Source organism: Lagopus leucura, unplaced genomic scaffold (genome assembly GCF_019238085.1).
Source record: "Lagopus leucura isolate 7727_CA_CO unplaced genomic scaffold, USGS_WTPT01 Super-Scaffold_760, whole genome shotgun sequence".
Taxonomy (NCBI): domain Eukaryota; kingdom Metazoa; phylum Chordata; class Aves; order Galliformes; family Phasianidae; genus Lagopus; species Lagopus leucura.
The window spans coordinates 2,594,355-3,152,349 of NW_024962257.1; the positions used below are offsets into that span (position 1 = coordinate 2,594,355).

Sequence of the window (557,995 nt, forward strand, 5' to 3'; positions counted from 1 at the left end):
CTGAGGTGTGGGCACAAGGAGCAATGCGATCGCTTCTGGAGAGCACCTCCCACAGCGGAGTAAAAGCAAAACTCCAATAAATCGTCACATTTCAATGGCTGTTCCAATTCACAAAGGAGTAGAATTCGGCCAGTGGAGTTCGTGCAACAGCTTTGAATTTAAGGAAAAGAGGAGAAATAAATCTGTGCACGCAGTCCTTGCAGCTTCCTGAGAAATGCACACAGAGTGAACGTCACCACCAGATCGGTTCAGAATTTGTTACTACTGTGTGGGTCTGTTTGCTGATCCTGAGCATCAGGAATGGGTTTGCAGAAAAGCTGTTGTCTTCTATATTAAAATCCTTTTCAATTGTGGACTAGTTCTTAGTTCTCTGAATTATGCATTGACTTGAAGGGAGAAACAAACTAACAGCTACATTTTCTGCCTGGCTTTCCTTCTTCCTATGAAGAATTACTGCTTCCTATTCTGATTTTTTTTTTTTTCCTCTTGTCTGATCTCTATCTTAATAAGAGATCAGCCATAATGCAGTATTGTGTTGCATAGCCCTTAGGACACCTCTTTTGCAATGAAACTCTGACTTGTGGCAGTGGGCAGAGTACTACACTTCTCATTTTAATTTGCTTATTTGTAAAATAAGTATTTTACGTATCGATCTTGCTTTTCTCCCCATTCATTTTGAAGTTTCATTGCCTGTGTTTTCAGCAGACCAAATCTTGGCTGTCGGTCCCAATCCTGACTTGGTTCTGTGGGTTTGGCTCTGAGCAGCTCCTCAGGGATCCACTTCAGCCCCGGAACCCAGGTGGGAAAACAGCCTTCAGAACTGGTCACGTCCTTCGTGGCCACCAGAGAGCCCCTTACGGCAGCTGGGGGAGCCGTGCCTCGTTGGGAAACCTGAAGGTGAAGAGACATTATTGGGAACATGGCTGCCGGGACTGTGCGCTCTGACACCTGCTTCTGCTCCAACTGCAAAACCCAATTCCCTTCTTTGTCCCCAGTTTTGCAGTGCAAGGAAATTTGGGCTTAATTTTAAACGTTCTCCTGAATCTTGGTGACGGCAGATTGACGCAAGCGTGTGCTGGAGCAGGGCCTGTTCTCTTATGCATATGGATGCGTACACAGCTGTAAGCTTTTTCCATCTTTAGGCTTCCGCATCCGACTGAGATCTTCTCCCCCTCCCCACCTTGTGCCGTGGCCTCCAGAGGGATGTTGGGGTGACCCGAGTGGAGAAGTGCTCACCCATGGGACGTGGAGGACACCCATGATCCAGTCAGATATCTTCAGTGATGCTCCTTGCTTTGAGGAGGTGGAATGAGACCTTTCTCCATCAAAAGCGTGCAACAGCTTGTACGCCTGGAACTTGCCAGAGAAATAAATTAATTCCCCAACCAGTGAGGTTTGGGTGGCCTTTCTGGGTGCTCTGAAGGCTGTCCATCAACTAGGCCAGGGCTGGTTTGGTGCTGGCCAAGGTGCAACACTATGTGATGGCATGCTGGTGTGTCCTCACCTCTGGTTAATCTCATCTGTAAAATATTGTTGCCTCTAAAAAGGAGCCAACCCAGGCAGTTCTGTGTGGGTTTCTTCCTTCTGAAATATTTAATTTCCTTATTTCCTATGGCCAGGTTGAAGTAGATGCTCCCTCTACAGAAAGGGTTTTCTGACATCCCTAAATAGGATTCTGCAGTCTCCGGTGGTTAAAGTGCTTAGTTAAGGTCCAGGGATGTTTTTTATCCTGATTTGGTCTGTCTCCACCAAAACACAGGGTTTGTAGTGATGAGCAATTCAGGGCTTATCGCTCGGTGGGAAGAAAGCTGTGAGTGCCAGACCCGTGCTCATGCAGGCAGGAAAGTGCATTAATTTTTCCACATCAGTGGGAGCTGAAGCTGTTGCTAAAGGTGCCTCTAGCTGCCAGGAGTGAGATACAGATGTGCTGAATGGCTCCTGGGGGCAGAAACCTGTGTAGAAAACTTAAATATTCATTACATGCCTTGGAAAGCCCTCTTTAGGATGCATCCCAGGTGCTGGTCTGCTGTTGGCCACACAACAGGTGGCTTAGGCTCCCTGGCTGGAGCTGCTGCTGGAGCACACGCTCTGTGGCTCTCTTGACTTTGAGGGACTCGGTTTAGTGGGCACAGTGGTGATGGGTTGCTATGATCTTAGAGGTCTTTTCCAACTTTAATGATTCTATGATTTCACTAATTTGGCTCCAGAGATGTGAATGAGGAAGCCTTGGGCTGGCTGGCTGGGCTGCGGCAGGCCAGCAGCTGCATTGGGTCAGCATGGGATGGCTGTTTCCCTCTCCTATGTAAAAACTCCCCTAAAGGTGGGATGCTATGGTAACACCCGCTGCCGAGGGACCTGGGATGCATTGACTGCAGTCAGGACAAAGTTACCTTCCCAATTACAGCCTCGGGTGGTACATGCTGGAGGAGAAGGAAAGGCAGTAAGTGAAATGAGCCTCTGTTTATCGTCCTGAAGGTCTGTCCGTTAGCTAATGAGGCAGATGGCTGAGCCTCTTATTAAATGATGCTTCTTAGCACTTCTGTGGAGTTATAGGTAGTAACTCATTTAAACCAGAGGTCTGTATTGACAAGGGGCTAAAAACAGCACCTCCTCCTGCCCATGATCTGGTTTTGGTGTGCAGGTGGTGCTGGGGCCGGGGGCAGGTTGGGGTCACAGCAAACTGTGTGCAGTGAATCCAACCCACAGGCAGCTGGGCTGAGCTCTGGGTGCAGTGACTTTGTAAGGCAACACCTCGGCGTTACTCAGCTGAAACACAGGCTGCTTTGTCCAGTGGGTAGCAATGTTGATGGAAGTGATATTTAATCCAAGAAAATACATGATACATAGTCTAGGGTTCCTTGCTTATCCATCATATAATGCAGTGCATGGGGATTAAATATCCTTCCTGTGAAGTTGTTTGAGATCAGTGTTGTTATTTGTTTTGCAAATGATCCTGACAGGGATGCTGAGTGCTATTGATTACCAATAGTTCTTTAAAAATTACTATTATACTGCAAATTATCAGGCTTGGGGATATCCAGTTATATGATAATGGAAAGGCATTGGTGTGTTATGACACGCATCATAATAAATTTGCTCTTCGTATGTAATGGAGGTTGAAAGGGACAAGATTTATGACTGACAGCATAAGCTATCTGCCACGGTATGTCCAAGGGAACATGATGGAATTGCCTAGTTGTTCAGTGTGGCAAAAAGTAATAATGATTAGGAAAGCAATTTAGTTAAAAATGAAGAAAAAAAGCGGCCTTATTCTGAGCAAGATCTCCTTTATCTTCTTGTTAAAATATGTAAGTCACTCCTCTAATTCACAAATAGTTGAAATCCCTCATCGCTTGCCTATATTCCATTCCAGGAGCACCTACAAAGCACTGCATGGGTGACATTGTGTTTCTGGGCCTGGGGAGCTCTGCTCTGCTGGATTTGTTGGGAAAGGCTTCACCTGTGTCACGGCCATGACTGTGATAACAGTGCAAAGGAGAGCCCTGAATGAGAAGCATGGGTGCCCTTGGAGCTGATGGAGGACACCTGGGTTGGGTTGTGTGTTCTCATCCTGATGATAACTCTGTGGCAATGCAATCGTTTGACTTCCATGCTCCACAGCAAGGCTTTCAGTCCTCTGTGCCAGGGGGGAGCTGAAGAGCTGCTCTGGGCTATGGTGACTTGAGCAGAGTCACAGGAACCTTCCGTGCCCTGGGGACAGTGCAGGGTGCTGTGACCTTGGCCACGGTGCTGCTTTCGGTCTCCTTTCCATGCTGGCATGCACAGAGGGCTGTAGGGAGGGCTCCATGACGGGTAATGCATGCAGGAAGGTGCGCGGAGTGAAGGTTAAATCAGACGCCTTTCACCGTGGCCATTCTCTGCTCCTGGCATCCTGCTGCAAATACCAAATGACGGCAATGCAAATAAGCCATTTCCACACTGCGCTGCTGATCTATGGGAGAGCCCACAGACAGCGAATGCCTGGATCTGTGCTCTCTATTATCATGCTCAGCAGCAGCTGAGCATGGAGAAATACATGTCCAGGAGCCAGCGCTAGCAGAAGTGTGTGTAAATCAAAAGGAAAGGAAAAACAGTTTCCCTTCTTCCTCCAGCACTGTCTCAGCATCCTTGGCCATACAGTCACGTATTGCACCAAAAGTCACCCATGTGGACATACCGTGCTGTCCTTACGGCCGCGCAGCAGGCAGTGCCCATGGGCAGGAGGCCTTCTCTGCAGGCACCAATTCACTGTCACTCCACTGTTTGCACTGGGAGTGCTTGCAGAGCAGCTGCAATTTCTTTAGAGAGGCTCAACACTTGTTAACGTGGCACTTTAGATGAAGGAGGAAGGCAGTGTGGGCTTGTTTAGGCGTTACTCTGTGAGCTGTCTGACATCTCCTAAAGATCCAGCACCACGATCCCGCATGGAAATGGGGTGGAAGGGGACTGAAATCCCAACAGGCTGATAGGAACTCAAAGCCCACACGCACGGCTGTCACTGGAGGCTGGGTGCTTCCTGACCACCAACAGGGCTGCACTGTTACTGGCACTCCCTCCTTCCCTTCCCCCTTTTGTGGATGCTATCAATGGAAGTACTGCCCCTTGACTTGCACTGAAGTAATTATTTATCACGCTGCTCTCTCAGGCTGAGTCCCATGCAGGTTGTTGTGTGCTGTCCCCTGACCTGTGTGTAACCACGCTGCGATTCAGGAGTAAGTGATAGCTGCAGAGATGCTGTTTGTCACTAGAGAAGGGCCAAGCACCGGGGTGCATGGGGGAGGTGACCTTGGCTTTGCAATGTAAATAAAATCCTGGGGCTTTGTCAGTGCTTTAGCTGTAGGATTCTCAGCTTCTAGAAACAGTCTCAAGAGCTTGAGAACTTTTAGAGGAATTGCAATGTTGAGGTTGTAGAGGAGGGTGATTCCAGGAGAGGGGGGATCAGGATGGTGCAGTGAATAGCATCTGTGCCCCAGAGATGATGGCTCAATAGGCCTTCTTATTGTTGTTGCAAGCAGATCTCTTTGGCTGTTTATTCATCTTCTTTTTCATTCCCAGCTAAAGCTAGGTGAATGTACAGAGCTGCATAGGAGATGCCCATATCAGGATTCACAAGCATGCTTGTTTTCTGCAGAGGTGTGCACAGGTGTGAACATACTGGAAAATGAGGCTTTCCCATGCATTGCCATTGTGGGTACCTTAACCTGATGTCTGTGACCCAAGTCCTCCCAGTGGAGAGAGCTTTCTTCCATCATCTTTTCAAATAGCAAACACTTCACAGTGACCCAGGAGAAGCTGGATGGAAAGGAAGAGAGCCCTTGTCTGTCTCTACTGGTTGTGTAGGCCTGAAAGAAGCAGACTGAAGCTCCGCTGCTTTCATCACCTTACTGCTTTCTGGAACAGCCGTAGCGCGATGCCACGTGTGTGGGTTCTGGGACTTCTTCTGATACATCATTGCAATACATCTTATGATTAAAAAAATAATAGATGAGATGGTTATGATTGGAGCTATGCCTTTTGGCTGGGTTAACCGGTCATTTCTCACAGAAGCAAAGACAGAATGAAGTTCAGGAGGGATCCAAGCAGCAGGCGCTGCACAACTGCTACACGGCTGTGCAGAGCAAACTGCCTGGGTGAAGGTGGGCTCCCCCATCCATGCACTACTGCTGCCTTTCAGTTTGGTATTTTTCCTTTCTGTTTTGGAAATCCAAGAGCTGCAGAGATCCTGATGTTGGAGAGCAGCTGCCAGTGCGTGCAGTTCCTCTGGAAGAAGAGATCTATCAAAACGGTTCCCTTTTGTCATGCTCTAATTTTGCCACTGTTGGTTTATTTTTGTTTTTTTGTTGTTTGTTTTTTTTTTTTTAGCTTCTTTTTTTTTTCCTACTGTATTCTTAAAACTTCCCTTTCAGGGCTTAACAGCTTAACCATTTCAAAGTCATGCCAAGCGGAAATGTAGCATACGATTTTCTCACTAAACATTGTGCTGATCTCTCAAATGCGTTCTGGATTTGTATAAAAGCTGCAAAAAACGGGGCTGGAAGAGGGTGAGAATTAGCACTCAGCTGTGGATCCAGGTCTCTGCAGGCTTAGGAAAGCTCTGAGTAAGCAAACTGTGCTCCTTGCCACCTTGCTCTGCAGTGCTGGCATGGCACGGTGTTGCAGGAGATATGTGTTGAAACAGATATTCATCCTGAGAATGGGGCAGTGTTTAAACTGCCCTTAAACGGAGGTCTTGGTTCTGGCTGTTGGTCCTGGGGTCTGATTCGTGCTCCAGGCTCTGCTGCCAAATCCCTCTCTGGGTTTCAACCTCTTGGTCCTCCCTCTTTTTTCCAAAGAGCTCAACCCCTGTGCAGCAGGAGCATCCGATGGGAGAGCATGCTGCTCTGGGAGCCAAGATGAGTGTTGTGTGGTCACAGGGATAGCCTTGCTCATCTGAGAGTGACTCTTGCTTGGTCTCATGCTCTCATCAGGCCATGAATAGCTGCATTTTCCTTGAGAGGAAGGTGGCAATGAGCATTTCTGGAAATGCAGGCTCTTCCTTACTCTCATCGCTAGCAAATGCGTGCTGTGGAGATTGCTGTGGACTTGGGCTTTTGGGGGATGATATAGGAACAGCACTGGGCACAAGAAGGCAACTTGGTGTTTGAGAGCTGGGAGGTTGGTGCAAGTTCTTCCCAAAGCCATAGATCATTGAGAACTGTTTTTCTGCCATCCCTGGCATTGTTCGCATCAGAACACATCGGATGTTCCTCATTGGCAAAAATAGACCATGGCCCTGAGATGGGCTCTGGATCTCTGCACCCTCCATTAGAGATGCTCAGGGCTGGAATTTGCCTTCATTACAGCTTTGAGGCTTGCAGGGTAAAGCAAGGAACAGCTCATGATTATTAGAAGCTTTAAAGTTCATAATGCTCTTCATAAAGTTTAATCATTCGTTAATAATCAATGTAATACATGCCATGTTGTATCCATGTGAAGAAATGCCCATGGTCCCCCAGTCATGTTCACCCATGTGCTGGTGCAGTTCAGAGCTCCACGTTGATGTGAATGAGGGGTTCCCCAAATGGGGCCCTGTGGCTTTGGTCAGAGGGTCCAGGCAAGGGCTTAGCTGGGCTTCTGCATGTCTCACCTGAGTAAATCCTGGTGCAGAAGATGGGCTGGTTCCCATGACTTGCTGGAGCTGTGTGCCTTTGAAGCAGTTCCAAGTCCCCTCATATCAGCAGAGTGTGGCCCTGTGATTGATTTATAATGTACCTGGGGGAGAAGGGAAGGGTGCCTGGAGGTCTCTGGGCTGCAGGCAGAGGTGAAGAACGCAGCATAGAGAGAATCCATGGAACAGCAGGGTATGGAAGGAGGGTGTGTTCACTGCTCACAGGACCTCTGGATGTTTGGTGCTAGAAAAGGGAGAAGAGTGGTTCCCCAGGTCCCCTCCTGCTGGTGGTGGGCTGGGTGCATGCAGAGCAATGTGGCGTGGTGCTTTGGGGGTGGTCTGTGCTGGTGGGAGCCCCGAGGGAACAGAGCTGCAAGGGACAGTGATGAAGAGCGCTTTATCGTTCATGTTGCAGGAAATCCCTGCTCAACTTTACTTAACCTTCCCTCCTTTTCAATTAAAAACCATCAGGACCAAGCTACTTCCCTAGCTCGCAGGGGAACTAAACTAAAGAAACCAGTTGCGGTCATGTTGCTGGAGAGTGTCTGGCTCCACTTGAGTTGTTTTTCCACTATTTGGGTAAATAAGTTAAGACACTGAGAAGGGCTGCAGAGATGGTTGGCAGTGCACTGCATCCCCCAGGAGACCGGGGCAGCACTGCTCATTGGTGGGAGCAGCCTGAGCACGAGGGGTCGGTCCTGCAGTTCTGTAGAGGGAAGGGAAACAAGCGGCCTCTGTTTTAGCACCGGATTCATTGCGGGGAGAGGTGCCAGGGATCATTAGTGCCACAGTCATCATTATCTTTTGCTTGGATTAGTTTTTTCCATTTTCTTCTTTTGCCTTTAAAAAAAAAAAAATAAAAAGGCTTGTTCCCGTTAGATCAGATACAGACAAAATAATAGCAGTATCACAAAGATTGAGGTCTGCGAGATTAAATTTGAAAGGGAGGAGAGATGAGAACTGTGGCCCTGCTCGCTGTTACAGCAGCAGTACAGATAAATGGCTCCGTATGCAGATAGCAGGGCAAAAAGAGAAAGGGATGCTGGGGAGAGATGGCAAGAAAAACAGGAATTAATCAGCAGATTCAACCACTGTAATAATGCAGTAAATAAAGAAAATTGCATTATTTTAGCTCCTGGGCTTCTCATTGTGTATATGAGCCACAAAGCCATCGATGGGTGCCAGGCTGCAGATGTCAGAGCCTCCTCCTTGCAGGGAAAGGCGTTTGTGGTGTAAAAGGGAGAAGCTGTTCAAAGGGCATAAGGATGAAGTGGCTCGTGTTGAGCCTGAGAAAGGTACTTGGTGCTCAGAAATTAAAAATGTGCTTTTGGGAGAAATTTTGGGGCCATGTTTGTCACCGATGTCCCAACAGCTTGCTGAGCTTTCACTGCCGTCATGGGACATTGCTCAGGCACAGGAGGAAATGGATCTGCTGCAGATTCTCCCCGGTTCTAAAGGATATGATTTTGTACTGTTGAACCCAGTTGCTCGATTTCTCCCAAGGAGTGAGAAGTAGCCGATGCTCCCTCTTCCCTTGTGGTCAAGGAAGTAAACACAAAACATTGTCTGCAAATGAGTTTCATCCCTCCTGCTCCCAGTTCGACTGGGAACGGCTCAGCCCTGGGTCCCTCCCAAAATATCCATTTAGGCCATGCGATGATCCTGACTACTTCTTGCATGCTAGGTGAAAGAAGATCCGCAGTTTATTTTTAAAGCTTTGAGCCAAACGCTTGGGCAATCCTAGAAAAAAAGGGGCTTAAAATATTACCAACCTCACGATAGCGCAAAAATGGAAGAGAAGTAGCCCTGAAACTTCCCAATAAAACCCTTTTTCTCTGCACTTTTTTATCAACAGCTCCAACCATGATCAGTGCATAAATCTACCTTCAACGCAGGATGCTGGAGAGGTACCAAGGGAGAGCAGCGTGTTCCTGGCTGCATGGTGAGGAGGGAAGGATGCACACACAGGTAGGAGCTGCTGCTGGGTTCTCATCCTCTGTTGCCTGCTTGGATTGAACTAACCCTGCTTGTTGCTTGGACTGGAGAGGGGAAATAAGTTGTTGACTAGAGGGAAGCTTGAGAAGTGATTCTTGAAGCTTGTCTGAAGGCAGTGATGTGTTTCTGGGACCTGCTCTGGGATCTGCCTGGCCAGGCAGACGGTGGCATTTCCTGCTGTGTTTGCTATTGGTCCTCATTTGCCCAGTGGGTTTCTGCTCAAGTGCTCATGTAGAGGCAGAGCAGTGCTGGGTGCTCCTTGCAGCCAGGACAAGGCAGCTCTGCCTTCCCTCCCTGCAGCTCCATAGAGAAGTGGAGCACGTGCTTTGCAATTACTCCTTTCCAGAATCCAGCCCAGCATTGCATGTGAAGTCGCTGCTGAGCTGCCTTTCAGCATGGGAGCAGAGCTGCAGGCTCCTACCAGGCTCTCTTAATCCATCCTTGATCCGTGCACTTCAAACAGGAGCCTTGTTTTAGGGATGTGCTGAGCGCTTGTCTCCCGCTAGCTGCTCTTCTGCCTGTGAGGACAGTGATGTGCTGAGATAATATTTTATTTTTGGGTAATTCTTGGCTACTGGTCAGCGCTGCATTGCAGATTGACGTTTCTCTTGGACACCCATAGTTGTGCTGGTGGCTTGTATGGTGTCCTGGATCAGTGGTGTGTGGCAACAACATGAGCTTAGCTTCTCACTCCCTTGTTCTCTCGGTGTTGACACCTTCGTATGCAGTGTTACCTGAACTCAGTCCATTTCTTTCCGTTGCATTGGTCACTCAAATCTGTGTTTCTTCATCCGTACACTTGTGTTTATTTCCTGCAATGAGTGCTGGTGCTCATGCTGTTGCTGGGGCTGCCTTCCTCTCAGGGCCTCTTTGGAGCTGGCTGTAAGGGTTGGGGTCCCTGCCGTGCAGCATGGGGAAGAAACCCATGCTTGGGACCTGTGCTGGAGAGTGGCTGTGCTGGTAGCAGAGTGGGGTGGGGTGAGATGTGCTGGGGGCCGGAAGGAGCAGTGGATTTCTCTGCTCAGATGGGTTTTTCATGCATGTTTTATCAGCGCCAAGATTTCCTTGTCTGTGGGAAAGGCTGGGTATCTTGGAGAAGCAGCACAGGTTGTGTTGAGAGCACTGAGGTCTCTTGGAGTGATGCTGGGTCCTGCCTGGATCTGAGGTAGTAGCACAGGTACTTCTCCACGTGCTTTCTGGTTTCAAAGATGAGGAGGTGAAATGTGGGCTATGTGATATAAGAGCAGCACATCCTGCATGGGGAGCCTGTGTTAGCGTTAGGAAATGCCTGACAATGCATGTTCAGTAGATCATTCCTTCAGAGCAAGGCGCCTTTTATGTTCCCACTCCCAATTATCCTCTTAATTACTCAATGAAATGCCCAATAAAACAAATCACTATAATTTCTATTTTATTCTCTTGTCTATCACGGTTTACTTAAGAGCACAGGATCCATTAAGGAGGCCCTTTCTCATCAGGGAATGCTTTCCAATAGATCATACTTACTGACTGGCTTTATGTTCCTATTCTGCATCTCATCCCCACTTCCCATGCCAGCTCACTAATTACCAGGGCCACCGGTGCCTGGGAAGCACTGCCTCCCTCACTGTCCATCCACAGCACTGAGTCTGTGGCATCCCCATGGCAATAAGTTTGTGACATCCCCATGGCAACGGCCTATGATGTCACTAATGGAGATTCTAACTTTGTTGAGCATCCAGGCAGTGGGGCTGAAACTCTCGGGATCTCACATCTCTTGAGAGAGGGAGGAATTAACATGCAGGGAAGCCTTTAAAACGGCTTTAGATTTCCCAGAGGAAGGGAGGGATGATGATCAGGGGGCTGCTGTGGGCAGTCCCTTCCCCTGCTCTCTCCTGCAAATCTGGGGTTTTGCTTAGGGGCAGCTGAGCCCACAGCCATGGTTGTTGTGTGGGGCATCCTTCCCGTGTCCCCAGCTCTGTTCTGTGGCGCACTGAACCCAAAGCCAACCTGGGATCTGTAGCCTCAGCTCTTCCCCAAACCAGTGTCTGCATTGTCTTCAGTGCTTTTTTTAATTCATAGTATAATGAGATGCTGCTCATGCAGACAGCGAGGGAGGGAGATTCATGTGCACGCCTTTCTAGCAACAGGAAAATCACCTAAAAATCCAGCTCATGTGGCGGGGTGGCACAAACCAGGCGATGCATTCAAACTCCAGAGCTCACCCAGGGAAGCCACCTCGCTGGTAACTCATTCAGTAGCAAAAGCAAATCAAGCAGGTGGAAGAATCAATCTCTTTATTTTAGTTTTTCTAAGGTAGGAATAAAAGTGATATTTCAAAGGGCAGCATGTCTCAGCTGCGAGGCCGTGGGGAGAAGCTGGCACTGCAGAACAGGCTGTCCTGTCTCCCAGCTCCTCACATCGTAACTTCTGAGCTGGATTCAATAGAAATAAATGTTCGGCAGTTCCAGTGGTGGCCTTTGGAAATGGAGCTAATGGAACAAGGCAAAAAAAATCGTTACAACATTTTGACAAGCCCTTAAACATTTGTGCTCAGCGGTGGGAAGCCTGGGACCCACCTGCGGGAAGCGCTGCCCTCCGTTAGTGAAGCAGAGTCCTGCTGCTAATTAGGCAAATGATGCTGAGCTGGGTGGCTCTGGTGGCATTGACTGTGCTGGGATGGGAGCGTGGCAGGCGGCCAGTTCTTGGAGAGCCGGCAGGAGGAAAAGGCAGACTGCTGCCCCGGGATGAGGAGGCTGCGGTGATTAAATAGGATCTGCTGAAATCCTTCCAAAGCGGGCTTAGGAATTAAGAGCCATCAATGTCACATGGAGGGTCAGTCGCTGCAGGACACCTCCGGCCTCCCCCCGTGCCTCTGTTTAGTCCCTTTTGAGCACTAGGAAATGCATCCTTCATTTGTGAGCTCTTTCGTTCTTCTGTGGAAGGGCCAAATCTTGGCAAGGAAAGGCACTTGGAGAGGGCAAGGATGGGGTTGTGCACACCAGGGTCAGAGCTGCTTTCAGTTCAGGCCCCATTAGGATGATGACACTGGGTCTCCCACCACGGGAGGGTATTTTTTTTTTCCTCTCCACCTTTCTCCTTATTTTCTCAGGCAGGAAGGGTTGGTTGCAGCAGGGAGACTTGCACACATCATTAGAGCAGAGTGACCAGCTCCACGCAGCCATCAACCCCAATCAGAGCGACTTAAAAGGCTGCGCTTGCTTTAATCATCCAGAGATGCTCCGGCTTGTCGGTGTGAACCCAGGGCTCCTGGATACGGAGGGATGGAGCTGGGGAAATGATGTTGAGATGAGACTCCTGGCATTAAAAAAGCAGCGTTCCTCACCTGCGTGCTGGCCTCAGGGCTGGCCTGGAGGATGAAGTCCTTCATTTACTGTCTCCTCATTTCCCTCCATGGAAAAGAGGTGGCCGTGCATCTATGTCTGCGTGAGCAGCTCTGAGACATGCAGGCAAAAACTGCCTGCCTGCAAACTGATGGCTGCATCCAGAGCCCTGTGAGTTGTGTGAACACAGCCCTGCTTTGGTCGTGCTGAACTTTCCACACACCAGCTACAGCCGTGGGTTCTTCTCTTGGCTTTCTTCTCTCCCCATGACAGCCCCACATGCTGTGTACATCGCACTCGGATGAAGAAAGGACAAGCACTGAGAAACATCACAACTACCCCCATGCTGACTGCAGAACATGAATGTTCTCTCCGAAGCATTCCTGCATCCGCAGAGGTGCTTTCATTGAGATTTTTTCTAAGAAGGGAGAAAAGCCCCATCCTTCAGCTGATTCTTCTGCTGATTTCCATTCCCCTTCAGGTGTGGTGCTGCAGTCTCACAGGTTCCTGGCTCAGGTTGCACCCCAGGGCTGGATAAGATCAACACAGTTCTGCTAATGACCCCTGAGATGGGGCGATGTAGAGGCAAAGGCTTGGAGAAGATTTATCATTGAACTCAAACTAGGAACCTTCTGCTTGCGAAGCAATTAGCTGGTGTTCTGCCCTAACTGCTGCTCATTAAAGATGAGCAGGGCTGAAGGCGGGTGTAGGAGGCAGCCAAGACATCTTTCTGGACTTTGATTTGATCTCTGCCTTTCATGGCCTTCCCCTTTTGTTCTTGATCACCGGCTTTAAAAGCACATCTTTGACAGGAGGCGACAAAAATCTCCCTTAGGCAGAGGGGATTTTGGCAATGAGCGTTTTCCTTTTGGAGCTGCCCTCTCTGTTGGGTAAGCATGAAGCGATCCTCTCTGACTGGAACTGATGCTCTGGAGCCATGTTATTCCACTGGGAAGAGGAATTTTCACCCATTTTCAACGTGGATTATTTTTGTGACTGACTGTAATAGTCTCCTTGGCGGTATTAAGACTTATTATGTCAGGATTTATTTCAGTGTGAAGTGATTGGACATGCTGTAGTCCTGTAGCTTGCCATTGTGTGCTGAAGCCCAAGTGATCACCTCATCCCACTTCCTCCTGGTGGTGATGTACACTGTGCAGCTGGGCCCATCTCCAGAGGCCAGCTGTTGCCCATTGCCTTGTAACTGCTAAAGGAACAAACTGTAGGGAATGAAGTTACTGTGTAAAGCATGGAAAGATCCTATGGGTCAAAAATCTGTGCAGGAAAACTGTTTAGAAAAGGGAGGAGAGGACCTCAGATGAGGATTTGCACTTTCAGAGCAACAGTGCAAACACTGGGATTTCCCTGGTTTTAACAGGAGAAAACGCAAGTAAGGATTAAATGTGGATTATGCTGCAGTGATGCTGAGACATCTAAGAAAGGGCTTTATTTGTCCTAAAACAAATGGCATTTGCTCAGGGGCTTGATTTAGTGGTGAGCTGTTAGAGTTAGGTTAGCATGGTTAGATTGCAGTTGCACTTGATGATCTTTAAGGTCTTTTCCAACCTGAGCTCTTGTATGATTCTATGACGTTGCTCATGATGAGGCAATGAAGCAGTAAGTTTATTAGCTAAGCAGCTGTGTTGGTACCTCTGGGAGCACTGGAGATGTAAATATGATGGATCTGCTCCTCAAAGTCATGAGTGATGTGGGATTTGGTGACACTGCTCATGCTTTACTGGATATCAGAAGAAAAGGTTGTCTTAAAACCCATATAGGTTTACCAAACCCATTAGAAACGAACGGGTACTGTTGGCATTAAGCTGGTTGCTGTTCTCCCAGCTCCATTAGCATCATTCACATCATCCAGGACATTTAGTTTGTGGTGCTCCTGTCTTACTGCAATGTAGGAAGGATTCAGGGTTGGTTTTGACCTGCCTATGCAGGGGCTGCTCTGGCCTAAGCAGTCAGCCAGCTTTGAGGCATTCTTGGTGTTGCACTCTCAGCTGAACACCTCCACAGGGCCAGCACCAGCTCGGGTCAAACTTGGATGTGTAGTAATGGATGTAGTTGGGGTGGAGTGGCTAGCTCACACTGACTGAGTTGCCTGAGGCATTAGGACTTTGCTTGCCCTATGATCCTGCCATGCTCTGTGTAGGGTGATGGGCAACTGAGCTGAATCTGCAGCCTGGGTTGCCCTCAGCTGAGGAGAAAGAATGCATCTACAGCCTGCTGAGCAGACTGGTCTCATTCCCTTCCAAGAAGAGCCCCTGTGTTCAGGAAGGGAACATAACACAGTAAACAAGGCAGCCCCTCTGCCCAGCAGGGCTCCCATAGGACCAGCAGCAAGGGCCCTGGGGTCAGGAGGAGCAGGAAGCTGTCTGTCTGTCTGTCCATTCTCTTCTACCACACAAGCCCAAGTTAGCCTCAGCTACTTTTGGCAGCCCAGTTCTGTTCTCCAGTAAGTGCTGGGCAGCCTGGGAGGTGACGGGGAGAGGAACGCTCTGTTCAGCAGCTGCACATTCCATTAATTTAATGAGGATTTTTCACAAGGCAGATGGTAAAATAGCTATTTTCTGTTGTCTAATAAATACCATCAGCAAGGCAGAAAATGTGCAATCTCGCCAAGTCTTTTTCTGATTCCTCGCCCTCCTGCACTGATGCATTCCCTGTTCTCTGCTGGGAGCCAATGGGGGCGGGTGGTGGGATGGGAGGGAGATGGGATGCGCAAGGCAAGTCCGAAATTGCTGGCGGGACCAGTGCAATAGGACTGCAGCTCTCCCTGATTGGGCAGAGCCTCCGCGTCCTGCTGGGAGAGCTGCACTCTGGCAGCCTTTGCCGATCCAATTCTCACTTCATCTGATTGCAGTAATAACAACTCGCACAAATTTCCTGCCTCAACCTGAAATCTTCCAGCTCTGCAATGCAAATAATATAATGTGTGATGAGGAGCGCGATGGCAGGGATAATAATAATAATAGTGATGATGCCTTTATTCAATGAATGAGTGAATCAAGCAAGCTAAAATAAATGGCATTCAGAGCTTGAAAATCAATAGGAAGAGAAATCGGGAGGAAATGCAGGGGGAATTGCATTTCTGGGGGAGTGCCATTCTTAGCAGAGGCAGGAAGAAGAGATGAGCGGAGCCCGTTGGGGCTGGGCACTCCTTTCCAGGCTGTCATTCCTGGGCTCGCTTTTCTCCTGTGATTACTGCATTTGCTGAGCTCGCTGCTGCTCTGTGCCTGGTCCTGGGCTCTCTGTGATCTCTTTGCCCCCACTTGATTTATGGCTCTCGTGGGCTCTCTGATTGTGTCTAAGCAGTTGGCAGGCTGCAGACCTGACCCAGGGCTGGGTAATAACTTGTCTTTTGTCCCATGCCCAGGAGGTTGTCCATTAAAAAAAAAGCTCCAGACATCAATTTTCCTCTCCACCGAGGTGGAATTGCAAAATGATGAGATGGTCTTTGCCCTCATTCATCTCTTCTTTCTCTTTCTCTTCTTCTTTTTATCTTTTTTTCTACTTATCCTACTGCACATCACTCTCTTTTTCACCCCCTTCCACTATCTCCTCCATCATTTATCACCCTCACACCCCTCTGCACATCTCTACTTCTCCTCTCCCCCTCTTGCCCTCTTCTTTCTCATTTTTCCACGTGTTGCTTTCCCATCTCAAACACTCCAAGTCTTTTCTTGCTGTGCCTGGCAGTTTGATATCCTCACCTGTAATAGTTTGCTAATGCAGTAATTCTACAAGAGAGCCTTAAAAAACCCAAAGCCTTGGTGGCCAGCATAACTCACCTTTTAACGTGGCTTCTCCTTGATCAGGGATTCATTTCAGGCAGGATTTTCATGTGCACAGCTCTGCTGTTCTGTTAGTAACAAAAAAAAGAAAGGAAGACTCCTGCAACAGGTGAATGCATTTCGTGGCTCTGATGAGCTGGATATTTCCCCACTTCCCACAGGTACATGGGGAGATTTAATCAGCTACCACTTCTTGTGCTGAGCGCGTGCTTGAAGGCTCGTGTTACATACCTGTGTCTGTGCAGAGATCTCCTGGGGAATGCCCTTGTTTGCCAGCAGGGTTATTCCCATGCTGTCTTGGCAGTATCCAGGGGAATTTTCCTGTCCGGAGAAGTGCTGTGTAGCAAGTTTGGAGCTGATGTTGTGTTCTCTTAGATGGTGGGTTCACGTTCCTAAATACTCTACCCCAGTGTCGTCAGTGCCAGTCCCTGCCCTGAGCACTTCAGATGCTTGGACCTGACTACTGGAGTCTCTCCTGCCAGCCCCTCCAAGCAGTGCTCACTCAGGCAAGAGTCCAGCACTGGCAGTGCCTCTTTTCTAGGCTCTCAGGGTGGAGACTTCCATAATCCTAAAGGAAAAGGAGAAGCTCCTTCTATACTTTGCTTCTATTGATTGTAGCTGCGCCTTTGTGTTGTGTTTATATCTATGCACATCTGTTGGTAAATGAAATATGCAGAGGGAAGTACTGGGAAATGATACTTGACTTGCACCTCCAGCAAGATCTGCCATTAGGAAAGTGATTTCCTGAAGTCCTTCCTATCACCACTCCCCTATGGGCATGGGGATAGAGGAGATGAAGAAACCAGGATATTCTGTATTGCGAGGGTTGCAGAGCAGGCTTTCCATGGGTCCCACCACTGTCAGCTGGTCTTGGTTCTGGTCCCCAGGCATGGGTGGATGGCAGTGCTGGATGCGGTGTGTGGTGATGTACCTCAGGGAAGTGAGTGCAGTGGCAATAGGCAGTGAGCAGCCCTCAGAGCCAGGCCCAGAACAGCAAGCAGCAAGTCTAGGGCTGCCAATTCCTGGTTTGGGGTTGCCAGCTAATCCCAGGATGGAGAGCCCAGGTTTCAGCAGTGGGCTGCTGAGCAATGGCAGTGAGCTGGGAGGTGCGACTTGCAGATCTTCCTGCCAGGTTCTTTTCTGAGCAGCACAAATCTGGATTAACCCCCTGCCATGTTGCCAGGTTTAGACACAGAAGATGGGGTAGGGCTTAATGTGGCATGTCCATGCCAGATATTGGAGAATCTCTAAACACAATGTGAGCATGGAGCTCTAGGGCAGCTGTGCTCTTTCTGTTTCATGCACAGGAAGGCCATGGGCCTGAGAAGTGGTGAGGTGTCCACACAAATCAGGGGCTGTAATTCAGTTTTCTATTTAGAAAGCTCTGAGACAATGGTTCCCCGTGCTCCACTAGCAAAATAGTAGAAATTATAAGTTTTTCCAGGAGAATGATCCAAAAGGTAAGTAAGTCAATGGCCACCCCTTGCCATGAATCTTGTAGCTTTGGGATTACTGCTTGGAACAGAGTGAAAACATTTGATTTAGGACTGAGATGTTGTAGAAACTTTCAGGAGCAAGCAGAGGCAATAATTCCATGACAGAGCACACTGCTGCTCAAAGGAGAGATCTGAACTTCTAGCCTCTCCACTGCCCCGAGAGAGCCTGGTGCAACAGAGACCTTGCTTGTTTGTAGCAGAACTCTACGCAATGGCACTTCTCAATAGCAAAAGCTATCCAGCTCCATTCAAGACAAGGTCTTCAGTAAGCAAGATGGCTGGATGGAGAGGAGAGAGCCTGCAGATAGAAAGGAAAGGTACCAAAAGATTGTGGTAAGATGTATTAGCTTGCTAGCTGGGTTGTGAGGTGTCCTTCATGCGTTACTGAGTGCAGCAGTGGTTGCCATCTGGCCCACCTTCATCATCTTAATGATCCTCACTGAGACAGCTGTGAAGGGTCAAGGATCCCTGTTCGAGGGACAAGTACTTGGGCAGAAACTGGCCTGAGGAAATCTATGGCCTACTTTTATACTTCGGTATGGTTCCAATACTCCCTTCACCAGCACTGTTAGACCAGTGTTTCAGGGCATCCAGAGATTCTGCAGCCCGTTGACCAGCAGGATCCAGGTTGGAATGCCAGCATTAAATAACTACAGCTGCTTGGACAGACAGTGCAAAATGTGATAGAATCGAGCTCCTTCCAATAGTGGCAGCTGGGCTGGTTGGGAGCAGTGGGCATGAAAGCAGCTTAAGAGGTTCAGATTTGGTGCGTGCAAAGAAATGTGCACCAGGAGTGTGGTGCAGCAAGAGGGCACGTGGCCAAAGAGGGCTGAGATCTCCAGAATGCACCCATGCTAAGCCATGGTTGGTAAAACATTAGAGATGATCTTGGAGTTAACTGAGAAGGGACCTCATTCCCACATCTGAAGGGCAGGGAGGAGACTTTCACCTACCCTTGTCCTCAATGGCATGACTGGAACAGACTTGCCAGCCTGAGAAGTTGTGTACTTGAGTGCTGAGAAGAGAGCCAGGCCTGGAATGTACCTGATTATAGCTGATAAGTGAGGTTTGTTACAGAAAAGCAGGTCTATCTGTCTCTTTGCTCCTGAGGGGACAAGCTCTTCAGCAAAAAAAATGAGCAGGAATGGCTGGGGGATTTTAATGGAGTTAACTGAAATTTCCACTGGGGAGTTTAAGTGTTGGCATTTAGCTGAAGAGGAGAAAACATCTAGTTTTCTTCTGGGAGAAAAAGCACAAGCACACACAGACACACACACAAAAAAAGCAACAACAAAAACACCAAACAAGCCAACCAAGAAAACAGCATTTTCTGAGTGGAAGGAAGCAGCTCCTATGACATGGGACTCTGGTCTGTTGGGGCTGTGGCAGATGGACTAATGCTCTCCGTTAGTGGAGGACAGCCTGATACTTCGAGGAGCTCTTGGTATCTCAGAGGAGTGATTATGTGCACATAGGCCACGTAACATCAGTTCTCTACTTGCACAGAACATATTCTAATCTAGAGTTTGTGAGGGCCGATGTGGTTCCAGTCCTGTTCCAGTCCCTAGAGCAAGAGGAATGGGTGCATCTCAGTCATTACAGCTGGAAGGTCCTTCTATCAGAAACAGCACTGCCTTTACCTCCCTGCTGGGAGAGGGACTCCCATGCTTTGCTTAGTGGGCCACGGCCCATTTTATGGAGGCACAGCAAACCCCAATTAGTTCTGGAAGCAGCACACGCAGCATTGAACTCACTGCTGTTTTGCTCCCCGAGGCAACAGTAGGGAAACCAGGCTTGCAAATGGGCTGTTCCCTGGGTGGGCACTGAGTATGCAGCCGTGGTGGCCAAAGAGCCATTTTCAAATGGGTTTTGCTGCTGATATCAAGCTGTGCTGTCCTTGCTTCCTGACAGTTGTCCAGGTTGATCAGGTTGTCCAGGGTGATGCTGAAGCTGTCCGTGAGAGCTGCATGGCTCCAGGACTGGCATGTTCACCCTCCCACAGCCATTAGTCTCCTTTTCTCTTGCCTGGGTATGAAACCCTTCCTCAAAATCTCCTGTCATCTGGTCTGCAACGGGAAACAGGCAGAGCAGAGGGGCTGCTTAGTTGTTGGATAGACATCTTACTGGGAGGCAGATTCAGGTGCAGATGAGGTATCAGCAAATTGCACCAAACCTCTATATTGGACAGCATCATCCAACAGGAGCTGTGTTATTGCAGATGCTCCTTTTCTGCAGAATGGTGCCCACCCCTGCCCAGTGCTGGCCCAGCAATTCCCTACCCTCTGGCTCCCTGCTCCCAGGGCTGTGCTTTATTAGCATCCTGATAAGGCGAGAGTTCATTGCTGAGTCTTAAGAAATCGGCAGAAATGCCAACCCTTCATGCAAGAGTAAAAATAGCCCTAATAATTTAGGCAATTAGTTAATTAGCCTCATTTATTTGAAAGCACCGAGTGGCGTGGGAAGATTTTGCCTCTGTTTTTGTTAAGCTTTTTTCCATTCGCTTTGTTTGCTTCTCCCTTGCCGTTTTCTCTGCTCCCTGACATAGATACAGCCACCCAAGATGATTTAAAGTGGTGTATGCACACCAGAACAGGATGCTGCATGGAGTAGGGGCAGTGCTGCAGGGATGTGCAGGAGTTCTGGCACCAAGCTCACTGCATTATCATCTCATCTAAGGAAGCAGGTGGCTTCTTTCCATGTTGCCCATTCCCTGACCCACGTATGTCTCTTCATCACAGGTAAATGATGTGACACATTCAGGATGACTCATGTTTCTAAACATCTGTGAGCTGGTCACTGGCTGGGATAAAGCTGCACTCAGCATCTTTTGGCACTGAGATTTCACTTTTTAGGGCTTTTTCCATCTCACATAAGAGCCTTACCAATCAAAGGTGGCTTGCAGTCCAAGAGGAGCACATTTGTGGCATCCTCTGCTTGAACCCTGCTCAGCATATTGGTCCTTATCTAGTGCTCAGACTAAAATGGACAGGGAAAAGAGTCATAGAATCATAGAATCAACAGAGTCAAGATAAAACAGGCATTTGTAGGGGGAAGCAGGGGTGCTACAATAGCACAAGGGTGGAGGTGAGGCTGCTCCTTGCCCAGCATCCCTGTGCCAGCCCTCTCCCAGGCAGGCGCTGCCATCGGAGCGGGACGAAGTGGTAATGCTCTCCCAGGTAACTGTCACACTTAATCCCAGGAACAAGCACAAGCAGATGCTTGAAAAGAGCTTGACAGCCTGAATGGCTCAGAATTCAATTTTTAAGGCAGGGTGCTCTGTGTTAAGCAGGGAAAAAGAGAGATTTGTGCTGCTGAAGGAGCAAGAGGCAGAGAAGTGTGGAAATCAGCCCTGCGAGCCAGACCCTGTGCCCAATGGAAGAGATTCTCTGTGCTCACCTGAGAAGGAGAGTGCTTTGGTTGGATTGCTGTTGCATGGAGGACATCGAGGGAGGCATTATATCTCCAGATCCTGTACCCTGCTCAGATCCTGCCCCCCAGCATCTCTCTGGGTCTGTCCACACCGAGATCTCATAGCAAGCAGGACATCCATGTAGATGGATGGATGGTGGCATCCATCTCCATCCTGGCAGAGGCACGAGCTGCAGTCTTACATGTTGCTGAGTATTTGGGGCCTCGCTAGGATACAAACCAGGGCAATTTTGTTGTGGTTCAGCAGGCTCAGCCATCATTAGAGGTGAGAACTGTCTGCTTAAATATCACACCAGGCCTGCTCCAGTCCTCCTCCACCAGGTCTGGGACAGCTGGTGGTTGGCTCCCACTGCCCTCCCCCATCTAACACGAGTTGCATCTCCCATGCGTTATTCACAGGGGGAGCTGAATGAAACGTCTTCCTGATTTATTTCTAAAGATATTAGATCTTCTCACGTTGTTCATCTTCTCCAGAAATGACAGCTCCCAGGCACCTGGGGATAAATGGTGCCTTGGAACAATTCCGTTGTTTCTATTCCAGGCAACAGGAATTCCTCAGATCTTGACATCAGTCCCCAAACCCTGGCGTGTTAGCATAACCTCCAGACAGCTCTGAGTTTCTTGACCCAGAAAAAGGACAGGATTTATTGTGGACCCTGGCAGAGTGGTGTCCTTGTGGCTCTGCCCTGCTGGCGTGCCGCGTCCTCTGCTCCTCCTGCAAAACCAGCTGGAATCTTCTTGTCGAAACAGTTCTCCGTCAGCAAATGCCACATCCACGGAAGGGGCTTTTGTGTGTGAAATCAAATCAATGTTGATTAATTTTCATTTTGGAAAGGAGGACAAAAAAGACCTGTTAAAAATGTCAAGATGCCTTCTTTCTCGTTCCTGCAAGAAGAGCTTCAATTTTTTATCTCTTAATGACCTTTTGTTTGAAGCCTTTGTCTGTTATAAGAAGCATTCAAGAAGAGATGAAGCAAAATGAAGTGTTAAATATCTTTTCAAGTGAAATTTGACCATTCCCATGACTTGATTTGTTGATTTTTTTTTTTTTAACCACAAAGGGAGGAATTACATTTCTTTTGTCTCCAAATTTGTTGCCCCGTGGAGCTCACAGCAATGGGTGGAAGCTGGAGAAGGTGACTCAGATGCACAGGACAACGGTGCAAAGCATTCACTGCTCAGTTTTAGGGTTGGTTTCACACCCGAGGAGTTTCTTATCCCTATTTCTTCCAGTGTTAGTAGAAAGTGTGATAGAAGGAAGGAAAGGAGAAAGGAGTTACTGAAGAGATCTGAGCGTTTCTACTTTCCACTTGAAAGAAGCAGGGTTGAGCTGGATAACATTCTTTCAGCTTAAAAAATAATAGTAGAATAAAACCTGGGGAAAAATTTGGCTGAAGGGAAAATGTAAACTGTCCGCATTAAAACAGCCTGAGGGACAGGCAGCTCTTCTGAACATTTCTCCTCCTCATCCTCATGAGATTCCCTTAGCATGACGCAGTCCTGCTGCCGCCCCGAACTGCACTGAGGTAAAGCTGGAATAACACACAGTGTGCTGCTGGAATAACGAGCCCACATGGACAGTGATCACCTCCAGAGCTGGAACGTTGCCCGTCAGCGGGGCATGAGCATTGCTTGCGTGCTTAATGAAATCTCCTGTCTTAATTGAGGCTATGAGGGACAGTTTCAAAGTCATCAAGCCTCCATTAAATCCGCCTCTCTTTGCGTTGCGCGGAGCAGAGCTCTCCTTCTCCAGCTTGCTGTTGGCTCTCCTGGCACTGCATCCCCACATACGTCTCTCGCTGGAATTCCTTCTCCCAGCCTGCAGCACTCGTCTGTCTCCAACAAGTCGTGGCCGAGCCCAAGGAACGCATTAGCTGCCTGACCTAGTTCCAGCCAGGTGTGAAGAGATGCGGTGGCTCTGGCTCCGCTCCACCCTTCCCGACCATGTGAGGAGAGGCAGAAGGCTTCTGCTCTCTCCACCAGTTTGCATCGTTCAAGTCTACTAAGAAACAAAAATAACTCGCACAAAAACCCCAACAGGGATAGGAGTGGTGAGAGGATAGATAGGAGAGAGCCATTTATGGGGAAAGCCAAGCAGGTTAAAAGACATTTGCTAGGCTGAACGAAAGAAAGCCCTTCAATTAGCTGTCTGCCCCAGGAGCCAAGCAGGAAGAGATAAAAGCTGAGATGCCCTTGCAGGTGCAAGGGGAAATTGCTGACCTCGAGCTGGCAAGTGGGCTGGAAGCTGGGCATCCTCATCACAGGGGCTCAGCACGTGGTGCAAGGTGGTACTGCAATAGGGGACCTTCCCTCTTTTCCCAGCTTTTCCCTTCCTGTGCTTTCTCTGAGGACTTTTGCATTCCTCAATCAGTGCACGAAAGATACAGTGCTCATTTCTAGAGCACATGCTTGGGAGACAGTGGGGCTGCTGTGCAGATCATGGGGGGCTCACCACCTCTGAACCTCATTCTCCAGAGCCCACCCCAATCCTGCACCTCCCATTTATCCATCTCCCTGCCAGCATTTTGGGGCATTTGTCACCATTTTGAGTAGCAAACAGGGCATCTGGGAAGGGAAGGAGCAGCTGTTCTGCCTCCTTGGGCTTGGAGCACCCGCTCCTCACACTCACACACACTCCCCTCACCTAACAAACAATTATTTAACAAAGTATGCAAATAGTATAATTACTGTTATTTGTTTAGCTGTTATAAGCGCTTGAAATGTAAATGTCAACTTTGGGATTTTTGCAGGGTACGTGTGTGCTGTTGTTGGCCTTTCTCTCTCTCTCTCTCTCATGTTCTCCCTGGATTACAATTTGATGAATTTCTCCTCATCCTAGGGAAATAAAAAAAAAAAATAGAGCTAATGTGATTTCTCTGCGATTACAGCAGAAGACGCTGAAGAGGGGATTACTCACAGTAACTTCTCTTAGCAGCTCTGAGTGGGAGGCAGGATTCGTTACACTGAGCAGAGAAATAGAGGGAGCTTCGTGCCATTGGCTGCATGATGCTCATGGTGGTACCAGGGTTTCCCTCCTGGGAGGGGACAGCAGTGCTGGGACGTCTGCAGAGGGTTTGCAGGGTCCTGCTGCAATTTGCTGTGCAGGCTGAAATATGGTTTTCTAGGAGGTGATGTTTTCTTTATGGTCAGCTGGAGGAATGGAGGTCACCTCATGGCTGCCCTGGTGTGGGTTTACCCCGAACCCTGTAGTGCTCAGCAAAGGATATCCCACTGTCATCCATTTTGGCTGAGATGTTGCCGTGAATGGAACACTGAGATGCTCATCCTCACACCACAGTTCAAGCAGTTGATCCAGAGTTCATTACCATCACCAATGCAGAGCTCAGGCTCAGTGCTAATGCAGGTTTTTCAAAACCAGTCTCAGCTACTGATCCATACTGGGAATGCTGTTACATGCAGGATGGGGCCCACGTGACTGCAGCACCTCTGCTGCTGGCTCACAGAATCTCAAAACCACCAGGGAGGGACCCAGCCATCCCCAGGCTTGAAACCTTCTCCAGTTGCACAGCTCCATTATGAATCCCATTGGATGCATCAACTGGAAGCAGGCCTGGCACCAGCTTATTGTTCACTTGGCTCTAATGCCAGCCAAGACATTGGAGCAAAAATGGGAAGGCTGCATTGCTGCCCTGCACCCATCCAGCAGCCCCTCTCTGTGGACCTCATGGTTTTCAGGGGAGTCCCAGGGCAGCAAGGGGATGAAAGATTTCCACCCCCAGTGGCAACCAAGGGAGCTGTGCAGGACGGGGTGGTGAACATAGAGATGATTTTGAGGCACTGTGGTAAGTTTATAGAACAAACTTCCAGTGCTCTGCTCCCAGTGCAGGTACTTGCAACCTTAGACAGTGCCATCAGCTCCCAAACTCTTGCCCCGAGCAGTTGGACCATGGGGTGGAACCAGCAAGCTACTTTTCTCTTAATTACAAACACAATAATCCAGTGACCTTCAGCAGATTTCATAGCCCAGCAGGCTCATGTAATTGAAGCTGGTGATGATTTGTCATGGCTCTAGGCTCTCCCTATCTATTTTACTCCCTTTTTCTCCCTCAGTCTCTTATTCCCTGTTTCTCTTTCCTTCCCCATCATCTCATCACCCCATGCCTTACTTTCAGCCAAAGCCCTCCCCAGCACAAGGCACCTCCAGATCTGTTCACCTCCAAGGGATTTAGGGTTTGCCTGCTGCAGTACTTTCTCTGCATCCATTATCCAACACAGTCTCTCTTCCCTGACCAGGAATCCTCCACCTACCAGAAAATTCCAGCTCTAGGACTGATCATAAATAATAGGTTGTTGCTGTCAATATCCCCACAGCAGACTGAGCTCCAATTCCCAACTTCTCACCCCCATCAGGTGAAAGTTGATGCAACATTATCATTTTTATTTAAATTCCCTAGTAGGTGGCAGGTTCAATGCTATTAACATATTTCAATTCAAGCCATTCTTATTTTAATTAGCCTTAAGTAATTAGTTCTAATTCATCGCCATTTTTTGCTCCGCATATTTTGGGTTATTTACTTCCCCTGCTAAGTAACAATTTGATGTAATTATGTGCTACTCATTCTTTCTATTTACATATGCTCACTCACTCAGATTTCCTCGTTGAAATTTCAGCAGATCCTTTGAATTCCCTTTTTAATTGTTTTCTGAGTTGTCAGTGGTGTGGAAATTGTGGGATGGTAAAAGAATTGATTCTTTTCTGTGGACGGCCCTGGTGCCAAAGGCAGCAACAACTCGTGGGAGCACCTGGGCTGGCAATAGGCTGCTGTTGGCAGGGAAGGTTCATTGCCAGGCTTTGTTTCTGGGAGGATGGATTCACATATGAAAGGAGTTTGGGAACCACATCCAACTCTCTCTGTCTTTCTCCTGGGCTGCGTTAGCCCCGATGCCAAAGGAGCCAGTCGTTGTTGCCATTCCCATTTGCTTTCCTTGCATAGCCAAAGATGTTTGCAAATGGCCTGGATTTCCAGAAGAGCTGTACTTCCATCCCTAAAAGAGCAACTTCTAAAATGCTGTGTGTTTTTTTGTCGTTGTTGTTTTGAGTATTTTGAGCAAATGCGTTGCATCTACATACCTCAGTTTCTTATCTGGAATGTACTTTTATCTTGGCAACCATTATCATAAGTCCTCCCAAGAACCATATTTTTGTCTTCAGCCTCTTTGCTCAAAGATTGCCCTTCTCTTAGCACCTTCTCCATAGCTGGGATTCTCAGAGGATCACAGTTCACGCATCTAATGCTTTTTTCTGATCATCTGCTCTAAAACCACCTCTTTCACTCCCTTAAAGCTTGGTTCTGAGCCTTACTTAACGTGCCTTCCTATAAAAGTAGGAACACAGATTTTGTGTTCATGCAGAGCATGTGCATACGTGTGTGTTTATTCCTAGCAACTTTTAAGTGCGTTATCCAACTCCAGCCAAACCTGACAGGGAAAAGCCATATCAAGAATAGCAAGTTCCCTGAAGGTTTGAACAGACAGGCAGAGGTAGAAGAGAGATGCCCTACTTCTACTGAGGAAAAGCCATCGTGTTATGCTGAGCCTTTACTGGATGCTGGAGAATCCATTTGGGAGAGCACCACTTTCACCAGCACACAGCTTCTCCAACAACCACTTCAGCCAAGCTCAAGGCAAGCAGGATTTCCTGCTTCTGGTACTTTTGGAACTGCTTTTTTTTCCCCCCCAGGTTGCTTTCCTGCTAAATTCTTATCAGCCCTTGGAATCCATGTACCATTAGCAAATGCTGCTCGCCTCATGAATATGCACGTTCACAATGCATAGCATTGGCTTAACTGCTCCCATTGAAGTTGATAATAAAACTCCTGCTGACTTCAAAGAGAACAGAGTCAGGCAGTACCAAGCGCTTTGGAAAATCCCACCCCTGGTTGTTACTTTATTTTTAACACGTCTGCTCAGGAGCTGTGCGTTGGAGCTAAATGCTCAAGAACGAGGAAAGAGGAGGAAAAAAGAGATCAAACAGGCGAAAATGAGAACCTGGATTCTGAAGTGAATATCTCCCTGGATCTGAAGCTTACAGAGGAGCAATCCTCCTTTTGTGCCAGGGTCACGAGCTGCTGTCTCGAGGCGTGTGGGAGCACCTCAAAGTGCTGCCTTCCATGGTCTGCTCATGGAGGTCACTGGAACAACACAGTGCCTGGACAAGGCAAGGCCTGGGGCCTTCTTGAAGTCTACCAAAGCCCACAGGTTGCATGGTGGAATTGCTCCTCTAATTTCCGTTCCAACACTGGCAGAATGCTGTTGTTGGACATAGGTTTGGGTGGCCCTGTGTGGAACTGAGGGTTGGACTCAATGGTCCTCACGGGTCCCATCCAACTCAGGATATTCAGCGAGCAGCACATGTTGAAACCACTCGTGTGCTTGGATTTAAACTGGGCAGAACTCCTGTGTATTTACCTGCCATGCTGAATCAGGGCACATTCTCCTTGCAGGGACTTTGTGTTTTAGTGCTAGCTATTTTGGTATCATCTTCTAAGATTATTTCCAGTGGAGAAAACACAATACTTTCCATTCCAGCAGTATTTTTGGTAACAGTTACTATTTCCTGACAATGTGTCTATATTTTAGGACAAAACCAAATTACATGTTGGAAGCTCCTTTCCCTACTGCAGTTCTTCCAGCACTACTCACAAGTCAGTAACATCAAAACCATAATCTGGAAGAGGCACAATAGAAGCTACATTAAGTTATATACAGATTTGCCATCCAATTGCATGCCATAGCCACTTGATCACGTTGTATTATCAATCCGTTTCGGCTGCACATTTGAAAAACAGTTGCTTCTTTCTCGATGGCTGACTTTTTAATTCAGATCTTGGAAGAGTTTTATCTATGATTTTTGTATGGGGAGAGAAGCAGAATCTCCCTACTTCACCACGTTGATGCAATGTGATTTTGTAGGTGCAAGGTTTTGTGATGAAGGGTGTTGGCTAAAGGGCCTCTCACTGTTACTTATGTCAATTATTTTTCTGATTTTTTTTCCCCTGTTATTATCTGTTCCTTGAAATGGAGTCTATAAGAATCTCATGCCCAATTTATTACTATTATTTTTTTTTAAACAGTTCATTTTCCCATGCTCAATACCTTGATCAAACCCTGCACTGGTATAATTAACTCCATTTGATGAAGTGCAAGACCTCACATTACCTTATCTGAGGGATTTCTCTTGAGGGCACACTTAGTTGTGATACAAGCTAAGGAGATGGAAAGAATCCCAAGTTGGATTTTTTTTTTTTTTTTTTTTTTTAAACAAGTAATCCTTAACCTCCATCCCAGATATCCATTATTCTGGACAGTGCTTTTAATTTAAGTATGATATAACATGCTTGGTAAGTTGTATTATTTAAAAAATAGGACTAAAAAGAATTACGATCAGGATTTTTTTTCCCCTTCCAAGCACCAAAGAGATCTTGATAAGTTGTAGAGTGAACCCATAGAATAAATAAAATCAAGAACAAACAAACTCAAGCAAATGTTACAACATCTACCTAGCTGGAAACTGCATACTTTGTTCTAGATGACAGTTTCATTCTGAAACTTAAATAAAGCATCCTATGAATGAAACTTTTTCACAAATTAAGCCTGTCGCAGAAGGTTGTTTTCTTAGTAAGAGATTGCAGTTTTTGTTTCAAGCTTCCAAAGTTACCATTACATGCAATCATTACTTTTTTTGGAATACCTTTTATCTGCCCCTACACTGGTTAATTCATGGACATCTAAAGAAAAGAACCGAAGCAAGATGGCATCAGAGATATGGAAATAGAGCATCTGGGAAAAATGGGGTGGTTTTTCCAACATTCCCCTTGAAATTATTTTTTTTCCTGCAGGATGAACAGATGCAGTAAAAACAGACAGCTTTACCTGCAGTCTTTTTGGGGGGGAGATGAAACAAGTGAATCATCTAACCAAGCATTATTTTATTTGGCTAAGATATTTATAGCATTTCTAAATATAAAGCCAGGCCCAGACAAAAGGCAATGTTCAGGAGGAATGACCGCTCTACAGTCAGATGCTTTTACTGTACCCAGAAATTTGTGAACTCCTCTTTCCTTACTGGCTGCCATTTGCTGTGCATTGGGGGGAGGTTTAAATCAGACTACAGCTCTGATCTGTAATATTTTGGTTGGATTCTATGAGCTGAAGACATACTTGCTTATGAAGTTATGCTCTGTCCCCTATATGAATAACAACAACGTACTTCACAACTTAAGTCTGCTTTTCTCCTTGTCTTGTGGTACAAGTTCTCAAATGGATACTTGCAAAGCCTATAAAAATCTAGCAGTGGTATGACACAAGAATTTGTAGCTTACAGGAAATAGAGAGATTTTGACATTTGTTTGCATTTTAAATAGAATGATATATATTCAATTTAAAAACGTATTTCAAGTTAATTCCAATGGCATTCAGATATTAATGTTTGAAGATTTTATTTTGGATTACAAGTGGAACTGAAAAATTCTTCTTAAGCCTCAAAATGCAAAGTTCAGTGTATTCAAATACTCCTAATTCCTTTAAAACACGGCTTTGTCAGCACTCATTGATGCCAGGAGAAATGTTAGATTTACTTGAGCACAGTTTCTGGTGGGGAAGTACCATTGCACCTCACCACCACTGCCTGGAAGGCCAACTGGTGCCCAGCTTTGCCAGCAGTTAAATACCTTTTAGCTCTTTGAGCACTACCATGATAATACAGTATTGGTTTTTTTTTGTCATTCTGTTTCCTACTAAGCTGTGTATTCCCATTTAAATACTTCTGAATTATTTCCATGTTTTTGTTCACATCCATGAGCTCCTCATAAGAAAGCAAGCTGAACTCTTTTACCTTACTGCCCCTTCCACAGGAATCTCTTTTGGCCATTTTTGGGTCGGTTTTTTTTTTCCCTTCTTCCCTTGACAATACATTGAGGTTCCTGTTGGACTTCTTAGTATTCTGTCCTGCATTTGGTTTGCAGTTTTCACCTTTTGAGGCTGAAGCCTTTGTGCTTCTTTATCAAGGGAGGAAGTTCTTTGTAGCTCTATTTTCTTTACATTGTTAGCGATTCCAAGCACTTCCCTGAAATCAGAGCTTTTTCTGCTTCTCGTAGGATAACATCATGAGTAATCCTGAGTCATTTGATTTCATATATTCTAAAATATCTTCTCTGAGATGGTCACGCTGACATTTGGGTTCTCCATCAACATAGTGTTTAATACTGACTCTAATGCTGTGTTTTCCCTGCTTTCCAGTGCACAGTCTGAACCAGAAATATACCATCATCTGAATGTTTTTGATCAAATATTTAAATGCTGGTATGTAAGATGATTATTGACTTTTCAATTAGATGATGGAGTCTCCTGCTGAAATAAGTTTTCCTTACATATTCACCGGCTGTATTTAAGAACTAGCATTTGGCTAGCACTTTCCAGTGCTTAAAATAGAAAGCTGTCTCACATGCTGTCTTTCCTTAGGAGATCACCAACACTTTTCAGTAACATCAGCCTGTTTTTAGAGATGGGAAAACTGAGGCACAGCTGTAGAAACTTGTCCCAGGTCACTCAATGACTGAAGCAGGCAGAGAAAGAGAAACTAAGCCAAAGAGAAACCAAGCCACAAGTGCTGGACTGCAGCCTTCCTGGACTGCCTGTCCTTTAAGTAAATCTGCTCCATTTACAGGAGCCTAATTATATCTCCAGGCTCTAAGAAGTGTGTGATGTGCATATGTACGTGTATCCAAACAGGGAGATAGCTGCATGGCCCCACATGTCTGCATTAACTTTTGCTATAGCTCAGTGAACCAAGTCTTGCTCAGTCTTGAACACATTCCCATGAGCACCATCAACATTCCCTTAAATAAGTATGATCCATCTTGATTTTCTGCATGAGTCAGGAAAAAGCCTTGTTTCTCTTGGCAGGTGAAAGCCAATTGCTATAGAGAACTGACATCTCCACAGTGTTTCCCTAAGGAGCCACTTGCCTTTCAGTTGTTAGCTTTCTGTCATCAGCTGCATTCTGCATCTCTCTAGCATTAGTACACCCAGGAAAGATCACAAGGTTCTCTTCTTAATCAAAGTCCACTGCTCTGGATAGTCAAAAAACCTTTATCTCTGTCTTCATCCTCATGAATTTTATTCCCATTCTTCTTGCATGTTTGTTGGCTTTGGAGAAGAGCTCTGATAAGCTCTTAGTAGTTTAACTGCCTTCTCAGAGCCACTTCCAAACATTTCCTTTAGAAAGCTATTTACGGGTATGTAATGCTATAGTGTGATGGAAAGCACAGCAATAATAGCTAGGTGGCAAAGCCCCAGGCTACAGCAAGCAAGGACAAACCCAAACACAGCAACCACAAACAAAGGAATACAAATTTGCTTACCTTCAGAAGACCACAGGTAGGCAGGGATCCCCAGGGAAACACCTTTACTTCCATGCCAACCCTTAAATGAGGTCTGGGAAGGGGTGGATCCTGGCTCCACCCTTCTGGTCAGCTGCATTGCATACACCTGAGCACCCCTGGGTTGGCTCTGTTTTCCTACAGGTGCTCAATCACTGTGTCAGACTGTAACTTAGTATTTCTGCTGCAGGGTGGTAGTCTGGTAATGTCTCCTATTTATTCCCCTACTTCCATTTCATTTTGTTCTGCTGGTCTTTGAAGTTGCAACGTCTGGGTTTGCTGTAGAGTTCCTGCAGTCCTGTGGAGATCCAGGGAGGTTTGGGGACAATGGCTCTGAGAAAGGTATAGATTTTACTTTACTGAAGGGACTGAAAATTGGCCCCCACGACAGTTTTGGCAATAATAGTCTCATTTGTTTCAGGAAGACTGATAGCAGAATACCCCCATGAGTACAACGGAACTATTTTTAGTTAGATTAGCAATGGGAGCTGGACAGGTAACAGCTAAAACCATCCTTGTCTCCATATTGTTTTGATACGTTAGAAGGCCTTTCAACCACACCGGTTCTACCATGCCCTGCTCACTCACATAACTGCCCGCTTTTTTGTCACTGCAGTTGATTATCAGTGATACTTGCCCATGGCAAAACTGAGAAGGGAGCTGTTTCTAAACAAAATAGCTCTCAAGGTTGGAACTAAATCCAAAAATTGTGAGGCACGGCTGCTCGGAACTGGGAAGATGGGTGGAAGGATGCATCTGTTTTTTCAGAACTTGGTTGTTGATTTTTGCGTGCTTGGGATTACTAATCTCAGAGAAGTCCAAATTTAGCAGAGGGAAGGGTCTGAAGGAGTACACTCAGCTGAGGGACTGGTCTTGCAACTTGCAAGGCAGCGTTTTGGAGGTGTTGGGTAATCTGTACCTTTTGCATGGCATAAATGAATTAGATGAGATGATCAGGCACCTGAGCGTCCCAGGTCTCAGTCAATCATTGAGGCCACCACAGCCTGTGCCTGTGGTGAGGAAGGAGAGCTCATCCATCATCCGTCCACTCATCCATCTCCTGTCTGCAGAGAGCTCTGCTTCTCTCATGTCTCCTCCCCTCAGGCACGGGCCGTGTGCCCCTACCCTACCACTGTTGTGACACTGCACTGCCACAGCTTGGGTTGCTCTCACTGCCTAAATCTAGTGATATAAAGGTTACGTGCCTAGGCTAAGTTCATCATCTAGAACTCCTCCATAGTGGTAGAGAAAGTTCAACACCTCCAGAATGTAATTCATCCCATCCAAAAATAGATGTTTAAGACAGGAAGAATGAATCACTCTCTGGGGGTTGGTGTGCGTTTCTGTTCACTGATGATAAAAGAAGTCTAGACAATTACCTTAACCTAGACATCCAGCTGTAAGACACCTTCAGCTGTGTGAGATCTAGCTGTGCTTTCAGGTCCCTGAAGACAGATTTCAAAACCCCTGTTCAAATGCGAAGTAGCTTTCTGATTTCCCTGCTGCTTTCAAGATGAAGTCACTTTTGACAATCAGACTTTCTTCGTCTCAGTGAGACACATATGGCAGTTTTACCATAACTGAATAGCTTTTTAATGAAGGGGTTTTTACCCTCAACCCCATCTGGGAATTGTCCGTGAGAAGTTGATGATGGTTTCAGGACTATTTCTTTCTATTACTGGCTGAATCATTGCCATCATTAAACATTGCTGTATAATTTCCTCACAAGGAATCTGTTCCACGTAGATAATATTCAAAATGTGGTCCCCGTTGGTTACTTTGATTGAATACATGCCACACCACATGTCTTCCATGAGCATAAGCACAACTCTCCAGCTGGTCAGTGTGAAACAGTCATGTTTGTGAGTTCATTTCTCATGCTCTGACATCTCTCATCCTCACTCCCAATGTCATATTTCCTCATTTTTACCTCTTTCTGAGCTCATTTTTTACAGCACTTGGGGAAAGTTAGACAGGGAAAGTCAAGGGATGATTGCAGAAGGGAAGGGAAAAGGCAATAGTGCAACAAGAGCGTAAAGCATGGAGTTCATCCAGGGAGCCCTGGAGGAGAACACTCCTTGCTTATGGTGGCTGTGCAGAAGAGAACGTCTCAGTTTACCTTGAAATATATTTGAAGATGCCATAGCTCTGATTTTTGCTTTTATATTATTATTCACCCTTGCCTGTCTTAAAAATTCAGTTGAACATGAAAGCGTAGCCTTCAAGGGAGATATTGACAGATTTTCACCATAATCATTAACAGAAAAGAAGTCCCTTTTCAAGATTCCTTATTTCCCCTTTCTGGGGCGCAGGCAGTAAGTTCAGATGAATCCTGAAATTGAATTTATTAACTTTCTTGCAAGTGCACGTGAATTTTCGAGTTGCCAGAAGTAATAATAACGATAGTCATAATAATTTGCCCAGTGATGCTACAGGCGTCTCTTGGCCTCTCCTGTCAAGACATCCACCCACTGCTGCTGGTGGGAGCTGAAGCGATGGATATGCTTCACTCTGGGAGTTCCCTGCTTCAGACCTCGCTGTGTCAGCTCCCAGCACAGCCTGCCAAGATTCAAGCAAATATTCAGGAAAAGGTTGAGGTATTCACTGAGCTTGAACTATTGTACAAGAAATACCCCGAAGCGAAAACAGAGCTATGAGACACCATCACACAGAGCTGCTTCCCCCACCCCGGCAGGCACCATGCCGTACCAGACAAACTCCTCCAGATAGGATCCAGGCAGAGATGTTTGCTTAACACAGCAGCTCTTTGAAAAGGCAAATAAATGGACAGTGAAGCTACACAGACATGTCACTGTGCAGCGATTTCCGTTTAGCATTTACGTTTAGTGCCAGGAAACCCTGACTCATGTATACGAAATCAGAAGGAAAGGAAGAAAGCAGTTGTTCATTATCAGAGCTTCGAATTGGGCATAGGGTGGAAATTAGCATTAAAAAGCACAGGAGGTTACAAAGAGAGGGGCTGGCCTTGGAAGTCCAGGAGGCTCAAAGACCACAGCTCTGCAACAAGGAGGTGTAGTGGGGCTTTACCCCACCAGCAGGCTTTGTCCATGGGATGTTCCCACTGGAGCTTAGTGTTAGTCATGGTGAGGCTCTTGCTCACTTAGAGGCGGGAGGAAAGCAGGTCCTGAATATTCTTGGAAGTCCTCCAAATTTACGTCAAGGCAATGGTGATTGAAGGCAAGGAAGGCAAGGAAGAAAAGCCTTTTAATAATTGTCAGAAATAAGAGAAATGAATGAGAGCAACCTCCAAGAGAAAGGAGCAACCTCAGATAGAAATCCCGAGGTCTGAAGATGAAAGCTCACATTTAATGGATACTTTGGCTCAAACTGAAGGAGCCCACAGCCCTTCAGCAGGGGGGTGCTCAGCTCCAGGGCTGAGCACAGCTGACTGCAAAGCCCTGCTCCATTTAACACCTGCTGTCCCCTTCCAGCCGGGTCAGAAGGATATCATCCTTCTTCCTCTAGCTATATCCTCTTGCAAAAGATGAGCATGTTCTGCCTTGAGCCCTGGCACCAGGACCCAGGGAGGGGCCTTACTGTTTATGGGTCAGGAGTGCATGGGAGTAGATGCTGTCACAGCAAATATTTTTGATGGTACCAGGAAGGAAGAAGCAGGTAGAGATGCTGCAGCATGTCGCTGAGGGCTTGGTTTCCACAGCAGCTCTTTGCATACAACCCTAAGAGCAACAAAAGGCAGCAAGAAGGCATGCCATCCCTGCTATTGTCTTCATCTGGAGCTGCCCAGCTGTGCTGTATAAATACCAATCCGTTTCCTTGCAGCTTGGTAATTCCAGTGCTCTTAAAATATGACAAGAGCTAATCTATCAGCATGGGGCAGAGCAGCTCGCAGTACTGGCAAAACATTCAGCAGCTACTCGGGGTCCACAGCATGAGGGCTGCTGTAACACTGGTCATGCAAAAGCCTGGGTTGGTGCATGGGTGTGCGTGGGATCAGGCGGATCTGCTGGGGTGCTCCTCACCCATGTGCCACCCCTGCCTCAGTGACAGCATGCAATCACAGCTGGTTTGCAGACCCAAACTTTGCTCTGGGGCATGGGAAGCTGCCCGGCAGGGCTCATCTCCACCCCTGTGCTGGCTAGGACAGCTTCAGAGAGTTGTTAACAAGCACTTGGTGGGAATGATTAAAATACCTGCTGTGCTGTTAAATGGTTTGGAGGCAGCTGTGTGAGAGAGATGGCTGCTGTCTTTGGAGGAGTCCTAAGGAAAGAGAAGAGAAGAAGGTTGATATGCAGTGGGAAACTGAGATGCTCCATCTGGCAGGAGGAGTGGTGATGTTGGCGGCTCCTGCGGGGATATGGGTTATCCCTGCCCTCTGGGAGCAGAGCAGAGGGGTGTGAAGGACAAGAGGAGGTCCTGGAGGAAGGCAGAGTCTTTCCACGGGGCTTTGGGCTCTGTGTGAAATGCAGCTCTCTGCAGAGCTTGCCTCTATGGGGAAGGCACAGAGACATGGGGTGGGGGAATGGGGCAGCACCACCTCACTGGGGCCAGCGAATGGGCACGACTGCACGGGGCACCTCACCTGAGCACGCACAGCCAGCGTCTCGGGAGGACGAGCTGTCTGTGCCAAAGTTATCATTTCCCCAAGATATCAATTAAATACCGAAACAAAAACAGTTTCCGCATGAGCAATTAACAAAGAGCTTCCTGCAGTCTCACAGCGGCCGGCTCCTCACGTTCCTTCCACGCTGTCGCTACCCTCGGCTGCCTCCCAGTTTTGATGGCAGTAGCACGAAGCCCACTGCTGAGGGGCTCAGTGCAGTGTGGGGAGTTATCAAATGCCCTGTTAGTGTCAGGGCTGCTGGAGCGTGGAGCTGGGAAGCGATAAATCAACTCTTCTTGTGAGAAAATGGGTTTCTAGGCTGAGGATGGAGGGAAAACAGGATTCCCCATGAGTTAGTTTCAGATTGAATTAACCAATTGGTTGGCCCTATATAGTTGTATGTATATATCTTCGCCACAGAGGACCTGGGCAATTCTAATGTGAGGTCACTGTATAGTGATTTTTCTTTCCTCTGTTTCTTTTTTTGTTCCAGCCAATGATTCAAAAAATCCCAGCTTTGCCATAAATACCTCCAGGGCAAGGAACAGCAGGATTTTGAGGGGAAGCCAGGAAAAAAGAAGATTGGTGGGACAGGGCGCAGGGGGCAAGTGGGGCAGGTGGGTGCAATGTGAGGAGTGGGAGCTGCCCGCTGCCCCTGGCCTTTACCCATGGCAGGACAGATCTCTCCAGCTGAAGTTCAGCAAATTGGACCTCCTCTCCCCCCCCCCCCCCTCCCTCTGTTGTAGGATGCTATTCGTCTAAGGATGCTATTCGTCTAAAGATTTCCTTTAATTTAGAGCTGTGTAGAGTTTGAAAAGCTCTTCAAGTTCACTTGGGCTGATGAATTGGTAATTGAGTGTACCTGGATGTCGGTGCCATTGGTGCCTCTCTCTGCATTTGTATCAGTCTGTGTTTGTTTTCCAGAGCTGTAAATCACTCGGAGCTTGGAGAGGCTTTTATCAAATCCTGCTAGGAGCCAGTCGCTTTCCCTTTCACAAACACATTGCTAATGCCACGTGGAACCCACTGGCTTTGCTGCTCATTTAAAAACAATGAGGATGTTAAATGAAAAAAAAATTCCTTAGCAACAGGGGGAAGGAGGAAGAACAGAATTGCTCTGATCTCTTCGGAGCTTGCTTCTTCAGTCTAATATCTGTCCCATTGATCTCCTAATATGCTCTGCTTTCAAAGCCTGATTTATTGCCCTCTGCTCTCTTATCTCCCTGCATGTCTCAGACCATGGGAGCATACGTTGTTTTCAGCTTTGCTGGCAACTGGGTTGGGTTGTCCCCTTCTCAGCTGCCAACCATTGACCTTCCCTCTGCAGCACCTGGCCCAGCCAGGGTAGGCACAGAGAATTAAACGCGCTGTTTAAGGGAGCCCTCCAGGTTTTTCAGCTTAAGTTCTCCACATTCTCCAACATGTCATGGAACCATTAAGGTTGGAAGAGAACACTAAGATCACCAATTCCAACCCCAGCCCTTTCCCACCATAACCACCAAGCCACACATCCCTCAGTGCCACAACTCCACAGCTCTGGAACACCTCCATGATGGTGACTCCCTGGGCAGCAGTGCCAGTGCTGCACCACTCTTTCTGAGAAATAATTTTTCTTCATATCCAACCTGACTCTCCCCTGGAGCAACTTAAAGCCATTGCTTCTCATCCCTGGTGTCCATTGCTCCACTGGCCTTAGGAGTTACCTGACCCACTCCATCAGCTGTAGAACCACATAACCCCAGGGTTGTATGACAGAAATAACAGTCCTCATTGGTAGTTCTTGGAGCCTTTTGGGTCCTTCATCCAACTGGGAGGTGAAACAGCACCACGTGGCCTGCACAGCCCACAAGCACAGCCTACGTTTTGAATGTAGATTGTTTGCAATGAGCTGTTACAGTGCTGTTTGCTCAGGGGAAAAATGGCAAGTTATTTCCATTAACAAATAACTGTGAGAACTTTGCAGTGTGTGTGTGAACATTTCATAAGCATAAAATGAGGTGAAGTTTGCCAAAGAGATTATTAATTATGAATTGTTCATTCAGCTCTAATTGCTTGGGTCTAGCTGTTGTTAGAAGGGCTGTGTGATGCCTTCGGAGTGTATTGGTAAGGTCAGATAAGTGTTGGTAGAAATGACTTCATGCTAAGTCAAGTTTTTTGCTTGGGTGTAATGGGAATCTACCTGCTTAGCTTTGCAAGAGAGTAAACGAAGCTGCCTGAGCTCTTCTTGTCACTGTGCAGCCCAGAGAGCTAATGGAGAGTGAGCTGTGCTTTATTGACTCCCACTTTCTTTGTAGAAGAAATAATTAAATTCACCTGCAGAATCCCCATCTTCTCATGCATAGCAGTGTGCAACTTCCCTGCAAACTAGATTAGAGATTACTCATGCCAGAATCACTGATGAGAAAGCACAAGGCAGGAGGGATCTGGCTTGGCTTCCAGGTCCCAGGTGGTATTTGCAGGATTTATGCATAGGAAAAGCATCACTGTTTTCCTTTTGGCCAGCCAAACTTTGTCTGGAAACCCAAAGGAAGAAGCAACAGGGAAACCCGCTGTCTGTCTTTGAACAGCATTTTCTGAAACGAAGCTGCACTTTAAAGCCTCACCAGCGTGGCTCTCACTTTACAGAATAGGTTCCCATCTCAAAAGTACGGGTTATTTGTTCTTACCGTAATATTCTCATCTGACATTCACTCTCCTGGAAACCACCAGCCCAACGTTCACCTACCTGCATTCAATTACCTGCCATTGTTCTTGTTCTGCTGTCCTCTCTCCAATTTAGAGATTATATTTCATAACTGACCTCCAACTACCTATTGCCTCCCCGTGACACTTCTCACCCTTTGTCTACCTGATTGATTAGTCCATTATGTTTTCCATTCTCCAGATGACTTACAGATTGCCCGGTATCTGTCACAGGCTTACTTTTCTTCTGCAATATTTATTCTTGGAGTTTTGCAACACCCTCCAGCTGCCATTCTCTCTTTGTTTGCTGTCCTCCACCTGCCTCTCTGGCTAATGCCTAGTTTGGAAAGAGAAGAAACCCATAGCAAGAAAGTCTCCTATTTGCTGTGAGTTCACACGTGCTGCTTAAAAACCACGCTTAAGACACGGCCATTTTTTCAGCAGGGCTCTTTATTTTCTCGGCATTATTTGGGGGTAATAAAATGTCACCAGATCAGATGGCAGTCGGTAGCACAGCTTGGGAGGCAGCTTTCTCCAGAAAACGTTCTCACCTGCACAAGTCAATGAAACAGCAACCAAGCAGGGAGCAAGGCTGGGTGTAAAGATGTGTGCATGTAGCAGGGCTCTGCCTCTGCTGGGGGACAGGGCTGGCAGTGTCCCAGATCCATCCATCTCCCTGAGCATGGCAGGGGTTGTCCAGCTCTGCTGCCACTCTTGGCTCATCCCAGCTCTGCCCATCACTCTGATGTTTAATTAACTGCCCTGCCCCCCTGGATCTCACGCTGAGTTTGGATTGTCTTTCTGAAATACTTCTCAGGTCACGTCTGAATGAGGATAGCAGGAGGGATAATAAAGTGCTTGTTGCTAATGTCACTCTTATTGTTATCGTGTTGATGATAATGAAACAAGGCACTGGGTGTTGTGCAGATGAGTCCTGTTGTGGTCAGTGTCACTTCTTGCTGCGCTGGTGGTCTCACATCAGAGCAAGCTGGAGGCTGACAGCAGTGATGAGGACAGGGAGCCCTGGCCAGCCAGGCACCCAGATCCAAGAACAACAAGGGGGTGAGAAGTCAGCAGTGAGGACAATAAAATGGCAATTAAGAATTAAAAGCACATCTGATTCCCATGTGAAAAGATGATTAAGCTTATTGAAATCTGCCCATGTAGCGTGGCTGGTGCTGGTGGTGGCTCTGCACTCCTCGAGGAGTTCTGTGCTGATATCCCTGCTGGTATCTGCCCCGTGCATGCCCAGAGCTATCTGTCTTCTGCATCCCAGTCAGTCCCCATTTGTCCCATTTCTTTAACTTCAGTCCTCCCAACATTTCTTACAGCCCCTCCTCTGCTAACAGATGGATTCCCTTTGCACTGTGATGTTGAGCAGCTGCTCTCAGTGCTGGGACCTTTCCATGGTCCTCTTCCCATACCCATCTGCTCCCTGCACTGCAGCAACTGGAGCAGCCATGCTGTCCCTGGGACAGCTTCATGTTACTCAACACTTTATACCCCCAATGAAATTTCCCCCTAACGTTTTCATTTCTGCCCTTGCAGTTCCAACACCAGTGCTGACCGTCCTGCAGGACCCCCAATGCTGTGCCCACTGTGCCCCGCAGCCCCCGCAGACACCAACTAGCAGACCTTCATGACTTCAGCAGGAGCCAGCAGCAACACACAGGCACAAAGGTAGGGAGCAACCTTCATACTTGCATGTCCAGAGTGAGAGAAGTAGACTGATGTGAGACAGCTGGGCATGGGGAAGAGGGATGGTGAGCTGGGTGCTGAGCATGGACCTTCCTGGAGGAACTACGAGTGAGCTGCAGCTTCCACACTGCTGAGGGTGTGCAAGCAGTGCAAGTTTATTATGGTTTTATATATATATTAGCTTGAATTCACATTCTCCTGTTCAGATTTAAGGGATGTAGAAAAAACACATTTTTTTTCCCCTGAATGAGAAGCTCAATGTGTTCCTCCATTCCAACTTCCACAAAATGGTTTTTTACAAAGCAGAAAAAAAGAAGAACGTCGGGTTCACCTTGGTGCTGTAATTTAGTTTTCTAAGCCCAGAGTTTGCCATGTGCTTCCTGTTGAAATGAGTGGCTGTGCTGGGCGCACTGAGAAGTATTCTTCCTCTTTCTCATCTCCACCTCAGCATTATGAAAAGGGTTTTCATCAGTTCATCGAGAGAAGGAGATAACTTTTGTATAAAAGTGCACAGTCGACAGGGTTGAGTTTTTGGATAGTGTATAATTTTTTTTTTTTTTTGCACTGTTATTATTTAAAATATGCTTTTTAAGAGGACAAAAGGGAACAGTTTAATGGAAACAAATTTTGACAGCAGAATGTGCAGCTGGATAAAAAAGATTATTCCTGTTATTGCTTGGGTAGACAAGTGAATTTGGAATTTGAGTACAAAAGGTGTTAAAAAGTGTTCTTAAACTTTTCTTCGGTGAGCTGTTGAGATTGAAAAGAATAATTTCAGGAGAAAAACTTTTCTCAGAGCCTCCATTTCCAGCATTGTCGAATCTATAGCAGTGGCCCTTTTCCCACAGCTATTATCATGTTTTCACCTTTTCTTCTTTTACCTCGTTTATCCTCTTTTGAAGAGAATGCAGTGCTGGTGAAAGGCGTGCTGGTCCATGGGTGGAATGGTAGTGCTGGGTGTATGGGCACTGCTGGAGGCCTTATGGGATGGAGAGGGAGCAGTCGTTGCTGGGAGGCAGGGACTGATGAGCAGCTTGGCTTTGGGGCTCATTGTTTGAAAGCACCTGCAAGTCTACAGCTCCCAAGGCTTGCTTTCAAAGTGACTGTTGGCCAATGAGGATGCAAAGATAAGCAGAGCATAGGCACTCAGGTCCCTTGGGTGGACACAGAAATGCCAGCAATGCAGGCAGATGGACAGCAGTGAGTGTCCTGCTGGAGCCAGACCCAGAGCCAGGCAACAAATTACAAATATGAATGCCAGAACAGCTTGGGACACAAAAGATAAAAGACAGTTGTGTTATTTGAACTGATAAGCCCTATGTCTTGAAGATGCCTGCATCACAGGCTCCTGCTGGGTCTTCACAATTGAGTGTTACACCTGCACCAAATTACCAAAGATGTAAAATGGGACTTGCAGAGAAAGCACCGTGCCTGCCAGAAAGCAGCAGAATAAGAGTTTGAGAACACTTGTGCTGAATAATTTGGGATTGGGCTCTGGGGACACTGAGATGCTGCTCCTGCAGGGCAGTGACTGCAGCTGCTGGTCTCAACCCCTTGTCTCCTTCTTCTGCCCAACCTCTGCATGGGACGGGTCAAATGCTGCCCAGCAGCATGAGCAGTATCTCCCCCTTCCTTGGCACTCATTGTCCCTTTTGTTTCTTTCTCAGAAGCCCTTTCACAAGCAAGAGAATATTTTCAAGGGTTGTAAAGTTTCATCTCAATGTGCATTTTCATGGCTATTCACTTTTGAGGAGATGGGGAGGTCGTTTACTCTAGTTGACCAGATGAAAGAAGCCTATGCTGGTAGCTATGTGGTATTGTGCAGAGGGTCAGAGGGCTGGAGAGGAGAATCCTCTGAGGCTGCCACCTCACTTCTTGCAGAGGCTGACAAGGAAGTGTTGCTGTTTAGTTTGGCTTTGTTCTTTTTCATGTTGTGTCGGGGCCCACTCAAACCAGCACGGACATCTTCAGCGTGGTAGCATCATGGCTCTAGCTGCAGTGACCTGACAGCAGCAGGATCTGTAGGCAAGCATAACGCATTTGGAGAGATGAAGCAGACGAGCTTGGAGGTGGCTGTGCTCATGGCACTGGGCTGCTCATTTGAGGGGCAGAGGTCCAGGAGAGTGTGGGGTTGGGGACCCCCAGCCAGCCCATGCCTACATGGGCAGCTGGTGACACCCGATGGCATGGCTCTTCCTCCAAGTGGCTTCGTGCAATGAGCAGATGACTGAAAACCATCTCCTGGGCAATCCACTTCATTCATCAATTAAATTGTTTGCTGTGAACAGTTTGGCCCCATCCAGCTCCAGGATTTCAGCCTTGTAATTTTGCTGGCAGAAGATGCCGGCGCCATGTCCGTGAAATCTGCCTGCCAACTGCTTCCCCTGCTAAGCATTTTCTAGGCTAACGATCCCAAACATCTTGCCAGCATCCCCGGCTCCGTCCCTTTCAGGGCAAGCCGTTCATATAAACATGAGCACCTCTAAATGACTCCATCTGCTAAGTGACGTTAGGAAAGAAAAGATTATAGCAGGAATTATTGCCACGTCCTCAGGTTATAACCCTGCTATCAAATGGGCTGGAGGAACAAGGGGACCGTGAGGAGCCAGCAGAAGCTCAGAACCACCTGGGTGACCGTCAGCTTGATTTATTTTCTTGCTCATTAGATAAATTAGAAAACTGGCAATAGAAATCATCGTCCTCTCCCAGCTGCTTGGGAATCTGCCACGTGGCACAAGACATTGGGCACGGGGACATGCAGCTCCTTCCCAGCCCCTCATCCCCGTGCCAGTGCCACCCAGTCCTGGGGCAGGGATGTGGGATGGCTCCTGGGCTGCTGGTGCCACTTCTCTCCTCAGCAGTCCCTTAGTCCCAGTCTGTCTCAGTGACCCACCTGGCAGACCCCAGGCAATCACCTGTCTTGCTTATTCTGTGACAGCGCTGGCTTCTGAATAGCAAGGCTTACAGATGGAAGCAGTGATAACAATATTGCTTTTGAATAACAGCTTTGACCTCAGAACCATTCATTACCTTCACTTCACAAGTCAAACACGCTATAGCAAAATAACCCAGTCTGTGGATGTGCTGTCAGCCAGAACCTGCTGCCCTTCAGAGCTGCTGGGCAAGGTTCTGGTCTTTGGTTTTCGGGTGGGTTGTGAACCACCTGCCTGCAGCAGCCACTGCTCCTGCTTACAAACTGGACTCATTATGCATCAGAAGGTTGGAGCTTAAGAGCCCAACTCGCTTTAAACCCCTGGGCAAAACCCAGCAGCCAGGAGGCCGGACTGCAGTTACAGTGCCATCCGACCTGAAAGCTCAATGAAATCTTCAGACCATGTAACCACATGTTAAATTTGGATCATTTACACCATCCACACTGCAGAGAAAGTCTGCTTAGCTGCTTTGGATGCACTTCCATAACATGAAATGAAGACACAGTTGCACACAGTATTTACACACAAGGATGAGCTTCCAGCCAGGGTGAGCTATTGCAGACTGCAACACATTGCTCAGCAAACGCAGAGGAATTCCTGCTGCCAGCAGAAGCAGAACTGGGGGAGAAACGAGGCAGGAGCCTCGGGGAGGGGGGAGGTGGTGGTTGACATAGAGTTCCCCTGCCTCTCATAGGGCCCTTGTTACCCTGGGACAAAATCTGCATTGGGACTCAAGTCCTTTGAGCTGTGCAAATGCTGCATGGTGGTGTGGGACGGGGGAGACAGGGCTAATTCCTTCCTGAGATGCACAAGGAATCGGCTTATGGCCTGAAGCTCTGATTACTCTTAGCTGAGCCTGGTGAGGGTAACCTCACACACATCCTGAAGTTACCCAGCTTTTTGCAAAATCTGGGGGCTCGTCTGGAAGAGATCTGAAACCCCAAATGCACCAGGTGGGCAGCGTCACCTGGCCCAATGGAGTGCTGTGCCAGGCAGCACCAGTCACCCTTTGAGCCCTGCCTGGCAGCATCTGCCATGGAATCCTGGAGAGCCACTGCTTGTGGTGTCTGTGTGTCCTGCCACCAGCAAGGTCCAGCCCTTGGTTGCATCACTACTGTTCCCTCCATAGGATGCTTTTCCTAGTGGGATAAGATTTGGGCTGTTGTGGAGGGTTGGGATGCCATGAAGCAGCAACCCCAGCCCCTACCGGCACGTGGCACAAGCAGCAGGCTCAGCTGTGCAGAGCCCCGTGGGTGGGATGCAAAATGAGATCATGGCTGGCCCCACTGAGCCTCCAGACTGGGGCATGAAAATCTAGCAAGAAGATTAAAAGGTGTCCCCAGGCAGAAGAGGGTATTTATTTCTCTCTTTGTGGCTGTGAGGTGCGCGTGGTGTGGGTGGCACAGGGCTGGTGACATCCTCGGAGCATCTGCACATGCACAGAGCCATGTCCCCATGGGGACTGATCCTGGGGACAGGGCGGTGGCCAGAAAAAGCCTCTTTGGAGCTGCTGGGCTCCTCTGATTCCCCCTCCCTATGGCCTATGTTTTCCTCTTATTTTACTAGGGAGAAAGCAAAGAAAGCAAATCTTAGCAAAGAAAGATTGTCAGATGCTTCTCGCTGTTTCTAGGAAATGAAGGGCCTGGAAACATGCTCTGAAGTTACTTTTCCTCTGAAAAGACCCCAATATCTGACTGAGAAATGCGGCCCCTCCTTGGTCAGTCCCAAAATCTCAGTGCAGTTTGGGTGAAGAGTGACGTTTTCTGAACGCCATCAAAATCCACATGTATTCTCCGTGTGGAAACAAGAATATCCATGGGGATATGAACATTAAATCCTGGCTGGGGCAGGCCAGCAGCTTTCCCAAGACAGACACTTTAAAGCAATTAGGACCCAAACCAACCTCTTAATAAAACTCAGTGGTAATGACTGAATTATATTTAAGAGGCTTATTCGTACTAAGTGAATGCAAATAGTTTACATGGAAAACATTTCCCATTAAGCTCATTTCTACATAAAATGCTAACAGATTGAGATTATGACTCTAATGATTATTTTTATTGCTGGTTTGCATTTAAATGGCATAAGTTTCCCCCTACTGTTCTCTCTTTGGGTTAAATCAATAAAACCTATTAAGAAGGTTAGTCTTCCTCCAAGATTCCTCCCTCTCTTCTTTCTGGCTCATCTCCACGGGTGCCCTTTCCATCCACCCACCACCAGAGATTTCTCAGAGCTGCCTCCATGACGTTGCTGTTGTGGATTTGAAATTCCCCTTTAGGGATGGGGGCCTACAGAGCAAATCAAGGACTGCTGGGCCGGTCCTTTGCCCAAGCAGATGTGGTTGGGGCTGGATCTTCTTGGACCTCCTCTGTTCTCTCTCCTCCTGCTTTATCACAGCCCCTACCCTTGCACTGACTGGGCTCTCGGTGCTCCTGCCATGCTCCTACAAAGAGTGGCTCATCAAGCGGGTGTGGGGTTTCTGTTTGGAGCTGAGTTATCCTGGTATATACACAGCGAAAGATTTTAAGATGCTGACCTTTAAATTGGGCTTCTTCCTGCTTGTGTAAGGAGGAGGAGGGTTGGGTGCCCAAATCTTATTTATTTTAATGACATATCCCTCATGTGGAGGCTTTGAAGTGCTTGGCTTTAATGCAGCTCCCCTCCCTCTGCTGTAACTTGGTTGTACCATCCAGGGAAGATCTCTGCTCCCTCTTTAGGGCCAGGACCTATGGATCTGCAAGGCCACTTTCATCCCACAGCTTTTCTTGAGCAGCTCCATGCCCGAGGTAGAAGCTCCAAACCCTGGGCAGCCTGGTCTAGTATTGAATGGGGAGCTTGGTGGCCCTGCATGTGGCAGAGGGGTTGGAGATTCATGATCCTTGAGGTCCCTTCCAACCCTGGCCATTCTGTGATTCTGTGAACCCAGGTACCATTATGCATGGGCTTGTGAGCTCATGGCAGTGCTAGCACAGGGATCTCCACGCTCCTTCATCAGCATTGCTGACCTTTCTTTCCTCCATTACTCTCAGCAGCACTTTTTTCCCAGCTTCATTTGCATAGGTTTCATGTTATCCATGTTTTTGCTTTGTCCCTGTTATCCCATTACCCCGGATAATCAAAGCCGGCTGTAATAGAAGCAGCAGAAACAATTTGCTTACCGTCCTATTACAAGATATTCCCTCCACTAAGTCTGAGAATACCTGCAGTTCTCTAGCAATGCTAATTAACTGTGCGTACATATAGAAAGGGAAGCTAACGGCTCTGTGACCCTTTGGGATGGTGGGGATTAAAGGAAGATAAGATATTATTCTCCTTTTTCTCTGTGCTTCAGCATCCCTGCCCTCAACGGAAATCACTTTGCGCTTATAGACTAAAATGTAATACATGGTGGGGGGAGCTGCTGACTCTGCAGAGAGGAAGGAGCAGATTTCACTGCTTGTAAACCCACAATGAAATTAATGATCCCACTGATGTCTTACTCCTTGCCCTTGCTCTCGGAGCGAGGTGGGATGGGGCAGTCCTCACCATGGGATGCTTCCCAGTAGCACATCCCGTGGTGCAGGTCCAGTTCTACCAGGGCACTGGTTCCCAGTAGTTATTCCTTCTTTGCTTTCCATGGCATGATGTTGCAGACTCGGTACTGACACAGCCCATACATGAGGAGATATGGGGTGAAATCCCACCCTGTGGAAGCAGCATCCTCTACAAGTGGCTTTATTTCTGCTCGTTAACACAACAGTGTCTTCTCAGCTCCACACTTCCTTCCACTGATCTTTGTGCACAATGCAGGGGAGCCACACGCTGAGTGGCTTGCACTGGAGGTCACAGCACAGAGATAACAAAGTTGTTTTCTCACCCTTTGTCTTTCTAGTGATACGGCTCTGCCCAGCGTTGAGCTGGAGCCTGCAGGAGGATGCCCACATGCAATCAGCATGGGCTGCATGTTCCTGTGGAGAGAAGCAGGGTTGTGGTCACCCCCCCAGTTTAACCCCAAGACCTTGGCCAAATGGAAGCTATCCATCCTGTTGGCTTCTTCGGGGCAGGCAGGCTTAGGCCAGGCAAGGAGGTCAGATCCTGCTGGGGATGTGGCACCATGAGTAGAGCAAAGGGCTGTGTCTGTGCCTAGAAGAGCTGCAGGTGGGGGTGGAGGAGCAGCACGATGGCTGGTACAGGATTTTTCCTTCCAGGGGTACAGGGGTCCCACCTGCTCCTCTCTACAAGCATCAGCATTGCTCCCACCTATCTACTCACTGCTCTCCTGACCTCACTTCCCCATTCTGGTCACCTGAGTCTTCACCTCAGGAGAGCACTTTTACATGTGCCCTCTGTCCATCACACTGCTCAGAAATACCTGCTTTGCCCCAGGAACCTCTATTGCCCCCAGCACAGCCCTGTGCAAGACAAAACCCTCAGCAAAGCACTGCCAACCTGCCTGTCCCACAAGTTATCAGTCGCCAAAGCCCAGTGGGGCGGATATAGTTATTGCTAGGGAGCTTTTTATTTACCATGACCTTTCTGACATTACAGTAAATGCATTTCAGAGCACGAGAAGTGTAAAAATAAACTGCAAGGAAATCAAGACAGCTAATTAGCCAAAGGTTACTGCTGGGCTCAGTGACTGTCAGCCCTTTTGAAGTTCTCCTTTGCACAGGCAGATGTATTTGCAATGCTGCTGCTCCTTTGAATCAATGTCTTGGTTCCAAGAGTGTTTTCATAGCTTGATGTGACTAAGCACATGCGAGGCCTGTCACAGCAAGCCTGGGCAGGATGCTCACGTCCTTTAACCTCACACTTCTCTGGCACTGCAGAGCATCACAGAGCAGCACTGTCCTTGGCTTTGCTTGCAGCCCAGGCTGGACACGCATCTAACACTGCAGATACGCAGCAATGGGAAGTGAGGCAGTGCTGCCTCCTCCTGGGTCAGGGTCTCGTGTCCAGAGTGCAATCCAGGCTGTAGAGGGAGCTGACAGAAGGGCCCCGAGGTCTGAGCTGTGACCCCCATCCCAGCCCACCCACTGCCCCCCTTCAGGTCTCTCCTTCTGCCCCTTTCCACCTACCTGCTTCGCTCCCACCTCCTCAACATGCTGCTCATTTCCTTGCAGAGTTCACACAATGCACAGGGGCTCTGTGTGCATGCGTGTGTGCAATTCAATTAAACAAAACACAATGAAATCAGGGAGAGATGCAGTCAGACAGCAATTCCCCACCCTGCGTGCTGAGCCTGCTTGTGCCCTCATCACACGTGGGTTTGCATGCAGCAGCCCAAGGGATCCCTTGCTTGAGGTTCCCATCCCACATCCGCTCTCTCACTCCACTGTTTGGACCTGGGGCTGCTCATCGAGCTATTTCCAAATGCTCAGCCTTCTTCATCCTTCTTTTCCTCTTATTGCAGCTCACAGAGACCCCACAAAAAATCAGCAGTGGTGCTGCAGTGTGGGCCATTTGCTCAGCATTTTCCACCTACAGCCTTCCTGCCTTCTCCCTTTCCCCTATAATCTGCTCATACCACGAACACAATGCTTTGTAGCATCCCTTGCTACCAGCCAGGTTTCTCACCTCTCTCTGCATATGTGTGTGACAGTGGAGCTGCTCCTCCCTGGTGGTTCCCCTGCAATGCAAAATTCTCCCAGCCCCTTCCCCTCGGCTGCAGATCAGGGCTGTGGAAATGCACACCAAATGAGATTAGTGCAATCCCAGTGCTCTATCCCTGCTTTAGCAAGTGATGTGGTGAGGAGAGGAGCCCCCAGCCAGCACAAATCCTGCCCAGGGATGGGGGAGGTTGCACAATGCCATCTCAGCGCAGCCCTATGGGGCAGTGCTCACGGACTGCCCTTACCTGGGGCTCACTGGGAGAGGTGCAGCTCCCATCCTTGGGGGCCCAGTCACTGTGGGGGATGGGAGATGGTGACTGCATGACCAGCACAGATAAGGCAGATAGAAAGTCCTGCCTCAGTCGTGGCTCCTCCAGCCTGCACATGGGGGCCCAGGGTCCCCACAGCGCAGGAATACATTCCAGCTGACACTGGTTCTGCAGAATTTCCCCTGCATGCAGCCAATGCACCTGGAGCCGTTCCCAGATGTCTCTCCTTATTAATGCCCCTCTAGCAATTTTCTGAGGACCAGCCTCCATCTCCAGCATTTAAAACAGTCCCTTCCTCTTTGATTTATGGATATTAATCCATGCCAGCAGGCAAGAGGCATGACATGTCTACATAATATATTCATTATTAAATTGTTTTTGTTCCTTTCCTTTCTCCTCCACCTCCAAGTCTGCACCTTTCTTATCTCTCCATAACATTTGAACCCATGTGCTGTGCTCAGAACGACATCTTCCAGCACGGAGCAGCCAGCATCATTTGCTAGGTCAATGTTACAGGTCCTCACTTCCTGCCCAAAGGCAACATTCAGACTGTGGCACAGAGAAGACCCTCTCAGCTGCACCTCCTGTGCCATGGTGTGCCCAGGACGATGGCATCCCATCAGTCCCACATCACTTGTTCTGACTGTGATATGGGCAGGCCAATGGCACGAGCCTGCTGGCAGCCGTGCCTGAAGCAGCACCCAGGCAGGGATCCAGCGATGTGAGCCACTGCCGCATGCGTTCAGATCCTGGCTCTGGATCAGCAACGGCTAATGGTGTCCAGCCTTCTGATTCAAGGACCCAAACCCAGATAAAACAATGCGAGCTCCAGCACTCCTGTTCCCCACCTGCTTGGCTGCATGCCTGGCTCTGGGCACTGTTCTGGGCAGGCTGGGTTTGGGCCAGCACTGAGCTCCCAGTGAGCTCACTGCGCTGGGAAGAGAGGAAGCAAAGATTTCCAGATTGTGGTATGTGGCTCCTTCCATGGCTGCTCCTGCTCAGCACCCTCGACAGACCTCCTCTCTGGAACTTATGCTTTTCTCCTTCTCTTAACAGTAGCAGAAAGCTAAGCTTGCCTGGCTGCTATGCCCACTGCAACACAGCCCATCCCACCCCTGCTCCCCACCACCCAGCTAAGAACTGCTTTCTTCAGACTCCCCACCACGCTGCCCCAAAACAGCACTTAGAGGAGAAGAGTGCAGCTAAAACCTGATTGCAGTCACCGTGATGCAGCGGGACGTTAGCAACTTCAGGAGCTCAAGAGCAGCTTGAAAAATATGTCTGTTTCTGTTGGTGAGAATGAATCTGTCCCAGTGGCAATAAGGCTGCTTTTGTTCAGCGGGCTCTCAGCAGTGATTATTGTTGTTTTTCAATTTAAAAACCAGATGGCCTATTTATAAAGTATAGCATGTGGATTGAGATTGTTTTTTTTTTTTCTTTTCTTTGACCGAGCCCTAAAGGTGTGCTCTCAGTTTCACTATTGACAACCAAAGGAGCGGAGGTGACTGCAGATCCCCACTGGGGAAATAAGAAGCACAGCTAAGTGAGCAGGGCTGCAGCCACACTTTGCAGCCTTGGTGCAACATGCTGGGTGGGAAAGGTGTGGGGCTTTAGCTACAAAGAGCTTTTGTTGGTGGTGAAAGGGTCCTGTAGAGTCCCTGGATGGAGGTACCTTTGGAACCACGCTCTGCTCCTGTCCAAAGTAGAGGTTGATCAGAGCTGCCCTTGGCATCACCTAGAATGCTCTCTTCCCATTTCAGCACGGGTTATTCTGGCAGGGTTCGCTTTTCTGTGTCAGTGCAAGACATTTGGAGCATCCTGCCAAGAATGCTTTATCACAGGCACCAAGCAGCATGTTGTAACAGTATCAAAGGCTGTGATTTGGGTACTGTCAAACAGTGCTTGGGCACGTTGGAGCATCACTTTCCATGCAGCCCACCATCAGCACCAGAATCGAGCAGGAGGGAACACGAAGTCACACAGCAGACCAACAGTGCAGCTGCTCAGCATTCAGCTCAGTGCTGACCCTGGCAGTCGCTGGGGCAGACCTCCTCCTGCAGGTCACCCTGTGCCCAGCCCAGCAGCCCCACCATGCCACCACGACCATGCTGAGTTGGCCTTTTGTCCTCGTTCCCACCAGAGCTTATCTCATAGTGCTTCTGTCTCCATTTCCCCACGCAGCCCCTTTTACTCCCGCCATTTAGTTATTTTCTTAATTAAATATAGATTATGGCACTGGGAATAGGGATTATTACTTATTCATAAGCTACTTAGATTTTAAAGTGTGTGCAGAGCAGGGCTTATCACACGTCTGTGTCTGCATCATTACCATGTCAAGGGCCAGGGTGAGCTCAGCTTTACCCAAACCGTGCTCCTCTTCTCTCTCCAACCCAGAGCAGCTCTCTCATCTCTCCCTTGCTGTCCCTTTCCAGCTGAGACTCGCCAGCCTCTTCCCAAGGAAACCATTTTCTCTTCCAGCCCTTCCATGACGCCTCTGCTTTCCCCCTCCCTGGGTCTGTTTGCATCTCGCTCCCGGCGCGTTCCCCCTCCCTCCTGCTGTGTGTGCAGCTGAAGCTCGGCCGCTTCGCCTTCCGCCTGTGGAAGAACAGGGACTTATTAGGAGGCAGCTCTGCAGGAGGTGCTTTTCTGTACTGTTTTCTAGGAAATTCCTCCTGCTACCTGGGTAATGGTTGTCTGAGCAGCAGCCTGCCGTGTGGGGCAGGAGGAGGCTGCAGGGGAAGGTGGGAGAAGCAGAAGGAAGAACGCAGGGTGGGTGCTGGGTGTGGGTGCCTCCCCAAAACCTCGGGGTCCTGCAGTGTGCCCAAGCAGAAGGGCCAAGAGCTGCTCCCTCCTCCAAAGGACAATCATCTGCTTCCAGGTGCCTTCCTCTGCCTTAAAGAATGGAGCAATAACAAAAACCTCTCACCTGGCTGATGGACTCCAGTCTCTTAGTCCAGGTTTTGCTGTCCCCACGCAGTGCCATTAACATCTGGTGCTGCATGTCCCCACGCAAGCCCCAAGGGGGCAACGGGGCAGCTCATCACACACAGGCCTGAAAAGAAAGAGGAACCATTATACCCCAGGGCTCAACCCTCCATCACCCCCAATCTATCCAGGGCTGTCCCCAGGCCAGCAGCAGGGTCCCAGCATCTCGAAGCCCTGCTCTCACCCCAGGACCCAGTAGTGTTCCCACAGCGCTCGCAGTGCTTCACCCCATCTCCTCCTGCTGTTTCTGCACCCTGTGTGGCCATTTCTGTGCAAACCAGCCTAAAACCTCTATCTTCTGTTGTCCCCATGCCTCTCAAATGGTACTTCCTGGCTATTTTAAGGACTACTATGCAGTCCTGGCTTGATAGCCTTGAGGACTAAAGACCTTTTGTCAACAGAGCAGATGCAAGACAAGCTGCTGCAAGATTCCTCAGAGCAAAATGATTTTGATAAATTGAAGAAATGGCTTGAAATCAATACACTGAAATCCAATAAAGTCAAGTGCAAAGTGCTTCACTTAGGAAGGCGATATCAAAATCGCAGATGTAAGATGGGGAAGAACTGGTATGCCAGCAGGAGAGCAGCCAAGGTTCAGGCAGCAGAGTAGCCCTCAAACTGAGCAGCAGACAATAACCTGATGCTTTAGGAAAGGAAAGAAAAGGCACATCTTGCCTGGAGATGTATTAATAGTTTCAGACGGAAGACAGCGAGGTAATTTATTTGGCTCTATTCAGTGCTGGTAAGGCAACAGCAGGAGATACATATCTCCAGGTTTGGCCATCACAACTTTCAGAGAAATTCAGACAAATTGAGAGAGTTCAGAGTGTTTGGAAAAACATGCTCCAGGAAGATGGACTGGTTTGTGCTCCAGGACAGAGACTGAGAGCGAGACAGTGTGTAACATTCATCCAGAATGGAAAGGGCAGTTGTAAAGATGATGGTGATCAATTGGTGGCTGGTTGGACAAGCTGTAATAGGCTTGAAGTGCAGCCAAGTTGAGTGAGATGCTCAGGGAAAGCTTCCTAAGAATCATGATGGCCAACAGACAGCGCAGGGTGCAGGGACCCTCATCCCTGGAGGGCTCCAAGATCCAACTGGGGTCTAAGGGAAGAAGTCAGAGATGAAGATGGCTTTACTGTTGAGCAAATTGCCAGGCAGAGTTGTCCATATTCTTTATAGTAACATCTGAAAGGGCTCTGCACCACTCACCTCACTGATGTGGCTGTGGTGACCAGGAAGCTGCTCCATCCCTATGGTGCTTGCCCATCCCTGTGCCTGCCATAAGAGAAATCAGAGACAGAAACCACAATCCAGGTGTCTCCAAGGACGCCTTGCTGTTCAGACAGGCCACACATCCCCGTGGCCTCAGCCTCGTTGAGCTGATTTTTTGGCAGTTCTGTGGCTAGCTACAGCCTTGCGATCTCCTCCAGATCAATCCCTCTCAGCTGCATTTTTGATCATAATTAATGTTTGCTGTGTAATTACATTGATTTTTTTAATGTACTCTGAGAGATGAGGGAAATTCGAAGCCTGAACGAACTGGCTGAGCTGAAGGGAAGTGCCTGGAGGGTTCTGCATAAATACCCCGGGTTACACGGGGCTCTGCAGAGCTGCATCACACAGGGCTGGACATGGAGATGTTTGCTGTGCTGCTCTTCTATTCCTTGGCCAAACCGCTCCACCATCTGGGAACAGGACTTCATTCCTTCACCCAATGGGGAGATGGATTTGGGCCCCACCTGAGCTTCCCAGGTCTAAAGGAGGTGGGTGCCCACCAAGGATTGAGATGCAGAGCTGACACAGAAGCCAAAATGCACTGCCCCTCGGATGCCTGCAGGCACCACTCCCATAGAGGCATGGCAAAGGCATCGCCTGCGCATCCCTGAGCATCCCCCTAGTAAGAAGGCTTGTCGCTCATATTTTTTTAACAGCATATTGTTTTGCATCACCTGTTAATTATGTGCCCTCCGAGGATGGCTCCTGCTTGAGCAGTTCCGTGGGGGCCATGCAGCAGCAGCTCAGCACTGCACAGATGAGAACGCTGTGACAATAGCTGCTGAAAAGCTGCCTCGCCACGCACAGGTGTTATTAAGCAGCCACAGATGCTATGTGTTTTTTTTTTTTCCCCAATTAAAACCCCATACATTTCAAAAGAAAAAATAAGAAAAGAAAAAAAAAAAAAAAAACGAGGCAGGAGACAAAGCAGCAGAGAAAAAGGAGCCAAAGTGCCAGCAGCATCGTGCTGGGGGGAAACGCTCAGCTGGTCAAACAAAGTGGCGGCCGCGCATCTGCGGGGACGTGGTGTGACAGTGCTGGTGTGCTGGTGTTGGTCCTGGCAAAGGGCCCTCATCCCACTGCTCCCTGCTTTGTGGCTGCTGCAGAGGAGAGGTGGGAGCGGGCACAGAGCTGCGGCTGCTCCTCGCCCTTCGGTGGACGGTGCAGGGATTGGAAATTAGCTCTTAAATAGGCCGTGAGCCTGCTGGTGTAACAAGTTGTCTTCAGAGCCCGAGCGCTGTGGTGCGTGGAGGTGGCTCTCTTCTGTGTTGTGTGCGTGCCCTAAATGCAATTATTTGGCTCTTACCATGTCTGATATTATTATTGTTCTTGCTATCTTTGGTACTTTTATGGCCCCATCACCATAGTAACTGAGCATCTCAAAGCCTTCTAAGGAGGGAATAATATTATTTCCATTGTAGAGTTGGGGGAAGCGAGCAACAGTGATGTGCAGAGCTGGAGCCGTGGAAGGACTTGGGCAAGTGTGGGGATCATAGTCCAGCTCCTTCCAATGACCAGCAGCCATCCTACAGCACCCCCAGGACACGCTTCCATCCCATTTCTCCTCCTCCCCTCTTGAGTTAGCTGAATAGCAGCTTCCCAGATGGAGGCTCACCTTCATCAGCCAGTGGGCACCGTTTGGGGCAGGGTGGGCATGGGACATGCTGGCTTGCTCTACTGAAGCCCTTCCATTTTGCACAGCCCATCTGAATGCATCCGAAGCCAGCCCCTGCTCCAACTCATCTTTAAACGTTGAATGAAAAATGGAGTAGCGTCAGAGCAAGACATGTCAGATTTTCTTCAACCCTGACATATTCCAGGCTAATTTCCACCCTGGGGGTTTAGCTGTTTTTCCTGAGAGGCGGCTGATAGAGATGCAGAAAGAAGGGTTTGAACCAAGGTCTTCTACAGCACAAATGACTCAAGAGGTCGGGCAGTCCAGCACAGAGCACCCCCTCATTGTTCACCCACCCACCTGCCTTAGGGCTCCTTCTCCCAGATGTTCAGCTGCTCCCACCTTGCTCCACTCCTCCCATGCTGCCAGGTCTATGCCATTACCATCACGTTTCCCGACACGCTGGCTCCTCATTGCCTTCCCTGCCTCAGGTCATTCCAGAATAAAACAATCTTCAATTATTCCCCTCTTTTTTTTTCCCCTTTTCTGCAATATATCATTTTTTAATTAAAAAAAATGCCTCGTGGAAGTGTAACGGGCTGTTAAATATTTTGGCCCATAATTAACATCAAACTCCTGACTAAAAATCTTTATGGATTGAGTAAGCTCCATTAGCTGCTACATGAATAACGCTGTGCAATGCTTGGAGGCCCGCTGGCTTCCAATCACCCCGATTCCCCTGCAAACAACCTGGGGAGAAGGTCCTCGCTGGGGACTTCCTTTCCCTGTCCCCTACAGCCAACACTGGGGATGACAACTGCCCTGCACCCGTCTTTTAGCCCCTTAGGAAAGGAGACCAGCTCCCAAATCAATGCAAGCTGCTCCTGAGCCAGCTGTAGGGTGCTCAAAACACACGTTTGGGGCTGCAGACTCCAGCTGCAATAGATCATTACTGATGCATGTCCCAGACACATACTCACAGCCTGCTCCAGAGGACTAGGTGGTGGTGGTGGTTGTTTGAATCCCCTGATGATCCTCAGCATTAGCTAGAATAAATTAACTCTGCTTCATACCCCTGGATGGCCTTCCAGCACTGGCTCTCACAGCAGTGACACATCTGTTGGGGCTGCTGTCAGATTTTGAGTGTTCCCACCCATACTTGAAGCTAGAAATAATGACATTGGAACTGATGTACTGGTCTTTGATACTGCCGGATTATGGATGACCAGCTCTTGTTTGAGCAGATGAATGCAGCTGCAACCTTGCCAATTTATGGTATTATTCCTTCCGGGCATCTCCTGTGGCATATTCATTATGGCCACTGGACACAAACTGACTCAATTCCATATTCTTGGCTTTCTGAATGAAGCTGAACTTAGAAGATACTGGTGTTCTCATTAGGTTTTCGTTATGTACTTATCTATTAGCCCGTTGTTGTTATGCAGCTCTGGATGGCCTTCTGGGCTTTGCTTGTGTATGGAATGAGCTGTCAATTCAAATGGCCTTGGCTTTATTTCATAGCCTGGCCACCACTCAAATGCCTTGTAAGAGATATCAGAAGCAGCTCCTCTCCAAGGTATGAGATGGGCAACTTTCAGCTTCCTCCTGATTTTCCCTTCATCCTAACATGAATTTTTCCTTGAAGCAAAGGAAGTTTGGTCCACCTGGGATAGGACTCCACTGCAGTCTGCAGTATCAAATTCTTCTCTTCCCAGCCCTTGGATGAGGAGGGCCCACAATAGCATGAGGATGAAGGCCAGACTCTGCAGAGGAGACCTGATCTCCCAAGCACGAGCTGCTTAGGACACCACTGCCTCACAAATACAGACAGGGGAGGCATTACCATCATGCCCAGGAGCTAGGGGAACGACTAGGGCAATCAGCAACATGGGAAAAGGGAGGCAGAAACTGGCTTAGCACAAGGGGTTATGTTAGAATTAGTCCAAGTCCCAGTGTGCTCCCACTGTGGTGTGGGAAGGAGCTGGGATGCCTGACCCTAGGCAAGGCACGCCTGTCCCAGAGCATCCTGGGTGGAAGCAGGGGGATGTTTTAATAAGCTGGGTATTTTCTGCATCCCTCCTTGATGCTGGGCAGAAAGGCTGAAAACTAATTACTTACAGGGATTTCATCTTTTTTTTTTTTTCTTTCTTCTTTCTTCTGATTCTCATCTCAGATGTATTAAACTGCAAGCGAACAAAAGTTGGGATGCACAGCAGGGGGGAAACAAGCAGGGAGAATTATGCACTTTGTCAGTCCCCTTCCCAGCCCTGCAGGCCAGCAGCAAGCTTTGCTCCTTGCAGAAAACAAAGGCAGGGAGAGCCCAGCTCCTCTGTTTCCATCCCTGCCCAGGGGAGGTACGAATTCACACCGCTTCAATCAGGAGAGCTTGTGCTGAGTCAGCTCTGCTGGAGACTTGGCCTTTCCAAAAGACCGCAGCTCTCAGAAACCTTGGCCAACATTTTATGGGTAAATATAAAATGAATTAGGAGGCAGGTTTTAAAATAAAGGATTGCTCTTGGAATCCAGTGGTAATAATCATCTCTCCTGAGAACACAGCATCTCTCAATCTTTGGCCAGCGGTGCGCACTCAGCAGCACCGTGCTGCCAGCAGAAGCAGTGCTGCTCTTGGACAAGTGCATGCCTTCCCTTTTCTTTTTGCCTCTCAGGTAGCAAGAACCCTCTGAGCCAGTTGGAAAACATCTCCTCACTCAGAAAATGGTATGTCAGCTCCATCTAATTGTTTGGAAGGGGAGAGATTGAGTTCACTGATGTTTTCAGCAAGGACGTTATCAAACAGGTTTTGTTTGGGCTATGTCATTTTGGCTTGCCCACGGGGCACGGCTTGGGCACTCTGCTCTGTTTGTGTTACAATAGGATGGCTGAAATAGATGGGAGAAAAAAAAAATAATCCATTTTCAAGTATTTTTTCACTGCAAGAAAAATAACTGAAAATGTTGACTTGTGCTCTCAGTTTGCCACAAAATCATGTTTTGCCGTCTTGGAAGTTCTCACAAGACAAAGTGGCTGGGATTCATCCTCCCAGCAGCGATGGCTGCAGCATGACCTTGCTCTGGGAAATGCAGCAACACCAAACCTTGTGTCAAAGGCCTTGCAGGGATGTGGAAGCACATCGGCCTCTCCCCACGGCCATCCCAACCCAACAGAACCCCTCTGCCTCCAAGAGCACTGCCGTCATTCTCTGCCCAGCTTCAGCCTCGCCGGTTTTGTCCCGGTGTCTAACCTGATTTCTCTTGCTGTAATTTAAGCCGATTATTTCTTGTCCTGTCCACCATGGACACAAAGAACAGATTATTCTCTTCCCCTTGGCAGCAGCCTTTTAAGCACTTGAAGACTGTTATCACATCTCTTCTCCCATCATCTCTTTTAGGCTAAATAACCCAGTTCTTTCAATCTTCCTTTGTAGGTCATGTCTTGTAGACCTCTGATCATTCTCACTGTTCCCTGCATGCTGACTGCAGTGTTGCTGCCTCCCTTTTGACACGAGCTGCCGATACCGGAATTTGCTCTGGTGTAGACCTCACCAGCACTGAACAAGCAAGAGAGATGATGTGGTGAGCCTGGGTAGGTCATGCTGCTGCACACATCTCCCAGGGCACCGTGCCTCTTGATGCAACACTGATAGCTCATGTTCAGCTCATGACCTGCTATAATTCCTAGACCTTTTTCTGAGGAACTGTTCCCAGTTGCCTGCAGGCCCTTTGGGATTTTTAGGTGGATAGGAAAAGGCAGTGATGAAGTATTCTGGATGCGTTCTCCTGTGCTTCTCAGTCTCCTCCAGATCCTCATTTTGGTAGGTTCATTTATTCAGAGGACATCCTCGGTCTGGCTTTGATGAGGCTGTATACGATACCTGGATTGGAGCTCTTTGGTCCATGCTGAACAGGCTTTTCCAATGATCTTTGCATTGCTGGCTTCTGCTTCCTCTTAATTTCCAGTGTTTTATCTCTCTCATGCAAGTCATTTCACGGTCTAAGACATGCTTGTGTTAAATACTGGATAATCATAATTTTATGCAAAAAAAAAAAAAAGAAAAAAAGAAAAAAAAAAAAGAAAAGAATTCATAATTTTCTGCAGTCCACAGGGCACTGAAAAGCAGACCAGCATGGCCTGGCCCCAACCCCAGCAGCTCTGTTTGAGCTTTTCCATGACCAGATTATTTTTTCCTTGGAAACTGAAAATTTCTGTTTGGAGGGACGCAGTGGTGGAATGCTGAAGGTTGCACCCTGGGGCTCAGAGCTGAGGGCACTCAGCGTGGGGACTCCACACAGACTTGGGGTGTTGCTGCTCAATAGGACACAGGGAGGAGGGAAGGAGAAACCCATGCACCAGGTGGACCTCTGAGCCTGGATCAGAGAGGATCTGTGTGTAGACCCTTCCTGCTGCCTCTCCTCCTCTAGGGCTATCCCAGCTTTGTTGCTGTGCATGCAGCAGCTCTGGAAACCTCAGCCACGGGCAAGGTCTCGAGGGGAGCAAAATGCAGGTCACTGCTGGGACAGACTCTCCAGGCAAGGCAGCGCACTCAGAGGTACTTGCATTATGATAGTAATTAATGTGGACGTTGCTGGTAGTGGCAGAGCTGATGCTTTGAGTGCACAGAGGCAGGAAATGAACCCCATCAATTTTTAAGAAGTCCGCTGTTTCCTGGGGCAGCTGTAGAGATGGGAAGGACGGGAGCTGGGTCTCTGTGAGGCAGCCTCCGCCCATGGCCAGCAGCTGGCAGAGGGAAGCGCTGCCCTCCCACCTAAAGGATGGAGTTGCCTGCGGGAGAGGGCCCTGCAAAGCTGAAAATGTGCTTGCAGTGCTGTGTGTGGCAGTGGAGCCTTGGATCACTCCATCAGAAGGCATATTTGCATGGTGATGGGTTAGGCGAGGGTCTCCGTGTTGCTGGTTGAAGCTATTCAATCCATGCTTCCAGTGGGTCCCAATTCAGCAAAACATGTTCAGCTGTGAGCGAGAGCATTTCCACAGCAAAGCCTTCCCGAGCAGTGGAAGAGCTCTTTTTGGCTGGGACCTGGGTGGTGCTCCCATTATCTGGGAAATTATTCTCCCCAAAACCCAGCAGTCTTTTGTTCCCAGTTCCCACAGGGTCAGGACAGAGACTGTCGCAGAGCAGGTGTTTTTATGGACTGGCTGCTCCCTTCCTTTGCAGTTCTAATTACACTGTATATTTTGGAAATAAAAACGTCCTTTTTGATAATATCAGTCACGAAAGCTCTCCAGCATTTCCAAGTACAGAGAGGGGGAGAGGCAAGTGATCAAAGACTAGCTGTAATGAGCTGTCAGAGGCAAGCCCAAGGTGACTGGGGGCAGAAGGACCATCATCATGCTGGCTCACAATGCTCAGCCAGCTCCCTGCTCCCCATCCCCATTATCCGGGGCTGTGCTCCCTAAACTCACAATGCTGCTGAGAGATACAGTTTCTGCTCGTGGGCACCATGGTTTAAATACACATAGTGAAGGAAGAGATGCTTACCTTGCTGTAATGGACAGGACAAACACACACCATGACCAAAACCCAGGGGTGAAAGCATCCAGTTACTCTCAAATTGGTGAAAGTAGTGCAGGAATCGTCTGCTGGGAGAGAAGCAGTCTTTGCAGCAGGCAGAGATCTAGGGCACTGATAAGTGTAAATCTAGGGCATCAAAGAGCAGAGATCTAGATCATCAAGGAACAGAGAGCCAGGATGAGGAGAAGCAGAGATGTTGGTAATCAAGGAGCTGAGATGTAGATAAGTAAGAAGCAGAGATAGAGGGCACGGAGGAGCAGAGGGCAGTGATCAAGGGCATCAAGAAGAGATGCTCTAGGGCACTGAGGACTGGGGACATGGGGCACTGAGATGTGAGGCATCGTCCATCTCAGAGGGACGCTACCAGCATCACTCACTGCTTGATGCCAAGTGTCACTCAGGAAGTTGGAGAAGAGTCCTGGAGCTGGGTGCAGTCATACCTGGCCTTGCACAGTGCAGCAAACATTCATGACAAACTCCAGAGCTTGCAGCAAAGCTCACAGGGTCACTCAGGACAGCTGAGCCACAACAGACTGCTCCAAAGGGACAGCAGAGTGTCTTCAGCAGGTGGGAAGGAGCCATCCCCACATCACCAGCAGCAGTAAACATGACCCGCCTGAAAAATAGAGTCACGTTAACAGTTATTGATCTATAACTTTTAACCAATTTCTTTTTTACAATATTGAATTGAGTCCTAATTTTAGCTTTTTATGTTCGGCGCGAGGCATACTCCATTCCATCAGCAAAAAACAGCCCCTGTGGGCCAATCTGCGCCTTCCATTGAGCTGAATGATAGAGGGCTGGAACAATATTTTTCGACAGATCAGTTCCTGTTCAGGGTAGCAGTGGCCATTATGCAAATGGAGCTATAAGAAGTTTAAAAGTCTGGAACCATCATATTTCTTTATTTCATTAACATCAATGCGAGGGAGAGAGTTAATACGACAGAACCATCCCATTCCAGGGCTTGCACAGAGCACTTCCCCCATCAGTTAACAAGATTGGTGATTTCCCCTCACAGGCACCCCTGGGTGCAGCTGGGATGCTGGGGGAAAAAGGGGGCAGGGCCCTACTTCCACCTGGCCCCCAGGGATTTTAGTTCCTCCCACATCCAAGAAGCCGTGCAAGATCCACATGGTGTCCTCACCCCCGATTCAATGCATTGGGCAGAGGCACCCTGGCACGCATGCTGGATTGAGATTTACAGGAGAAGGCACAGAGCATATAGAAAGCAGCGTTAACCTCATCTCCTCATGCTCTGGTGCTGGACACATCCTCCCACCTCAGCAGCAGTACGATGAGCTGAGGACTAATATAATACCAGCTTTGGTGTTATGACGTGGAGAGATCTGTGCTCCAGCACACGCCCTGATGCCCAGGCTGCATCCACATCTCCTCCTCCATCACACCAGCATTGTATCACTACCAGAATCACATACCTGCACAGTTATGCACCCCCACAAGGCACAGACTCGCTCCCTGAAACAGCAGTTCAGGAGGATGCACACCCCTCTTGGTGGCCCCATTCAGCTCAGCACACAGGCAGCTGTCTAATTGGTAAAGAGGAGCTGGCCAAGGCACAGTGCTCTCAAGCCAGCATGGAAATTTTGCATTCTGGGACTCAAGACTTGCACTCAGCTCTTAGGGAAGGGAGTTGGTGATACCTGGCTGGCCATGAAACCAACCCACCCTATGTAGTCCAGAACCTTGCGAGAAACCACCCACTCTTTTCCAGCTATAACTCAGTCAAAAAAGACACAAGTGTCTGCACACTCACTTATACATGCGTCTACATGGATCCAGACAAAAAAGATCAGTGTGCTGCTCTCATGGCAGCCAGCACTACAATAGCTCCATCATAAATGGCAACGTCTTGGAGCATTACTGCTAAAGACTTTACCTTTCAGAGCAAAACTTTTAATTGATTTTAAAATACGCAATCAATCACGGTTAATCAAGGAATCATGAAGAAGCTGTCGTACACAAATATACAAAGACAGCATATAAACCACAATTAATGACCACTTAAACAACAGTAGGAATGGAAGTGGGATTATTTATTAGCGCTCATACCCAGTAATGGATAAAGTAATGAAGCAGTAACGTGGGGGTGTGCCAGAAGGCAAAGTTTTGAGTTCTTAACACCAAATGGCCATAGGTGACATTTTCATGGACAGCACTTTAGGGCAATCCTCCCAGAGGAAGGTGATACCACAGCTCCAGGTATTCCAACCAGGATTTAGCACCAAATACTCTTTGGCCTAAGCTGGCTTTATGCACACCCACAGGGCAAGACACCCACAAACCAGGGCCATGTCCTCCCAGCACACGCACTGACACAACCCTACAGCTGCACACTGCTTTGTGCTGTGCACAGGGCCACCATTCTGCAAAGGCAGGAGCGTGGGGTGGCACAGCAGGGTGCAGATGCCAGGCTTGCCCAGGGATGGCTTTTAGCACCAGGTAGCTCCTCACATTCATACCTCAAGCTGCAACCTTACTGCACTGCTGGAATTTAGGGCTGGAGGTCTGAAAAGGTGCTGATGGCAGCTCATAGCCCAGATACACATCTTCCCCAGAGCTGAGCGTGCTGCAGCCCTCACTGCGAGCCCAGCCTCACCCCTCCTGCTCACACAGATCACCACCTTCCTCTCCCCCACCATCTCTTTTATTGGCTTGCGAGCTGGCCCCAGGATGTTTTATCACACTGTAGCATATAACACAAATGAAAAACAAAGGGGAAAAGTTTGCTTTTTTTTTTTTTCTTTAATATATTCATCCCTGTGCAAGGAACAATGATCCATCTGATTAAATCTGCATGCTGGAGTTTATTAAACCAGGTTGGCCTCTCTTGCTTTCTCTCTCCTTTAGGCATGGACAAGCTCATTAAAATGAACACACTCCGTTCCCTCCCCAGGGCAACGCCACTTCACACTGTTTCTGTGCTGCTATCTCATAGGCATCACCAGGAGCTGATGGACAGGGCTCTGCAACTCAGCCCTTGCTGGCAGCAGCACAGCAGCTGAGCCTGGGTGCGACTTTCTAGCCAAGGGTAGGAGATGCCTTCAGCTCACGAGTGCCTCATGGCTATCATGAGCGTGCAGCCAAGGGTGCATCAGGCAAATTTCATTAAAAATAGAAATGGTGGAGTTGGGTGACGGGAGAGCAAGAACTGCCTACCTTGCTCCAGCACCTGATGGGCTGTTTACCTCTTCAGGGGCTCATTTTCTCAGCTGTAGAGCTGAGTCAGATGGCTTCTCCCATTAGAATAATTAACAGGTAAGAATCCCATGCTAAGAATAAACCTATTACCAACACCAAGGTGTAAAAGATTGCATCATCTCCATGCAGTTGGACACACCTTGGACCAGGTCCCCACACAGACCTCTGAGGCTGCAGGCAGCCACTTCTCCTGCAGCCCTGCTCTCTCTGGACCGTCCCAGGAGGGTCTCCAGCCTCCCCAGACACCCTCACACTGAGGCACTGCCAACAGGCCGACATTTGCTGCACTCCTCTTCCTCCTTGGCAGCCCTTCAGATGCAACCTAAGTCTGTTACACCCTGGCGATAACAGTGGCTTAGGCCATATAATCCCTCCTTTACTTGACTTTGGGTTATTTTGAGCAGGAGATTAAGGGAGATTATCTGCATCACCTGAGATGCTACACTTTCTATCTCTACGCCCTTCTCTCCATCGCTGGGGCTCACCCCAAGCAGTAGAAACCCTCCCTCCTTCCCCCATCCTCCCATCCTGGAGCACCCTCACGTGGTGGTCCATCACCAGCTTCTTTTTGTGGTCCTCCTCCAGCCACCCTGCATGCCCAGATCCTGGGCTGGGCCTGGGGATACTCCTTCAACATGGGAAAGGGCAGGCAGGACACATCAGCACACTGAGGCACTAATTGGAGTTAGCTCTTCATCAGGCTTCTCCTTGAGGAGATGGTGTCAGAAGGAGTGAGAAAATGCCTTTTTGGGCACTAGGAACTTACAACATGGGCCACTGGATTTAACAGCAGCCACTTGTCTCCACCTTCCCATTTGGAGCATCCCACCCCATACAAATCAGAGCTACATGGGAAAAGCACTGTAGCCTGCATTTCATGTCCAAGGAGGAATCCCCATCCTCTGGCAGCAGCAGCCATGGGCATCACCCAACCAAGGCAGTGAGCTCCTTTCCATGTTTTGGGGACCATGTGTTGCTCTCCAGCTCACTTCAGCTTAGATTTAGCAAAGCACTTAAGTGCTTAAGTGCTGGTTTGAATTCCTCCCAGAGCCTTGCTGAAATCAGCAGCTTTGATGTATCAAGGTCTAAACCAGCAGCGCTAGCAGCAGTGACCAAGAGAGCCAATTCCCTTTCCTATCAAAGGAAAGGGAGAGATGCTTGAGGATCCCTGGGGTGGGGAGCAGCTACCAAGAAGCAATAGTTCCCCTGGAAAGCAAACACACGTGGCATCCCATGAAGACACATGTGACCCATGCTCACATTCATGGCAAGCTCACACCTTCCTGGGCTGTTTTTCCTCATTTCAGACTACACCAGGCTAGAATCCATCTGCCACCCTGGAAATTAATAGCAATCATTAAACAAAAAGAGCTGGCAAAAAGAAGCCTGAGGTGAAAAGCAGCCATTTCTGCCAGAAAAAAAAAAAAATTAGAACTATTTAGACATACAGAAAGTCATTTATTACTGTGAAGTCCTCCCTCCACCTGGGGTTTAAATCTCATTACAGTTTGTCCAAAACAGATGTTACCCTTTTAGCAGTAGGTTATTAACGATAAACTCAATTCCTCCAGAGAGGGTGGGTGTTTTGGGTTCACTTGTTTTTTCAACTTGGGTAACCTCCACGTGAAATGTTTATGAAAAGGACAGGCAATCCAAGTCTTGGCAGAGCTCCCTGCTTCTATTGTCTTGCACTCTCTGAAGTTTCCCTTTCCACTCACCACATCGTTTGTAGGTCTACAAATGGGCAGGGAACATGCATTGGCCCAGAGACCACAGACACTGCTGAGGAGCAGCTATGATGCTGAGGAAGGGCTTTCACATGCCACAAGCCCATGCCAATGCACCAACAGCTTCTTCTGCTGCCCCTCCACCAGCAGATAGGCATTAACTATGGTCACACCACAGCAGCATCTCTTTGGAGCACAGCTTATATACACAACTTATTTCCCCAAGATTCTCTACCTCTACCTATGCATTTTTGGGTAAGGCCATTTGCTGACACCACATAAGAGACCCAGTGGTCACTCTTGCCTGTGGCTGAGCATCCTCTATAGATACTGATGGGCTCTGCTTATTCCCATGAGTGCACGAGCACACTTCAGCAGCAGATCAGCTGACACCCAGCTTCACCAGTCAAGCCCCCAGTAGAGCTGTATCGTTGTTCTGTTTAGACTTAACATAAACCTGCTGGGGGAACCTAGAAGTCGCATTAAGCATGTTGTAAACACAATCAGATGAAACATTAATAACAGCTCCACACGAATACAGCCATCTGGCTGCCCAGCCATCTTCCTGAATGTTTCAGGTAGGAGGAAGTGCATCCTAGCACTCTCCAGGGACCCTGTTAAATTGGTGTTCTCATGGTGTCTCTTGGAGCGTGCCTGGGAAGCTTGCATGTGCAACTGTTTTTCAGCTATCAGTGAAGCCAGAACCAGCAACTCAGCTCTCAGAAAACACTTTTGGCAACACGTACAAGTCTTTTCTGCACCCCCTGGGAAGTGACAAAGGCTCCACTGTTGGCCACGTGCATCTGCAAGTGCTCATTGCTAGAAGAGAAGCATTCCCCCAACACATTCCAAGCCCCCAGGTCTTATGGCTCATACCCAAACCCTTCACAAAGCCCTGAGGGGAGCCCACATAAAGCCCCAAGCAAGCAGCATACTCACTGTGTACTGGCATGGGGCATCCCTGGGACTGAGTCCATCACATGTCTGCTCACGTTGTGTCAAAAGAATAGCACAGTAACTGCAGGGGCTGCACTGTAGGGAGGAAGATGCTGTAAGTTCATGGCTGAAATTAAGCTCTTCGACAACAGCTGAGATGAATAAACAACAGCTGAGGTGAATGAACACATCCCATGAGTTCTGCCCTGTCAGAAGGTATGGCTATTGCTTCTTCTCATCCTTCCTCACCTCAGATGTCAGTCTGCAACCTCTCAGATCCCAAAACCAGCTGTGCACACATGCAGGACATACAGGACCACCAAACAAAGACCCATACCCCTTGGCTCCAGCTCCTCCAAGCACAGTGGGGTGCAGTGAAGCTGAATGTCCTGACTTCCTGCAAACTGAGGTGATTGTGGCAGGGGAATCTGTGCTTTGAATGCAAGATGAATGCATGCTGTGCACTTATGAAATGCTCTTTGGTCAGTAGGGTTTGCCCTTTGCCCTTGGCAGCATTATATATGAAATTAAATGTTTTTAGCCACGTCAGACCAAACTACCCATGTGGCCTCTAAACCATTCCTGTCTCCCCTAAATGCTAATTCTAACATATAATCTTATCTATGGCATGTACAAAACAAGCACCTGGAAGTGGTGCCTCAGAGGCATGGGCTGTTCTAGAGCAATGGTGTCCAGGATGTTATTTGCAGTCTGTTAGCGATTCCTGGCCAAAGGGATCAGGTGAGGAGCATCCTGTAAAGTTTTAGCAGGAGGTTGTTTGAGTGTCTATTTCCATTACCATCATAGATCTGCAACCTATTACAGTGTTTTTGTCTAGAAATATAGCATCTGTTTGGTTTAGGAGGTGAATATGTGGGCAGGGTTGTACAGGACCTATTTTGATCTAGGAAAGGACTCTCTTCGTCCATCCTCCAAGAGCTGACAAATCTGAGCTGCTCCATGTGTGGAAACAGGGCCATGCCAGGTAAGATGTGCATGGAAAGGGGTCATGCTTGGTCTGCTCTGCAATGCTGTTATCCTAAATAAACATTACATTGGATTTGGAGAGCTGCCCAGATATCATTAACCTCCTCCTGGCCCACTACAGGAAGCCAGCCTGCAGCAGGGAGCTAAAATTAGGCTGTAGGGCACTGGGTCTTGCCAGATACTGCTATGTCTGGGCACAGTCCCCCTTCCAAAAGCAGACAGCCAGAGGGTTCAGCCCTAGGCACCCAACAGGAGAAGCAGAACCAACTTTAAGGTGAACAAGATAACATGAGGTGAGCAAAGGTGTTTGCTTACAGCACAGCCACGGCAATTCCCATGTGCAGGTAGACACTTACAGATGGAAAGGTGAGGTTCTATGTACCTACCAGGGAATTAGAACAGGCTGTCAGCATGAAGTCCTGTGTCTGCAGCACGTTTTCCTGTCCATCTGTCACTGCTCAGCAGCACTGTCTGCCTGGAAGCTGCTGGTGGGCTGCGCACTGCCCAGAGACCCACGGTTTTGGCATGAGGCCCTTCACAGGGAAAAAGAGGGACAGAAAGGGAAGAGTGCTTTTAAAAATACAACCTACAAAATACCAACAGTCATAGCAAGCACCCTGGAAGTCATTTTAACAAGCAAATCCTTTTACGGATCCACCACCAGACTCCATTCTCTATAAAAGTGCCTATTCCTGCCTGGGACAGAAAGGGTTATGTGAGCTTCCTGGAAAAATAATGAAAGAAAGCAGTAAAACCCTCTTTCACACAGCAGCAAAGATCTGAGCGAGGATGACAATGCAGGGACAAGGCATGGTTCAGCTTGTCGGCATGGAGGGACACCAGCAGCATCACCTCCCCATGCAGGGTGGGCTCCCCCCATTGTATCAGCTCTGGAAAAGCACTCTTTGATCCTCAGCACTATTTACTGGAGGGAAATGGGAGTCCTGCTTCCACACCAGCATTCTGTTTTCCCAGTCTAACATCACCACACCTATCACGTAATAAAGCTGTGATTCAGGCTGATTATTTCGAGAGAAAACCTCCAGTAAATATGCTCTCCCACAGAAACACACTTTCCTTATTACGACTGTTCTACCTGATTAGAGCTCTCAGTTCTCTCCATCCCCTAAAACCTCTCTCCTCTTCACCTCCCTCCAACTTTTCCCCTCTAATTGCTCTCCTTGGCTCTTTGAGGGATCAACCGTGCTGTCACAGGCTGGGGCTGACATTTCGTCCACCCATGCTGATATTTCAGAAGGCTGCTTTAATGCACAGGTAACCAGCTGGGCTTAAGAGGTTGTTCACCAGGAATATCATTTATGCATTTACTTAAACTCAGCAGAGAATTTTGCTCGGTGGCCCACAGCAGTATGAAATAGGGTTGCCATCTCAATAGACCCTGGAAGCTAAGCAGTCTGAGATGGATGCAAATGACTTTGGACTACAGCTGAATGAAAGCAGATTTATCCATCTTTCCCAAAACCCTAAGATCTGCCCTGCCTTGAAAACATTGTCACTTTAACCCAGAATTTGCTCTGCCATAGAACATAAGAGTTTCCTTAAAAACGTTCAGATAAGGGGCTCGATTTGACCATTTCCAGATGGCAGTGCTGGCCTCAGTGCAACCAGTGCAGGGGTGCAGGCACAACAGCTTCTAACCATGGCAGCCATCAGAGACACACGGTGCTCACAGTTAGCAGTTAAACCGGCCCCAAATCAAGTATTGCAATGGAAGACCTCCAAGAAGGACCACTGCTATTCAGCCAAAGGTCTGATTTTGCAGAAAGTGCATATTTTACCAGAAATCCATTTTGCTGACCATCTCCCTGCACAGTCAGCTGCAGAGTCAGCTGTCTCCTGTGGAAGCCCATGCCAGGCAGCAGCAGGGGCTGTTCCCAAGGCAAGTCCCCAGGAGCTGTGGGTGACCCAGCAGAGGGGTTTCCCTCCCTGTATAGACACAAAGTGTGGGATTTCCATTTGCTTTCCCCAACCTACCCCCATAAAGCTCTCCCTTTCCCTTCCTTCCTGCCTGGTTATTTGCCTCTAGTCCATGACCTCACCAGGTCTCATTAAATGCTGTCCTGTAGGTGATGTTGGGTACATCTTTCTCAGCCTTCCTTTAACTTTTTTCTTTGTTCCGTCTTCATCTTTCTTCAAACCCCAGTGGAAAAAAAATCTCTCTCTTCTCCCTTGTCTATTTTTCTTAAATAATAAATACTAGCAGAAGAGAGAACAATTGACTGGAGAGCTCTATTATCTAACTCTGTGAGGTGTCTGGGAATAAGGTTGGGATGCACAATGTGCTGCCTAAACCCTATCTGTGGAGACAATATTAGTCCCGGGGCCTCTGGATGGAAGACGAACTTGGGTTTTACAGGCCTGGACATCTTTATTATTCAGCACGATGATGCTAACCATCATCACCCGGCAGGAGGCATGTAGCAAACGCCAGGAATACGAATGAGCAGAGAAACCTGCCTGGAAGCCTCCACTCTGCACACAGAATGGACGTCAAGCCGTTTAGGGGAACCTTCATCACTAATAAATGTTTTCTCCACCATCCTAGAGCTGTCTTCTTGGATTATTTTACACATAATGAAGAGCCAAGGTTCATTTTAACGTTTGGTGCCTGTTAGCCAAATTTTCCCTCCCCACCTCTTTGGGTGATTAAACATTTATCGTTTGTAATGTACCGCTCCCATTCCGCTATGTCTCTCTTTGTAGCGGGGCTCCTTCATTTACTGAGAAAATGACCTGAGTGACTGTGAAAGAAGATCTAAGAGGCGCTGAAACGTGGCCAGATGGAGATGGAGCAGCTGGGGAGAATGAAGTTATGGGAGACGCAGAGTTGCCAAGGAGGGGAGCACGGTGGTGTGTATGTGTGCACACGCACGCATGTTAGTCTGGCTCTTTGCCTTCTCTCAGTAAATCTAATCCACAATTTGAAATAATTCATTCAGTAGAATAACAAAAATAGGAATTGAGTGCCAGAGTGGCATTATATGTGCAGCCCGGCTTGCTTTCCCTCAACCCAGCCCCCACGGCTGCTTTGTTTGCTTCCTTGCAGCTGCTGCTCTGGTTTAATTTACTGAGATGCCATTAGTTGGGAGATGGAAGCAAAAACTTACCAGCCAGTCTGCACTGGTTTTTGGAATCACAGCTTTGCTTTTTCCTTCCTTTGCTGTGTATTTGCAGCCAGGATTGGGTTGTTGCTATTCATCCTGTGCAGGCTGCAGCTTCACAGACATCACAAACTTATGCCGCTGAGTTGGAGAAACACGGGAGAGTACTGCAAGAGAGCATCATGGAGCAGAGTTGGGGGTCAGCAAGGCAAATCACAGATCTGGGCTCCGGTATGGGTACTGCAGATCAGAGGAGATGTGTAGGAGCAGCTAGGAGCAAAGAAGTTCTCACTGCCCACATGCTGGCCACATAAGCCTGACATCATCTCGGCTGGCCAGGGCCACAGTGCTGCCCTGTGAAAGCAAAAGGAAAAGCACAGCAATGTCTGCAGTGCACAGGTGAGTCTCGAATACTGTTGCAGGGCATCCCAGTGCGTGCTGTGGTCAGTGCAGCATGGGGCAGGACACAGCATCTCTCCAGCATATATTTAGTCATTTCAAATCTACTCCTGTTGCTCCATACCAGCTACATTGCTCTCTTTTCCTTCTTTCATAACCAGTAAAGACGAACCCCCCAAATCTCTACTTTCCTGTTGTTTTTTTCGCCTCAAAGTCCTAAGTTTGTCTCCAGTTTTTCCCAGGCAGCTCCGTGGATGGTCTGAGGACTGGGATACATGGTGTGTCATTGGGTTACCAGGAGAATAAAGACAGAACAGCTGGGCAAAGACAAATCGAGCAGGCAGGAGAGCCTAAAACCTCAGCTTTCCATTACGATTTTTCTCCACTCTGTGGAAAAGATGCAGGGGAACCTCTCCCCCTCTCCCCTGCTGGTAGGGGGATACAAGCTGGGATCCCCACTCCCATCCATCCTGCCTCATGGGATGCTCACATCTGGCTGCGTTGCACTCATGCAGATGCACACCCACACACACCCACAATGCGGGGAAGGAGTTGTTTCAGAAACCAACAAGATGAACAATTATCTCCTCTGCAAAGCAACAAGACCACTTCTCCACTCCCCAGCCTTGTCCCAGCAATCTAATAAAAAGGGAGATTAGCCCCTCTTACATCTCCTTAATGCCGTCATTTTATTCACACTTTGCAAAGCAAATAAACCAGCAAATTGCTTGCTTTAATGAGCTGAAATTAAACTCGGGCTGCTGATAAAATGTCTTTCCTCCTTTCTGTTGTTAGAAAGGACTTGTCTGATAGGCAGTATACAGGAAAGAAAACACACAGCGGGAGCCTTATTGAATGTGTTTGAGTCACGGTCATTCTTCCTCATCCCAGACACCTCCAATTAGATGAAAGAAGCACATGGATGTTGAGAAGGCCATGAGGGCCAGCCTGGCAAAGTCCATGGAAGGTCTTGTCTCTGCTCTTTGCTCACAGGATGGTCCTGGTCCATTAGCTCATGCCTTCCAATGGGCTGCGGGCTGTAGTTTCCCCAGCGACACAACATGGAAAAGGCTGGTTTGTCTTTGCGGAGCAATTTCAAACACCAGCTTGGAAAGACAGCTGTTGGTTGAGTCAAAATGGGAGTTAGAAGGGACGGAATGAGTGCCTCCTGAAGAGAATATGACAAGATGCCAAGAAAGCACTATCCTCAGGGGACAACTGTGGCAATCTATTTCTGATAGCTTAATAGGCCAGGACTACCCATCTCTGCCCTTCTCCAGCATCTTTACAGGCAACATTCACCTCATGGGATGTAGTCAGAGGAGCTGGAGACCAGGCTGGTCCCTGTGGCAGAGAACAATGGAAACATCCAGAGCTCTTCTCCCAGCTGGAGGGAGCAATGCATCTGCTGGGACTTCCATCCCAGCAAGAGGAACTTGGGGCACTCTCATTCAGTCTCCTGCAGTCCTGTGATGCATCATCGTTATCTCATTGTACCAAAGAGGAGATTGGAGAGCAGCGAGATTAACTTCGTTGCCCAGTTCTGGGAGGGATGTGATGGCAGATGGCTCTCAGCCCAGCACTGCTGCCCATATCTCCCCATCAGTGAGGTAAACAGTCCTCCTCTCCTTCCTTGCTGGCTCCAAGCATTTGAAGCTGATGCAAGAGCTGATGTGAGAGCTGGTATTGCCAGTCATGTAATGGAAATTCAATCATGCTGCCATGTTTCCAATGGATATTTATATTTAGTGGAAAAATGCAGGAATAATTCAATGGAAAATGTGAGCCAGGAATGAGTTTTTCATTGGTAAGTGAGGTTGCTGGCCTCATGGGCTTCTTTCCTCATTGTTGCATTTCCAGTGAAGATTCTTCCAAGTTCTCCAGTGGCTGTTCTTGTCTGGGGAGGGAAGGTCTTGTCTCTTCTTTTGCAAATATCCACGTTATACAGTGAAAGCTTGAGGGTCCTCCACAACTCTGCATTATTTTACTGAGGAGGGAGAGAGAGGTCCTGAAGACAGGCAATAAGCCCCAACAGTGGACAAAGAAATGGGATGATGATCAATCAACTTACTGTGTCTTGTAGTCAAGCACTGTCCTGAAACTACCATTCAGGTTCCCTGAAACAGGTACAGGTGCTTGATGCTGGGCTTTATCCCAGATGCTACACAGCAATGCAGTCAGGAGGACACGGTGTCCTCAATCAGCATCCCCCTCTGTGGGCACTGCTACTGCACACACCAGCATGCGAGACAGTCAGGATTCCCCTTAGCAAAACATTGCAGCATCAAATCTACATCAGAGTGAGTTGTCTAGACTTCATCTGCTCTCAGCAGAGAGGAACAGACACTTCTGGGGCACCACTCCTCTCCTCTGAAGGTAGACACTTAAATAGGTCAGACGAATGTTGCCCTGGATGCACGTTGTTCTCTCCTCTGCCTAAAATGTAACACTGGACAATGCACTCAAAGGAGGATGATGTCTGCAGGTGATGGCTACCTGCCTTAGTGATGCCAAGCCACTCGCTGTTGGCTGTGCCCAAATTAGCAAAAGGCCACTGGCATGCTGGCAGCCAGATTTAGAAGGCAAGCACCTAACATTACAGAAGGTAGTTGGGTGCACGGCTAAGCATGAATTGTCTGTCCTCATGTTTAGCTTGTGTTTTGTTTTGAACAGGTGAACTGAGGAACCAAGCAAGGACAGCCAGCCCCACGGAGGCACGTGGAGATGGGGACCAGCATCACGATGGGCAGCAGAAAGAGAACAAGGAGACATACTATAAAAAATGAGAGGAAGGCTTGTCTCTGAGCCAAAGATACTCCTCGGCACGGGCATCCAAATTCATGACTCCCTCCCCGAGATGCCAGAGACCTGGTGATGCAGGACCAACCTCAGCCACTCAGGCCTTGAGAGCAGCCCCCGGCCGGTGGCTGCTGAGCCCCTTGGGCACCAAGGTCCACATTCACCACGGACACTTCCCCCCGCAGCTCCAAGCCATGAGGAGAAGAGAGAGAAGAACGAAGCTGCTGAAGGAGCTCTAACCCACGTCTTCCCGGCCCCTGCCTCTCCCCCTGCTTCCAGCAGACCAGAAACCCCTTCTCCATGCCACCCTTCCAGATGGCAGGTCGCCGGTGGGCTGCGACGTCAGCCTTCTGCATGTGCGTGGCAGCCGTCTCTCTCCTGCACACTGGTGGGGTGCGGGCAGACTGCTGGCTCATCGAGGGGGACAAGGGTTTTGTCTGGCTGGCCATCTGCAGCCAAAACCAGCCCCCCTACGAGTCCATCCCCCAGCAAATCAACAGCACCATCGTGGACTTGCGGCTGAACGACAACAAGATCAAGAGCGTGCAGTACGCGTCGCTCAGCCGCTTCGGCAACCTGACATACCTCAACCTGACGAAGAACGAGATCTCCTACATCGAGGACGGTGCCTTTTCAGGACAGTTCAACCTCCAGGTGCTGCAGCTGGGTTACAACCGCCTGAGGAACCTCACCGAGGGCATCCTCCGGGGCCTGGGGAAGCTGGAGTACCTCTATCTCCAGGCCAACCTCATCGAGTCTGTCACCCCCAATGCCTTCTGGGAGTGTCCCAACATAGTGAACATTGACCTGTCCATGAACAGGATCCAGAGACTTGACAGCAACACTTTTAGGGGCTTAAACAAGCTCTCTGTCTGTGAACTCTACAGCAACCCCTTCTACTGCTCCTGCGAGCTCCTTGGCTTCCTGCAATGGCTGGAGGCCTTCACCAACATGACACGCACGTACGACCGGATGCAGTGCGACTCCCCACCAGACTACACGGGCTACTACTTGTTAGGTCAAGGCCGGACTGGCTACCGCAATGCTCTGAGCATGCTCTCTTCCCTTTGCACCGGTGGTTCCTACACTGTGATCCCTCGTTTTATCCCTCCCCGCTACCAAGTGACCACAGTGCCCTCTGAAAGCCCGTGCTCCGAGGAGGAGTGCTCCTCTGGTGATGGCACCACCCCACAGTTCTCCCTCTTCACGCCCATCGGTGAGACAGAGGTGCGGCCAAACATCCAGGTAAAGCACCTCAACCACAACTCGGCCGTCCTCACCGTGCAGATCCCCTACCCCTTCAGCAAGATGTATATCCTCTCCCAGTTTGAAAACGGCTTCTCCTCCATGATCACCAAGCTCAGGAAGAAGGAGGAGAACATCACCGTGAGCAACCTAGTAGCACAAAGAGATTACACCTACTGTGTGGTCTCCGTCCACCAATACTCCAAGTACAACCACACCTGCGTCACCATCACGCCCACCAGACCCAACCGCAAGGAGCCGGTGCCCACTCCTTCCACTGCCACTCATTATATCATGACAATCCTGGGCTGTCTCTTTGGCATGGTGATCGTCCTGGGCGTTGTCTATTACTGTCTCCGAAAGAGACGCCAGCAGGAGGAGAAGCACAAAAAGGCTGCCAGCGGCATGAAGAAGACCATTATTGAGCTGAAGTACGGGCCAGAAATGGAGACCACCAGCATCACCCAGCTGTCCCAGGGACAGATGCTGGGTGGGGAGACTGTGACCCGCATCCCCTACCTGCCTTCTGCTGGTGAGGTCGAGCAGTACAAGCTCATTGACAGCAGTGAGACCCCCAAGGCCACCAAGGGCAACTACATGGAGGTGAGGACGGGGGAGCAGCCTGAGAGGAGAGACTGCGAGCTGTCCCTGGCACCAGACACCCAGAGCTCCGTGGCTGAGATCTCCACCATTGCCAAGGAGGTGGACAAGGTGAACCAGATAATCAACAATTGCATCGATGCCTTGAAATCTGAGTCCACTTCCTTCCAAGGGGTGAAATCGGGGGCAGTCTCCACAGTGGAGCCTCAGCTGGTGCTTTTATCAGAGCAGATCCCCAGCAAGCACGGATTCCTCTCCCCTGTCTACAAGGAAAGCTACAACCACCCCCTCCAGCGACACCACAGCATGGAGGCAGCCCCCAAACGCTCCAGCACTTCTTCCAGTGGCTCCATACGGAGCCCCAGGTCGTACCGCTCCGAGGGATCGGGCCACAAATCAGAAGCCAAATACATCGAGAAGACGTCCCCCACCACCGACACCATCCTCACTGTGACACCGGCTGCGGCCATCCTGCGGGCAGAGGCGGAGAAGATCCGGCAGTACAGCGAACACCGGCACTCGTACCCTGGCTCGCACCAAGGGGAGCAGCACGACAGCATGGCGGGGCGAAAGCCTTCCATCCTGGAGCCTCTGACCCGGCCTCGTCCCAGAGACCTGGCCTATTCCCAGCTCTCGCCGCAATACCACAACCTGAGCTACACCTCCAGCCCAGAGTACACCTGCAAACCATCGCACAGCATCTGGGAACGCTTCAAACTCAACCGCAAGCGGCACAAAGACGAGGAGGAATATATGGCAGCCGGCCATGCCCTGCGCAAAAAGGTCCAGTTTGCCAAAGACGAGGATCTTCACGACATCTTAGACTACTGGAAGGGCGTCTCCGCCCAGCAAAAGTCCTGAGTCCTCACACAACTCGTGACTTAAAGTAACTGGACCAAAAGAAATCCGCAGCAGCTATTTTTATTCAGACTGTCTTTGAAACAAACAAACAAAAATAACGATCATAAATCCATAAAAATAGAGAACAAATTATGAAAAATCTATAAATATTCTATATAATATATAAAGCGAGATATTCAAATGCCCTCACGTTGGTGAGACACACACCAAATTTGAACACAAACTTTACAAAACAAACTGTGGAGTGAAAAAAAAAAAAAAAAAAAAAAAGTTTTGATTCTGATTTTTAAAAAAAAGAAAAAAAGAAAAAAAAAGAAAAAAATAAGAAAAAAAGAAAAAATCAAATATGAAAAGAAAAAGAAGGAGCGGGCAGAGAGCGGAGGTCTGGAGTTCCCCAGTACTGCATTGCATGAGTCCCTATTCCGTGATTTTGTGGATTCTTTGTGAACAGTTTGTGTTCTTTCTTCCTACCCTTCCAAAAATCAACAGCAACAAAAACAGCAACAAAAACCAAAAAGAGACCAGAAGGAGATCCGTCCTTTGGGCTGTTTTTGCAAACGGAGTCTTCCAGTTTAGACTTCCACCCGCTTGAAGGCCCGTTCACATTTTCACTCACTGAGAGGTTTTACCACACATTGCATTGTAAACCGAAGTCGTTAATTGTACAGAGAAAATTTCTATATTTGCAATGTTTGCTGTATAATGAGAAAGAGAGAGGAGAAAAAAAAAAACAATACTACATCTACTAAAAAAAATATATATATATATATCTATATTCACATGTTTGTACCAGGTTTTAATCATGGATTTTAGAGAAAGAGATGGAGTTTGGATTGAAGGACTTTTTTTGTTGGTTGGTTGGTGATTGGTTCGTTGGTTGGTTGATGGAGGAGATATTTGGGTGGGGGGAGGGATTATTTGGGTTTCTCTGTGGTTTTGGTTTCTCCCAACTACTGTCTGTGTCCAAGTTCTGATCACTTTCAATTGCATGTACCCAAGAAAAGCAAACCAGCCGTGCCATCCCAGGTGGGACACTGTCACTGCTGGGAATGGTGGGAACAGGAAAGGGGGTGAGAAGGGAAAGGCTCTTTGTTGAGCAGGTGCCAACAAGACATGGGATTTCTCCTGAAAATCAGAAGGTATCAGTAATCTCTTCTCACAGTATAGGGAGGTGGTGCAGAAATCCTCCTGCTGCTGTCCAGAGGAGGACAGCATTGAGGAATGGTTTTGCCAATGGAGAAGATGTGAAGCATTTACAGATTCTCCAGATTGAAAACAACAACAGTGGGCCTGGGGGCCCTGCATCACTCTCTTGAGACTGCCAGCACCCAACGCACAGGGATTTCCCCACAGATAACCCCAACTTACAGCAGCATTGGGCAGAGAGCACAGCACCTCCTGCCTGCAGCCCTGGCATTGCCCACAGGCCAGCTGGGCTCCCACTGCTGTGAGTGGCTTTGGAGATGGGCACCCTGGGGTCTCCAAGGCTGGAGAGAAGAGGACGGTGCTCCAGGACCTGTGTCCACCCAAGCAGCTATATTCCCTTCAACCACTGCTGTACAATGCCTGTCTGGGCCTCAACAGCATTTTGCCCCATCTCTAAAATGCACATTGACAATGCCCTACTCACTCAGTGTGGTGGAAGGAGGGATGCATTCACACCATGATGCAGAGGGACATTGCTTTGCCCTGAATGTCTCCAGCTGTGTGGCAAAACCCCATGCCTCATCCACAGCTGATGCCGAGAGGGGCCAGATTAGGACCAGGGAGCACTTTGCTCCCCTCAGTGAGCGCATGGGATCCCAGCAAGGAAGCCCAGCAAGGTGACAAACATCCCAAACACAGCCCTTCAGAGCTCTGCTGCTTCCCGGGGCCTTTCCATTGCATCCTGCTCACAAGTCTCTTTGGATGGAATTCCTTAGTCCTGACAAACGAGCACTAGGGCCCAGCAGCAAACTACATCCCATCCTGTTATTTCAATATTTCAAAGTGATTTTGACAGGTATTCTTACAAAAGGTTATGTTTGTTCAGAAATGAGCTGAGCTGGGAAGACACGGAGCAGGCTGGGAAGCGCGCGAGTTCGTTCCCCATGGTTATTTGTGTAGACAACAACCCATTAGCCGGGTTTCATAATAAAAAGCAGGCAATTTCTCCAGGAATACATTCACTCTGACACATTTCTCCTCCTCCTCCAGGTGCATGACATCCTCCCCACAGCGTGCAGTCTGTGAGCAGGATGTGGAAAGGAGCTGAGCATCACCCCTCCATTGTCCCATGATGCCACAAGTCAGTCCCCAAATCCCAGCTGTGCCAAAGCAAAACCTGCAGCCTCAAACAGCTTCCTTTGGAAGCCCTCAGTGCCTCCTGGAGGAGCAGGAGGTCAGCAAGAAAGGGTCCTGTACACAGTGGCAGGGTTCCCTGTACCCAGGGGAGTCATTTTGCCCCTCTCTGCCTCTATTTTCTCCTCTGCTCACTTTCTTGTGGTGCTGAGGGCACAGGCTGGTGGGGGAGGCTCAATTAATTAATTGCCTGTCTGTGAAGCCTGTTTAGCTCCTAGAATAAAAGCTGTTATAGGAAAGCAAAGTTGTTAATGGCATAAAACAGCAGGGGCAGATGAAATCAAAGCCCAATTCTGTTTTCACACCAGGATTTCTCTGGTCACAAACCAACAGAGACCAATGCGGGATATGTGATACAGCAGCACCGGCCTTTCAAAATTAAACACTTCCCAGATGCAAACTGCAGCTAGAGAAAAAGAGGATTAGAAAATATCCACGTTATTCTGGCTCTGAGGGGAAGTACCTCCATATGCAGAGCCCTTTGCAGTGGAGAATGCCGTGGAGCTTGGGGGGCCCCTCAAGTGAGGGATGCAGTGGCCATGCTGCAGAGCACACTCCAGTCTTATGCCTCCGTGACACAGTACAGCCTTGGCAGCCCCAGTCTGCATCCCTCAGAGGCCGAGGGATGAACTGAAATAAGCCAGGCAAGAAATGAGAAGGAGTCCAAGTACACCCAAAGCCACTGTCCTATGCAGGAACTGCCTTGGGTTCTGCAGGATGGGGCCTGGGAAGCTCTGTTTATGGCATTCCTCATTCCCCAGAGGCACATACTTTACAGATTGCTCTGAAAGCACAGGGAAAATGTCACCACCTGCAGATGTTGGGTGCTTTTCTTGTTTTGCCTTCTGTTCAACTGCTGTAGCTCTCCAGCTGCTTCTACAGATGACGCCCTGCTTGGCCAAGGCACTGCCCCAGTGCCATCCAAAGAAACTGGAGGGCTCCTCGCCAAGCAGAAAGGAGAGGCACAATGTCAGAGTGCAGAGGAAGGGAGGCCAAGGGAAAGCCTTCTCTGTCCTTGGGGGAGCAGAGAGCTGGCAGCCGGCACAGAACACGATCACACTGCTGGTGACAGCACCAAGGGCACAAAGGTCTCCATCCCAACCTCTGTCAGCCTGGGCTCTGCCACGGCAGAGAGCAAAGGGAAGGGACAGAAAGGGAGGCAGAGGGCTGAAGGGCAGCGAGAGGCGATCCAGGCAGGAGCAGCTATGCAGGCGGCAGCCCTGGAGAGGCCAACCATGGCATGGAGCAGAGCTGCATGGAGAGGGGTTTTGTGAGAGCAAGCTGTTGCTTCCCTGCAGCGATGAGACAGAGAAAAGGAGCCGAGAGATCTGTTGCCTCTTCTGTTCTGAGTCACTCCTAGAAATCTCCTCTCCGGCCAGAGCTCACAGTTCCACCACCACTTCCCAGGGTTTCTGCTTCCCCAAAGCTCTTCTGGTGCCCACACGTCCCTGCTCTCTGCTCTTTCCTGTTACACTTCAGTTCCCATCCTATTGCCTCCTCTCAGCCCACCCTATACCTACAGCCATCATATGGAACTCCCTCTCCACAAGGGCTTTGCTGCTCCCTGTAGGACAATGCTGACAGCCCCAGGGCCATAAACAAATGTATGCTGCAGATGCCTTTTCCATGTCCACAAAATTGTTGTGAATGGGTCCTGTCTAGAGATAAGTGTTCCTTACGGGAGCTGGCACTGCTGCCAGCCAATGCCCCAAGGCCCAGAAGGCACTGAAGCTGCCTTCACCTTGGCTTGAAGCACTTGGGCTTCACTTGGATTAACTCATGTCCCTCTTTTTCACGTCTCCTTTGTATCATTGTGCTCTTGGCCAGACCACTACCAGAAGGTTGGTAGGAGTTACCCAGATGTTACCTTGAGAGCTTTGCAGCAGCCACACGGTGTCCTCCATGGGTTCATCAGAAAGCAGGAGACCCTCAGCCCTGCACAGAGCCCAGCTCACTGACCCTTGGGCACTGCAAATGTAGAGCTTCATCACACCAGTGATTTTATCAGGAATTGAATTCATTCACTGCAAATAAGTCCAGGAAAAGCACCCGCGCTCATTCCCACTTCTCACCAGCACTTAACAAAGTGGAACTGTCTGATCCAGAGTCCACTTTTCTGGACACAGTTTCCTCTGTGCAAGAAGGAGACACAGAAGTATTGGAATGGGCATTTTCACCACCAAGTAGGATGCCAGTTTTCTCTTGTTTTCTACCCTTAGTTTTGGCACGAATGAGACAGCAAAGAGCCCATTTCCCACCCTCTGCAACTCCTCTGTCACTGCAGAGCAATCTGAAGAGCCTGCCAAGTCTCTGGCTTTGCATGTGTCTGACTATTTAATAACTCAATGGGAACGTGAGTGACATGGGTGCACTGCTGCTCCTCCAGGTGCTCATCACTTCTTGCCCACCACCACCACCTCTTTTTTCACACAAAGCTTGGCCAACTGCAAATAGCCATTTGCTGCTCACCTTTACTCGCCTTGCCATTAAGGAGCTCATTAATGTACTCCATCCTTGCATTCTCTGAGACTAAAAGATTTCCATTTCTCTCTTTTAGCAGCTTTCTCGTGGTTTATATCCTCTCCCCTCCTCATCGGGCAGTGCTCTTTTCTAATAAGCTCTCCTCTCCTGGTCCATCTTTTCCATTAAGCTGCACAAGTGCTGTCCCTGAGCTGTGTTGCTCATCAGAGGGCTCTCTTCTGACCCCATCATGTTCTTCAGTGTTTTCAGCTGTGAAAAGAAGCGCTCAGCCTCCACACAGCACCATGCTTCCTCCCACCCCACTCACCTCGTGGCTCCCAGCCCAATGCTGGGGCTCACCCCACAGCAGCATCGTCATTGGGTTCACCCTCATCTTCACGAATGCGATGGGACACCTCAATACTTGTGCTCAAAAGCTCGTGTAATTTTTTTTTTCCCAGCTGTCTCAGGTGTTGCAATAAGAGGTATTACCTCTCCATACAAACTGTACCTCAATTACACCCTTAGATCATTCTGGCTGTAACAATACTACACCCACAGCAAGGTTTGCACGCACGCATCTCTGTCTGGGAAAACTCAGAAACGTGGCAGCCCCAGTGTGTGAGACATCCTTCAAGTGCTGACAGCTCACAGCCCCTGTGCGGCTCCACAGCCTCCTCCAGCCTCGTGGGGTGAGCACTGCTCCTGAAGGACAGCTGGAGGAACACTGTGTGGCTCAGGGTGTGATGGAGATGGGCAGTCGGGACTGAGGAGATCAGGGGCACAGCTGCCCCCAACCTATGTCCATGGTGAGCATAGCTCTGAGCTAGTCACATTTCCCACGCAGCCACTGCTACACATGGCTGCGGGCCTCCAGGTGAGGATGCACATCTGGTACCGGTGTGATCTGTTCCTCTTTCCCAAAGAAGAAATCAAAACATCAGCAGGAACCCTAGGGAGATGCAGGGAGTGGGAGAAGACAGCTTATCCAGGACCCAATTTAGCTGGAAGGAGGGGAAAGGTTGCGAGATGTTCCTCCATTAAGAAAGAAAAACAAACATGCAAGGGAGAGGAACCAGAGGTCGACGTGCCTGTGGGGAAGCAATGTAGATGCATTTGATTTTAAGAAGCCAAAGCAAAAATGGGGCGGATGCTGGACCCAGAGCAAAGGGTTTTTCAGCCCAGGACCAGGAGGCGAAAGTCAGGAGAAGATTTGCAGAGACCTGGAAACCATGTAGGTGAGGCAGTTGTAAGCAGCACCACTTCTAATCTGAGCAGAGCGCATGAAATTGGATAATGTAATTGGAAAGGTTATTTAAACTGAATATTCAGAGGGAAAAATGAAACATTGCAAGGAAAATAGTAATACTTAGCACTTGTAATGTGCTTAGCATCTTGCATCTTCAGAAACTGGTCAGCCATTAACTGATTGCTCCTCTGCTAAGTCCAAAGGCTAATAAAAAGGGATGGTTCATTTAGTTGTTTCACAGCTGAGCTTCTCAATAAGGCACGAGGAAGAGAGATCACTGGTCTCCAACGTGCTGGTAAACAACCAGTTGGAAGCAGGAAAATACAACAGAATCTCAGCACCCGTTCACAGAGTCTCAGCCAGCTCCTTCCTCTCCCCATTGGCCCATTGCAGGGAGCTCACCTGGCAGCCTGTCCTGGGAGCACCACCCATAGGTGCAGCCCCCCAGCTCAGTGCCTCCTGTCTGGGTGTGATGAGCGATGGAATGGAGATGTCCAACACACGTCCAACCCAATGGATCTGTCCAACGCCACTTCATTTCTGCCTGACCTCAGACCTCCATCACTGCATCACGGTGATTTACAAGGTGACTCCTAAATATTCCTCTGAGCTGGGTGACACAAGGACAGTGCCACACGCAGAGGCAGCAGCAGCCATGTCAGGGCTCCAACACAGGTTCCCGACCAGAGGAAATTTGGGATGCTGTGTGCTAGCAGTGCCATGCTATGTTCTGCTAAGCATTCATGCATGGCCAGGAAGCAGATATACGGACCGTGCAAGACACTGCTGATTTTCTTCTGCCTGTTTTTGGCACCATGCAGCCCAATGGGTGTGTATAAACAAAGCAAGTATCTCTTTCACTGGACCTCATGCATCATTTATAGCCAGCTCTTCCATGGCACAAGAAACATTTACATATGCCAGCATTAATTCCAAATGCCACTTCAAAGCCATCTCTGTCTAATGAACCCCGCGTGCTGTGCACAGCAAATTCCACCCAAAAAATAATTAGCAACACACACCACCAAAGCACTACAAGGGGAACACAGCACACCACCTGCTGAAGCAAAATGAATGCCTGATTCATTTTTTCCCCCACTTTCTAGCAACATTCTCTGACTCAAAGCTGTGTTCCATTCTAAGCTACAGAGGGCTCCGGGAAGTGTCGCATTCCCACTCTTTGGTGCTCCAACTGCAGCACGCTGTCAGCCCTTAAAGTAGCATAGAGCACCCCAGATCAGAAGCAACGTGGTTTAGCTCAAGCCCTGACAGCAGCTGATAATATTGGCATTGCCATGGGAGACCCAGGTCACAACAGCTCCACGGTGGAGGGCCAGAGGCTGAAGTCAGCAGGGGGCAGTTGGTGCTGGGGGGGCATGCCAGGGTGATGCTGAGATCCTGGGCTCCCCTGGTCCTGTCCTGCTCACATGCAGAAGTGATGCTCAACAGGATGTGCCCGCGCCTCCAGCACCCAGCCCTGCTGTTCCATCTGTCACTCTCTGCCTTGCTGGGATGCAAGGAGTTAAACTACTCTTCCTATGCAAATTAGGCTTAATTAATCCTTTTCATCAGTTGCAAATATACCTTCTGAACCCTATTAAAAACATGAATATGCAAATTCAGACCTTTTTTAATACTCATTTTCAAGGACTTGGAGTCAGGCTTGATTATTCGACTCCCGTTAACAGCCTGTAAACCTGGTGCAAAATTTAATTTCCATTTCAAGTTACCAAAAAAAAAAAAAAAAAAAAAAAAGAAAAGAATCTGTTGGTAATTAAGCTAATTACAGTGTTACACTAAAGAGGAGACAAACAAGGAGGACAAGATCATTCATTACGAATAACACCGCTTGCAGGATCTGGGGACAGTGGAAGGCCAAAAGTAACTGAAGCCAGAGAAGAGCAGGCATGGGAATGGGCTGCACTGGGGCCACTGGGCTGGTAGTCCTCCCTTGGACCACTTCAGTTTTGGCCTCATGACCCATCCTCCTCTTCCCCTTTCTTAGGAGTGAGGAGGAGTGCAATGGGCTGAGTGAGAGGTGCCATGGGGTCTCTGCACAGGGCAGGAATGAGCTTGGGCTGGGGGCTCAGGGACCTGAGCAATCCATGCAAGTGGGACGTCCTCCTACCCTCAGCATTCTAATTGCACATCCTCGGTCAGCGCACTCTGGGAGATGGAAACCACACCTTCCATTCTCAGGTTGTGTGGTTAAATGGAGGCATCACACATCTGTTGTACTATGGATGCTGTACTGGTGACATAGCACACTGGTGCCATGCACTCACCCAAAGCCACCCTTGTGACCACCCACTGGGGCCCAGCCTGTGCATAATTAAATAAAAAGTGCTGTGATAGACCATTAATTATGGCTTATCACTCCAGTGATCCCTTAAACTCAGTCATTAGCATTGCCTAGGATCTGTTCTGTGCTCAGTTTGGTAATGAGTTAGCAAAGTTAACGAGCGATTTGTCACCTCAGGGCCAGCAGCACACTGTGGTGTCCACACTAGGTGAGGGATCTCACAGCCCAGATGAAAACCCCTAAGTGATGTAGTGCCTGCACCAGGGCAGGGCTCAGGGTATTGCATCACTGGGCAGTAGGGTCCAGCTAAAAGTGAGGTGTTGGTTACCTGCAGGTGTACCCAAAGACGCTGGCAGGATGGATCCACTCCAGGGAGGCGTTATCTGGAAGGCTCTTCTCTCTCCTCCTCCTTGCTGCCAGGATGAGCAGTGCTGTTCTCCGTGGGTTTGGTTCATTCCTTGCCATCGCCTCCTCTCCAAGGCTGCTCCTTCCCTGCTGGGACTCAGCAAGCGGAGCTGTCACTTCAGAGCATGCCAATCAAGGGCACTGCTTCCAACAGCGGGATGGGAGCGATCACGTAGGGCCCCAAGGGCTGCAGCGTGAGTCCCAGAATGAGCTGAGGGAAGGGACGTGTATGCTGAGCTGCAGAGGGGAGAAGGGGTGAAGGAAGGATGGGGCCATTTGCCACCGCTGTGCAGCTGGCTGGTCCCCCTTCTGCACCCCATGGCCAATGGGGAGCGTGAGGCACCGCCAGACTTCAGGACCCAAGCAAGGTTTGTGCTCTGATTTCCCTTTAGAATCACAGAATCATTACAGCTGGTAAAAACCTCTCAGATCACCAAGTCCAACCCCCACCCATCCTCACCATGCACCCTCACTGCCCCATCTCCACGTTCCTCGAACACCACCAGGGACAGTGACTCCACCACTTCTATGAACTGTCGATTCCAAAATGTCGTAGCCCTGTCTGGGAAGCATTTTCTCTTAATATTCCACCTAATACCCAAACCATCCCCCCTTCAGGGACGCAGCTTCTTTGCAGGGACTGTGGTGACAGCACAAGCCAGCCACCACAACCACCACCACCAAAATGAAGTGCCTGCAACTGTACAGCATGAATGTTACCCAGGTACACTCACAGGAACAGGAAAAATTCCTCTGCCAACCTTCAGAGCCTTTCACCTGCTTGGAAAACACTTCCCACCATATTGATGCTGGCAGTCTGTGATCAGTAGATATAAGGAGTGTGATGTGGTAATGCAGGAATGCTCGTGCCTTCCACCAAAGCCCTGTGCCCTCTTTCCCTTTGACCTGTCCAGTGCATCTGGTCAATTGTGTGATATTTTGGGGGGAGTCAGGGATGGAGAATTACCTTTGCAGTCCCTACAGGCAATCAGCTTGCTCCTTGAACCATGAGATATGATTGCCCTTATTATTCTAGCTTGCAGAGCAGCGAGTCTTGTTAATGGTCATAAAATTATGTAGTCCTTATTTAAATCCAACAACCGTCTGTGTTTCAATGACCTCCTGATGGTCTCTGGCTTTGTTCCAACTTGGAGCGGCATCAGAGGGACCGGGGAGGAAAAAAAAAAGCAGTGGGAGGATTAAAGAAAAACAACCCAAAACACAACAAGCAAGAGCCAACAAACAGAATTCAAAGTAAAACAGGGAATAATAAAGAGAGCTCAATCAGTCAGCCGGAGAGTTCAAAACAACACAACCTGTCACAAAGAGAAGGAAGCAGCATCAGGTAAAATTAGCAACACTAATAACTCATCAGTGCTGGGCCAGGAAACAGCAGAGGGAAGATGGGGCCGCAAGATGCTCGATCCCATTGCAAGGAGAGAGAACTGAGGAAGCCTGAAGGAAGCAGAGCTGTGCTGTGGTGCTGGGCTGGATGGGGATCACAGACCCGGGCTGCTCCCTGCCACAGTGCTGCTGTGCTCCCAGCCTGCACGGCACTCTGATCTTTAGGTGCACGTAAAAATTTCTGCAGCCCATCTTTATTTATTTGGATGCCAGATTTTCTAAAGCAAGGCTGCTCCGGCTGTCTTGTCAGATAACATCTAAGAACCCCCCCGAGTACCAAAACAATTCAACACCATAATCCCCTCCAAGTGAAACAACAAATAGACAAACCCTAAGCAGCAGAGAAACGTCTGAACGTAACCAAACTCCAACACAGATTCCCATCAATTTTACAGCAAACCTGAGTCATGAAATTAAAAGTAGCATCAGCATATTTCCTATTAGCCAGGGCTCCTGTTTCGGAACAGATCATACACTCCCACCCTATTTTTTTAGACACTTGTGTCAATGCGATATCATCAGATGCCGTTCAGTCGCTCTTCAGCCTGAAATGCTTTCCTGTTGGGAAGGTTGGGATTTTAATATTTAAAGCAGACTTCATGAGAAAGCCTCGCTGATTACTTATTTATTTATTTACTTACCTAATAGCCCTCCGCTGATCAGAGCGGGTGCGTTTTGTAGCTTTTAAATATCATGCAACTTTTAGTACCGCTGCTATTATAGCCGGCGCTGCAGTCACAGCAGGGCAGCGTGGATGAGATTCACAGCAGTGTGCAAAGCCTGTGCTGCCCTTCCTGGCTTTGCCTCATCACAAACGTGTGATCATTAGCCATCAACACGTGTCATCTCACACCAACACTCTTCTCACTGTCTTTGAGCAGCGAGAAGCTGGAACAGAACTGACCCCCACACTGAGCATCACTGGTGCTGGGGTCCGGCCTTACCTCAATCACACCCCAGTGCGTTCATCCATCAGCCCCACTCACACCATTTCCAGCTGTCCCTCAGCCTGTGCTGCTGCTCTGTGCTTCTTCGGTGTGTTGGGATGAGCTGCATGGAGTGATGGAGCTGCAGCAGCAAAGTGGGCATTGCGGGGTGTTGTGCCCAGCAGGACAAACCTCCGGGCTGCATTTGGATCCAACAACACTGGGCCTTCAGGATGGCAGATCTGGGAGACTGCGACCAGGACGTGATATTCCCTTTTTACAGAGCCTGTGGTGCTTAAGTCAGGCTGTTTGTATGAAGGCAGGAAGCAAATCCAAGAGCCTGGAGCAGCAGCACAGCTCCTCCCCATTATGCTCCATGCCCCAAACCCCACTGCATCCCCTTGACTTGATGCAGCTCTCACTCCTCCATTCAGGCAAATAGAGAACCGAGGACTGCCCAGACAGTGGCCAGGTTGGCCACCCTTGGCTCCGCAATGCAATCGAAATGGCTCCTCAGGCTCCACGCCAAGTTAGGGATGAGCTGTGCTCAACCACTATTAACATCTACAAACACCCGAGCCATGTCTCAGGCTACCCATGGACCATTCCAATAGGGCTTCCCAAGCCAATTCTCAGGCACCACTCCCAGGGCAACTCAGGCTGATACATACAACAAAGAGCCAGGAGACACAACACAGGAACATAAAGCTCCAGGTCCATTGATGCAACCTTAGGAGAGGCACAAGCTTGGCAACACGTGCCTTAGCCAGGAGCTCCGTTGTGCTCAAGGACTGTGTGGCAGTGCCTGACAGCTCTTTACCCCTGCTCAATATTTATAAATGCACGCAGATGAGAAGGCTGATCAGTAAGAGAGTAGGGACGCACAAGCAGTTTGAGTGAAGGGAAGCTTCAGGCAACACTGCAGACAAGACAGTGCTCCAACACACACAGTCCCTCAGCCGTGCATTAATAAATCATATTTTACAGCTTATAGCACATAAACCCAGTAAGCGTGCACGGGGACCCAGCAAGCACACACACACTTGTTAACACTCTCGCCTCTCCCCTCCAAACGACTGCAAATTTATTACTGATCTCCCAAGATTTTCTAAAATGATTTTCTGCAAAGAGGGCTGGAGCTTTGCAAATGACAAGCTGAAGACAGATGGGACTCATGCACCCGGCACCTGGAGTGTTTGCAAACTGCAAACCAGCAGCAGACTGTGCCTCAGTTGTTCCCTTGCCCCTACGTACAGGGGGATGTGAGGGGATGAGTGGAATGGCAGAGCCCTGCAATGGGCTGAGCTAGGGTAGCTCTGGGTGGAAGGGGTGATCACAGTGAAGTCTGGCATCATAACTATTCCTAATGGCTCACTCATGGGTGAGAGGAGCGATACGATGATGGTGGCACAGAGTTTGGCCACCAGGTCTACAGTGCTTGAGCTGGAAGCTGGAGTCTCAGATTCTCCGCTCCAAACCTGACCACAAACCCACGTCCCATGGGTGACAAAGGTGGCTTTGCAATGGTCATGCTTCCATGAGAGTGCTCCCAGGCTCTGCAAACAAGCCTTGGAGAAGCCAAGCTTCCCTAGAGCCTTGGCTTCACCCAGTCCCCAAGGCTGCCCACTATCCAACAGCATTACACAGCAGCAGAGCAGGGATGCTGCTGGCTGGAGCAGGACCATGGTCCCAGCAGCTTCCAGAAGCACTGCCAGCTTTGGCACCACGCAGGCACATCTGGCCAAGCACCCATCTTTGCAACACTTCTCTCCCAGACGTGCTGGCTTATTAAACATAGCAGAACAAATCAGTCTTGCTGGGAAGAGGTGGAGAGAGGCAATTCATCTGTGTCTCCTCCCCACCGAAGGCGTCTCGGAAGACTACTGCTTTTTCCCAACCTATCATCCTTTCACTCTTGGGAGGCAACTTTCCAACGAGAAGAACATCTTTTCCCTTGTCATTCTCCAGCATCACTTCTCACCTCACCCGTGTTTTGCTAAGATAGAGGGTTTATTGTAAACTTATTAATTACTTCATTTCTCCTGCGAGGAGCCAGGAGAAAAATTTTCTGAGGCAGCCAGAATTTGCTATTGTGTTGGCGGAGGAGCCGAGCGCGGCTGACGTCATGATTCATTTTCCCCATGACTGAGGAAGGCGACTCTCAGCGCCACGCTGCGCATATGAATCAGGCAGCATACCCCTGGCACAGCACGCCAGGCAATCCATCTTCCACCAGGACTTCTTCAAGCGGAAGAGAACACGCCAAACTTTTGCTGTTACCTTTCATTCTGATGGCAGCGCTTCCCTGCAAATCCCGCGGAGAGGAGGGTGGGGGACGGGGGGTCTGCAGCTCCCCATAGCACACAGCTGTCCCACCTGCAGCCCTGGCAGCTGTGCGTGGAGACACATGGACGGGTCCCAGACTCCAGCACGGATGCCCAATCCTGCACTCACCGTAAGCACTGACGCTGGCCTGCTTACTGCTATGTTCTCTCCAAGCTTAGGAAGCGTGTTCCTGCTGATATCAAGAGGGAATCAATATACACAGAAGTTCATAACAAACCAATCTTGTTTACAGCACGAATGAGACTTGCCTGGCAAAACTGAGGTGATGATGTCCTTCCTTCTCAAAGCAGTACCAGCGTTGAACCACTGAGGTACGATTCGTTACTGCACTTCATACATGGCAGAGCGCAGGGGAAGCACGGTGTACCTCCCCAATAAAGGAGTCGTACATCCAGTTTGGGAAGTGACACTTTATTCTTAGGATAGAAGAGGTACGACCATTGCAACACACAATGTTAGCATTCAGGAGTGCCCCATCCTCCACCCAGGAAAGAAAAGCTTGCAGGAGGAAAGACATCCCCAGCAAGGTGAGAGCCAGCAGCAGCAAGAGCACCTCCAGTGGGTTCCCTGCTACCTCCCACATTCCTGAGATAACCAAGAGGCCAAGAGTCTCCCCAGTGAGGAACACATACCGTAAGGCTGACATCTGAGTGCAACACAGACACTGAGGTGTCAAACACACTTGTAGGATCTTCAGAAGTCCATTTATTCTTACTCATGTCTGCTCAGCAATGCTTGCTGGTACCTTGGGGGCCAATTTGGGCAACTGAATATTTTGGAAATAATCCCAATCCCACTGAGTGATGAAATGTATGCAAGAGCAGGAGGTATCCAGAAGGAACCTGCCACCCTCAAAGCCCACACCTATCTCTACAGAGCCTGGATCTGGGGAAACCTTTGGGTAAAGGTCTGGCTCCTCAAACCAGTAATTACTGGAGAAGTGCTGAGGTGGTCTTGGGAGCGATGTATGCCTCTCACAATTCAAAGGTGGAGAATGCAAGACCCGTTCTCCACCTTTGCACAGGAAAGCCCCGGGATACAGCCCTCACCTAGGAGGGATATATCACAGAAAACAGTGGGATTTGGGTATCAGCGTGAAAGAAGAAAGAATAAGGACCTTCCTTCAAAACAGAAGCAACCCAATGTCATGACTGAAGGGTGGGAGGGGAGAGTTCATCCTCTCTACCTGGTGAACACCGCAGTGCCCTGCCCTGGGGTGCTCCGTGCCTGGCTGGCAGCTGGCAGCAGGTCTGTGTGCTACGCGATGGTCTGGCGGCTGAACAGCTCCAGGGTGAGGGCGCTGAGGAAGGCAGGGATGCTGTCCTGGTGCAGCAGGTGCAGCTCGATGAGCTCCCGGACGGTCCGTGAGAATTCGTTTTCCAGAAGTTGCATCTTTCCACCAGAGGAGCTGGAGGCCTGAGGGGAAAGCAGGAGAGGCCCATTAATACAGCAGGGGTTTAATTCACCTCCTGTGACACAGGGGAGAGCCAGCGCCTCACTCTGAAGGTTCCTTCAGTGTGGATTTGCCTATAATCAAGGAAATGTCATCTGCTGCAGAGCAGGTGCTCGGTGCACACTTTAATTGGGCAGTTATTGAGTTCTGTGCTTCCAAAGTCCCCATGCAGGACCCCTTGTGTTCACCTCTTGTGTTAGCCAGCAGCACAGTTGAAAGAAGAGCAGTCTGATGGCCATGGGAACTGCATGGGGCGCTGCCAAGCTGGGGTGACCACTGCAGCGTCAGTGTAATCAGCACCCAGGGCTCAGGGGGCAGCAGCTACATCCAGGAGATCTTTCTCCATGCAAACAACCTTCCTGAAGCCACACACATCTGTAGGAGGAAGCAGACCCACTCCCAGCTGACACAACCCCCATGGCAGCTATCCATCCTGCAGCCCTCCAGTGCTTCTGGGTAATGAAATCAGCCCAGCAGCTCGCAGCCAACAGCTCCAGAGGAATTATTCCAGAAATGCTCAGATGAAAATGAGGAAACTCAACATGTGGGAAGACATTACAAACCTTCTGCAACATACAAAACGAGCAAGCAGAAAAAAAACAAGGGAAGTAAGGAGTGCTAGAAGCCTCTTCTGCCTCCAGGGGCACGAAAGCTGCTTGTTTATTAATAAACAGCAAAGAACATCACAGTGCAAATGCTAATTCTTTCCCCCTGTCATTTCCCTCTTCAAAACTCTGCCACTCCTAATTGCTCTGCAGCTCCACTCTCCCTCACCAAGCAGCAGCACCCAAAAATGGGATGCCAGAACCAGAGCTACATAGAGAGGAAACATGGCTTTACCTGCCAGGGGAGAAAGGAAGCGATAATCGCCCAGAGCCTCAGGGAACTGCTTGTTTCTGATTTCATGTTTTCAGCAGCCTGGACAGATTTGATTATGAACTTTTCATGTATTTGTCAGTTCTGATTGCGAAGAGCACCAGGTACCAAGGACACCCTTGTCAACCCCGAGCTAGGGAGGGAATCTAAACAAGGTTTTGGTGCAGAAAAGTAAACTAGCTTTTGTTCAAACCTCCTCCACTTAAGCTTGGTTGTTATTCAGCAGCTCCAAGAGGTGCTGGGTGCCTTATCCTACTGCAGCACCCCAGCTGCAGGCTACACGGCCCACGGGCTGCTGTATAACACTCAAGGGGCTCAACCCAGCTGGCCAGGACATGCAAGGCATGTGCACTTGCAGCCCATGGAGAACCAGAGCAGGATGAAGGCTGGAGCTGCCCCGGGGGCACAGGCAGAAGCAGCAGGAGGAAGGTCCCAGCATGAGGAACGCACTGCTTGCATCTCCAAAGTCAACACCGGATGGGCTTCACTAAAATGGGAATCCAATTTCTGCAGGAAATACACGCTCTGCCTCCTTCACAGATTTAAAGCACTCCTTGGGCACAAATTAATTTTCTAAGAATTTACAAGCAAATCCATTAATTGGTTTACTAGCTTAATTAATTAAAGCCAGTTCCTTAAGAAATTCAGCATCCAGCGTCAGACCATTTGCCTGTGTTTTATGGTCTCGGAAACAGAGTAACATAAATGTTTTAAATTCCCCTTTTACTTTGAGCTCGTTGGTGTCACAAATGAAGGCTCCATTTGAATAATTTCTTTTTTTTCATGAGATTAATGGTCGTTTCTCTCCACTATTCTTCATAACCGAAGTTTCCTCCTCCAACAGAGGCAGAAGAATAACGATCAGAGAAAGTTTCATGAGCAAATACGTGCTTTCAGTTCCTCCCCACTGCGCTCAATGGGACTGCTTCCTCCTGGGCAATCCTCCTGGCACTGGTTTCCCCCACTGGCACTCCCAAACACAAGGAAAAAAGACAACAAAAAGCATCCAAAAATCCAAAAGCATCAAGAAAACAGGCGTCGCATCCAGGTTCCTTATGATCTCTCCAGTGAGAAGAACAAGGCGAGAAGGCAGCCACTTGGAAAAAAGGCAATTCCTTCTCTGCCGGGAGATGTTTACACGCTGACTTTGAGGATGGATGCTCTTGCAGTTCAGTTCGTTCAATCTCACACTGCGTTTAAAATTTAGAAATTTAGAAACTTGCTTTTTTCGTTGTTGTTGTTTTCCTGGGAGTGTTTTAGAATGGCTATCATTGCTACTGTTCTTATTATTTGTTTTTATTGCTTTTTCCTCTTTGTTCAAAACGTTGAATACACTGGGATAAATAAGCAGACTTGCAGCAGGAGTATCCATGCAGCACGTGCTTTAGAAACAAAGTGGTTATAGGCAATAAGAGCAACATGTTCCCATTAGTTCACAAGGTTTCTTTGCAGTGGCTGCACCCTACCTGGGCCAGCAGCAGGTGGGGGAGTGAGTGAGGATTTGGGGCAAGGAAAGGGATGCACTGGGGTGTGGGAACAGTGGGGACAGGACACTGGAGGAGATGCTGTGCTCAGTGATTGCTTCAGCCTGCAGGTGTTTCATGCTGTTTTGGATCAACACCTGTGGCCCCAGGTGTAAAAACTGCATTCATGGAAAACACAAAGTTGAAACCTACAATGGTACGAAGCTGGAAGGGCCCTTCAGTCCTTCTCATCACATTGCCAGGACTCGCCCCTCTCTATTTCCAATAATTTTTTATTATTTTCAATAATTTTTTAAATTGAAAAAACCTACATTTTAACCCTCAAAGCATATGTGGGGCCACAACTGCTGCCACCACCACCCAGAGCGGCACGTCTGTATGATGCCATCACCATTCACCCTCATGGGGCATCCTTGGAATTCAAAGCCCACGTGCAGCCCAAGGCCTCCCAGGCTCACCTAGGTAGGAAATACTCAGCTGAGGAACATGAACAAGTGAGAAGCAGATGACAGAAACCACACCACATACAAGCCCAGCTCTGATTGCTCCAGGCCCAACACTATTGACACAGATAGATAGATATACACATACCCAGAGCTGTGTGCTGTTGCTTTTAATGGAAAGTGAAAGAAGAAGCTTTTAGAGGTGCACCAAATACACAGGGTCAAAGGGAGAGCCAAGCTGGAGAGTAACCCATCAACCCCATACAGAGGAGTAGTAGGCAGAAGCACTTTGGGGACCATCAGCACACCTTCCCACCCAGCAGAGCACTCCAGCTAAGGGCAGCACTGACCTAGAGACGCACACAGCCCAGGAAGCTGAAGCACTGTGAGAGCAACACCTCGCAGGTACTCAGCAGATAGACCTGCATTGTTTTTGTCTAATTCATAAGGAAAAAAATCTGCCTGCCTCACTAAACTACTGAGATTCTGGTCTACGCTATGTTTTATTCAGATGTCAAACACTTGCAAAAGGGAGACTCCAGCTTTTGCTAAGCTCCGTTGCCAGCTCAGCCTGATTTAAGGCCCATTGGGACCTCTTCTAGAAACGCAATGGAAATCAGTCTGCCCTGTGCTACTGCTCACTTGGTTCTGCCGGTAGGGGATGCAACTCTTGCCATAGATCTGAAGGGTGACATCAGATTTCTCTTCACAGACTGCAGTTCTTTATAGAGCAATCAGATCGGGGGCAGATTTCATTACACTGTAGAACAAGAAGAAGACAGGTCTATTTACCACATGGTGACATCAACTCGCAATAGCTGCTCCTGGCTCTGCTCAGACACACGAGCTGTTAGTACAAGTGTTTTTCCAGGAGAATCAAGATCAGCCTCTGCCTGCCAGAAGGAAACATCATACGTCTTCCCTTACCCTGGAAATTGGTAAATTATTCAAGGCTGTATGGTTTAGATATACATATAAAAGTCTCTCAAATAACCACCAGTGTGGTAGAAAAGCAAATCCTTCTCTCCTGAGGGGCAGCAGGCACTCCTGCAGCTGGCAGGACACGTAGCAGTGCACGGATGGAGGAGGCTCCCTCAAGGGCTGTAGCTTGGACTTAATGTGCACAGGGCTTCTGTCCACACTGGTTTCCCTAAAACAGATCTTTGCCTCCATGCTGCTATTGCACAGAAACACCCCCTAAAAGTCAAGTCCCAGTGTTCACTTCTCCCCTTGTTCTACCAGTTGAGAGGCAGCCATGTCAAAAGCTGAACAGTTCCATTTGGCCATTTATAAGCTAACCTGGTTCAGAAGCACGCTCAGGACCAGAGAGAACAATTTTTATCATTTAGTGTATATCTTTTCCTCTGCTCTGTGACACATTTTAGTAGCTAGGAAAAACAATGAATGTCTCTACTCTGGCTCCAGAAATGCCATCAACTTGAAGGCACCTGAAGGATCCTTCTTGAAAAACACCAGTTGAGCATAAGAACCAATGCTCTGAAGGCATTCAGACACTGGAGGAGATTGAAAAGAGAGTATTTGCATGCCCCAAAGAGAAAGCTAACATAAGGATGTGGTATCATGAAAAAACATGGAGCAGGAACATGGAAAAACGGAAAAGAGGGTTTTAACATTCAATGCAACCTCACACTGCAGCACGATGTACAGACCCTACTTTTGATTTCCACACCGAGGAAACACAGCTGCATTCAGAGTTATGATCCATGCATGACATGAACTCCTCTATCTTCAAAGATACGCATTTGAGTGCTGGAAGTGGAGTTCCCAAATGGGTTTTGGTGAGCTGACAACAGTGCTGGTGGAGCATCGTGCCAGGCACAGCTCAGCATGGCAACCCCACTTTCAACACCTCAGAGTCAGGCAGGACTAAATCTAAGATTTTAGGAGGGCTACCAGAGGGACTTTCTGCCCCTTGGCACAGCCATAAGCCTTTGCTTTGCAGATGCTGCTCGGCCTTGCTCTACAGCAGATGTTACTTTTCACATTTGAGATGTATTAGGGGTCAAAATGAGCAAGTGAATCATTGCCTGGTGACATTTACCCAGCGCATGTATTGTGGATGCTCTATCTCATCTGTTATGCTCTTTCCATAAATCACTTTCTATGCTGTGTCCCCGCGCACAAATGTTCTGAATACACAAGGGAAGCAGCCCTGTGTGTGCCAACGGAAGGTGCAGCACAGCTTCAACTTCACACAGAGCTTCTCCATGGGTCATGCCATGGCTACAATCTTCCCTCACTGACCCAGTTTCAGGCCATTCCTCTTGGCCTTCTAGTACTACCCTGTCCATCCTTGAAGCCTGCCGTGCCACCTGCTCCCATATGGGCTATGTACCTCCCCACCACATTGAGTCCTTCTGCAGCTCCAATCCCTCTGAACCTCTTCTTCACACAGGACTCTTCCTCAAAACTGCCCCTCCATCAGCACAAGTCATCAGGCCCTGCTGCACCAACCGATCATCCCTGGAAACCTCAGTGAGGCCACAGCCACGTGTGCTGCAGCCTCTGCCATTAAGCGCATGGGCACTTGTGGTCCCGATGCCCCCTGCCACCCACCACAGCTCACGTTAACCTGCGTGTAAACCCTGTCACAGCCCAACAAACACACTTGAAAATATCTTTTAAGAAGCCGCCTGCTCTGACCTTTAAACAAGAAAATCTTTTTGTTTCTGGCTCTTGCTTTGGATACTGAGATTTTTCTAAATGTCAAAAGCCGCCTTGCCCACGCGCAGCCGCTGAGCTCCCCAGGTCTGCCAGGCAAGGACAGTGCTGCAGAAGCAGAAGTGATGCATGGACACACTGACAAAGCCCAGTGGGTCACTTTGGTCTGGTGCTGGGGATCCCATGGAGCAGCCAGCCAAAAAACTGCAGTGCCCAGCAAATACCAGCATCAACTCCTGATGGACGTCCAGCGTTTGCTTTTAGGCAGTCAGCAGCAAGGTGGAAAGCACTGTTTTCTAATGCAGACTGATATAACAGACATCGTTGCCTATGCAGGATTAGTGTTCGCTCTGCAGTGCGCAATGGGCAGAAAAACAATGAGAAAGTGTGTGTACGCACGTGTGTGCACACCCATGTGGAAAGTGCCTGCTAAGTTATAGCAATCCAAACATGAGGCCTTGGGATCTGTGTAATTGCTCAAACTTGGCTCTCCCGGGTGATGATATCATTATCAAAATCCCCCAATTGAATTACGCTTCGCCTATCAATCTTTCCCTAAGTATCACGCACTGCTCAAATACCAGGTCCCCAGGTAGCCACTAAATCACTTTAATTAGAGGCTGTTCATTTAAATTAGAGAAATATTAAAAAAAGAAAAAAACAACAACAACAAAATACCAAAAAACAAACTGTACCGCAAGATGTGCTTACGACTTGAAATATTTATGAGGTTATTTAGCAAACTGCTTCCTGGTTTCCTTCTTTCTTTCCTGGGGCAGCAGGCAGGTTTCTGCCAGCCTCACAGGTTGCCGTCCCAATGCAGCTGTGGCAGGATGCTCAGCTCTGCATCAACCCGGCCATCCACCTTTTACAAATGACCATTCCTCATCTGCTGTAAAGTTTTCTCCCCCCCAGCATCCTCTTTGAAACCCAAAAGAGGAAGAGCACTTCCTTTTAATAACTGCTTCTTGCAAAGACCTCCGACCTCCATGCTACCATCTCGCTGGATAAAGTGAATTTATGAGGCAGGGACGGATGGATGCCTGTAAAGGGCCTTCCAGGAAATGTAATGAAAAAGCTGCTTTTAGCTGCTGAGCAAAGGAAAGCAAGCACCTGGCAATGCCAAGAAGAAAATTGAAAGCTGGGGTGGGATGAGCGAGAAACAGCCCTGCGTGCGCTGAGATTTATTGCAAACATTTCCTTTCTCTTTCTTATTATTCAACGCTGAGATGAACCACAACCCCACGGTGTCTTCTCAGCACAGGAGGTCAGCTCATACACTTCCATCTCAATCAGACACAACAACCCGTGCGTCGGTGACAGCATCCATGGGCTCTGGGCTGTTGCACCAACTCTGCTCCAAAGCACCACAGAGCGGGGAGCCCTGCGGAGTGGGAGCCTCTCCCTGCAGCTCCCTACGCCTCCTCTGCAGCTGGTGTTAAACAACGTCAAAAAGAGCCGAGCCGTGTGCTGAGCTCCTACCCTGCTCCCGGTGGGGAAGAATGGCTGCTGTTCATCCCGGGGGATGGCGCTCCGTGGTTCCTCCTATGGGTTAATGCCCTTTAGACTGTCAAATGTGATGCCATAAAAACAAGATCAAAGACTTGAAAATAAGGGAAGCGCTTTTTTTTTTTTTTTTTTTGATTCATACTATTACTATTTTATGCCTGAATATTCCTATAGAGCTTTTCATCCTGAAAGACGGGCCTTTGAACTGCTATGATTTCACCTATCATGGAGGAGCAACCCCCAGGGGTAAAATGTGACAGCTATTATCAGGGTGCATTAATGTTACTCAAACAGTTCACGACAGACAGAGACAAATATATCCAATTTAAATCACAGGTTTGAAGAACTGCAGCTCAGTGTGGATTAATACCCCTGCATTCTCCAAAAGTGCTTTGAGAGTTTTAAAGGACGAGTATTGAAACCGAAGCTCCCTGCCTCATCTGTAGGATGCACTCAGCCTCCCGCCATTGTGAACTGAACCTCAGTACTGTCAGAGAGGGAATGGGGGAGCAGAAATGATTCTGCAGTAGTGCCTGCTCCTGCAGCCTCAGGTTCTGATGGGCATTGCCACACCGGTTATCAGGCAGGTTCACCCTGCAGAGATTCGCTGAGGCGATACCTAGAAATGGTTTGGCTGAATGTGAGACTGGTGAGAGTAAATCACAGATGACTGTTCACATCACGGAGAAAAGAAAATTGCACGGGATGTCTGCTAATATAGACATAGGGTATGTCAGAGCTCGAGATCCTGAAGGTGTCAGGACTGCTAGATACCATTCACAGCCACATGCAGGGTGTTCATAAGCATCAACCACAAAGGAATGTAGACGAGGGCTTACAGGACTTGTTTAACACCATCCTAGAAAAAATCAGGTGATGACATCAAGCCTGTAAAGCCAAGACCTCATTAAAAGGTTCAGGATTTTTATACATTGGTGTCTTTCTTTTACGTAGGAGAAGATGCGCTGATCTCCAGGCACAGGTAGAGCATCTCTGACCTTCAGAAGAAGCAGCCAAATGCATGTTATCACAACTGCTGTCACAGTTGAGTGCCATGGAGCTGGAGTGCTCTGACACCTGGGCTGCAGCTTCCAGCCATCTGCGAGGTGACCACATTGGACTGGTCAAGCTGCAGAGTGAGTAGCTAACAAGCATTAACAACATCTAGCCCATGTGTTCTGTCTAGTAAAATGCCAACCCATCTGGCAGTAACATTAGCGACTCCACAGAAGCCATATGCAGGATAGACATAAATTAGGAAGAGAAAAATCTCCTGCTACTTCCCCTGAAATGACTCTGCAGTTGTAGCCTGCAATGCTGAGGATCGGGTGTTATTCAAACTCTTTTCCCATCCAGACCACAGCCCCGTGCTGCAGCCCTGCCATCCAGAGGCAGCTCCTGGTCTGTGCCTGGCCCTGATGAGCACAGCAGCTTGGTGCAAAGGGAAAAGGAGGTGCAGCTCAAACTGTGTCCTAAGGCTCTCTCCCTAGAGAGCCAGGAGAAAAAAACTTGAGGGAGAAACCAGGGACTGGCAAATGACCCCATGCACAGGAATCCATGTTTCAGAAGGGGAACTCATCTCACTAATTCATGTTCTTCTCTTGCTGGGAGGAGAGCTGGAAGCAGTGGCGAAGCAGAAAACTAAGAACATGGGCTTTCTGCAACGTGAGAAGGAAGCACCTGTGGGAGAAATGGAGTAAAACCATCCGTGTGGGCTTTAATCAAGATGGCCTAGTTCCCAAAGCGGGGAGAGATTCCACTTCTTGTAAACTGCAGCTGCGAGCATGAGATCCATACAAAAACACCAGCAGCAAAGTTTGCAAAATCTTGCACTGACAAAGAACAGCTGGAAGCACGGTGAATTTTGATGGCAACTTCTTGTCTGTTCCCTGGTTGCCTGGGAGACAGGCATCTGCTCCCCAGAGCACACCACCACTCACCAACAGGCAGAGCTTGCAATACAGCAAGCACTGGTGTGTGATCCATCCCCATCTCTTCGCATTCTTTTGGAAGTCTTCTCACAAGCAGAATGGATGGAAGGCTGAAGAACATGAAGATCCTACGAGCAGTAGAAGTTCAAGAGACCATAAGGGACAAACTTGCTGTCAACCAGACAATTAGACTGCAGATCTGTGGCTGTAGGATGGGACAGTATATGGAGCATGCCCATTCCTGGCTCATTGAGTTTGCAAGGCTTACGGGGGAAGGAGAAACAGATGGACCTGATGGCAGATTGCAGCTGAAAATCTTAGCATGTTTATTCATTATCCTCTTCTAGTTCTTGTTTGTCATAGTCTGGCACCCAGGGCTAAAATGCAGGGATGAAACCCTGCACCAAGGAAACTGGTGGCAGGCATTAGTCACCCATGCATGGAGCCAACACAGCATTACAGGCAGAACCACAGGGACTGAACACGGCTCAGCTAGGAGCAGGAGCTGGTCAGTAATTGCTCTTTCTCATCGGACCGTGTGAGTCACTTACAATTATGACTTGCCAAAGTGGAATTCAAGCGTTGGCTTTGAAAAGAACGTAAGTTGCTGCTGCAACAGCAATGACCAGATTTCACAATCTTAGTCGAGTCAAGCAAGATGCTTTCAATTCTCTTGCTTTCTGCTGGCTCGCAGTTCTTTCGTTTTTCTTCATTTGGAATCACTGTCATCAGCACTGCTGTCAAGTGGTCGAGGGCTGTCAGTACCCAGAAAGTAGACAAGGAAAGTTGGTTCTGTCTGAACATACAACACTTCTTCTCCTATGTCTTCAACTGATCTTTAACCTTCAGGAACCCACCGTGGGGAACCACGTTTCTCAGACTGCATCTGTAGCAACAAGTCAAGACTTACACTAAGGAAGATGATGTTATTACTTCAAAAACGTCACCACTTCTATCTCAACTTCATGACTTCTGAGTGCATGGAGCTGGTGGTACCAGTGGCTGCACTGGTGGAGTGGCTCAACCCAAATGGTGGTCCATGGGCAGGAGAAGACAATGTCTGAAAGGTCAGCAATCAGCTGGGCTGTGCAGGCTGAGTATATTTTGTTTTCAGCAGAGTTGTAATGAGAAACCCAAAGTCCTCTCTCAACAAGGCAGCACTGATCCCACCATAAGGAGGAAGTCCACAGCTGAAGATACGGAGGTTACAGCTGAAGAGTGAAGGAAGATTTCAGTACTCAATGAGAAGGGGAAAGAAATTCCACTGTATCCCTTGAGGGGACACACAGACCTTTGGGCTAGGATGCATTTGCTGAAAGCTTCTGCTGCAGCCGACTGTGCTGTCATTTGGCACTAAACTCCTGAAGAACATGGCAAGACAGCGCTGCTGGTTCTTATGTCTGGATGAGCACGCTGCTCCTCCCATGGGGAAAAGGAGAGGTTTCCAAGTTAGTGAGAGCACCATGCTCGAGCAGCCTCAGAGGAATGTGCCTCGGGCCCCGGCCCTCTGCATGACACACATCTGACTGATGTCTCTTCCTGCTGATGCTCGCCTGCTGACGGGCTGCCATCCACCAGGCAGCTCCTCTTGCTGGAGGTGCAGGGGGAAAGAGATTTATGCAGACACCATGTATGCAATTATGAAAACAGAAGACAAGACACCCGGATATCACACAAATTGATGCATTTTTGCTGGCAGGCTTTTTGCATGAGCCAGTAACAGCTGTCATGCTCCAGCCTCTCATCTGAGCTCCGCTAGCACTTCAGCATCCCTCCATCTCCTTTAAGAGGGCTTTCTTCCCTTCCCTTGTGCAGCTTGCTCCAGATGCCACAGCAAAGCTGGCAGTAGCATGGGATGCAAAGGGAAGACGGCGCGATTGGTTTTCATAGCAGCATTAAAATGTAATGTTCACTTCTTTAGGCAAGATGCAGCTAATTAGCAATGACCTCGAGGCAACCAAGCTGCTCAACCAGCAATCTCTCCCACACTCGAGCTCTTTAAAATTTGCCCTTTCCCTGTGCCAAGCCTTTCGTCAATCCTGCCTAAAGCCCAACAGTGAGCTGCAAAAACACACAACACACACACACAGAGAGCCAACTGCCTTCTGGAGGCGGGTGGCAGCGAGGAGTTGCACTGCAAAGGTGACACAGCCCTTTGGGCTTCAGCTCTTCTGCACACGTGTCCCCCACTCTGTGCAGTGCTGAGGAAGGAAAGGATATGCCTGCATGCCTCCTGCCAGAGCAGCTCCTGCAGTGACCTCTGCAGACGGGGAGCCTGCTGCTCCACGCACCCTCCTGGTTTCTGTCACTCCACGCTTATGTTTGCTTTTGTAAATGGATTTAACCTTTCTAAAATTAACAGCAGAAGAGAACTTATTTTGGCAGAAGATTAGCGTTGGAAAGATGGAGAAATACGTTTTCCAAGCATTAGAAAACCGCAGACTAAAGCTCTGTGTTACTCTCTGCAGCGCGTGCTGTTTTCGCTCATTATTCTGAATGTTAATACATTAATAGATTTTCTCCTGATGAACGGCTGTACAAGACTCTCTTTCTAGGAACACATATGGTTCCTTCTTGCCACAATATTGGAAAAGAGAGACAAAATATTTAAACAGTGACACTAATAAAAGATTTTATCTCCCCTCGCCCCGATGTAAATAACTAACGCTGGAGCCAACCCCAGGCTCTAAATGCTTCTTATCTTTCAATAAGTCCTTAATCAAATCTGAACACACTGGCTGAGGCCCATTGGAAATAATGGGGCTGTCTGTGGTTATGAGGCCATCTGATGTTCGCTCACCCTGCAGGATGCAGGATGCTGGAGGGAACACAGGAGTGGGGTACATTACACAGGGCTTGCAATGCAAGGCATGAGGCTGCACGGGCTGCTTCCCCAGCAGGCAGAGGCAGAGCCAGGCTGCAGCACACAGCGAGCGTGAGCACAGCTTTTCTTCCCCCACACCTGCAAAGTCCAAGAGCTGCCCTGAATCGAGGCCGTTCTTGGGATATTCCAAATGCTGCTTTCCCAGCTGTCCACAGTACTTCCAACACATGGGAATTACCAGCAGACAGCCCAGAACACATGCTGAAAAACTCCCATTTCAATTCAGGCTTGCCTCGATCAACTGCCAGAGCAGGAATTCTTTAAACGATCCATTTCTCTCTCCTTTTCTTCTGTGCCATGCCATTACTTTTTCTCTCTGCCACAGTAATCCTAGCTACCCAGTGGCACCGGCTCAGACCAACGGCAGTCCCCACTTAGTGCTGCTCACAGTGCAGCCCATCAGCCCTGTTACTCTCCAGAGTGGCACAGCCCTACTGCAAGCAAAACCGTGACACGTAAAACTCTTTTTCCACTCCAAGAAGCGAGACCTGCAAGGGGAGAACCTGCAGGTTTATACTCCAGAAAGCATTTATCACTACAGAACTGCAACACGGTGTGAAAATAAAAGCTCTCCAAACCTGCTTTCGCGCACTCCCCAGCACGCCCAGAGGTGTTCCTGCTGTGATACACCTAACAATGCTCTCGAGAATGTTTTCACAAATAAAAAACACAAATAAAACAGCAAAAGAGTGAGTAAGCATCTCCTCAAGTGCCTCAAACACAGGCTGTCTGTACTCTAACCCCAGCAGAGGAACAGCGCTGGTAGTATTTGGGTGTCACGGAAGGCCACAGGAAAAGATGTCAGCAATTGGAACGGGTTGCCCAAGGAGGCTGTGGATGCCCCATCCCTGCAGGCATTCAAGGCCAGGCTGGATGTGGATCTGGGCAGCCTGGGCTGCTGGTTGGTGACCCTGCACACAGCAGGGGGTTGGAACTGGATGAGCATTGTGCTCTTTTTCAATCCAGGCCATTCTGTGATTCTATGATTCTATGAAATAGTGAGCACATCCCAGCCAAGCTGCTGGGTTTTTTCCAGATCGCTGACCTCTGCCTTGTGCAACCAGCCTCTATCTTACTATTCAACTTACAGGGGTTTGTACTGGCTTAAATGTGCATCAGACACTTTCACCTTGAGTAAAAAACACGAAAAAAGCAAAAGCTACAGATGGAAAAACAAGGGGATGAGTTTCCTTGGTGGCTTCACAGACAAAGATATTTAAATGAAGTCATTTAAAACCAGAAAGAACCTTACAGAGTGCTTCTAAGCGTCACATTCCACTTGCTGATTTTCAGCTTCATCTGAAAAGGGCCTCTGAGGGCACCCAGGCACCTCAGCCGCTGCTCCCTCTTCCCTCACATGCTCTGAAGCACTCCATTGAGTTACACACCAAGCTCATAGAACAAGCAAGTCTACAACAAGGACAATTAGAAACTTTACCCAGGCATTCCCTGTCACATCTCTGAAGGGCAGATAAGCACTAGCACAGCTTTGGAGACAAGAAGAAATGGGTTTCCTACATTTGCAAGGCAAAGCAGCACCGTGGAAAGGACTCAGGTCCCGGGTGCCTCCTGCTCTGCAGCAAGCAGTGTCCTCAAGCCACGGGGCTGGGAGGAAACGTGAGAGATGTGGGATGAATACTGGTCTGCAATAAGTAGATCACACAGAGCACAGAAGGGTGCGGAGAGGGGATGCTCACAATGGAGGCAGCAGTGGGGCACTTCAGGGTGCAGAGGGCAGCAGCAGCCCAACAACCAACCCATTCATCCCAATGACTGCTCCATTCAGGACGAGCTGACATGTTGTTCCCACAACAGGACCCTGCAAATGACTTTATTTAAGCAGGAAAACAGATTTGTGTTGTTTCTGAAAGCAAATGAATCTAGCTTTGGCTGCAGAGATCTGAGCTGTGTCTCTCTCGGTGCCAAGAAAAGCATCAGGATCGTGGGGGGAGACTTAAGAGGCTGTGTTTGCCTTCAGTCTCCCATGGAGCACATCTGAGCAGAAAAATGGGCTCACACAGCACAAGGACTGGGCTGCAACTGTGAAGAATTCAGCAGCTTTGAGTTCGCTTTTCCCAGATTCGTGATGAGTTATTTTTAATTTAATTAAAGACTCCCCATAGGCGTCTGTGGGACTCACTGGGGAGGGGATGGTGAAGCTAACAATTTTTCATGCTGTTTCATGCTATTCCATCTCTAATTGTCACTTTTCAGACCACACACAGCACCACCTGAGCTCTGACCAATGCAATACGAGCACTAGTGTTGGACGTTCCTGCCTGCGTGCTCATGAGATGGATTTGCCCTCAAGCTGCTATGCAGGGATGCACAACTCTCTGCTTCTCAGTGCCTGGATATTTAACCTTAATAGAATTTTATATACATTCTTATGAACAAATTTACAATACATAAATAGCATAGATCAGAGGTGACCTTTACGTTTGTGCATGTGGAGATTCATACAGCATGAGGGCTAGCCAGAGTCATTAAGATATGTTCTCATCTGAAGTTTCTTATGAATTATTTGTAAGCTATTTTCTCACTTATTCTGTTATAATACTCCCACATACTCACCAACCAGTAAAAATAGCTTAACAGTGAATCTATGTTTCGGAAGTCTGTTTGCCTATTTTTCTTTTGTGCAGCAGCTGCTGTTGCCATGCTGTTGTTGCTATGTTTTCCTTTTTCTTTCTTTTTCTTAAGAAGAAAAAAAACCATAAATCTATTCCTTAAACATCCTAGACTCAGTTCATGCAACAAACCTGAGGAAGAACCCAGAGCAGCACAAAGTAATCTGGCTAGAAGAGCACAGCCTACACGGAGAAGTAGACATCTTGACACTAATATATATATTCCTCTTTGGAAGATGTAGTGAAACTACAAATGCAATCTGGAATGACTACAAAAATCTTAGGATAATGATCATCACAAAGGAATATTAAAGTATCTTAAAAACCGGGCAGTGGAAGGTAAAAGTCCTCGCTGAACTGTAAGTTGGTAAGGAAGGAGGAACCAACAGATTTAAAAGAATAAATGTGGCCAAGTCTCACCTGGAAAACAAATCAATCAAGTTGCTCAGTGAGCTGGTGGGAACAGTCCTTAAAGCCTGGCAGTTAAAACTCAGCTATGTGTGTATGCACTGAGAAATGCTCGGGCTCCTTCCAAAGGCCACGGGCCCAGGGTGCCAAATCTTCCCTTCAAGAAGAGCTGAAGGGTTTGGCTGAACTGGGCCTTGGGCTCAGCAACTGGGGTTCCCCATCCCTTCTGTGCCTTTCAGCTTCAGGAGGGTTTGGATGAAGCCTCCACTCTCGGCTTCCAACCTCCAGAGGGATTTGAGGAGGAAAGCAGCAAAAACTGGGACAGAACTGAGAGTTTCAGCCCAACAGCTGGTAACTGATACAGCAAAAGAGTGGGTCAACTGGGAGGGACTGGGAAGCTCTGTGCACTTTGGGTCACTGAGCAATACCACAGCAGAAGAAATTCAGTACAGATGAGTGCAGCGCATGTTGCCCTGCCAGCTTGGAGGACCCTTAACACACTGATGGGTTCTGAAATGATGTAACCTTTCAGAATAAAAAGCCAAGTGCCACTGTGGCCAGCTTAAAGACAACTTCTCGGTGTACAGTGTCATTCAAAATAGCAAGTAGTATGTCAAAACAAAATGTGTTTAAGAAAAAAAAAGGCTAGAAATATCATGTCATGTTTTTATACAAGTTGAGAGCACGTCCTCTTCTGAAGCAGTGAGTCAGCCTTAGTGAATTCAGTACAAAACGAGGGTGAAAGATAAATTAGGCTTCCTTTGTTTGAGGCATGTGCCGTGTAACCTGCCTCTTTGCTCTGAGAAGATCTCCATCACTGACTGCATCCCTGGGTCGCAGGGAGAGACATTAAAGGCTGGAACAATTTACTGCAGAATTAAGAAGGGCAATAGTAAAACAGAGATGGGTAATGTGGTGAATGCTGAGTAGGATGCTGCGCTAGAAGGACTGTTCCACTATTTCAGGCACTCCTTAGATATTCCCATCCTTGACTGAGGTGCGTGAAAGTTGCAAAGCCAGCTGGATCCCAGACGCCCTTCACTTCCAGCAGTGAGCTTGCATTAGCTGCTGCTTTCCTGCACGGAAAGCCAAGTTTTCCCAATAAAAGCAACCAAACAAGCTCTCACCTGAATGGGACACAGGTGCTACTGCTGGCCACAGTGCTGAGCTTTAAGCTCATCAAGACCAGTTCTGCCATTCGCTGTGATTCTCCTTCTTTTACCCACCTCTCTTCAGCCACAGACTTCGCCAAAGACCGTCTTCCCCATGCCACATTCATAAGCAGCACTGCTTCCAACTTCACCAGAGAATTCATACAGAGCTGCCAGCCCAGCACTAAGGCCTGAGAGTCTGGAGCTTCTCACTTTATCCCCACCTGGGGTCCCTGCATGAACTACACACATATCATAATTTCTCCGCATCTCAATATCTGCTAGAACTAATAACAGCTCCTCCACCAAGCAGGCATGCTGTGAGAATCAATTGGTATTTGTAAAGCCCTTTGAGAAATGTAAGGCACAGCCTGTATGTGAAAATTATTGATATGATTCATTACCAGGCATTCATACTCTATTTATACAACTCCCAGTATATTGCTAAATATTATGTCCATTTGAATATTGAAATCACTGCTGCTAATAATTCCTGCTAATGTTACACCGGTCTTTTGGAGGTGGCTTTTTCAGCTTGAATGGGAGAATTGTGGAGGCAGTGAAAAAGGGAACAAATGCTAGAAGAGGAATTAAAAAGAGGACAACAGCTCTGTGCAGGCTTCATGGAAAACAATACAAAATCCGTTTAACAAATAACTTTGTGCTAACATTTGTCTGATTCCTCTCCCCTCGGCCTTTCTTCTCATCTGAATTTGCACCAAAATCTGATCTCCATTGGCTACGTATCAGCCCTCGCCTGTGCCATGAAAATGAGCAAACCCAACCGCGCTGTGTCTCTCCAGATTGTTTGCTCCCCACTCATTGGCCCCAGCAACACTTGGCCCCATCTGCAACCACTCGCACTGAGGGGCTGTGAGGATGCTCTGTCTGACCCGCTGCTCCCCCAGCCCTCCACCAACCACCTCCAACAGCCTCCATGCCAGCACGCTTCCTCTCATGCAGCCGAGAGCAGCACAGTCTGGGACTACTCAAAAACCTCCGTTTTTGAGAAGAGAGAGCATATGTCTGTACATTATATATTTATTCACACACTGAGGCATGTTCCCACTCCCGAGACACACACGGTATGTTTCGACTTTCTTACTCCAGCATGTTTTGCAAATCTGCTCTCCGCCCCCTCTATTCCCTCGCCTCACTTTATCAGTATCTTGTTTAAGGGAAATGCTGCTTACTGTAAACTGGAAACGTTAACATCGGGTCAACAGGCCACTTACTGAGAAGCAGCTGTGGGAGCAGGAGGGATGGGGCACAGCTCTTTTCCCAGCTCAGCTCCTTTCCCTTCCACTTGGAACGTCTCCTCGCTGTGATCTTTCTGCTCGCTCCTTGCACTGACAAAACGCCGCCGATGGCCGCGGTGCAGGAACTCAAGGACAATCGATATTTCGCTTGACTCAAACACAATGATTTTTTTTTCTGTTGTTTTCAAAGCTCAACATTTTGCAATTAAATCCCTCAAGACGTGGGGAAAGTGAAGGCAGGGGTTCTTTTGTGGGAGGCAGGAGGGAACGGCACAGAAGTAGAAACCAGAGCGAGCCAGCAGCGAAGCCAATAGAAATCCACTGCATCGTTTCTTCTTTTTAATACATTTTTTACGAGAAGTGAGATCTTTGATTACATTTTTGATTAGGAGAGACAGGCATTGCCCTGCCCAATGCACAGTTAGAGGTAAAGGAGCCTTTTATGTTCATAGATATCAGACATCAAAACAGCCATTCCCAACTCTTAAAAGGATCAGACAAAGCTGCAGCTCAAACTGTGCCAGGGACTTTGGTGCAGGCAGGTTCCCTGCGGAAGGCAGTCTGGGAGTCGTGAGAAATCATGTGGATGCTGACACTCCAGTTAGGAGTGGGGAGAAATATGGGCAATTTCTCCCTGGGAAAGCTAGGAACACAGCAGTGAGGGCATTTCAGAGGGAGAAGACTAAGAGCAATGGCAACCACGCTGCGAGGGGAGCTGCTAAAAAGTTGCTCCCAGTCATAAGGAAAGAGCTGCTGCTCCATCAGAGGGTGCAGGCGGATTCTACTTCTACTGCAAAAAGTCAGAGCTTCCCCCCTCCTTCCTTCCTAAAGACTCGTGGACTTACTGGACCTCCCACATATGGATGTCCCACTGCAGGACAAGCGTGCTGACAACCAGCTCTGCCATGCAAAACCACAGGTCTCTGTCTTCAGAGCTGCTGAGCTTCCCAGATGGACTCTCTGATCTTGAGGTCACCTTGCTTTGCTGATACCCTACGACAGTTGAATTGTGCGAACAAGAGATTAGAGTTCTGATCTCGCACGACTCTGGTTGAATACTAACAACGGCAGCACAGTGTCCTGGCTTATCCCTCACCATCACTGCAACAACCCCTCATTTGGACGCGGGATCTGCAAAACCTCAATGGCTGGAATGAGATGGGAGAGCAAATCAACTCATCAATTAATTGAGAATTTAGTTCAGCCTGGTCTCAAGCACCTCCTCCCATCACGGCTTGCCAGCATGCATTACAGAAAGGAAAAACCAAACTGTGGACAATTTTTCAAGAGCTGCCCAGATTGGTGGCAACTGTGATGTCCATCTTACCAGAATTTGGCTCAGCTGAATGAACAGATGTCCTGAAAGCATCAGCTGCACTTGAAGCTAACTCAGATGCTCTAACATTTTCCATACGTCTGCAGGGCCAAACGCTGACCAACTGCACTCAGCCACAGCACAGACTTGCTGTGCAGAAGCACTCAGCACACCATCTGACTACCAGCCTGGTTCTATCATCTCTTCACACAGAAGCATTCTTCAAAGCACTGTCGCGTCACTTCATCTCTGCTGTCACTCCACCTCCCCTCTAACTCATGGCATCATGCAGAGACAGCACTGGGATGGCACAGGCTCTGACACCAGGACCCATTTAACCCAACTGGTCTCCATCCGTTGCCTCTGCTGCTGGCTGGCCCCAGGAGCAACCCAACAGCATTAAGCTCACACTGATAACAACCAGACTGCAGTGGACAATTGTTCCTTCTCGTAAAGATTTGCTTGCTAGGGTTGCTATAAATTTTTATCCTTTTTTTTTTTTTTTTGCTTCTAATACAGCAGTAATATCAAACTGAGGGAGTCTGTGAGATGCTCACAACTCACTCTCAACAGCATGTTGACAACCAGCGCTACATCTATGTTAAAGATGAGCAGAGCCATCATTCAAACAGCCAAGATCCTGAGTGAGATAAGTGTGTGGATGACAAGCAGCTGGCTGCTGCTCAGCCTGGACATTGCAGAGGTGCTGCCAGCAGCGCGAGGATGCCAGAAAATTCAACCCCATCTTCTACCAAAACACATTCTCTACCTGGGAGATGAACAGCCCTTATTTCCTTCTGCACACACCGCTGCTGCTGCTAATGCACCGCAACTGGCTGTTTTGATGGCTGTAGGCTCAGCTGTGGGATCTGCCTCCGTGCTGGAGGATGTAATGCACACACACACCTCTCAGCAGGGTCAGCTCACAGCAGCTCCTCTGCTTAGCACCAGCAGGTGAGAACACGCTGCACACAACTGCCACACCGTATTGCTTTGCCATTAAGCAGCAGATACACCACCATTGATTTCAATTAAGTTTTTGTTCCTAGCAAACTCTCTAGAAATACTTAGCCCAACACCTGAAGCACTTCACACCCTCCTTGCTTTCCATGGCATATTGATGTGCTCAGTACCCCTCAGTATACACACCGGAGGAACATGGCAACTGATTTATTCCATCAGTGCCACCAATGGGATCGGAGCAGCACTGGGAGCACAACCACTCTGTTGTTCACGCAGCTTTTCCCTTCACCAGACACACAAAGCCCTGATGGCATTTGAGGCTTTGATTTCATGGCCACACCGATTTCATGACTGCCAATGGTTATTTTTTAATCTTTGACAAACAACGGTGAGCTGCTGGTGCTGCAGGCACAGCCCCACGCTGTGACCAACAGCACAGCCAAAGGAAAGGAAGGCTGCCCCAACACTTAGGCATGACTAACAATGAGGAAGATGATAATTTTTCTACAAAGGAATTCCTGCGAAGCAGCTTGCAGAATGATGCCATTAACACCCCAGGGGCATTCGCTCTGCTGGATGACGAAGAAACCACAAATTAGTTCTTTCTGCAGCCTGTGGAAACACTCCCGTATGTGGTCTCAGAGCTGCTGCTGGAGGATGAACTCAAGCTACAGAAGCAGATACAGCAGGCAACATATCCCATGGATGCAAACGGCTCTTAAGCACAGCTTTCTTCAGCAGACTTCTGCCTGGATCCTGCTTGTCCTTGTGCAGCCAAAATAGACTCAACCTAAGCTTTGTGTATGGAACGTCTGCTAAAGTAAGCGGGCCTGTATTCTTGTCCCGCAGAGAGAGGTAGAGTGAGAAGAGAAAGGAGAAAATGCAGCATCCGAAAGAAACCCCAGTGAGTTAGCCAGCACTGGTTGGACGTGCTCAGCTCAGGCACGATCCTAAGGCATTTGTATGGAACCACCTTAGTCAAAATACCATTTAATTTAAAAGATTCAGGAAACAAAATAATGACTTCGGGGTCAGCTGGGGGCAGCTTGTTAAGGGCAGGACAGCTTCGTTTCCCGCTGCTGCCCATACTAATGGTCCCTTGACAAGAGCACAGCCAAGGTGAAAAGAGCAGCACTCAGCTCCCAACTGTAAGCACTCTGTGATGTGCAACCATCTGCAGCTCAACCTGCAGTGCTGCCACAGTCACAACAGAACAGCTCTGGGTCCCAAACAGCCACCCAGCTGCAGGCACTTCTGGTGAGTCAGAAATGAGAGTAGGAGCTTAGAGAAATGCTTAAAAAGACAGGCCTGTGGTTGCCCTGCTCTTCAGCCACAGCGATGAAGGGACCTCCCTCAACATCTGCATGGCACTTGTTATAACAAGCCACGTTGGGCACAAATCATAGAATGACCTGGATTGAAAAGGACCACAATGGTCACCTTGTTCCAACCCCCCTGCTATGTGCAGGTCGCCAACCAGCAGACCAGGCTGCCCAGAGCCACATCCAGCCTGGCCTTGAATGCCTCCAGGGACGGGGCACCCATAACGTCCTCGGGCAACAGCCTAAAGCTCTCTCTGCCCCCCACCTGTGATGCTGCTGGCACACACTGCAATGCTAGCGACTCTGAGGACAGAAAAGCTCAAGCCACCAGTGCTGAGGGACAACAGGGCTGAGCATGTGAGCCAGCCACACTATAGAGTTTCTGCTCAGAGGGCAGCACAGCTGTGCAGACCTTCCATCGCTCTGTTTTTCCCATCCGTGTCTCTGCACTTCTCTCCATTAACCACTAAATGCCTCACCGTTTCCACATAGGTAAAGGTATCAGAAAGCAGAGAGGTATGGCATGAAGAACTATGCAGAGTAGATCAGCAGACAGCTTCTGCACCCAGTGAACAGGCAAAGCCCAGAGGCGATGCTCAACTTGATTAAAATAAAGACATATTCCTCCCACCCGAGCTGCACTGCTTTGTGAACACGCTGCTCTGCCATTTTTTCAGTTTGTAAAATAGAGTAATAGTTTCTGTACCTCACAACCATCCTGGAAAGCTTAATTCATGTTTGTGAAGTGTTTTCAGATCTTAAATTGGAAGGCATGAGAAAGCACAAGCTGTTATTATAATTGCATTATTAAGCGCTGTTAAAAAAGCACCTCAGTTTATGCTTTGTAGAATCCAGGTCCTTCTTCAGAGGAGCTTTATGCCCTTGACACATGTATTTGACAATAACCCAAATAGCCTTGATCTTTTATTCCCAGCAGGGCTTTCTTTATACCTTAATGAGGTCTCTTCTTAATCTCTTTTCCAAAGGATAAACACCTCATCTCAGCACAACCAAATGCTCTGAGCTGCTGCGTGAGCCCCCCTTCCCTCTGCTGGGCTGGGTCTGTTCCGTACCTCTGGTCCAAGGAGGGGTCCGCAGCAGACGGGAGGAATACAGGAAAGGCATCATGAGATGCCACAGTACACCTGCAGATCTGCATGCAACATCTCCATTTCTGACAGTCAGAAACACTTAGCTGCTCCCGAGAGCTGTGCCAGGCTAGTTAGTCCAAACACAGCAGTGCTTTCATCCCTTTTGCCCATAATGCCTATCTTCAACCTGATCTCTGTTTTGCAGCACACGATGCTCCCAGGCTATATTTCTGACTGTATTCCTGTCTTCAGTCTCCAATATTTCACTTCCTTTGCCCTTACCATTACCGAATCAGCCAGGGATCTGCAGCCTCGTTGATATCGACTTTCTTCTCTCCTCAATCCTTCCCTCAGGTTTCCTCTTTTCCCCCCATCATCTGCAAATTGCATCGTTTTTATCTTCCGCTATGCTGGAAATCTTATCATGAAAGAGAGATTTTTCTTTTTTCTTTTTTTAATTAGTACTTGGTAATATTACCAAGCTGTGAGTTTATGGCTTTGTAGATCTTATATTTTTGACACTAATTACTCACAAAGGCTTTTAAAGCCGCATTTCAACATAGCAACTGCCATGACTGTAATTAAGTAAGAACCAGCACATTTTTTTTTTTACATTTCAGAAGTCTCCAGCATCACAGCCCCCAGTTCCACTCTGACACACAAGACCAGATAGAGCAGGAACACACCCCAGGTCCCCTCCCCACCCCAGCAGTCAGCTGCCAGCACAGAGCATCCATGGGGATTTGCCATTTGCCAACTGCCAATCTGAAGGGCTAATTTTAGACTCTCCATCCCTGCTTCTTGCAGGACTGTTTTTCCTGTTTGCGTGCTCAGACCTCAAAGCCTTCCTCTGAACCAACCCCAGGGCTGTATTTGATGTATTTGCTGCTCACTGCCCCTCTTTGGGGCTGGGAAGCAGCAGGGGATGTACCACTATCATACCACTGCCATACCACTACCGTACCATCGTGCCAGGAAGGCAGCAGCGCAGCTCTGAGGGTGTGATGTAAACCAGCTGCTGTGGGGAAGATCCATTAAAGGCATCTCAGTGGGCAGAGCTGGATTCCACAAGCCTAATTTATTTCCAGATTACTCCGGGATGTTGCCTTTTACTGTTGCATTATTTGTTCTCAAACTCCAAATTAAGATTTTATGGTGCCATTAATTTTTATGTAGAAACTACCGTTAAAATCAATGTTTTCTGCTTAAAACTTGACAGTTGGAGATGACTGATTGTCCTGGCCTGTTCCCAACTGCTTGAACACCTCGGAAGCGGATGGGTGAGAGCTGCTAACACCGAGCACTGAGCTGTATCAACACACCGGTGATGGGCCTGGCTCATGGGAGGCTCCTTCCAGCACCCCCCAGGGAATGCAGGTCCTCCTTTTGCTAACGAGCCATGGCCATTCCACTGGCCCTTGCCCTGAGTCAGACACGCTGTGATGGGCACAGCCCATGGGTTGCCCTGCAGGCACCCAAGGCTGAGGCCAGGCAGTTGCACGTGGGCACGTGGCCTCTTTCATTATTAGGACAGCTCGTCTGGGCTTTTGTTTGGAGATAATTTTGTTTTCTAATTTTGGAGGAGCCCGCAGCGCGGTTGGCAGCAGGTAAGGGGCATGGGGAGAATATTTCCTGGAAGAGATAAAGGAACATTCGCTCTTCTCGTGCTCAGAGAGGGAACCAGGAGGAAAAAAAGAAGTTTGATCGTCTAAAATGAGGCACATTAAGCAAAACTGAATGCGATACGTAGTGAGTATCTGTGACAAGAGCAAACCGATCCCGCTGTTGGAATATTCATGCAAATAGAAGCAATTTCACCATGATTAAAAAGGCAATTAACTGAAAAAAAACAAAAAACAAAAAACGCCAGCGATTTCAGAAGCAGGCTGTGTGTCAGTGAGGCCTCCGCACAGTGCTGAACTGACATTCTGCTCACTTTCATATTCTGTCAATGAGATACTCACTACTACGACTTGAGAGTGGTAATTACCCCAACTGGAGGCAGATGCTCTTAGAAAGACTCCAACAAAGTCTACACACTCCACTCCATACACCAGGCACACAGAGGGGGATGCAGCAGCATCCTGCCTTTCCCAGCCCCGCTCGCTCTGCAACTCGGATGAAAGACATCAGCACAAAGAGCATCTATAGAAAGAGTGGGTCCAAACCAAACATTTTCAGCCTGGAACACAAAGCACTTGGGGAATGAGGTGTGGGCAGAACTGCAGTGTCACAGTCACTGCCTGGTGACGGGATTAAGTGCAGTTTTCCCTCCAGGTAACGCGGTCAGATCCATAACAGGCAAATGCTGATGAAAAATCTTCAGTTATCTGTATGATAATCTGCATGGGACGAATGAGACAGCAAACGTTTGATTCCACACAAGCCAATGGATGTTTAAAGTAGCATTTACTGCTGACATCTTCTGTACTTGTCCTTGCTCCAGAGGACCAGAGACCAACGCTATACCCAAAAAAAGCCCAGTATGTCCCATTTTCAGAGCTTTTTAAACCCCAGCTCACCAGAGACCTCCATGTGAACACCACATCCCCCAAGCACCAGGCAGGCTGTCACCTTCCAAAAGCAAGCTATCCATTTCCAGCAGCACAGCTCAGCCACTAGGAAGCACCAGCAAACTCCTCCTTGGCGGCTGCTGCTCCATCAGCACCCCAACACCCACACGGCCGGAGCACTGCAGTATGCATGAAGTGCCTTTGGGCTTGATCCCTCTGCAAGCTGAGTGTCCTCTGCTTGTCTTTGATGATTAAAGGAGCCAAAGGCTTTACCCTCAGCTCAGGACTTTCTGTGGCTGAGGTATTTTGCAGCTAGTCACAAACTCAAATATATTTCCTGTCCGGCAGATACTGTCTGCTCTTGAGAGCAATTTTTATTGGATTTGTAATCCCCTTTTCAGCTCCTTCTCTCCCCTTTTAATATTGCCTTTTAAGCCCTTTACCAGGAGTTCACTGTCTGAAGGCCAACAAGGAACACTGGACAGAGCCTTCGGGTTTAAAAAAGAATATGCACAGAATATTAATGCAGGAAAACCACGCAACACTCTGACCCCTTTCAATTAAGGTGCCATCTCTCTCACCTTCAGCCGTCCTGGAAACTTGGATGTGCCCTCAAACAACAACAAAGAAGACCCAAAAATCATTGCTTCAAGCTGAAATGGAGACATTTAACCATTTCCCTCCCCAGCACATGTGCTGTGGTTCCCTTTACAGACACAATGTCTCCAGACCAGAGTCAGCTCCAAGTGCTCAAAAACGGCAAGGAACTGGGAAGCATTAAGCAAAAGAAGTGAGATTGTTATGGAGTGCTGTGGCACAATATGCAGCCCTATGTGAGAAACGTGGCAGCTTACAGCTGAAATGTGGCACTGAAAGAGGATGGGACACACTTGGCTGGATGGAGGTGAAGGCCAAATCCCAACGAGCCTGGAAAGCTGCCACATGGCCCACAGTACCTCCCATTCAGCTCAGAAGTCCTGCATGCAGAGATATCCATCAGGCAAAGAAAATGCTGCTTTTGACCCCTGGAACTTTCAGCTGAGTGAGGTCACAGAAGAACAGAGGAGGGGAGCAAGTCATCAATTTGCCTTCTTAAAAGGAGATGAGGTCCTCTGGCTCAGTGAGCAGCCAGGAGGGTTACACCTCTGATGGATCCACTGCCACGTGGGATTTCACTGGGACCAAGAGGGGCAATGAGAGATGAGGAAAGAGAGTAAGCAGCAGATTTGGTGTGATGCTCTTAGGAAGCATCACTGGCTCACTACAACACGATGGGCTCTTTGCCTTCACCCCAACAAGAGTCAGGATCCTTTCAAAGCCAAAAAAAAAGTCATTTTTAGACCATTTTCTAGTGGGCAGAAGCATTCTCCTTTGTAGCTCTAGACAGAGCTTGGCTGAACCAGATTTTTCTCTAATCAAAGGTTTTGTGGGTCCCTGGCTCATGGTGCAATGCATTTCCAGCCTGAAGCTCATCTCAGTGCTATGAAGCCCTCTGCAAATTGAAAGGCACACGGAGTTCAGAAAGGTGCTTCGGACCCACCTTAATTAGCACTGAAGAAGGAAATAGTATTTTCCTGGCTTGCTGATCTCTGGAGAAAAGTAACTGAATAAAGTGGCACATGCCAATCAAAAAGGAAAAGGAGGCAACTCTGTTCTCTTAATTAACGCCACTGGAGATGGGGCTGACGAGGCCCTCATGGCAGAATTGCTGACTGTGGTTGTGTGGCCTGGAGCCTGCTAGGGAGCAGCAAAATAACGCAGCAACACGAACTCTATCCACCCACAACCACATTTTCTGTTTTCTCTCCACCTTTGCTTTCATAACCGTTTGACCATTCCAGTATTATTTCCTTTCAAGGTAAAGAAAAGCTCCATAGATTTTTTCTTCCCTGTCCTTTTAGCTCCTCCTTTTTGGCACTGGCCTCCTCACACAGAACGGTGTGCAGGACGCAGCAGCCTCCCTGCATCATTTTGCTTTATGTCTGGAAACATCTGTATGTGCAATTAGAGAGCCAACTCCTTTTATGTCCCTAAATGAGTAGATTTAATCACTGCCATAAGAAGTCAAACCCCACTTGGGCAACACAACTCAGCGAGGCGATTCTCCTTGCATTTGCTCCCACAGGACCAGCCCTACCTGTGAGCAGGATCAGCCCCTTGGGGAAGCTCCAGGCCCTCCAGGTTTGTCTTCTCCACAGAAGCAATTTCGCAAATGTAATTAAGGGAAGCTGCGGGATGCCTCCCTGCTGAGCTGAATGCATCTCACCTGCCTCCCATGGCCCTGAGAGATGGAAAGGAGAGTGCTGGTGCAGGCTTGTTGCGATGCCAGCGGGGAGGAAGCAGCGATGGGGCTTGGCATGCAGCAATACACAGGGCTTCCTGCTCTGCGAGGTGTAAGGAGAGCTGTGTGATAATTTAGTACAAGTAATGGATGTTGGGATTCCTCCAAAGCCAACCCCTTTTTCTCCTCTCTTCATCTTCAGCCCTTATCCAGCCCTTTACATCTTGTCATCTTTTTTTCTCCACCATTTCCCCCTGTTTCTCCATCACAACTGAAGCTCTGAACCCCACATCAGGGCTCCTTTCCCCACAACACTGCCTGCCTCTGCTCCCCACCTGGTCAGCCCTCAACCCACAGACAGGCACTTGGCCCACCTGTCCCACCAGCTCTGCAGCTTCCACATCCATTTCCCAAGCAAGATCCCCTCCTCAATACCCTTCCACAATGCCAAAAAAAAAAAGTTAGGGAAACACAATGCACGCTGGCCAACAGCAGAAAGCACGTCACGCTCTGGAAAAGAGCATGGCTGGTGCAATTAGTGTATATGCAAAATTTATCATCTCCATTTTCCACTCCATCAGCCCCCTGTGCCTGCATAGAGCCTCTGTCTGCTCTCAGCGCTGCTGCACAGACCTTGGCATGCATTGGGAGTGTTCTGTTCACCTTGCAGTTACATTTTATGGCGTGCTTTCCAGCGGCCACTTCTGATTCAAAAGGAGTGCTCAAAATATACTCGGTCCTCAATTTTTTCCCCCTTAGATTTATGATCTGCCCCTCTGGCATGTAGCTTTAAGTCATTTTATTTCAAGTAGGAATATTTTAAGAGTAATCTGTACGTGCGTGTCAGGGAAAAGAATTAATTATCGCTCTAATTAAAGGGACACTGTTGAAAATAATCTCCCTCTTTTCCTGCTGATTTTGCCCTTTTTTCTGTGAGTAAGCTTTACATTTTTGCACGTATATATTTCTCAAGGAGTTTGAAATTAAAAGGGCTTATTTTATTTATGCAACAGTACCAACCAGAAGTTGTGCCTCAGCAAAATGCACATTAGGCGGGTGGCAAAAGCAAACATCAATGATTACATGTAGGTCCTCGATAAGAAATAATAAGTAGTATTACTATTATTCTTATTATAGAAAATCCTGGATTACTTCAAGAAGCCTAAAAAGCATTCCAACTCCCCCAGGCTGTACTTGAGGTTTAGGACTGTAAAACACATCAATTAAATGCTGCAGCTGCACCACGCTTTAATAACACCTGGGCGAGGATCACAGAACGGCCAGGGTTGGAAGGGACCTCAAGGATCATGAATCTCCAACCCCCCTGCCACATGCAGGGCCACCAACCTCCCCATTTAAATCTGGACTATGCTGCCCAGGACCCCATCCAACCTGGCCCTGAACAGCTCCAGGGATGGACGGGGCATCCACAGCCTCTCTGGGCAGCTGTTCCAGCACCTCACCACTCTCTCTGTAAAGAATCATAGGAGCACACGATGGCCGGGGCAGGAAGGGAACTTAAAGCCCAACATCCCAACCCCTGGTGTGGGCTGGTTGCCCCCAGCGGGTCGGCAGCTCCCAGCACACCAAGCACTGCCTGGGCGGGGGGCTCAGACAGAAGGGAGCTCAGCTTGGCCAAGTGCTGCCCATGCTGGGGATGGAGCCACCTGTCTCTGTGAGCTGCTGCCAAACCGAGCACAGCTATCAGAGATAATGTCGGAGCAGTCTATGTGCATCTCTTCATGTTTTGCCTTCGGGGAGAGAAGGTTTCTGTAACCACAGCATTACGGGAGTGATAGACAGGGAGAGATGGGAACCGCATCAGCCGGCACAACGCTACTTCCAGGGACCTCAATTTAAGGAGGAAAAAAATCAGATTAATCCCTCGGAAAATGTCATTACACAAAAATATCTGGCAGTCAAGAGGCCAATTAAGTCCGTCATTTGGAACCAAAAAAAAACCCTGGGAGTATAGTGGAGAGAATGAGGCAGAGCTCACAGTGGGACGAGTGCGGCAATGCACGGAGTCCCAGGATTACATCAGCAGTATGTAAGGCCTCCCTGTATAGAAAGACCAGCCAAGGTTTGCACTTCCATTTTTGCAAAATCCAAAGTCTCTCACCTAACCACAGTGGCCAACCCTGAGCTCCCAGTCCCACGACACAGCTATTTTTCCAGCAATACTCAAAAGAGAAAAAAGGGAATACTGGACCACTGCATAATTCAGCGTGTTTTGACAGCCACCTTCGGGGCATATCACACTCGACTGCTCATCACTCCTCAAAGATGGATATGAAAAGAGGCTGGAGAAGGGGACACTAGATGATATAATGGAGAGGCAATTAAAGACCACAGAAACCCAAAAGGCAAACCAGCTGCATCTTTCTCTAATTTATAGGACACGGAGCAGACAGCATGATTGATTCATACATCTCTCATCCTATCAGGAGAAGAGTGGGTATGCACTGGTAGGAAATGATGTACAGCATGGGAACTGCCAGCCACGCGGTCCCTGTTGACAAAGCACTTTGTGACACTTCACTTTCTTCCCAAGGGGCTGCCTGTTGAAAATCCATCAGGGTTTAGCAATTTCTCCACGCATTAAGGCTTTAATGAGATGCTATGATAGCCTCTCAAAATGCAGTCAACTCATGCATGGAGCTTGCTGTACCCGGGGAAGCCTGCATTACATGGAGGAGTGACTTGAGCAGCGTGGGCCTTGTGCATGGACTCAAAGTTAAATAAAACTCATTTAGAGCTCAGAATCAGTAAAACATCGTCTCTTGGCAATTTACAGTAGATCCTCCCCAGGAAACACCTTGGAAAAGCAGAGCTTTCTCTCTTTTCCTTTCCCTGAATGCTCTCCAGAAAACTCTCCCTTACCTTATCCACTATCACCCCCTAGATGCTGAAGAATCACAGGCAACGGCACCAAACACGTCTGCCTCCTCTCTTGTGCCTTAGGAACTGTTTCCTGACTGACTCCATTTGCTATAGAAACCTTAAAAACATCATAACACAGTGTTATATTTAATACAGAGATAGCAAGGATGGGAAACGCCAACAAGCAGCGTGAATAGACTTGTATGTCTTTAAAGCTTTCTCTGGAAAAATACAGATGATGGAAAGAAACTGTGCTGGAGAGATCTGGGCTGCTGCCCATAAATCCAGAAGGAAATTTAGTCCCCAAAGCTCTGGAAGTTGCTATTGCTCTTCTTGAAATGAGCAATTGGGTAATCAGCGTTAATATTAAACAGCTTGTTAAAAAAAAAAAAAAGACAATTCAAGAGATTCTGCCTTCCAGCATCAAGAGACAGAAAGAAAATCTCAGACTAAAAAATGGTGCATTTTGCTCATTCCTGAATTCACAGATCTAGCTGTGCTGACCGTGATAATAAAGTATTGAACCAGGGTCACACCAGCTCCCCCATCCCCATCCCCTGCAGATGTGCACTGTGATGTGCAGATGTGCCTGCAGAAGATTTCCAGGGCAGGGATGGGAGGGGAGACCCATGGCCACACAGCTGTGGGTGCCCATGGCACAAGCTGCACGCATGGCTGCTGCACAGCAAGCAGGTTCCTTCCCAGCCTGGGGGGAAACACGACTGCAGCTTTGATAGAAAAGGGGAGATGAGAGTCTTAGGAGACTGGGTATTCAAAACTTGAGCTTATAAATGCTTTTAGGACTGGACAATTTATATATTTATATACATATATATAAACTCTATGCTTGCAGATATATACGCATAAACTGTATGCCTGCCACGCCAAGTTCCCTTTGCCAGTTTAAGTCCAAACAGAGACCTTTAAAAACAACAGCAAGTCAAGTTTCTGTAGATAAACATGCCACTGAATGGCACTGCTTTGAATTTAGGACTTCCCTGGCTAGATGCAAGTCTGGGGGCTGCGGGAAAGCAATGCATCTTCCTTTCCCAATAGAATGAATTTCTGCTTCCGATCGCATGGCACTAAGGGGAAGATTTTAAATCTGCCTGAAACAGCAAGCTTGCCTATTCTGAGACCTGAGCAGTCAACATTATTTTAGGGGGAGGGAGGCCGGAGGGATAGACGAAGCAAAATATGTTAAGCAGAGCAACTTTTCCTTTTACAGTGGCATCTGTGTGCCAAGGCTGGAGCGTTTGGAACAGGAGCAGGAGTGCTGGGGAGGGATTACTGCTGGGAGCCAGGCATCACTCAATGGATGGAAGTTTCACATTTGAGCATCCCTGCAGTGCTAGCTCCAGCACAAGCAGGTATTTTTGAACGTACCCTCACACCTGTATGATTGCAGTGTGCAGGTATGCAGGGTGCACAGCTCGCACTGTGCTGCATGGAGCAGACCCAGCCTGCAGCCAGCTTCCTGCTGGTACAGTTGCTGCCTGCAGCACCAGCAGGGTTAACAAAACCCTACGGATCCCAGTGAAAACATTTTGTGCCATCTGTATTTACCTGAACCTAACAAGGCCTTTATCAGCAGACTGAAGTTTCAGGGGCAGGCGACTTCTGAATCTGAAATGAAAATATACGGCCTTTCCATCCTGCTCTGGCTCCAGCAGCCTTGCAGTGGGTGCACTTATCTGACTCAGCTCTTTCTCAGGAGGCTATTAATTTTTGGCTCTGTATGTACAGGTCTATTACAGGCCCATCCATAACCCAGCCAGAGAGCCTGTAACACTGCCAAACAGCACGCCTGGAAACAGTGGGGAATTGCACCAGGTTCTCTGCACACCAACACAACACGGCCCAGAAAGGGGCAGAACACCAGTCCAGCAGCCCTGGGCTGCAAAGCAAGAAGAGATGAAGCAGCACATGTTCCCTTTACTGCTGCCTGGCTGTGGCTGCACGCATCCTGCTCCCATGTGCACCTTCTGTGCTACAAGCCGGGGCAGTGAGCACACATCCTTCCCCAGCTCCCCCTCCTCTTCCTCTCCCTGTCCCCTTGCTCTCAGTTTTCACATTCACAGGCACATGCCTCCTGCTCCCAAGAAGTCACAGCTGCAAACGCAGCAGTACCTGCCTGGAATTGAAAAGCCGGACATTACCACATCGTCCAGCTCTGCTGACTTATCGTTTTGCTCTCACCTATGTCTCATTATCCTGCAGTTTCTTGCCAGGCCTTGGCTTTCTCACCACCTTCCTCCCCCTGTGCCTCTCTGCCCTTCCCATTAAACATGGGTTCAATGCTCTCTCTGTGTTGTGCTCTCATTCCCTGTGCCCCCCACTGATTACACACCGGGAGCTCCTGCTGCTGCTCGACCCACACTATACCTCATCTTCCTCCTGCAAAACAGGGCACCGGAGTTGGGGGAGGCTCAGCATTGCAGAACGGATACTGCAGCTCATTCCCATCTCTCACAGAGAGGGAAAAAGGGGCAAAACTTGGTCAGAAAAGCTGCAAAGGACAGCAATCAAAATACAGCAAATCAACTTATTGGCTCCTGCCTTGCTTAGAGTTGACTGCATGCCCCTGCATCACAGGTATGCAACTCATACCAAGTGCTTGCCAAGTCCCAGCCCACTTCCTTCTCTATTTTCTGGAAATATTGTCACTTTTTAACTTGCACTTTGACTGGCACAGAGAAATCCTGGGAGCATTAATCACATCAAAGTCGCCTTTCCTTGCACTGCCAGGGGCCCTGTGGAGACCATCCCATGTGCTCATGCAAGGATGGCACCCGCAGTACATACTAATGGTCTCAGGAATCTTCTGGTTTGACTTTCATCCTCTTTCTGAGGCACAGGGAATAAATACATTCAGAGCAGAGTGCAAAAAGGGAAAAAGAAAAAAAAAGGAAAGAAAAAGCTCAAGAATTACTGCAAATCAGCTGAGTTGGAGGGAACATCCCGGACTGAGCAAAGCGTACCATCAAAGGAGGGCTGGGAGCACAGCGGGCGGCACAGAGCCGTCAGCCCCTCTCACTCACAGTGCTGAGGCTGTGGGAAGGGCTCCTGCACAAAAGGAAGGACTTTAAATAAAGATGAAGCGGACACAGCCACATTGTTGCTTGGCCAATGAATTTAATCTTCACCTCGGAGGTTATCAGACACAAGACCTTTTCCGCGGCCTTTCCCAACCCCTCCACTTCTCACCAGCAGGTCTGTTCACTCCTGAGTATCTGGACTATTAACCCTTAAAGTTCCCCACTTCCCTCCTCCCAGTGGTTATGCCATCCATTGCTCAAGCCTAGTGATGACCTCTCTGTTTCCTTCCCCATGCACGGTCCTTGTCACAGCCACGCTCCCATCCCACACCCCACCATTGCCCTGTGCCAATATTTCCAGACCTAGGTCCCATATCCTCTGTGTTTTCTCTTGCCTCTCTGCTCAGACCTCTCAAAGGCATCTTTGAACCATGTCCTTGAATTTGGCCTCAGAAGCACTCAGCAAATCCCACCATCTTTATCTTTTCACTCCTAATCCTTTGTTCCTCTTCTCCATCGGTATTGACAACTGCACTCTTTCTTTCCTTCTTCTGAATGTTGAATATTCTAAAGGATTAGCCCTTACAGTTAATTTGTAACTCCACTTAAGATTCAGCATTGCATGCAGATGACGGGCTCAGCCAAATGCAAACAGTTCAGCTGTGAGACACCATTTGGGCTGCTCCTCCTTGGGCCAGGGGAAGGGATGACAATCCTGTGTTCTAACCCTTTTCCCCATTATTCTTCTTTAAGTGACAAAAAAAAAGCAATACGGATAGGTGCTACAACATTTACTATCTCTGGAAGCCCCCAAACATGAGGAAAATGCACAGCTGGTGCTTTGTCAGGGTAGGAGGAACACCAGTTCACAGACAACTCGTATCAGAGAACAGCACAAATTAATATTAGGGGCTTCCTTGCCAAGCAGCTTTAACCACCGCAGGATGCATTTCCTCCCTTCCTAATGCCCAGCCCCTCTCTCACCTGCTGGACACAAACATCCCATAACCAAGAGCATAAAATTGCCTTATGGTACAGAGCCTACGGAGCCACCAGCATGAAGCTGCTCTGGATGCCAGGGATCTGCATCATTGACCTGAGGGCAGAAGGATCCCACCTGATATCCACCCTTTGAGACCAACATTTTTGAGCCCCTTGGCCACAGCTTGCTCTCTCCAGCCTGCTCTCTTTGAATGAGAGCCATTCTGATGGGGGGGAGGACGAAGCAGGAGAAGGATGCAGCAGTCTCCAGAAAGTGATTTTATCCAAGGCAGCAACTGAACAGAGCTGCAGCTTCTGCTGCCTCCTCAGCTCAGCGTAGAATACAGAAAGGGATGTCCAGGTGACATCATATGATTTAAGAGTTAATTAAACTGAGTGATATGCTCTAACAGCTCCAGGTGTTTATTTCAAGGTTCTACAGTGTTTAGAAGGAAAGAATGGGGGGGGGAATCTAATAAAAAATCTGGTGAGTGTTACATTAAGAAGTAATCACATTGTTAAATCACTCTTGGTTCTGGAGCACTTCTAATAACTTCAAACCTTGGCAATTCTCACCAGCTCAGGCTCATTTCCATCGTTCTGTTGCCCTCCTTCACAGAGCTGGCAGGTTTTTCCTTTTAGGAAACCCAGGAGAGAGCCGTGCAACCAGGCAGCGCATGCAGCAGCCTGGAGGCTTTGTGCTTCAGCCCAGGCAACAGCAACACCTTTGCCTGAAGGCACATTCGATCCCTTCTGAGCACTAATGGACCAGCTGGAATGGTCCCATCCCTTCCATGTTGCTGCTGGCTGGAATGAGGGCAGCCCAGAGGCACAGCACAGCGCCGGGCACGTAGGATTGTCGTCCCACATCCCTGCCAACCACCTGACACCAGCCCAACTGCATGCACTCTTCAGGCATTCACCACCTTTTCTTCTATAGGTTCAAAAATCTCCAACTTTGAGTCTTTAGATCTCAAGCTTTGCGAGCCCTTAGCACCATCTCTATTCAGCATGGCTTAGAAAACCACGTAAAAACACACGGTGCTGAGCAAAAGCATAGAGAGAGAAGCCACAGGAGCTCAGGGAGGCGAAAAGGAAAGGAAGGAGGTTTCAGTATCACCAGCACTCACCAAAGACCCTGAGATATCTCAGAGGGCATCGCATTGAGAAGAGCTCCCCTGCATGTGAAGGAAAAGTCCAATTTTCCATAATTTGTCAGGTTAATAAATGACTCTCCTCTTCTCCCTACAGCCTCTCCTATTACCAATTCTCATGCAGCATGCTGGAGCCTCCTTTCACTATTAATACCACTCACTGTGAAATGTAATTACCAGCTCTATCACAAAGCGTCAGGCACATTTATCCACTGTACACACTCGCTGACTCCAGATCACATCAGTCACTGGCAGGCTTGTTCTGACAACGTTGTCCAAAGGAAAAAGTGTCTGCACAGACTCCTGGCTAACTTAGGCCACTTAAGCATGGTGCGAAACCATTCTGTGCAAACAAGAAGCAAAGAGACATGTTTAATTTAATACGGACTCATAATTTAAATCCGACGGGAAGAAGGGTGATGGGCAGAGTGGAGTGTTTGTCTGGAGAAGATGGATGAGTAAATGCTCTAGAAAGCGATTCAAAACCAAATGAATGGCTCCCTCCTCCAGCCTGGCACAAGCAAAATCTCTCCTCCGCTTTATGCTTTAACTCTCCTCATTACGTTTTGATTAAAGTCAACACAAAGAGCTCACTAGCTGTCCCTTGCTTGTGGCTTTCTCCTTCTCCCTCCCTCCCTCTTTTACATCTCTTTTGCAGCCATTTCCCAGCAGGCACATAGGAGACCCACAGATTGCACTGTTCAGTCCATTGCCATTTGGGGAAGCTGCAACTCTCACAAAGGGCACTGGCTCAGCCAGATGTAGCAGCTCCAGCTTTATTTAAAAATCCTATTAGTTGGAAGAGAAAATAATATACATTCTTACTGATATCCAACTGACTCATACATTAAGTGTTTCCAATTCCACGGGGCTAGAGGCAGCCTTTCTGTCCTGTGTGAATATCAAATACGTGCTTTGAAGGCGGAACCTTCATTACACTCAATATTCTTGCAGCTGTTTAAAAGCAGGCAGCCTGAGCTTACAACGGGGAGCAGATAAAAGGTGAATTTTATTTACAGTTGAGTGTTAGCACGGGGCTGTGAACACAGAAATCAAACCGGAGAAATGCAACTCAAAGTACTTCTGACAAAATAAAGTAAGAATAACCAGAACACTTGAGAAGGAAAGGAGCAGAACTGGAACTGGATTAGTTAACTACTCATCTATTGGTGTGCCTCCAATATCTGGGCTCTGGTGTCTCTACCCAACAGATTATCACCCACAGTGCTTTGGATCATCTTGCAATATTCAAAAATGGAGCTCTGACCGCCTTCTGGCTGTGCCATGCCCAGCACAGCTCCCTCTCCTTCGCTCCCATAGAGGTGTGAGAGCCTGTGCTCAGTCACGGCCCCATGGCAGCTGACCACCAGTGCCTCCCAGTTCCCACCAGTTTCCTTCAGCCAGGGGAAAGCTGCCTTCAGCAAAACGAAGCGCTCAGAGCTTTTCTCTCGAGTGGGGAAAAAAAAAAAACACCAAAAAAAACAGAAAAGGAGAGCTTGCAAAAGTTCAAGTTCTAAAGAACTACAGGATTAAACGGCTCCAGATGAGAAAGGGAACCAAGTGGGCGTCTTCCAATTAAAATAAAGCACAACACTGTGACCTGCTACGGCGTGTCTGTCCAAGGTGCACATGGAAGCAACCACCAGAATAAATCTCTGTGCACCTGAAAGGCAAGTAATGGTGCTCCCAGAGCCTGGCAGGATCAGATGTTCCCATTTCCACATCGCTGTGCTCTTCAATACCCAGCAAACGCAACCGGTGGAGAGGAGAAGGAAGCAGCTGAACTTCAAACCTTTCCCACACTCCCTTTATTTTTGGCGTCGCTTCCAATAATGATTAATTTGTGGATCATCTTTCTCCTAATCTCACGCAATAATGACATTTCCTGCTTTGATTCGAGTCTTTTTAAGCACGCTGGTGGCAGATGGCAGGCTGTACTACGCAGCAAGGCCATACTGCAATGGAAGCAGGAAGGGTTATTAACAGAAATAGTAACTCTTCAAAATCAAAAAGGTGAGGGGCCCACGGAAGAGCCCCGGTTTTTACACCTGAAACCAGTTATTTGAATGCATTATGAATGCTGTAAATATCCCCGACGGATATAATGAAAATGCATTATTAATTTTCACTCATTATTAATGAACTTATAAATTCGCAAGTGATGGAGCCATGACGGTGTGAGGGAAAGGTCATGAATAATAACTGGAAATGAATAATATATACACAGCTCACAGGATACTATGCTGTAGTGCCTCATGTTTATTTAACTCAGCGGTGCATTGACTTTTTATTCTTCGCCAGATAATAGCAGAAAGAATTAGAGGGACTGTAATCTCTATTAATTCAACATAACAGATCACAACAGGCAGCTGATCCTTCTGCAGGGAGGCTGCTGTGCCCTAACACCAAAAAAGCAGGGATTCCCCTCTGCTCTCTTCTGTCACTCTTCCTCCGTGACACTCATTCACTGCCAGCACTCAGAGAATATCAGATTTAGAAGGAGCCATAGCAGAGCCAGAGATAAACTCACGGCAGTGAGGGCAACCAGCCCAACATCAGCAGAGACGTGCCCAAATCTCTGGTGACATCCCCATGTGACAAACAGGGGGAGACGAGCCGTGTGCTGTGTGCACATACAGACAAATTTGTTTTGGTTCCATCTGTTAGGACTAATTTGTTAATTATTAAATAGATAATTTATCATTGCTGCCTGCTTGATCGGTGTTTATTATCCACTGTCTGAGTGCTGTGTGAATAAAGACGGGATTAATTAATAACGAAAAGTTCAGGCAACTGCAAACTTGTGGTGGTTGCTTTCAGGCCCCAAACAACAACGGGGCTGGGAGGAAACATAAGGAATTCCAGTCACCAAATGTCACAAATGAATTGCCCCTGGATGATGGAGAGCAAACTCTAAGTCCTAAGCCATTCACATAGCACTTTCCAACCCATTTCTTCTTAGAAATTAAAATTAATTATTTTTTTTAATTTATTAAATTAAAAAAATTTTTAATTAATTAGAAAGAAAAGCACCCAGTGACTCCAGTAATCACAAATTGTGAGCAAGCAGCTATCCAGGGCTTGCTTTGGTAACTGTCCCATGTCATTCCCAGCCCCACAGAGGAGAGCTGTCCCCCCGCTACATCTGTTCAGACCATCCACAAACCAGAGCCAACCAAACCATCTGCTCCCCTGCTCCTGGCCTTAGGCTGGAATCACAGGATCTTCCAGGTTGGAAGAGACCTGGAAGATCATCCAGTCCAACCATCCACCTACCGCCCAGTACTGCCCACTGAGCCATGTCCCAAAGCATTCCACGTCCATGGCTCTGGAACTCCTCCAGGCATGCTGGCTACACCACTTCCCTGGGCAGCCTATCCCAATGCAGTATTACTCCTTTACCACTCTTTTAAGGAAGAAATTCTTCCTAATATCCAGCCTGACCCCCTGCCCCCAGCACAACTTGAGGCCCTTCCCTCTCATCTGAAGCCCACCCCTTCCCTTTTCTACCCACCTTCAATCTGTCAGGGCTCACATTCCTCTCCAGGTCCACACAGACTGTAAGACTGATATTTTTTGTGAGGCTTCTTCAGCAACTGCACCCCTCATTACTTTTCATTTAGAAATTACACTTGTCACTCCTCAGACAGAGCCTCAAGTCCGGCAGAAAGACAGACACCCACATGGCAGCCTCCCCCACCACGTTTTGCTGCTGCACTGCAGAACGGGGGAGTTGGCTTTTATGGTTAATTTTAAACCTTCAAAACAGACTGTGGCTGCTACTTTCAGATTTTAGTTACTTAATTTAGGTGAACGGGGGTGATGGGAGAAGGAGGGAATGGGCAGGAAGAGGTGATGGCAGGAAGCAAGAAGCTCTCTGAAGCTTCCCGATACAATGAGGTCTGCAGCCCTTGCTTCATGTGGTAAAACACGAAGGAAAAGGCCCACCTGCATCCCTACGGACTGAGAAGCACAAAGGTTTCATCAATGAAATTCCATGAGGAATCTCAAGAGAGAGCAGAACACCCTCCTATAGACCACAGGCCACATAAACAGACAGCAAAAACCCTGACATGCGTGAAAACAGAGAAAGGGAATGCTGAGTGCACACAAAGTGATAAATTCCAAGGAGCCAAGTACCCAACCCACCAGCTACTCAGTCTTCTCAACAGAGGCATCGAGGGAAATCAAAGCAAGGAGATGATACGTTACTTGATGAAAGGCATTTTTCAGGTTAATGGACAGACCACAAATAGCAATGAGAGCCTACAGTCATGCACCTAGCAAAAAGATGCATCACAGTTTGCTCCTGGTGGGAGAAAGACGCTCCCCAGAACATTAATTCAGCCAGATCTTGGGGGAACCTCAGGTGACATTTTTGGTTGCATCTCCGCTCCCTTCTGCTGCTCATCATCAATTTAACAAGTATTTTGTACAAACGAAAGTTTTCCTGCTCAATAAATTAATTATGGCAGAGTAAACAAAAACTTTTTAAAAAATGCATGTTTTGATGCGATTGCTTTTTTAATTGGCTGGTTTAACGTTTGAAATTTGATTTAATTTTCAACTTGATTATCCTCACCACGGGGTCAGGCTGCCGGAGACACAAACGAGCTCTGAAGCCTCGGGCGCTCCCCAGGCGGGCTCCCAGCAGAGCCTGCTCACTGCTGCGTGCTGCCAGCCCCCTCCTGCTGCCATTAGTACTGTTTAAGAAAGGAACATCAAATTCACACCAATGGAAGACATACTTTTCCCAGCTCTCCGTAAGTAATTCTGAAATGAGATGGTGCTCCGGAGCCTGGGGTATTAATCCCAGCTCTGACAGCTTCTTTCCTTAATTGCTTCAGTGCAATCTCCACACCGCCCCAACTGTCTTTGCCCATAAAATGAGCGACGGTAACAAGAAGGGATGGTGTTGAATGGATTAATTATGTTTGGGAATAGCTTGAAATAGGAATGCTACAAGCTGGGACCAAGGAAACCATTGCATTTTCAATCCTGTGGCAGTACAAGCATGGTGTGACCAGTCTGATGAGTCCATAGCAACTTCAGCTGCCTCTGACATAAGGTGCTTTTACAGCCCAACCACTACTGAAGCTCAGGAAAGCCATTTTCCTTTCAGCAGAATTATCCAGTTGCTGGTAAAAGCTGCCATACGTTTCTCTTTCCTACTTCAAAGGAGCCTTTTGCAGCCTTCCACTACTTGCTGTTACCAGTATTTGCACTATCAGGTGTTCTGTTCATCAGTACCTCTGATTTCTCATTGGTTCACAAATTGCAGAGCTCAAAAGAATTGTAAGAATCAGCCAATCTAAACTGATGAGAAGCACAAGCTAGTGAATTAAGCAGAGCAGATTCTGCATCAAGCTCATAATTGCAAGCTGACTTAGAACATTGCTTGTACAAGAATATCCCATCTTCATTTAGACACTTCAAAGTGATAGTGAATCCCCCACGTACTGAGATAAATAGTTCTGATGGTTAATTACCCCTGTTGTAACAAAAGCATTTCCTTATTTCTAATCTTTCCTGGTTTCTACTTCCAGTATTTGATCTTGTTATGCTTTTGTCCGATAGATTAAAGAGCTCTTCACTAGCCAGAATCATCATTCCATATAGGAACTTAAGTCTGTGATCAAGCTTCTTATTAAGCTACCTTTCATTAAGTTAATTATAAGGCAATTCTCCAGGCTCTGAGACGTTTAGATCTTGAGGTGAGGAAGGAGGAAGAGAGACTGTCCAGTGAGGAGTTCCAACTTCTCCACTGCCCAGTCAGAAAATCAGGTTGAAATAATGATGTGATGAAGAAGAGATGCCTTATGCTGTCCATTACATCTCTACCTCACCATTCCTTCCTCCTCTTCTCCTGATACAGGTAACAAAGGAGTTGATGTTGGAAGATGGTTTCAGACTTTGTACATCTTCTCAAACATCAGTGGCACTTCCTCAATGGAGGCAGAAAGGGATAAGGGAAAGACAGACATGCCAGGTGATGCTGCTGGAAGACCCCAAAAGAGGCATGCTACTTTTAGACTACTTGTTTTCTTCTCTATAGAAAGCTGTTCTCTCCTTGTAGCGCTGCTTTGCTCCTGTCTGCATGGCACATTACCTACAAGCATCTCTTCTCCTCAAGCTGATGGGAGCTCCTGGATCGCTTCCCTCCTCCCACTTCTCTCGCACATGTGCTTCTCTTTACTCTCCTTCTTGCCAAGATGCCTTGAGGAGTGCTTTCTCCTCTCCCTCTTTTAGCTGCATGTTCTCTGTGGGAGGACTTTCAGGGCTGCAACTCTCCTCCGCGCCCATGAGATCCCTCTGTTCCTCAAATCCTGCTCTGAACAAGAGCTGATTTTCTGCTCTGTCAGTGAAACTTCAGTTCTCAGCACTGCTTGGCTACATGAACACAGCTCCTACCTGAAAATCTCCAAACCCAGGCTTGGCACGTCGTCTTTTCCTTTGCAACACTCCTGCTCAACTGCTCAGCCCTGCCATACTTCTGCCTGTTCAGACGGGAACAGATCTGGCCCCCGAGCATTGCTGTAAGCACAAACATGCAGCAAGCAACATAACTCCAGGGCAAAGCTACTTTGCTACCTGTGGGATCTCCAAGCAGTATCATCTTTCAGTGAGTCAGTGCTGGGAAAAGTAGATGAGAACAGCTGTGCTGTTGCCTTGAGACCAATTCCTCCCAAGTCAGCACTGCTTCACAGTCACAGAAACGTTTCTTCTCGTGAAGTACCTCATTCTAACTTATGCTAACCACTAGTTGACTTCATTCATCATTAATCGCCTCCTCTCTGTGAACTGGAGTGTTGCTGCAGATGCATTTTAATTTGCTTTAAATTGAGTGATAACAGCAGTTTTCTTTATGCTCGTATTGGTGCTGAACAGTGGCACGGCAGTTGTGAGTATGATGCCACAGTAGGTATCTGGGGGGATCTGGGAGAAATCCACCAAGTAGCAAATGCTAAACTATAGCTACAAATCTAGAGGTGCTGGGTATTTTAATGGCGTCATGCACTGCTGCATGGCTTTTAGATAGACAGCAGAAAATAGTTGGGAGACAGCAATCATGCTGGGGGAGTTGGGAAGAGCTCAGACTGTCTCTCCTGATCCAATTTCTGGGAATGAGGCAAAGCTGGGACAAAAGGCTGGGATCACGTGGACTGCAAACACCAGACAATGAACGAAAACAAACCAAACCAACAAATTTCTACCATGTGTCTCTTTTTTCTCTACCATCTTTCGGTACATTTTTCCCCAGACTGATGCCGAGGCAGGAGGGCAGACAGGCTCAGCCTGTCCTGTGGATAGGGCAGGCTCAAGTCCTCTCCTTTTCAGACAGCAAAAATTAGCACGGTGGTCTCTAGATCACTGAGCAGGACACAGGGCCATGGTGGTTTCTGTTTCATTCATACACCCCTCTTAAACAGCAGCCAGATAGAGGTCAGAACCCCTTTCTGGAGAGAAAAAATATGGCCCAGTGTCAGTGATTTTCTGTCACTTCTGGCAGGGACCCAGACCTAGCCTGGGGACCTTTGGGTAAAAGGTTTGGTCTCTATTGACTTGTTTTCTGGCAGTTCTAACACTGGTGAAAGATCACTTTTCACATCAGTTTGGGTTACGATTTATTGGAACAGAGGTTGAAATTCAATAAAACAAGCATCTCCCTCATCACCTCTCAGCAACCATGCCTCGGTGCTCTGATACATCCACAAAGTCAAGAAAAACCCCAAAGCCCAAAGAGATTAAGGGCTGCCAGACGCCTATATCTGAGCGACTGCCTTCTGTAACCAGCTGTCACAGCCAAGGCCACACAGACACACAGTGTGGAGTCCACCCAGCGGCACTGCTGGGCTGAGGCTGGAGCCTGAGCAATGCAGGATGCTGCTGGGGGAACCCGTGTTTCCCACAGAGTCCTTCAGGCAACGGCAGCATGAGAAGAAGAAAGGAATCCGCTCCTGAGAGCTGGTGCACACCAGTTGTGCGAGTGCTCCGGACATAAATTTCCTTCTATTAATGAGTCACAGTGGTCACATAACCTGCCACTCCGTCTCTTCTTCCCTTCTAACAGCTCCTTTCGGAGATGTAATCTCAGTAAAATGCTGGAGGAGCCTCTCAAACGGCCGTGTTTTACTGTTGTCAGTCCATCGCTGCTTTTTTATCTCAAAGGGGGAATAATCTCTCCCTTTAGAGATCAAAGTTCTGTGTTCCTGGATGGGAGTTGCTGCTTGCCCTGAGCACAGACCGCCAGCAGCCCTGCTCGGGCAGAGCAGCAGCGTTAATCCAGCCAACAGCTTTCTGGTACAGCCCTTATTTCTTATTTGTTTAGTGCCAAACATACAGCAGGCATTTGTGGGAAAAGGACACAGAGTCCCTTCCTCAAAAAGCTTTTAGGATAGTAATAGGAAAGAAAAGGAATCCTCACGGTTGGGAAAGACCTCTAAGATCACCATCCCCACCACATCACCAAACCACATCCCTCAGTGCCACATCTCTGCAGTTCTGGAACACCTTCAGGGACAGCAACCCCACCATTATTCTGTACAGCTTTCTATGTGCATGTAATATAAGGAAAAAAATAGTTATTTGAGTATGAAATGGAACATAAAAGGGCAAAAATGTGAAGCAGCTGCACAGACTGGTAGAGAGCTCTCCCCTCCTCACCCTGAGGCATCTGGCTACACCAGCAACATTGCATTCCCTTGGACCCAAGGTTCTCCATACACAGCCAGAACACAGCTCCCTGCCTTCCCTCTGCCTCGGAGTGGCTGATACCAGTGCTCACACAGGTTACACTGTCACCAGGAAAATAAACATTTATGACAGTCTCATAGGTAACTCCATCATCTCTACCAGTCACCTGAATGCTTCGTCATTTATACAGATAGTTCAGGTAAATACAGTCTCTGTATGTACTAAAAAAGAAAAGTGTCTGAATTTAGAAAGCCAGATTGGGCTTCACCAGCAGCCAGAAGCACATAGCTGGAAGCTGCAAGATTAAATAACTCCAAAAATTGGCTTCTATGGAGGAGATAGACAATATTTCTATTTTGGGTTTATTGTCAGCATTACAGGCCGTATGCAATCTGCCTCATTCCTGCCTGTGGTCCAGGGCTGCCTGCTAAAAAATGTTACTGCAAATGCTCTGCACACTGAAGGCTTTGGCAGCAGCTGTCTGGGAGCAGGCTGAGCAGAAGGGGCTGGGACCAAAGGAATCATCATCAGGGTCTACATCAGTAGACTGACAAAGATGAACGAAAAGACAGAGAGAAACCTGAAGGTTTCTGATTTTTCTAATGATGATCAGAATTACATTTCTTTGTCAAGAAGATCTCTTTTGCTGTGCTAACGTGGTCTCTCCATCTACTGCTTCCCAGCAAAATTCCCTTGAGAGCTGCATCTTCCGTGCTTTAGGGAAAGGGGTTCGAGAAGGAGACCCAGTGAACACCAGAAGATCCTGCTCAGTGCAGGAGGAGGCTCTCCTCCAGATACATGCCAAGCAATGGCTCCCCACAGCGCACAAATCCACCGCAAAAAAATACTGCTGTATATGAACAGGAGCAGAAGCGCATCCAGAGAAGGCGTTATTTCTGCTGGGATTAGGCAACATGCACGGAAAGCCATCTGCTGGGAAGCAGCAACATCCTGGCCTCACCACGATGCTCCCTCCCATTTGCCACTGTTCTCATCTCAGTGCTGGCCTGCTTTCAGACAACTGCCTCCCGTTGGCCAGCGCTCCACTGCAGCAACAAAACCCCATTGTCTCTCATTCTCTCTAACACCCTTTATGTATTCCCCACTTGATGGCTCCCAAACACTTGTTCAGGTGGCACAGTGCCTACCAGTCAGGCCATTTTCTCCCAGCTCCAGGGACAAACACCTGTGACCATGCTTCCACTCCCACCTCTCTGCCTCACAGCTCGTGGATGGAAAGAAGGAGCAGAGCAAGAATAACGAAGCAGAAAAGAAAGGCATTACTTGCACAGATTGTATTGCTTCTGCTCCACACACTGACGACGACAGCCCACAGCAGTTCCCCAGGGGCTTATTCCAAATCCATACACACAGACCTGTACATTACCTGGATGAAAGCCTCCCTGCTTAGGTTCATTTCAACTCTAACAAGGCCGCTGCTTAAGAGAGAGACCGAGCTAACAGAAAGCAAGGTCGGAGGCTTAATGGGTTCAGGAAGAGAGCTGGGGGATTGCTGGTCCCCACTGATGTGTGCTGAGCTGCCCACCCCTCCCAGGACATCAGGTCCTCTCTGGCAGCTCCTCTCCAGTAGAGTGCAGGGAGACACAACTGTGTGTATACCTCAACCCTAGGAAGGCAGAGTGCACCCAGCACCTGTGGTAGCACTCAATGCTGGATACCAGAAGGCCAGAAAAAAAAACAGATGTTTTTTTCCCGGAGCTTCTTGCTCCAAGAGAGCAGCGCGACTTTTCCTGTGTGCCTGGAGATCTTCAGCACTACACAGTTTGGATAAAGAAGATTTGTACAAAGGCAAAAACAACAACAGAAAGAATCCCAGTGGCTACCCAGACAGAAGAACACACATAAGGCAGAGGAGCAGCAGATGAATTTCATGCCTTGATGCAAAGACTGAATCTAAATAACATGCAGCACCGCATTTCCCTGCTGCCTCCACGACACTGCACATAGAAAGAAATCCATATGGCCAACCTGGCAGCGAGAACACGCCTCTGTGATTTGCACTGAGCTAATGGGAGCCAATAACGTTACCTGTACCAGGGAGGACAGCCTTCCCACCCATCCCAATATTGGTCTAATAAAAGGTCAGCCTATTATACGGCATCTATTTGCAAAATGAAGAGCCTCTCCACGGCAGCTAAATGCTTGCTTTGGATTCGGAATTACTGTAATTAAAGTTACATTGTGCTCGGATTGGTGCCAATCACTGCGGAGCTCCAGGCACGACCTGCCGTTCCCAGCGCCATGTGCCTGGGCGTCCCACTCCATTAGCTCCAGGGAATTAGCTGTCATTAACCAAGAGATGCACACTCCTTCGTGTTGTCAAACCGCAATCAAGCAGGTCACAGGTGAAGAATAAATACTTTCAGAACAAGCCCAATTACACCATTTACATTTCATTACAGAACCTGTTTAATCCACTGATGGGCTCCCAAGTTCTTTTGCCTAATAAACAGCATTTCAGAGGAATTAATAGGCCCTGCAAAACATGCTAATTACACTCTTTTGCATCGCATTTGCAATATTGATTTTAAAGTTGCTCCTTCTCCCTCCACCTTCCTTTCCCAGCCCCAGAGCCTAAACTTTCAGCAAAGTACACTCAAACCAACCTAATTACTGGTGGCTTTAGAAACTAATGCATCTCTCTTGTCAAAGCTCAGCTCCGGCGAAGGTCAACATACAGGAAAGGATTTTCACGTCCATAACTTGTGCGAGTTCCTCCAGACGACCACTGGAAACAGCTGCTGAATAGCAATTGCAGGCAGAGAGCAGGCATCAGCAGAGATTTTGCCATAGCAACGAGCCTGGCTGGACCCGCTCCCCAAAGACGCCTCCTCCTCGCAAAGACCACAGCAGCGGAACGGGGACGATGACAACACAACCACTGCAATCTCACTTTGATTTGAAAGAGAAGCTATTTGATGCTCTCCTGAGCACTGAACTGTTTAAAAACAAAAGGAAAGTTTATTTTCAAATCGAGGGCCTCAGTTAAACCGTTCAGAAGAGAGGAACAAATCAGATATGCTCATAAACTGCACTGTCTGGCTGGTTACTCATCCTGGTTGTTTTGCCCAGCTCCTGCCACCACTGTTTTCTCTTTTCCTCCTCTACACACTCACTCTGCACTCCCCTCTGCTCTCTTAGACTTGTTTTCTCTAGTCAGTGAGTTGCTTTTCCAATCTCTGACTTGCCACATTTGCCTTGGTGGCTGTCCCTTACCATCAGGGTTGTTTTTAACACAGAGCTTACTGACAGCTAAAACCACTTGGAGGAGATGGAGAGAGGGACGGCGGTGTTCTTGCACAGCACCTGCCGAGAGTTTAAAGAGAGCCAGTAATAAAGGACAAAACCCTGCTGCTTTTAATTCCTTTGCTAACAACAAGGTAGGAAAGAAAAGCCAAAGGAGGTCACCTCTGAGCTGCCAGAGGATAGCATGCCACAGAGAGGCCGTGAGCTGGAGGAGAGGAGGGGCTGCACCCACAGCCATGGCTGGGGGACCCCTCAATGCTAAGGAGCTCACTGGAAGCAGAGCTTATCCCAGAGGGCTTTCCCGCAAAACTCAAGTGGCTTAAGATATGCTACCGAAAGGGCTGAAATCTGCTCCTTTGTCCGCTCCTGTCCCTGAGAAGTGCTCCTCAGTAGGTAATGCAGGACTCTGAGGGCATGGAAACAGACACCACAAAACACAGACATGTGGAGCAGTCAAAGCTTAGTGGAGATGACGCGTATTGCTCAAACATGTTGTCTCTTTAGGAATTTGGGCTGATAAAAGAATACATCCCCAGCTTCACCAAAGAACAGCACAAGTACAACTCACAGCTACGATCTCCTCCCCTGCGCCTGGTTTATGTGAATGCTCATCCAGGAGCATGTCACTGCACCAGTCAGAACCGTTTGTGTGAGCCCTATCACCCACACAACCCTCTTTCTGAAGTCACAACCAGGTGTTCCGTAGTGCCCCAGGTAAGGCAGTGCACTCAGCAGCTTCCCACCATCTGGGCACAGACTGTGCTGAAACAGCCGGCGAGCCGCCTTGCACGCCCTGCACATGGCATGGGGAGCATCCCACCTGCATGGCCACGCTCCTCTTGTCACCTGCAGGGAACACCTGGACGTGGGGACGCCAGGGAGCAGCACATCTGGTTGGCATCCAGGTTGTGCAGGAAGGCTGGCTGGCACCTGGTACCATTTTAGAACACAGCAGTCGAGTGCATGGGATTTGTTTTGCCTCTCAGAGATTCTTGAGGGATTCACTAAATTAAAATGCTACAAGTAATACAGAGGGATCTCTTTTCCCTATAAGAATCAAACTGGATTAGGTACTTATTACCTGGAAAACACTTTGAAGCATCACGCTATTAATCACACGGCCCCTGTTAACACCACTTACCGATTCCACGACGGGTTGGAAAGGAGATGCAAATACCAACTGCGTTTTGTCAAATCTGGGGGGAGAGACTTTCAATTGCTATTACGTAATTACATTAATATTTGTCAAGAATTACTCTCACTCTTACAAAAACACCACAAAACACGAAGAGCTGAAAGTAGTTCCATGCTTCCTCTGCAGGACAGGCCCTGAGGCAATGCAGCCCCTCCTGGCAGCGAGCTGTGCCCGTGGCTGTCTCCGACAGGGGTGCTTTCAAATGCAAAACCTTCTGACCGACTTTTACTTTAGTTTTCCACTAACCCAGCCTAACCCTGCACAGTTTGCAACCACAGAAAAGATCACAGCACAAGCCGAGTTTGTAACAGAATAGCTAAGGGTATCTCTAACTTAAAGAGATAGGAAAGCAAATTGAGAAAGAAGATACAGGCAGCTGTAGGAAGCTTAGCCCTTCTCCTTCTTAATCACCCATAGAAAGAACAGCTCGCTGCTGTCGGCTGCTCGCACAGGTACAAGTAAAGACAGCAGATTTTCACCCAGCAGTTACAATGATTAATGTTTCTAAACAGACGTACAGTTTGAAAGCACTGTGGCAGAAAAAAAGAAAAGTTGTTGCTTCATAGTCTCAACCCACTATTTTCCCTGGGCATTGAGCCAGCGACTGAAGAAAGAGGAAAGCTGCTATTTAAAGAGTCACCAAACCCTGAGATTCAGGATAACGAACACGGCTCCTTACAGTCCCCTTTGCTAAAAGCAGGGGCAAATGGAAGAGGCACAGCTGAGTGCTGTCCTCAGTCAAACTCAGAGGAGGAAGGTCGGTAAAATGCTGCTGGCGGCCGCCTCTCCATCCCGACTTCCTCAGTGGAATAAGAACAAACTTCACTCCTTCATTGCCAGCAAGTAATGGGGGCTGCTGGGCACGAGGTCCTGCCTGTTGCTGTCAGTCAAGATGCAAGAGATATCACCGCACCTTTCATATGTTACAGAAGTTACCCGATTGTACAAAGCCACCGGTCTCAGAGTTGTGAAAGAACACATTTTGCATTAGAACCACGCTGGGAAAAGGAAAGGTGCAAGCTTCTTCATTACTTGCAGCAATACACCTGAGAACAGCTCCTGCCGGAGCCGGGATGCTCCACGTGTGCTGGCTCCTGCTGAGGAGACATGGAAATATGCTGGAAGTTCCTGCAACACCACACTGCCATCGCCTGCTTGCTCTCAGATCCGACTGCCCCACGTCGTGCCCCTGTATAATTTAAGTGCTTCACTGAGGGAAATTAGGGGAGAATAAAAACAATGGGTTTTTGTTTCCAGCTTAGTCTCAGGAATGCTGATGCTGTGCGTTGCTGCTGTAAAACCTCTCAGAAACAATCCCAGCGTGACCTCCTGCATCCAGGGCTTCCTGCTATCATGAACTGCAAAACAGCATGCTGTGTCCTGCCCATAAGGCAGACAGACAACAGACTGGGGTCTAATTAGAAAAGACATGCTTCCCACATTCTCCATAAAGCCGCCTCAGCCTACAACTAAGGACAAATAAATAACTGTCAGGGCTAATAAGCCCCAGAATCACAGAGGAAGGAAAGAAACAAACTGGATCTATGTCGATCTCATCCAATTGATCAGGAAGAGCACGTGGCAACAACCATGCAGACACATCTGCAGCTGTTCCTCTTCAGCAGATCGCATGTGCTCTGCTTCGTTGGGCTGTGCCAGGCCCTCAGCACCCTTTTGCCAAACTAACCAGAGGCCCAAATGCCACAGGTGATTACTTAGAGCACTCGAGCAGCACAGAACAGCCTCCTCCACTGCGATGTGCCACAGCACCCTAAGACAACATGGGATCAGCCACATCTTACCAAAATCTCCCTGTAGGGTGGGATACAACAACCCCCAACACTTCAGCCCTCCCTGACAGCTGGTTGCGTACAACTGTACATGGTACAATTTTACCAAGCAAGATCCTCAGCCTGTTGCTGGGGTTAAGGAAAGTGGAAGAATTTACATCACATCCACAAGACTGATCCCACTGATCTTTTCCAGCAGAAGACATGACGACCAGGTTAGAGTCACCCAATCTGCTTCAGTTAAGTGCTCACATTCCTTCCTCAACTACCAAGTGACCATTCAGGCATCTGTTCTGAATTAATTTTCATTAATTTTTGCCTTTCTGCCCACAGACCTGAGGCACAGCCTGGCCCCTGGACAACTTCGTCCCCTTGGGATCCTGTCCCTGTCCTGTGACAGGGAGCAGCCATGGGGATGAAGCAATGCCAGCTTCCACATGCCACGGATGTCCGGTGTCACTCACAGGGTGCAACACACACCTGACAAGCACTAACATTTCCACCACTGGTTTTTACTCATTAAGAAGAACAAGGGCTGAACTCGTGACCAGGAGCCTGCACAAAGCTTTTCCTGCAAGAATGGCGACAGCAGGAGCCACCATATGGGATGAGACACGAAGCAACTTTGCCTTAGCCTAGCTGATTGAATAGTACTAATCAGGCTGAACTCAGTGCCCATCTGCTGATGGCTGTGTAACCAAGAAGCATTGCCCATGAGCTGGCAGGACCAGGGCAGGGATTGGCACCCACAGCTCACCTGCACCTCTCAGCTCTGTCCCAGAGCTCCTCCAGCAGGTGCCACAGCACAGAAGCAGGCAGCCCTGGGGAGGTGATGGGACATGACCCAAAGAGACACGAACCCTGTGAACGTGCACTTCAGTTTGCATCAGAAGCAGGCTCAGTGCTATGCCACAGACTCAACCCCACCCCCAGATTTTGTCCCCTTCAATTTGTGGCACCAGCTGGAAGCCTGGAAGTTGAGAAGGTGGAGATGCACCATGGAGAAGCTGCAAGATGGACCAAAGCAGTAGATTAGAGCCAAAAGCAAGGACCTGGGGAACTGCAGCCTGGTCTTGCTGACATCACTGCATCCTCACCCTGTGCTGAGCCAGCTGCTCAGGGTGTGTGCCCATGCCAGATAAACTGATTGCTTTCTGCAAACAGCTTATCCGCAGACAGCTGGACTAAACCCAACCTCATTTCACGTGAGTCACTGACCAGGAGGTCAGGAAGCAATGCCTTCTCAGCTCCATCTGCACGGGCTGGATCCAAACCACTGACTACAGCACCAGGGAAACTCCCCAGTTTCCCCCCTCATCTCCTCAGCTAAAGGACATCTCCTCCCCACCGACATCCCCAGCGACTGTGTCAGAACCAGCAGAGCTATTTCTCCCTGCAATGCCTACAGGAAAATTCCCTTTCAAAGGCTCAATTATACAGGAACATCTCAGCAACTGCCCGTGTGAGTCAGCTATTCCCCTGAATCCTAACAACCTTTTCTGCAGGAGCTGGTTGGGAAGGGAAAAAACAGAAAGACAAAAAGATCGTGTCCTAAATAAAAACATGTATAGCCAACCTGCCAAAAAAAAAAAAAAATTGGAAAAAACACATTTAGCTTTTTAAGGTGGTAACAAGCAGAACAATATTCAGCTTCAAGACTATGCAGGCAGGTCAGAAAATCCTCCAGAGAAGAAGAAGTAGGCCACAGAACTCCAATGCAGCTTCTAGAATCTGCCCCTGCTATCCAAAGTTGGTGGTGAGGTCACTCTGATGGCTGAGCTGGCTGCTCTCCTTTGTACAGGTATTTACATGGCCAAGGGAAGCCTGCGCTCCTGCTGGCATCTCTGGCTGGCTCTACAACACACAGCCAAGCCCCAGCATAGTGAGAGATGGAGCTGGCAGATAATTTCCTGGGGAAACCTCTTTGAGGTTCCTTGTCCCCATCTTCCCCAAGGGAAATCATTTAAACGTTAAGAGTAACAGCAATGCTGAAAAGAATGTGCAAAAACCTGGAAAACGCATCATTTTATCAACAGAAGCAAGGTCATCCAAACCCAGAGATGACTACATTCAATATTAATATCTCTCTTTCTCCAAAGCAGGGTTCGAACCTCTTGGTAAGCATCCATTCCCCAGAGCAACGTCTTCCAGTAACTTTGATGCGAACTAATTACGTTTGCACAGCTAATAAGTGCCATCTGCCTGAGACTCTGCAGCCTGGGAGAGGAAGGGCTGCTCAGCTCAGTGCTGGCTGTGCCAACACCCTCACTGCTTCCTCGTGCACAACGCAAACCCCAACCCCAGCAGGGATCTGACAACAGGAACACTGCACAGCCAGAATGACGGAGCCTCGGATGGATGCCTTCCTCCTCACATGTCTTATTTGACCCTTGGTTTATTCCCATTTCCAGGAACTCTGTTTCTTTCTGCTGGTCCAGCCCTGAGCTGTTTGCGTACAGTGCTTTAATGAGGTCCACTCCACTGATACACAGGGCACAACAACAGCACCGCTCAATTTATTTCTACGCGGAGCATTCAAGACCTAATTCTCAAAAAGGAGTTTGAAAAGATCTATTAAAGAGCGCATCCCCAGCTGGTAAACAACGTCCATTTCTGGATGGGCCTCAGCAATCCAATCAGCGAAGGCATTTAAGGACAGCACGTACAACATCGGAAAATGAAATTGCTTTGAAAAAAATTCCTCCTTGCTTATTTGCCAGATAATGAAAGAAGAGCTGATGCGAAGCACAGCCAATCTGTGCAAGGGTGTTCAAAGAGATGCTCCCTCTGCCAAAGGTCCATTCCTTCCCCTTCTTACCTCCTAGACACATCCCACCTGCCAGTCTCCACCCTCACTTGGGCAGAACACCTCCAGGCAATGCTTCTCCATCAATGCAGAGGCAACAGAATCCCAAAGCTGTGTGATGAGGTACACTGGTGCCTTGTTTTTCTTTCTCAATACAAAAACATCCTGAATTTTGCACTTCTCTTTCACCGGAGGCAAGGACACATTGTTGAGTTGTCTTCCCCTTGTAAATATTTGCTGCTGAAATCCATTTGTAGTATAAAACTTCTCTAAGGAAGAGAGAAGCCAACTCTCTGTAGTATTCAGTACTATTTCTTGTGTCATCCGCTGTGTTTCCCTACTATTTTTACAGATTTAAGAAACATCGGATGCTATTCTGCATGCAGAAATACAGAGATAAAAAAAAGAGAAGAAGAAAGGCAAAGCAGCTCCACAAATGGAGCTCAGAATTAAGCCTTATTTTGGGAGCCTCAGGCTCAGCTCCTTGCTGTGCCACATCTCCCACGTGGCCCTGCTGCTGCCCTGCCACCACAGTGACAGCCCCCCAACAAGGGTACAGCCCCACTTATGGACCCCCAGGGCCTTGCAGGAGCTCTTCCACTGCAAAGCCCAAAGCAAATGCAACCACGCTGGCCCTAGCCACACCTCCCCGAGTGCCATTCCACAGCACCCCGCTCTGCCCTGTCTCTTCCCCCCCGTTAACTTCCATATAATAAGTGAAAAATTTGACAAGCCCAACTTTAATCATGTTCTAACTGGGGTTGGTATCATCAATCTCGCAGCCACTGATGGGTAATTTAATTAGGGTGCATTTGTAATGAATTACAATCATCATTTAGCGCTATTGTTCCTAACACGAGCAGAGGGGAGGCAGAAGACCGGCATCGTTGATCTTTTTAATTACACTCACGCAATACAGAAGCCACCCCAGCCCTGGCTGCTCAGTGCTGGTGGCACAGGCACACACAGGCAGCCCAGATTGCTCCCCACCAGCTCCCAGAGTGGGGCCTTTGCAAGGGCAGAGAGAGGAATACTAAGCCAGGACAGAAACTGCACACCCCAGCTCTGCTTCCCACCAGCTATGAACGCTTGATACAGATGTTAAGGACTGACCTGACACTTCATGTGGCCAAGTGCTCCAGAAGTATTCCAACGCCCTGTGCAATTAAAGCATAACGTAGCAATAAGGCATGCTCATTTGGTGATGGCTGCATAGCCACACTCACATAATATGCTCGTGCAAGGCTGCAGACACTGACATCTAATGCAGGAGAATAACCTGCCATAAAGCTTTAAATCCATCTCTAGAGCCCATTACCAGAAATTTCCAGCCCCAAATGTTTGTCTGGACAGTTCCTTCGCTGCTCTCTGCAGGATGCATGGCAGTGATGCTTGCTGCTATTTCAGACCTGGCTCCAGTCTGCAAAACAGGAGCAATCTGTCGGCGGGGCTGAGTGCCAGCTGACCTCCTCAGTACCTCAGTGCAGAACACCAGGAGTTTGGGTACCTCCATATAGAACACCAGGACTTTTCACCACAGACGTGTAATCTGGCATCCCGGTGCTTGTGGCAGCCCAACCTGCTTTCAGACTAAAGTGCTCTGAAGGGCTGCCCAAGTTCCCTGGGTCTCAATACAAAGTACAACAGCTCAGATGTGTAGGACTGAAAGAAAGCAAGCCCTGCTTCTCTCCTCCAGTAGGGTGGCCAGGTTTCCCCTCTGCTGCTTTGGACATGGGTCCATGCAGAACACCTGGGTTCCAGAGCCCTAAGGAGGGCTGTCCTAGGGGGACATGGACCAGCTGCTCCTGCTGCACATCCCGTGCCAGCAAAACAAGCAAAGAAAATTACCAAATACAAACAAAAATCTTCTGTAGCACTTTAACATGGGAAGGAAAAGGATCACCGTTGCTCAGAGCAAAGGATAACTGCACCTCTGTGATTTGTTAGCGCTTTCCAAGAGTTATCAAAACAGCAGGGTAAAGAAATCCATCGGAAGCTTTTTTGTAGACCTTCCAAACATTTTTGACAGAAATCCACACGAAAAAAATCACAAAAAAAGCTGGAAAATAAATCACTCCGAAAGGAGTTGGAAATGGCAGTGGATGCCTGTGGGGAAGGCAGTGTGATGGGTGAGGTGAGTGGGAAAGCAGGGAGCACCGGACAGCACTGAGCACCAAACAGGGAGCAGACAGAAGAATACAATAAGGCAACTTCTTTAATTAGCGGCTTTTATCTATCTGAAGTACTGTATGCATTATTTAAGGTAGGCCCAGAAGAGTACTGAAAAGCACTAGGGAGGAAAGAAAGGAGGTTCCATTAAAAGCCTAGAGATTCTGAGAAAGCTGTAGAAGGAGACAAGAACAAGAGGCTCATAAAAGATGCTGCTCTAAAAGATACAAAGAGTATAGTGAAGAAAGGGCACTGCTATTTGCTCAGGAGGAGAAGAGCAGAGAGACTCAGCTGAAAAAAATAGTCCTTTAATTTTAACACAACATTTGTGTTAATTAACCTGCGCAACTACTGCTGTAGGGGAGCAGAAGCACAGAACTTAATGCAAATTAGAACAGACAACAACATCCCATTTGTAAATGGCACTTTTGTCACTTCCATTTTGCTTTCGAGAAAAGGGGTACGGTCAAAACAAACCTCCTTTTAATCACATCATTAACAACAGCAGAAACTGATCAACGTTTCAGAAGGCGTTCCCAAGCCAACAACTGCTCTGTGCCACACTCACAGCTCGGCTGCTCCTCCCAGGCAAAGCCCTGCTGGCTGTGCTGCTGCTCAGAGCTCCAGGCAGCTGTGCTGTCCTGCCACGCAGAGCGAGCTGCTGCACACAGGGATGGAGTGCAGTGGGGAAATGCAGCAATGCATTCCATGATAACTTCATAAAGCCAAGCCACTGCATGCTGCAACTTAACACAAACTTTCAGGCAGACTGTTGTTACCTGCTCCTGCCCCCTACCATTGTACCAGCTGAAAAACACAGGGGAAAAAATTTCTATTCATCGTTGGGACGCTCACCAAGTGCGCAGTCAGCATTTTAGATCACTATCATCAGCACTTCTTTGCCCATCACTCTTCTCTACCCACTTTCAGGCAGTGAGTGAAAAGGATAAATTGCTTTTTTTTTTTTTTTTCCTCCCCTGTGAGCAGCTTGTAACCCCACTTACAATTAGAGGTACGCAGGTGCAGCCCCCAGCCGCAGCACTGGGAAGTGAAGGCATTACAAGCTGTGCTGGCCCCCCGTGCTGCAGAACCATGGCTGCAGCTCCCAGCCCTGCCCCGGCCATCCAACCTGATCTCTGAAACCCTTTCTGTGCAAAGCTGGTATCACTCAGCCCTTCCCTCTGCGCCGGTAAAAGCAGAGAATGCTGCTGAGATCTGCTATCCCTAATGCTAGGCATGCAATTACGGATGGATGTGGCAAACGTGTGTGAGTGGCTCCCAGTGCTGCTGCAACCCACAGCCCAGTAACTCCGAAGCAAGGGTAAGCTGATTAGCTCTGGGGAAGGATGATGGCAGAACTCCTCAGCTAAGCTTGTTAGCTGCCACACGAAGTTGGCGTACCTTGGAAGCTTTGCAAAGTGATTAGCTTGGGGTGGGAGCAGGCAGCAGAGCTGCTGCAGCACTCAGTAACCTGGAGCAGCTGATGTGTGCAGAGCAGTGCCCAGTGTGGGGATGGGCTCCGCCTCTGCTGGGGTACGGTGAAGGGACACCCCTGTTCTGTGGCACAGCCCATCTGCAGCCTGCAGAGCCCAGGCTGTGGGTGCAGCCAGGCCTGCAGCTTTCATGCACAATAGGATCAAACCTCCATGGTCTGCAAGTTCCTCCTAAATCCCCAAGCGAGCTGGGAGCTGCTGCAGGAAGGCCCAGGCAGTTCTGCGCCTTTATCAGATCAGGACAAGTGCCACCAGCTCTCCCAGCAACTCCCCTCAACTGGTTTAATTCCAAGTGCACATCAGAAGAGGATAATTCAGCACAACGTAAAACAACCTTTGCACTGATTTCCCTGTTCCCAGCTGCAAAAGTTCATTGTGACTGCACGGAGATGCTTTACGCATTCATTGTGCCTGTTTGGCTAATCTGCTTTTACACACTGCTAAAACAGATGCAGAAACTTCTCCAGCATTGAGAGCACCTCTCCCCTTCTGACAAGATTTACAAGACTCGGATTTGATGAGAAACTTCTCTTCAGTTTCCACATCCTGGAGTAAAGGTATGAGATGGGAACCTTCGTTTTCATTTCAAAGCAAAGAAACTTCACAGCCACGGAAAACGTGATGCGAGTATAACCGACAGCTCACAACCAGATGGCAAATAAAATTATCTCAAAGCATATTGTTATTTTTACATTGCATCTGCAATTTTCAACACTCGAATTTGGCAATAACGCCATCCCTCGTCTTATGTAGGTTAAAAGTGAGATGCAGCTGTTTGCTCCCTCCAAAGTCAAGTATTTACCCCCCAGGTAGGATCTATTTATGGGGATTTATTATTTATAGTCATTTGGAAACAGAAGGTTTATATGAAAAGAGCTGGCACAGCCTCCACTACAACAGCATTGATAACACCGGCTCTCTGCTCCCACCAGACCTCCTAATTTGATAACTCTTTGGTAAAGATGACCTGGAACGTTGGGACCTGTGATATTAAAATTTCTTCGAGCAAGCCCTCTGCTTCCCCAGCTGCTTTTTTGCTGCTTGTAGCAATAAATCTTCCAGTCATGCAGCCAGGTACCAGGACGCTTATTACTTTTATTATACAGGCTACTACAGCTTTGGGAAGTGTTAATAATCCATCAGAAGCAGTGCTGACATCAGTCTCTAGATCGGCACAGGATCTCCGTGTGACACGGATGGGGATGAGCACAGCCAGATGGGAGAGACTGTCACCCTCAGATGTCATCTCCCTTCATCCCAAGAATTTACTTCCCCTACCTCCCATTCTTTAAGAGACACAACAGGCAAACGGTCAGACTTCTGAAGCTGAATAGCTAAGCAGCAGCAGGAGCAAGGAAAACAGTTTGTTTCTACAACCCAATACTCATCAGCCAATCCCCCCTCTGTGCCCCTTTGGTGCTGTTCCCACCAAAGCAAGCAGGGCTGTTCTCATTCCCCAGCTTGGCTGCACAAAGATCCCTCAGATAAACATATATATGTATACACACATATATCTAAATCAGAAATACAGCACACACAGAAGAGTTTAGAGAGCTCCTCCTCCCTGGTTCTGGATTGATAGCAAAATCTATCTCAGTGAATTCATGGCTGCACATCCTACCTGAAAGAGCCTTTTGGGAGTGGCCCATGCAAACCCTTATACCTTTCCAGCTTTCCCAGATGCCCTCGTGCAGAGGAAGCCACACAACTCTGGAAGTGATGGCCGGGCTGCCCCTGGTCCTCGCTGCCAGGTTACCACTGTGCCCCTCAGTTACAAACCAAAGCAAACCAACAGCCACACATGGAAACTCAGGATGCTGTGCCAACCAGCAACGTCTGCTCTTACGCTGTCCCTCCAGGGGTGGCTTTCAGACCATGAGCTCTCCAGGCACAGCATCCACCTCCACTCATTTCTCACACAAGGGCCAGCAGTCGTGTTATTAATAACAGCAGCTAACCTTCGACCGCTAAAGAATTAGCAATCCCACCCATGAAGCCACGTCATATTTAGTGAGTTGTCAGAGCAGCAGCATCATTAAAGAGCACAAGCACATAACTAATGTTCATAAAACACTGCAAGAGATACGATCGATAGTTGGTTGGTGATTTATTCCCAAATGGACGGAAGCAAAAGGGCTCAGCAGTGAGGACTGCAGTGCTCTCACACCACCATGGTTCTACCAAATGCTTTGCGTTTTCTGAAACCCAAAGGACCCCAAACAGCTGTGAGTTTGACTGGGATATCACTGACCACATTCTTACCTTACCCGTGGCTCACGCCAGGGCTTCTCCTCTCTCATCCCTAATTCTTCCTTTAGATTTTCACAGAAACCAGTGCCTTTACAAGCACTCTTGCTCGCTGTCCTAATGATTTCTGCCTGGATTTGCAAGCTCTTTCATTCCTTCTCTTCTTGTTTCAGATCAGAGAAACGTCAAGACTTTCGTTGCCCGGTGTTAGCTTTGTGTCTGTACTCGATGTTCTCGCTGCGCTCACCGGGACACGCAGGCTTTATAATTAGGGACAGGATTCATGCAGCACCAAGCACACTCACAAGGATTTTCTTCAAAACCAAAAGGAATCTTTCCCACTCCATCCCAGCACCACGCTCCCTCCTGCTGCAGCTCAGCGGGCTAAAGACAACGGCTGAAGAAGAAAGCAATCTCTTTCCTCTCCCCGACCCAGCACATCCAGCTCGCTGCTCTCCATGGACACAAACCTATCAGCGAGGGCTGCAAGCTTCAGAGCTTTGTCCTGGTGTTGCATTAACCAATCTCTTTGTAGCCAAGCAGGGAATGCAGCAGCCGCTCTCCTGCAGAGCTCAGAGCCCTGCGAGGCTCCTGCAGAAGACCCGGTTGGACCCTGCTGCACAGTGGGACTGAGCCAAGGGGCACAGCTCATGCCTTGGGAAGGCAGAACCTGTTGATTTCTGCAGTTTCAGATAAGTGTGAATTGATGAGCTACTTTAGGAAGCTAATATTAATGCCTAGAATAACGTGTCAGGGCTGCCTGGCTGATTACCCCTCGTTCCTGTCTGCTTACAAACAATGATTACAGTCTAATCTCAGCACTCTTGGAGGAGCTGCGGAGAGTACCCTTCATCTACTGTAATTACGTTCCAGCTCCCTCAGAGCTCAGGCTCTTATTCGCTCCCAGCATTATCTGCAGACTAATCTAGCCAGCAGGAATGGAGGTAAAAATTACTTCAAAGAGCTGTATTAAGCTCTTGCTCTGGCTCAAAAGCCAAGTTAAAGAAACCAAATTGCTTTGTGATGGTCAGACAATGGTGTGGGACGAAGGAGCGGAGTGACAGATCCAAGGTGCAGCAAAAGCAAATGCTTGCCAGCAATGCTGACAGCCAGGAGTTGCATCCGTGCAACTCAATGAGCCCTGATTTGCTATGAGGAGGGAGGTGCTTAGACCACTGCAGCCTCCAGTGTGCTCCCAGCTGCCCGATGTTCAGCAGACAGCTCTGGCAGCTCTTTGAGAAGGAAGCATTTCCCAGCAGGGCTCAGTCAACTCCCCAGGTTGCTCATCCACACATCAGTGAGACCTCCCGAAGTGTCACAACATCGCCCAGCCTTCCCACTGTTGTTTAGTTGCTTCCAGATCTTTTTTTTTTTTCCTAAATATCAAAAGCCAAATATAGCATACTCCTGGTCTAATTCTGACAAGACTTCCAGGCAACTTCATTTTGCCTAAAAACCACTTCTGGGTAATCATGTACATCAACACCCTCTAAATCCATTTTCTGATTACGTTATTTTCTCCAAGACTTACAAATTACAGTTTTGCTGTAACTCTGTTTCCCTTCAGCATAACTACATTCCAGAAGGACATTAACCTTTCCCATCTCTCCTACTAAACGCACACAGCTTTATCCCTCCTCTTCGCACAGACATGGCTGTGATGCTCTACTCAGCCTGAGGGGAAGAAGTTCTCACCCCACAGGGCTGAGAGCATTCATGAGTATGTGCTGCCTTCCTCCCTGGTGACACTGCTGGTGCCAATAGGACAGGACAACAGCGATGCACCCCAGTGAGCAGGGTGTGCACTGTGACTGTCTGCACAGCCACTCCAACCACTGCTCCCTTATTCAGCAGTGCAACAGGTACGTGCTAGACGAAGCATGCAAAAACCTGCTCACACATCTTGCATTCCCACCTTGCTGTTGCTGGGGAGGCCCATCTGCAAGAAGCAGCCCCTTGTGAATGAAGCAAGGGCACGCATTGCAACGGCGTATGGAGCACACACAGCTTTACTGCCGTAATCTGGGAAGTGAGACATCACTCCCCAAAGCTCCAGCTCCCAGAAGGCAACGTGATACCTGAGCTGCCACAGGTTCCATGTTCTAATTAAGTGTTAAATCCAGTTATTCTTTTTAAAATCTAGTTAGATGTTTCTTCCCACAGTGCCGTCGCTCTTTGCTGTGCTAGAATTCAGTAAGGAGGACAGTTAATTAAGATTGAACAACAGTGCCTAATGACTTCTACTTAAAGCTGTTCATAAAAAAGTACTACACAGTGTTAGAAATCACCTAACTTTGGAAGCTAACATGGCACCTGAACAAAACACACCAGTGTGCTCCTGCACATCACCACCTCACAAGTGCATCTCCTACCCCAAGCTGAACACTGCAGCAAAGCACCCAGTCCTACCCTGCAAACGTTGATTTTAAATTTAAGTCATGATTAATTAAGTTAAGTCATGAATCATGATGAGAATACTATACAAACAACTAGATGTCCCTGGACGCAGGGATCAAAACGTGTCCTGGCAGCACAACTGTTAAGCACCATTTCATTTAAAATGCTTAAAATTACAGCTGCTTCTAACCTCTAACCTTTGGATTTTGCATTGAGGGACGTGGTTTAGTGAGAACTGTTGGTGATAGGTGGATGGTTGGACCGGATGGTCTTGTAGGTCTTTTTCGACCTTGGTGTTTCTGTGATTCTATGAGGAGGTGTGACCTCAAGGAAGCAAAAAAATGGGCCTGAACAGATGGGAAACTCAGAAGAGACAACAAAACAAGACAGTCTAGAAAACAAAACACAGTATAACCAAAGCAGCATCAATCCAGCTCTCAGCAGAAGGAAATTCTGGTGCAAGATGCTTGAAAAAGGAACTGAGAATAAAAGAAAGGGGAATTCGACAGGGTGAGAGAGAAGGACCTCAAGTTGCACCAGGGAAGGTTCATCCTAGAGGCCTTCAGGAGCTGTAGCAATGTGGCACTGAGGGACATGGTTCAGTGGACAACACTGGGGGTAAGTTGGTTGGCTTGATGATCTTAGAGGTCTTTTCCATTAGCTGTTTGCCCTACCCACTGCAGCTTCATCTGCATGTCTTAATTCTTACATTCACCTGTAGTGTTCAACAACACACACACAGGTTGCACAGACGTGAGACAGAACAGGCCATTCCACATCCTGCACTATGGATACAGTCAGTAAAACACGTAGATATTCAATACAGCACTGGTAGATGACAAACACTGGAATTAACAAAGAAATTAGCAAGAAGGCTGCTCAAATATTATCCTAACTTAACACAAAAGAGGAGATCTAGTGCAGCATTAACCTCAGACAGACCTTTAAAAAACACATCCTGGAAGATGCGTGCTCACTACACCCACTCACCAAGGCATCTCTAATGAGTCTCTGCCTACCTATGTCTGGATCTGGAGGGAACCCCTCGAGGAACGTGGCTCATCGTCTCTCTTGCTGCTAAATGAATGGAGTTGTTAGAATTGCAAAAGGGAAAGGAAGAATTTCTTTTCTTACTCTTGCTCACAGACAGAAAGTGACAAAGCAAACTATCCATCTCTGGATCTTGCACAATGCAGGGATCACACCTGATTTATTTTCAATGCAACCCTAATCAAAACACATGTGCTCTGTCTCTACTCAGGCTAAATCCTGCCCATAAAATAATTAGATGCATGAAAAATGACGCGTGAAAACGATGCCTGGCTTCACCTTCCCTATGGAAGCTGGCAGAGGGATGTGCTGGAAGGAGTTCAGCCTCCCCCCTGGGGGACGTGATGGATTCTGGGCCCCCACTGTGGGAACACACATTTACCTCCCTGCTGTCAGAGCCATCCTAGGTGTCATTTCGCCATACGGCTCTCCCTGTAACTTGGCAATTTTACCCACTTCGTAAAATCATCTGAAAGCTCCCATATCACATCTCTTATCCTCAGAGGATCATGAATCACCAAGGTAGGATATTATTTGAGGACCTGAAGGTACTGAAGTTGTTAAAAAATAAATCAACCTTAAAATTGGATGTGTATACCAGTAGGTGAGGAAGGAAAAATATTGTAGGCTGTGACTCCAGAATGTTTTCAGGAGTGATCCTGAAAATATGAGGCCTGTAAAACTTACTTCTGTATCAAATAAAACCAAACAAGAAATGATAACTCCTCAGGTGAAAAAGATACTGATAAATAAAGAAAATCACTCCTCTCCTATATAGCAGAATTCCCTAAAATTCTTAAGGGAAAAAAGAATCCCCAGGGATTAGGTTTGATTATCTGGGTTTTCAAAGCCTCTGTGACAAAGTACTGTCAATAAGGCTACCAGAAAACTGCCTGAGTAATGGAGCAAGGGGGGGAGATGCTGTAACAAACACAGGAATTAGCTGAATAAAATTTGAAAAGGATGTGAAACATGTGATCAGTATTCAAAACCACAGAAGGTTACACCGGCATTCCTCGAGGACCAGTTTTGTCTAATATGTTCTTCAGCTCTTCGCACGGGAGAGCAAACTGTGATGTGGTGAGACTGCATATAACATCATTGGTTTGGGGAGCGTGGAGCTGACCTTGGCTGCTTTGCCTCCAAGGAGCACTAAAATGCCTCATCTTCACTGTGTGCCATCTTGGGAGAGGTTCATTTGCTTTAGTTACAGAAAATATAAAAACACAGCTGTTTAGCAGTTAGGGAGAAACCCAGGAAAAAGCACAGAATAATAAAGATATTTACTCTTTTCTTGCAAGATGGGAAGGAAACGGTACCCAGAGGAACTGGATGGCAATTTTAAGTAGATATAAAAAACTCGTTTCTCAGAGCCTGAATTGACCTCTGGAACTCACTGTCACAGACTCTCTCCCCAGATCAATAGTTCAGAAAGCCCAAAACTGGATTAGATGCATTCAGAGCCTGCTAGCGATGAAACTCATTTACCAAAGCTTATGAAAAACATCTTTTATAAAGATGCCACGGGAGTTTCTTAGGTGAGGTTGCACCACAATGTGCTTTGAAAATTGATACTAAAACATCTTATTATATTTGTACAAGCATCACTCTACACAGCAAGCAACAAAAATTAACACTTTAATAGCAGCTTGCACACCAAAATTGAAACACCTGGGCACACAGCACAGTAACTACTGCTCCCTTTTCACAGGTGGGGAACAAGACAGAGTGAAACAATCAACAGCAGGGCTGGATGACAGCCTGGGAGGCCCCAGATTTCTAGCAGTGTATGCCAACAGGCTGCTGTAGCTGCTGAGCAGCAGGACCAGCTTCAACAGCACTTGTTGGAAGCGGATACAACCCTGACCCTGCATGGGATAATTACATGTACTACATACAGGATGACTTTCCCCAACCAATTCAGTTCACTTGATTCCCTACAGACTGTGATCCACACACAGATGCTGACACCCAGCAGAGGACTGGGTAGGTCCTGGAAGAGCACAAGAGCCAAGATGCACTTATTCCATCAGGTTGAGCCTGTCCACTGTCAGGAAACTGTTCATGCAGACAGCTGAGGAAAGCCTGACCCCCATGGGTGCCCCTCCGGGGTCAATCTGGGCCTGTGGCCTATGGCTCTGCCTGCCATCCAACCCCATGTTTCCCATTGAATGAGCACATTTGCTTTCCAAATGTTGTCAGACACATCCTCCTGCTGAACTGCACAATCCAGTGTGCACACATTAGCTTTTATGATTTAAAAAAAAAAAAAAAAAAAAAAAGTCAGAAACAAATTTAACATTAAAACCTGTAATGGCTTAAGGAGTCTCTAGAGTGAAATAGGGGGAGGGAATGGGGGATCTCAGGTTAATAAAAGCTGTTAATTAGAGTCAAATTTGCTGCTTAATGTGTCAAGAACTAGTGAGTTACGAGTTAATCAAATGCTCCGAGTTCCTTGGGAGAGCAATAAACCTGAAGCCTGAAATTGGAAACAGAAGGACAAGGTCAGGGCCTTCAGATAAGGTGCATTTAAAACTGTTTAACCCTAAAAGCCCAAACAGGGAGCATCCTAAAAGAGGCTGGGACTCCCGCTCTTGAGAACATCCTGTCGTATCTCTAATCATCAGCACCCCAGGACTTCCATAATACAGTCAGGTTCGGACATCGTTCCTTTTTTCTCTTTTTATCTGCACCTGTTGGGACTTCTATAACGTGACAAAACGCTCAGAAAAGATGGGTACCTCTTGGGACTGTTGACTTTTTGTTTCCACTGCTCTCTTTCAAAGGCTAAAGCAAAAGGCAGAGAAAATGCATGGAAGAGTAGGAAAGTATCTACCAAGCCTGTCTATCAGGATTCTGTATTCCTTGCCTAAGAGCTGTGAACAACATTTCTGCATCACACAGCAAAGGGAGCTGGCATAGCAGGAGCCACCTTGAAGGATAAATTAATAAAAACAGCAGAGAAAAAAGAGTGAATAAAGCCTGTTAAGAAATGAAGGGTTTTCAAGACTCCCCATTGCATTTCCCACATTTAAATGCACCTGGGAAAGGGAAGGCAAATGATGGGCGATTTTCTTTTGCCACTGAACTATGGAAAGTTTGTATCTATTTTCGCTCGAATTTACTCTTTGCAAGTCTAGCCTAGATGGAGCACGTTCTCGTTCCCCACCACATGCTAGCCATCACCACCACTTCTCAGTGACTGCTGAAAGAAGAAAAGCTGCAGTTGCTATGGGATCTCTGCCATCACCCAAGAGCTCTCCCAGTGGGGGGTGAAGAAAGAAAAACACAACAGTGAGCTCAAAGACAAATATTTATAGCACAGGATTCCATCGGACTTTCAAAGTTTTGCTGAGGGCAATTAAAAGCCTTTTTTTTTTTTTCTTTTTGGATTGCAAAGGGACAGCAGCAGTTGTCAGCCCCACACCAAGCATGCATACAGCTACAGTGAAATTGTTAACTGCTTAATATCAATAGTCAATGGCTGTTCTGCCTTGCAACCTCCACTTACTTTAGGGGGCAAATGCATTTTCCAACTGCTGTGGAGACAACATGGAATCCTGAGTTGGGGACTTGGCATAGAAGAGGAACAGATGTTCACAGATTTCATTGCAAAATGTAATTATCCACAGTCCTGAATACTACATACAACATATTCCTGTAAATGTCAAACACTGGGAGGTGCCCTCTGTGCCCTTGTGGACAGCCTGAGCATTTCTCCAGATCCTTCTTATACTTTCCAGACTGTAACATTTCAGCACGGCAAGCAGCAGCCTTCAGAAAGGTGGAGTGCATGGAGGATTGCTGCACATCGAGCCAAACGATCTTTTTAGGGCTAATTTTCTTGATCCTTCTTCAAGACTCGGGTCCTGAGGGAAAGCAGAGCCCAAAGCAAGCCCTGGATAAAAAGATTAGATCTCTCTGCATTATGATGCTTGTAATGATTCAGCAACTTAAAGCCATCCTTCTACCAACAAGGAGCCTGTGGTTCTTCTATAAGCTGATAGTTCAAAGCGACAAATAAAATAAAAGAATCTGACAGAAGTCATTACCACCTACAAAGCTGTTGTACAATTGTGAGAATAAATGGGTCAATGGTGCCCCAAACTTGCAGTTTTATTCAGCTGGGAAAATACTCCCATCCTGCTTACCAAAAAGAAACCTACAATTCTGCCTTCCCTAACAACGCTTAGCAGTTAGACCAGTGAGGGCAACAGCAGCGTGTCCCATAGCTCCCAGTTATGACTGTCACTTCCCAAAGGCAGGTGAAAGCCACCGAGGACAACCAGGTCCCCTAATGGGAACTGTGACCAGCCATCTCCTATCTGACACCTACAATATCTCAGGCTCCCTTAAAGGCAGGCAGCTCCAATAAGCTCCAGAGCAATCAATCCTCCGCTCTCTGAAAACCATTGCTGCACAGAGGAAAATAAACCATGGAACATCTCAGCAAAGAATTTGGGGCCAGAAATTTTTCTACTCTAACAGTCAGTAGAAAGCCTTTGTGTGCTCCTCCAGCATCTACTGAGCACAGAGGGAAGCAGAGGGGGTCACAGCCTTAATTCCAGATACAAATCAGCTACCTGTTCTCCACCACTGAAAGGGGGGAGGAGGTTACAGCCACGGAGTAATGAGTGAGATTAGACTGCAATCAGGGAACAGAGATGCGAGTTGGACAGACGTGCTGAGGGCAGAGAAAGCATTCTTTAAATTAAACCTCTACCATTCACCCAGTCACTGACTCAGTGGATAATCTACAAGACTCCAAACTCCTTCCAGGAGCTGGTGTGCATCAGCCCAGTGCGTGTTTCCTCCTATCTATTGATAATAAAGCAGCCCAAGAACACACAAGCTTTCCACTCCTTTCAGCCACATGCACGGAACATACATTTCCTGTAATCTCTGGGAATACCGGGATTTTTCCCTTCCTCTTTTTCCAGTAAAGCCTACAGTGTTTTTTAAGGATGAAGGAATGGAACCTGCCCTGTGATGAGAAATCACAAATGCAGTCCACAGCTCCTCAGCACTTTGTGCACCATTAGAGCGACATTATTAACAGGACTGAGGTGGCACGAGGGCAACGAGACCATCATCTGTCTGGAGGGTGATGTGTGAACACAAGGAAGGCAAATGCAAACCCGCAGAGGTAATGTGCTCCACTTGTCAAGTGAATTAGTTTCCTTCTGCTGAGATGGAATGCGCAAGCCTCACGCCTGGTAGTAGCAAAGCACCTTCCACAGAAAGCTGTAGACCAGGAATTCAATGAAGGTAGCAGGACTGCTCAGCTCAGCTCAGCTCAGCAGAGCCCTGAGCCAGCCCCCTTGGTGACAACTGGGCTATGAAAACATGAACGCAGCAATGAATGCAGTAACAACTGGCAACTGCTGATCCCAGAAACTGAGACTGTCAGAATTTGGGAAATATCGCCTCCCAAGTAACGACGTTCTTTGAGATCTTCATTCAAAAGGCTCAGTGTAAGACGAAGGGCGCATGACAGAAGTGTGCTCTGATGCTAAATATATCTCATGCCTACTGAGAGAAGCAGCGATTCCATCCGACCCGATCTTCTGCTCCACTGTGGGTGTCAGCTCTTGCTTCCTCCAGCTCATTAACACTGCTGTAGAGTGGCTGGCACGAATTTACATCAAATGAATATAATTACAGAGAAGAACGCATTGTATTAAGTTAAACCTCTGGTCTTCCTTTGCTTTTCCTCTCTTACTTCTGTTCTTTCCCTCTTTTCTCCTTCCTTTTTTGCACGGCAGCTTTGTTTCTATTTTTCTTCTCCATTCATCATCTCTGTCCTTCTTCTCTTTTGGTCTTTCACCTATTCCTTCTTTCAAGTCCACAGTTGATTGCTTTCCCTTTTTTCCCCCCCATGTTTGACTGATTTATGCCCACTTACGTAAATGATTTTATACAAAGCACATAAAGCACTGAACTCCCTGTGGAACATCATAAGCACTACTACCATCCATGTAGGTAAGGGGGAGGGGGAAAGTGAAGTTAACAAAGTGCTAAATTAAGTAAGAATCTCTTACATCATACTTTGAAGCTTGCCAAAATCTGATGCTTCAGATGTACTGCAACGACCAGTTTCTGAGACAGGTCCTTCACAAGCAAAAATCTTTATACTTCAGTGTCAGACAGGAAAAGAAACGAGAGATTCTCTCAGCTGCTTTACCAGGGAATGAGATTTCTTCTCAAACAATCAGACCTCGAGTCCTCACACTGCACAACACCCCCAAACAATGCAATTGTTATTGCTGACCATGAAGGAGAAAGGGAAGGAAGATGAGGAAAAGTATTTACTTTTCATCCAGTCTGAAACTCCTGCAGGACTTCAGGCAAGCGATCTCCGTGGAAATTCATTGTATTGCTCAATCCATCCTTGCTTAATTCATCTCATGGAACTCTTAAATGGTACCCAGGCAATAGGCTGGCTCTCCACAGAGATGGAAATTACATCTCTAATTACAAGATACAGTGCTGCCCTAATAATAAGTACTGTGCTCAAGAAGTCCCCACCCAGGAGGGTGAGTTCTGACCTCTTTTGACTGGAAAATAGTTGATAAGAACATTAAAGCAAGTCACAGCTCCAGAAACAATCCATCTACTTGCTCTGAGCACTTTGGCACTGGGTGCAGAAATTAGGCTTGCACGTATCTCACTGGTTTAAATTGGTGATGGGAGCTGGAACACAGATTTTGGGCAACGACACAGAGAGATGTAGAAGAAAAACTGGAAAGGCAGATAGTTCGACCTCCACAAAATATATCTATACAGGTTTGACCCTACAGTGCCATAACAGTCTCTGGACACGCAGTGCTCAACAGGTCCCTTAAAGGCATCACTGCAGAAAAGCATCTGACTCCAAACATCTTTAGCATCTTCAGGATGGGCCTCCGTGACCTTTGGAGATGCGCTGTATGCACAGATGTAGAAAATACACCCCATCCCAAAAACAGCCCGGTCTTGTTGCTCCTCACCTTTCCTTACAAATGACACCTCTTGCTTTACAGACGTTCTCCTTCCTCACACTGGCAGTAAAAGACAGCAGCAATCTCTGGCTGGGGACTATTTTCTTCTCCAGCACAGATCTGTAGCATTTAACAGCAAACCTTCAATTATCATAGCACACGAGCGTAAAACTTGCTCAACTGGAAGTGATCAGCTGTTTCTAACCTTCCCTTCAGTCACCTCCTTTCTTTTGCCCCCAAAGCCATTTGAAATAATATTCTCCTGGAGCCTCTATGCAGCCTACCAAGTACAAAGTTAAACCGTAAGTCAAAATGATTAAAATTATATGGAAATATATACATCTCCTTCAACATTTTACAGGGCACACGGCTCCTAGTGGGACGTCGCTACACATTACTCATAAGTCCAAGGCATGTGGCAGTTCCCAGAGAACCTGCACACTCTCTTCTTTATGCCATAGGACTTATAAGCAGCCATTAATTTTTTCCGTTTCAGGCCACGTTTCCCACATGTATAATTCGAGTCCTTAAAATGAACCCCGATCTGAATTCTACCTGCTTGGAAGAGCAAAAAAAAAAAAAAAAAAAAAAATCTTGGAAATATATAGCAACAAGAAACTGGCAGGACAAACTCACACTCCCACTGTGCCAAATTGCAAGTTTAGTAATTCTGTTTTCTTCCCGCTGAGCGGAAGGTGTCATTAGCTGCTGTATTTAGAGGCACAGAAAAGGCTCTTGGAGCAGTCCCCAGCCTCTCTCTGGACCAGGTGGCTGATGACCACAGGAGCTCTCTGCAGCTGGAGACCTTCACCTTCATCTTCCTGCAGTCAACACTTCGGTTTTAATGGGAAGGAAATAAACGGGGCAAGCAGTACAACATGGAAAGAAACCCTCAGGCTATGTCAGCCTCCTCCAGGCTGAAATCCATCCCTGCATCAGGGCTGCTTTTAAGTCCCCACACTGTATAAACACTCCTGGGTGCTTTTAAGTCAAGAATAGCTTTCATTCTGGGAGAGGACTTCTCCTCTAGGACGGTCTCCGTGGAGCACCCATTGAACCAAATCCTCATTTCTGCAGATTAATAGAACGATGCCAAGAGTCATCCTCTTACTGCAGGACTCAGGGTGAGCGCAAACGCCATGGAAACATCCCGCGATTGCACACACACATGAGCCTGAGTCTTGGCAATAATTCCAGAGGCTGCGTGAATGGCAGCCCACCTAACCCCAAGGAGAGCTCCTGCTGATGCAGCCAAGCCCACACTGAGTGACGGAGCAGGGTCAGCACCGGGAGGCTGTGTGGTGCAAGGTAAAGTGGTACAAACCCACGGCCATAGGTGCTCCTCCCCTGATCCACGCACAGAGGAGGGCAGAGTGAATGGGAACGACCTGCAGCCTCTGGATTTATTTTGGTTGGTTGGAATGAAGACCACCTGCACTGCCTCAGACCTGGGGAAATCTGTGCAAGCCTCCATTATTTATAAGAGCTGTCCAGAGGTGAACTGCCTGGAATCTATTAACGGGAGAAGCTCCAGCTCCTTCAGGCAGTTGCCTGGCATAGGCCTTTTCCACTGCCACAAAGCAAAGGGATAAAAAAAAAATCACTTTCATTTCTAATTAATCTTCTGCTACATAATACTTTTAATTAGAAAAAAATATATCTGTGCACTCAGAGAGGCAGGAAGGAGCCCAGAGCACAGCATTAAGCTCTGGCACAATGGCTGTGGTCCACATCTTGTCCTCTCCCATCCTATGGCCTCATAGACAGCAGGACAGCTTGCACCAATCCCACAGATCAGGAGTGGGGTGGCTGTGTGTGCACAGCATTGCCATTTGCCCTGGAAAGGGGAAAGAAAACCCACACAATGGGAAGCAGTATTGGTGGGGGGCAGGGGGGATGGATTCAATGAGACAGAAATACAGTGGATTCTGTTGGATGGAACACGATGAAATGAGCAGAAAGGCCCAGAGTGGAGGACATCCAACACATACATCATCTCTTCAAAACAACAATCAAAAAAAAATTGATTCCCCAAACCCCAATTTCCGAGCCCTTCTTTCTCCTTCTAATGTCTCTCTTCCCCGCATTCATTATTAATGCCACCGAGGGTACAGATTTGCACTTTGGTCTCTGAAAAATTAATTCAATGATTAAAATTTCAGTCCCTGAGTGATGGAAGCAGCTCCGGCAAGCTGGAGATGCCCCTGCGCAGTCAGAGGGCCGTTGGTTTGCTGCCCGCTTCCTCCCTGCACAACAGGGCTCCCCGCAGACCGAGCTCAAAGGGGAATGATCTGGTAGAGAAATGCATTTTTAAGCGAATCTAGTTCTGCTTTTTGTGGAGAAGCCACTTCAGTTTAATGCCACATCAACGCTTGATACAATGCAGAGAGCAAACCCCAGGTTCTTCCTGGCCTGAAGGACTCATGGCTTTTTACACAACGCCCTGGGTGAGGGAAAATCCCAGAATGAATGCAAACATTAATAAACACTCACTGAGCAGCAAGCTGACTGCAGGCAGAGACGTGCAGAGTGGCTAACGAAATCTTCTATGGCACTGAGCTTTCAAATGAAAGAATAGCAGAGGACAGCTCTCGGAGAAAGGCAGCCTCTCACCTCCGTGTTTGGTTTAATCAGCTGCTCACATGCCTACCAGAGAACCTGCAGCTGGCACAGAAAGGTGCCCATACATAGCACTGACCCCTGCAGGAGCCGCTTCTCCCAGTTACAGAACAGCCAAGACCCCACACTGCTCATCTATTATAGGCCAGCAAGGTCCCCTCCCTGGGCTGCACATCCCCTTCCCAGCAGCTCCGCACCAGAGCAGCCAAACGCCTGCGGAATCTGCTACCCTCAGTTCTTGGCACTGCTGTTTTTGTTTATTTTAAAACAAACGTGAGAGAGCAGAGAGCAACACAGGGAGCTGAGGAGCTCAGAACACTTTTCCACATTTAGATAGGAGAAGGAGGAAGGGCTGAATATAAACTTGCAGAAACCGATTTTGTTCCTAAGATGCTAAAAAAAAAAAAAAAAAAAGCAGCAAAAATAGAACAAACAGCAAAAAAAAAAAAAACAAAAAACAAAAAACAACAAGATTGCCTTTTCCATGGCACCTCGCAAGTGTTAAACCTGAGTGAAAATCCAACTGAGCCTCAAAGCAGAGCAGAGCAAACCCATCCATCTCTGGGCAGTACATCTCTCCATGGACACAACGGCAGCAGGCAGGGAACACAGGGAGCCCCAGTGGGATGTTCTCCATGCTCGCCAGCACTGTGCTGCCTTTGTAGGGATGAAAAGGGACCAAGGGAGATAGTAGCACTGTGAGGAACTCTGCTGAAATCCTCTGGAGGCAGGAAAATAGCAAAGCTCTGAAACAGAACTGGCTTCCCTTAAGCAATGGTACAAATGGAGCCTGCACTGTGCTGCACTGGGGTTGTGACAATGATGGGAACACCCAGTGCTTACTCACAGGCAGCTCCTGCATTCAGACACCCGAAACTTTATTAAAGCAACATTTCTAAAAACTCTCCTAAATCACGAATTTGAGGAATTTTTGAGCTCAGTGCTGCCAGGAATGCAAAGCAACACACAAACTTATTTCCATGTTTACTGAAACTTTGCAGGGCTAACATGCACAATGCCTGTGTTGGAAAACTCACTGCTTTTCTTCCACAAGAAGTGGCCTTGTGGAGGCTTCAGAATAACTGAGCTTTTTGTGCTGTTCAACTACTGAATCTATTCTGAGCTGACAGCCCTTAGCACCATTATTCTCTACAGGACGGAGCATCACTACAGGCAATATCATCTCCTTCACACAGTTTCAGGTGCCAGCTTCCCCCCCCCCCCCCCTAGATAGGTTACTTCATTTTACCCTTATCCAGCCCAGGTGCTACTCCTTGAGCCCAGTGCTGGGGGCTCTTCAATCTCCCCTTCCAAAAGGCTCTCAGCAGGAGACCTGCCACACCACCTGAGAGCTGATGTGCTGGGGTGCACAGGCCTGATGCTCTGTGCAAAGGGAAGAGGAAATGGAAATGCTGGAACAAGCAGTTTGGCATAGCTTCTTGGCTGGGCTAAGGGTTTATTCCTGGGATGCTGCCTTCCTGCAGACTAAGGAAAATTAAATTTAGCACTTTGCAAATAAATAGGTTAGGGCTGAAAGGACACTATTTAGGAACTTAGTGCTCACAGCAGACTCAGAGATTATAGATCCATCACTGCCTATTACCTTACTAGTTACTGCTTTCACTTTGTCTATCTTCCCCACTTACAGACCGGTCCTTTCATCAGGTCTTTTTCTGTTCCAACTTGAACCTGTCATCACTCTAATGGAATTGTATGAAGAGAAACAACTTCGGGCTGCAGTGTGACTCTGCCAAAAAAGCCAAGGACATCTCCTGCACTTTCCCAAGACAAGGCAGTGAGATCTTGCCTGCCAGAGAAAGGCACAGCGAGGCACAGCTACTTATACACATCTGGAACCCCTGGGCACAAGTGCAACAGCCAGCTGGGCCCTTTCTCTCTACACAAGGACCACCAAACCACCAACAGACTGCTCCTCACTGCTGCAGCTCCATCACAGCTCCACCGCATGCAGCATAAGAACCAGTCATTGCACCACTGACACAACGACAACCAACACCTCACGCTGCCAGCATCTCTTCTATCTGCCTCATACAAAAATCATCTACAGACAGTCCCTTGTCAGACAGATACATTCTGAAATGCAAAGTGACAGCCATCGCATTAAATGCTCTCCAGAGCCTTCCATTAAGACAGACAAACCCTTCAGTTTAAGGCTGAAATTTATGCCAGCTCCCCAGAACGTGGCTTGGATAGATCTGCTGTTATCAGCCACCCGCTTTTGCTGAAACTGAATACAGATTAGGACCAAATTACAATTTACATGCTTTGGTTTGATATATTTCCTCCAAGATACAGGCAGACAGGCCTGTATCTTCTTCCAGGCACCAGAGATGCCATCAAAAGGCAATCCTGGAAGCTAACAAAGCTGGAGGTCATCCTCAGCTCTCAGATTCCCCTACAGAGGAGGAAGCAGATATGCGATTGTGCTGCAAATTCTTCTCAGACAGACCTGACATAAAATACCTGTCTGTATTTCCTCCTCAAAAGATATTCCCACGCAACAGCATATGTTAAATCCAAAGCCCTAAAACAGTACTCAGTCACCCATCTCAGTGCTAATAGCCACACGGGTAAGGATGAACATCTTCTGGGCATGGAGTTGGGATGACGATGTACTTGTTTGTCTGAAACAAACACGAGAACAGATGAACTTTCTCACCATTTCCACACACATGAAATAAAGGCAGTTGGCACATTACTAAATGCTGGCTTTAACCTGTGTCTGTGTGAAGTATTAATTATTCAGGCATACAGTAGGTGAGCAGGGAAGATCGTTGCTCTGTAACACGGCAGAGGACTCCACCAGAACCACAGCAGCTTGCTGCTGGAACAAAGCTCCCCGGAAGGATTTTCAGTTTACTTCTGCCATCAGTCATCTGTCATCACACCACAGATAGCACACCATGGCAAGGACTCCAGAATTAATAAAATCATACTGCAACACCAATAGGACATGCTATGATCTGGAGAGCCTGCTTCAGATCTTGTGCTTGAGACCACAGGATGCCCTGAAGTGCATCAAATCTGAAGAAACGCTACAACTGAATGCTTGCTGTGCCTCCGTCCCTCTCCAGCAGCAACTGTTCCAAATGGAGGTGGGAGGCCTTGCAAAGCAGAAGATGCTCACACAGAAGTGATTTCTGCTTTCCTAAAAGTGGTTTCTCAAAAGGAAAACGTGGCAGACCTTTGCTTAGTTAAAGGTTTCAGGGAACATACGAATACAAGAGAGACTGGCACCCCACAAGAGCAATCTCTGAAATGTGGGTTCCCAAACCGGCAAGACAGTTGGAGAGAAAGTGTTACTGAATGGCTCACACTAACTGCATGGTTAAAAGCCACGCAGTAATCGAGCATTCAGACTCCAAGGCACAGAAGCAATGCAAGGACTACAGAGGAACACAGAGCTGTAAGGTGCAGTGTTACCCCCATGGTGGCCCTTTGGCTGCCAAAGGGGATCTGTGACCATGACTCTGCTCCCCAGCACTTTCCCACTACATCCCTGCCCACTCGCATGCCAGGCCTTCTGAGAAACAGCCAACAGTTGCATGACCCAAATGAAATTTAGGATGAAGCCTTTTAACTTTAACATCCTAAGCATAAGGGCACAGCACAATCATTTAAATACACATATGTACCCATTCCCTTTCTATGAGCTCCGATCCAGCCTTCAGCTCCAGATAACAGATGATCCCAAGACCACGACGCCCATAGGAATCTTTTGCTGTTCATCATACAAGCAGGCTTTTATACAGACAAACACTCTCTTCCCTCTCTTAACTATATTTTCTCCAGATTCAAAAATCTTTTGTCCTGGTCAGGCATGGATTGAAGTTGTAACTTCTAAAGCAAGAGGACACCCAAGGCAGGTGGGTGCCCTGCTGGGTGCCGCCAGCTTTTCTTAGAAGTCTCACAAACCTTTCCCTGGAAAATAAGGCTCAAGCAGACTGCACAGCAGCTAGAGAAGATGGCAGACATGTCGAGCGCCCAGAAACTCAAAGACTTTCCACCCCACAAAAGGCATCAAACCTCCAGCAATTTCTGCTCCTTTTCATTTGCAGCTTTGAACGTCGTCATATGCAAGCAAACAACAGGGTTATGGTTTGCTGACACGGCTCTGCGTGTTCTGCAAATCCACAACAGAGCAGTCAGGGAAAGCAACAAGCACGCATCAAAAGCAGCTTTGCAGAACACCCATTTCATGTGTCGGCAGCGAGGCCTTTGTATTCCCCAGCCTCCTGGGCTTGTAGGCATCGCCTTTTCCTTCAAGAGTGCTGATCACACAGCCTCTAAGAAGAACATCTTTTGAAACTACCAGAGAGTCAAAAAAACTAATGAAATAACTCAACAGGGGAGATTTCTGCCTGGAGGAGGAGGCAGGTGCCCATAGGTTGGCTGTCCTGCCCCTCTCCAGGCTGCCGTGTGCTCAAGGGACACCTTGCTGTACACGGCTAACAGAAGCCTGCTGCACTGGCTTTCATCCCCCGTGTTCACGTGCAGCCTTCTCCCTGCAGAACAAGTTAAATTGCTCCTCACAGCCATGTGGAAGCTGATGGACAGCAATGCCCTGAGCCCAGGTGACGAAGGAAAGCAGAAGGTTGAGCAACCACAAGCAAAGCCACATGGCTGTTCAGTGGTAGAGATGGGAATAAGAATCCAGCAGGGTTTTGCTAAGCCCCCCTGTTTTATCCACTGTTTAACTCTGCCTTTATCTCATAATGCATAAACACAGCACTGCCAGTTCACATGGCCTGTGTAAGCTGTTCAAACACAGCAGCAGGAGGATGCAGCATCCTCCTCTCCTGAGACCTCCCACAGGGCCCCAGGCACAGCGACAGGAGCAGCTCTTCTTCAAGCTAACTGCATCACCCAGACACTGGGAACAAGGATGGGAAGTGGAAACAGAGATGGTTGTTATACCATGCGAGTCAGCCAGGGTCTGCCCCGCTTCCTGCTGACAGCAGGGTTGTTTCAGGCACAAGGATGGTGCCATCAGGGCACAAACAGCAGCTGCCTGGACAGGGGCACACAGCTTTGCAGGACCTGCTCCATGCACTCATCCTGCCCCATTGCCTCCTGCTGGGTGTGCTGCTACACCAGCCTGGATGCTGAAGTTTAATCTACTTCTCCCCAGTGACCTGTGCTCCTTGTTGTGTGTGCAACTTGCCCTAGAAAGCATGGGCTGCCTCTCCTGTTTCATTAAGCAAGATGTACTTTAATGAAGAAAAATGGGATGAGGAAGAGGTGAATCACAAGGTGTTTTCTTTAAGAACAAAACCAACAACAAAAACCACCAGCACTCCGGTAGTTTGGTTATTTCATATTGCAGAAGCTCTGGAGACAAGCCGGGGGCCTTCAGCAGGGCTGGCCAGTGTCTGCCGTGAGCTGGCACCAAGGTGAGAGCATCAGCAGAACTACCAGCAGACTGATGGACTCTCAGGCAGTATCTGTGAGCAACTTCACATTTCCTGCCTGAAAATAAGCCTTGCTTTTTGAAGCAAGGGGTTTTGCATTTGCTTCACAACCTAACATATTGGCCATTTCAAGAGGAGACAAGCCAAATATTTCATTTACCTACTGCACCCACCAAGGACACAAATCTGTGAGCCTTCTGAGCAGCTCACACATACCAGCCTCCTGCATGATTTAGCCACTGGAATAATGCTCCAGCATCATCAGCATTAATTACGTGCATGGCTGGATCCACCCCACCAGGCAGACATGGCAGAGAAGGGGAGCAAGTGGAGCCAGCAAGCAGAACAGCTCCTGTGCCAGATGGGCAGGTAATAGGGGGTGAATTCCCCAGCTCAAAGCTGCTCTCTGGTTCCCGCTAGCACAGTGTGTTTCCCTGAGTACAGTCTGGTGACACTGGCAGAAGCATTCTCCCCATTGCACTGATGGGAAGCAGAAGAAGAACATTAACTTTTCTCAGCTAGATCAAGGTTTCAGCACAGCCTCCAGAAGTCTCAAAGCAACATCTTTGCACTCAGAAATTCTGCATTAGAAAGACGGCTTTGTCAGATCTTCCCAAGTTCCACTACCCTTGAGGTGACTGGTTTCATTAAAAGGAAAAAAGATACCCTGCCCTAAAGGGTAGGCAGTTGTTTAGGGAAGAACATATAGAAGTGAAACCATGTCAAGAGGGGGGAAAAAAAAACATGAAAAAGAGCAGAATAAAATGAAGACAGAAACAAGAATTGAAGCCAGGTCCTAACATGAAATAGGTCACTAAAACATCTGGACGAAAATGAAATGTAGGAAGTTTAAATGCAGGATTTGATCCTGAAACACTACAGATTGCAGGACAGCTCTGCTTTTAGAGATGCTGATTAGAGCTGAACCTGCAGGAATCCCTGCAAGGTATCACCATCACACAGGCACAACCAGCATCTCCAGCAACCACATGGGCAAAAAGTAAACAAAATATAAAAATAAAATAACTTGTAATTAACAAGAATGAGGGGCTAGCAGAGGCCTGCAATCTCCAATCAACCTCTTGCTGCCTGGCCTGCTCCACCAATGAGCCCCATTGTTATTTCTGATAGTGTGCAGGAGTGCAAGACAGTTGCTGGAAGAAAAACACTCTGTCAAAATTATGATTTCTTTCTCCTCTCAATACTCATCAGGACTGAGGAGGAAGAGAGGATATCTGAGTAGACAGAGATGCAAAAAGAAACAAACAGCTAGAACATGCTTCCCAAGGATACTTAGCTGGGCTCAAGGAGGAATTAATGGCAACTGCAGGGATGCCAAGCACGAGGACCAGATCCAGAGCTCCCAGCAGTGCTGTCAGCCTCTGCTCCAAACAGAACTACTCAGGCAAGTCAAAGCAATCCCTGTACTAACCTTCCTGCTAATTTTGAGACATAAATTGTTAGTGGGGCATTGTGGCAAACATGATGCTAAGGCTGCACCAACATCTTAGCAGCCTCAGGGCACAGGGCATCCCCTGCATGCTTAACCACCTCAGTTTTGACTCCTTCCAGCTAGCACTTTGTCAGCACTATTTTGTACTTCGAAAATAGCCTCCAGGTTCTCATTCTATCCATCCTTGTTTCCCTCCTTAAGGGCAGACAATTAAACCATCACTTTTTGCTCACACAAGTGCCCTCCCACATTTTGCACACCTTGTCACAATTTACCTTTCTACCCACCTCAGGTTTCTATTCAGCCCCAGTTGTTCTTAATGATAAGACCAGCTGTAAGGCCATCTCACCCACCATCCTGCCTCCAATTAGCCACCAAGACAGATGTTCAGGGAAAGGAGGGTGGAAATGAAGCAAAGAGGAACAAGGCTGAGGCAGTCTGTCACTACATACCAACTCCCACCTGCCAGCAATCAGTGGCTGAGGTACTCCCAGACCTTCAAGGCTGCATTGGAAGACCGCCCTTCTATGTATCCTCATGAACTGCCTTCTGTCTTTCACATTCCACACCAATTGCTAACAGCTTGTATCTGCCCTTCCACCACACCCCTCTTCCATCAGAGAATCCCCAAACCAGCACAGCCTTTATCCCCTTCTAAGTTCTGCCTCTTTAATACGCTGTGAACCACATCAAAATCAACATTCACTTTTCAGGTTGCCTTGAAGAACTCCTACAGCAGGTGTGCAAAGACTGTGTGTGCAGTGGCTGTTAGTTTAACAGGCTGCTAAAAAGCTGTTCATTTTATTACCATATTATCAATCCAACTGGACACCAATAAAGGTTTTTATTTGGCAGAAGTGACAACCCCGAGGCTGGCAACATTCTCATGCCCTGTCATGATGCTTCCATTTTTATTTGCTGTCTGATGTCTTGGGCATTCTCTTTCAAGGCATGAAGCCCACCATCTTGGGGATGCTTCAATGAGCTACCGCTGGTGTTTGTGTTTCCATTTGATAACACTGGCAGAAAATAACAACATGGGCAAGAGCTGGAAACAGACAAATCTGTTCTGTGGAAGACTAGGCTCTAAGGATACAGAAAATACAACAAACCATAAGCTGCTGAGCTGCCTAAATGCAGCTTTTTGGCCAGGACTATTAATAAGCTCAGACACACACCACCACTGCAATACTGGAAATAATCTGATTTACTTCCTTACCGAACAACTCAGGCCCAGATACACCTGAACCAGGGAGAAACCTGAGCACCTTCTGGGAGCCCAGAGTAACCTGAAAGATTTCGAACGCTGCCAGATCTCACAGAGCTGTTACACCACATCAATTGCCTTTTCAGTCCAGGATCCTATCAACAGAAGTGACCAACTCCACATTCATGCCCCAATGGTGGAAACAGTTAAGCACAGTGAATATCAAGCAAGTGAAAGTTAAAGCAGACTTCTCTCTGATGACTACTCTTGCTCTCTCCTCTTCATTCAAGTCTTCATTCCCAAGTACTGCCAGAGGATGAAGCTGAATGTTGTCAGATGCAGCAGTGGCAAAACTACGTGTACAGACAGCCCAAAAAATAACCAGCAAGCACAGGAATTTTCTTCCTAACCCCTACAGGAGGAGGCTGGCTTGACTTCCCAAATCCTACTTAAGGTAAATCTAAATATTTAATGCAAACCTAGGCATTACTATTTGTCTGTAAAGACTCATCACCATTTCAGAAAACCTGCAGAGCTCTTGCTTTCAGCAGTACCTTGAAGCAACAGGGTCTATAAATTCAAGACTTCCACTCCTAGTTTTAAATTGATTGACATTGAATGCTTGGGTCCAGACTGTGTTCTCTGGACACACAAAAAGAAAAGGCCTATGATTTATTTCCTCTGCGCTGCTTGTTCATTTGTACAAGTGTCTCCAAATCATCTCCTCTTCAAATTTGACCAGTCTTTCTGTTTACCAAAAGACTTTCTTTGTGTGAATCAATTGTCATTGCTTTTCTAAAGACCTCACTTCCTTACTCTCATTCAGGGTCTACCCAGAGGCAATGGTAAACAGCCTGATACAGATACTGCCAAAAAATGACATCCTGATTTGCCACTACTTAATTCCAAGCTGGTAAAACCAATTTTTATGTTGCCTAGCAATGCTTGTTTGTTTTAATAAGACACCTCTGACAGATCGCTACCGAGTGAGCAATGCAGTTCTTGGATATCTCATGGGTGGCCTGGCCTAGACTCACAAACCAAGCAGCATGTGGAATGCCAGGTCTGTATTATGGCCCAACACATCTCATGTACCGACAGCACTAACTGAAGATGAAGCTGTCAAGTGACCCAATAACTATAACACATTGCTTCCCATAAAAATAATCAGAAACTAAACTGCTGGTGAGGATTCTGTGTGTCACTTTTCACAGCATTTTAATTAAAAGGATGAAAAAGAGCAAACAAGTGAGAGTGAGCTGCGAAATCTGAGATGTGCCTTGCTGCCTACGCGCTCTCACACAGAAGGTCTGAAAAAAATCACTGGAACATCCTTCAAGTTGATGAGCTCATCTGTTGTATCCATAGGGATTGCCAATAAATATTGATACGCTTTCATTGGAATTCAGTGCTCATTTAGGATGCAGCCATTTGTATTCTCAGCATGGCACAGTGATTAACCCTTTCGATGAAGCTGTGATTCCATTTAAAGCAAACTGGCTGGATGCATACCTTATACTACAGCAACAGCACACTTTGTTGCTTGGGAAAACCAAGCACATCTTTCATCTTCATTTAGCTTTGAAGGGGTTGCATTATAGTAGCTTCCATTACATCCTCACTGAAATTAAATGCCACCAGCGGCACTACTGAAAGATGTTCTGAAGTTTACAGAGAAACGATGGAAGCTTGTAAAGTGCTGGGGGACTTCTCCAGTTTAATTGTATAGACTTTGTTCCACAAATTGCTCAAATGGAATAAATACAAATAGCATTCTCTGCTTTTTGACCTCTTTGGGTTAATGAAATGCACACTAACACCCACAGCAAGCTTAGCAATTCTGCTGCATAATCAAACAGTATCACCAGAAACCCAGTCAGAATGCAAGACTCAGTACATACATGAACACTACCTGCCTGGATTCTGTGAGGAAGTCAGAACCACTGCTGCTTTCCCTGCAACCCTTACCTCTGTCCTCTGGATGGACTTGGGAATAAAGTCAAGTGAACAACAGAAAGCAACAACAGCATTTAAAGAGAGGAATCTTGATCATTCACTGTCCTGTACATAGGTTATTTCTATTGCAGCGACACAAAGAAGAATTTGATCCTACTGGAGATTATTACTGAGAAATGAGTCCTTGTTCCAGTGGGCTATATTTCCTTATATTTTCTTAACTCTCTTCAACTGCACCATTTCTTCTACATCACAGAAAAAGCTGCTAAATGCTCTGTCTTGCCATGCCAATAAACACCTCCAGGGACATGCACAAGTTTCATTCACTAAGCATGTAACAAAGCAGGTGTGAACACAGGCCTGGGGAGGCCTCAGAGCTAACAGCACAGCACCACCTCAGCTAGCTCTTCTCAGATTCAAGGACAGTACCTGAAAACTAAGAGTTCTCCTCCTCCACAGACTGAGTTTGCCTGCTGCTGTCTGTTTCAGTCCTGATAAGGCCAAGCAATACAACCACTTTAGTGATGTTTTCCTAGTTTTACTAATGATCCAAGGTGCGGTCTTATCCTCACTGGTTTGTTTGTTTCGTTTCTGAGGCTCTGAGGCTGCAGAGCAGGAAAATATTTGTCCTATTATGTCAAGAAACAATCCTGCAGCAATCCACACAGCAGTAGGTCTGCAGAAAGTGAACTTCTCCAGTTCCTGCTTATGCACTCCACTTCTATAATGAATGTTTCCAAAATCCTCATCCTCCTTCTCACAATATGCTTGAGGGGAGTCAGTGGCAAGTAGGAATGGTCTTAAGTGCCAATTGTGTTTGCAGCTGAGAAATAAGAAGTTCTCCCACTCACCTATTGATACACGAACCTAAGCAATAAAGATGCAACTTAACCACTCAATAACTCTAATGTCACACCTCAGCTCTCTAAGGTATTCAGTCCAACTCAAACTCAGACCTCTGGCTAGACCAGTACAGTATCAGACACACGGAAGACACTGCTATTGCAATTCATCTGAGGTGCTTGTATAAATGGCACTTCAGACACACAGGATGAGTCGCTCCTCGAAAGGGACACCGATTTACATAAAGACAAGATGATATGCAGACAAGCTAGAGGGTAGCTAAGACAGTAAGGACATACAGTGAAGTCAAGATGAAATCTAGATGGTTGCATAAGGTTTTATTGCCATGGAATATGTAACAGATGATATAAAAAGGTGAAGTGCAAAGCCAGATGCCTTAGGTATTATGCATATACAGCCTCTTCTCTTTTATGTTGATATACAAGGGGGAGACCAGACGCGAAACCTATGGAAGTTTTTTTTCCTGAAAGAAGAAAGCATCTTTACTTTCCTCCTAAGGAACAACCTGTCACACAGCAGCATGGCAACGATATTCCAGTCTAACCACTGAGAAAGAAGAAACATGTCATGCTGGAAACCATGAACCCAAGGAAGCAGGAGAAGCACGGGACGCGCGCACCTACCTTAAAGAGCAGGCAGTCTCCTTGGTGCTCAGCGTAAATGGAGGTGAGTCGATACTGGTTCTCAGTGGTGATGTCGATCTGGTACCCAGTGAGAGTGTAACAGACCTTGCGAAACTCCTGGATCTTGGTCTGAAAAATCTCCTTCAGGCGCTGGTTTTTTAGTTCTGCACTTTCCACTTGCTTCTTCAGCTCTATTTAGGGGAAGAGAGAGGGTGCTGTGTTATACATCACTGGAGTAGAGGCCTTGTGCCGTATTTACAGTGCTAACCAAACTAAGTGAATTGAAAAGGTTAATTAAATTTTTAAAAAGTGAATTAGGCAGGCAGAGTAAAGAAACAGACAAGCTAGAATCCTCTCTTCCTGTCCCCAGAAGACCAAAAGATAATAAACTGGGGAATGAGGAAGAGAGACGCGTTTTAGCAGGATGGATTTTTGTTTTGCTTGGCCAGCCCTTCAACAGCATCCTACAAAATTCAAAGCTACAGCATCCATTTCCCCACATGCACACATCTCATCTTCTACACAGAGCCCAAGAGAAGAGCGCTATGTTACAGGGAGCAAGAAAGCGGAACAATGATAACAAATGTGCCTCTGTATGGTCACATGAGGAGGGATCTGGCTATAAGGGAAATCTCTTCAAACACACGCTTGATCTGACTGTAAGCACTTTGATCTCCAATTGACACGATGCTTAGGAATCCTTTCAGATTCGGGAAGGGGCTTTTCCTGTGATAAAGAGCCTGAGGAGTATCACTGTCTCTTTCCATTTGCTGCCTTACCTGGTCTAGTCCCCAGCAGAGAGGTCCTAGGAGACTGCCTGCCACTCACCCTGCATTTTATTGCTACAAAGGGAGCTGCCAGCACTGTGAATCCTTCAAGAGGATACACAACAATTACCATGAATCTTTCACCCAAGGTGCCTTCTGAGTAATTAAACCTCGATTTATCCCCCCATTAATTACAGAGATTGGCTTTACCTTAATATACGCTAGAGATCAGCTTGTGTTATCAACACTGCAGTCCAGAGTTAGAAAAAAAACCCTCTTCCTAGCAGAAAACAGACTTCTTACTCAGATATCTCCCTGTTATTCCGAGGTTTACAGCTTTGTCTGTCCTGCAATTAGAGAGACAATTGCAGCACACTTGGGCCACAGGACAGCTAGTTTGTGCTCCAGCACTTGGAAAGCAGGAATTTCACTGCAAGACGACTGCTTGCGCATGAACCATGGATTTAGGCTGGGCACATACAGCCCGTGCTGAACTATGACTGCTTCCCAAGCTTGCTAGAAAAGTTTTTGCTCAGGTATTTCCCAAACATGTTTCCATTGACCTTCCAAGTGCAGCGCAGGAGGAATGCAGGAATGGCAATGGTGAGCCCACACACCTGCCACGATTCAGCTTCCAGCAACTGCAGGAGCACTAGCACTAACAACTCCCCTCTCCTCTTCTGTACTGCTTTACTTAGGCTCTTGGGGTAGGACAAAAGGATAATTCAACATGTTAAGTTAAAGTGCCTTAAATGCCACTGAGGATGCCCTGCTCAGAAGTACTCTGGCCTTAATCCAATTTAACTTAATCCCCAGGCAAGGACAGAAACTCTTTAATGGTTAAAGAGAACTTCAGGTCCCTTTACTTCTGAGTGAGAGCATCCATGCAGGGTGAGATAATACCAGCCATCCAATTGCCTTTGGTTAATTCAGCCCCACCTTCCAGAGCTGCTCATAAAGATGTACAAGGAAAGTACTTCCTTTACCCCCAAAACTCTACCTTACTTTATCAACGGGTACAAACCAGTCTTGGGAAACATCACACTCCAGTCCATTTACTAATACACTGCTGTACAAGAACAGACCAACTGCTGAGGGATGTAAAGCATCTTTCTTGACCACCAATCTTCCCATTCCTATCTAATTTATCAGTGAGCAATTAACTCAGCCCTTCCCTGGATTGTTACAACCTTTTCCCCATCATCTCAGCTGGGTCTGGTCCCTTGATTAATTGAGTAATCAGCCTCTGAAATCAGGAGGTTAATTGGTGGCTCTGACCTCAATATTTTCACAGTCTTCATTCAGCTTTGCATTCTGAAGACGCAACTGTTAAGGACAAAATCCTATACGTGAAACTAAAATTCAGTGGCCACGCTGCAATGGTAAATAATGTTTCACCACTGATCAAAGATGGCACTGCTTTTAACATATCTGATGTCCAACACTGATATTTTTTCCTAATAAATGCAGCCCAGCCTCGGAAAAGTAAATCTGCCTTTTTGTACCATATCCTGAAGGCTGCTTTTCCTGATTTTATAACCTTGGGGGTGGATGGTACCCTAACTCAAACAGCTTACATTATTCACAGACAGTCAGCACCTCTCCCACTGTTTTGTTTCCAGTTTTGGTACTTCTAATGGCCATCAGAAGCACCCTCACCACCTGCTGGGTTCAGCCTTATCACCCACCCCAGGGTGAAAAAGGATGTGTTCTCAGATCAGTCCTTCCTGCAAGAAGCCCTGAGCTTTCCAATTGAGCTGCAGGGCTCACCACCTCCACTCCCTGCAGCATGCCCTGGCATCCCCACATCCTCCTGGCTCCCATTCCAGCTCCTGCGGCAGTTCTGGTGCCTCACCGCATCAGCTGTCCTGGCTGGAGGAATTCATCTGCATGAAGAAATGCTATCTTCCTGCTAGAGACACCTCGTGTCAGCCACTGGCACAAGGCACCAGGCTCCGTAATTGCTAATGCAGATGTAGCAGAACGTGCCAGCACCAGTCAGGGACAGGAGGAAGCCCTGTCATCTGCCCAGTGGCTCCATCAGCAATTCCCAGCAGTGTTTCCTTAGCCAAGCAGCTTAGGAATGGACAGAAGTAAAGAAGTGGGCACAGGGAGATGGTAGGAATGCTTTGATTTGTAGCTGCCCCTGGTGAAAGGCCTACTGAGCCACAATGGTGAAAAGATGGCTCTTCCTTTATGCCCAGCTAAACTTGAAGTCATCAACAGCTCAGCTATAGCAACTCATGCAACATTTTTTTCTCCTAGGGTAATATATCAGCAAGGGGCTACTTCCAACTACTTCCAAACAAACTGAGGGCAGCCCTCAGGACTGAGAATAACACCCTGCTTCCCCTTTTTGGACATTGCTGACACCACCACAAGGCTGGGCTGCAAGGACTCACAGAACAGCAATCCGACAGGAAGGCAGCCTGAGCCATGAGACGCGTGGGACAGGATCCCACTGCTGATACAAAGCAACACAAGTCCATTTGGGGCACACCCAGGTCATTTTCAAGGCTTCCCACTGTGCTCCCACAGGAGACAGCATTCCTGCAGGCTCTGCATCACAGCCACCAGCCCCAGGCAAACTTTTCAGACACTTTGGGGATGTTGGAGATGGCACAGGCTTCCCACAGCCTCTCTGCTGAGGCTCTATGCAGGGACTGCCCCTGCACTGCAGATTCCCAGCAGCCAGAGCTGCACAACTGACTGACCTGAGGACACAAACTCTCTAACATCTCCCCTGCCATTAAGTTACGTACAGCTCACTGTTTGCTCCGTTCATGAATTCAGAGATGTGATTGGGCTCATTCTTAAGCCTTACCTAATACCAATAATTCCAGCCAAAGTTCTAAGCACAGTCAGGAAAAATTGTTTTAAAAGTCATAATTCGCACAGAGTGCAACTCAGCTTATTTCAGAGAAATGCTTCATGCACAGCTGTAAAGGTGACTGAGCAGAGGAAGATCCTTCCAGGACAGGTCAAGGTGCAGTAACAGCAATTTCTTATGATAACATTACTTTCCACCCACTTCATCTCCCACAAACAGAAAACTGAACATATCAATCCTTTAAGATCTTTCACAACATTTGGAGAATTAGGTTTAATTACACCTTTAAAAGACAGTGTTTGAAAACTCCAATGCCTGTGTTTAGAGCATTCATTGGAGTTCTCAGGTTTCACATCGCTATGCTCACAAGGAACGGGTGAGAGGTGCAGGTGTGCTCTGCAGAAACCAGGGATGGGCAAAGTTGCACCATAAATATCCCAAAGCATCCATCCCAAAGGCATCTGAAGCAAAGGAGGACTCAGGAAATACACTAAGGTTTGCCAGGTTATGCTTTGGACAGGGATAGTGCCTTGTACTCTGCCTGGTGTTAAAGAGGAGAACAAAGAGAAAGGGAAAATATCTACAAGTTGTTCTGCCTGGTCTCCTTGGCATTCAGGCCACACACCCGTATTAAATGCTGCCCATCATAAAGAGTTTGACAGCCAAGAAAATTCTCACTGAAAAAATCATTAATCTGTTACAAAATTAATATTGCCAAATGATTAGCTTCCTCCTAATGATGCTACTTCTTGAAACCACCTTGTATTTTCACACACTTGTATCAACTTTAATGAATAATTCAAACTATTTTGGATAAATAAATAAAATATGAGTTGGGCTTGTTTCGGTCTCTCGGATTGGAAATGTCACTGCTTTTTATTCCGTTGCTCTTACACTCCCTTACATCTGACAATGCTCACAACTGCCTGGAAATACCACAGCCTTGGCTCCTGCTCTCAGTTCAGCTGGGTCAATCAATAGCAACAGCAGTCTCTACACCAAAGGAAACCAAATCTACACTTAACCTTTTCCCTGAGGAAAGAGGTAAAACACTGCGGCTCTCAGCACACCACAAGTGCCATGGAATTAGATGTACCACTCGACTTTGTCAGGAAAACATAAATTGGTTCTGCAAGTCCTCCAAGACACCCCAAGCCATGTGGCTGCATTAATTCGCTTGTGATCCCAGCTAATATTTTTCAGTCCTAGAAAAGCCCATTTGGGGCCTGTTACAGCTCACCTTCCCTTAGTAAGGCATCTGAGGTTCAGCCACTCGCTCACAACGTATGGGATAAAATGTTCTGCACCACACTGATTCCTATCCATCCTGTCCCAACCAGAGTGCCTCAGACAGACAGCACCCAGCACTGCAATGCGGCCCATCCATCACCAACCCCACTGCACCCCTCCAGCTCCTTCATTATTCTATGGCAGGTCTCTGCTTCCCACCCACCTGGCTGCAGCTCAAGCAGTGCCCTTCTGCACGTGAAACCCATTGAGCCATTCCCCACTCCAGCCCTGAGCTGAAACGTCCTCCAGCTTTACTTTATGACAAACATCACCTGAAAAGAGTCCTGTGATGCTCCGTGAAGGACGCAATATAAAAAATAAATTGCACTGTATTCAATAAAGGCTAATAGAAGAGGGGCTGAGCATTTTCTGACAGAAGCAGGTTTATGATCATCGCTCTCTAGAAATAAACCTCACTGCAGGATTTGATAGGAGCGCTTCACGCGCCAGGCTGAAAGACCACGCTGCTGCAGTCCAGCAGGCTTAAGCTGCACTCCGTAAAACTTACAATTTGTGACATTACAACCACAAATTGTAACTTCCCTTTAAGGTAAAACCAGTTTTCTATTCAACAGACTGCAGTGGCTGTTCAATTTTAAATTTAAGTGGTATTTATTTGATCAGTGAACATGGGTCTATTTTTACACTGTGTATGCGCCATATGGCTCAAGGCATCTCCCAGCCCCCTCCTCCAGCCACCAGCTTCTCCCATTTGGAGTTGTGGGGAAGAGCTTACAAAGGCAGCACGGTACCAACACGTCTCTGCCACCATGATCCTTATATATCGATCAAGAATCCTTCACTAAGGAAAATTCCCCATTTATCCTTCAGCAAAGATGGATTTCTGAAGATCCCACTTCACACAAATCCCAGCTATCTATGCAATGCACGCTTCTTGGAAAGAAGTCCATGACTATCCTTTATCCCCAGATAATCTGCACAAAGTGGCAGAGGGCATCAGGAATTGGGTTAGGTTGAAAGAAGCAGGGCACAAAGAGTAGGGACAAGAAGCTATGGAAGAGAATTCCCTTTTGTAGTACCTGTACACACACATAACACACATTAGCCTTGGGTAAGAGTTCTGTAGTTTCATATTTTTTCCTTTTCTTCTCCTGGTAAAGCTGAGATTACAACATAAGGTCGCACGACTGATGAGCACACTTGAAGCTGACCTACCTCAAGGGATTCAGCCCGAGCAGGGGAACCACATAGAGCAGAAGGCTGTCCCAGAGGAAATCCTAGCACAGGCTCTGCTCAACGCTCCCCTACCCTTGAGAGAGTTGCTTTGGAGTTGGGCAGGCAAGAAGCAAGCTGGTTCTGGACACTCAGCTCATCAGTCACCCCTGCAGCATGTCCATGCTGCACTTGGTGAAGATAGTGCAATGTAGTATAAAGAGACCCTGGGTAGCTTTAAAATTGCTGGCTTAAATAATGCAAACAGCATGCATGCTGCAATACAGAATTATTTGGGGATGGCAACATTCACCCCCGACGCAGCTAAATTAACCTCAGGAGAGCTATTTAGTACCCAAGGTGAATTTCACCAATTAGGATGATATGGCACAAACATCTTGGGAGTCAGAATCATCACACTGGGTATAAATTGTGAACCAAGAAGACATTTCCCCCACCCATCCCCAAACGATGATAAAGTCTTCCAGCCACATTTCCTTTCCATATGGCAATTAAAGCCCAACAGCACTTCCCAGAACAAAGCAATGTCAGCTGGAGATGGTCATTAACTTCAGATGCAAAAAATTGCCTCACCTTAAAAATACAAATACATAACACCACTTAATTTTGTAGGACAACAGCTATCCTCTGCTTCTGGAACAAGCCAGCAGGTAGCAGGCCTGTTTTTCTTCGATGCTTCTAAAACAGATTACCTGGAAAAGTCACAGGAACTTTTCGCAGGCTGTAGTTCAGAGATGGCTGGCAGCAAGAACAGCGGCTTAACTTGTGTTGCTTGCTAGAGGAACAAGAATCACATCACTTGGCTGCTTCCAAGAAAAAGAGTAGCTTTGAAACTGCTCAAGTGCCTAACGTAAGAATTAATCCTTGGAACTCTATAATTAAGAAATATAATACACAATTACACAGGGTGGTCTGCAGGACTGTCTAATAGATAATTTTATTCCTGCTCAGATCTCCTCCCCTGCATGCTGCCCATTAATTTGTTTCCACTGCACAATTGTTACCACTACCCCAAAACACTGGATGCTATTTAAACCTCTGAAGAGCACCAAGCATCTGTTATTAAAACAAACACAGGAAAACCGTTCCAGAAATATTTGTTTCTTCCTTCTGAAAGTGAAGACATTTTGCAGGAATTGCGCTCTTCCAAACTGCAGTGTGGACAATATTCAACCACACACGAGAGAGCACTTGGCAGTTTATCATCCAGCAATGCTCACCGAGGCTACAGACAGGAGCTCTGCAAGCAGCAATTTCAAGCCTCCCCAGCAGCACCGCCCTGCTTTGACTCCAGGAGTTCCCCATGTCCAAATTCTGATGCTGAAACCCACAGAAGTGCTCTCTCAATTCAGTGACACTTGCCCAAGATGGTTACTGACTGTATCTTGTTTCCCCCCCCCATCCCTCAAGTTACTAAGCCTGCACTCACAATGCAAATATCCCAGCTTTACGGGCAGATGGATCTAAAGATGGAATGAATAAACACTGAAAGAGATTCTTACAATTTCTGAAGTAGCTTTTTAACAGTATGTGGTATAAGACAGTCCCAAAATGGGACAGGCACAATCCAGGCACTCTCTAGATCTGATTTCAGATGCGCAGATTGAGCTGTAAACCCTGTAGATTCCCTGATTGTTTTAAGAGTGGCTGTAAATAACCACACTCAGGTGTGTTGGACTAAGTCCCTTCCTACCCATGAGTTGCCTTTCCTCTTGACAGACATCGTACACCATTACAGCTCCAAAACCTCACAAAGGTTGGAGACAAAGCCCAGTACCTCCAGCCCCTAGGTGAGGAGGCTTTGCTGAAAGGTCAGCCTGCCATTTCATCTGTTTGCACAGCCTGGGCTAATGGAAACACTTCTGCTGTGAGCAGCACGCGAGCAGGCTGGAGGGCTGCAAGGAAAAAAAGCACACCATTTTACCTGGTCAGCAGGGATGCAAACACAATTGCACTGCAACAGATAAAGGCAAGGCTCTGCAGCAGGCCACCTTATTTGTGTTTTTAATGGGAAAAGATTGCAGAGTTTGTTTTACGTCCTTTGTTCCAAAGAAAACTAAGCTCTAAAAAAAGCCTCCACTCACTCTTATTCAATCCTTTTTTTTTCCCCCTTTGCTTATCCCCTTAATAGCGTTTGGAAATGTTGGCATTGCAAACATATTGCTCTTGGCCTGAAAGCACTCTTGATGCCAACTATTCAAACTTTCCCCAGGCCCTTCTTTCTGGCCTTTGTGCTCCTGCAGCAGGCCCCAAAGGCACTTATTCTGCTTCAAACTCACACCAGACGTACCCTGGACCTCCTCTCATAGGGCACCAGGTTCTGCCCTGCTTTTATTGGTATATTTTTCTTGTTCTACTTCATCTTCTGATGTCTACTTTATGAAAACAATCTTTTAAAGATGATCTCGCGCAAAACGCTGGTTCAGCATAGAGAAGCAGAACAGGAACAGGAAAAAGGGGCTTTCAAATATCAAAGCTGCTGGAATGTGACACAGACATAAGGACAAGCAATCTTTTTTTCCCTGGAGCATGAAAGATGTTTGGAAACAGAGCCATCTCCTGGATAACCAGGCTTTCAATCACATTCATCCAGCCTCTGGAGATCATATTTCCATGGCAAAAGCTTTCAATGTTATTACAGATAGGGATGGTTATTTCCCTTAAGCCTGTGCTGATGCTCTCGAGCAAGAGATGAAGACTTGAAGCCTCCAAGCAATCCCCAGCAAACTGTCCCAAGACTGGCAGGACCACCAAAGTAATCTCCCAGCAAGAAGAAAGGAAAAGTAACATCATTTCAGCACCGAGTCTTGCTTCCCAATTCTGAATTATTCATCACGTGCTAACTTCCAAACCAGTCCAGCTTTAAATTTTTAAATATTTAATAATTGGGTATTAAATATTCATGCAATTTTATTAGAAATTTTGGAAGATGGGCACTAGGGCTGTAATTGTTAATTTCATCATTGAGACTGACCAGCTTTTCAGAGAGCCTTTCTAGCTTCCTAGAGAGGGAAGGAGGAAGACAAAGGCAAAACAAGTATTTATAGACATCTCCAACTCTAAATCACAAGACAACACAGTTATCTGTGCTATTAGCCTTCCATAAAAAAAAACCTCTTTAAGCAGCAGCTGAGAAACATACACTGCATCCTAGAAAGTCTTCAGCTGCAGAGTCTTAAGAGTTTTGTTCAGGTATCAAAGAGAAGGATGTCTGCTTGAGTTTAGCGTGTCTGACCAGAGAAGGGACAGCTGAACAGCCTGTGCCCGTAACAGCAATGAGAAAAACAACCAGCTCTTATAACTCAGGGCAGATGGAGGGAAGGCTCAGCGCAGAATCGACCTGAACTGAGGCAGATTCCTCCCTTTTTCTGACAACTACTGAGAGGGACTGATGGGACGTACAGCTCTCCCTGAGCTGGTCTGACAACTCGGATTCATTAAATATCCATGCCTGCTCCTCTGTGTGCAGCTCCTGAAGATCATTTTTTTTCCCTCACTCCTACCTCCTCCTCAGTATCTCTTTAACCCTGATCCATGCTGAGCAAGAGCCCATGTTCCTGTCCTCTGTATTACAAGTGCACGTTCCCCCCCCATGCTGGGAATTGTATGGTTTACACTAAAGATGACACAAAAGCCCTGGAATTACACATAAACAAACAGCTCTGTTCCTCCCTTCTTACCATGACAGCTCTGACTTTCTAACAATTGCATGGGGCAATTTCTGCACCAGCTTTCAAACAAACGGCAGCTCTGTATCAGTAACATCTCTCTGTAGCGAGCAGTTCATCACCTCTCCCAAAAATGATCTGGAAAGACACCAGCAATTATTCTCAAGGAGATTATTGGGTGGCTATGTCCCAGCACAGCAGCTGGAGGGTAAAGTGACATAATATTCGCTGGGAAAACTCCTTTTTCAGGTCAAGAGAACATTCAAAAATGAAAAAAAATGGGGAACAAACAAAACTAGAGGAAGAGCCAATCTCACTCCCTTTTTCCTCATCCCTGTGTATCAACATTAGGAGCACACCTCTAGAAGAAAACTAAAAGCTCCTGATAGTGACGTGAAATGACAGGACATTAACTTTGGAGACTTATCTTGGGAAGGAGCTCATAAAAAAAAGACCCTGAGGAAAAATGACTCAAGCACCAATTGCAACTGCAAAAATCTAGCTGATGTCTTCGTCTTGCATATTTGGGTGTTCCTACACCAAAGAATGGAGGACTAAACATCTGCAAAACAGACAAGTTCTCTCCTCCTGGAGTGCTGTGCAATACCTTATCAGAGGACCCAAGAGCCAGCACTGTTTGGCTAATGCTCATGAGCAAAGCAGGGCAAGGAGCAGAAACCCTACCTAACTTCAAGTTACCAACTAATAAACACTCAGAGCTGCTTCAGGACAGCTCATTTCTAGTTACGTGTCAAAAGCTAAAACACAAAAACTTACCAGCCTGCCCCCAGAGATAAAAGCAGAGGAAAAAATCCTTACTAAGTGAAATCTTTTTGCTAGTACTGCCCCAGCTTATTATCTTCACCTCTGTAAAAAAGGTGCTTTTTGTCAGTCTGATGCAAGCATCTTCTGAACCTCAACAGCTAACAGTTCTTTTTTGGGTCTCTGCTCTTCAGACCCCGACAAGCACAACTGGGTAAGCTTCCTGGTTGTGTTGACGGGAAAGAAAGAGTTATTGCTGCACTTTTTAGATGCATATCATTAAGTTTGGTCCCTTCTTACAGCCTACAAAGGCTTTTAAAAAATGATGAGCTCTGCCCATTTTAAGTCTGAGAAACATCTGCACAGCACATAATGATTCAAAACAGAGCCCTTTCATGTCTGTTTCTTCATCACAATTTCAGTAAGCTTCCCCACATCGTCTAGAAGGCGTAGCCCAGAGTCAGACACCATGGTGCTGCCACCCATTCACACAATGCCTTTTGCAAGCACAGGGCAACAAAGCTTACATGTAACAGAATCCAGCAAGGGGACAAAACCCATTCAAGAGGAGGCAAGGACATGCAGTACACTTCAGTTAATCCAAAGGGTCGTTCATAATTAGAAGAGCAGGAGGGTATTCAGAGAGAAAAAGCAGAGATTCGGGGACTGAGTTGAGCATTCAAACATAAATCAAGGAATGGAAAGAGATAGAAAGATGCTGTCAGTCCACAACCACCCATCATACAGCCCTACAACACACTCCGTGCATTCTCAGAGCCCTGCCCAAATGCAGAGGAGAGGACAGACTGAATACAGCAGCCACCCAAACCACTAAGAAACCTTTGGTTCTTATTGAACTGATGGATTTAAGTGGAAGAACAAACAGGAGTGGGGACTGATTGCACACCTGGCTCTTCACATCAGCAGCAAGTTGGGCAAGGCCACCTGGGAAGACTTCAACTCACAACAAAACACTTTGTGGACAAATCTAATGAGACAGAAGCCTTTACTTTTTCTCACAAAGAGGTATTTTAATGGCCTGTAACTCTTTTGCAGCAGCAGGAAAAAAAAAAAAGACAAACGAAAAATGACAGCTTTCTGCCACAACGCAGAAGGCTCAGCATCTCTTCCTTCAAAGGCAGGGCGCTAAAGAGGGACTCTATAGCTTGAGAGTTTAAATTAGAGCTTTCGGCACTATTTTGACTGAATGTAAGAATAATCAAATGCTCTGATGGAGGGGTTTTGGGTGGAGAAAAGGGGTGAGGGAAGTAGAAACATTCTTATTGAAAACCTCATTTAAAAGGTGCTTTTTTTTTTTTCCTGGGTTGCTTATAAATTCCACTGAAGTCACCAATTCTGGAGAGATGACGAACTCCTGGGATAAAGGCTGGAAAATCCTGGTAGTCGTGTCACATTTAGCAAGTCAAAGATATGTTTGTATAAGGCTGTAGAGGGCTAAATCCATTTTACATGCTGTATGTATTATTAATTTCTGACAGTGGGCTTAGAAAAACCTAATTCGCTGGAATACGAGCTCCCTTTGAGCGGAGGGAAGCCTTTTCAAAACTCATCTTTTATTGACTGAGTCATTTTTGAGTCAATCTGTCTGCTTTCGGCAAGACAAGAGTTTTAAATCTTCTCTCTTTTTCTCCTCCTTTTTGAGTCGTGGCAAGTCTATTAAAACCTGCTAATGTATGCAGCAAGGCCTCTGATTTGAAATGTAATGAATTCTTCAGATAGTGGCAGATTAGGGGGAGAAGATGATAGAAACAGCCAGAGACGCCAAAAAAAGAACTCTCCAGAAAAAGAGGAGGAGAAGGGTGAGAAAGAAAGAGAAAGATTAACCCTTTTTATCCAAAAGAAGAAAGTCTTTAAGCCCCATTAACAGAATCGGTTAAAAAAGCAGAACTGGAAGAGGCAGAACATCTTCAGGCATGCCTGGGGCTGAATGAGACCAAGAATAAATGAATCTTTCCTCCTAGACTCTCTTGTAAGATTAGGTAATTCCCTAAGTGAAAAATGAATAAGTTAGAGGAAATTAGCTCCATCCATATAAATAAGCCTTCATATTCCAAACTCGTCACCCAGAGCTTCCCAGGCGAATGCCCTGAAACATTTCTGCTGTTGTGTAACAGATGGTTTCCTCCTCCCCCTCCTTGGTTTGGTTCCAACCGCAATATCTTTCAGGTGATCTTGTTTTAGCACAGAAATGAGCATTTTGGTGTAAATCGTAAATCCTGTTAGCGAAACGCTTGGCACTTTCATTGTATTGGCATCTTTGAAGCGCTGGACAAACATTACACAGTTACACAAATGAGAGATAGAGAAGCTAAGGAAAAAGAGAGTCAAGGATGTTCCTTCATTTGACAGCGCTGATGTGGCGACAGCCCGGGCTGAGAACGCAGGATCTGCTGAATCACAGCGCAGCCCTGTCCTGTTAGCAGTGCAATTCATAGCTCAGCCTCAGATGTGATGGTTTGAAAAAGCTAAGCTCTACAGCAAAGTTCTAAGGAAACAAAACCTTAGGGATAAAACGAGAAAAAACAGACGGGTGAAGCACAGGTGACCCGGTGGATTCTGATTAAAATTATGCTCAGCATAACTGATGCAGGTGAGTAAATACAGGAGACTGAAGAGCTGGGGCTGTCAGTCTAATGGCCCTTCACTAATGAAAGGTACTGAAACATTGAGAAATCCCAAATAGAAGCACAGTTCTTCACCTTAAAATGCAGCAGAGGTATCCAAGTCCATGTCTTCAAGGAGAAACTGTCTTTCCCTATGCATTCAGACCTCCATCACACAAATCAAACCACAGAAGGGAAAAAAGTTTAAAGAAGTACAAATAAGTTAGCTCAAAAGTTGCTGGAGAACAGAAGGTAAGTACAAGCTGGAAAAGCAGCTGAAGGAAATGTTTACAGCAGAGCACAGGGCATGGGTAAAGGTGTTACCTGGGAGGCCAGGAGGCTCTGGGGGTCAGCCCGGCTATTCAGACTGCTCCAAGCAATTGCAAATTGAGAATAACAGAATCAGAATGTCTGTCCCCAGTCTCCTAAACTCTACCAATTCCTCAATGTTGTTCTCCCCATCGGGAAACTGCCTTTTCCTCCGTTTGCTTCACAGCCCTGACATCAGGAACCACGGAAGTCACAGATGTGAACTTACACAGCTCCAGACCTTCGCACTTTCAAAACAAAGAGGTTATACTTGCTTTTATGTATGTAGACCAATCCTGGCCCTTAGCTCAGTCCAACCCTCTGATCCAATAGCTGGCACTCACCCTCTGAATCAGTAAGGAAGCACAGGTAACTGCAGGGAGCACACTCTGCGCTTGATATCTAGGCCTGGGCCAATACAGAAGAGGCAAGCCTCTGCCTGGCAGTGCATTTTGACTCAGGAACAGGGTCAAGAGCTGGAACTGTGGTATCAGCCCTCCCACCCTGTACAAAGGGTGCTCTGGGTCCTGCATTCTGCCCACTTCTCACCCTCAGGTTAAAGACACACTTCTCACTTTCTACCTCAGAGAAAGCTCCCATGTGGCACTAAACAGTTCTTCTGTAGTTCACGCTAGCTGTGGACGCATTTTAGCGATGGGTGAAGCAATCCTTGTATATATTTTGTATAGCTGTGAAGTTTACAGAGCACTTTGGGAATCCCTTGAGAGTCTGACATGCTTATTGCAGAAACACCAACTGCTGGAGCAGGCTCAAAGGATAGCCACAATTTCTTTTTCAGCTGCAATCTGCATTCCCTCTGCACGGCTCCTGATCCCATTCTCCTGGCCTGTCTGCCCAGGAGATCCTCCTGTCTCCTCAGCACTGCTCAAACTCTTTCATCTCTAACTCCTGAGAGCTCTGAATCGAACAGAAGCCGTGGTGCAGCACCCAGCCCCTTGGAAATAAGATCTGTCAAGAAACCACGATCCATGCTGGTTAGCCGTCAAAGAGAATATTTTGGTACAGGAACAGAGCATACTAAATAAGTAGCCTTGATTCTCAGTACCCACAGTTCCACACACGGCACCCAGGGAGCGAGCACACAAATCTGCTCCCTTCCCCTGCAGAGAATGGTTCAGAGCAACTTCAGGTTTAGAGAAAGTTCCACTCCCCTGTGCCATGAACTCTTCGCAGTGGGGATGGTGGCACAGTGTCAAGCAGACCATGCTGCTGGCAGGAAGGGCACTGCAATACGTGTAGGAAAAAAACACGTTGAGGGACAAGCAAGGAAAAAATGTCATGATTAGAAGTTCTGCACATAGGATGTGCAAGCAATAAAAAATAGATTTACCCCAACTAGGCTAAATCAATGAATTAGTGCTGTGCTTGAAGAAAGTATTACCATTAGAGGCTGTGTTATTCAGCAGCACACTCTACATTTGAGAAAAGTCTGCAAAAATCCTTGTGCATCATCCATAGCCTTATAGATTTTCTCTTTTCCTTTGAAGCTCTGAGTAAGGATTGACCATTAAGGTACAGCAGCCAAGTCACATTCAATCTATTTTCTGTTAAAATAGGAAACAGCTTTGGTCTGCCCTGTCCTCCTCTGTCCACTTCCCCTATCCATGTTCAAAGCATTTAGCTTTCCTTTTCATCAGGCACACAAGTCCTGAATACTGAAAGGATACCTAGGAAGATACCCCAATTAACACACTTTTGTCCCACAGTCTTACTTCTTCAGCACCAAATACGTTTGGAAGAACAAGAGTGCACCTAAAATCCTACTCTACCTCAAAGCCAGTAATAAAACGATTAGAAATGACAGTCTACATTTCCTGGTTCTAACCTGCACAGTGCCTCGTGCCCCCTTTTAAGGCCAGGGATGTTGCTAGGTGCAATGGTCACACAGCACAGGTGGATTTCCACAACGGTGGCGGGGCAGCTCAGCACAACCACACAGCACTGCTAACCCAACTACCTGCTCAGACCTGGCCATCCCAGCACCTAACAGAGCAGCACTGCTCAACAGAAGTGCTCAGAGCAGTGTGGGCAGCCCAGAAAGCCAGTGCAGATCTGCACAGACCTCCTCACCCGCTCCTGGTGGAACACAAGGGAGCCAATAAAAAACAGAAGAAAGCAAAGAAATACCTTCACAGGAAGGTGAAGTACAAAACTACAGACAAGTAAATGCATTCACCACATTGGTTTTTTATAGAAACATATTTGCTTTTTTTAAACCACAGAAGTTGGAGACGGTAAACATCTGTTCATTCAGCCAGTCTCCCACAATGTTTTGTTGTAGATATTTTCCTGTGATGTTTGCAACTAAAACACAGAACTGTGCCAAGCCTTCTAAAATAGTGAAGCAGACTACAGTTACTACAAAAAACAGTGAGTTAATAACCTAAACTCATTAAAACAAGCACTCAAGAACCCTCGCATCACTCTAAAACATCCCAAAACAGAACAGCTGAAAAGACTTAGAAAGCATTTTTGCAGTACGACTAAAAGGACCTCTGTCAGCATGAGAGCCACTGAGATTCCTTGTTCCTTTGGACACTGCAGTCTTCCTTCCAGACAGCCACAAGCCAATTAAAACAAGCAAGGGTTGATGATGCCTATGAGTGACTACTGTTGCATGCAGAAGTTTGCAAGCTGTTAGCACAGAGTGGCTGCTGTACTCCAAGAACTACTCATCTGATGCTCTGTGTAATTTGTTTGCATTAAGATTCCAAAACAAAAGTCAATTATGGCTCACCAGGAATCACAAAGAACCTGTGTCACTGGACTTGTGATCGGATTGTCAACTGGAATATGTGGGCTGTACTAAGATAAAGCAATAAACCTGGGTCTGCATTATTCATGGCCGCTCAGGGTAAGAAAATAATAATTAATGAAAATCTCTTCAGCTTCTCTCTAAGTTCTTTAGACTGCTCAGGAAGATGTCACTTAATCATAACATCATAAACAAGGAAGTTCTGCAGCAGCATTTAAAAATACCTGAAATTGTTTCAGGAGCCCTATTGATTTGAATTAGGCATAATCATAGGGGCTGCAATTTTAATGAACATTTCAACAGGAAACATAGAGCTGATTGTATGTATCAAAACAGGAAAGATCCAAAAAAGCTGCAGCTCTTGTTTTTTATTTATTACCTCAGCGCATAGAGTCAAACCAACTCTCAAAATAACACAGAGCTTACCTGACCACCCCCTTTTGGCTGCAGCTTCTTATGCTGCTGATTGCAGCTCATCTTCCTGTCTCGAGTAGGCACAGAATTTTGGGAAATAATTAGCGATTCAATCAGATTTTACACTGGATCAAGTGACTGGAAACTTCAATGTTGCGCTGCAGTTTTCCTCCAGCGTACTTTAGGGCATGTTATATATACTTAATTAGCTAATGTTTATACAGTGCTTTGAAGAAATAAAGTACTATCCAAGGGCTAAGGCTTGTTTTCAGAAAGAGAGTGAGCAGTGTTGAGGCAGCATGGCACCGAGTGAGAGCAAAGCACTGAGGAACTGAGCACACCTTGCTTCCAGAAAGTTTTGGGACATCTTAATGCATTCAGGCACTAAAAACAAAGCAGAAATTGTAAAACATGGCAGGCTGCAAAGGCACTGAAGTGCCATCACATTGGCATAATGGCACCAAGTCAGAGCAGTGATAGCATCAGAGAGGCGGTGGAACCTGCAAGGAAGAACTTTGTATGTATGAACTCAGGGTATTGATTATTACTTTGTTAAAGTAATTTGCAAGATAAAGATTCAGACTGAATTAGAGGCCTGAATGAAACAAAAATGAACGCATTTCACTCCTGTGACAACTCTCATGGATAAGAGTGGGAACTGATGGAATAAAAGCATATTGCTCCCTGTTATTAGGTAGAAAAGGAAGCAGGGCTCTTTCTGGCTGCCTCCTAAGCATTGCAGAACAGAAAGACTACCACAAGAGCCATCTCAGCAGAAGCAGAGGATGGTGTGCAGTCTTCACCAGGCTAGGCTGACAGCTGGACTTGATCTCAGCAGCCTTTCCCACCTTAATGATTGCAGGTGAGCAGTGGGCACTGAGCAGAAGACAAGCTCCTCTATCAGTCAGGATGAAGTCCCAGGGAGGTGGTGGAGTCACTGACCCTGGGGGTGTTCAAGGAAAGACTGGATGTTGTGTTGAGGGACATGGTTTAGTGGGAGCTATTGGGAATAGGTGAACAGTTGGACTGGATGATCTTTTAGGTCTTTTCCAACCTTGGTGACTCTATGATTCTAAGTCCCACACAAATTCTTGCAAAGAGCATCTGATCCAAACTTAATCAAAAGGATTTGGAGACAAACTAAGAAAGGCATCACTGAATCCACTGAGTATGGCAACAAGAGATGCTGCAACCAGCCACGCCAAGATTGTGTGCTCCAAAGAGTTTTGGGCAAGTAATGAGAATAAGTGGTGTACATGGAAAGCTGTAAAAATGATTGCAAAGACAGCCCTGAGCTTCTGTGTTTGTTTTCTGTTGCTGGTGGTTCTGCTTAATTTGCCTATAACCAGGCTGCACGATTTCTTTGCAAGTCTAATTAGGCAGTTAATTGATGCTGGTGCCCTTTAGCATCTGGCATTTAAGATTAAGTAAATAATAGAGAAAAACGCACGCAGCACCCAACAATAATTAGGCACAGAAAGGGTTTGCTCCCCACCTTCCTCATTTTAATGTTATGCATAAATCTCCAAGGACAACTGTCTTGGATAGACAAAAATACCCTTGCACCATATGATGCTTGACAACAGTGTCTTTTCTTTTAGAAATGGTGGATTGTGGGTGTCACTTTGATCTTAACCAGTTGGTCTTATTTACACTGTGCACTCCAAGGAAGAGCATCACTGTCCCCATTCCACTGCAGAGTACACTTACTGGACCTTTGCAGGGACAAACTTGTGAATCCACAAGTGCAAAAGCTGGGATGCATTAGAGGTTTCTGTCCAAATATCATGGAACTGTTCCTTCCTGATGATCCATGCAATGTTAATCGTTCATTTCCTCTCCCCCTGCCTGTAGCTTATGAGACTACTTTCTTGTTAGCCTTTTACAAGACTGGGTTACAGTAAGTAAAATAAAGCTGCATGAGAAAAGCCCTCTAGACAGAACTCCTGACTGCTTCTCTATCTGTACAGCGCTGCACACACAGTTTGCAGCGTCACCATAAGCAGCAGCACAGCTTCCTCAGAAGGCTACGGATAAAGGGCTGGACTGGAGCTATAAGACCTAAGCAAAACTTGCACAAAGAAGCTAAGAACTCTGCAACAGCTGATGCAGACACAGCCACTGTGCCGCCACCCTGAGCCCACTGTGGAGCATGGGGATCGCTTCCAACCTCCTGCTCCAGCAGCTACCAGCAGTCAGGCTGCCTCTCGAAACACAGCCCTGACTTAAACTCACCCGTGCTAACAACAGTGCGAGAGGGTTTTGTTCTTTCAGGACTTCCTAGCAGAAGGAATTGCTGCACAAAGATTACCAACAGTATCTCTAGACTCTGCAAGCAAGAAAAGACAGCGTGGAGGCTCATAACCACCCTCCATGGGTGCCACGAGTCTAAATTAGCATCTCTAGCATACCCAGAGACCTTTGGACAGAGGGTGCTACAGAAGTGGAAAATATTATCATCATTACGCCTGCTACCATAAGTGCTGGAATTCAAGCCAGAGACTTCACAGCAGATGGTGGAGCTGCTAGCACGGCTGGCTTCAGCTATAATTCCTCTCATCACAGACTCTCCTCGTTGGAACAGGCTTCACCTCTTGATTTGTGAAGAGCAAAACAGAAGCTGCGCTGACAACTCTGCATTGTACTGGTCAGCACTGCTTGACACATTTAAACCAGCCAGTGCTCCAATCGCTAAGAAAGTAAATCATCCAAGGGACTTTCTAATTAAAAAGAGCTTTGCTTTCACTGCAATGCTCCTCCAGCCTGTCACAGCCAGCCCTCCCCTGAATTCTGATCGTTAGAGGGAAACAACAAAGAATTAGTCAGCTTTTGTTAAGTGTCAAACATTCCCACTCTAAACCATGCACAAAACAAGGAGAGACATTTTATAGCTCTCAGAGCAACTTTATACCTTTCTAAACACTATTTCTGTACCTCTGGCTAATTGCTCATTTGCCCTGATTTGATGGAGCTGCCTGGCTCACATCCCCTTTGTCAGAGGAGAACAGCAGTGCTTAACACACTGCAATAAGTGGGATATGAGCAGTGCTAATTTTTATCCTTATTTATTTCTGCCCACAGGGTGAGCAGCCTGGGACTGCGTGCTACCTGAAATGTCACTAGGATGCCATCCGTTTTGAACCTGTTGCCAGACCCTGCAAAAGCATCCATTTGGCCTAGGACATCGTCTTGAAGAAAACTTCCCATCCATGGGGACACCTTGCTTAAAATTCTTGTCAACTAAAACTTCCCCACGGCCCAAGCACAAGGTAATGATCCCTTTCTCTGCTGCTTTTTTTTTTTTTTTTTGCCGGGGGGGGGGGGGGGGGGGGGGGGGGTTGTAAAATATGAAGGATCCTACAGCAGAAAGAAGTGCAAGAAGTGCTTTGAAGAGTAATTTCCACTACCCCTTGTGACACCATAGGAGTCCAAATACATTCCGCAGGGAGCTTACAAATGCACTGGCACACTTCCATATACTGAGGACAGCACAGGCACATCATTATGGAAGCAACCTGGCCAGGATTTAATTCAAATTATGGCTGCTTATGAAAACATCTTCAGCACCTTCAGTGCCTGTTAGGCAGATGGAACCTCACTGGTTCTAACTTAACATTACTTCTTCCCACTTTTGCCTAACAAGACAGAAAGTTGCCCTAAGTTCTGCCTCATTTCAGAGAGGCCGTGGCAATATGGCATTCTGAAAGGGGAATCACACACAGACATCATTATCAGCCTATTCAGAAAAGTCTTGCTGAATCTCTCAGATCTGCACGCTGCCTTTGATGCCACTAGCGGTGAGTTTTGATGACACATCTGCGGTCTCTAGTGAAGGAGGATGCTGCTGCTGCTGCCTCTGGCCCTTCCTTGCAGAAGTCTCTGTTCTATTTAACAGAAATACTTCTGTTGCACATCTATAACGGTATCTGATCATCGCAGACAGTAACTTCACAGAGCGACGTACCTACCCAATAATCCACTATGCTATGATACTCCAACAGGATACATCAAGACTCTTCTATTCAACGAAGACAGAGACCCACTTAGCCAGGCAGTGAGGGAAAAGGCAGGCCAGAGTTGGGTTCCAACCAGGTTCCCATCCACCTGACTTTCATCCATCAGGCTAAATTCTTGTACATAAGAATGAATATGATGTTCCTTAGGTCGGATTGATTTACTGCTCTCTGAGCAGAGCTCAAGTCAGATCAACTGGCACTGCAACAGAGATGATGTGGAAACACTGAAATAACAAGCAAAGACTGCAGCAGTTGGTAGGTCTACATAAACCATAGTGGGTGGCTTTAGTTTAGTCTAAACAATGGATTGCTGTCAGCTGCTAAGAAACCCCTGGTGGACAGACATGTCCTTCCCCTGAGACTTAAGTCTTGCTATGATTTAAACTCATGTTTCTGCTACCTTGGCACAAACCCACGCCAAAGCCACGCAGAATGCCATCTACCTACCAAGCTATGCCGCCCCAAGAGCTTGTTACAGCAGTGCTCAGGTCTCCATACTGTGGAATCCCAAAAGGACTGCACAGGACAAATAATGGAGAGGAGGCATTTCTATTTTGGATCCTGTGAGTGCTGCAGCATGGAGCAGCCACAGCTGTTAACAACAGACAAACTTGAGTTAAAGCATGCGACCCTGTAAAAGCATCCCCAGGAGGGGGTGATGCTTTGGGCCCATTTCTCCTCTAACTCGTCCTCCAGACACTTCTGCTGGCAACCACTGCAACACTGCCTGGCATCAGCAAACCAGGTGGGTATTTGTGAAGACCCCAAGAGAGGAGGGTGCCTCCCTTCCTACTTACACTGTTATTTAGCACCATATTCAAAGGACTAGCATAACATCATATTGTGGTACTAGTGTCAGTGCCACAATTAAGACAGAAAACTAATTGTAAGTATCTGCTTTTATACGCTGATTGCTTTCCAAATTCATGTTCTCCATTGCACATAACCCCACTGTGGATTAATGTTTCCCCTGGTCACCCACTGCTTAGAATGAATCTGATTAGAGAAGCTGGATCAAAACTCCGCTTGACCATTTTCCAGCACTTCCCCATTTTTCTTCTCCTCATCAGGAAGAAAAGCATATCCATTAGTTAACCTTTTCAAACACTTTCTTTTTGTCGTCTAATTCAAAGAGGATTATGGAGGAAAAAAAAAAGTCATTCGACTTGGCATGTGAACAGCTTTTTGTGAGCTTAGGGAACAAGCACTCATCTATCAGCACATCAGCACGTGTAGATAAGGGTAGCTGTATATGTGCGTGCTTATCTGAATGCAAGATCAGTACTGAGAAACCAGCATAAACACCAAGGACAGAATCCATATATTGATGGAATTCTTAGTGGTACCAGCACGTTTGTGCGAATCTGCAATTAAATAAAGCTTATTCCTTAAAAAGAAAACAAGAAGTTAAGGATATAATTCAAGGTCTGCTGAGATCAATGGGGTTTCTTTCCTATTGCATTTGAATATAGCACGCTCCCTCCCATCACATGTACTAGAATATTAGAAAAGAAATTACCTGGAGTTTGTTTGTGCTATTTTTAAGCAGACCAGGCCTGAGGCTCTGAGTCTGTTTCCAACGCAGCAAATCCAAAGCTCTCCTCTCTTCAACAGCCAACGTTTCACGTATCTTAAGGCATATTAGTTTCATAGCAGATGAAGTCATTGAAAATATTACATATACACGTGGGTGACAAATGAACTGATGCAGAAAGCATAACTTTGAATCTCCTGACTTTTACGCAATTAGAATATCAACTTAATTGTTGGATCTGTGTAGCTTCTCTCATTTTAATATGCAAATCAGTCTCTATTACTCTATAGCTCAAAGAATGTGTTACTTGGCTTACTTGATTAGGCTGAGAATTGCTGGTCCTGCTGTCACTATGTTTACACTTTGGTGACAAGTTTGCACATCAAATTCACATAATGCAATGTCATCAACTTACTCATCAAATATAAACTTCTTAAATACAGCCATTGCTCTAGAATATTGAAACTGCCTTATTTTTACTTCATTTGCAGCCACTAAATAATCAGGGTAAGTGAAAACAAAAATCAAGAACGTGACTGAAGAACAGCATTGCCTGGGGAAAATGGCTTCCCACAGAGTCACAAGCAGGTAATCCTGATCATACATACAGCTCTCCTCTAGCATCTGAATGTTAGCTGCACATGATGTCCCTTTAGAGTGTGGAATGAGTGCAGATGCTTTATTTCTCAGCCTCTACGCATCCACCCCACCTCATCTGGATTAGTTTTAAGCAGTCCCTATTTATCCTGCAAAGACAGTCAAGCATCAGTTCCCAGCCAAGTATATCTAACTGGAAATTGAGATGTGGACTCCAGAGGGGAAAAAAAAAGCAAATTCAGTAATTTTTTTTTTCCATTACGAATCTGCTGTAACAAGATTACCACCATCTTAGATAACATTGAGAGAACGCATACAAATATGTTCAGTATTTTCCCTTACCCAAACCCAACAAGCATCCCCAACCAAGGGGACGTTCACCTTGCCAGCACAAACCTTGTCGGGTTGTTTCTCAACACTCATTACAAAGTTTCTCAGCCAGATTTCCAATACACTCTACTGCTCACAAAGGCATCAAGCTTTAATTTCCAGGAGAAACAATCCATTGCCAAGATGCAAAGATCTGAGCTCTCCACCCGGAGCGCTCCGGCAGGCTGGTTTTTCTAAAGTCAGGGAAATCGTGTCAGCCTGAATTTGAGACATCAGCACAAGCCTTTCTTCTCAATCTTGCTGATGAATGAAAGAGCATTTTCAATTGTGAACATCCAAAGGCCTTATGGCACATCATTCCTAATCAAAAGCTGCTCTGTGATGCAAAGTGCTTTGAGAGGCAGCTCATATCACAACCCCCACAGGATCCAAAGGGCAGCTGCAGATAATACTGCTTTTCCTTCCCCCTGGGAGAACTGCTGGACTGGAGACACGGAGCAGGAGCACCCTGGCTCTCACCTGCTGCATAAGGAGAGCCTGACTCCAGCAGCCAGGCAGCAAAATTCAAGCACCAAACTTTACCAAGACCCACAAGCTGAACGGCTTGTTGCCATGTCTCTGGAGGATAAAGACACTGTCAGTACAGCAGGATGTACAAGAACCGAGGCAAGAAAAGGCATTATATGCAATGTGCCAGCATCCTCATGGGACAAGTTTAATGGTGCTTCTACAGCCATTTGTAGAGAGGGAAGGGGTTAAAACACAGGAGGGAAATGTCTTTATGCTGCTCACTGACTTCTCTCCTTACCATTGCTCCGGACTTCCCCAGGTTACAGCAGAGGATCAGGGTTACATAGGATGTGAAAGGACATGCTTGGCAGCAGGAACGACTCATCCTTGCTGCTGTTTTATGGTTCATTCAGTCAGTGGTGGACAGGGAACCTGAACTTTAAGTCAGCAGGCCTTGAGAAGTAGTGGTTTTATTGCTGATTCTCCTCTAAAGCCACATATGGTAAAGCCAGAAGAAGAAAGAGTATTGCCTGTCAAGCCCAGGATTCTCCAGGTATGCCCACAAACATTCTTGACATACGTGGTCCCACAAAGCCCTCTAGCCTTGCCTCCTACCAGTAACTAGACATTAGGTGCCTCTACCTTCCCTCTTTGCCTCAGCAAAGGTGACCTTTTCTCAGATGTAACAGCATGACTTCACTACCCTGGTACTGAATTTAAAAACAAAACAAAACAAAACAACCACAAACATCCACTGAGGAAACAAGCAGCCCTCCCTCTGCTCAGAATCATTTTCTTGTAGTGCCACTCATTTCCACCACCACCAGATTTCAGGCTGGATCTCTAAGTCCAGAGACACATCCCTTGTCAAATAAATCCTGGAAGACATACTTCAGCGATTCACTCTGGTCCTCTCATCACATATACTCAGTTGTTTTCCCATCTTCTCCTCCCAACTTACATTACCATTTCTTTCTTGGTAAAGCAGCTTTTCCCCCCTCTGGAGCAAGGGGTCTGGTTCTAGTAAATACTTGAAGTCAGCTTCTACATAGTGCCTAGCCAGAGGGTAGGAGATGCTTTAAAAACAACTCAAGGAATAGTGGAGCTGCATGGAGGTACTCCGCAGGTCTACAAGCTGCCTCTTACAAGAGCAGAGAACATATGGCCTCATGAACTCCACACAAACTGCATAGAAAAGAGAGGCAAGGAAGAAAACTGGCAGCTCTGCTGCTCTTTGTGAGGGCTCAGTTCAGGCTCTGCTATAACCCTTGACTCACAGCAAACCTCGCATACTCAGCAGCTGCACCAGAACCAAGGGCTGATCATAAGCCTCTCATCCCTGGACCACAAATGGAGTCTTTGAGTCCCAGCAATGTCCCTCAGAGCCTCTTGTCACAGCTGCAGCACTCAGGCACACTGCGGGGCTCATGGCTTTGCAGCACCCAGGGGCACATACCTATCAGGCTCATGGCATGCTGCCATCAGCAGGGCACACTGCTCTCAATATATCCAGCGCTGCACGACTTCCTATCTGTGTTATCTCTAAAAAGCTGGGAATCTATCTAGATGATAAATGCCACGTATGATAAAAGCAATTTTTTTTCTTTTAAATCTGAGAACATTTCTTTCAGCCCTCTTGAGATACTATACTCTCATACAAGCCATGAAAGCTGGTTCTTTATAGGCCCCTGTGCTGACTTGAGCAGTGCACAGCCTTCATCATCTACTGCTGGATGAGGACACAGAGCCTTCAAGGTGCCCATCCCTTGTGGGTGGGCTGCCCAAATCCACTGACACAGTTGTAATGCAAAAGGGCTTTATAGACTCTGCCCACCAACTATGACATCACAGTCAATAACGAAGTGCAGGAGGGCTCAGCTTGGTTATAGCCTTTTAGGAAAACAGGTTTATTTAGCACTCCCACCTCATCACCTGTATTGCTATGCTGGGGCAAAGGGATGTGAATGATATGGAAGGAAATCAAACTAAGATCTACTTAAACAATCAGCTTATTCCCAGTTTTAATATACTACTCAGGTCTCAGATAGGTCAGAACGTCTCACAGTAGAAAAACTAGCCCCATAAATGCAATAATAATAATAACCAGCTATGAGGTGAGGGGATTACCCCTGAGAGCACAAGGTCAGCACAGGAGGTGGGCAAGCTCTGAGCAGCTCCCAAGGTCTGCTGCTAATAACATTTGTTCTGTGTGCTTTGTGCATTAAAGCCATGCAGTGTTTGTGGTGTAGGCAGCAGTAGGGAATGACTTTTCTCCCCAACAAGATCATGGACTGAAAGGACAGAACTTCATCAGCGCACAGCAAAACTCTGGAGGCAAATACAAGCTCTTTATGAGCTTCAGAGGAGACTGGGATACACAGAAAGCAATTACTTGAAGTACAAGGCACAAAGGCTAACATCCTGCTCTTACTAGAAGTTCCTTAACATTTGGAGACAGCAAACACCCCAGACCTTCACTTTATGTCTCTTTACAAAGAAGGCAATTCCTTCAGTACAAAGCTGGAGGGGACTTGACCTGTTACAATTGCAAAGACAAATGCTACCTAACGAATTCTCTCTGAATCAGGAACAGGCACTTCAGAGGTCTTTTGGGACTGAACAACGGCTGCTGTGCAGCTGCCTTGCCTAGCCTTGCTAGACCGGCAAGATGCCACGAGCTACCAGAGCAAAGTGAATGCAGGTGCTGCATCCACCCACCACCTATTAAGAACTCTGTCAGGTGAACTCGCACCTCATTCACAGGTGCAGCCCTCATCATGCATGGATGTCCTACAGGCAGATGGGAGGAAGCATCAAGGCTCACAAGCACCATCAGCTCAGACAACTGCGGACGGAGAACAGCAACTTTTCAATTCCATCTGCTCCTTTTTGTCACCTTCTGTACTCAGAAACACATTCATCAGAAGCATAAGCATGCTGGGACAGTGACAAATTTTACCATCTCTGGCTTGTCACTTTAACAGGATTAGATTATTTTAGTATTAATTCATTACCCAATTTAATTCCAATTAGTAACGTTTTTACAAGACACTGACATAGCTGTGATGCTGGAGACAGCCATTGCTTAGCACGCAATATAGCATCTCTATTCAGGTCAAACATCAGCCTTGCAGCAAGATTCTCCTGTACCCATCAGGGAGCCCTTTTCCCTACTTTACCAACAGAAAAAAAACACAGAAGCTGTTCAGACTGATCAGTAGCTTTTGTTTTTGGTGGAATTATAGTTTAAGGAAAATAGCTCACTTCATCTGTCTGTGGAGAATTTCAGAAGTCAGTTGATTTCCCCATCTTCTTTTCTGGTAGGGGTGTCGGTCTCTCTCTCAACAGAAAGAATACTAAAAGCACTTTTCCTCATGGGGAGAGGCTGGGTGAAAGAAAGGAGTGCACCACCACACCTACGGGATAGCAATAAATCATGAAAGCAAGTGGAAAATTTGCATTGCTGCACTTTGCAGTCAGGAACAGGTTATTCATATTCCCATCTTCAAGCATGTCACCTTTGAGATAAGATCACAAATGGAAACAATCAGCACTATTCTACCCATGCTGCACTCTAAGAGACAAGCATTGCATCCATCAGCTCCCCTCCAGCTGGTACTGCCACCTACCTATTTGCTTGCAGACCAAACTCCATCTCTAGCAATGCCAAAAAAAAACAACCCAGAGCAAAAAAAAAAAACCAACAAAAAAACCCACATCTAAACAGAACTGCCCTGAAGCAAAGCAGGAAATAAAGATATAGATCAGAAGGAAAATAAAGCAGAGATGCAGCCTGAAGTACAGAAAGGTACAGGGGAAAAAAAGCAATAAGAGCACAAGAAAGAAACGTTGCACTGGAACAGATTCCAAATCTGGGCAGTGATTCTCTGCACCACCTTCCTAAAGCTGTTGCAATCTGCATCCCTGTTTGAGGCAGGAGGACTGAGAAACGCTCCCAGATGGCAGCCTGACCTTGGTGCACACTGCTGTTACACAACCCAGACCCATGGAGGCACTGGCAGAGAAACAAAACACCCATAAAGTTACAGCCCATTCCCTTAATGGGGCTGCCACAGATCTGCCCCATTAATACTGCACAAGCCCGCGTGCAATTTTTATACTTTGAAAAAGGACAGAAAGTTGTTATAGCTCACGTTGTCCAAGCCTCTCCTTTGCAATAGCACTGGCACCCATTTTAATAGAGACTATTACTGCTTAAATGAGAAAAGGACCACTGAACCACGTGGCAAGTTGCCAGCTTGTGCTGCAGCCTCCAGTGGTTATGCTCAAAAAGATTTAAAGTCCAGCATAACCTTGATTTTTAATAGAGTCACATTTAATGAGCTTTAACGTCCACAGTAATAATTCCCTTATTACCTATCCAGGAGTTGGAACCACAATCAGAAAAAAAACGTGCTGCACTCCGGTCCAATGAATGAATTGAATAATGGCCAATACATTATTATCAAAACCATCAACATCACAGTCCTTAATGCTTTTTTTGGTTGGTAATTATAATCCTTTGTACCTGAAGTGCAATTGTTGCAGTTCACATAAGCATGCTGAACAGAGCAAACCTGACTGGCTGCAGGCCACCCAAATTCCTCACCTGTGCCAACAAGCTATTCAGGGTGTGCAGCAGAACAGGATGATAAAATCTTACATTTACCACTAACTGTCAAGAGGCAAAAATGCAAACTTAGAGATGACCTTTGCTGTCCTCCTGCTTTTATCCACTCTTCCTACTCATGAGTTCAGCCCTTGGTCTCCCTGCATTCCACGCAGCACTGACAGGTCTCCTTCTTCACAAGTTCAGAGGTGGGTGTTTGCCTCTTGCATGCACCAAATGAGTCAGATGCATACACAGGTATACAGGTATTGCAGTTGGCAAAACAGGGTGCAAGAAAAATACTGATTTCTCCTCCTTTTGTCCAGAAACAATTCCCCAAACCTCCTTGAAAACTGCTCCCTTGTTATGCACAATAAAGCTCACTCCCAAAGGCAGCCAACTGCACAATGACAAACAGAGCAGAGGAGCTTCTGCCACCAGCTCATTTCACACCTTAAAAATACACTGAAATAGAAGGCACATGGCAGCTCTTCACTGCTGCCATTCCTGTGGGCAGAGCTGTTGAGATCCTAAGACAACAGTGAAAGCTACATCTTGCACTTCTTTTCCCAAGGAAGACAATCTAAGCTTTCTAGCCATGAGGATCCATGTTATTAAACCAGTCCTGGAACAGCTGTCACATCCACACTGCAATCACAGCATGAGCTAAGCAGGATGGAATCAATGCAGAAATAAATGCAGCTTGCATAGCATGCTTGAGGAGCTCTGCCCTGCCCCAGCAAAGCAGCCAAAGCTGGCATTCCAACTTAAAGGCAGCTCAGATATGCCATGCAGACTTGTAATCAGTGCCATAACATCCCCAGCATCCCTTGAACATCCTCACTAACGCACATGGGATCTTAACATCAGACCATACCACTGAATGCTCCCTGCACAGGAGAGGAGGGTTTAGGGTTGTTTATAGCAATGACAGTGATGAACACAAGCACATAAGAACAATCAAGATCCTTGCACATAACCAGATCTCTAAAACAGTCATCCACAGGGCTCCTCCATCCCTTACCTACAGCTTTTTTTTCTTCATGAAACACTTCTATAAGCACTTACAGGCACTTAGAGAATACAGAGGGCCCTCCTGTACCTGTGATAAGTGATGGCAAGAGACTGTCACCCAAGTATTTCTGACCCTGCTAGATTCTGCAACTGATGCTTTTCCCCAGCTTAACTGGAATCAGAATGACATAGCACAGGGCTGGGGCAACAGGAAAAAAACACCCACCATATATAGGAGAAGCTGGAAATACACTGACACCCAGGGAGCTGTTTGTTTTCCTGTCAGAATCAAAGGCAAAAAGAGAAAGCAGCTTTAAAAATGAATCCCTTATGAGCTAAAGACAAACCTGGTAACATCCCAGCACAGAAATGCCTCGTGAACAGCTAAAAGCAACTGCATGAAAGGCAGCAGAATAATTATGAATAACAAATCACAGAAGGCATACGCGAGCAACACACTCCCTGAGAAGAAATGGTCTAATTACTGCAGATGATGCCCCAGAGGCTCATTCATCAGCTGCAGAGACAGAGCTGACCTCACCTCTGCAGTGTCTGCCCCTGACCGTCACTCTCCATGCAGGGCTTAGGGGCAGTGCCAGCTGTGGGCTCTGCAGTATCAGCTGTGCCAACCACAGTGACAGGCAAGGGCACCGAGCAGCCACAGCCACTGTAATTTAAACACCAGTGACATTTCAAATGCAGACTGTAAGGTAAACACTAACCCTGAGAACTACTCACATCCCACCAGGACCTCAGACTGGAAGCCCCTACAAGCAAAGATAGCCTTCCTTAAACATTTGGGAAGTGGATGCTTATGCATCTGTTGGAGCATCCACGAACAACAACAGTGACAAACCATCACTGTACCTCTAGCACATCTTCAGCTCTTCATTTTAAAACCACCCCATCTGTACTTCTCACCACCATATTTCTAAGACTATATGCTGGCATGTTCCACTATGAGACTGAAACAGTCTTAACAGGAATGAAGAACTTTCCTTTCAGCAGTGGAAAGACAAGCAAGCTGCTTTCAGAACATTTTTGTGCCATAGCAGTGAAAGATGTTTTGTTGTGAGGTTTTTTTTTTTTTCAGTCAGGGCTCTGCCTCTATGTGGGTCTCGAGCTTCTTACACACATGACTCAAGAGGAAAGCTCTGCCCTCTTCACCACATCTGAGGGAGCACTCTGACCTCCGGACACATCCCATGCATGTGCTGCTGGAGCACATCAGGTCAGCTCCTCACAGCTCTTACCATTTCTCTAACAAAACATTTTGAGGGCAGAGCATGTGTGAGAGAATTACAGCAGTAAGGTCTCTTGGGCTCTGCAGCACAACTCGACTCAGTTCAGCCACCTCACAGCCTTGTAGATGATGGGTCGCTTTTTTTGATATCCTTACCTTGATTTACAGAGTCTGAGAGCACGTCTGGAGGTGTTGACTTAGGGGTTACTGTACTAAAAAGGCTCACACATGCTTGTGAAGGGAAGACAGACTGTATTGGAGGAGAGCCACAGATTTTTGTGAGATGTATTTAGCTCAGTGAAAGATGTATTCTATTTTCATGGAGTATTGAATGTAACTGTGATTAATGGGGCACATATACACTGATAAACAATATTAATTTGTTTTAAGCCAGGTCTGAAAAGATTTCAACCACTTGCTCCCCTGCAGCTATCAAAGTTATTTCCTGCTGTTTGTACTACCTCAAGGGCTAGAGCAGCCCTGAAAGGAAGGAAATATTTCCTTTTACTCTATTGGCAGCAAAAGCATGGGAAAGCTGCTATACTGGTATTTCATTTCTCATTAGCAAGTGATATGGATTATTACTGTTCATCGTTACCACCTCCCCCCCGTACCAACCTGCCATTGGATTGCTACCACACACCTCCTGCACCAGTCCCACTTCTCTTCATTTTCCTCACAACCACCCCAGCAAGCACATGGTCTGCAACATCTCCATCTGCTTTGGCAGTCAGTTCCTCTGGCAATATGGAATGGATAAGATCTTCATGCCTAGAAGCCAACAGCCTACCTGCAACTTCCTGCGGTGACTGAAAGCTCCCAACTCCTTCCAGATTCCCATGGATGGAGCCGCCGGCTTCGAGCACCCTCACCAGCTCCCTCAGCCTCTCACACTCCTCCTGCAGCTGCTGCTGCTCTTCCTTGCGCTGCTGCTTGGCCAGGCTTGCAGGGTTCATGCTGAAATGAAGCACTTTGGTTTTGCTGGGGTCATAGTCACCCTGCGTGTTGGAAACAACAGAAGTAAACTGAGTAACAGATCCCAACTCCAAGACCACCCAACCGTACTGCTCTTACTATTAAGATGAAAAAGATTACAGCATAAGGTGTGACACTTATGCAGTAATAATGTGTTATTCCAACAGCCCAGACCAGCTGAACCAGGATTGCCTCTCTTCCTCTCACTATTCTGGGAAGAAGAAAAACCCACAACCTTCCACAGAGCTTGCTCCTTGGCTGACACCTCCATTGTTAAATTTAACTCCAGAAATGAAGTTTTATAGCTGTATTTTAAATCTCTTGATAGAAGGAGATTATAATGAACATGCAAATGCATACTTAGACTACAGCAGGACACCCAGTGCCAGCCTAATTTATTACCAGTACGAGCCAGCAACATCCATATGACTGCAGTGGAGGAGTCATTAGCAAGTTGTATCAGCTCACCCCAAGCAAGTCAAAAGATATTTCATTTTACACTTCTCTTTTCTCAGAGGTTAGTTGCATTTATAGCAGTTTAAACAGTCAAGTTCTAAGATAGCAGATTAATATCTCTTCCAAGTGAGAGGAAAACACTGATGTTATATTTGTGATTTCAGAGAGACAATTTTCACAGAAACTATGGGAAGCCTCACAACCATAAAAGTAGTAAAGCATATGCTAATCTTGGCTTCCCCAGCACTCTGAAATCCTATTGCACTGCCTGTATAAAAAGGTATTTTACATGGTAATATATTTCCTTCAATTAAATCTCAGGACCTGAAGTGATTTTGTAAACATTAATTAACCATCAAGAGCAGCATGAGGCAGGTATTATCCCAATTCCATCATTTAATTTTCATAAATAACGTGCTAGAAACATTCATGTTTTTCGGGGGGCAAACGAAAGCCCCCCAAAGAGACTGAACAACTTCACTCCCGATGCTGCTGGTGGCAGCCCCCACACTGCTCTGCTAACGAACCTCTTTTGCAACCATTTAAAACACTCCATCCACGTACCAGAAGGGCAGCACAGACAAGCTTGTGCTCTCACCAAAGTGAGGAGATGGTACCTGTTCATCCCATGCAAAGAGTGGGGGTGAAGAACTCCTAACACAAGAGGACTTGGGAACTTTGGGCAACTCACCACAGAACTGGGAAAACAAGGCACAGAGAGCCAAGGCCCTCAGTCCAGCTGGGTGTTCCCACCATCAGAGCAGTGCTCTCCATGCCCTATCAAGTACCTGGTGGTGACACTTCTCACACCACCTCAGGCCCTGTGGTGCCCAGGAACATGGAGGGGGGGGCAGCGCTGGACCTGCAGGCCCACAGAAATGGGGCTTTGTGACCTCATTTCCATGCAGAGGAAGAGATGAATGGCAGCAGGACCAAGAGAGCATCAACCCACCGACAGCTTCAGCCTGAAGATATTTAGATGGGAACTGAAGGAGAGGGGCCTCAAGTAGCAGCCCCAAGATACTTAACAGAGGGAACACAGAGTCTATCAGACCTACTCTTCCCAGCAACACACTTGCATTTACGAAGCAGTTCTCACTGCAGGCAGCCTAACTCCTGATGCTATTTGCCGTTCAGGGCTCTCCTCCCTCATACTCTCAGCTTGGCCAGGGCACTCCTTGCCCTCATTTGCCTTTCAAGAGAACAGATTCAAACCCGAAGTTTGTGGTGCTGTTTACAGCTCAGAGCTGCAGAGCAAGGCTGCACCACCACAGCATCAGGCAGAGATCTCTCCTTGGCTCAAGCAGGGAGCACCTGCGATCTCACACTGCACCAACACTGCAGAAACTCTCACGTAACAAAGAGACACAGAGCAGCAGGATCCAGGAGGGAAGGAAAACCCTACAGACTCAGACTGCTGTTCCCTTCCCTGTTGAGACTGCTTTAACGTGTGCAGCACCAGCCCATTTGTTTTGCTGGTTATTTACTATTAAAATATCTCTCTGGCCTTTCTACAAAGTGCTGCCAAGAAGATTCACTGCTTTGTCTTTCTGAGCTTCTTCAGTCTATTTATCCTTTCCTTTTAAAACATGCACTCTTGGAAAATCATGCTCAGAAACTCAGTTCTAAAGCTCACCCTCATTTCCAGTGCTCTCCAGCCCTTTTGAGCGTGTCCGTCTGAAGCTACACTGAGACAGGCAAATCTCTTAAAAACCCTCTGTGATATGAAGGCTGTATTTGAGGGCTACGGTGCAATGCATCTCATTTAACATTTCTGGAAGATCACTAATACATTTGCTATGCTACTCACACTCCTGGGCTAGGGGCAGTAGCTTTCTCTTTATTCCACACGGCACGGATCAAACTAGCACATTTCTCCCTACAGCTAAAATATTAGTGCTGCTGGTTTATATTACAGTAATGCCTAAAGAAACCAAGTGAGACAGGGATCCCAGCGAGCTAGGTGCTGTGCAAACCCCAGGAGAGATTACCAGTGAAAGCCCAACAACAGAGCACAAAGATGCAATACTCGAGGGTAGGAGGGGTATAGGAGCAGCCTCCTGTTCAAGGCCCCCTTGGCATCACTGTGGCAGCAATGAATGGAGAACTCACAGACGACCCTCAGCCTCAAGACCATCCTGCTGCTTTACACAGCTGCACCAAGCACAGTGCTCCTCAAGTTTCTGCAAAAATTACTGACATCACAGAGCTTCGAACAAATGCAGGAAGCTTTCCGTGGAGATGGTGCACAGCAGAGCTTCAGATATGGAAGGGATCAGATGCACATGTACATAATGCCCGACAACAGAGTTTGGCATTATAACTGTTTAGAGTGTTCTTGCAAACTTCTGAAGGTTGGGAGTGACTCAGGTTTGCTCTGGGAAGAGTCACAGCTGGAAAGCACTCGGAGCAGGCAGCAAAGCAGCATTACAATCACAGAAGCATTCGAAGGAAATGAAACCCTAATACTGTTAAGAAACCCAAAACTGAAGAAAGCAAACATCCTCCTCCTCCTAGGATCCTTTTAGCTCTGGAAAAAAACGTAGATAGCTGGTTTTCTTCATCAAATGCCTTTCCACCCATAATACATTAAGTCTTACTGATCAGAATTTTGTCCCTCCAGCTCCGCAATGGAAGCCTGGAAAATGGTGTTGCAGGCACTGGGAGAGAAGAACTAAAATGTTTTTCTGCTTAGAATATTGTTTCTAATCTAGGAGGCAGAACAAACAGTGGCATTTGAAAGGCATCACAAAGAAGGGACTCTGCCAAGCACCAGGCTCTTTGAGCAGGAACTGGAAATCCCAAAGCGACTGCCCAAGAGCAGCTCCAGCTGCTGCTGCCAAGCTAAACCAGCACAGACAAGGAGTGAGGTAAAAAAGCATCTCACAATACACCATAGTACATGCTGAGTTTTTCCAAGAGGTGTGAAATGCATGCTCCAAGTGTAGCCTGAACATCAGAAGCATCCAAATCCACTTACGATCAAGGTGGCTGCACACAGAAGCACGAGACATTTTAGGGATGGAACCAAAATAAGACCTGTAGGCAAACTCCTTGGTGGGATGTAACAGTAAAGCACTGCCCTTTCCCTGGCTCATTCAGAAATACCTCGGTAGGTTTGTTCTGCTCATCGCACACTGTGGCCAGTTCTCAGAGAGCAAAAATAACTACAGCTGGTTTCCCAGCACAGCCCACCCTTCACCCCTCTTTCTCCCAATATTTAAGAATTTGGCAATTGTAGAGATGCCGAAGAGTAAATAACTCCAACTAGAGAGAACTGCTGGCATTCATTGATTCTTCTTTCAAGGAATAACAGCGAGCCAGTAATTCAGATTTGTCAGAAAAATGTACACAGAGTTTCCATTTAGATGGAAGCAATAAATATCTTGATTGATTGCAACCAAGCCTGGTTGACACTTGGCAGTACAGTGAATTATTCATTCCTGGAAAGTAAGATGCTAACTAGCTGATTTGGTGCTTAAGGCAGCAAAAGCATTTCTATGCTCTCAGAAGAGCACTGGACGTTTCACAGAGATTTGTTGACTCCACACGTTAACGTTCTACATTTTGTGAAATCATGTTGCTTTGCACCCAAGCCCCTAGCACAAAGAACTCCTCACACTGCTAAACTGAGCACCATCCCACCACCTGCGATCATACAGACATCACACAAGACAGACAGAGCAGATGTACCACACAAGTACTGCCTTAATGCAGCATGCTCCAGCCACACCTTGGGACATGGAACAAAAATTCTCTAAGATCAGGGCTACCAACAAACTTTCTGAAAAACTACAGGAAAAAAGGGTTTGCAACAGGGTCAGTTTGCCATCTAGAGTAAAGACGTACAAAGCCAAGTCAGATGGTACTGCTCATCCTCCTGCTTCCTTCTCCCAGTTCAGAAAAAAACAATACCTTGAAAAGGTAATTGTGCAGATGCTGCGTGTCATTTTTTAAACTTATATTATCAGCAAACAGTCAGTATGTGTTGGTGTACCTGTTAGAATTATAGCACAAAAACTTCCCCGGTAATCTTCCCATTAGGGAAGAGTCAGTCAAGTGACAAAGCAGTGAATGAAGACAGGATTGCTTTAATCTCTGGAAAACAGAAAACTTTTCCCTTAGAGTAGTTGTTCAGAAGAACAATGAGAGCTGCCAGTGACAGCATCTTGAAAAGGGCTGAGCTTCATCTGGCATCTCTCCTCGTGACTGCTTGAGAACTGCGTGGTCCCAATTCAGGGATGTCTTTCTCAGGGAACTATAAAAGCTTTCACTTTCATAGGCCCACAGGTTAGAACGAAGTACTTAAAGCCACACTGACTACTTTTCACTTGATGAAACATTTAGTGCTTAACAATTTCGTTTAGGATCTATTCATCTCCTGCAGATATTCCTCATCAGAAGGTGGAACTGCTGGCTAAGGGAATAGCCTGCATCACCAAAGCACGTTCATCTAACATCACTAATGAGATTAGAGAAGTTCATACATCCCAAGGAGGCAGTGACTGTCACTGACAGCAAGCACTATCGAGGATTATCAACTGCCCTCCCACTCTCAAAGGCTCCTGCTGCTTATTGCACTAGCAAGCAAAAACCCATAGACGAGGCCAATGTGCAGCTAAGTGCCTTATTTTTTCATAGCTCTGATGCCTATCAACCTCCAAAGACTGAGCTTTCTGAGCAGCACAATGAGTTCTGTTGCAGCATATGGACAGCTGAGTTTAATTGCTGCGTGCTTGCAATGCAACAGATTGTGCTTGCCCCTGCTGAGAAAAGGCTGTTGGTTGGAAGCTCTTCCAGGCAAGGACCATTTCTTCCTTTGCACAGCTCTCACACAGAACAAGTGCCACCCAAATACCAGCAACGCACACTGCTGCTTTCTCAGCTCAGGCATTACTTTCCATGCCATCTCCTCAAAGAAAGTTTTCTATATTGCTGGACTGGGAGACATTATTCTATACCCTGGAACTTAAATAGAAACAATTTCAGGAGATTAGTAGATTGTATCAGCTTTAAAGGAATGATGGGTCAATAGTTACCTTGGAAGAACATCCCAAATAATGACTGTATCTATCTGCAGGAGATAGATGAGAAAGTTTCTTAAACACAGACACGATGTGTAAATAAGGAATTGGAGGGGGGGTTGCGAAGGGAGCGCTTGAAAAGCAGCCAAGTAGGAAGGCACCTGCTTCTATCTGCAGCCTCTCCAAGGCAGATAGTGGGATACAGGCATGGAAGCCTTCCCCAAGGCTTCAGCTCTCTGTATAGCAGTACTGCTCTTCAGAAAACATTTGTGAGTAAGCAGCCACACACGTACACAGGGGCTCTGCAAACAGGTAACAAATACTGCCACTGAATTATCAAGGTAGAGAAGTCACAAATCATTACAAGTCTTTGTTCAACATATTTATCTGGTAGCTGATGAGTATCGGTCATTTACATCCAGAATCATTTGTCATTAGTCCTGCATCAATACCCCTCAGAAACCCTACTCTAACACGGAGAATAAAAACAAAGCAAACCAGAAAGAAAAAAAACCAGCAGGAAGGCAGAATTGGGATTTATCATCTGACAGACACGTGCAAATCCCCCAGCTTTTGTTGCAGTGCAGTATTAAGGGCAGTCTGAGCACCTTCACCTGGCCCACCTTTACTTCACTTTTACCAGCTTCTTTTCAGAAAGAAATTTCAGAAATCAGATTTGTTTTGGTGCTCAGCTCCCTTGAACAAATACAGGAGGCACTGCTCCACACGGCACAAGGCAGTCTCGGAAAGCTTAATCCTTCCTCGGGAAATGCCATTTTAATGGAAATTGTTTCTTGGCTTTGCTCTTCCAGTTTCTTTGCTCAGGCTTGTTGAAGCGATTAGAGCAAAACCCAAAACAAACCTCATCCCAAAGCAGTCCCTGTGTGCCCGGCACGAGGCACAGCACACAGCCCAGCCCCACATCCCTCTGCCACAAAAGGTAAATACAGCAAAGGACCTCTGTAGAGCAAGGAACAGGAGCTGCGTTAACAAAAGGGAATTGCAAAGATGAGACAGAGCAAGCTTACAAATAAGCAACCACCACCACCACCTGCTCCTCATTCCTCTGCCAGAATGCACGCACTTGAAATCAAACAGCTGAAAACAAGCAGAAGGTGCTGGATGTTGTGGCAGGACTCACCAGTTCCCACCAGATCACATGCTGGTACCCTAAACCTTCTTTCCCACATTTTTCCCTATCATCTTTGTGTACATACCAGCAGCACACACATCCATGACACTCAGGCAGCAGAAATTAATATGGGCAGCCTCTGCAGCTCCACTCCTGCTCCTTTTTCCCCAAACATGAAAGTCTATCTTCTGCTCCAACTACATGACCCCTGGTCTGCACACTGTGGGTCACGCAGCCCTTCTGCTGGGGCCTCCTGTGCACCCACATTAGCCATTCCCAGAACAGCAGAGGTAATGATGATCTCTGTGATACTCTTTAGGTCTCTTTACCCCCAGTATCTGGGGTAGTTCCCATCAGCTTTCAGTTCCCTACTCTCACATGCAATGCCGTGGATAATTATCCTGCTCTTTTTCCAACCCCTTCCTCACTCCATCAATACCACACCTCCAACACCTGGATGAACTGCTCCTTGCCCAGAGATCCTTCTTTACTATTTTCTTTTCCTTCCACATCTGATTTGCCACACACGTACTCATTGATATTCCTCCCTACGGCCCTCTTTTACTGCAGCAACTACAGAAAATTAGCAGTGAGACAGAGAGGAAGTTGGAGTTAAGATATATTGCAGACGAAAAGCTCTAATCACACTGCTCTAACACCAGACCGTATCTTTTGCTACATCATGCAACATCTCAGGCACTGCTGCAACACAGGTAGTAAAATAAATTGTCTCACCCATGCTGTTGAAGCCTTTCAGGTACAGTTTCAAGGAAATTTTTTTCTATACCACTTCCAAACGCAATATCCCCTGGAGGATGCGAGCCTATAATTTGCATTGAGTAAGGGCATTCAGATGAGGTCTGGGACACAAATAAATGCAATGGAAACATTGGGAAGTTGGGACAGCAAGACAAGGAATGACAGAGAGTTCAGATAATTGAGAAGAAAAACACGTTCAAGCATTCACTGTCCCTTTCAATTGCAGCATTGCAGCTCATCCCTTTATTGAAATTGAAGAAAATCACAGTCTGCTGAAGGACAGCTTGTTACCACCCAGAGCTCTGAATTTCAGGATTTCTACTCTGCTTTTTCTAACCAAAGATTTCTGCCTTTCCAGAGAACAAAGTTCATAAGAAGTCGCTGTTAGTTACACTCTGGTAGCATACAGACCTGTGATGGTTCAAAATCGCTGATGAAGGCAAAGGAAAAAGAATCAACATTGATATAGAAAACAGTCCCAAAGAGATTATAGCTTCCACTTTAAAATTCCTCTTTCCAGAGATAAGAATTAACTCTACAGTGAGAAATGCTGGTTCTCATAGATCTGACTTTCAAAAAATACATGTTGTCAACTTTCCCATATGAATGAAGTCACCTCCAGTTAAGAATACTGCTGAGAAATGCTAGACCAAAACCCATTTTTCCAGAGAAGCATAAAGTTAAAAAGTAGTTGACCTACTTCGCTGTTTTCTTATTGTGCATGCAATGTGTGCACACAGATACTGAACAAATAGACCAAGAAGATGGAAGATACTGGAATCAAGGGGTTTTTGTAGCATTGACTCCAATTCAGATATCCAACCAAAGCTTTCCCTCCCAACAATACTCTATAGATTGCAGTTTAATGTCTCAGTAATTCTGCGTTTCTTTGTAAAGCTCTACTTTGGAATAAATTGAGGTGGGATTGCAAGGGGAGACTGCAGAGGAGAAAAGCATCACAAATCCCTGTGTTAGTGTGGGATCCTTGCTCCTCAAACAGGAGGAAAGAGGCAGAGTGAAATATGGTTGCAGAGGCCCCTCTATGAAGACTTGAGGTCTTTTGAAAAGAAAGGAAAACTGCAAAATAATATTTTCTAGTTAGTATACCTAAGCAAAACCCCGAGAGTATTTTTCAGATGCTATCTTACATAAAGAGAAAATGAACAGCGATGTAAGAAGCAATCACCTTCATGATCTGATGTGGGACACATCAGAAGTTCAGCTAAGCATATACAAGCCTAAGCAATAAGTGACAGGCAGAGCTGCCACTCACATTGCTTGTTTGTCCATCAGGTTGGCTACTGAAGCGATAGCATTAACGGCAACACCGCAACTTCCCAAAGGCCTCAAGCACTCAGCACCATTTGATGCTGTAATTCAGTGCATATACGAGTATTGTAGTACGTCCTTGCATGCGTTCTCAGACCTGACAGGCTGTGAGGCAGCTTCAGTGCCTTTTGGTGATGGGCGCAGGGCAGCTAGCACTTTCATTAGCAGCTTCCCTGCCTTGAGCTGGGAGCTGCTCTGCTTCAAGAGCAAGCCAAGTTCCCTTTCACATCATACCACAGCTCTGACAGACGCAAACGGGTTGGAGGACTCATTTCTGACAGTCTCTGAGCAGCCGGTCAGTGCCTGAGTGTGTTTTACAGCAAGTGTGCTCCAGGTTAAACAAGCACCGCTGCAGCCTCTCACCATGAGATGCTATTGCCTCCCAGCCTCCTTCTGCTTTGGACAAGTAGAAGATAAAAACAAGGAAAACAAAATGTGTCCCTGCAACAGATCAAGGGGAAGAAAAGCTAGAGAAAAATTGGCATTTCTATTTCTTCTTCTCCCTTCCCCTTCCTCCCCTCCCCCCAATAGCCACAGTCTCTTCTGTTGCTCTTGACAAAGCTTCTGCACAGGGAAAGCTGACCTTCCCCCACACCAACATGACATCTAACCAGATACCACAAGAACACCTCTCCAGTAGTAGAGAATTCTGTAGAGGGAGAAGTGAGAGAGCAAGCAAGGAGCTTCCACCATCTCAAAATTAAAAAATGTACATACATGTAAGTACACCTCAATTATCCATGCCACTACCTACATCATTCTCCAGAAAGAGTCACTGCAGTTTCAGTTAAATGTGCTGAATATGCAGAACCCTCATTTGTTTGCTTTGTGCTCTCTTTCAAGTAAGAGACAGGAGTCTCTAAAAAAACCAAAAACAAACATATCAATTTAGAGGGTACATTCACTGCCACTCCTCAGGACAAACATTAGCTTTTCTTTCTCACCATCTGATCAGGTTACCTTCTTTATTTAAGTAAGCTGTAAGACCTCTGCTGAGCAGAGCTGTTCCGCTCTTCTCCAGGAGCATGGGACATGCCTCCATCTCCTTCCCCCTAATCCCCCTAACCCTATGGTAGCAACGGCCTTGTGGTCCCTACCCAGCCCCCAGAAGGATCTTGGTCCTCATGTAAAAGAGAACTGCTTCGTGTGCTTCTGTTCCTTGAACATTACAAGTTTCTACAGGATTGGGATTAAGAAACATTAGAGAGGTCCCAGCCAGTGAGAACAGCGTGGTTACAGAGCAGCTTGCTGTGCATACAAAGAAAGCCTTGACTGGAAGAGTCAGCAATGCAAGGAGAATTAAAAAGCACAGTTAAATAACCTTAAATCCTCATGCATATTTATAGACTACATCACATCAAAACTAAATCAATACTCCACACTAGTTACATATGGCCTGAGAAAGGAAGAGCTGGTAACTTGTTTTTGTTTCACCCATTGCATTGATGAGGCCTGGAAGGTCCCCAAAGGTGAATAAATTCATGGGCCTATGAGGGGAATTTCAAACTAGACTTCATTGCAGGAAGGAATTTCAATGCAGATGGGGAGGAGCAGCAGAGAGGAGATGCAGTGTCCACATGGTGCAGACAGCACAAGGGACCCCAGCTTAGAGCAATGCCCGAGGGTAAGACCAGTTTGCAACCTTCTGCTCCCACAGCAGAGAGGGAACCTCTCCTGACACAAGGAAGGGTGTTTTGATTTATGCTGCACCTTTACAAGTACTATTAGCTACATCCCCTGGCATTACATCCCAAACGTTGTGCAACTGCCCACATGGGGGACATACATCAGTACAACCATATGCTTCAACACACTGCCTTGGCTTCCACTGGGAGGAAAAAAAAAAAAAAAAAAAAAAAGATTCCTAGCTGCCAGCAAGGCTTCAACTGCTATTCATCCATTTCTTCTTAAATGCAGTTTGAACCAAAGATACAGCGAAAGGTTTAGGAATGTAACACTGGAATCAGTGGTCCATCAGCAAAATGACTGTCAACTTGATAAACCTGACTTGTGCCAGTTCATCTCCAACGCATCTTCCTTATTCAAACTCAGACTGCTATAAAGTTGAGCCAAAATTTAAGCCCATCTTGAAATAAATTTGGTAAACATAAAACCATGCAGACATCAGTACATGCCTTAAGGGTCTGAAATACATCTGTGTTGCCCCTCATTTGGTTTTATTCCACCAGTTGTACTTCACCACGCTAATGGACTGACAAACAGCAAGCACATTTTGCACTGAGACATGGAGGGGCAATGATTTCAAGCTATACTGCCAAGTCTTCTCAGAGTTATGACTGCTAGGTCAACCTATAAACTGTTAAGACCCTACAAAAATCACATTCAAAACACAGTACTTCCTGCCATACAGAATTCAGGCTTGGATTCTATCATCACTTTCTGCATCACCAACGTGAATCATAACATTTTTATGAAAGAAAATTGTGACTGGAGGAAATCAGAGCTTTCTGATGCTTCCCACTGGGAAACCAGTTCCTCAGCCTTGGGGTAAAAAGCCACCAAGGCAGAGAGTGCAGTTCAGCCCCGCACAACAAGCCACCACAACATGCTCTGGCACAGCTACTTATTTCTATTCCATTAAGCTGTACATACCCACAGATGGCCTTTGATGCGTGTGGGATTTATCAACAGAAACCAAGGAGCTCCTTCCCACAGCAGATAATGAACAGTGAATGAGCACCTCAGAATTTATCCACCCAAGCCATTAATAAGAGGCCTCAAGAAAAGTCAGTAAGAACACAAATAGCGTGAATTTATACATTTCTACCCAACAGCCAACAACAAAAAAAAAGATCGAGAGATAAAGGAAAAGCGCATTTGATGTTGGTGATTTCTGAAGAAAAAAAATATTGTCTTCTCTAATAGCTGTGAAAGGAGTACAAATCTCTGCCATCTCCTTGCTTAACAGAGCTCAAAAGTGTTTACATTTCACTTGAGAGGAAATATCTGCTTCCATTACTTCAGTCCACTCAATCACTCCTTCACTACTTTGTTCTCCGACCCAGAACTTTGCATCAGATGAATTCTCTTACTGATGTTTGCAAATCACTAATCACCCATTGGCAGCATTGATCCACGCATTTCACACTTCTACAGTCAGAACAAGACTGGCTGATGTATGGACTGTGAAGACTGAAAAATGCCATTAAGCAGCTTGCCTCATAGACATCGAGTTATCTGCTGCCTCGTTCACTTTTTGTGAAGCTTCCAGAACGCAAACTGAATCCCCTTAACTCCTAAGACAGGACTGATACATAACTCCATTAAAAGATCAGAGAGAGCAGGTAACACAATTTCATGGAAAACAGGTCTTGTCAAATACACTTGAAGAGATTTCAAGTCTAAGTAATTAAGATAACTGTGTTGACATAACAGAATGGGAATTCTATAAAATATTTGCCTCAGTATCAAAATCACATTTTCTTTTAAAACTAGTACAAGGCAAAATACGACTACAGCAGTTTCCAAATGGACCGTGAGCTGATGAACTAACAATGACATTCTCAAGTTATTTCCAATAAGAATTGCTTTTCACCAGTAACATGCAGTGCACATTCTCCAGGATATACAAGAAAATAAATTCTTGGCAAAATAAGTAGATAACAGAGGCAGAATCATAGGAAACAACAAAACCACAAACACAGCTTAGAAAACTGACTGTTCCCAGCACAGCTTTCCGTGCATCATGAGATGTCCCAAAGCACAGGATGCTGCCTCGGGTACACAACACAGAGGGCACCTTCTGGAAAGCAGTGCTGTGAGAAGGGCTCTTGACCTTGCTCAATAACCAGTGGCTACATCCAACTTAATGCTGCGGGGCTAGCAGGAATCTAGGTAGCAATGAAGAAGACTGAGTAGGACCAGAGACACAACACTGCCTATGAATACAGAGCTGATGAGCCCACTAGGGTGACCATGAGTACAGGAGAGGTGGGCACGCATAAGAGGTTTGTTGAAAATAAGGAAATTCCCACAAATAAGGCATGATCTGAAAAATGCCTTCCCGTGAGAAACAAATAGAAATCAGATTATTTACAGATTTATTTAGCCATTTGATCAGGCCTCTATCTAACACTGGGTGGTTCTTCACTCCAGGAAAAAAAAAAAAAAAAAAAAAAAAAAAAGAAGCAAGAACCCAACAGCTCATATTGAAATCGGTGAAGGGGAAATAATGTAATTTGTAATAGAAGTGGCTAATCAGGTGAAGCAATGCACTGTCTGTTGCTTAATATCTTTACACCACTATTTGGTACCTTATTGAAAGCAGACTGTTGAACAACCACCAGTTACTGGATCAATTTCTGCAAGTATTTTCCGCATTACATAGAGAATCAGGAGTACTTTTCGGCCATAAACCTCTTAATTCAACTCATTCCACTTTCTCCAGTTCAAAAAAAAAAAGTTATCCATTGCTTTCATCCATTCTCTCATATTATTAATTCCCCTGCTTACTTTCTAAGCCTCCAGACAATTCTGTAACTTCAGCATTTATTCCTCTTAGACATAACAAGAACCTAGATGTTATCACTGACAGTTTAATCTTTTTTCAAGGAGAGTTTTAATTTGTAGAGAAATTATATTAGAATCAGTGCCTCTAAATATAAAAATACTTCCAAGTCTATGCTCATTTTAATATTTCAGCTTAGCAGAGCCACTCAGGCTCTCAGGTGATGAAGAAGAATGACACTTAAGATTCAGCCACTGAAACTGTGCTTTTTTCCCTAAAGGAAATGTCATTATGACTGTGAAAAAGACAACTTGAACAGATGGATGCTGATCCATAAAGGTGTAATCCAGCTTACTGAAACAGTACAGTTTCAGAAAAGGGTAACTTGGTCATTAGAGTGCAAAATAATCTGGGAACGGAAACAGGTTTGTCACATGCCACCTTGCTTAGCCTTAAATCAGCACATCTATTTATCTCCTCTTAACACAATCTTGAATTTGTTACAGAAAACACAAGTTTCTGCCCTCCCAACCCTTGTAGCAAGCAGTCTCATGGCCCGTCTTGTTCTTCTTAGCAAAAAGGCAATGTTAGCAATGGGCTAATGGGGCTCAATTTCACTATGACAAAGTGCTACTTCTGCCCAACAACTGTCTGTGACTTGGCCTGTCAAGGACTGTCCATGTGTCCAAATTTATACAAGTACTGTTACACATGGGAGTAAAGTTAGTTTAAGCACTTCGACTTTGGAAGATAGAAAAGAGAGAAGCATAAGTGGACTGAGATGAGAAGGCTCAAGAATTAAACATCTCCATACACATCTTTTAACCACGCATGTCTCTCCCAACCACATGCACAGAATGTTTATTTTACAAGGAACACACACACACGTTCCTCTTCTGCTGACAGAGCTTTAATATACTGTTTCTCACGCTTCCACCTCCCTTCCTGCTGCCAGTCACCTATCTATCTTCCACAGCTGTTCTCTGAAGGCATCATCCATCATCTAGTTTCGTTGCACTGTGCATCTTTGGAGGCATTGAGGCACCTGAAGGATTCCAGAGCAGGAGCAGAACTGGCAAGCAGACAGCTTGAACAAACTTAATTTACTCCTGTAGTCTCAGATTATTTTTGTTGCATGCACGTGTCACAGTAACAATAACATAATCGTGGCTCTTCGTGTCCATCAAGCAGAGATTAAATGGATAAATAATGTTTCTGCCCTCAAGAAGCACTCTGAACAGCATGAGTTCACACACTGAGAAAGCCAACTTCAGCAGCCAGCTACAAAGTGGTCCTTTGTCATAGATAAACCCAGTCCACTAATCTCTATTCTTCCCCCAGCCACTTCCTACCCAGTGCCAGTAACTAACATTAAAAATAACTTACAGGAGGCCATAAATTGGTTGCCTCTCTCCGTGAAAAAGAAAAAACCCTGACTTGTGTATTACCACACAACATACCTGCTTCCTCTGCACTGTAACAAGCACGTTCACACTCAACTTGTGAACACTGATTTTTAAATCCTGTGTTTTGAACGCTGCTCCCTACAAACAAGATCTCAATTGCTGAGTTCCTAAACTCTTGGGAAAGAAAAGTACCTAGAAGAAAAAGTGCCAACGTGACCGTGAACCAAGGCTGCTCAAAAACTGATTGTTGATCTGATTGCTGTAGCACACCGCAGGGGATCTGTGAAATTCAGCCCAAGCAGCTCTCTCCCAAACATACACAAGCCTTCAAGAGCTGTGACAGACACCCCAAGAACTGCAGCAGGAAGTGAGCAGGAGGGACAGAAAGCAGAGGAAAAGGATGGAGGTTGTTTCAGTTCAAAGCACGAGTGAAGAGGACTGAGAAAGCCTCTCTGTGGGACTGCTCTGCTGCAAGACATCAGCAGATCCCCTCCCAAGGTGAGCAAGAGAAACAGTGTGAGGTAAAGGAAGATATTCCAGGTTCCATTTAAACAGCTCCATCCATTGCAGTCACATCTACCAAAACCACTTGAAATATCCATTTATCACCTCCCTGCTTTAAAACGAATCAATATCACTGCAGGATGGCAACTCTGTGCAAGTAGAAAACAAGATGGCCTGGAGCCCTTAGAAATTCTCCCTGTTCCTTACCAGCTCGATACCAACTCTGCCACTGTCTGCATCATGCACAGCAGTGCTGTAGCACTGCCCTGAACAGTGCAGCAGCAGCAGCTCCTTTGCTTCCAGCAGTTCCACAAGCCTTGAGCTGAGAAGAGAAAGAGCCCCCTCTGCTTGCATCTCCACAGTCAGGAAAAGCACTTGTACAGAGCTTAAGTGCTTAATGAAAGGAAAACACTCCTTTGCCAAAGGAGTACGTGGGGGTCTGTTAGGAACACTGTAAACTCAGGAGTATGTTTGTTAAGAAAGTATTATCAAAGAGGAGAGCACCTACTTGAGGAAGGTAGGTCCCAGATGCACACACAGAGCTCCAGCAGTGATCAGCACCATGTAACACACAGCCATCAGGTGGCTAAAAGATAAAGCTGAAAGAGAGAGCCAGGCTCCACGAGCTCACACACTGCTATCCAACCCTCCAGACAGTTCCAGTGTTGGGCAAGGAAAGCCAGGAAGGAAGCTAACTCACCGTGGAGAGTCACAAAGCGAGGGATGGAAGGCAGCTCAGGTCCAACCACAGAAAGGAAAGATGAGGAACAGCTCCTGTGCTCTCTCTTGACCCTGTGAGTTTTTCTAGATGTGCAATTCCTATAGTAGATGACTCTGGGGTTGAAGTGCCAAAGCCCATTTGAATTTTGTCACTACAAGATCCCATACTGCTGCTGCTTCTGGAGTAGATCCACCCACTGGGAGTTAAGTCTCCTGGCAAAGAACAGTTATTAAATAATTCTGCCTTCTTCCTCATCCATAATCTTGCTACTAACATATGTATAAAAAAAAAGCTGAGGAACCACAAACAGTAAGACAAATCACTCCATATTAAGTTCTACCAACCTCACATATAAATCAGCATGTACAGACTGGTAGCCCATTACATATTATTCACTTATTACATTCATCCTCTGCCTTTTGCAGCAATGTGTAGTCTGTTACAGGTTCATAAACAGCTCCAAAAAACGACTGCTGTAGATTTCACTTAACTCCTTATCTATCTGCTTTAAATGGATTAAATGAATGTGTCATTAAAATGCTTGAAGTAAGGCTTTGATCATAAACTTCTCATCATTTTACAGTTATTGAATTTGATCCCTAATTAATGTTATTCATCCATATTTTTGTCTTCTGTTACCAGCCCAGCTCCTTGATCCCAACACAACTGCTTTGTATGCCACCCCACTGCATCCTAACAGCCCTCAGTTGAATCTGCTGATTGCCCAACCCAAAGAACAGATGAAGTGAAGGGATTTCATCTGAGGAGGGGTCAGAAGGAGAGAGAAAATCCACAAAATACAAGCCACGCAAAACACTTTTTACTTATTCACCACACAGCTGCACGACTGCAATTCTTTTCCAATGTCCCTTTCTTGCAGGGAAGAGAACACCCAGGGCAACAGGGGGAATTGGCAGCGCATTCTCTTGTTCCTTGAAGAAAAACACTTTTGTTATTTACTCAGAAAAAGAGAGGGAAAGAAAGCACTATTGAGGTCAGGGAGGTTTCAGCCACAGAGCACTGCTGGGTTCAGCTGGCCTTAAGGGAGGACGTGCAGGCAGAGGATGCCCCAACACAGCCAGCAGACAAGAGCCACTAAGCACAGTGAGCGGAAAGCTGCTGCTGATCCTGGAAAAATACATAGGTCAAGTGAGAAGCAGCCAGTGAAAATGAAGACAATGACAAAATGACCCAGTCTGTGAGAAAATGGGGCTGCTACTAGTCAAAAACAAATGTACACCAGTCTGCAACAGCTGGCACAGGTGGCAGACCACAGAGTTTCACTGAAATAATCCTTCCCCATTTCAAGTTCTCCTCTAAACTCAAACTACAGTAACAGTGATTAAATGTGGTCCTAGATGTAGCTCCTTGCATCAGTTTAGTCCAAACAGACCACAGGAACTTCCTAAAGGTTCACACAGGAGGGCTGCCTGGGAGACTCTACAAGCATTAAAGTTGGCACACCACTGGGGCCACTGTCTGCTGTAGACATTCATAATAGTCCTTTTTTAAAAGAAAGCATCAGTATCAGGTCTTTTAAACACATTTTCTCTTTGAGATGATGATAAATTTTCTGAAAGACAGAGGACTATTTCAGTTGTGGTTTTTTTTGAAATCCATTTTCCACCAGGCACAACAGAAGGAGAACATCCTAATAGTTCACATCTGGAAGGACTCCACAGCGAGTGGCTTTTGTCCTTCAGTAATCAGCATGAGGGAAACAAAATAGTCCTTCAGATGCCCAGTCACAGGAGAGCAGAAGTACCAAACAGCAGCACCAGCGAACAGCATGTCTGTGTCAGCTGTGAACTCAGCTGAAGTCACACGAAAGTGTTAAACTGAATGCTGAAAAACCACACATTTGATACGGAATAGGCCTATTATGTCAACTTGCATAGTCCTTGCCAATGCAGAACACTGATGTTAATCATCCTGCATTCTAATTATCTTACCATTATAGCAATTTCCCTGATGATCATCATTTTTCCCCCCCTTTTGCTGTTGTTCAGTGTTTTTCAATGATGCAGGCTGCATGGCTTGGATCACCTCTTCACCGAGTCTTTCCAAAGAACATACCAAAGGCTGGGTTATTATCCCTCTCCATCATTCCCTTGGCTTACCAAGATGTTCTGAGTACTTTTAAACAAAAGGATGCAAAGATGAGGATGCTGCTCTGCTTCTGTCACCTCCCATGGCTGTGCACTGAAATGGGGAGGCTGTGGAACCCTCCCTGATGTCAGTGCTAACCGCTCCTACACTAGACAGGCAACAGAGCACAGCAGCATTGCCCACGATGCAACAGCAGGGAACACCATCCTCACCACGGCCCAGTTTGAGCAACATTGCACTAGTAACTGCAGTAGAGCAAGAATGTATTTATTTTCTTCTTCACACCAGAGAGAAACAGAGGCAAGATTTACCCAGTAGCTTCATTCCTACCCCAAAGTGTGATGTACTTACTGCAGCACATTTCACAGTAAGGAGAGAGAAGCCAAGACACAGACAAGCTCCTTGAACCAAGGAAGCAATCAGTTCTTTCTGCCTCATCGACACCATGTACTTACAGCAACATTTTAATTAGATTCCCCTATCTCTGACAGGCATTCTGGGTCACACAGAGAAACCACTGTTTACTTCCTACCCTGACAAAATCTGGGAGCAAAGAAAAGAACAGAGGGGAAAAAAAAGAGAAGAGCAGGAATCCAGTCCTCTCTTCCTTTTTACCCAAACAATTCAATTACTTGCCAGACAGCACTAAAAATCCATTAGAGAAGAATATATTCCGCATTTGCTGTGGAAATCTTCTGGTGATCTTATCTGCCTCTCAGTCCAAGCTCAAAGCTCAATTGGTTGTTTTTTTTTTTTCCTGCCAGCATGAGGAGACTCCGTGCAGCACTGAAATCTTTTCAGATGGGGAGAGTCTTGCCCTTATGTAGAATTTACACAAGCAAGAGAAGTTCATGGATAAACTGAAACAATATGAGGAAAGGCCATGGGTCAATCTACTGGATTCTGAGGGCTTTGAGTTAACTGCTCCAAGCAGCAAACTCAACGTTATCTTCATCTGGCCGCATCAAGAAATAAATACTTCACAAGCAGCCTTGCCCAGTAACAAGTTTTCAAGCTATCAGTGCATAAATCGGGAGAAGGGCATCACCTCCAACATTCACACACATCTAAAGGGCTCAGTCTCTTTCTGATCCCCTGGAAGCATGCAAGGAGCATTAAAGTGAACAGAACAGCCGAGGAGCTGAGGGAGCAGGGGATGAAAGGGGAGGCTCATGAGGAAGGCGCTGGTGAATTGGCCAACAGCTCTGTTTTGTTGGACGTTCAGTATTTTTTCCCCAAGATACTGGAGAAATGTAATGCAAAATGTGCAGGTGCCAGTTCTGAGTGCCAACAGGAGCATCGTACTCAGAAGACATCGGAGACTCTGGGAAAGCAACTAAACCAGAAGACATTGCGCTTTCAACGCTCAAATTACTTGGCCCTAGAAATCAGTCTCTATGTGCCACCTCAGCATGGCCACTACACAGCAGGGAAACTGTTCTCCATGTTATACAACCCCTGATCCTTCCCACCATCCATCTGAAAAGGACCATAATGAAAGGGATACTGTCACCCCCCACCTGAACTTCTGTGAGCCTTATGGAAGAGGCTGATGATTGCCACGGCTGCAGCAGGCCCAGGAAGCACCCAGCCTACACCCTACGCCTCTTCTCATCCTGAGCAATTCCCTTCCTATCTGTTTAACCATCTTTATTCTCTCCGACTGCATTGTAATACTTGCATGCAGATATATATACCTATATATAATTAAATCCACCGATCCACTCACAGTTCTCTCAATCATACCTCACAGATGTCCAATCATACCAGCCTATAAGTGATCCCTGACTCCTCAGGAAATCACCATGAGGCCAGAAACTTTAGCTGTGTTGGATCTAGAGGGAAAGTGGTTCCACAGCTGAGCTCCCTCACTGAGACTGTCCTGCCAAAAGCTCTTCACATCCCCTTCCTCATAAGGATGAGAAAATTTCTGTAATTACTACTCATTGCAAGCCTGGTAGCATCACACAGAAAGAAAGAATATATCCAGTGGACGAAGACCAAAAATATACGAGAGGATCTCTGTGGAGACTACCCTTGCTGAGCAGCCTTCACATTGCTGATTTTTCAAGTTTTTCATCTTACCAGAGCCAGAATCACAACTAAATCCTTTTTCAAAAGCAGTGCCTTTGTTCCAAAAGGTCACAACCTCAACCAGACATCTTCTCTTGTGTTCAACATGCATGCTACATTTCAAGGAATTTATTTCATTTTGAATGCCCAGCCAAAAATGCAAAGAACAGGCACAGCTTCTGTATTATTTAAAGTATCTGAGGCTTAAGCATTGACCAGGGGAAGCAGCAGCCTTCCTGGTGTGCCAACCTCCATGCCTGGGTAAACATAGAAATGTGACAGATCACCTGGGAATTGTCCCATTGGTATCCAGCACAACAGGGCTTTATGGACAGCATCACTCCTTCGTGGGCTGTTGTCAAATTTCCCTTCTACTATCCGATACAATTCTTTAGGGGAAAACTCCTTTCTTCATGCAGTTCTCTGCCTCCAGGCTCTGGACAGGCAGTAGGTCATCCTGCTCAAAGGAAAGGGTTGTGGGATATCTAAGATATCATCATCTCACATCCCAAATCCCCCTGGCAGAGACCACATCTCCAGATCACACTGTCTTTTCCATCACAAAGCACCTCCCCATTTTCTCTTGTTTATCTTAACATCATTAATACTGCTTCCCACTCTTCATTGCGGCAGGAAACAGGCAGATTTTCTTCTCCCCCCTGCAAAAAATAAAAAAAAACCAAAAAAATTGGCTGAACTCTGACTTCATTTCTTTTCTATAATCTAGGTAAGACATCCTGGCCTCTGTCTCTTGGAGACAGCATTGAGTTTTCTGCATACCAAGTAGCAGAGGAAAAAAAATCCCATGCTGGAACCAGGGTCTCCTTATCAGATGAAGGAAACTGTTGAACAATATCACTGAAAACCTGGACTTTGCACAGACCAGTGGCAAAATGCCAGACTGCAACAGAAGTGGCAAAAGCAAGGACAGCATGAAAATGTAACCTATTGTTTTGTTTTCATCACAAATTTGGAAGTAATTGGGTCATCAAACAAAGGCTGAAATGATAAGTAATGAAAAGCTGAAAACCAAATACAGAGAGAGCTTTAACTTAAGAATATGGTGTTTAGTCATAGAAATCCAAGGACAAGCACAAAGCTTCAGTAAACAAACCTTCCCATGCATTATTTTCCCTATCTGGTTCAAAACGACATTGTTTTGTTTCTGTGACATCACAGCAGAATTCAAAGCAGCAGAAGAGCTATTGAAAATGAAGAACAACCGAAATCTAATTTGTGCCACCAAATGATTACACAGTAAAAGTAGAAACATAAAGGGACAGTCACTCTTGTTTCCAGAAACTTTGCTTTTTCTTTGCTGCATAAGTAAGATTGGAGGAGCTAAGAATATGAAGTCTGTTTAAAACAGTTGTGTCTGTCTATCCAGTCTGGGTTTTCCCTCACATCCTGATTTTGGGGAACCAGTGCAACGTTGTTAGTAGCAGCAATTACACATGACTCTTCAGCAGAAAACATTTTATCATCTACCATTGTGTGTTCTTGAGGAAGCATTTTATAAATAAAAATATACCTGCACCTTTATTTGTAGCTGATAACACTCTTCTTGCTGTACAGCACTAACAGAGCAGTGTCTATCATTATGCTTTCCATCCATGACAGCTGTACACGCAGATCAACCCCAGAATTATTGCTTTACTGACCCCCATCACATCACCAAGCTTAATACAAGTTTGAAAGCCTCAGCTTGTCCTGCAGTAACGGCTCAGAATACAAGGCTCATTTCAAACCAGATTTCTCCTCCTGCAGCAGGACATAGCACCCCAGCATTTGCCTCATGCACAACCCATGCAATCCAGCAGCAACCTCCTCCTTGCTATGGCAGCATCCTCATCTGCACCTGTGCTCATCGCCAGTTATTCCATTCTAACACAGATGCTCTCTTGCAGAGCTTGTGCTGCACAAACACCGGTGCAGCAGCCTTTTCCAGAAGGCCACTTTCCTTTCCCCAGCTCTCTCCCTGTGCTGCTGCTCAGGTAGCAATGCTCAGTGCAGGGGCCTTTCCCCATTTCAGAGCTGTTCAAGAAGTCCAGTGCTTGCTCTTCCTCCCCTCTGCTCACCTAATGAGCCATGCAATACTACACAACTGCTGGTATTTTCAGGGACAGTGTAGAAGCAGTACATTAATGAATTTATTATAGATTTTTGTGTTAAATGTATTATGCAAATGTTAATCAGTTTCTGCAGAACTTCAGGAAAGGTGCTGCATGAAATAAACAATATGGTGTTAGCTCTGGCAGAAAAATTCAGAGTTCCTGTTGTTTAATATTCAATGTGAGAATCACTGAAAAACATTTTAAAGGGTATGTTGGTAAAATTTCCCTGCACAACTGTGAACCTGTGCACTCCTGGTTCCCGATGGTAACAGACATTAGTAAGTCTGTACTGTTCACATCCTTGTTTGATTAGACATCCACTCTACACATCACATTTATCAAGGCCACTGAGGCCAACAAACAGCTCCTCCTTGAACTACTGCAACTTGCTGACATGCTTATGCTTCTCTGATCCCAAGGAACACTTCTAATTCCTATTAATTCTAATAACTACAATGAATCCAGAATTAGCACTCACAAACATTTGCATAGCCTCAGCTAACTCAGTGCCATGCAGAACCCAAGGCTTGGACCATAACTGGTGTTGCACTCCTACTGCTTCACACTGCTTCCACAATGACCTCCCACAGCCTATCCACACGCACAAGATCCAAGATGTTTTCTCCTATACAGCAGCACAAACTGCAGGAACTCTGTAGGGATTGCTCTTTTCCTAGGATCTATTTGGGCAGCACTTTAGCACAGACATCCAGCAGTCCACAGAGTCAAGCAGATTAACCATAGCTTAGCCTAACGTGCTCAAGCAACAAATACAGTGATGGTACAGCAAAGAGAGTTGTGCACCCACTAGCCAGCACTACACACTCAGTGGCATTGCAGTGCTGCTCTGACCACTGGCACATCAGTGTCTCACCATGCTGTTTCTCTTGCTACCCGTGGTACCAGATGCTCTCAGTCTGGGCTGCATTCAGCCACCTGCCTCTGTGCATATTCCCAAATGCTTCCAGTGTTCCACGCAGGCATCCCAGACCTCTGATTTGTCACAACTGGATACTCATGATGTCCAAGCTGTAAGCTTACAGTAGACAGTGGGACATTTAAGTCACAGGGAGACTCCTGAAAGCGTGAAGGTAGCTGCAAATGCCTGAAAATCTATTTGCTATGAAGCAAAGAATTATGAATGTAAATTCCTGTGCTGCTGGGTCAAAAACTAGCACCAACCAAGGCAACAATGTTTACCACAGGTGTTTTTCCTGCCGGTGCTTTGAGCAAAGCTGCACTGACCCCAGAGCAGCCTGTCAATGCACTCCAGGCAGATGCACGCCCTCTTACATCAGTGAGGCCTTGGTGCAGCCTGTCAAGTTCAGAAGATAAACTGTAAGAGATGAGGTTAGTGCTGATAAAAATCCAGCAGCAATTTCACAGCCTGCTCAGCACCCCCAGCCACTTCCAGGCAGTCCCACGAAACTCAACTTTCTGGCTGAGCAGGACAGAACTTAAACCACAATGGAACGCAGACCTGAACCTGCACCTCCTGCTCAGCTTAGCTGGCCTTCCTCCCACTGTGCCTCCTGCTGTATGTCCTCAGGTATCTGATCATTAAATCCTGCTGAAGCACACACAGACCTGTTCCTGTGCCTTGCCAAAAGCAATATTTGAAGGAAGAGCTGCAGCAGTGGTGCTGAGCTTGACCATCTGAGGTTTTCAATGCAGACAAGCTCCGCCTCAGAGGCTAAAACAGAAAGCACCAAGATAACCCAAGAAGTTCCATAGGCATTTGAGAGGTCAATTAGGAAACCTTGAGAGACTGTGTGCCTTGAAGTTTTATAACAGTATAAATGATTCATTCATCATTCTTCACTGGTCACATAATGAACAGTTAGACTGCTAAATGACCCCAACTTTGCCTTGGGCTCTTAACTCCAAGCCAGTTACTGCCAGACTGCCAAATTCCTAACTATTAAATTAGCCATTAATGCTTAAAGAGGAGAAATGCTCTCTGTTCGTAGGAGATCACCCTGAGGAACCTGCTCAGAGCACAGCTCTCAGCACTGTTTTGCTGTTCCCTTAAAACAGGACCACGAGATCACTCTGGATTCCCCAGCACCTTCATTATCCATGGACATTTGACTCCTGGAGGAAAATTTAATGCAGCAGAGAGCTGCCGCTCACTCTGCCTGCAGAGCATCCCCTGCTCACAGCCACTGGCCTGGGGGTACCAGCACAACAGGTCCATGCTAGCTCAGGCAGATTCTGCAGACACTAAATGGCCTTAAGCAGACCAACAGAACAGATTCTGCAGACACTCACCCCTGTCTCCTTCAAACAATTTTAACAACCATATCTGATTCTCTTCCAAAAAAAAAACTCTGCCTGCAAAACTCACTTATTTCTTATCTTTAAGCCATTATAGCTACAAACACAAACAGCACTGAAGCAGAGAAGTGGTTTATTCTTGAATTTGTGCAAAAATAATCAATTCAAAGCCTGGAAGAAACTAAGATTTAATTTAACCAGATTAAGATCTTAAATCGTAAAATGGTCAATAACAATAGCAAAGGAATTAATAAAGTCACATTAGCATGAAAAAAATACTCCCAAAGTACCTCTTGTGAAATATGTTTTTCTTGGCAACTCCTTTGTGGGCACTAACGGACAATTTAGTCTCTTCTATTCCAGCAGCGAAATTTAGTCTAAACAGCAGCTTCTGACAGGGGACAACTTTTCTGATGTGTGTTCCCATGCAATATAGACCAAAGTAGGGCCAGCCCTAGAGACCTCATTCCCGTAAGCAGCTTTAGCTGAGACTGGCTTTGGAGAGCTTTAGGTCGCAGAGCAGACCACCCAAACCCATCCTGACACTGCACCCAAAGCTGCTCTGTGTGCCAAACTCCCAGCACATAAGGATTGAGGCGAGCCCAGTGAGCAGAGCCAGCACAGCAGTCTGGCTAGCTTATACAGTGCTGCAGTGCCCAGGTTAAATAAAGCAGCCTAAAATTACACTGCTGTGTGTCGTACAAAAGCATTTCTCTTCTGTTCCTCTTTCGTATTAACAAGCACCATGTAAAAACCATGTTCCCCTCCTGTCATGTAGGGCGGTTTTCAGACAAACTCCTACTCATAACTAGCTAGTCGACTCCTTTCAAAGCACTTTAAGGTAACAGGCAAAATAAGTTACTCCAATATGTTTTAATAACATTGCATTTTGTAACTTCTGATATTACAGTACTGACCAGCAGAAAGGCTAAAGACACCAATTACCATGAGTATAGGCATTGCTTTCAAAGTTAATCAGTGCAGAGCCCATACCAAACCATGAGCCTTTCACACAACCAGAACACCCTCCTAGAGTCTCATGAAGCCTCCAGCACCCTCTTCTAGTGACTGTTCAGATTTCTTTCACTTTCAGCATCCATAGGTGATGCCTCTTAGTCAGAAATCAGAAAAAAAAGACAGACCCCATACACAAAAAGGGAGGAGGCTGCTAGCTTGGTTACCAGACTAAAGAAAATTTTCAGGCCCAAATACATCCCAGTGTAAAAAAAAAACTCCTTGTTTTTGTTTTTTGTTTTAATTTATACAGATCCACTTATCAGACTCTAACTGGAGTTTCATTTTTCCACCAACCAGCTGTGAACTAATTACAAGGACATCTAACTAGTCCTGCTCCCATACCAAGCATATGGTTCCAATTAAGTCAAACTGCAGCTGATTTTAATCAATCTTCCTTAAAGCAGTCAAACTTGAAGAATCTCTTCTCCTTCAGCTCGAAGAATAGAGGAGAGCAGGAAAAGCAGGAGAGTAGTATTTGCATAAGGAACACTTCACATCCGCTGGGTTGCCCTTAAACATGAGGCTCCGAGCAGTCAGAAATGCTAATTGAACGCTCTTCACAAGTCTTTCCTCCCACTTCACTCGAAAAGCACTGATTTGATCTGTCTCTTTTGTTCCTGGCCAAGTTGCACGTTTCCACCAGCAACGTGGGAAGACCATCCAGATCATTTCCCTCAACTAACAAACCAAACTTCTCACTTGAGATCTCAGCAAACCTGCCCACCGTGGGCCAAGCAGTTCAAGCAGGTTTGTTTTCCCGGATTAAAGACTCAGCCTATCTTGCTTCATCAAAAGCAAGACAGTGGGGGAGAGGAGATAAAATTGAGTTAAACCTGCTCTTTTCACATGTTGTTTGAACCCTTCTGCTGAGCAACCGTTCAGATGTTTGCGTTCAGATAACATCCTGGGTGACTGGGGAGGCACCTCAGCAGGGTGTCATTCCCCTACAGTCCCAACCTTTCTTGTGCTTTTGTAATCTGAGGTTTTCATTAGCAGTAAAGACCTGAGCAGTGAGTAATATCCATGCTAAAGTCTTTACACCAGTGAAGGAAAATCAATGCAGCCTGCAGCCCAGTGTCAAGAGCCAAGGGTTTCAGAACAGGGGATGTGTGGAGGTGGAGAGTGCCTTCAGCCATAATTCAAGTTGTCCCCACACAAGCAAAGAATATAGAGATGTCAGATGTTATATACACAGCTGCAGACAGCTATCAGTAGCCTGGTTTCTTTATTTGCTAATACTGAGCTCCAGAAGTATGAATCATGCACCTACCTAATGCAGAAGTGCATTTCCATTGCCCTCTGGGTGGCGTGTCCAGCCCCACAGGTCACAGAACAGCCTACAGCTACCAGCAGCCATAGTGGAGATGAGCAAAAGCCACAGGCTTTTGTCCTGAGACACAGGGGGATGTAACGAGGCAGCAAATATTTCTGCAGCCGTCTGTCATCCCCACACATCAATAGAGTCAAGCCCTGATGTTTCTGTCTAGAAAAACATGAGGCATGTCCTCAGATTCCATTCAGCGCACGTGGCTTTGTGAGCTCAGACAGACTTCAGTCCAGCATAACGCAGTCAAAGCCCTGGTTCTAAATCCCATCTCTTACAAATTCACAACCTCAATACATCCCTCTCATGCATCTTTCATTCAGTAGATACAGTTCCAAAAAGTTGGAGGTTTTATTCTTAAAAAAAAAAAAAAAAAAAACACAAAAAAAAACTACAGATCAAGATTTGTCAGGTATCATCTTTTTTCTGCTTTGTTTAATGTCAATCCCAACTCTTACGCCTTTATTTAGTTTGGTGGCATAATGCAATGGAAAGCACAGCAGTGAGAGCATAGCAGCAAGGTTCCATGCTGCAGCAAGTGAGGCCTTGCTCAAATGCAACAGCTATGGGCACAGAAGTAAAGGGAAGAAGCTGCTTTTTACCTTCAAAAGGCCTCAGGTAGGCAGGGATCTCCAGTGAGATACCCTCACCTCCACTGCAAGCCTTCACATGAGGGCTGGATCCTGGCTCCACCCTTCTGGTCACACAGCTGCATTGCATTGCATTGCACTCATCTGAGCCTCCTGGGCTGGCCCTGCCTTCCCACCAGGTGTCCAATCAGCAGTTCAGGCCATGACTTAGCATTTCCACTACACTTCTTACAGGGATGAGAATAAATAACATATCAAACTTAAAAAAATCTCAGTGACCTTATCTGAGCGTACGATAATATTTTCAACGTATTTTCTCAGCAGCAATAGAAGAAAGGATCCAGCACAGCTTCCCAAAAAAGACCTGGGGGTCACTCTAAGCTTGGCTTACTAAAATAGTTTATACTCCAAGTAACTGAAAAAAATAAAATGGGAACCCTGATGCTTTCTCCTCTGAGGAGTTCTGAGATCTTTACCATTCAGGTAGGCACGTACTGATCAATGCCGACACTTGAGCATTTGGTTTACATATTCTTGTTCTCTTCTCTACTCCTCTGAAGCTGCTGCTTTTGGCAACCACCTCTCAGATACAAGTGGGAAGCCAAGGAAAAGAAGAGCATCTTGTTCTGTCTCTAACCACAATCACTTCATTCTTATACCATAAAAGCCCCGCTATTGAAACAGTAGCTGACGCTAATCTCCACTAACGACCGGAAAGCAGGCAATTAGCAAAACTACAGCGAAGGCTTCCCATCTTACCACTTTGAAAGTAAGCCTTAAAAACTTGATTGCTTTGGCATCCATTCTACTCACAAAGAAGCAGAAGTGCTTCCAGCACAAGTACTCGGTGACACCAAACAAAGCATCAATAGAGAGATTAATAACCACGTGCAGGAAGAAGAATCAAACTCACCCAACTGAGGAAGGGTCCCTCCAGCTACGCAGCACCCTTTCCCAAAAAACAGCACAGGTCCAAGTGATGTCCTCCCTCCTGTGGCTGGCCCTTTTATGAGCCCAGGGGGGCTGCAGCCTTTCTGGCCACCTGGAAAGCACAGCTGCAAACAATTGACCCATGTTCCCTTGCCAGCAACACCCCCTCCCCAGGTGCTCAATCACCACTTCAAGCTGTTTGCTAACGGTTCCCCTACAGAATCTTAAAAGCAGCTTCAGCAAATAAAGCAGAACATCTCCTGACATGGAGAAGAAAAGGGGGAATTCCTCTGGTCAGGCCTCCCCAGAAAGCCAACAGCTATTGTAAGACAGCAGTGGTAGATTAAATATGACTTGAGTGCATTGTAACCTACACCAAAACCAAAGCTGCTGCTGTGTATTTTGGAGACCTGAGCATCCAAACACCAGCCCAAAGCTTTCATCTCCCGATGACTGAAACCCAATTAAAGGAGAACCAAGTGACAGGTTTCACACTAAACATGGCTCAGTAGAGATGCTCAGCAGCTCTTAGTTCCCTGCTTTATCAAAGCTGTCACTTCCCCTGCCTCTAAAAATTAGTAATAAAAAAAAAATTTGATTTGCCTCTAATGGGTGTCAAGATAAAATCAATGATCTGTCTGAAATGTGAGTAATTTTAAAATCATGAACGAATTTACACAAAAATAGGGGGAAAAAAAGAGAGAAAGAAAGAAAAATTAAGAGAATGAAATGCTACAATGCTGAGTTGTTCAACATATCAGAGAGAGCAGCAGGGAGAGATAACACTGTTTATAGCAGGATGGGCTTTGATTAAACAAACATGCTCAGGTTCTTGTTCTTTCCAGCACCCTTTGACAGAAAATGCTATAAAAGCTGGAAGCGACTTCCATTCCCCTTTCTCTGCACAGGAAAGCTGTTACCAGAATGAGAGCAGTCTGGACAGACAGTCACTCGACTGCTGCAGGCTCCCTTGCCCTCCCTTTGGGGAAGGTGAGACTTCACTGACCTTGCCAGAATGAAAAACTGAACACCTTCTGCCATCCAGAACAGCACCTACTTCATCAAAAGGTAGAACATCCACAGTAGCACAGCAAAACAAACACTTCTTTTCATCCTTCAGACTTCATACCTCTGCCTTTCACTGTCTGTGCTCCGGTGATATTGTTATCTCATCCTTTCAACAGCACTCATGCTTATGGGTTTGAAAAACTGATACCTAATGAGGTCACAAACTGGTGGTCTCCATTTCCATCCCTGAGAACAGCAGTGGAGTCTCCAGAACACACTGATCTCCAATTTGCACAACTCCCTACTATTTAGCCCTGTGTATAAGCTGCTGCTTGGCACCAAATGAAGTTGGAAACTGATGACTTAAGGCAATGGTGGTGTTTAACATGGAGCAGCATGTAAGGCTTTCATGAAGAAAAAGAAGAGGTTCTAGACAAACACAGTCAAGAAGACAACTGCTCCTGTGTGACCAGACCCAACACCAACAGGATTCCAACACACACAGATAAAGGTACACTGGTGCAGTTTGCACAGTCTTCCTACAAACACAGTGCACAAACTGAGGGAAATAAACTTTGCATGCTGCACGGTTTAATCTGGCACGGTTGTTAGAACAGCTACAATGAATGGAAGGTGGCATCCTCTCCAGCCACACTGAACTTCCAATTTTACTACCTGCATAGTTAGCTTCTCCAGTTTCATATACAAAGATCTGTTCTGCTCTTCCAGTTTGCTGCGTTCAGCTTCCAGCTCCTCAATCTTCAGCCTGGAGGGGAAAGGAAAGACAGTAAACATGTGTCCTTGCCCAGTCCCTCCACAAATAGTCAAGTTACAAAATGAAATCACGTACAGTGGCAGATGATTCCTGTATTCAGTATCACAAAGCTACACTACTGAGATAGTCCAAACTTACAACTAAAAAATCCAAGTTTGCATGATTAAAATTAAATTCCAGCAATATTTGGTCAAAACACACAACTTGAACATAAAGCAAATTCAACCTAGCTACTTCCTGAACCAGAGAATGAGTCAAGATGATCATGTTCAATAACCACCAACAGCTGAAACCTCCACGCGTGTGTCAGATCTCTTTTTGATCTGATTTATACTTTTGGCCTTTGCAACGCTCCTTGGCAGTAAGTTCCAAAATTTAATTATGTGCTGTATGAAAAATTAGTTCATTTTGTTTTATACTTCACATGTGATTATTTCACTGAGCGCCTGTTAGTTCTGCTATGAGAAGTTGTGAATAATTGTCCCGTCCTCCCCTCTCTGAACTACTTTACAGATCTCCCCCACCACTTCTTGAAGAATCTCACTTCACTCTTTCCCCACATTAAAGGCTTTCCATAGTTCTGCCCACTGTTATTGCCCACCCTTTTTGTTCCTCAGTTTTATACAGACTTCTTGCTATGAGAAGAGCTAGATCTACAAACAGCACTCTGATGTATTCAGTAGTGTGAGGCTGTTTTCTTCCCAACTTCTAACTCCTAGTTACATATAGTACAAATATTGTACAAGAAAAAGTAAAGGTGTTTTTTCTTACTTGCATGGGTTTTACATTTATTGACATTCAACTTTGTGTCCCACTTTGAGTAGTACGAGATCCTTCTGAACTACAGCAGCCTGATCAGTGGCATCATTTCATATTACCTCAAACCGTCTCCTCGCTACTCACAAACTTCTTTGCGCTGGAAAACTCCCAACACAAAGCATTTCAGGATCTCATGGAAAACCCAATGAACATTTGTTCTTTGAGCTTCCATCTTTTAACTTTGCGTGACACGAATTAATGGAAGAAAAATTTATCAAGCTTTACAAATTATAAAGCTATTATCTCTGACCCAGAAAATCCTAGAGACATTACATTAGAAGTTAGGAGAGCCTTCACAAGGTACCCCAGTAGCTTTGCCACTTGTGCAGAGGAATCCAGAAATGGCCACCAGTGTAGACAGCACAGTGGGGCAGTCAGCCTCTGCAGGGCTTAATTCTTATTAATCCAACAAAAAACCTTCTTTCTTATTCCATTCAAGTTTCTTTGAGACCTTTGGCTCAAAGCTTTCTGAAAGGTCAAATATGTTGTATCAACAAGATCAGCTTTAGCCAAATGGTTGTTCAGTTCTTCAGAAAGCTCTATTAAACTTGTTATGCAGGAGAAATTATTATGAAACGTTCAATATAACATTTTTGTTTGCATTTCAGTACAGAGTACACGAACTTCAACACTCTGAGAATCCAGCTGCCTCATTTCAACTTCCTGTGATTAAATGTGCATTTAATACATATTAACATTGATCCCTGAGTCCAATTTTCAGAGAATGTTTTTGCAGAATAATTTTTTAAAATTAATTATCTTGCTTGATAACATGCACTTTTAAATTATCTAAATTAAGCTGACAATCTTTGCACCGTGACAATACACAATATGTCCATCTGCCATCACCCACAAGTTATGCAACAGAAATTTCAGGTACAAGTGAGGAGTCATCTCCCCTAGAAACAGGGCAGGAGAGGGAAACGCTACAAACCCTTCCTCAGAAGCCAGCTGATCTACATGTTCAGCACAGAAATGTCTCCCTTATAAAAATGCAGCTTCAATTGCTTAAATTATTTGTAAGCCTGACCCCTGCTGGTAATTTTCAGATATTATAAAGGATCATCGTTTTCTCTCTTGGACGCTTCTAACACGCAGATGAACAGCTTTTAGCATTGTTGAGGCCATTCAAAAAGATCATTGCTAATTTCCAGAAGAGATGCTCAGCTCGCAGGGATGGAGGATGCTGAAGAAGCGGGAGACTGAAAAGGTCAGTAAAAATGGAAATTTGGAAGATGGAATGAATGCTGTTAATGGTGTGCATCTAAATGGATTGCTGAGCAGAGAGCGAGAACACTCTTCTGTGAGGAAGAACAGCAAAGCAGCTCCTGAAAGGTCAGAGGCAGGCACAGGACTCCCATCAGTGCCTTCTCCATATTGCACAGGCTGACTTTTTATTTAGAACAAATTTTCCCCATCCAGCCCCCAGACAAGCTGTGGTGCTGCTGCTGTCTGCCTGCACATCACTCTGCACAGAGCTCAGGCCCTTATCTAAAAACCATTCACAGCCATCACCAGAAAACATTTGCGAAGGACCTGAGGGACAAGCAAGGTGTGACAAGGGAAGGCTTCGAGCAGTTAACATTTCTAAATATTTCCCCTGCAATTTTAAGATGGGTTCATTCCTTCCTGCCCTTTCTGTCTGCCCAGACGGGCATCAGACTGCCTCACAGCGCAGCAGGACGCAGCTCAGCCCGCTCACCTGCAGAGCTGAAGCTCCGGGAGGGTTGGGAACACTGCTGGAACCTCTTTGTGCCAGGGAGGTTTTCAGGACTCACCAGTGCTTTCACAACTTAGCCCTCTTCTAACCTATTTTTAACACTGTTAAGTGTCCTGGATCTGCAGTAGGAAAAGCATTAAGAGCTGTTAGGAAACAGTTTGTGCTGTTCTAGCTTTGCTTTACAAGCCCTGGGGAATGCTCCCCAATGGCAAAGAGAGAGAAGCAAGGGAAATCCTATCTATACATAAACACAGCGAAGCATTTGCAGCTGGTGGTTAAGATACAGCAGTTAAATATTGAAAAATATTTACATGCTTGGCACCAGAGTTTTTCTTTTAAGTGAATTCAGGTACAGGGCCAACCACACACTGCTTCTGGATGCTCCAGCATCAGTGCAGGCAGCCTTAGTCTGCATGCACTTTGCATGCTCTCTGTCCAGGGACGTCTGCAGGAAGATCAGTGATCCCATTTTATCACCAATTTGCATGCCTCCACTTGTTACACCTGGGAGTTACTTTCATGTGGGCAGAACAATCCAAGATACATTCATGTGAAAAGAACACAGCGTGGAGTAGAGAAACACTGGGGTACAGCAAAACCATCTATCAACTTCATGTCTGCCCAAGAATGAATGCTGGCGCTCATTTTAAAAGCAGCCTTGTGGCACAAGGGAGGAAGAAACGTTAGTTACTTTCCCAAATACTGACACCACTCTCGACTTTAGGGATACAGGGAAAATCATCCAGATCGATATTTGTCAAATTTACCAACTTATTCTCTTGAAAATATCTAAATTGTGGGAAAGATCTCGTCATATTTCCAGAAGACTTTTCCTGCATGAAATGCAGATAACCTAGAAGCAAAGGTTCCAAAGGCAGCCATCTCCTCAGCCTTTTGCAAGATATTTAGTGCAAGACTACTGATAAAGTTGGCATTTACTCAGACTTGTAGATTTTCTTTCTTCCCCAAAATTGTGCTTTACATTGCCTCCACTGCACATTTTACTGTCCCAAATTAGAAGATTGAACACAAAAAACACTGTAGCTTCAGGTCTACTGAAACGACACTTGTGAGAGAATCAGGAGACGTCGCATTCTGTGCGTTCAGTCTGCCTGCAGTGCGCTCAGGTGGTGCGCAATAGCTGCTGCAGAGAAAGGCCAGGCTGTTCAATTTGGGAAGAAGCAAAAAATAAATAGAAAGAAAAAGAAGGTAAGCTTTAGAATTTCTCAACAGCATCCACTCGCTCCCAAACATCCCATTCCGTCCAGATGCTGACCACTGACTACTCACCACTGTCACTCCTCCATCATCTTTATTTGTTTCTAATGTTCAGAGATGTGGTACACGATTGCCTGCAGAGTAGCATGGGTATCACCAAAGAGGACATGTCTCACAGAGGCCCCATCTGTGAAGAGGACATGGCCATGTGGAAATGCTATTGCTGAACAAGAAACTACTGAATGGAGCAGAAAATGTATGTGTTGGGAAGGCGCTATTAAGGGATCCAGATGGCATTGAGATGGTGTTAGGAGCAGAGCAGACAGAATTCCAGCAAGTGTGACTAATAGGCATTGGCAAGAACATGAATTTCTTTTGAATTACTGTAACTCTACCCAGTCACTATATCCACAGAAAACATTTAGGATTTACTGGGGCTGCAGTTTGACAGCAGAGTGAAAAAGTTCAGATTTGTTCCAGCTGAAAAGGTCCTTCAGCTGTTGCTGCTTAAGTCTTCGGTGAAGTTGTGGGGGTTTTTTTTGAATAGGTTTCTTTTATTTATAGGCTCTGAAATATCAGTTCCCGCACAGCTATCATCTTCTCCCTAAAAGGTGTTAATGCCTAAATGCTCTGTGCTTTGCTATACCCCGCAGTACACGAACTCAACAATTTGACCGCTTTTTCCTTTCGTAAGATCTGCAGAATATAAACAAATGGAATTTCAGAGGGAGCAGCGAGAAGCGTGAAGAATGACAGCATTAGCACTGGCTTTTATGGTCCCTTCAGAAACAATGATGCTGGGAGAGAGTTTCGCATTTAAAGTTATAAAAGGTCTGACGAAAGAGCACTTTGTTCTCCAGAGGAGGAGGAAAAACTGATGAAGTCTTTCAAGCCTCTTGCTGAAAATTTACTTTCCATACTAAAGAAAAAAATGAGACAAAAGTATATTTTTAAAAGCTCTCATTCACTCACAAGAGGTGAATACAGATTCAAAGAATTAATATGGATTTTTTTTCCCTTTATGCCTCTCCTTTTGTTTTCAGAAGTTAGCTCCTAACCACAGGGTGGATATGGAAACGCCTGAAGCTCACAGCCCTGCTCTGCAGACTCCTCTTGCTGGCTTCTCATGGTTCTGCTCTATTTTTCACTCTCCTTCATGACAGCAGCTAACTGAAGTGGCTGGGCTCAGTCCAGAAGAGCAGACACACTGTACTGTAGGTTAATGAGCTTTCAAAGAACACAGTAAACTACAGAAATGGAAATAGCTCTGTCATAAGCTACGGGATTTCTTTCCCCACGAACCAATTTGCAAAGTTTGTGCTCTTCTTCCCCATTTGCTGCCAGAACTAATTTCTGGCAACAGTCTGTAGATGAAAAGAGGAGCAGTGGAGCTCGTGTTGCCAGCTCCAACTTAGCAGCTACATAAAACTGAATAAACACTTGTGGCCCCGTGGCACAGCAGACCCAATCCCTATGCATAGTGATCTCTCTTCTCCTCTGAAGCGTTTCTGTTCTTCCACCACAGCCACCCAGTTGGTCAGAGGGGACTCATCCAGCCACGTCACATGAAGGGCTCTGCCATGGATCATGGAGAATTATTCCTGACCCCCAAGCATGGGGGGAAGACAGTGAGTTATCATGTGCTGCTTTGACAAGGAGACTCTCCTGTGAAGAGCAAGCTTGGCCCAGTTCATGTCCAGTGCACAGAAAATGCCAGAAAACACAAAAAAAGGCTGAACCACATCCTCTGACTGCTCAAGTCTAGGACCATAAGCAAAAAAGGTTTTATTCAGAGTTGGCCCTACAGTGCAGAGAAACGTGTGTGCTGCTGGATGGGGTGTCTGAGAGTCTGAAAAGAGTGAAGCTGTAATGGTAGCCAAAACATGGAAAAAAGAGCAAGCACTGGCTTACCAGCTTGTGAGCAACGACTGCTCCAGCTAAAAGAGAACATTTTTTCAGTCATTTACTGTTAGAAACCAAGAGCTGAGCAGTGAAAAGAGTGATTAAAAACAAACAAATGCCTGCTTTTTAGCACAGCTTTGTAGCTAAATGACTAGCATCAGGGCCGGGGAGGAGAATTTAAATCAGCTCGTCTACTGTAACGACTGAACGCAATTCAGGAAAAAGCAAAAGCAAAAAACAGCACAGAATTAGATCCAGGGACTGTGGTCCCTGTGCACCCATAGCCCCAGGAGCACACAGCACTGAATTGGGAAAGGCAAGACAAAATATCACTGCGAAACCAGTCCAGAAGCTCAGCTGCTTTGATTAAACAGCCTTGAGTGTACGGCTCAGGACTGGAAAATAGCTTCACATCATTAATGGCTTTACTGGGAATAGGCTTGTCTTTCTGTCATACTTTGTGAGGAGGCTTTGACACAATTTCATGAAAGGAGGATAGAGATGAGATTAGTATCAAAGAAATTCTTTGAAAACAAAAGGAGAGGGTGAAAAACATGACCTAGAGGGCTTGAGGGCTACCCATGAGCAAACTCTAACACCACAACACCATAACGAGTGGGTAACTGTGAGTTCCACTTGTGCCTGCTCGGGAAATAGATTTTAATTCAGAACAAAGCCAGACATCTCCATTCTCTCTGCCAAGAGCCTCCAGCAATACGAAGCGGTCCCAGACCACGTGGCAATCCGGCTGCTCCCCCCTACACACACTGTCCCTGAAGCTGCTCCATTAATAGATGGCAAAAAATGCTGTTCAGTGAAGATAAACACTGAGTAATGAGTCTTGGAGGGGGAAACAAAGAGACTGAACGTCTCCTCCATGAAAGGGTGCTGCAGCCCATACCAGCCCAGGGAGGGAGAGACCGAGGAGCTGCTTTGGAAACATTCTGAAAACCTTCAGCTCCCAGAAGACAGCAGACAGGATGCTGGCTTCACTGATAGAGAGGCGTAAAATTAATCAGGAACCATGGGTTTAATGTTGCTGCAGAGGTGCTGAAATACTTCTGCAACAGTATAAACATCAGGTTTCAGAGGGTCTGCTGCACCTCAAAGGGAAAACTTGAAGGAGCTCGGGTCAAATAAACATCCACAATAAGCAAAAGTAGATGGAGACAGGTTTACTCTGTTGAAAAAGGAAAGTTACAGCATATTATCTTCTACCAGAACTCACATGCATGATGAAATTAAAAAAGGGAGATGTATGCCTTGGGTCTTCAGAACTATTACACCACCTTGAGGGAACTACACTCCAGGAGTGAGATCCTGTGATTAGGTTTATAGCCTTAAAACGTATTGGAAGAGCTTAGCCGAACATGTGTTATTTTCCAATAGCTTCCCTCTGCTATGGAACTGGGCTTTCAAAGCCGTAAAACAAGCTCCAGAGGCAAGGCACAAGAGCAAAGTCATAACACGCAGGCCAGTAATTTCTGCTTTCTGCAAGATTCTGCTTGCTGCAAAAACCCACTTTCAGTCCTAAGAGGCAGTAACACTTCATAGTGATGGAGCTGAAAATATAAAAGAATTAAGAAGTGAAACTCCAGCCAAAGTCTTACATCAGCTGAGAATAAAAAACTCCTCCTGTCAAGATCTGATTTGCTCAGCTTAAATAAAAGGAACTTTATTAAACATTCAGAAACAGATGAACTTTTCTATGCTCAGTATTTATTGTGTCACCTGGTTTGGAATGGAAGCTGTAAATGCTTTAATAAATACATGGAAAGGTTGTCTGGCTTCCCTGTAGCTTTTGTTAATGCTTGTGTATCCTCTGCTGAAATGCTGTTTTGTAACTTCTCTTTCACTGAATAACAACAGGTACCCCTCTGCCATCTGCAGCAATGCACCAGGGGAAACATCCCTCTTTTATCTCCAGTGCTACATGCACATCAGTATTACAAAAGCTCAATTCTAAACCTCTTTACATACATGCCAACAGATCCTATGTTTACAGTCCAGATTTGGTCAAAATAAGAAAAAAACAGCAGTGCTCCTTCCACAGGGAAGGAAGTCAATAAAGGGAATAGCAGTGCAGGAGCCAGTCTTATGAAGCCAGTCTTATGAGTGCAAGAGACCCCAAATACACTAAAAGAGCCTGCAGACTCTCAAAAGATTAAAAAAAAAAGCTTGTAAAGTAGGTAAATGCAAGAAAAATCAGGGGCTGAGGCTTTCTGCTAATGCTTCACGACTTTCTTACATCCATAAGAACAGACAGGAAAGTAAAAAGTGTGCTCAGGAAAAGAAATACCACTTCTGAAATACAAGGGAAACATGTTCTAATCAATGTTACTCCGCTGCTCCCTGAATAAGAGTGCCTACATACATGGCATGGCAATGTAGCACAATGAGGTCTCTTATCTGGGGCTCCACCATAGGACAGCAGTAACATCAGCAGACAGTGAAACTAGCCTGGGCTTTTCCTTCTCCTTAGTTCCACTGAAAGCTGCTGAACCTTCCAGCTTTCCCCTTGCTTTGCTCACCTGAGTGCGTCAACCTCCTCCTTGGTGATGAAGGTACTCTGCTCTGCGGTGCACTCTCGAGACTTCAGGACCTTCATCTCCACCTCCAGCTGCAGAAGAGAAAAGGAATGAGTTCCTCAGTGCTATTGGGGAAATGGAGATGTGAGAAGAGCAAAGGAAGGAGGAAGGAACCGTTACATCTTGCACAGGTCAGACCTCTTTCAGGATACTGACAACTCCTCATGCACTGAATGCCACAACCTCAGTCAATCCTTCTCCACTCCAAGTTCCCTTCTGCCTTTTCCCAACATTTTCCCTGAAGCAGATGAGGCACAAGAATTTGATTATTTTCTACATTGAGCTCCTGTTTCTTTTTTAGAGATTTCCCCAACCCATCCCTAATGCATAATTGGATGCAGAAAATTATTAGTGCGCTATTAGGAGCTATCTGGCACCCAAGATTAAGTATTGACAGTTCAACCTCATTTAGCATCAATTCCTCCCATAAAGAAATGAACCACAGGATTATGCTGTCTCGTCCAGGACAAGGCTGACACACACACACTGAATAGAAAACACAGGGGAGTATTTCCAGCACTTTCCAATATACATTTCCAGCTCCAGCTGCTCAGGTGGGTCTGGTGGAACCAAGAAACAGTTAAGAGTACTTTCTGCCTTTGCACTTGTTTGGGAAGAACTCACAAGAAAATACTTCAAAATTCACAAACATGAAAACTTCTTACCCAGACTCAATCATTCCCAGGTTCTCTGACTGTACCCCTAACCCAGCTATCAAGACAAGGCACAGATGATTAAACCCCATTACCTGTTTCTAGACCTCTCAGAAAGCAACTTATCACAAACTGCAAGCAGAAGAAGTATTTAGAGGACATGCAGCTTCCATTCCAGCACCTTCTCCCAGCTTAGATCTCCTCATTCAGAGTTGGGACCTCCTTGTCCTCTGTCTTTTGCAGCTGATAACTAATTCCCCTCATAAATTCTATGGACAAACACTGTATTTTTGCCACACAGAAGGAAAACAATAAGCAATTCAGCCCTAATTAGCAATGCAGAACTTATGACCACAGACAGCTCAATATCAGAGAAATAATTCCCTTGAACAGCACTGATTGGACTGGTAGAGAAAAATCACATTGGAAAGATGAACTTTGTGCAACAGAAGCAAGTTAATAGAAATTCCCCAGTTTCACAACTACTACTCAGCCAGAACTGAAATCTTGACATATTGCCTCTTTGCCCTTCCCTACTTGCCAGGAAAGGCAGACAGAACATGGCAGCACTGTTAGCAAGAAAGGGCAGAAAGGGGATGGCTGCATTACTCTCCCTCCCCTTTCCAAGGGAATAGCATTGGAGCACTGGAGCAGGTAGAGCTGAGTTTTTTGCTAAATTCCTCTCTGGCACCCCAAATCCCTGCATTCTCCCTTCCCTGTCAAAAGGCATCCAGAAAAAGAAAAAAATAAAGCAAGGCCCACCTGCATCATCAAGCTGTACAAATGTTAATGTATATTAGCTGCCTGATAAGATTATCACAGCCAGAAATGCTTCCTTCAATTTTCTGATTACTGAGCTTATCTCTCCCAGCTCAGCCCATCACAGATGGCTGAGGATAAAGCAAGCGCTCCAGATAGTTCAGGAATGTGAATAAAAGGTACCAGGATGAGGAGCAGCCTTCAATTCCACCCTGCTTCTAGGGAAGAACTCATCATATCTCTTGGTTCCCACATCTGCTGAAGGCTGGATGTGTCTGCTATCCGAGTTTTCTGCTGCTTTTGGGCTGCATTTGAAGACGGAGGGGTTGGTAAATATGTTATTTATCACATTCTAAGCGGGCTCAGCCTTGAGTCCAAGTGCCACCTGCTCACCAACACGAGCAGATAAATCACTGCTGCCTTGCGGGTAGAAAGGGGGTGGAGGGGAAGGGCCAATGAGACGCTGCTGCGAGAAGGGGTCACCTGTGTTTGCTGCACAGAGAGGAAAAATGGAGTGCAAATGGGAAAGGGAGACGGGAGAGCGAATGCACACATGCTGAAGTGAGTGCTGCAGTGAAATCATCAGTGCACATCTTGCTTGAGATAGAGCAGTGACAAATTCGTGCCAGGCGCTCTCTGTAGCGGCACAATGAGATTCTGCTGGGTTTGTCAGAGCGAGGAAGGAAGGGCACAGGGCCTGCAATGGTGTTCAAAGCCATTTCTGTGCCCTCCGAATTCTCATGTGTCAGAACTAGTGGGCTGTAAATCTGATGTCCCTGGGAGAGGTGGGCACAGCGTGAGCATTGCGGTACCAACCAGCCCCAGTGGGGCAGTGCTGCACGGCGCTGATTGCAGCTGCTGGAGAGTCTCGGGTTCACATCAAGGCACAACTTTGTGCCATTACGAATTACTGACGTTAAAATCTCATTAGTCTTTGACAATAAAAGAAAGAAAGGAAAAAAAAAAAAACAGTTAAGGTATTAAATATTTCATTTAAAAAAAAAAACAACAACAAAAAACACCACCCTGTTGCTTGTTTCCTTCAGTTGTTGGGGTTTGAGCAAGGAAAATGTCCCTGCCTGCCAATCTCACAGAGAATATTAAAACTGTTATTTATGTCTCTTTCAGGGCAAAAAGAAAGTTAGTTGAGATAAGCCGAAACAGGTTCTTGATGGCATCCAATTCTGCTTTTCTGAAGGCAGCTCAGCACAAGCGAAGAGGTCCTCACAGAATAAGGACGAAGAGAACAGCAAAGAGAGCAAAGAATGAGGAATATGTTGATGGAAGCTTCCTTGTGTGCGGCTGCACCTGCTTGACACGAAGCAGCACACGCAGTGCAGCCCATGGGCAGCGCTGGCACCAGCCTGGCATCGCACAGCCACTGCATCCCCGGGCACACAGGTCTGATGGTCTGCAGCTGAGACAGAAAGCAGAGAAAAAGAAGGCAGAAAAACAGCAGAAGTGAAGGAGGAGATAAACAGCGTGCAGGCAGTACAAGCACAAAGCCATACTCTGTGATTTTCAGCTCTGTCTCTTCACTTGTCCCCTTGCTACAAGAGGCAAAGATCAGTCCCAAGAATGGATCCGGAATGGAACAGCCTCTTGTTTTTTACTGCCTATTTCCCAGCACACCACTTGTACTCTATCACTTTCTAGTCCTGCTCTCTCTCTTTTTTTCCATCCATGCCTTCTGGAGGCTTTTCCCACCTGTTGGACTAACTCAGTCTTCCTGTCTAAACTGCAGTTTTTATCAATAATTTTTTTGTAACTGGCTGAGCTAAATTTATTACAACAAATACATTAAGTTAGTAGAAACATTTCCCAGTAGAGAGGGGGAAAGGCTGCTTAAATTCCTGCTCGTTGCTGTATTTTCCCATTTATTACCCAACAACCCAGGTCAGCTCCAACACTTTAGCTTCTTTAAGCAGCATTGAGAGCAAAGGGAGAACACGCTGTCCCATAACACTGCATTGCATCCCTTAGGCTGGAAACTGCACAAGAGGGATCTGCAGCCCTTCAGAGCCTCGGGGTTAACAACACCCATGATCAGCCCCAGTTACTGCCCCATTACACAGAATCCATCAGCAATCTGAAAAGAGGAAAGGGCAGAATAACGAGTGGTGTCAGAGTCCACGGCTCGTGAATAAAACACATAAACAGGTACGTAACGTTTTGACTATGCAATGTTCTCTTTTCAGAACACACTGGAGCCTCTTGCTCCCATCCTCAATTGATAGCATTTATCCAGAACCTTTTCTCCTCTCTTACATCACAAGTGTGAATTTCAGCCTAGCTTCATTACTGTCAATTGAGAACGATCTGGGCACATCTAGAATATAGAATAATTTCAGAATGACCACATACGCAAATAGCCCAAAAGGTCAAATGCAAATATTTTTCCCAAAATAAACGCTGTCAGGGCTGTTTACCATCTGAGAAGGAGAGGAAAGAAGAACACGGATTTTCATCTAGTGCTTAATTAAATGGAGTCTTTCTTCTCTCAGCCCTACTTTCCAACCTGCCTGGACAGGACTTCAAGATGGCGGCTCTCCTCCAAGTGTTAATGACATAGCAGACACCCACAGCACTGCAAAAAATGTGCTCCTCTCCAGTTTCCTTTTCTGTACAAACTATTTCAAGATCTCTGAGGTGACAGGAGGAATATGAAACTACAAATTCATCCCCTGACAGCTAGAAGAAACAGAATTTTATTTTAGAGATTTGATTTACTTGGTGTATTTATGGCATTTGTCATTGCTGACCCATATTTGTACCCTCCCCAGCATGTTCTCTGAGTCTCTGCAACACCACAGACCCACTGTTCCTCCCACTTGACTCCAGCAGGCCTCAGTGTTGATAAAGATGAACATTTCCAAAGCATCCCACTCACCCACTGCCCACACTCTTCTTCCAATGGGATTTATTACAGATTTAAGCTTCTAAATTAAATCAGTCACCCTCGTAAACTGTGTTCATGGACTTCTGAATATTGGAACATGCTGTCCAAAATAACGACCAGATCCCTGTACAGGTGCCATGTTGTAAGCAAGGAAATTCATAAAGGACTCAGTCTAGAGTACTTCAGCTCACTGCTCAAGTCAGGATTTGCTCGCCGAAAAAAAGGGCCAGTTCATTTTCTCACATCATGTACACGTATTTCATAGAACACGTGCTGGAAACATATAGCCATTATTTGAATAATGAATGCATTTTAGTGAGGGGCTGATACAGCAATCTTATCCTGATGAAGTGTGTCTGCACGTCATTCAGCATTCTTGGAGCTGTAAAAAGCAGGAAATGCTGAATCCATTATAAATGTCTAAAGGTTTAGTTAACAATGGGCTGATGCAACATCCTTTGAAAGGCCTTCCTCAGCAAAAGAGCTGATTTTAAAAGGCAGAGATAAATAGGCACTGAATTGCACAGAGCCAGCATGGAAAGGTGAATTGAGAGGTTCTGTTTGACTACAAGTCTCAACACAATTTAGCAAGCTATTTAAATACATAAATATTTAAGTGTATGAAAACCAAGCAGATTTGGAAGCGGGTGCTAAAACAGATCAGAGCAGAGAAATAGGGCCCTGAGCACGACCCACATGCTGTGGTTGCAACGCAGGCACACTCCAGCTCCCCAGGAGCCCGTAGCCAGTCACGGTAGCAGTGTAACTTTCCTTCTCTCCAAAGGATGCACAAGCACTAAGGATGCTGTTTACCCCTCTTCCCACAGACAAACACGACAAGGTTGGCGACCTCCTGATATCTACAGACTCACAAACATTGTGTCAGGACAGAAATCCAACGTACATAAACACCAGTGAGCTTAATTTGGGTGTCCAGCACTACTATGAGGCAGTAGAACACCATGCTGAGCATTTCCATCGATCATTCTGCTCAGCAAAAGCAGCATCAGCTCCTCCAAACACCCGGGGCTGAAGAGCTGCTCCCTTTCAGTGCCTGCAGAGAAGGAGAACGGAGTCTCACCAGGCTTCTTAATGGAACACACATTTCTAGTCTTTAACCTAACTTCTTCAAAGGAACTAGGACAATATTTGCAAGACAAAATATCACTTGTCTTTCAGAAACAGGCCAAGCGGACCAGGTTCATTTCTGGGGGAAATTAATCCTCGATGCTATTGTAGAACAAAAGCAATAAAACCAAAGAAAATCAGATATTCAATAAAAAGCGTTTCAGAACTACCTATTTCCCTTTTGGTTAAAGCAAAATAATGTATCTTCTTTTTTTCTCCTCTTTGAAGACAAAGGTGAGCTACATGAGAGTTGCTGCTCTCTATGGGTTAGCCAGTCTGTAACAAACTTGGCATGCTTTTATCACAAAGACAGGGCTAGAAGCAACCTTGCAGTAAACAGTACCGAAAATGTGCTCATGCATATACATTATTGTAGATACACACAGGCTGGGAAATGGACATATGCTGACTTCTGCTTCTCTCCAGCACAGTCTGGATTGTGGTTTTTCTCCTCCTGTTGCAGTAAAAAGAGAGCAATTTTTCAAGTTTATACTGAATGTCATTCTATTTCATTTCCAAATATAATCTCCCAGAGAGAAGGTTCACTCGCCCTATTTCCAATCTCTAAAGTTAATTCACAAATTTATATTCCTTTCTCCCACTCGCTCTCCTAAATTAAGAGGCGTAATTACTAGGAACGCTTGCTACAAACGAATAAAGTGCCAGGGGAGAAGGAGCTGTCACTGCTGGACGCCGGCAGCAGCCGCCCTCCCCTCCTTCCATCCCCCAAGGATCCTGCTTAGGAGGCAGTTTCTATCTTTCCCATTAGCAGGGGTAGCTGACACGCAGGAGCCGCGCCAGCCCCTCCCTCGCCAGCCAGGACAAGCACAGGGAACAAAATTACAGGATTAAGGCCAGGCTGCCGTGCAGCCACCAGGCTGGCAGGCATCACTCCTCCCAATGCAGCTCTGCCTCTCCCCGACCACCCTGGCAGCGGCAGGTTTCCTTCATGACGGCAGAGGAACTTGGAGCTGCCATCTAGAAATTCAGCCTCAGTCTCATCCCTCTCCTCCCCTCCCCGACTCCAGCACCCTCTCAAAAGGAAGATTGATTATTATAATCAGACTCAGCTCTGACACAGCATTTGCATTTTCAAAGCACAGCATAGTCATTAACTAATTCATCTACCCCAAGGGAGCCCTAACGAGCTTTCACCTCTCTCCCCTCTGATTCCCAATCTGCAGGCAGCCTGCAGCTCTTCCTCACACACCTCCCTCTACATTGTGCTGCACCAGTGTGACTTGGTGCATCTCCAAATGGGTCCAGTGAGCCAAACTGAGTCCTGCTGCAAAGGAGCACAGCCCTGCTGGTAGCAGTGGATACAAAGGCACACTGCTCATAGCTGCCTACCTTAAGGATCCCATATGTAGTCACAAAGGTACAGGGTGATATAGGGAACGGTTTGTACCATGCAAAATAAGGCCAAACACACAGAGGTCCCAACCTTTCCATGACCACGTAAGACCAGCATCAATCATCAGTCTGAGCTGTATGCATTAAGGAAGCATCCCCACATCGTGTCCTCCAAGCCTTGGCATCCCCTACCCACAGCCCGTGCAGGGAGCTGAGGTGCTCACACCCTACATCCCTCCCCAGACTTTGCCTTAAAACTGCCCCTGCGCGACTCCTGCTGCATCCCAAGCTGCAAGCTGCCAGCCCTCTGTGTCCTACCACCTCCCAGCTCTCTGCCCCTGCCACCTCCCAGCCCTGCTGGCAGCTCACCCTCTGTGCCCCAGCACAGCTCCACACCCGCAGGTGCTCCGCACAGCAGCACATTATTCTTGATGAGCAATATTGTCTAATTGAAGGTGCTTAACCCATCGCTCAGATGATCTGTTTCAAAGACTCCTGTCTGGAATACTTAAGGGAAGAATCAGGAAAATATTTGTTTTCTCTCTTGCTTTTTCATCTCCTGCTGCAAAGCCCCAAGACTTGAGATGTGGGATCTCAGGCACAGCAGGGTGAGCACAGAGCTTCTGAATATCCCACGTGGCACAATGCTGGGGGCCCTTTGTGCCCACGGATGGCACAGACACAACCACAGCGGGTCAGGACACAGCCTGCCCAGCATGCAGAAGGAGCACCCTGCCTGGGGCTTCAGTCTGCAGCACAGGACATCACTCATGTCACCACACATCGTGTGAGTGCCAACATACAACTGCTTGGATCTTTTTTCTTTTCTTGAGCTTTCTTCCTCAATTCATGCTGTACTACTTTCTTTTCTGCACTCTGGGATGGGTGTGAAATAGAATCATGGGATAACCTGGCCTGGAGGGAACCCACAGGGAACATCAAGTGAAGTCCTGGCTCACACAGGGCTACCTAAAAGTTAAACCACATATCTGAAAAGGCTGGAAACAGGCATCACTGGACATCTCATGAGGATGTGAGCTGGCTCAGAGATTAACAAAGCCCGACGGTCTGAGAGGAAGGGGAGCAAATACCCTGAGCAAAAGACCCACAGTGCAAAAGAAATGAAGACAGTGGTTTAAGCCCATGGATTCACTTATGGTGATGTAATTACAGATTTCAACTCTCTGCTCCAAAAGAAGGAATGAACGCAGGTCCTCTCCCCCCTGCTGCAGTTCCCAGGCCCACAAACCAGGCTCTGCCACACAACAGCCAAAAATCCATGGCAGCTCAGCACTCGGACCCCTCCACTCATTCATTTCCATGTCTGTTTAGCTCAGAGTCTTTCTGCTGCTATCAGCCTCACTCCACCACCTCCACTACCCTGCAGATGACTCTCTTTTAATTACTACCAGAAGTTCCTCCCAGCAGGGAGAGCAAAACAGATGGTGTCCATTGAGAGCAGGAAACTCCAGAGTAACTAGCCTGAACTGGCTGATACCTCCTACCTGTTAGAGCACAAGCACAGGGTAAAAAACATTTAGGGAACTTCCAAGCCTTGGAATGTTGGGAATCAACATACTGCAACCTCATCCAGTGGCACTGCTGCAATGGAGACGGCTGGCAAACAAGAAGTCAGAACTTTTGCCAGAAGCAAATCCTCTTGCAGCTCAGGGGCACAGCAACAAATAAGCCTGAAAGACATTGTACCTCCTCCACACAAAGTCTGAATACTGCTTGTTCCCTGAAAATATACCTTTGAGCAGTTTCTGGAGCATTCAGTCAAGAAATGCTCATGAAACGGTAGCTGTAATCCCACCTCTCCCTCCTCCCCATCAGTTTCCTTGTTGAAAAATCATCACATAATGAACAGTCAGAGAAGAACCTACGCATTTCAACCAACCACCTAGGAAGAAGATCAAAGAGGAAAGGAAAGAGGAATCGAACATCCATTTTTGTTCCTTCATCTCCTAACCTAAATACAGCGGAATCAATCTCTGCTGAATGCTGAGAGCAAAGGAGCCTTCACCGAGTGCTAGGCTGCAAAACTGAACGTAATCCTCTTGTTCCAGCTCCCATGGAACAACCCACAGCCTGTACTTCAATGCTTTAATGAACAGCTCCAACTCCACGTTTCAGTTTCCCAGCACATCTCTGCAGAGAGAGGGTGGGCGAGGGGACCCTCGGGGCTTCACACTGCAATGAATGCACAGGGATGGGCAGCACGAGGATGGGGACACGGCCAGCACTGAGGGAAATGGGGAGCTCAGGTGACAGAGCCTTCAACTGCCTTCCAGAAAGCAGCAGACGCTTGGAGGAGCCTTGTTCCCAAACTCTTCCTGAAGCACAGACTAAGAAAAGCAGATTCAAGAGCATTCAAATGTTTCCAGCTAAATGACCCATGATGTGGACCTCCTGCCACAACACGCAGCAGGCTTTTAATGTGCAAGAAGTGGGAAATCTCCCTCCCTGGGCAAAATAGCAAAGGTTACAGTGCCTGCCAAGATTGCTCTGCCCATTTCAGCCTCTTGGGATTATGCCTGTGTTCTCCTTCAGTTGCCAGCAAGCAATCAAAGAACAAAAAGCAAAAATCAATTCCCTCTCAAACACCGTATGTTCAGTTCTGGTGCCAGAACAGAAACCTGGCATTTTAACCTTTGGTGAACACGATCCTGCTGCCACCAACAGCAAGCTCCAACACTTTGCTCTGAGGGAAGGGAAGGTGTAATAGATGTGCTGGGGATGACATTAGCACCAAATACACCATCAACAGGACAGGACCTGGCAGAAGCTTGAATTTATACAGCCAGTCTTTAGAGGTTAATGAAATATTCATAAATAAGTTAAAATTCTCCTGACAAGCTAGATCCTGTAGTACAACAAAGAGTTGTCAGCCTCAATTAAGTGATTCCAAAAAGGCAGGGCTGTGCCATTCATTATTTACCAAGAGGTCACAGGAAGAATTCTGCTCTATGATCTCCATGTCTCTGTGGATAAATTAGGCTTCACAGCTCCTGCTGGAGGACTCGGCTGCCCTGACAGAACCCACCACCAGTGCCACCCACCTCCAACAGCCAACGGCAAAAACCACCAGGAACTCTTCTAAGGACACACGGACACACAGAGATCGAAAGCAAAACAAATAGTGCAGCAAGCTGATGAGGCTGTCAGTGCAAGGACTGAGGCAGCCTTGAAACAAAGTCTGTAAGCTTTTACCTCACTCTCGGTACACATAAACCCAGCCCTGGGCAAGAAGAAGAGCATGCAGCTGTCTCTGATCTGTGGGTACATCCACTGAGCACACCCTCAATGCACCCTAAATCCAGGAGCTGCACTGCTCTGGATGAGCTGTGCCTGCAGAATTGCCTCTCCCCACTCAGACCTCTCTGCCTGGCTTATTTTGGAGCAGCTACAACCCCAGGGCTGTGGAAGCGGGAGGAAAGCAGCTTCCTTCCTTGCCATGAGCAAGATGGAGACTAAGGATTACTTTGTCTGATCCAAAAGTGACTGTTCCAAGTCTTCCTTTCTTTCCCTGTACTGCACTAACAGCACGTGTTCCTCCTACTGCTCCTCCAAGATGCCTCCGAGGTGAGGCAGCAGAAAGGGGCAGAAACTGCTGAATCTCAGAGCAGCCAGCAGCTCTCACCTGATCTTCCCCCAACTCAACATGAGTCTGAGGTTGCCCATCATTTTCATGTGATGGTGAATGAAGCCCAGAAAAGCGCAGTATTTACATGCCCGTTAATTATGCCTTTTGTGTCTTAAGGCTGTGCCTGCTATAATAAGGCCTCTGACAACATTCCTGTCCCACTGGTTTTATTTCACCCAGTGTATCTCAGTGTAACTCACTCTGCAGTGACGCCAACAACAGGACTGCTCTCATCACAGCACAGCACTGCCCCCTGCTCAGGAAAATGATCCGTTTTCCTCTTCTGCTCCAACAATGGCAGATAAAAAGAAAATATTCCCTAGTGCTTTATTTTCACCCTTAGCCCTTGTTCCAGTTACAGCCCCACAATGCAAAGGTTAAACCATTAACTCAGCTCTGAGCTGAGCAGTGCTCACTCACCATCGCCCTCCTAATAAGAAGCATGTGCTGGTGCAGCTCAGGGTGAGGGGCACAAACCCTTACATCTCAGGTTCCTGTGCTTCTCCCACTGCTGTGTGGAAGACTTCTAACCCTTAGACAGCTGTTACCATCTTCCAGGAGAAAACAAAAGCAGGCCTGTTGGAACTGACCGCTGCTGCCGAGTCCCATAAAACTTTAACGCTAATGGATCCAACAGCAGGTTCATTTGTGTAATGGGACTTTCAAACAGACTGTTTATTTCTTTTTAATTTGAAGTGAATGGACTGCTTGATCCCATGTGCCAGGCTAGAGATAAACCTCAAGAATTGACTGAGTCTCTTCTTCCAACCTAATTATAATCACAGATATCCACATGCCAAGGTCTAACGTACCGATCACCTCTCTGGTCTGTAGGCAGTTGGGTAGCACTCATCTACTGCCATCCCACTGCGCCCACAGCTCTGCTTGGCAGAGAAGCTTCTGACATTGCCACAGCTTTGTGCGCTGGACACGAATTTTGCAGAGTGGAACACGCAGCACACAACCAACCATGGCCATTCATCACCTCCTATACTAAGAGAGGAGGAAAAATTCTGCCTCTGCTCCTCGAAGCTCACTGTATTCCTGCATCGTGGGGAACAAGGAGGACTAATGCTAATGTACTTGTTTACAACAAGCACTCGAGAGCTCTCATGTAGGAAAAGAGCTATTCTGAGCTCTCTGTTCATCACAGGCAGATTCGTGGTGCATCAGATGCTCTGGTGCTTCTGCAGCACCCACTGCTGAAACATCACCTGGGATGATGTGACTGTACTGGCTGCTGATCTTTGAAGGAAGTAAAATAAAATGACAGGAGGTTTAAAGACAGCTGCAATTTCCAGAGCAGGCTGAGGAGCTTGTTTTAAGGGAACACTGGAAGAGCTTGATTTGTTTAACCTGGGCAAGTGAAATGCTGGGAGAGAACAACTGTTCTCTATAAATACATCACCATATAAATATGAGGGAGGAAGAACAGTCACTGTAGTTTAAGAAGAATATTAACACATACAAAAAAGGATACTTAACTGCATGGATATTTTCAGCTAGACCTGAGAAAATTTCTAGCTGTCAGGACAGGCTTTCAGTGACAGTAATGGGACAAATAAGTTAAGTATTTTCAAGACAAGCCTGATAAATTTATGAACTAAACTGTATGCTGCAATTGCCTCAGTTGCCAAAGAATCTGATTTTGTCACCTAAAGGATTCTCTTCCAGTCTTCTCATACTACATCACTTCATTCTGAATCAGTGTTTTGCTGCTTCTTTACAACCAGATTGGTGTTCTTCCAATCTGATTTGAAAACTGGGTGTTTCCCTAAAAACGCCTCTCTAAAAAAACTGCTGCTGTGTTCATGCTGCTGCTCAGCTGAATGACACGCTGTCCATCCAGCCCAGGCTGCTGCTCTTGTGTAAAGTGCTAGTATAACATCTGTCAAGTGCAGGGGAGGTTTGCTGTCATTTTGCTAAATCAATTTGGAAACCATCAAAGAGATTTTTAATAGATGGAGAATTTCTGCACTGATCGGTCACCTGCCTTCCCCTCCCAACCTGCTGGTTCTGTATACATTCTGGCAAAGCCTCATTTCTGTTCATAATCAATGTGGCTGGGTCCTCTAATTCCACATTTAATTCCACCTACTGTAGATAATACAGAGAATTAACATCTCCATCAACAAGTACCAGTTTTGTCATTCTTGCGTCTTGCCTGTTTCATTTCTTGCTTTCTGTTTAATAGCTGTTAAACAAGAATTATATTAGCTATATTACCTAATTATCTAGGGCAGATCTCCTACACTGAAGGTCACTTCTTTCCTGTTACCATCTGAAAAGTTTGTAAATTAAAAAAAAAAAAAAATTAAAAAAATTGAAACTCATTTAGTATTTCTCTCAAGTATCAAAAGTCACAGTTGTTGATGCTCTGGAGGTCTGATGCAACCACTAGGAAGTGAAGTCTTTCAATAGCAACTCAAATGGTGTATGATCAGTGTGCATTTCTCGTGCCTTATGCATTGATGCCAGCTGAGATGTTCCCAAACTCTTTCTGCAGTCTCTCCATGCTGCTCTCCAGTTAGCAGCCTGTTCCCAGCCACATCACGCTGTGACCTCTGAGCAGATTTATTCCATGTATCCTCCTTACAGTCTTCATTATTTCTCCTGATAAGCATCAATGTAGCTAGTCACTGACATTTAAGTTAATCCCAACACTACCATTTCAGACTGAACACACGATTTGGCTCCTTAACTATTCCTGACCTGCTGCCCTTAAATAAAGGTCTCCTGTTCCTTGCAGAGGGTTAGCAAACACATTCACTTAAGGCAAGGGGAACTCGTTGTTTTCATTTTGAGAGGTCTTTATTTCTTCTGTAAGGACACTCGATTTATGCCATTCATTTTGTGATGACTACATCTTTGGACTTCTTCTTCCCCTCCCACCCCGCACAGTAATTCTCATTCTTATAGCCATCCTTTTTAATCTGCTGGAGGATGAAATATCATTTGGTCCAATGAGCAGTCTATAGATTTCAGAGTCCACCTGAGTCAAGCTGCTTTTTGAAGATGAAAGCCAACGATAGCCAGAGCATCTCTGGGCAATGAAAATACATGTGATACTTCTATAATACCAGGCTCGCTTCCCTCAGGGATTAATGACAGGGGAAAAAAAAACTTGACATTAATGCCCTATGCAACAGAACCAGACTGAAAGAAAGTGTGAGATCAGGGATCACAGTGGCAGCTCGGATGGTAAGCTTGAGCCAGTTTTCTCCTGGCCACGCGGAGAGATGAAAAAGGCAAACGAAAATTAGAAAAAGCAACTATCTTCTGCTTCCCTCCTTCAGGGCAAGAAAGAAAAGCAATATAAAAGAGGAAAGCATTTTCCATGAGTAGTACTTGAGCACCAGTGGAGCTAGCCCCTAGCTCTGCACCCGGAGAGCACTAAACCAGCGCACCATAAGAACTAAGATCCTGTGACCACAGGCAGGCAGCCATAGGTGCAGATGCTGCATGGAACCTCCCAGTTTGTCCTGCAGAGAAAGTTATCTGAGCACTACCCTTAGGAGAGAAAACTTCCAGTGCTGCTAACCCTGTCAGAAAGTGCACCACATATTTACACAAAGTAAAGAAGTGAGCATAAGGACCAAAATGGATTCACAATAAATAAAAAATAAACATTATTTCAGCCAATAAGAAAAGGAGAATATCCTCAAACTTGAGAGAGATGAGCTATGTCATGTGAGCAATGACCCTGATGCGTACCAGCTCTCAGAAGAACACACAGGTACTGCTCCCTCCTAACAGGAAGGCACTCAAACTGAGCATGAAGAAAAATAAAGAAGTGAAGGATTGCAAGGAGAGAAAAATCAAAGTTTCATTCTTCTAATTACACAGCACAATGATACGGGTAATTTTTCTTAAATCAGAAAATGAATTTGAGGTTCAGATTCCCTGAAGGATATAAAATATTAGAGGATTTTTTATGGTTGTAATCACAAACTCATTTCTCCAGCCACTACTGGCCGTGCCTAATTAGGGTAAGGTATGTTAATGATAGAGCGGCACAGCCCAGAGACGGCTTCAGTTGCAATATTAATTGCATTTAGGGAAAGAAGCATGAATTGTGCTTATACAAGCTAATTAGTACGGGTTTGCTAATTAATACTGGAAAGTCAAACTGCCTTTGTCTTGTCAACTGCAATTAGCTGAAGACATTTAAATTTCTTTTCTTCCTTTTTTTATTTTTCCTACTAGTAGTCAACTCATTTTCAGCAGCTAAGCAGTGAAATCGTGCGCTGGAGTTCTGCACAGCAATGAGCACAGCAAGGCCATCCCCCCCCCAAGGCACGGCCCTGTCCTCACAGAATCCCCTACAGCACACATTGCTGCCTTATATTGTCCCTATGGACACAATGACCTGAAATTGGCACCTCTTGTCCCATGGGCACAGACCATCCAGATCCCATCTTATTTAGGCCACAATCCTCACAGATTACGACACATTTTACATCGAAATATAGCTATGTGAAAAAAGATCTACCAGGGCATCGAAGATGCTCCCCACTGCACAGGAGAATCCCCAGCACTCATCAATGGGATTCCAGAGAGTTCACCAGTCCTAGAACAAACTGCATCCTTTGCAGTGCTTTGGGGTAGGTGGGAAAGTCATTAGCACTCTTCAGTGTGGCAGCAGGGATGTCAGCTCTACGGAGCTTTATCCCCAAAGCATCCAAAGACTGTACGATAGCACCTGACAGGCTTTTTTCTCTTTGCCTAGCAGCCACAGGGCCGTTTGCAGAATGGCTCATGAAAAGCAATATTCAGCACCTGGAGCAGGCAGGCTTCTGTGCATCCTCCCGGCCACGGAGGCTTAGCATCAACCTAACAAGAAATGGATGACGGGTGAAAAACTGGGGGAGAGGTGAAAAGAAAGGAGAAGAAACCAAATTAGGCAAATAATTGCTGAAGCACCAGCTTTAACTGAGCCTGAAAATAAGGCTGTCCAGGTGAGGGGCTGATCTGGAGGGAGTTAAAAAAAAAAGAAAAAAGCAAAAAGAACCAAGGGACGAACTTCTTGTTCAGTGGCAAGGAGGAGAGTGGAGTTGATGGGATAATTGCTGGAGCCTGCGGGCAGCTGGAGAGCAGGACAGCCCCATCCAAAGGGGACAGACCTCTGCCACCTCACACTGCAGGAAATAAGAGGTGACATCTTCCCCTACCAGGGAGGTTTCACCGGGGGATGGAGGAGAACCATCTATCCTCAGTGAAAAGGAGGAACAAGACTGTCAGGTTTTAGCTCTAAAGGGAAAAAGAGGAAACGTGACAATTTTCTTACAATTGCTGAACAAGAATCAAAATGCAGAACAAAGTCCACACCCCAAAACCTGCAATCCATAGCTAGAGCACTACAGAATACAGCCTATTCGTGTGAGATGGATGTAAGCTTTCCAAGGAAGATCACAAGTCCTGAAGTTTTCCACCAAGTAACCCTTGGGAATAGGTGCTGAACACCGACTGCCTCTTTCTTCTCTGCTGATGGATGATGCACAAGGCCAATTAATGCCTTAACACTGTAAGTTCCAATCCCTCCAACTCTACCAGCTTGTTTAATGCTACAAGCTTCTGAAGGCAAACAAGTAACTCAAAAGCCAGGCTTTGCAAGTCAGAAAGGAAATCTTTGAAATGCTTTGGTTTTTTTTCAAATGCACATCAAACATAACAGCACATTTATCCTCTGGTACATCCAGTGAGGACAATACAAAGTTGACTGCGTAGAATTTAGAACTGCAACAAGGCAGCATGTAACAAGATCAGACGGTAAATAGGATTAATTCAGTCTTCTTTGGAAGTATCAGTCCTGAGCTATGCCACCACAGAGAGTGATGGAGCATGGAAAAACATACAAATGTTTGCCCACAATAAAAGATCAACTCAGAATCTGAATCAATTACTGCTCCCATTATAGAAAATGTGATGTTGAAACAGCAAGGAGCACCACAGCCAAATGAAAAAAGGATAAACTACGAGATGTATGACAATCTACTACTAGTATGGAAGGGCACACCACTTGTGGCTTCTACTGCTTTTGGTCCTTGAGGGAACTACCAATAACACAGACAAAACCAGCAGAAAATTAACACCCGTTATAACAAACTAGTCCGTGTAATTGTTGCATCTCATCTGCTCGTCCTTTGCACACTTGAGACTGAATCAGAGGTCCCCAAAGAAAGGAGTTAATTCGGTGTAAAATGAAATGCTTCCTTCTGATCTTAGACAGTAACCAAAGAAAAACTGCCAAAAGAAGGGTGGCAAATCAGCAGATCTCATCCAACGCTTGTTCCAGGTACATGAAGGGACAAGCAGTGCCAAAACTGCTAACAATAATACAAACTTTTTAAGAGTTCATTTGCTGTCCAGATCCAAGTAATTGGAACCGATCCACATTTCAAAGGCACTGAACTTTGCATACATTACTGCTATGTGAAGCATCAAGAAAATAATAATAAATGAGAAAAAAAAAAAAAAAAAAAAAGAACACCTCTTACCATCTCTGCTCTTTGCTTCTGATTTCCCACTTCTTCCAGAACTTGAGACATCTGAACCTTCGAGACAGAAAATAAAAAGAAAACAAAGTTTAGGACATTTAAGGGAATTTTGATTTGACCATCCTCCTTCCCACTCCCAACCAAAAACCACTGCCAAAGGCAATGTGATTTTCACTGCATTGAAAAAGCAATTCTAAGTGGTAGGTCTTGATATACCCTCTCAGTATCCCATTATGAGAGGTCACTCTGCCCAAAAGAGCCTACAGTACACCAGACAGAACGGGTTCATTGTGGAGAGGAAACCCTCTGGGCTCTCCATCCCAGATTTGCACGCTACAGTCAGGTCTGAGAACTGAGCTTCCTCTCTGCTCTTCCAAAGGAACTTTAGAGCAAGAAGATGCTCACTGCGAAACTGACAGGAGCGATGAGGGTAAAGGTAACTTCACACAAAATACCTTGTTGAAGACTTTTGGGCCAAGTAGTTGATTTTAGCAGTCTCTAAAATTGTGGTAGAACACCAGAAAAAGCCTCTCTGCAATATAACCCAACTGAACACCCATGAGAACACATCGCTGTGCAAGGGTTTGTTTTTCCCTTTTTAAAAAGGAAGTTTGAAATTCAAAGGATGTCAAACCAGAGTGGAAACATCTTACAGTATCTCTGTATTATTTCTAGAGAAATGGGAACATGACTCATAGGAGGAGCTTTCCAAGATTTTGTTTATGTGGAAGGATTTAGAAAGGAGATATTTTGGAGGTGGCTGTGAGGAGCCGCGTTTCCTCCTTCAGTGCAAATTCGTCCCATGCCTTCTCCTTCACAGCACTGCAATCTGCATTCCTCTGGTTAGCAGAAAGCCCAAAAAATAGATACAACCAATGACAGAGAAGCTAATTTAAACAACAGAAACAAACACAACAAGAGCAGGGAAAAAAAAACAACTTTCTTGCAAACTAATTCATGTAATTTCAGGCGGATATTCATTAAAACCCTCTAGAGCCTCTCTAACAATCTCTCTCCACACACAAAATGGGTCTTTTGAGTACTACATCCAAACCAGAAGCAAACAGCACGCAGCTTATTACAACGAAAAGGAGAACACTGAGCTTTGCAGGCTAACGGCACTGAAATGCAGGCAAATAAAACACTGCATTCTCAGGGTTCAGCACAGCATAAGGTTAATTTTGCATACAAACAACCAAGCAGTTCAAGACTGCCCTGGCCGCAGAGCTCAGTGGAAATGGAAAGAAAAACCAAACATTTTCTTGCTGTGCGGGGCATGGGATGATGTGGTATTACTTAAGAAACAGACACTCAAATAGGATGAAAGGGGTTTTAATAGAAGCCTGGGACCCGGCACAGGGAAATGAAACACACTCATTAAACACTGCGGGAGATGCCAGTCCCAACCAAACACGGAGCGCGTGTACGAGCAAGCAAGAAGGAGAAATGAAATTATCACCAAGTTGGATGCTGAAACATCAAGAAAGTGTACATTTGCAGACACCTGGAAAGATCTTTTTTTCTCACTAATACTTAATCAGGCAGAATTACACCAGCAGGTTGGAGCCAGGAGAGAGTCATGTGGCAAAGAATTAGAAAGCCTCCTCCCAGAGATGTTTTTTATGAGAGAGGTCAGCATAGACTTTGTCCAACACTCTGGGACTGACAGTATTTTTGATTTAGAAAAACTAAAAGGCACTTTTCTGTATTTTCATTAGCTTTATCTAAGCGAAGGTGACCCTTAAATGGAAAATACAGCTCTAAATGAGATGCAAAGAAACACGGAGAATTACATATGTGTTTCCTGTAGCCATCACTCATATGACCCTCAGTTTGAGGGTCATTTCTCCATTCAATTTCCTGCTGGACAGCACTGGGGTCCATAACACTGTGGGGTGATTTAGAGTGGAAGAGGGCAGGTCAGTCAGTTTCCCCTTTGGGAGAAGGCTGCAAAAACTTTTGGACAGGAAAGAAATAATACAAGCAGATGAGAGCATAAGAAGGAAATACTCCATAATTTATTTGGTGTATGTCTTAGAGAAAATAACCAAATACAAACCTGACACATTGTTATGCCAGTAGAGACCTACAGGCAAACCTGGACAGCAAGTTCAAAGCTGCAGCTTGATAACAGCAGATCAATACAATTTGGAGAAGCAATCAGATAGGAATTAAATCAGAGTAGGTTTTCTTCATTGCATTCATTTCTAGGCAGCTCATCTCAAAGGGCACAGGCAGCTGAACAAGAGGGAATCCAGAGAACAGCAACCAAGCTCACTGGATTGCCAGAAGAAATTATTTATGAAGATTAAAAGATTCTTAACTGTACGGTTTGGCTACAGCTCTCACAGAAGAGCAAAAGGGACACATTTAATGGATTGTGAGCCATTACAACATGATGGAGGGCTGGAAACGAGGAGGCCCCTCCAGCAGAACTGCTCCTGGGAGCACAGGGCGCAGCCCCACGTCACTGGGGCCCCTGTGCTGCTCCCTTCTGGCTGTGCAACAGATGATCTGAATGCTTTATCACATCCAGTTTGTAAACATTAGCCCTACCCCAGACTTTTTATTAGCTTAAATCAAATATTGAACCTAGCTCAGCTGTTAGAGGACAGCTGCTTGCAAAGTGATTCACTGCCATATTCCTACTAGGCCACAAGAAAATACAACCTAATCACCAGCAGCATGACAGATGCACACATTTTTAATTATGAAGAAGAAATTAGGCTCTGAACTTCTCCCCACATCTCACTTAATCAGTGCGCTTTGGCGGAGCTGCCAGCAGTGCAGCACTGGGAGGCAGGAGCTGCAAAGGGCTCTGGCATAGCACACAGCGTTATCACTTCGGATGTTTGCTGGGCAGCCTTGGAAAGGCCTGAAAGAAATCCTGCTATACTGCATCTGATCATTTATATTTTCAGGAAGGAAGTGTTGGATTTCTTGTCTCCCTTCCATCCTCCCTGTCTGCTTGCAGCCAGGGTAGGTGTGAGTGGGGAGCTGCAGGTGGGTGAGAAGGGAGGTGACACGTAGAGCCTCCCACTCCAGCAGCATCCCCTCCCCAGCAGGTATGGGGCTGCTACTCACAGCAGTGCTGGAGCACTTTGCCAGCCCCATCTCAGAGCTTTCAGCTTGAACGCATCCACCTCGGTGTCTTGGGAATCTCTCGGTAGGAAAGACTTGTGATGCATTTTCACAATATGCACAGAAGTTATCTTAAAGCTCTGAGGAAATTCTTATTACTTAATACCCATGTTAAATTCCCATGGATCGCTGAGCTCAAGCATTAAGTAATCTGATAAGCAAACAGATGCTGAGTTTAAGAATCAGATATACAAATACATGTAAAGTCCAATTTGCCCACTGAAGGCGGCATAAACAGGTAAAGAAAACCAAATAAGTAGAACAAGCAGAAAAAAAAATCCTCTCAAGTATTCAGTCAATTACTTTAAGCCCACGGAAAAAAGGGTTTGTCAACTCCAAACATTCATCTTACATGACAACGCCGTCTAATCTACTGTCAGCGCTCCTGTCATCCTTATAGGAGAGCAGTGGGGAAGGACAGATAACCTGTGCTCCCGCCTTGCTGTGATACAGTGCTGGGCTGCAAGGGGCAGGAGCAGCTTCCGAGGCGAGGAACTGATCTGGCTCCCAAGGAGACATTTCTGAATTGCTTAGCTCGCTTCCCTTCATCAATAATTAATCTCTTATATCTTCCTGCTGTAATTATTTCCATTGTATTTCATAGCTCAAATGCAAACGGGAAGGCAGCACAACAGCAGGTGTGCAGGGGGGAGGCACGGGTCGGACCCAGCTCTCCCAGCTGGGAGGAGAGAGGAGCCGGGGCAGGAGAGTTAGGGGGGGGGTGGGAAGGAAATCCAAGCAATCTGGCCATGTTAGTGCAGCTGTTGGCCTCCTGCTTTGCTCCAGATCGAGCCACGCGTCCTGCATGATGGGTGAGCAGCTCAAGGTGAGCCTGGCTGGTCAGAAAAATGAGCTGCTCAATCTGTAATGAGCAGCTGCTCTCTCCACAACAACACCCTCCGCTCTGTGAGCAATTAGCAAATCGAAGCGCTCGCTTTGTGGACCTGCATTAATGCACTCCTCTATGCTGTGCGTTAAACAGCTCGTGGGTTCGGCACAGCGCAGCAACAACAGCCAGAGACACAAAATTAAAGTTTGTTTCCAAAAGCTACGGAAGCAAAATTGTGCCGCATACAGGGAATAAATCAAAACAATCTTCATTAGGAGACATCATTTTAGCCTTACGCTTTCATCAGAAAACATGATTGCCTTTACAGTCTCACTAATACAAGGCGGGTGCTTTGCTGAGGAGAAAAACAAGCAGCACTTTCACTAACTCAAATTAAACCCCGTCATTTTTATTCTTTTCCGTGAAATGCCTGCAGATACACAGAGCTGCCTGTGCCTGGGTTGTGTGCACACAGCCAGCAACCCAAACCTCAGGGGGATGGGTGCTGGGGGGGCTCAGTCTGGCAAAGCTGCTCCAACCCTTTGCAGCGTGCCACAGCTCACGGTGTCCTTAGTGGTATTTTATATGCAACAGTTGTCTGCAAATTCAAGTCAGGTGTGATGACTGGCAAATTTAAGTATAATGTTAATTAATAGCTATTTCATATTAATTGACTTTGAAGATAAATTCTTGCCTCTCCTCTTCAACAAAGTTAGCAGACAAATTTAGAAGGACGTATTTGGTTCCAGACACAGAAACGTGAAATCCTGGGCATTCCAACATGCCCCATCACCTTGTGCTGCCTGTCCTCCATTCATTAGCAGGGTAATTTCCCAGTAACTTTTGTATCTAACTGATTACAAAAGAAGATGCACTATGCAGATGGCCTTAGTGTGCAGCTGAAGAGTGATGTGATCCAAACCACGTGATCCAAGCCAGCAAATCTTATCTGGTGGCCTCAGCTGAGGGAAAAAAAGTGCATCCCCATCTCTTTCCTTTAAGTTCAGGGGATGCAGGTAATACACTGAGCATCAAAGCTGTGGCTGAAGTGCAGAAGGAAACAGCTGCAATCCCATGGAAACACTGATCATAGTGCTCAGAATTCCATCATAAATTTAGAAACGTAGGGCTCTATGCACCACACTTATAAATTATATGAAACAGTGGAGGAATGTCATGAGAACAGTTAGAAGAGATGTCTGGAATCAACAGTTCTCTCTCACACAGAGATAAGATTCTGATTTGTGGCGAAAACAGGGAGAAAACTTTGATTTGACAATAAATGCCACAGCCAGCTTACTTGTGGGGGTGGCAGACTGTGACAGACGTAACTCAGCCACTCGCAGTCAGACTTGGGTTTATTTCCATACTGTGATCCTGCATATTAAAATACTGTGAGAGCTGAAATGAAATTTTCATTAGTGTTCATACTGAAATCTCACCCACAGGACCCAACTTCCAGCTGTTTGCCTGTTTTTCCTTCCAAGCTATACGCCCATTTAGGTAAGGCCAGCCTTCAAGCCATCGGCCCAGCATTACTGCAGACCGGGAGCGGCACAGCACTGTTTTTGCATCTCTGTGCATCCCAAAATTACATGGGTCATTCCCAATTTAAAATGATGTTCTGGCACTTTATAGTAGAAATGTTGTGATGTTTCACAAAACCGCATCACTTGAGATCACAGTCAGTGAGACAGACGGGTATCACACACTGCTAACTAACTGCCTCGCTGCTTTACACATTCAAGACCCCCCACACCTCCAGGGATTCATGCTCCTGGGTGCCTGGTAGTGAACTGCAGCAGCTGGGGACTGAAGGTTGCTGCTCTGCGCACGGTAAGGAAGCAGCAAACAGCAGGAGCTGCTACCTGCATGAGAAGCGGGTTCCTAGGGATGGATTGGATGTGCAGCAGTGAAATGCCGCCCCCCAGTGAGAGACAAAAAGCAGCTGGTGAACAAAATGAAGTGTGAATAAAGCAAAGGCTCTTGGGTGCCAAACAAAAAGCGACGCTGCAAATTGAAAAATTGCTGAAGTCATGGTTATAATTACTGAAATGCAGAGAAAACGTCTGCAAGACACAAGCTCCTGTCAAACAGGCTATCAAGATTTACTGGGCAAAGAGATAATAACCAAATCTTTCTCTTGCTCTTAAGTTTCAAGGACAGACCAATCCCTCTTCCCGTGTTCTGTTTTAGCAGAGTCAGTCACTTAGTAACGACAAGAATTCTTGACAGGAGCTTTATTGGAATGAAATGACACCAAATTCTCACTGGTTATGCTGTAAGAAAGGGCTGCAAGCAAAGCTATTGCAGAGCAACTAGTACAAGGAAGATACAACTCCAAGCAAAATAAAAAAACCCCACATTTTTATTCCTGGCAAGTCACTTGACCCAGCTCCAAATGAGCTGCGTAGTTCTGCAGCAAAGATCCAGCTTTCGTTCTCCCTCTGCCTAACAATTCCTGGGAGGCCCCAAGCAAAGTATTGAACTCCGTGAAACTCCTTTCCTCCCCCCTGACGACAAAGATAAACTCACTCTGCAAAGCCATCCAACGTCTTTGCCCAGGAGGTCAGCTCTGAGCACAAGGTGCCCTTAGTGACACACAACGCACTGCATGGTCTGCACCACTCCTGCAGCACAGGGGCTGAGCTGCAGGCTAAGAGCAGAGGTGGCCATACCCTCATCTCCCTCATCCTCAACGCAAAGGTGACCTTCACAACTGCAACAAAAGGCACAGCTTGGAGAAACACTCTAAACTTTCTATCTACTCCATCAGCGCTGCTCATGCTGTCTCCCATTGGTTAAGGACTCAGTACCAAGGCAAGCTGGGGAAGTGGCAAAACGTAGAGCCTTCTGTTCAGGAAAGGATGAGTTCATGGAGATCAGAGCATCCCAATCCAGACAGAAACATTTGTAAGAAAGCAGGTAGGTGCAGGTTGTAGGAAAATAAGGGGCTCAGGTGCTTCCTGATCTTTCACATGACAAGAAGTGTCAGATCTGCAAAAATCTCAAAACATGAGTGACTGTTTGCTAGTTTCACTGTGAACTGCAGCAGAGGTTGAGGCGAAAACCAGCATGCAACAGCTGAGCAGCTTCTCTCCTCCTGGCTTTCCTTGCTGTTTTCATTGAACACCTTTCTAAGGCCAAGCACAGAGACCAAAAGATTAGCACAGCTCTGCGGGGAATAATACAGTCTTGCAACAGGTCTGCCTCCCTCCATCCTAATCAAATGGTGCTGCAGCCCCCAGGGAGAGAACACTGCCAAACAAATACAGGAGTTTGAAGCTGCTTCCTCAGCAGCACAGCGCAGCCTGATGGAGCTCTGCCACACCAACTGCTCCCAGCAGGAGACTACCAGACCCTGGTGGACTCTCCAGAGGAGTTATTCCATAGAATCATAGAATGGCCTGGGTTGCAAAGGAGCACAGTGCTCATCCACTTCCAACCCCCTGCTGTGTGCAGGTCGCCAACCAGCAGCCCAGGCTGCCCAGAGCCACATCCAGCCTGGCCTTGAATGCCTGCAGGGATTGGGCATCCACAGCCTCCTTGGGCAACCTGTGCCAGTGCCTCACCACCCTGTGTGAAAAACTTACTCCTAATTTCCAACCTAAAGCTCCCCTGTCTCAGTTTAAAGCCATTCTTCTTTGTCCTATCACCATCCACCCTCACACACAGCCATTCCCACTCCTGTTTATGAGCTCCCTTCAAATACTGGAAGGCCACAATGTGGTCTCCCTGCAGCCTTCTTTTCTCCAAGCTCAACAAGCCCAGTTCCCTCCACCTTCCCTCACTGGAGAGCTGCTCCAGCTCTCTGATCTTAGTGGCCCTCCTGTGGACCGCTCCAAGAGCTCACCACTACAACATCCATTAGAGAAGATGCTGCCACTAAGATTCTCTCTGTGGGCTCAAAGCTGTTCTTACCCAAGAAAAACAACTGAATGTGCAACCACAGCAGGGAGCCCCTTTTTTTTTTTGGTGCTCCCCCAATAATGTCTTTAAGAACAGAATCCCTTATTGTTGGATGCATTGCCAAAGGTGGTTGGAGAAGGGGATAACAGTTATTTGTACGTCTGCTTGTCACTTTCTGGCAAAATTCTGACTTCAGCAACTTTCATTTATTTCTCTTTCTTACAACTGACGGAATAATAAGCAAACATTAACACACACTAAACTAAAAGAAAACTTCAGAAACCAAAAGTGCTGTCCACACAACAGCCAACATCTCTACCAAAACATGAACTCTTCTACCATCCATCCTGCACGGTACGCTTTTCCCAGTGCCACCACCTTCCCGGATCCAGGTTCTCCCTCCCTCCATCAGTTGCCTCCAGTTAGGTTTGATTGTCAGGGGAAAACAAACGACATTCAGTTGATGAAGTGTGTGAATTAGCCAACAAAAGTGTTCACTCTTATCCATTCATCAGAAAAAAAATGGTGGAATTACATCTCTACCTAAATAAACCCTTCTAATTTCAGCCGATGAGTCAGCACTGCTGTATCTCATCACTAAGAATGATTCACTGTCAGTGCACTTCTCAAAGTCAAGAATAAGAGCATTCGCTCTGTCATCTCCTAACCGCTCCGTATCACAGCGCCCGGTTTCCATACAGTGACGATGATTTATGCGATTGTATCACTTTTAATTTAAATGTATAAAAGGAGATTGTCAGACCATCAACATAACGCAGCGTTCTCTTCCCAGCGTGCTGACAACTGAACACCTGGATGGTCTTCTTGCTTGTCAAGGAGAGGTGTGTACACCCAAGAGCCTCGGGGTGCCAATGCTTCTGAAGGCGCCTGGAATGGCCTGTATCGTTTGAGAGAGGGATCAATACCTGGAGAGGAGCTGAAATAAGGTTTTCAGAGAAATTGGAATCCAAGCAGAAATTCAGATACGAGCGGTACAGGCAGAAAGCTTCTGACAAGAGGGGAAGCAATGGATTGGAAGAAGAGGGCTTTGAGCACAGATCAGACCCCAGCCTGAAGGTCTGTACCTGCGTGAAACAGAGCACGGTTGTTCTCACACTTCCCCTGCACCGCAGCCTCTCCAGCTGTGACAAATCTTTTAACCATCAAAACAAGGGAAGTCAACACCTCCCCCTGACCCTAACACCCCTAAAGACCGAGGAGCAGCACCTTCCCCTAAGCTCAAGGCTTTTTAGCAGCTGGTGATGAGCGGTGTCCCTTCCCGAAAGATGCCTTTTATGACATATGTGCCATATTCCCAATAACTTCTCCCTACTGACCCACCCCATGCCCTGCCCTCAGCACCCCACACACAGAACACCCATCCCAGTCTGACCACCATAAGCCAGCTGGGAACCACCACCAGGGAAGCGAAGATCCACCCTTAGAACTTCCTTCTCCTGGGTTAGTTTTAATTTAGCTTGATGTCTTGTCCTGGCTCTCTGTACTGCTGTACAGGTTGTGCAAGCTCAAATGAAGGTCAGGGAAGGGTTTAAGCAAGCAATGCCCTTGAAAGAAAGGCTTGTGAAATTACAACCAGCGTATTTTTGGCATCCAGTGGAACAGTGGGGAAAGTGCCTAAATCTCAGAGGGTCTCCAACAAATTTGAAACACTCCTGGAAGTTGCTAGGAAACAACATTCACCCTCCAGACAGAATTGTGCAATGTTTGCTCTGACAGAGCAACGCTTGTGCTGCCCTTGCTTCCCCATCAGAATGTTTGTTTAGGACCTGTCTCCTCTGATACATATTTGCAGCTTCTAGTCTGAGTGTGTGGCTGGATTTTGCTTAATAAAGCAGACATTACAATTTAAACACAGCTATTATAATTAGCAGAAGCTTGATGCTTGATTCCCCTTCTAGACAGGGTTTTCCAAACGTCAGGGTGAGCTCACACAGCTGATGGGCTCCGATGGCTGCACTGGGTGCAACCGACTCAGGGAGGAACCGAATGAGGGGGAGATGAGGAAATGAATGGAATGATTCTCTGCTTTTGTCCTGCACCTTGATTTTCATGTATTGTCTGTATGATGGGGAGACAGGTGAGTTTACTGGAGAGATCCTCCTTTTCAAAGCAGAAAGTTCATTGCACTTGGAGGCCAAGCAGGAATTTCCCTTGGGATTTCATACCTGCTCTCTGGTCAGACCCCAGAAGAAGCTGGCTCTTTCTGGTTGCCTTGCTGGGATCCCACGGCACAAAAATAAAGAGGGTTGGTGGGAGGTAAATAACAAACACACTTAAAAAAGAAAGGAAAAAGCTAGCACTGGTACCGGCTGCTAAAACAAAACAATAAAAATCCAAGTCTCCATTCCCAACACACATCTACCCACAACAGACTGCTTGTGCCCTGCAGAAGAACATCGGCGCTAACATTCCCAGGCATTGCAGCATCAATGGCCACCAGGCTCCTTGCAGACAGGCTTCACTTCAAAAGCCCTGGCAACACTCCACACCTCAGCACGTCCCGTGGAGCCAACAGAAACCCAGCTGTGTTTATTAGTGTAGGTTTCATGCACCATCTCACCTGCCATGTGTTTGTGTCTCACCCACCGCCCTGCCTCCCTGCTTGGGATGCGCCGGTACAAATTTCCTACACCCCTCTGTGAGGTGCAGAAGATCTGTGCAAACAGTGTTCAATGAAAGGAGAAAGCAAAGCCCAAGGACCCCGTGTCCTCTGCAAGGCCACAGAGGCAGTCACAATTTGCAATTATAATATTATACCTCATCATTTTTGTATTATGAGCTGAACGGGGTTTAGAAGCAAAATTTACCTGAAGTCGTTTGACAGGGATACCAGTACTACTAACAGACAGTCCTTCCATTAAAAAGGTTAAAAAAATCTTCCAAGATAAAAAACTGGAAGGCAAAAAAATGTGTAAAATACATTCTCACCACCCTCAGATAACATCAGCATCCCTGCAGAATGCGGTCATGCTCCTCTGACTTCCTTAAAGAGGTGCAAAACCTTTCCACTTTCATTTGAGAATATATTCTAAATAAACAAATCCCAAAGGAATTTCAGCACAGTGTAAAAGCTGCAGCAAAAAAAAAAAAAAACCCATTAACAACAAAAAAAAGCAAATGAGCTAAAAGGGTCCTCTCTTGGCACATTACTGAAAAAAGGATTCACCACATTTCTAATTAACTGCCACTCTGGCTCGAATGAATGACTTATAAACAGGCAGCAAATTCAAAGCAAACACTTGAAGGCTACAGCAAGTTTTGGGGTTGTTTTCTTGTTATTGCTTAATCATTTGTTAGTAAGGTGGAGGCCAACAACACAGGACAAATGTGGTGAAGGAAAGAGGGATGAAAAGAAACGATGTTCAAGTGTATGAAGAGCACAAACAAGTTTGTGAATGCGGTTTTCCCTACATGCCCTCAATCCTAAGAGGGCTTTTGTGTCATCATTAAATTCTTATCTGAAAACTGAAGCTCTTGTGGGCCATCTTGGATCAACTTTGAGTCTTCTCTGCATAATGGGACCGATGTACTGTTAAGTGCTCTCATTACAGTGCAGCGCTGGAAGTGCTCTTGCTGGTCTGTGGGGAGGGCCATCCAAAACAGGAGTGCAGTCAAAGCCACCAAGGCTAAGTTACAAATCGCATCATCAATTACATTACCCATAGCAGTGAACAGCAACACAAGCCATTCCCAGAGAGAATCAGGTTTCTGAAAAGCATTTGCAGGAAGATTTCTCATAAACTATAACTGTTCCTCAAAATAACTGGAACTTCTATTCCCTGGTTCTTGTTGCCACCTGTCTCCTACCCCCTCCTTTCCCCCCACCTCGTCTGCCTGCCCATGATATTTCCAGGCTGCAGCTTTCCAGCATCCAACAAAGCTGCCAACTTAATTACCCTTTTTAAATGCTCTTCTTAATCCTGTGCTCCTTCTTGCAGAGCCTGAAGGGGACTCTCACCGAACCCAAGGGTTCTTTTCCAGGCAGCCCAGTGGGCACGCGGTGCTTTGTGCCTCCTGCAAAGCCTGTCCTGCAGGGATCTTTAACATTTCCCATTCCTTAAAAAAAGGGCTTGAAAAGGGTACCAAAGGGTAAAAAATAATGGCAATAACAAGAACAGAAAGAGCAAACAGACCATCCTTGCACAGCATAGGTGAGATGTATATTCTGTGCTTGCCAAGCATCAGTTTAATTTACGTTGCAGAAACTTGCACTTTCCCTTCACAATAACTGTCTTGCAGGATTAACCAGTCTGAGACTGAAGTCCCTTGTTTATCTGTAAAATAGACAGAGCAAAAGGAACAGAAATGCCTATTTCCTTGTGTTGCCTCATCAACGTCTCTCAGTTTGGATCTGAAAGCATTAGCCCCTCAGGGAGCCCTGCAATTTCATCCTAAACACGGTCCATTCAGTCCTCAGCCCTTCTGCTGAGCCTGCCAACAAAGATACCAGACGGGATATTGTTGAGATGCAATTGTTTATCTTCTCTGAGTGAAGCAAACAGCAACTCATTTCAGGAAAGCAATCCAGCAACTCACAATCACTTCTCACTCCAGCAGATGCAGACGGACAAGGCAAAAGGTGACGGTCCCATTAGAAAACCTCGAGTTTCCTCACACCTGAATCTCCGTCCAGCAAAGCCATGCTACAGAAACATTGAAGACCTCCATTTGGCAAGGCAAGGAGTCAGAACAGATGCTAAGATCATCTCAGAGATGAGCTCCCACCACAGAGCACACGTTCAGTGGTGGCTGGGCATTAGGCAGGGAGTGTGAGTGCACAGCTAATGCTGCAGGCAAAATTACATCAAGCAGTGGCACCAGGGTAAGGCAACAGATCTGTAAATGTGAGCACACTTTTTCCCACGCTTAAATGTTCTTTCTTCTTACCCGAGCAGATAAACAGCTCTGAAGTTTTCCCTTTGCCTAAATGTGAGGAGGGCTGACCTCAGGGGGTCACCTGCTTGTTCGCCCACTGCAGGGCAGCATGCACCAAACTGCTGTCAGCTTGCTCTTTGTGGAACAGGCCCTGTAGAAGCCCATAGAGGTTCTTCAAAATGTTCATCTGTGGCAGGAGCAGCCAGATTTGTGCCATGCAGCAGCTCCACAGTGCTCATGAAGCGACCTCACCACTCTCACTTCCCCTCTGCTGTTCAGAAACAAGAGCTTTATCCAAAGAGCAAGTGGAATGCAACAGAAACCGGTATCAGCAACAATTACAATAACATCATCTGTAAAGCGTTAATAGGCTGTAGAAATCAGCTACAGCGAATTTGGCTTTTGTCTGGCCTAAATAAAAAGGTGCTCATTATCTTGAGAGGAAATGCCACTTATGAACGATAAGGTCATGCTGCACCGTGCAGATAAATGTCAGTTCTCTGTGTAGCTGTGAGCCTCATCTACTGCACTCAGAAACATACATAAACAACAAAGCAACAAAATGCCCTCAGAATTAGCCTGGGATGCTATGTTATTTTAAGAATATAAAGCAAGTCATCTGCATTTCCTTAGACATGCTTTCCTGAACAAGCACTAGGAACATCTGCCTACATACACCTATGGCTACACTGCGCTTTGTTGGTTACAAAATAAACCAAAGCCCGGTGCTTTCAAGCAAGCTTCTAACAAGTAGAGAAAGAACTGAAGACCGATGGCATTTTCTATGCAATAAACATCCACAGGAATTACATACACCTGCACCTGAGGTCAGTACAGACCCCAGCAGCCTGCACCAAGCTGGATGAGCAATGCTCCTTCAAGGAAATCCCACATACAACAACAACAGCTTCCCTCTTTGCAAGAGCTCTGCGTGCTGCCACGTAGCAGCTGAGGAACAATTAAGCACACTCAGATGATCTCTGAGTAAACAGAAGAAACAAACCAAGCAGCAATTAGTGGAAATGGCAGCGGCAGAGCCCTGGAACCTCCAGGCACGTATGGTAAAGGCCTTTGGGTTCTGGAGCATCTGTCAGTAAGCCCAGTCCCAGCTCCACATGGCACAGCATGGGCTTGGGGAAACAGTCAAAGCTTGTGGGCTCTGAAGAGATGCTCCCATGAGTTAAAACTGATACAGACACTGATCGCTTCTTTGCATAAATAAATAATGTACGGTGACAGCCTCTACACAAATAAACCTCAACAAAAATCTCTCCTTACCCAATATATTCTACTTTAAATAACCTCTACAAAATTATTACTCTTTTCTCCATTCTTAACTACTGAATCCATCACTGTTTTTTCATGCACCAATAATACAGTGTAACACATCTTTCAGGCTTCTTGTTGCCATCCTTTAAAACTTAAAAATATTTAGGATTACCAACTCATCCAAGAAAATTGGGCTTTCAAGGGGAGAAGGAACAACCTCCCAAAAAGAAGAGGTGCTGCAAAAACTCACATTAATAAGTCTGACATTGAAACACAAGAAAACGCAGAATGGATAAAAATCACTGCTTTAAAACACACATCGGTTCAGCTTTTAATGTGGTTTTGAATTGAACTGAAATATGAAGGCATCACTACAGCCATTATGGCCATTTAACCAAATTGAAAATATAAATCAGCACAGTGTGCCCAATCAGTGTGCTGTGCACTTCATACAGGTATCGCTGGCACCACAGGGCACGAAGAATGCAATGCTGCTTTCCCCAGAACTTTCAGTTTGCCCTGCTGCAAAGCTTTTAGCAGAACCAAAGCATGCTTGACATCAGCACCGATCAAAACAAATAGGTAAATTGCAAAGCCCCTGAAAATAGAGAATTGCTCCTTACAGTTTGCTTGGACCACCTCTGAACAGAGAATCTGTATTAACAGCTCCATTTTTATTTACAGCTTGGTGAATATCACTATCAGCTGGGTTTTTTTTCACTTCTGTTCCCAGTCTTTTCCAAGACTTAGCTGCCTAGTCACAGTTAAGCAAAGCAGAAGGGAGAAAAGTGAAGAGAGGCGCTCCAGCCACCTTCTTCCAAATGCTGTAATTCATGACCTCAGTATGGAACCAAACTGAAGAAAAACAAAAGCTGCTGTGCATGGAACAAAGCAGTCTGCAGGGAAAGCCAGGGAGAAGATGTGGGAGCAACTACAATGTGTAACCTGGGGAAGAAAGCACGAAAAGTGAATAATTATGTATCTTCTGGAAGAAAACAACTGCAGTCGTCCTTTGCATTTAGGCACCATTCAGCTCACCGTGCTGAACCAGGCACTGAGACTAATTAGTTCCCTGAAGAAACAACCCTTCCGCTCCTGCTGATTAAGATCATAACTGGAAATAATCAATGGGCTTCAGAAAGAAAATTAAGACAGCAACTACTGTTGTTTTAATTGCTACAATAAACAAAGTTAAGAGCATTACGAAGGATCTTGAGATTCTGGCAAATTGCAAAGAGCATGGGAATGAGTTTGTGCTGTTGCTGTCTTCGCAAAGCGCTGTTCATAGTCCATGCTATCACTATTAGGCAATGGGAGCTCAGCAGAGCTCCAAGCCCAGGAGCTCAAAGGCAGAGATCCCTGCAGAGCCCTGCAAGCTGCTCCAATAATGCAGCAAGGTTTGGGCACTGCCAGCTCCGGGACAGGAAGAGCGAGGCACCCAAACAGGCCCTGCAGAGATGCCATTGCAAGAACTTGGCTATAGGTAAAAGTTGATGGCGTGTTTTCAAATAGAAAATCATTGTAAAAACATTAATCCCTGTTTGTCACAAGAGGCCATCGCTGTGAATTAAAAGGTGACGTGAAAACACTTATAAATACATATTTTCAATTTTAAATTATGCAGAGATCGTGTAGTTTTCCTGAAATGAAGCACTAGAAATCACAGAATTCAAATCCAATCATTATAAAAATCAACCTACCTGAACAAGTTCGAAACATCTCTCAAGATGCCCCAACAAGCACTGTTTCATGTCATTAATGCAAGGCAGAGGCAAGGAATAGATCAAATTGCTGTGATGTTTTGTGGACGCACAATTTTCAATTCTAATCTTTTCACCAGATGCTGCTTTCTTGCTTCGCTCAGAACTGCTTAATTTCCATGAGCTGCTACAGCTTTCATCACTGCCAAAATGCAACTAAGTAGTAGTCCTAAGAACTAGAGAACATTAAACATTAACTTCACTTTGCACTTTCTGACAAGGAAATTAATTCACCAACACAGTTCCAGTGAGGTGTGATGCAATGGTCAGAGCACCTCTGGGACACACAGAAGAGACAATCCTGGCCTGGACATTTATCCTGCCCCTATTGAGCCAAGCACACCTGAACACAAACCCAGCCCCCAGGGTCTGCCACGGCAGCAACATGGGTGCAGCTGTGTGGGCCACACAGATAACATCAACACTGCATGAATTCACCATGCTTTCCAGCTTGGAATGGACCCACTGAAGTCAGATCTCAGGATTTAACACAGAATGCAATTCATGTGATTTCTATGAAACTGAAATAAAGTAAAAAGTCTGTAATTGTAGAATATGACCCGGGGAAGTGGTACAATCACACTGTCAAAGCCTTCCTTAACTTCAAGAAGCCAGCAGCTACCTGTTCCCTTAAGACACTTAGTCTGGCTCCTTCCTTCTGCCTGGTGGGGAAGAGGCATTGCACCTACTGCACCCAGGCTTCACCCCAGCAGCACGCTGGCAGCACGAGGCAAGATGAACCACACTGCTTCAAAACAGCTCCCCTGTGTGCCACCTCTGCCTGCTGCCAGAGCCACCATTCCCACCCTGTGTTTTTGCTTCCTCCTCCACCTGAAGACATCTGAATGCAAAGCCTGTATCTCTGGGCACAGGCAAGCAGGCTCTCTGGTTTAAAGCATTCTAAAGCTCTCAGTGCTATAAGAAACACTCTGCCCTGTTCTATTGTGGTGAATGTGACTCATAACTTCACATCAGTTATCTTCTCTTTCCAAAATATCACTAGAAAATTGGGTAATTTTAAATCTCCTGTGAGAATTTAGACCCAGGTCACCTGCTTCTCTCATCTCCTACAGCCAGGTGCATTTGAAGGTGATACAAATTCCTCGGGTCAAGCCTTGTTTGTGCTTTGTTATTCAAAACGTCATTGGAAGAGTCTACAGGAGGATCTACTCACACCAAGAGCATTTTTAGGGGAGCACAGGCTGCTAACACCTATCACAAGAGCCTCCAGAGGTGCCACTGTGATGTCCCCAGCTGGTGACAAAGGCTTTGGACACACAGAACAAAAGCAGACTGCTGTGCTCCAAGCATCCCACACAGCACCATGGTCTCACCTCAGCTGGGCTGCTTCCTGCAGCCCCTGATATGTACCACAGGCTGGAAGGACAGATAACTTCATTAATGATTCAATTTACTCTCTACAAGTTGGTGTCAAGAATTCTCATTTCTTAAGAATGATGGCAGCCTGCTCCTCTTTAGCTGTGGTCCCAAGGAACTGCTGAGTTAAAGCCATTCTTAAACTGTCAGAGCATCCACATTAAAACAAGCTGTAAAAATCCACCTTTACAACCCTGCTCTGTGCAGGATACCTATAGCACAGGCATTGCCACACACCACCTGATTTTCGGTACAGATCCAAAATGAGGAAGCATCTCCAAAAAATAAAAAATAAAATTAATAATAATTGGGCTTTAACATCTAGTCCAACCAATTACAAAAGCGTTGGGTCCAAGGAGACAGGCTCTGCTGCTGTGGCACCAGCCAGTTTTAAGGGCATTCCCACAGAGCAGGGACTGTCACCTTTAACAAATCACTGCACCCCTCACGATGCGACTTCCTCATTTATGTGACGGCGCTTTGCAAGGTGCTCTCCCCAAACACAGCCGCCAGCAGGTGCAAAAGGGAGAGAGGGAACTCACAGCTCCCTGACTTGACAAGGGCACTCAGGTCTGGAGGAAGATGAAATGTGTGAGAGAAGAGAGAACCAAAGATCATCTGATTCGCAGCGGTGCTGGAGGACGCAGAGCCTGAGCCACCTCTCCTCTAGAAAAGAAAAGAAAGGTGAAGGATGCAGCGGCAGCCAGGAAGGCTCAGAACTGCTGAGAGATGCCAAAGCGCCCAGGTTCCAAATGCTATTCTGACAGGGAGTTTGTTGTGTCAGAATATGATGGCCTGCACTGCTTTTCAGCGATCAGTGCTAGCTGGTGCGTGCAGCACGTGAGCATCATCTCCAGAGAGTCTCTTTTCTCCCTCCTGAATTACAGATAAGATGCTACAGTGACAGCAGAAGTCTGGGCAAGCGAAACACACACCATGCTGGAACGGCAGGAAAGCTCTAGTGACTCGGATTTGCTCCTTGTGGACATCCAAAGGGAGCAGGGCAATGTTCTCACTGCTTCTTACACTTGTCACTGAGATAAGTGGTGCAGAAAGGCTGGAAGGCAGCAGAGAGGCAGTGAAAGCAGGCAGGAGAAACCTGAACACGGAAACAAACTCCTCTGTGCATCGCACAGATAGAAGGGAATTTCTCTGTTAAGCTCCCATCATCACAGAAACCCCTTCTGCCATGTAAAGAAGCAATTTCCCTTTGAGGGAGAGAGAGAACTCAGCAGAGGGATAAAGCACAACAAGCATAAAGTGCGGATCAAAGGGAGGAAAAAAAGGAGGTAAAACAAAGTGGAAAAGCACTGAGGGGGAAGCCAGGTGAGAGATGAGGAGGAACTGTTAACTGCTCAAATAAACACTCTATTGCATCCACATAAATTCTGAGCACTTGAAGCACCAGAGTGACTGCTAAGCAACTCACTTAGCGAGGAGCAGACTTATGGCTAACACCACAGGTACCACCAGCAGATGAGCTGCAACATCACGCTCAGATAAGGTGACAATTTTTGGTCAACAAGTTTTGAGGTCACCAGTAATACTCACGATGAAAAAAGTAATCCACAACAAAAACAGCACCACAAAAAGCACAGAGCATATGGCATTTCTCGTGCTGGAACTGTCAGACTCATAATTATCTGATTAGAATACACATGGTGTTCACAGACAGTGTAAATCTCTCAATGTAAAAAATGCCAGAGACCATTGAAGGTGTCAGCGTGAGTCTTCCTTGCAAATCTCTCTTCATTAAAGTTTCATATGGAGCCAAGTGTGTTGTAATAAAATAGCTATTAATGGAGTTATATTTATGATGATTTCTCTTTTGTGCAGCTGGATTTAACTTTTCAAACACTAAACTCCACAACAGAGCTCTGTCACAAGCTGCCACACGCTCAGAGGCTTCTTGCTTTGTCACATTTATCTTGAGATTAGAGTTAATGGGAGCAACGGTTGTAAAAGTTAATCAAGATTGGCACAAAAACTGCTAATATTGCTGACTGCAAGCTGAAAATTTATGTCACGACAGGAACACAACCGCAATTCTGTTAATTTTATGTATTGATTACATGCTGACCAGAGACAAACTCATTCCCTTTTCAGTTCCAAAACACACTTTCAAAAAGATGCTGAGTGACACTCCATTAACCACCCGAAATAGGCTGGCACAGCCAGCTTGCTTTTTCCAGCTTCCATTTCAGGTGGTGCTTTTCTTGGTCTCCTCCCTGCTTTACGTGTAGTGCTCCATAAAGGGCTTTCTTGAACCCTGACAGCCAGCTCAGCTCTGTGGAACAGGGGCAGGCAGTTCTGGGCAGGAGATGGCAATCATTTTCAGCCCCAGAACAGACTACGTGTTTGCATGCTCATGCATTAGAGATCCAGCTTGTATCATCAGTCATCAGTGAAGGGGATTTTAAAAGCTCCCCATCAGCCTGTCTTCATCCTATGGTTCTCTGCCCTATCAAGGCACAGACAGGACCAGTTCTTTGGCAGCAACACAGTGCTGCAAAGTGCAAGAAAGTAAGCTGGGATGGAAGCATCTCTCTGCATTTGAGCTGCTGGCAAGGTGCCTTTCTTCCCAGTGAGGTTGATGATGCAGACCCTGCAGTGTTCCCAGCAGCTGTCCTGCCAGTCACACAGGGCCCAACACAGCTCTGCACCGCACCACCCCTGCAGTATGCACTAACAAACTGCTCACACGCAGCCCTCGGGGCCTACACACCTTTCTCTTGTTCCCTGTGTTCTTTTAAACTGCTTCCCACCTCCTCTTACACATCAAGCAGAAGACTTATTAGGGAGATGAGGCTTCTGATAAGTGAGAAGCTGTTGCCTCAGCACAAATTCTTCCTATGCTCCATCTTCAGCAGAGAGCCTCCTCACTCACATGGGGCTGCTGTTGGAATGAATGGGAAAAATCTCCATTTCCAGAGTACAAAAAACTCTGGTTAGAAACATCACTTATTCCCTCTGCGGGTTGTTCAGAGGTGGGGCTGCTGGTAGCAGACTGGGGCAGCCAGCAGGAACACACACACAGACATGTCAGCTCTACGAGTATCAAAGGTTTCTCTGCTAGGGTACATGGGCAGAGATTTGGGTAAATGAAGTGTTCAATAGCAAAAAAACAAAACAAACCATGAAAACAACCATTTAGATGTGCCCAAGTTCCCTTCTGCTTCCCCTGCAGCATCAGAGATAGTTTAACCCATATTTCAGAAATCAACCGAAGCTCCAAGGTGCCTCATTCCTGCTGTCTCCTCTGTTTGTTTGTGAGATGAGTCACACAGGTGCCAACAATTCTAAAATGTGCAGAGCTGGGAGGTGCAGAGCATTATGTGAGAAGTTATTAATAGCTGCTATCAACCAGATCTTTGATCTGCAGGCAGTGACTTACAGCTGCTGCTCCTGATGACGAGATGCCAGCAGGCCCTCATGGACCTCCATTTCCCTTTCTGGTTTTCGGATTTTTACTAGAACAACAAACTCCAAAATTTCAAAATTGATTGGATTTGGCAGCCAACGTTGCAGTCAGAAAGGCAAACACAAGCAAGTGAAGCATAAAATTTTACTTTACAAGGGGAATATAAGGACTTTGAATCCTGCTTCTAGCAAAGTCTTTGAAAGACTTAAAGGTTGACATCACACAAAACAAACCTCCAGAGAACACAGCTCCTTTCTGAAATTTTCCACATAGCCCTTAATCCATATCCATGAAGATAAACTTATCATTTGTTCCCTATAAATAATTAAAGGGACGCAGGAACTGGTTCCAACACTCCTCCACACTTCCACCTGAAAAGGAAAAGGTAATCTGCTACCACCCAGTGCAGATTCGACCCATACAGCAAAACAACTCAGGACGTCTCCATCCATCAACCCAGAGCCACTGCAGGCAGCAACTCAGAGCACAGGATGAATCAGCCACCTAGCATGTCATGCCAGTGACATCTGATCCTGCTGTACAACAACGCGGATATCAAACAACCACAGGAGATGAAAACATTTAGGGAAGTTTCCTTTTCATCTGCCACTGATTGCTGGCTTAACTTGCCCAAAACTGAGAAACAGGGAGGAAGAGGACCTACAATGCAATACAGAGCTCACACCACACTGCTCTGCCTGCTAAGGCTCTGGAGGTCACTGGAGCCAGTACTCCCCGTCCTAAGCCCCTATCTATTAAAGAAGAAAAGAGTGTTTCCTGAAAATGACAGGAGTGACAAGGAGATGGATGCACAGCGGGGCAGTTCACTTCATTAGGAATCCCAGGAGCAGCAATTACTACAAGTTTTACTCTATTTGAATTACAGGGTCTATAAATCTGACTGCTGGTAGAATTATACATGAAGAAAGGAATACTCACATACTTACAGTTACTGTGAAATCTATGGAATAAAAATACCAAGATTTAAGATCACAGAGATATTTCCAAATATTTCTATTCAGGACCGTTCCACTACCACCAAATACAGCAGGGAGGTAGGGAATAATTTGGCAAATGGATGTTATAATTTACCTCATTATAGCCCCGTTTCAGCCTGCAAATTTACATAAAGAGAATAATAATATAAGAATCCCTTTGAGAAACACTATCTTCAGAAAAAAAGAAAATGTTTTTCTTAGAGAAAACCCCAGTATAAAAAAAGCAGTTAATGTAGTTACTGGTGCTCTGGGGCTTTCAGGCCCAATGCCACAAAGAGAAGAGTAACAGCAGACAGGTTCTTTACTCCTCCAAATGCTCTAAGTAAAGGCCTAGTGAGCACACCCTTAGTGACACAGCCTGCAGGAGAGCCTTGCTGCACACACTGCAGGGAATCACCAACACCACGCGGTGGGTCTCAGTGACGTTGGCATTGCCAAATCTGCATTTTGCAAACCTGCCTTCTGCAGAGCACACTGCTAGGCAGCTCGGTCTTAAACGGCCTCGGCTGTTCCCTCCCCTGGGGTTAGAGAAGGATGCTGCTTTATTACCTCCAGCTCGGAGTTATGAGCGTGCAGCTTCTGCACCATCTCCTCGGCCTCCCGCATGCGCCGGTTCAGCTGTGGGGAGTGCTCTGCTGGGGTCAGCTCGCTGTCGTACGACTCCAGGATGGCCCGCATCCCATCACGCTCCTGCAGGGAAGAACAGAAATCATCGTCAGGGGTAAAGGCCCTCAAACCTGCTCATGCAGGAGGGTCCTCAGGACAACTTGCTTTTCTCCATTGCAAAAACAAAAAACAAAACCCTGATGGATATACTCTCATGGTCTTTGTATGTGCATGGAGTCACAGGTGTGAGCACGCAGCTCTGATACAAATCAATGAAAAAACACAAGAAATGAATAATCAGATTGTCTGGGGCATAAAAAAGCACACATCCCTCGCAGGACAGCAACACGCATTCACCCTAACAAGCAAATAAGTGAAACCAGAGACTTCCTTCTTTCTGGAGACGCTGTTCTAATTCAACGGGCTGAACAGATTTCTTCAGCAAAACGTTGAGTGCAGTACTTGACATTTTTCCTGCCAAAGAATTCCAGCAGTGAATGAAAAGAATTATGGCAACAAAAATGAAATAGATGTGATGATGGGCAAAGTGACTAAGAGCAAATATCCTCCAAATGGTACGTGACTGATCACCTGTTGAGTGCTGCAATATTCAGTGCTTGTAATTAGTATATTTCAGAGGTTAATATCCTGCCGAGAATGTGCTTGGCTCACTTTCCTATTTGCTGATGGTTACAAACAGGAGGATCCTTCTCCATGCTCTAAGAGCTTTCACACTCCCAAGTAAAAAGCTGGGCTTGAAAGCTAACTGTGTTAGGTAGCACCTTGTAGGCAAGACACTGGTGGGGACAAAAGGCTGAACAACATTCCAGAAAGCCAGGTATGTTTTAAAGAGATTGCTGGGTACAGTGCAGTGTGCATACAGGGATTAGAGAGCTGATGAAATGTTTCATATTTTGACTGTATTGAAGAGCCTTGATGTTTGCAAGGCTGCAGAACAGAGCCAAAGCAGTACATTCCCACCGCATAAATCAAAAGAGCAGAAACTCCTAGGAAATCTTACAGAGTTGCTTCCCTTTTATTGCTGAAATTTCTATTTCACCCTGCTGCAGCAATGCACAAACGTTCAGGGCAAATCCATTATCTCTGTGAATGCTGTGATCACAAACATCCAAACTGTTATTAGAGGATCACTCAGCTTTACAGCTGTGCCGTTCCCAGGCCACTGCTGCTACAGAGAACTTGGAGCAGCTCACAAACATTGCTTAGCCATGCTGAAACACTTGGCTGGGACCCTGCTCTCCTGTGGAAATCAAAAATTACCGGAATAGGAAAGCCCCTTCCCCTCAATCCCAAACTTAATGTTTAATAATAAGGGCTATATTTCAGATAGAGAAAGGGATGCTAACTGCTCAGTCAAGCAAGCCTGCACCTGAAGCCCACAGCCTTTCCATTCTAACCTAAAGGTCAAACGCTGACTGCAGACAGCACGTGTATGCATGGGGAAGGGAAGGAACAGCCAAATTCAAGGTGTGAAAATAAGAAGGGGGCACTGCAACAGGAATGGTTTTTGTCCAGAGCATGTGATGATGCATTGAAAGGTCAGCAGGTAAAAGGATCTCAAGATCAAAGCCCAGCCTCAGGCTGCAAGAAGCGCGTTAATAAAGAAAAACAGGTTCTAACACAGAGTGATGGAAGCTATTATTGGCTTCTTGCTCAGGCCTGAATGAAGAGGAATACTTTTCTAAGGACAGAACAGTTTTCCAGTACGGTTTACAAAGAATTACTGATCTAACAGACACATGAAAAGAAAAACTTCCATGTTACTGTAGGAGGAGAACACCAGATGGAGTCACACCACACCTGCCTGGTAATGAACTTGTTTAGCAGAAAACCAGCAGTAAAGGATGGCTCCATCCTTCTCCCCCAGCAACACACACACGTCACCCAGTCTGCCAGGTGTACTCTGCAGAAGGCAGCCTGCCTTTGCTTAGACTTTCATTCTCTGTTTACCCCAGAATCCCTGTCTAGGACACAGAAGAGTACATAATGATGGCTTTTATTGAAGTTACTGGGTTTATCCTTGCACACTGTTGCAATTACAGCCTCATCTCACTAGCTCTCTATGTACTCCAAGCTGCTCCCTATTCTAATTTTCTGCAAAGCATCGTTCCTCAATGTGATAATTTAACATGGCAATGTTCTCTCCATTACAGGAGGGCAGTTCCAAACCCCTGAGCATTTTTTCAGCAGCAAACAGGACCTGTGGCAATTCCCATCACACTTGGCTTCCAATTAACTGCCGAATATGAGGTCAGTCAAGTCCTTCCCAGCAAGATTCCAGCAGCTCCCCAAGCTGTTCAGCTGCAACAGCAACCGTCTGCTTTCATTTTAGGACAATGTTGGATGAGAACAGGAGCAGGACATTCTTATGGGGTGTGTTTCCCCTGCAGCCAGCTACAGACCTTGCCCTTCAAAGTTGTACACTGAAAAGATGCAACTCGCCAGGAAAAGGCATGCACAGCAAACACAGCACAAGCTGGATTGAAAAAAAGGGGCTGAAAAACTGGAATAAAGGGCGGCACAATTAAACACTTGATCCTGGAGTCTAGTTCTCCTCCTTAATTATTTCTAAATATTAATACTGTAATGAAATCATTTCTCACCAACAAGTGGTCCCCAGCTCCATTTTCCAATTCGTCCCCCACCGAGAGCACTTACTGAGAGCTTTTCTCTCCCTCCAAAGATCTTGTTCGTTTGGCAGGAAACTGAAGTTCTTGTTGAGAAGTTCTCTGTTTAAGAAGGTTCTCAACAATTTAATCCTAGTTCTGTCATTGCCTCAGTATCCCCTCATCCCATACGACAAAATACTCCACAAGCCCATCAAAGACCTCTGCTGTGACTTCAGTATATCTTCTCTGACTTTTTTCTCACACTTCTGCTCTGTCAAGGCAGTATTCAGCAGAATTGCTAAAATGGGGTCCCATGGAGAATTTCCAAAACATACCCAGCACAAAGCATCTTTGCTATCCTGTAACTCACACTCTGACTTTGCAATGGCAGTTCACCAAAAGCAGTTCCTGTGAAGTCCCTGGAGAAGCAGAACACAGCACACATTTGGGTGTTCTTCACTTAGGCCACATTCTAATCAACACCAGAACAGAAATGCAGCTCGCTCTAACCACGTTCTGAAGGGCTTGGTTTGAGCCCTAGGATCAAACTTCTCTCCAGTTCTTCTGCCACCATCTCTATTCCTTCTCCTACCTGAAGCCAACATTTGACCCATTTGGTAAGTAACTCGAAGACACAGGAAAGTTTATTGACACTGACACACTAGAGGGCAACAGGAGCAGCTTAGAAACAGCAGTAACATAAGAGGGTTCTTCTAGGAACCCCTCTTTGGGTTGTTTTTAGGGGAAGAACTGAGAAGCCTTCCAATAAGCATCCACCAGTTGCCACCATCCTTACAGCACAGCCACATCACCAAAGCAGCACTGCACACACCTCCAGGGCAGCCCATGGCCCCCGACACGCATGGAGGAGAACACACAGCTCCCTGCTGTACATTGGAAGCAAGTGGAGAAAAAGCAAAATATAGTAAAAGACTTAAAAATGCCATTGGACCCTTTATTTATGTTATATATAGGTATGTATAAATAAAATCTCAGGCCCTATTCTCCTTGATGCCTGTTGGCCCTTCCTCAAACCTATACACACAGAATTCACCGCAGACTTTCTAATTAGTTGGAGAAAAGAAAAATCAATAGGAAAGAAATTAAAGTTACAAATCTCACTGAAGTCAGTCACACACTCTGGGAAAATCTGTTCCTGGGGTAAAGTTTATCTAGTGTCATAATTTTATTGAAATCCTATATCTTCCTATTGACTTTTATCGTTTGAAGCTGGATACCACAGTTGTCATTATTAGAGCTTCAGTGTTGCTTGCAGACCCAAGGTTTTGGGTTGGAGATTTTTTCTTTCCCTTTTATAAACAAGCTGTAATTGTCTGCTTTATTGATCAATAAATCTTTGGGCTGCCTTTCTTCACCCAGCTTCTGCTCTGTTAGGACTCCTGCGCCATTCTCTGAAAGAAAATATAAAGTTGTTGTGTTTGAAAGAACAGATTGTTTTGTCATTAGCAATGAAAGAGCAGGAATTGTGCTGGTCGGTTCTGATAATGGCTTTTTAATGACAAATTCCAGTCAAAGTAAAATCTGCTTTATTTCCACATGAGTGAACTTCAACTATTAATCCAAAACCCAAACACAGCTCGCCTGCTTTCTCGCTCCTGCACGGGTTCCAGCCTGGCAGAGGAGAGAGACTTCGTAAAGTGGAATCATAATGATATTTCCCACTCAGTGCCTTTTTGATGGTGCAGAAATATTCCTGCTCCTAGTGCGAGATGAGCTTTTTGTTTAATTAATGATAATTTTAGGAGAATGCTAATAGACTGCTTCATTATAGGAAATCAGTGGCAAGATTTCCCCTCCTCTTCCTCTCCAGACTCCTAACTCCAAATCAGTCGCAATAAGAGAGAGCTTCAAAATGCAACTGAAGAAAGAATACAGAGCTTCAACATCAAACAGATGCTATTTGCAATCAGGTATAATTTAGCTAACTACTCCTCCTAACAACACAAATAGAAGAGAAAGATGAATAGTGACGTGTGGTTTTTTGCTTTAAGCTATATAGGTACACACATATAAAGCATCCAAAGGCTGGACCAACTGCTTAACAGGATAAAAATCAGCAGCATGAAGTGTGGGAATGAAAGCAAAAATGTGGTCAGAAGTAACCAAAAAACACTTTAACAGTCAGATGGTGTAAAGACCTACTGACAAAATATATCCTTTCCATCCTTCAGAAAAGATTGGTGGATGCTCGTGGACCTGAGCTCACTATCAGTGAGGAACTCCCCAATGTTAGGAGGCCATGAGAACAGGAGAGAGGAACAGAACCACCCTCTGTGAAGGAGGACAGGACGTACAGGCTCTGGCAATTATCAGTCACTTCATAATTGTGGTATCTCATAAAATACCTGAAGAAAATACCAACAAACAAATTGTATGAAGGCAGAGAAGAAGAGGAACAAGAAACAATCACCTGACACTCAATATGAATAATAACAAACCAGTCTATTTTCCTTCTTTGACAGGTAACTTGTCTGCTGAATAAAGGCAAATAAATCTCAACTTCAGTGATGTGTTTATCAAAGAGGAGGGTTACAATTCAACATCATCTCGGTAATTGAGAGAAATGAATTTGCATCAAGGCGATGAAATTCATGACAGCAGAGCACTGAGCCCTGCATCTCGTGCAGCAGCACAGCCATCTCCATAAGCTGCAGCATCAGATGTCATTATTCCACATCATCAGCCTACAGGTGGTGAAAGGAGGTTAGTGCAGTTTTACAAGTGGCTTGGTCCTCTCTAGCAAATTTTTTTTCAGAAAAGCTGTTAATTGTACCCATAGCTACGTTGTTAAGCCCAACTTCGTAATGAGGTGATGGTTTTCAAAGGCTGTACACAGAACATCCCATTGCCTCCTGGAAAATGGCTGGAAGAAAAGGTAAAAGAAGCGGCCGCAGAAAGACCTAAGAGACAGAGGCATGGAGACTGAAGGCACAGTGGTTAAAAATGCCAATTCAATCAGACTTTGCTGTTATGGGAACCTAACTAAGAGGAGATTTCCTCAGCTCCTGACCCTCCCAGAGCATTGCTAGCAAGAGCTCATTGAGCCTTCCAGAACAAACATGTCAAACAAAACTAGCAAAAATCAAATTACCAGAAACTTCTCAAATCCCCCTTGTCAACAGCAGCATCTTCTGTCACCAGAAGGCAAACCCTGTTTCTCTCAGCGTTCTTATCTTCGGCACTAATCACATTTAAACCAACATTTTCTTTTCCCAAATGTCCCAACAGTTTCCTTCTCAGAAGCAGCTATTTCCAGTACTGACTGCAGACACATATGTGTGCACACACCATTGACTTTCTACTCAAGGCCCCAATTAAAGCAGCATATACAAAAAAGGCAGTTGACTTCATAAAACATCCAGCAGATTTCACTGAGACCACAACTGAGCAAAGAGGCCGAGACAGAGGGAAAGACAAATGGCGGCTGCTTTTGGGATTCCCCAGGAAGCCCAACCATCACCTCTAAACTTCTGCACTCCAGCACAGCAGCTCCACTGGCAAACATCCTGCAGGTCATTCTAAATGTGCAACTACAACTGCATGTATAACTCATAGGCCCTTACATTCTGCAACTCCTTCTTCAGATTTACAGCTCTTCCTTTCTAGCTATTGTCCCTCAGCTTCAGCACTTCAGCAGAGAGGGCTTGGCTTTGCCTTACGTCCTGGCAATGGACCAGTGCAAATAAATCCACTGTAACTCTTCTAATCTGTGTCTGATAAATCCCCTGCTTACCATCTTCTGGAAAATTGTTCATGGTCTCTGAAAGCCTCATCCTGCTTAAAGCACATACATATGCCAGATGACAAGCAATCATACAACTGACACTGCAGCAAACTAAATATTATCTGACTAAAATACCCCTGGGGTCCTCTTGCTTCACAGTGAGTTTAACATGTTTAGTTATGTTTCTTAACCTCCTGCTGTGAAATAATTTTATGGCTGTTCTGGTGGGGTTTTTTTCCCCGTTTAACTCCCTTCCACTGGGATGTTTCCCACCGCCTGTCTCGAGCACAAGCTCTGTTTTCTATCTGTCTCATCTATTCATCCAAAATCCTCTTTCTGCTGCTCCTGTCAGCCCCGCTGCTCAGACAGCAGCAATCCCACACCAGTGTGAAGCTGCCGTATCCACTGGGCTCAGAACAGAGCCACGCTGCTCTGACAGCTACATGGCACCATGAGTTCAGTTTGCATTTGAAAAATGATCATTAAAAAAAAAAAAGGAAAGGAAAGACCGTCCCCTCCTTCCTCCCAGCCACTCCATTACCGTCATTGGCAGAAAGAAGGCAGGCAACTGACAGAAAACGTATCCTTCCCTACTTACCACCAATAAATAACTGATATTTTATTCATCCGTTCAAAAAGAAAAAGGGGAAAAATGAAGTGCTATTCAAACCTGAAAATAAAGTTTTTGTGGCTGTGCATCAGATTCTTCTATTCTGACAGTGTCTACAGCACATAAAAATTCAGCCCTATACTTACTCCTTACCCTCTGATTTCTTTCTCTTTCTGCCCAGTAAGTAACCCATATTCTGGCCTCTAAATCTCTTAAAAGCCAATTTCCTGCAGGTTTAACCTCTTAAATATCATTAAGTTGAGAAAAGACTGAACCATGCTCTAAACCAGTGCAGTTATCTCTGCAAAAATAAATAAATAAATAAGAGAAATCGGACAACCAAGTTCATGCAATCAGTTCAATATATTAAATTGAACTTAGTAATTTCTTGGTCTTTTTATAGAAATACAGCAAGTGGGGCTTTCTGAGACAGGCAAACAAAGCAGGGCTTCTAGCTAATGCTTCACCCAGCTGCTTTATTAGAAAATGTTCCTTTTCTACATTTGACTTAATTCACAAAATATTCCCTCTACTTCATAACTTCAGGATATCAAACATGAAGAACTTCAATAAGTTTCGGAAATCATAGGTCAGATCATCCCATAGCTCACCCCCAGTGAGTCTGGGCTAGCTTAAGGGAGCTTATTTTATTACATCCAGTGACTGATCTGAGACAAGGTGAGAATAAGCCATTACTTTGAACTGAAGTTCTACAGTTTACTGCAGTGCGGCCAAAACACAGATTTCACATTACAGAAACCGTGTGGGTTACATGTTTTAACTTGCATCACTTGAAAACACGAACGAATAACAAATTCATTGCTTCAAGCATATAAGCCAACTTTAGCTACTGAACAGAAAGAGGAAAGAAAAGAAGAGGTTAGAAGCATCAGCTGCACTGAACAGCACCTCCTTGGCCTTGTTAGATCAGTTTCTTCTCTCAGCCCAGATCTCAGCTCAGACAATATGCACAGAACACATCTCATTAGCACAGCCAACAGCCCATATGCAGGGGTTGCCTCAGACAATGAAGCAAAATACCCAAAGCTCAGCTCCTCTTCAGCTATTTCCTTCATTTTCTCTCCCTTACATCCGTAAAAGAGCCTTCTGCTCCCTGAAAACACTCTGAACACAACCTGCAGCCAAAGCTGGTGAAGCAAAAGAGATAAGAAAGGGCACTGATGATGGGAGGGAAGGCACCAAGCTGAGTTCTCCCAAGAGGTTCAGCCACGCAACATCATTAACGTCCATCAAGCTGCACTTCGAAAGAGGTCTGCCAGCTCTTGCTTCCGGATTCCTGAGCCCAGATTTGTAGCATGTTGGCATTGGAACTGGGTGCTGGCTGGCAGAGACCACGAGCTGTCCTTGGCTGTCCTTCCTCCCAGCCCAGGAGTGCTGAAGAACAACATCAGGTGCCCAAAAGGCACGGAGGCTCTGATGGACAGGATCTGCACCATGCTGGTATGGGATTGTGGTCCTCTGCCTCCATTCCAGTCCCAACTTCACCTTGGACTTCCCAACCCAAAAAATCAGTATTTAGTAAGCGCATGTGAAAAACAATCTCTCACTGACAACTTCTCTGGATATTTTCATTGCTCACATAAATATCCAGCCTCTTTCTGAACCCTGATGAATTCATGACCTTGCCAATTATATGGTGGAAATGAATCCCACAGCTTTTTCCATTGCTTGAAAATGTATTTTCTTTTATCAGTTTTTAATTTGCCACCTTTCAGCTTCATTGAACACCTTTGTTCTTGTGCTGCACAGACAAGGAAAACAACAGCTCCCAAACAACTTCTCGAAACCATTCATTAGACTGCGAGCTATCAACTTGTCACCTCTTCTTCAACTACTTCTTAAGGTAAACAATCCCATCTTCACTGCTTTTGGTTTTTTTCAGCCCAGCTCCAGAGCTGCAGGTGCTCTCACAAAAGCTGCCCAGCCAGGGGATGCCAAGGTCCAGCTGTGAGCAGATGGATGCACTGCAGGTAACCCCCTGCTCAAGAAGAGAAGGCACTCCTGTACTTAAGAAAGAACCTTCAGCCTCTGTGACAACTGCCCACATACGAGGGTTTCTTCAAATTTCAAATGTTTCCAAAGGAAAATATTACCTTTAAATAACCTACAAGTTAGTTGGGCTAATGTTAATATTAGCTGCCACTCAGCAAATGCCTTCCTTCCAGAGAGCTGCCGGAGCGCTGCTTAATTCATGCAGACAAAAACGTTCCTCTCTTTGTTCTCCCTCCACTGGCTCTGCAATATTAAGTCAACAAAATCTATCCTCAGAACTGCACTGACATCAAGAATGTTATGCTCAAGCCATTAGACAAAATGCAAAGTACTGAAGTCAAGCTTCATTAAAAACAAGTGGAAAAATCAGTTTACCAGAAGAAAAACATTATTTAGGAAATATATTCATTATATACATCTGAAAAAGAACGATGATTAAATGTTTAAAACCAAAACATTCAGCATCTTTTAATTAATATTTGATCACAACATTATGCACACTCTTATTTGTTTATGTTTTATTTTCAGCCAAACCACACAGCAATAAAGACCACAGGCCCAGCATTCACCAGATCTGCTTTGTTACAGACTAAAATCACGGTTTTGTTTCCATACTAAACATCTGCTGGGTATTATTGAAGAAAATGGACTATCAGCATTTATACTTCTGGGCATAACTCCTTCACAGCGAGTAGAACTGACTGTCAAGAAGAAAGATGCAGGAGCAGAGGGCTGAGGTCTCTCCCTGGCGCCTGATGTGCGGAGCTGGAAAGCAGCAGTTAACAATGAACACGATGAACTCCCACCTCCATACCACAACAGATCCACGATGCAGAACTTTCTGGATAACTCAGACAGACTTTAGCTCAAATTTGGCCTCTCCTATACTCCACGTACCAGAAGGACAGGATGAACCATACCCACTGCTTGATGCCAGAAGATGGGCAGATAAAAGGTAACAAGAGCCGATCATTCAGCAAGAGCTCATGATCGCAATCCCTCTCCTCAACTTTCTCCAAAAAGCTGTTCTTACTCCACTCACAGCTCTTATTTTTCAGGCTTGTTCCTGCCTCTTCACTTCTAGTAACAACACACACAAGAGATATCACATTAAGAGACAGTGAGAATAGAAGGTGAGAACAGAAGTGCCCAAAAAGCAGTGAGCTGCTTGTCTCTGCCTCTGCCTTGTGCACACCAAGGATGCTAAACACAGAAAGTCCAAAATTAATGCTATGCAGGAGACTCCTTGTGCAAAACATCTGCCTCGAGTCCAGCAAGCAGCAGTAGGAGCTTTACAGCAGGACGTGGCACAGCAGCCCTGCCTGCACCCTGATCCCCCTAAGTCTCAGTACAAGCCTCAGCAAAAGTTTATCTGTTCCCCTACAGCAGCTTTTTACATATGCGAAGATACTTCCCCCCCAGACTTCCCCAGAATAAGTTTTCACTCTCCCTCTCACTTTCTGCCATTTGCTGAACTGTAGTTTCACTGAAGTTTCCATGCTTATGGGAATGACAGCCATGCTAAGCACTTCCCCCTTTACCAACAGTTCAGGACTATAAACAAAGAAACGGCAGCATAAAAAACCAGAACTTTCTGGACAGAGCTTCTCCCTACCTCCTCCCTCAGCAACAAAGGCAAACGGCCGCTCACGTTGTGCATCACACACTCACCCCGTCCCGCACACAGGCTGCCTGACAAAGCAAACTCTAATATTAGACACCACTCTTATTAGCTGAGATCAGAGAGCGTGCCGCTGCGCCCCGCAGGTACGGCGCTCTGCACAGGTTGCTCTCTTTCACAAATCAGACGTAATTGCCTCTTTAGCATCAGCCACCGATCCGAGTTGAATGTGCTCATTATTCTCTAAATTCAACGTTCTTGCACTTCAAACATATATTTCATACTTAAGGAATACTTTTTTAAAATAAAAATGCTTCACAAAGCTTAGAATTAAAAGTCATTAGACAATTTGACCCGCCGATACAAACAGCAAAGAGAACAGAAAAGCAACTCCCCCTATGCTCTAAACAGCACTGTCTTTCCCACTATCCACACAAAGAAACAGGGGGTCTCTCAAGTGGTTTTAAATCCCAATGTCTGAATGAATGGAAGGTGATGGATACGGCTGTTAAGGTACCACCACAGGAGGCGTTACGCACAGCCCAGCAGTACTGACAGCACTGTGCTGATCACACAACAGAGCAGACCAGGGGCACATGTCAGACAGACTGCAGGGGAAGCTCTGCACCACGCTGGGCACATGGTGATCTCTGTGCTTGGGGGTTGGCAGGAACCAGAGGGATGGGCAGTGCCATCGCATACTTCATAGCACGCAGCAAATGCAAGCTTGCAGGAAGAGCACAGGGGTGGAGGGAGATGGGAAACAAAACTCAGCTTGGCTGATTTCACTGTTCAAAGTTATGATGATTCACATGGTCCCTATTTTGTCTGCTACCAGAATGCTTTAAACAGGAGCAAGGCTGCTGACCAAGACACAAGGGCCTGTTTACTGGGTGGTTAAAGCATGCACAAAGCACTGGCTAGTGTGGACTTGCAGTAAGCTGGAAGGGGAGGACAGCTACCCATCACTAATGCTTGCTTTCACACTGCTCTCCTACTCAGCTTGCTGACAGTCTGGCATGCTAATGGGCATTCAGGATTTTTTCCTCCCTTTCTTCGCATCTACCATCTTTCCCTCTACATTTAGAACCCATTTAGTTACTTCCAGATCATCTCTGATAAGGCTGGATGCCCAGCCTTTGATTTCTGATTTCATCCCTTAGCTTCCTCTGCTTTTCATTCACTGGGGGAATAGTTAAACTGCATTTTTCCAGTTTGCTTTTTAAATGGATAAGAACTGCCAAGAAGGGCAAATCTCACATTTCCCCACTTACAGGTCAGACTCTTCCCTGTTTGCTCCTACTGGAACAGTGCTGTCTCCTGACATATCAACCCTACACAGCAAATCGAACTCAAGTGTCACCGTGAGCTCACAAAGAAATCTGCATGGTATCATCAATTCCTCTTCAGATTTCACTGGTTAACAGAAATAATGAAATTTACTGCCTTTAAGAAAAAAAAAAAAACAAAATAACAATTGTTCACATATTCCTTTATGGTTCTGAGTTGAATGCACTCTTTGCTTTCATCCTTGGTCTCATTTTGTAAAACTTTCAACTTTAGTTCACCAATCTAGCACCAGCAAGAGACTCTCCCTTCTGGGCAAAACTGGGGCAGACACAATTAAGACAGGCAAGGAGTTGAAAAATGCCAAGAGAATATATGCAAAAGCAGGTGCCTTATGAGGACAGCGTTTCTACTAACTTGGTTCCTGGAAAGCTTCCCTTTAACAGGACAGATATGTAGCACTACCTCTAGGCTTTCACGCTGCACTTGTTATCAGTCAATGTTAGAAGCAGCACATTAGGGAAGTTCAGCATCAGCACCTCTGCTTTATGGAAGCAAAGACTGATGCCCAGCAAGATGAAGGGGCTGTGGCCATTCAGCATCTCAGCAGAATGGGATGAACAGGTTTCTGTCAAACCTTTGGTCAGGGGTCCTCTAGTTAATTCATTCTTATCAAAACCAATAAGACCTGTGCTTTATCAGCTATGCACCAGCTCCGTTCAGGAAGGGATCACTGCTTTTGTGCAGCTACTTCTGCTATAACAAGAAACAGAGAGACAAGGCAGAGATGTTAACAAGTGTGGACACTTCTGAAGTGTTCCTGTTACATGTGCCCCAAAACCTCAACATCCCAGCTGCGCTGAGCACAGCTTTTAGGTCTCACAAACCCAGAAAGGACCTCTGCTAACAAAAACCCAGACAGCTCCCCATAACCTGCACTGAGCACATAGGTGAGGAAGGACATTGCTCACAGCCAAACAGGCCCACACTGCAGCAGGCTGAGCAGAGCTGTAGGTGCAGGCTAAACTCGTCAAGCTGCTCAATTTACATGCAGCAACAAAGCCATGTTAGGATCAAATGAAATTAATTCTGTCTAATGACAAATTAATTGTCCATGCCAACCCTTAACGTCTCCATCCTCAAATGAATTTCTGTGTTATTTACCCTCCACAACTTCCCACGGGGAAGGAGCAAGACAGCTGCTCAGATTAAAGAACCAAACAGAAGAGCCTCTGAGACAAAGGATCTTTTCATTTTCTGAATGATTGCTCCACTCCAAAACATCTTATGAGAAATAATGTTTGGGTTTTGTTGTGGTTTTGTGTTGCGTTTTGTTTTTTCAAACAAAAACAAGATGCAAACTGCCTGATTTGATGCTATTTCATCACCTCAGCACTGAACGCACCAACTTTTAATGGTATGGAAAGACAGGCTTAGGCAGAAATAATGTTCCTGTTATAAGAAAAATAAATTGCCAACGGACCAAAGAATGCGTATTTTTCTCATTTCACATTCTTTAAGGCACGAATCGCTGTGGTTCTCATTTATTGAGAACAGGAACATTTTTAAAGGCGTTTTTAAGATGACAACAAAGCCGTGTCCCTGTAACACCAGGCTGTAAATTCCTTCAGGCCACCACAAAAATGACACACGCTGCAAGATCCCCACTGCTCTGATTTCACAACCTTATTTTAATGCCTCTGAATCATCCCAAATCATCCGGTTTGACCACACCAAATAATATCTCTCAAAACTGCCACCTAATGGACCAATTTTTCTGGGAAATAAAAGCTTTCTCTAACAGAAATGTCAGTGCTACATCCCACTTAAACAATCTGCTTTTGTGCCTGAGCACCGCCCCAGCTCAGGGAATGGGCTCGTAGCAAAGAACTGCTCCATTCAGCCCTGGAGTTCTGGACAGAGGGAGGCAAAATGGAGAAGAGACACACATAGATCCCAAGAAATTCAGAGAAATTCATGTCTTCAGCCTGATCCATCCATCAGTTCAATGGTTTTACTGATAAGCATTGCTGAAGGATATGGGACAGTTCTTACATAGCCAGAGGTCAAAGTGCTTTGTCACACAACCTAGAACGGGGTTTTTAAAGGTTATTAACTGCAGAGTTGATGCAGTAACCTCCCAGCTTCTTCCAGTTGCACTGGAATATTTTATCAATGGCCAACAGCAGAATTTTACATGGTTTCAACTTGTCAGACTTGCAGCAAGCATGAATTAACAATATACTACAGAGCTGTACTAGCAGAATTCTGGCCTAAACGTCCCTGCAACCTCAGAGGAAAGCAAAATTTGGACACTGCAAAACTATGGGGTGTGACCTGGAAAAAAAAAACCTGTCAAAAACGAGCACAATCTATCAAAGTGCGAATTTAATTTATCCTAGCCGCAATGCTTTGCTAAACAGAGGAGATTAGGAGCAACAGATTCGCTCTTGCAAAGCAGAAACAAGACAACTTTTAGTTAAGAAATAAAGCAGATGGCCCATGCAGATTAAAGAGTAGGTGCACCACAATGAAACAGCATACTGCTGTGCACAAATCCCACAGTAATTACAGCAGCGGCGTTGTTCCACTAATGATGCTATGCCTGTGAACTGGGACAAATTAACACAAAGACACACATGCGGGTGACTTGCAGCCCAAGGGAAGGTGAATATGATGGAGAAACAGACATTTAAGACAATCACCACAGATTAAATGCTGTAAGGTACTGGCGAACAATTTGCATCCCCAACAAAAAGCAGAATATAGGCAAGGATGTGTTCCCCATCTGTCCTAGATCTGTATGAAAATTGATGCTTTCTCTAGGGATCGTGCAACCAATCTTTCTCATCTTAGATGTATTTGAGCATCTTTATTGCTAGTCTACATTCTGCAAGTTCTGTATGGCTGCAGAAGAGAATTGCTATCATGGGGCTGTTCTCAGCCAGGCTACATCAGCTCTAACCAGCCTTGGGGCTGCCTTGGTCCAGCACAAGCTTCCTTAAAGCAAAGCCCCATCTAACTGCAAAGCCTGCACTGACACTCCAAAACACCTGCAGCTGCTGGAGCACCTATTCCACAGCTTTATGTCCAACAAGCAGAGCCACTGTGCAATATTCCACCCTGAAGAGCAGAACACTGTACTGCCTGCTATTGATGCTGCCTACTTCTGGGCATCAAGAGCTGGAAGGTGCCAAGAGCTTTCCCAGCCTGGACCAGTGGAGAGCAATTCGATATTATTTTGTGCTTTGGATGATGCTAAACTAATGAAGGTCCTGCAGCCAGAGGAATGCTGAGCCTGGGCACGACCCAACTAAAAGTTGCTGCTGCTGCACACGACACAGAGCTTGTTACATATCTGTGCTCCAGACCTCACAACCAATTCAAAATAATGAAGCTTAATTACATGAATGGGAAAAAGTCTGCTACGTGTCGTTTTCAAACCTGTTGAAGTCTCTTTGAATCTGTAACCCCGTGGCCCCGTGCTTTATTCCATCAGAAGTTAATTACAGGAGAGGCAGTTTCCAAATGTATTAAAGAGATATCATATATTGAGGGGTCATCTGTGCTGGAGATGGGAAAACACATTAACGAGAAAGGTGTTGTCAGCATCTGAGTTTTCTTAGCAACATTCACGAATGCAAGCACAGAATTCATGACCTCTCTTTTCTATCAGGGCCATTCACAAAGCTAACATGCAGAAACCATCCAACGAACCAGGCCTCTGCAGTGCTTTAATTTGCTAATTTCTGCAAGTGCTCAGCATCACTTTTCCCCCCACAGTACTGTGACTGTCAGCAACTGTATTCAGCCAGGATACAGAGCTTTCCATGGGTCAACACGAGTCTGGAGAGATCTCTCGAGCACCAAACATCATCCTGGTGCTTTACAGCTTTCTTAAATTGCAGCACTGGGAGATGAATCCATCAGCCAGGAAAACCATCCTTTTCTGTACAGAGGTCTTCAGCAGAGGTCTGCATATAGGAACAAATGATTCTTCTGAAATATTCATGCTGTTTACTGCTCCTGGTTGCTCCTTCGCTGCCGATCTTCAGGGACAGCCAAAAATTAAAAACAAGAATCTAATTTCAGCTTTAGGAGTCCTGCCGCGCCTCCCGACTTGCTCTACGTCAGTTCCAGAAATCAAACTAACGTAAAGTTTTAATTAAAAAAAAAAAAAAAGCTAATGGAACGACAGGAAAAAAAATCATCATTTGAAACTTTTCCTTTCATCTGTATCCGATACATCACTTTCTGCTCCCAGCATCCACCGACATCAACAACAACCAGGAGGTTGGAAGGAAAGGATGCAGAACCAAGGACTTGTGACCCACAAATCAGACAAACACCAGCGCTGAAGAGCTTTAATTCTCAGAAAAGATTTATGCTCTCCTCCCAGTGGCAAAACAACAGAGGCTCCGCCACCAAATATCTCACCGAGGCCCATATATTTATAGGTCCCAGAAAAAGTCTATTGCAAAAAGTAGCAAAATATGCAGGTAATACCTAAAAACAAAATCCTCCAATTTTTCACCAGTAAATTGCATTGTCTACAGAAAAACATTCAGCCTTAGCTGCTGAAAATAGATGCCTTCTCAAACACATCTAACAAACAATACAATCATTCTTTTTGGCTGCAGTAGTCTTATTGAGTTTCTAATTTTTCCCACTTTTTGAATAATTTTGCTTCTTAATTGCAGTAAAATCTCTCAGTTGTGTTATAAAAATGCCCACAGTCTGATGGAAGACTGAACTTCACCCAAAAAAAACATTAAATCTCCCCCAGACACGACTGAAGTCAGAGCCTTTGCATGAGCTCAGACCTCAGGAAAGCGGTAACCACTAATGCTTATGAACAAAACATGTTTGTATTTTACGGTGCAAACTGCATTTGTGTCAGATTTGAAAACCTCCCATCTTCTCCCACTTGTCAGAGGAGTGCAGCTGCACATCCGTGTGACATCCTCCATAGCACCCATCCTCCATAGCACCCATCCATCCTCCACCAGCCCCACCGGCTGGGAAAGGCAGCACACAGACATGTCAGTGCTTACCAGGAGGTACCTAAAGGGGACGTGCCCCAAAGGCTGCAAGTGCATTGCTCTTTAGAAAATCAGCTCCTTTTAGGTTTCTTAGCTTAATAACGCTCGCAGTAACCAAAGCCACAGCCAAAGGCCAAAGTTCCCTTTACATCTTTCCCTTCCGCTCCCTTCTCTTCGAAACCAGCCAAGGAACTTCCCATTTTTTTCCCCACTATTTCAAGCTTCATCTCTCAAATGCTTGGAGAACACTTTTGTAATACAACACAAATAAAAGAAAAAGCTGCATATGTCATCTACACGCACGTACTTACACCAGTGCTAAGAAAAGTTTGAAAGTAGTTCCCTGCTTTTGTTAAATGCTTTCATGTTTGCCCCAAATCAATACTGTACGCACAAAACCCACAAGCTGAACAGCTTGTGTAAGAGATAAGCTTTACAAATCATGGTATTTTTTTCTTTCTTTCTTTTTTTCCTCAGCAGAGCTTCTCTCTTCCACTTGTCAGAGCTCCATCAGCCCCTCACAGTACGCACTGTCTGCTCCACACGTTGCCCCCCTTCTCTTTTACCACCACAGATGTATTTCCCATCCCTAATGAATTCAGAGGGCTCCCTGCCTTCCTGCTGGCAGCTCTATTCCCCTACTGCACTTCACAATAGGATTTAGGCAGCAACACTGAAATTATATTGGCTTTCTCCACCATAAGGAACAGTCACAACGCGTGGCTCAGAATTACTCAGCCGACCCCAGCTCATGGAGCAAACCTTGAGCAGCACCCAGCTGCTCCGGGAGCACCTGTTGGATGATGCCACAGAAGCACACCGGGAACAAATCCCAGCCAAGGGCTCTCACATGGAGCATTTCATCTGCTCAGTGCCGCTGGGCTGGCTCAGGAGCGGCTGTGGAATATCAGCTATGAGAACTCAGACACCAAATTCCCAGGGCATCTCTCGGCACCTGCCTAGAAAGCTGAGCAGTGGGTTTGGAAGCATGCAGGAGATGACTTATGACTGCTCAGCAGGGATGAAGCTTCCCCCTCCCATCCCCAGCAAAAGCACTTCTCTCTCCTTTCTCTTTAACTCTTTCTCAGAATGTCCCACTGACTCCCAAGGCCAAGCGACAGCCACTTGACACGTTCAAGCACCGTGTTTCACACCAGGAAAACCACAAGAGGCTGAAGTGGAGAAAAAGAAGGATGCTGAGCAGATGTTTTACAGCAGTCACACCAAGCCAAGGGATGCAGAGCTGAGTCCATGGAGCCGCCTCACTCGGGCAGTCACTTCACATCACAAATGGCACTGCAGGAAACAAACGTGCCCCCAGCTGCCTTTGGTGCCTGGAAACTTAATTACCCTCAGTGCCCTCAAAACACCTCAGACCCCTCAGCAGCTGGAAGACCTTCGTGCCCATGCTCAACAGAGTGGATGTTTTGCATCTTTTCCTTGAGAAGCGCAGACAGTGAGGCTTCTCATTTTGCTGAAGCATTAAACTCCCTCTTGAAATGCAACCTGGGATCAATTCTATTTCAGCTGTTGTGTAGCAATTTTAATCAAGTGTTAAAACGGAAGATATTGAAAAACCACCTGAAAATACAATCCTCTGGAACAATGTGAAAATGGAATGGGCAAGCAATAACGCAACTGGAGCAGAAAACGATTACATTCACTCTCACTTTGCTCACACACTGAGCACCTGCTCTGCTTAATGCTGCTGCAAGGAGGCAACGGGAGATGCCATTCCACACCCAAAGCTGTGCTCCCAGCTCCCAGCTACCCAGAGAAGTGTTCCTTCCTTCTGCAGAGATTTCCTCTTTCGAACAAGACAGATTAAAAAAAAAAAAGTGCTTAAAGCTCTCTATTTATAAAATTGCTTATGTAAAGATACTATTGTGAATGAAGTATTAAATTATGCAGTGCAAGATGTAATAGAGCGAATTATATTCAGTAAGATCACACACTACTGAAAATATGCAAAAAGCAGTGCTACGGGCTTTGAGTTGTCAAGCTGCACACACACACATATATATATTGCTCAGCTCATTATTTTCTACTGTTTCCATGTGTGATAACATGCCCTGTGCTGACACTTCTCCTATTCTCCTGGCAGACCCCACATTAGCATGTAAATAGCTGGCAGATAGGAGGAAATGAAAGCGAGGAAGAGCTCTTTAATTAACTTTAATCCTCTGAAAATCCATACAGCAATCTGTTCTGACAGTTTTCTACATGGGATCTTCTTAGGAGGTCCCTAAATGCTGCCTGCAGATCACTGCCAGGCTAAACTGGGGGAAAAGAATAAAAAAAACAATCGTGGAGACAATATTTAGACATATTTCTGCTGTTCAGTGATGATGGTGACTGCCATCTGGCATCAGCACAGCCGTCATTAGTCCCACTCGGGATGGGGAACAGAAAGATGCTGCAAGCAAAAGGACAGCCTGCTTCACATCCGTGTGACAGCCAGGGGCCAGCTCTGGGCTCAGCTCAGCACACAGACCTCACACACACATACAGGGCAGGCTCCTCTGCCTCTCCATGCTGCATGTGCTGCCCACGTTTGCCCTCTGCCCCGTATTCCCACAGCCTGCAGTAAGCACAAAACTCTCAAGGTTGAAGAGCAAAGCAATCTTGTTGTTAGAAAACCTGATGAAACAGCTATAGAGCGGCACGCAGCCCTTCAGATCTCAAACAGCAAAATGGGCGATGGACGATAAGATGCAATCATTGCTTCCTTTTTCCAAATGGAAGTGACAAGTTTTATGAATGGCCCTCAATTACATGACATTTCAAACAAATTTCGGTGGCTGAAAAATCTCAGGGTAAATGGAAGGAGATGCAGTGCCTCAGCCTTTGGCTAGAGAAAACCACTGCAGTGTTACTGGGTGGGTTGGATCCAGCTGCACAACATCCTGCTGCCTGATGGGAGTTGGTACAGGCATCAAAGGAAGCAACTGCTTTTGAGGCCCCCAAAAGCACAGAGCTGGCCACTTCTTACATCACTGGAAGAAATGTTTCCCTGCAGGGCAGCCAGGAGCATCTTAAGGGCAGGAAGCCAAGGAGAGTGCTCTTAGTCCTCAGATTTCCTCAGAGCTGAAAGAAGGACCAGGAGAATTTGCAGCACCAGGGTCCAACAGGTGAACTGGGGGAAGGCCTGGCTACAGCACGGGGCATCACATAACAAGCTGGAGAGCTCAGGGCTGTTTGCAGCCACCTTTTTGCTAAGACTGCACAGCAAATGCAAGAAAAATAGGAAGTAATGCAAAGATGAGAGCCGTGAAAATCTACTCAGTGGAATGATACAAAAAGCACATAAAGCTGTAAGAGGAGGAAATAGAATCACAGACTGGATGCTTCTTTGAGGCAAATCTCCAGCTTTTATAATATTCGCTCTAGACAGAGACCAATCCCTCACTGTTAGGGTCAGAGGGAGGAATTCCCACCTGCTGTGCTCGGGGTCATCCTCATCCTTTTCAGCCCAGGCTTGCAGGTATGGAGCTGTTTTAACAAATACAAATTGAAACAGTGCAAAAGACAAATACAAACACGTATCTCGCTACGTCTGCTGTTCTCCAAGGATTCAAAGAATAAAGCCACAGAAATAAGCAAAAAGGTGACCTAGAAAATTTGGCGTGTCAGATCACAGGCATATCATTAAGCAAAGAAACCTGATTTACACCATCAGTCTACAATCAGTCACCCACGCCCATCAACCAGCTGTCCCACTCCTATCATTTCATGTTCTCCCATCAGCTGAACCACACTGAGTACAAAAACCACATCGCTCCGTTATCCCCTCTGACTTCATTTATTTTTTTTTAACATCTCTTATCAGGAGCAGACATTTCACTTTATTCATCAACCCAGATTTCATAGCTAGAAGATACAGAAAATATCCAGCTTGGCAACTTCAAAAACACGGCGACTGTTAATGCTCAGAACAAAGCCTGCTCTTATGAATATGTAAGCATGAATTTCAATAAAATGACCTTTAACATAACAGGTTCTAGCTGAAGAAGCAGATCTCTACTGCCATATGAATTACTAAAGATGCAGGCGTTCCTTCTAGGATTTACCTTACACAGAATAGTCCTTATACATGCTGATTGCAAATCCACTTTAAACCATGCATTAGTTCATGCAGCTTTGAGGAGTTATGCTGAAATCTAATCTGATTTTCTAGTAGAAAGAAACATAATAAAAAGTGCACTTAAAACAGCTACGAGGACAAATAAAAGCTGAAAGTGGAATAAGTTTATAAAAATACTATGACCATATCCAAGGTTGCACTTAAGACATTTTCAGAGCTGGGTATTTGCACCCGATGGCCAAACTACAGCCTCACTTTATCTGCCATCTGCTCATCTCAAGTATGCCACCATCAACTGGACGGCTTATTTGGATATACTAGGGGCAAAACAATCCACCAGGTAATTCCCCCCATGGTGCACAACATGAGATCCTGCAGAGCAGCATCCTACAGGATGGGCAGCAGTGACTGTGGTGCAGGTATTTGTCCTTGCCTGCAAATACAACACTTTGCTCACCCACTGTAATGCTGCTGCAGTGACGCAGTTCATGAGATGTAAGGCACACAGGGAGTAGAAACCATAACCACGGTGAGTTGAGTAATGAGTAGATGCAATACAGGGACTTTGAGCATCAAATCAAGATTAGAAAGAAAATAAACCTACCAATTTCCCACAGATTTTTTTTTTTTTTTTAAATTGCTACCAGTTCCATAAAGATGAAAATGAAGTCAAGCATCAAAACATGGAAAGCCTTGGTGCTTGTGTCAAGTGAAGAAAGGTCACATCAATATAAAACATAATGGAGAACTTAAAGCAAATGAAAGCCGCAGCAACAATAATAATTTATACTTAAATGTGGATGAGTTTCATCATAATAGAAACTCATAGCAAGAAAACCAAGCTGAGGTGGGCAGTTCCAAAGAGCCCCTGCAGCCTCTACAGAGGCAATTCAGCACATCAGGACCCCACAGTGCAGGAGGAGGAGGCACAATAAGAATAATCCCAAAGCCAGATGCTCGCTCAAGACCAACATAACTGAAGTGGTAACAGACAAAAGGAATAAAATGATTTATCATTAAAAACAGCTATAGTATGGGAAGCATTAGCAGACTTCCTCCTATCTGCTTTGAGAAAGGAGATAAGGTTGCTCTGGGAAATTGGAGTCATTGTCAGTGAAGTTTCACCTGAGCATTAAGAAAATTAGTCGAGAAGGTTCAGAATTACAAAGCATCTTCTTTAGTCGAGTGTAAGAGGATGAAATAGAGACAGATAAGCGTAAGCTTTCGTTCAAGTAATTTAAGCCTAACTGGTTAACAATTCATCGAGAGCACTCACAAAAGACCAAAGTAGGGAATATAGGGCTTGAAAGTCTATGTAAATGACCCAGCACCCTCAGTTTTACTCATTGTGTGAGGTTCAAATACCCATCAGGGTAAAAGAGGAGCAGCCGACTCCGTCCGACCATGGAAAGCAATTAGTGCAGGCTGAGCCAGGGATCAGAGACAGAGCTGTAATACTGATTAGTGCAAAAAACAGGGACAAATAGCAAGATGTGTGCTGACAACATAAAATATTAATGTTAGCAGAGTCGAGAGACAAGAGTGAGGCATTCCAGAGCTAAAAAAAAAAATAATTAATAATGAGGGAAAAGCAAATGCAGATAAGCAGAGCGAACACACACACAAATGCAATTTAATGCAAAGTGGAAGGAGAAATACTGGATTTCACGCAGTGTCCAAGCAAGCAGCTTTCAGACAATCATCTCCCAGATATGTGACTTGGATCCCCCATGGATGTGACATCCTTGGGGACACGCTGGCCAGCCGTGGACTGTAGGAGAAGGAAGGGCTCCATCCTGTGCCTGTGCAACAACCCACAGCCTCCACAGCAAAACCACTCCAGCAGCATTGTTCCAGGAGAAAATCAGATCCTTACACTAGCACAGGTTCACCAAAATCATAAGAGATGCTCCAAGGATATGGCCAGAGTCAGCAGATGGAGGGAACCAGTGCAAGGCTGATGCTAATGCTGTGGGACAGGAACACAGCCGTGCTGCAGCAAGGCACTCACTGTAGGAGGAAGGTCATTTTCACACATCTAGGACAAAAGTGCACCTGTACTGTGTCCTCTGTGTACAGAGGGACCAAATATGCTAAGGGAGAGATGCAATGAATTAAGACCTAAAGCTCTCCCACAGAGCCGTCTGATGTGGACTCAGGTTTGCAGCTATTCCATCCAAGTGTGGCAGTTCCCCTTCCCTGGCATAACTGAGAGAAGGGATGAGAGGAGGAAAAGTACAGCATCAAACACTGAGTGCTGCTAAAACACCGTGAGTGACAGTGTCATTCAGACTCCCGAAATAGAGAGTGTTTAACCTTCATTAGTTGTTAACAGCTCTCAGAAGCCTACCAAGGATTGATGCTGAGATATTTATAACACTGAACTCCAGACTAAGTTCCAAGATACAAAAGGGAAAGGACAGTGTAAGATTCCCCACTCTCCTGCAGTTTCTTGTCAGATGTAACTCTTCAGAGTTACTTCCATGAACAAAGAGGTGTGCAAGGAAAAAGCCCGTTGGTCTGGGTGAGAACATCTTGTAATCCCAACAGCTCTTCCCAAGGAGAGCAGCAATCTCACTTTCCCAATGCAACAGCATAGAGGGAACATTTTTCTTAATTTGAATTGGTATGAAAGATGTGAATTCTCTAAACTGTGTTTAATTTGATTAGTTTTCTTTTAACTATATTAAAAGCTAATGACAAACCAAAAGTTGGGAAGCAGATCTCTGGATATCTGATCCCTTGCACAGAGGCGCATCCCTGTGCAGAACTGCAGCTGAGGAACAGCCTCAGAATTGCAGCTTCTGCAAGCTGAGGAGTGCCCTGTGTACAGCAAATCCTCTGCTGAGCAAACAAGGTAAGTCCCACGCCTACCAGGCTGGGGTCAGCAATAAGTGCTTTATCCTCTGCTACTACTTATTCAATTGGAAATAGGTAATTCAGTGTTTTGGCTGCAGCCCGTTTCCTCCAGCGGAGCAGCGTGACATTACACTAACCTGTGCAGCTGCTGGCTGACAAGGAGGAACAATTCCACCTCCCTGCTCCACCTCCATGAAGAAAAACTAAGCAGACCAAAAAGCCCAACTCTGCAAAGGCAGAGAGAAAAGCAGAGACTGAATAAACACTACCACAGAAAGCCCCAAACCCATCCTAGCCGAGTGAAGCTTTAGAAGACTTTCTCAGAAATAGATAGATAGGGATAGATGCAAGAGGAAGCAACTTTAACTGGCCCCTCAGAGGGATGAAGTGAAGGAACAAACTCCAAAACAGACTCAGCTGCAGAAGATGGGCAGTGCAGAAGAAGGGCCCCGAGAAGCTCAAAACTCACCAACTTAGGGCAAGGAGGAAAGTGATGCAGGAAGGCAAGCACACTGCATCGCTTCTGCCTGCACTTCTGGTTTACTCGTGTTACCAGGGGGAAGCATCACATTTAGAGAGTATGTTTGAAGTCCATCAGCTTGCATGTACCTCTGGAGAATTAAACTAGGGATCTGGCTATTAGTTACTGCTCTTCAGCATCTGACTCAGGATATTTTCAGTAGCTCCAGCAGTTATCTTTCTTCTCTTTTATGCAAGTAAAAAGCCAGTATTGGAACTCAAGGGCTACAGACACAGCCTGAGGCTAGCACCACACGTGACAATTCACATGCATAGACATTACATAAGGAACATCTTGGTTAGCATGAAAGGATGGGGTGGGTTCAACAGCCTTTGTGGCTTTTTTTAATCATTTCTTTGGCAGAGAAGATTTCATTTAAAACCTTTAATGCGCGATGAACGTGTTGTGTGATGAAAAGTTCACTGAGCTACCTGTGACCTGCAGCTCCTTGACAACTGTGCCATAGAAGGGAGCACAGTGCTGAGCGGAACCAGCTGCTCACTGTCTCCTGTCACAGCTCACACCTTCAAAGAAGGGATGGCCACTGAATTCAGTGAACGTTTCTGCTCAGGAGCAGAGGGGATTGTTGAGAGCAGTGAAAGCAGGCAGCTCTCCTGCAAAAGGCGGCTGGGGCTGTGCCTGGATGGGACAGAGCAAAACTCAGGGAAACTGCGGCTGCTGCAGGAGGTGCCACTGTGACAAAAGCCTCTATGGGGGTAAAAAAAAAGGGGCTCTAAATCAGGAGTGGAAGGGGTGGGGGGAAGAGCAAAAAGGAAGAAAAAAAAAATCACCCTGAGATGAGCTGTTTGCTGCATCCTTGTAGGAAATATTCAAGTTGAGATTTTACTCACTGAATGAACTGAAGGCAGAGAAACCCCCCTGAGCACGCAGAGCCAGAGGCTCCCCAGTCCCCTGCTGACAGGGGAACGCATGGGGAAGGTGGGCAGGCTGCAGGGGAGGCCAGCACTGCTCCTGCTCACTTCATGCTAAAGGTCAAAAACTCCCTCGTGCTGTGTTCTTCTTTTTAAACAACAACCTGGAGCAGATCACAAGCAGTTTTTCCCCCCAGCACCACACTCCAACAAATGCTATCTTAATAAACATCTCCACTTTAGAGGAGGGTAAAAGGTATTTTGATTTGATTTTGCTACATTTCCTGAAATTGCTTTTTTCTTTCTGCATTTTTGTTGCTGGCCGTTCCATCGTGGCGGCCCTTGTGGAGGAATAATGCAATAACTGCCCTCACAAGGTCAGCTTCCCAATAGCCTCACAAATGGCATTCCCCTACAACAAGAAAACATGCATGAATTTGCTTTTTTTTTTTTTTTTCAACCCTGAAAGTTGGTCTCCAAAGGAAGAACACTGTCAAGGGAAAATTAGATTATTTTTTTTTAAGCCAGAAAGTGTTTCCTTATCTGTCAAACTGAGCATAATATTTACATAGAAGAACAATTGTTTATGTGCAACACAGAGGATTTCTGCAGTTTATGTCACTGTCTGGGGAAAAAAGGAAAGCATAAATCCAACAGGGGAGGAGTTACTCTGGGACACACGCTAATGCGACGTGGGACTGTTGGGAGAGCTGTGCAGGAAGGAATTGCTAGCTCATGGTGCACAGGCTCTGTAGAAGCACACAGCACGCACAGAACGAAGCATTACTTCACATCCACGCTTACCTTCAATTCAGTGCTCAGGGCACAGAACTGGGCTTCCCAGCAGTTCAGGGCCAGCGCTGTTTTGGAAAGCACAGAATGCACAAAGCCATTCAAACGGTGCTTTCCTACACTAAAAGCTGCCTGAATTCCCCATGGGACTGTAGGACCTTCCTACACATAACTCTATAAATTGTAAGCTCAATCAAAAGAGTTCTCTTCCTCCTGATAGAAGAAAGCATCAACGTTCTGTGGAGAGCTCATCTTCTCCCATCTCACATCCCTAGATGTCCCACACAGCGCTGAAAGAGAAATGGCAGATCTCCCATTTATCAAGAAGCTTGTAATACAATAATCTCACAACATCAGAATTCATTAAGTGAAACCAGACCAATTCTTCACTCTTACTATAATTTCTATTAAAGAATGTTGTCTCCATCTAAAATTCTACTCCAGCCAATGTGCTCATAAAATAGGGAACAGTTCATTTCTCCTCACTGCAACAAATCATGGGTCAAAGACCACTTCCACAATACTTGGGGGAAAAAAAAAAAAAAAACCACCTCATTCAACTTCTAATATATTCATCAATTTAAGCAACGCTTGACCTGAGATGATGTGAACACGCACTGAACAAAATAGTTAGCACTGCATGATGCTCTGCCAGAAGCAATCCGAAGCTCCTTCATTCTCCAGACAGTCCTTTGGGCTTATAGATTTTGGGTCTTCATTTGCAAGGGCACTCAGAGCGACTGGTGTCTGAGAAGTGCAGCTGTGCCTACCAGGGGCTCACATCACACGCTGCAATAAGCTACTGTGCAATTACTTAATTATCTCTCTCCCTCCTATCCTTTAAAAAAATCCACAGCGATTCAACTTGAAGCAAGCCCAGTTAATCCAGTTCTATGGCTGAGAATTAAAATAGAGACGAGTGAGGGATTCAAAGTTCCTGTGGCAACAGCACCCCTCTAAGAGGCACAGATATTAATGCCCTCAAACCCTAAGTATTTTAGGAACAAAGAAGTGCTGAAAGCCCTTTCCATGCAGCTTATCCAAGCTCATAATTTAGTGGCTGATGTTCAGAAGTCCTAAGTCGCTGCCCCCATCCTTCCATGCTGCCTATGCCACCTCTTGTAGCCAGGAGCAGAGAAGTTTGCTCTGCCCAACACCCCTCAGCATTAAGTCCCTCACTGCACACATCCATCCTCCTGCTCGCTTTTCTGCCATATCCTTCATAATTCAGGGCTGAGAAGCAAAGGAATAAACGTTACAGCACACGCATCAAGGGAACTATAACTTTGAATTACCTGACCTTGGTGAGTTTAAACTCTCCGCCATAACATTGGATTAACCTAATTTCATTTTATTGAATATTTTACCTTTAGAAGTCGCGCCGCCCGTTCTGTCAGGGAAATACGAGATCTGAAGGTCAAATAAATTCTTTTATGGGCATATTTCTAATTTTCATAGTCTAACCTCTTAGCTTTGAGCACTGATATCTCGTGCTGTTGGGACAATGCACAAACCAGTCACTATTCTGACAGAAAATGTATTATTGCTTTATGTGTGTATGCATATGTATACATACATTCAAAAATGCCCCAAGCTAACACATAACTTTTAATTTTGCTGCATATTCTAAATTGTTATAGTGCTAAAAAGTAGAAAGCTCTAAATGCCACACTTACATAGAAACTGTCAGACATAAGAACAGAGTCTGTCCTTGTGTCTTCACTGCCAAAAGCACCTGATAAAGGTAGCGATGACCTCTGTATTCTTGTAACTACACAGTTCATCAGATCCATAAAAAAGCAAAAAAAAAAAAGAATCCTGGTCACTGATTCAGAAATATATTGCTAAGAATTGACGGAGCCCAAGCCCCGCTCTAACAAACCACATCTGTGCCTCTGCAGCACACATCCCTACAGTGCCCATGCATTACAAAGAGGTAGAATGCCCAGAGTGAGTTAAATGGGAAGACTGTCCACTCATAGTGAAGAATAAAGCCAGTGCCAGATGATGAGCAGAACCCACCTGAGAGGATGCAATGGAGAACACCACAGCATCACAGCGAGCCAGCTTGGTCATCTCAGACCCACTGAACAGACACAGGCCCAAAAAGAGAAGGTAAGCCAGAAACAAAGGGAACCTCATAGGCTTTAGAAGCCATTCTGGGGCAGGATTAGCACATGATAACAACTCTGCTACTTTCCTATTAACTGAATAGAATGGGCGCTAAATATGTGATCATATCAGGCAAAGTAATGGAGCCAATGAAATAGTACACAGCAAAAACGCAAGCACTGGGCTGGGAGCTGTGTCAGAAAATGTGAATTCCTCCTTTCTGAAATCTACAAATCTTTCTGTTTTAACTTCCTTCCAAATGGTTTTAGCAAACTTCTTCAAAACTATCACAGACAACTTCTCCAAAGGCATCAATCTCAGCTCTCTTTATTCGTTCCTTGCAGCAAGATTCTGCAGTCATACTAGCAGTGGTGTTAGCAGGTCCCTGGAACAGACTGTTTCAAAGGAAAACGGTTTGTGCTCACTTCATTCTGTAAGACAATTTCCATTTGCTTAATATAGTCATGATATTTTAGTGAGGTAATTATACTCTTAGCTATCAGTAACAATTAAACCCTTCTCAGACTGAGGTTGCTTAATAAAGGTCTCAAAATAAATAACACATTCCAAACACAATATTTTTAAATGTCAAGCATGCAAATAAGATCTTGTAATGAATATAACGAAGCATCAAGTACAAATCAGCACTAAGTTGGGCTGTGATTGTACAGAACTCTACTAAAATTGCCGCTGGAGTTACTGTGGAATGCTGATCACTGTGCCAGAAAGGCAGCACAGGCTCTGTAGATGAAGCCATTTGATTAAATACTATTATGCTTTAAGGGGATAGCAAGGGAGAAGCCATTGGTGTTGCAGTGTTTCCATAGCTGCAGAGCAGGGCTGGTCAAGGCTACAGTCAGGCTGACAACCGATATCTGTTCATTTGTATTTTGTGTAGCAATTTCCAGGAAAACCAGGTTCCTCTGCAGCCAGACCACTCAGTTATAAGCTAAATAACACCCAGAAGCAGCTAAATTACAGGGTATAGACAAAGGAGAAAAGAAAAGAAAAAAAAAACATCACTCTCAATTTCAGACCTAGATAGACTTGAAATGAGGTCAAAAGATCCTGGAAAGCTGTTGCATTTGGAAGGGGACATCACAGTTTAAAGGTCCTTACAGTGCAGACAGCAAGATAAAATAGAACGGTGAAGTAAACGAACACAGACATTAAAGAAACAGAAAGGCAAAGAGTGGTTAGAATAAGTGTTTGCAGAATCTCCTTGTGGAGCATCCACTGCAGGCAAGGAGCAGCAGAGCAAATCATCTCCGACACAGCTATGCGTGGAGCCAGCTGCCCGAGCTCCAGAAGGTGGTTAGGTGGATTAGGACTGAAATTGGGCACAGGACGCCCACATTTCTGCCTTCTGCTTCTTATCTCAGCAGCACCCTTTCCATACTTAGTACCTCTTGGCTTAGAAACGTCTTGCCATGTTCTCTGTCAAATCCCAACACAGCTAAGCAGAACAGAACGTCAGGATCTCAAAGCACAAACTGCTCACCACTTGGCCTCCATCCCCGCAGGGCTCCATGCCTGTAAGCTGTGAAACACCTGGATAACGCCCAAGGAGAGTTTTCAGAGCAGAGCAGGATTTTTCAGCTGAATCAATTTATAATCTGCAAGGGCTCATCAGCAGAAATCAATTAACCCAGAGTGAGGTCCCCAACCACGGACCGTCCAGCAAGGATAACAGACAATCCTGCAATTCAGAGCACTGCAGGATCCAGGACAGCTTGCTTTCACTTCAGATGAACTTACCCAAAGTACTCATAGCAGGTTTGGATTATACAGGAGACAGAAATCCCTCATATTAAACCTAGGTCTCTCCATCCCACGTCACACTGACACAAGGCTGTCAGAGACCATCAAAAGCACACACAACACTTGGTATTTTCTCAACCTCACCAGAAGCCAAAGACCCTGAATCTCACCGTCTCATGACAGAAGTGCATGCCTCGTAGCACAGCTCCAGACACTCTTGTATAAACCATGAGCACAAAGCCAAATGGCTCCAGCTAACAGGGGAGGAGATTTTTCGTAAAAGCCTCTGCTTCATCTGGCCTGTTAGCCCTCATTCTCAGGAAAAAAAGAAGAAAGAATCCTACTGAAGAGCAGTCTCAATTAAAATTCATGATGTTACTGGATACTAAAATCACAATTCAGCAGAGACCCCATTCAGACCCCTCTTACTCTGCAGACAGCAATTACCTCTTTCTTTCCCATCCCACAGCAACTAATGATCTTCTCTCCCCTTGCTATCATTCCCACCCCATAACAACCAATCACCTTTTTTTTTCAGAAACTATTTAACTGATTAATATAATCAAACTGAAATTAGAGGGTACGGTTCTCAATCTAAAGGGCTGTTGAGTCCCTTGCAAACACAAGGCCTGTCTTCTCTCCCCTCTTCTTACAGATATGCAAGATGATCTAAAAGGTATTACCTCACCCAACAAAACTTGCCTTGCAGAACCACAGAAGAGAGAGCAGTGGAATTGCTTCAGAATGTATTTATTTGCAGGCATTAAAGAGAAGACAGCTTTCATGGTTTTATAAAAAACAAGGGAAGGAGAGACAAGGTGAGCAGAGGGTTGGCACAGGCTGGGCTGACAGCAGACAGCAATCATGTGGGGGCTGGCAGCACAGCTGGGGATGCATTGGTAATGGAACTGCTCAAATGATACACGTGGAATCAAGATGTGGGTCAAAGAGGGGAAGAGGCATCATATCCTATCAGCCAGGGAAGGGCATTCGGTACTGCCTGCAGCACGGGGAGCAGCCCTGAGCCACCCGTGTGCCATGGGTGCAGACCCCAAACAAAGGCTGCTGCAATGCTTCTTTTTGCCACACTGCCTGCTTCCTCGCTACCAGGTGCAGCGTTTAAGGATAAATGCATACCCCAGAAAAAAGGTTAATTCATCTCCTGCTCCAAACTCCCTGAACTTTCAGATCTTTCCTTGCACTTTCAGATCACTGACCTCATACTAAAAACAACGTGGGGCCCAGTACGACAGAGAAACCAGCAGCATTCATTTAAATCTTTACTGATTACAAAACAAAGCAGATGGCAAATCAAGTCATGAACTCTGCATCTGCCATGCTTAATGAACAGTTTAATTACCTTAGTCCCATTTCTGATGCATCTCTGCCATTCTCAGCTCTGGGAGTTAGATCACATTGACTCCTGCAAAGATATCTCCAGGAACATGTGGTGTGGAACAGTCAGCTGGAGTTGGTTAATCAATACATATTTAATCTCCAGCTTTTATGGTGATGGCCTGAAGTATGGCTCAACTGAAACAGATTTCCTATCAGATCACATGAATGGGTTGAACACTCAGAAAACAAAATGGGATTTCTCAGCCTCTTCTGTGGGCAGTGGAGCACTTGCGGGCAGACAAAAACAGCAAAACAACAGCAGACACAGTCAGATTCATTCATGTGCTGCATTGTGCCACATGAGAGTGCTGGAAGCAATTAGGACAGCGTACATTCACAAAGCCTACAACCTGAAAAGCAAACTGGACTCATTTGGGATAAGTTGCAAGGAGTCACTGAAACTATGCTCCATGTTTTGAGTTCCAGTGCGTGCAGACAGGCAAGAGCTTCCCATGAAGGACCAGGCAAGCAAGCACGGGATTTGGTCCCAGGTCAAACACACTGCACGTGCCTGGGGTTCTTCTTGCTCTGTAGCCTAACGTGGTTATGTCCAACCGACTTTGTGCACAGAAGATAAAGCTAAGAAAGAATAAGAATAAACAACTGACTGCGCACACACAAGAGAGGAGTGACACGGCTGAACCTTCACAGCAGTTAAGTAACAAACTCAGATTGGGATTGATCTGTGACCTGGTGGGATGCACATGAGGCAACGGCCCTCCAGAGAGCCACGCAAACCAACTTTCTACCCTTCACATCACAAGGTTTGGGAATCCCTTTGCATGCCTTCACCGCTTTTCTCCAACTTCCCTTTTGCTGCACAAGGTCCACTTGTGCCCCTGAAAGGTGCCCCTGAAAGCTGCCCTCTGGGAACAAACACACCAGAGCTTTGTGCTCATTAAATACAGGCTCAATGAGCTGCTTGACCTCAGATAAGGATTTTCTGAAGGGGTATTTCATCTCAGGATTGCTCCATGTCATAGGAAGCTACCCAAGAGATTCAAATTTTAGTCATTTAATAGCAACGTTGATTACTTTAATAGCTTACACCAGAAAGACCACAAGTCGAACAGAAAGCTCCCGGACAAGAGAAATACTCACAAGTTAAAATCAAATACAGAACTGTGGGTAAACACAATACACAAAGCCAATATAGCAGCAGATCAAACAGGAAAGAAGGACAGGGATAGACCTGGTCCTTCCCCAGTGCTTCACATATCCCCCACGACTGCCGTGTTGGACCGACGTTGTGTAATAAAGCCAAGAGAAAAGATTTCTCTAAAACTGAGCAAACCCAAAGCAAAAAGACAGCACAGCAGACAGCAAATCCAGACAGGTGGACGTCTAACAGCATGAGTGAATACATCCCGAACATTAATTTCTTTTTCATTACCCTAAGTGAGCAGACTGACACTCCAGGAAATGCCTTCAAGCTGTCAGCATCTGAAAATCTCTGAGGTGTCCAAGCCTAGGCTCTCATCTCACTGAAAACACATCTATCAGAAAGCTTCAAGTACTGCCCCGATCTACAAGATACACATGAGAAAGTGATCAGCAAACACGCTCTAAACAGCAGTTTGTCAATAGTAATAAGCAGGATGCACGTCCTGCCCCACTCTGCTGTCAGAGGTAGAATTAATCAGGCTAGATCACTGAGCAAGTATGTCAAAGGCTGGAGAACACTGATCTTCGAGGCAGTCAGGGAAGAAAGAGTTGTAAAGCCTCATAGAAGTACCCTAGATTGACAGCTGTGCCTATTCCAAACAGTAAACCAAGTGGAAATGCCTGAGTAAGGTCAAGAAAGCCCAAAAGAAGCAAATGAGGCAAGGAAGCAAGCAATGGAGGGAGAAGTTAAATGCACCAAAATGAAAATATAAGAGCAACCAAGTAAAAGAGTCTGTGGCAAGTAGAAAATGAGCCAGACTGAACAAGAGCAACCCACGAAAATCAGAAAATACTGCTTGAATCTGGAGACAAAATTCAGTAGCCATAAAATCTGAGAAGGAATCAGATCAGAAAGGAAATGTCATCTGAATGTTTATAACTAAAATATTAGGTACTGCCATTACCAAATGAAGAACAGCTTATCGTTTTCTACTGATGTTTTAAAATGCATTCAAGACCTGAGACTTCCAGGTTACAATTTGATCCCAGAGAACAGATAGCTGTTGCTGGATTAAACTTGCACTGTTAAATGTGTCTGAAGTCTTTCAGTCCTTATTTGCTCAGAATACAGGAGCACACTCACTGCCCTACCAGAGGGTCAAACATGCACAAATGCAAAAACCATAGTATCAGAAGCAATACTGATTCAATCATATATATAAAAGTCTCTCCCAAATTAGATTTTCACAGTCCTATTTAACAAGACAAAGACTCAATAGAGAGAGCTCATCTTTTCCTTTCTCCATTTACATAGACAGAAGCACACTGTACTACTGATGCCACTAATTAGATGATTAAATACCATTCTAGGTGATACGCTTTCAATGTAAAATAATTATTTTTAACAGGCAGTACATTTGCTCAATCTCATTTTAAATCACAATATCGTACTTTTTTTAATTAAATGAAATTCCTTCTGATTTTGCATGAGAGAGCAACCAGTGGGAGCAGCAGTGCCAAGAGAAGATTGCCAAAGTACCAGAATGCACGTACTCCTCCACAAAGGATCCTAGCATTCCCTGGATGGAATATAAATTTTCAGAGAATAGCAAAGTCTTTATTCCTTTAAAGCAGGGCAGTGGAGGAATCACTCAGCACACTGAAAACTTTCACTGACAAAATATGAGTTTATCTGCTCTGGTTTGATCAAGGACACTTCCAACTTTTCCTCTATTTCTCCCCACGAGTGGGGGTGAAGGGGACAGCAAACAAATTAAGGATCTATAGTACTGTAGTAGAGTCCAATCCATTACACGACAAAGTATTGTCTTTTTGTCCAGTAATTACAGAAGTAATGATAGCAAAGTTATTTTGTATTCACTGAGAAAAGAGATTTCTGATGATTACTGGAAATAAGTTAGCAAAGGGAATAGTTCAGAAGCCCATCTGAGAAACTCCCTTTAGATCCGAGCAGCCCAGAGCCACACTGCACGGCTGAAAAGGCTGTAAAGGCTTTCTATCAGGTTCAGCATTCACCTGTGTCACAACCAGCCACACCATTATCAAACCAGAACAACGGAGGCTCGGCTGCTGCTGAGATGAAATGCCTTTTCTATTTCCACTGGGAAGGTTTTGCCCGACCATCCTGACTTCAGTGCCTGCCTTGGTGCAAAGGCAAAAACTGCTGTCCTCTTCTCGCTTACAAGACTCTTCATGGCACCAAATTCTGCAGTCAGAAGCGGTGGAAAAATATCCTCCAGTTCCTTCCTGCTCCTAGAGGCCTTGCTTACCATCTACCACGGACTCCTTGGCTCAACACTAACACAGAATTAAACAGAACGGAGTGCACAGCAAATAAAACCAAACAAAATACTTTACTTGACTAAAGATTAAAGCCTCCAGCACTACCAACAGACGAGCCCCTTTTCTGCTTGCTCAGACACTCCCACAGCCAGCACCTTCCTCCCCATGCATGACAACGTGTCTGGCTTCTTCTCTCACCCCAACTTCTCCATTCTGACCTTATGCACACACACAGGCTTATCTACGTGAGCAGTTTGATGATATCAGGCAGATTGCTTTAGATGAGTGAAGTTTTGTAAGGAATATTATTGAAACTGAAGTCTATATCATTCTTACTAGAAAGAATTATTATTCCCATTGGGGAAAGAGCTCCCTCGGAATTTAATATAACATTTTTCAATGCTCTGCAGACTTGAAAATTATTGTATAGAATTTCATCAGGGAAGCACACTCGATATAGGATAATGCAGACTTTTTGAAATACCCTATAGAAGGAATCTTAAAATGTATTTTCAATTTACTGGTCTAGTGCCTGCCATTATATCTGAACAGACTTTCAGCGTTAGAGGAGGGCGATTCTCTTACTCTGTAAATTGTTTTTCCACGGAAACAGCTGACAAGGTGCAGTCATTTCGTTCTCTTCAGGAAAGGAGGTGAGGCAGCGAAAGCCTTTATAAATTCCCCTCAGTGGCTCAAAACACTCTGGAGACAACATGATTCAATTCCCTGCCCTCGCACAAATGTCATGCCTGAGACTGAGCCACAGATTGCCAACAGAGCAGGAGCCCAGATGGAGGAGCACACTAACAAAGCCTTACAATGTTCTCGTACCTTTACCCCACTGCAGCCCCGAAGACAAGTTTCACGTCACTTTTACAGCATCTGCTACGCGAAGTCCCCAGAGTAACTTAGCAGTGTTAACTGGAGTGAACACAGAAGAAACACCTGGAGGAAGGAATAAGGACACGCTCCTACAGACATCATCGGCACCCTCACCTTGGTGAGCAGCAGCACACGTTTCTGCAGACGCCTGACCAGGGCCTCGTGCTGCTCGCGCTTCTTCTTCTCATCCAAGAGCTGGCTCTGCACCTGTAGAATTTCCTCCTGCAGCTGCTGTCGGGCCTTCTCCAGTATTCGGGCACTAGGGAAGATAACAAAGGCTAGTGAAACCCTGAGCATTGCCTCTTAATCAGAGGGACCAGAAAGACCACAGAGAAGCAGGACACGGGGGCTGCTGCCATGTCATGTCACAGCTGCACTGCTGGAATCATTAGGAGTAGCTGCAGCCTCCTTATCAGCTTTTCTCAGAAAAAGATAGGAGAAAACTATGGCAGTGTCGGCCTTCTTGTTCAGCATAAGAGATTACTGGAACCTCACATACACAAGGCAATTAATTAATTGCATATCTAAAATCAGGTTGAGAAGACAGCTCATCTTCAACAAACAACGCAAGATCCTGGTTCCTACTGCACCTTTTCCTTTTTTTTTCCCCCTCTCCTAACAAAGTAAAAGCAAAATGGAGGTTTATTATGATCTGCTTTGAGAGAAAAATAATATTCACCTTGCCACCACCTGCACTCGCTCTTTTCAGCAACCTACGTTGAAAGATAAATGTCTTCTGAGGCAGTTAGCACTCTGTTTGCAATGTGGACATGACTCTCGATTAAACCAGAAGAGCTTGGCTCCCCATCATTTTAAGACACTGCTTAGATAAATCTCAAAGAGAACCGTGCCTTAAAAGACTCTCAGCTTAAATTAAGTCCATCCTGAACTGCCAGGTCATTGAGTTGTACCAGGGAAATTTATGTTGGAATTCACTGAAATCCCCAAACAGCTATTTTGAACCTCAAAATTCCTCTCCTTGAAGAGGAACGTGCATAATAAAACACCAGGTGAATAAGGAAAACGTGCAAGGCTCCAGTTCAGTTTGGACCCATTCAGAAATGGACTGTGGAAATTGACTCTTCCTTGTTGTATTCTGATGGGAAAGTTGAACAATGCTAAAGGTGCATTTGAAAATGGATAATTTAATTAGCAAGGTACCATTACATCCTTGGTTCTGTTTTAATTGGTCAATTAAAAAGAGAACCTGTGCCCACAAACATTATCTACAGTGACGGAACGTGAGGCAACAGCAGCCTTGCACTTGATGCTTCTTCTGCATCACAACTCAGCAGACACCTCAAGTTCAATCTTGTGCATACTCAGTGGAAACACCAGCTTTGTTCTTGTTCAACAGCACGAGAATTCCACAGGCTAATAGAGATAAGTAATTGTTGACATTCTATAGAATAAATCTTTATTTAAAAGTTTCTGAGAAGTCAAAATCTAAAGACGACAAAAAGATTGAGTCCTCATTTTGTGTACATTGGATAAAACTACGTGCTGGAATTAAGATGCCAAACGTCACAAGCACATACAAGTAGCTTAGGCAGTAACACACAGAAGGTGAAAGTGCTGTGCAAGCTAATGGGTTAACATGCTGACATTCAGATAGAAAAGAAAGACATAGGATGGGTTTCCTTCTTGAAATAGCAAATGTGTGAAGTTCAGACCTCAAGGATAGCTCAGGCATTCAGACATTGCTCTCAAACAGGCTTGGAAAAGAATTGCTTAAATACATAAGGAAAGTTAAGCAAAGGGAAACAAATGGGCAATTCCCTCAGCTGTGGCATGGCACTTGGAAAGAACATCATCTTCTGTTTGTATTTCAGACCGAGCTGAATGTGATGTTAATGTAGATAGAATTTAACCACCAGAGATGTCTGAAAGCAGTGACAATACTTAAACTCTCTGAACTGAATCTGCTAACATAGGTTTCCCTAATATGAGAAGTGTGAAATCCAGCTTCCTTACAACTCTTCACACCATGCCAAAGCAAATTATTGAGATCCTTTCTTCCTCTCTTGGGACAGATTGATAATCCTTCCAGAAACTGCACCAAATATGACAAAAGCCATCTTCTATGAAAAAAAAATAAATCCAAAAGGAAAGTTCTATTCCTTAGTGACACAAAGCAGGATTTGAATGCCCAGCAGCAGCAAGTACCATTGCAGTCAGAACTGGGCACTTCTCTTCCACACTAGTGACACCTACGGCTTTCCAAAAGCATTTTGCTTGTTCAAACCAAACATTTAGAAAAACGAAAAACAAGCTCAAAGTTCTCCATTCAGTGTAAGTGTGGAGAACTGGCATTTTTTAAAACCTCTGCCAGTTCAAAGTGAACCTTTTAAGCCGAAAGGAGAAAAAGTCATTTCTGTTTATCAGCCTGTTAATGTTCCTTGCTCCACATCCTCGTGAATGAGATGCCAACATCGTTCTGTTCTGAGCTCTTGAGACTCTTCGTATTTTGCTTTTCCCTTTTGTAATCCACTTTAGTGTAATCTTAATGATAAAACTTCATTTTCCAGAGTGTTCTTTGAAATACTGAGAACAATGACAGCAGACAGTGAAAACAGAAGCTGCAAGATACATTTTAATAATTTGCCTCCAAAAAAAAAAAAAAAATTAGAAGAGCAGCTCTCAGCTTCCACCTGCCCCAGTGATACGTTAAACGTTACTCAAACTACTCCATCCTTTCAGCAACCAACTCACCACCTTACAGGCACTCAGAAAACAGCAGGAAAAGCAGACGGGATGCCACAAGCTGTCTGTTTGTCAGCCTGAAAGTAAAAGCAGGTATCTATGTGCAGCAGCAAAGGACAGCTGGAAGAGGAAAAGCGCCTGGTCACATTGCAGCTGAGGAAGAGCACAGCCCTGTGCACCTAGCAGGGACAAGCACCAGGGAGGAGGATGGCACCAAAGAGAATATGCTGGGATTGGAGCATGGATGGGAAGAACAGCAGAGGAGCACAGGTGGAAAACAACAGCAGTGCTGCTGCCTGTGTGTAATAGTCACACTGTAACAGTCACACTGCAGCTATCAGCATCGCCACACAGAACAAAATGAAAAGCTCGGCACACAAACTAATGAGGCAAAAAAAGAGGAAGGGAGATTGCTTTGTACCAATATTTGAGGCCTGACAACGTGCATCCTTCTCTACATGCCCACGTGTTTGTAGACAGCACACAAAGTCATACACTGCACTGGCAGCTGAGAACGGAGGGATGGGAGAAAAATGTTATTTTTCATTCCAGTTCTCAAGTTTCAAAAGCTAACATGAAGGCACAGATAGCAAGGTAACTCCACGTGCCTTCCTGTTGTCCACTGAGAAGCAGAACAGTGTGCCCATGGCCTCTCTGGAGGCGATGCCCTTAGCCTCCATTCCCAGCATCTCACCCTATAGGGTTTCCACGAATCAAAAAATCACTCAAAAATAAGCAGCTCCTACATCACGTTGCTGCTCTACCTACAAGTCCTGGGCCAGACTCTAATTACAATGAGGGAACAACACGAAGAATTATTTTGCTTGTGTGGAGAGGTGAAATGAGCGAGGAGCGGGCAGATGTTGGGAGCTTTATTGGTACACTGACAGCACGTTTTATCACTGAGGCAGTATTTAATTTTACTCCCCAACCAGCAGCATAAATATCAGGCTCAGAACTTCAGTTCCTTCAAAGTGAAGCTACGGAACAGAAAGGAGACCAATTTTATGTCCTGGCAGCAACTTTAATGGACTGTCAGGAGGTCGGACTGACACAGAGGACACATCAGGGCCCTCTCCCTCCCCAGCCAGGTGGGCACACACAGCACAGCATCCCTCAGCTCTGCTGCCACAGCACTGCCTCACCTTGGGAGGATCTAATCAAGCCCTCAGCGTGGGATTTACTATCATGCTAATAAACACGCTTTCTACATCCACCATCAAGATGAGAACGAAAGCAAGGCCTTAATTTAACAATGAATGAGAGACTTCTCTAGCTTGTTTTGATCTTAAGCTGAAAAATGAATCATTTGCCAAATACATACATCATTGATTTGTGGAAACTAAAATCTTTCAAGGGTGAGATAACTACAGGCATTACTGTCTTTTTTCCAAGCCTCTAAACCTCAAGTGTTCATAAGGCCAAAGCTTATGTTAATGACATTCATTTGGTAAATACAGCTTTTACTGATATTTAAAAGCCACTGAACCCACGCTGCCTGTTGGGTGCTTACTAACTTGATAACGTTGCCATCTTCTGCAGAACTGGCTACAGGAAAAAAGTGATAGCTGAATAGACAAAGTGATTTATAGCAGCTTACGTACACAGATCTATTAAGGGCTTTTGCTACATCTAAATATTCACTGCTCCTGTTATGAATCAACATTTGCATCCTGACCCAAACTTACTCTTCTGTTTGCAGTGTCTGGTAGAGGAATACATACCGAGTATCCTTAATGATGTGGAAGCAATTAAAGCAGAAGCTAGAAAACCAACAGTTCTCCACAACTATTAGCACGTCGTGCGTATCATCCATCTTCGGATCATGATTTTGCATATGGCATTTGGCAATTACAGACTGCCTGTTTTTAAAGAGCATTCACTGATAAGGATTTTCCACTCCTACTCTGAGATAAGAATAATCCCCACCTTACAAGTTTTAGAAGTTCACTGCAGAGAACTGGGAACATGCTACAACAACGCCTCACGACAACAGGCTGATACATTCAACCGAGCCAAGATTCACTGAATTGTTTGAACTGCAGTGAGCTGTGAGCAGAACAGCTCCATTCTGATTATTTCAGTGGGAGGATGTGCTCATTTGGTCCTTCCACAGGTTCTGCTTTTCACCTGTCATGGCAGGTCCAGCTTGTGCTGAAGGTCAGCCCATGAGCAACAGGCCGAGCACCAAACAACAGCAGCGTCCATTCCCTTCCCCAGCAGACCATAATCTTGCTGGGAACAGCCAGAGCAGTCCCTGGAAGACAAGGAACGCAAGGCAAAAGACTACTGGAGAAAGGAAACTGCTGGGGAGAGAGAAAAAACAAAAGCACCAAGGAAGAATTTTGAAACAACCTTTTCTCCAGCCAGGATCCAAGCATCCTCTCTGCAGCTGGCTTTATTTACATCATCTAATTCAGATTCTACATGCTTTGAAGTGCTACTGCACTTTTTTCTTTGAGAACAAAAATCACAACAACTGAAACAAAACAGGGAATGAGAAAACCCAAAGATTGAAATAATTACTAATCAAAGGAGAGGCCTGTACATGGGATGGTGAAGTCACTGGCCAGCTCTACCCAGTAATTTCTCTTCCTGTCAGCTCTGATGAGTTTTATATTTCTAACATTTCATCAATTTGAATCACCAAATTCAATTTGCATTCACAGATAAACAGAGAGGGAATAATAAATACTCTCATCTGACCTTGAAGAGTGAGACAGAAAATTGCCCTCCATGATTTCATTTCAATCCGAATCATAATGAATAATGCAGTTGGCCCCATCAGTTACCAATCTATAACCATTTGTGGGCTGGATGAGCTCACGTCCACGTAAATACGACAAAGAAAAACAAAACTTCTCACAGCTCTTGTACCAATCTTTTCCTTCTTCCCCCTCCCTACTCAGACAGCGCATTGATCCCCATGCTTCCCCACCAGCCCCGCTCACACCCAGCTGTAAGAGACTGAATCCAATTTCTTGCACCATCAGAAGTGAGGTGAGCGCACTGCACAGTTCTCTGCTCAATCCAATTCAGTACTGTGCGTGTTGTAAAGGTTTTCCCATGAACGCTCTGGCTCAGGGAGGATCCTCCATCCCAGCGAGCTGTCAAGCTGTGGGCTTGATTCTGCAGCCTGGGCACGAAGAGCAGAAACACGGCACAGACAGCAAGAGTGACCAATACTTCAGGTGGCTGCTCTACAGCCAAACCCTTCCTGGGAGAGAAGAGTCATTCAGGAACAGGCAGCACGAGATAAAGGATTAATAGGAGTGAAAAAAGGGAAATTTGCTTGAAGCAGGGAATGAAGCGAGTTGGAGAACGGCTGTGCTGAGCAAACTTGTCAGCAAACAAAAATGCTGAAATTCTAGGCTCTTGACAGTTAGATAATAGCTTATCTTAATAAATAAAGAGGATCAAAGTGTTTAGATGAGAAAAACAAAACATTAAACTCTCCACTGCAATATAACAAGCAAGACCTCATACTCATGACTCATTACAGCTTTGGGAAACTTCTACAGATGTTTCCAATGACCTTTTCCAATGAGAGCTCATTTCCAGTGTGCATTACCATACTCCACAGTGAAATGAGCAGAGTATATTATCGTTCAGACACGCTTTTTTTGTACAGGTGAATTTCAGAATACTTGAATGAACTTACGGAAGGCAAAATTGTCAGCAATATTTCTCACAGAGCAACCCAGTGCTGGACCCCAGCATAGGCCTCATCAGAATTCCAAGCTGTGGCTCAGCCTTTCAGCAGCACGCTTTTGGCAGTGAAAACCTGTCCAGGCTTTCACTGGGAACTCACGAGAGAATTCGTAATGGATACTTGTTGACAGCAAATAAACCTAGAGAATTAAGAATTACCCCTGGCACGTACCCATGGGACATCAGTGCAGATAAAAGGAAAGGAAGGGCTGAGAAGCTGCTCAGCTGCCCCTAACAGCTGCTCCGGCACACCGCTGCTCTTGGCCTTTCTTTCTCATACACACCAATGTAGCTTTACCTCCTGCCTGCCTCCCACCCTCTTGCATCAAAGCAGTCTAGCATGATACAAGCTACACTAAATAGAGCATTAGAAAAGACTTGGCAATTATTAAAAGTATATTAGATGCATATTAAGACTGCAAAGGTCTTAGAAGTCCCATGCCCAAATAACATGACCTGTAATCATGACTCAGAACAAAATCCACCATGTCCCTGGGTGGATCTGTTCTGCCACACTCTCCCAACAAACCAGGATTCACTGCAAACTGCATCTTCTTTCTGCAGGGTCTCATTTGCTGCAGAATTTGGGAGACTGATGAAGAACAGAAATTGCCTGAAGAGATTGATCTCACATTAAGGCAACTGAAAGGTTCTCCTGCAAACAGGTGATTCCTGTCCTCACCTGTGCCAGAGCTCCTATCTGATGCCACAGAGGCAGTCCTCAGGGCTTGGTCTTTAGGTTGTTCCTAACTTTGGGCTCGTGAAAGGCACTGACAGCGCAGCTGAAATCAACAGCAGTCTTCCATGCAGCTGTTTTCCACTGACTCAGGACATCCTGCTATCCTTAATCCTAAAGCTTTCCATGGCTTTTCCCTACTGCCACCCAGAGCTTCCATGAAACTGTTGGCACTTTTACATCTTATCTGCACAGCACAGAGGCATCTTCCCTCTAATTTCCTCCCCCCAAATTAACTCAAAGAACTTTCATGCCAATATAAGGCAACAGGAATAAAGCTGTCACTGTGGAAAGAAGTGTCAAAATGATTAAATTTAGAGCTCGGTTACATCAATTCTCCTGCATCAATATTTTTAAATGTTTAATAATACAATGCTGCACACTATGCAATCTCTTTGCAATGAATACTTTATACAGAAACCAGTCAGGTGGACAAGTAAATAGTCTTTATGTGGCAATTCACAATTCAAAATCACTAGATGAGCATAAAGGTCAGATTTGTAATTTTGGGGTGAAGCCGTTACAGGGAAATATATTTAAAGACACGGCAACCAGACTACTTTGGTTTTGTCTCACTCATAAAACAGCAGTTATCAATTGAAGAACACAAGAGCATCACTTTTGTGACTCAGTTGACCCCTAAGACAACACAGGCACTCATCACTTTGTCTTACAAGTTCAGCATGTGTAAGACACATGCATACTGTCACCTCTGCTTGGCTTACGTGCCTATAGCAGACTTCCTTGCTCTAATCCCAGCTGTTAAAATAGCAAACCTCTGAGCGTTCTCCGTGGGTTTGCTGCAGCTCACACCACAGCACCTGCACCTGGAGCACTGGGGCTGTACTCAAGGCAGCAGAACTCCTTCTTTCCAAGCCAAACGTTACCACTGAACTCACTCAGCAGCAGCAGGACTCAGCTTGCACCAATGCTGGGTGCCAGGCTGCCTTGGTTTCCTGGGGATGTGTGGAGGGGACATTTTGGGGCACTGTGGTTGCCTCAATGCTCTTTATTTCTCTCTCCTAGGATGTGGAGGAAGAAGCTTTTTAATACTCACTTCACCATACTAACATCATTCCTCCCCTCTCCACTGAACGTGGAATAACGATGACCAGCCCTAATAAATCTTTGCTGCCCAAGCTCTCATGTCCCTGTCAGACACTACTCAGTCCTGTTTCCCACAACTATGAAAAACTGATTTGATGCAGAAAATCAGATATTCAACTGCACCATACTCTGCTACAGCTGTCTGCAAAGAATGAAAACAATCATGAGTCTGCAAAATCATGAGTGGCAGGAGGTGAACAAGGAGCTATTGTTCACTGCCTCTTTCAGGTGGAGAGCTAAACAAATTAACGGACAGAAATTCATCACGGGCTATTAGCTACAAAAAGATATCACCTCTGCCTCAAGAAATCCTTAAGCTTTGAACTAAGGAAAAATATGAGAAGTATCACTCTTCATTTGCTCTTTTATTTGACTTCTCCAAAGCTCTTGGCATTGGTTCAGGCTGATCTTGGCTCTGATTGCCAATCTGGGGTAGGGAGGTGGGAGGGGGCTGCTTACTCTGAATGCATACCAGCAGATCTCATCTAGCTCAAATTTTACTCTGGTGCGCTTTTTTATTGAATTTTCTTGGGTGAGTACGCAGTCATCTCATCTCTCTCATACATGAGTCATATTCAATTTCCAAACTATAAATTAGTAGCTGAAAAAAAGAACGTCTTTCCTCACAGATGCAGCATGCTATGGCATCAAGCAGTCCACCAGTTTGTGCTACCACAAGCTTCCCATCAGAAACAGTATTCAAGAATAGCCAAAATCTCCTTTTACCAAAGAATGAGGGCTGCATCTCTCTATTCTATTGGAAGAGGTTTTGTCAGCCGTTGGAATGGCAGCATGCTTCCGAAGAGAACTGTTCTCTCCCATGCTGCACAACAGCCACCAGCTCCCCTGGAGGGCAGCGACAGAGCCAAGCCCAAAGCAGGAAGAGATCTGCATGGGAAAGAAAAGCTTTCAGAGATCCAAATTTTCTAAAGAGCTCCTCTTTAAGGAAAAGCAAGCAAGAAAAGACATAAAAAGTCAACAGGAGTAAAAAAAAAGTAGTACTATATGTGGTTTTGCATTGTGGTCACCTGCGTATAAAATATTCCTAGTTTAAAGCTATTTGGAAACACAACCCCTCATGCACCACCACCACCATCTCCCACCACGCGATGGGCACACAGAGCACAGCATTGCCACACTCATCTGTAGCTGTACCAGCCAAACCAAGAAGGTTAAGAACAGAGAACTGAAAAACAAAGAGGTGTTTGGCAAGGTTGATTGCCCTGACACTTTAAGAAATAGTACTGTGGGCTTTTTTTGGTGGTGTTCTCCTGTATTTTGCTTGCCTAGAGCCACCCAACACTTCACAGCACCAGGACCTCCACAGCCCACCTTCAGTGCAGGCGCTTTGACAGCCAGCACAGTGCCCATGCTCAACATGCCCTTCGCCTGCCACCTGCCTTCCATTATCGTCTCCCCTGTTGCCTTGCCCTACCTGGTTAATAAAGCTTGTTCGTCCTGTTTATTTCCTTATTGATTCACCATCCCCTGCATGGGAAAAGGCGTCAATGCAGTTAAGGGCAAACACCTGCTTGGAGACCACAGCTACTTTCTGAAAGTGCATTTTATTCTCACCAGATAATAAGATTCTGTGGTTAAAAGAGCTTTCAGGTATTGGCATTGTCATAAAACGTTTCTTGTGTCCTACTTCACCAGAGCTGACAAACTCCCCTCTTGCTGTCAGTGGAAAAGCAGCACTTCTAAAGAGCTTTGGATACTTTTGCATTGCAAAGTGAAAAGGAGAAAGTGAGATATTTCAACAATGTTCCATTTCATTCCAAAGCCCCATAAAGAAGAAAGAAAAAAGGTTTCTGCACAATCACTGTAACAAGCAAGCAGCTCTCTTATTAATCTCTCCTTCCTTCACATCCCCTGGCCTGGGGGCTTGGAAAGTTGACACTTGACTTGAAAAATGCCAACTCTAAGCAGTTTATTTCCTCTTGAACTTTAAAAGCTGACTGAGACAGAAATGACCTTTAAAAAGGCAGGGTTAGTTCCTGTATGAATTGATAGAAGGACTCTTTGCTTACACAGCACAGCAAGGTACTGAGCAAATCTCCTCCGCAAACAGCCCTTCCTCACCACAGCCAGAGGAACACCATGTTCCATCACAGGAGTGGAGAACACAGCACCTGCTGACCCAACTTCCCTCTGTCAAGAGAGGAAAGCCCACCACGACAATGCCATGAGCCGCGGCCTTACCTACGCACAGGACAGACACTGCAGGAATAACAGCCTGAAGATGCAATAGTAGCTACTGATAACCCCGTCTGCCACACCAACAGCCAGAAATCAGGCAGAATATTCTTGTGTAAGATCCACCCCTCAATCAAAGCCATCAGATGTCCAAAGAAACACCACATAAGGATTTTGCAGCAGCAGGATAACCCTGAGAGTTTTGAGAAAGGAAATGAACAAAGTAAATGCATAGGGCAGTAGTGGCATGGGACTGCACTGGAGAAATACAAGTGTACTTTATCCTCTAAAGATGGCTATCCTCTAAGAATGACTACTTTTTCTTTTTCTTTTTTTTTTTAATATCTTTTCTTTCTCCCTATTCTTTCTCTACCAAACCATGCTGACTCCAAGAAGCAGAAGACTGACAGAGTTTGGGAATCTCCATCGAACTATGAAGCATCACTTTGCCATCAGCAGCAATGAAATGCTTCCAATTTACCATCAGCCCACTTGCACAGAAGCACACATTTCATAAAGAGAAGCCCAGGGCTATTCTGTGCAGAATTTACTTTTTCTTTTTTCTCTGGAAGGAAAGCACACATCAAACTCACCGAGGCAGAGAGAAAAAGTCAAGCCCTATATAGTCTAGGTTAACTTATTAATAATGAATCACTTCTCTCATTATTCCTAACATTGGGCAACATGCCTTGAGAAAAATTAAGCGGGGGGAGAAGAGATGGGGAGTGATACTCAGGTCTACAGTGAAACTGAAGGCACAACAAAGAGCCACAGCTCTCAGGGGAAAACTGAGTGGAAACTGAAATGAGGGCTCAGCAGCTCACTGCTGGGGGACACTGAGAAAATTCCTGTCCCTGACACCCACATGCAGTATTGCAGGTAAGGATTTTCCTTTCTTTTTTAAAAAACACACTGATATTCTGATTGGGCTTTTCCTATGCAAATAATCACCAGAGGTCTCAGAGAAACCTGCACATTCCAGCAGTGCTTGAGACAGCCTCCCACGTCCAACATCATTCTACCACTTCTTTTTAATGGCCAATTTAACACGGTTTAGCCTCCAACCACTGTTTTTTTTCTTGCACACACTGTACAGGAGAATCTTGCTCTTGTACATAAACAAGCTTTCAAGCATCATGAAAACAGAGAATATGAAAGTATATGGTAGGTGTAGAAGTACCAAAAAACAGATTTGCCCAACTAATACATATTAAACTCAACATTAAAAAGTGATAAGAAACTGCCATCTTATCTACATGGGAAGTACTCTTCAAGGCTTCTAACTTGCGCCTGAGGGTTTGAATTAAAGCAACTCACTTCCCAGGGCATTTTTCTTGCAATAAGTTGTCTGTGTAGTTGCTTTGAGGATTCTGGTTCCCCCCCCCTTTGGCAGAGCCTAACAACCCCTATGGGAGCAAATGGTTACATGAACACAGATCAGAAGAATATCTTTGAATGAACCAGGAAAGATGAAGATCTCGATGTAAAAGAAGAAAATCTTCAGTTTATTGGATTTTTATTGGATTTTTGGAAAGACATTAAAGGCAGGGAAAGGTGCTAGTCTGTGAAACTTGGGACTTCAGTCACTGGTTGTTCAAATACTTCTTACAGTGGATGGGAAGCTGGATGTGAGCCAGCAATGTGCCCCTCACAGCCTGGAAAGCCAACCATACCCTGGGCTGCATCCAAAGAAGTGTGGTCAGCAGACTGAGGGAGGTGAGCCTGCCCTTCTACTCTGTTTTGCTGGGGCCTCACATGGATTACTGCACCCACATGGGGAGCCCTCAGTACAGGAGAGGCATGGAGACACTGGAGTACATCCAGAGGAGGGTCCCAAAAATGATCCAAGGGATGGAACACCTCTCCTGTGAGGACAGGCTGAGAGCTGGGGCTGTGCAGCCTGGAGAAGAGAAGGTTGCAAGGTGACCTGAGAGCAGCCTTCAGTACTTGAAGGGAAGCTACAGGAAAGAAGAGGACAGACTGTTTAGCAGGGTCTGTGGCAGCAGAAAAAGGGGAAATGGTTTCAAGCTCAAAGAGGGGAGATTTAGATTGGCTATAAGGAAAAAGCCTTTTATAGTGAGGACGGTGATGGAACAGGTTGCCTACTGACGTGGTTGATGCCCCATCCCTGGAGACTTTGGAGGAGAGGCTGGATCAGGCCCTGGGCAACCTGATGGAGCTGTGGTGTCCCTGGGCATTGCAAGGGATTTGGACTAGATGACCTCTAAAGGTCCCTTCGAACTCTAAGGATTCTACAGTTCCATCTTTAATCACAGTATTTAAAATATCTCCAAATGAACATAAATTGAGAAGTCTACTTGGAATCACTTAAATCAATCTAATGAACAGTCAATCAATTTCACTTGAATTCATGAATACATTTACATTATTGATTTAATAGCTCCAACTATTACTTACTGATAGCATTCAACAGCCTGAGAATTATTTGAAAATCCATAAGTGCATTTGCCTGTTATAAACTTCATACAGTTTTTTTTTTTACTGCATTAAGTCAGCTCAAAGCCTAACCTTCTTGATCTCAGTGCTTTCCTGATATTTCTCTCTAAACCTAGACAACGATAGCCTATTAATCCCCAGTCTACTTAAATTTCCCTTTTTCAGGATCTTGGTGTTGCCAGGGAACGTTCTTTAGGATGAGATGGACTAGATGATCTGCAGGTCCCGTTCAATCCCTATGATTCTGTGATTGTGAAATAACACTATTCCATGAAAAAATTGTACACCGTAAAATTTAGGGATTTTTTCAGGCTAAAGCCAGTTCAGCACACACCTCACTGCTGGCACTTATGTTCTTCAAAGCCAGAACAGTGTAAACTGCTTTAACTGAGGGCACAAAGGAGAAATCACTCCAGCTTTAGCCAAAACTGAAGATAAAATAAATGCTGAAGGCTTGGTTGAATTTTAAATACAGGACATAGATAAATTTCACAGCTTCTATGGCATGACTTGGTACATCCCCAAGTTCTGCTTTCCCGTGGTGGTTGCCTTTAAAAATGCTTTTTATTCCTTACAGGAAGCATTGGCAATTTGCTTAGAACAAACGTATATAAGCTCCCTATGTGGTCTCATAACAAGATGTTAAAAGACGACCCTGAGTACAAAAATATCTCCAATATTTATTCCACTTTCTTTTAATTCCACTCTAAAAACACTATCAGCCATCACATTAAATAGCACCATATCTATTTATGTAGAGCTAATTAACAGCGTCTGGTTTTGCTGACATCTCAAGACAAATCTTTCTGCCAGGAGAGAGCCCTGACAAGAGGAACCAACAGATCCATACGGCCGCCCCACAGGCACTGCTCGCCTTCCCTGCTGAATCCTCAGCACCAACATCAATCTGACAGCAACTAATTGTGCTTATTCTCACCACCTTCCCAAGCGAGAGGTCCCGGGAATCCTACATAGTGCATTAAGGAAGCTGCACACAGCACAGCTCTGCAACAGCGGGGAAAATGAGGATTTCTGAGAGGATTATAAGTGCCAGACTCGCAGGGCCGGCAGCTTCATTAGGAGAAATTAGTGTGGTTCTGTATGAGATCTGGTGTGAGTCGATTAAACAAAACTCTGATGTATCTGAGTGTAACTGACTACAAGGCTCTGCTGGTAGCTGGGCATTTCTAGAAATCAATCCGAAAATTCAATGCCTCCAAAAAGTAAGGCAAAACAGCCAATGATTACATTTAATAGCATCGTGGTAGATCTAAATGTAAATGCAAGGAAAAGCAGGCTGCACATAAATACAGGATTGTAATAGCTGTGAACACCTCGCCTTTAGGAACACTTAATTTATTTGTAAAGGCAGCTTCTGAGCCTCCTGCCTGCTCCCTCCTGGGCCCCATAAACTGCGACTGTGTAACATAAAGCTGAGTCTGCCTCCAAAGAGCAGCCGAGTGGCTCAGTTCCCATTCTGATCTCCACGTGGAGGTCATATCTCAAGCAGGCTTTGCCCACACTCCTCTGGGCCGAGCACAGTGAGCATGCTGCATGCTTGCCTCTCCCATGACCAACTCAGACACAGCTACAGTCCAAATCAGTACAAAACAGGCACTGTACTGCTCATCCAGCCATGCTGGATCTTCAAGTATTTTAAACTTATTAAATGCAGAGCTTATGCCTATGCCACCTGTTGAACACGTAATCTGTGCCTGGTTTCCATACATGGCATCACCATATTTTCAGCTGTCCCCCTTTGGTCCACTCCAAAATGGCAAGGCTGCCATTAGATATTTCACGCTTGGACAAAATCTGATATGTGAAAGCAGAAAGCACACCCTCAAGCACGGGGCTGCAGGTGGCCGTGTGGCTCAGCACATCCTGCACACCAGCCACAGCCACACACGGGGTTCTGAAGAGCACATATGTATTGACATAAACTTGTATCTCAACATATTGCACTTATGGATAACAGCACAGCTCAGGAAATAGGAAATCAGTGTTTCATATTCCCCGCAAGCCTGCAGCAGCACTTAGTTAAACATCACCTTCCTGCTGATAGCCTTCATCCACAGACACATGCAAATGTTCCAAGAACTGTTTTCGCTTTGCTTCCATTTAAGATACATTAAGCCTGCAAAGCAAAGGATAGCAGTGCAGCATGCTAAGCAGGGCAGGCGCTTCCAGAACTGCTTCTGAGCCACAACAATTAAAAGAATTAGTGATCTTTTTAATCTGACCAGAGTGACATTATTCAGAAATGGAAGAACCGGCATAAAAGGAAGCAATATATTTTGTTTCACATCTATCATTCTTTCTCTCTCGCCTGGCTAGCAGTGAGCCCACTGCTGTCACATTCACTGTCTCTATTCACAGCAGCTTCTCTCTGAAAATGGGCAATGCCTTTCCCAAACAGATAAGCTGACAGAAAGGAGATCAGATGATCTGAAGCACATTTCTTACTGAACTGTCTCAAAGCTGTGCAGCTCACAACTAAAGGCTTTCTCAGACCTGGCAGGAGCACTGCTAATCCCTGGTGTTTCTCCACCAACACAGGAAACCAAAGAGAATTTCTGGGAGAAAAAGAAAAACGCTGTGTCAAGAGCTGCTGTGGTTTGAGTGCTGGGGTCTCAGCTGTCAGCAGGCAGGGAAGGCACCAAGGTCTGCAAGCATCAGGATAAGGCCAAGATGCACGACTGCAATTAGTTCTCAGACCCAGGGTCAAACTCTCCAGCCTTGGTGTGGTTCACCTCTTTATCCCTTGGATTGTTTTCTCTTTACATGAAAATTCTTGAAGAGATTGAAACTGAAGTTTAAAAAAAAAAATTCAAAAAGCATTTGTTTTTAATCCTTGCCATGCATGTTTAATTGTGAGAAACAGACCAAGAACAATACTCAGCACTTTAAGAAGTAGACAATATTCATACTTTCCATATAAAAACAACCAGGTCCGAGATAATACTTTACACTGATTCAAGAATTCTCTTTTTACATTTCTCAAGCCAAAACCAGCAGGCAGTGCAGAGCCCTGCTGGAATGAAACAAAAAGCCTGAAATCTGAAATCCCCACACATCTCATCTCATTTTTCGGGAAAATCTCTTCTTGCAGAAGCATTACAACACTTTTCTTCCCCTTTCATCTCCGTGAAAAGCACACCATTTCCATTCTCAGGAGCTGAAGCACAAGGGCATTAAAATCCAAACAGAGCCACTATGATGACCAGCAACCAGTTGCTTCTATGAGAACTCGGGTGCAAATCTTCTTCCACACCACAACAGCTCTGAAGCTCCCCAGACAGCTTTCACCTAGACATGAGTAATAAGGCCTGCAATTCCATTGTAATTTCCTCAAAAGGGAAGGATCCGACAGAAAGTCATGATGCTGAGAGAACAGAAAGGCTGGGCCAAGTTAAACTGTAGATTTTGTACCACATGCAGCAGTCCGAACAAATCAAGATGGTATACAGATCTCTCCCAGGTGACTACACATACACCCTTAGAAGCAGGGACATCTTTGGCCTGAAGACAGACTTAAGACTTGATAGCAATCTATTTTCTACTTCTCATAACACTTCATCTAGTCCTTAACATTAAATGCTATCTAAAATGGATATAAGAACTTTCACGCACAGCCACTGGAATGTTTTGCATTCATAGCTGTGATGACAAGTTGATTTCAAGGGGGAAAAGGAACAGGCTGTGGCTCTGGGCTGGCATTCAGCTGCTCCAAGCTGCCCTGAGCCCTCCAGCTGAACCTCAGGCAACCATTTAACCTCCTCTGCATCTCTGTTACTTATCTGTACAGTGCTGTATGCAATTAGAATGTCACAACACTCATCTAAGTATTTATTTACATGATAAACATGCAATAAGTCCTAGCATTAGGAGCACTGTGGTTATCAAGGGATGCAGAGAAGAAAAACTGTTCTCAATGGAACATTCAGGGCTCAAATAATATCTCCTCTCACTATTAGAGGAGAAAAAAACATACATAGCCAAAGCCCAGAAATTGGCATAAAAGAACTGTTAGGAGACACATAAAGTTCTCTGTCAGTATCAGCAGCTTCAGTGCCAGAGTACAGTAAAGAAAAGAGAGGTCTGAGATGCAGCCAGCCAGCTCAGAAGGACAAAAAAAATCAGTTGAATTTCAGATAACAAAAGATAAATGAGGGGAGACAAAACCAGTTAGCTCTGCACCCATGTAGGTTTGGGGAAATTGGCCATTCCCTGCTGCTGCAGTGGGAGCTGTGCTCCAGGCATCACGGTGCCAATCACCCCCAAAAGGGAAACAGAGGCAGCAGCAGGACAGCAGCCAGCAGAGCCCGGTCCCCAGGAGGAGCACTTTTCACCTCTGTCTGCATGTGTGGTGGGTGCACTTCCAGGGGGAACTCTTCCCTCTGGGACACAGAGGGAGGGCAATTCTAAATGATGACCACAAACTAAAAATGAAACCTTAGCACTCTCAGCAAGCTGAGGCCAAGGCTGGCAGGCAGTGACGTGCAGCATATTTTACCACAAAGACATTCAGCTTACAACCCTGAGCCGTATATTAGATTTCCTGACACACAGATCTGCTTTAGCAATCCGGTGGGGATGAGGAGGAAACAAAGCACGGTGCTGCTCTTGTGCTTCCTTTCCAGACCTTCCACAAAGCAGTGGAAGATAAGCAGGGAAGGTGCTGATTAATGAACCAGCAGATGATGTTCAGTCACATCACTGGAAAGAAACTACTTTGAAGAAATGCAGCTCAGTTAAGAAAAGAGTGATACACAAATAGGAAGGTGTTTCTAAAGAAGATCCTCAGAACAGACTCTCCATGGGCAGCAGCACAAGCAAGCTGGCTGATAAAGCGGATTCAGCTCCTAAAGCTAACGGAACTCACATTCGCATTTATTTAGAGGAAATCTACTAGATACCCAAGGGTGATGAACATTAAACAGTGTGAAATTTTATTGCATTTTCCTTATCCCCTCCTGGGATTTTTATGATGATAACCATTTTTTTGCATATAAACAGAATCAGTTCCAAAAGCCTCATTTTTAATCGAAGATGTTCCATGAAATTTTAACATGTGCAAAGGCTTTGAGTGCTGAGGTTTCTTCCTAAAGAATGACATATTTAAGGAATTAGTGAATTAAACTCACATTCACATCATGAATAGTGAGGTGACAGAGATTCAAACCCAGCAGGTTCTGATGTGGGGTGAATTTGCTCCGTCTATAATTTGCCATTATCTGAATATTCCTGGAGTACAGAAACTTGCTCAAACACTCTTGTCATACAGAAGATGGATTCCCTGAGCGCTTACCTACAGTATTATTAACATTTGTACACTGCCAGGCTTTGCAATGAACCCACATTCTACTTTTAACGACAGCCTCTGTCCCTCCAAACACCACTCCCAGCAGCACGCAGCTCACACCACCACCTAACCCAACCCAGCACTGCACCTTCATTGGCAGCTGAGGCTGATCACAGAGTCATGCAGTTTGGGAAAGAGCTCTAAGATCACCAAATCCAACACCAACCCACCCCACCTGACAGCACCCTGTGTTCCCCAGCGCCACATCTCCACGGCTCTGACACATCCATGGCAGTGATCCCACTGCTCCCTGGGCAGCAGCGCCAGTGCTGCACCACTCCTTCTGATGATGCTTTGGGATGAGTACAAGGGCAAAGCAGCACTGAGGCACGGCCAAAGTTCTGCAGAACACCCTTCCAGTCTCCATCAGCTTACAGCTCAGATACTTTCTCAGCCAAGCGTGGTACCTTTGCAACAGCACTCAAACGTATTTTACTTTCTCTAAAGGTTTCATCCTTTTTGAACTTCTGCAACATCCCACACTGTTATCCCAAAGCTTGATGATCACCTCTCATCGTGATCGTGCTTGTTTAAGCCTGTCAGCTTCATTTGATTCTCTCTAGCTCCTGTAAAGCAGACACGCACAACATTACAGACTGCTGAGTTATCCTGAATACAAGATGACAGAAACAAGGAAGCGTGCAAAGGATGCTGAGGCAACGAAGGAGCACATCCACATTGTGAAGGGACAGACAGTTCCTCACCCAGCAGACGCTCTGACCTGCTGCAGGAACTATTGCATAGAAGTGAACAAAAATTTCCAACAAATTAAATTGTTTCAACACTGTTTTCACTGGTAGCACGCAGATAACAAGTCTCAAAAGAAAATCCCAAACCAGATTACAAGTGGATTTTTCATAGCCCGAAGTATCAGGTAAGTTTTATGAGACAGAGGAAAGAGCAGCTGCAAAGAATGCCTTTCATTTAAAAGACAAGATAATAAATGAATATAAAAACAATGAAAGGAACAAGGAAAATAAATACACCCTTGTTGTCCTTACTCTGTTTACAGCATAAAACGCAGGCTCGAGTGTTGCCTCAAAGCGAGAGCACCCTGTGGGTCAGGGTATGGACATTATGGACAGACCTGGGAGCACACTGCAGGGATGGTCTGTGTGCTCCAGCACATCTTGGCACCTGCTCCATTCCTTACTTTGAACCCCCAGCAAAGTACAGGACGTGGATTTTGCAGGACATTCAGGGAAGCTTAAGCAGCCTTCATCCCAAAGGTAATTCTCTCTCTCCTTCATTTAATGAAGTAAGAACCCAAATAAAACACAAAGGCAGGCTGCATCCCCTCAGACCCCTTTATTCAGAAGGTATCTCTAATGCCTTCCATCTCACAATTCACAAAAGCAAAGAAAAAGAAAAGCAAACAGAGGCTGACTGCGCTGTGTAAACTCAAAAGAAAAATGGAACAATGAGAAGCACATATGAGCAGGAGAAACTGGAAAGTTTCCATAGCAGAAAAGGCAGTTTCCTCTCTCACTATATCTAAATCTCCCCCCCCCCTTTTTTTTATTTATTTGAACATTTCAGCTACATCCATTGATTTTCCTCCTCCTCCTTCAGGGAATATTCACAGATGTGCAAAGCTACCTCTAACAGCAACATTAGCTGAAGCAAAAAATGAAATTTACACTTGACTGCCTTCTTCAACAATGTGCAATCACCATTTAATAGGAAAATGGAGCAGAGTGCAAACAGGAAAAGGAAAGGCCTGATTAAAACCCACCAGCGCCGGAGCTGACGATTCCCTCACAGTGAAAGCAGCAGAGGCACAGCCCCCAGCCCCATGCTCAGAGCAGAGCTCTCAGTACTGATAGATGCAGGGCACTGGAGCACCAAGGGAAGGTGGTTTGGGCTGATTTGGAGGGCACTAGCTAGCACCGTGCATTGGCTTGTTTTCCTTTCTCTTAAGCAGAGCAAAGCAGATGCTGGAGCACCCCATAATGTGCTCCTCTTGCATCCCCCCCCAGCAGCTGGTTGGTTCTGAAGATGGTTCTGATGGCTGACAGCTCAGGCTGTGCTATCAGAGCATCCAACTTACAGCACCGCTGAAGATTCACCCTCACACCACACTCGACAGGTTTGATTTCTCATTGTAGTTTCAGTGTTCATCATTTACATTACAGCTCTGTTATAAGCAGGCTCTCATTTACAGATGTCAGAGGATGAGGAACATCACCTAATTACCTGCGTTCCCCCCTGGTGAAGGAACAGGGGGTTACCAATTTGCTTTCCACTCCTTTCTCTTCTTTCTTTTTATATGTGCAAGATTTACCATTCCCTGTCACCCGTGAGCTGGAGGAATCATTTCCTAATTATCAGGATTTCTCACACTTACTCTGAATTGTGGCTTTTCTTTTCGTATCTTAAATTAAGCAAATGTTCCTTTGAAACAATGTTTCATTTTCAATGGATTCTGAGAGAAATCTGAGTTCCTGCTTTGCTTTTAATTGATATTCACCATGCATAATAACAAAACCAAACAAACGTGGCCAGAGCAAGCAAGCAAACTTTACAGGAATCAGAACAAAACAATTAGAAGAAAACCTGTTTGTTTTTTTTTCCAGCCTGGGGGAATCTTTATCTCTTCATTTTGCTAACTATATATTTATTTGTAACACAAATGAATTTTTAAAAAGCAGCTTTTTGCTTTGTTAGCCCACCACCTCATACTTCACATCACATGGCCACAACCAGGTTGGTGCAGCAATGCTATGCAGACAAACAACAACAAGTGGATGTTCTACTGCTCCAAGCAGAGTCCCATGGAAGCGAACACCAAGAACTCCAGTCACACTGGGATGTCTCACTTGACTGGCTTCTAAGCAGCACCACTGTGACAGTGAGAAATTCCACCATGCCCAAGCCAGGAAGATGCTGAGAAGTAATGGGCACTAATTTCAGCCTCACTCCTCTTTGCTCCTGTAGAATGACAGCACTGACAGCATCTCACCTACGCACATCATGAAGCTGCAGCTCCAGCTGGAGCCCTGTCTGGCTGAACTCAAGCTGCGGATCCCTTCTAGGTCCTTAGATTGATACTATGCAAGATGGAGGAACCACTATCGATCATTTTTAGAGCCAAAACTTCCCAGAGAAGTATCACCGATAACAGAGCACACTGCTAACATCTAGGAGACCAAAAGATAAAGAGAGGAATTTATCAAAACCAGCTGCCTGGAGCAAAACATCTCCACAGATAAGTAACGATCCGAGTCTCACGGCCTGATAGGCAGTCTGTTATTAAAGTCCCTGCAGTTTGATTACAGGAAAGCTGCACTGAAACAAATAGGGATCACTTCCCCCTCTCCCAGTGACTGTGGAGCAGCAGCCCAAAGCTCACAGAGTCTGAGCACTCAGCAGCAGACTGCAGCTATAAGCTGTATGTCCAGCATGCAAAGGCAAAACAGATTCTGGAAAGATTTGATGTGCTAATTTTTCTCACCTGTTTAAATAGAAACAACTTTGCATTCTCATAAAAATTCAGAAAGGGCAAAAAAGAAGAGATGTAACGAGGGGAGGGCCAATAAACAAGATGTGAGCAGCCAGTTACAGGCATAGGCAAAGTCTGAATGAGGCAATGTTTTTGCAGGGGACGGGACAATCCAACAGGCTGAACTGGAAGTCAGACACATTTCTGCCAGAATCTGTTGAAACAGCTTAACATAAAATAAATAAATGAACATCAGGCAGAAAACTCCAGTGATACAGTTTATAATCTGTCGGCAATTCTGTTAAGCCAACTGTCTCAGTAAATGACTTTGTATCTGGGTAGTTTTTCAACTTAAAAATGACATTGTTTTGCTCTTAATGCATCTAATTCCAGTGTTCCCAGTGCATGTAACATAAAAGACCTAAGTTACAAATCCCACGCACCCAAACCCAGCTGGCTGTGCATACCCTTCAAGTCAGACTCCCATCAGGATGGCTTTTGGTTTACCTGACACAAGCACTGGGATCAACGTTCCAGCTCCAGGAGCACAACCAGGGCCCTTCCCTCAACCTGCTCCCAGCCTTGGCAGCAGCCACAAGCTGCAACACTTTGCTGCTTTGCTACCCAAACAGAAAAAGATTGAACCTAATCTGTAAGCAATGAAGTCGAAACGCCAGCATCCTGTAAGTGAAAAGATTAATCCTCCTTTGAATTAGATCCAGAGCAATGATAGAGCGGGCCAGCAAATTTTGCATTAGTGCATAAAGTACTGAGCAATGGATATGATTTGTCTCCACTGTAACATATTCCACTTGGGTTCTCGCACCTACACCATCACCATGGCACCCTACTATGCTCCATTACAGCAGCAGCATTACAACTTCAACACATGATGCATAGCCCACCTTCCTTTCCTTCTTTCCATCCATGAAGTATGTAGTTTTAATTCATTATCCACGTTTTAAACTTCTCCAAACAGAATTGGTAAAGTTACTGCAATTATGGACAGGAGTACTGAAGTAGACACCGAGCTGTGAAAGCAGGAGATAGATGGTGGGTTTACAGCTTAAAGAATATGTTGTAATCTCTTAACAGCCTGAAGAAAGCAGTACCTCTTCAGAAGTGATCCTAAGAAAGCTCTGTTCTACATAAAGAGCTGAGATAGCATTACAAGAAGGCGTTCAGATATCCCAGGCTCTGATAATTAGTGAACATAACCACTGGGACTTCAGGTTTCTCTGGGAAGTCATTGCAAAGACTTGACAGCAGATTTGATCCCTGCACCACAGATCATGCAGATAAACCCGAAGTGCTGTGTAATCTCAACAGAATCACACATCGGTAAATGGCTGCACGCTCCATCCCAGTCAATAAATTAGAGGTACGCATGAACAAGGACAGGTGCCAGAACACAAATACTTAAAGGCTAACTGAGAATGTTGGCTTAACCAAAGACACCAAGAAAATTGTTCTTTGCACAGCTCAGCCCTGACATTAACAGGAGGCAGTACAAGGCAACTCCCAATTTCTCAAAATGCTTTAATTTGGAAAACCAGCATTAATAATTCATTTTATTATTATCTGTTAGCCCAGATATGAAGACAAGCAGTGCTGCCATGAGCTAACAAAAGTAGAAGAAAAATAAGCTTAATGAAGACAATTCATTCTCTGAGAGACTCAATCCCAGATTCAGTGGCAAAAGTCAATATTTCTATTTATTCAGGTGGACACTTCCATGTACACAGCTTCTGCAATCTGCAGAGATCAGCTCAACAGGAGCTGTCACAACAGGATAACTGTTACAGTGTTTAGCATTTCCAAAATTCTGTCAAAAAGCTACAAATGCTCAAAAAGCTCAAATAGACAAGAACTGCATTTGCCTTATATAGGCTTGCTGCCACAAAGAGAATCGAGACTTTAATACACCTTATAAGACAAATAAAAAAATGCCCCAAGGTCCTCCATCTATGAGTAATAGAAGAACAAATTGAACTGTACAGGAACAATAGAAAGGAATTTTCTCCTTTCTTTTCTCATATGCCTGTGAATCTTCACTTTATAAAACTACCCTGGGTGGCTGACAATATGGTAAGCCCTCAGTAATGCAGACAAAAAGTTCCCACTTCTCTGACAGAGAAAATAAACCTGACATGGAACCTGGATGTTACCACTCATCTGGAAAGACCAGGCAACGCCATTCCAGAACGAGCTCCAGCACACAGCAATGGCCCCATGCAGCACTTCCAGGGGACCTCCTCTTGCTTCTTATTTAGGACCTAGACACCATAACCTGAATTTTCTCCATTTCAGATCCTGGATAGGAAGCCAGATGTCCTCCACGTACCTCCAGAGCTCTTGCTCTGACAGCAGAATGCATTCAGCAGAAACACAGCAATCAACATACGACATTTTATAACAAGATCTGATAAGAACCTGAAGAGATGGTTGTACTGTGCTTCTGAAGCCCTACTGATCTGTTCTAGGATCCACCCAAGACTGAGTCTTCTGTTTAAGGTATTACTAGCAGCTTCAAAACACAAGGATGTGAACAGATGAAGCACTGAGCTTTCCAGGAAAGGCTACAGAAAACTTTGTTTTGACCCATTTTTACTGATTTAAAGACGACCACCTTTGAACACAGCTCCACTTGCCCACCCATCGCAGCTCACCAGCTCAGCTATGACAATCAGCTGGCTGCTCTCTACCTGCTCACTCCTGCAGCTGTAGGCTCTGCCCTGCTTAACACCCAGCAGCCACCCACCTCCTGCCAACCTGCTGTTTGGAAAGAGCCCTCTGAACAGCGAGAGGCAATGCTACTAGGTGCTACATTGAGTCTATGAGACAAAAGCATCCACTTGTTTTGTTGTTCTCAGGCACACACAGTCACTTATTATGTCAAATATAATTCTTACCTAACATTGTGTTATTTTGTATATGCAAATGTTTACACGTTTATGCATGCATTCGCATCGCAAACTCCACAACTTCATCCCACAAGGCTGAGAGAAGCCTTTGGCTTCGTATTGTAGGACTCACAACACTGGCGTGGCATGAACATGCAAGAGAACTCAGAGCTGATGAAGTCAAATCCCACAAGGTTCTCCTTCCACCCAACATTAACATACAAAGCAAAACCAAGCTTACCCAACTGAGACCCAGACCACACCTTCTGTAACCACATCCCCCAATCAAACACGTTTGGGGATTTTTTTGTTTTGTTTTTATACTGTAGCTGAAAATTTTAATAGAAATGTTATTGTACATTTGAAAACAGAACAAACTTAAGGGATTATATGAAATCAATTCCACCGGGATTTGTGTCCGCTCTAATCCCCTATTCAGTCTCAATCTCATTAACATACCAGGCTTAATTGGCATTTCATCCCCGCATTGTGTCTCCAAAATGAACAAGGTGTAATTATGTTAAAAAGAGCACTTCAATGGTTTTAGTTTAATTCATGTCATTCATCCGCGTCAGAATGAGCGCAGATGTTCCATTGCGGGACACAGCAAGAGATGAGCAGCTTTGAAACCACACTTTTTCGTTGAAAACTTTATGTTAAAAAAGTTATTTAAGTGAAACGTAAAACACAGTATTTTCTCCCTTTGTTTCAGCTGCTATACAACATTAACTTTCAAAAGCGGGTTCTGCTTAATTTGATTTTTCATTTTCAAATGAACAGCTGTGTTTAAGTCTAAAAGGCCTTTGTTTAAACATACAGAGCTCCAGAAAAGGTTTGAACAAAGCATCTTTCTGTAAACACTTGATTACCAGGAAAGGCCTGGCTTTCAAAGTAATCGAGGGGTGGTTTTGCTCGAGGTTCTCACGGAAAGAAACTGCATCACTTCTCAGATGTCAAACAACAAAAGCAATAAACTTTACTAATTGCACGGGCTTCTTGTATTCAAGGTAAATACAGGAAGATAGAGGAGTGTTTTCCAAATGGCCATTTTCAAGCCATTTCACTCCTCCCCCTTCCCAGTTTCAGGCACAAACTAATAGACACAGACTGTAATGGGCAGCAAAACAAACGTTTTCAAGTTCGTGGTCAGGTGGGTCCTCCCCAGCACTGGTGGTTCCTGAACAAATGGAATAATTCACATACAACATGCTATTTTAATCAACGTTTAGGTTCAGCAAAGCTACAAAAACACAGGGACATGGACTGAGAGCCACTCAATACAGATTCCTTGCCTAAGCATCAGCGTGCAAGAAGAAAAGGCTCAGTGAAGAGGCCAAAGCATCTACAGCAGTTCCCAGTTCTAACATTCCTTTTGGTAGTGCTCCACTCCCCATTTAATGCCTCTTGAGAGGAAGCAAACCGACAAGTGACTTTGTGAAAGTCTTTTGGTTACTTCAATACATCCACTGAGGTGCTGCCTGTTATGTTTTCCCAACTAGAAAATACTTTGAAAAAAATCCATTGTATGAGTTCTGTAATTCCCTAATTACACAGCACTGGATAAATATGGGAGAATTTGTAGCAGCCGGTAAATGTGTAATGAGGGAATTAGGATGTATTATTCAGAATGCTCAATAATGCAACTGATTCAAAGGTGCATCCAGTCAAAGCAGCAAGCAGAGTGCCTCCATGCAATGCCCTGAACAGTAGGTGCAACCCATTACAGGTGAGCATCCAAATGCACCCTGAGCATCTGCAAATTGATTTAAAAGATCACACGAAAAGGCTGTGGTCAGAGCCACCGTGCTGAGATAGCTTTAATAAAAGCAGAGATGAAGCATTCATAAATGTAACACTGCTGTCTTTTTAACACAGTAATAACCAGTTAAGGGTTCTTCATCAAAATGCAAGAAGCACAGATTGTGAAGTGACACTGAAAATTCCTCCAGATATATGCATGTAAGCAGAACACTGCCTTTTTTTTTTTTAAATCATCATCTTTGAAAAAGAAAATGCTGTTTAATGCTGCTGTACCATTTTGTACCCAAGGGCTAGATGTATTTTCTAAGCTTCTAATATAAAAGTAACACAGCAATCCACAAAGGGATGTGAACTCCAATCTTTCCAGTTTTTCTTTTCATCATTATTATTTAAAATCAAAGTTAGACAATCATTGTGCATATATATATATATATATATATATATATATATATATATATATAAGAGAAGCTAATTAACCAAGATGCAGAAGATTATAGGAAATTAAGATGTTTTTTTTCCCACCCCTCTTCACTGCTCGTGAAATCATTTGTTTGATCTTTCAGATACAAGTTGCTAAAAGTGCCAGTTTAATATTTGACATACTTAACTCTAAAAAGGACTTTTAAGGTCATCAGGGCCCCTCGCCTAGAGACGTATTTCAGCATTCGCTCACTCACCTCATCCAGACACAAAGCAAATGCTCATGTACCCAATTCTTCTTTGGCCTGAGAACCGCACTACTTGTGTTACACATCCCTTGTCCACCCTCTTCTACTGAAGATACAGAAGAAAGCCATCAAAGGAACCGAAGCTGATCAAGGCAAAGCTCATTGCAGGTTATCTTGAAAGTAAATCAGATCTAATACAAAGCAAAATATATTCACTGCTAGCAATAAAAGTCTCTTTAGTTAATGCTACCGTACCTCAGCAGCTAGACCTCATCTCCAGCAATATCATTATGTTTAACATTCAAAACTTATGAACGACGTATTATCCTCTATGCTTGGAAACCTGTGCTTTTGCTTCAACATAACATTTATGACCGTATTAGAATACAAACAGCTTTACAACAAACGTGAGCTTCAGAAAATAATCATTTGCCACAATTAAATATTTTCATATCAAAGTTCCGCAGCTTACCTAAGAATATACACATTTTCCTTCAAAACATGTAAATCCAAAACAGCCCAAGGTATAAGATAAAACCATAAATTTAAAACCAGACAGAATAAAAACACATCACTGAAACGTAATTATTGCAAATCTCCTATCTCAGGAAGTCTGAAAGTTCATCACGAGGCAAAAAGGACCAGCTAAGCTGTTCCTAAATGCCACATCTGGGGCACAAGCCCTAAGTCAGCCATCTATTTTAATGTGAGATGCATTGCCATGAAAAACAAAAGCCACACAATTTAGCTGCCAAAGAGTTAACGAGCCTGCAATAAATAAGATGAACCAAGAGACCAAGAGTTTTTAGGATACATTTGAGAAGGGTAAAAAAAAAAAAAAAAAATTAAATTTCTTTCCTGTACAATCAAATGTTCTAAAACAGCACGATGAATCAATGATGCTAGATAGGGAGATAAAGAGGCAAGAAGCTTGCTTAATACAAAGAAAAAGGAAATGCAGAGGACTGGTCATGTTACCAAGTGCAGTCAAATAAAAGATACCATCAACAGCTACCCTCAGGAAGCACTGAAAGCATACAGAGATGGGATGAAAGAGAAAGCCACGTATGCAATGATAATTTTATTAGGGTTGAAAAAATGCTTCTTCCCATGGTACAGTGCTCTGCATACGTGGGGAAGATAAACTGGAATACCACCTGTGTGAGCAATCAATTCCCCAGCACCACCAGGGGTAGAGCTGGGTATAAGAGTAAGGAAAGTCAGCTGTACCGAAAACAAACAGAACCACATTTGGACACTTTTCAACCACAGCTATTAAAAGCAATCCCGCTCCTGCCCCTTTCACAGCACAGAAACTCTGACAAGTATTTCCCAAGAGCTCCAAAATCGTAAGGACATTTTGTCTTTCAGCTCAGTGCCAGGACAGAAGAGGAATATATCATTAAATCATAAAGCAAAATATTTAGCATCAGATATTTTTAGCTGGATCAGCAGAAGGAGACACCAAAGTAAATCACAGATAGCAGAACTAAGAAAAAACACCTATAACCAAACAGAATTTATGTTAATGCTGCCTAGGATAAAAATTGAAACGGCTGGCAAAGGCCACCCTGTAGTTCAGACCTTGGCTACAGCACTGCGTATATGACTTTTAAATAATTTAACCAAAGCTTTCATTAGAGGCAATTAAATTAAGTCAACACAGATGAACTTTTTTTTACCGCAGAAGAAAAGTGTCTACGGCAGCTTGGGGAGAATGAACTGTTAAATGTCACGGATTGTGACACAGCCACGTTGGTCTTCCCCTCAGACACAGACAGGGGATGGAACACAGCATTTAGACATCTCAAGAACTCAATTAAGATGATATAACACAATAACTACTAACCTGGAATTAAATCAGGAATCCAAGAGATTCCTTGCACTTCCTCCATCTCCACGACACCATCCTGACCAAGCTACTGGCTGCCAAACAGCACCTGCCTGCATCTAACTATATAGCATGAGCTGTAAAACCCCAGCTACCAAAAGGAAGCCTTTCTCCTAGCAAATTGGCAGTACAGGAGCAAAAATTTAACACAAAGAAGGACACGAAGACTACATCCACATGACAGCGACTCTGGTCAGGTTTGCCTGCTGGCATCTGCAGCGGTTGCTACAGGAGTAGCAGCAGTTTGGTGCTGCGTTACAAAGCTGTGGTGTTGGGCTTCCTTAGGATGGTTTTTGTGTTTGTTGTGGTGCTGGTGGTATCTTTTTTTTTTTTTTTTTAAGCCACTTTGTGCATTTAGGAAAAAAAAAAGAAAGGAATCCTTTCTAGAAATGCCAGGGAGAATTTCATCTAATTTTTCTTTTAAAATTTAATGAAACTTCAAAATGTTTCCATTTTTTTCCTCCTGTATGGAAATCACACTACATTGTTGGAAGCACGCTTTCATGGTAGTTCTATTATTAAACCACCATGAAAAATGTATCAAAGACAGTTCAACAAAACCACTATTTATTTTTTCAAAACTGAAAATGTACAAAAACAACTCTTCCACAACAAGCAATGCAAAAACACAGACTAACAAAGCATTAACAAAAACAACCCAAGTTGACATTTTTTTTTCCCCCCCAAACACATTTCTACAGCATTTCCAAATCCTGACGTGTGTTCTTACAACACCAGAACCCACACACATCCCACCTGCTGCCTTTTCCAGGCAACTCCAGAGGTGCAGAAGTAAAGTTCAGGAGGAACTCACCCCCCTGCAGCCCCTACCCCTATTCACAAGGTTCCCTGGAAGAAATGCCACCTGCCCATGTTGAAGACTAACAGTGAAAACTTGCTACCCCTGGATTAGGTCATGATGCTCTTAGAATACATGAAGACACCTAGCATCCTTTAACCAAGCACATCGTGGAACAAGTGGGCTTTGTGGAAGACATCAATCAGCTTTGAGGATATTGCTAACTGGGCAGGGAAACTCGAGATCCATGTACTCTTAACTGAACTGCCTTCAGTATGATCCTTCAACATGCAATGGTCAGAAAGACCCTGCCAAGTCCCCTGAGCACACACTGCAATGGAAGGATTGAGACAGCAGCATTATAGATGGACATAAATTGGTAACCAATCATTGGAAAGAGGATGGGTTTGGAAAATTACTAACTTTGCAAGTTTTGTATGAATACAGAGTGCTGTTTGGTGTGCTTGACTTGTGGGAAACCAATATGCACCCAGACTTGTGCAATACTGAAACAAACGTCTCAGTGTGCGATTACCAACCCATAGCACAGCAGGTAACAAACCCTGCATCAACCCATGCCTGCAAGGAGGGAGCTGGGGCTGACCAAGGCCTCCTGACAGCAACAAGCTGCTCCCAAGGGGCTGCATCTCCTACAAACACTGCTACACCCTCAGGAACCGCCTGCAAAACACAGGCCAGGGAGAACGATGAGGGTCTGAGAGAAGGTTGAAAGCACAATGCCACATTAACAGCTCCTCCAGCTCCCTGCCTGAGTCTGAAATGGTGCTCTGGGGAAATATGACAGGCAGCTGGCACCAGGCAGCTCTCAGAGACTCATGAGATTCCCCAGCCAAGGCAAAGCACACGTGTAGGGAATTCTGATGCTTGTGAGAAATGTCAGCTCCCCCGTGCACGTGTCACACCATTGAAAAGCAGCGTACTGTACCTGGGGCAAGGGACATCGCTGCATGAGAAGGCTGTGGTGTGGGTACGGGACCACAGCAAGTCAGCCACCGGGCCCTGAGGAGCTGCACTTACACAGCTTTCCTTTCCAGACATATCTCCCACACATGGTTTATTAATAAGCCAAGGAAACTTCTTACAGAATATACTGACCAAAGGAAATTTCCTGGATCTCCAGGCAGCCTCTGAGGTTTTATGTGTTTCATGTTACAAATACCACATCTTCAAAATTAAGTAAAAGCCCTCGAAAGTCTTCATGCGTTAGGGAAAAAAGTAGGTTTTGATAACACACCAAGTTCTAGCTTTCTTGATCCTTTAGTTACTTTTTCCCCATTAGTATTTGTCTGTCTTTGCCTGCGAGGAAGTATCAAAAATGATTTCTTGGTACAGTGTGCACCCAGCTTAGACGTCCTTCTTTGCCATTTATAATCAAGAAATAATAATAATACAAACAGCTGATCTGTATTCCCCTTCACAGACTTCATCCTCATGCATTTTCTGTACAAAGAGGCAAACTCCGAATTCTTGTGGCTCAGACTGAGCCCAGCGAGTCAGGTCACGCTATCAGATCCCTCCACAAATCAGGAAAAAAGTCTGCAGCCACACAGAGTTCAGATACGCTATTTGAATGAATTATTCTTAAAGCAAGTTGTTTCTTGATTGCAAGATGAGAAATAGCTCTCAGATAGCCTCGGTTCACAACCCAACTCATACACCAAACCAATTCATTTCTTACACTGCTTGGGTTTTGATATTTTCTCTTTCTCCCTATTCCTTATCCCAATTAGCCTTTTCAGTTGTCAGTTTCATGGGCAGCAAACAGAAAACTCCGAATACTAATGTGTTTCCAAACCAGACCAAGTAGCAGGCTGTCTGAAAAAGCAATGTCTGTAATGCAGTCATTGCAACCCTGAAGACAACATGAACTTCACATCCCTAAGCTCTTTGGATAATCTCGAACTAGTAGCTTAGTGACAGGGAATTAAAGAATTCAAGGCACAATAAAACATTTGAGAAGAGCTGACAGTTCTCAGGATGGAGCAAACAACAGTGCTACTTTAACTTCAGGTGGTGGTGGGTTTTTTTTGCACCTCAACAACTAAACTATGCAACAGTCAAAGAAATCAGCGGCTTACCAGCTCATTTTCCCCAGGCCACTCACAAGCACTGCAACGCGTGTTGGGAAAAGGCATATAGAAGACATCCGTATACATAGAAAAACTGGATCTCAGCTCCCAATCAAAGCCTTTTCTTAGCAAGTTATTAGAAACATTTAATTACCAATGAATTCCTGTAGAACTTAGGTCTCTAAATTACTTTGATACTTAAAAATTTCCTTATGTTCACAATCTGCTCCAATTCAACTCACAAGTTACTCCAGGCTACAGCTCGATTTTAATCTCTTTCTAGTGAGGAACCTCTATTGACTGCAATCCTAAAGGAGAACAGAACTTGGCTTAAGGTCATTTAGTCTCTTTCCCTCAGGAAAAGCAATTGCCATACCTACAGCCATTTAACCTCAGTGTATTGCAGCCATGCCCATTGCTCCGTGGGGCAGCTTCACTCAATGCAGCAGCAGACAGTGTTTCTGTCACCATGTCAGTGTATGTGGACAATTTTACTGTACGTGAGTTCAGCAAGCATGAGTGTCAAGAGCTGCAGACCATGGCAAAAGCCAGAGATCATTGCTTTGCATCACATAATGCTTGGTAACACAACCACTGGGCTACCTTTGGGCAGCAGCTCTACTGAAGATATTCAAGCTGGCCAGCAGGATCCTCTCAGGACAGCACTTAGACCTGCTGCTCAACGAGTGCCAATAATCTTATGTATTGGTTTGGGGCAGTTGTCTGGTTGTGTTTCTTGATTTGTTTTGGGGGGAGGCCGACAGTGCAAGTTCTTTTCACAACTCCCACAGCTTTCTGATAACAAACTCCATAACAAACTGTTGCCATCATTCCTAAGCTACCCCGCTACGCTTCTCAGCGCACCTCCTCTTAAAATTAGTCACCATGCAGTTATCCCCACAGCATATTACAACACAACTGTGCAGTCAGAATGATGAATACCCCAGAAAGCGTGGCAGATTCCAAGATACACTGCTTAATCTTGTTTGCTCCGTGGCCTGAAGCCACTCTCGCCTCTGATGCGATTCTCAATATTGGCTCAGAAACCTCGTGCTGCTCCAGGCCATCGCAGGGCCTCCTCTGCACCACACAGACAGGAGGCCGACAGAGACCAAACCAGGGCTGCAAACAGAGCACGTCCCCTGTGTGACAGCACAGAACAGCCACTTCCCTCCACTCAGAGCTTCCCAGCATCACTTGGCATCTCCTCACCGCTTTGGGAAGAGAGCTCATTAGCAAATCCATTCTTTGCTAAGAAATTCTCCTCTTGGAGAATGTTATTGCAGGTGGGAAGCACTGGGATGGGGTCTAAACATACCCAAGTGAGGATGCTGACAGAAGGTGTCAATTTTCCAGGCAAAAGAAATTACATGTTTCCAAATAACCCTGTTTCCACAAGAAAATAAATGGACAAGAAGCTGCAGCTACTCACCGGCCGATACCACAGCCATCACGGCAGATGCTGTGTGCTTCAAAGCAAAACAGGTCATTTCTAACTCAAGCACCTGCCTACAATGCATTTTAGACCTATGACTACTCAGTCCTTTCTTTCTCTCTTAAAACACAGACAGCATAACTCAAGCCTAACCTCCAGAACAGACTGTTGTTAGAATGCCCTTGTACCAACCCCAGCTGAGGAGCCTTGGGACGGGGAAGAACACATCATCTGGTTTTCCAAACTATTTTACCCATAATGCCCAAAGCTGGATTGAGTTCATCATTTAAAAAGTTGGAATTTTATATAATAAACTATCTTATTCCTTTCCCATTCATCTCATGCCAGCACAAAGGATGCATACAGCCACAATAATGGCACCGGGGCACACTGCACCCGCAGGCAGTAGGAAGCAGCTCATGGTCTCAATCACAACAACCTGCTCTGCACTTGTCTACAGGTGATTTGAAATTGGAAAAATAACACCAGGCAAGTTCTTTAAATAAGAAAAAAATTTACAGGTAACAAAAGCAGTTTCCAAGTTTGTTGAACATTGTGGAGATTTTGTTTGTTATCTCTTTGTACTTCAGAAGTCCATTGCTAACAACCTGAAGGGCTTGAAGACTTGCAAGGAGTGAAGTTATGATGTAACGTGAGAAAACAGACTACAAAGTCACTGCTGACACAGCAGGAATCGTTCTGGATGCTGTCCTGTCAAAAGTGAGAGAGTAAGGGAACAGCAGCAACACAGTTGACCCCACAAGGCACAGGACAGTCGTCTGACAAGCCTTTACAGCAAGGCTTCTTCAGCCATCTGTTGATAATATTAAAAAATAATGAGATAATTACGTCTAGTGACTGCAACAAAATCATACTGTTTAAACTCCGGGCACAAAGCAATGTTCTTTGTTTTGGTAAGCATTCAGTGCTTCAGCCTTGTAACACCATGTGTCATAGCAAAGTTCCTCACTAAACCCAGAAATGTTTTTAAATGTGGAACAAATGGCAGAGCGGGGATGATACTTAAATCAAGTAGCAGAAGAGTTACCATTATTTAGGCTGTCTTCAGACATCATTCACAAGTCAAAAAGTAGCACACAAAGCTGGAGCTTTTTTCCAATCTTTTCACATAACTGTTAAAAAAAAAATCCCAGCTCTGTGAGAAAAATGTACACATAACAAGCACTTACACAAATCAGATGAATTTCCATATGAGGTATCCTAAATCTCCATAGAGACAAAGAAGACAGTCCCAAATACCACCAACAACAGATTGAAAGTGCAGACCATGAATCTGGGACTTTGCCAAAGGTAGCATGAGAAAAATAGCCCAATTTGTAACAGCTGTGGGCACACAGACACCAAAAAAATCAAAGAACAAGAACAAACAGCAGTCTGCACGGAAGACATCAGCATGAGGAATGATCAGATCAGATGGAAAGGCCTGGGAAGGAACTGTTCATAATCCATAGTCAGGAGATGGACAGATGGACTGCAGGGAGTCCTGGCACAGCCTCTGTACTGGCTTCATCCCACACACAGCATCTCCGTCACAGGGATATTGATGAGCCTGCTGTAACACACACATCTGAAACACGACTTCAAGTTCACAGAACGTTCTTTCTAAAGTTAGATTGGGTAAAACGAAGTCTGTTAAAGAGCAATTAAGTATATTACAAACTGGGTTCAGCTGGCTGAGGGGAAATCGATAGATCCCCTGGTTCCGTGTCCCTGCAAGTAATGGATCGATCAGGTGAGCGTATACTCTGCTCCCACACAGGAAGCAAATCTGTTTACAACCCTGGAATATCTAAATGAAACTATGTCAGACAGCACCCTAAGTTTTCCTCAGCACATAATATTAACATCAGAAGCCTGAACAGTCAATTGTAGCAGTTGCACTCCATTAAAGGAAAAAAATGTGGAGAGCATGATTGTTTTGTGTTGCAATAATATGCTAACAATGCACACAAACAAGAAAGAGCCTGATATAAACAAGCATTACTCAAAGGCATGAGGACACAAGCAGCAGTACTGTGCATCTCACCTCTTAAAGGTCTGATTAAAAATACTTCATCACTGCAGAGAAGTTAACTAGAAGCCATCTATTTCAAATGCTGGACAACTATTGAATAGGAGAAGCGATTTAATTTATTTAAAGCATAGCCACAATCCACATCTTTAGAAAAAAAGCATTTTGAATTGTTACAGAGCGAGAACCACATCTACATCCAGCTCCAACTTCTGCACTGTATCGATCTGATCTACACTGGACTCAGTTTGCTGAACACCAACTCCTGATGCAGTTGAGCAAACACCCAGGGAAATACACAAAGGCACTAAGCATGTGTCTCCTGTATCACTATTCACCCAGAAATGGACACAGAGGCTTGACTTTGTACAAGGCTTCATATCTGGCAAGGAAAGGTACAAACTCAGGGGGGAGAAGGAGAAATTCCAAATTGTTCATCTGTCATAAACCAACTTTAGAATCGTTTGGCAAGGAATCAGTTCTGGACTTCTTTAATCCTCTGAAAGAGATTAAATACAAAACAAACCCCAAATTAACCACACAGGATTAAAGAAATCCAGCAATCTCTTGGAAGGTGAAACCCATGCTCAGAAGAGGCGTAACAAACTCAGATTGAGACACCAATATGAGGAAAAGTCTATTACAAAGCAAAAGACTATAAATAACAGATCTCCAGAGAAGGACAATTCGAATTTAGCCTTTGTTTCTACTATCATCCATGATGCTCAACCAGAGAAAAGCAGATTTTGGTACAAAAAATGTCAATGTTTATTGAACACCTTAATAAAGAACTGTATTCTTCAGTGATGCAAAATGAAAACCAAATCAGCATCGCTCCGCCAAAGCTGTCAACTCAGCTTATTTAGCCCTATTTAAACCTCAACTCAGCTTTCCAGTATACAAAATAGCTCTTCCAAATAAAGGATTTCAACACTCCAAGCAATTAAAACTGCAATCTACTCTGCTAGGCTTACCACTCCTTCCTGTTTTCCCCTACCACCTTTTTTTCTGTACCTACTTGTTCCATTTTCAATTAAATTACAATCCAAACTAATTAAGATAGTAATCACTTTGTGCTCTTGCTAAGCAACAAGAATAAAGAGATCCTCCTCATCTCTAACGGACTTGGGGTAACAAAGGCAAACAGTAACTTGTCACCCCAGAGATGAAGCAGAATGCTCTCAGATTTATAAAGCAGTACGAAAGGTAAGTTGGAATGGAGAAGAGATGCATGCAGCATGAAAGATACAGGGCCTTTGCTCCTCTTGTGAGGCCAACTATTCTTCCAATGAAAGTAAAAGGTGATTGCTGCTGCCTACAGGAATCTTCCAAGACATGTAACCATCATTGTTTCAGTAACCTCTTATGCAGAAATCCAGAAGCCTCATCTTCATCACCTTTCATTTGCCTTCGGCATCAAGCACAACCAGCAGCTTTGAGAAGCTTTCAGCAGGAAGCATTCGATGACTTTGGTGAAACAGCTTGAGTAAAACACGAACTCATTCCCACTCCCACTTTCCTCCCAAAGAAAAAAAAAAAATCAGATGTGAATCTTTAGATAAGGGCAAAGAAAATCCAGCTCACTAATGAGAGCACTGTTTGAATGTCAGTCTTACAGCCCAGCACGCCTACGGCAGTGACTGAATACTACAGCATTTTCACATTTAAGATTGTTTCGTAAGTGTGCTTTCCAAAAAAAATTATTTGGAAAAATCTCTCTTGCTACATTCTAAGAAACAAAGGTCTGTATGCGTGGACCTCAGCATCTTACAGTAGATAAAGGAAAGATCAGGGTAAACTGCATTTATTTACCAGTTCCCAAGGATTCCGTTTGCCCTCAGCGCTGCTGCAAGACATACAAGTTACTGTTTGGGGATTGATCTAATTTTAGTGTTTATTGCATTTCATGAACTGCTGTTCTGGGTAGAAGTGATTAATAGAAAGAATTCTATGTATCCTCCTCCAGAAGTTTTCCAACAGAATAATCAGAATAAGAACAATTGCATGTTCACGGTTGCCCATTTTAGTGCATTTCCTCCTATATAAAATAGAAGTTCACTGCAAAAGTAACATTTCAATCTCTTCTGTAACATGTAGGTAAACACACTTTGGATTACTGCAGTTGTGCAACTTTTTTAAACAAAAAAATTGCATTTGACATCTAACAAAGCCTTAAATGCAAGACTACACAACCATTTATCATGACTTGGCAGTGTCCAACACTTATTTTTAAGGAAGGAGACTGATTTTTAAAAGTCAACAGTTAAAACTGCTGTTTACTTTTGGTTGCTGGCACTCAACTCGGTTCAGCTCCCCTCCCCACCACACAGGCAGGCAGGGCCTGACAGCAGCAGCATTTCTGAGGCCGTTTTGCTAGGAAGGAACCCAGCAGCCCAAAGTGCCCTGAGGAAGAGAGAAGCTCAAGTGCTGCAAAATACCAGGAGGTGAGGATGCCAATAATAAGAAAACATTGGCCAGAAATCAAACAGACATGAGTTTAGGGGACAGAGGCAGTGCAAAAACTTAAATCAAATCCATTCAAATCTAATTATAGGCATATCCAAAAGATAAATATTTTTCCACTCAATGACTGAATTTTCTCTCTTTCAATCCTATCCATATATCAGTTCTCTTGACATTCTTCATGCTTTTTCTGGGGATAGCAAATATCATGATTTCCTATCAAGAGTACAACCTAGATGCAGTGAAAGAAGCTGAGACATTTTGGTACACAGCTGCCCTCTGTCCACATGAAATCATACACATGTACAACATCAGATACTAATCAGAACAGCTAGTAAAGCTGCATTTCCTTTGCATTTTTGTCATGTCTCCAGAACTCTCCCTGTCAAGTCATAAATCACATACCTCCCACATCACCCTTACCAGCCCAACATTGCCTGTGCTTCCTCCTCTCTCAACCCCCTCCCCCCCACTCTCTCTCCTCATCCTCTGCTTATGAATGTGTGGGCAAAGAAAGCACATGCTCTTCTTGCCACTCTCCAACTAAATTGAGCAAGCCAGCTGTCCTTGCATTTTGCTTCAGTGAAAGCAATACACTCACTTCTCTCCCTTGCTGTTTTGCTCAAAGCTTCACAGCTTTAAAAGACCTGCCCAGCTCTCAAGGCTGACCAACGTAGCCAAGAGGCTGACACAGGCAGCTACAGCCCAACAAACAGAACAAACTTAATTCCCACATGAAGCTAGTCCAAAAAGCGAATTTTCCTTCCTTTTTAAACAAAGAAGCTGGCATGACATCCTGGAACAACAACAACAAAAAAACACCTACAGTGCAGTCAGTGCAAAAACCTCAAGACCTGTGCTAGTACAGCATTAAAAGCAGAGCTTGCTGCCAGGCAGGCAGAGTGAAAAGAGCAACGTTTCCCCCAGGACTCTCAGGCTTGGCATGAAGTCTCAGCAGCTGCAGCACACGTACACCTGAGGTGTGATTCTCAGCACAGGGCAGGCTCAGAGAGAGCAAGTGTCAGCTCAGGGCAAGAGGAACAAGACCAGCGCTTAAATTTAGAAGTACTGACAAGTAAAAGCTTTGCTCTCGTAGGGAATTTTCATGTGCAACAGATCAATTGTTGGAATGTGCTGTGGATATAATAGAAGTCTACTATAAATAATTCTCTTCTTCAATCACAGTAAAATTCAACAGCTACTTTCACCAAGAATAGGTGGGACATTTTGGCTACTGACTGACACTACTTTGAAAAGGATACATCACTAACAGTGAACAGGTAGAATCTGGAACACCTTCAGAGAAGTGTGCAGAGGCTGGGATGGAGTGTTTTTCAACATCTGGAGGTTGTACAGAAGCAGACAAGTGCACCCTACTGCTGAGCATCACCAGCTGACAGCCTGCAAGGACACCTATGCTTTACCACAAACTGTGTGTTGAATCTTCTGTGAAAAGAATTAGAACTACGAAGAAAATGCAATATGAATCCTTGCAATCAGCACTACGCGTATTCAGAATGCATTTAGTAAAGGATCTTCTGATATGGCAGCAATAATTAGCATCCAGACAAAAATAAAGTGGGCAAAAAAGGGCTAACAGAAGCACCAAATAGTAATTGAAGACAAAACGAAATCTGACAGTAAGTTAGGATTTCACAGTGGCATTCCAAACCGCAGTGATACATCAAAATATGTCAGATCAACCCAAAATACATCAATCTTCCTCCAGAAAACATGAAAGACAATTTGCACACCAACAAGAGAAAAGAAACCACAGAACATTTTAGGAGTCGGGATATTCATTTTGCCATCTTGTGGCTGATGACTGAAGCTTTGATCTGCAGTTCCCCAGATCACAGAGAGCTCCAGAAAAACCTCATTAGCAAATGAACAATGCAGGCCCCCATTTCTTCATTTACATTTGTTTATCATTTTTATTTCTCAATTATTAATTGAATCAGATACATTAACTACTACAAAAGCAATTCCTACAGTTGGGAGGATTGCTGTCCAGGGGGATTCGTGTGCTTATTTCAAAACATTTGTTATCTGGAGGAATCCTCCACTTCTTCACTTTAAAAAAAGAAATATATACACTAGTTCCACATGCTGCTTCCCCAGCAGCAATAAATGCCTGCAGGAGACCAAAGGCAGCCCAAAAAGCGACTGCCACTAAAGCCTTTAGTTCAACCTGTCAAGATCTCATTTCAAAACCAGCATCAGACAGAGCCTCACCAAGATACCCACGTACATAGCCGCATACTTCATCAGTGGATTTCCTCCACAACATCCAGGCAACAAACTCACATGCTGTTATGTTTAATCGCAAACGTTTTAACAAACAACATTCCAAGCAGAAAGAATACAAAGTTCCCTTTCTTTCCCTTCTCCTGAGAGTGAAAATACTATCTTCCCCGGTGAGCCCTCCAGCTGACGTCACCAGTAGTTCATAGCACAGTTCTCCTGTTTTAGCCTGCTATGCACTGAATGACAATTATTCTTTGCTCTGGTTCCACCCGGGCCCAGAGCAAAAACAGAAGAGCTTTATGAGCCCAGCTGGGCAGAGCTCCTTTAGAAATGTATGCAGTGTTCACGTTTCACAAACCAGCTACAATGACACAAATATTAACAAGACAAAAATAACAGAACATCTAAAAAAAATACAAATAGTTCTCAAGCAAGAGCTAACTGAAGGCTTGTCCAAGTAAATAGGTCTCTCCCTACAACCTTTGCAGTTGTTTTCCTGTCTCAAGTGCACACATCCACTCGTAATCTAACTTGGTGTAAACACTCATTTCTTTCTGTCTTCCCAACAATTAACTAACCTACTCATTTCTTCATTGTCAAACCACGTAAATAACTTTGCCAGCAGCACATAATTGTAAGAGATACTAAGAGCTTCCTTTCATCTTCCAGCAAACATATATTTAGCTAGTTTCCAAATACCTGCTGCAATTTATTATCCAGGGCTGCTCCTTGCCCACGGCAGTAGCTTTTCTATAATTCAGCAACATGCTAAGCAAGGATCTGACAATGCACCGTACAGCAGCAGTACATCACTTTCAAATTGTTTCCCAGTACCAATGAGAGTATTTATTTACCTGTTCAAACTACTGCTATATACTAGAATGCTTTTTTGAACCAATGAGCACAAGAACACCTGAAATATTTTTCTTCATCCAGGAATACAGCCAGAGTATCCTTCTGAGGGGCTCTGTGCTCAGTAACCTGTTTTAGCATGCATCCATTTATTACATAGATTATATGAACTACATCATTCTGGGTCTTGGTGAACTCATAACTCAATCAGAATTTGTTCTGCTTTCCACTTCCAATCACCTTCAAGCCTAAATTTCACTTGGAACATTCATTTTCACTTTTCGTGTGGCTAAATCAGACCAGACAGACCCAGCACTACCATTACAAATGGATGCTCTCTCCTTTAATAATATTATCAACCAATCAAAGACCTGTAAAGCTGATACTGTAAAACACTAACAGCACTACAGAAGACAACCACCCCAGAGTTCTAGCAATTTGACAGTGCTGAGAAAAATCCAATGACCAGCATCCCAGAATGAGTCACAGGAAACAAGAAAACCTTTCTGCCAAAAAATGGTTTATGGCTCTGGGTCACTGCCTTTCTCCTGCAGGCACGCCGAGTGTTTTGCCCACCTTTTAGCTCTCTTTGAGCTCGCCCTCAATACTGTATTTCTTATCTTACAATCCCTATTGACACAAAATCTCTTTCCACTTTGTACACCGTCTGTCTTCTGCTTCTGCCCTATTAACTCATGTCAATATAGCAAAGGGAGCAAAATAAAGCAGCAAAGTCGATACGCATCCATTACAGTTCTGTGCAACTGCTGCAGTGAAGAGGAACAAATAGGTCAAAATTGGAGATGGCTCTGGGAGCTGCCTCAGCCACACTTGGCATCTGATGCGACCACAGCTTCACTTTCCTGTGGCTCATACAACAAAGGAAGTGGCTGCACTGGTCAGAAGTTCATATCCCTAATTAACACAGAGCATCCTGATTATTCTCAGCTAAGACCACAAGCTGAAGCAGAAACCGCTCTATCTCCAACCTGCTTCTGAAAATAAAAGTCACTTGCTGAATACAAGTTGTCCCCATTAAGGGAACTACAAACGGCGGTGTGATTTAACAGACAGAGCCACCTTCTTTCCTATGCTTTTTCTGCTCTTCCCACAACTGCACTTTAACTAAATCTCAAAGTATCTCTGGGAATAAAGGAATGCATCATCACTGAACACTTAACTGGACAGGATGATCTCTCTTCTTCCCCAATCCCTGCAACAATAGGAACACTAGAAATCTGCAATTCATAACATAGAAGAAAGCATTTATCAGACAGAATAGAAGAGATTAAAGCATTTCTAGCAGTGATTGAATGACCACAGCATCACATTACCTCTGCTCCTGCTGCTACAGAGGAAGTGATTGAGCCCTGGCACAGGGGCTTGCTGCAAGAGGAAGGGGCAAATCCTCTCCTTAGAATTTTAATCTCCTGCTCCTGGAAGCAGGAAATCATTACCCTGCACAGCAGAGAAATGAACACTACTCCTCATCCAATGGTCTCCCTGCTGGTAATTTCTATATGAGATATAGCTTATTTCAAAGAGATCGTATAGAGTATTGCAGCTACAAAAAAAAAGGGGCAAAAAAAAAAAAAAAAAAAAAAAAAAGGAATGAGAAAAAGAGAAAGATGAAATTGTGAATATAAATTAAAGGCAAAGAAGAAAAGAGCCTGAGTGAAATCTGTGACTGTGGAGCAGTAAAATACATTAACTCATCTTGCCGAAATACGTACTGCATAAGACATTATTCTCATGCCTTTTATACACACCTGGGCTTAACTCAAGCCTCATCTCTCCTTTCCAGTTTGGTCTAAGAGAAAAAGGTAAGAATCTGAGTGCTGGACTGAGTTCCCAGATGAAGAGATGTGACTCCAGTCCAATTCCATGAGTTTTCTGCTTTGCAGAGCCCACCTCTGCATGCAGAGGCACTTCCAGAGGCACAGCTGTGTAAGGTAGGAAATGCACCAAACCCCACAGCTGGCTGGACAGGTCACTGCTTGAAATTCAAAACTCACCCAGCACCAGAAAAGGAGGTTCTGACATCACTTTATCCTCATTTCTGCAAGAACAAGTTCTCAAAATAGAGGATTATTTTCCAAATAATGTAACTTATTTGAAGACAGACCTATGCAGACACATAAGCCTACCATCCTCTATTTCAAAATAATCTCTAACACAGGAATAGAAACCTTAACAACACTTAAATGCATAAGAATGTCTGAAATACCATAAAAAACAATTGAATGTTTTTCCACATTACAGTGTTGCATTTACTCTAAAGAAGCTACATAACACAGGTTGGCTGCTGTTACCAAAGGTATAACAAAACAAATTTTTTCCTAAATTACCAGAATCCTGGATGTGGATTTTCATAATCTCAGAACCGAACTGCATAGTAAGCTCCTAGCTTCCATATTTATAAAGGAGAACCTTGATAAAACGGCACGTTCTGATCGCCAGGGTGATCAAACAGATGCAATAATACAATTACTAGAGTAAGTGTACAGTGTGTACAGAGAACAGTGTTAAATACGACCATTAAACCATTTGCACAAACCCAAAGCAGGCTTTTATTTCATCACAAAGATCGCTGGCAGCCTGTAAAGCCATTAAATTTCACACTGAGGCTGTAGGTCTGCAGACAGGATTCTGACACACGAACCATGCCTTCGCAGACACCAGGCTTTAAGCAGTCCCAGAAATGATGGCCCAGAAAAACACTAAAAGCTCTAATTGCCTATTCATTAACAACTTGCAAAATAATCAAGTGTCAGTTTTAAAACACGTGTTGACCAACTAAAGGCATTGTTTCAGTAATTGACATTAATTTCTCTTGCTTCGTTTTCTTTTTTAAAGAAGCAGCAGCAAACCAGACAGTCCCTGCTCTGATATGGTGAAGGCTCCAAGAAGGGCTGGCCTGTCTCCAGCTCCCCTCTGTGATTCTGTCTCTGTGCTGAATGCACAGCTTCGTACAGAGTCACTGCTAGGAGATAAAAGTTGGTGACATCTATTAGCTGGAAGTTAACACTCACAGAAATCACCATAAATGTTTTACAAAAGCACTTAACATCCACTAAGCTGTGGTGAAATCAGCAAATTAAACTAGCAGACAACACCACGAGCACCAGTTCTTAAGCAGTTTTAATGTCAAGAGGTATTAAATAAAGTTCTGACCCACATGGAGATCACAGAGACCAAGCTTTCTCCTCTCTAAGGGAAGTTCCAAAGCCATGTATTCAACAGTTAAGTGTCAAATATATGCATGAAAGCACACACCAATAACATCTCTCTTCAAGCTATTTTAGTTTTACAATGGGGGGGAGGTAACTGACTGCCTGAAACAGAGGGATAAAATCTTTAAAGTACGGATCATATGTATCACAGCTGAAAAAGTAACCACAATTAATAGAAAGAGCAGAATTGCTTGTAATTACAACGTTTGGCTTGGGCAGAGCCTCTCATTTACTGACACTCACATGTTTCTCCCCTAAGAAGGGCCTTTGCTTCAGAAGAGAGGTAGGAAGGCACAGACAAGCAGTCGTCATCATTTGGCTCCTCTTGGAAAAGCAGCAAAACCTCATCAATGGCTTAGAGCTTGCAGGAATAACACTGGCACACACACGTGTCTCACAGCTCAGAACTCAGTGACAGCTCCTTTACACGCTCCTGGTTACAAATGAGCAGCCAGTTCCAAAGGGCCTCAGCCATTACATACAAAATACACGTATGTAACTACATCACATTGCTACATACGTAGCATTTGCTGAACCTTTTTATGAAGCAGCCTCTCTTCTCCCTTCAGATTTGAGCTGATGTCTCAAAGCATAAACCAGCTACTCAGATGAAAGGAGGAGGAGGAATTTTTGACAACAAAATTCATTCTCAGCAGTGACAGGTTTCTTATTTCTGAACCGTCTTCACTAAGATGATGATCCTGGAGTTTCAGTTTAAGTCTTTCAGTGACTCCCAAGCATCTTCTCTGCACTAAAAACACCTGCAGTGGACACTGCCTCTCGTTATTTAGGTTTTATGACCTACTACATTAAAACCAGTTTAAATGTAATAAAGTCTGCAACATTTACAGCTGAAAAATATAGGAGAACACTAAAACCAGCCAAGCATAAAAATACAGGAGTTTTATTCTCTGCTCACTTCCCAGGGACAATATACACAGAACAGCAAGGACCACAAAATGAAAAAGAATTTAAATCCATTTAATATTCAAACAACCTTTCCTCCTATCAGCTAGGGACTCGGGAGATATTAGCACACACACTTCCATGGTGTTTCCTCAGGTTTTCATTCTCACTTTCTAACGTTTGTTTAGAAAAGCAACAATGTGAAATATTGATGATTTACTCATCTCTTCTATCAGGCTTCGCTCAGCTGCAGCTGGTTTTGCTGTAGTGATGTGCTTTCTTTCTTTCCTTCACACTCCACCCCTTTCCTGCTGAGGAAGATGGGGTTAGAATATGATTTTCAGGTTGCTCTGTATTTCGCCCCATCTTTCTTACTCTCTCATTCAGATTATTTGCCATCAAGGCACGTGAGGCAAAACAGTAAATTAACACGGATGTAAAACTTAGGTTGTTGTGACAGATTCTTGTCAAGGTGCAAAAACAAAACTGTTCTCACAACTGTTCCTACCCTCTGCTGCTCCTACGTGCACTAAGCATGCAGAAGCCCATGGTAGGGCAGCCATCTATCCCAGAGCCACATAACACTGCTGAGTTCCTCCACCACACCAGAGGAATCCCACAACAGTCTTAGTGGGATGCTGTTTCATCAATGGGACATGGAGCTGATGGAAACAAAAAAAAAAAGCATCTGCTTCATAACATGGTAACGGGAAGCAGAATGACAACATTTGAACAGCCTGTTTGAGGTATAAACAAAAACGTTTTAGGAGCTGCCAATGATAAGAATAGCACTTTTGGGAAAGCCCTGCAGAAGCAGCAACACAGACAGGTTTTAGCAAATTTGAGCACAAGCCTTGCTCATTATCACTTCCACAAGCCAGGACAGATCACTTACTTGCTCAATGCCATACAAGTTTTGTGCTTCAGCTGCTTCGAAGGCATGCTGAGTTTTGAACACTCCTGCAGCCCAGTCTGAGCTGGCTCCTCAGCTCCAATCCCATCCTGGTCCTGTTTCCCTTAAATAGCTGCAATGCTTTACAAAAGTACCACGTCAGACACCATAAGCAGCAATCCATACCCTTGCACGCTCAGAAACAGCACAAGTAGCAGTTTAGCAGGCTTCAGAGAAGATCTACTCTGGGCCAGGTGGAAATATGCAGCCACTCAAGCATCAGCCCCCCCCCCCCCAGGAAAAAAAGGGTTTTACAAATCCTGTTTTGTCTGCCCTGCCCTACTTCTTTTGCTCTCTCAAATTTCCTGCACCCCACCTGACCTGCATGCAAGCCTCTCCTGAGGCAGCCAGGAGCACACGGTCCTATAAACCCCAGAATGAGAATACATAAAAGGCTTCTATAGCAGTGTAAGTCAGAGTAGCATCTTCCCTCTCAAATAATAAAAAACATCCTTTTGTAAACAGGTGGCGATTTGGATGGTTGGTTAGAAAGATTAATGTCTGAACCAAACAAAAGGAAGTGGACTGGATACAGTCAGCTTTAATTGTCTCTGATACAATCAGTTTCTGCATTTGGAGGCACGGTTAATAATGGACACCTCATTTTGGGATTCAAACCCACGAGGCCCCAAGCACTATTCTAAACGGGGCACATCCCTAGAACATAGGTTAATATCTTGCTGCAGAGACAATGCTGCTCTTATCTCTATTCAAAGCAGGAACTTTGAAGGAACTTTGGAACTGTGGAAACAAAAAATAAAGAAGTAGCCTGGCTGATCAAATGTGGTGGCACCTGCACTGCCTCCTTGACTTGATTTAGTTCTCTACTGACACGAGGAACTTCTTTGAGGTCTGCACACGCTAACAAATGATGTCAATCAAAGCCACTCAATTTATTTTTAAAACATCAAAACCAATGAAATCTGATGATGTCTGACCAGGACTGCTGGGTTTACAAGGCGAAGGACACTAACTTCTGCCAGCCTCAATGACAGCTGCAGCATCCACAAGAGCTGCTCCTATCCTCTCTCTCTTTCATTTCTCATTCAAGAGCTGGACAAAAGTCTCCAAGGACAGAGAAAGAAAAACTACTGAAGCTTCAGCCTCTCTCCTGTATTCCATTCAAGAACAGCTGCATTAATTTAAGGAAGCAGCGAGTTATCTTAAGACAAAGGAAAAAAATTCCATATTAAAATCTTGCAAGAACCGAGAGATGTCTGCTTTATACTCGCAGGAACATTTGAAACAAGGCTCACATTCTCATTCACAAGTTTGCCACCGAGGCACAAATTTCCCAAGGGATCTGGCATGAATTTTAAGTTCTCTCTGACTTAAAATATTAATGATGCTTGTTCTGTAAGTTCAAAAGTGTCCCCACGCCACAGTTTATACACAGAACTCCCACCTTCAAGAACTCCTGTAAGACAGCTCAGCCTCAGTGTCCCTCCTCTGTCAGACACAGCTCTCCAGCCATTCAGAATAACCACCCCACAAAGTTCTTTCAGAAAGTGGCTCATTGCACACAGTAGAACTGTGTTCTGGTTTGAGGAGATGACTGGAATGCATTTTCTCTATGTATGAAGGCATTTCCTTTGCAGGCATCTGCAATCCACGCAAATAAGAGGCTTCCAAAAGGTCACTAGCAATATAAAATGTAATTAGCTTAAAAACATGAAGAATTTTTTAGGCAACACTTTGCCCCTGGTCATCTTACTGCTGCTTTTCTTGATACAACCACAGCTCTTATTATCAGCATTTTTTTCCTTTTGGATATCATCAGGGTGCTGGGGAGGAAAAACAAGTGTACTGCTAGAAGAAATTAAGTTGCTATAAAATAGGCCACTTAAAGACTTACCACCATTCTACATAAAGGTAACCAGCAGGTACACTTTTAAATATACATTACACATATATAGTGTCTTATCTAATAAAAGAAACAAACCACTTTATTCTGCCCCATTAAGTTTGAGCAGTTATTTAAAACTGACGACCAATTTTGCCACAGAAACCAGCAGCCCATCCCAGCAGGTATCAATAGCTGGACCTTCCCAGCATCAGCACAGCCTGCAGTAACCATGAGAACCAAAGCAGAAATACTGCATCTCAGGAAACATGCTTCATCCTGGAACACATTTGAACAAATGAAGTTAAACTCATTCAACAGCCATTGTAAGAGCAGGTTCAGACTTGCTGCTGCAGCTGAGTGCCCAGGGGAGATAAGTCAACAATATGACAGAGAAATTTTATTGACAGTATAGAAAAATAAGATTTTTGGTTAATATAGAATTGAAGCTCTAGCCCCTTAATTGCAAGTCAGACATATTAGTGCTGAGTCAGTGAATCACAGTATTTATTGGTATATGCCCTCAGCAAAAACACGATAGGCACTGTATCTGCTTTTAAGCTCCTTCCACACGGAGGAAGTCCATACTATTAATGTGTTGTCAAAGTACATATACCTGGTTGTGCATCAGAACAACTCAGAGTGTTTCTCATAGATGAAAAGAGCATTTTCTGCACCTCTTCTGACATCCCCTACATCCCACACGTGCCCACTACCTTCTCTCTCAAACTGTCTAATCAAGTTGAACTCAGAGCATTTGTTCTCAACCCGTATTTAGCTTGAAGGCTTCCGTGTCTGTATCAGATCTGAGCATTGGCCGTGTGCCCCAACACATCTTTCTTCTAATCTTATCAGTTGGTCTAATGCAAGGTATTACTTCTCCCTACAAACCTTGATCTGCTGATTCTTCTCTGAATGATGAAAATGCACTCTGATTTCAAGCAGCTCCAATTCTTACACCACTACAAGACTCGCAGAATGAAAAACCAAGGCTTAAGACCCAGATGAGCGAGTTCACTCAGTAAACTGGGCGAGTAGTGCAGCCAGACAGCTTGTGATGCAATTATGTCCTTGATGCCACAGGATTCAGATTCTTTCAGCTGAAGGGGATGCAGGCAGCACTGCTCCATGTTCCCAGTTACATGAGCGACTGCAGTCTTGCTCTTTTAGAAGATTAAGATGCATCATCACAAACAACACATTTGGTTTCCAAGAACCAGTTAATGCACTGCCTGGATGACGATGTTTACCTGCACTGTAAGCTGCAGGAAAAGAGGCATTTCTTGCATTTGTCTGATCCATGGATATGCAATACTCTGTCAGCAGTCTCATTTCAAAACAACACAAAATCATGGTACTTTCTTAAAACATACACTCTATTAGTATTATACGCTTCAGACTCTATGCATTGCAAATGTCATAGGCTAGATCTGATAATCCCTTACTTGTACAGCCAGAAAGGGACACATTTTGGTTTATTTCCATAAATACTTCAAAAGCTTTTTCTGGCTGAGAAACAGAAAGCCTCTTCAGTGGTGATTTCACCCACAAGAATTGGATTTCTATTGCTTGGATAAAAGGAAAGTTGGAGGTTTTGTTGTTCTTGTTTTTGTTTGTTTTTTTTTTTTTTTAAACTAATTTCCACATCTTAGCAGTGAGAACATATTTTACAACTTATGAATATGTGAACATTGTTTTAAATATTGAAAATGTGCAGAAAAACAGTACATACATAAAATATGACAGAAAAGAAATTGTATGTTGCTAGAACACCATTCTGTACTCTTACAAAGCCCAGTTCCTAAGCCCAACCATGCAGCCCCAAAAGGGCCCTTTCCAGATCTCAGATCTGGTCCTTCTGGTACAACCAAGTATTAAAAATGCCTCCAGTCACCACTAAACTGTAACAATCAGATGCCAACCTCTGGTTAAAAACACACAGAGAAGAAACCAGGATGGAACAAGGGTTCCATGTTGGTTAGCAACACCAGAAATCTGAGTTCATCTTTCTTCCCCCTCCCTTTTTCCCACCCAGAGACTGCACTACTTTAAGTGGAGAAAATGCTGCTATTTCTATGGACAAGTCTTGAAAGAAAGAAAACAAAGTAGCCTTCTGAATGAATGGGAGGGAGAAGCAGGAAAAAGATCCAACTGAAAATTGGGAATATCATACAATCACAGAATGGCCTGGGTTGCAAAGGAGCACAGCGCTCATCTGGTTCCAACCCCCTGCTGCGTGCAGGTCGCCAACCAGCAGCCCAGGCTGCCCAGAGCCACATCCAGCCTGGCCTTGAATGCCTGCAGGGATGGGGCATCCACAGCCTCCTTGGGCAACCTGTGCCAGTGCCTCACCACCCTGTGTGAAAAACTTCTGAATACAGAACACCAGCTCCTTGCATGAGCTTTGACACAAAGGCCTGCCTTTCCCATTCCAGCCCATCTCAGGGCGTGACGCCTTCCTACAAAATGACTGCACTGAGAAACTGACTATTTCTCCAGTGCAGCACTGCTGTCCCATTGCCACTGAGATTTTTTGCCTCTGTGCTGCCCACGTAAGGACTAAACAACCAGTCTGATATTTGGAACCACTAAGGAAAATAAAGAAATTGGCTTCAACAGGAAGCCCCTGGAGACAGATGGAGAAACCAGCACAGTGCCCAGCCCCAGCAGCCCTCAGGGACCCCTGCACCACCCAGCAGCCTTCTGCCATCAGCACAGCTTCTCAGGAATCCTCGCTTCTTTTCCTCGTGCTCAACTCCTCCCAGCCAACTACTCCCTCCTGAAGCAGCCCAACACCCCGAGCTGCAGCGCGAGGCCCCATCTGAGCTCTCCGGGGAAGAGCTTTTGATGCAGTCACATTCACACCGAGCCATCCTGCAGCTTTTTCTTTCCTCCCTTTCCACTCGCAACATTTTTTTAGCTAATTGGCTCCAGAATTTATAAGGCTGGTGACAGCAGCCCGGCTGCGCAGGCGGAGGGGAGGCAGCGAGCAGCGCAATGCTGCCGGCACCACCTTCTGTTGCACTCTCAGTACTGCTGCACCGCTCAGAAAAATAAAATAGGAATCCAAACACGAAGCGCAGCTCAACTCACCACGTTTGAAAAGGGGAAAATTAAGCAGACGGAGGAGGGGGGGATGCAATTACAGCAGGAAAAAGAAAAAAAAACCAACCACCCCGCGTTTCACCATTAGCATCGCACAATAAGAAGGTTTGTCAGGCACCGGTTTAGCCTACACATGTTCACATCCGTCAGCATTTCCATGATAAATCCTAATTTTCGCCATTGTTGATCACATTGAACTCAAACTTGGTATGCAAGTTTTTAGCACAGATGCTCAAATAAATTATGCACATTAGTCATTTAACTTTCAGAGCAGCAAAAGAAAGCTGCTTTTGGGTGGGGAGGGGGGCTGAACTGATTTATGACAAGTTTGGGGTTTTTCTTTTTGCCTTACGCAGCTAAAGAAGACAAGGCGGTTCATTTCTCGTGTTGATTGAACATATCCAACAGCAGGTCTCTTGTACAAGTGGTAAAGCTTGGATATTAGGAAAAATATTTGCAAGTGGAACCCACCTCCCCTGGAGTCAGTATGGAGTTTCCCCCCCTTACCACACAGCACCACAGCCCACACGTGCCTAAGGACAAACACAGCTCATTAAGAAGAAAACACACAACAAAGATCTCCATAAAAAATCCATAAATATCTGTCTGTGCATAAGAAATCCATAATAGCTGTCTGAAGACAACACGCAGTGCTGCTGACACGATCCGGACACGAAATTGTTAAACAAGCAATCAGCCACAGGGCTGAACAGATTCCACATGCAGATACAATCAACCAACCAAGACATCCCAGCCAAGAAGAGACTTCTCAGACATAAGTGTTTCGTCAAGTATTTGAACAGGCCCTACTTCACAGCAGTTAGCAAGAGCTACAGAATGCATGTTTACCTACTGCATTACATGTTTACTTTAGACATTTTTCTGGTCAATAACATGAATTGCTACCTGGACACCTGAGGGAATATTTAATCAGCATCTCCAGAGGAGCACTAACAAATAAAAGCTTATTCTAGTAATGGAAAGATGCACAAACAACAGGGATGCTAGCATAAACACCAACAGTCAATCACAACCCTGAAACAAGAAAAAAAAAAAAAAGAACAGAGATAAATAGCTTTTGCAACGTGTTAATCATTAAAAGCAACCAGAGCACTGAAGAGATGCATTTTGCAGACCCTCCTTCCACGTCCTGGTCTCCAAGAAGCACAGTCAAACCAAAAGCAAGAAACCAAATACTACTTGTTTCTACCAGGTTTGCACAGCACATTCTCCACAGAGCTCCAGGCTGAAAAGATGTAAAATTGTAGCTACATCTGTTCCCTGAAGACTGCTCTTAAGGCTCTCTCTATATAATTGCTTTTCAGCACAAGAGAGCAATTCCTTGAGTTCCAGAACTAAAGCTGCCCTGTTTCCTATGGGCTTCTCTCTCCAAAGGTGAATACCTACTGCAATAGACTTCCTTTCCCCACACACCAACTCTTTACTTACAGAGCCCTGGTACCTAAAGAGGTGATAGCCTCACACTGCAGCAAAAAGATGCCCCTGCTGTAGCTGGATAGCAGTTTTCATTAAGCTTGCTGGGATGTATTATTTTGGGGATATGTACCACATGCCAAACTTGACAGAAGACAACTAGCCACTTCAAAAGAGTGGAGCAGGCACAGAAATGCTCACATACCTTCACACACAAAACGCAGCAGTAAGGCACACTGCCTCGCTTGCTCAGGAAATTGGGCTTTAAGAAAAAAAAAAAAGACAAAAATCACCAACAGCAGAGGTCTGGGCAAAATCCCACATTCTGAGAATTAGAAGCAAGTAGTCCATGTCTTGACTAAGCTATTTTGCCTTCCTGTTTCCTGCTAGAGACTCACTATTGCACAAGGGAAGAAAAATCAGGGAAGCTTTGTAGCTACTCAATATCATCATGAATAGCCAGATGTAGCCTGGAAGCTCACTGTTTAAGTATGTTTATTTGAAAAGATAGGTCACTCAATGGGACGCTATCAACTACTTTCCAGAATAAAAAAAGGCATGAAAGATTCACTTTGAGGAGGAGAGCAATACCCACCAGTCATTTTTTCATAACATTGCTCTAAATGAACACAGAACCTGCCAGCAGTTAATATTGCCCTGAAGCATTACGAATAAACATTTGTCTGGTGTTAGATACACATACATCCCCACGTATAAATCAAGGTGCAGTGTGCCATATAGTTACACAAAAATCCCTACCTTGTCCTATATTAGACATTAAGTGCTTCTTTTGATCACAAAATAACTCATAAAGCCTATCAAAAAGCCAGCACTCCTCTCGCTGTCAGATAAAAGACATTTCACTGTAATTAAACTTCCGCCCAACTTCCGCCCAACTTTCCAGAAGATTAGGGGAGAAAAGGCTGACAGGCTCCATCTGTATTTGTGACTGACGCTCTATGGGACATCCAAGGAAAGGAGAAGATGGGCAGTGGATTTACAGCACACTTCTGAGCCAGCAGCTCAGAGACGGATGGCTCCAATCTTATTATTACTCACTCATTGTCTTTTTTGCTTGGAAAAGAAGTCCTGCTGGCTCTCTTAAAAACATTTTCTGTTCAGTGTGCAATCTCTGTTCCCTAGCCTTCAATGCTTTGGGTTTGTATTTCATTTGTAAGCGATAACACACACAGCAGGTTGTTTGGGTAAGTCAACTTTACGTGATTTATACGAATAGAGGTGTAAACAACCATCTCTCTTAAGAGAACTCTGTGAGCACTTGGAGAAAGAAAATATCATTTCAAACACATTCTAAACATCCCTTTTCACATATAAAACTGTATGTCAAAACTCACCAGGTGACAGGAATAAACTAGCAGCACTAAGATCCCAGCATCAGGATCAAAGATTTAGCACTGCTCTCCCTTTCTTCAGGTGCCCTTCATTCTGTTTGAGGCACTGACTTCACGTTGCCTTGTATTTTACACAACACCTTGTTGGTCCAGTGTCAGTGCTGCACACAGACAAGAGACCATCAGCAATCCATTAGCAATTGTGAAGTCCAACCTGTTTAATGAAGCCATATGCCCTGTGGAAAACAGCATTACAGGAATGACCATGTGCCATAACCCTTCATTCTAGATCACCTGAAGCACACTGTGAAGCAGCTGAGCCACACACCTGTCTCCAGTTCTATAGGAAGAGAAGGGACCTTACATAGCAATCTGATCCCTTATGCCATCTTTTCCAAGCCTGTCTTGTTTTCTGAAGTCAAGTCCTGCTCATGTTTGGCCACATTAGCAATCAACTCCTGTCTCACTATCAAACACCTCCTTTTATCAAATAGAAACTGAGGACTCCTCATCAGGCTGTGACACAAATAGGATGTAGCAAGTGCTCACCACGCTAACATGTAGGCAAGATGCTATCACTAGCAATTAAAATGAAGACAGACAACTGCAGTGTAAAGACAGAACACTCAGCTTGCAAAGAACCATAACAGGCCCTCCTCTGCCTATGCCAAAGTGCTCCTTGATGACCAGAAACACCACTCAGTTTGCACGCAGCCTCTGTTATTTGGGTTAAGCCACCAGCAAGTGAGTCTGCTGACCAACTGTGCTCCAGACATCCCATCCATTCCCAGTGCAAGTGCTCTAAGGAAAAAAGCAAAGACTGTTCATGACAGTTCAGTCTGCAACATCACTCCAATTTCTTCTACTGAACACTGAGCTTTGCATGGCAGCAAGAGGTAACCCAGAACTATCTTTGATTCCCTGCTTTAATGTCAGGAATAAACTCAGATGCCAACTTCTGATGATGTTTCCTTCAGTAGCTACCAAATCATTAATTTTAATGGAGAAGTTTAATCAAAGCTTAATATGATAGGCAAAATTCCTCTTGCATATGGCTCTGTACACAAATAACCACCAACTATTTATAAGTGAGATACAGAACCATCAGCACTGAAGACAGAACACATCCCAACTCGAAGCTAATGAAGTTATAGATGAGAAAACAATAGAAAGCCAAATCACTGCAGGGCTCAATCACTAGAGGGAGTCATGGTCACATATTAAGTTACTGTCACATGCAGTCCACTCTGCACGCAATTATGAAACAAAAGAAAATCATCAGCTGGATCTGGGTGTCATTCAAGTGAAAAGAGAAAATTAGATTTGCTTCCTTAACAAGGTTTTATTTCCAGAGACTCAAGACCTTCTCTCGGGAACTTTCAAATCATCCGTAATGAAAGGTTTTAAAAACTGTATCTTATTGCCTACTTTAAGACAGAATAAGGTATGTGGCAGAAGAAAGCTAAAATTGTTAGTTTTGGAAATGACATACAGAGCATTTCATCAAGAAAATGCTACAATTTTAATTTAAGCCGCTTTACAGCCCATTTCACTTGAAATCAAAAAGTAATCTTAATCATGTTTTTACTTTTAAACTAAATAGGCACAATTACATCCAGCATGAACAGACAGCACCAAAAGGCTGCTTTTTCAACAGATGATTCCCTTTGGCCATTAATAAATTTAGAAAAAACACTGCTCTGACAGGCTGTGAGTAGCAGACTGTGGGGAAGAAAAACAACTCAAACATTACCGATGTTCTTTTGTTCGATCAATTATGACTTCAGGAGATTTGCTTGGTGCACTTTTAATATATGAAATGCCTTTTCTTCCCTCTAATATTAGTGACGGTCTTTGTCATCCTCAAAACTCTTTACAGAAATGCAAACACTGCACTCCTGGCAGTTTACACTTGGCTAACAATTTTACAACCGACTAAATGCTTTTAAAAGCAGCAGCACACAAAGCTTTTAACACCCTGCTTGAATTCTGCCCATCATTCACAAGGCAGAGACCATAAGACGACCACCTCTCAAACCAAAATCTACCACGTATCTCAGGAGACATACATGCAAATACAGCCCAAGACAAATAAAAGCACTTGCCCAGAGCTCGATTACATGTATGCTTTATATTTAACATATTACACCAAAGGTGGAAATTCACCATGCTTCTGCAGCTTAGACAAGGCTTTGGCAATGCAAACTGCCCAAGCACCATTTTTAAAGGTGGAGGTACTGCTTCTAAACAGGAAGAGACATCAGGGCAGAAAAAGAAGTGCACTGAGGGTGAGAAGTGCTTTCAGGCGCACAATGGAATCGCGTTAAGAAATGCCACGTGTAACCCATGCAGTCTGGAAAGTAAAGCTCCAGCAGACAAATTCGTTTCCTCCAGGAGATGCTCGCTCCCACATCAGTGCAAAGGCTCAGACACTCTCCAGTTTTACATACATATCCCTGCTCTATAAACCAACTGCTCCTTTTACAGTCCAGCAGTGTTCTGCCACCAAAACTACAGGCGTGCTCATCCAACACACCTATACAAACTGGTGCTCTAAGCAGGCAAATTACAGCCCTCGGAGCTCTTACTGCCCTCCTACCCCAGGATCTCTGCTTTGCACATTCGTGACGTGGTGGTCTGGGAAAGATGCTTATCTCCCCTTCCAAAAACTACAGCTTATGAAATAAAACTGGATAAACTATTCACCGCATCCTCCCACATTTAGTCTCTTTCATACTGCTAGGATTTACATGAGGAAAAAACTCTTTGTCAATATGGGAAAGAACAATAGCATGGAAAGCTCTTCAGAGCAGCAGGGAAATCTAAAGAGCCGTCCTCGCAGTCTGAAGTCTTTATTCTCCTTCCACATGCCTTAATATGGCAGCATTTTGCTACCCAGCATCCACTACTGGTATCACTTACCTGTTTGTGATGGTAGAGTTCTGCTCTTTCAGCACAAGCTCCCTTTGCTGCAGGGCCACAATTTGCCTCGAGAGATCATCAGGCGTCCTACAAAACAAAACAGACACTTTTAACACATCACTGATTGAAAGACTTCATTCCATTTATGATTATGAGAAAGGTCTCACGAAAAGCAGATGAAGAAATCTCACCAGCCAAAGCTATCCAGTCCCTTAGGATGACAGGGTTGCATCCTTCTCCCAACATACATCAAAGCTGGTTTAATTAAAGCCATCAGCGTATGCTGTAATTACCACCCAACTCACAGCACCTCAGTATTCACTTGAACCCATAAACCAACTCTAAAACTGTAAAATAAAAAAAAAATTAAAAAAATATTCTCCAAAGCAGGTGGTCAACATGAACATTCATACCTTACAAAGCAATCTATACAGCAACAACCTGGTTTCAGCCTGGGTTCATCACCTTCTATCTGCAAGAAGCAGATCTGACTCATTTTCTTTCCTTAAGTAGATGTTTTCTTCCCACAGTGATTTCTAACAAGAATATACAGCGATGTGGTAAGGATAAATGCTTCCCCTTCCACAGTATCCTCTTTCACCTGCTGAAGTCGACAGGCACTTAAAAACAAAACAAAAATATCAACCAGAAAGAAATGAACTGGGCACGCTTGGTCTGCCAAGAATCTGCAAGCAGACCCAGGGATTTCTGCGGACAACCTTTGCAGAGTGTAATGCCAAGTCAACAAGGTTCTGAAAAGCGTAATTCTAAGGCTCTTGAACTTCACCCAAATATAGCAGGTTTATCTGGCAGATAATAGCAGGCATCTCTTTTGCAATGCATTGAGGGCCTCCTCCCAGCAGAAGTGTTTGGTCTCTGCATCAATGAAATAATTGGACAGATTTTTAAATGGTCAGATAAGCGTATTTGCCTCAGTTCTATTCTCATGTACTCAGAAATTCATACCATCACGTATTAGGACTCAGAACTGAAATTAATCCAATAGTAAAATGAGACAGTATTATAAAAGCCACAGATTTCTAGTAATGATAGCTACTGACAGATCTCCAATTGAAAGAAATCATCCTCATCTGTTAGGCAATTCAAATCAACAATCAGATTCAAGTCCAAGTTCCAGCAATTGGCAGCTTTAGGCTTATACTTATTTCTGGAGGATGTTTTCCTGGCATTGCAGACTTCAAAAAAAAAAGTGGAGTGGCATGGATATAATAGAAAACAAAGTCACTGGGCATTGAAAGAAGAGTTAATTTCCATAAAACTGAATTTTGTTGCATGGTCCAGAACACAGACATCCCTCGTGCACAGTTACCAAACACCTTCACCAGGAGGTTTCTAACCTGTTTCTGCAGTCTACTTCCCATCCCGATCAAACAATTCAGCAAAACCCAAATTTACTCAGTTCCAAGTAGAGGAATGGCACAATTAAATATAATCAGATGTGCTTACAATCTGAAGAGAGCTGGTCAGCCTTTCAAAGCACCACGTCCACCATTCAGCCCTGATTTCACGAGGTTCTGAAAATAATGCTGCATGCAGATACACCTTTATCCCAGCACACTTCACACATTCTGGCCTTGAGGTGCCTGCCTGATGGGCTAGCTGTGAAGAACCTTTATTAAAGCTCCCTCCCTTCCCTATGAAACAACCAATATCTTAATTTGGATTAAAAAGCCAAGAAGTCTGCTGTAAGAGAATCTGACAGCGGTGCTCACCAACATTACTTGCATCACTGCTGCTACTCCAGAGAAGACTGAAACCCTGCCTTCACATAAATACATCCAGATCCCCGTGGGAAAACTGCTTCTCCACGCACTGCCCTGTGCTCTCCCTGCAAGCAGCTTCCCTCAGTGCAATGGTGGAGCCCATGCAACCCCTAAAGCACGCCTGGCTTTATGCAAGATCCTGTACGAAACCACACATGGAATGGCAGGATTCAGGAGCAGCACTTTATTAGAACTGAACACAACACTGAACACTGTGCTGTGTAATTAGCAAGGTAACACTGAGAACAAACGACAAAAGTGGTTTTCAAACAAGTGTAGATCACCTGCTGGCTCTGGTCCCATTATTCTGGGAAGCCAGAACTCTCCTCCTCTGTCCCACCACCCCAGCCTGGCACCACCTTTCCTTTGACAATAACATTTAAGAAAAATAAATAAATAAATAAAATCAAAACCCAAACAAATGTGAACATTTGAGACTAATTTGGAAACAAGCCTTTTTATTTTGCTCTCAACTTCAAGTCCCCACTGCTATGCTTTCTAATTTTCCACATGGAAAATGGCTTCTGCAATATTTTTAGTACTGCACACCATCAGCATTTTACAGACCCTTGCTAGAAAGCTGTGCTGAGCTGTCTTAGTTAAGGACCTATTACCATTTCACAAGGAACTGACAGTTATGCACCCAGAATCAGCTGTTGAAGTAACATTAAACCACGACTCAGTAAGCAGATGAGAATGTTTCAGAAAGTAAAAAACTGATTATATTTTAATTTATAATTTATTAGCATGTCAAGCTCTCATTGCTTCTATAAAGTGCTTCAAAATGCACAGCAAATGAACAGATTTGATTGCAGCTGGGTACCTGGCATAAGAATTACATCTGTCTTGTACTTCCGTAGTTCAAAACTCAATAGAAAAATTAGCACTTGGGCAATTCCTTTTGGGGGACCAAGATCTTCTCTGGTTTTATCTTCAGTTTGTTTGGAAATAAAGGACTAATAACACACCATATTACTTACCTATTTTTGGAAGTCTCTTGAAACACTTCTCTAGTTACAATTCAACACTGACACAGGACACAGATTTAGGTCTCTATTAAGTTGCATTAAACTGAGATGGAACATCCCCAGATTTTTGGCACAGCATTTTAGATGGATCCATAAATAGCTTTACACTCAAGCACAATTAACTGATGAAGACCAGAGACAGAAGTCTTCAATAAAGCAACCAAAGAGAATCGGGCAATGAAGGTGAGAACATAACTGCTCTATCTTCAATTCAAACCAATGCCTTATTTTGTAAACATCCTCCTTCAAAGTATAAAACCATACATGCTTTTCTATGGTGCACATAAAGCACAGTAGGATTTCAAATGCCTCCTCTCCCCATGAGGACTTTGTTCTTAAACAATTTCAGCTGTTTCAAGAGAAAGGCAACAGCGTCAAAAGAACAAACACAGAACAATAACATGACAACAACAGAAGGATTCTGAAAAGGCATTTTAGTTACTTTAAATATTTCCGTGTGATTAGAAAGGCTGTGAGATGTCTGCAACAGCCTCCTCCTGTACGCCTGAAGCGAGTCCCCCAACAGCCCTCTCTGTATGCTCGAGCTCTGCAACTGCTTCAACCCCAGCATCTCAGGTTTACAGGACTGCTGCCTGCTTTTCTCAAGCTTCACCAGCAAGTCCAGCAGCAGCTCAGGCCCCTGACTCACCTTTCAAAAGGTACAGCAAGGAACATTAACCACAACGTACAGCCTTGTCAGAATGCAGCAACAAAGAGTCCTTCATTCGATCAAACTAACCCAAAGCACTGGCAGCAAACCTTTCACAGCATCCCTCTCCTCTCCCCATTGCACCCATCGCCATCCTGGTAACAGACCCGGGCTTCTCTTCATTACACTGAAGGAAAACACAGCCACTAAAACCTCGTGTCCACACCTGGAAGTTCTGAGTGACGTTTCACAACAACTCAGCCCTCTCCAGCCCCACTCCAGGCAGCTGCCTCCATTTCCTACCATTCTCATGCCTTTATCCTCCTTCTATTACTGTGTTGCACTAAACCATGCAGTCAGGAATCCACCATACACGATGGACACAAAATAATTGAATTCTCAAATTTCCTGGGTAATGAGGATACATTTAGTGTGCAGTAACACTTGATTAAAATGCACTGCAGAGCAATCGTTTATCTTTATTTGTTTGAATTAAGGCACTAAGAGCTGTCAAAAACAACAAAAGCAAGGTACAGTGCATGCTGTCCCGTCCCCCCCCAAGAAATGCAAGCTTATACTTCTATGTCAAAAACAAAGCAAACGTAGAAAATCTGAGAAGTGGAAAGCGAGTTCCCTTCACTTAAAAGATAAACATCATATTTGTGTGCAGAAGAATCAACAAATTCAATTGCTTCTTATCATAGCAAATGTACCCATTAGCCACTTGAAGCAGAACAACTTCTTTCTAAAGCAGCATTTTAAGTGTTTAAGTGTCTTGATGATTCCAAAGACAATTTATTAATGTTTCTTTTGAAACAACTGAAAAATTAGTAATTAATCTAATCAAGCCATAGCTTGAAAAAGGAAAAAATGAGAGAAAACTGTTTTGGATTCCAGATAATACACTTAGATATAACATTACAACTACTAATCTTTGATGTTCCATTCCTACTTTAGAAACACAAACACCTTACCATTTGGCTGCCATTAACATTCCAGACTCTGCTCATTCCTACCTACTGCTCTAATAGCAAGCACAGAACACACCACTGGAATCTGGTTAGCACACACTGCATAATGGGATGTGGCCACGTGAAGGGCTGAAACAGCCCTCAAGGAGAGGGAGTTTCATACGCAGTAGTTTCAAACCCATTGATTTGGAAATTAAGACAAATTATTGCTTCTGTCTTTGTCTAAATCTTGACTCAGAAGTCAGGCCATCGCAGGCTGTATCACACGACATGAGATTTATGGGTTTAAGAGAGGCCACAAATGAAACAAAAGCAATTTTGTCGAGTTTGATTAATGTGCTAAAGTTATGGGAAGCCATCTTTCCAAAAGGGATCCAGCTCACCCAAATCATCACTGTAGTCTTTCAGGCTTCTCTTCTCTGGGTGAAACTGGGGAAGCACAGCAGGGTAAGTCTAATTGCCTGCCACCATTGCAGCAGGAGTCACTTGCTTTGCTCAGTACATTTTCTGCCACTGAAGTTCTGAATCAGCTTGCTGAAATCACACCTTTCAACACAGAGCTGTTAACCAGCTCAGCTCTCATCAAAATATATCCTCAAGCTGTCACTGAGCTTACAGTGATACAGCCTGAGTCAGGCACCATCAGCCAGGTGGGCCAAGCACCAGGGGCTCATGTGTGAGATATAACTGTAATCTGGCCCCAGACATGGTGAGAAGCCCAGGCTGCCCCTACCATAGGAGATCAGCACCACAGCACTGCTTTGGTTTCTTTTGGGAGCGGGTGAATAATTCTATGTTCTCTTTTAAAGAACTCTGCTCAAACGTCAGCCTTCACCAAGATCCAGAACTGGCTATGCTTTAAATAGGAAAGATTAATGAGGAAGACAGTTCTAACTAGATAAACAGAACAAATGACACTGAGCTCTTACTAACAACAAGCAGATTCCCCACTCGAGCTCAATTTGCAGTGGTGCAAACCCACAGGGATGTTCTGCAATTGCTCTGCTGTTTCACCCTATGGCATGAAGCTGACCACTTGTTTTATTCCAATCATAGCATGTTTTGCTCTCCACTCAATTCAGCTGCCACTCTCCAGGGTTTTGCACAGAAGCTAATGATTTGTAGAATAAGTAATGAATAAAAACTGTATAGATTCTAAAGCTCTTACTTATGCTTGACATTTACAAGCCAATCAAAGCCTATTTTGTCACGGCTTGGTCTTGACTCTCTTCAGTCTCAAAATAAAAAAAGAGGATAAAAACAATCTCTCTGCTATTATGACGGAGATGAAATCAATTCCTCCTTGCAGCATGCACTGCTATGTCTTATCCCAAAGGAAGAAAAAGGGACAACAGTCCACATTTCAATCATGCCGCAGCACAAAAGAATTTTAATTAGTCTTTAGCACAGTTGCATAAAATGAAGCTGTTTATAAAGCCAAGAATAAGTCATTTAATATATAATTCAAGAAACACGGAGCATATCTGTAAAGCTATTAAGTATTCTGTATCCTATGTTTCTCCGATATAAGAAAATAAACAGTTCTTAGGGTCTTCCCTTCTTCCTTTTGTTGGTTATCAAGGAGCCCTAACAGGCCTATTGTCCTTACTAATCCTCACCAGCCACTGCCTTTGAAGTTCTTTCAAACTATTGTTTGAGAAATGAGAGAGAAATCCCTCTATCAACAGCACATTCCCCAAACAGCAGCACTGCTCCTCTCCAAGTCAGCAGTGCCCAGTACCACACGTACCACCTCGCTCTGCTCCACATTTGATCACATCTTATCACTACACAATTTCTCACAAATCAAAAAACAGCACCCTGCATTAAGGAGGATGATCCTTCAGTTTTCATGGATTCATTCACGGCCGGTTTGAAATTCCAAACCAATCACAGCTTTGCACTGCTCCAGACTAAGCTGACTTCCATGGATAACGCTTTCTTTTTTTTGCTCCATTTCACCCTCCTCCCCCAGAAAAAAAAAACAAAAAATTAGAAATCAAGAGTAAAAACAAATCAAACTTCTAAAGCACATTTTAGGTACATACAAGCAATGGTGCAGAAGTAGTCAAGTTGAAAATCCTTTATAATCATTTTGGAAGTGGCTGCTGCTGCTCACATACCAGGGCAGCTATCAGCACGATCTTTACAATTAAATTTTTTCTCAATTTGCAATTTAACTTACTATTATTACATATTAATGGTGATGCCAAAAGGTAGTTTCTGCTGTGTGTAGTTTTGTAGCCGTTTGCCCTTAAGATTTCAAACCCAATTTGTAAACATATTTAATAATGTAACATTTTCTTTTACTGGAGCAGCAAAAGCCACAATAAATCTTTTATCCTTCAAAAACTCAGTTTGAGAAAAAAACTGCTGAAAAGAAAAACAATGTGAGGAAATACACAAAGTAACTTGTTTCATGGAGCCATAGCCAAGGCAGTTTTTCCTAAAGCTTCCATTCATCAGTGCAGTTAGAGCAACAGAGGATAGTAGGAACTATTTGTTGGGGGGGGAAATACAGCTTCACAATGGGGGATAATGTCAAGCTAATCCAAAGAACTGGAACTGAATATCTTATTCTTATCATGAGCGTATCCTAGGACTTGTGAGGTATTTGAACAATTGTAAATAGCCATAAGAAATAAGCATCTGAAATTGGAGACTGAAGCACAATGATAGGCTCATTGGAAGTGAGCTCTGAATAGAAAGACGTGGTATATTTCAGAGAGAACATTCAACTGAGGCCCATCAGAAACCCTCAAGAAGATTCCAGGCCAACCACTGGGATTACACGGGCTGAGGAGGTATCCTAAAAGCCAAAATAGAAGGAATAAATGAGATTTCCAAGCAACCAAACAAATCTCTTTTTCTAAATGTCAAGTCAATAGATAAGAGCTGGTTCAGGAACTTGCGCCCCACAAAGCTGAAGGCCAGCTGGGATGACTGGTTCCAATGGAAGAATCTCTGCTAGAAAACATACAGCATTCAAATTAAGTAGGAATGGAAATAAACTGATTGCATTAAAATGATCATTTTACTGAAGCTCTACTAGCTCTAGAATGCTACATTATTTCAAAGACATTTGTAGATCCTTGGAGTACCAAGAAATCAACGAACATCAGCTTCCTTTCAAGGAGGAAAGAAAAAACATGCAAACACAGCCTTCTGGCTTAACTTCCACACGTACAGAAATTACAAACAAAGACATCATTTTCAAAGATAACCAGGGCTTCTCTCTGATAGCAAAAGAAGTTAAATACTGCCCCTAGGACTGGGTACTGACAACATACATTTGTTTAACTACTGTAGCAGAGTTCACTGAATTGATGGCCTTGTTCCTTTGACGTTTCTCTGAGATAACCCTGGCAGGACACTGATTCATCTCAGTTCCTGTATTGTTTTCAGCATCTTTACTGATCATAATACTTTTCTAGACTCTTATCACTGCAAATATTTGCCAGCAGTAATACGAAATCCCTCACACAGAGCAAGAGGAAATACTATTATTGCCTACCTTCAAGTCCTTACAAGAGTCTAGGCCACGCTTTCAGCTACATTTAAGATAAGAGGGATTTGACATCTCATGTTTTATTTTTATTTATATCCCATTACTATCGCACACCACGTCCATATCATGCAGGAATAGGCACATTAAATTGCAACTTTAAGCTACAATAAAAGTTACTTTAGCTATTTTTTTAAAGTATAATCCAATAGCATTAGTCACAGGTGAAGTTACGGTAACAATTTTACAAAGAACGAAGAGCACACTGATAAGATGTTCAGCTGGAGCATTATTCTTCTAAACAGAAAATTGAGGTTAAGACTGTTGCTTTGATTAATTAAAAGCTACCCAAACCTCAATCGGGGATTATTTCAAAGCTTTTCACAGCAGACATCTCACCTCTAGCAGGAGCAGAAAGTGAAACAGCCTGGTTTCAGCAAGCATGGGATGCTAAAACAAAGTTACCAAAGAAGAAAAAAATGCAAAGTTGTAAGTTATTATATTTATCATGGAAAAAAGAAAACATTAGTGGAACAAATGAAGTAGAAAGAGCCTAAGGAAGATACTTGCGTTGTCAGCAGCAGCAGCAATTTGTATTAAGACAACCCAAAGGGCTTCAGCTGCCACTGAGGCTCCATTCAGGGCAGATGTGTCATGTGCATAATTTACTTAGGGATAAGATTAGATTTCTACTCTCTAAACCAGACCAAAAGAAAAACGAAATTTTGGAGCTTGAGATACAGAGTTTAAGCAATCTGACTCAGGACACTGGAAAAAAAAAAAACCTAATTCAACTCCAATATAGCAATTTTTAATCCCATGTTCATTTAAAGGATATGCAAAGTTTGCAGCTACAAGAGTTGTATCCTAAAGCTTCATTTTCTTAAATAACTTGAAGTGGTTCAGTATCAGTATGGAATGCTATTCTGATGAATGCAATACTAATAAATTAATCCTAAGACATGAGCTTAAACCCAAGCTTTTTGCTGAGTCTAACCCTATGTTCAACTTCAGCATCACTTCCCAGTAATTGCCTCCAAGCTTTTTACCCTTCAGAGCCCATTGCTCAGGTACCAGTGGCTGCAACCCCTACCACCCACCTCCAGCCTCTTCCATTAACGAAGCACAGTTCTCCCCCAGCTGTCCATGAGAACTGGCAAGCAAGCTCAAGTTCAGGAAAATGAATTGCACAGGTCCCCAGACACACGTAAATAAAAACGAAGAAGTTTCAGATTAACAGCGCTGCCTTCAAACCCTTCCCCCAGCTCAGGGAGGATTAAAGAGGACTTCAAAGAAGCTCAAGTTCCAATTAGAACAGTGTGACCACCCCAGGGACACAAATATTCCTCTGATTAGAGAGATGCGCTCTTTGAACTGCTTTGCTAAAAAAAGCTTTCCCAACTTTAAACAAAGGCAGAATTTCTTTTTTTTTCCCTGTAAAATTTAACATTCAAAGTGAAGGACAAACAACATTTCAGACCAAAAGTTTCACGGAAGCCCATCAAAACAGCAGCTCTATGCAAGTACTAACAGACAAGAGACACGCTAAGATTGAAGCATCGTGGTCCCAGTACAACCAGATTCCACAAGTCATTAAAACAGAAGAACAACTCAGAGTGACATTGTTGTAACAGTGTTAGAGCCAGAGAAGGATGGCACAAAATCCCACTGCAGTTTACAAATCAGTCTCCTCAGCCCTACTCTCCCTAGAGGGCAGAGCACATCAACCCCACCTCTTCCTCAAACTCTGTTTCCTCAACATCCAACTCCCCCAAGCTGCACATACGAAGCGCTTCACATCTAAGTCCTCTGACACAGTGATATTAAAACACGCCCTCTACCTTGGAACTAAGCACTGCTTTTAAATCAGTAAAGGGAAAAAAGAGCCATTACTATGTTTCCCACACCCAAAACCTTCCCTCCCAAGCCCCTCATTCCCAAAAATAGAGTTGGATCACACACCCTGAAAGGTTTAGCACCAAGAATGATGATTATGAGAAGAAAGGCTGGGAAAATAACCAAATCTTTAAGCAGGCCACAGCGGTCAGTGCTAAGTGGATACAAATAAACCTGCTTGTGGAAGCCCAAACCCAATCAGCACTGTCCATAAATAACGAACAACTCATGTCACAAGGAAATAGAAGCAAAGATACACAGGAAGTGGAACTGCTGCAGTGTAATCACATTAAAGATGTGAAAAGAGACATTTCAGCAATTACTGCACTCTTTGTCAGCAAACCAGCACTTCAGCTCAGCTGCCTGCACCAAGCACAGGGCAGCCAAAAGCTATTACAGTCTCCCTGTGCCTTTGCCACAGGCTCCCATGACTGGGGCGAAGATAAGAGCTGGGCTGGTGTCACAGGCAGCTTGATATCATCTCGGTTTATGACAGCAGTAAAGTTTTAATCACTTGTAGTGCCTGCAGCTTCTAGAGGAGGCACTAATGAAATTAAACAACAGTTTCTAAAATAACAAATGCAGTCACAGAAGAGAACTACCTGTTCTCTCCATAAAGAGAAACAATCTAACATTCCTGCTTCTCACCACTTCTACATCCTCCCTTGCATCTACATTCATCTTCAAGATCTCATTTCATCACACTGTGCAGTAGAATATACAAGACCACCACAGCCAGTTGCTTTTTTGTTGGTAAATTGGCTTTGCAGAACCAACCAGACAGCAATGAAGAATTAAAAACCTCTGGTCTGGAAGTCTTCTCAGTGTCTACATCACTGAAGATCTCCCTCCTTCAGGATCTGCAGCTCCCAGGCTCTGCCCCTCACTGACATGACTGCAAATCTAACAGCTCCATGCCTGCAGAAAACATCTATCAGATATTCTTAACTTCTCTCATTCTTCTTGAGCTTGTTTGTGAAGACAGAAAGCACTTATGAGTGTAAATAGGAGATGTGGTTACACAACAAGTCACAGAGATCTACAGGTTGCCCAGAGAAGTTGTGGAGGCCCCGTCCCTAGAGGTGTGTGCAACCAGGCCATGTTACAGGGTTGGAGCTCAATGATCTTTAAGGTCCTTCCAACTTAAGCCATTCTATGATTTGATATTTAGAGAACAAATGCAAACAAAAGCAGCAGCCATTAAGCCACAAAACAACGTAATGCCACAGTTAGCTTCTTTCTCCCTAAGCTTGGCTGAACTCTGAAGCTTTCCTGTTACTTCCCTGAGAAAATTTTTAATGTCCTTTCACAACTTTGGCTTACATTTTGAGCCTGTGCCAGCTGAAAGCATCCTCCATCCACAGCTCAATCCTCCTTCCTCTGATGAGCCACAGCTGTCCAGATCTCCCCATTTCAGAAGCATCTCAAAGAAGCAGTGCCAGAATCAGGCTTTTTCTTACAAAACTCAAAACCCCCACTATGTTTCATACTCCATCTCTGCAAAAACAGGATTAAAATGAAAACAAAGGCGTATGGAAATAAGTTTCCTCTGCTCAAAAGTAACTACAGAGCAGTCAGCCCCATGGCAAAGCATTTCCAGAGCTATGCAAAGAGTCCGGGGTTTCTAGAGCTACCACAATACCATTTCTACCAGATTTACCATTACTTTTGCCAGGAAAAAAAAGCCTGCAGATGGCACACGGCAGAATGACAGAGATAAGATACTAAGAGTTTGTAACTGATGCAGGGCAAAGAGTTCTTCATGACCCCAGGAAAGAAGAGAAGTGACTGAATTAAAAAAAGCTATTCCCCTCCTTCCAATTTCCACCTTTCCTGTAAGCTGATGATCTTCTCCACCAGTACAAGTGACACTGACAGCAGCGTGAGCCTTCCACAAAACCAGCCCCACTGTGCATGGGCATTTTGCTTCTCATTACACCTCCTTGCAAAAGCTGAGCTCTGACAGGCTCATACATTCTCTGCTGGCATTCCTTCTCCCATAGAGAACCACACACAGCCCTGAGGGAATGGGCACAATTACTGCAGTGAGAGAGGCATATATCCTACGAGGAAACCTTTGCTTCAAACCCAGGAAGTACATAAACAATCCCATGCACACATACAGAGTCAGACAATGCTTTTAAAGTCAGGCTTAAAATGCTCAAACAATTTCTCAGAAAGGAGAGAAGTGAGCTGCCTATTGATTTTGCATCAGGTACCTCAGGAAAGAAGGGGAAGAGCATAACAGTTGAAATAAATGCTGCTGTCCCACCCACACTCTTCTCAGAAAGCACAAGGGCTTTAAATACACAAAATCAGTTCAACTGAAAGGCCAGTTACCTAAATTGGGCTGCATAGCAGAAGGGAATAGAAATGAGAGTCAGAACACCTCCAGAATGAATTTGAAGGGAAGAGGGCATGTTTCACAAGAGGAAGAGGTTTTGCTCCCACCTTCCCTCCTCCTCTCCCACCCTCCTGCAGCCATCACGGCCCGAAGAGACAGTAGAAGAGGATTCCATTAATAAATATATTTCAACTTTCTTTTCAATGGTGCTAAAAATGTATGCAAATCCATTCATAATTAGGTTTAAAAATTCCATTTCATGGGCTAATCAGACTTCAAAAAACTCAATTTTAGTTTTAATCAGATTTTAACAAGGATATTAAGTCCATTCCGTTCAGAAGAGGGAGAAACGGTGAATTTAACACAAAATGTATTCAAGCTTAGCTCTGGGAGATAATTAAATAAAATTAATTTGGCAAGGGTTGTCTGCAAATGGAAACGCTCCAGACAGCGGAGCACATTCCTGAAGGAAACAAAAGCAGTTCATTGCTGTACAAATAGATACAGTGCTCACTGTTCAGGCAGAAGGGAACTGCAGCTCCTCCACAGCAGCAGGACAAGCTGGGCCCTTCAGCTGCTTCCAACAGCACAGCAGTTTGTGGAGACAATGGTAGTTATTTCCTTCTCGTTTCAACTACATCTCTTCAGCCTCTCCTCAGCACAGCAAGGATGGAAAATGCAGGAGACCACATACACAGACCTCATGATTTCCAGTCATCAAGAAAAGAGACAGCTCCTTGAACTATGAAATCCTTCAGTCAGCTTGGTCAGCAAGGATCTCATCACATGTAATTTCACATCCCTTAGAGTGGTTCAGATTTCCAGCTTCACACTAGAAGCATCTCACCCTCCCCAGCTGAATAAAGGTTTTAAAACTTCAGTAACTGCCCCTCTCATGTATCAGTTCCAAAGGACCAAATAAACATTTTATAGCCCCTGCACATCTTCATGTCCCCTTCTGCTGCTTCTTCCCCAGCTACACTGCCGACTTCCAAAGCACAAAGCACCTCCTTGACCTCAGTACTCACACCTATTCATCTTTACCTTGCTCTCGGCACTGATGAGCACTTCCTAGCTCCCTCACCTTGCCCTTTCTCCTCTCATAATCTTCTTTGGAAGAGCACTCTAGCATAGGGAATTTGTCTTACTCTTCCTTGTGAAGGAGCACAACCGCACGGGGTTATGCAAATATGGACAAAATAACTTGAGAAAAATATTAACTGTGTGTAGGTAAATGCCCCAAAGCCAGGCTGAAGAAGATTAAGACCACAAGTGACCTCAGCTCTGCCCCCCTTTGTTTGCACAGTCAGGTCCTTCAACTCCATGCAGGACTTTCACGTATACTGTTAAACATCAGCTTGACCAGCTCCTCAGAAAACGTGTGGATGATGTCAAAGAGCTCACCAATCTCAGTCACAGAAGTGCAAATCTTTGAGCACTGATGTTGTCAGATTTGTCTGACTTTTAACCACTAACATCGCACAGCAGACTGTCCAGGAAAGTCACTTCTGACAGATGCTTAACCAACAAATACCATGAAAACAAACCAGAAACAGCTGGCTCCAGGCTGCATCAGAAGAGGGGTGGCCAGCAGCGAGAGGGAGCTGATAGCCTCCCCCTACTCTGCCCTTGTGAGGCCCCATTTGGACTACTACACCCAGGCCTCCTCAGTGCAGGAGAGATACAGAGCCATGCAAAGACCTCACTGCAGCCACCCCAGTGCTTGAAAGGAGCTTACAAGCAGCAGGGGGACCAACTTTTCACACCACCTGATAGTAACAGGACAAGCAGGAGCAGCTTTACACTGGAAGAAGGTAGATTTAGGTTAGATGTCAGGAAGACTTTTTTTCCTCAGAGGGTGGTGAGGTGCTGAAACAAATTGCCCAGAGAGGCTGTGGGTGCCCCATCCCTGGAGAGATTGAGTGGGGAACTGGGCAGCCTGATCTGGAGGCTGGCAACCCTGCTCACAGTAAGGGATTGAACAAGATCATCTACAAGGTCCCTTCCAACCTAAGCCACTCCATGACATTCTGTGAAAGTTACAGGTTTAATCAGTAGCCTCCAATTTACACTCACATAGACACCCTGTGGTTAAACAGCACAGAATATAGGAAACAAATATTTTACAAGAATAAAAATAAACTATTTGAAGCACCTAACTACAGTCAAAAGACTGAAGTTGAGAAAAGGCACATTTATCTTTAGCAGCTATGACAATCCTTACAGACAGGAGCACACACATTTCCCAAGACCTATGTCTACCCAACTGGAAAAAAATATATATTTCGGAGTACTTCTTCGCTATTCCTCTCTACCAGCCTTCCAAATATATCAGTTATTTGGAAGTACCCACTGCATCTCTCCCTGCCAGCTCCTGGCAGGCAGGCGAGCTGATAGGTGCTCCGTCACCTTGACAAGTGGGCCAGCTCTCCAGAAGGCAGATGATGTCTTTGGCAAAGTTGCACTGGAAGCCATCAGACCTAAATGAAAGGCTTGTCACAAAGCAGGCTTGATGCCATCATCCTTGGCTGATGAATTTGCAGAAAACCACCTGAAGCCACAGAGCTTTTAACTCTGGGAATACCAAAAGCATATAGACAGAAATGTTATTTGCAAACCTAATGGTAAAATCAAGTTTAAAGAAATCATAACTAGGTTAAAGCATCATCTTCTGAACTCAGCTAGTAACAGAGCTGTAAGTAACACCAGTGCCTGCCCAAGGTAACTGATGAAAAGCTGATTTCTTGAGTTATATTGCACACATTCTCAATGGCAGATAACAATTGCTGCCATTCTTAGAAAAGTGAGCAGGATATCAAGCCTTCACTGAATATCTTGGGCATCACAAAATGAGAAGGATTTTTTCACTGAAGTGGAATAAAGTGAACTTGGTCAGCAGGGCGTAACTTAAGAGATTTTGGATTTTCCCATGTTCTCCTATCCAATAAATATATCTTCCTTTCACAGAAACCAATATGCTACTCCTATCAGAACACCCCTGGAAGACACCTTAAGCAAGTAACAAGAAATCAAAAGCAATTCCAGCAGGAACGTGCTAGGAAACAGTTCCTGTGTAGTTGCACGTTTCTCCCCAACAAAGAGGCACAGCAATTGTTTATTTTACTGACAAGATTGCTGAGAAAAGCATACAGAAAGGGAGCACATCAGGATGGTCAAAGCGGCATCAGAAATGCAAAGAGATGCTCAAGATCAAGTAAATGCATTCCTAGAAAAGCTGCAACTGCACCCACTTGGAAAGGTCAGACTGACAGATCTGAACTCCACTGACAGCAAAAGTCAAATGCTGCTGCACTGCACAGAGGCTGCTGACACTACTCCAAAACATATCATCCTCTCCCATTAATGCCACCCTGTAGCAGACATGATTTCATCAGGAGAAATGCTTCTCTGCTTGGTGAGGAGCAAAACACATGCAGAGCACCTTTCAGAGCACCAGAAGCCCTGACCACATCAGCAACAAGGAGCAAACTAAAGCTCCTTTTCACCTCTACAGCCTTACTTCCCTGCGATGCTTCACAACTTTGTTACATAATAATTCAAGGTTTAAAGAAAACTGAAGTGAAACAGTCTCAAAGCAAAGCATTTCTCTATGTATCACATGCACAGCACACACAGTAGCTCCCATCTGCAAGAGTTTGGTGGTTTTGTTTTTTTTTTTTTTTACTTTAACAACCACCACCAGGTGAGGACACCAAGGAAAATCCCCACTACTGAAGTACAACCCAGGCTGCTGGAAGATAGCTAACCTCACTCTTCTGCTGCATGCCTCACTCGTTAGCCTGTGCCCTCCTATTTAGAGCAGGATTCCGTTGCTGCACACAGTGGACCAGACGTGCATTAGGAAATAATCTGATCCAACGCAGCAATTCCTCTGTGGAAGTTGCTTTAAAGTAATCACAGCCAGGATGGGAGAATCTGGAGGCACTTATCTTCTAACTCAGCAACATTTCAAGTTACACCCTAAGAAATGTTTCAAAACATGCAGCGTTTTCTGCTACTAGGAGTCATGCTGATTTTTTTCTTCCCTCTCCAAACAATGCAGCCACAAATGTATACTTACAAGCATGCTCTCTTCAACAGCATAGCTTGTGAGGAAAGAAAACATAGCCCAGGTGAAGACTTGCTTTGATCACAAATATTCAGCAGCAAAAAGGTCCCAAAGGAGGAAAGACTTGAGCTTGAGGACATGGCTTACATGGTAACATTACAAGGCATTTAAGCTAGCTTGTCAGAGCTAACAGCAATTTAACGATGCTGAAAGAGTTTAATATTCATACACCTCTGTTTTCCTCCCACCCCATCTTGATGCCACTATGCCAGCTACCCTGTGAAGTACAATTAAAACAGAAAATGAGAAATTACCAAGCTGATCCAGTACAGAACTCTGTTCTGATGTCAAACCAAAGACAAATGATTCAGGCAGCGTCATCCAAGCTACCAGCAAAATCCCCACTCCAGGCATTGGTGTGGGTAAGTTCCACCCAGAATTGAAGCTCTTTCAAAACACTATCAAGATAACCTGCACCAAACAGGCTCAGAAAAGCGTCTGATGATGTGGATCATATCTTATCTACAGCAGTAGGTAAAGCCTTTTCAATAGTTCAGCACATTCTTTCTAGCATTCTCTCTCACAAGAGCAAAGGTCAGCTGCCCTCACCATCCAGGCTCCTGCCCACATCTGAGTTGTTGATCTTCCTGCCCCCACATTGTGTATAACATGTTCTACACACACACACACACACACACACTAAAAACACCTTTATCCATTTCCAGTTCTCAAAATCCTGATATTGAACAATCCCAGCAGCTCCAAACCAAAAACAAGTTTCCATTTATACTCTTAAGATCGTCCCCTTGCCAACAGTTAGGAAAATCCGCATCCATACAGGAATGGGATTAAGAACCTTCTAGATTAAAGTTATCTTTCTACTATCTAAGCCATCTTTCATAACCTTGTAGAGCTGCAGCTCAGCAGCTATTTGTGTACTTCTGACCCCACTGGCAGCTGCCTTCCCACAAATTAGAGCCTCCTTCCAGCTGTATTTATGGTGGGGCTACAGAGATTTGATTTAAAACCAGTGTTAGCCTTCAGCATAGATGTTTTTATTCTCCTCACCAGTGGAGCGACTGCTCCACTGACTGCTCTTCTTCCACCTTACTTCCACTCCTGTCAGTCAGTTCTGCCTGTCCAGCTTTTGCATTTTTACGAATCCTCTGGATTTAGCATTTTAGCACTGCAACACAATGGAAAGCACAGCAATGAGAACAGCAAGGTTCCAGGCTGCAGCAAGTGAGGGTTTGCTCAGATGCAACAGCCACAGGCACAAAAATAAAAGGAAGAAGCTGCTCACCTTCAAAAGGCCTCAGGTAGGCAGGGATCTCCAGTGAGATGCCCCCACCTCCACTGCAAACCTTCACATGAGGGCTGGATCCTGGCTCCACCCTTCTGGTCACACAGCTGCATTGCATTGCACACACCTGAGCCCCCTGGGCTGGCCCTACCTTCCCACCAGGTGCTCCATCAGTGATTCAAGCCATGACTCAGTATTTCCACTACAACCACACATCAATTTTTCTGCAACAAAAATCACGTGCAGAAATATTAAAGAGGATCCAAAGGCTAGTCTTTAAGGAATTCTGCTCATCCATGTATTTTTCTTTCAACAACATTTCATCTACTATTGCATAAACAATTCTTTATACGGCCTGTAGTTCTTCTAGTCATTTTCAAACTCTCCTGCTTGGTTTGTACTTTCCCAAATGGCTCTCTTGATCAAATGTTTCAGTGAAGTTCAATTATGTGAGATCTACAGTACTTTGCTTGACAAGATAATCAATTTCCTAGACAAATAAAGCTGATATATTAGCCTGGAACAATCCATATTGCTACTCCTTGATCCAACCACAAAGGCATTGCCCTTATATTAACGCCATGCCCACTAATACAAGGGAGTAACATTATTATAATATGAACACTTACTGAAGCATTTTGTTTTTGTGTATTTTAAGGATGGTTTTTAAGTATTTGCTATGGTAAAAGAAAACTATTCTCAGTAAGCATCTTTAGTATCCAGTTTTACACATTTTTACACAGAAGTTTCCCTACAAAGACAAACTTGGAAGATAAAGTGTAGGATATTGCACATCAGAGAGAAGGCACAGCACATCCACCTAGAAAATTTAGCATCTTTCAGTATTTTAATTCTAGAACAGAGTTGAAAAGGTAAAATTAAAAATGATCTAGAGATTATAATGGGTGTGGGAATGACAAAATGAGAGGCTGAATAAAAACCAAGCACAAATACCTGGCGTAGGGCAGCATCCCCTTCAGCTTTGCTATTTAAATAACAATTCCACTTTTAAGGCAAACAGGATTGCTTAACGTAAGGAAAGCAACTTAAAAGTGTCCGTGCTTTTGAAAGCTTCTCATTCACAGTAGAGTGAGCACCTGAGTTCAAGCCCATTTACACATAACACGGGTCACTACGTGCTGGTAGAGCTACTCTCACCTAACTGTTTCCCAACAGCATCTCAAATACTACTTGCAGGAAATATGTCAGCAGCATGAATTGTTCAAGTTCGCCCAAGATTGTCAAGTCCCCAGTGGGGAACAGCACACTTGCAGAAGATAACACCAGCACATTTCTAAAACCAATCCTGTTCCTAGGGAAAAAAACAGCTGTAGGTTTATTGGATCAGGAAATGCAGCCCTATGCAAGCTGGGATAATACTGTGCATTCTGATCAAAAGAGAGTCAGTAGAACATAAGTGATTTTCCTCCTCCCCAGAAGGAGTCCGCTGTCACCTGCACTTCCAAAGTAAGAGTTCTTAACCCAGATGGTAGGAATCATCCCTCTTTTCTTCAATTTCGTTGTTCTCCAGAGAGTTTGTCAGTGATCTGCCACAGTTCCTCAAATTATTCCTCAACAAGACTGAGGGTGGGCTGAGCTGTTGTTCAACGGCCTTCTTTATCTCCAGAATGCTGGAGCTGTGATCCCAAAAAAAGACAGTTTCCCTCACCCTTCACAGACCTTTGCAACATAAAGAAAGTACAGATGTATTTTTGAAGGAAGCTCGCTTACTTCTTAACCCAATTTCTGATTACAACCTCAGCGTGCCAGGCGTGGGTGCTGGCCCATCACTTTCTTACACAGTTTCTTTTACACTCAAGATTTATTATACTGAGATATTCAAATGGCAACAAGCAACAACAGCACTTCTGAACACCAGAGAGAAGTACAATGTTTTTAGAGAAAATTCACACTGGACAGGGAAATGATGCGATAGGTAACTGCCCAGCACTTCAGTGAAGTGGCAGGAACAGACCTACAACACTCAGCTACCTGTGAAAACTAGAGTTTCAGGTTTTGAGTTGACAAATGAATATTTTCTCTCTACCACAGCAAAAAGCGTTCTATCAAGGAAATCTAAAACATAAGGCACTGCAGAAAGAATAACATGTGCGTTCTAGCAGTACAGGATAACAACAGAAGTTCTTATAACAATACTCCAACATACGCTGCATGTCACATTCAACAAATAACAGCCTCCTCCATTATTTCCTTGTGTAAAGAATGGTGGCTTCAGTAAACAAACCATTACTGCGAGACAGCCACAATTTGTTTTCTCTTGAGACTTCTACCTTGTTTGCCAAACACGAAGGTCCCCGTCAGAACTGCTCAGGCAGTTCTCCCTCACAAAAATGTGAAGCGTTTCTAAAGCAAAGCTTTCATCTCTTACACATAGCAAGTCCTACAAATGCAAAGCACGTAACACTCAGTTACAAATAAACACAATGATTATCCTCATCCTCCCTTCCAACCCCAGCTGGTCATGGCACTTCCTCTGCCCTGCGCTGGAACTACACAAGTACTTACACAGCCACACAATAAATGTGATCAGGAACCCAATCTGGATTAAAGCTGATCCATTCTCTTTTCTTGATTACCTTTTGCTACACAGAACCACCTCTTTCAGTTGCAGTGCTTCAAGAATCAGAAAACACCAGGTGAGCATGTTGTTTTCACACAGGTAGTCACATCAGAATTCCCTCAAGACAGAAACAGAGGAACTGCTGCAAGCTGAGTGTGAGCCATCCTGGCAGGACTGCACAAGAGAAATTCACACATTCATCCCTGTGCAGAATCCTGCACAAATCCTTACTTTAAGGTACTTTGTGGGATATCAGCAACCTGCATGCAACAGCCCTCATTCCAGAGCGAGTTCTCCATCTTTGGTGGAAGGCAGAAGATATAAAATTAAACTTCTGAAAGATAACTAAAATACAATAAATCTCCACTCCATAGAGAAGAACAGTTGATACTCCTCCCATAAGGTAACATAAGAACTTGCAACTGTATATTTTCTAAAGCAAGCACTTTTTTTTGTTTGTTTCTTTTGTTGCCCTCTGAGTGGTGTTCATCTCCCTTTCTTGTGCCCAAGGGATTCCCACTGTGACAAAACAGCTTGTTTTACATTGGGAATCTTGTCAGCAGCAGTCATGCAGCTTTCAGCATGTAACTTGGGATCTGTGAACAATTTTTTACCTAAAGCTTACATGCACAAAATCTCAATTCCCACACACCACACTAATTCTCATTTTCAATTAGAAACATAATTCTGAAGTATGGATCCACCATTATGCAATCTTAACCAAAATGCCAAAAAAAAAAAAAAACACCACCAGAAATCAGTGTTTTAAGTTCAGGGTCAGTGGTCCAATGACAGCCAACATAAGGCACTCATTCATCCCTGCCTGGTGATGCAAGACCAGATGGCAACACCAGGCTACTCCAATATAAGTATTAGCTTGGCCACAACACAATCCTGCCCCAATCACCAGAATCAGCAATAATCACCCTCCAGTCTTGCCTTAACTGGTTCCAGTTAATTAAGTATCCAAAACACATATTCAAATTCAAAGCAATTCAAATTACTTCAGCATGCACTGCTTTGTATACCTGTCAACAGTTGTTTTTTTTTTAAGCCAGCAATGACTTATTCATAATGGACATTCAGAGACAGGTAAATTACTACCTCCTGAGAAAGGAGAAGATTATGAGCTTCATTCACTACTGCAAAGATATTCAATGCCTTGGATAGAAGAGAGTGCTAAGCATAGTTAATCACAGTTCAAAAAGGAAACTAGAGAACTCCAATATTCTCTCTTCTCTCCTACTCACAGGAAAGAGCACTACTCCACCACTAAATGCAGAATCAAGAAATTTGATTCCCTTCTCTCCTCCCCTCCCCCAACTCCAAAAGCAGAATGAGCACAGGAGGACTACCGTACTGCATAGCACCTGTGTAATTACAAATTACTTGCCACTTAATTAGACCCTTTCTTAGAGAGGAAAGGCAGACACATTCACACTATCTCCTCTCCCTAATTGGTCTCAGGCACTGCAGGAAGCCAGTCCCCAGGATCTGTCAGCCAGCCAGCCTACAGATGCTTCAGAAAGAAAACCAGGTCAGCATTAACAGGTTCACTTCTTTGGCTCTAGGCGACAGGTCAGCAGATCAGTGCCTGCTGTCTGCAGCTGGCAGGCTGCACTAAGTGAAAACAGTCCTTAAACATTGGCCTGAATTGCTGTCAAATCTGCACTTCTCTCCAGGTCTGGACAGCAAGCACACAACAGCTACAGCAGCTCAGTGTGATGCCACTGAAGCTAACTAAATCCATCCTTGTAAAGTGAAGGACAACTACAGGTGCTCCCTAAACTTGCTTCATTAAAACTAAGAGTCTCTCCAGGTCAACCTTACACCACAGGCATTGGGCCTAAGGACTGTCTTCCACTATAACCATATCAGATGCAGTTCAGGAAGGTCCAGGCCACGATTGGAATCTCTGAGCAGCACAGAACAGCCTACTCTCTGAATAAACATGTTTTTAAAACAAGTTCATGGAACAAGAATCCTCATTTTATATTTGGTCTCTCCTACGTGCTGCAAAAGGGAGAGGAAGCAAGAATGATAATGTTGGGTGGGGAAAAAGAGTCAGGTTGTGAAGAGCTTCTATTAAACAAGAAGTGAAGAACATGCTGTGTAGATATGAAGCTTAAAGTTGGTTGAAAGAAAAGCTCGACTCTGTACGTTAGAGAAACATGCTCACATCTTCTCCATACCATTCTATCTTACTACCCAAAGAAACTGGATGTTGACACAGTAACTGCACGTATGCAGCACTGAACAGTTTTCAGAAGATTTAATAACAACAGTGACAGATTCCCACTAAACAAGCTGATGCATCTTAACACACCCAGATGATGTTTCTTTAGCCCAGGCTGAGCCTGCTGGCCTGAAGCAGAAAGCAGTTTTCACAGCAGCAGGTGAAAGGATGCCACCTCGTGGGTGGTTGCGTACACTGTCATCAAAATAAACCCCCTGCCTTCTCACATACTGCCAACACTCAGCCTTCCAGTAATACCTTCCTGTTAAAATACATATTGCAGGTGGCAGTCAAGAAATCACACAGAAAACATCCCTGACCTCTAAGAAAATAATCAAGCCTGTCGAGATTCTGCTGATGAAGATGGTCAATAACAACTACACAAACATCATATTTTGTAGAAATACAAACTCTGTCAGCACAGCCTGGAGAAAGAGAACAAGCAGCACGTTTTCCCAGTGTTAAGCCTTTCCTAAGAGCAGACTCCCACAGTAGCCATCCTCAAAGACTAAGATCAAAAATTAGCAGTACTTTCTACTCACAAAGCAAGAATTTCAAAACACGCCTTGCTTTCACGAGTCTTACAGCAGGAATATCAAGCAAGACTGATACAAAAGAGACCCAGAAGTGTTCCTACAAAACAAAGTTACATCCAAGATAAAAGAACATTGGAAAGCAGGCAGCAAAAAAGATCAAGATATCAAGAGGACGTAACTGGAAGCAAAAAAGATCACATGGATTCATTATGTGTATACATGAACCACATGTAAGTATGGCACACATCACTTTCTTGGTTGGGCTCAGTGCAGCGTCACAATTATGGCATGTTTGGGTAAGGCAGGTATAATTCAGAAGGGCTGAAAAACACTGCACAACAGCATGCAAACACACTCCTGCATTAAAGCTAAAACAGATGAACTGTCACTATTTCCACAGTTTCTGAGAGCAATGGGAAAAGCCCAGATTTCTAGCACTAGAAACTGAGTACCTTCCCTCGCTGTAAGTACAAGAATCCAGAACTGGCAATCATAAAATTATTTGAGAAAACTGCTAATGAACATGATTTCAACCAAAGGTGAAGCACTATAAAACACTTAGCACTCATCTCCTTTTGGCAACTTTGAAAGAGCTGAAACAGTAGGATTAACACTCCACTCCTAAAAGCTGCATCTTCTTTCCAAGTGCTTTGCCTTAAAATTAGACTCACAGATCTGATCATAAGCCAATCTGACAGAAAGCCTGCTGGGACTCAGCAATCAGTGAACAGAACCATTGGGAGCAGACACAGAATAAGTCCTGTGGAAGTACTGCAGGAAACAAAAAAACCATCCTCTCCTAAAATGCCACAAGCTTTTGCAACTCCGTTACATTTTCTGTACTAAAGAAAGTGGTAAGAAAGCATGAAAAGTCCTAATGCACTCCTTCCCTTTGATCATGCAGTTACTAGCAAACACATCACACTGGCTATTTCAGACAACCATCCAACTTGCTCCTGTTTTCTTCTTCTACGAGATGGCCAATTAACTTCTCCTCAAGCTTTTCCCAACAGCATAATGGAGGAACCTGACCAGGACAGTGATCTCTCATCATCATCACCACACTGGCTGAAAATGAACAGAATTCATGGTGAAACACGTCAGAGCAAAAGGAAGGAAAGAAAAAACAGTGATGGGAGGAGATAATCACCCAGTTCTACTTGCTACGATCGTATGCAAAAGATGATTCTTCTCAAGAGCAATTCCCTTTTCTGTATCAGAAGATACCACCAATAGTGCTGAACAATGTGGCCCAATCAGAAACCCAACGCTTAACAGCGAATATTCTGATTTTAAATGAAGGAGTTACTAGACTTCAACAGGCAGAATCACTTGGTTCCATTTCTCTCCCACTGTGAAATTACCTCGTTAAACCTTTAACAGCTTGAGCTAAGTAAAAAGCTTTTACTCTACTGTCTGGTGGAGTTCTTTGAAAAGGGTCCATGCTTGTCCTGTCCATTCTCTGCCATTGGAGATGTAACCCAATTCTAATTCCATCTGAACACACACATCTTCATCAGAATGAAGGGGAGAATCTTCAGCACATCACCTACCTTCATACACCTAGAAAAGGGGTCGTTATCATCATTAAACAGAAAACATTGCAAGAACTACAGGGGCTTTCCTCAGCTGAACTCAAGTGTCTGTCACACGAAGCAGTAACGTGCCCAAATCATACATGCATACTCAAACACTCCTACTTGCAAATAATCCCTATTAGGCTGCAGGCATAACTCAGACACGTGTAATGAATGCAATAAAGAAACAATTGGTATAATTAAGTTTTGCAGTTCATGTTGCAGCTCAAAGCTTGAACCAATATTAAATGTGATCTGTGCAATAATTATATCAAAACAGCTCTTAAGCAAGAAGCATCAGTACTTCTAGCATAATAATGCAAACATTCAGGGAAGATAAAGCAGAGCTGAACCACACAAATACATCATACCTATTCAGAGAAACTTCTGCAGCAGAAGAAAAAGATCCTGAGATTCACCACTTCCAGTCTTTCATTGTACTATGGAGTTATTATGCTGTGCTGGCAGAAAGACCAGCACAATGAAAGGATGTTAGAAAAGGAGGAATGCTCACCTGTCTCCAAAGACCTGGGCTCACAGAAAAAACTCCACAGAGGAGGGATCTCCAACCAGAGATCCTTCCCCAGTGCCAGTCAGCCCTCAAATGAGGTCTAAGAGAGGCGCAGCCAGGCTGCATCCCTCCCAGTCACACAGCTGAATTGCTTGCACTTGTGCTCCTGTGGCTGACCAGGTCTTTTCTCCAGGTGCTCAGAGGTTCAGGCCATAATTCAGCAGTACCCATACATACATAGCAAAGACCTTAAAAAACCAGGTTTGAGGCTCCAGACATCAGAAATATAGGAGTACACGAAGAGATTGGCTGTCTTACAGAACACCAGTTGGCAGCTGTTTGTTTTCAATTTAAAAAAAACTGAGTTTATTCCATTTCTCCTGTTAAGTTAGGAGAACATCCACCTAAACCCCAATGAAGCAATATGCAAGAAGTTCAAAGAACTCAATTAAATCCAGGCTGGTCAAGATGACTTAATGAAAAACAAGTCTGTCCCCAAAGATACCTTATAGCAGGATGTATCTTATGTCTCTTTTTATACATAATAATAAGTATCAGAACAGCTTCTACATAAAAAGATAGTAAGAAAGCATCACACCACACTTGAGGAACCCAAATAACTAAGGAAGGAAAGTGTTTGAAAAGTTTTACCTCCAATGCATTGAGCTCATACCTGATATTCAAGCCAGTGCTCTGGTCCAGTTTCTCCCAGCTTTTTAGTTTTCCCAGAAGTTTCTGAAATATAAAGCGAAGGAAAGTTACAGACACAGCAGAACATTTCAACAGCTTGTTTCCCCACAGTTTTCTGATAATTCTCCAGTCAAACTCAGTGTACTCTCTTTTTTGTGTATGGATTTCACTATCTTATCTAGCACATCTGGGCTGTCATACTGCAGATGCTACAACCATTTTCCCAGACACCACAGCCCTGTTATACTGGGTGGAACCCACATCTTACTTCAGCATTTTATCTTCCACAGCAAAGCACAACAAAGATAACAGAATGGCAGAGCCCTGATGGGCTGCAGCAAGCAAAGATTCACACAGCCATAACAGCAAAGGGGGCACAGAAAGAACAGAAAATAAGCTTCTTACCTTCAAAGGCCGGGCAGGGATCTCCTGAAAGATCCCTTTGCCTCCACTGCCAACCCTTAAATGAGGACTGGAAAGGGGTGGATCCTGGCTCCACACCTTCTGGTCACTCAGCTGCATTGCATACACCTGAGCTCCCCTAGTTTGGCTCTGCCTTCCCACCAGGTGCTCAATCACTGCTTCAAGCCATGACTTAGCATTTCTGCTACACCACACCTGTGAGCAACTACCAATGTACAAGACCTTAGTAGATGAGACTTTGTAGAGGAAGAAAACAAGTTATATTCCCAACACTCACACTGCAGTAGCTGAAGCACACAATTCTCCACCAATTTCTTCTACAGCTTCTGTATCAGTACCAGAACATGTGAGCCAAATTTGACCAGACACCAATGTAGTTCTGCAAATTAGTAAGTCTGTACATTTAGTTTGATCTCTTGGCTTGACACAGGGTGGGATGAAAAAAAGACAGCTTTACTCAACTGAAACCACATTCTGGCCTTGGTAGTGCAAGGGAAGCAATCCAAGGGGGTACTGAGGTTCTAACCATACACATGCCCAGTAACACCACAGGCTTAATGCTCCCCCACCCCCCAAAATAAAGATGCAATAGCAAAGCCAAAAAGAACACTAAGATTGTAACAGACTCAGCTGCTTTTTATTCTTCACTCTCACACGTTGACAGTTAAGTTGGTGAAAGCCATGTTCACATTCACTGCTTTGAACGTGCCTCACGTAAGACAATGCAGGGAGAGCCTAGAGCACAGGCTGGGCAACAAAGGAAACCCCATTCTGCTCCTCCAAGTATTCTTAGCTCCTCACCTCATTTTCCAATTCAGCAGTCACTAACTGTGCTTGGACTTTCTCATAGCGTTCCAATTTTCTTTGGAGACCTTCTACTTCTTCTTTAAGCAAACCATTGTTTTCTTTCATTTCCCTGTGGTGAGAAGACAGGCAGCAAATGAAAAGTCACACAAGTCAGTATGTTCTCACAAACTTCCACATATACACGCAATTACAAGGGAGTAATATGACAGCATACATTACAACATTCAACTGACTCACTTCTATCATCTCCACTGCAAAGCTGCTGCTACCAAAAAAAAATTGAAGTTTTCCCACTACAAGCACCATCCTAATTACGTCCAAACAACCTGAAGTTTTGTATCAGCTTTGCCGATTGGCAAAACAGCATGAAGACTTGCAAGGCTCCCAACTGTGATCTTCAGCCTGGCTGAATGCAGGGTTGGAACACAGCAAGTGGTAGACAGTGCAGGTTTTTTGTAGTCTATGATGACTGAGCCAGTATTGAGACTGCTTGCTTGCATTTTAACAGAGCTGTGCAAGGGTGAGATAAACTCTTTCAAAAAAGAAAAGAACCACTTCTGTTGATAACATGGTTCTTCAGGTGCACAAAATAGAGTGAGAAAACATTCCAAGAGAAACAATTTAAAATGATTATCAGAGTAGGAGCAACAATAACTATGTAGTAATATTTAATGTTATTTAAATTTCAGTTACTTAATGTACAGCTTTCTTTACAGTTCTTTCTTTCCCAAACCTGTACAGAGTTCATCGCCATCTTTAAGCACTGAATATGGTTTTAATAAATAGATACTGCTATGCAAAGTTATCACTACGTATTGTGTGAGGCTTTCAGAGTGTTAGGGAAGATTAGCAGGTCTTGTCAAACCCTGCCCACAGTAACCATCAACCCACGTTCAGGATTTACATGAAATATTTCAACTTTCTTCTAAGGTTTCCCATATGAAAGTATCACATGCCACACTGTAAACCTGGTAATTCTGACAGAAGGGTTTGGAAGTGTACATAGTGGAGTTGTAAGAGCTGTAGAAGAACAGAAGGTAACCCCTCAACAACCGAGGCCTTCTTTCACCTGTAGTATGCATTTTCCTCCCTCAGTTGTCGCAGCTCCCGCTCCATTTTTGGGAAACGGGCCAGTTCTGTCTTCATGTTCTTGACGATAACAGCATCATGTTCCTGCTGGGAGAACTTCTGCTCCAGGTCCTGGAAGACAAGAGATGACAGAAGGACGGCCATGATTTACTTGGAACTCTTAAAAACTACATTTCCTCTGTACTTATGAACACTGGAACCAAACTCAGAACGCGCCTCAGTAGATCACACGGTCAAATCCACTGCTCAAAACAAGGACATTTGTTACATTTCTAACACATGGGCTAGCTTCTTCTCTACACTCTTCTGTTTACCCTAAGTTCCTAAGAAAAAAGTAATCTCAGTCAATAAAGCAACTTCATACTAAGCCAAAATTCAGATTTTCTTGTCCTCTAGCCCTCCATTAACTAAGTGTAAAGATGGACATTTGGATAGTCCTGAGGAATTCGGAATCAAAAAAGATATGAGCCCATCTCAGCATTATGGCAAACATTTTTATGGAGGTAGGGGACATTTATTTAGAGCTGTAACGTGGTTTGATACCTTGTTTTTCCACCTCTCTTTTTAACGGATTTGCCTACAGATGGAAGCCTCTCCTTACAATCACAGAATGAGCACTGAGACTATCTCTCAGCACAACTTTACAACAACTACAAGCAAAGCAGGTCCTTAGGAGGAAGTTTTTCCACACACAGGGTGGTGAGGCACTGGCACAGGTTGCCCAAGGAGGCTGTGGATGCCCCATCCCTGCAGGCATTCAAGGCCAGGCTGGATGTGGCTCTGGGCAGCCTGGGCTGCTGGTTGGCAACCTGCACACAGCAGGGGGTTGGAACTGGATGAGCATTGTGGTCCTTTGCAACCCAGGCCATTCTGTGATTGTACGATGCTATGAAGTCATAACCAGCATCCACTCAGACCAAAGCAACCCTACCTCCTCCAGGAAGATCAAAAGCAAGTGGAAAAGACACACCAACATACAAGGTAATTTGAAAGGACATAAAATACCTACGCTTACATTTTATTGTGATTTTGAAAGCTTTGCAAGCAGTTGCAGTTTATGAAAAGAGCTAACCTCAACTCCAGAGAAAGGATTTTCTGGGAAGCAGAAACTACAGCTGCTAGGTTCATTCTCCAGCATTTGAGCAGGGGAAAGAAAAAAAAAAAACACAAAACACCACACCAGGTTGCTCTAGAATACTAATGCACTGGGCTCAACATCAAACAGAGCATTCATCCAGAATACTTCTGCTCTGACACTGAAGAAGATTTTAAAGAAAATCAACACAAGGTTCATACAGACCCAGTGTCTTACCTTAATCTTCTGTTCATATTCTGCCAGTAGGGACTGGCTTGCTTGCAATGTCTGGATTTGCTGAGTAGCCTCTTGCCATTTCCTATTAGACACAGACAAGAGATTTAGCACCCAGGAAATATGTACCAGAGAAAGACACATGTGACACAAACATTTCCAAATACTGTTAACAAAGTGTTTGGTACTGTTATATAAGATCACCTCACACTCAATCTTCCTGTAATTCAGAGAGAAAAAAAAAAACAATTTCTTCACTGAAAAGAAATATTCCAAAAAAAAAAAATATTCCAAAAAGTCAAGCCTCTTTTATTCTGAAATCAATAAATATTTATACACAGTAAATAAGGAAAACCAAGGAAAGCAAAGAAAAACACACTCATCTGTCAAGTACCCCTCACCTATGATTTACGGCTTGATATTTTTCTTCTGTTCAGTCTATAAAATTCAGATCAGCCTTTCCCACCCACCTGCCTTCTGTTAACTCTCCAGTATGAACATGAAACATCAGTGAGAGAGATTTTAAACTTGAGGTTTTTTTTCCTCAAGGTACAAATAAAATTCTCCTAAGAGCTACTTTCAAACAACACTTATAACCTGCACATCCAGTTCAAAGAATCCCTTTGAAGAGTGGAAATCAAACAGCGTTGAAAGGTTTTTGAGTGACAACAGCTGCATAAGACTCAAGTTTTGTTTGCTTTTTTCTCCTCATAGTTATTCATCTTCTGCTTACTTATGTTGAACATCCAGCTGTTCCATCAGCTCTTGCTTCTGCGAGTCTTGGCTTGTCATCTGCATCTCCTGATTCATTATATTCCATTGTAGCTCAGATATTTTCCCTTTTAATATAGTGATCGTCTGCATTAGTGGGAATAAAGAATAAACGGGAGATTATGGATTGTAGTACACAGAACTCACATCCAACTAATGATTCCAAAGAATGAACTGTAGGTAACTTCAGTCTCATCCACACTACAACTCCCCCAGTGCCCCTGAACAATTTCAATCTTAATATCTCCTCCCTCACCTCCTGCATTCTTTATTCAAAGTTGATCTGACATCTAGCCACACATTTCTTTTTTCTGTAAATCAAAACAGCCATTTTCCATTCACAAGAACTGCAAAGTCACCTGAATCTATAAACGGATAAGAAAGTTATTCTGTTCTTACTTCATTAGCTTCAGCTAATTTGCTCTCCTTCTCTTGCAGTTTCTTACTCATTGTCTCCATACTCTTCTTATAGGATTTGTTCATCTCCATTTGTTCCTTCAGTTTATTTTCAGCTTCTGTTTCCCTTTCCTGGTACTGCTTTATGCGTGTGAGCAGCTCCTGGTTACGGTCAGCCTCTCGCTTGCAAAGAAGAAAAAACAACATGAAAAGACATAGAAAACCAGCACAAAGGTGAAGCTCTTTTTGCCTCCCTCACCTCTGCTCCTCATTGCTGTGGTCACCACAGCATCACCATGAAGCCATGTTACCTACACCAATAGCTAGTGGAAGGGTTGAAGGCAAGGACAGGACCAGCAGCTCAATGCCAAGGAACTCCTGGCAGTAACAAAGCTAAGAAACAGACCCTTGCTCCCTCTGTTAGAGGCATGAATCCTGGAATGCAGACATGGCCTCACAGACTCCACTGCACACTCCACAGCAGATCAAAGATGAGAACATTCCATGCTCTGGTTTGCAATTCAGCCACACATAGCAAGTGGACTTTCAGAACCTCAGAGCTCGGTAGTTGGGTCAGTAAGACAAACTTCCCTCTGCAACTTCTGGCAGTTGTATGAGGTTATTTAATGCAGAAGCAAGCGAAATTAAACGCACAGTATCATCAATGAACACAACAAACCTTTTTGCACTCTGACAATCTTTCATACACCTTCTCAGTTTTTTCCTACCACAAATTGATTAACGCTTATTTGAAAAATCTGTAGTAAATTGCTTTGCTAATCAAAGCAAATCGAGACATGGATTTACATAGTAAGTAAGGATTATGCAAAGCAGCTTCCTAAAACCTTCATTCACATGACTCAAAAAAACACAGAATCTGAGCAGGGTGATTAGCACAGTGCTGGATTAGTGCTGCTCCCTTTTCTGCACTAGTATTTCAAGGGTTTCTGTGACTGACTCAGCTAGATTCCAGTTTGAACTCTTCATGGCTTAATCCTGTATCACCTGACTTCAACAGGAGCGAAGACTTGAGTCACTGACCCACTACTTCACAACCACACGCTAAATCCATCACCCAACACTCTTAAAACACAACAAAACATGCTTAAAAGAAGTCATTCTAAATAATCAGTTGCATGTAAGACCTTTATTATCATGCAGAACCCAGAGCTCTACTGCCACTTGCAGTGACAAAGCTGAGCAAACATATATGGGCATAAAGTCAGAAACCAAGAAAAGCTATTAGTCCCCGAGTGAGGCTCACAGTCTTATCAATGAAAGCTCTCATGTGACAGTGCACGGTTGGCACTGCTGCCATTCCAATTAAATTACAGTCACAAAAATGAAATACTTGCAATTGTGCCAGCAGAAGTTTAAATACACTGGGGAGAAAAAAGTGCTTAAATATTTCCAGGAGAAACAAAGCACAAATCCCTTTTTGTTACTGCTACCCATGACAATTCCAACACGATGCTAACAAAGCCCAGTGATCAGATCACTGCTCACTGAGCAAACAACGCTCTGACATTCACACAGGATTTGTGCACGTTAGCAAGTAGCACCAGGCATGCACACCATATGCTCCTCAGAAGCCTTCCCTACACATGAGTTCAAGTCTTGCTCTGCAGACTGAGTGCTCATTAGCAGCTGGAGAGCACTTGCTCCTGGACTGCATCTTTTAGTTTAGTTTCATCTAAAAAGAGTCTGGTATGCACACCCTGAGACACAGCACTGCAAACCAAAGCGCAGCACGCGAGAACAGCCAGAAGCCTTTCCCTGACCCAAACTAAAACACCAACACAGAACACCACACGTTCTAACTCAGACCCACGATAACAGACCATCTACGGTTGTTCTTCTTACCTCATAGTTTCTGGCATTAGTGTTAGCTGCCTTCTCCAGCTCAATGCGAGCTCGTTTGTGGCTAAGCTCCATCTGCATCTTCTCCCGTTCCACCTGCAGGAGCTGCGATTTGGAATGGATCTGCCCAGCTTGTTCTTCCAACTGGCCAGTTCATACGTGAAAAGAGACAGCGCGCATCACTAACAGTGCTGCAATAATACTGCTACCCCCTGCTCTGTACTATCCAGCTGATAGTTGCATAGCATTTCACAAACTAAAAGGCAATTGTCACCACATTTGTGGTGCTTGTCCTCTCACACCAGCTGCAGATCAGGAAGCCAAGGCCAAGAGCTCAACCACACGCCCAGGAACCTGAATCAAAACAGCGTTAGCTGGAAGGACGCGAATTTAAGTTCTGAATTTCGGTTTAGAGTTTCATGCAGGATTCCTCATTCCATCTCTAGAGGTACTTTATCTGACAAAATGTATTCCTCTATCTAAGAAAAGTGAATTACAAAATTACGAATTACAAAAAACCCCCCAAGCATTATAAGACTAACAGCAGCTACCAATAAGCAGAGATCAGGCACCCAATTAAGTGTAAGCGTGGAGCAAAATAACGTGTTTTCTTTTTTCTATGACCCGCTACAATATGACACTTCAGATTAAATTACTTTACAACACACACATGGTTGGCACTGCTGCCATTCCAATTAAATTGGAGAGGTATATTACAATACCTCTCTTCTAAGCAGTGACATTTTACATCACTGGTGGAGGTGGTGCAACCAGAGATGCACCACTGGCAGAAAATCCACACATTTTTTCAGTACTTTTAATATTTCAAATGTAAAGCAGTTTTATATTAAAAGGCAATGATATCATACTATTATCTAGAGCCCTACTTAGAAATCATACCAACATACAGAAACTTTATTGCAGCATAATAGAGCTTACGATGCAAGATGTCAACTTATCACATGCTGTAAGAGCAAAATGCAGCTTGCAGGAAAAGTCAAGATGACTTGGGGATACAGAGAGAGGCAGACAAGAAGGCCCAGCTGAATGGCACACTAAAGCCACAGCAAGTCTCTTCCATGTCTCCACACAAGGAAAATTTAAGGTAAATAAGCGACTTACTGGAATTACATTAACAAGTACAAAGATTCTAGAACATTCTCAGAAAATAAATCTCTGTTACTGAGCATGCATGAGTAGCAGTTTTATAAAGAATGGTCATATCTTAATGAAATAACCCCGATGCTTAGAAATGCAATGCTTAGATGCAAAGGAGGCTACAGCCATACAGAAGAGAAGCTGCAGGCACCAGCACGCTGAGGACACCTCACCTGCACCCTCTGCTGGTACTGAATCTGCAAGGAGCTCTGAGATGATGCTGGCACAGGCTGCCCGGACACCCCCTCCATACGCTGTGAAATGAAGTTGTTGAAGGATCTCAAGGTGGAGAAGACAGTGGTATTACCTTCTAAGTCTTCCATAGCTCTGGAAATACATAAAAAGTTATCAGTGAAGCATCCAGAGCAATCTGGAGTATACAGATGCTCTACTAAAAAAAAATATATATATATATATATATATACACATCTGCCCTAAGATGACACAAAATGCAACATCTTCCATCTTACATGGCACAGAATCTAACCTGCCTGCCACTGCTGGGGTCACCTCAACCAGAAAACACCACACAACTGAGGCAGAAGTTGTAGATCTCTGGAATGAAGAACTGAGGCAAAAAAAAAAAAAAACTGTCCTCTTCTTGGTGTTATAACCAAAGTGGTTTGCTTTTATTTAGATACCGAATCTCTGCAAGTTAATATACAAACAGAAGTTGCCTTAAGTTACACCAAAATGAGCTCTCCCTTCCTCTGTAAGCAGGATAGATTCAGGGATACAAGTTAACACCACAGGACAGGAAGCTCTGCAGCACATCACACAAAAAGAACTCCTTACTCTGCCCCAAAAACAAAAAAAGGGCTGGGGCAGGAAGAGAATAAACCCCACAAGGATAGCAAGCTCTGCCTTGTATGCAGCCTGATTCTGGTTTCCAAACAGCACTTTGGTATGTAACTTTCAACACGTCTCACCCCTCGGACAGACCGCTTCCATCAGCGAGAGGTAGCTCCTTGTTCATGTAGAAGTTTTTGCAAAACCTTCCTTCAGATTTGCAATAGTACTAAAATGGCCACAAATGCATCAAAGCTGGAGGTCAGAGAGGCTGGCAAGGCGCTCCCAGAATGCCTGGGGAAGCTTTAAGTGAATTCCTCTGAAACTGCAAGCCCTACAAGTCCCAGAAGCACAAAAGGAGGCTAGGCCAGGAAAGGCACCGGGTCACACACAGACTTACAGCAGCCCAGGCTCAGGGCTGACCCTCAGGCCCACCAGCTCACGGCAATAACACTCTTTGGACTCACGTCATCACAAGGAGCCGATACAACAGAAGCACGCTGGGAAGAGGTCACTCAAAACTCAAACGAAAACGTTTATTAGAAACAAGCTCTGCATTACCACGCACGACAGGACAACGCTGCCAACAGGCTTCCAGCAAACCGATCTCAAACCGGGCGCGGGGAGAACAGGGACAGCACCAGCAAACAAGTCAGGCACGCCCTGCTGCCCTGCTGCAAAACACCACCGTTTGTTTTATTTTTGTTCCGTGCAGCGCCCCACAGCAGCCCCCAACCCCACCTCGGCGCGAGCAGCCGAAGGACGGGCAGCACGGGGCGAGGGGCTCCGTCCGCGAGACGGCAGAGCGAGGCACAGCCGTGCCCTCCGCTAACGGGACGGGAGCACGGGGACGCGGCGCTGCCCGCCGCGCTCGCTCCCATAGCGCCGCCTTCAGCCATGGGCGAGGCCAAAGGGCGGAGGCGGGCTGCGGCAGGCAGTGCGGTGCGGAATCCCCGGGCGCAGCGCTGCACGCCGCCTCCCCGCCGCTCCCCCTCCACCCGCACTCACCGCCGCTGCCCGCTTGGATCTCCCTCCTCGCCCCGCCGCCGAGATCTCACGCGAACTCGCGCCCGCCTCTCGCGAGAAGAGCGGCCCGCCACGCCGTAATGACGGCACGAGGCGCGCAGCTCATGTTCGTACCGTAATGCTCCGCCCGGGTCGCGGCGCGGCTGTGTGGCGGCGGGCCGGGCTGTGCCGAGCCTGCTGGCAATCGTGTGGAAATGAAAAACGGAAGTTCACAGTAGTTGCCATCTGATAAATCCGCGAGCCATTCGAAATGGTATATTTATGACGAGGAAGATGCGGAAGCCCCTTTTACAACTCCTGGCACAGCCAGCCCGATAGCAGCGCTGTTTAATGGAGGAGCCGTCGCTTCCAGATAAGACAGTGCCCAAATCTATTTTTGCAAACTGAACTCTGGCAACTCAATCACGGTTTTATCAGTAGTTCTACCTGTCTGGGCTCTAGGAAAATCTTGTCATTTTGCCTAATAAGCATTACTGGTCAGCCATAAAACGTTACTGAGAACGTAGGCAGGAATTATCTCAGCTGCGGCAATGCTGCCCTGCTGTCACTGGATTTATGAGCACAGGGAAGTAGCAATTTCTAAACGTAAGCTGTATCTTTAGGAAATGCAGCAAAGCCATCAGCTGAATACTCCAGGGCCAGAGCCGGACATTTGAAATGTCTGCATTGGAGACTACATGTGACAATGCAGATTCTGACGTGCACAAAAACACTGTTTTGATGTGTGCTAATAAATGACATCAGCTTTTAGGAAAGATGAAGAGGAAATAAATTGGCTCAACCCCCCCCCCAGCCAGCCCCTCTCGTTCTGACAAGCGCCTTTATGGTTAGTCTCAAATCTGACAGCATTAGAAATGCAATGATTTTCAAGCACACGTTAAGAACTCATAAAATCACTGCTTTATTTTCATTTCCATTACAACAGCCCCAGAGGTTGCCTTTCAGATTATTGCTCTCCATTATTGCTCTCCATTCCCAACTGTTTTCTCCACAGGTGTGAAGCTAGATTGGATGTCTCTGCTTGTACAATTAGTGGATAAACTCAGTGGGGCAGCACCCTGGTTTTATTTTCATATTTGAAAAGCATGATGTACTTTGTGAGAATTGCAGCAGATTTCCCGAGGTTGTTCTCAGCAATCTAATAGTTCAAGCTGGGGATCTTCATGCTGGGAGTTTTCTTTAAACACATGCCACGTTCAGATTTCCAGTCTGTCTCTGATCACTTGTTTGATATTCTGCATTTCCCAGCTTTCATTTCCCTTTGTACAATCTTGCCAAGTAATAAGATTCAGATGAGTCCTTCCGACTGGCCTGAGGCTTTATAGTTCTCACGTCTTGGAACTGCTCCTTCAATTTGTTTTGAAGAACACGGGACTCATGTCCATCCCAGAATTTACACAGTATTGTCCCTTTTGGCTTTAAAATACTTTGTGACAGATTCACAAGGCCTAAACACAAACTGATCAACTTCTGATGATCCAGCTCTTTAATGCCTGTTGCATTCGGTGCCATGTCACTCAAGATAACATCCACCTTCTTTGCAGGAAGCAGATTCTGAATCGCCCTTTGTGTGCTTGGGTCTGTAATGTCAGCCTGTGACAAGAAGACTGCGCCTTCCAGCGGGGCAATCCGTAGGAGGTCAACTCCAAGGACGAAGCCAGTAGGGGCAGCAGGATCTAGGTTGTAAGGATGAACATCAAATTGAATTCTTGCGCTTGAAAACAACTTGCATATACATGAACTCCGTTATATTCAGTAAACAAAAAGTTATCACTGCCTGCCACAGACTTCCTGCCCATCCATAACTGCTTTGCTGCATGCAATGATATGGTCTGCTACTAGTCAAAGCACTTACAATGTTAAAACCCAGTTACATCAGATAGGCAAGAGGTAGTCCTATTGTGTTTTGGGGAGGTTTTTTGTTTTTTTATTTTTGCAAAGCTGGCAGTATAATCCAACAACAGTACACATGATAATGCTTTTCCTTATGAGTGTCTCAAAACACACAAACCACTCCCCATCCCAAACACCAAAAATGTGCACTCACCAGTACCTAAGGCATTGACTCTCTCTACAGCAACCTGACTCCAAGCACCAGGTGCCGCTCCACAGTCAAGAACGGAAAGTCCCGGGCGGAGAATATGAAGCCTGTCATCTATCTCCAGTAACTTGAAGGCACTCCGGCAACGGTAATGCTGCTGTTTCGCTGCCTTGACGAAGGGATCCCTCAACTGCCGCTCCAGCCACCAGTTCTCTGCGGCAGTTTTCTTCTTCAGGAGCCTCACTGCGCTGTGCAGACAGCTGCGCTGCAGAGGAAGGCTCAGCAAACACTGACAGCTGCCCAAGGAGAAAAGTGACAGTCAGATCGTGCACGGCCACAGCACAGGTTTCTGAAGCACGTACTGATTCATTTCCACCCTGAACATGGCTCCTCCTTTCTGTCACCACGCTCACCAAAAGCCTCAGAACTTCAGAGATTCCTGGCCTCTTCAGTTCCCTGCTCCACTTACCACAAGAAGAGCCGTAATGGGGATCAACATCTCACTGGTTACCCCCTGAACCAAGGGGGAAGAAGGGGGATCTCATTGCTGGAGCTCTGCAGCTCTCCTCAGGTGTTTTCTGTTCACATGGACACCTGGTGCTGTGAACAAGCCCTAACGAGTCCGCCAGCCGTGTCACGGGGCTGCACAGCCTGTGTGCCAGCAGCAGAGCTGGGCTACGACCTCACCACCAGCTCCAGCTCACGCTCCTCACTGACCCCAAGCGCCGTGTCAGAGATGTGAGCATGGCTGAACGTCACCTTCCTGAAAGGCTTCTAAAGCCGAGAATCCATCGTCTTAAGGGGAATTCCAGTGCTCTTACGGGCAGTTGGGTCACGGAACCACGCTGTACCACCCAAGCCCCTAAGGCTCACAGCGGCGTCCCAGCGCTCCCTGAGCTCCGGCAGTTCGGGCCGTGCTCACCGCCCCTCCCCTGGCAGCTTCGCGCCGTTCCCCCGGGCCATGGGTGCCGGTCACCAAGGGACGGGCCCCGCAGCTCCCAAGGCGCAGGGACGGCAACCCCGAGCCCGGCTCCCGGCTCCCCGCCACGCACCGCGCTCCGCACCACGCCATGGCGGCCGCCGCCTCCCGCCCCGCGCTGAGGCGGAGCTGAGGGCGGAGCCGCGGCCGATGAGGCGCGGGAAGAGCCGGGCGCGGGGAGAACGGGAAACCGTGGTGTTTGGGGCAGGGCCGGGAGCGAGGGAATACGGGAAGGTGAAGGGAGAGCAGGGGGAGCGGCGAGCTGGAGGGTCCGTGACGGGGTGGCGGTGCGTGAGGCGCCCCGTGCTGTGCGGAGGGGCTCCGCTGCGCCTCGCGCCTCCTCGGCCCGCGCGCTGCCCTCAGGCGCCCCGCGCGGCGCGGCGCCATGTCCGCCTCCAGGCTCTTCACCCTCGTGCTGGTGGTGCAGCCGTCCCGCGTCCTTCTGGGCATGAAGAAACGCGGGTTCGGGGCCGGGCTCTGGAACGGCTTTGGAGGAAAAGTGCAGCCGGGAGAGAGCATCGAGGATGCTGCGCGCAGGTGAGGCCCGGCCTGGGAGAGGGGCGGAGGGAGTCGGGCGCTCCTGGGGATCCGTAGCGGCCCCGTAAGCGCCGTGCCGCCTTCGCACGTCCGTGCAGCGCTCCTTCCTGCACGCAGGCGGCTCAGCACCGCCGTTACGGACCATCCCGGCTCCCCGTCACCTGGCTGCTGCAAACCTCCGAGCGTCTTCCATTCCACGAGTAATTGCAGCTAGCAAGCATCCTCCCTGCCGCCGTCCTGAGCCGCTGACACCTATTGCTCGAGCAGAGAGCAGAGGCTCTTGCGACGTTCCTGTAGATGCACCGTTCTCGTTTGGCCGTATAGCGGCGTTGCAGCTTATGGCAGTGAGCTGCTGCTGCCTTAAAGGTGCTAAATTCCACTTACATTTTTAGTAGTCTGTGAGAAGAACTTAGTGAAGAATACTAGGAATTTCACTTGAAGGTGCCTCATGAACAGCACTGTAGAAACTGTTTCACTGCATGCAGGCACTGAATTCAGGAACAGAATTCTGTCATTCCAGGACAGCAATGGTTCACTGCAGGACTTTCTTCATTTTAGTCACTGAAATGAAACAGCAGGTTCTATCTTCTTGTTTACACGAGCTTTGCAGATACAAAGCTGTGCTTTGCTACCTCCTTGATCTATCCCCAACTTTACCTTTGCACCTGCAGGAAGTTTAGTGTTGCTTAACAGATTCCTAACAGCTTTTGCACTGTTTCCTCAGCTGTGTCAGTGCAACCGCCGGGGCTGTGTGGTGAGTGAGCTCATCAGGGGGAAGAGGCCTCTGTCTGTGTGAGCAGAGCACCGGGTTAATGCGGCTGGTGCTTACATCGTGTCTACCTACAATTTATCATCTCTGAGTTGAGGGTAGGAGATCTGTCTCACTACTTAAATCAGGCCTTCGTTTGCTCATGTCATCAATGAGTATGGAGTGAGATGACTTGATTAATTTAGAATTTGATTTCCCACACATGTATTCATCTGTGCTAGCTTGGGGTTTAAAACTGGAGCTGTAATTCCCACGAGATGCTTGGTGGTGGATGTTCCAGCCATCTCAGTGCAATGTGACACAGCAGAAACAACGCCTGCTGCTGCAGACCGTGACACAACCTGCTCTGCAGCCATTTCTTCAGAGCTCGTTGGAATTGAGTGCAGAATTATACCCCTGACTCCTGCTCACGTCAGCTGAGGAGAAAGCAGACCCCAGAGACAGGGCCAGCTGGGCACGCTGCCCTCCTTCCTGACTGGGAGCTGCACCAGCACGGGGCTGCCGGCCCTGGGACAAGTGTGGGTTCAGCTCTCCTCCAGGAGGTGTCGTGCAGCCCAAGTAAAACTTCACCGCAGCGCTCTGCTTTGTGGCAGGACTTGAGCTGTTAGGCTGTGGTTGCCTCAGCTGGCAGTGGTGTAACCTGAAGTTAATCTTTACAGACTGGACTGCTAGGTATTAAGCTGCAATGAGAACAGAGTGCCCTGAATGATCACTGTGCTCCGCTGAGTCCATCATGTTCACACAGGCGCCTGGGCGCTCACAGCTATTCAGTGGCACATCCTGTAAGGAAAGCTGTCAGCTAGTGCAATTTCTCCAGTTTTCTATCCACTGCAGTGTTTGTGTTTACTATATCCAGAGCCCAACAGCTCACAGATAAATTATTGAATAAACCACAGCAGCGTTGTGCTTATTGGACCTTTACCACAGCCTGTGAAACGAGGCTTTTAGTTTTCTTGGTTGAAAACTGCCTCTGTTTTTGGCATCATTTTCTGGGAATATCAACCAGAATTAGCTAAGGCATCAGATTGCAGTACAGTTTTGAAGGATGGGATCCATGAAACTGATGCCAGAGAAAGCTGGAGCCTTAAAAATCATTTCTGTTTTGAAATTGTCGGGTTTCTGCCAAATGTACAACTGCGTTAGTTATTATCTTTATCTGAAGATAGTTCAAAGTATCCCTTACCTTTGTAGGGAGTAGACTAACCAGGACAAGTTTCAAGGTCTCTTAGCAGCAGGTTAAAAAAAAAACCAACATGAGCGTGTGGCATAGAAAGAAAAAGTGATTTGAAGGGCTTCAAGTGGCCACGCGTGGTAAGGCCTTGGAAAGAGCTGCTTGGCAAGTCTCACAGACTGCTCTTAGAAGACTTGTCTCTCAGCCTCTCTCTGACACGGAAAGTACTTCTGAGGAGCAGAAACTGAAGGTTTACATGATTATTTTGTGGTTTTGATATGGCTTTTAACTGGGAGGTCACACAGTGCATACTGTTACTTGCATGAGCTTCACTTTGCCTCAGAAGTCGCCGATTTTTGTAGCAGCATAGATGAGATGCTCTCACGTTCCTTATTTGTGTCACCACAGTTCTAAAAGCTTTAGCCTGATGTTGGCAAAGCCTTCTGCTCGTCTAAACAAAGCTCTTCTCAGAGTTCTTAAGCCACATGCAGCTTAACACATTTGTGATAGCCCATTTCTAAGTAACCTCAGGAAATACCATCCTCTTGCATGGAACATAAGCCCTACCAGGTTGTCTCTGTTGGTGAATCCTCCCCCTCTAACAGAGTACTTTCCCCATGGCCTCTATAGCACACTGAGGTAACTCATGAGTCAGTCTGACATTGCTCCAGTCTGGTGCCAGTGGGCTACGTAGTGTGATGTGAGCCAGAACTCTGCTTTGTTGCAGGCACAGGAGGAGTTCTGGACGTAGTGTAAAGTTAACGGCTGCTTTTTGTTCTCCCACTGCTTGCTTTCCTATAAAAACGCCTGTTTTTTGTACAGGGAGCTCCTGGAAGAGAGCGGGCTGACTGTGGACACCTTGCAGAAGATGGGTCAGATCACTTTTGAATTTGTAGGCAACTCTGAACTGATGGAAGTTCACGTTTTCCGAGCGGATCAGTTTCATGGAGAGCCAAAGGAAAGCGATGGTGGGTAACTCACAGAGCTGACGTGTGTTTGCTTTTGAAATGCACTGCTCATACATAAATGCAGAACTGTTCCTGCAGAAATTCCAGAGGAGGGAGGCAGCGGGGCTGTAACCCAAAGCTGTTTGTTGACACAGTGGAACTCCAGGTGGCAAAAAACCATGAGAAAATTTCAAACAAAATTGTTTTTTCCTCCAACAGAAATGCAGCCTCAGTGGTTTCAACTGGATGAGGTGCCGTTCAAACAAATGTGGCCAGATGATGTCTTTTGGTTCCCGTTGGTGCTTCAGAGAAAGTTGTTTCGTGGCTACTTTAAGTTCCAAGGACAAGACACCATTGTGGAACACACCCTGAAAGAAGTGGAGGAAGTTTAAGAGGAAGGCAGAAGCATTCATTCCACGTGCTGCTGCCCACATTGGGCTGGGACACCACGAGTGCTTCCAGGGGGCTCCTTTCTCAGCTCCCCCACAAGAAGAGGCTGACTGCCAGCTCACAGGGAAGTAAAGAAAATAAGGGGATTTCTTAGAGCAGAAATAAACATAGTAAGAATTTCCATGCTGTGAAGTCCCTATGATATGCCTGAGTAGTTACTTGATTACAGCTCTCAAGAAACGGAGGGCTAACAGGAAGTTCTCATGTTGTTAATATATTTGGGTTTTCCATCATGGCTAAAAACATTTTTAGAAAATTAAAGTGTTTTTTCAGCAAAAGCATGTGTTGTCCCATTGTAAACAGCTGCCAGGTTTCTGGATGGTTGATGGGCTTCTCTGCAGACTGCTTCCTTTTATAGAAGTATGTTTGCTGTCTCTTTCAGGCAAATAGCAAAAGCTATCGAGCATCTTCTCTGTATCAGCTTTTATGCAGTTCCATATTCAGCATTATTTCCCAGGAGAAAGCAAGGCTTGGTAAGTGCTGTGAGAGCCCTTGGAAAAGCTCTGGTAGAGCTCCCTTCCAGATTCTCCAGCTCAGATTTGCATAAATTTGTACAAGTCAAGAAAACTCCTGTTTGAGCTCTGCCTTCAGTGTGCAGTTCCTCCTGTCAGCTTGGATATACAGACAGGCAGAAACACACTGAACAAAATCCCACCTTTCAGCAACTCCATGCTACAAAGTGCAGTGCACCCATGGTTGCAGGCTGTGCCACATGCCTGCAGCCTGTGAGCTGACAGCTCTCAGATCAGCCCAACTCAGCATGGTGGACAGTGAAATACACATAGCACTCTGCTGGAAATATCACATATGGAACTTTATAGGTCTTTTGTTTTCTTTAAACATTTTTACAAACACACGTAACAGAATCGTGGAATGTCATATAGAATCTGTAAACATTTCCAGTCTACCAGCTGTAGTAATAGGTCTTTAATTCCTGCATTTGGATAAAGTGCTTCATACATAAGGCTATTTGAGCAAAGCAAAGATACAGGATATTCCAGGCAGGCAGATTCATACCCTCTGAACAAGATTGTTTCTTCTCCTCTCCTCCCTGCAATTCTGAATCACACACATCACACAAAAAACGTCCTACTTCATCTGCTCCCTAAGCCACAGCTCAGACTTAAAGGATAGGAGTTATCTTATATTTTTTTTCTTTTTTTTTGTGCTGCACAATGACTATTTACAAAGCTTTTGATACTCACCTGTGTTTCTGACATAGCTGTATGAGTTTCTGGCTGTTCTAGTTCAGAGAATGGCTTGAGGCAAGGAAGGGAGAGAAAGTGAGCACAAAGAGGTGAGGTTGTTAGTAATGGGATGTAAAACCTCACTGCATGGTAGGAAAGGGAGTGACTGGCAGCTGATACCTCTTGTGTTATCCCAATTTATTTCCTGGTGGAAACTGTAAATCAAGAGCGAACAAATTACATTCTCTTGCTCTGGGAACGTGGATAAGAAAAGAACAAGCACAGCCCAGGCCTGCACTTGCATTTATTATGCAATCAGTTCAATCCTTTTATGAAGGTGCTTTCACCAGCACGGAGTTTTTGCTCATAAGTAGTGACTATTGCTTGTGCTGCAGGTGTGGAGACTGCTTACATCCCCAGCTAGTATTTTGTCTTTTAGGAGCAGCAAAAAGTGGAGACCATGAATTAGTCTGTAAAAATGCCAGGAACTGCACCCCTGTGTGATCAGAGTAGAAGAGTAAAAGCACGGGAATGCAGCAAGGCACTGTTGGAAACATTACAAAGAGCAGCTTTCAAAGAAGGGGGAAAGAGGAAAAGAAGCGAAGATCAAGGTTGTATTGTAAATGTAGTCATTGGGAAAGCTTTTCAACATGCAGTGTTGGTCAAAAAGCCTGAATAGTGCCAGTCACAGCTTAGAGCAGGGGTGACCTTAAGAGTGACAAAAACACATAGCCCTTCTGATAAGACATTTTTCCAGGTCCCCATTGTTTGTGACCCTGATACCTCTATGGTATTTGAGACACAGACAGAAAGACTGGAGGCCTTTTCTATCACTTATTTTAAACACGAGAGACCGTAAGCTCCAGCACTGCACAGAAAGCTTCCACTGGAGAAGGCACATTAACTCTTTGGTGCAACATCTTACAGGAGCAGCAGTACTGCGACAGGCAGCACGTGCTCTTCAGTTAGCCTCATCGTTTGCTCAGTGCTCATTGCAATCTACCCAGCTACAGCAATGGAACCAACAACTGAAGTCCTCTTCTCACCCTTGCAGACAGCAACAACAGCACACAGGCAACTCGTTCCGTCCCCTGTCCATTGGAACTAGGGTAGATAGAGAACTGAAGACAACTCGGTTGATTCCCTGCTGCATTCCTCTGGAGCAAGGACCTGGCTGCAGGTCTGACACATCTCTCAGCAGGACCAAAACAGTAAAGACATCCCTCAGGTACTGAAGTAAATATGATACTGCTGTTGGTACACTGGTCAGCCTCCCACACTGAAGGTTTGAAAATGAATGGCTGTATGAAACTCTGGACAGGAGCTTGATGGTTCGGTACGAAATGAACTCAGAGTGCCATCAGCTGTATCAGCTTTGAGGATATCAGCCTTTTGTTTTCAAAATAGCAGATGAATGAAATAAAAACAAAAGAAAAGCAAAACAAGAAAATCCCACCCCAAATCCGCTGTCCTCAAAGAGGCAACAGCTGACAACGTAATAACAAGTGTTTTCTCAAGTAACATAATTCCAGTTTCTTTAGAGGCTGTGTGGTCTGTACATATGTATAGCAGTCTGTACATCTGAACTAGAGAATTCTTGCTTGGAAGAACAGCAAACTCCATTCTTTTTGTGGGCTCTTTTGTTTTTAAAATCTGAAATTATACTTTTCAGTTAGGGGGAAGAAAAAGAAATGTTTCACTGCAGAGAACCTGCCAAGTACAAGCTCACAGAGCACACCCCAGTCAGACCAGATCTTCCACTGGAACATACAGCATTTTCTCAATTTGTCTGCTCACCACTTCAACAATCAAAGCTCAGTAAAGGAGGATGGGTACTAAGACAAAACAAGTCACTGTCTATAACCAGCCAGCAACTTCTAAAGGCAATAGGATGAAGAGCACTGAAGAATATAGTTAAATGTTTTTCACGCTTACTGCGTTCCCAGTCAAGACAAGGTCAAGCAAGGGAGGGGGGAAAAGAACCCAAACAAACCAATCCTACATCCCCCTTTTGTGACGTTCTTGAGATGATGCCTTATTTGCTATTTTACTGTAGAAACATTTCCCTCCCCAACCAGTTTTGCTCGGGTTTGCAAACAGAATCTCTTCTACATCACTTTGGAAATCTTCAGGAAAGATCTGTCACAGCCATTTCAGTTAGTGGACCAGGGCAGTGCATAGGAGGGAAGACTCAGAAGAGAGTTAACATCTGAACTGCTATAAAAAGCTCTTGAAAGTGTATTCTGAACAAGGTTGTTAAACAAGCACCCTACAGACTCCTGAAGGCCCAGCGCCCCTAAACTTCACCCACAGAAAGTGCACTTTCCCTCATACTGAGGGGGAAATGGGGATATGAAACTGGGCAAATAGCTTATCACGTTCCTCTTGAATCTAACTCGTAATTTCCACCCGGTTGAGGAAGATCTCTTGTTGCATTTAATTTTCTAAATAAAAGACATTAAAAAAAGCCTTTTGTGATGGGAAGATGTAAATCTATTTCCTGCTACTGAGGAAGTTCCCCAAAGGGAAAATACTGTAACAGTTCCAGTTTAACAGTGAGCTTTCACCCTTCATAATGTGCTTCCTTTCTACCTAGAGAAGAAAACAGTAAGAAGCCAAGTGTCAGGCTCCCCTTTGGCAGCTCGCTTGGTCCCACAAAGACAGGTTAAGGGGAGTCCTGATCACGTTGAGTTTTGCTGTATACATTTATAGTTTCTTCACTTATCACTTTCTCCAGAGAAAATTCCCCCTAAAGTAACGTGACACACAAGTTCTCCCCCTGCCATTTGCCTCAAGAGGGAAAGTCACCAGAGATACAAAGTGAGACACGGAGAATAATTAGTCCCTTTATCAGATATCATCCTGAAAACCCCATTACTGAGGGCTGTGCTATTTCTAGAGAGAAAGAACTGCCACTGCCATGGCCTTCTCTTCACACACTCCGGTGCTATCAAGAGCTGGAAAAGACAACTGCAGTAATACCCAATAAATACTGATTTCTGCTAATCCATTTTATCAGCACTGTGTCCCAGCCCACCAGCGTGACAGGATCCTTCATCTCATACTGGACAGAGGAGACACCAGCCATGGGATCACAGCTCTCCCACAGTCCCAAACAGCCACTCAGCAGGTGGATGTCAGAACCTCCAGGAGAAATTAGACATGCTCTGCTGTAGCTGTCCAGCTTGGATAACACAAGTAGATTACAATTAAGGAGTGTCTCATTCAATTATATTCCCATTTATGCCGGGCAAACTCCTCTAGGTTCCCCAACCCAGTCATCCTTGGCCCAGGACCGAATCAGATGAGCAAGTCCCCAGGCTGCCCTGCCACCACAAACTGAATCAATACTGACACACAGTGCTGAGCCTCCATGGGAAAACAGCTGTGCTACAGCAGCAGGGCCCTGCACCCATCCAGCTTAGTGAACCCAGACACTTTGCTCATATATTTTGCTTTAAGGTTTAACAATAACAATTCAAATCCAGCCAACTACCTACGGGATGGCTTTCAGCTTTCCTTTTCTCCATATGCCCGTAACACAGGCCCCTCCCAAACTTTAAAGGAAATCCATATCTCCTCTATGAGCAAGTGCTTCAGATATCCTGTCCATCTCAGCACTTCAGAAGCTTCTCAGCATGTCTGCAGATAAGCCTTCTCGGAGGACAGTTAGTACACAGTGCAGAGGCATCAGCAATAACACTGCAGCACCTACTGCACCATGCTACATCCTGACCCCACCTGCAAGATAACGAAAAATCAGCTCTGCCCTAGAGCATTCCAAAATTAAGTGTCTTTTTATCTGTATGTTCTGCCCCACATCCAGTCTGTCTAAACCAGAGAGCAGCTCAAAGCAGCAGTATTTAAAAAGGAAAAAAAAAAAAGCTGTTTGGAGGATTCATTCTAACATCTGGAGGTAGAGGTCCGACCCCTCCCTTGATTGCACTTCTTGCTCACGGTAGGTGCTCGGAGTATTAATTGGAAAAGAAGTTTCCATCTGGAGGTGACAGTGGTGGAGTTGGCATATTGCTCGATCCCACAAATAGGCAGCTCAACTTCGGCTTCAATTCGTTCCAAACTTTACTCATCTGGGAGTAGAAAGGGAGAGGACACAAGCAGGAGAACGAGGTAAGGTAGGAATTCACCACTCTGTATTTTAGCAGCAGTTTCAAGATACCCAACAGCACAACACATGGAGAAGTCCAGTGTACCCAGAGCATCTCTTCTAGATGGTGCTATAATGACTGAACAGAAATCTTTCTTCAAAAAGGCTTACAGGCGAGCCTTGATCCTCACCCTTCATTGAAAATACCTCAGGTGACTTCTTAATAAGTAATGAAAAATCCCATCTGAATTGATCATTAGAGGAGGAAGACCCACAGGAGAAAACAAATCAGTTCAAAATTTTCATTGTGTTTTGGGAAAAAGGGCATAGGTCAAGGAACTCACCTCTTTGTGGCCCTGGATCTGGGAATTGACAAAGGCCCCCAAGATGTGAGATGTGAGAGGCAGATAGATATGGATGAGCTGTGTCTCCTGGTGCAGGCAATACAAAGAGAAGTAATTCCGAAGCTCCATAGTTAGGATGGCATTCTCTTGCTGAAAGAGAAGGAATTCAGTGAAACACAATGCCAGGAAGACAGTGCCAAGGAGATCCATTTGCAGCAGGAGAAAACAGCATTCCTCACCACCTGGCAATTCAAACACACAACAGGAACCCAAAAAGGCAGCGCCTGCGCTCACATGACATGACAGCAACTGCACTTTCCATCACACAGAATATTGCTTTCCTCATCTCCTGAAAACGTCACGTTGCCAGAGAACCAGTAATAAGTCCTGGTAAATAACTGAGGAAAACAAACGTGTTATCCTTGTAGCACAGCAGATAGCTCAAATGACTCAGGTAGCAGATACATTTCCAGGCTAATGGCTCTTTGCAGATATGACTGAGCTGTGCCACTCTTTGCTTTCCCCATGCATCTGCACTACCTCCACAATTCGAGATTCCAGTTGCTCCACTGATTCTGGTTCTTTGTTCTGCACAGTGGCACTCATCATCTGCTTCTTCATCATGCTGTACTTATGCAGTGCTCGCTGGTGCTTGTGCAGTACTCCCTTCTCATGTCTTTCACACAGGTCCTTTATAGAGGAAAAGAAGCAAATAAAAAGTAGGTTCTGAGTGGAAGCAAGGCATAGTGCAAAGGGACAGCAAGCAGGCAAGCCATTTACATCAGGAACATAAAAGACAGTCATGCTTTATGCTATTTCTATGCTGCAGATATTTTTTTTTTCTTCTTAGGAGGGTAAAAACGTTAGCTAAGAATTCAAGAAACAGAAGTGCCACTTAAGCTCAGTGGCACAGGTCCAAGCAATCTAGAACACCACTTTGGCCAACATTTTGGATCTTATCAGACCACTTATCTTCCATGACCTTCTCAATATTAAGTGCTGGCAATTAACTGTAGCAATAGCTTCCCAGTGCCCTTCTATTTCAGTCCCAGCATGCGAATGTCAGGAGAGGCTGCCAAGTACAGTTCCACTAGGTGCTTCTAAAAGAAGTGCCTTCGACTGAGAGATTGATATTAAAACAATTCTTTTGTTTGTAGCTGAGCTCACAAATTGTCTCCACTGACAGAACATCTCATTCACTGGTTTGACTCGAAAGCAGTCAAATCTGGAAAAAGGTTGGCTGACCCACGCAATTCAAGCAGTCAGATTTCTGAGTTCCTCCCAGATGTGTTTGCCATTTGGCAACATCTCATCACAGGAAAAGCTGATCAGTAAGCTATGCAGCTAACTAAGGCTAACAGCCACTCCCACCCCTCTGCCACATCCGCTCTGTGCCTCCAAACTGCCCTCCCAGACACTTTTCCATCTCATTGGCATCACACCCTCTGAAGAGCACAAGCTCTAAACAACTTTTTCACTGGCAGAAGAACGGCAAAGCTCACTTTATAGGACTGGAGTAAATCCAGGAAAAGGTTCAGCTTCTCCACCACATCATTCTCTTCCTGTTTACCCTAGAAAACAAGGAAAAAGTACATTTTACGTAAGCCTACCAAGCACCAACATCAGAGTTCTTCAAATCCTTACCCCATGCAGGCCCTCCACAGTACTCCCTAGGGCATATCAGTGCTTACACAACTGCATCAGAAACCTTTCAGACGTAACAGTAGTGCTCAGTCTCCAGCACGCAGAACAAAAACCTGAACTGGAGTGAGAACAGCTATTCCAACTGACTGATTATTACAACCAGAGCAGTCAGTTTCCCAGCGCTGTGTGCCAGGCCTTTCAACTCTCTCTGCCTCAAAATTTGTTTTTGTAGACTCCTCCAATTTTTGACTTTCCTTCTTATAAGATTATTAATCTGTTAAATCTATAAATACCTGCATATTTCCCGTAACAGTTTGTGCATCAGAAAGCATAAATGAGACACCAAGCTAAATTTGACAACTTTTTTTTTCCCCCTTTTACTAAACAGTGCCTTTTCTTCCCGTGTCAGTAGAGCTCTCTGGAACAAACTGGAGAAAAAGAGCTGGTCTGACTGATCTATAAAAGCACACTGAATATTTTAACACACTAAGATGAGAAGACAAAACTATTACTTTGCTTCCCAGACTGTCACGATCTCACACTGCTCTGTCAGTACCACACTGCACATTCACACAAGGCACTTCTGTCTGAATGATTCTCATGTTTTGTCTAAGTAACACGAACGTCAAAATTTGATTCAGAGGTTCTGGATTCTCTGCAGCAGGTAAATCACACAGAACACAGGCCTTCTGGACAGCTCAGTACAGCAACACAACTGCACTTGTCTGATAACCACCTGAAAGGAAAAAAGAAAGCAGGCTTTTCCCTCCTTTCCTTTCTTCCCCCATTCAAACAGCCAGCTCTTTCATTCACACCTGAACAAGCAGGCTGGTGGCTGAGGATGCAAGCTTGGATTACAATCTCCCTTTTAACTTTTTAAATGTCTACACCTGTAGAGCTCACGATTCAAGATGAAACATAAGACAGCCATGCACCTTCCTCATTATACAGAAAGGAACATACAGAAAAAAAATGAACTCACCTGCTGCACAGCTTTATCTGCCAGAAGTGCAAATTCAACAGACAGACCCTTCAAGGCCTGTTTCAAAGTCCCCCACGTGTTATTATTCAAAGCAGCCCAGGAAGGAAGAGGTGTAGTGTCTGAGCCCAAAGCACTAGGAGAACAGAATTAATGATTAAGTTTAGGAAACAAACTCCACTTGGTAGGTGCACTAGTTTGCAGAAAGCAGCTCAGAATTTCAAAGAGCTCACAGCACAGAGGTACTAGTGCACAGTCACAGACACGCTGCCAAGTATATTCTGGAAGGAGAGACTATTGCTATTTATCTCTGTTGGTCTATGGAACGCAGCACAGGTTTTCTTCTTTTTCAGTTAGGAGAACTTGATTAGGGCATGCAGCATGCATTCAAACACACACTCTCACTAGACCGTTTGCAAGTAAATCTCACAACAGCCTTCAGTTCCAAAGCAACAGGAGAAGCGTTCACATGAGCAAATCTTCTTCCACCCAGCCTACCTTAGTTCCTTCCCAAATATGAGGAGATCTGAGGCGTTATCAATGGCTCGAGATGCTATCCTCTCTGCACGGTCCCGGAGCTTGTAGAAGCTGTTATAAATATTCCGGATGAGCTCCCTGCTGGCAGCAAACTGGGCCTGTATGTCAGCTGGGAGGAAGTCCTGAAGAGGCACAAGGGAGGTTACTAGTGGGTACATGAGAGGCATTCACATATCACAGCCGCAGGCGCACCAGACAGTTAGGAGAGAGACAAACACCTCTGGCACTCTCTCCCTCCGTGCTGTGACAACCCTGGAGAGATCAGGGTTATAATTAGGATATATAATTTTAAAAATTAGGATGATAATTTAGATATACATGTCAGATGTCACACAAACACCCCCAAATCTCAAAGGCAGAAAGAGGTTCAAATACAGATACCAAAATGCACAACTCTACTACACAGAGCAGGAACTGGGAGGTTTCCAGTTCAACGATTCTGATCAGAAGCTACTAATAGCTGCCAGCACTGCTAAGGTGAGCACGTACTCAGAGTTCAAATAAGTTCTTTCTGACCTGTGCATCACCAGTAGAGCCTCAATTAAGCTTCAATTGCAAAACCTTCTGCTAGCAGTACCTGAACCTGAACAACCACTTCAAAATTGCTCAATGAACAGTAAATGTATACTTAGAGTTCACCACAGCACTGATCACTGGGATAAAGAGATCAATGCAGAACTTCCACCTGACTTCTCTAAAGCAATCCAAATTACTCTCCCACAGTGAGAAATACAGAAGGATGACTCGAACACAAGAGGACATCGGTCTAGATATTAGCTCTTAAATCCTGTTATGCAAGCATTTACTAAAAATCGGGTTCAGAGCAGGATTTGTTGTCTCATGTTCACAAACCAGCATTTAGGTAGAACTATCAGGCTCAAATATTTATTTCTGTTTCCTAAGAAATTAGGAGTCTGAAAGTCCTTCCAAATCTGGAAACAGCTCTCTCCTTGCTAAGGGCTCTACCACCAAACAAACACCAGAACTGATCCACCTGGAGAAGAGAGACATTTAAATCAGCATTAAACGAGGTAAGCAATGTGCATACATACCTTGGCCTGGGTGGCCAATCTGCAGGTCAGAAATTCATCTCCCACTCCCTGCACCAACTCTCTTAGTTTATTCTGTACATCCTAAAGGAGACACAGTTCTTTCATGCTCATTTGATTCTAAGGAAAGTCAGCCTACACAGGACTCTCACATTATAATAGTAAGTCACAATTTATCAGATTGAGCTTTTTTCAGGCTAAGTTTAGTTCGAGGGGAATTGCCATCAGTATTCTCCTAATAACAGTTACCATTTTCAAAATATTGCATTCCTGGCTTCAAATGAACTTGCATTCCACTTCTCAGCTACAGAAATATCATATAATTATTACAGAACTACAGAATGCCTTATGTTGGAAGTGACCTGAAGGATCATCAAATTTCAACTCCCCCATCACCAGCAGGGGCACCAACACCCAGACCTGGCACTTGATCAGGCTGCCCAGGGCCCCATCCAGCCTGGTCTTGAACAGCTCCAGGGATGGAGCACCCACAGCCTCTCTGGCTGAGAGAAAATGTTAGAGAGCAACAACACGTAGGTCAAAAACAACTCTGAACTCTGCTCAGGAGAGCAGTGACAGGAAGGTGTGCAAACTGAGTTTTATCACCAACAAATACTCACTGAGCCACTGAATGACAGAAAGAGCTTCAAGAGCACATCTTCTGAGAAGGGGGGATGTCGAGCCACCAGGTTTATGAAGCGCTTCAGAGCTCTCCTCCTTGATTCTATGAATTCTCGATCGGCTGCAGGAAGGAGCACCAAATTTCAATTAACAGAGTACAAAATTACAGTTGCTCAGAAAGAAAAAAATAAAAATAAAACATTCTGTCCAGTAATTTCCTCAGTAATATTCCAAGGTAATAACCTTGCCAAAGCACTTGAAGAAAACCAAAGAATGGTTCAACTATTCCCTCAAGTGATGCTTCATACCTTACCGAAATATCCTGCATATATATTCACGTGTTTATTTCCACAGGACAGGTCAAGCAAGCAGGTTAAACAACTGATTCTAAGACCAGAAACCTCTACTTACAAAGAAAAGGTTGGGTTTATTCAGCTGCTTTGCCAATATCTGCGCTTATCTTTTTCCCACAGTAATGAAAGTGCCCTGAAAATCTACATTTCAACCTGCAGTACATCCACCCAAAGGCCTTCCTTGTCCAACTGGAAGGAGTTCAGCTCATCTTCCTTCCCAAAACAGGAAGGGTTTCAGTCTGGTGGCAATGCAGTAAGGCTGCACATCAGAGATCCCAGCACCTTTGCAGGAAAGGTGAAAAAAATCAACTAAAATAAATCTGAAGGAGTAGAAAGTAACATCACTTTCTGCCTTAAAGTTTTGGACTACATCAGGACTGTTCTACTAGCATTTGTTCCCATTTCTTTTGAGACATCTCACATGTATGAGAAGAAACGCTCCAGTGAACACAAAGAAATATCAACACATCAGAAATGCTAGGAAATACAAACAGACAGGTTTTATGTATTGGAAACATCTTTCAAGCATCTTGTCTCTGCTAAGATAGATCAGAAAGGTCACTTTGTTTATAGGTGTTGCATGAAGCAGAAATCCTGGAAGTCCCAGCAGAGAGCACTAAATCAGACCAACTTCAAAGATTAGTTTTCACAACCCCGAAAGAAAGATCATTTCAGCTTGCACTCCATTGTAAAGAGTGACCATTGGAAGTTCCCAATAATGTTATTTTGCTTGGTTCTGGCTCACTACAAACCCATTTATCAGCTCCTTTTTACTGTAGCAATACATGGACTCCTCAACTAAAATCAACTATTTACTGAAACATTTTAAACTTAGCAGCAGGGGCAGGAGACAAGGCAGTGAAAAGCACATCCTTCCGCAGATGAAGCGAAAAACAAGATAGGATCTTATACAGTTGTGCAACATTTTAACAGAAGTTTGAAAACTGTGCCTACAAAAACGTCAGAGGAGCTTTGATACACCTTTTGTTTTGGGTTACTTCATTGGTTTCTAAGAGCTACAGCACACTTGAGTGAAATGGCATCGATTCCAGCCTTTTTTTTTTTTCCTTTCTAACCTTAAGCAGATTGACAAGCTCCTTATAACAGGAAAAAAAAAAAATCAAGAGGGAAATGGTCACTTCAAGGCACTTGGTTAATCTGCAAGAAGGACACCTTTGTGTAGGTAAGCTCAAAGCGTGGTTAATGTTGCCATAAGGCTTCTGTGTGAGGAACGCTTCCTGCTGAAGCTGTTCACTTAGCATCACCAGGCTGCCAGTCCTGAACTGAGCTCTTTCAATGATTTCCAGTGATATCACCTCGATCACGCTCACACAACAAAACAAAGACCCAGGTTACCTCCCAGCATCCTCTTTGGTGGAAGTGCTGGCACCATTCGATACGGGAACTTCTGCAGCAGCATCTCATGGAACACCACAAAATCATTGTAGCGCCTGTAGACCGAGCATTTGAATCTCTGCAATGGAGGAAGAGAGAAATAACAACTTGAAATCAATCCATCAATCCAGGCTGGACAATCAGCAGCGCTTCCACAACTTCCTAACATAAGCTGTAGAAAGGAAAGGAAAATCACACCCAGATTGAACAGAAATGAAATATTCCTCATTTCTAGGGGCTCGTGGTAGGAAGGTGGTAGAAAATACTGCACTGGAACAGCTTGTAAGGAAGACTACTACAACTCTATGTTTTCTCATCACTTTTGCTCTGCAATCACCCACCACTTCAGTGGCACTATGCATTTTCAGAAGTAAGGAGGCAGATAACTGGAGCACAACAGGAACAGCCCCTAGGGCCTCCCTTGGTCTGATTTGAAATCTGATGCTGATTTGCATTGCAGTTCCTTGATGAAGATCAAGGGCAAGTTATTCTACTTCCTGCAGAAGCATCTACAGCTAGAACTGAGAGGGATGAGAGCAACTGAGATGAATTGGTAATGGATTCCTAAATTCAAAACCTAGAGAGAACCAGCAGAGTCCTTTAGACCAGTATCTTGCAGTCATGGGCTAAAAACACTGCATCCTCAAGAGGCCACAAACATTCACTCTGTTGCCATTTCTCCCATACAACAATCTTTGATGATCTTCCAGACATTAATCTAAAGCCATAAACGTCACCACAAATAAGTGATGCCAAATATGTACAGCAGTTCAATTGCTGCTCAGTAACTGTTGTTTTTTTTTTGTGGCCTAGGACATGCAAATTGCTCACAGTCTACTTGGAATAGATTACTCTGTTGAAAAAAGCTACCCAGTCTACTGGAGAGCTGTATCACCGTCCAATCCGTATAAAGGAAGAGATACATCAACTTGAGTGTTTGCCAACCCCACAGTCAGAAGCTACAGGTCAGGATTAGAACAACTAAACTGGAAATGAATGGCCCCGACTCTGCAGAAGGATTTTTTGTTTCTGTAACTTTTCTGTTCATTAAGGATTTCAGTTTAGCACCTGCCAATATCATTTCTTCACAACTTCTAAATAGCCTGAAACACAGGATAATGGAATAGTTGGTTTTTCAGTGTTATACATCTGGTTTTGTACAGAGCTCGCGTTGCAGGTGTGTCTGGTTAGCCAGTAACCTGAATATTACCCAGTGACTTTGCAAAACTAGCTGACGGTGCATCAGACCTCAGCTAAGAAGCCGTGCCACACTGCAGAAGCACTTGTCAAGAAAGTATAAGCCAGTGCATTGAAACCCACCCCATCCACCCAGCCTACTCAAAGCAGCATCATCCCACAGAGCAACTCAGACAGAACTTTGCCAAAAGCAAGTGCACAGAGATCCTCAGAGGACATGGCCTCACTGAAACCAATGCTTGCTCACGTTACCTTGCTGGAAACTTCGTATTCCACATGTTTCAGAAAAAGGCCTTTCTTCTCAGGTATGAGCTCCACCTGCACGCTATCCTTGCTCAATAGCTCTTGCAAGGTGTGGGGAAGCAGCAGTGGATTTCCTGGGGGTGCCTGCATTAGGAATTGTTCCGGTTCCCGCGTTTCATTTACTGGAGGCTTTGCAAAATCTGAAAGGCAAAAGGGGATAAAACAAGCTGTCCAACAGATCTCGAGATGATACAGCAAAGGGAGACTTCAAGTATTCCGTTCCCTCTCTCAGAGTTCCCACAGTGGTGCAACACCACCACAAGAGCACTCGAGCCACTCCTCCCCCAGGAGGCTCTGCTACTTCCCACACGTTGGAGACCTCGGTGCCTCCCTCTGCACTACACCCAGAAGCACCACCAATTATATCGAGTCAGGAAGCCATCTCTACTGAGCAGAAGAATCACGGGCCAAATCCATGCCGTGATTCAGCTCGGAGGCCTGTGTTTCCTGTCTGTCCAGCTCCCACCACAGCAGGATCTGCCAAAATGAATGAAGCCCTGGCTCAGCACTTTTGGATCCTGCCTAGAACAAATCGTGGAAGTAAAGAAAATGTGTTATTTTACTGCTCTGCAGAAAGTTATTACATTCATTGCACATACCATTACAAAGGAAAGAGACACTTTGTTTGACATTGCTATATTAAATTGTATGACAGTGTGCTGGAGCGTGCATGACTTGCAGTAATTTACTATGTCAGTATGTTTAAGTTCAATAGCAGCAGGAAACAGATCCTAGCAATGTTTATCAACCCCAGAGTTCCTCTATCTCAGCAAGCTCAGGCAAAATCTTACAAATGCATGAACTCTATTGCTTGTAGATAAACCCATCCTGTTTGGTTTTTATTTTGTTGAGTTTGGGTTGTTTTGTTTTGTTTTCCCCACACACTGAATTCAGTCATAGCTGGGCAGCTTCGGTCTGAGAGATCCTAACTAACTCACAGCAAGATGCAAAAAGGAAACAAAGTGGCTGTAACAGTATGGCCATGAAGAGGGCACACCAAAGGGAGAAGGAGGAAGATTCCGAGTGCTCTCTTCTTTCTGAATGACCAAACTGAAGTCCACTCTCTGAATTTGACTTTGTAACTGTATGTTACATGATTGTAAAGCAAGCTCACATTCTTCTGCAAAGCAATTTTTTTTTCTACCCATTTTACACAGAGGAGAAGACAGAAAATATGGATATAATCCTGGAATCTATCCAACCCACACCTGGGTTCTGCTCTCCTGTCTGGAACAGACGAGCTGCTTCCTCTCCAAAGACGTCTGTCTAAGAGATATGGTGAGCAAGCTTTTTTTTACAAAGCAAGTTGAATCCACTAATGAAAAACTGCTTAAAGCTGTGGAGTATTAACCATTCCCTCACTGCAAGTGTGTGGAAGTTGCAGCCCTTTTTAAACACATCTAAAATGTTGGCAGCTCAAGACTACAGTAATTACAGCAGCAAGAATCCTCCCTGCAAGCTTTGATACATAGTTGAAAAGGTTGGTATCTGCCTTAGAGGTTCCTTCAAGACGACACAGATTCATAACCTCAACTTGAAAGCCCCGATCTTCTCCTAAGGGTTTCCCACCTGTTCTGGCTCTGGAAAATGGAGAAAGCAGGCAACCTCCAACTCCTTAGATATGCAGCTTCAGTCTTTGTTCTGTAGAAGGGCTCAAAGAGTCCAACCCAAACCCAGGACAGATGACCTTACCCCACACGTCTTGTCAGGCTTCGGATTCCTGCTAACATGACTCAGAGAAGCAAGTCTTAACACCTGCACTTTAATTGAATAATCACCTGTTAACCCCACCTCCAAAGAGCTTCTAAAAGTTCCAGTTAATTGCCAGAAGTCTGTTGTAAAAATACAAGCTAATTCAAGCTGATATAGGACTCTGCTAGATAAAGAGTTAATATAGCTATACTACATTTCAAACAGATGCTGAACTGAGAAGGAAAGGAAGGGGAAGAAAAAGAACTCAAGACGCAGAGAGTAAAGCAAATTATTTCCTAGTGTAATAAAACCTTCCCACCTAATATCTGACTGTGCTGCAGGGTATCAGCAGCCGTGCTACCAAGAGGAAGCATCGAAAACACACAGAGAGCACTATGAAAAGCACAAGGCAGCCTCGCTTCTGGAGCAGCGGCTCTCCAGCTGTTCGCCCTGGTAATTCATGGTGGAATTGCTCACTCGCACGACTGAAACGCAACGTGACGCAGGAGGTTCGGTTATTTCTGCCATGCAGGCACACATGCTTAAACAGATTTCCACGGTCCTCTGTTGCTCAACCACTGGCTCACATTTCAGAGGAAGTCACAGCAAACCGGTCTCCCAAAGAGGAGCTGGTCCAAACACAACCCACCTCTTCTGAGAGCAGCACAGATCTGCACCCTCCTGCTGCCCATTGAGCCTCTCTGCCTGCCTTTCATTGCCCTGCTGGCCAGCTGCGATTCCATGGCACCCACTGCTCCCTGATCAGGGGCTCAGCACCAGCCGATGAGCTACTGCAGCCCTGGTGGGAACAGATCTGGACTACAAGAAAGGATTTAAAGAGGAAATACTGAAGGCTTCACGGCTATCCTTCAAGTCCCTGGATCTGCTGCAGGACTCAAACTGTGCACCACCTGATATTGAGAAGGACTCCCATGTTTACCACAGTGAACCCCACACAGAGATCAAGACATGACGTTCCTTCACTTCAAATACTTTGCCAAGTTATTCCCTAAATTTGTGCTCTAAGACTCATCTACAGGAAATACCTTCTCTTTATCAGTGCATCCGGCTCTTCCCGAAACGCTCTGTAGCTTCTCTACATCCCACCTTGTCTAAATCATACAAATCAGATAACTGTACAGAGTCATTACACTTTTAATTAATAACATGTCTTTCATATTAGCAGGACAGCTAGCCAACACAAACGTGCATCCTCAAACACTGGTCTGAGAACACGACGGTTACTTTGGAGCTGTTAACTTGTTCCAGAAAGCACCACTCCAGCATTAACATTAACCCTGCAGAACAACACACTGCAAGCATTCAGCAGCCCATCCTTCGCCCTGCTTACTGAAGAGTCAATTCACAAACAGCCTGGAGAGCCCCAGCCAGAAACGGTGGATAATACAGGCCAGGCATGGTGGATAATAGTGGGAACTCATTGGTATGAGCTCCTGCGTTCAAGCAATAAAAGGATTTACACGCACGGTAACAAAACACTTAATGCTTCCCATCACGCGCTCTGCTGGAGAACAGCTAATTTTGAAACGTTCCCTTTCATCTCAGATCATCATCTAGCAAAGTTTATATACGTAGAGCTGTAAATGAATACAGGAATGAGGTAGGGAATGGTACCCCGGAACACAGGGAAGCCGATAAAATGAAATGAGCTCTTTGTGCAAGCTATCTCTCAGCCACAGCAGAGCTTTTCAATCTGTTGTCGATAAGACACAGGGAAGCAGCTTGGGGTAACTGAAAACAATTTGATATCAAAATTAGAAGGAATGCACATATGCATACATATACAAACAGGCAGAGAGCAAAGAGACAAGAAGTGGAAGCTTAAAGAAGCGTTTAAAGCACAGCCCAGTTTTTGTTTGCTTCTGAAAGAGAAGAGCTGCAGTAACTGCTGCCCTGTAGGTCTGGTAGCCCTTGGGCTGAAAGTGCACAGGGAACAAAATGGAAAGCTGTGCCCTTCCACGCCATGCATTTCAGGCTCCAGTCAGCACCCAGAACTCACCACTCCATCCCATACCAGCAGCCTCCAAGCCACCCTACAACACACCCTGCACAGCTGTGCCCATCTCTCCTCCCTGCTGGACTGCAGACAGCCAAAGCTGGAGGGCTTCCCTCTGGATTGCAGCTGACTGCCACACGCTGCTCTTTATCAAACTCAGGTGCTAATCCACTGAATGTATGAGACAGCTTAAGTAGAAGGTGCCATGGAATCACTGGTTGCATGTGTAGCGGTCTGACTGTAAGGAGAAAGGAATGTTAAAGAGAGGAATGCCTTCAGGAAAAGTAACTGCTTCCTTGCTGTTATCACAGCCACGGCCTCGGGGGCACAAGGCAGCAACTATCAGAAACAGAGCCCCAGCAGTGTGTATTTCTGTGTGCTGACACCTCACATTTCCACCTGGCAAAAAATGCAGGCTCCACCATGAGCTCCTGGGCAAGGCACACTTACCAGCAATCAGGCATCAGCACTTTCCTTCTGCCTTCTCATGAGAAGCCTCGGGAGTTGTGGAAATGCCTTTCCCCCAGCTGTGCTCAACACATTCCTCCCTGGTCTGAGAATTCTCTTCCAGTGTCCATCCCAGCCCCTCCAAGAGCACACCGTGCCACTACAGCATTAACTCCCTTCCTTTTTATTTTTCATTATGCTTACACAATCTGAAATCCCCTGAAAACTAAAAAAGAAAAAACAGAAGTTCTAGGGGACAAAAAAAAAAAAAAAAAAAAAAAAACCACCTTTCTTCTTAAGGCTTCAGATATTTTTAAGACTGAGACAACAGTACGCAACTCAGTTGTTTCTGTATTTCAAAGGAACTTTAAACCACATCATTCTTACTGGGAAAGGAAAAAGCTGAAAGAATCAGCCTACTTTGTCCAATAACAATGATCCACAGATCTGTAGGTATAAGGAAAGTTTCACTGATTAACAGATGGTGCAGCTGCAGACCAACAATTTGGTTGTAAATCCATGCTGCCCGCTGCCAAAACAAGACAAGATTATAAGTATGCTATCAGAAATGAGACACGGGAACACAGGCTCCAACATTTTACTTTCCTCCTTAAATTCTCCAGCTCCCTCACTCTGGATATCAAGCACATGCTCTGCGCTGGCTGCTCTGCGCTGGTTTTTTCCTCTGTTTTGAGGGCTTGGGGGCAGGCTCTGTTGTTTGGTTGGTTTTTGTTTGATTCTCCAACTAAAATTTAAATTGCTGCTCGGTATTTGGTGCAAGAAAAGCAGCAGTGTAACAGCTCAAAGATAGTCAAGTGAGGTTCTCTAAGCTTCATTTAATAACCGGTTAAGTGCCAGCATTTCTGCATTCCCCTACAGCCATAGGTCTCTAACTGCTTATCACAATCACACTACAGCAGGAGGGAAAAAAAAAAGAGAAAAAGCAAGTTATCTCCTTCCAATATCACAGAGTAAATCTGTATGCCAGACCAGAGAACCAACTTGGAGCTTTGCGCCCTGCTCTTGTAACCATGCTGTTAGATCAAGTGAATTAATTAAGTAATTTCCCAATCTGGGAACACAAGGAACGCATTTCATCTCCCAGTCAGCTGCAGAGTGGAGCTGCAGCAGACACAGAGCGGGATGGAGCTACAAATGTTGAAGAAGTAACAGGATTAAGGGGGAAAATCCATGGAGGAATTTTCACAAAGACTACAGAGATAAAAGCCAACCCGGCTAGGACAGCCTTCAGCTCCCAGTGGAGGCCTGAACTTTTCTCCATCTTCACACCCAGCTCTAACAAAGATGTGTGGAAGTGTGAAAATTGAGACCTAACTAACAAGAACAGATGCAACCATTCTGCAGGAGTTTGCTTGCAGGAAGCCATGAGCCATTGCTACGTCCCATACAAATTCACACACAAGTCTTATACAGGGAGAGTTTATTTTAACCATAAAACTGCCAAATTTCCACAAACACCCCTGTCCAAGGAGACCCTGTCAGAAGTTATCTTCTGCTTTGCAAAACTCAATCCAAGTATTTAAGCACTGCCACTCCAGCCACACCAGTCTCTGGATGGTCTTTTTACTCTTCTTTTTTAATATATTTTTAACAAGTTCATCCATTGTATCGAAATGCTCCCATCCTTTTGTACCAACTCCCTTTCTAACTGCCACGTTGCCCTCCATCGCTCATGCCAACCCACTAAAGCTTGGTGGTTCCGAGGGAAAACAGAGCAGTTCCACTCAAACTCTGCTATCTGCAGTGGGAGCAGCCTTCCCCACCAAGCCTTGGTGACAGCACACACAGCTGAAGATCTACCATCAGAAGGGAAGGGGCAGCCCCCATCCCAGCCAGCACAGCCGCATGAGCTCTCTGCGATCACTGCAAAACAGATTCAAAGGGGAGCAAGAGCCAAAAAAAATTTCAGAAGATCAATACAAGCAAGTCAACAGAAACGACTTCATATACCAACCATTGATTTTTTTTTTTCTTTCCGTTTTTATTGCTTTAAGATACTTCTAATCCTGCAAATCAAAGAATTTGCGTGCCCTGGTCCTGCCAGAACTCCCACTGACAAACTGCTGCTCCCTGAAGAAGTTCAGAATGGCCGCTGGCCTCCCGAGATCTCCGATCCCAAACCAGAACGCTACAAACTAAACAGATACCTCCTTTCACAGCATACTCCTCTTCCACTGCAATCATCAGACGCTCACTCCGTGTTCACAACGTAACCTTTTCCCAAATAAAGCCACATTTTCTAGGGCTGAGCGGAGCAGTTCAGGACCTCCGCCTCACCCTGCCGAGCTCCGGGAGCTGACGCAGAACTGCACAGATGTACCTGGGGGAGCTCTCTCTTTGACACAGTAGGACATTTTTTCCACCAAGGCTGCTGCTCAAAGTCCCAATATCTTACATCAGCCCTGGACAGAAATATTCCAAAATAACGTATTGATTTACGAACCCGTGACGGGCACCAAGAGCACTAGAGGCCCATCAGCACAATCCTCAGTGCGGTCTCCGCTTCGATTCCAAGCGCACCGCTCTCCCCTGCGCACACAGCGCTCACTTGTAACCCCTCCTTCCAGAGGACGGGAGCAAAAAGCTCTCAAGGCAGCGCTCCGGAGCAGCGCCGTGCGGTGACACCGCGCCTCCCGGCCCCCCGTGCCCGGGATCGGCCCCGCGATGGGCGCAGCGCAGAGAGGCGCCAAAGCCTCGGACGCAGCACGCAGCGAGCGGCTCCGGGCGAAATAAAGTCACCGTGGCAGCGCCCGGCCGCGTGGCTCTAAGCGAGGCGGCGCCCCGCGCTGCTCCGCTCCCCGCCCGCCTACCAGCAGAAGGGCTCGATTAACACGGCGCTCCGGCCGCCCCCCGCAGCCCCGACGGGCGCTCCTCCGCCCCGAACCGAGCGGGACGCAGCTCCGCTGCGCCCACCGCGCGTTTCCCACCCGCGGAGCGGAGCCGCCCCTCGCCGAGCCAACGGCGGGCGCCGCCCAGAGAACCCAACCGGCGCCGGGTCCAGCCGAGCGGCCGCCGCCCCGGGCAGAGAAGGGGAAGGCGGCCGCGTTTTACCTCAGGTTTCGGCGGAGGCACCAGCCCTGACTGCCCACCCCGTAGGACCCCGTCGCCCTCCCCGAGCCGGCGGCGCTTAGGAAAGGCCCCGCGGCGCCGACCGCAGCCGCCCCGTACCTGTGCCGACACCCGCGCTGCCCGCGGACGGGTCTCCGTCCATCGCGGCCGCAGTCATGTGAGGCCGCGGCCCGGCGGGCGCCCTCCCCTTCCTCCGCAGCGCCCGCCTGTCAGCGCGGGCGGGGCCGGGTCGGGCCGGGAGGGGGGCGGCGGCGGCGGCGGGGCGCGTGGCAGCGCGGTGCCGGAGTCCTTCGGGTTGGAGAACTGCTGCGAGAGCCGCAACCGAGCGCCACAACGCCGCGCCTCTGCTGAGGTGACCGCGCCGCTCTACGAGCAGCGGTACCAGTGCAGCACCGCTCAGTCTGAGAATACTCGTCTGCTATCCAACCCGTGCCTCCCCTGGCACGGTTTGAGGCCATCCCGTCCTATCAGAGAGGCTCCTCTTGTGTCGGATGTGGGAAGAAGCTTTGGGATTCCACATTCCTACCTGTGATCTCACTCCTGACCTCAATGTAAATGACCCAGCGTTGGCAGTGTGGGGGTTCATGGGTGTAACATAGCCCTGATGCTGGAATCAGACTATATTTTTTTTTTTCCTCTGAAAACTGAAGAAGATGGTTGTAAGACCATCCAGGCACACAGTGACAGGGAGAGCAGGCCGTGCTTCACAGCTCCTGGCAGACGAGATGCACCAACACAACATGTGGTATTTTCTACTGTGGAATTACCCTTTCCCACAGTGTTTCATTCCTTCTGCCATTTGGTCATGCCCTTCAGATGTTTCCTACGCTGAATATTTTACATATTTTGAGGGATTTCAATACTTAGGAACCAAAACTTTACTATGAAGATAATATACTTTTTTTTTTCCCCCTCAAAGGAAAAGACTACAGAGACACAAATGTTTGGAAGGACTCTGTTTCCTGGGATCCCCACAAGTGCGGGTGCAGGCTGAATCTGTGTAAAACCATCAAAGCATGGCACTATTTAAGATGAGAGGCTCTTCAAATCGTGTTTATACAGCAGCTGAGGGCAGAGTTTTGCATGCTCAGCACTTCTGGAAACTAAGCACTGTATCATTTTTTGCCTATATAGCATTTTTTGAGAAAATGAATGGAGGAATCAACATGTTCCTGTGTAACTACAGATCCTTGACTGGCCCGTAGTCCAGCTAATAGCATAACTATTTATTTGGTATAAATAAGACATTCTAACTGCAAATTGTTTTTGCAATCTGCGGAAGGAGTCTTGAAGAAAAATACTGTGAAAGAAATAATCCAATTGCTGAAATAATTTTTGACAAGGAGAAAAAGACTGCTTGACAAAAGTTATTGAACCTGTCCCTGTGTATTGTAAACACAGCAAAAGCTACTGGAAAACCTGTAGCATGAAGAAACTATCACCACTAGAAAAAGGATAAGGCTGATGTCACTAAGTTGCAGGCAACAAAGTTTCACAGAAGTACAGGGCTACCTGAGGCCCTGGTCTTGCAATGGGTCATTCTGTGCATGTCCTATCAGTATGAGATACTACTTCATACAGTTCATACAGATAAGAGCTTGAATACTCCTTCAGGGTTCAGTTTAGGCATCACTGTTTTCCGTTCCATCATTCTCAGGTCACTGGCACACAGTAAAATACATAAAGCATTTCTGCTTTGATAGTTGTGTTGCAAAAAGCCATTTCTGATTGGCCTTCTTACCCCACTTTTCCCACTGATTAGGATTTTCGTGTGTGCAATACGTGCAGGAACAAACCTCATCTGTCAGCAAAAAGCTCTACTTTAAAAGTTGTTCCACTCGCCCTTGGATTGCTGAGTAAGCACTGGCAGACAAAGAGTAACAGTGAGATAGCGGCACAGGGACTGAAGGGAACTTTCAGTTGAAGAAAGGAAATGGAAGGAAGGAAGGAAGAGGAGATAAATCAAAAATTGCTCTAAAGTAAGAGAAAGTGCAAATAGACGACAGGAAAGAAGGACCCAGCATTTAAATTTGCTAATAGCTTGTAAACAGGAAGAAAGGTAATATAGAAAATTCGCCTATCCCAGCAATGTGGGCAACTGTGAAGAGCTGTGAAGGCTGAGTCACAAATGTGCTGTTGGAAAAGCCATGTAATCTCGAGGATCCAGCTGGTCCTCTGGATTGGAGCACAGCATGTCCTCCTATCTGGACAAAAAAAAACAAAACACGTGTTTGTGAGGGCAGGAGGGGCAGCAGCTTTTCCTTTACTTTCACGCATTTACTGCTGAAAATCAGGAAGTCAAAGTCTAGCCAAGCGCCATGACAAAGCGGGGAGAAGCGACCGCAGCGCCAGTCATCGTTTCCATTCATAACACTGCCCGTGGCTTAAAGAGGGAACTGACACACAGCACCCAGCTGAATTGGAATGGAGCTCGGCTGACATCTTGTGGCTACCTGATAAATTACAAACTAGTTTTTCCTAGCTTTTTTTTTTTTTTTCTTTTCTTTTTCACTTTCATCGAAGTTTGAAAGCGGCTGCGCTGTAAGATACGATGCGGACTCGAAATGCGAACCGCAGCGCCCGATCTCCTCACGACGCTTCTATGCTGCCAGTCTGCACCTCAGTGTTCGATGGCTTGAAATACAGTGCAGCGACACACAGCAGCAAGATCAGGAGCTCAAATGGAGATTAATTCTTCCTCAAGAACTGCTCTGATCCTTTTCGTCTAAAGCCATCCCTTAAACCTGATGGCACCAAAGAAATGCTGCAGGTTCTCTGCGTCAGTTTGGATACATCGGCACACGCTGAACATACACACATTTCTGCATCAGCCTGAAGTCTCCTCGGTAGAAAATCATGGTTTAACGAACACAGAGCTCAGCTCTCTGAGCTGGCCGTGCACTCACAGCCCGTTCCCAGCTTACAGCCCCGCTCAACTCCCTCAGCACCAGCCCATCCCCACGCAGGGCGATGCGTTGGCGGGCCGCGGGATCAGCACCGCACCCCCTACCTCCTCAGAAGCTTTGGTAGCGCCGGCGCTCGCCCCGCCGCCTTCGGGCGGGCCCATGGCGGGAGTTCCGAGGAGGGTAAGGCGGCAAGTTTCGCTGCGCTGTGCCGTCGGCTCCTGGCTAGTGCTGGACGCGGGGACGGTCTGAGGCATCAGCACCGGGCGGAGGGTTCTGCCGTCGCCCTTACTGTTAAGCACCGAGACGCGTTCAGCTTTTGGTCTCCCGCGAAATGGTTCGGCCCAACCCCACCTCAGCGAACGGACCAGAGCCGCCATGTTGGGCTCAACCACAGAGCGGCGGAGCGGGGGGAGCTGCAGCCGTGAGCGCCAGGAAAGGACGGACGGCGCTGCCGGCCGAGCGAGGGGGAGTGAGCGGCGAAGGAGGTGGCGATTGCTGCGGGGCAGAGCGGGGAGGAAGCGGCGGCGGTGGCGGACGAAAGCTCCGTCGGGGCGGGGCAGCTTCCCCCCCGCCTTCCAGCCCGTTGGTAGCGGCGGCTCGCGGGGCCTGGCGCACATGGCCCGGCCGTAGGAGCCTTCTCGCCCCTCCCCCGCTCCTTTTCCCGTCGCCCTCGAGCTGGGAACGCGCGGCCGCTGGGGCCCCGCACCGACCCCCATGCAGGGCACTGAGGACAGCCCCTCGCCGCCCGGCGCCCAGGGCCCGGCCGAGGAGCCCGAGCGGCCCGACGGAGCGCCGCCCGAGCCGCCGCCCGAGCAGCAACTGAAGGAGGACGAGAGAGAAGGGCCGGAGGAACAGGGCGGCTCCGAGGGCCCCCTTGAGCAGCCGCCCGCCGCCTCGGAGCCACCCGTCGAGCCGCAGCCGCCTCAGCCGCCCTCCCCTCGGCCGGCGTCCGGCCGGGAGAGCCCCGAGCGGGCCGAGCCTCAAACCGGGCCCGAGGCCGAGCCGCCGCCGGAAGAGGCCGAGAGCGAGCCGCCGGCCGAGCCCTGCGAGCCGCGGGAGGACGGGGAGGCTGCGCCCGCCGAGCCCGAGGACGAGCTTTCCTTCAGCGATCCCGAGGGCTTCGTGGACGACATCAGCGACGAAGGTGCGGGCGGGGGGCGGCGGGCCGGGCTGGGCCGGGCGCTGCGGGAGCGCGGGGAGGCCGTGCCGTGTCCGTGCGGGCCGCGCCCCGCGCTGCCCTCCTGAAACGTGGCGGTGAGTTGCGGTGTGCAGCAACTTGGGACCTCAGAGAAAAACTGCACGGTGACTGTCGTGCGGTGACCCAGCCGTCGTCTGGCCCTGTAAGGCGTTGTGGCAGCAGCTGTCTCTGGTGTAAGGGCGCTAATGGTGCTTCAGTATTTCAGCGGTTTCGGACAAATCTTTCAAGATCAACCGTGCCAATTCTTGAGTAGCAAAGCCACTTGTCTGTTGTGCCAGTCTGACGTAAATGCTGCTGTAGGCTCTGTAATAGTCACACGTATCAGAACCGGAAAAATGCATCTTAAAGCATGCGCTGCTTCCTAAGTCAGCAGGTGGTTTGGATCGGTGGTGGAACACAGGTGATAATTGTGCTTTCTTGTGTTCCAGTTCTATGTTTAGCTTAATAAATAAGTGGAGAAGTATTTTGAATTAAAAAAGCATGTTATTCTTAGCAGTCTGTATAGCACTTTGAACATGTGCATATCTTAGAGACACGTTGGCAAAAGTGTCTGCAAGTTTATCGCTGGATTCTTGTTGTCTGGTGAAGTGTTTGCTTTGGATGCTTTGTCTACGTTGGGGATTATCAGGTTCATGTCAGTGTGTAGGTAGAACCTGGGAACGTTTTCTGTCGTCTTGTGTTTTATTCTTTAGGGTTAATTTGGCTAACTCTTCATCTGTGTGAATAATACAGCGTTAGTGGCTGAATTACAGTGTTTAAGTTTAGTCACTCCTGCTGGTCTGGTTTTCCATCTACCTGTGCTACTTCTTGGGCTACCTTTGTCCTTTTGCTTTACCCTGATAACTCTATAGGAGAATCAATTCCAGGCCATCAGCATCACTGATTCAAAGCTATTTCACTGTTTATGATAAGAATTACATGTTCAATACCAATTTTGAGTCGGACTGGCTTTAAGATTGGGTCATCTCAGGTGTTACTTTGGTATTGGTTTTTTTTTCCCAGAGTGGTGTTGGCACAGCAGAACGGCTGTTCCATCCTACACAGAAAGAATGTGTCAGATCATCGCTCGGGTGCAATGAGGTTTTAGTTCAGATAATGAGAGAGGTCCTTAAAATTCTGCCAGCTGAAGATAGCTGTGTACCCACCACACCCCTCTCTTCTGGCCTGTGGGAAAAGAGCTGGCTGAACCAGCTGCCTGCCCTTTGAAGGTTCCTTTGTTCATAGTTTTGAGTTTGAGGTAGAGGAGTTACACAGTGTAGGTATGTGTTTGACCTGTTGCAGTTCTGACTTGGTATAGAATGTTGTCTACTTCTGTGCTCAGCTAAACAAGCATTCCTTTCTTTTATAGCCTTTCGTGGGGAGTGGCTATGAAAAAGTGATTATTGAAGCCTAAGAATTATCTCTTTTTTTCATTATATTTTATGGAATTATTCTTGCTGTTCTTTGTGGGGCGTGCTTCCATGTTATGCATTTTATGCAGGGAAAATGAAAGATGTGAAGAATTCTAGAACTAAAAAATGATACTGTTTTCCTATAATAGCAGCCTTTGAAAGTCCTTCTTTTGGTCCTTGGAGTTTTTGTAGGCGTAACAGATGCTTCCCTGCCCATCTCTTAGCTATCAGGCAGGTGGTTTACATGTCCACAGCTTCAGTGTATGTGTGTTGTTAGCTGGCTGGGTAATGGCAATATATCTTAATATGCTCTGAGGTACGATAGGTACTTAGAAATCAACTTATTTGCAGCTATTTCCTTTCTTCTGAGTCTTTGGCTCAAACTGGGTTAGCCTTCATCTTTGTAGAAAAAAATTGAGGGGAGAGCAACCCAAATGTGTTTAAATTCAATGTTACCAATGGGGTTAAGTTTGTGGATACAAAATAATTAAATGGAATTGACTTGAGATGCGGCTTCAAGTAAGATGTGTAGAGAATTCCGCAGGTAAACTGTGTTGTGAAGCCTGCTGCTTGAGGCTAATTGAGCATGGTTTTTGTGTGTGACAAAGGGGATGTATGGTGTGCCTTTCAGCTGCTTTAATCTTGGTGTGATATTAAAACCACAACTGCTGGGTTACGGTCATTCTGAACGTTCTTCCTTCTTTGCTGGTATGATTTCAACTATGTTGCAAGATCTTGGCAATTTTACTCTGGTAAGAAGAAGATGAAGCTGACAGCACTGAACAAACCATTCCACCAGCAAGTACTCAATGAATGTGTAAAATGGTAGGCGAGGGGGGTTTGGTATGGTTGAAGAATATACAGGGTAACAAAAGATGTGCTTGTATTCATTAGTTGCTAGCTTAATGTGGTTCGTGGTGTCTTAAGATGCCTTAATTTTGTTTAATTAAAGGTTTTGAATGAGCTTGAGTTCTCTGCCATAATTACAGTGATACTAATACATGCAGAGCTTCTGAAATGGAAGGTAGTTTAGAATTGTGCTAAAGCTGTTGTAGTGTGGAAGGAAGGGAGGTATGTGCTAGATCTGTCAAAGTCATGTGGTTATGATTTGGTAAGTCTACCTGTCACTGGGTAGTGAATCTTACCGTGTTCTGCTCTGTTGGTTTTGAGAGCTTCTTGAGCCAATTCCAGCTCCTGAAACGAGCTAATAGAAGGACTGTTGATGTCTCCAATGCATTTCATTAAGAAAGATTTCAGGAGTTAATTCCTCGAAGCTTGTCAAGAAATGGAGGACTGTCGTATCTCAACAAACAAGTGCTGATGGGGAGCCTTGTATTCACTTAGTTTCTCTGATGAAGGCTTCACTGACCACCAGATTTCTTAAATGTTACTGAACCAGTTTCCTGAATTTCAGGTCTTTCCCTTCTCTTATTATCTCTAGTTATTTTTATCCTTCAGTTTTTCTCTTTTGTGATATAAGCCAGTGCTTCATTCTTGCTTCTTGTTTGCAGAATTACTTGGTGATGTGCTGAAAGACCAGCCACAGGAAGCAGATGGAATTGATTCAGTGATCGTAGTGGATAATGTTCCCCAGGTTGGACCAGACCGACTTGAGAAACTCAAGAATGTCATCCACAAAATATTTTCCAAGTTTGGTAAAATTATAAACGAATTTTATCCAGAAGCAGATGGGAAGACAAAAGGGTAAGTCATGATAGCACCTGCTGGGGGTTAGGCTTGAAACACTGCTCTTACTTACCCATCATTAACATCAGTACTTTGTTTTTAACGTATTCGTTCTTTTATGTAGTGACCAGTGAACATCCTCTTACATTCTTGTATTCCTGCATTGTAGGTACATCTTTCTGGAGTACATGTCTCCATCTCATGCAGTGGATGCTGTGAAGAATGCAGATGGATACAAACTGGATAAGCAGCACACTTTCAGAGTCAATCTTTTCACAGACTTTGACAAGTGAGTACAACTATCACAAGTTTATCGTCTTCTGGATTCAAATCAAGAGCACCTACACTAAGTATAACCACTCCAACTGTTCTTTCAGGTATATGACAATCAGTGACGAGTGGGAAATCCCTGAGAAACAGCCTTTTAAAGATTTGGTAAGGGTTTTTTGAAAAGTGAATACTAACAAATTATGCAGTTAATGACAGGGACAGTGCTGATTGCATACTCCAGTTCCTTTGTTCTCACATTAGTGGTTCTGCTTGGAGTTCCACCTAGAAACTTAGGATAAACAGTGACCTGATGCAACCTATTTAAAAATAGAATTTTGAAAGCATCTTATTATATTTTTAAATGTTTGAGGGCAACTTAAATTGTGCCTGGTTACCACTAGCTTTGTGAAATGCACTCTGGAGGAAGGGATAGTTGAATAAGTAAAACCCCAAATGGCAACAACAACAAAAACCTCTAAAACAAACAAAACCTTGTGTTACTTAGGGCGAAATGTGTTAAATGTTATTGAACTACCTTGAAGGTCCACCTTTTTATGATGTGTACTGTTAGCCCATGTAGTGGAAATGCTAAATCATGGCCTGCAGCAGTGATTGAGCACCTGGTAGAAAGGCAAGGCCCACCAAAGGGAGCTCAGGTTCAAGCAGTGACCTGAGTGACTGGAAGGGGTGGAGACAGGATCCTCCCCTTCTCAGATCTCATTTAAGGGATGGCAGTGGAGGTGAGGATATCTTTTGCTGGAGGTGTTGCCTACCTGAGGCATTCCAAAGGAAAGCAGATCTTTTCTTTCAATTCTGCATTGGTGGCTGCTGTATTTGGGCTCATTCTCACTGTAGCCAAAGACTTTGCCACCCTGCTATTATCATCCCATTATAGCATTACAGCCTCAAATAACCACTGGGTCTGGATTATGTAATTTCACTTCAGTAACTTATTTGATAGATATGATAGAATGATAGAACACCAATGGTGCATGCTATGCGGAGACAAACTTCCACCTGCCATATGGATAGCAATTTGCTTGTCTTCCTGTCTTTGATTTGTTGATGATCTTTTGTTTTTCTTAGGGGAATCTTCGTTACTGGTTGGAAGATCCTGATTGTAGAGATCAGTACAGTGTGATCTTTGAGTCAGGAGACCGGACCTCCATTTTTTGGAATGATATCAAGGAGCCTGTTCAAATTGAGGATAGAGCAGTGAGTGTCATGGAAGTGCTGTGCATTGCAGATACACTGTCACTTGTGTTCTTTTTGTAACACTTCAGGCTTGTAGTTTAAAAAAAAAAAAGCAAATCTTCCCCTGCTGAAATACTTTTTCTCTCTTTTCTTCCTTTAGAAAGTGAGCAGTAAAATTGTCCTTTAGAATTAGGCTTAGCTGCATAGGTAAAACAAATGTGGAGTTAACTTCCTTTGAGTCTGTCTTCCTTTTCTTTTAATTTAACCTGTCTGTGATGCTTATTAGTACATTGTATGTACACCATTTGTACACTGTAAGTGATTCAGGAAGATGTGAGTGAAAATGCATAGTCAGAGTTTGAGGAATACTGTTTGTTAGTGCTAAGTATGTACTTAAGCATGTGGCTTCTGGTCATTTTTCCCTTTGTGCTCACAGCAGAGGTGCTGAAGAAGACCAGCTGGTTTGGTAATACCATATAAATGGGGGAGTTAGTGTGCATGCCTGCTATAAGCCAGCTGACCTGCTAAGAACTGCAGGTGCCCGGAAACATTTTCTTTCTCTAACAACCATTACGTGTTACAGTTGAAAGAAACTGCCTCTGGGGTGGAGAGCAGTTGTGCTCATCACCATGGGTAGCACTGGCCATGATCTGTGTTGCTGGTACCTTTCTGATGTAGTGTTGTTAGAAGTGTGAGGAGTCTCAGCTTCCTGAGAAGGCAGATGTTCTCGCCAGAGCTGCAGTCCAGGAAAGAATCTGAAGCTGCTGGGTTGTTGCAATTGTTACTCAACACTGGTTGTTACTGTCCCTGGTAAATACTTCTGCAGTTCAGTAAGGTGAAACAATCTCAACTGAAGAATGAACGAGGGCTATGAATTGTGTGTGAACATCGCCCATTCCGAGATCTTCACTGAGCAAGTGGATTTGTGAAATATGATGTTACTGGCCACATGTGGAGTCTTTCTCCTTCAGTTATTGAGCACGAAGTTTGATTGTTTTATATACACTTTTAATTATTTTTTAATTATTTTTTGCAGCGGTGGACAGAAACCTACGTACGTTGGTCTCCCAAGGGTACCTATCTGGCTACGTTCCACCAGAGGGGCATCGCGCTTTGGGGTGGAGAGAAGTTCAAGCAGATTCAAAGGTTCAGTCACCAGGGAGTACAGCTTATTGACTTCTCGCCCTGTGAGAGGTATGGAGGGTGACATTGGTTTGGGCAAAGAGATCAGAATCTGAAGTGCGTGCATTCTGCTGCGTTGTTAGATCTTGTGTGACTGAGGTCTTTAGTTCTCCTCTGCCTTTGGAAGTGTTGCTTTTCATAGGCAGACCCTTTTCAGGATAACTGGAACCGTCAAACTTTGCTTTGACTTCAGGGAATATATTTAAGGCAGTCTGGAGCTTACTGTTCTACAAACCTGAATTGGCAGGCTTCGTTGTAGTCATTATTATCTGAGGGAATGGTATTTTTTTCTCTTTGGTTAGGTGGGGATGGTCTGTAGTATTAGACTTCAGATTCTCTGAGAAAATTTAGCTGAGAAGCATCTTTCACATCTGTAGTATTGAAATTTATACTTTAAGCTTTCTTTCACATTTAAAAGTTCTTTAGGGAATCATTTCTAAATCATTCTGGGACTGAGATGCATCTTTGCTAGTTATCAAGTAAGATACTTGGAAGCAGTAACATTTGTTCTTTGTACTTGAAAGAGATTATTTATCTCTAAATGGAGATGTCTGGCATACATGTATTTCTGGTTGGCACAGGTTATGGATTTGTATTTGATTTGAAGTCAGTGATGTTCTGGTCACAAAACAACATAGTAGGTAACAAGGTATCTGGGGAAATTTCCCTTGTAAGATTGGTACAAGAAAACTTGCATGTAAATCTAGAGACTTTTCAGCTGAAGGGGTGCTAGGAATTACCATGCCTTGGAAGCTTTTCTTTCATCTCTAAAACATCCTGTTAGAGGAAGTGCTGCTTAAAAGTGCATTGTATTTTAATATTATTTGGATGAAGGCCTGCTTGTACTCGCGTATTAAATCAAATCTTATTAGTAAAATTGATTATTTCCTTTGTAGATATTTAGTGACCTTCAGCCCTTTGATGGACACACAGGATGACCCTCAGGCTATTATCATCTGGGATATTCTGACTGGGCAGAAGAAACGAGGATTCCACTGTGAAAACTCGGCTCACTGGCCTATTTTTAAGTAGGTTGCAAAGCAGTGTTAGAGAGCAAGCAGCCCTGGACTTTGTTTGACGAGCAGGCAACTCTCACCTGGTTTTCTTTTTTTATTTTCTTAGATGGAGTCATGATGGGAAATTCTTCGCTCGAATGACTTCAGATACCCTCAGCATCTATGAAACACCTGTAAGTTGGTGTTTTGTTTCTGTGCAATGTTTATTGCTTTACAGTGTCAGCATTTCACGTGGTATATGTTTTAAAGTTACGTTTTAATAATGCACTCTACAGCTTAAAAGGGAAGAAATCCACTTGCTCATCTCTTGATTCTTTCCTGGATCAGAAAACTAGCTGAGCCTCACAGCGGTGTTGCAGTGTTCTTGCTGTGCTTCTAGAAAGCCTGGAGAGCTCAATATAGTAGTTAACAGAATCGAAGTTATGCAATGCCATCCAGGCCTTGGTGGCAGGTGTTTGCAGAATACCCAAAAGACATAATAAATTGCAGCACAATCTAGTCTGTTTTATGTTTTTATCATAGCATGGGCTGCTACTCATTAAAAAATCATTACATAGAATTAGTCTTATTGGTTACTGTGGCATACTTACGTTAATATAAGGGATAAAGGATCTCTGTCCAAAATTTCCTGGTTTATGCTCTTAGACATAAGCCTTCTACTCTTAATGTATGTGCAAGAATGTTACTTGAAAGTTGACAGCTTTCTCTTCTTTTAGTCTATGGGATTGTTGGACAAAAAAAGCTTGAAAATCAATGGGATAAGGTGAGTGTTTCCCTTTCTAAAAGTAACTGCTCTGTTTTGTCTTTATGTCTAGGACTTCATTTAGTGAAGTGACTTTCATACTGATTAGAGCAAATAGCCTGATACTGAAGTGTTAATTTTAGACAAACTGCCAAAAAAGAAAAAAGCAGAAAGCTTTCACTTAAGCTGTTAGCTGTGTACGTCAGTCTGTACTTAGGAATCTTTATAGTAACGTAGTTCTAACCTGGCATCCTGGTTCCTCATCTACCAAACAAGACTGGTACGCAGTTTATGTAACATCTTTTAAGATTGGTGTGCTGTGCACTCTGTGCTGCCTACTGGCAAGGAACTAGTTTGGCTCTGTGCATGCCTGCACAGTAGATGCTAATTCCAATGAGTTTTTGAGGGGCCTTTTGGAAAAAACAGTTATAAAATCCAGTGTACTCAGGTGCAGGAGGATTGTCTTCTCTGTAATTTCAAAGAGGGAAAGCTGCTCATTGGTTTAATCATGTTTCATACATTGTCTGGGTTTATGCTACCCTTCTCTTCAGTGAATCTTACTGTTTTGATAACATTGATGATACAGCAGGTTTAAATGGCAATTAAAAACATGCTGTGTGTGAGGTTAGAAACTCTTGAGTTGCTCATCTGTATGTGCCTTTTTACTGAGAGTTGATATACTTGTCTGCAGCATTCAGAACACAGAAAATCATTTCTGCTTGCAGTATCTCTAACTAAAAATTAAAGTGGAATATGTCTAACTTCATTCCTGTAGAGATTTCTCATGGTCTCCAGGTGGTAACATAATTGCTTTCTGGGTGCCTGAGGACAAAGACATCCCAGCAAGAGTGACCTTAATGCAACTGCCTGCCAGACAAGAGATCCGTGTGCGGAATTTGTTCAATGTTGTAGATTGTAAACTACACTGGCAGAAGAATGGTGATTACCTGTGTGTGAAGGTAGACAGGACTCCCAAAGGCACACAGGTGGGTAGGCTGTGATTGTGTTCATAAAACTTGGTTCCTTTCATGCTGACGCTTCATTTTCTTTCAATATTGTCTTTCAACATAGCTAGTTTAAATTCTACAGTGGAAAAATAAAAATAGCTTTGACTGCTGAGTTTGAAGCATGTGGAGAGCCAGATGTCCTGGATGTTTGCATCCAGGATTTGCTTTGAATTTACTGATATGGTGGAGTTAATTAGTGTGTTGTTTTTTTTTTAAGTGAGTGAGTGCTAGGTCTCTTTCCCTGCTCTCTGTGAAATCAGGTGTTGAAGCCATAGGCTATGCTGCAGAATTTACCATGTTTTATCTACTTCAGCCTAATTCAAGTCTGAAAGAAAATGCTGTATCCAATCCTTCTGTTATTCTTTAACAGAACAAAAGGATTTAGAGTAGCTCAGTAATGAGGATGCACTGTTTATTAAGAAAAAAATCTTGAGCTTTGACTGTCATCCTGAGTTGTCTTGGACCAATCTTGTAGCCATCCTTCTATGCCTGGTGATGCCTGGTCTGTTGCTTCTGTACTGATTAATGAGCTGATGTTGGCCCTTGCAGGGAGTAGTGACCAACTTTGAAATATTCCGAATGAGAGAGAAACAGGTGCCTGTGGATGTGGTGGAAATGAAAGGTAATTCCAACGTTCTGATGCTTAACTGTTCTACGTAGCCTTTTCTTTTGGCAGATGTGGTGCCTTACGTGGTTCCCATCAACATGTAACGTTTGTTGATGATAATGAGGGCGCTTGCTCCTGATGGGAACTATGGTATTCGTGTTGCAAGGCCTCTCATGTGATGTGAGAAGGCAGTGCTTTCAGTGCTGTTCATGCTTGTAGTGAACTTAATGACAGGATTGAAAACACTTGAAAAGATGAAGGCCTGACTATCTGAAAACACTCTTTTAGTGTGAGAGACTTTGGAGCTGTTGGGTCTGTCAGAACACTTCCCCAGGGTCCTGCACTTGCCTTATCAACCTTTGTTTTTTAAAAGCAGGTTTTATTTATGGCAGAGTTTAACTTCTGGATTCCGTTTTCAACATCTTGGTTTTCTTTGATAGCTTCTTGTAACTGAAGCTCTTTATTATAGGTTTCTTTGTTTTTTTACATAGTTTTGACCTCTCTTTATTTATTTTTTTTGCAGAAAGCATCATAGCCTTTGCTTGGGAACCAAATGGAAGCAAGTTTGCTGTGTTGCATGGAGAAACTCCACGAATTTCAGTTTCCTTTTACCATGTTAAAAACAATGGGAAGATAGAACTCATCAGTAAGTAACAGGAAAGATAAGTGAAATGCAGATGTTAAGCATTTTGTGTGCAGCAAACTCAAACTGTGACTGGTTGTGGCAGTGTGGCAGTAGGTGCTACACCTGATGTATTTGAGAAACCTAGGTTGTTGGTGACAGCTAAACTGTTTCCACTTGAAATCAGTCCAGTGTCTGAGAACACAAGGCTTACAAGCTAGAACAATTATGTGGTCTTGGGATGCTTGTGCAAGGCAATAACACAGACTTAACTAGGTAAAATTTTTTCAAGATGGGCATTGGATCTTCTGATCTCCCTTTTTCTGCTGACTTTGGATGTTTTTGTACTACTGGGTGTTGTCTTCGGAAGCCTGCAGCTAAGGACTGTTGTAGACTTCATTGCTGAGTTCAGATGTCTTTTGAGTAATGGGTGTATTTACTGCTTATGATCTAACCAATGGGATTGATTGGATTGTAACTATTTTTCTGAATTCTTTCCAGAAACGTTTGACAAACAGCAGGCAAACACGATATTCTGGAGTCCTCAAGGTCAATTTGTAGTGTTGGCTGGCCTCAGAAGGTGGGCATTGCACGGGTTACTGAATACCATGCTTCCTTTTAAAGGAGGAAAAAAGGGCTAGATGATCTCATCAGGAAGTATTTGTTATCTCCACAAATGTTTTAAATCAAAGTTTTGATATTTAAATGGGCAAAAAAATCTTACTGACTTTGAGAGTCTCTGGAGGGAAGGAGTTACTTTGGACCTCTGGTAATCTGACAGCTTGAATCTATTCGGTACTTGACATTATTAAAGTTCACAAGGGCTTTCATTGCTTTATTGAAACCCTGTCCAGTTGCATTAGTAGAACCTTGAGAAGGCTTTGTAGAAACAAAGGGAAGACGCAAAGGACCAAGCTCTATCAAGGAACAGTAACCTTGACTTGGTATTTCTGCCACGTAAAACGAAGAATAATTTTTTCAACAGCTGAGTTGGTATTTAGAAACACTTTGGTGTTTAATTGCTGAACTAATCCATGGGCTCCTGTAATGGGTTGTTGCCATAGCCTTGTGCCTTCTTATGGGCAGTACTCTTAGAATGCTCTTACAACAGAGCCCTATTATTTATATACATGTGTATGTGTGTACACACTGCTTATATATATCAGAAAAGCTTCACGTTAGACTAGGTGAAGACTTTTATTAACCAGCTGGGCACTATTTGGCTTTGTGTGTTTCAGACAAGTGATGCTGCTCATCTGAGAAATCTATTTGTATTTCTGAACTTATCTTCATTTCTTAAGTGTCTTGGCATACTGTTGTTAAACTTCACCTGTAACTTGACTTCATGTGTTTTCATCGTGACTTTAGGAATGAATGTAAAATGGGTTAAAGGTCCTTGAGCATACTAATGGAAGTTTTTTGTTCTTATGTTGATTTTTGGTTATATTTAATTACATTTTTAGCCACAGATGCAAGTTATTGGGCTGAGTCTTGGCTGATTGCTGAAAAGATGTGAAACCTATTTAAAAAAATGAGCTATGCTAGTGTTAAGACTGTCACTTTTATCTTTGCAGCATGAATGGTGCCTTAGCATTTGTTGATACATCTGATTGCACCATGATGAATATTGCTGAACACTATACAGCTTCAGATGTGGAATGGGATCCTACAGGCAGATACATCGTGACTTCTGTGTCTTGGTGGAGCCATAAGGTACCAGAGCACTCATCCTTCCCCTTCTGGAGGTGTTGGCAATGGCTGTTGGTCATGAAGAGAAAATGGACACCTGTCACTTATCCTATACTTACAACCTGCACTGTAGTTTTACACGTTAATTTGTAAATATCAGTGTTTATTTGGGCTGTATGCTTTGCAGATTGCTGAAAACTAGTTCTGGCTGAGCTGTTTGCAGTTCTAAAGCAAGTGTCCTTTTTCTGGATTTTCATTATATCTCTTAATGTATCTTTAGCTACTGGAGCTTGATGTCATCTGTGTGGTCTGCATAGAATAAGAAGAATAACTGCATTTGTTACTACTTTCACATGGTTCCAGCCCCTGTGCTGTAATCATCTGTGCAGACAGAGAATGTGGGACTTTAAAATTAAGCAAGGTCTGCTATTGTAAACTTTGAGCATCCAGATATAACTTCATGCAAGGCTTCAGTGGAACGATTGAACTCTTTTGCTGATGAATTTGGCTTGTGCAAAGAGGATGCTAACAAAAAGAGCATGTCCTTTTCCTTGACTAATGATGCTACTTTTATTACGTACAAATGAAAAATCCTTAAAAGATACATAGTGAGAATGAGAGTGTTAAGTTACAGCTTGCCTTGATGAGATGTTACACCACTCTTGCAGGTGGACAATGCATATTGGTTATGGACCTTCCAAGGACGTCTGCTTCAGAAAAACAATAAGGACAGGTTCTGTCAGCTTCTGTGGAGACCACGACCAGCCACCTTGCTCAGTGAGGATCAGATCAAGGTAGCATGTTCCACTCAATCCTGTTGGACATGGGTTTGGTGTGTGTGTGTGTGTGTGTGTGTGTGTGTGTACATATATATACAAGCCAGAAATTATCTTTCTTTTCTTGAGAATGAGGCTTGAACTGTTAGAGCTGTAGAATTGCCTTTCTCCCTGAGCTTTTGAAAAACCGTATTGCCGTAGTGGACCTCACTTGTGGGAGTGACTGATAAATACTAACTGTTCTTTATGTTTGGAATAGAAACTGTAACCAGTTGTGCTTACAGCTGTGGTATTGTGAAAGGATGTGAAGTGTAACATAACTGAATTTACCTGTCCAGACTTCTGTAATTGAATGCTTAGAGAAATGTTGTTATCTGTAAGCCAGGAAGAACAAATAAAATCATAGTGGAGGGGAATTGCTTAGAAAAGCAGTTTTTAAATACATTAAGCCTGCTCAAAACTGCCAGAGTAATTCTTATTAGAATGTAATGATTGTGATTGCTAGTCTGACTTCAACCTTACTTGAAATAAAATTCTGTTGTACAGCAAATTAAGAAGGATCTGAAGAAGTACTCAAAGATATTTGAGCAGAAGGATCGCCTGAGCCAGTCTAAAGCTTCAAAAGTAAGATAACTTTTGAAATATAATAAATGAAACATAATGAAACATAAATGAAGCTCTTTTAAGCTGTATGATGTTGCAATGGTTATGTATGTTAGATTTCTTTTATAATAAACATCTGTGATCGTGTTAATCCAGGTGCTTGACTTGCTTCCTATGGGTAGCACGCACAGATGCCACACAACTGTCAGGTTAAGTGGTAATGAATCTGGAGAGGCAATGGTGATAGTTCAGTAAAGCAGAAGCATTGGAAGTTTGGGATTCTTAGTGTGGTATTAGACACTCTTTAAACTAATGAAAAAAAACTTTTAATAACAGGAGAAAAACAAAACTAAACAAACCCTTACTGAAACAATTTTACGTTACATAAAAGGTTTTAAGTCAGTAGAAAGGATTGAAGAAAAGCTTTCCATGCTGCTGTTATGAGAGTTAACAGCTGCTGCTTGCCTCTGTAGGAGCTGGTGGAAAGGAGACGTACGATGATGGAAGAATTCAGGAAGTACCGCAAGATGGCACAAGAGCTGTACATGGAGCAGAGGAACGAGCGCCTGGAGCTTCGAGGAGGTGAGCAGTGCTTGTGAAGACTTGATGTTAGATAGCGACCACTTCTTAGCAAGTGACAGCTGTTCTGGGAACTTGTTTTCTTTTTCTCTCTATTGTTTTTCTGCCAAACCCTTTCTGAAGGTTTTGTCCTTGAGTTTTGTTTTCTTAAGTCACAATGAATTTTTGCATGGGAGAAAACTGAAAGTGGTGGCTGCCAGGCTTGGCTGCCTGTGCTTCACATAGCTTCTTTCTGCTTCAAGGCAAGCATTGGTTTGACCTTGGCATAATAGATTTGGATGTTATGTATAACCAGAGAAGTCCTCAAAAAACTCTGTGGTGGGAGACAGCAATGCCTTGTTTGTCATTTAATGACACTGCACAGAATGTCAGGGATTGGAAGGGACCTCGAAAAATCATCCAGTCCAATCCCCCCTGCTGGAGCAGGAACACCTAGATTAGCATGTCCTTGCTGTGATTTAAAGCAACAAATACCTCTTATTTCAGTGCTATTTTAAGAACTGTTCCTTGAATGAGCATGGAATCATTCTCTCGTTGCTGTGTTTGAGGCACTGTGTTAATCCTTTCTCCATTCCAGGGGTGGACACGGATGAGCTGGACAGCAATGTTGATGACTGGGAGGAGGAGACTGTTGAATTTTTTATCAATGAAGAAATTATTACCCTTGCAGAACCAGAGTAATCTAATAAACTGTGGTAAGAAAGCTTTCAGAAAAGAGAAACTTCACTGTCAGCTGCCACTATAAATTAATTTGTTTCAGAAGGTTGTTGTCTGCTTGTTGTGTGAATGCATGTGCTGTTCTGAGTTGATTTGTTTATGTGGCTGAAGTGAACAAACAGGCTTTCTTAAATACAGTCAGATTTATGAGCTGAGCAGACTTAAGAGCTGAGTGGAATACTGTCTTTTTTTTTTTTACCAGAGTAATCACTGCTGTGATAATTAGGGTCAACTTTTAAACAGCTCATTGCAAGCTCTTCAATTTGTCCTACTGACAGAACTCTAATATAAAATTTCAAAATTTGCTTTCTGTAAGAATTTCATGCTAGGTGATGTTGGGTGGGGCTTAAATAATATGCTTTAGATTAAACAATGAATTAACTATAACATAACTGAGTAGGTGTTTAAATATCCATGTTAAAGCTATAATTTTCCAGAAATGGTTAGAAATCTGGCAGCAGCACTTTCTCTTGTCTGACTGTCGCTGCTTGATGCTGAAACTTTTATTTAATCCAATGATTTTCCAAGTTCTACTTCATGAATTCATATTGTATCCTTGTGTGTTGAAAACAGATGCTAGTTCTAGCAGCTCCTGTAGGAAATGTTTTCTCTTTAAGGAGTTTTCAATTGTTGTACTCAGGAGGGAGAAGAAAGTTTACTGGTCTGACACAGGAATGTAATCCAGGTTTTCTGTTGTTGAGGACTTCCCTGAAGGAAGGGGAGGCTGGAAACATGCCTTCTGCAGCTGTCTCTGTACAGCTCTGTAGCCCCTGGGTATCTAAGGAGTCAGTATAAAATGTGGAGCAGTATAACTCTTATACCTGTAGGAAAAATTAGTGGACTTTGTATTTAGAGATTTATTTGAATCTAGCTTATTTATGTTCCATGTATGAGAGATTTTTTTATGGAAGGGGGAGGGGGAGAAGCTGCCCAGTTTCTGGATTTAAATATCAGTTTAAGAACAGGTGAAGCTTGTGCATTGTAGCCTTTCACCAGCTAACATCTGTGGTAGGGCTGTTTGTAAAAAGCACAGCAACTGACTCATCTCTTTCTTCCTTTTTGCAGCACCACCGTAACTTGTGCTGAAAAGAGGTTTGTTCATTTACAGAAAGTCTACATCAATTTTGGAATTTTTAATCCATATTCTTGCACTCTGGAAGGGTGGATGCACCAGATTTTCTCCATTTTGCCACACTGTAGTGCCTTGAAGTCTTGCTGCCTGCTGCAGTGAGATACTGAAAAGGCACTGCTTTTAAATTTTTATTCTTTTTTTAGGGTTCATTTTTCTTTTAAGATCCACTAATACCAGTATTTACTTCCTGACTCCTGTGCAGTCCTTCCCAACTGGCATTTTTGACTTCCTGCCAGTGAAGTGAGATCCATCAGCGCGCATCTCTTACACACAATGTTTCTGTTTCAGGACTCTTTTTATGTCCCGAGTGCATGGACAGATGTTCACTTTGTTTGGGGAAAAGTCAACAGATCCATTTTTCGTATGATGCGTTTTAGTGTGCTGAAGCAGCACTACAGTGGGCTGTATCCTCCTCCTTTCAGATTGCGAAAGGATGTCTCCCTCAAAGAGCTGAATATGGAAATAAATGCAGACTAATACTAAAACCAGTCTGGCTATGTGTTGTTCATAGGGAATCTTTCCCTAAGTGATCAAATATACCCAGATCAATATGAATGTTAGCTGTATTTGCTTCACAGTTGCTTTGGATTGTATTTTCTCAGTTTCTTGTGGCTATTCTGTGTGTTGCTGTGGTTTTGCTTTTTGTGTTTTTAGTGATACTACAACTCATTATAATTAGCAGGTTAATTTGTCAAGATTAATGGAGTGTCTAGAAAATAAATTGGTTTCTTAAACCATTTAGAAACTGATATGAGCCTTGGGAACTCCTGGAGTAGTCTCACTTGCTAGTGAATTTGAAAACTGAGAAGTAGTGTTTATACATATGCCTTAGGCTCCATCTTACATATGTGACTTCATTTCTGAAGCTCTCCCTGTTTAGTGGGGGAAAGTGCACTTAAAGTTGGTGGAGCAACTTTTCAGTATTTGTATCTACGAGCAGAAATGATTTTCTGTATATTAACAGAGCAGTGACAGACACTGCTGGCCTGCTGCTTTTCCTTTGAGGACTAGAGGAGAATGAGAATGTTTACCTGTCCCCTTTCCAGGACTAATGTCAGCCCATGGGTGCCTGAGCTCACTTAACATGGTGCTTTATCTGATGGATCTGAAGTGGAAGGCAGCAAGTATTCTTCTTGCATTGGGTGCCCCTGCTCAGCTGTCTGCATCTAAGGGACATCAGCAGTTCTACCAGTCGCTTTTCTTTGTCCTTAGGTGAGCTTGCTGTGATCAGAAACACCCAAATCTCAGCTGGCACTCCTTCCCTTCATCAGGAAGACTCTTCAAAGTTATTGTTCAGTAATGCTATTGAGCTGAAGTGTCAATTGGTCGTTCTTGTGCTAACAGAATTTCTTCCCTGAAGTCTGCTTTAGTTTCCGGTTTCTGAATTTGTTCATTCATAATCAGTATGTACGTTATTATAAGATAGAACTTAAATCTACAGTGCTTAGCAGGCTCATCTTTCATTTGGACTGGAGAAAGTACTTTCTGCCAAAAACAGTGCAGAACTTTAGCGTTGCCATTAATGACGAGATGTTTTTAACACCCATTATCTTTATTACATAAACCCTGTAGTTGTGAAGAGCTGTCTTCTCGATCATTTTATGAAGAATTGAAGAGTTTTCTCCTACCTCCCTGCAGTGGATTTTTAATAAGCTGCTGGCCATTTTCAAAGTGAAGTAGTATAAGGCTAATTTTAAGTCCTCCTGATGTGCTTCTCTGAAGTGTGAATCATCAATGAGGAAATAATAATTAAAAAAAAAAACAAAACAACACGGCAACAAAACACCTTGACATGGAAGCTTTGGAAGCTGACAAGAAGCCCTGACCAGCAATTAAGGGCTCTTCCTTCTGTAATTCTGTCATTTTTGACACAGCTCATTTCATTTACTGTCTCTTCTGTAGCGTTCCTTGGAACAGATGTTGATCGTAAATCAGCAATCAAATAGTTGGGCCCATGGGTGTTCGAATGTGTTCAGGGAGGTAATGAGTTGAAGTGAATTGTTGCATTCCTCTGACTCAAAAGTTATGAAAATGCAGAGAGCCCACCCTGTGCTCTGAGACGCACACTGAAGAAAAGTAACTGCTGCTGTTTGAACCATTCAGAATTGTCTGCTCAGTGCTCTAGATGTGCAGCTGCATGCAAAAGCCCTCATTAAATTGACAGGTAGCTTACCTTGTTATTGTGGAAATGGATTTGGTTGCTATAGAAACTCATTGCCTGTGAGTGGTGGGGCTGTGTAACGAGTGTTTCAGTAATTGCATGCTCTCCTGATAAGACATCACTTACGTGCATTGTGCAGTGTTTTAGAGAGCTGTTAAGGAGACGCTGCTGTATTTTATGAAGAGGAAAGCAGGCACGGAAAGGTGAAAAGAGTTTTTCAACTCTTATCAGCTGAGACTCCAAGAACAGCTTGTAGGTGGGATTTTTGCATTGGTGGTCTTCTCTGGTGACCCTCCTTCAGGCATGCAGGTCTGGAATCAGGTCTGATTCCACACAGCTCATGTGTTCCTCATGTGGCCCCTGATTTGGGGCCAAGGCAGTGCTTCGATTCTGCCTGATTGAGCTGGCAGTTAATTGCTGCTCTGTAATTGCTCCAGCCCTGCAATGAATTTCATGCAAGCAGCTTTTGCTGAACCCCTGGGACCTGCACAGTTCAGGACCAACTTGCTCTGATCTGCTCCAACAGGCTCATAATGATCGCTACCTGGAATTAAATGAAATGGGTGCTTAGTGAAATGCAATTCTCTTCTTTGTCATGGGTAACTTTGATCAGCATTTTGGGAACCTTGGCTGAACCCGGAGGCACGCTCAGCTCTGCAGCTGCTGGTAGTGCAGTCCCAGGCCTCTGGAGGCTCCTGCTGACAGCAGCAATGGCATTGCTGAGCTCATTGCCTTTGTCAGTCAGCGCGAGTCTGACTGTGTGAGAGGCGGGAGCGGGGGAGAATTAACTGGATTAAACTTGATAAACTGCTATAAACTCTCCGGGCTCTGAGCTTAAGGCCCTAAGATCAATGACTGGGTCAGGCCTAGGGTGAAGTGGTTGCTATTGCTGATGTGTGTTGTGGGTAAGACTGGGTACACACAAGCCCTGGGGCTCTGCCACGCGTGCACTTCAGCTCTGCTGGTTCCCCTACGAATGCTTGCTTTTAGATCCTGCAGAGCTCCTGGCCTTGCTGTGACGTGCAGCTCTGTGCAAATCACACTTCCTTTCACTGGTTCTGCATCCTTCAGCTCTTGCCCTTCTTCTAAGAGACAAGGATTGCAGAACTTCTTGGCCTGTCTTTTGTACATGACTGCATCTGTTAATGTATTTCTATTATGCTCTTTTTATTTGCCTTCTTTTCCTATGTAAATCTCATTATTTTCTATCTTGTTTCAGCTGATCTTTCTTTGAACCCTTTCTGAATATATGCTAATTTTGCAATATTTCATTTAAATGCAGTATTCAAATGATGGCAGCTCGGAGGCAGGGAGCAGGACTCTGTCTCTTTCCTCCCTATGGCTTATCTTACAAATGTATTTTTTGTTCACCACCTTACAGGGGAATTGTCTTTTTTTTTTTTTTTTTTTTTTGAGTCATTAACCACAGCTTTATTTTTATACAGATTATTCAGACTTGCACCATCTGCCCTGAGATCTGTTTTCTCTAATAGATATCTGGGAAAGAAACAGTCATTTTTAGTGTCAGTGAATTTCATCCATGAGAATGAGTCTTCCTTAATGATACAACTAATAATGTGAAAGGAAATTAATTGACTGGGCAGAAGTACTGAGATTTCTTGATGTGTTTTGGGTTGCATCTTGTTCTCTGCTATTTTTGCTCCCAGTGTAACTTATTTAGAGCTGCTCTTATCTGCTTATTGATCCTAAATCAAACCAGCTCTGTTGATGCCTTGTTATGTTTTAAGGCTTCTGTGCAGTAGCAGAAGATTGATGTCTCACCAGCAGTGTTCTAAAAGCAAGGTGCTAGCCCCAGATTGCTGTTTAATCCACATCAAAGCAGCCCTTCAAGCAGCTGGTAAAAGAAGTATTTTGGCATGTGTGAGCAAAATTTGGATATTGCAAGGGCTGAATCAAAGAGGTCTGAAAGAGTCGCAGGCCAGACTTTGGAAGAAACCAGGCTGAGCTCCTTGCCAGGCACTGCTCCTGGCCTCTGTGCCTTTGTGTGCATGGAGCTGTGCTCACCCTTGGGCAGGCACCCACTGCTGTTGAGCACGAACTTGGGATTCCCTTCTGCTGCTTTGGGGTTGCTTCAGTTTTTATAGATGAGTAAAAACCAAAGAAGAATAAATATTGTTCAGGTAGTTGAAAACTTGCAGATTGAAACTGGAGGTACTTGTTAGGATATGCAAATAAATCAAGAGAGAGATCAAAGTATTGGTGTTTCTTATGGGTATGTGGCCCAGACACTTAGCTCTTTGCCATGCTTAGCACACCAACACAGTAATTTTGTGGGTCTGAGTGATGGTTGATCTATGCTTTATTTGTTTATCTGATGACCTGTTAATCTGGTGCTTTGAATACAAGGTTCAGGGATCTTGGTCCCTTCCCTCAAGGTTTGAATGCCTCCTGAGCCATGTCAGTGGAGGAGGAAGAATACCCTTCTATGCTGTAATTATATACTGTAATAATTATATACCAAAATAGATCCTAAGGGACTGAGAAGAAACAGAACCAGTCTGTAACTTGATGCAATTCCCTTTTTCTCCCCCCCCCTCCATCCTCTGTTGTTTTTTCCCCTGGTAAGAGCTGCAAATGGAATGACAAATCAGTCCTTGAGCAGAAGAGGCTTTGCAAGGTGACCTTGGGCACTTCTACTCCCAAATAACTTAATTATTTTCTGTCAGAGTTCCTCTGTCTGAATCAGCTTAGAGGTCCTGTGCCCCTCTTGCCTGCATGGGGATGAGTTGGATGCAGTGTTGCCATGGCCCTGCACTGATCCAATACCATTTCCCATGCATCTTGCACCAGCTGCTAGTTTTCAAGCTAGTATCTGTGATTCCACTCACAGTATTTTGTGCCTGCAGCCTTGCTTCTCAAAAGCAATTCAGATACATCCATTTTCTTTCATGGGAAACTCTAGTATAGCACCCTCATGTTTTTGGAGCCCTGCTGGCAATTTCAATAGAAAGGATAAGGTCGGGGAGGAAATTTACTCCTTTCTTCAGCAGGTACAAAGAATAAACAAAGCATTCCACGTTCAGAGTCCAAGGAAATAATCAAAAGTAAAGAGAGTATCTCCATGCATCAACTTTATCCCGCTTGGAACACTCCTCTGGGGTTTTGTGTGGACTTTGCTATGCAGTCAGTGTACCAGTCCTTCCTATAAACTCACTGCCTGGGAGTGCTTTCATCCCTTCTGTATGGTTCGGCTGAAATTGGCCAATAAATTTGGGTGTTACTGGGGCAGCAGGAGTTGTAACTGAGAGTGATGGTGCTGTCGTAAGTCGTCTTTCCCCTAGGAAATCAAAAAGATCCCCTGCACGCTTGTTGCTGCCCTGGTTACTTTGTGGATTCTTTACAGCTCTGTTTATGAACCTTACCTCAGGTCTTGGTGCTGAGTTACTGCTGTTGCTGCCTGACTGATGTGTTTTCCAGAGGATGACGAGGAGGAGAAAGGATGGAGAGAAACTGAAGGTTTCTGTTGTGGGCAGAATTGAGAAGCTGCCAGTGTTTTGGGGGGAACCATGATTTTTCTTGCAAAAATCCTATTGCAGAAAGTTAATTACTTATTGATCTTGCTGTTGATGGAAAGAAAGCCTAACAAATGGTCTTTTACCAGCACGTCCTTCACTCCTAATGGATTCTCCACTAGAGTCCCAGTGACTGACTTGCAGGGGCTCAGCCCTGAGCAGTCCCCATCACCTCCATTCTAACCATGGCAAAGCTGCATCCATCCCTGCAGGACTCATTAGGGGTAACAGCAGCACTGTTACAATTGCAAACATCAGGACAGCACCTCCTTTGAAGAACGTCGAATGCCCCTGAGCTGTGTTTATCAAGCAAAACCCATCAAGACAAGGAAATGAGGAAACAAGTCACAAGGGAAGTTAGTGCTTAAAAGCAGTGTGGAAATGTAGGATGTAGTGGATGGAAGGAGAGGAAACTTGAGGAGTGGAGATGTAGAATGGAGACTGTGTGTGTGATACAAAGTGGTAAAAGAAGAGCAAATGAAGAAGAGTTGAAAGCAGTGTGAGGTTGGTGGGTGAAAAGAATATGAGGGACAAGACAAGAGGGTGGATTAGTAGAAAGGCAGAGGATGAGGTGTCTGGTATGGACTGGGGTGTAGAACGTCAGGAATGATAGATGGAAGGCAGTGATTTGGAGGGCAATGTATGGGAATCCCTATGTAGAGATTCTTTGTCCTGAAGAGAATTAGGGTTGTGCAGGAAGGTGAAATAAAAGGAGAAGATGAGGTGAAGGAAGATGAGCAATGATCTATGATAGCATTTTCACTCTGTGGATCCCTCAGTGTTTTCCCTGTGGACACAGGGTCCCTGGCCACTCTGTGTTGCCTTCTGGGAATTGCCCAGAATTTGGTCAGGACAACACAACCTTTTTGCCATCTTCCCCAACATTAAAATGTGATCATTGTCACAAACGTGCCCCTGAAGAGAGCTTTGATATTGAGGAGTGGCGTTGGCTGTGTGAAATCCTGACTCTCAGAGCAGTGACAGAGTCCATAGCTTGGGTCATCATAGGCTCTGATGCTGTGTTTGGACACAGAGCTCTGTTCTATGGCTCATTGCACTTCATTAAGGAGAGAGGCAAGGCGAAACTTTTAAAACACTGTTCTGCCCTGACGATTGTTTCTTTTGTCAGTGAATCTGGCAAGGAATGAAACAGAAATAGTCAACAATGTAGTCAGTAGTCAACAATCGTTCTCTAACAGACGAGGTGTGAGGCCCCTGCTACCACTACCCACAGGGGTGGGTTCAGGAGGAGCATGCCTTAGTCTGCATTTTAGCTTCTGTGTTGCTGAAAAGCAGTGGGGAATGGGAACTTACATTTTCAATATGACTTTTTCTACCCTACTTCTGTTCTGTGTGCGTTAGGTATTAGTTTCACTTTAAGACAAACAAGCTGTTAACAGAGGGCAAGAAGAAAACCTCATTTTCCCAGCAGTGCTCTCCTACAAGATGAAACCCAAACTGCCTTTTTCCCAGGGCAAATGTGTGGATGGCAGCCATATCCAGCAGGTTCCCTGACCATTAGATCCAAATGGAAAAGGCCCAAAAATACCTTTGCCTTTCTTCTCTGCCATTCCTGTGGAGCTGAGAGGTGTGATGCACTCCTGGAACGCTCTTTGGGTGAGCAGATGTTTGGCTGTGGGAGCAGCCAGAGACTGCTGCAAGCTCTTTTCCAGGTGGCAAGCATTTCAGGTCTGACTGCAGCCAGGAGAAGCAGTGTGGTGATACATAAAGACCCTGATAAGAGCTAGTCTGGATGTTAATAGCGGGAATGAGGTTATTCTCTTTGGAACGTACAGCTCCAGCCAGCAGCCTTCCCAATTGTTCTTTTTCCAGCTTTTAAATGTGTTTCAAATAAAGTCGTTCTGGTCATTCCATTGAACAATGACTTCATGCCAGAGCACAGAGACCTGACTGCTCTCCTGGGTCTGCCAAGAAGCATTTAAAGCTGACATTCTCAGGTAGGTTCACGCATTCCTCACGTGGACCAAAACCATTTTTACAGCTGCAGGACTTGCAAAAAATCCTATGTGCTCTGTCTGACTTGCTGTGACACTGGGATCATCTCCATCCCTCTGTGCCTCCTGCTTTGCAACCCGGCAGGAAGATGAGAGGTAGTTCACTCCGGGGACAAGGACGCTTAAATTATGTTTATTTGTAAAATGCCTCAAACTCCTGTAGTGGGATGCAATACAAGCATGTGAACGGGCACAAGAATGCAACCAATTTTACTTACTAAGTAGGAGGAGGTGCAACTGCAAAGCAGAGAGGTCAGGAAAACTTGTTGCTTGTGTGGACTCTCACATAAATGAAGATACAAAAAAAGACAGATAAAATAAGCACAGCGTGTCTGTAAAACAAACCTGGGCTACCAAGGCTTAAGCCAACCTCTATTTACAAAACCTCACGTGACCTGCGAGCACTGAAGGAGCAAAAGCGAGGGAAAAGTGGAGTTTTCCGAGTGCGTACATCTCCACTGCATACCTTTGGGCTGAATCACCATGAAAAGTTGCAGTGTTCAGAGCTATTTAAAGCAAGGGCTGGAGTCTGATGCACTGCTTTGAGGCTGCATCTCTGCAGGGAGGCTGTCACGAGTCGGACCATTGGCCTCAGCTGCTGTGAAGGGCGCGGGGCCGTGCGATGCGCCCGTTTCCCTGCCTGTAAAACCTACATTTCAAGCTGATGTTAAGAAATACGAAACGTGGGGGCTGAGAGCTCAGAAGCAGAACGTGGAAGTACTGTTTGCAGCTTTGAGAGCCGCTGCAACGGAGGCTGCAGCCCACAGCCACCTCCCGCTCCTCTCCTGAGGACTTTTCTCGATCTCTACGAGTAGGAGATGGAATTTAAACCATCCTGTGCTTTTCGAGCAGCAGCCTTTGGCTGTGCTGTGTCACCGCTTACATCCTGCTCCCGTCTACTGCGACAGACCCCCAAAGGCCGCGCCGTTTCCCCCTTCAACCAGCAGGAAAATGGCCGGCTCCGCGACGCCCGAGCCCCGCTCCCGTAGGGGCTGAGGGCCGGCCGCGGCTTCGAACGGCAGAAGCGACCTCCGCCGGGATCGCGCTCCGGGCCGGGCCTCCCGCCGACGGGCGGAGCAGCGCCTGCGCCACGGCCCCGCCGAGCTGCCCGTGCCGGCGTCTCGCGAGAGGCGGCAGCAGCGGGGGGCGGCGGGACGGGACAGGGGGAAGGGGGAGAAGGTGGAGGGAAGCGCCGTCGCCGGCCCCGCTGCCCGCGCGGGAGGTGAACGCGGGGCCGCCCACGGCGGGGCGGGGCGGGGCGGGGCCGGCGGCCGCGGGTATCGGCGGAGCGGGTAGCGGCGGAGCGGCCCTTCGCTGAGGACGGTCGGTGGGAGCGGCCGCTGCTTCGTTCCGTTGCCGCGCAGCCGGGCCGGGGGCTGAGAAAAGCGGCGGTCCCGAGGGCGGCCGGGACCTCCCGGTGGCAGCAGGTAATGGCAGCGCCGCCGTGCCCGCATCCGCCCTGCGCCCTCGGGGCTGCTCCAGGGCTTCAGCGCCGTCCCGTGCCGTCCGTCCCGGCGGGGCGGCGGGTGAGCGCGGCGGTGCGCGGACGCTGGCTTTCCCCCTCGGCTGGGGGTGGTGGGCCTTTAACCGGCCCCTCGGGTGGGGTCTGCGGAGCTGTGTGCGCGCTTTGCTTTCCGTGCTGCTCTGCGGCTCAAAGCCGGGGAACGGTGAGCAGGCAGAGAGCTTTCCGTCCCAGCGAGGTGCGTGGCTTTTAGCAGCCGAGCCGTCGCTGCGGAGCGGGGACAGCCTGCACCGCGATGGACGGCTTGAAAACTTGAAAGACGGAACTTCAGACGGAGCTTGAGCTGCGAGACCGCTCTTAAATAAAGCATTTCCGAGGCGAACGCGGCCGGCGGGGCGCTGATTTGGAGCCTTTTGGAGCCGATGTTGACGTGCACCAAAGGCTCCAGGTTTGTGTTGGCTGCGGGCACCGGGACACGCTGCGATCTTCTGTGCTCGTACCGCCGGGAGGGCTGGGAGCTCGGATGGGGGTCAGGAGCGAGCAGAGCACGCTGCCTTGGGCTGGTTCCTCCTGGGAGCATTGAGAATAGGCTTATCGAGGCGACTTCCTAGGATGGGTGTTAAGAGAGAGGAGCCTGGCACTGCCACGGCTGTACAAACCCGCCTTTGTGGTGGCATAGCTGTGTCCATCAAGATGTTCTTTTATTTTTCTCATTTACGCCCTGCATTTATGTGATTCAGTAAATGCTGGACGTTGTTACCGAGATTAAAACTTCCCTGCTCTACGCTGGGTTTTGGTAGAGCTTAGGAGAAGCAGTGTGTTGAGTGATGGACAAAAGTGAAGTTTGTTCTGGTTATTGGTGCGTTGTCTGTGGATGAGAGGAGTTTGTTCCCCTGCACTTGCGGAGGTTCATTTGGTTTGACTGCCCTGCAGCCTGCTAATTCCCTCAGCCTCACCTGCAGCAGGTGTGCTCCTCTGCACGTGGGTGAAGAAAGCTGCATGGGTTGCGTGGTGTCTGCTGGTGAATCGAATTGCCACAAGGACAAGCGTTGGTTTGAATTTATTTTCTGTGCGTTTAAAAAAGTTCTTATTCCACTGCTTTCCACCTTGAGAAGTGAAGGCTGAGCAAGGTTGTGTGATGTCCTGCAGCTCCCCATATGTGGGCAAACAGGCTGTGCAGCAGGTGAGCCAATTCTCAGTGCCTGGGCTGTGTCTGTGCATCCCCAGAGGGAGCTGGGAGCAAACCTGGGAGGATGCAAAGTGAGGAGAAATGCGAAACTGAAACCTTTGGAGGCACAGTGCTGTTAACAGCAGAGTTGTGTCCATCGTCTCCAGCATGGATCTGTATGTGAGTTCTTATTTTCTGTAGACCTTCTTGCTCCAGCAAAGGAACAAGCAGAGCTGGAGTTACTTTCTGCAGTGAGAGAACATCGCTGCACAGATGTGTTGTAGAGAGGACAGGAAGAAAGAGACGGGAGTTGCTTAAGCTGATGTTTGCCCTCAGAACAAACGGTTACGAACTGGCTGTGAAGTGCAAGTAGGGTTTCCAAATCCCCAAGGAGCCAGATCTGCAATGGCTTTTGCAATAAGAGCTGGGGGAGGCCTGCCCTTCATTTCTGTTCAGGTGGATTTTGAACCATCTGGAGAGATGGTTATTTGACGTGGTACCTTGTGAAGGAGGGGATGGCAGCGGTGACTTTGCACCTCCGTGTCTGTCATGACTGAGGCTGGGAGAAAAGCCATCGGTTTGCCCCCAGGCAAAGTTCAGGTTGGAGATAATCCTGTGACGGCTGTTCAGGAGGCTGTGTAGGATGATTATAGCACTTGGTCCGTTTCCCAGTTTGCAGGCATCGTGTCACAGAAGCAGCTTTGTATGGATCCTGGTGCACATTCTTGTTGGCTGGTGACTTTGGGTTAAACTTGAATGTAAATTCTTGGCTTCTCCTGGAGGTTTTCCTCTTGATTCTGGCAAGGGGAGAATGAAGGCACATTCCCTCTGATGTGCTCGGAGACCTCTAATTTGTGCTTTCAGCCTGGCATCCTTTATGAAGTGCTCAGAAAGAGGATGTATCATAGTCAATAGAGTAACTCTGTGTTCTGCGGCAGCTTTCTCAGGAGAAGAAATTAAGTTGCACTACTGTTCTTTTCCAGGGTTCCTCTCAGTTGCTGACAGAGTCAATGGGAGCAGAGTCATTTCAATTCTGTGCTGCTCTCTGCTGTGTGACTTGGGAAAGCCAAATGCTGAGGCTGTGCGCTGTGTCCTGGAAAGCAGTCACGAACCCTTGGGCTTCTGGAGGGAGCGATGTGATTGGGGTGGCTCTAATGAGGAGCATCCTTCCATTTACCCAGAGGAATGCGTGTGCTGGCTGTGCCACACACAGTGCTGGGCTTCTTCTATTGGTGCTGAGAGTATAATCTGTCTGCACTGGGTGGGACAGCTCTGTAGAAATGCTGGCAGCAGCCTGGAGCTGTGGGAGCTGCTGGGCATGGGGAGATGGCAAGAAAGGATGGATGCTCTTTGCAGCTTTCCAGACTTATTGCATTCCAGCCACCCTGAAACCCAGCGTGCTAGGGATTGTGTACGCAGCAGGCGCCGTATTCATCCAGAATAGGAAGCATTCCCTGCCCTGAACAGCTAACTGTCTCAAAAGCAAGAACAGATTGAGGCAAAATGCACAACCAGAGATGTGCCAAGCAGTAGGCTTGGCAGCATCACTCCATTATCTTCTGTTGTTGGGCTGAGATGTTAGCCTGGAGTGCTGATGCACATATGTAATTTTCCCCTTCCTTAACTCCATGCTCATCTCTGGGTGCTTCTTCCTAGATTTGATCCATCCTTATCCTGAATGAGCTAAACCTAGAGAATTGCTGCTAAGTGGTGCTTTGCTCTGCAGAGCTCTGTGTGTTGTGTCTGCCTGGTTCTTCCAGCTCCTTTTGAGATGTAGGATAAGAGCCTGACTCCAAGGAGCACAGCCGTTGGTGCTGCACTGTGATGCCACGTGGTAGGCTACAGCTATGCTGAGTTTCTGGCTCTTCCTACCTCCAAAATGCAAATAAATACATTGGTGGAAAAATCCCAAACCCACAGTTCTGCATTTTACATCTTTTGGGACAAACTGGGCTAATGCTTTGATGTTGTTCCTGTTCATTAGTAAATTCTGGTCTAATGCTTTTGGTCCAGTGCTTGAAATCAGGACTTTGCTTGTTAAAATCTGCTGTGTCTGAGGCATGAACACAGCCATGGAGGTGGCTCTTTAGACAAGTGACTCAATTTAAAGCTTCTGTGGCTTTCACAGGTGCTGAGCGTGTTGCCCATAGAGAGCAAAGGGGTTCAGTACTTCTGCATATCTGGACTCTGGGGTTCTTTGCATCCATATACAGCATAGGGTTGGTGCTGTCCAAGAACTGAACTGGCTAGGGAATAATCTTTCCAAGATTGTGGGGTGCCCACTTTTGTGCTTGGCTTTTGATTCTAACCCTCACAGGTAGTCTGTGTGAAACAGCAGGCTTTGAATTCTCTCCCAGAATGTCATAGAGCTGCTCCTGGCTTTCCTGCATTATTCCTCCACTGCTGTCAGTCTTTGCTCCTCAATTCTGGGGTGTTCAGGACTGTTGGGACTGTCGAACCTCGCACCTGCTGGTGAGGAGTGAACATCTTTGTGTTCATCCAGCAGCCACGAGAAGGAATCTCTGCACCCTCCAGGAAGGATCATGTAACAGTGATTTCTCACCTGCCTTTGGAGACTGGGAGCTGTTAGGGGTGATGCTGACAGAAACGTTATGTTAAGCTGGGAAAGTGACTGACTTGCACACAGCCCAGAAGTGGACAGAGATCTACCAGAGCATCCTTAATCTCAGAAACAATTTGGCTAAAAGTAATCATTCTTCCAGGTTTTTATTGATGCTTAGCTCTTGTCAGGGTTGTGTCCCTGTGGGTTCTCACAGGAAAACTGTTGGTGTAATTGCTGCCCTTGACAAAATGAAGTAGTTACCAAGAAAGGTGGTGGAGGTGACATCCTCTGGGTGCCTTCGCACAGATTAGATGAAACAGTGTGTTCGGTCGGTGATGTTCTGTCAACACAAGCTTTCTTTAGCCACTGAGGCAATGTGCCTACGTGTTTAGAAGTCTGATAAGGCTTTTGTTTTTAGTACAGTGGCTCAGAGTGTCTTTATGGGCGAGATGGGACTGCAATGTGATCCCAAAAGCTGAAGTCATGGATCGAGCCCTCTTGCTTGGTGTGTTAGATATGCTTAAAAATCAAGGAGGTCTGCAAGGCAGTTGGTACTTTCTGTGTATGGTTTTAGATTTTTTAATACTCCTACACTTCCCTCTGATAACTTGAGGCCTGAAATGTTAATATTTTTGTTTATTTGTTTTTAAATGGAAACAGAACTCCTGATGAAATCGTGCGATTCAGGAAGCTGGAGAGTGATGAACAAACCTTTGTTGCTATGGAAATGAGTAAACTTGTAACATGTTATGTCTCCTTTTGGACAGAAAATCAGAGCTTTCAAGTGAATTCCAGGCTAGCCTCTAGGAGCCCGAATGTCCACTCCTGACAGTGTCCCCCGGTTCATAGGATGAGTGCAGCTTTTCCTCCTCGAGGAAGGAGCTGGAGCAGAAGCTGAAGGCTGTGGTCTGTCCCTGGGATACTTTGAGATCTCATGACCCTATCTGCTCAGTTGCAGAACCAGATGCTATTAAAACTGCCAAAGGAGGGCCAAGAGGAGGGAAGGTCGGGCTTTGTCTACAAGAGAATTGGTGCCTCTCTGTGTAGCCACTGTAGGTACTTGGGGAGCACACAGCTCTTCCTGTGCAATACTGTGAGATGGTCAGCCCTGTGCAGAGCCTTGATGGTGCAAGATCATTGTCTCTAAACCAGAGTAGTTAAGAAATTGACTGACTTTATTTCTGGTTCTTTTCCAGGCTCATGGTCTGCAGCACCATGCAGGATCCCAGCCCTTGCTCTGCGAGCCAGAGGTGAATCCATGGGAAGGCCAGCTATTGTGGTAGCTGTCAGGATGACCAAAGCACGGCTCCTCCGTCTCTCTGTGGTGCTGGTCTCCATCTTCATGATCCTCCTCATCATCGTCTACTGGGACAACGTGGGAACAGCTCACTTCTACCTGCACACATCCTTTTCCAGGCCTCATTCCCCAGAGTCCATCCCCGGTATCACTGCAGGTGGGGACTGGGAAGCCTTGCCAGAGGTGGATGAGTTTTTAGCAAAGCTGCTTAGTTCAAGCCTGAAACAGAACAGCTCTACTTCCCGAAAGACGGAGCAGCTGCTCGTCCAGGGCTCCAACAAGCCTGTGGTGAGCAATTTGGAGGAGAACATACGGGGCTATGACTGGTCGACGCACAATGCCAGAAACAGCTTGGACCAAGAGAAGCTGCAGATAGAGAGGCAGAGAACGCTGCGGGAGTTTTGTGCCAATTCCAGCTTTGCCTTCCCCACCAAGGAGCGCTCCTTTGATGACATCCCAAACTATGAGCTCAACCATCTGATTGTGGATGACCGCCACGGCATCATCTACTGCTACGTCCCCAAGGTTGCCTGCACCAACTGGAAACGGGTGATGATTGTGCTGAGTGAGAGCCTGCTGGACCAAGGAGTCCCATACCGGAACCCCCTGGATATCCCACGGGAGCACGTCCACAATACCAGCACCCACTTGACTTTCAACAAATTCTGGCGTCGATACGGGAAATTCTCCCGGCATCTCATGAAGATCAAACTGAAGAAATACACAAAGTTCCTCTTCGTGAGGGACCCTTTTGTCCGCCTCATCTCTGCCTTTCGCAGCAAATTTGAGCTGGAGAACGAGGAGTTCTACCGGCGTTTTGCCATCCCCATGCTAAAGCTGTACTCCAACCATACCAACCTTCCCACCTCTGTTAGCGAGGCCTTCGGGGCCGGCCTCAAAGTCTCCTTTTCTGACTTCATCCAGTACTTACTGGATCCCAGGACAGAGAAGATGGCCCCTTTCAATGAGCACTGGCGGCAGGTGTACCGGCTGTGCCACCCGTGCCAGATAGACTATGATTTCATCGGGAAGCTGGAGACGCTGGATGAGGACGCTGCTTATCTCTTGCAGCTTCTCAAGGTGGACAGGCTGCTCCGCTTCCCCCCCAGCTACCGGAACAGGACTGCCAGCAGCTGGGAGGATGACTGGTTTGCTAAAATCCCCCTGGCTTGGAGGCAGCAGCTCTACAAGCTGTATGAGGCAGACTTTGTGCTCTTTGGCTACCCCAAGCCGGAAAACTTGCTTAAAGACTAAAAGTGATTGGGCTGCGGGTGGGGGAGGGAACATCTGAAATACCAAAAATGTTTAAAGCCTCCTCATTTTTTTTGCTTTTACCTCCCTTTTCCATAAAGGTTGGTACAATGGAATATATTTTTTCTACCGTTTCCCCTTCCATTTTTGCAGTAATGCCAAGTTCAGGATATTTCCATCCAGCTGTGCATATGGAAAAAATGCCAGTATTTTTATCATTGTTTTCTGGGTTTCCTTTTTTTTTTTTTTTTTTTTAATGTCTCCATGTTTTGCAGTGGGTCACTGCCCATGGTCACTCTGCCAGCTGTGTCCTTCAGTAGCTTTTTATTAATACATTTTTTAAAATTAATATATTTAAGATATTTAATACGAAGTTTGTGTTGTGGCAAAGGAAAGGAAGGAATAAAAAAAAAAAAAAAAAAGAAGTGAAAGAAAAACCTAAAAAGTGCTGATGCATTTGCCTCTGTGTGTCATCTCAAGGCTGTTTGTGATGTTGCAGGGCACTTGAATCTCTTCAGGGCTGGGAGCCCAGCAGATGGGTCACTCAGTGCCCGAGCACCCGTGCTGCAGTGAGGCATGCAGCTCACAGCCAGGATCACAGGAGGGAAGTGGTTGAGGCCCACGGGGTGATTCAGGATGTGCAGATGGCCAGCCCAGAGCCTCTGCTCTGCTTCCACTTCCAGCAGCGTGGTGGAGGAGCTGTGCTGTACAGAACACTGCATTTGCTCAGCCTCTGCATTGCTAGCATGGAGAATCTTCTGTGATATGATGTCTGCCGTGCTCAGCACAGGTAACTTGCAGCAATGGGGATATAACACAACTCCCAGTGCTTTAGGGGAATGTGGCAGGGTGTGGATATTTACCCCTGGGTGAAGAAAAGCTGAAAGATTTCTTTCAGTTTGTGTGCATCGAGGTGATCTCTGAATTCATTTGTTTTCAGTGTGCCAGGTACTGCTTGTGATGCTGTGCCCTCATCTGCTGCATTCATGCTTGTAGCAACTGACCGAAGCAGATTTAGTCACCTGCCTTGCTGGGCTCTGCTGCAGCAGTGATGGTGGCCCACTGTGCTCGGCACCTGCGGGCCGCTTCCCAAAGGATGCAGCTTTTGGAGAAAGGCTTTGTGTCTCATCAGCTGAATCTGCATCTCTCTGAATTGCTCTGTGATCAGGCAGAGAGCTGAAATGCTTAATTACTTTCCTGAGCTGTGAAAACGATGGAGGTCCAAGCCTCAGGAAGCAGCTTTGTGTTCTGGGCAGCTGCCTTGGGGCTGGCTGCCTTGTTCTGCTCCGAGACCAGCAGGAGGTGTGACATTGTCTCAGCATTGTGTGCTCCTCCTGGTGAATGTGCTGCACCAAGCATTTTAATCTTTAAGTGAAGGGTAATAGCTAGTAGTTATGCTAGGAGCAAAGAATTGTATTCACAGCACCCTCCTGTAATTTCTGCAGAGATATTTGCAGTTTAAATGAGCCTGAAGCCATGATCTGATTTTTAGTGCTTAGATCTTCACAGCTTGGGGAAAAAGGAAGTGCTTGTTTATGAGTCATTATTTAAAACTAATAATAGAAAAGTGTTGATCTCTTCAATTTATTTTTTCAATTACAAGCTAATTGCTGCAAAACAGAAAGATGTTGAGACTCTCATCTGCTGTAATGAGTAATCCTGGGAGGCTGTCGGTTCCTGCAATATTTACATTTCTTCAGGGTGGCTTCATCCTGCTCTTCAAAGTTACAGCGTGGATGTTTTCGGCTGTTGTCTTTACAACGTGTTTGTTTTTTGGTTGGTTTTTTTTTCCTCTTCTAATTTCCATTTAATTGATGTTTAGTATTTGCAGACGTGGGCAGCTGGGGACGCAGCGCAGATGTGCTGATGAGCACTGCATTGCCCGAGCTGTGCAAACTTCCTCCCAGCTGCTTCCCCTGCACCTCTTGACCAAATCCTGCCCCTCCTAGCTGTGCTCAGTTGCACGGCCTCTGTGATGCTCATCCTGCAAACCGTCTGCAGCTGCATCCTCACCTACACCACTCTATGACCACGGCTGCAGCTTGTCCCAGGCAGAGCGTATTTCATGGCTTCACCCTCAGGAGAGCTCGAGTGGTGAGGGTGGTGGTGGGAGAGGGCTGTCACCCTGTCAAGCCCAGCCTGCGTTTGCTTTAAGCCATTTCAATGTCTTCAAGCCCATACTCAGCCAAAGCCATTCTCCTAAGTGCCTGCAGAGAAGAGCAGTGAGGCTCACATGGAGAGGGCTTGCTCTGCTGCTGCTTCCCCATAGCCTGCTCCTTGCTGCTTCTTCCTTTTGAAGCCTTCCTCCCCACCCTCCCACTGCTGTGAACGTATTGTGAAGGAGTCAAAGGCAGCCCAGGCTGCTCTGAGCTTTGTGGTGAGGCCACTGGGGGGACTGGGACAGAGCCTCCAGCTTTAGGAATGTGCATTTATATTTTTTTTTTCTGTGGGTTTCTTGCACTGTTCTGATGATGTAAAAGAGTACGTAGGGGGGAGAGAAGGACAAAGGGTTTAAACTAGCCATGCCTCCCCCCCCCAGTTTTCTGAAGGAGCTGGAATTCAGTATTTGTCAATGGCAGAATGACCGGCGAGGGCAGGCAGTGTGCATGCTGGCCTGAAGTCAGAAAGGAGCTAAAAACTGTGAGTTTAGATGGTTGTGATGCTAGTGCTGATTTTATGAGAGGTAGAAAAATGCTTTGAAGTGGCCTATTTGTGTCTAAATAAACCTGGCTCTGTTGTTTCATGCTCAGCCTGCAAAATTACATCCTGTTCTCCCTCTGGCTTGCTTCTGACCACTTGGCCAAAACCAGCCTGGTGCCCAATGAGGCAGAACCAATGTGTGGATGCAAAAATATCCAGGGGTTTGACTGAGATGTTTCCAGGTGGAACTGAGACCAGCTTTAGTTGCTTGCTCAGCATTGCAGTCAAGGTCTTTTTGCAGCCATGTGGCAGATGGGGTCCCTCACTCACTGCTATGGCACAAGGTATGCAACCCAGCCCCACAGCCCCTGTGTGCTCCGGGGAAGGGCTGTCAGGCTTCAGAGCTCTTTGCTTTCTGAGCAGTGGCACGGCTTTGCCAGGGTACAGGGTGGCCTTAACCACGTGGTTTCCTTCAAATCTCAATCATTTTCCCTTTAACCCTTTCACTCATTTCTGGCAACAAAATTGTAGAGCCACCAAGTGTGGAGAAATCATCATGGAGTAAAAAGTTGCCCTCGGATCACGCTTGAAGGCTTTTGGCTGTGTGCTTTGAATCCCTCAAGGTGGCACCGGGCGGGTGGAGGGCAGGGGATGAATGGCAGCATTGAAGGGGTGATGAAGAAAAGCCAGCTTGTTCCTCCTTATGTAAGCTGGAGCACGGGGAAGGCCGGTGACTTGGCAGGGCTGCGTGTGGCTGTGGTGCTGAGCAGTGCCAGGAAGGGTGCAGGGTGTGATGACAGGACAGGCAAACGAGGTGGCTCCGACGTAAAGGCTTGCCCACAGTTGGAAACCTCACTGGGGGTAGGGGAAAAAGGAAAGATGGGGTTTAATGAGGACAGTGATGCCTGTCTGGGGAAGAAATGGAAGTGAGCAGTGCATGGTCTGAAGCAGAGCTAAGGTAGTTCTGTTTGCTTTAATCAAGGATACAGCTTGGGCTGTGGAGATTGACACTTGTCCCTGTATGGGCTGGCTGGCATTTGGCTGCAGAAGAGCTGAGCAGCAATGTTGGGCAGTGGATCCAGCTCTGCCTGCAGTTGGGCTGTGGCAGCTCTGCAGAAGCCGAGCTGGAACCTGTTTGCTGCTCCTGGGCTTTGCTGCTGCTGGGTGGGCTGCTGCCCCCTGCCTGGCTCCCACAAAAGCAGGGCCCCTCTGGCTGCTGCATCCTCATGTGTGCTGCACTGCCTCCCTGCTGTGCTGGTATCACTGCCCACTGTCTTCCCAGCTCTGCTGTGGCTTGGCTTTTGTGCAGAAATGGCTTAAAATAAAGTAAAAATAAAAAAGAAGGAAGTGGAGGAACTGTGGAAGCTCAGCTTAGTTCCTGTTGAGAGCAGCATGACCTTGGGGAGAGGGAGAGGAAGTTTCCAGTCACACTTCTGTTGGCTTTTTGATGAGCCTTTCCCTGGGCTTGAAAAATTAATTGCTGCTACAAATACCAGAGGTTCTTAGAGTCATGTGCAAGGAGATCATTTACAACTTAACCTGTAGGTGCACATGGAGCAATGCCAGTAGAACAGCGTGGTGATGCTAGCAGCTGTCCTGGGGGCAGCTGCCAGGTGCTTGGCTGTGCTGCTCTTTGCTCTCTGCTTTACACCTTAAGGCTGCTGCTTATTGCTTCAACTTTCTGTCTGTGAGATCTGGGGTGATGGTGATCCCAAGGAATGTGAAGCAGCAGGAATTTTCCTTTATGGGACTACATGACTCCCACCGTGGTCTATGTTTTCTTCACACCACGGCGTCGAGGTGAAGGCATGTTTTCCATGTGCAGGTCTAAACTGGGCAAAACCCAGCTGGGGGATGGCTCAGAGGTCACGGCTCTGTCCCTGGTTGGCCTGAAGGCGCAGTGGGTTCCTCAGGTCTGTCTGCTATGCGTGGTGTCCTTGGGTGTCCCCAGGGCTGGGCAGAGTGGAGGGGCTCAGCTGGCTGTGATGTCCCTGAGCACTGGAGCACTGCTTTTCCCCTAGTGAAGGGTTTCACAATTATGTCCTCAGGTTCTTATCCTCAGCCTGCGCTGAATCTGAGTGCCAGACTGATGCCAGTGTACACCCAGCCCCATCTGACCCACGTGTTAACCAAGTGAGGAGATGTCCTGGCCCACTGGGCAGTGCCTTCGCTGTGTTTGGTGCCTGGGGTGGATGGATGGCACCCGGCCCTGGCAGCACTGCATTTTGAAGCAGGGAGGCTGCAGCTGCAGTGTTTTTCTCAGTCACTGCAAGAATTCAAAATGGGTGGAAGAGAATGTGCCCAGGATCGCCTCTTGTTTTGGTTGGATCCTGGACAGTTCTCTGTGGAAAAATGGGAGGAGCAGGGATAGGGATGAGCCAGCATGGTGTGTGTCAGAGAGGCAGCATGGCCAAAAGCGTGGTCAGCAGGGAGAGGAGGGAGCTGGGATGTGCTGCTGGAGGGTGCAAGGGCTGCGGGGGCTGAGGTGAGCAAGGAGAGCGTGAGGGATGCTGACACAAGGTGCAGGGTCAGAGCCCCGGGTTCTGTGGGAAAGTGATGACCACATCGAGCTGTCCCCAGATCACCAACCAGAGCAGGGACAGGCTGGCTCTCTTCTTTAAAACGGCAGCTCTAACTGGGATGAAATGCCACGAGGAATTATTTTGCAAAAGCAGCGTGACCCATAGAGGGGGATGGGTGGGCAGAAGGGCTGGTGCCACTGGCCCTTCAGTGGTGTTGGGCACCTCTATCCATCTCTATTTCCCCTCTCTCAACCTTTGCGTGCCTTATTGATTTCAGACTATATATATTTTGGCTCTTGGGTAAATCAGAAGTATTTTTGTCATCTAGAATAATCGTGCTGAGAGTGCAAAGCTTTTTTACAAAGGCTTCACTGACCTTTAGCTAATGGGGAATCGATGAATGAAGTGTAGGCAGCGTTGCCCAAGTAATGCTGTACGTGGTGGGGACCCAACATAGCATCACTCAGGTATCCAATGCCCGTTCACCCCCAGACTGTCTGCTCCCCCCATAAAACAGCTCCATTCTCTGCTGTTGTCCTAGGGATGCTCGTGTTGTGCAACCTCCATGTGGTTGTTGCAGTGGGTGTGGGACAGCCAGACTCCATCAGCAGCTGTGGGTGTCCCTCCAGCTCCATATCCCCAGGCCAGCAGCTTGCTGTATTCCTGTTCCAGCTGCAGTCAGCAGTCAAGGACTGAGCTGAGGGCACTGCAGACACAGCTGCTGTGTGCTTTAGTCCTTATGGCTTGGGTCTGGGCTCTGTAGCAGGTACCCAGCTAGCAGGACTGGGAGCTGCCTCTAATTCCTGTTTCACCATGATGGAATCAGAACTGTACTGGTTTTCCTTTTTCCTTTTCAGACCTTAAACCTGAACTTTCTGGCCCATTTCTGGGATATAATCATTGGTTTCTTCCAAGACTGCAGTAGTGGGAGGAATGCTCAAAGTTATCCCGCAGGTACTGCATTGCTGCAGTTAACTTTGCGTTGTGTGCTCAGGTTTTCCTGGGGAATATTGAGGTGCCAGGAGCCACTTTATAACCAGAAGCCCTTTGTAAGACCAGGATGAGCTGCGCTTCTGTTCCACCCCCCCCACAGCTGTGGATGGAAGCCCAATAGCAAGATGAAGCTGCCACATTATGGTCCCCCTCACATCCCCACATTGGGTCCTCCAGAGCAGCCATTGCTCTACGCAGTGGTTTCTGGGAGCAAATCTGTTAAAATAAAAAAAAGTAAGAAAAATGCAGAGCATTTGTCATCAGCAAATGAGAATGTGAATTCAAGATGTTGGGGCAGGCTCCAGATGCTGTTGCAGTTTGCATTTATTACATTTTTTAGAGCTTAGAAAAAGGTCAGCGTGCTTGGATGCAGTTCCTCACTTTTGGAAAGTCTGCAGGTTTGAAAGTAATGCTTTTATTTGTAATAGGGAAACAGCCTGCTTGCACAGTTTGCCTTTGGAACTGAGACACAAGCTAAAATCTAGCTCTTGGATTTGTCAGCTTAATCTGAAAAGACAACTAGAGACAACAAGGCGGTGTGTTTTGTTGATTTCTTTCCCCTCAATATAAAAGAAAGAAGTTTCAGCATAGGTTAGGTTGCTCTTGTCAGTGTCAGCTTCTTTCTGGCAGTGCCTATTGGAAGGAAATTTCCAATACAGCCCAGCTGCCAGAGACAAATCCTGTATTGGAACATCTTGGTTCAATATCCCAGCTCACTCCTCACAGTACCGCCGTTTAACGAGAGAACACACGGAAAGTGGCTGCTTTGTTTTCGGCTCTGAGCTTGTTTTCATGATGTATTTTTCTTGCTGGTGTTTGCTTTGGACAAAGCTGTTACCACTCTGCAGCAGTGATCCCTGCTGTGTGTCTGCAGGCAAAGTGCTCTCCCTGCCCCACTGTGGCTCCATGTAGATCTGTGTGGTACTGGGAGTGGTGGCAGGAGTCCCACGTGTTGGAGGACCAACGAGTGACCACGCAACCTGCTCCTCTCTTATCGTCTGACCTTCTGCCTCCTGGGAGGGCGGCTGCCTGTACTGACCTCCTGGATGTCACGGATGTCACGTGGTGTCTCATGATGTGGCTTGGTGGCCATGGTGGTGATGGGTTGATGGCTGGTGATCTTTTCCAGCCTTAATAATTCTATGATCCTGCATCTTTGCACAGCGCTGAGCCTGGAGGCCAAGTCAATATTTTCCCTATAAAATGGGGAAGATGCACACGAGGGAAGATTTCGGTTGGATGTTAGGGGGAAGTTCTTTACAAGGAGAGTGGTTAGGCTCTGGAACGGGCTGCCCAGGGAGGTTGTGGATGCCCCGTCCTTGGACGTGTTCAAGGCCAGGTTGGACGGGGTCCTGGGCAACCTGATCTAAATGTGTATGTTTGGTGGCCCTGCCAGGCAGGGGGGTTGGAACTCCATGATCCTTGGGGTCCCTTCCAACCCGGGTGATTCTGTGATTCTGTGATTCTGTTTGCCTGACCTGGTGAGGCACTGCTGGTACTGGCAGTGTTGCAGCTTGCTGCTGCCCAGCTGCAGGGCTGGAGGACGTGGCACAGACAGTGCTCTTCCCAACCCTTCTCAGACAGCTTCCCAGAGATAGCGGGAGCTGGGGCTGTTTGTTTTTCTCCTTTTCTTGTTTGGCCCACAGCAACAGAGGATATCTCCCCCCTGAAAGAGAAGCATATTTGCTTTGAGAGAGGATGAGGTCAGGAAGGGGCAGGAAGAGGCTGTCCCGCAGTGTTTTTTGGTTGCTCACTGCGGTGCTGCACCTGCACCAGGCTCCCACTGCTGAGAACTGGGGCTGTGCCACGTTCCCAGGGCAGCTCCAGAGGGGAAGGCAAGCATCCTCACCCCCCTGTGCCCTGGGGTTTGTCATCACCTCCAGAGCCAGACTCAGGGCCACCTGCATCCCTGTGAGCTCTCTGCAACAGCTCCCAGTGGGAGATAAAACCATGTTGCCACCACAGCTCCATCGAGGTTGCTGGAGCTGTGAGATTTTTCTAGCTTGGAGCTGCATCCCCACAGCTTGCATCATTTTCTTTTCCACAGGGGGCACAGGGGTGGTTTTGCTCATGCTACAAAAACAGCTCTTTAGGGTCAGGGCACTGGGGCTGAATTAAGAAATGGTAAAGCAGTGCCTCCTTCAGCAGCTTTTAGGGCTCCTTTCCCATTAGTGACAAACCCCACGCTTGTCCCCAGCAAAGCTGTCTGCAGATAAAGAGAGGCTTTTCAAAACGGGAGACTTTAGAACAAAAGAGAAGGAATAGGAAACCCTCTGTTGATTGTGGGCCTGGACTGCCTCAGCAGCAGTCTGATGCAAGCTCTACATGTGGCAGTGTGTCGGGCTGCCTCTGTTTCCTTTCCTGAACATTTGCAGTTCTCTCTGTTCTCAGAAATCGACACAAAGGGTTTTCCATTCCCTGGTCACACCCCGATGCTCAGTGAGTCACTGCTCTCTCTGCCTCTGGTTGTCCTGGGGTGATGGCTTCTTCCTGAGCTTTGGGAATGTTCTTGGGCCAGACAGGTGCCAGGAACTACAGAAAGCATATTGTAGGTTATCAGTTGCAACAATTCAATGGTTTGGGTTGTTTGCTGCTTCGGGCTGTGATTACGTGGCAGGTGAAATGAATTATGAAGCAAGGAGGCACTGAGCCATTGAGCACCTCCATTCACTGCACATCTCATGCAGAGATGTTGGTTCCCCATGCTGTTTCCCTCCTTCCCACACAGGCACCTTGTGGAGACAACCACAGCAGGACACCCACGCCTCAGGGCTGCAGCCTGTGTCAGATAACCTGGCCTCTCACTCCAGCTATTCGGCCTGTGTTTAGTCTAGCAGCAGTTGTGGTCGTTTGCCCTGGGGTAGCAGGGAGAGGACTTGAGATGCTGGAGGAGAAAAGTCATTCCAAGAAGATAACATTCTCTCAGGAGCCCCAAGGGCAGCAAGGGAGAGAATAGAAATAGGTTATCTAAAGCCCAGGCACGTAAAATATTCCCATTATGCCAGCTCTCTGTAAGCAATACTTCTCTTTGCATTTTCCTTTACCACTTAATTGGACGTCTATTATTTCATGATTTCAGCAGGAAATGGGGCCTGAATGATGACTTTGGTACCCAGCCCAGCACTTCTGCAGGCAGCGCCTCCCATCCCTCTGCTGGGGACTCAGTTCTGTTTGGACACCGGGGCAGATAGAGGACTCCTTATTTGACCTAATGAATGGCAATCGGAAATGCATATCTCAAACAGAGCCCTGCACCAGGTGTGTGGGAGTCCAGAGCTGCCCTGTTCTCCCTGTCAGGCTATTTCAGCCACAGTTATGTTAGAAGCATGGAATTTTAAGGTTCTGCCTCTCTTTTTTCTTATGGTCGGGATTTTGTAAACAGGTTTATTTGCCCTTCCTGCCTGACTCAGGGCTTATCCACGCACAACTAAGGAGCACAGAGAGAGGGCTGAGCAGAGCCACAGCCACCCGGATGTCCTCAGGAATTGTTTGCAGGAGAGCTTCAGCCCTGCAATTACGCTCTGAAGTTATTCAGCAAATAGTTTGAAATAATGGCTCCCTTTGAGAAATGTGAGTTGCTCTGCGGGCAGATTCCAGACAGAGAACATGCACGGAAGTCTCATTTTTTAACACATTTTCCCCTCTGTTTGCCAAGCAGTGTGGTTGGCACTGGGATCCTTTTGCAATGCCTTCACATAGGAGTAAACCTCTCCAGCAGGCACAGAACCTGGTGAGCAAAGGACACCGACCCTGGGGGGGAGAGGAGAGCTTACAGCATCCCAGGTGAGGTCCAGGTGTGCACAGGTGAGACTACTGCACATGAAATACATGGCTGGAGGGCTTCTGAGGTCCCGAATCACCGTGTGATGCTGTCCATAAGTGGAGTGGTGACACTGCTTTTTGGCTCGCTGTCATAAGGATGGTGGCAATGAGCACCTTGGGGAAATGCAGGATGCCCTATGCCATCGTGCCCAGCGTGCCGCCGTCACGCTATATCAGCCTGTCCCAGGAGAAGCAGCTGCTCTGTGTGGCATCAAAGCCATGCAGTGGTGTGCTGAGGTGGGATTTGGCACAGGAACCTGGTGGATGAATAGTGGGGATCTGTCACTCACTTGTCCCTAAATCTGCTGAATCCCCCACGTGCAGTGAGGAGCAGTGGACATCTCCCTCTGTGTGACAAGCGCTGTGGGTTGCGCTGCATGGATGGGGCTGCAGCCTTTCAGGGTGAAAGACAGAGATCTGGGGAGGCCACCCAGGGCTGAGTTCCACATCTCTATGCCCTGTGTAGCAGCCCCGGTGGCTCAGCGATTCCTACATAATTTTGGAGGCGCTAGGGCTCACGTGCTGCACATTCCTGTGCCCATTGCAGGGAGCAGCATGCCTGCCTTAGCAGCAGGGCTCTCCTGAAGCAGTGCAGCGTTTGCGTATTTGAAGCACTATGGCCACAATCCGTCAGTGGGGGAGCAGCCACGATGGAAACAGCGTCAGACGTTTGTGCACAAATTCCTCAGCCTGGAGGTAGGTGAGGAATACAAATTCACTCGCATCTCTCTTGAGCTCCGTGCATTTACATTCGCCAATTCCTTATTTGGAACGGAGTTTGAAAAACGCCCCAAACCTCCCGCAAGTCCTTCCAAAGGGGACAACGCAGACGTGAAATCCCCATTCTCAGGATGCTTTGCCATCTAGTGCCCGGTCGGGGAATCCCAGCCGCAGTCTGCGGGGGAACTTCTTGGGAAGTACATCAGTGTTTTCAGAGTGCTGAGTGATACAGGAGCCCAGATTTTGGGTCTGCTATGCGTGAGGCTCATTGGGAGCTGGAGAGCCATCAGCAGTGAACACCATCATGGCATCACACACGAGGACAGGCAATTATGTACACATCCTCTTGCCACTGTGTATTTGCACTGCCCAATGTTCTGACATTCCGCGTGTCCCATACAACCAAATGCTTGTTGCTCACAAGGATCAGGTTTTCAAGGCCATTAGCTCCCTAAATATGCCAGTGGGTGACTAATGGCTTCTAAGTGCCCCAACAGACCCGAGAAGTACAAAGGGCCTGAGAAGGCTCAGAGCTTTGTGTCGTTTTAAGAGCTGCAACCTTCAAGTGTTTTGAAAGTATGCATCTAATATTCATGTCTAATGAAAAGGAAAACCTGAAAGGAAAACCTGAAATATTCCAATTACTTTATCGATTGGCATGATGAAGTGTATGTCACTAAATCTCGCTGTGTAGTGGCCCTGCATCCTTGGCAAAGCGTTGTTTCAAGCCCTTCATTTATATTCCTCTAGTTTGCAAAATGCAGCGCCGTGGAGTTTGGCTTGTGCTGCTTTGTTTATCTTAAAAGCAAAGTACCAAAGCTCCGCTGTAGCAGATACACAAATAATCTTCGGTCGCAGCTTTCTGATGCTCTTAAAAACAAAATGAACAAAACTGCAGAACAGGTCCTCAGTGGTGGCTGCAGCCAAAGCAGAGCCATTGCCACGTTCAATTCTAGCATTAGTCTGCAGTTTATGAGGTCGTGCAGCGTGCAGTTCTGCTGTTTGCTTTACAAGCTCTGATAGCAGAGAGTGCAGCTCACAGCAGAGATGTGGTCTTTCTCCCCATAAATGGAAGCTGACAGAAGGGATGGAATCCACATCGCTGACCTGCAGGAGACACTGGGCTTTGTGTGGGGAGGAGCTGCTGTTCAAAATCACCACATAGTCATGGGAACATCTCCAAGTTGCCTTTATCTCCAGCTGGGAAATGGGGTGGGATCCAGAATTTTCTTGCAGAATTAGTGGCTGAAGTGGCCCCTCTATAAATAATTTAAGTTCTGTTTAGATGGAACGGAGATTCTTTCATTATGTTGATGAGAACAATCCACCTTTGTTCCATCAGAAACTCCTGTGTGAATCCTCTTCCTCAAGGCACACTGCTGCAGTCTCTAGCAGTCGGGGATGTGAGGCACTGATTCTGCTCAGACATCAGCAGGATTTCAAAGCTGAGTTCTAAAAAAAGCCCTCTCCATTTGTCTATCTGAAATATGCTGCAGAAGAATGGGAATTAAACGTAATGGCCTTTCTTGAGAGAGTCCGGAGGCTGATTTAAATGCTGGATTCTTTTCAAGAAGCTTTTTAATTTGCCATTGCTCTTCAAATGGAGATGCTTACTGAACAGCTGAGCCACACAATCAGGGGGTGGGATGGAACCCTGAGCTGTTGCTGGAAGACACAGGTCTTCCTCTGAATTCCATATCATCTTAGAGATCTTTGCACCGACGTCCCGGAGGAGATTATTACTTCTCCAAGAGCCACAGCAGCACGTGGCCCTGGAGGTTAAATCCAGATACCAAATGTACGAAGCATGGAACCGAAAGCAGCCTTGCAAGAAACTTAGGCGAGGATCAAGCAATTTCTCAGCCCCAACCCGGCCCCTCCTTGTTACGGCTGTGTGTAACTTCACATCATTCGGGGGCTGACGCCCCGCGTTTCACCTGCGCCTCTTGGAAGCAGCAAACAGCCTCCGTGCCTCCTGCTCTGGGCCGTTCCTGCTCTCTCCCAGCAGATGGTGCCACGAAGCAACGTGTTTGTGTGTGCGGTTTCTTATCCGGAGGTTTTTTATATTCCCGTCAAGCGCCGCGCACACCTCGCTGTCCGTCAGAATTCCCATCCTTCCTCCTCTTCGAAGAATCGTTGCCTTTCCTCCTCGTACTGAATACCGCCCCAATGATCTATACCTTGATTTGCCCACTTTTCCTATGTTTCCCTATATGCCTTCAAACTAGTGTGACTTACACAGTACGAACGTTTAGGAAAAAAAAGCCTGAAATTCATATCCTTCAGTTTTGAATTCACACGATCACCCTGAAGTTATTTATTGCTTTACTTTCGGAGCAAAACGCAGAGCCTCGATTTTGTCCTGTCCGTACAGGAAGTCTTGGAAAGGCTGCACAGAGCAAACGGTTTTGGAAAAGGAAAGTTGTGAGCACACAGCATCGTTGCTCACACCTGGAGGTCAAATCCTGGATCTCTCATTGTCTGTGAGCACTGGGATCTGCCCTGGCTTTCCCTCTGCCTGGCTGTCAGAGCAGCTGCTTTCTTGCCATTGCAGATGACAGCGGAAGAACAAATGGTGATCTTTATTTCTGGCTTAGATGTCTCCTGTTGCATTGGCTTCAAAATTAAGATACCTTCTGTGCAGCATAAATGCTATGGCAATTCAGGCTGTCAACCTGCCTGCCAAAGCCAGAAAACAAAAGGTGAAAGGAGGCCTCCCGATGGCCAAAGCACAATACTTCATTCCTGATCCTTTGTTTGTTGGTTTTGTTGGAAGTTTCACCTGCGGAGCATTTGCCTTTCCGGCTCTCAGAGCACAGTTTTCCTTTAGCAGGCTGTTTAAATATTGACCTCCTCCACGCTTCCCATCCCACCATCCTTCAAATGGAGAAGGGGACGTCTATCCGGAGGCAGACTGGAAGGTGCTTTGTCTGAGCAGTAACAAATATTTGCGGTTTAATGGAGACCAGAGCTCTCTGTCTTTGGGAACGTGTGTTTCAGCGTCAATTTGGAATAGGTGATGAGGTGATTACAGAACCCCGGTTGCCATGGGGAAGGGAGGAGGGCGATTGCTTTTTGACTGAAGAAACTGAGAGGCACCTGCAGTAACTTATTACTAATGCACACTCAAGGTGCGCTTGGCGTCGATGCGTCTTGGGGAAGCAGCAGTCGATCTCACTAATGTCAGAGGAGTCGGCTTTCACAGCGCTAAGTTATTGAGGATGAAGGTCAGGTTTTCACAACTGGACACTCCAATAACATCCCTCGCACTCTGTGTGGCTGTGGGAGTGATTCCTGCGAGGGCGGTTGATTGAATTTGCCAGCGAGGCTGAGTGCTGTAGGGGTGCCCACAAATCAAGCTGGCTGCACACAGCCCTCAGTGCAGAGCATCAGCATGAAGTGGGAGGTGGAGGCTGAACCCTTTTTAATAAGCCAGGTCAGTGAGCCAGCGTAATGGAGAGCATTCCCTGCCTTAAAGTTCAGAAATATTTGGAGGAAAGCTGTCCCCAGCGCCAGTGGGGAGCCCTGCTCTGCACATAGCTGTGTGCCCACTTCCCACCTTGCCCTTTCTCTGCTCTTAGTGGTTCTCATGCTGGAAACAGCCACCAAGCAGCCAGAGACTCTGGAGCGATGCTTAATTCCCTTATCGTCGTCTCTAATGATCAGACAGTGGTGGAGACACATTGCAGTAATTGTGTTTGTCTCCTTCTCTGCTTCCCTTTGAAAATGCGTCCCTTGCATTTGTTTCTGGGTGGCAGATGTGTTAATGGATGGGTAGTTTCAATGTGTTTATCTTTCTTGTGCTGTATATTTTGGGTATATGAGCGGGGAGAAGAGATAAGCACATAGGAGCTACCTCTGCATTAATGCCAGTAATTTGGAGATTATAAATATATATGAGAGAATTTCCGTGATTGTGAGTATATTTTAATGTTTTGTTTAATGCATTGACTCTCTGGGGATAAGGCAAGAAAAAAAAAACTGCCATCTCATTTGTATAATTTAAGCAGCAAAGAAAGGACAAATTAAATCTCTACGCTTCCAGATGTATGCAGATAGCTTTCCTCTGGGGGCTCAGTCTTTGCAGGGGAGTCCTACAGCTCCAGCTCATCCCTTTCCAGACCAAAGCCCTGTGGTGCTGTGGCATGTAGCACCTCCTCAGGGGTGGAAGGATTGGGGCAAGTCAACTCAAGCTCAGGTTGGTGCATGAGAGATGCACAGGGAGAGTCTCTTGATGTTTTCCTTTTGCAAGGGCCGTGGAAGGGACAGCAGGGAATGTCAAAACCTAATGTCCTCCCCTCCACTGGATGGACATCAGACCTCATGCACTGCGGATGATAATGGGCTTATGGTTGCACTGGATGATCTTAGTGGTCTTTTCCAACTTCAACAGTTCTATGATTTTAAGACACAAAGGATAAGGTAAATTCAGAATTCATAATAATTCATAATAAGGTCAATTCAGGTTGGCTATCTGGATCTCGGAGCTACTCCTAGCACACGTACACTCATGTATGGATACTTTTACATTCTTTCTCACTGCTTCAGCATCCAAGCTGTTCTCAACTCTATATGCATCCAATTTATGGTCACACTCCATAGTCTCTCCCTTTTATTTGCAGATTTCTTTTATTCCAGCACAGCTTGCCAAGGGATAATAAAAATATAATGCTTAACTTTTCTCACAGTTGAGAAAGAACTTGGGGGAAAAGAACATGAACAGCAATAATCTATCAAAACATTTCCCATGGGCAAAAGCTTCTTGACCAAGCATGCTCAGGCTTACAAACAGAAACGAAACACTGCTTTTCTCACTCCTCCAGAGCCCTTCTCACCAGCAGAGCAAATCTCTGCTCCCACTGAGCGGGGTAGAGACCTTCCCTGTGAAGTGCTATGCCCTGGGGCTTTTCTCCAGCCACTTCCATATGCAGAAAGCAGTGTTGGGGTTATTGGCCATATTTCTGTGCTACAAGATCAGGCAGCAAATGACACCTCTGGCTGCCTCTCTGGTTTTGTGCTTTGTTTTACAGCTTCAGGTCTGCAGGTAAGAAATTCAAGATCTGGCTGTTGGGTTGCATTGCAAGCTCATGGCCAACCCAAGTGGGAGTGAGAACTTTCCCCATGGGAAAGAGGGCAGGGAAAAGGGCAAGGAGATGGAGCTGCTCCATTGCCAGCACCTGGACCCCTGCACCCCCACCACCCCTGCTTTCCCAGGTTTCATTGGTTGCTCGATGGAGTGAAAGGTTCAGGAATGAGTTGTTTGCTGTTGCTAGGAGTTCTGGCTTCCAGTTCTGGCATCGTGCTGTGCACAAAAGTTTTGCTGTTTCCATGACAATTATGTCAGCTTTCTGGCTTCTGGGCCATCCTGCCTAGAAAGGGAATATGGGAGATGAGATCAAGAAGAGAATTTTGTTATTTCATTTTAGAGTAGAGACTTTCCCACCCTACATAGCCTTCCTGCACTGTGCTCACGGTCGCAGGCACAAGGCTGCATGCTGTGGATGGATGGTTTCTCTTTGGGGATGCAGGTCAGCATTGGATCTGTCTTACAATTCCACAGTCTGGAATTGCCCGTCCTTGTGGTATGATATTGGTTAAGCCATGAATCTCTATTCAGAACCTGTGATCACACAGGACTGAGCTGTCCTGATCCCCATTATTGGCAGGGAGGTATATCACACACCTCTGCTTATTCCAGGAGTATACAAGAAAAGCCACTATGGAAGGAAATGCACTATTTCTTCTACTTTATCTTAATTTCCACTGCACCTTGTCAGGATGCTGGGCTGGGCCCAGGAACCCACCTCCATAGGAAGGGCACTCAGCCCCCACAGCCCATGGCTGTAGGACACAGCTGCCTATTAGAGGCCCTGAAAAGCCTTCAGCACTGAGACATGAAGGCTATCTCAAAACATTAAAGAGATTTCACCCTTCTGCAGAAAGAAATAGGAACACACTGCAGTTCAGACCTGTTGGGAAGACCTAACATGGTGTTTATTTCAGGTATAAATTTGAATATATAAAAATGGCACCGTTATACTCAGCTGCTGGTGCTGGATCTGGCTCTGACTTGTAAATTAGGTGTAGATTCATTAAGTCGATGGAATTATGGCAGCTGATGTGACAGGAACCTCACCTTGACAGCACTTTGCTCGCTGTGGGCTTCGCTCTGAGCTTCTGCTGGTATAAATCAGAAGAAATGCGGCTGTAGTCAACACTGGTGGAGAGGCAATGAAAAGGAAGGCAGCCTGTGTGCTTTCAGGCAGCAGATAACGTCTCCAGCCACAAAGGAGGCTCGGACACGTTGTGGGGGAGGCAGCCTCCCATCGCCTTGTCAGACACACACATCCGTGCCCAGCTGACAGCCCTGACCTGTCCTGGCATGGGCTCCAGGCTGCACACAGACTTGTGATGCTTGTTCCACTCCGGCTCACCGAGAGGCAGTTTGAAGCTTTGCACCTACAGGGTTTAGGAGAATTTTTGCTCCTTTCCTCTTCCTGTTGCATATTCTTGATGTATTTCTGCCAGGGGCCTCACCAGGTCGTTGGCTTTGGAAGGAGAACATGGCAGCTGTAGTGGAGGCTTTGTGAGTCAGCTCTAAATACTGATCCCTGATCCACGCTGCGAGGCCACATAGGAACTTCTTGTTTTCCCCTACGCTACGCAGATCCCGAAAGAACAATGTTAGAATTCAGAAGTGCTGGATGGAGCCTTAGGAAATGTGGGTGATGTGATGCCATCCCAGGGGTGTGCAGCACATCCCTGCTGGAAATGGCCTTCCTGGGGCTGCTGAGCCCTTGGGCTGCCTCTGGCACTGATTACTGCAGATTTAATGGTGTTCTTAGCTGAGCTGGTCAGACCTTTATCAGAACAGATTAGCAGGTGCATGAGAGCTCTAATATCCTTGGCAGCTCTATTTCTTCCCCAGTAATTGCTTAAAGATAGTTTCATCTCGCTGTCTGGATTTGCTTCTCTTACATTCTCTTTTTTATTCTTTGGGTTATTTCCTGGATGTTTTCCCACTTTTTCCTACCTCACAGTGTGAAATAACAGCTTGTGCCTCTCAAACACCAGGTGAGGGCTACATCTGCCTAAACATCCCTCTGCACAGATCTTTAATTCATCAGCCCCAGTCTTGTTAGCGAGTGGCTGAGGAAAGCAGAGATTGACTGCAATAACCTCAAGTGGAAAATGGAAATAGGCAAAGAGTGGGCAGCATGTGGGGCAGGGATGAGCTATGAAGCCACCCAGAGGTGCTGGGGCATCTCCAGCTTGTGATTACCCTGCCTTCTTCATGCTCAGCCTTGCTGAGGATCTGAAATGGCTGCTTCAATTCATCCATCCTCCTCGGTGTGGAGCTGGGGGTGCTGCTCAGACAGGCACCAACACCCCGGGGTGCTCCTGCTTTGTAGTACAGCCAGTGCTGCCTGCTCACTTCTCTGCAGACAGGACCCAGAGAGCCCAGCACAGGGCTGCAGTTGGGAGAAGTATGTCTGATAAAGGAATGATTGAGGCCCGGCTATTCTATCCTGCCCTGCACACGGCGTTCTGTGCTCTGCAGTGTCTGCCTGTTGTCGTAAAAACTCAGAGAGACAGAGTGAGGCACATGAGGACACACTGATCCTTCCTGGATTTTTTCAAAGCTCAACTGCAGAAATTTCGTATGTATTTTTAAAAATATGTTCTCCTTGGGTTACATTTCCCCTAGCTAGCAACATGAGCCAATGGTTCCATTCAGGGTGCAAAGGTGCAAGAGGAAAACATCAGGCATAGGAAATAGCTGAAATCAAGAGTCACACTGCATCTCCATGGCGTGTCCCCTTCTCAGACAGTGACAACAAGCCCCTGCTCTGCCAGCATTGAGCTACCTCCACAGCCACACTGTGGGCTCTGACTGTTTCAGGGGCTTTGCAGCCATCAGCCAGAGACAACAAGCAGGAGGGCTTTGCTCCGAATTCCTCCCTTCAAAAAATGCTCTTTGCAAGTGCTAAATCCACCCTTACTGCTGAAATATATATATTTTTAATTATTACTTTAATAAAATATTAATGCAATAAAAGTTATGAGACAACCTTTATCCAGCGGTACCCATGTAAGGCAGAAAGCACCATCCTCTCCTCTCCAAATAGAATGTTTGCTTCACCCTCTGCCCCAAGTCAGGTTTTCCCATCTGACTGAAGCTAAGAGTGCAGACCTTAAATTAGGACACGTGGAGCCACCGCTGTGGGCTGTAAGGGATGACTGGGAGCAGCAACACTGCTGTGCTGACCTCGCGTGGCCTCATCTTGGCTCTGAGTGCTGGGGCTTTGCCTGAAGGCCTTTAGCAGGTGGAAGAAGCACCCACTGCAGCCCCTGTGCCCAGGACTGAACTCACTATTCATTTCCGTAGGGTTTGGAAAGCCTTCCATGAGCCCTGTGTCTGCCAGGCAAGCAGCGCTGCTGTGCGTGCTGCCTCTTTCCTGCAGGGCTGGGGTGGTCTCCTTAGCTGTGCCTGCTCGTAGTTGCTCTCATTTGTTTTTCCAGCAGTCTCCAGGACTTTATTTTTATGCTGAATATAATCATAGAGGTTAACTGAGCTGCGCTGACTTTCCCTGGAAAACTTCCACTCTCTGCTTCTCCACAACAAGGACATTGCAGTGTGACGGAAACCCAAACATCTCCTGTGCCCTCCCCATTTCTTTAGTTATTTTGAGCCAGGACAGCTCAGGTTTTGGTGTATGAGAGGTGCTGGGGTGTGGAAGGAGGCAGTAGAGCTGTGCCTGGGGCTGCTGGTGGTGTGGATAACTCAACAGCCAGATTCCAACCTAAGTTGAATCCCAACATCAGTGTATGTGATAGAATCATAGGATCACAGAATGGTTTGAGTTGGAAGGGACCTTTAAAGGCTATCTACTCCAACTCCCCTGCAATGAACCAGGACACCCACAGCTCCATCAGCTGCTCAGAGCCCCATCCTGCCCAACCTTGGGTGTCTCCATGGATGGGGCACATCCCCTTGCTGGGCACCCTGTGCCACTGCCTCACCGCCCTTATTAAAAAGGATATATGCAAGGCAGGAGTTTCCCTTCAGAGGAAATTCTTCTCTCTGGGATGCTCAGGATTGTTGCAACAAAGTGCTGACCCCCCAGGAGGGCTGATGAAAGCTAAAAGCAGGCTGGAGCTGCTGTTGCTGGTTTGTTGCATTGGAGAAGGGCACTGTGTGTGTCTGCTGGGACTCCTCGGGTGCTGTTCTGCAAGTGGCTGTGTGAGCATTTCTCAGTGTTGTGTCAGCAAGGACGTGTCCTACCTCCAGGGGGTTGTGTCCTGGGCAGTTTTACTCTTGTCCAATTTATGCCTGATCTGAAATCAGCCTCTGCTCTCCTTCTGCTCTTTAAAACAGGACTCAGATTAATGTAGACCTACATTAATCTAGGTTTAATTTTAACCTAGATTAAAGACCTACATTATATATATATATATATGTGTGTATAAAATATACATATATTTTTTTTTTGCATAGGGATGTAGAAGTAACTGTAGGGAATGGTCCAGCCCTGGGCATGGTGGTGATGGGTTGATGGCTGGACTAGATGATCTCAGAGGTGTTTTCCAACCTTTCTGATTCTATGATCCTAACTTGCAGGGAGCCCTGCATCCTGCTTCCCATGCTAAGTCAGGAGCAGTGTTGGGAAGGACTTAAAGTTACAGGTTATGGACACAGCACCCTTTCTGCTACATATTGCACCACTGCTACTCATAGCCCCCAATGGCCCTTTTTGCTGGGAACTCTCCTGTCTCCTCTTGAGCCCCTCACATTGCTCCCAGCTCAGCACATGCCCTGCTGGCAGTGGGGCACGAGGGGCTGCCTTGCCTTTCTGCATGCACCTCATCATTCCATTGGCTTCCTGGGGTGTATTATTATAAGGAGTGATTCATCATTCTCCATATGAGTGCTACATACCACTCATGATTTTACATGCCTCTGTGATGCCTCATATGAAAGGCTCTATTTATTTATTTCTCTCTCCAGTGGTTCACAGGCGGAGAATAAATCCATAGCATTATTGAGACAATACTGACAGTACAAGAGGAGACCACGGGATATTCCCAGCAAGAGCTAGCAAATAGTGGCTATCTGTAAGTCCATACAGCAGCAAAAGGATTCAAGTGAAGCTGTTTTAAATATGCTATTTTGGTGGAGTGGTAAAATGCTTGTATTGACTGGGATGGCAAAGAGGAAAGGGAGGACCCATGGGGGTAAGAGTGGGACTGAGATGCATTAGCAGCACTGCTGAGGGAAAACATTGTCTTCGAGACATCTCAAATTCCCATTTCCAGTCTGTCTGGGTGCATTTAGAGAGAAACACATTTCCTCAACCGCACACCAAGTGTGAGGCTTTTGCTTTGGGCTCCTTTGAGGAAACCATCCTCGTTCACCACCCAGAGCTGTGTCTGCTCCCATTCCCCAAAGGGCCACGAGACCTTGAATGCCTATGAGTACATCCAGAACGAGATGCTTGCATGGCTTGGAGGACCCTCCATGTCTTTCTGGGCATAAACATCATGTGTTTTATCAGTTGGGGTGTGAGGGGAAGTTGATTCCCAAGAAGCAGAGATTTCAGCCCACATGAGACACACAGGCACTGCTGTGCTGCACAGCCTGGTTCAGGTTAGTGGAATCACCACCAGAGCTGCTCACGGGATGCAGTGCCTTTGGCATTGACGTCACCACTCCTCATTTGCACTGATGTCACCCCAAGGTGACGGTGGCCAAAATCCATCATTACCTGGCAGCTGCTGGGTAAAAGAAGCCAGGGCTCCTTGAGCAATGCAAAAAGGGGCAGATTGCACCAGGATTGGAATCAGAGAAGGGAATAGGAAATAGACTGGGAGAAACTGACCACTGGGCAGGGACAGTGGAGAGGTGTGGGGACATTTCTCTGCAGAGCAAACAGGGGAGAAGCAGCTGGAGAAGGGGTGACAGAAGGAGACCAAGAGGAGTTCAACTGAGCAGTTCGTCTTTATTATAGGAAAATGAACACTGAATGAGACTGAAAAACAGTACATTGAAGAGTGTGAAGAGATAGCCCTGTGCAGCAGGAGGGGTATTTGTCACGGTGTGTCTTGGAGGTCTGTGTGGTTGGAAAAGAACCTGGGCATTTGCTGTCAGGAGGAAAAGACACAGGAACCTCCAGGAGAACCTACAGCCCCACTGGGTCTCTATGGAGGCCAGAGGGACCTCCAGGGTGGGATCCAGGAGACAGCTCATGAGCTGAGGGAGCAATAAAATTCCAATGGGAGGCTTTGTCAGCGTGGGTTTCTTGCCTCTCTGATGGCATCATTTGATCCAGCCATCCTCAGAGCTGCCTGCCACGTGGGATGCAACAGGGCCAGCATTTCCTTGTCCCTTTCACTGCAGTTTATTCAGAACAGGATTAAACACGTTGGTCGGGGCAAGGTGGGGAGGTCTCAGCACCGTCACATCTGGTCTGTGGGCAGCAGGCATCTGCAGCAAGCTGACATTGCTCCTCAGCCCAGCACATTGTGCCAGCCCTAAAAATGTGCCTTGAAAGAGGAAATAAAATCTTCACAGGTTTTCCTCTCCAGCTGCTAAAACACCGAGCAGGGGGTAACGCTCCTATACCACCTGCAGAAATGCAGATGATCTCATCTGCCAAAACACATAAAAGACATTCCTCACGCAAAGTAAAGCTGGCTGTTGTAATTTCTTTCTCCTTCACACAAAGAGGGAATACAAATTGCGGATGGTGCTGCATTCAAAAGGAATCTCTTGTTTTCTGAGCGGATAATTAGCCACGTAAAATGTTTGTTAACAATCATTAAAAAGGTGGAAATCCTGCTGTCAAGCATGGCTATATTTGATCTCTATTATTTTATTCTTTTGTGTGAGCAAAAGGTGCCCTAAAAGGCAAGAGGATGTGCACTGTGACCTCTATTTCCCCAGACATCATTCCACTGTTCAGCAATAGAAAAGCTCATGATCTTCCAAAGTCCCATGAGATGCAGACCCCAACCTGGGCTGCCCAAGGCCTTCTCCCTGCAGCTCCCACCCGGAGCTCAGTACCGTGGCACCAACGTTTCCACAGCCCCTTATGCACAGCCCCTTGCAGACACAGAGCAGGGGCTGATCTGTGTTCCTTCCATCCTTGTGGGTCACAGCTTGCTGCTTTTCCCTCTCACCTGTTGCCTGGTCTGGTGTGTTTTCATTCCAAGATCTTTGGGAGAAAGGTTTCCTTACAAACACAGATGTTCATTGCAATAGGGTTCCTAAGCTTTAGTGAGGTCTTTCAATGCTAATGTAATAAAAATATAGCGTTTATTTACGAAGGCCTCTTTCCAAAGATATGGTGGAAGAAATAAGTTTTAACCTACTTCTGATCTTCAGAGAGAGAAAGCACTTTGATTCTCTCTTTCCCAGACAAATAGCATTGCATTATTTGCTTCTGATTTTATTAGCTGTAAAACACTTCCTATTTTTATTTTCACATGCCAATGACTTTGTTTGGTACGGACAGAGCTGAGAAAGAGCTGGTTTTTCAAGTGCAAATCATGTTAATAGAAGCCCAGTTCTTTCCACTCCGTGCACAGGAACATAACTGTAAGAAAAAGAGAGCTGATACCCAACAAATATTTTCTTACTGCATTTTCTACATCACCTCCAAGGCCATATTCTCCCTTCTGAATTACCGAAGTGGAGTGGCAATGGTTGCTTCAGCACTTCTGGCACCATCTCTTCACATCAGGAGAATTTATTTGTACGGTGTAGTGAAACAATATGGTCAGGCAATGAAATCCAAAGTGATAAAGTGTGTGAAATCTCCCACTAATTTTTTTATGATACTGTTCCTAGCATTTCTTCACTATTTGTGATGACAGCTGACGTCTTTGCATCAGAGTGCCTGTCCTGGCTGCTTGCTATCAGCACAGGACAAGCAGCAGCAAGCAGTCAAATTGCTGCTGCATCCCAGTGGCTCTGCTGTTGCTTTGGGAGATGAAGCTGCAGAGGAGAGCCTCCCCATCAGGGAGCTGCTCTGCCTGTTGGGCAAGATGTTGTGCAGCTGGTTGTCCCCAGTGGAAATCGTTTGTCTTAAAAGTTGATCTGAGTTAAAATATGTTATATTTTCCACATGTTCTTCTCTTCTTTCCCTGTCTGGATTTTTGAGCTGGTGGTGGGAGTGCTTAGAAGAAAGTTTTTTTTTTCTGTCATTAATGTGCCTGGTTCGTGAAGACCTTTTAAGAGTCCTTAAATGCAGAGGAGGAAATGAGGTGCACTTCCTGAGCAGAATCATAAGGAAGTGTTCTCACTGGAGACAGTGTTCAGAGGTGGGTGCTGGCAAGACTTCAAGTGTCCACCCTTGTTCTTAGTGCCAGGGTCTCCCTGGGCCCTCTTGCCCATGGTAGGTGTAGCAGAGCGTCCTTTCCTTGCAGGCTCCATTGGGCTCTGGTAGGAGAACAGCTCTGGGACTGAGGAACGGGTTGTCCCTTCGGACAGAGAGAAGTTAAAGAGAGAGATCATTCTTTGGTGGTATTTGCTCTTCATTTCCTTGGCTGATCTGTAGAGGTTCCCAACAAAACAATAGCATATAGGGTTGAGGCTGGAATTGTTCAGGCCAAGCCACTGGGCGAAAGGTCTGAGCTGCAGGATCCAAGGAGAAGGAGTCACATCCTGCAAAGACTTGGGGATGTTGAAATCGATCCAGATGTCCATCAGGTAGACGGGCAGCCAGGAGACGGCAAACAGCAGGACCAGGGCCACCACCATCTGGGCTACCTTCTTGCGAATCTTCAGCCTGGAGGCTGGCAGCGAGCGGTTCAGGGCACTGCTCTCCTTCAGCTGGCTGCTGCGGCTCCACAGCCGGCGTACCGTCAGGAAGCAGATGACCATGTTGAACAGGACTGGCAGGCAGTAAAGGGCACAGAAAAGCAGAAAGTTATAGGCTTGCTTGAGCCTCTCCTGAGGCCAAATCTCCCTGCAGATGGAGAACACCAGGGGCAAGCCCTCCACTACCCCAATCTCATCCCGTCTGTTCATGAAGATGAGGGGCATGCATATTCCTGAGGACAGCAACCACACCACCAGGATGGCACTGAGGATCCTCTTCTGGGTGAAGAAGGAGCGGGCATTGAGCGGGTTGTGCACACTGTAGTACCGGTTCACGCTGATGACGGTCAGGCTGAGAACGCTGGCAGAGACGGAAACAGCCTGGATGAAGGGCACAGCCCGGCAGAGGAAGTCCCCGTACACCCAGGCTTTGTAGATGAGGTTGCCCACTGTGATGGGCATGCAGACACACACCACCATGAGGTCACACACCGCCAGGTTGATGAGGAGGCTGCGGGTGGCACTCAGGCTGGACACCCGGCTCCGGCGCTTCCGCGTCAGCACCCTGATGGACATGATGTTCCCCACAAAGCCCACCACGAAGGACACGAGGTACATGGCAGTCAGGCTGATGGTGATGGGCTCCTTGGCGAAGAGGAACAGCATCTCCTCCAGCTCTTCCCAGCCCAGCTCCTGGCTTCCATTCCAGAAACCGCCCTGGGTCTGGTTCTCCTCCTGCCACAATTGGAGTAGGCTGGGGGGAATACCGGGAGTGGAGGGAGAGGAATTCATGGCTGAGCCTCCCCGGGGGCTAACAGGGCAGAGCCTGCCACGCTGCTCTGAGCTCTCCGGCCATGTCTACCTGGGACCACGCCTGCAAGAGAGGGTGAATAGAAAAGGGGTGAGAGCGAGCCCCGATATTTTCCTTTCCCAGGGAAACTGCCTGTCGGAAATGGCTTCTCGGTAACTTAGTTGAGCCGCGGATACGAGCGAGTGGCCCGGGCAGCGCAGCGCGTCTCTGCGGGCACCGGCTCCGTGCTTGGCCGCAGGGAGACGGGACGAGAACGGAGGGCACAGCATCCCCTCGGGGAGCAGCCCCAGCCACACCGGTACCCCCCCGTCCTCCCGGCAAAGTTGCATGCCCCGCGCTACCGGCCCCGAACACGGGCTGTCCCCGCTAAACCGCGATTCTCCCGGTTCTGCCCCTCCCGGTTCTGCCCCGGTCCCACGTCGCGGCGCGGCGGCACTCACCGGGCGTAGGGCGGGCAGCGGCGGGCCGGGATCCTCCCGCTCTGCCGGCCGTTCCGCCGGGTGCTGGCAGCGCAGGACCCGCGGGCTCACACACACGCTCACACTCGCTCCAGCGGCACCGCGCTCCCTGCGCCCACCCCGCGCACGGTGGCACTCGCGTCCCTCTGCGCTGACACGCACACACGGAGCCCTGCACACGCACGAAGCACACGCAACCCTCCTTCAGCCCGTCCTGCAAGCCGCAACACCCCCATCTCCCTCCCTTACACTTCTGCGTTGTTGCACACCACCGTGCGTTCAGACCACTCTGCAGACTCCTCATCCATCGCATGCGCTCCCAGCACACGCGTAGGTTTATAGATCCCCTTATACACTTATACAGACACTCTACATGCACGCTGTGCACCCTAACCTTGCCACACTTGCCGCATGCACCTTTCTACAGGTGCCCCACAACCCTCTTCGGGCATACAACCTCTGCACACACATATTACCTTGCACACCCCTCCCCGCACACCTCCTCCTTTTGCACTCCCCGCTCACACTCCCCCTGCTAACCCTTTGCGCTTCCTCTTTGCACCCACACGCGCGCATCCTGCACACCCCCCTTTTCACGGACACCTCCATGTCCTCTGCCGGGATTGCTGGCTGGATCCGAGCTGTGTCAGGCCGTGCTGTCCCGGCTCACTCCCGGCCAAGCAATGCAGCTCCGTGCTCATTTTCTCCGAGCCGAGCCGAGCGCTGCCAGCCGCTCCTCCCGCCGGGCTCCCCGTGCCCGGGCCGTGGTGCTGAAGGACAGCTCCGCCGAGGGGGCGCCGGGCACGGACAGCCTCCCCTGGGCCTTCTCCTCTCCCGCTGTTCCCCGGCCTTCATAGAATCACGGAATCAGAACAGTGCACCCAGGCACTTCTGCACCTACCTCTAGCATATAGATCAAATCCACTGGGCTCCGTTTGCGCCTTCCCACAGAAGCCGACAGCCTGCGGTCAACACCGTATCCGTGTGTTGGTGGGAACCCACTTGAGCAACGAGCACTCGGGAAGAAACACAGCTTTGTGTCTTTTCTCTTACACTGCAGGAATGGGACAAACGTTCCATAGAAAATGTCACTTAAAAAAGTTGAAGGGCTAGGTTGGGGAACAAAGTTAGTTTGTTAAATGAAGCTTTAGACTTGGGGGTAATCAGGTGATGCCAGTGAATCACTGAAGAAAATGTTTGACAAGAGGAACCAATACTTCAACCTGAGGAGTTTATTCTGTATTTTCTTTCATTGCTTTCTCCAAGAGAGAGCACGGTGACAAACGCAGGCTGAGTGGAAGCTTTTTGTCACTGAGTGGTGAATGTCCTTGATTTCGGTGGGAAATTCTCCATCCATTTTAGTCTATTTATGTGAATGAAGAAAGTAAATATTTTTGGTCATCCTGACGTGAAGTGAAAGAAAGATCAGCAGTGGAACAACTCTGGGCGGAGGAATGTGATCGGCATATAAAGCTCTTCTGCATTAGAATGCATTTGCTTTAGGCATGTGACTGTTTATTCCCTTATAGTTTTATGTATGTGTATTTATAGATCTTCGGGGACAAACAACTTCTATAAACTAATTACAGTGTGTTGCCCAGAGCACAGGGTACACATTATTCTATGCAGAGAATTGTCCAGATACTCACATGGATACCTAAAATCTGCTGCAATTTCGCAGCTGCTCCACAACCAAATTGATCTATTGCAAACAGGCAACAATAGAGGCCAGGTCGAAGCTAGCAATTGGAAACCTCCATGCACCCGACTCCTTGCCAGCCACTGCTCAGCCTTCTAAAGCAGATTTGTCATTACATGCAGAAAACAACAGAATGGAGGTGTTTAAGTCAACAGTTTTAGAAGGGTATTAACAGACTGCAAGAGAAGAGAGCAAAGAAAGGTACCCGGACTCTTTAAACCTCTTTTGTTAAGGTTATTGCTTTGCAATTGTTCAGTCTAATAAATGCAGGTAACATTATCATTTTTTCCCCATGCACTTTATTTGTAACCTGCATGATTCACTGCTAAGGAACCTCTAGGCTAGATTACTAAGTTAATCAGTGGTTCGATATAATTAGGATAAATCTGCTTTTGCATCCATTGGCACAGCTCACAAGGGCCAAGTCACCTCTAACAACAAATCACAAATCTATATACTGTATACAGCAGTTAGAAAGGACAAGGTCATTAGTTATAACAAGTTCATTGACTACAACAAGTTCAAAGTCACCAAATAGCTCAAGATGGGGAATCTCCAGCAAAAACTCTTTTCACACTGGTTCCCCTCTTACAGAGTGGCTTTAGAGTAAAAGCTAAAGGAGGCCCACTGGAAACAGAAGCCATCCTTCACCAGCAAGGGCAATGGACTGGACTGTGATCCTACAGCAGTGTGCATCAGAAATAACCCGCTGGTCTCACCGGAGTTACAGCTGTGAAGATCTGACCTGAGAGGAGGAGTGAGTCAGCCACTCTGGGGCTTTGCCAGAATCTCAGAAAAACTCACAGCAGCTCCCAGGCCTGGCACGTCTGCCCAAACCTGCTCTGCTCACTCCACGTCACAGTCCCAGAGTGGGGTAAATTTAGCATAGCTGTCTCAGCACAAACCTCCCCGCTCCCACTGCAGCAAGAGCAGGAGCTGGGCTGTTGTGTTCTGACTGTTCCAGGCCCAAGAACTGGTATACATTAGAGAAATCCTGAGGCTTTTCTAGCTTATGCTGGTGACCAGATGGATTGGCTCCTTGTGAGCATGAAAATGGAGAAATTTCACAGCAGCTTGTGTACCTTCCCCTTGTAAAACTTTCTCCCTGCTAAGTACAGGGGAGGTGTTTTGGCAGCTGGGCCGCTGGCTTGGAGAAAAGACAGTGAGCTGGGAAATGCTAACACCAGTGAAACTGATTCCCTTTGGTTTTACTGGAAGGAGCTGGTCAGATTGCTCATGAAAAGCACTGGATAACACCCAGAGTAGTTCATCACTGCCTCTGAATCCTCCCATCCCTCACTCTTTGGCACAGAGCTGGGAGGACTATGGGGAAAGGAAGCTTGGGAGCCTTTTCACCTGCTCATACTGCATACACTCCTTGCTGCCACCCATGGACCACTGCCACCCAGGAGTCCCATGCATTTCTAATGCTTGATATGCACAGCATGCTGAAACCTGTCTCTCTGCCTCTTGTACCATCAGGGCAAAGCAGCAGCGTTATTGTTTGCTACTGTATATTGGACAAAATACAAAACAAAAAAAATCATCCATCCTCCTCTGGGACACTTTCTTCCAACAAGAAAACTCCCCAAATCTCCAGCACTGTCAGTTTTCACAGAATCACAGAATTTGGGGGACATGTGAGCTGAGATTGCCACTCCCTCTGCTGGTGGCAGAGCTTTGGGCCTTGCAGAGCTGCTCTGGCACTGTGGTTTTGTGGGCACACAAGGACTTTTCAGGCACCGTGGCCCACGTCCTCAGCATCACTCCGATGTGGAGCTCACTGATGTCAGCATGTTGATGTGGGTGTAGAGACAGGAAGAGATAAGAGGCCGATGCAGTGCACCAAGACAAAGCATAAAAGATGTCAAGTGCGCTTCAGAATATTAGAAACTACTATTGCAAAACAAATAAGAACAACTGGGAATTGACGTTTATTGTTTGTAATTAGTCCAAGGAGAGAGGAAACCTTTCTTCTCTCATTGTTCTTCCCCTCTCTATCAAAGAATGAAGTGTTTAAACTATTTCTAGGGTCCTTTTGAGGATTTTAAATGAGGCATGTGTGCGTTTTTCTGCCTGGGAATATTCACTGCTGTCTGTTTTCATAAACAGATACGTGCCAACTTCTTTATCTTCTTTCTTTGTTATTGGAAGCCTCTTAGATTGAGTGCTTCAGAAATGTAGTAGCTGAAATGAAAAGATAATTTTGTACAGAAGAATTTGTCTGATATGATGGGCGCTCACTCAAGAACAATGAAACACCATTTTGGGATAAGTGTGATTGAAAATCCTTCTTTCTGATATCTTTGCTTTTGGTTCGTACAGAAGGACAGGCAAGCAGCAGACTGGGGAGTACAGGGTTGAATGTACCCTTGATGGGACCCTGTTTAAAATACAGCCCTGTCTCATTAAAAGGAGAGTCGATGAACAGAGATAAGAGATTTGAGGCATTGCACAGGCTGCCCAAAGCAGTGGTGATGCCCCATCCCTGCAAACACCCAAGGTCAGGGGATGGGATCTGAGCAGTGATGGAGCTGTGGGTGTCCCTGTGCATTGCAAGGAGTGGGACCAGATGGCCTTTAGGGGTCCATTCCAGCTCAAATGATTCTGTGACTGCACAGCAAAGTGGTTTCTAGGAGAAATCAGTGCTTTGGATCCCTAGTTCATAGCCCAGGGAATTTTCTCTCTGCTCACATGTGGTGTGGAGGTCTCTTTCTTTTGCTCAGAAGAGGCAAGATCAATCCTTAGGAAAAATCAGGACCAGACTGAAAGCAAGGCCCAAATTAAGCAGATTTGGCTAACTGTGGAAACCTGCTGGTCTGATCAGGTTTGTGAGTCTCCATTTCAGCCTGTTTTGGTCAAAGCAGTTTGCCAGTGCAGCTGCTGAGAGGGTAGGCAGATAAAACCATATCATAGCAGAGGCTGCTGAGGCAGTCTTTCCTTACACATGAGTGCTGCCAGAGCTGCACAAAAACATTGCTTTCCCATTGCTCAGTAGCTGGCTGCAACAAGATAAGAAAGAGGTCTTTACATGACAGAGCTTTCTTGGCTCCATCAGCTGATTGCCAGCTGGGGGAAATCTGACAAAGGCTTTAAATTTGCCACAGTTTGCCTTTCCCAGCTGCAGCTGCTTGCAGAACCAGAGGAGGAACGTGTGGGAGCCGGAAGGAAAGGCACTGAGAAAAGCACTTGCAGGGCCCACAGCTGCCACCAGAGCAGGTAAAGGTTTTAGAGAACACAATAGCAGGGAGCTCGTCTGTCTGTGCACGGAGATTCACTCTTGGCTGATGAGGCTGGGATCAGGTTGCAGTGAGATTTAGAGCTTGAGCACTTTTGCAACAAGGGTTTGGCCATCAGGTGGTGTGCGTGATAATAAGCTTTCCTCTCTTTTGTGTTCTTGGCAAGGAAGCTCTTAGGGTTCCTGCCATGTGGATTCAGAGGGAGATCAACTGGGAAGCAGGGAGAGGTGACATCGTGGCTCTGAATCCTCTCCAGCAATCTGCTCTAATGTTCTGATAAGGTAAGAAAAAAAAAAAAATCTGTGAGCTTCTATTTATCTTGGGCAGCCTTTTTAGAGGAATATCACACCTAGAGTCATACAAAATCAGTCAGAGGCTCGGAGCTTTTGTTAAGCTCTGTCAGGATCAGCTGCATACTTCTTTTTCTCTCTAGTAATAATGCATAACCTTTCATTGTGCAGTGACTCATCTGGAACGACTCGGGCAATCACTGCTCCCTCAGCACCACTGACCACGTTTGTCTCTCTGGTTCCAGTGTGTGCTCACAGCACAAGGAGACTTCAGGAAATGAATTATGACAGTAGATGGAGTTTAGTGCAGAGGCTGAGGTCAGGAGGTGAAATAGCTGCACCTCAGTCTTACTCCCATTCTACAAAACCAGCGATCTCATGTGCAATAAATCACACAGCAATTGTTGAACCTTGCTTAGGAGAGGAAGGGGTGCTTGTGGCTCTTTGGCCATTGTTTAGGATGGAGCAGGAAGTAAAGAAGTTGAAGAAATACTGATTAGCAGCTGAGACCGTAGCAATGATGCCTATGTACAGGGTGAATGGAAAACTCATTAAGCTCAGCTTATTAAAACAAGGGGCTGGCTTGTCTGTGCAACCTAGACTGTGTTGCAGATCATAGAGGGATTCAGCATAGAGTTTGTTACTGTATTAAGGCAAACTCTCATATGTCACAGAAAGTTCCAGCCAAGCTAAGACATAAGCTACATAGATAGGTCATGAGCTGCAGAGTGAGAGCACTTGCCTGGAGGCAAATGCACCTGGTCACTCCCTTTTCCTCCCTGCTCTTTTCCCACCACATGCCTTCATTTCTTCACCTCTATAAAGGTGTTATGACACTTCTTTCTCTTTCTAGTTTGAAGCTGCAAAGTGCTCTGTGAGACCCAGCCAGGCAGCACAGGTTGAGATGGGGGCAGGGAAAGCTGCCTGATCTCCATTGGCTCTTGTGCTCTGGGCAAGTCAGAGCTTTGGCTGGCTGTATTCTTGCAGCTTGAAGGCATAACATGATAGATTATGTTCAGCTCCAGCAAGAGGGTCTTGAACAGACTGCAGAACAGGAAGGTCAGCAAATTCATACGTAGGGTTAATTTCTGTCACTCTTTTCTTATGCAGCAGAGGTATACAATAACTCATCTGTCAAGCAAAGCAGTACCATCAGCTTCCAATGCTTCAACCTCTACAGCAGATCCTTTCTTTCAGAAAATAATCCCTTTGCAGCCTGCATTTAATGTCTGCAACTTGGTACCTGCCGCTACGCATGCAAGATCAGAGCTGAGATGTGCTCCTGTCTGAGCTGGCTCTGGATGGAGGTGGTGCGAGTTAGTGACTTCATGAAGCTCCTTTTAAATGCAGTAAAAGAAGCATTTCTCTGCTTTTCTGCAGAGGCTCCTTTTCAGCTGCATAGTGCCTCAGAGTTCTCTCTCCCAGTTAGAACAGAGCTGCTATTCCTCCTTTCTTCTTGTTCTGTTTATTTGTTTATTATGGACTCTTCAGGGAAGTCGAATCTGCCCTTCTGGCAGACATCTATGACTCCTCAGCGTTCAAGGAGTTTGACAGCCCACGTGTTGAGTAAGCGCTCTCTTAGGTAAGGGCTCAGAGACGTGAAGGAGAAAGTCGTGGCTTTTAAGTTCTGCTCTTGCTGGTGGCTGTATTGTGTGGCAATGTGCTGGGAGAACTGACGCCCTGGGGAGGTGAGAAGTGAGGTGCTATAGATGTGGGTTGGTCACTGAGCTGCACCACAGCACGACTGCACTGAATCAGTGGCAAGGAGCAATGCCTCACACAGCTCTGCCTCCTTCAGGGGATGTTCGTGGAAGCACTGAAATGGCAGAAAACTCATCTGTCACCTAAACAGTTCCCAATGGCCCTTCTGCCTCTCTTCACCAGAACTGCCCTCCAGCCATGGCTGCATAGCTAAACCACCAACATCAAAGTGTTTTGTGATGTTTTTTGGTTTTTGTTTTGTAGAAAGGTGGACATTAAGTCAGAAAGCAAATGGGAAGCAGATGCAACCTGCACGGCTTTTTCCCTTTTAATTCTTTTCTAGACATCTTTCTCGCTGTACTGGCACTCTGCCTCATCTCGGGGCAGGACCAAGTGTTTGCTATTCGTGTGTCTCTTGCTAAGGTTGGCAGAGACAGCATCACTCAGCCTGATGTGTCCAGGCTGCTGCCCTGCTGATAGAATGTGACTGTCATTGACGTGGGAGCCTTTTGCTTGCTGGCCCATGAGGAAATCACTGGTGCTGCTGCCAGGGTGTGTGATGACTGCCAGCAGTGTCAGCAGGACTGAGGAGTACTTGCTAATTGTGCACCATCAGATGCTCCACAAGAGATCCGCAGCCCTGAGATGCTGCCAGAGGAGACCTTGGCCCTGGGAGGTCTGGCAGAGCTCAAGCACGAGGGATTATGAGCCTGTTTTCTCTCCAATTGATCTGGGACAAGCCAGAGCAGTTCACTGAGCTCTGCAAATCCAGCCCAAATGAGGAACACAAGTGGGAATGGGAGAGCTCCCCTGTGGGGTCACCACCTCTCCTAGCTTTGCCTCCTGAGAGGCATTGCTCCCTGCTGGCCCTCCCTGGCTGGTGTAAGCAGTAAGGGCAGCATCTTCTGCTTTATAAGCAGAACTGATAAGACAGTCCCCATCCCCTCCTGCAGTACCTTCTATCTCTGGAAGCATTTCAACCTGGCTGCTGTGCTGGTTGGCCCCAACTGCCTGGGCAGTTAAATGTTCATCTCAAGGCCAAAAGGACCTTTCCAAGCTGGGCAAGAGTGCCTAAGAGTTCCCTCTACAGTCCCAGGCTCCAGGATGTGAATAGGAAAGCTGATTGAGATGTGGAAGGAGCATGAGCTGCTTCTCTCTGATCAGCTCAACACCAGCACACAGTGCCTCTGTGTGGTGCTGATGTGTCAACTCCCTCCTGAGAGTTTAATTGATCATCTTAATAGTGTGGCTTCATTTTTCCCTGGAGTTTCTCCTTAAGGGGCAGATGAGGGTGAGAGAGTTAGAGAACATTTCTCCTAACCAGCCAAAAGCTTTCCTTGCAGAGATGCTCCGTAGCTCCCTAGAACCACATTGCTCCAAAGACCTTTTTACCCTTGGGACTGTTTTGGCTAGAGGAGGCAGCAGATAAAAGCCTAAGTAAAAAAGCCCTGCAGGAGTGCTGTGGATGTGTCAGGAGGGATTGGGCTTGCTCAGTGTGGGTGGTAACACATGAGAGTGGCCGCTGGCACCAGCTGTGGGGAAGGTACTCGCAGATGTGGCACAATCCCTGCTGCTGCCTGATTTGGTGTGGCATCTCTTGATTTGTTTGTACTTGAAATATTTTTGCCCTGTTTGTCCTCGCTTCTGGGGAGAAAAATGAGATTGTGGTGTATTACTGCAGCGCTGGCTGTAAATGGATTTTGTAGCTATGTAGGTACATAGTATTAGCCTCATAAATTGTTTCATCACTTTTCCTCTGTGAAAAATGATCTGTCTATCAACCCCCAAACAGGCATGAATAAAAAGAACTATTTCTTTCAAATGCAGTTCAGCATTATCAGAAGTATGACACAGAGATCCCAACAGGACTATTTTTGCCTGCGCTTGTGTCTGTCTTACCGAAGGGATGGCTGGAGGAGTGAAGTGTGTGGAGCCTTTGAGCGGCATCACAACTACAATATAAGCCAGATGCTGGCAACTGTTTTGCCTCAGTGGTGATGGATTTATTCCAAAGGAGGTCTCACCATCTCCAAGCTCTCCCAACTTGCCACCAAGACAGTTGTCATTTCCAAATGATAATTTCTGCTCTCTTTGGGGGGAAGAGGTACTGTTTGAGACTATTTTGAGTTCCCATTGCATTCTCCACCGTGAGAACAGGCCCAGTTCCAGTTGGTGTTTTTTATGGTCTGGAAGAAAATGATAAACGTTTCAGCAGACTCATAAATGTCAGCTTTGTGGCATCCTGTGTTGTGGTTGGCTACGCGGTCACCTCTTCTTTGTAAGTCCTTGAGACTATAAACAGAGGAAAGAGTTGGGAATGGCCAATTTAAGCTCTGAGAAGTCTGGAGTGCAACTATGGCTTTTGATGATCCCATCCAAAGACAAGGATGGGTCAGGGCTGCTTTGTTACCAAGTGTCATCGTCCTGAAGGAAAGGGCTGCAAGGCGGGACCATCTGTGTTATTGCTTGCCATCATGAATGTGGTCTGTCTTACGTCTGAGAAACAAAGGAGTGATTTGGGGGCAGCTGTAATTGCGTTTTTGGAGCGAGTTCCTGTTCAGATTTAACACTGTGACATTATGCTTCTAATGTGTGCAATTAAAACAGTAAAAATAACATCATCTTTGCCTGTAGTGGCTTGGTCAAGGAATCAGACATATTTTCCTTTTCAAGGAAGAGGGAACTGCAAGAGAACAGGGTGTAAGAAAGAAGGATGTGTATGAAGGGCAACTGAAAAAGAGGAGGAAATGAAAGCAGGCAGGGCAAAGAGAAAAGTCAGAACACCTACAGGGAAAGTGGCAGTTTGTTCATTCTGAACTCATGGGCTTCTAGATGCTGGCTTCTGAAGATGTCCTTTTGCTTTTGGAGTCCAGCTGCATCTCTGTTGCATGCTGAAGGGCCTATGTTCCTTTATGTGTCCTGATGAGCTTTACCCTTTTCTGACCCACTACACCAACTCCCAGGCTCTGTCTAGCAAGGCTGGAGCTGGCAGGACACAGGCTGAGCAAACATCTCTGTGGAATGTATCTTCTGGAAATATCTTGCAATTTGCCTACATAGGACTTCATTAGCCCTCAGAGCTAAAGGGCAGTGCTTTCCCAGTGCAGAGTAAAGCAACCCCCAACCTGTGTCCTCCTGCCCCACAACTGGCTGTTGCTCCTACCTATTTCACACCTATAGGTTTGCAGGGAACAAACAACAGTTGATCTGCCCAGTGTGGGATGTTTCAGCAGGGATTCCCTTGTTGGATTTTATTGGCAAATACAGTGGCATTTTAACCCAGCTCCTCCAGTGAGCTGTTCCTTTCCATTGGTAACATCCACACACATTGCATCCATCGCCATGCGGCCAGCTGAGGACTAGCACTAATTTGCATCCTACTCCAGGGCAAATACAATTTCTAGGGCAGCATTAAAATATCCAGGCTATTCAAGGCAGATTTTGATGTGAAGCAGTGATCTGTCAGTCTCTCTAGCAGCAAAGATAAGAGCATTGTGCACTTCAGGGTCCAGGGGCAGAAGGTCTTCAGTGATGTGGCTACAAGTTAACAGCATGGCTGGGTGCTGCTGTAGTGCTGTGGCATGCAATGGCTGTGGCCATCATTTCCAGTGCAAGGATGTGCTGCAGCTATCTGGCTGGCTGATGATGAGTGCAGATGTGGAGGAAGTGGCCCCCAGCTGGATCAGGAAATTAAGGAGGAGTGGCTGGTGAGGCTATCCCAACTTTCTTTGCTAGTAAAGGCCTCGTTTGGTGATTTCCACTGAAGAAATTTCAATATCATTGAGAATCTGCAGCTTGGTGATGGATGAAAGCTGTTTTTGGCGATGCTTGTACTGCAGGATTTTGTTTTCACCAATGAAAATGTGGAAATAATCCTGGTCAGAATAGATTTCAACCTGAAAGAGAGACTGTGTTACATTCACCAGGTGGACACATCCTCCCCAGACCTCACTGTTGTCACATCAGTGAGCACTCAGATCTGGGAATGTGCATCCAAACCCTCCCCCAGCTGACACGTGAACAGGTCATCTCTCCTTTGGGCAAAAGAAAAGAATAATAGAGCTTTTTGCTTTGTGATAGCAGAAACTGGTGACAGTGCAAAGCTTAAACTGATGACAAAAGCACCAGGGATTATTGCCGGAGCTGTGCGCATCTGCGCCAGAGCTGGCTATAAATCAGCAGCAAAATAGCAGGGACAAAAGAAATACTGACAGGAGGCAGATTCAGAAAGGGGACCTCACTGGGTACAGTGCTGGCTGGAAAGGTGAAGGCATATCCTTGAGGACCATCCCAGTATTGGCTGGGATCACAGAATCACAGAATTGTAGGGGTTGGAAGGGACCTCCTGAGATCATGGAGTCCAACCCCCCTGCCAAAGCAGGTTCCCTACAGTAGGTCGCACAGGTAGGCATCCAGGCAGGTCTTGAACATCTCCAGAGAAGGAGACTCCACCACCTCCCTGGGCAGCCTGTTCCAGTGCTCCGTCACCTCACTGTAAAGAAGTTCTTGCGCATGTTTGTGCGGAACTTCCTATGCTCCAGTTTCTGGCCATTTCCCCTTGTCCTGTCTCCACTCACCACTGAAAAGAGTCCGGCCTCGCCATTCTGCCCCCCACACCTTAGATATTTATAGACCTGGATCAGGTCCCCTCTCAGTCTCCTTTTCTCAAGGCTGAACAGACCCAGCTCACTCAGCCTTTCTTCATAGCAGAGATGCTCCAGGCCCTTCACCATCTTTGTGGCCCTCCGCTGGACTCTTTCCAAGAGATCCCTGTCTTTTTTGTACTGGGAAGCCCAGAACTGGACGCAGTGCTCCAGATGAGGTCTTACCAGGGCAGAGTAGAGGGGGAGGATCACCTCCTTTGACCTGCTGGCCACGCTCTTTTTAATGCACCCCAGTAAGCCACTGGCCTTTTTGGCCACAAGGGCACACTGCTGGCTCATGGCCAACCTGTCATCCACCAGGACACCCAGGTCCCTTTCCGCAGAGCTCCCCTCCAGCAGGGGATGCTCCTGCCCCACCCAAGGACATCCATGGTGTGACCCGGGGCTACCTGGAAGGGTTCCTTGGCTTCGAAGGGGAAGGTTTTGTTCACCTCCTCCTTCCCCCAGTGGTTGGCCAGGAAGGAGTTGCAAACAATTCTGGAGCTGGCGAAGCGGGGGTTAAAGTGGAAAGCGATCTGATCTCCGGGATGACTGAGGAAATTAATTTCAAACCTATAAAAACGAGAGAAAGGGATGCAGAAGGGCCATGGAACAGCACTGCTGTCCCAAGGGAGCTGTGAGCACGGCTGTACTCACATGCTGGTGCTGGAGCTGGTTTCACCCTTGACCACGACGCTCCAGCCGGGACACATCCCCTCTGGGTACAGAGCCTCGAACTGCCGCCAGGAGGTGATGGCAAAACAGGGCACGGTGGGGAACAGCACATCACAGCCCATCCCCAGCCACTGCTCCACGTCTCTGTTCCTCTTCTCCTCTGTCCCCCTTCCCACACGCTCTCTGCTCCAGCCTTTTTCTTGCTCTGAGCCTCAGGATGTTCCCCTTCTTCTCAGGATTTTCTTTTGTATTTGCCACCCAGCTCTCTACAGAAGACCTCAGGGCAGAAATCCTGCCTGGCACAAAGGCACCTGCTCCTTCTCCCTGCCTGGACAATGTGAAATCTGTGAAATCCTCGGTGATGCTTTGAAGCAGCCTGTGAAAGGCAGGGACTGACAAAGGAGCAGGGTAATGTGGCATCCAGCCCATCCCTATCAGTGTTACATGGATGACATCCCAAGATCTCCTTTCTGATCCCATTCCACCAGCTCCCCTCCCGTTTTCAATGTTAAATGTGCATAGAACAAGCTAGAAAATGTTCCTTGTTGAATAATTCATAGTTTTATTAAATAACTCATTTTAATAAGAAGGGCTTGCCATTTCATCCCACTTTTTTTTAGCACTCTTTATGATCTTGCATTTCTGAGCATTGCCCTTCCCAAACTCATTGGGAAAAAACCTCTCCAGCTTTGGCAGCCCCTTTCCCAGCTCTCCCTTCCCATGGCTCAGTTCTTTCACACCCCTTCCCTTTCTCTGTTACCATTTCCCATTTCCAGTGCATTTTTGGGATGTGCAGGTTAAGCACATCACCAGCACTTACCCGCAATGCCATCCTGCTCTCCTGCTCTGTGCAGCAGATGTGGTTGTGCAGCCGGGGTGGGGGAGTCTATATAGGGCTGTCAGCCAGGGATTAGCAGAGGCAGCAGCCTGAGGTCACTTTTTAGTGCTGGGTGATGGGGAGCAGCAAATCCTGCTCCCCAGGCAGGGTCAGCCCACTCAGGCGTGCAAAGCTCATTCAGCCCCACTCATCCACTGAGCATCCTGAGCGGTGATGTGATGGAGGCAGGGTGGGAGAAATGGCGCACAAAACAAGAATGTGGGCTCCTGAAGGTGGAGGAGATAACAGCAGCTCTTTCTGCTGCAAAGTCTGTACAATCTTTTTTTTTAATGTTTTCCTTTTATTTTTTTATTTTTATTTTTTTTTTTTCACAGCCTGTATGGAGCCAGCAGGTTTGGGATGCCACTGTGCTGAGCTCAGAGCGGTTCCCTTCCCTGCTGGAAACAAAGTAGGAATCTGGGGATGAGAGAGCTTTTGTCAGATGTTTCCTGGTGTGGAAAGGCACCAAGAAACAGGTTGTGATGAAATGAAAGTTGATGTGTACTAGAGATGGGAGTTTGCATCAGCATTTGTTAATGTATAGTTGGGCAAAGCTATGCCAGGGAAGGGAAGGGTTGCTGTGCACCCATTTTCACAGGGTCAGTGCACCAAAAGCACGTTCTGGCCACCCCTTCATGCCTGGGAGGCCTTGATACTCCCTGGATGGTCCTACAGGAATCCCTGGCTTCTGTGGTTGAAAACTTCTTGTGCTATGGGCCATGGTGCTGATGTTATTCAATGTTTGCTTTGTTTCCAGCAGCTAAGCAGAATGAGAGCTGCTATCCCAGGCCCTGGCGCCCTTGGCAGATGACTTAAAACTCAATCCAACAGGCATCTAAGCCAAGAGCCTCTCCTGGGGCTGTAAAACCAAATCCCAGGCTGGGTTTTGCCCCTTTGGTCTCCTGCAAAAGCAAAGTGCTCGTGGTGAGGAAATGTGCTGGGAGCACTGGAACAGAACTCTGTGCTTCAGATGGCAGTGCTGGGAAGTGCTGAGGGACATGGTTTGGTGTCACAGTGGGGATGGGTTGGATTTGGATTTGGCAATCTTAGAGTTCTTTTCCAACCATAATGATTCTATTCTATGATTCAGTGAAGGTGCTGAGGAGGCAAAGGATGCTGTGCAGAGAGGAAGAAGCAAGGCTCCTTTCTGTGCCAGTGCCCACCTCACCCCTGCAGCACAGACACCAGCACGAGTCACAGTTTCTGGAGAAGCTGCTGGAAGTGCTGGTTTTGTCTTGTGAAACCAAGCACTGCCCACAGATCTGCAGCTGTCCTGGCAGGGCGATGTCCAGCTGGGCCCCGTGAGAGTTCCCAGTGCAGCTGCTGAAGCCACCAGCAGCAGCAAGTGCTGAGCTCACTGCCCTGCTGCTAACAGTGGTGCTTGGCCAAGCAGTGCTGGAGTTGTGGCTTTTCTGCAGGGCTGCCCTGCAGGAGCACAAAAAGCAGCATAAATATTTTTTGGAGAGATGGGTGAACTCTTGAGGGTGGAGAAGGTTCTGACTGCTCTGCTTTTGGGGATAGCAACTATGGAGATGCTCAGTGCTCCCAAAATTCAGTTTGACTCCTTTTGGTGAGAGCAGTAAAAGCTTTGGGAAAGGTGCAAACACAGCAAATTGTGCCCAAATAGGGGCTGGTTGTACAGGTGTGCCTTGTTTGCCTTCTGCCTGTTGTGCCATTCCTTGGGAGCCATCATCACCTCTGCTTAACAAGGAGGAAGGGAGTGGGAACACGTCTAAAGTCAGCTGTTGGAGGTGGGCGGTTGGCTCTCAGTGGCATTGCTTTTCCCAGGCATGCTGACTGCGTGCTGCTGGCTTACAGCAAAGAAAAACACGGCACAGAAAATGAGCTGATGGTCTGACAGCTTGGTTAGCTGCAGGGGCTCTTCATTAGCGTGACACTTTGGTGATTATCAAATCTCTTATTAGCAGACCTGCTCACGCATTTGTCAGCCATTTGGTTGTACAACAGGCAGTGTTTGCACCTATCCCTAAGCCGTTACAATCCTTGTCCTGCTCTCGGTCATTTGTCCCCAGGCTCTTCTCCTGCTGTTCATGGAGTGACAGAAGTGCTCAGCGAGGAGCCCAACACTGATGCTTCCCACGGGGATTTTCACACAGATCTCCCCTGTGAGAAACTGCTTCTCTGCAAGTGCGGTTGCGTTCATTAGTCTGTAGAGGTCTCCAAACACACAGGATGCATTCTTAGGACCCCAGTGCATTCCTTGCATCTACACTCCATAAACCAATTTTCCTGTGTTCTTGCGACCGCTCTGCACGTGATTCTTTGGCTTCTGATACCTGCTTGTATTTTACTGTGAGCTCTTGTAGGAATGTGGTGTCCATCCCACACTTAACTCAGTTGTGCCCCGACATTAGGCATACTCCCCTGCAGTGCTGCATGCTGTTCTGTATTTACTTTGTCCTGCCAGCCAGAAACTACAGCACGCTGACCTGGCTGTGTCCACACCTCTTACAGTGCTGTGTATGCCCTTGGATGCTGTTGCCCTATGCCCTATTAATATCTGACCCTATATGTACTCATGCATATACATATATATATATAGCAGCTGGGAAACCTCAGTGATACACACCTACTGGTGGCTTACAGATCAGCCCACATGCTCAAAATACACCAACGAGGCACTGGGCTGGTGCATGCAGGGTTGCTTTGGATACCTGGTGCTGGGCTGCAGCCAGAGCCACGCTCCTCTGCCCCATTGCTGCTCAGGGATGGAGAAACTTGGGAGCCACCCCTGGTAACTCCCTTGGGATTATTAGCACAGGAGCCTCCAGGCCTGAAGCCTTAAAGAACCAGCAATATTTAACCTAGGAATTGTGTATTTTTTGGTTTGGGGGGTGCAGGCTTGGCCATATTTGCTCCACCAACTCAGTAATGTCTCATGTCTCGTTTTTCATTTCTTATTCTGTCCAACGAACCAGCAGCCGTGTCAGGGCTGGGGTTTTGTCCTCCCTGTGCTGGCTGCCGTGGAGTTGGGGACAACTGTGTTTTGAGCATCCCCACCCTACTGCCTGCTTTACAGCCTCTGCTAACCGCTGTTTCTGCTCTCTCCACGTTGCAATTTGTAGGACCTGCCAGAAGAGGGCTGGAGACTCCGGGCAGTTCGCTTAGACGACTGATGACCATCAGACGAACGGCGCAGTGCACGAGTCTGATGCCAGCGCAGCCTGATGCAACACCTCTGTGCCTCCGCTCCGGGATGCGCTCTGCTCTGCAGCCCGCACCTCTCCATGCAGCTCCTTAAAGAGACCGCTGCCCCTCTGAAAGCGCCCTGCAGAGCGAGCTCAGCCTAAAAAAAGTCAAGAGGAAAGAAAAACATCACACCCTGCAGGGCGGCAAGAGACATGGGAAAGCTCACACCCACCGGCACACGCTGCCTGTGCCCGGCCCTGTGAAGTGTCAGCTCCAGCACGGCCCTAACGAGCTGCTGAGGCATTGGGTCCCACCCTGTGTCTGTTTATCCGTACCTTGGCGCAGTGGCAGCGTGTCCCGTGGTCCTCCTGTCTGGGGAAAGGGAAGTGGTGCTGCTCCTCCAGTGCGCCTGCAGCTCTTGGTTATGAGCTCCTGTTGGCAGGCATGTGAACGATGGCACAAATCTCTGCCTCTGTGCATGGCAGTGCCACTCCTCTCTGGGCCGTGCATTGCAGGAGTGCAGCTGAGGCCAAGGCCTGCTGCTCCCTGCTCTCTCATTGGGACTTTCCTCCGGGCAGCTTTGAGGAGTGGGGATGAAAGGCGGCACGGTGGAAGCACGAAGCTCGCCTGGTTTATTTTATTTATATCTGGCGTCTGCTTGAAAGGAAGCCAGCACTATCAGCTCCAGCACCACCGGGTTAAATGAGTAAATGAAAGAGGAGTTTTGCGTATATTCTGGAGCTCACATTTGCTCTTATATGGGCATTCCACCAGGCGCTGCTTGCTGGTACTTTGCTGCTTCTGGTGTGGGACATTCAGGCTCCAACAGTGAGCCAGGGACCTGTCTATGTGTGACAAGCAGGAGGCAACAGAGGGTGGATGAGCTCAGGCTACAGCCACCTCCATTCCCCTGGCCAGGGCTGGCTGCATGCTCTGGCCCTGCTGCAGTCAGGGCATGGCTGTTCTGTCAGAAAGCAAGGTGTGGTGCAGGGTGTTGTTTACCACCCAGGATTCCTTGAGCCAATATTTGATCATCCGTAAGTATTTGCCCTGCTGTGTTTGCTGGTACCTGATTTATCCCTTCCAAACTCCTCAGGGAAACACCTGCCTCCTTCTCCTCAGGATGGATGGGGAGGAGCAGCACTGGTGCAGAGCCCCTGTGGTCCCTGGTGTCAGAGTGTGGGTGCTGTGTGTGGCCCTCATGGGATCTCTGACTCATGGCTAAAGTGATGACAGAGCTCTGGGATGGAGAGGGGAGAGATGTGATCCCTCCATTCTCTACTCCTGTCTGGATGTGGAGAATTTCTGCTTCCTGGGGATGCAGTCAGGTTTGGCAAAGCCCATTCCATCCCCTGCAGCCTCTTCAAAAAGTACTGTCAATCCAGAAGCACTTCCCAGGTGAGGTGAGGCTTTGAGGGCCAGGTTTCCTTGGTCTAAGTCACTTTGATTTGGTGCTGAGTGATTTACTGCCCTAAAATGCTGGGGGAGGGGGCCCAACTGTGGAGGGGCTGCAGCTTGGCCGCGGGCTTTCACTCCCACAAGTAACAGCACAACAGCCTCTTGCTAATGCTCCCCCTGCAAGCCCCATGCCAGCTCCTTGGACAGGGACCCACGTGGCAACAGGCCTGAGCACGGCACAGGCAGCCACATATCATCAAAGGCTGCATTCCTCCCCGGGAGCTGTGCGTGGGATGGAGCTGCAGTCGTGCGCCTGCAGCTGCTGTTGGGGAGGAGGAAGAGGAGGGGGAAGCCCAGAGCTGGGTGGAAGGAGGGAGCGTACCTGCGAGGTTTGAGTATACATCAGACACAGGTGCATCCATTGAGCTGGAGCTCTGGAAGCTCTTGGCAGATTCCGTGTGGATGGTTTGGGTGTGGGGACATTGGGATGTGTGGAGCCCACCAGCTCTTTGCAAGGGTTGTTGGCACGAGGAAATCACAGTGGCATGCAGGGATCACACAGGCTTTCCCATGTTCATGTCTGAAACCCTGACAACAACTATCCTAGAGGCTGCATCCATCCCAGCCCCTGGAGTGATGGGGGAATGATACACAGGAGATGAGTGTACAGAAGGGCATTTTTGGCTTGGCAGGCCTGAAGGGAATCAATACCAGCAAGACTCCAGACAATGATCAGCCTGACCACCAAGTCAGCAAAGCCTGAGCTTGGAGTCTTGGTCTTCCCCACATGAGCTGTGACCTCTGCTGCATGGGGCTGGCATCGGGGTGTTGCAGCAAGCTGCGAGGCAGCAGGGGGGAGGATGCAGCTTTCTGCTATTTTGGAGAGCAGGGAGGAAGAGGAAGGGCTGCTGACAAAGACTGAAACTCGAAACATGACGATGGTGACAAAAAAACCTTCTCCCATTTGGGGAACCAAGTGTATTTGTTTCCTGATGTGATCAGGATAGCTCAAACTGAGAGAAGCACGCTTGTGTTATTCACTTGCAACATCTCAAGTTGGGTGGATTTTGGGGATGGAGCAAAGTCTACCAGTCTCACTCCCTCCAGACCCACACAGGGGCTGGGAGACCCCTTCAGCCAAACACCTAAACCTTAAGCCTGAATCCTTTCCCTCTTTTCCCCCAGCAGCCCTTAGCTGTGCCACCATGCAGGGCTTGCTACCAGCATCAGCTGCCTGGTGGTAGCACCTCAGAACCCAGGCTGCACCAGGTTAAGCCAAGAAGGTGGCAGCTGGTGGCACCACATTTTCCTTCCCTCTAGCCCTATTTGCTGTTGCTCATCCTGCTGCTCACCCTGATCCCCCTCGGGAGTTCTGCTTCCCTCTGCCCCTTCCCGCAGAGAGACTCTCTGACTCTCCTCCAGCTCCTCATCTGCAGAGAGCAAAGTTGTTCTTGAGATGAACAATAAGACAGTCAGTGCCCCAGGGAACCTGTGGTCAAGGCAAGGAGATGCCATGTCATTTGGTTTCTTCTTTATTTTCATATTGGCTTTTATAGCTGCAGATGGGCTCCAGCCACAAATCCAGCTCCCAGTGCCTTGGGTGGAGGCTGCTGATTCAGTCCCTCTCTATTTCTGGTGATGGGCTTATATATAATTTATTCCTATGTAGTTACAGATATAGCTGTGCAGAGCATGAGAATTTCAGTGAGGACGTGAAGGGTGGTTTATGAGTGAACCATCAGTGTGTGTGAGAGGAAGAGCCGTAAACTGGTAACAAGGGCACAGTGCTGGGAGATGCTTCATGCCCTGTGAAGGGGTTCATCCAGGGAAGGCTGAGGCTCACCGCAGACATACCCACATCCTGACTGCAATGTTCCTGCTCATAGAGCTGAGCTGGGGAGTGGGGCTGAAGGTCCATCAGCTTGGAGCTCAGGAGAGCTGAGGATGTATCTGCAGCTCTTCCTTGTGCTGCGCTCGGCTGCACTCCCACCAAGGCTGATAGTGAGTTTCCAACCCTATGCAGGGACCAAGCATGCAGAGAGATGTCCATCAGCCATGGATGGGGCATAGCTCCCATGGATGGGATGGAAAAGGGGCTGCAGGGTTCCACCCCCAATCTCCACAAACGATCTGGGATAGCTCTGATCTGCCTGAGCACTTAATCAATCCTATTTTGTACACGATGCAGAGTGTAGCCTGGGCAGAGGTTACCACACCATGACTCTGCTCCTCACACCCTCTGCTTTCCCTCCTTCTCCTTCTGATCCAACTGCTGGGAGAAATCCCTTTTTATTTTCTTTTTTTTCTCTCTCTCTTTTCTGGAGTTTTTAACCAAACTCCAAAACATCTGGAACAGCTCATGGAGCTGGAAGAGGATTGTAACGCTGAGAGTGGAAATAGGGTCATGGAAACGGAGGCACCCCATTGGATTAATGCTCGAGAGCAACACTTGGGAAGGCTTGAGGTCAAAACCTCACCCCCTCCCTCATAAAGGAAAAGAGTTGGAAAAATCCTGGTGAGTCCCCGGGAGATGTTTGTCCGCACCACAAAACCACTGCCTGCCTCCAGGTGCTGCTCATGGGGTCTGTGCCCGGGGGATGTTTCTGGACCCATTGTGCCCAGCACCCATTGGTACCTATTGTCTTTGTGCATGGATGTGGCACTCTGCTGTTTAGGTCTCCCAGCTCCAACATTTTCTCCTATGTGGCAAACTGACAGGAGGTCGAGAAAGAAGTCAGTATTTTGAAAAGGGCAATAGGGCCCCTGGGGTTATTTAGAGCCTGCCAGCTTGACATCCATCAAGGCTGACATACTGAGAGAGCTTTTACAGAAAGCAATGTGAAGTTAATTAAAGGAGGGGTGTGACTGATGCCAGTCCCAGCAGATGATGAAAATAGATCTCTGCTAAATTCTTCATTTCTGCAGGGCTAGGATTTGGGCTGATAAAGATGATACTGTCAGTGCAACAGGCCTGGCTGTGTGGTTTGATTTGGTGTCTGGTTGTGGTACAAATGGAGCCAGAGTGGAGCCTACCACTTACATTGATACACAGATTGATAAACACCGGTGATGTAAAACCACGATGGCATGCTGATGGGAGGTCAAACATGGGTGCCTGTGGGCTACAAAATGCTGCTGCCAGGGGGAAATGTGGTCACACAGCTGCTTTTCCAGCAGGGCTGCACAGAAACTGGCTCTTGAGCCTCCCCAGCTTTACCTGTTCGGTGGAAAAAAATGAAACCCTTTGGATAATATTTGTAAATGGCTGTTAGAGGGTAAGCCAGCGTGGTGCAAGCCAAAAAGTGCTTTTTTTTTTTTTTAATATAACCACAGATATTTCTAGGAATGAAAAGGGAAGATATGTTTATAGAATGGGACAACCTTGAAAAGAATCTAAAAATGTGAAAGCCATGGCAGAACTGTGGTTTTGGCCTAATTTTTTAGTGGGACAACCCCTAAAAACATCTCCATGTTCCCCTAAAGGGAAGCCAGGCTCCTGGAGTGCCCATGTGTGTGGCTGCAAAGCACTGCAGCAACTCCAAGCTCATCTGTGGTCTTTGCTGCGGCAGTGCGGTGTCCCTGCTCCAGTGTCCCCTGGCCAGGCAGGAGGGTGATATAAAGAGAAAGTCCAGGAAAAGAGCCTCAGAAATGATTAAGGGACTGGAAATGTTGCTGGTGCAGATAGAGTGTTGTACTCGGTTTATTTAATGTGGAAGAGTTTGGGCTGATGGGTCACGGCATCCCTAAAGGTCAGGTTGGTGACAGGGGAGAGTTTCCCAGCTGACAGCCACCAGCAGGGTAGATTGAATGGACGGACACTGAAAGAGCACGGCTTTGGGACGCTTGGTTCATCTGATGGATTCAAACGGAAACCTGGACACCCTGCTCCTCTGCTGTGAAACCTTAAACTCTGCAGGGCACTGCCACCTGCCAGCCTACAGCGGGATGGGACGGGAGCCCCGCTGATGGCCTCAGGCTTTTCCCATCCAGGCGAGAAAACAAGCTGTGAAAAAAAGTAAACATGTCACTGAAGTATTTTCCCTTGCAGATGGGTTGATTTTTTCTGGGCTCTGAGAAAGGACACGAGGAAGCTGCCGGCACACGGAGTGCACCAGCCCTGACTTCACAAATATTTGAATAACATTTACTGTTGCAGTACATGCTATTCCACAACAAACTAAAAAGTAATGGTAAAAAATCAGTGTCACTGGGCTCTAACAGATGTGATATCTGCATGTTTCCTGGTGTCTCGCTCAGCTCTGAGCCCTAGCAGCCACCTTCAGCACCATTGCTGAGCCAGGCTGTTTCTGGGCCAAATCCCTGCAGATTTGGTCATATCCAAGTCCATGAATCGCACTCCAAGACCTGAATCACACTCCACAGATGCCTGTTCCACCATAGAAATATGGGTGCCATTCACTGTGCCCCTTGCTTAGCCCATGGCCGGGCCATTGTTTATGTAGGGCCTCCTCAATGTGCCTTTGTTATTGTGCTCTCTCACATTTCCTGCATTTGAACCCCTTATCACAGCCTTGCCCCGGGAATATGTGCACAGGAGGGTGCGTTTTATGGGCTGATAAGCTTCTATTGCTGGCAGCCTTATTGATGGGATGTCTGGAATCAAAAGGTGGGGATCCTGCACTTGGGTGGGGGCAGGGGGGTCGGGCAGCTCTGTGCCCACTTAGCCCTGGGATGGATCCCCATCTTTCTCCCCTCACCTTTTTTTTTTTAAGCATTATTTTAGAAATAGGAGGTGGCCAATAAAGTCTTTGCCAGGTGCTCACTCCCTCTCCACTTTTGCTCGGAGCCTTTTTGTGCGTGTGCGCGTACAAGTGATGAACAATGATTGAAGAGCTTTATTAGCCCCATGACTAAGCTATAATAGGAAAAACCTGCATCCTTCCTGCCAGCTCGTGGTGTAAGGACAGCAGATCCCAGTGAGCACCCTGCCCATGCTCTCTGCTCTCACAGCCACATTTGAGGGGTTTCTGTTCTCCTTTATCCCCAGATCGCCTGAGGTCAGCCTGGATGGGGCTCTGAGCACTGTTGGAGTTGTGGGTGTCCCTGTTCATGGGACCAGATTGCCTTTAAGGGTCCTTTCCAACTCAAATGAGTCTATGATTCTATGATTCTAAGATGTTTGCCTAAATTTCAGGGACAGAAAATTCCCCCAGGTGTTGGCTGGCCATGGCTGTGCTGACCCAATTCCCTGGGATGTCTGGCTGTCCCAGATCTGGCAATCCTGATGATTCCCAGTGTTTTGGGAACTCAAACTTCAGCCTCCTCCAGCAGCTGGCATTCCTGCACGCACTTGTGTACGTGCAAGGTTATATCATAACAACTTTTTAAGCTACGAGGCTTTTGAAGTGATAGCCAAGGTTTGTTTTTACATGTGTATCGAGCCAAGCCCCTTGTTGGGGTGTTTACAAGATGCTCTTCTGTTTGCGGAGGCTCGCCTCACCTTCTGAAGCAGGGAGCATCTCAGTGCTCAGCAGGGTTGGCATGAAGATGAGCTCAAGCCAGTGTCAGGAGGGAAGGCAAATGACAGCAGCCTTGGAGGGCTTCCTGCTTTCTGCTCAGCTGTGGCCCATGGTGGGACAACCAAGGAGATGTGGAGGAGTAGAGGCAGACCAGGCGGATGTTCTATAGAAGAAACAGGGAAAACTTTAAAATCATGGAGCCACTCATGCCATTCTTCACCCCTCTATCCACACTGTCGGGTGGGGGGACTCACAGTATCCCCAGGAACAGCAGGTTTGCCATGGGTTCCCTGCATTTCTAGGCTCATTTGGGGGTTTCAGAATTCCAGTGTGACCTCCAGCAATGACTCCATCAGGGGCTCATAAGGTGGCTCATCCCACGTTTACTGCTGAGTTTGTGCAGGGCAGCATCTTACAAACACCCCATTGGCTGCTCATTTCCCCACACCCCACATTTCCCCACATCATCCCATATTTATTTGATGTAAATATCCCAGCTGAAATGTCGAGGCCGGGCAAGCAGCAATGGAAACAACCATCACCCACAAGGACTGGGCAGCACATCCCAGCCCCATGTGGGATGGAAGCCGAGTGGTTACACTCAGCCCCTTCTGCACTGCTGTTCCAGTCACAGCTTGCATGGGCTTCCTTGCAGACATCTGGCAGCTGGGCTGTGCAGGCAGCAGGAATGTAACAAGCTGTGCAGATGAGAGGTGCTGCGCTCAGGTTGCAGCCCGTGGGGCAGGGAGGCAGTGTTTTGTTTATAAACACAGGCGGGATGATTAAGATAAGAAGGGGATGGTAATTAAATTAAATTAAGGCTCTGGAAGTCGTTAGATGAGCCTGAAAGCATTGCCAGCCGCTTTAATTCCTATCTCTGCAAAACAGGGGCTCTCTGTGGAGGAGCAGCAGAGGGTGACGGGGGACCATGGGGCTCTCCATCGGCTCACTAGAGATGCAGTTATACCCCAGCAGGGGGATGTGAGAGAGATGGGTGAAAGTAAAGCAGGAGAGAACTGTGAGAGGCAGGGAAAGGTGTGCAGCCTCTTCTCCTCCCTGTGGCAGAGCTCCAATGTGGAGCCAAGGCACAGGAGGACAGAGGAGCTGAATTCCAGCGGGATGCAGCACACAGCGGGACACCCACATGTGTGCAGGCTGGGGCAACCAATCTGGGTTAAAACGGGTTAGGAAGAAAGTTTTGGATGTGTTCAGATCTTCCCCTCAGAGATTGCAGCTCTACCTGTGCCAGCTCAGAGCAAAGGATGCAGCAACACCCAGAGCCAACAAGTCTGCCTGCAGGGCATGGCATGGCATGGCACAGCGTGGCACGCCTGGCTGTGCACCTGGGACAGCACTCCTCTCCTGGGGCTGTGTTTTGTGCACACTGGCACAGGGTGCCCAGAGAGAGGGTGGATGCCCCCCTCCCTGGAGATAACCATGGTCAGGCTGGATGGAGCTCTGAGCACCTGATGAAGCTGTGGGTGTCCCTGTTCATTGCAGAGGAGTAGGACCAGATGGCCTTTAAGGGTCCTTTCCAACTCGATTCTATGATTCTATTTACATGTATATATAAAATGCCTGTCACCATATTGAGGAGACAATACCAACAAACTGTAATCATGGCCTGGATGGATCACCTGACCACAATAAAGCATCCCTTGTCTGGATCCCTGGAGAGGGGGAGAGACCCTTTCCTTTGGGAGAGATCTTTCAGGGATACTGTGAGCAGGTAAATGGGGACTGCACCTTTCTAAGGATGGTCCCCAAGGGGAAGCCAACCCCTTGTGCACCAGTTGGCGTGCTGAGGGGTGTTATGGGGGCTTTCCTCCCATTGATCTCCCCAATTAGTCTCCCATTCCCTTATTCTCCTCTTCAAAGCACTCAGCATCATTAATCTCTTTGGGGTATTAATGCTGGGCTGAGCTACCTCCCCCCCCCCCCCCAGCTCCCAGCACACACTAACAGCTATTGGCTGTGCTGTCACGGCTGTTAAGGCTACAAAAGCTGCAGTAATGTGAGCTTCTGGGGCTGTTGTCCAGAGAGGCCCAGGCACTCCGGCCCCTTTTGAAGGCAGGAATTTGGTTGAGCGTGACCAAGTTTGTCCTGGTGATGGTCCTGCTCCCTGCAAGGTCAGGGACATGTGGCCAGGGATGAGCAGGGGACACTTGTGCACAAAGGGAATTAAGTCCAACATAGGCCAATAAAATTGGCAATTGTAGTTATTCCAACCCATTACAATTGCTCTCTCTTTGGAGACTATTCTGTACAATGCAGGAGAGGTCTCATGCTGTGGCTGTCATGAGCAAATCTAAAGGGGACAGCACACATAGGGGATCAGGATAGCATCCCTGTGCATTACATACCAGGACCTGGGGTCTGCTCTGGTCGCCAATGGGAGATGGCTAATGGCAGGACATGATGCAAGAAGCGCTGGCAGGGCCCCAGTTTCCAGAGCCCTCTTCCCTTGTCCCAAGCCCATGTTTCTGACCCTGATGCCAGGTTGGGTCATGTGTCCTGTTGGGAAGGAGCCCAGCTGTTGCTGTGAGCACTGCCTGCTGGCAACGCTCCAGCCTGGATTTCAAAGCACCGACGTCTCTCTCCTGAGATCTGAGGTGGCTCGGTGGGATTGGGGCAGCTTTGTAATTTGAAACAGTGGGGTTAGCTGGGAATGTGCCGCTGGTCCTAGCCATACAAGGGAAGAGGATCCCACTATGTCTATGGCCCTGCATTCCCATCCTGCCCCTGCTCGGCACAGCACAAGGAGCCCCCAGCACCCATAAGGAGCACTGGTACCCAGAGGTGCTTCCGGCACCCACTGCTCCGTGGGGACAGTGGCCAGAGATGCAGCAGCACAGGGGCACGGGGCTGGGATTGGGGCTGGGGGTTGGATTTCTCTCCCTCTTGTTTTCCACCATAGACTGAAACTCTATGCCGGGGCAGGCAATGTTCAGGGGAATTTGCAACAGCAGATGGTGGGGAAGAGAAAAGGACGAAGCTCTGCCTGCAGGCATGGGAACAAAACACCTCAGAAGGGAGTGAGGATTGAGCAGCCACCGGTGACCAGCCTGCCATGCTCTTATTGTCACAAATGCACAGAGCTGTTCTGCATTCCCTGCGTGCACACACAAACAAGCAGCAGCCCTGCTCCAGATGCATTTTTCCTCTTTTCCTTCTCTCTCTTCCCTCCCCAAAACAAAGATGTTTCCCCAGATGCGCTGGTCGCCATCCAACAGATCCTTTTGTCTTGTCTCTTTTCATTGTTTTCTTTTTCTTTGTATGTGTTTGCTGTCCTTCCAGGCTCAGCACTCTCTGTCTCATTGTGATGGAGGAGCTGACGGTGCCAAACCCCTCATGGGGGTGACACAGTGGGAACCTGCCTACAGCAAAGGTGCTGAAAGCTGAATGGATGGTTGTAGGGCTGCTCATGAGTGACAGCAGCTCCCTTGTGCCAGGGAAGGGCCCCAGATGGAATGTCCCTGCTGTGATGTCCCTTCTGGTCTGCTTGACCATGGCTCAGAAATGCTTGTGTACCCGAGTCCTGACGGTCCCAGTCACCCTATGAAAGAGCCCCTGAGTGCTCAGACGTGGACCCATCTCCTCCAGCTGCCTTGAGCTGATCTAGGAAAAGCAATCGGCTCTCCCTCTAGGCCTGCCCTCACTTAACTCTGCCAGAGGAAATTTCTCCCGAGTTCCATGGATTGCACGACATTTTTGATGAGAGGGAGATACGGAAAGCAAACTTGACCTTTTCAACCAGAGAGTGGCTGCTTCCCCACAAATCTGTGTCACAAAAAAATGCTGGGTTTTATTTTCTTCCCAATGCTGCACTGAAAACAAACAACCAAACCTCAGGCTTTGCTACAAAGCACAATTGTCTCTCCAGCCCAACTCTTATACATTTCTATCCGGTCTTGCCTCCTCGTGCTGCTCCCCTCCCCTCCACAGGCTCGGGCAGTGTGGTGGGATCAGCCTGGGAAGCTGCACTGTTCCCACCAAACACCTTGGCTAGCTGTGGAGTCCTTTTATTGCCGGGATGTCATTCACACTGTGCTTGTTTAACACACATACCAGCTGCCTCTCTTCATGCTACTGCTCTGAGAACGGAGATTCACAAGGACTGAGCTCATCTGAAGTTCACAGGAAGATGGGCTTGGATGGGGACATGGGATGTAAATCCCCTTGAACACTGCATATATTTGCATCTGCATCTGAATTTGCATCCTCTTTCTCATCGCAGGATTCCCCCATCGCAGTGCATTGGAGAAATGCAATGCATCATTCATGGGTTGAGCATGGGATTTTTTCTCACTGCTGTTGACTGGTTTACTTTGCACTGATTTCTAGGGTCTTATAATGACCAGACAAGGACTTCTTCAGTGAAATGAAATGACTGCTCCTGGGCTGAACCTGCAGGACCCAGAGTATCTCCATCTCCTCGAGCAGCCCCAACATGGCACAGGCATGGAACAAGCCCCTCCTCAGCCACTGTGACTGTTTTCCCACTTTAGGACATAACAGAAGATCCTTTCAACAACATTTCCTTTGAAAAATAATCCATCTAACTCTGTTTTTGGAAAATGCTCCATGCTCTGCACAGGAAGAAGTTAATTACTGTCCAGGGGGTGAGGGCGTGTGTTCTCAAATGTTTTAAATGTTTAATTTTCTTGAAAGAAAAACCATTTCTGATCTCTGTTGGATCCTCTCCCTGTTTATACAGAGGGTTTCTATTAGCAGGGCCAACACTACATCCCTGACTGCCACGTCCATGTCCTTTCCTTCTTCCCTCAAAACAGGAACCCCTCCCGAGGGGTGTGTGTCTCACCTCTCCCTTCACCTCTCTGGGGACCAGTAACAGCCTGCTTCCTCCCCCATCCAGACCACAAACTGGGGGAAACTCGCTCTGGCCATTGCAACTTTTCTTCTTCTGCCTATTTCCCAGGAAAATGGAAAGTCAGAGGTGTCTACAGGTATTTCAAAGGAGGCTTCCAGGCAGAGACAGGGACATCCCACAGACATCCCTGTCTCTAACAGGAGAGCAGTAAGGACGTCAATTAGTTTGCTTTGTCCCAGCCTCCTCTAATGGAAATTGAAGGTCTCCCCTCCATTCTATTTGCACCACGCATAGGGACAAGCTCCCAGACCCACCTAAGGAGCTCCAGTTAGTGACCTCAGTCTCTTGGGGGGTGTTATGGGATGCTAATCATCCCTGGCATGGCCTTTGGTAGGACAGCCCCAAGTACCCCTTAGTACCAGCACACCTCAAACCCCACACAGTGTCATGGAGGAATTGCTTTGCATTTATTATTGCTGCTTTTCTCAGCTGGTGCTGTTATCAGGACATCGTTGGAGTTGCTGATTTAGTGCTGATGAGAGGATAATGAGAATGACTGTCAGCACCTGTAGTAGCCACCTGATTTTTATCTTGTTATGGTCAGGAAGAAGCAAGGTGGCAGATGGGGGGGGGGGGCCCCCCCGGGGCCCGCGGGGGGGTTTACTAGCTGTACATATTTCCTGTGCTAGAGGCTGAGATGGATAAGTGGTGATGTGCAAGCCTCCTGATTTAGAGGCTGTTCCCTGAGGAGCTTGGGCCACCATTGTCTTGGGATGCTTCCTGACATCTGTGAGGGCAACATCTCAAGGTTTGACAATGTTATTTTGGAGTGGATGATGGTCTTGGGATCCTATTCACTGCTAGGGCCTCTGGCACAGGATGGGGCTGGAGCAGAGGGGGCTGTCGGTTGGGTTAGGGGTAACAAGGGAAGCTTTGAAAGCTCTGAAGGATGGTTTCATGGCTGTGCCTCCTGAGGTGTCCTCCAAACTCTCTTAGCCTTAATTTCCTGTGAGCTGGTTTGTCTAGAGCAAGTTCCTCTGCTATCTCAACCCAAGGCTCATGTGCTTGAAAGTGCCCTCCTTGTCCTCGTGGCTGAAACCCACAGATTCAGCTGAGGAGCAGGCTCGGAACAAGCCTCTGTGCTGCTGATCTCCACCACCAGCCATATTTTGGGCCAAGAACACTCATTTTGTGCTCAAGGTGAGCCAAGATCCATTCACGGTGTACGTTTCATTTCGTTACAACCGGTGTATTCCTGCTGGTTGAGTGCATGTGGATGTACTCCATGAGGAAGGTGGTTTCAGAGCAGCAATGTGGAGGGAAGAAAGAAAATGGGGAAGACAGGAGGGAGCGGGCACCAAAAGCACTGCAGCCTGAGGAGAAGCTGTGGGACATCTGTCAGACATGCCCTCACCAGGTCAGGGCTCCCGCAGCTTTATTTTGACTGTGGGGGTGGCAGTGATGTTTGCAGGAGGCTGTCAGGGGATGGCGTGGCTGGAGGAGCACCAGAATGACTTTATTTCAGAACTATGTCCCCGTGGAGCATACAGTGCCCTTCGGCCGAGCTGCCGGGACCCGCTCTGCTGGCGATAGCGCTCGCTCTGTCTCTTATCGCTCCACTGGGAAAAGAGCTGGCGGGGAAGGCAGCCAAGTCCATGTGTGCTGTCGCTGCCTTTGTCCCTTCAGCATGCTTGAGCCAAGGGTTGGTTTCTTTCCTCCTTCCTTTTTCTTTCTTTCTTTCTTTTCTTCTTCTCTAGCATGCATGCTTTTTCTGATCAATATTGTGTGGAGGTGATAACGTGATGTCAGGGAGCAGGATGGGGTGCGGTGTCTGGCAACAGCATCCAGCCCTGGGGCCAGCTGTGTGCCAGGCAGGAAAGGGTGACCCCAGCACCAGGAGGGGAGGAAGGAGATGGGAACAGGAAGGGCAGAGTGGCACCCGGAGAGACCCCCGTGTGGCAGGGTGAGCACCCAGCTCCCTGGGCAGGCTGTGCCCTCTGTGGTCCCGGTGAGCTGAAAGCATGAAGTGCTGCTGAACCTGGCCCAGAATAAACAGCCTCGTGCTGCCATCCCTCCCAAGCAAACAGCCAGCCTGTTTTCCAGGCGGACGGGGAAGCGGTGGAGCCCTTTTTCCTTTGGCCATGTTCCAGTGGAGCAGAGCAGCAGCATTAACTCACTCAGCACGGGGTGGGATGGAGCAGTGCAGCCTGGGGGCTATTCCTGGGTATGGGGCTTCTTCTGTGAGGTGTGTTACGGAGCAGCAGGGTACGGCATGGCAATGGGGTTTGCTGCTCTTACTGTGCTGGTGGCAGGTCTTCTTGTGTGTTGTGGATTAGGGTCCTGCTGCCCTCACAGAGGATGGAAGAATTGAGGGCCGATTTGAGCTTTACATCCTCCCCCTACTCCCCCCACGCTGGGACAAGGTATCATCACAAAACCACAGGGTGAAGAACAGTAAAGAGCAACCCACACCTTTGGCTTGACCAGTCAAGGACTTGACCAGTATCTCTCCCCTTAAGGAAGTCACTCAAAGAGCCATCAGCAGAACAGAGCCGGGTGCAGGCATGTGAGCCAGTTGGATACAGACCCCTGGGAGCTCACGATGGGATGGCTCCCTGCAGGATGAGTAGCTTAGCATAAATATTTAGTAGCACCAGTAAATATTTAACTTCTACAACATGAGCGAGGATGGAAAAAACAGACCCTGCCAGGCAACCTCTCAAAGCCCCTGGGTGAGATGCTTTGGAGCTCTCTTCCCAAATCTCAGCCGGGCATTTAGGCCTGGTTTTCATTAGATGTATGTGCAGAGCTTAACATAAGGAGGCTGTGATCTGAAGTCAGCTCACAATAAAAATAGCATGCCCTTTGCATGAGTCAAAAAAGCACCCGCTCCCAATTAAAAGGGAACGTCAGCCATCTGAAGCTTATGTCGGCACTTCAGCTGGCTTGTGCTTGGCATTAAAATAATCTCCTTGGGCATTTTGAACTCAAGAGGTTTGGGGAAGTTTTTTAGAGGATGGGCATTAACTGTTCAGCAGAGGAAATTCTGTTCCTGTTTGCTACGGAGCAGGCTTAGTGCTGACATCAGCCTTAGCGCAGGGATTCTGTCCTTCCGGCTGTGGTCAGCACATGGTGCAGTAAAGTCGAGGCGAAAGTGGAGCTGAAACTGGAGTGGGGGCCCTGCACACCCATGTGCTGACACCTCACTAAACTCATGAACCTTAGCATTTGGTTGCAAGCATAACTTCCTCTCTTTTTAGATAAACAGCCACTTGCCAAGGGGATGTCCCACATGGGTAAGATGCTGGAGAAGCCCTCGTCCCACATGCCCTGCTTCATTGGTGTGCTGTTTTGGGACCACAGGAGATCCTGGAGCTTTGTCCCTGCCTGGTTCTGCTGAGGAGCCAGTTGTGCACAGCAGGACCTCGACCTGCTGCCATCTGGTTGGATGCACCCGCACTAATAATAGTCTGGTAAATATTTGCATGTGGGCCTCTCTTAGCACTCAGGCTCCTAGAGGCAGCCACATCTCTGAGGTTTTTAATAGAAAGCAAGCAGGGCCATGAAGTTGGAGGAAGGAAAGGTGTCAGAAAACACTGAGTCAATGGGCCAGGGAGTGGAGGGTCTTGGGCATGAAGAGCTGTGTGGTTGACCCCAGGCAATGGTGTGGGCTGGGCACAGGGAAACTCTGGCTCATGGGAGCGGGAAGCCTGGCAGGTCAATGGGGTGAAACCACTCAGACTCATCCTTCCCGAGACACCAGGCCCCGTGCAGGTTCTCTGAAATGCGGTTTCCTGATGCAGCTGTTTGATAAATATTTATCTCTGGTCTATTGCAAAGCAATTAGGACAGCCTCAGAAGTGGCTTTGCACAAGAGCCTCCACCAAAATAAGACTTATTTGGATAACAAACGGTATCCATCTATTTTTCCGCTCATGAGGACTCTCCTGAAAGCTTGTGTGGAAGCAGGTGTTTCCCAAACTTCAGGTAGATATCTGGTGCTACTCAAAGGCTGAAACCCAACATCTCTGTTCTCAGTTCAAGATGAGTGCATCTTGTACTGGTTTTATTCCACTGTCTGCCCCTTGAAGCTTGCACTAATATAAGGAAGAGTTAAATGGGCTTTTAGCAGGCCACTGGCTGCAATCTGTGAGGCCAGACAAGGAGCATCCCTGTGTTTCTAGAGATGGGGATCTTCTGGTACTGGCTGTAGCTGCCCAAGGGCAGGAATGAGGCTGAGAGGACTTGGTTCTCATCAATGAAGATAGGCACTCTTGTTCCAGAGTGAGGACTGGGGCTCTTGTGGCAAGTGCTTGGTCACGGGGAAGGCAGAAGAAACATTTAATCTTGAATTCAGGCTGTGAGCTCCTCAGAAAGCTGGGCTTTAACTTCCTGCTTTCAGAACAACTTTGCTGAGGACAAAGCACTGGGGCCGTTCCCAGGCTGTGAACCTTCACTGGACAGCATGGATGCAGGTGGGTTGTGCCAGCCACTGTGTGGTGGGCTCAGGATCAAGCCCCAGTTTCTGCTTATATCTGTGGGGATCCTGGTCCCAGCCAGCCCCATTAGGTGCCACTGTGACATGCTTGATGCCTTGCATCCTTGTGTAAGGCAGCCAGCCCTGATCTCCATCCCTGAAGGAGGCATGGAGGGACCCAAGGTCTTGCACATCCTTTGGGGAGGTTGTGAGGGAGCTGTGCAGAAGGAGCTCTTCTTATGGACTTGTAGCAGCAACCAAGCAAATCCTCCACATGTTGTGGCTGGAAAAATAACCATGGCCTGTCTCCAGGTGACCAGGTGAAAGAAGAGGTCTCTATTGGATCTGCTCACAGCCCCTGCACTCTTCTCTCGCGTTCCTTTCCCCCTCCAGTTGGGTGCTGGACACAAACCTCCAGCACACAGGGCCATCCCACCCTTCCCAGCACCGTGGCCATCTGCTCTCACAACCCCAGCCCTGCTTTTTTGTGCCACTTCATCCCCAAGCATCTCCTTAACGCCTCGCTCCCTCCTCCTCACCAGGAAACATGAGAGGTGGGGAAGGGAAAGGTTTCCCCAGCTCTGCACAGAAATGTTCGAATGTGTCAAAAGACAAAGCCTGTCCCCTTTGCAACACACCAGCTGCTGCTGCCACAAAAGCGGGCAGAGGAGGAGGAGGGGGCGGGTGGGAGCGTGGGGGGCACTTTGTGACCCGAAAGGAAAAACCTTGAGAAAGGAACAGAATAAATATCCCCTCCTTCCGCCCTCTCTTAACAAGAGGGGACAGAATCAAACACTTTTGTTAAGTGAGGGGCTGTTCCCCACACCAGTTAACACGGCTCCTGAGCCCTGTCCTGGTGTCGGACTTTAACTCGCTCTGTGTCGTGTCTTTCTCTTCACGGGCAGAAAATTCAATTAGTCTCGAGCAAATGCCTTCCTAAAGGACACAGAAAACGAAAATAAAGAGGAGAAATCTGCTTTCATCCTGTACAGAAAGAGGCTTTTGGGGGGAAATACAGATTAGGGAGATAAAGAGTTTAGAGCTTTCAGAAGGGGGTTTCTCTCTCTTCAGTCTTTTTTTTTTTCCTTTTTTTTTTTTTTTTTTTTTTTTCTTTTCCTTTCTCCTTTTCTACCCCTTTTTTTTTTTTCTCTCTCTCCCTCTTTTTTTTCTTGTGTTCTCTTTCATTTTGCTTTCTCCTTCTCCTTTCTCCACTACTCTCTCACCCTTCTCTCTTATTGTGTTTCTCTTGCACCCACCTGATCACCAGAGCCTGCCCCCAGACCACTAAATGGACCACCTCCCTCCACACACAGTGCTGTTAGGGTGTTTGTCTTGCTGTAAGCCACCAAACTGGCCCCATTTTTCGCTTGTCTCTACAGCTCCTTCCTGCAGGTACAAATACATCCAACTTCCAGCAGCTCCACAGCCAAGGCTGGAGGCTGAGGGTGAAGCCTGCTATCCTTCACAGAGAAGGGAACCAGGAAAATGGAGGAATTGTGAGGGAGATGATTCTGGGAATACCTCCATGCTGGGGCACCCAACTGGTTGGGATTTCCTTTGGAGCCTTAGCAGTGGGTGACCACCAGCAGCCAGACAAGATGCTACTGATGGCTCAGCAATGAAAGCCACCTCCTCTCATGCCCAGGGCTGGGCACCACACCAGGAGGACACAGAAGGGCACAGTGCCTCCTCCTCAGGGCTTATCAGCACTGGTGAGAGGGGAGCACTTCCTGGCGCAGGCGCTTCCTGCCTCTTGATTGCAGATGCTGGGCTCTGATCACTGCTTCCTCCCCTGTTGCTCACCCACCGCTGAGGCTCAGGGCTCCATGGCTTGGTTGGCACTGTCCCTTGTTCCAAATTCAACCTCCCACAAATGGTTTTCCCCATGTTGTTTACTTCCTCCTCTTCCAACAAGTTCGTGTGCCGGGCTGGCTCTCAGCTGCCAACGCTCTGCAGTGAGGGCTGGTGCCTGCTCGTGCTGCCTGTCAGAGATAAGAACTAATCTCTGGTTTATGGTCGCAAACACAGCGCGCAGATCTGAGCCTCCGCACGGAAATCAGGACTGCACAAACATAGGCAGCAAAGGGAGGGGGCTGGCAGCACATCCCTTTTCTCAACGCTTGTTGTTCTTTTGCAGAGCACCAGGCTTTGTCATTACAGAGGTATAGCTCCAGAAAGCCTTGGGTAGGGGCAGAAAATACATAGTAGGGTAGAAGGCTTTGTTTTTAGACTCATCAGAAGGTATGCGTGGGGTTTCTCCATGAATGAATCCTTCTCAAAACTGTGAGGGGCAGAAGGGAAGCACTCTTCTGAAATGATAACTTGATAGCACACTAAGGTAATCCCAAATGTCCCGTGCTGAAGACTTAAGGTGTTTATGGTGTCTCACAAGGCTGGTCTAAGAGGGAAAAGTCTCCACAAACAGCATAGGTATTGCCTGGAAGGGAGGAAATCTGATTGCCCTTCCCTGTGCTCACAGACATCTCTTTAGGTGCACCCAGCAGCTGGCAAGAGATTGGTTTTTTGGCTTGTGGGCTTCTGTTCTGACCCTGTTCTCTTGCCACACATGCAACAGGGACACTTGGCTTGTTCTGCTGGCATTGATCAGACCACAGGGAATGCCAGACTGGACCATTTTCAGGTTGCTTCTGGCAATGAATGTGTTGGTGTGGGCTCCCAGCGTTTGCCAGTTCAGAGGAGGATGAGCCAAACCTCCAGTGTGCCAAAGGACAGTGGCACATGGGACAGAGTGTGGAGCCAGAGCTGCCCAAAGGCAAAAAGATGGAAGAAGAGAAAAGAAGAGGGTGAGAGGAGTGGTGAGGGAGCTGTGCAAGGGCAGCACCTCAGGTCTCACAGCAGCTGCAGCACTGGTTAATCAGTCACCAGCTCATAGCCCTAAGCTCCTGCCAGTTTCTTTCATCTCCCAGTCAAAGGGAAGGATGCTGGGCACCCTGCCTGCCTGCACCAGCCTCCGGGCCCTGCTGAGGTCTCAGGTCATGCGTTGCTCAAGGCACAGATAGCCCCAGAAGAAGAGGTAGCAGACAGTAGCTTGTGCTGTATCTCTGCTGTCCATCCACTGTGGCCTCCTTGGTCACTGCTCTGTGCTCTGACTCTCCTGACTCTGCCTTCCCTCCTTTTAACAGGACTATTAGCTGCTCTTAAACAGAGCTACAAGCTCCCAGAAAAAAATCCCACTCCTGTTCCTCTTGTGATCTGATGAGGTAAAGTAGAAAAAATGGTCGTAGGAAAGAAGAAAGGAGCTGGTTTGGAAGTGAATAGAGGCTGCTGGTCAGGCTGCCACCGAACAAACAAAGGCTTTCCAGCATGTAGCTGCATGTCTATGCAGGGAAATTAATTGGAACAGCTTTTCCAAATTAGCTGAATCTGATGATGATAAAAATAATAAAAACAAATAGTGGATTAAGTTAAATTAGGAAAAAGCAGCTTTATTCTGGAATAGGCGTGTCCGCATTCCAGCATATTTTACTCCACAATAGCAGCTCCGCGCAGCTCCTCTGTGCTGACAAGCCCCGACACCGACCCGTGCACGCTCCCACTCCTGCTCGCCCCTCCTGCAGCCAGAGCCTCCAACCTCCCTCCTCCGGTGCCCTTTGCCAGCACTTCTCCCAGCCCTGGCAGTCCCACAGCCTTTGGCTGCTCATCCCTACAAAAGCTGTCCCCAGCATACGTGTGACCCTGAAGTTCTCACTGCCTGTAGTGGCCTCTCTGCCAAACTCGGCGTCATTCCCACTTTTAAAACTCTGTTTGGGCCCTTCCCTTAGCAGGCAGCCTCTGCTGCTTCGCCTGTCACCCTGAAAGCTGCTCCTCTTCGGCACAAGCGGCGCGCCTGCCTTCAGACTGCCTCCCAAACGGCTGCATGCACATGCAAAAATCCCTGATTTATTTTGGATGGGGAAAGATGAGAATTTGGCACGTGCAACCAACCAGTGACCTCTCTGACCACACTGAGCTCACAGGGCCCGGCTGCTGGCTCCCATTTCATGCTATGGGCTCAGCGGGGTGAGCAGCAGTGGCTCCAGTGGCTGCACAGAACTGTGGTGGTGTACAGCAGATGAGGATCTTGCTATTTCAGCTAGAAGAAGGGCATAATTTTAATTATCTTGACATGTTTATCACTGTAAGCCCAGGCCCGTTATCTCCACGAGTCTGTTCTCAAACATGCAAAGCTGAGAGAACATGATTGCCTTTCATTAAAACCGTGCATGAGGTATTCCTGCAGCTGCACTGTGTGTCAAAGGATAAAAAATGTGTGGAGTGACTTTCCTCACATTGTTAGCTGAGAGTAGCTGCTGGGTGCTGCGAGCCAGTTCCTACACAATGGGGCTTCAGCTATTATGGCTTATTTATGGGTCTGCATGTGTTTGTCCTGTCAAACTGTCTTACAGAGAACTCTCAAAGCCATTAAAAAACAGTTTGGTCGGTTTCCTTAAAACTTGCTTCATTGCACAGCCTGACATTGAAGAGCTGTTGCTTGGCTGTGCTCACTGTGCCCTGATCCATGTGCTGCTCTGTCCCTCTGCTCTGGCCCCTCTCAGCAGAGCTGGGACTTCTGGAGCTGGTTGTTATCTGCAAGAAGGGCAGTGTTGCTCTTGGAACACATAGAGTTTCATGGGTTCTCCATCATTACTCAAACCCAGTCACTCCATCTGCCTGTCCAGCTCCTCCATGGTGAGGCCCTAACATCTCTTCTTCCTTCACTCTCTTTTCCACAAAGATTGCTAATAATTGATGTTCATAAAATCATAGAATGGCCTAGGTTGGAAGGGACCTTAAAGTTCATGCTGTGAGCTGTTTGCCTCCCACCAGCTCAGGCTGCCCTGGGCCCCATCCAACCTTGCCTTGGGCATCTCCTGGGATGTGGGTTTGCAACAGACTTGGAACATCAGCCTCATTGTCTGGTCAGTTATCTTAGACTGCCCTGAGCCCATGCCCAGCTGGCCTCATCCCTCTGTATTTCCTTCTCCCCACTTCACAGCTGGATAGCTTATATCAGACAGTAAATTCTTGGTGAATTACTAGTTGTATTTATTGTTTGCTACACCAAAGGGCTCAGGCATCCTAGGCATGGGGTCTTTGACCAACGTGCAGAAGGGATCTTCTCTCTCCCAGCAGTTTTTATGGTCTTGGGACAAAACAGAAGATAACTGGTTCTCGTCACTGAGCCCCAGACCGCAGTGTCAGCCAGCCTAGAAATAGTCCCATCAGCAGCAGCAGGGCTAAAAATAAATCCAGTGAGGTTTATTTTCAGACAGATTCTGCCAGAGTACTCTGTATCCATCTCCCTACCCCCCTGCTCCCATCCCACCAGTGTCCCCCTTCCCACTGTCCCTGGGGACCTGCAGGTTACAGCAGCAGATGGCAGCCACGGGGGCCTGGTGACCTGTCAAACCACCACCGGTCACTGTCTGAAAGCCCCCGCCAGCCCGGGGCCCTGTGTTTGTTTGTGTAAGGCAGCACAAGGACTGGATCGGCTGGCAGCCTTCATCCTAGCGGCGCTTGGACTTCCCAGCGGGATCGTGTTGTTGGTCCCTGGGGCCAGAGTGTGCCTGCTCCAGGCTTGTCCTGCCTGAGAAATGGGCTTCACAGCTCTGCTGCATGCGTGGGTCAGCTGCAGGGCTGGGGATGGAGCTGGCTGTGGAGCGAAGCATTTTTCTCCTGGAGTCTTCATAATGCAGTATCATAGAATCGTAGAATGGCCTGGGTTGAAAAGGATCACAAAGATCATCTAGTTTCAACCTCCCTGCTATGTGCAGGGTCGCCAACCACCAGACTAGGCTGCCCAGAGCCACATCCAGCCTGGCCTTGAATGCTTCCACGTATGGGACATCCACATGGGGATATGGGGATACAGGGCAGTGAAGATAATGTGAAGTCAAAGCAGAGCATTTCACATGTCAGGCTGTGCAGCAAACCAAGCTTTAGGGAAAAAGCAATAATGACCCATCTGGTCAAATAGCTCTGCTTTTTGTTGCTGGGAGAGCATCATGTGGAGGAGGCCCTGTCCTCTTTGTACCTTGTCTTGGTTGCTTGGTGAGCATGGTTATCTGACCCAGTCATACACTTGCCTCTGTGGGTCCATCTCCCTCTGGGAGGCAAATTGTGGAGTGGGAAGGGAGAGCGGCAGTGAGAAAGAGCTCACAGTCACAGTGAAGGTATAGGGCCATGAAAACACACTGCAAAGTATAATTACCAGGAGGAGGCTGTGGAATAGAATACAGTGAGTGGGCTATAAGATGAAGGAACAATGCAGCCAACAATATGTAATTATTCCTACAACAATAATGGGAAACTAATCTCCTGGATCAGGGTGCAAATTTAATTCTACCCCTGGCTCCCCCTTCCCATCATTCAGCTGAGCACAATGGCACAGATGGAGCCCAGGATGCTCTTCCTTCCTGCGAGGAATGCCTGCCTGCTCTGGGTGCTGAGTTCAGCTCCTGGGACAAATCCCCTTATCCCTGGACTGCAGGAGGGGGTTCCCTTGTGAGCTGCTGTCTCATGTGCCATCATGGCCATATAACAAGCTGAAGTGAGAGTAAGGCTCACTTCAGTCTCATAAGGCTCTCTAGTGCATGGTGGTACAGGGTACTGTAGGTAGCAGCACTGCCAAAAAAATATTTAAAGTTTACAGCAGGCAAAAAGCACAAAGTGTGTCCTGGCCAAGCTTGCTCAGCAAGGAGCTGGCAGTGTTGGATGAGCCCCAGGGCAGCACACAGCCTGCTCACATTGCCTGTCCTGGATATGGGAGCAAAGGGGCTGCCCTGTGAGTATCCCATCCGTGGTCAATGCAGAGTGTGCCACAACACGTGGGACAGCCTTGTGGAAGAAAAGCTTTTCCCATTGGAGCAGAATTGCTTTCATAGCTGCAGCCAGCATGTCCCCAGCCTTTCCGTCCATCGATTAATTAACTCCAGAATTTGAACGGCTTTCTTCTGGGGGAAGAAAAAAAAAAAAAAAAAAAAAAGGAAAAAAAAGAAAAGCGGAGAAGAATGAAGAATGCAATTTTTGCAACCCCCCCCCTCCCCCCCGCCTCCGCAGGGTACTGTGGGGCTGCAGCCCCGCTGCTCGCTTCCTCCCTGCTCGCCCCCGCAGGCACCGGTGCTGGCCCGGCTCCCGCACACAGATGTAGGCTTCCCTCAGGCCTCTGCACAGTGCTGGGAAAGTTCAAACCTGCCACGGTCCTTTCACAGCTCCCCCCGGCCGATGGAGCATCCCCCGCATCCCGCATCGTCCCCAGAGTGAGTGGGAAGCGCTCGTCCCCTGCTCCGATTTTGCTGGGTAGGAAGGACCCCGGGTAAATAAACAGCAGCTGGTGGTGAAGTGCAGCTTGATGGCTTTTTCCCATTCCTCGGATGGCTCTGTGATTGTGTGCAGGTGCGGGGAGCTGAGGCCAAAGTCTGAGCGCTGGGATGATTTGGCATCACTCTGCTTAAAGCCTTTGGCTGCGGCAGGATGACTCCAGGCTGACCCTGCGCACATACACTGAAAGGCAGCACCCTGTGGGGTGAGAGCATCGGGGCCTCGAGCCCATGCTGCATCTGCAGAAGCAGTTTTGGGGGAGCCCATGGACAGATCCTGTCTGTGGTGCCCTCTCTTCCCAGTGGTGATCACTTGAAGCAGACCCAGGGGAAGCTAGTCCCCACTGAATGTGGATCTGCTGGAGCCAGTGGTGACCCTTGGGCTCAGGGGAAAGTTGCTTTGAGACTGAAGAAGCCAAATGTAGTTTCACTTTGTGTTGTGTTTTCACTCATGTGCAGGTGGAAGGAGCTCAGGTCCCCCAGAGGTTCATGTCCCATTGCTGCACCATGGCTGCCCTCCTCTCTCAGCTCTGGCGTGGGCATTCCAACTTCCCCACCCTGGGACTTGAACCACCTCCCCCTCTGTGGCAGATCCTGACAACACCCAGTGTGTCCCCAAGCCCAGGGGACACTGTGCTGCCCGCACTTTGCTTCGGCCCCAGTGATGGCACGGCAATGAATCACGGTCTGGTGTTGACAGCATCCCTCTCCATACCACACCTGCCACGCTTTGGTTCGCCCTTCCCCTGAACAAGTTTTTCCCTTTCCCTTTGAGAGTGGTTCTTTTCAGCTGCCCATGAAAGGGCCCTGTTGCCGGTGATGGATTGCACCTGATTTCAATATCAATGAGGGCATGCTCTGCTCCTGCAGTCCTCAGCAGCTTGTTTAGTCCGGGTTTGTTAACAGGGTTGCCCTCCTCCTCTTTTCCCTTGCTTCCTCCTCTTTCTCTGCACCGAGGGCAAAAGCTGTAGCTGATTTCATCCTCAGGAAGAAGTTCTCCTGTTGTGGGCTGGACAGTGCAGGTGATGGGTGTGCGATGCTCAGGGGCACTGACGTTGGGTTTATTGAGGACTGTAGGATGGGGAAGGGTGGTGGGTGCGGGGTCTCCATGAGCAGCCTGAGGAGGTGATGTTGCCATGGTTCCTGCTTACCCTCCACTGATTTGAGAAAAAAAAAAAAAAGAGAAGAAAAAAAGATGATCCTTTTTTCCCCCTAGTCTTTTATCTCCCCCTCTAAGACTGTTGCTTTCAGTCCTCTGTCGAATGCATCCATTGCTAAAGGAGCCAGAGGGTGCCATAAATCCAGGCAGCCAGAAGCAATGCCTCTTGCCCCCTCCTCATCCAACAGGCGCCTTTGTTCCCACTGCTGGTGATTTATGGCCCTCAAGTTGGGGCTGCTCCCTAGAGCACTGTCCCCCCTTGTCCCCAAGCGGCGGTGAAGGTACTGGAAAGAGGAGAAGGGGAAATCCCATGGAAGAAGTGAAGAGTTGGGATGGGGGTTGTGTAGCCAGACCTGCTGCCCTATGGCCAGTGCCCAGCTCTCTGTCTCACTGCACCTGAAAATCTGCCTCTGTGCTGGGGCGTCATGCAGGAGGGTGAGTCACAGTCAGGGTTTTGTTCCTCCTGCTCACTCCCCTCCCCTGGATTTAGTTAAGCTTCGTGTCATGGATAAGAGGAAAAGGAAAACAGGGAGAGGGGAAGCGACGCAAACTGTAAAAACAGTGAAGGAATCCTCCAGCTCCCTGGGGAGCTCAGGAATGGGAATGAGGGCCTACATTTTCCAACGGGAAGCACCAAGGGAAAAATAAACTCTCCAGATGAGCCGGAGAGGTGAGTCCCTTCAGATGGGGTCAAGATGCCTGGAGCTGCCAGATGGCTCTTCCTCCTCGTCAGCCCCCACCTTTGTTCTTCAAGGCCTGGGTTTCTATGTTCTGTGTCTTTGGATATGTCCACGTCCTTCTGTGGAGGTGTCTGTGCTGTTCCCATGTACTGATGTAGCCCATAGGCTAGCATAGCAGCACAGCCATCCTGTGCCAGCTCTCACCAGGACCTGGGTGGTAAAATCTGATCCTGGTTGGGGCCATCCTTTTATTTCCTAGCTGGCAGCTGCTCATGCACACAGCACAGAGCAGCAGCGTGGCTGATTGTGTTGCCTCAAAGCACCACAGTGAAGATCTGTGATAGCAAGGGGTGTCATCAGGGCACCTGCTGTCACATCGCCTCAGGGTCCCTGTGCAAACAGCAGGGTGATCATCCCCAGCTGAGCTCTGTAGCTGAGTTGACCACTTCTCTCTGGCATGCATGATGGCTATGGGGATGTGGGATCAGGTCTTTGAGTTTGCTTGTCTATCCTGCCCTTGTCTAACCGAGTCAAGCCTTATCACCTGAGCTTCTCCTTTCATTTGCAGCTCTTAGAAGCAGGCAGGTCCACACCACCAGGAGCAGAGCACCTGCATGACCACAACCTTTCTACGTTGGTGAAGCTCCATGGTGTGTGACGTGTGTGAGGACTGAGGCACAGCACAGGGCCTCTGTTGTTCCTTGTAGCTCTCCTGGGGCAGTGCTTACAGGCAGTGAATTGAGGTAAAACTTCAACCAGGGGGAGAAGTAAATTGTAACCCTACAGGAGAACATTGTCCAGTGCAGCTGGCCCAGATGATGCATTGATGTCCTCACAAAGGCTAAATCTGGATGTGCAACCCTTCTCCAAGAGGATTCCTGTTGCTGAGCTGAGCTCCTCGCCCCTCACTTCTGCTGGGATTTCTCTGTCGAGGCTGGGACTGAGCACACAGCTGAGCTGCTGCCAAGCTCCCATTTCGGAGGGCAGCTCAGAGCTCCGTTCTGTGGCGGGGCCGCAGGGGCTGTTGGCAGCAAGGTGAGCAGCTGTGCAGTAAGACATGGTTGCATCATGGAGGTGGATCTAGGTGCGGCCCCACGGCGGGCTGTTCGTGCCTTGGGGCTACTCTTTGCTGCGGTGTCTGACAGCTGCTGGCAGGTAAGGGCTGGCCAGCAGGATCAGCGCTGTCTGAAACACAAACCAGAAAAAGCTGCCGTGGGGCAGGGATGGGTGCGTGCTGGAGCCTTCTTGACAGCTGGATTTCCTGTGCTGCTGCCAAGTCCCCACTGTGGATCTCCCCGCAATCCCCGTGCAGCTCTTGGACTCGGCTGCTCGTCTGCAAAATGAGGAATTTGGGTAAATTTGGGGTGTGGGAAGAGTGTGCCTCACGTGGGTGAGAGGTGGAGATGCTTCTGCTCCAACTCCACTGCCTCCTATCACACCATGGTCTATGAGGCAGAAGTTACTGGGATCGCACCGGTTGGATCTCCATGAGTTTTCCAAGGGAAGCCCTGGGCAGACTAAATAAGGCTATACTCTCCCCTTTCTTCTCTGGAAATTCCTCATGTGTGTGGCTTTTCCACCCAGTCTGCATGCCATAGCAAGGGATCCAGTTCGGGTAGCTCCTGCTCTCCCAGTCTGGACCACAGCAGAGCTGCTGTGCCTATGGCCCAGCTTACACCACGTGTCCTCCCAGGGCTTTTGGCACGTTCTGGAAGTGAGTAAAACCAAGAGGTAAGCAAGGCATTGATATATATGCAGAGATACCCATCATATTTTCCCAGGCAGCTTTGTGGTGTGCAGGGCATTGGCATTGTGATTAATTAAATTGTGTCCCCATAGCAACAGGGCATGAATTGGAGGAATTATGTATTTACTTTAATTTTCAGTGGCAGCCTTCATACTGAGATGAAATGGGAGCCCCTCTCCCCGCACGCACAGCTCTGGGGCAGCTTCTGCTGCATTAGAGGGAAGAAAGGCTGCCTGTTTCTCGAGATGCTCTTTCCTATTCAAGCTCTTTCTCCATGTTTTTGTTCAGCTGCATCTTACACTAGGCATCAAACCAGCCCAAGACTATTATGTGCTAAAAGCTTTCCCTGTGGAGCAAGCTGCCTGGATCCGCCTGGTGTTTTCCAGTCCATCTCCCCAGTGAGACACTCAGACAAGTTAAAACAGGCACATTGCAACAGGGCCAAGAGAAAGGATGGAGGAAGGTTTGCCAGCCACAGAAAGGCTGCCTTCCCTCCTTTTCCGTGGTGCAAATGAGAAAGGCCATTGCTTTTCCAGCTCCCAGCACTTGGATTTTTCACCCAGTATGATGGTCTTCAGTGAGGAGGGAAGTTACCCCACCAGTGGCAGAGGCAGTGAGGAGCTGCATGGTGGGGCTCTGAGCAAGGGTGGGGACTTTGCTGCTAATATGAACTGAAGGGAGATGAGGCGAGGGATGCTCTTTTCTGGCAGCTCTGCTGCTCCCTCTCATCTGGCCTTATATGTCCTGCCAGGCTTGGGAAGCAGGGGAACACTGGGGCACTTCCTTCCCAGGTGGAAATTTTCCCTTATCCTAGAGTCACAGAGTTGCTAAGGTTGGGAAAGTCCTCTAAAGGTGCCCACATCCAACCCCAGCTGATCCCAATGTGCACATTGACCGTGTCCCCTGGTGCCACATCTCCATGATTCTGGAACACCTCCAGGGACAGTGACTTCACTGTCCTGCACAGAGTAGCCCAGGATGGTCTCCAAGGGGACATCACCCCATCCTGCCTTTGAGCTTTGTGGTTTCTGTGTTCTCTGACAGTTTCAGTGCTGTGTTGGCAACAACATTTATTCACTGTATGCAGCCAAGAGTGGAGGCAAAAAGAGACAGTGCAGAAAAAGGGGGAACAGGAAAAAGGAGTTTTATGATTCTGTGTGGCACAGAGGCAAGCTTTAAGAGGATCTTCACCTTTACCCAGACCAGCTCCTTATTCCCTCATTGTGAAAACTGCTTGCAGAAGCTTGGCTGCAGAGCTGACAAATGAGGCTGAGTTCACCAAAAAATGTGCCCTTTTGTGGGGAACCAACAATGTGCAAATTCAGGTCAAATGCAAATGCAGGGCTTCAGCCAAAACGAGCAAAGGAAATCATTTGAAGATGTCGAAACGTCTTGTTTCAACATTTTCAAAACAAAAGATTGATGGCTTCTTCATTTCAAAATAGGTTGTGCTTTGTGTGGGTTTTTCTTTTTTCTTTTTTCTTTTTTCTTTTTTTCTTATTTCAACTGCACTGCTGCAGAAAGAAGAGTTAAAAGGTGAGAAAGATCCCCAAAAAAGCAACAGAACATCATGGTGTTGGTGGAAGGGATGTCCCAGGTTGAGCTGAGCGCTTTTTGACATTTAGCCAATGTTTTTGCCCCCCCCGCCCCTTTTTTTTTTGGTGTAAAGTGAGCAGCTCCCATCCCATGGAGCATCCCCGAGGATTGGAGTTGGAGTTTGCCCAGCAACCACCCCAAAATGCCCTTTGGCTGCCGAGAAACCACTTTCTATCCCTTTCAGTGCCTGATTTCAGAGCTGTGAATGCCTGCACCGTGCATCCCCACGCTGGGGCCCCACGCACCGAGTGCTGTCCCCTGGTCCCTCTGCTTTTCCAGCAGCCCGAGAGGGTGAAAGCATCCCTTTGTGCCGGAGGAACGCGGCCGTGTGCCCTGCCAGCCCTCCCGCCCCACGCCGCGCACCCAGCCCTAGATTAGCGCGGCTATCAGGACACATTTAGATATGGACCATTTCCTCCGCCGTCGCCAGCGCTGGGGGACGGAGTGTGGGAAAGCTCTTCCCAAGGCGCGGGGCCCTTCTCTCGCCCGCGTTTTTGCCCAATCCCAGCGCTGGGGCCGGTGGCTAATCGGATTCCCACTGCGCCGGGTGAGATGCAGCCGCAGCGTGTGACCCTCCGGGGGTGCGGCGTGGCTGTGGAGCCCTGTGGGAACCAGGGCGAGAAAGGATCTGCCTGAGATGGGGAGATTTTTCAGGGTTCAATAGTCAAGGTCTCTTCCAGCAGGCCACTGTGCCTCGGGAGCTCGCGTCCCACCTGTGATCCATGCCCCCCCCCCCCTTGGGCGCGCCCCCCAGGAGGGCCGGCGGGGGAGCTGGTGGCATTAACCCTTGGTGGCCTGGGGCATTGGAAATTAGTTTAGACGGGCAGAAAACCAGTTGGGTGCAGCCTGGATGAGCGCTTGCTGCTCTGTGGTGTCTGTGGCATGCAGGTGGTGCATCCTTGTGCTCCAGACAGGCAGAACTGGGTGCTATGTGGGAGCACCCTGCCAAATGGCACTGCTATCCCCTTTCTGACACTGGAAGTAATAGGGAGTACTGAAGTTACATGGCTTCTTCCCAGCTGACAGCACGATGGGGAGTTCTAGGTTTCTGTCCCATCCCACGTGGTTGGATGTGGACTGTTGCATGCTGTATGGTTTGGAGCAGACAGCTGAGAGTGAGCAGTGCACAGGTAGATGGGGACCGCGACCCCAGAGACCCCTCTTGTATTTCCCTGAAGAGCCACAGACCTGAAGCAAACACCATGGCACTGCTTCCTGAGTAACTGGGACCACAGAGCTGGAGGATGCCCATGAAAGAGGAGTGGGAAGAGAAGAAGCCATGTCCCATGGCTGAGAGGTGAGGACACCCAGACACTAAGGCTGCTATGCATGGGAGAAGGACGGGAGGTGTCTCTGGAATGTTATTCCCCACTGCTGGGGCATTTTGCAGCCGATGGGCCATGCTGCTGGTGCTCGTGCAAGGGAAACCCTGGGAAAGACCCCTGGGACTGGCTCGTGGGAACGGGCTGGTGCAGACCCCCTGTGGGGCTACTTCCCAGGGCCAGTGCCAATTCTGACACCTCCTCCCAGTACCCTGCTGTGCCCCCACTCTGCTCCCGTGCAGCCTGCAGCCTCCTGCCAGCCTGGGGCTTCCGACCCATGGCCGCAGCACGGGGAAGGGAGGATGGCAAACTTCACACCAACGTGTCAGGCCGGCTCCCAGCACACCTCCCTCTCCTTCTGCCTTGGATGTTGTTGTGAACACATCAGTGGCAGTAAAGAGGTTAATGGGAGCGGGAGGAGGGAGAGGGGGGGAGAGTGAAGCTGTTCCCATGAACCGGCTCCAAGGCTTTTACAGAAGTGGAGCATCTGGCCATGGGGCTCATTTGCCCTGGAGCAGATGGTCCTGTCCTCTGTCCCAGGCCTGGGCAATGGGCTGTGGCTGATGCTGAGTCCAAAGAGCCTTTTGTCACTTGGAGATTTCGCAGAAGGCTGCACTGAGCCCCACGGAGGAGGGGAGAGGGGCTGGAAAGAGATCCCAGGGAGAGCTCAGCCTAAATATGCTCTTGTAAGGTATTTTTTTTAAGCCTCCTAAGCTCAATGCTGACCCCTTAACCCACAGCCCCACCGCTGGTCTCACATGGTCCAAGTATGCCCTGACGGCTGCTTTGGAACTGTCTTTATCTCCAGAAGGGAAATGCACAGAGCAATGCATTGGGTGGAGGACATCCTAGCCAAGGGTGCCACAAAAAAAAGATTTACAGTGTGATGGTTCAGTGCTACGAGCAGAGCTGTGCTTAGCTGGCTCCTGGATTTCCCCAGAGCTGCATGGGAGGTTCCCATGCCAGTGGTTGCTGGGCAAGGCTGGAGCACCATCCTGGAGCAAGACCTCAGCATCACACTCCACTTCATTTTCTCTGTGTGGTAGGAGGTGTGACATCCATCTTTGGTGTCTGGAGAACACTGCAATCAGCTGCCTTGTGTTTTGGACCTGTCCCTGAAAGCAGAGTGGCCAGGGGGACAGCCAAGGTGCTCTCATCCCAATGTTTCCTTCAGTCTGTGCAGGCCAGGCTCCACCTCCGTCCATGCTGGAGAATAGGCTCCTTGCTTATCCCTCTCTGAAGACAGAGTTGATCTGCCTGATTCACCCCTATCTGGGCCTGCAAACTCCAGAAAAATAGCTGTGGGCCATCTCCTCTGCAGCTGTGACATAATTATTGCTATCGGAGATTGAAACAAAACCTCCCTTTGCTCTCTGTGCACTGCAGCCCTTTCTCAGCACTGCACTCTGTTCTGGAGCTGGAGCCCTGAAACAGCCCTCACCTTTTCCAAATTTCTACCCCAGGGCTGAGGATGTGATGTCCTTTTCTTGACTCTGTTTTGTCCTTCCTTAGAGGACTTGATACCCCAGTGCCTTTTCTCTTCTTGCTTCTTAAAGCAGTGACCCATCCTTGCCAATGCAGAATGGTATAGTTTTAAAGATATCCCATTGCTGGAGTCCTGAGCCTGTCCCAGAGACCTGTTGGTGCCCACAGAGGTGGGAGAAATGGCTGAGGCTGCCTTCAGGTGAGCCTCCCGAGAAACCGTCAATTCCTCCATCCTTTTGCCAAGAATAAAGAGAATTGATAACATCTGCAACTTTGCCAACACGTTCTTCAGCTCTCTGGGTCTCCGAGCATCCAGGACAGCTGTAAGTTATTCTTGGAGAGCCTACATCCTCCCATCCCGCTGGATTTTCCTACCTTGGCTCCACCACGTCCCAAAGGGAGGACAATGCTAGTTCAGATCTTCCTCTGGACGCCTGTTTACTGGAGCAGGGGAGCAGTTTTCCAGATGTTCTGGAGGGAAGTGGCTCCATCCAGGGACCTGCCCATTGCACACTTTGTGTCCTCACTAAGACATCTTTTCCTTGCATGGAGGATGCGTGTGTTCGGCAGCCGGCTTGGCTTGCATCAGCTTGGAACTGCTCCCAGACACCTCAGCCAGGGCTGCACACTCGCACATGTCACGGCGGCTGCAGGCTGGTGGCCTCAGGGAGAGACTGGCTTCCTGCTCCCCATCTGCAGCACAGACCATTCTGCTCATCCTAGAGCATCTCTCCCTTCCCAGATCAGGTCACCTTCCCAGTCAGCCATCCTGGATGGCACACACCCCTATGGTGTCCCCCACTGTCCCCGTTGTCTCCAGCACTCTCACTTCCATCATTTCTCACCAAACCCTTCCTGCTGGATCACACCAACCCCTCTGTGTGGGGTTGCAGCAGAGTGCTGCTCTTCCTCAAAGCTGTAGAAAGGAATGGCCTGGTTTGGAGAACTGAGAATAATAGAAGGAAATGCAACGAGTTGAAGTGCAGTAGGAAGAGGGTATCTAGCTGCTAAAGACAACAGGGGAAAGTCAATGGCAAACAGCTGCAGTGCAGATGCTGAGCAGAAACAAAAGTCTCTCCAAGGGCGGGCTGCAACTAAGCAGCAGATGCAGCCTGGGATGAGCGAATCACTTTATCGCAGAGTGAGGAGATCATCTGTCACCTTAAGCAAAACCAGTGTGTCACAAATGGGAAACTGCAAATTCTCAGTGACGGTGTGCTGCGGAGCAGAGAAACCACAGATGATGCTGAGGAGTGGAGCCAGGACACTGAGCCATGCGGGGGAAACCCTGGGCAGGAGGAGAAATGTCTTGATCCAACTGCATCCCGCGTTTAGATTAAGCCAGTAAACAGCTCTATTTGCTCTCAAGCACTTCAGTGTTTCATCTGGCCAGGATATTAACTGTGATGAAAAGTCTGTCTGAACCCAGAACAGAGTCTCAACAGAGAGGAGGGAGGAATCGATCTGTGAGCACAAGAAGGCTGGAGATAAGGGTTCGGTCATGGGCTGCGTGCTGCTGGTGAGGCAGTGCAAAGCCAGCACTGACTTTATAGGGACTGAATGCAGTCAGGAGCTGTAGTATATCAGATATTTTAACTGGACTGGGGAGGGGTGCTGGTTTCTTTGGGAGGAAGAGGCACAGCAGGCTCCTCAGGCTTGTTGGTGCTCCTCAGGCTTGTTGGTGCTCCTGACAGCATCCCACCCCGATGGGCAGGGTCACACCAGACTGTGCTGGCAGCCCTGTACCTCTCCATGCCTTTTTCCACTGATCACTGAGTTTTTGAGTTGTTTCTATTTCCTCAGTGCAGAACCAGGAACGAGAGGATGCACTCTCCTCCTCCATCCATATTTTTATACGGTGATCAGCAATCACCATCCATTCCTCAGTGGAATGTGTGCGTCTCACCCTCTCCATCTCCATGCTCAGGCTTGGGGCTGCTTGCCAAGGGCGCAGAGCTTCCATGCATACCTGCTCTTCTACAGACATCTGAGTAGAGAAGAGATAGTGCTGGCAAACAGATGTCGGCAGCTCCTTGCTGGGAGCAGTCCCTCTGGACGTGTCGGGTCAGCCAGGAGCACCGGTGCCTTTCAGCATTGTCCTAAAACTCCCAGCCCGAATCGTGCCGCGGGTTCCCACAGCTGCACTCACAAAGGAGACACAACGGGCTCCTCTGGGGACAAAACCTAATCTCAGAGATACCAGGCTGAGAAAGCTCTTCCTAAAAAAGACAGAGTCAAAAGCTCTCGGATGCCCTGCGTCCGCTGATACCCGATCCGGCTGCCTGTGCTACCATTACCTCCAGGCAGGCTTTGTCCGCTGCGGCTCCCCTGAATGTCACACTTGTTCCCAAATACCAGCAGGAAACAATGCAGGGGCAAGGCAAGGAAAAGCCTCCTCTGTCCCTCCCAGCCTGAGAGTAAATATCAAATGCCTGTGCCGAGGGGGAGGGAGGGAACAGCAAGCAGGGGGACAAAAAGGAAAAAGCCTACAGTTGAGAAATGTCACAGTGAAACTGGGTCATGGCTATAGGGTGGCAGGCAGAATAGACCCCATCTCTCTGTGCTGGGAGGCCTGGTGAGCAGCTCCTTCACACACAGCCCCAGTATCCTCTGTCCCATGGGACATGAGCTGGATGCATTCTGGATTTCCATGCCTATCTTCTCTCCCCACTGATGGTGAAATCAAGTCCTCTTCGGCCCCCTCCTTCCTGCAGGCTGCACAGGGTTTCTTCCTCTCTTAACGTGCCCCTTTGTCCCTTGAAGGGAATGTGTGTCCAGCTGAAAATGCCAGCAGCCCTCTCCTGTCCCGGATGGGGACACGGTCCTCCCACGTCCTCGAGCTCCCCAGAGCTCAGGCAGTGCAGGCAGGAGCCCAGCTCTATCAAAGGCTGTTGGAAATGCAAACAAACACTGCCATGAGTTGCTATCAGCTGTGCATCCTCTTCCTTGTCTGAGGGTGGAAGGGAAAATCAGCCCAAAAAATGCATTTCTGCCTACACAGCTGTCCTTGCCCGTAGACCAATGGAGGGGCTGACAGGTCCATAGCTTGGACAGCCTGGGGCAATGGGACAGGAAAATTGGATTTCTGACCCAAGACTCACTGATGTCAGAGGCCATTTTCCCAGAGATTTTGCCACGCTTTTGAGCAATCCTGTAATGAATCACTGGGATCACAGAAGGAGTCAAAGCAGCAAGAACAGAGGGCAGGTGAGCTTGAAAAACCAATCCAGCTGAGCACAGAAGACCAATAGGAAAAGTCTTATTTCAGAGAAACTGGAGAAGTAAGGGCTGCGTTTGGAGTGCCTAGTTCTGAACTAACACAGATGCTAGGAAAAGACATCTGTTCTCATTTCATCTGGTATATACAGCACAGAAGATTCAGAGGGATCCCATTTGGGTCGTATGCAGTGGTGAGGTCCTGGAGACAAGGCTGGGCACAATGCTATGTTATATCCTTGGTGAACCGTAATGGGAAGTTTGACAAGTGACCCACTGAGCAAGCCAAGGCAGGGCCAACTGCTGAAACTGCATTTTGGAGATGAATAAGAGTCTCATGTGTTGCAAAAGTTGATGGAAGACTTCCTGCAAAGAGAGGACAACCTAGGAGCAGCCCCATCTGTTGCCAAATGGCCACACAGGGAGTGTGACCTTGTCCCATAAGATAACGAGATTTATTCTGCTCCTTTTGATGGGACATTGATTAAGTCTTCCATGCTTGTGGAGGCACCGGGGGTTCAAAGCTCCAAGGGGGCAGCATGGAGTAATGCAAGACAAGGCTCCCTTGGCTTTGCCCAGAGATTTATGGATGCTGTTTGTCACAGAGCAGGATTGGTATGAATATCTAACTGCTTGTGACCAGAAAGGCAGACTCCATCCAACCCGCCGCATGCAGATGAACTCCAAACAAGCCTTGAGACCCCTGGCACAACGGGAACCCAAACAGAACACTCTGCCAGCACTGGGCCCTGCTCAGCTGGCTGCTGTCCCAGCGCTGTGCCTTGCACTGCTGGAGTGATGAGTTCTCTGCACAACCAAGCTGGGGATCCCACCGAGCCAGGAGGGTGTCCGTCTGTCTGTCTGTCTGCCTGTCTGTTGCACTGACAAATGACCAGGGCTAGTTTTGATACTCATTCAAGAAAAATAGCTGCTTTCAGTGAATGCAGCCTCACATTCCTCATGCCTTTAGGGTGAGATCTTCAGTTAGGGCAACCCAACAGGACATCACCAACGGAGCAGCGTTGTGCTGGCAGCGCTCCCTGGGAAATAAAGCACAGCTACAGGTGCGACAGGAGCACAGGAGCCCTTTGTGGATGGAACTCGGTGCCGTCGGGAGATTTCAGCCCGGTTTCGAGCTGGGAGCTGAGCCCACCTGTGTGCAGGAGGAGCACAGGGCCATGTGTGCTCGCGGCTGGCTGCCTGCAGGAAGCTTCCCCGTGCTATTTTTGCAGTGCTGACCTCACTGCTCGGAGCAGCCTGCCCTTCTCCAGCTTCCTCTCCTTGATAGCTGCCTTTTGCCCCGTATTTCCTCACGCGTTGAGCCATCACCTTAAGAATCTTCGCATTTCTTGAGTTCTTGTTTATCCCCTTGAGCGGCACAGGACTCTGACGGGGCTCTGCCTTCCTGTCCTGCCTCTCCGGTTCCTCTGTTTACCTATAACACAAATTAAGGGTGTTGTTGTTTGTTTTCTTGTTGTTTTTCTTTTTTCTTCTGTTTTGATTTGTTTTGTTTTTAACCCAGAGCAACAACTTGGTACCAGGACAAGTGTTCTCTCTCCTTTCTCCTCGTTTCTCCATGGTCCCCACCTCTTCTGCAGTTCTTATGACCTGCCAAGAGCATTCCTTTTGTCTTCACCACAGCCGACAAGCCCCGAGTGCATCCCGTAGTCCCCACTGCCACTGACAGGGAGGTAAAGGCTTTGATCCCAAAGGGACTCAGAGGGGAAATGAAAATCCCTTTGCTCCCCCACCTCCCAGCACTCCCCCATGACCCTTCTCCCCTTGGTGATCCCACACTGTTCCCTCACAAAACAAATTCTTCCTGGATTATATTTTAATATCTGCAAAGCCTCAAGTTTGAAAGAAAAACAAATGTGAAACCGGCTCTTGAATTTCTTAGATGTGAAAAAGGAGAAACCTCCTCCATGCTTCCTGAGAGCCCTCCTAGGAGCCCCATGAGCGGATTAGGGTGGGCAGAGCTGACAGCCACACACTCCATCAGGCTGGGGATTGAGATGTCAGGAGTTTAAACCAAAAAGAGACGGGACAGGCACGCAGCACAAGGGGAGAGTGTGGTAATGAGCATCTCGGGAGCCTCTAGCCCCACTCATTGCTGATTTGTGTCCCTGGGGATGCACCAGCAGTATGGTCCTGGGGAACACCTGCCTGTGGTAGAGGCTGGAGTCTGGCTTTTGCATTTGCCCCAGTTTGGGCTTGGGGGAAATGACAGCTTGTCAGTGCCCAGCCCTCAGGCTGCTCCCTGCTCGGCACAAGGGCTCTGTGCTTGTTCCAGAATAAAAACCACATTATTCTGACTGTACAAACTGGGAGATCTCCTTTTTGGCTGAAGTTCTTTCTCCAGCAGAGGGGATAACTCATACACAGGTGGTTCCCAGCTGGGGATAGCTGCTCATTCCCTGTTTGGACAACACCTGAGATAAACCCAAAAGAAATGCCCTTGTCATTTTTAGGCGTGCTCTTTTGAGGTCAGGGGACAGGGGACACTCACCGGGCGCAGCACAGAGGCTGCAGTGAGAGGAGCGATCACCCTGCCGAGGACGCCTTGTCCCTTCCAAGAGTACAAATCATGTTGCCTCCACCCTTCCTGATAAGAACCTTTTCAAGCTGCAGGGAGTAGCAATAAAGAGTTTCCTTGTGTTTTCCTACCAGGCTTTTGGAACAGCCACTGACATCAGCCCTCCCCAGGTGACAGAATGACAGCACAGATCTCTGCTGTGGTTTCCCAGCCTGTGGGACTCCCCCTTGCCCCTTGGCTCCAGACAGCTGGTGGCACAGGCTGCCCACGAGCCCCAGGGTACCTCCTTCAGTATTTTGATTTGGGTTCCTCCTTATGCAAATAAATCCAGGTCTGGGGGCTCTGGGTGGTGGGAACATCTTTCCCCGTCACCCGCTTGGGTTCTTTGCACTGAGCTTGTACATATGGGAGAGTACTTCCAAGGGGAACACTCAGACCCCCAGATGGGCACCGCACACTGGGCACCTCGGTGGGAGGTTCCAGCAGATGGAAGCAGAAGCACTAGTGGGGCTTGGGTATCCTGGGATCAATAATATTCAAGACCAAGAACATGGGGACAAGAACATGGAAAGAAATGTTCTGATTTCTCGTCTTATTGCTACGTGGATTTGTTCTGGCTTCTCCACATTTGGGGCTGAAAATATTCTCTTCCCAAAAGGATCATCTGCTCTTGGTTGGCCACCATGAGGCCATCCCATGGCATGGGTGGATTTCAAGGGAAGGAAGGATTTGTCACAACAGGCTAACTCCCCAGAGGCTTAAGAATACATTTTTAATGAAGTTTAAGGGGTGGTTCTGAGTTCTTCTGAACAAGGCAATCCTGCAGCAGCTGGGCTGAAAGACGGCAAGAACAAATACTGACTTATAAGTATTCCACTTGCATCTATGGAAAATTCTTCCTCTCTTCTTCAAGGCTCAGCCCTTTTCACCTGGAGCCTTTTTTTCTGAATAAATTGCTGCTGTAAATTCCAGTGTCTGACAACATCCCTGTCCTCAGGCTGTGTGTGCACTTAAAAGCTTTCATGGAAACACAAAGATTGCCCTTGCTATGCTGATTTGCTGGGGAACCCTGGAAGTTTGGGGTTCTCTGTCTTGGATGCTTTTTTCCTCTGTTCATGGCTGATCTCCACCCTTCATTCACAGCTGGGCAAAATGCTGCCTGTGTTCTAGAGACCTGAAAGCTGGGAGCCATGGGCTGGGAGAGATGCAGAGCCCAAGCACATCCCTCATCCCCAGGCTTGTCACAGCAATCTGAAACGATTGTGCTGAGCCCCCTGAGCCATTGGGCTATGCACTTTGGTGTCCACACGAGCAAACCCTTTGGCCACGTGGGACCCTCATGGGTGTCGGAGGAGCTATTCTAAGGGGAAAACCACGTGCACATTCTTCAGAACAATGGAGCCCAGCACCGGGATGATGCTGTGGTCCAGGCGCATCCTCTGAGGACTAAACCCTACAGGAATACCTGAAAGAGGAAGACTATAGTTAAACTTCCAGTTCCCCTAGAAGGTGGAAGACAATAGGCAGCCACTGTAAGGCATTTCCTGCCTTTCTATTGTTCCCCTGATCAAGCTTTGAACTCGCTGTCTGCAAAGGGACAGACCTTCTAATTACAGCACTGGGTGATGAGCTGCACACACCTCCTTGTGTGCATCACCCCACTGCGTGCACCCCACTGGGACAGATCCCAGGCAGCTGGATGAAGGTGTTCTTTGCAAGCATTCGCTGCTGCCAATGCTTCTCCATCACATGAGGCTCACCAGGACCCGAAGTATCCCAGTGCCCCCCTGCACATCTCGAGCCCTGCACAGGACTGGGCTGCTCTATGGGGCAAGCAGCACGTCTCCATCCCCACACCGGGGCACCCAGACCCTGCTTGCCTTTATCTCATCCCAATTCCCAGCCCCGGCTCCCAATTAAAGGGTAAAAGCACATGGGATCCAGGCCAGGCACGAATGGTTTCAGCGCAGCAATTAGCCCGACGTGAGCGAGGAACAATTAGCGCTGCTCACTGGAATTTGGCCATTGTGCCGTTCATTGTATGTTTTTGCCTTAAAAGGGGGCCATGGTGTCGGGAGGAGAGCGAGGGCCCCCGTTCGCAGCGCCGGGCTGACATTTGCACTATGTTAGTCATGCTGCATGTCAACATTTTTGTGAGCTTTCCAAAAACAGAAATTCTAATGGGATGTTTTAATCCTGTCCACACCCCCGCAAGCCGTCCCCCCCACCTCCTTTTCCCTGTTCACTTCCCACCTCCCCCCTCCTCCTCGCTGCCCCGCACCGCGCTCATACCACCCTCTCAGCTTTGGCTCCCGGAAACCAGAGCAGCGAAATTCCAATTTATACTAACATCACATGAAAAATGAACTGTGGTTTTTAATCCCCTTTGCTGGGGGGGAGGTGGGAAAGGAGCAAGAGATTTCCTGGGGGTGTGAGACGTGGGGAAGGGGCTTTCAGAGACCACCAAGGGAAGGCAGGGAAAGTGGTGGGTGAATGTTGCAGAGTGCTCGGCAACGGGGTGATGGAGAAGCCAAGGAGCTGTGGGAGCCTGCAGAGAAACCACGTACCCTGGGGATTGGAAATAGCCTTGGTGACACATATCTGATGTGTGTGAATGCAGGAGCTCTGAGGCAGCCCTGGTTTCCCCGGGGAGCAGCAGAGGTGTTTATGCTTGGGGCAAGGAGCCAAAAGGATCCTGGATCCTTCTGCACCATCAGGTTTGGGGGACCTGGAGGTGCAGGTGGCTGTGAGCAAGGAGGAGAGAATGGCACCCTGTCCATCATGAGGGAATCTGGGAGGGGGAGATCTGGGGATTTACTGGGGTAGGGGAATTCTGAGGTACCAGCACTGGTGTGAGCTGGGAGCTCTGTCTGTCTGTCTGTCTGTCTGTTCATCCTCAGTGCACTCTCCCTTCCATGCCTATTCACCATTATTTTAAACAGCAAATCTATTCCCCCAAGGAAAGCACACCTGGCCATGGAGCCCCAGGAGGGGCACTGACCCAGTGAGTGCCCCCCCCATTTCATCTCCCCTCATCCCAGCTGAACGGCGAGCATGAGGAGCTATGCTGTCCACCCTCCTGTGCCCCCGCCTTTCTTCCAGTGTGTCCATGAGTCCTCAAACCCTTCCCAGCAATGGGGCCTTGATCTGGGGGCAGTGGGGTTGGAAATGGCTCTGGTGGGAGAAGAATGTGGGATGGAGATGAGGGGGGGGACTGTCCCCTCCCGCCACCACCAAAGCCCGAAATTCTTAGACCTGAAGGAGTCACCACCAAATTCCATTCAACTGACAGAAAAGAAATCAAATCCTTTTAAAGAGAGCCCACTTTCCCCACAAGAATGCTCCCCCAGCCTTTTGTTGCAGGGCTCTGCTTTCCCCCAGCAGCTCGGAGGAAGCTGCTCCAATACATTAACCAGTTTAACTCACTCGTGACCCCCCCTGCCTGTCACACAATGGGGCTCTTCGCCCGCTTTTTCCCCCTCTCTCTTTCAGGATCTAAATCCCCCGCTGTTCCCCGCTCGCTGCCTCTCTCACTCAACCTTTCTCAGGCCTCTGCTTCAGCCCAGGGAAATAATAACGCTTTGCATTTCTATAGACCCCCGGCCCCATGGGATCTCAGCACTCCCTGAGCGCATCGCCCTGTCCCCAAAACCCGAGGGGACCCGAGGGGTAAGGGAGAAGCCTTTGGGTCTGGGGCTGCGGAGGGGTCGTGGGGTTCAGATTGGGTCTTTGGAGCTGGAGGAGGTTGGGGACAGCCAGGGATGGAGAGAGCGACAGCTCAGCACCCACAGGTTGGGGGCCGCCAATGGTAGAGATGGGGACAGCTCAGCATTCACCAATGGCACTGCCCTACAGTGGGGTGGGGAGATTTTATGTTCACAGAGGAGTTAGGAAACCCCAATATGTGAACAAAAAATGACTCCTGCCTTGGGTCTGAATAGCGCTGCCTATTCCCTGGTGCACACAATGGGAAGTTAACCAAACCCAGGCTGGCAGCACAGAACTCTGCTGTGGGACGCTGCCGGCTTCCTACCAGTAATTGATGCAAAGTCTCTTTTGTGCTGTCAGAAAATCCCAGAAAGAAAAAAGAAAAAAAAAAAAGGTGGGGAATGGGGTGGGCAGCAGCAACGTGGCTCCCAGCCACCCTCCTCCCCCATTGCACATCCCAATGCATGGGGCCAAACTCCGTTGAATTCCCACAACACCATGATCGTGATGAAGTCTGTGTCTAACAAAACTTTTAACCCCTTTTTTCGATACAATTTCGAAGCAATCCACAGCTCCAGTGCTGTGCTTCTCCCCGATGACCTGAGCACTTTATTATGGGGGATTTATTTACCCCTTTTAACATCCCCAAGGAGCTGCGAGCCTCTTAGGGACCACCTATCGAGCACCGGGGTCAGGCTGCGGCAGGGGAGGTGATGCAGTGGGTTTAAACCAATTTAAAGAAATCTAATCCCATGGTGTGGCTGAAAGAGAGATGGCCCACACCAGCCCCTGCCCTGGGTTGGTGTGGGGTGAATGCAGCCAGGGAAAATCAATGCGGGGTTTTGGTGGGGTTAATTTGCAGTGGGACAGAGCTGGTGTGGTGCCTCTGCCTGCTGCCTGGCTGCTCAGCTTGGAACCGCACAGCGGGGTTCCCATGGGGACCTCTCATCTCTGCACCCCATCACCCTGTCCCTTTGGGTACCACTCATCCCACTGTCCCAGTGCTGCAGACATTGCCCTTGCTGGGTGAGGGCTGATCAAGGAGGCCAGGTGCCGGGATAGGAAACCTATAGGGACACAGCTGATCCCCAGGGAGCTGCGCTCCAGCGGGGCAGTGCCAACAAAAGAAAGCCTTCCTCCAGCACTGCAGCATGCCAGCCCAGGAATGAGATAAGGACTGGCCCCAGGGGACCCTTATGCCAGCGGCATGGTGGCTTTCAGCCCCTGGCTCAGTGTTCTGGGTGCACAGAGCCCACATTGTCACCCACCCCATGGCACCGACCGGGACCCCAACATCTGCCCGCGGCGCGTGTCCCCAGCCACCCTGGGGCTGTGAGCAGCTGTCGGGGGACAAGTGCGTGTCCTCCCCT

At 46.3% G+C, this 557,995-nt stretch overlaps 9 protein-coding genes and 2 long non-coding RNA genes across 19 annotated transcripts; 5 read left to right on the top strand and 6 right to left on the bottom strand.

The window, feature by feature from the left end:
- The first annotated feature begins 9,067 nt into the window (after nucleotides 1-9,067).
- Nucleotides 9,068-76,732, top strand: ELFN1 (extracellular leucine rich repeat and fibronectin type III domain containing 1). Its single transcript, XM_042864051.1, has 3 exons — nucleotides 9,068-9,115; nucleotides 40,403-40,534; nucleotides 73,817-76,732. Exon 3 carries the CDS (start codon nucleotides 74,243-74,245, stop codon nucleotides 76,646-76,648), a length of 2,406 nt encoding a protein of 801 aa, XP_042719985.1. The 5' UTR covers nucleotides 9,068-9,115; nucleotides 40,403-40,534; nucleotides 73,817-74,242; the 3' UTR covers nucleotides 76,649-76,732.
- Nucleotides 50,484-54,424, bottom strand: LOC122175977. The gene is made up of 3 exons (XR_006177599.1): nucleotides 53,543-54,424; nucleotides 52,272-52,397; nucleotides 50,484-51,940 (listed from the first exon to the last, which is right to left on the bottom strand). It is a non-coding gene; the product is annotated as an uncharacterized LOC122175977 (long non-coding RNA).
- A 13,743-nt stretch (nucleotides 76,733-90,475) lies between the features above and the next one.
- On the bottom strand, nucleotides 90,476-411,005 carry MAD1L1 (mitotic arrest deficient 1 like 1). 7 transcript variants are annotated; one of them, XM_042864053.1, is made up of 18 exons: nucleotides 410,971-411,005; nucleotides 409,347-409,500; nucleotides 408,019-408,159; nucleotides 406,159-406,338; nucleotides 405,722-405,846; nucleotides 404,992-405,073; nucleotides 403,660-403,790; nucleotides 402,585-402,699; nucleotides 401,344-401,405; nucleotides 375,681-375,767; nucleotides 319,190-319,334; nucleotides 283,383-283,523; nucleotides 261,234-261,290; nucleotides 244,242-244,330; nucleotides 235,952-236,042; nucleotides 205,851-206,058; nucleotides 174,574-174,764; nucleotides 90,476-91,496 (listed from the first exon to the last, which is right to left on the bottom strand). In XM_042864053.1, exons 2-18 carry the CDS (start codon nucleotides 409,494-409,496, stop codon nucleotides 91,338-91,340), a joined length of 2,154 nt encoding a protein of 717 aa, XP_042719987.1. In that variant the 5' UTR covers nucleotides 409,497-409,500; nucleotides 410,971-411,005; the 3' UTR covers nucleotides 90,476-91,337. The 7 variants fall into 7 exon arrangements, with proteins under 7 accessions (XP_042719987.1, XP_042719991.1, XP_042719992.1 ...); XM_042864056.1 differs by lacking the exon at nucleotides 90,476-91,496 and adding an exon at nucleotides 128,225-128,286; XM_042864054.1 differs by lacking the exon at nucleotides 90,476-91,496 and adding an exon at nucleotides 157,184-157,337.
- Nucleotides 411,006-411,865: 860 nt separating this feature from the next.
- On the bottom strand, nucleotides 411,866-414,122 carry MRM2 (mitochondrial rRNA methyltransferase 2). Of its 2 annotated transcripts, none has more exons than XM_042864510.1 (3): nucleotides 414,082-414,122; nucleotides 413,042-413,325; nucleotides 411,866-412,664 (listed from the first exon to the last, which is right to left on the bottom strand). In XM_042864510.1, exons 1-3 carry the CDS (start codon nucleotides 414,099-414,101, stop codon nucleotides 412,240-412,242), a joined length of 729 nt encoding a protein of 242 aa, XP_042720444.1. In that variant the 5' UTR covers nucleotides 414,102-414,122; the 3' UTR covers nucleotides 411,866-412,239. The 2 variants fall into 2 exon arrangements, with proteins under 2 accessions (XP_042720444.1, XP_042720443.1); XM_042864509.1 differs by having other exon boundaries at nucleotides 413,036-413,325.
- Nucleotides 414,123-414,375: 253 nt separating this feature from the next.
- NUDT1 (nudix hydrolase 1) lies at nucleotides 414,376-418,003 on the top strand. Its single transcript, XM_042864480.1, has 3 exons — nucleotides 414,376-414,545; nucleotides 417,308-417,453; nucleotides 417,652-418,003. Exons 1-3 carry the CDS (start codon nucleotides 414,394-414,396, stop codon nucleotides 417,822-417,824), a joined length of 471 nt encoding a protein of 156 aa, XP_042720414.1. The 5' UTR covers nucleotides 414,376-414,393; the 3' UTR covers nucleotides 417,825-418,003.
- A 674-nt stretch (nucleotides 418,004-418,677) lies between these two features.
- On the bottom strand, nucleotides 418,678-439,017 carry SNX8 (sorting nexin 8). The gene is made up of 11 exons (XM_042864479.1): nucleotides 438,942-439,017; nucleotides 431,546-431,736; nucleotides 430,058-430,175; nucleotides 428,348-428,469; nucleotides 427,731-427,811; nucleotides 426,640-426,800; nucleotides 426,145-426,277; nucleotides 425,021-425,089; nucleotides 424,059-424,208; nucleotides 423,519-423,668; nucleotides 418,678-423,157 (listed from the first exon to the last, which is right to left on the bottom strand). Exons 1-11 carry the CDS (start codon nucleotides 438,997-438,999, stop codon nucleotides 423,044-423,046), a joined length of 1,347 nt encoding a protein of 448 aa, XP_042720413.1. The 5' UTR covers nucleotides 439,000-439,017; the 3' UTR covers nucleotides 418,678-423,043.
- Nucleotides 439,018-442,447: 3,430 nt separating this feature from the next.
- EIF3B (eukaryotic translation initiation factor 3 subunit B) lies at nucleotides 442,448-458,647 on the top strand. Its single transcript, XM_042864591.1, has 19 exons — nucleotides 442,448-442,892; nucleotides 445,849-446,041; nucleotides 446,193-446,312; nucleotides 446,401-446,458; nucleotides 447,380-447,508; nucleotides 448,524-448,681; nucleotides 449,566-449,697; nucleotides 449,792-449,858; nucleotides 450,402-450,448; nucleotides 451,203-451,413; nucleotides 451,984-452,056; nucleotides 452,565-452,687; nucleotides 453,165-453,243; nucleotides 454,238-454,376; nucleotides 455,021-455,146; nucleotides 455,675-455,752; nucleotides 456,205-456,313; nucleotides 456,888-457,005; nucleotides 458,093-458,647. Exons 1-18 carry the CDS (start codon nucleotides 442,463-442,465, stop codon nucleotides 456,989-456,991), a joined length of 2,376 nt encoding a protein of 791 aa, XP_042720525.1. The 5' UTR covers nucleotides 442,448-442,462; the 3' UTR covers nucleotides 456,992-457,005; nucleotides 458,093-458,647.
- An 8,516-nt stretch (nucleotides 458,648-467,163) lies between these two features.
- Nucleotides 467,164-473,729, top strand: CHST12 (carbohydrate sulfotransferase 12). Of its 2 annotated transcripts, none has more exons than XM_042864789.1 (2): nucleotides 467,164-467,295; nucleotides 472,258-473,729. In XM_042864789.1, the coding sequence occupies exon 2, from the start codon at nucleotides 472,320-472,322 to the stop codon at nucleotides 473,610-473,612; it is 1,293 nt and encodes a 430-aa protein (XP_042720723.1). In that variant the 5' UTR covers nucleotides 467,164-467,295; nucleotides 472,258-472,319; the 3' UTR covers nucleotides 473,613-473,729. The 2 variants fall into 2 exon arrangements, with proteins under 2 accessions (XP_042720723.1, XP_042720724.1); XM_042864790.1 differs by lacking the exon at nucleotides 467,164-467,295 and adding an exon at nucleotides 467,582-467,778.
- Nucleotides 473,730-497,591: 23,862 nt separating this feature from the next.
- On the bottom strand, nucleotides 497,592-498,920 carry LOC122175962 (galanin receptor type 1-like). The gene has a single exon (XM_042864036.1). The coding sequence runs from the start codon at nucleotides 498,918-498,920 to the stop codon at nucleotides 497,592-497,594; it is 1,329 nt and encodes a 442-aa protein (XP_042719970.1).
- Nucleotides 498,921-504,230: 5,310 nt separating this feature from the next.
- Nucleotides 504,231-508,968, top strand: LOC122176204. Its single transcript, XR_006177649.1, has 3 exons — nucleotides 504,231-504,315; nucleotides 504,502-504,616; nucleotides 508,154-508,968. It is a non-coding gene; the product is annotated as an uncharacterized LOC122176204 (long non-coding RNA).
- Nucleotides 508,969-510,057: 1,089 nt separating this feature from the next.
- Nucleotides 510,058-512,476, bottom strand: GRIFIN (galectin-related inter-fiber protein). The gene is made up of 4 exons (XM_042864541.1): nucleotides 512,465-512,476; nucleotides 511,627-511,706; nucleotides 511,380-511,542; nucleotides 510,058-510,222 (listed from the first exon to the last, which is right to left on the bottom strand). Exons 1-4 carry the CDS (start codon nucleotides 512,474-512,476, stop codon nucleotides 510,058-510,060), a joined length of 420 nt encoding a protein of 139 aa, XP_042720475.1.
- Between the last annotated feature and the right edge of the window lie 45,519 nt (nucleotides 512,477-557,995).

Excerpts from the sequence above, each read along its gene's own strand:
- SNX8 (XM_042864479.1), bottom strand. The coding sequence starts at position 438,999 with ATGACTGCGGCCGCGATGGACGGAGACCCGTCCGCGGGCAGCGCGGGT. Across the intron at positions 425,090-426,144 it reads CAGATAAAGCTGTGCAGCAG|GGTAAACAGGAAGAGAATGA; the intron begins GTGAGTTCATTT and ends CTTGTTTTCTAG. Across the intron at positions 423,669-424,058 it reads TGGAATCTCGAATTGTGGAG|CAAGAGAATGCCATCCTAAC; the intron begins GTAGTGCAGATG and ends CTTCTCTTTCAG.
- ELFN1 (XM_042864051.1), top strand. The coding sequence starts at position 74,243 with ATGCCACCCTTCCAGATGGCAGGTCGCCGGTGGGCTGCGACGTCAGCC.
- LOC122175962 (XM_042864036.1), bottom strand. The coding sequence starts at position 498,920 with ATGAATTCCTCTCCCTCCACTCCCGGTATTCCCCCCAGCCTACTCCAA.
- EIF3B (XM_042864591.1), top strand. The coding sequence starts at position 442,463 with ATGCAGGGCACTGAGGACAGCCCCTCGCCGCCCGGCGCCCAGGGCCCG. Across the intron at positions 448,682-449,565 it reads GACTTCTCGCCCTGTGAGAG|ATATTTAGTGACCTTCAGCC; the intron begins GTATGGAGGGTG and ends TTTCCTTTGTAG. Across the intron at positions 455,753-456,204 it reads GCCAGTCTAAAGCTTCAAAA|GAGCTGGTGGAAAGGAGACG; the intron begins GTAAGATAACTT and ends TTGCCTCTGTAG.
- MAD1L1 (XM_042864053.1), bottom strand. The coding sequence starts at position 409,496 with ATGGAAGACTTAGAAGGTAATACCACTGTCTTCTCCACCTTGAGATCC. Across the intron at positions 405,074-405,721 it reads CAGCTGGATGTTCAACATAA|GAAATGGCAAGAGGCTACTC; the intron begins GTAAGCAGAAGA and ends TGTGTCTAATAG. Across the intron at positions 206,059-235,951 it reads TGGAGAAGCTAACTATGCAG|GGTGACTATGACCCCAGCAA; the intron begins GTAGTAAAATTG and ends TCCAACACGCAG.
- MRM2 (XM_042864509.1), bottom strand. The coding sequence starts at position 414,101 with ATGGCGTGGTGCGGAGCGCG. Across the intron at positions 413,326-414,081 it reads ATGGCGTGGTGCGGAGCGCG|CTGTCAGTGTTTGCTGAGCC; the intron begins GTGCGTGGCGGG and ends CTCCTTGGGCAG. Across the intron at positions 412,665-413,035 it reads AGTCAATGCCTTAGGTACTG|ATCCTGCTGCCCCTACTGGC; the intron begins GTGAGTGCACAT and ends CTTACAACCTAG.
- NUDT1 (XM_042864480.1), top strand. The coding sequence starts at position 414,394 with ATGTCCGCCTCCAGGCTCTTCACCCTCGTGCTGGTGGTGCAGCCGTCC. Across the intron at positions 414,546-417,307 it reads ATCGAGGATGCTGCGCGCAG|GGAGCTCCTGGAAGAGAGCG; the intron begins GTGAGGCCCGGC and ends TTTTTTGTACAG. Across the intron at positions 417,454-417,651 it reads AGAGCCAAAGGAAAGCGATG|AAATGCAGCCTCAGTGGTTT; the intron begins GTGGGTAACTCA and ends TTCCTCCAACAG.
- CHST12 (XM_042864789.1), top strand. The coding sequence starts at position 472,320 with ATGGGAAGGCCAGCTATTGTGGTAGCTGTCAGGATGACCAAAGCACGG.
- GRIFIN (XM_042864541.1), bottom strand. Across the intron at positions 511,543-511,626 it reads ACCAGCTCCAGCACCAGCAT|GTTTGAAATTAATTTCCTCA; the intron begins GTGAGTACAGCC and ends TCGTTTTTATAG. Across the intron at positions 510,223-511,379 it reads AAGCCAAGGAACCCTTCCAG|GTTGAAATCTATTCTGACCA; the intron begins GTAGCCCCGGGT and ends TCTCTCTTTCAG.